The 576,716-nt window shown below is 46.7% G+C and overlaps 4 protein-coding genes and 2 non-coding genes across 8 annotated transcripts in view; 3 read left to right on the forward strand and 3 right to left on the reverse strand.

Annotated features, from left to right (window-relative positions):
• Positions 1-23,735: 23,735 nt before the first annotated feature.
• Positions 23,736-285,950, reverse strand: wdfy4 (WDFY family member 4). Its single transcript, XM_080215932.1, has 61 exons — positions 285,687-285,950; positions 279,954-280,074; positions 278,131-278,240; positions 271,567-271,719; positions 268,092-268,281; positions 264,494-264,683; positions 262,636-262,796; positions 255,407-255,859; positions 252,588-252,692; positions 251,410-251,600; positions 240,463-241,067; positions 238,130-238,220; positions 234,551-234,765; positions 231,759-231,871; positions 227,469-227,694; positions 223,204-223,277; positions 220,605-220,823; positions 215,710-215,888; positions 214,081-214,315; positions 213,830-213,981; positions 209,546-209,657; positions 202,687-202,877; positions 201,139-201,291; positions 199,448-199,518; positions 197,003-197,164; positions 194,872-194,963; positions 194,681-194,780; positions 194,368-194,573; positions 191,843-192,009; positions 189,426-189,566; positions 185,184-185,354; positions 179,146-179,322; positions 175,752-175,878; positions 173,954-174,111; positions 170,141-170,379; positions 168,667-168,782; positions 166,549-166,740; positions 163,339-163,484; positions 137,488-137,565; positions 135,601-135,825; positions 132,304-132,406; positions 131,430-131,596; positions 128,860-129,008; positions 126,397-126,517; positions 120,991-121,076; positions 120,825-120,884; positions 93,932-93,971; positions 93,122-93,241; positions 92,039-92,153; positions 84,483-84,592; positions 70,710-70,863; positions 66,540-66,631; positions 55,906-56,118; positions 54,744-54,882; positions 53,482-53,639; positions 51,178-51,336; positions 45,984-46,163; positions 36,857-37,039; positions 33,777-33,846; positions 29,932-30,043; positions 23,736-26,671 (listed from the first exon to the last, which is right to left on the reverse strand). The coding sequence occupies exons 1-61, from the start codon at positions 285,939-285,941 to the stop codon at positions 26,605-26,607; spliced, it is 9,660 nt and encodes a 3,219-aa protein (XP_080072058.1). The 5' UTR covers positions 285,942-285,950; the 3' UTR covers positions 23,736-26,604.
• On the reverse strand, positions 44,900-44,972 carry trnak-cuu (transfer RNA lysine (anticodon CUU)). The gene has a single exon. It is a non-coding gene; the product is annotated as a tRNA-Lys (tRNA).
• On the reverse strand, positions 63,467-63,593 carry LOC145360610 (U6atac minor spliceosomal RNA). Its single transcript, XR_013889753.1, has one exon. It is a non-coding gene; the product is annotated as a U6atac minor spliceosomal RNA (small nuclear RNA).
• On the forward strand, positions 118,162-119,453 carry lrrc18a (leucine rich repeat containing 18a). Its single transcript, XM_080215933.1, has one exon. The coding sequence runs from the start codon at positions 118,162-118,164 to the stop codon at positions 118,933-118,935; it is 774 nt and encodes a 257-aa protein (XP_080072059.1). The 3' UTR covers positions 118,936-119,453.
• Positions 285,951-301,020: 15,070 nt separating the features above from the next.
• On the forward strand, positions 301,021-328,252 carry LOC145360435 (palmitoyltransferase ZDHHC17). Its single transcript, XM_080215647.1, has 10 exons — positions 301,021-301,191; positions 308,495-308,630; positions 309,825-309,935; positions 312,672-312,804; positions 315,832-316,010; positions 318,002-318,075; positions 318,183-318,345; positions 322,651-322,733; positions 324,217-324,407; positions 325,897-328,252. The coding sequence occupies exons 1-10, from the start codon at positions 301,065-301,067 to the stop codon at positions 326,359-326,361; spliced, it is 1,662 nt and encodes a 553-aa protein (XP_080071773.1). The 5' UTR covers positions 301,021-301,064; the 3' UTR covers positions 326,362-328,252.
• Positions 328,253-374,299: 46,047 nt separating this feature from the next.
• arhgap22a (Rho GTPase activating protein 22a) overlaps positions 374,300-576,716 on the forward strand; it is a 237,944-nt gene continuing 35,527 nt past the window's right edge. Inside the window, exons 1-4 of one of the 3 annotated variants that reach the window (XM_080215690.1) lie at positions 374,300-374,391; positions 395,483-395,682; positions 418,789-418,876; positions 552,448-552,588. In XM_080215690.1, coding sequence (XP_080071816.1) covers positions 374,358-374,391; positions 395,483-395,682; positions 418,789-418,876; positions 552,448-552,588 — 463 coding nt within the window. In that variant the 5' untranslated portion in view covers positions 374,300-374,357. Of the gene's footprint in view, positions 374,392-395,482; positions 395,683-418,788; positions 418,877-448,379; positions 448,600-537,302; positions 537,461-552,447; positions 552,589-576,716 lie in introns of those variants that run through there. The other 2 variants (XM_080215691.1, XM_080215692.1) reach the window with 2 other exon arrangements.

The raw sequence follows: 576,716 nt of genomic DNA on the forward strand, positions 1-576,716 counted from the left end.
AGAAGCCACTCAGTTCAAGGGCAACTAGGGATGGGCAATAAATGCTGGCCCAGCCAGTGACACCCATGTCCCACGAATGAATAAATATGTAATAATGACTGTCAAAACCATTGTTGATTGTTGTAGAAACCCCATTTGGTTCACCAATGCTCTTTAGGGAAGGAAATCTGCCATCCTTACCTGGTCTGGCCTACATATGACACCAGATCCACCATAATGTGGTTGACTCTTAACTGCCCTCTGAAATAGGCCAAGCAAGCAATGCAATTCAAGGGCAATTAGGGATGGGCACTAAATGCTGGCCCAGTCAGCGACCCCCACATCCCCTGAATGAATAGAATCAAAAATATCAACCAGTATACTTCTGCTTCTCTTCAAAATAGTGCCCTGGAATCTTTTGCAAACACAAACAGGGCTTTGGTCTCATCACAGTGTAGCACTTTCTCAGTACTACACAGAAATATCCGAAGACTCTGGGCTGGGACTTCAACTTGAGATATGAGCGGAGCTACCAGCTGCTTCTTCAGCTGAGAAAGCCTTCACCCACAGGACCATAGGAACAGGATTAGGCCATTCAGCCCATCGAGCCTGCTCAGCCATTCAATAAGATTGTGGCTGATTGGTGGCCTAACTCCATGTACCTTCCCTGTCCTTTGATACCCCTGCTCAAACCACAAAGAACAAAGAACAGTACAGGAACAGGCCCCTCAGCTCACCAAGCCTGCATTGATCATGTTGTCCGACCTAGACCAACCAAACTGCCTTAATCCCTCTATTCCCCACCTGATCATGTGTCTATCCAGAAAAGTCTTAAATGTCACTAAGGTATCTGCTTCAACCACCTCGCTTGGCAGTGCATTCCAGGCCCCCACCACCCTCTGTGTATAAAACTCCCCTCCCCCCCACCCCGCACATCTCCACTGAACCTTTCCCCACTTACCTTGAACTAGTGCCCCCTTGTAATTGTCATTTCTGTCCTGGGAAAAAACTTTCCAACTGTTCGCCTTATCTCTACCACTCATCACTTTATAAACTTTGATCAGGTCGCCCCTCAGCTTCCGACTTTCCAGGGAGAACAATCCCAGTTATTTCAATCTCTCCTCATAGCTAATTCCCTCCATAACTCAGTTAAAAAAAAGTCTATCACAGACTTAAACCTAACAATTGAACCAGTATCTACCATCGTTTGAGGACACCTCCCCACTCTCTGCTTGTAGAAGTGTTTTCGACCATCCCTCCTTAATGGCCTGGCCCCATTATTTAGATCATGCCCCCTGGTTATAGAGTCTTTGACCAGTGCAAACAGTTTATCCTTAGCTTCCCTGTCATAGAATAGAATCCTTACATTACAGAAGGAGGTCATACAGGCCATCCAGTCTGCACTGACAACAATCCCACCCAACCCCTATCCCTTTTACTCCAAGTCCTAACACTAAGAGGTGGCACGGTGGCACAGTGGTTAGCATTGCTGCCTCACAGTGCCAGGGACCCAGGTTCAAATCCCGGCTTGGGTCACTGTCTGTGTGGAGTCTGCACATTCTCCTTGTGTCTGCATGGATTTCCTTCGGGTGCTCCAGTTTCCTCCCATGTTCTGAAAGAGTGCTGGTTAGGTGCATTGACCCAAACAGGCGCCAAGTAGGGGAATTTTGCAGTAGTTTCATTGCAGTGTTAATGTAAGAATTACTTGTGACTAATAAATAAACCTTAGACTTAAAAGTTTTTTTTTAGCAAGGCCAACAACCCAATCTGCACATCTTTGGATTGTGGGAGGAAACTGGAGCACCCAGAGGAAATTCTGCAGACATAGGGAGAACGTGCAAAATCCTCACAGACAGTGACCCAAGCTGAGTCCTTCTCTGTAAATATTTAGTAAGCTTCTATCAGGTCACCCCTTAACCTTCTGAACTCAAGACAATAAAGGCCTAATTTGTCTAATCTCTCCTTGTAGCTTAACTCTTGAAGTCCAGGTATCACCCGAACCATCAAATTTTGGTGGTATTTTTACAGGAGGAAGACAACGCCAGAATCTGTGATTTGCTTTTGTAGCTCTTTGACAAAACAAAACTGCATTCTTCTCAGATATCTATCTGCGACTAACATTGCTCCAGTTGTTAGAGATCAGGCAGATTTTCCTTGGCATTTCTGACAGGCGGCTAGGGCTAACAACTTCCACTTAATTTGAGTTTGTCCAGAAGGAGAAAAGAATGCCAGTTTTCTCTTTAAAAGGAAAGGACCCAAGTTTCTGCCTCTCCATTTTGGAGGCACTGCAGTTTTAAGAGAAGTCATATGGCAGCAAATAGCATTAAAAATTCAGCACCTCTGAAGTAACATCTGGCAAAGGAAGGTCCCATTCCCAATGGGGGAAACTGGTGCCATGGAAACCGGAAAGAAAGAGCTCTAACAAAGAGTCAAAGTGCACCCAGCAGACTTAGAGGGAGAGAAATGGCTGAATATCACTTAACTTCCTATGTAAATTGCTAAAAAAAATAATAATTTACCTTTTCCCACTCCGATTTTTTTCAATATAATGTATCTTGGCCATGTCTGCGAGGGCAAAAGTTGAACAGATTAGTACACAGTGTGTGTCATTTTGTCTGTGTGAAAGTACTTCAACTTTTGTCAGCATTGTTAGATATAAGGCAGGCAGCCCTTATTCTAAACAAAAAAGATAGCCTCATTATTTTTATCTATTCCAAATTGCTCAGTTTCAAGTCTCAAAGGAAGACGAACAAGTTCATAAACTCCTCCACTACAGAAGGAGGCTATTTGGCCCATCGAGTCTGCACCAACTCTCTGATGGAGTATTTTACTCAGGCCAAGTCACCCGTCCTATCTCCCCCACATTCACCATGAAAAATATGTCTAAACTACACATCTTTGGACACTAAGGGGCAATTTAGCATGGCCAATCCACCAAACCTGCACATCTTTGGTAACTAAGGGGCAATTTAGTATGGCTAATCCACCAAACCTACACATCTTTAGATATTAAGGGGCAATTTAGCATGGCCAATCCACCTAACCTGCACATCTTTGGACACTAAGGGGCAATTTGGCATGGCCAATCTACCGAACATGCATATCTTTGGACACTAAGGGGCAATTTAGAACATAAGAACATAAGAAATAGGAGCAGGAGTAGGCCATCTAGCCCTTCGAGCCTGCCCCGCCATTCAATAAGATCATGGCTGATCTGTCGTGGCTCAGTTCCACATACCCGCCCTCTCCTCATAACCCTTAATCCCCTCGCATATCAAAAACCCATCAACCCGCGTCTTAAAAATATTTAGCGAGGCAGCCTCCACCACTTCAACAGGCAGAGAATTCCAGAGATTCACCACCCTTTGAGTGAAGAAGTTCCTCCTCAACTCCGTTCTAAACCGTCCCACCTTTATCTTGAGGCTGTGCCCCCTAGTCCTACTGTCCTTTCTGAGCGGGAAGAGTCTCTCCACCGCTATCCTATCCATTCCATTCATCATCTTATACGTCTCAATGAGATCTCCCCTCATTCTTCTAAACTCTAACGAGTACAAGCCTAGTTTATTCAGCCTCTCCTCATAGCTCAACCCCCTCAACTCCGGTATCAGCCTAGTAAACCTCCTCTGCACTCCCTCCAAGGCCAAAATATCCTTGCGTAAGTACGGCACCCAAAACTGCACACAGTACTCCAGCTGCGGCCTCACCAATGCCCTATATAGCCGCAGCAAGACCTCCCTACTTTTATATTCAATCCCCCTCGCTATGAAGGCCATCTCCTGGCCTGGGAATATCTTCAATTTAGCATGGCTAATCCCCCTAACCTGCACATCTTTGGACACTAAGGGACAATTTAGCATTGCCAATCCACATAACCTAACACCTTTGGAATGTGGTAGGAAAGTAGAGCACCCAGAGAAAACCCATGCAGATATAGGGAGGACGTGCAAACTCCACACAGATGGCCACTTGAGGCCAGAGTTGAACCTGGGTTCCTGGCGCTGTGAGGCAGCAATGCTAAATACTGTGTCACATCATTCCCAAATCCCATTGTGGCTGAGTGAGGAAAGTAATTATTGAAGAGTGTATGAAACAGGAGCAGGACTAAACCATACTCAGCTCCTCCAGACAGTCAATATAATCCTGCTTGATCTACCTCAGTTCCGCCCAGAAGGAACAACAAGAAAATGTGGGAAATGGCGAGTGTTGCTGTGTACTGACTTTGCATACCTAAAACTGGAACTCCAGTCCGGAGCAGTACCAGTCATTTCCGAGTTTGGCCGGCTTTTCCTGCTTCTCTTCATATCTCTTGATTACCTGAAGGATGAGAAAGCTATCTCTCCTGGCCTGGGAATATCTTCAAAAATGGAGCATCGACAACCCTCTGGGAGAGACAATCCAAAGATTTGCATCCCACTTTGTGAAGAACTGTTTTCTTCATCTCAAACAAAGAACAGTACAGCACAGGAACAGGCCCTTCGGCCCGTCAAGCTTGTGCCGATCATAATGCCCTAACTAGACTAAAAAAAAACCTTCTGCTCTTACCCGATCTGTATCCCTCTATTCCCTCCCTATTCATGTACCCATCCAGATGTCTCTTAAATGTTGCTAATGTGCCTGTTTCCACTACCTCCTCTGGCAGTGCATTCCAGTCACCCACCACTCTCTGCCTGAAAAACATCCCCTGCACATCTCTCTTAAAATTTTCCCCTCTCACCTTGAACCTGTGCCCCTTTGTATTGACACTTCCACCCTGGGAAAAAGCCTCTGAGTCTCCACTCTGTTTATGCCTCTCATAATTTCGTAGACCTCTATCAGGTCTCCCCTCAGCCAGTGAAAACAATTCTAGTTTATTCAACCTCTCCTCACAGCCAACACTCTCGAGACCAGGCAACATCCTGGTGGAATTTCTTTGCACTCTCTCCAAAGCTTCTACATCCTTCTGGTAATGTGACAACCAGAACTGCACGCGATACTCCAAATGCAAGCTAACCAAGGTTTTATATAGCTGCACCATGGTTTGCCAATCCTTGTACACAATGTCCCAGCCGATGAAGCCAAGAATGCCATATGCCTACTTAATCATCTCGGCCACTTTTAGGGTTGTGTGAAACCGTACGCCCAGGTCCCTCTCAACCCTCCCTCTCATTCTGAGACTACTAATGCACTCCCATTCCCTGCTCCGCCACCCCACACCTCCCACCCACTCTTCTAAATTCCCCAGACAGGGGAAATGACCTTTCACCTTTCAACTTTACCCTTCACGCCCCTGTATGCTTCAACGAGGCCGCCCGTCGTTCTTCTAACTGCATCGAATACAGGCCCAGTTTGCAATTCTGTGGCACCGTCCATCACCTCTGGCAGTCCTGAGGTGCTGCGCAGCTGGTGAGGTTTTTATGAGCTGCTGTCACATCAGAATGTAGACAAAAATGGCATCCATTTTCCTCACAAGGCAACGTAGGAAGCTGCAGTTGGCACAGTGGTTTTAACACATCACAGCATGGGAACAAGCCATTCGAGCTAACGTGCCCACTGTAAACACTGTGGTCTGTAAATGTGGCATTTGATTTGGCTTCATTCAATCTTCCTCTTGGATATATGCTTGAAATACATTTGAATTGGCACCCAAACAATCAGTTCTAGCTGACGTGATTTTGCCAATGTTATTATAGGATCCCTATAGTGCTAAAGGAGGCCCTTTGGCACATCTAGCCCACACCGACCACAATTCCACCTAGGCCCTATTCCAGTAATCCCTCATATTTACCCTGCCAATTCCCCTGGCACTAGGGTTAACTCAGCATGGCCAATCCTCCTAACCCGTACAACCTTTGGAATGTGGGAGGAAGCTGGAGCATCCGGAGGAAATCCACGTAGACACAGGGAGAGTGTGCAAACTCCCTGTGACCCGAGGCCGGAATCGAACCTGGGTCCCTGGCGCTGTGAGGCAGCAGTGCTAACCACTGTGCCGCCGCGCTGCCCATTGTATTAGGTGATTGAGAAAAGCCCTGGGCAAATGTCAACCTTACATAGCCACAAATATTCTGTAACACTAATAGATGGGTCAAGAAGAGTTTGTTCACAAAAGACTGAAAATAAAAGCTGGTACAAACACAGGCGCTTGAATCTCACCAGTAATTAGCAGATGTTCAACTCCTGTTGGCAGATGTCCAGCCAGATACTCCTGGGTACAAGTCCCAGAGCGACATGTACTCATTAGCTATTACAAGGGGTAAGTAACGGTGGTGTAGTGATAAGGTCATCCAAAGGCCCAGGCTAATACACTGTGAACATGGGTTCAAATCGCACACATTACAGCAAAGAAAGAGGAAGGAACAATCTGGAAACATAAAGCTGGTCCCAATAAGAGTGTAAGAAGTCTCACAACACCAGGTTAGAATCCAACCAGTTTATTTGATAGTAATCTGATAGTAATTACTATCAAATAAACTGGTTGGACTCTAACCTGGTGTTGTGAGACTTCTTACTGTGTTTACCCCAGTCCAATGCTGGCATCTCCACATCCCAATAATAGTGACCATGAAATGCTCATTAATTGTTGTAAAATCCCCGACTGGTGCACTTTCGGGAGGAAACATAGAATCGTGACTCCAGGCCCACAGCAATGTGGTCGGCTTCTGACTGCCTTCTGCAATGGCCCTGGCAAACCATTTAGTTCAAGGCCATTTAAGATGGGGGTGCAAGACCTTGTAATGTCAGCTTGGATCGTGTTGATCTTCCTTGTCAGGTCGTGAATTGGAATCGATTGGATTTGAATTTGGTTTTCGGAGCAAGGAAGGAATGGATTTGTGTTTGCCAGGTCCACTCTGAGCATTGGTTCAGTAACTTCAGGAATGGGATAAAAATTGAGACGGGGGACAGGCAGCCAATCAGCCCTCAGCACACCTGAGAGCTTAGGTCATGGAGGGGAGCAGCTATCGTGGCAACTCGACCCCCTGATCCAGGGCTGAGGAGGGATGGGCAGGTGAGGGCAAGGCCTGCATCGATGGGTGGCCACTATGTCACTGAGGGGGGGGCAGGGCATGACATCAAGGGTCTCCCCACAAAAAGAGAGAGTGCAGCCCCCCAAAAGTGTAAGCCCGCCTCTGACTGATGCCATGGTACCCGGGCAGGATGAGGAAGGTATCATATGGAGATCATAGTGATCTGTAAATTGCATGATGGCGTTTCTTTTGCACATTGATGTGACTGTAGAGCTTTTGGCAAGTTTGGTTTAATGACAGCTGGAATGTAACCACTGTAACCCATATCACTTTGAATCGTTCAGCAACACATTTCCTCGTTGGTATAGTGGTTAGTATCCCCGCCTATCACATGGGAGATCCGGGGTTCAATTCCCCAACCAGGAGCTGCCAAGTTCCACAACAGCGTGGCTGCAGCATCTGTTTGTGGGCGGCACGGTGGCACGGTGGGTTAGCGCTGCTCCCTCACAGCTCCAGAGACCTGGGTTCGATTCCTGGCTTGGCTCACTGTCTGTGCGGAGTCTGCATTTCCTCCCACAGACTGAAAGATGTGTGGGTTAGGTTGATTGGCCATACTAAATGGCCCATGGTATCCCAGGATGTGTACGTTGGTGGGATTAGCGGGATAAATGTGTGGGGTTGTGGGGATAGGGGATGGGGTTGTTGTCGGTGCAGACTTGATGGGCCGAATGGCCTCCTTCTGCACTATAGGGTTTCTATGAGCTAATGGGTAGATTAACCCTGATACCCTGGGCACAAAACTTTTGGATGGTGGGTGTTAGTCGGTAGGGAGTGCATCCCTGCCAATTTTAACAAGCCCACTGCCATTTTACACTCATGTTGACTGTTGACTGTCAACAGACCGGACTGCCACCCACATTCAGACGGAATCTGCAACCCATCCAGGTATAGCGCTGCAGTGGCCGGAAGAGGCATTGCAGTGTGGTGTCCATGACTAAGTGTGGGGGGAAGTCTCACAACACCAGGTTAAAATGCAACAGGTTTATTTGGCAGCAAACACCACTAGCTTTCGAAGTGCTCATGTGAGTCACCTGACGAAGGAGCAGTGCTTCAAAAGCTAGTGCCTTACGCTACCAAATAAACCTGTTGGACTTTAACCTGGTGTTGTGAGACTTCTTACTGTGTTTACCCCAGTCCAATGCCGGCATCTCCCCACATCAAGTGCAAGGGGGCCAGTATGAGGCCAAGTGCCGGGGGGGTACTGTGGAGGGTACGATAGGGGATGCAATGGGGGAGGGTGAGAGGGAGGGCAATTGAATTATGGGGGAACGGGAAAGGGGTGGAGGTCCAGGGGTATTCAATCCATGAAGAGAAGGTGCTTCCAGCCATAGAATCCCTACACTATAAAAGGAGGTCATTCGGCCCATCAAGCCTGCACCGACTCTTGCCCAGGCTCAACCCCCCGCTACCCCTATCCCCAATACCCCATGCATTTAGCATGGCCAATCCACCTAACCTGAAAACCTTTGGACACTAAGGGGAAATTTAGCAAGGCTAATCAACCTAACCTGCACACTTTGAAAGTCTAAGGGACAATTTAGCATGGCCAATCCAACTAACCTACACACCTTTGGACACTAAGTGGAAACTTAGCATGGCCAATCCAACTAACCTGTACATTTTGATACAGTATGGGGCAATTTACCATGGCCAATCCATTTAACCCACACATTTTTGGATACAAATGGGAAATTTAGCACGGCCAATCCATCTAATGAGCACATTTTGATCCACTAAGGGACAATTTACCACGGCCAATCCATTTAACCCGCACATTTTTGGACACAAATAGAAAATTCAGCATGGCCAATCCACCTAATCTGCACATCTTCGGACTGGGTGGAAACAGAAGGGGGCTTGTGAAGAAGGCACTATCTCTTCCATCCTTCTGCCCAAGATCAAGGATGTTCAAGTTTTCTATTTCCCACCCTGTGTAATCTGACACCCGTCACCCTGGAAATTGAGGCTAGGCGGGGAATAGTTCCCAAAGTGGCCATTAAGTAGCCACTTAGGGGCCTTAATAAGGGCAAGAGCAGGTCTCCCATCCGAGACTGTGCTGCATCATCATAAAATCACATCCAGTTCCGGGAGGGCAGGACTCCGGGGGGAATCCCATCCTTGTAATTTTACATGCTCCCCCCTCCCCAACCCCCACCCTGTCCACCCCACCTCAAACCACGACCCCCCCCCACCGCCGTGCACTCCCCACCCCAGAGGGAGCATACATTTCAGGCCCTGTATTGTGAAATGGTGAAGGTCAGTAACGCTGATTCTCAGACATACACTTCCTTCAATCAGGAATCGTGTTCCCGGCACAGGATGTGGCGAGTCACCAGGAGTGAGTCCCTGTGGAGTAGGTGGTGCCCGTTCTCCTCATTCCAATATAAACCGTTCAAAGTGATTACAGCGGCTGATGAGGAAAATAGCGAGGAGCTGGTTTCTCCGCTGGAAGAGTCCAGACGGCGGGTCTGCCACCTCGGTTGCTCTGGGGTGATGTCAGGAAGCTCTTCCTCACACAAAGGCGAGCGGGAATTTGGAGATCCCTCTCTCCCAAGGAGCTGACGATTGAGGTTGAGGATCGAGAGTCAGTTCCCAAACCAAGGCTGATAGGTTTTTGTTTTGCACGAGTATTCAGGATTACAGAATCAAAAGCTAGAGTTGAGAAACATGATCTAATTAGGATAGAATAGGAACTAGAAGCAGGAGGAGGCCATTCGGCCCATCGAGCCTGCTCCGCCATTCATTTTGATCATGGCTGATCATTGAATTCAATATCCCGATCCTCCCTCTTCCCCCTCATATCCCTCGATCCCTTTAGCCCCTAGAGCTATATCTACTTTCTTCTTGAAATCACACAGCATTTTGGTCTCAGCTACTTTCTGTGTTAGTGAATTAAACACATTCACCATCCTCTGGGTGAAGAAATTTCTCCCCGCTTCAGCACAGAATAAAAGATTGTAGAATACCTACAGTGCAGGAGGAGGCCATTTGGCCCATTGAGTCTGCACCGACTCTCCAACAGAGCATTCCACCCAGACCCGATTCCCAAAACCTTATGTATTCACCGCTCCAATCCCCCTAACACATCATGGTACACTAAGGGAGAATTTAGCACGGCCAATCCAGCACATCTTTCGGACTGTAAGAGGAAACCGGAGCACCCAGAGGAAACCCACGCAGACACGGGGAGAACGTGCAGACTCTGCACAGATGGTGACCCAAGCCGAGAATTGAACCCATGGCCCTAGTGCTGTGAGGCTAACCACCGTGCCGCCTTAATTGAACAACTAAATAGTTTAGAGGGGCCAAATGGCCTACTCTTGCTCCCATGTTCCTGGTTGGAGATGCCACCTGAAGTAGCAGCACTCCAAAAATTTATGATTCTAAATAAACCCGGTATTGTGAGATTTCTTCCCATGTTCCTGGGAGACTTTTGTTGGGAAACTGAAGAGTGACTCTGAGGGCAGCTACAAGGTATTCCCTGTGAAGAGAGAATACAGAATAGGTGGACCTCTTCACTCTTGGGGTTGAAGTTCCCATTACAGAAAGAATATAAAAGGAGATGGTTACATATAATGCTAAGAGTGTGTATAGCAACTTAAGGAGAAGTTAGGCAGATTTTTAATTGGTAATGGGTTGAAGGGCTAAGGGGAGAAGGCAGGATGAGGAGCACATCAGCCATTATCAAATGGTGGAGCAAACGCGATGGGCTGAATGGCCTAATTCTGTTCCTATATCTTATGAACTTGTTGTGGTCTAGAAAGTACTCCCAGGAAGGATGGTGGAAGGGAATTCAACAGTATCTTACATAAGGGACTTGGATAAAAACCTGAAGAAATGTTTTTGGTACCTTCCAAGATTAACCAGTACACAAGTCATAAAGTCACCACAGTCCCAGATGACCATAGGTTGCTCTCCCCTTTGAGGGAGAGAGCTAACTGGTGGTAATTTTAACCTGAGGGTCACTGCACCTCAGGCAAGGGGCAAGGTTGAGAAGATGGGGCCTTTGTGAATAATCTAAGCCAGTATGGGGATTGAACCCTCAGTGTTAGCATTAGTTCCACATCACAAACCAGCCGTCCAGCCAACTGAGCTAAACCAGCTCCACACAGAGTGATGCAGGAGATGATTGCTATTACTCTTTATTGCTGTAATAGTCAAACTAGTAAGAAAACGTGGATCCCACTCTTCCTCAGTATCGTTGTTAGTATACTCGCCTGTCATGCAGAAGACCGGGGTTCAACTCCCTGATGGGGCGCTGCAAAAACTTTTGGGTGGTAGAGTGGTTAGCATTGCTGCCTCACAGCACCAGAGACCTGGGTTCGATTCCCGACTTGGGTGACTGTCTGTGTGGAATTTTCACGTTCTCTGCGTGGGTTTTCTTCCGGTGCTCTGGTTTCCTCCCACAGTCCAAAGATATGCAGGTTAGGTGAATTGGCCGTGATAAATTGCCCCTTAGTATTGGCGGAACTAGTTAGGGTAAATACATTAGGTTATGGGGATAGGGCCTGGGTGGGATTGTGGCTGGTGCAGATTTGATGGGCTGAATGGCCTCCTTCTGCACTGTAGGGATTCTATAATTCCATGACTCTGCCATTCCAAAATGCACTGACTTGCAAAGTTGGATAGAACATACAATACATACAGTACCCTGTATAAACTACTGTAAGAATGGGTTAGTAGAACTAATTTGAATATTTTTTCCAAAGAACTAGCATGGGAATGATAGCCTGAGTGGCCTCCTCCTATGCTACATGATTCATTGCACTGTTCTGTTGTAACATTTCTTCTTCATAGTTCTGAAGAGAGACTCAATAGGAAATCTATAACTTTTGTGCCCAGTTCTCAGACACTGACTGACCTGAGTGTTTGCAGCTCCTTTGTTGATGCCACTATTTCCAAATTCCGCAACTATATCCGACGTTCTCTTTCTCTTGTCTATCTTCATTTCCATCTCCCTTTATCACAAAGGTGCTTTATCTCTTTGGGTCCTGGCTGGTTTTCAGAATTTGAAAGTGTTCCCTCCTGCTTTCTCCCCCACACGAAGCAGATTTGTTCCGTCTCTAACTCTGCGTCACACCTGGGAACTTGGAGCCGAGGGCATAGCAATATTGTGATTTTTTTCCTTCATTATTTCATATACAGTTTTCACCTTCAAATGTCTACCAGCTGTCCCTGTAATGAATCCTGCTATCTCATGATGCGACACGGTGGCACAATGGTTAGCACTGCTGTCTCACAGCGTCAGGGAAACTAGGTTCGATTCCCGGTTTGAGTCACTTTCTGTGTGGAGTCAACACAGTAAGAAGTCTCACAACGCCAGGTTAAAGTCCAACAGGTTTAGTTGGTAGCAAAATAACTTGCTACCAAATAAACCTGTGTTGGACTTTAACCTGGTGTTGTGAGACATCTTATTGTGTTTACCCCAGTCCAACGCCAGCATCCCCACATCATGTGGAGTCTGCACATTCTCCTCGTGTCTGCGTGGGTTGCCTCTGGGTGCTCCAGTTTCCTCCCATGGTCTTAAAGACATGCTGGTTAGGTGCATTGGCCATGCTAAATTCTTCCTCGGTGTACCCGAACAGGCGCCAGAATGTGGCGACTAGGGGATTTTCACAGCAACTTCATTGCAGTGTTAATGTAAGCCTACATTACACTGCTTAATGAACTTTAAAAACTCTAAACCAGTAGCTTTATTCAGCCTCCCAGACACTGTACAATTGCCAACTCTCCAGTCCAGGCCTGGAATCTCCGGGAATTAAAGTTTTAATCTCCAAGGGCATTGCGGCGTAGAACCCGTGGAAACAACAAATTATAGGGATATTATCAAAAGGTCTCCTACTCTTTTTCTTAGAACATTACAGTTTATTCATCTTAAAAGTAACGGAGGGAGAATGAAAGGCTGCTTGGCTCACGATGGGAAGGATGTGATGGTGGGGATACAGCAGAGGTTCACTAGGATGCTGCCTGGGATGGAGCATTTGAGCTATAGGGAGAGATTGGACATACTTGGATTATTTTCTCTAGAGCAGAGACAGGGGGACATGATTGAGGTGTTTAAGATTACGAAGAGAATGGACAGGGTGAGTAGGGGGCAGCTGTTCACTTGGTTCAGAGGTCAATCACTAGGGGGCATAGTTATTTGGGTAAGAGGCTGGAGATTCATTTCATTTTTATTTATTAGTCACAAGTAAGGCTTACATTAACACTGCAATGAAGTTACTGTGACATTCCCTTAGATTCAGAGGGGATTTGAGAAAAAAATTTTCACTCAGAGAACATAAGAACATAAAAAAAAGGAGCAGGATTAGGCCATCTAGACCTTCGAGCCTGCCCCGCCATTCAATAAGATCATGGCTGATCTGAAGTGGATCAGTTCCACTTTCCCGCTTTCTCCCCATAACCCTTAATTCCCTTGTCTATCAGAAACCTATCTACCCGTGACTTAAATATATTCAACGAGGTAGCATCCACCACTTCAATGGGCAGAGAATTCCAGAGATTTACCACCCTTTGAGTGACAACGTTCCTCCTCAACTATGTTCCAAACTGTCCCCCCAACCTGGAATGCACTGCCTGGGAAGGTAGGGAGAGGCCGGAAACCTTATAACCTTTAAAAATATATTTGGATGAGAACTTGAAATGTCATAACATTCAAGGATGTGGGACAAGTGCAGGAAAATGGGATTAGCGCGTCTTTAGAGGTAGATATAGTCGGTGCAGGCTCGATGGGCCGAAAGGCCTTTCCTGCACTGTGTCACTCAATGACGGTGGCTGAGTGGGGTAGTTAATCCTGGGCCAGAGTGAGGGAGTCATCCTGGTAAAGCAGGATACTATTCAGCCCATCAAGTCAATGCCTGCTCTCTGGTCAGAGAAATCCAGTCAGCCCCAATCTGCCCATCGAGTTTAATTCTCTCAAGCGTCCATCCAATGTCCTTTTGAGAACATGGATCGATTCTGCTTCCACCACCCTTAGGTCATTACCATGCACTGTGTAAAAACTTCCTCACATTCCACACCTCCATCCCCCCACCATCACCCACGTATCTCGTGCCCAAAACCTTGAAGTTGTGTCCTATGTTATTTGCACCATTAGCCAAAGGGAGCAGCTGTTCTCTCTCTCTGTTATTTAAATCTCTTACAATCCTGTAGGGGTGGCACAGTGGTTAGCACTGCTGCCTCACAGTGCCAGGAACCCAGGTTCAATTCCCAGCTTGGGTCACCGTCTGTGCAGAGTTTGCACATTCTTCCCGTGTCCGCATGGGTTTCCTCCTGGTGCTCTGGTTTTGTCCCACAGTCCAAAAAACATGCTGGCTAGGTGCATTGGCCAGGCTAAATTCTCCCTCTGTGTGTCCAAACAGGCACCGGATGTGGCGACTAGGAGATTTGTCAAATAGGAGGCAGAGAGTGGGGGTCAATGGGTGCTATTCGGATTGGCGGTTGGTGACTAGTGGGGTGCCCCAGGGGTCGGTGCTGGGGCCTCAGCTATTTACCATTTATATAGATGATCTGGAGGAGGGAACCGAGTGTATGGTGTCGAAATTTGCTGATGACACCAAGATTGGGGGAAAGGCAAATTGTGCGGAGGGTGTGGAGAGTCTGCAGAAGGATCTAGATAGGCTGGGCGAATGGGCCAGGAAATGGCAAATGGAATTTAATGTTGGCAAGTGTGAGGTGGTCCACTTTGGTAGGAAGAATGGTAGGAAGGATTATTACTTACGTGGCGAAAAACTGCAGCAGGCGACGGTGCAGAGGGACCTCGGGGTCCTTGTGCATGAGTCGCAAAAACCCAGCTTGCAGGTGCAGCAGGTGGTCAGGAAGGCGAATGGGATGCTGGCCTTCATAGCGAGGGGGATTGAATATAAAAGTAGGGAGGTCTTGCTGCAGCTGTATAGGGCATTGGTGAGGCCGCAGCTGGAGTACTGTGTGCAGTTTTGGGCGCCGCACCTGCGCAAGGATATTTTGGCCCTGGAGGGAGTGCAGAGGAGGTTTACTAGGCTGATACCGGAGTTGAGGGGATTGAGCTATGAGGAGAGGCTGAATAAACTAGGCTTGTACTCGTTAGAGTTTAGAAGAATGAGGGGAGATCTCATTGAGACGTATAAGATGATGAATGGGATGGATAGGATAGAGGTGGAGAGACTCTTCCCGCTCAAAAAAGACAGTAGGACTAGGGGGCACAGCCTCAAGATAAAGGGGAGGCGGTTTAGAACGGAGTTGAGGAGGAACTTCTTCACTCAAAGGGTGGTGAATCTCTGGAATTCTCTGCCCGTTGAAGTGGTGGAGGCTGCCTCGCTAAATATTTTTAAGAAGCGGGTTGATGGGTTCTTGATAAGAGAGGGGATTAAGGGTTATGGGGAGAGGGCGGGAAAGTGGAACTGAGCCACAACAGATCAGCCATGATCTTATTGAATGGCGGGGCAGGCTTGAAGGGCTAGATGGCCTACTCCTGCTCCTATTTCTTATGTTCTTATGTTCTTATGATTTTCATAGTAACTTCATTGCAGTGTTGACGTACACTAATAAATCAACTTTAAATTTTACCAAATTTCACTGCAACATTGATTGCTAAGAGGAGAACAATCATCCAAACCTATAACCTGTCATTTATATCTCTATAACTTTCTAACAATTGCCCTACTTGCAGCAATTTACTTAATGGCTTTATTGCAACCTTATGCGGGACTCTCAAGCTCTATTTGAAATCTCAATTACTAACACACAAACCTGCGCAGGCTAAAGCAAGCTGGTATCTTTATTTTCTAATAACGAGCACATTCTGAAAATGTAATTTTTTTTCATTCGTGGGACATGGGTGTTGCTGGCTGGGCCCCAGTATTTATTGCCCATCCCAAAATTCCCAACGGCAGTTGAGAGTCAACCACAATGCTGTGGCTCTGGAGTCACATGTAGACCAGACCAGCAAATTTCCTGCCCTAAAGGACATTAGCGGTGGGTTTTTCCAGCAATCGACAATGGTTTCATTGTCAACAGTAGATTCTTGATTCCAGCGCCAGAATTTTAACCACCCTGCCCTCGCACAGGAGTTGGAACAGGCAAGTGGTGGACGACGATAAGGTATGTTGACCTCAGCTGGGATTATTGCAGCCTCACTTGACCTTGGATATTTTTTGTTGAGTTCAGATTCCACCATCAGCCATGGCAGGATTCGAACGCAGGTCCCCAGAACGGTAGTTGAGGTCCTAGCGATAATAGGTCTAGTTATTAAACCACTAGGCCACTGCCTTCCCAGGCATAATTGGACATACAATGAGAAAACCTTTAATGGCTCAGTCCCCTATGTGCAGGAGTCCTACACTTGTCCTCGTATCGCTGGTGAATGTTAGCTCAGTGTTCTGAGAAATCTGAATGTGTCACGTTCTTGAGTTGTGAGCAAAAGTGAATCTTTCCAATTCGGAAAAAGCTTCTGTCTCCTTTCAAACTACTGCTTTTAATTGCTCAGAAGTCAGAACAAATACCATTGGACGATGTTGCAACGTAGAGGAGGGTGTAACTTGTGGACAGATTAGAGAGACCCGTATAACTGAGACGTTAGAACTCCAGGAGATGTTAATCATCCAAAAATAGATTGGAGCAGGGAAAATGTTTGTGGTTAAAATGGGGAGTTTTTTTTGCAGTGTACGCAAGGCTTTTTTCTCAATCAGTGTATTTCGAGTCCCACAAGGAAGCAAAGACTACTTGCTGTGGTTTTGGGTCACCAACAGACGCAAGTAACACAGGACAACTAAGAATAGGGAAAGATCCTGAAAGCCTTGAGTGTGGTTGCAGTTAGATTCATTGCAAAAGGAGAAAAGCAAGCTGAGGACAAGGGTATTTGACAGGGAAGATGTAAATGGGATTAAAAAGAGACCATTCTGAGATCCAACGGAAAAGAATTTGAAAAGAGGAGCTTAGACCAGTCATTGGAATGTGTGAACAGAAGATAAAGAGGGTGCCAGTCAGGCATATATTTGGAATAGAATAGAATCACTATGGTGCAGAAGGAAGTCATTCCCCATCGAGTCTGCACTGACAAGCAATGCCATCCAGACCCTTTCCGCGTTACCCCACATAGTTATCCTCCTAATCCCCATGACACTAAGGGACAATTTAGCATGGCCAATCAACCTAACTTGTGTATCTTTGGACACTAAGGAGCAATTTAGCAAGGCCAACCCACCTAATCTGCACATAGGATGACATGGTGATACAGTGTTAGTACTGTTGCCTCACAGCGTCAGGGCCCACGGTTTGATCCCCAGCTTGAGTCACTGTCTGTGCAGAGCCTGTATGTTCTCCCCATGTCTGTGCGGGTTTCCTCCGGGTGCTCCAGTTTCCTCCCACAGTCCAAAGATGTGTAGATTAGCTGGATTGGCCATGCTAAATTTCCCCTTTGTGTCCCAAGATGTGCAGGGTTGGTGGATTGGCCATGCTAAATTGTCCCTTAGCGGACAAAATTGTACAGATTAGATGGATTGGCCATGCTAAATTGTCCCTTAGTGGATAAAGTTGTACAGATTAGATGGATTGGCCATGCTACATTGTCCCTCAGTCTACAAAGATGTGTGGGTTAGGTGGATTGGCCATGCTAAATTGTCCCTTAGTGTCCAGGGAGGTTTAGGTTAGGGGAAATCTGTGGGGTAAAAGTGTGGGGTTATGGGAAGAGCTGGTGTGGGATCCTCTGCTGGAGTGTCAGTGCAGACTCAAAGGGCTGAATGGCCTCCTTCTGCACTGTAGTGATTCTAATGAAATCCAATCAGTTTTGTCGAGGGTCCAGCAACCCTCCAGCCAAATTCAGCTCCTCGAGTGAAAGGGCTAACTCTCCAGTTACAGAGCTTCTGACTTGAATTTCTGCTTGCTCAGATGCCCAAATTACAACCAGATTTCCAGGCACATTCGCAGGAAATGAAAACATATTCTCTGGTGTTTGATTGCAATGACTTTTTTTTTGCTGAGCGCGACCAACGTAAAGGAAAAACGATCCCGGCTGAGATCTGCTGGACGTTTTCCATCTCCTTATCGCGGCATCAGTCGCGTTAAACATTCTCGAGCTTCCCTGATTGGTTCCATGTTCCCGGCTATAACATACAGGCCGCGCCACACTCTGCGGCCGATCTTGTCAGGAACGTTGATGCCGAGTTGTCTTTCACTGCGACATTCCTTCCTGCTGGGGTAAGACGCTCGACGAAAATGCAAACTCTGTAAGTTTGTCAACACAAGCTTGCGAAAAATAAAAATGAAACCCAGCTCCCTCGTAAACTTCAAAGTCGTCAAAATGATTTGCGCGAACATGTGTTGCTGATTACAACTCTCAGCCTTTTTAAAAGCTCACACTTCTTTTTAAACTTTGTCTGCAGAGATATTTGCAAAGAAACATTTTGCCACAAACCTTCTTCTGAAATGATGACTGAGGAGAAACAGTGCAAAAGGAGGCCATTTGGCCCATTGCGTCTGCACCAACCACAAACCCACCCAGCCTTATTCCCATAACCCCATGCATTTACCCTAGCTAGTCCCCCGCACACTAAGGGGCAATTTAGCATGGTCAATTATAGATAGGCCTGGTAGGTATGGATATGATCGGCGCAACTTGTGGGCCGAAGGGCCTGTTTATGCTGTAGTGTTCTATGTTCTAATTCACCTAACCCGCACATCTGTAGACTGTGGGAGGAAACCGGAGCCCCCGGAGGAAACCCACGCCGACATGAGGGAACCAGTAGATTCTGCACAAACAGTGACCCAAGCCAGGAATCGAACCCAGGTCCCTGGTGCTGTGAGGCAGCAGAGCTAACTACTGTGCCACCGTCTCACTTTAAGCTCAGCACTGCTGCCTCACAGTGCCAAGGACCCGGGTTCAATTTCCGGCTTGGATTACCGTCTGTATGGAATCTGCACATTCTCCCCGTGTGTGCATGGGTTTCCTCCAGGTGCTCCGGTTTCTTCTCACAGTCCAATAGATGTGTGGGTTAGATGGATTGGCCATGCTAAATTGTCCCTTAGTGTCCCAAGATATGCGGGTTAGGTGCAGGTCATGCTAAATTCTTCCTCGGTGTACCCGAACAGATGCCGGAGTGTGGCAACTAGGGAATTTTCACAGTAACTTCATTGTGGTGTTAATGTAAGCCTACTTGTGACACTAATAAATAAACTCTTAATTGGGTGCAATCTTAGCAGCTTGATAGGAACAAGGCATTGTTCTTCCTGAGCTCAGACCTTCCACGCTTGTGAAGATTTCTTTTCCAATGGATTAGTGGAAACTCCAGACAGTGAAGCTGGGATTGTTTGATCTCACTGTTCAGCTGATTGCTCTCATCGTCTCGGTGTGACATGAGTTTGATTGCTTATGGCAGGTGTGAATGTGCACGTTTCCTGGTTTTCCTGCTTTCCCGCACTGCGGAGCCGATGCATTTTTAAATTCCAGGCCCGCAAGGTGTGAATTAAGTCGACTAATGAGTGAGCTGGGACATGTTCACGCAAAGAGAGACAGTTTGGATAGGAGTGGCTTCCTGATCTCTGACACGCGGGAGTGTGGCGAATGATGACATGCACTGACACACACACACACAAATCGTGTGGCAGTCCCAAAGCTGCCAAGCCTTTGCTATTTTTAACAGGAGGCCAGGCACTTTAGATCCCCTGCTCCTGCCCACACTGCCCCCCCACCCGCAACACACCCTCCCTAATTTTGGAACTCGCCACGGAATCTTACAGCTTTTCCAACTCACCTTCACCTAAGCTTTGACCCTTCAAGCCATGAGTCAGTGAATGGACAGCTTGTCAGTCCAGCCCTTCCAACACAATTGTGGCACAATGGTTAGCACTGCTGCCTCACAGCTCCAGAGGCCCGGTTTCCAATCCCAGCTTGGGTCACCGTCTGTGTGAAGCTTGCACATTCTCCAAGTGGGTTTCCTCTGGGTTCTCCGGTTTCCTCCCACAGTCCAAAGATGTGCAGGTTAGGTTGATTGAGCACGCTAAATTACTCATTAGTGTCCTGGGATGTGTAGGATTAGAGGGATTTGCAGGGTAGATATGTGGGGTTACAGGGATAGGGTCTGGGTGGGATTATTGTTGGTGCAGGCTCGATGGGCCGAATGGCCTCCTTCTGCACTGTAGGGATTCTATGATAATGCAATACAGACGCACCCTTCTGTTCTTACATCACCAGGTTTTCTCAATGGCTCTAAATACAATCTCAGGTTTTGTTGCTTTTTAATCTTCATCCAATGACCCACAAAGTAAAATTGCTGCATCCCAGTGGCATGAATTCTTACACTTGGCACCTATCCAATGTTTTATAAACCCTGCGAAAAATTAGCAGGGAAATGTCGAATTTAGCTACTGCTTTAGGTCTCCCTCGCTCCTCCCTGTATGATTCTTTCCCAGTATCTCGTGCTGTTCCATTTGATGCCTTTACAGGATCTGTAAGTGTCCTGTTTTAAAAATTGGCTTGTCATGTTGACGCTTTATAGAACCTTAGTGAGGCCGCACTTGGAATATAGTGTTCAATAGAGCTCCTGTGTTTACCACCCCTCACCGTGAGAAGAAAAAGCAGCCGAAACCTCAATGAGTTGTCACTCATCACGGGGACCTGGCTAGAATTGTTGGATGATTGCCTTGCTCTCTGCCCCTGTGGTATGGCTGGATTTGAGGAATGCTTCCACGCAAGAATTCCACACCCAGGAGGGAGGGACCAGGCTTGCCGACAATGGTACTGATGAGACACTACTCAAGAAAGACAGATCCTCAGCTTCATGTGGGCAGAGGTAACCGGAAAGGAATAAAGACAGAAATGAAGGGCATGATCTTACCAGTCGTTCACGCCACGCTCCTGCTGCACCAAGGTTGGAGAATTTGGCGCCCAGCCAAATTTCTTCACTGCAGTGGAATGGGAAACTCCCATCGGTGGGACAGCCATAACATTCTGGCCAGTCTAAAGAGGCAATCATTCTCCGAGGTAACCACTTTTAGCAAGTGCAAACTGTCTCAACTTAAGTTTAGAGCCCTTGGAGCATAGGAAATAGGAGCAAGAGTAGGCCATTTGGCCCCTTTGCCGTTGAAGTAGATCGTGGTCAATTTGTCTTAACACCATTCGCACTATCCCCATATCCCTTCACAGTTTTAATATCTTGAGATCTATCAATCTCTCGTCTTGAATATATTCAGTGCAGCTGGTTGGGGTAACGGTTCACCTCACGCTGAGTGAAGAACTTCCTTCTCATCTCAATTGTCTATTCTGAGACTGCATCTCCTGGTTTTTGATCGCCCTTCCCCCCCCACAGCCAGAGGAACCATCCTTCCTGCATCTATCATGTCCCTGCCCATGGGGCAATGGGCAGTGCCAAGGGAGTGGGGCCTAGGGGGCAGGGCAATCGGTGTGGGTGTGGGTGTGGCATCCCACTGCCACTCCGTATAAGGATCGGTGGGGGAGGGAGAGAGCCCAGCAATCAGGGCTGACCATCAGGGCCAGATAGGGTGGGTCAGCCTGCAAGGGGTCGGGACTGCATGGGAGGAGGGGTTGACCTTGAAGGCGGGGTGGTTCAGGACTGCCGATGCAGTGGAGGGAAATCATGGGGGATGAGATTGTGAAGAGGAAGGGGAGTTGTGGCTGGACCTGGACATGGTCAGTGGGCTAGGGATTGGGCTGTGGGAGAGTGGGGAGGTGGGGGGAGGAGTGCAGAGAGCTGGCATTGCAGGGGTCGCGGGGCTGGCCAGCAAGTGGGAGGCCGGCAGACAGGGGTCACTGTGCATGCGCTGATCTCCACTCTGACAGAACAGCGCGTGCGTAGTGGCCCACTCAGCTCTCTGCTGCCAATCTTCAACAGGAATAGCCCCCACCCTCAGATTTTCAGCATGATTTAAGATAGTGCACTCTGCAATGGAAGATTCATTTCAAAACTCCCACTGAGAAAAAAAAAGTGGGATTTAGAACAAAGATCAAAGAAAATTACAGCACAGCAACAGGCCCTTCGGCCCTCCAAGCCTGCACCGACCATGCTACCTGACTGACCTAAAACGCCCTACGCTTCTGGGGACCATATCCCTCTATTCCCATCTCAGTCATGTACTTGTCAACACGCCCCTTAAAAGTCGCTACCGTATCCTCTTCCGCTATCTCCCCTAGCAATGAGTGTCAGGCACCCACCACTCAGTAAAAAATCTGCCTCGTGCATCTCTTTTAAAACTTGCCCCTCACACCTTAAACGTATACCCCCTAGTAATTGACTCTTCACCCTGGGATAAAGCTTCTGACTATCCACTCTGTCCACGCCTCTCAATCTTGTAGACTTCTATCAGGTCTCCCCTCAACCTCCGTCGCTCCAGTGAGAACAAACCAAGTTTCTTCAACCTTTCCTCATAGCTAATGCCCTCCATACCAGGCAACATCCTGGTAAATCTCTTCTGTACTCTCTCCAAAGCCTCCACATCCTTCTGGTAGTGTAACAACCAGAATTGAACACTATATTCCAAGTGCAGCCTCACTCTGGTTTTATAAAGCGTCAACATGACTAGCCAATTTTTAAACTCAATACCTTGGCCAATGAAGGCAAGCATACCATCTGCCTTCTTGACTACCTTCTCCACCTGTGTAACTTTCAGTAACCTGTGTACCTGTACACACAGATCCCTTTGCCTATCAATACTCTTAAGGGTTCTGCCATTTACTGTATGTTTCCTATCTGTATTAGGCCTTCCAAAATGCATTACCTCACATTTGTCCAGATTAAGCTCATCTGCCATCTCTCTGCCCAAGTCTCCAACTGATCTATATCCTGCTGTATCCTCTGATGGTCCTCATCGCTATCTGCAAATCCACCAATCTTTGTGTCGTTCACAAACTTACTAATCAATCCAGTTACATTTTCCTCCAAATCATTTATATATATTACAAACAGCAAAGGTCCCAGCACTGATCCCTGAGGAACACCACTTGTCACAGCCCTCCATTCAGAAACACACCCTTCCACTGCTACCCTCTTTACTCCAGTTTTCATGCAAATTTGCCACTTAGAATTGTTTTTTGGGGAGAATTCCGGCCCACGTCTCAGCAATCAATTCAGATCGACAATAGGATGCTATTGTTATGGGCAGCACAGTGGTTAGCACTATTGCCTCACAGCACCAGGGACCCAGGTTCGATTCCCAGCTTGGGTCACTGTCTGTTAGAGTCTGCGTGTTCTCTCCGTGTCTGCATGAGTTTCCTCCGGGTGCTCCAGTTTCCTCCCGCAGTCCAAAAGACGTGCTGGTTAGGTGCACTGGTCGTGCTAAATTCTCCCACTGAACAGGCGCAAGTGTGTGGTGACTAGGGGATTTTCACAGTGACTTCACTGCAGTGTTAAAGTAAGCCAACTTGTGACCTAATAAATAAACTTTAGTCATGAATTATGTTACAATCTAATGAAACATTGGATGATTCAAGCACATTCCTGAACATACGATGCAGAGAGCACTGACAAAAGTGAAATTAGGACTTGATGTACTCTTCCTAAAATTGTGAGTGAGAGTGAAGCACATTTTTTAATGACACAGTAGAAATGGCATAAATTCTGTATAAACTAAAAATGAAAGTGGGGCAAACACTTAACAAGAATAGTACAAATTCTTTATGAAGAAGAGTGAGGATACGATGGAGTGAAAGTTGGAGAGGCCCTCGATAAAATCAAAGGAACATTGTAATATGATTTGATTTATTATTGCTACATGTATTAGTATACAGACAGACCATACTGTTCATAGAGTATACAGGGGAGAAAAAAGGAGAGGGTGCAGAATGTAATGTTACAGTCATAGTTAGGGTGCAGAGAAAGATCAACTTCATACCAAGTAGGTCCATTCAAAAGTCTGATGGCAACAGGAAAGAAACTGTTCTTGACTCAGTTGGTACACGACCTCAGACTTTTGTATCTTTTTCCTGACGGAAGATGGTGGAAGAGAGAATGTCAGCAAGAGAAAAGCCTCTCCTGTTTCTTATCGTCTCAGAATAAGAGTTGCACAGGCCATTTATAAAGCAGTGAGAACTGGACAGATCTATTCCAAAGCAGTGAGAACTGGACAGATCTATTCCAAAGCAGTGAGAATTGTACAGATCTATTTTAAAGCAATGAGAATTGTACAGATCTATTTTAAAGCAATGAGAATTGGACAGATCTATTCTAAAGCAGTGAGAATTGGACAGATCTATTCCAAAGCAGTGAGAATTGGACAGATCTATTTTAAAGCAGTGAGAATTGCACAGATCTATTCCAAAGCAGTGAGAATTGGGCAGATCTATTCCAAAGCAGTGAGAATTGGACAGATCTATTTTAAAGCAGTGAGAATTGCACAGATCTATTCCAAAGCAGTGAGAATTGGACAGATCTATTCCAAAGCAGTGAGAATTGGGCAGATCTATTCTAAATAATGAGAATTGGACAGATCTATTCTAAAGCAGTGAGAATTGGACAGATCTATTCCAAAGCAGTGAGAATTGGACAGATCTATTCCAAAGCAGTGAGAATTGGACAGATCTATTCTAAAGCAGTGAGAATTGGACAGATCTATTCTAAAGCAATGAGAATTGGACAGATCTATTACAAACCTGTGAGAATTGGACAGGCCCACAATAAAGCTCAATGAACTGGTTAATCCCTTTGTGACATACACAAAACCAGAGAGAGCAGAATGAGAGCTGGGCAGATCCCTTAATAAAAATAGTGGATCTGATAGACTATTAAAATAAAAGCCAGTGGAATGGGCCTTTTCACTGAAAACATGTGCTAATAATTTTCATTCTATTCTTAAATGATGGGAGGAATGAGACATTTGGCCATGTTTTGTAATATTAAACTGTTACGGGTTAATGTACAACCCTAATTGAAAACACATATCACAGAGTAATGCTGTACTCTCCAAAACCACAGACCCCAACATCTGCAAAGAGAAAAAGAACAAAGCTAATTTGTGTTTGCCATCTCTTCCTGCTTCAGCAAACTTTATTTGATCATCTGTATTTACACGATTACAGACAATGGAATTCTATTGAGGTATGAACACTCGAGTGCGATCTCCCTGAAGACCATAGCTGGCTAGGAGGAGCCAAATGAAACTTCAGCTGAATATACTCCTCACTGCTAAATGATAATATTGGGGAAGGGCAAATGAAATCCACGGTGACTCTCCCAAATTTTCACCGTCCCATTTTCCAAGGACAAAAAAATAAGTGAAACTGACGCTTTAACTCATTTTGCTTTCTGTCAAAGCACAATCCTAATTTCAAATACCTACTGATGGTCAGAATAAAATCTCTCCTCAGAATAATTGTGCTCCCCGCCCCCCCCCCATGTCCGATATTTCCATGGGAACATCTATTCTCTTGAATCGGGAACTTTATTACATAATCTGTGGGCCCAAACCATTGGCAAATTTCGCCTTTTAACACGAATGCCTGGAGGACATGATCATTCCTGCTGATCTTCGGATCCCAGTGAGCTGCCGGCACAGAAACTGAGGTCACTCCAAGACGCACTCCGAAACAGCCAAAGGAAAAATAGAATTAGTTCCGGCAGCTCGTGTTGGAGGGAACTTCACTGCCTTAAAGACATGAAAGGACTTCCCTTCAGATGAGCCTCTCTGTAAATACATCTGTTCGACAATAGATGGATTAGCTATAGCAGACGTGCCTGGTTACAGGGATAGGGTGGCACAGTGGTTAGCGTTGCTGCCTCACAGCGCCAGGGACCAGGGTTCGATTCCCAGCTTGAGTCACTCTCTGTGTGGCGTCTGCACATTCTCCCCGTGTTTGTGTGGGTTTCCTCCAGGAGCAGGTCAGGTTGATTGGCCATGAAACATTGTCACTTACTGTCAGGGGGACTGGCAGGGTAAATATGTGGGGATGTGGTCGGTGCAGATTCAATGGGCCAAATGGCCTCCTTCTGCATTGTAGGAATACAATTAAGTGTGAAGTCTAAATCGCAACAAGCAAGTTAAGAACCGAGTGCAGAAGCTGATAAAATGCTTACTTTACAACTTAGTAGCTCTTCTTAAACTGTTACCTTTGATCCATATATACATGTTATGCACCGCAATCCCAGTGGGTAATATCCCAGCGGACCAGGGCCCTGTTAAGCTTCAAGAGCCAAAATGCACGTACGTCCATTCAGATGGAGTTGCATCAACATGCACCGTGTTATCCCAAGGGCTGGTGCCACCAACTGCACTCTCACTGGGCAGGACCACACTGGTGGTGAGTTCAATTGGCGACACCTTTAGTGTCACAACGATGGGAAGCCAGGGAACTCCACAAGTCAAGTCAGGAATTCTCAACACTGTTCTCCGCCTTACATCCAATCCGCAAGAGAGTGCACTCTAAGATCTGTGAATTTCTGTATGTGAAAAATGTTCCAGTGCGTAAAGTCTCCACTTCCAGTAAGGTGCTAACAAATTCCAATGCTTAAGAATGATTGTACAATTGACAAAACTTTGCATCAGGGCCAGTTCAAATGAACATTTTACCCTGAACGTCTGCCAGTTCACTCACAGCAGGAAATTCTCGGAGCAGACGCTTCTTCAGCCAATATATTCTTCACTGGAGGCAGTTTTCGCCTTTATGGAATCCATCATCATCGATCTCCCCGTCGTAGTTATTATTTCAGCCTTCCACAGACCAACAGTAGACTCTGCCCCATGAATCACCCACAAGTAGCTTTGCATGATTCCTGTAAGGAAGAAGTCAGAGACTATTAACACTACCCAAAGTTGAATGATGGTGGTGTGCCTCAAAGATCTCATTTTTCACTTGAAACATCAACATTTTTGCAATGCTCTGAGCTCCAGTTTATTCCAACAAATTAGCTCCTCAGCAACCTAGAGAAAGCGTCCCTTATGCAGGCAGTTTAGTTCAATCTCGGCTATTTTCCCGTTTAGACTTCCCGTTATATGTCGTCTCTGCAACAGGAACTGTTCAACATAAGGAAAGCGTTCAGGAGAGGATCCCACACTGGGAAACCAGAGTGGGATCATAGAGTCCCTATGGTGCAGAAGGAGGCCATTCGGCCCATCGAGTCCGCACCTACAACAATCCAACTTTATCCCCTGTGTATTTACTCTGCTTATCCCCCAAACACCAAGGGGCAATTTACCATGGCCAATCCACCAAACCTGCATATCTTTGGACTGTGGGAGGAAACCAGAGCACCTGGAGGAAACCCTGGCAGAGAACGTGCAGACTCCACACAGACAGTGACCTGAGCTGGGAATTGAACCCAGGTCCCTGGCACTGTGAGACAGCAGTGCTAACCATTGTGCCACCGTGCCTCCCACGATGGGAAGAACTCGTCCATCATTTGCAACCTTTAAACGGGTGCCACCAGGAAAAGATTTGACCGTATTGAGCATGAAGTGTAAAATCGTACAAAGGCCTTCCAAGCTGGTATGCTATGGGCAGCACAGTTGCACAATGGTTAGCGCTGCTGCCCCACAGCTCCAGAGACCCGAGTTCAATTCTGACCTTGAGTGACTGTCTGTGTGGAGTTGGCACATTCTCCGTGTTTGCGTGGGTTTCCTCCAGTTTCCTCCCACAGTCCAAAGATATGTGGGCTTGGTTGATTGGCCATGCTAAAATTGCCCCTTAGTGTCCAAAAGTGTGCAGATTAGGTGGATTGGCCATGCTAAATTGCCCCTTAGTGTCATGGGAATTGGCAGGGTAATTAGGTGTTATGGGGACAGGGCCTGGGTGGGATTGTTGCTGATGATGCTCGATGGGCTGAATGGCCTCCTCCTGTACTGTTGGAATGCTATGATCCTACGCCACTCAGCTGTCTGCTTGTTGCCGGCTGAAGTTGCCTGCCTCTCCCACAGAGGTTACATGATGGGTGTGAACAATGGGAGGGCAGAAAGATCCCAGGATGTGCTGAGTGAATTGATCTCAGGGAGGGGGTTGTACAGTTTGCTTCCAGGACCCCTGGGAGGAGGAGGAGGAGGAGGAGGAGAGAACTGGTCAGCCAAGGTGGCTGCTCCTGATTATCTATGGGCAATGCTGGAATGTGGGATTGGGATCTGATGATGCCACCCTGCAATTATCCAGTAGCTTTGGGCATTCCTACGTGAAGAAGGGAGAGGTGATTGCCTAGCGATATTATCGTGATGCTATTAATCCAGAAACTCAGCTAATGTCCTGGGGACCGGGGTTCGAATCCCGCCACAGCAGATGGTGGAATTTGAATTCATCAAAAAGCATCTGGAATTAAGAATCTGCCGATGACCATGAAACCATTGTCGATTGTTGGAAAAACCCATCTGGTTCACTGATGTCCTTTAGGGAAGGAAATCTGCTGTCCTTACCTGGTCTGGCCTACATGTGACTCCAGAGCCACAGCAATGTGGTTGACTCTCAACTGCCCTCAGACAACTAGGGATGGGCAATAAATGGTGGTCAACCAGCGACGCCCATGTCCCACGAATGAATAAAAAAAAGAGCTACTTGGTGTGCAGTTCTGGAGGGTGGTTGTTGTCTGTGGCATTGGAACTACAGGATGAACAGGGACAATGTCATGTCTGTATGCGTGGATCATTCCAGAAACCAATCTCCCTCAATCCAATTCCTTCAAAAACCTGTTCGACTCTCACAATAAACTCTCCACGTCATCTGGAGCAGCACAGTGGTTAGCACTGCTGCCTCACAGTGTTGGGGTTCTAGGTTCGATTCCCAGCTTGGGTCACTTTCTGAGTAAGTCTGCATGTTCTCCCCATGTCTGCATGGGTTTCCTCTGCGTGCTCCTTCCACAGTCCAAAGATGTGTGGGTTGGATGCATCGGCCATGCCAAATTGCCCCTTAATGTCCTGGGATGCGTAGGTTGGAAGGATTAGTGGGGTGAATATGTGGGGTTACAGGAATAGGGCCAGGGTGGGATTGTGGTTGGTAAAGACTTGGTGGGCCGAATGGCCTCCTTCTGCACTGTAGGGATTCTATGATTTGCATGTGATGTCTGTGCACCACCCAGCTGGTCAAGCGATTAACTGTGAGCTGTTAGTGCATCTTCTGCTCTTGACTCTGAAAGAGGGGAAGGAGTGACGGCACCTCAAGAAAAAGTGTCCACACCCTGCAGGAGATGCTGAATTTTGGGACTGAAATTGGCTGCATGGTCAATTCTCAAATTCAGTCAACTCTGACATGGCAAAGCAATTGAAAAAATACCAATGAGCACATTCTAAACACTGCTTGGCTTGGAAGGAAACTTAGATTTATGCTTCTCTGCTTTCTCGATGGTGATAAAACTCTCCCACTAATTGTGGGTGGCATGCTGGTCAAAATGTTTATTTATTGGTCACAAGCAGGCTTATATTAACATGGCAATGAAGTTACAGTGAAAATCCCCTAGTTGCCACACTCTGGTGCCTGTTCGGGTACACAGAGGGAGAATTTAGCATGGCCAATGCACCCTAACCAGCACGTCTTTCAGACTGTGGCAGGAAACCGGAGCACCCAGAGGAAACTCACGTAGACACAGGGAGAACATGCAGATTCCACACAGACAGTGACCCGAGCCGGGAATCGAACCCGGGTCCCTGGCGCTGTGAGGCAGCAGTGCTAATCACTGTGCCACCATTGCTGCCTCACAGCGCCAGGGACAGGGTCACTGTCTATGTGAAGTTTGCACGTTCTCCCTGTATCTGCGTGGGTTCCTCCCGGGTGCTCCAGTTTCCTCCCATAGTCCAAAAGATGTGCAGGTTAGGTGGATTGACCATGCCAAATTGCTCCTTAGTGTCAGGGAGAGTAGCGAGGGTAAATGCATGGGGTTATGGAGATGGACTCAATCGGCCAAATGACCTCCTTCTGCACTGTCGGGTTGCTATGAAACAGGACATGGGATACAGAACTGGCAGAGGTGATGCTCAGTCCCTGAGGTGGCAGTGTGGTTGTGACCTTGTGGTTCTGAGATGCACTCTCTGCCGTGCCCTCTAGAAAGGCAAGACTTACCTCGAGATGGCCAGTGCTGTGACTGCAGGCAACCTCTTCTTCTGTTTCCCCGACAGCGCCCCGTTTCTGCTAAGCTCTTGACAAAGGACAAGGTGTCGCTCCCATCTGTAACCTGCGGTGGAGGAATATTAAAAGGCAGGGTTGTTATTACTTCAGGGAAATCTGCTAGTCAAGTCGATGCCTTTTTAATGGCAAACAGGTAGTTCTCACAGTAAACAGCCAGGGTTAATCCCTGCCTGTCCGGTAATGGGAGGGGATGTCCCATCTTAATTAAATTTTAATCGCCATGTGCAGTAAAGCTGTGCTCTAATCAGGAATCCAGATTATTAAATGCCTTCTAACTTGCACAGTTAGGTCAGCGGTGAGTCATCCTTGGTCGTATGTGCCCGACATCTCTCTATCAACCGATAAACAAAAGCATTCAGTTCGACAGTATCAGCCAGAGCAGTGATTACCCGGTTATGAGTTCTAACTCCGCGCGCGAGTACTGATGATAATTGAGACTGTAATTACCAACAACAATAGGAAAATTACTATTTAATTCCCAGCCACGTACCAGTGTGCAAGGTATTCAAAAACGGTAATTGGCCACTTATTTTCTGTTAGCGAAAAGGGGAAACAAGGTTTCGCAGAGCTGACAATGCAATATTGTCAGCATTCGCAGAGTCGCTGTTTGTCAATTTTAATCCACGGGTTTAGATTTTTAAAAGTCTTATATTTCTCAAGGGCCACCTTTTTCACGCTCTCTCCTCTCCAGTACGCATCATTTCTCAAAGCAACAGGGAAAATTGCCCCCCGGATGGTCCTGAGGAGGTCACCAACTGTCCGGTGCTCCCTCCTCCATTAAGAAGTGCTGGATTCCCACTGCTTGGGCTGAGTGAATGTCCAAGATCATGTGGGTGGCACAGTGGTTAGCACTGCTGCCTCGCAATGCCAGGGACCCAGGTTCGATTCCCGGTTCAGGTCACTGTCTGTGCACAGTCTGCACGTTCTCCCTGTGTCTGCGTGGGTTTCCTCCGGGTGCTCCCACAATCCAAAGATGTGCAGGCTAGGTGGACTGGCCATGCTAAATTACCCCTTGGTGTTGAAAGATGTATAGGTTAGCTGGATTAGCTATCGTAGATGTGTGGTGTTACAGGGATAGGACAGGGTAGAGGACTTGGGTAACATACCCTGTCAGAGTGTCGGTGCAGACGCGATGGGCTGAATGGCCTCTTCTGCACTGTAGGGATTCAATGATGTAGAAACATTGTGGTTAGCACTGCTGCCTCACATCGCCAGGGAGCCAGGTTTAATTGCCGGCTTGCATCACTTCTGTGTGGAGTCTGCACATTCTCCCCATGTCTCCGTGGGTTTCCTCCAGGTGCTCTGGCTTCCTCCCGCACTCCAAAGATGTATAGGTTAGGCTGAGTGGCCATGCTAAATTGTCCCTTAGTATCAGGAACAGAGTAAATATGTGGGATTGTGGGGATGGGGCCTGGGTGGGATTGTTGTCAGTGCAGACCCGATGGGCTGAATGGCCTCCTTCTAGGAAACAGACCAGGCAATTAGACGTTTTTAACAAACTCGTGTCAACTTCCACAATGGGCGTCATTTAATTCAGGAAGAAACAGGAATGCGAAGCAGTCGTGAGAGGTTTAAACACAGCTTTGTTGGGTTGTGTGCCTTTAGGTGTCCAAGGATTAGACATAAGGAAACTCAAATGGAAGAAATGACTGTTAGCAGATGCTGGTAAACAAATGGAACTAAATCAGACCACACTCTTCTATCTGTTACATGAATGGAGATATTATACATTGAAAACAAAATGGATTAATAGCTCAGTTAATGAATGGTTTACATATTAAGAACATGGAGAATATTGAGATGATAAAAGACCAGGATCCATCAAGTTTGTCTTCCACAGTTCTGGTAGTTGGATGATACAATAATAATGGAGCTATTGATGAATCCTGGTGGCACAGTGGTTAGCGCTGCTGCTTCACAGCACCAGGGACGCAGGTTCGATTCCCGCTTTGGGTCACTGTCTTCGTGGAGTCTGCACGTTCTCCCCGTGCCTGCATGGGTTTCCTCCAGGCCCCTCCCACAGTCTGAAAGACACGCTGGTTAGGAGTATTGGCCGTGCTAAGTTCTCCCTCAGTGTACCCAAACAGAGTGTAGAGGATGGTGCATCTGTAAATGTTGGAGAGAGAAGGAGCTGACATGCCAAGTTTCCTGAGCCGGCTGAGAAAGTTGATGGGTTTTCTTGACTATAGTGTTATGGCTGCATCTCCAACCACAGGCTATCTCCAGATGTGGCTCCCAATAATCTGACAATAGACAATATGGCCTTAGCCTTTTGCCAGTGAAGTTCTGTGCTGTTTGTGTGATTCCCCAGACACGTTCCCATCCAGTCAGATTCTTATTTATAATTGATGAGCTTTCCTACAGTGCTCTTTCAATTGATCAACTAATGTTGTAACCCAAAATGAATGTATAGATTTTCATGCTGTAATTCACTATTTATTCTTAAAACACAATTAACTTCCCTCAGACAGGTCGATGGGATCTTCCAAGGCATCTGAAACACGGGGCCCAAATTTAACTTCAAACGCTTGGCTCAGTGTCAGTAAGCTTCAGTTTTCTTTTTACTTTCCATTGCTCCTCTTTTAGAAAGGCACGGTCTGGTTAGCAGCCAGGTGGTAGAGGAGAGGGAAGGAGTGAGTGAGGTTAGGTCAGTGGTGGGCAACCAGTGGCCTGGGGAAGCTTGGGGGGTGGGGGGCGTACACACAGCCCATCTGGATCTGAGTGCAGCCCACATGCGTTAACCATTGCCCATGCACAGAGCTGTCAGATTCTGCTCGTTTCCACCCTCGCAGCTTTTTTTTCTAACTACTAAAGTAATTTACACGTAAAGCAAGGGTAAATGAAGAGAGGTGCATAATACGGGTGGAGCAGTGGTTAGCACTGCTGCCTCACAGCGCCAGGGGCCCGGGTTCGATTCCCGGCTTGGATCACTAGCTGTGTAGAGTTTGCATGCTCTCTCCATGTCTGCGTGGGTTTTCTCCGGGTGCTCTGATTTCCTCCCATAGTCAGAAAGACTTGCTGGTTAGGTGCACTGGCCATGCTAAATTGCCCCCTTAATGTACACAAACAGGTGCCAGAGTATAGTTGATGGTGCATCTGTAAATGTTGGTGAGAGGTGTAGCTGATAAGCCGAATTTCCTTAGTCATCTGATAAAGCAAAGGCGTTGGTGAGCTTTCTTAACTATCCATGAAGTGTAAAGCTGAAAAAGGGCCTTCCAAGCTGGTATGCCACTGTGGCACAGTGGTTAGCGCTGCTGCCTCACAGCGCCAGAGACTCAAGTTCAATTCCGACCTCGGGTGACCGTGTGAGTGGAGTTGGCAAATTCTCTCTGTGGGTTTCCTCCAGTTTCCTCCCACAGTCCAAAGATGCGCGGGTTAGATGGATTGGCCATGCTAAATTGCCCCTTGGTGCCCAAAGGTGTGTAAGTTGGGTACATGTGCAGGGTTTCAGGGATTGGGCAGGGGAGTGACCCTGGATGAGATGCTCTCTCGGAGACTTGGTGCACACTCAATGGGCCAAATGGCCTCCCTTTTGCACTGTAGGGATTCTACGATGATTGCTCACAATATTGACTGTGAGAGCTGTGCACTCCTTTTGCATCCAAAGTGCAAATATTTTTCTTTTTACCACTTGATATTGACGATGGTTGTACTAATGGATAAGTGATGAAGCATTTTCTATAACCCATGAAGAAATACTCCCCGTTTTTTTTGGCTGAGTGGCCTAATTCTGCTCCTATGTCTTATGGTAAAGACAATATATGCCACTTAAACATTACCATTCTGTTCTGAGGCTGGTCCTCCATCATTCTTGGTGATTTGCGATCTTCTATACTCTGTCCTCCATAGCTGTAAGTTGAAAATAAACCATCATTTTATAAACTTCTCCATTAGATGTGCAAAAGAAAACCTCCCAAAATAACCCTGCACTAGCTAACCACAAGATGAAACCACAGTTGATTAGTAGCAACTCCAATAAATAATTCAGGGAAATTTCCTTCGGCCAGTCGGTGGTGAGAATGCGGAATCGTCGAGGTCAATAACATTAATGCATTTAGGGAGAAGAGGGTTTAAAGCTTATTGTTTATTAGTGTCACAAGTAGGCTTGCATTAACACTGCAATGAAGTTACTGTGAAAATCCCCTAGTCGGCACACTCCCGGCGCCTGTTCGGGTACACTGAGGGAGAATTTAGCACGGCAAATGCACCTAGCCAGCACGTCTTTCAGACTGTGGGAGGAAACCGGAGCTCCCAGAGGAAACCCCACGCAGACACGGGGAGAACGTGCAAACTCCGCAGTCACCCAAGCCAGGAATTGTCCCTAATGCTGAGGAGCAGCAGTGCTGACCACTGTGCCGCCCTACAACTCCAAGAAGTAATTGAGGACAATTTTCTTCAACCAGCAAGTGGTGAGAATGCGGAATGTGGGGGGTGGGGGGGGCACGCGGCGGGTGGGAGTCGAGGCAACATTGATCTACTTATGGAAAAGTTAGGTTTGTACACGAATTAGGTGGATTCGTATGTTGCTGGAGTCAGATAAAGTTGGGTGGAGGGAGATTTGAGTGGAGTGTAAATGCCAGCAGTGATTAGGTAGGTCAAACAGTCATTTTGTGGGCACAGTCAGAAAAGTGTCTGGAGGAACAAGGCCTCTGAATGAAGCAAGGTCAAAACGAAGCGAAAAGAAAAGCTGAACCATGAAGTCAACACATTCTTTGGTTTTAAAAGTCTGAGCCCCTTTTACTCCTAGGGCTGATTTATGTGCCTGTCAATTTTAACCTGTTCCACAGTGGCACAGTGATTAGCACTGCTGCCTCACAGCGCCAGGGACCCCAGTTCAATTCCAACATTCCAACCTTGGGTGACTGTGTGGAGTTTGCATGTTCTCCCTGTGTCTACGTGGACTTCTTCCCACAATCAAAAGATGTGCAGGTTAGGGTGGATTGGCCGTGCTAAATTGTCCCTTAGTGTCCAAAGATGTGCAGGTTAGGTGGATTGTCTATGCTAAATTGTCCCTCAGTATCCAATGATGTGTAGGTTAAGTGGATTGTCCATGCTAAATTGCACCTTAGTGTCCAAATATTATGGAATCACGGAGTCCTACAGTGCAGAAGGAGACCATTCAGCACATTGAGTCTGCACCAACCACAGTCCCACTCAGGATCTATCCCCATAACCCCATGCATTTCCCCTAGCTATTCCCTCTGATAGTAAGGGCAATTCAGCAATGGCCAATCCACGTATCTTTGGAAAGTGGGATGAAACCAGAGCACTCGGAGCAAACCCACGCAGACACATGGAGAACTTGCAAACTCCACACAGACAGTGACTCAAGCTGGAAATCGAACCCAGGTCGCTGGCACTGTGAGGCAGCATTGTTAACCACTGTGCCACCGTGCCAAGCAGGTTAGGTGGATTAGCCACACTAAATTGTTCCTTAGTGTCCAATGTGTATGCTTGGTGGGCTGGCCACGGTAAATGAGTGGGTCACGGCGATCGGGTGTGCCTGGCTAAGATACTCTTTCAGAGAGTTCAGTGCAGACTCGATGGGTAAATGGCCTTGTTCTGCATTGTAGGGATACTCTTCTTTGGAAGGTTCAAAGATGCACGGAACTTTTGCATAAAGATTTGTCTGTTCGATGCATGGACATTGTAAAGTACTAAAAATGTTAAATTGGAATAAAGCAATTGTAGGAAGGTCTAATAAAAGATGTGCTTCAGGTTGTTCTGTGTTCTCTGCATAAGCTCAAACAATTCCAAATATTGTTCATTAAAGGATTATAAGAAACAAAATCCATTACCCATCTGTCATCTGCATGAGTAATATAACACATTTCTTATCATTTACCTTTTACAAGTTTGGTGGATAAATGCGTTGTGGGAAGATAGCTATGGGCTGTGTGGGGATTGTTCAGTGCAAATAGGCCTTTTTCAGAAAGACAGAATGTGCTGGAAATGAAGATAGAAACTGCAGAGGAAGGGAACAAATACAGATGTCTGCAACTGCAAATCGTAGGATCATAAAATCCTACAATGCAGGAGATCATTCGGCCCATCGAGCCTGCACTGACCACAATCCCATCCAGGGCCCTATCCCTGTAACCTCACGCATTGCCTTGCTAATCTCCCTGACACTAAGTGAGGGAGTGCCAGGGTGAGGGTGAGTGTTCGTGTTCAGAGTGCGAGTGAACGTGTGTGTGTTGATATAAAGTGGGTCAGTTTCTTTGCCTCTCTGTGATCTTTCAATGATTGAATTTCCTGTCAGTCATTTAGACAAGGAAGCAGCAACCTGGATATAGAAAACCAGCGCACATCAGGACAGGCAGGAAGCTATGGCTTTTACCAAAGGCTAGCACGGGAGGATTATAGGAATTAGGAGCCGAAGGAGGCAAATTCAGCCCTTCAATCCTGCTCCGCCAATCAGATCATGGCTGATCTCTCCCTGGTCTCAAATCCACCTCCCTGACTGTTCCTATATCCTCTTAATGCTAATTTTTTTTTATTAGAAATATGTCTCTTCTTCTTGAAACTATTTAGTGATTCAGACTCCCCCGTACTACGGGGCAGTGAGTTCCACAAATTCACTGCCCTCTGAGAAGTAGTTCCTCCTCATCTCAGTGTTAAATCTACCTCCTCTCAACATATACCTGTGACCTCTTGTTCGAGATTGCCCCACAAGGCGAAACATTTTGTCTACGTTTACTTTATCAATCCCTTTTAGAATTATATATACCTCCGCTTCTCTCTCATCGGGAAATTACATGATGATCAGTGCTCCAGACTCCGGCTCGTTTGGCCATTATCACAGTGTGATGTTGACTGAGAAGATGGCAGTGCTTTACCTGCTGTCGGTGACACTTACTCGTACAACCCCGTCACTGCATCCCGTCACGACGACATTGCGCGGGTCCCACTCGTGCACCTCGGTGAAGCAGCAGCACAGAATTTCCTCCATCAGCCCTGGCGATGTGTCGACGCTCGCAATCGGCTGCCCGTTAATCGTCCACAGGTGCAGGTACGTCCCCGCGCAGGTGGCAATGTCACCCTGCAGGGTCAGAACAGAGATTGGTGAGCAGACCTGTATGCCTGGTGGGCTGACTCTGTGCCCAGCAGGTGAGCACACCTGTACCCTGCCGCGGGCGAGCACACCTGTACCCCCCCCCCCCCACAGGCGAGCACACCTGTACCCCCCTCCGTGAGCGAGCACACCTGTACCCCCCCCACCGCAGGTGAGCACACCTGTACCCCCCTGTGAGCGAGCACACCTGTACCCCCCCCCCCCCGTGAGCGAGCACACCTGTACCCGCCCCCCCCCGCGGGCAAGCACACCTGTACCCCCCCTGCGGGCGAGCACACCTGTACCCCCCCCCACCGCAGGTGAGCACACCTGTACCCTGCCCCCGCGGGCGAGCACACCTGTACCCCCCCCGCAGGCAAGCACACCTGTACCATCCCCCCCCTCCGCGGGCAAGCACACCTGTACCCCCCCTGCAGGCGAGCACACCTGTACCATCCCCCCCCTCCGCGGGCAAGCACACCTGTACCCCCCCTGCAGGCGAGCACACCTGTACCATCCCCCCCCTCCGCGGGCAAGCACACCTGTACCATCCCCCCCCTCCGCGGGCGAGCACACCTGTACCCCCCCTGCAGGCGAGCACACCTGTACCATCCCCCCCCTCCGCGGGCAAGCACACCTGTACCCCCCCCCCCGCGGGCAAGCACACCTGTACCATCCCCCCCCCCCCCCGTGGGCAAGCACACCTGTACCCCCCCCCCCGTGGGCGAGCACACCTGTACCCCCCCCGCGGGCGAGTACACCTGTACCGCCCCCCACGGGCGAGCACACCTGTACATACAGCTGTGTTCCAGGGTGCAGGAACATTTTGGATCTCGAATTCCCTTGCTCTATTATCCTGATGGTGCGAACCTTGCTGCAGCCTAGATCCACACGCATTGGTATTCCTCCTCAGTTGTCCTTCAATGAATACTTTGGCCAAATGTTTGCTCTTTGAGCACAAGCCCTAACCGGTGATGGCTGTCCAACTACGGAATGTGATTTAGTAGGCATCCAATTCCCAACAGGAGGAAGTTAAGGACAGATTTGATAGAGGCATCCAATGATTTTGAGAGTTTATTAGAGTAAATAAGGAGCGATTTTTAGGCAGTGAGTTTTGACTGGGACAGCCTAAAAGCATGGCAGATCCAACGGTAGCTTTCAAAAGGGAATTGGATAAATATTCGGAAAGCAAATATTTACAGGAAGATGGGGAAAGAGTGGATCGGAGTTGGTGGGGTTTTGGGGGGAGCGAGGGTAAGTGAAATTATTGGGTAGTTCTTTGTAAGACTCTACAGGAGCAAATGTTACTGATCTCGCTGACCGAGATAACGAGGGAATCAGGTGTAATGCACATTTATACCTGCCCAAAATTACTTATTGGCATCCATGGTGATTGAAATTAGATGCAGTGTAATAAGTAACATTGCACTTAATCCCATCAGTATCTCTCCAACGGGATACTTTAACATTGTTCCTGCTGGATGATCCTCCAAAATTATGAGGATTTTTTAATTAATTCATGGGACATGGGTGTCACTGGCTGGCCAGCATTTATTGCCCATCCCTAGTTGAGGGCAGTTGAGAGTCAACCACATTGCTGTGGCTCTGGAGTCACATGTAGGCCAGACCAGGTAAGGACGGCAGATTTCCTTCCCTAAAGGACATTACTGAACCAGATGGACTTTTCTGACAATCAACAATGGTTTCATGGGCAATAGTTTCTTAATTCCAAACATTTTTTGATTGAATTCAAATTCCACCATCGGTCATGACTGGATTCGAACCCGGGTCCCCAGAACATGAGCTGCGTTTCTGGATTAAAATGAAAAATATATTTTCATTTGAGTATGTGTTTCGTTCAGTTCAGTTCTCAGATTTTGCTCAGCTCAGTACATGTTTGCGTACAGGCTCTGGCTGTGAAGCCAATCTCTAAGTTTGCTCTCTTCACGCTTCTGTCCTGTAAATTATTTTTCTAAGTTCTGTTCAATAAAAGAAAACCATCTTAAACCTCAGTTTAAAGTGCTGTCCCCTGTTCAAACAAATGAATGGACCCTACAGTTGGCTTGTGCATATGCAGAAGCAACAAAAGTTAATCCTTTGCGTACGATAATCTAAAGCTAGCGACATGTCGCTGAAGAGAAGAACAATGCAAAGAGCAAAAGAAACAGTCACTTTCTAAATATAAAGTCGTCACCAATAAATCCAATCCAGAATTGGGAGGAACTCAGTTATTCCGTAAGAGGTTAAGGCGAGTGGCATGGATGCAATAGAGGGGAGTAGAGATAAACGCGCGAGGGACAAAGAAACAGGAGGAGGAATGGAATAAATAGAATGAAACGAAGAGAGGTTGGTGGAAGCTCATCTGGAGCCGGGACCTGGGTTCGATCCCCAGCTTGGGTGGTCATTGTCTGTGTGGAGTTTGCATATTCTCCCCCTGTCTGTGTGGATTTCCTCTGGTTTCCTCCCACAGATCAAAGACGTGCTGGTTAGATGGACTGGCAGTGTTAAATTGCCCCTTTGTGCCGGGGGACTAGCTAGGGGAAATGCATGGGGTTGTGGGGGTGGAGCTGTGTTTGGTGCAGACTTGATGGGCCAAATGGCCTCCTTCCGCACTGTAGGATTCTACGACTCTATAAAAGCTGATATAGGGCAGGCGAGCTAAATGGTCTCTTCCTGTGCTATAGACTTGCATAATTCCATGTAATCCTTAGATGGTAATAAGCAAGTCAGGCACCAGGATTTTGGTTTAGGGGATTCCAAAGTGCTTACTGCACATTCTCAAAACTAGATCCAAAACCAATTTAACAGCTTGATGGCACAGCAAGTGAAGGGATGCCAACCCCCAATCAATTGGAAATCAGTGTCACTCCCCCTCGCTTTTGATAGAACCCAAATATTACGATGGAACGACAAAGTGCTGTTGCCTAAGTCATCTCGCTCTTGGGTTTCCTTGACATATTTTGAAGACTGTTCTGTTTCGATGTGAAAATTGCTTGCAACTACTGGCACTAACTAGGTCTCCAGCGTCATTGGGTACCAGATTAACTTCTGGTCTTCGCTTCAAACCTCTCAAACAACCAATTTAGGAGTGGGAAAGATAAGCCCAAAATATGAAATAAATCGCTGTGTCTGCAAAATAACCAGGAGATGAAATAATTACCCACAACACCGGCTAAAATTACAATGACATCACTATAATGAAGGACAGATGTCTGATTATTGTGCCCCCAATTCTAGTTTTCAAGCTACATGGCTTCAGTGTCATAAACGAAGGCAGAAAATCCTGGCGGTACTCAGCAGGTCTGCCGACATTTCAGGGCTGTGGCCTTCCGTCTACACTTCCCGCTGTCTCGGGAAAGCAGCCAGCGCAATCAAGAACCGCACGCGCCCCGGACATTCTCTCTTCCACCTTCTTCCGTTGGGAAAAAGTCACGTACCAACCGACTCAAGAACAGCTTCTTCCCTGCTGCCATCAGGCTTTTGAATGGACCCACCTCGCACTAAGTTGATCTTTCTCTACACCCTAGCTATGACCGTAACACTACATTCTGCACCCTCTCCTTTCCGTCGCCCCTATGTACTCTATGAATGATGTGTAATGTCTGTGTAGAATCATAGATTCCCCGACAGGGCAGAAGGAGGCCATTTGGCCTTTCGAGTCTGCACCAACAACAATCCCACCCAGGCCCCTATCCCCGTTACCCCACATATTTATCTTGCTAACCCCGACACTAGGGTCAATTTAGCAGGGCCAATGAACCCTATCCACACTCCTTTGGACTGTGGGAGGAAACCAGAGGAAACCCATGCAGACACGGGGAGAATGTGCAAGCTCCACGCAGACAGCCACCTGAGTCCAGAATTGAACCTGGGTCCCTGGCGCTAACCACTGCCCAAATAGCATACACCGTGCCACCCAATAGCACGTACTAATACATGTGACAATAATAAATCAAGTCAAATTCCACCAGCTCCCATGCCAGCCTCGGCTGAGTGGATCCATTCTCTGAGACAGACGATTGTGCGATCAAGTTCCACTCCAAAAATTTTGGGCGGAAATTCTAGGCAGCCGCTCAGTGAGAGGTTGGAAGAGTCATCCTTCAGGTGAAAGATTGGATCAAAGTACCGTATGATTGTCCCTGTGGACATGAAAGACCCATAACCTCTGTTTTGAAACAACTCAGGGCTGATTGGCCAACATTTATCCCTCAGTGAACATCACAAAAACATTATCGTGACCTTGTTGCCAATCATGTTACCTTGCTATGCGCAAAGCGCTTGCTGTGTGTGGTGACTGTCCCTTTAAGGATTAACCTGCAGAGTAAGGCTCACATGGAATCAATTGGGGTGCAGGGTGGTAGATCACTGTGGTGGGCGTGGGCTGAGAGTCATCTCAGGAGCTGATTGCAGCTACAAGCTTACAAGCCTCTGTATCGTGTTAACCTGTTACGGGACGGCACGGTGGCACAGTGGTTAGCGCTGCTGTCTCAGTGCCAGGGATCTGGGTTCGATTCCCAGCTTGGGTCACTGTTCGTGCCAAGTCCGCACGTTCTCCCCATGTCTGCGTGGGTTTCCTCCGGGTGCTCCGGTTTCCTCCCACAGTCCAAAGACGTGGGGGTTGGCCAATGCTAAATTACCACTTGGTGTTGCAAGATATGCAGGTTAGGGGGATTGGTCACACTAAATTGCCCCTTGGTGTCACAAGATGTATAGGTTAAAGGGATTATTGGAGTAAATATGTGGGGCTACAGGGATAGGGCCTGAGTGAAATGCTCTGTTAGAGAATCAGTGCAGACTCTGGGCTGAATGGCCTCCTTCTGTACTGTAGGGATTCTATGATTCTACAAATTGTGTTTTCTCTAGACGGGTAAATGAGCATCATTACAATCTGTCCCCTACCTTGCAATGAGTACATATTGCACACTACAGTATATGGCAGTACAATGGGAGATTTTCCTTTGCTCTTTCTCTTCTTGACATTGATGTCTACCCCTCTCTATAGATTTTCTTTCTGCACCTGATTTGACTTTAACTTATCCCCATTTTCTGTTGTCCCTCTGTTTCTTTCTCAATCATTTTATCTGATAGGTTCAGTAGATAGAATGCTGTTCGCCAAGATTGCCTTGTTTCTCCACCACATCTTATCTTATGGGCTTCACTGCTGCTCCAGGGGCCCAGGTTTAATTCTGGCCTTGGGTGACTGTCTTTGTGGAGTCTGCACATTCTCCCCGTGTCTCTGTGGGTTTCCTCCGGGTGCTCCGGTTTCCTCCCACAGTCCAAAGATGTGCGGGTTACGTTGATTATACCATGGTAAATTATGCCTTAGTATCAGGGGGTTACAGGGATAGGGCCTGGGTGGGGTTGGTGCAATGGAGATTCGATCAGCCGAGTGGCCTCTTTCTACACTGTAGGAATTCTATGACAATCAGTTTGTAGTTCCACCAAATCATGGGGCAAAACATTGTATAGTTGAAGGGTGAAGGAAAGTCTAAACGATAACATTGGCTGCAAGGTGCCTCATTCCAGCAGGATTTGGGCCATGCTTTCCATTTTAAACGTGCTTAAAGGTGGCACAGTGGAGGGTGCCATAGCGGTTAGCACTGTTGCCCCATAGCACCAGGGACATAGGTTCGATTCCCGGCCTTGGTTCACTGTCCATGTGGAGTTGGCACGTTCTGCCCATGTCTGCATGGGTTTCCTCTGGGTGTTCCAGTTTCCTCCCACAGTCCAAAGATGTGCAGGTTAGGGGGATTGGCCATGCTGAATTGTCCCTTGGTGTCCAAAGATACGCAGGTTTGGTGGATTGGCCACAGTAGATGCGCAAGGATAGGCTGGATGGTAGGCCCTGAGTAAGAAGCTCTTTCAGAGAGTTAGTGACGACGCGATGGGCCAGATGGCGTTTTACTACAGACCCTATGGTTCTAAAGTACGGCAACACCCAATAAGCTAGAACCAGAGAAGTGGCGGACTTGCTGTCAGTGTGGTGTAGTTTATTGCATGGGCCTGATATTGCTGGAAGTACTATTTGTGATAACATTAAGCTGTTCAGCCCTCGCTTGTTGTGTGAGCAGTGCAGTTGGCCTGTTGTGAGAATATTTTATTGCCACAGGTGCCGTTTATAGCTGGGTAATATCCTTGGCTCCAAATTATACTCTAATAAAAATGTATGATATTGCAGAGAGTGTAATCTTTTGCAATTTAAAAATGTTTTGAGCCGGCCAAAGTTTATTAGCCTGTTTGTAGTGTCAGAGATAGAGAAGGCCTTGCTTTGTCTGTTTGGCAAAGGATTACCATGGTGACTCTGTGTTGTTTGAGAGTCACCAAGACTGACGTATTCCCAAGTGAGCACTGCACATTGGATAGTTCAAATGTCAGAGAAATCGAGTATCATAGAATCATATGGTGCAGAAGGAGACCATTCAGCCCATCGAGTCTACACCAACCACAATCTCACCCAGGCCCTATCCCCATAACCCCATGCATTTACCCGAGCTAGTCCCCCTGACACTAAAGGGGCAATTTAGCATGGCCAATCCATCTAACCCGCACATCTTGTGCGAGCGTGGGAAGAAACCGGAGCACCCGGAGGAAACCCATGCAGACAAGGGGACAATGTGCAAACTCCGCACAGACAGTGACCCAAGCCGGGAATCGAACCTGGCTCCCTGGCACTGTGAGGCGGTGGTGCTAACCATTGTGCCGTGTCACCCAAGCCACACAATTGGGCAGGATTTTCTGTGACGTGTCCGCACCCTGTGCCGCTGGGGAAGCATGGTTGGGGGAGTGGGGGGTGCCATTGGCAGGAGCAGAAAATTCTGATGAAGGGGACGGCCAGAAGTGTCCAATTTGTGTGGATGTATGAACGCACACATTCATGTGCACTTCCTTACAGATGATGAACATACAACAGCTAAAGAAACATCAACATTATAATACATGACATCGAGTTCATTTCGCAATATGTATACCATAGCATCAATAGCATTTACACCACTTGGGCAGTACCCCTGATAATAAGTTCAGCAGATTGTCAAGTAACACTACATCATCTTAAATGATTAATTCTGAATAATCGCATTTACTCTGGAGGCTTTAATCTGAGAATCCAAACACTCAATGCCTAATGCATGACAAAATATTGACCAAAATTACAGCAGTTACAGTAATGACAGCCTAAACGGCACACATTTGATGTTGAATCTATCAACACTTTTGCACCTTAGTTTTTGCTCTGTTATAATGGATGTGAAGCAACTAACCAGTTCAACTTAAATCAAAGTTTAGGCAGGAATACTGCACTTTGGCTGTGCCCATTGAGTGACTCCTGCTTACACTTGATGTAGAGTTGTCCTGTTGCAGGCTGCTTACAGAGTTGCATTTGGCAAATTTATCTCATTCACTCCCACCCACCAGGGAATACAAACAGGAAATAAAATCAAATAAACTAAAGGGAATAAAATAGTTATAGAATCAACACTGATGCCAATAAATTATTTTGGGTGGGTAGAATCATAGAATCATAAAATCCTACAGTGCAGGAGGCCATTTGGCCCATCGAGTCTGCACCGACCACAATCCCACCCAAGATCTATCCCCCATCACCCAGGAAGTTACCCTAGCTAGTACCCCCGACACTAAGGGGACAATTGAGCATGGCCAATCCATCTAACCCGCACATCTTTGGACCGTGGGAGGCAGCCGGAGCACATGGAAGAAGCCCACGCAGACACAGGAGAACATACAGACTCCACACAGAGAGTCGCCCCAAGTCGTGAATCGAACCCGGGTTTCTGGTGCTGAGAGGCAGCAGTGCTAACCCACTGTGATACCTTGTTGCCCCAAAATCATTGCCCAAACAGGGACTTGAACCCTGGACCCTCAGGTTAAGAGTCTGATGCTCTACCGACTGAGCTATCTGAGCCCTCGAACAAAATCCCAAACTGGGAGCAAGGACCTTTCGGACATCACAGGCATCGTCACTTATTTTGCCAGCTCCATCCCAATCCTGTTACTATTCTCAGTTGAGAACCATGTGACAATCATCAGGGCCCTTTCTTCATTCATTGGTGTAGAAATGTGGTTGTTTGGCAATTCAATGGATAAGGTCTAAAATATGAGAATTTCATGCAAATATTGCTAGTTCCTCACACTAAATCGACTCCCTGATTCTCAATCCTTCTGCACAGTTTCACATCTGATCAGTTGGAACTACATTCTGCCTCTTCCCTCTTCCCCTATGCACTCTATGAATGGTGTGCTTTGTCTGTATGGCAAGAAACAATACTTTTCACTGTGTACTAATATATGTGACAATAATAACTCAAATCAAATATTAAGCTGATCTTTCTCTATCTGTAACTGTAACACTATATGCTGCACCCAGTCCTTCCCTTCACTCCATCACTAAGGACCCACGTACCCTGGACATTGTCTCTTCCACCTTCTTCCATCGGGAAAAAGATACAAAAGTCTGAGGTTATGTACCAACCGACTCAAGAACAGCTTCTTCCCTGCTGCCATCAGACTTTTGAACGGACCTCACATATATCAAGTTGATCTTTCTCTACACCCTAGCTCTGACTGTACCACTACATTCTGGACCCTCTTCTTTTCTTCTCCCCTGTGTTCTCTAAGAACAGTATGCTTTGTCTGTGTAGCGCGCAAGAAACAATACTTTTCACCAAAGACTAATATATGTGACAATAATAAATCAAGTCAAATATTAGACTGATCTTTCTCTAACCCTATCTATAACTACATTGTGCACCCTCTCCTTTTCATCTCTCTTACGTACTGTATGAATGGTATGCTTTGTCTGTACAGTATGCAGAAAACAATACTTTTCACCGTATCGCAGTATATGTGACAATAATAAATTAAATCAAAGGAATAATTTTAACAGATTTATCCTTGAACAAGAAATGGAGCTCACGGTTATGTTATTGATGGAGATAGCAGAAATGGTCTCTTTGTGCCCCTGAAGCTGACTAACATAAGTCAGTGTGTTGAAGTCCCAGACGATGCCTGTCCTGTCGCACGATCCACTCACAATCACATTATAAGTTGAAGACACTGCGAGGCAAGTGACAGCTTCTGTATGACCATGAAGTACCTGGGATAAAGAATAAATCACTGCTGTGAGACTCGGCCACACGAACTAGATGCTAAACAGCTTCAGTCTTTTGTTATGTATCCTGCGATTGGAAAGGGACACAAGGCTAGGAAGCCACACCAGGTTGTTTCAGAGACAGAGGGATGGCTTGCGGAAGGAGAGATACCAAAGATATATCTGTTGTATTATGGTGCCACCACACAGTACCATGTTGCATTGTGTGTTTGTTTGTGGCTTCTCTGCGATGAGACATTCAGACTTGTATATTTAAATATGAACTGCTCATTTTTAATCTTTAACTACTGAGAGATCCCAGTTAACACCATGAATAGTGCTCCTTTTCCCATGTAGGTAGCTTCCATTCTGAGTCTATTACCATGTGGCTCCATGCATCATACCGTGGGGGGGTGGTATTCCCCAGCCCCCGCTCCCCTTAACCCTTGCTGTGCCGAGCATCTTTTTATTACAATGGAACGCAGTTACATAAAACAACAATGTTCTGTAGAAATAAACGTGGAGAATTAGATTTGAAAAATGCACTTATTCCAAGGGGTAAAGGTTTCTCAGCTCCCCACCAGGGCTGTAAATTATTTTGTACAATAGACATAAAGTTCAAGGATGGGGAAAAGAAAAGGCCATTTGGCCTTTTCTCCCTGTAACTCAGACCCACTAGCCTTGGCAACATCCTTGTAAATCTTCTTTGCACACTTTCCACTTTAACAATGTCTTTCCTATAACAGGGTAACCCAAACTGTACACATCACAATGAGTTAATTATTTGGTTAACTGAACTTTTGTGGCATTAGTTGATGGTTAATTAACTCTGCCCATTTTGCCATGAGATCTTTGATGTTTACCCAGGAAGGCAGATTGGATTGTTTTTATAATGTCCTATTTGAGAGACAGCTCTCCTTTGGCAGTACAATGAAGTATCAGTCTAAATTAGTAATGCAATTATCTGAAGTGATCTTTAAACCTATAACGTGTTGGCCAGTGTCCCAGAAACAAGAAAAACTTGTAACAACTTCAAAATGTCTGGGAAATCTATAATTATTTTTTAAAAAAACATGTTTGAGGAGGGGTTTTTTTAAAGTACATTCAACTTTTAAAGCCATCATTTATTATTTTAAGTTTAAAAAGCAAGGCTGGTCCATATAAGTTTAAAGTTTATTTATTAGTATCGCAACCAGGCAACCATTGCCAACTGCAATGAAGTTACTGTTAAAATCCCCACACTCCGGCGCCTGTTCAGGTACACGGGGAGAACGTGCAGTTTCCATACCGAGAGTCACCCGAGGCCAGAATTGAACCTGGATCACCGACTCTGTGAGTCAGCGGCGCTAACCACTGTTCCACCTTTGTCCTTTCCACTAATATTCTATATGCCTGAAGAAGGTCTTCTTTTACCTGCCTTCTTTCCCAGTGAAGCCTAGCACAAGTAAGTCTGTTTACATTTATGAACATAAGTCAATTGAGAAATCATCAGAGACCATACTGCGACCTTACACTCACTAACAGAAGGCTGAACTTCAATGCTAAACATCTGTTCCTTTTCAAATATAAAGAACAAAAGTCCAGTAATTGGTTTCATTGAAAAGTTAATTTCCTGTCGCTACTTTGCCTTCACTTTTCCATTTATCACCGAATCCCAGAATAAGGTTACAATTATCAGTTGGCATTAGAGAAAGTGCAACATTCTCAGACTCGCACCTTCTGGACTTACTTACGACAATTAAAGGGGGTCGGAGCAAATTTCTGTGCCGAGGAGCAGAAGCAACATGAGATGCGGACAAGAATTACAGGAGGACTGGGCAAACACTTGGTGACATTGGCTGCATCATTTCACGAGCTGAAAAGCCTCCGCAGATCAATTTTCAGAAAGAAGGCGTCATTGTTCATTTATTCTTTCACGGGATATGGATATTGCCGGCTGGGCCAACATTTGTTGCCCATCCCTAATTGACCTTGAACTGAGCGGCTTCAGAGGGCAGTCGAGACTCAACCATTTTCTTTCTGGATGTATCACGGCTTGGTATGTCTCCTGCTCTGCCCAAGGCCACAAGAAACTACAAATGGTTGAGAATGTAGCCCAATCCATCACGCAAACCAGCCTCCCATCTATTGACTCTGACTACACTTCCTGCTGCCTTGGCAAAGCAGCCAGCATAATTAAGGACCCCACGACACCCTAGACATTCTCTCTTCTACTATCTTCTGTCGGGAAAAAGATACAAAAGCCTGAGGTTACATACCAACCGACTCAAGGACAGCTTCTTCCCTGCTGTTGTCAGATTTTTGAATGGACCTGCCTCGCATTAAGTTGATCTTTCTCTACCCCTAGCTATGACTGTAACACTACATTCTGCACTTTCTCCTTTCCTTCCCTATGTATGGTATGCTTTGTCTGTATAGCGCGCAAGAAGCAATATTTTTCACTGTATTCCAATAGATGTGACAATAATAAATCAAATCAAATCAAGTCAAAACATTTTAAGTCAACCACATTGCTGTGGCTCTGAAGTCACATGTAGGCCAGATCGGGTAAGAACAGCAAATTTCCTTCCCTAAAGGACATTAGTGAACCAGATGGGTTTCTCTGACAATAAGCGATGGTTTCCTGCTCACAATTATGCAGACTAGCTTTATATTCCAGATTTAAAAGTTGCATTTAAATCCCGCCAGCTGCCATGATGGGATTTGAAGCCATGTCGCTATGTCAGCCTGGGCCTGTGGATTACTAGTCCAATGACATAACAACTACACTACTATTGCCTCAACGTAATCGATGATTATGACGTGTGTTTGAGATTTGAAGTTGGAATTGTTTTGTCATTTGTGTGCATGTATTAGAGAGAGAGAGAAAGCAGGGGAGAGAAAAAGATGGACAAAGAGGGAGAGAGATCAAGTCAATTAGAATCATAGAAGCCCTACTGTGCAGAAGGAAGCCATTCAGCCCATCAAGTCTACACCGACCACAATCCCACCCAGGTCCTATTCCCGTAACTCCACATATTTACCCTGATAATCCCCTAAAACTAGGGTCAATTTAGCATGGCCAATCAACTTAACCCGCACATCTTTGGGCTATGGGAAGAAACAAGAGCACCCGGAGGAAACCCACGCAGACATGGGGAGAATGTGCAAACTCCACACAGACGGTGACCCGAGGCCGGAATTGAACCCGGATCCTTGGCGCTGTGAGGCAACAGTGCTAACCACTGTGCCACCGTGCCATCCATTAGTCTGGATATACAAGAGCAAATGCTGCCACTGGCTGAAATAAGGACACACAGGTGAGAAAACTAACTTCAGCAGGGGGACTGATTTTTGCAACTGGATTGGCAAACAAGCAAAGACTGGTGAAAGACAAGAGGAGGGGATAACCAGTTACTGATTCTATTTCAACTAGTTGTAACCCTGTTAAAAACAGAAATTGGAAACAAGGCCACTCGGGGTGGTTAATGGCATTCAGGCATGGCAGAAGCAAGGGTAAGGGGCACAAATATCCCTGACACAGGGGGTGCAGTGCCTGGGTTTATGGACAGTGACAAAAACAGAAGCTGCTGGAAAATCTCAGCAGGGCTAACAGCAACCTGTGGAGAGAGAGTACAGCCAATGTTTCGGGTCTGGGTGTCCCTTCATCAGAGCTGGAGACGAGGAAAATCAGACAAGATTTACACTGAGGACGAGCAGGGGGGCTGTAACTGATCTGAATGGCATAGACAAAAAGACAAAGGGGAAGTAAATAGGGATGGTAAAGGTTAGGAATGGTGCTAATAGCGTCCATGAAGAGATCGGGATGTGAAAGGCAGAGCAAAGGTGCAGAGAGTAGGGATGGAAGCAAGATGGAAAGTGAGATTTCAGAAAGGGGACAAAGAAAATAAGAATATAAAGTAATGGGAATAAGTCTTAAGATGCTGTCAGACCTGCTAAGATTTTCCAGAGTTTTCTGTTTTTATTTTACATTCTAGTATTCGCAGTATGTTGCGTTTATTTACGGACAGTGGCCTTTTTTCTAGTGTGATACATAGACAGTGAGGTTATTTATCCAAACTGCCATCATTGCCAATTGTCCCCTCTTGCTCGGAACAGCAGATTCTTCGGAGCTGCATGTATCAAAGTGACATCCTTACAGGCTGCTTTCAACCCAGTCCCAACTCAGCCTAATGCTCCAGCACCAATCGAGGCTACAAATAGTTCCGAACGAACAGTCAGCACCTGCCATAGGTAACCTCCCACGCTTCAGGCTTACTTAAATCCTTATTTCAGGAAGTTGTCTTGGAAGCAGCTCAGTGAAGGCCCACTGATTCCTGGGATGGGGCATTCACTTTACGAGGAAAGACTGAACAAGTCAGAGTTTAGAAGAGTGAGAGGCGATCGTAGTGAAAGGTTTAGAGCACGATCTTACCGGCCGCTTATGCCACACTCCTGCCGCAGTGAGGTCAGAGAATTCAGCATCCAGCCAAATCTCCGTTGACCGCAGCAGGATGGGGAAAATCCCACTGGTATGAACAAAGAAACAGGCCATTCGGCCCTCCAAGCCTGCACCGACCATGCTGCCCATCTGAATTAAAACCCCCTATCCTTTCCTTTTCTATGAATGGTATGCTTTGTCTGTATAGCATGCAGGAAACAATACTTTTTATTATGTACCAATACATGTGACAATAATACATCAAATTAAATCAAATCAAATATTGCCCCTTAGGGAAGGAAATCTGCCTTCCTTACCCGGTCTGGCCTACATGTGACTCCAGAGCTACAGCAATGTGGTTGCCTCTCAACTGCCCTCTGAAATGGCCTAGCAAGCCACCTCGGTTGTATCAATCTCCATGAATAAAAAGGAATGAAGCTGGATGGACCACTGGCATCGACCGGAATAGATCAAGAAGGCAGCTCACCTTCCCAAGGACAACTTAGGATGGGCAGTGAATATTATGCATGTCCCACGAATGAATAGAAAGACCAGATAGAAACAACAGAGATGGGCAAACGGAAATCAGCAGCAACATACCTCCTTCAGGATCATGCTTTTGGCTTTGTCCTTGTTGGCTGGGATTTCCCACACACATATTACACTGCTCGAGCCTCCTGTGATAACAGTTGTCGGTGTTGGACAGGCCGCACACAGGCACTGGCCCCAGTCCGACAGGCACTCAAACACAGTCAGAATCTGCATCAGAAACAAGGCAGCATTTTGAGAAATGTAGTTCCATTGTAATGGCTCTTTGATATACAATTACCCTGCGTTAACCCCTGATGTTGTAGGGTACAAAATGATTGAAGGTGCATCACTAACTGGTTGCCAATTTCCCCCCGACATTCCATCGCGCTGTACCTAATCCACTTTATTCCTCAGCATCTCAATTCAATTAGCCCACTCTCAGAATCCTACAGTGCAGGGGAGGCCCTTCGGCCCATCAAGACCGCACCAACACACGAAAGGCCCCGACCTGCCCACCTAATCCCACTCCCGCTGCTCTCCCAGACTGACTCTCCGGAGCCATTCCGAGGGAAGGCTGCAGTGTCTGAGGTGCAGTCTCTGGGATGAGACAGTAAAACAAGACCCGTGTGGATGTAACCCCGTGAAAGTATTCAAAGGAAAGAAGTGGAGAACTCTGTGGTGTTGAGGCTAACAAGTTATCTCAAACCAATATAGACAAAACTGATGAGCTCACTATTATTTGTGGGATCTTGCAATGCATTAATTGGCAGCAACACTTGCCTGCATTATAACGGTATTACAGTTTCTTTGTTATGCGTGGTTTACAGCAGATACGCACTGAAGCTCATACAGAAATATCATCCAATAGACATCAGTCTTCTGTGTTATTATCTTCACATAAGACATTCTAGAGAGTTCAGTTAAAGCCAGGGAACTCTGCACAAACACTGTAGCTCACCTGTGATCTAGCTCTGTAATCCCTGAATAAAGACTTACATTTCTATGTTAGAACGTAAGAGCAGAAGTAGGCCATTCGGCCCATTGAGTCTGCTCTGCCATTCAAAGAGGTCGTGACTGATCTGATGTGATAATCCTCAACCCCACTTTCCCCAAAATCTGTCTGTCTCAACCCTCGAACATACTTAACAGCCAGCCTCTACAGCCCTCTGCGGGAAAGGATTCCCAGAATCACCACTCTCAGAGAGCAGAAATTCCTCCTCATTTCTGTCTGAAATGAGGGACTCCCTTACTCTGAGATGATGGCCACTGGTCCTGGACTCTCCCACTAGGGAAACAACCTCTCAACATCGACCCTGCCAATGCTCCTGAGAATACGCTATGTCTCAATAAGGTTGCCTCTCATTCTTCAAACTCCAGTGAGTGCAGACCCAACCTACTCAACCTCTTCTCATAAGAAAATCCCTCCATACCCAGGATTGACCTAGTGAACCATCTCTGGACTACCTCCAATGCCAGTATATCTTTCCTCAGATAAGGGGACCCAAACTGTTCACAGTTTCCAGACATTGTAGTCTCCGAACATCCAAGCAGCACTTTATCATAGAATTCCCTACAGTGCAGGAGGAGGCCATTCTGCCCATCGAGTCTGCACCATCACCATTCCACCCAGGCCCTCTCCCCATAGCCCCACATATTTACCCTGCTAAACACCTGACACTAGGGTCAATCTGGCATGGCCAAACATAACCTGCACATATTTGGACTGTGGGAGAAAACCAGAGCACCCGGAGGAAACCCACACAGACACGGGGAGAACATGCAAACTCCACACAGACAGTGAGTCAGGCCGGAATTGAACCCAGGTCTTTGGTGCTGTGAGTCAGCAGTGCTAACCATTGTGCTACTTCCTTGAAGTGTACTTGCTGCTGTAAGAAACATGACAGCAAATTTGCACACAGCAAGATCCCACAGTTGGAAACAAGATAATGTCCCGGTAATCCATTTTAGCAATGATTTTTTCAAAAATCTCAGCTGAGGGATAGGAAGGGACAAGCAGGGCTTCGATTCAACTGCAAAAGACAAACGAAACAATCTTTGCTTTTAGCACATCCAAAGATGTATGGGTTAGGTCGACTGTCCTCGGGTCACTGTCTGTGTGGAGTTTGCACATTCTCCCTGTTTCTGCGTGGGTTTCCTCTGGAGTCCTCCCACAGTCCAAAGATGTGCAAGTTAGGTGGATTGGCCATGCTAAATTGATCCATAATGTCGGGGGGTTAGTAAGGTAAAATAAGTTGGGATATGGGGATAGGGTCTGGGTGGGATTGTGGTTGATGCAAACTCAATGGGCTGAATGGCCTCCTTCTGCACTGTAGGAATTCTATGATTCTATGATTCTATGATTAATGGACATACCTTATCAGCAGCATAGATTCCCAGGGAACAACTGAAATCATTATAACCCCAGGAGAAGGTCTTGTTCCACTCTGACGGTATCAGTAACTTATTCTTCTCCACAGCGAGAACTCCTTTTTCAGTGTATACAATGTGTCCAACAGGCCCCTTCAGTAGCTCTGTGTAAAGTCAGTGGGGTATAGTATTATGAGTGAGGGATGAGCTGTTATACCCCACAACGGTGGAAGACAGAACTGGAGCCAATCTTGACACAATTTTATAACCTTTATTTACGGAGATACAAATTGCAAGCATGCACCTCCCAACCCAATGACCAGTTTCAGTCTCATCCATTCAGGGCAAAAAAAAAACAAATTAAAAGGCAAGTTACAAGGGCAGCCCTTAAAAGGGACACTGCATCAAAACAACCTGCATCTCAAAGGAAACTTGAAACATCACAACATAATATGATCGAAGGGGGAAATCACCCCAGCCAGTGCCCGTCGGGCATGGAAGGGCTGGATCTTGTAAGCGGAAGCTGCATGCTCCATCCCAAAGGTCACCAGGCCACAAACATTGCCATGGAAGTCCGGCTAGAAGATCCCCCTGATTGCTTACTGACTGGACCTGTTGAGGGCTAACTTGGTTAGGTGTAAACAACAGAAGCATAGAAACTAGAAGCAGAACTAGAACCAGCCTCCCATCCATTGACTCCATCTACACTTCCTGCTGCCTTGAGAAAGCAGCCAGCATAATCAAGGACCCCACGCACCCCAGACATTCTCTCTTTCACCTTCTTCCTTCAGGAAAAAGGTACAAAAGTCTGAAGTCACGTACCAACCAGGAATATCTTCTTCCCTGCTGCTGTCAGATTTTTGAATGGACCTACCTTGCATTAAGTTGGTGTTTCTCTACACCCTAGCTATGCCTGTAACAGTACATTCTGCACTCAATTCTTTCCTTCTCTACGAACGGTATGCTTTGTCTGTATAGCACGCAAGAAACAATATTTTTCATCGTATGTTAATACATGTGACCATAATAAATCAAATCAAAGGAGCAGGCTATTCAGACCTTTGAGCCTGCTCCACTATTCATTTTGATCATAGCTGATCATCAAAATCAATAACCTGATTGCCCCTTTTCCCCTCAGATCCCTTGGGACACAAGATTTATATCTAATTTCTTCTTAGAATCAATGTTTCCTCATTTACATAGCCAGTTGACGCATCCAGTAACGTTAAAGTGAGACACGAAAAGCTATTGTTCAGTGTTTTAAATACCTTTCACTGGAACACCAGAGGGCTTCAGATTCTCCAGGTGGTAGAAGAAGGGCAGGAGAACAGGAGGAGAGGCAACTAGCTCCTTCCCCAAAGAGTACCTTCCTGGGATAAACCGTGAAGGGTGTGCTTTACTGAAGAGCTGAATTCAAGAAAAAGAAAATCTCCACTCAGTCTTTTATTTTTCAAAACATCATTCATGTTTGTTTGCTTGGCTGTCTATTTAACTAATTTTAAAGTTTCAGAGTTTATTAGTGGCACAATTAGGCTTACATTAACACAGAAATGAAGTACTATAAAAATCTCCTAGTTGTCACACCTGTTTGGGTACACTGAAGGAGAACTTAGCATGGCCAATGCACCCTAACCAGCATGTCTTTCAGACTGTGGGAGGAAACCGGAGCACCCGGAGGAAACCCACACAGACACAGGGAGAATGTGCAGACTCCACACAGACAGTGACCCAAGCTGGAAGTTGAACCCAGGTCCCTGGTGCCGTGAGGCAGCAGTGCTAACCACGGTTCGAAGAACAAGGGTTAGAACGTAGAACATTACAGTGCAGTACAGGCCCTTCGGCCCTCGATGTTGCGTCAACCTGTGAAACCAACCTAAAGCCCATCCAACCTACACTATTCCAAAACCATTCCTATGCTTATCCATATGGATGATATTGACGTGGGACTGGAGAATAGCATAGTCCATGGTATGATGTATAGAGTCACATGGTGATAGATTGAAAGAACAAGTAGAAAAAGCCTGCATGGCAGTAACAGCTGACAATAGCATGACCCACGGTATGATGTGTGGAGTCACATGGTGATAGGTTTAGAGAACAAGCTAGGGGCCCGCATGACAGTAGCAACACCATGCTTGGTTGTCATTCTGGGATACGCATATAGTTAAAGATTAACAATAAATAGTTCACGTTTAAACATGCAAGTCCAAATATCTCATTGTTGAGACATCAGATGAACACATAATACAACAAACCCTATACAATTTTAAAGGATTCTTTTGCTGTTTCTATCATTGTAAAACCATCTCTCATATAAAAGTGGCATTTTACAATCAAATAAATCTAAGTAAAATCTATCGCAGTATATGAATGCCAAAGGGAAACACATCCTAAAAAATGTAGAAATACAGAGACTCTTTTAACTTGTACCTGTTTAGGGATTTGCCCAAAGTTACTGACAAAACCCATAATGGTGTGTTTTCTCAGAGGGTCTTTTATGGTACTGAGATCAGCCTGGTCATCGTAGAAGTAAGGGTGAAAAACATTAACAGCTTCGACTGCGGCTGAACCCTGCTGCTTATAACCAAATATCAGATCGATCCAGTGATGAAGGTTAGCGGAGACATAATCACTTTCCAAAGCCTATGAGGAGACAAGAGAACAAAAGTGTCAGATACAAGGAAGTGTCCATTTATTGGGAAAGCCTTTTATTTTAGATCTGCCTCTCTACATTTATTTATTTCAATGAGTCAACACTTCACCTCAAACAGGTTCATGTGCATCTGGCCTATATCTGAAAAGCCTTATGTAAAGGCAATATTATAGCAGCCTTAGGGACTCATACTTACTCGAGAAAGGAGATGTCTGTGATATTATCTATAAGCAGTGCTTTGGTACAAAAAGCCTTGCGTTAGCACTCCTGCCTCACAGCAGTGATAGGGCCTGGGTGGGATTGTTTTCAGTGCAGGCTTGATGGGCCAAATGGCCAGCTTCTGCACTAGGCATTCTATGACTCCGAATTGCCATTATAAGGTCATGAATTCAGCCCTTCCAAAGGAATTGATAGTTTAACATTCATGCAGTACTGATGTGTGTTCAATTCCAGCCTCGGGTGACTGTTTGTGTGGAGTTTGCACATTCTCCCCGCGTGGGTTTCCTCTGGGTGCTCCAGTTTCCTTTTTCTTTGAAGTGTGGGTTAGGTTGATTGACTATGCTAAATCGTCCCTTTGTTTCAGGGGGATTAGCTGGGTAAATATGTGGGATTACGGGGATAGGGCCTGGGTGGGATCATTGTCGGTGCAGGTTCAACAGGACTAACAGTCTATTTCTGCACTGTAGGGATTCTATGACTCTAAGTTGTCATTAAAGTTGTTACAGGTGCACCACAGAAAGCATTCTTTCTGGATGTATCACAGTTTGGTATGGCTCCTGCTCTGAACAAGACCACAAGGAACTACAAAGGGTCATCAACGAAGCCCAGTCCATCACTCAAACCAACCTCCCATCCACTGACTCTGTCTATACTTCCTGGAGCCTCGGAAAAGCAGCCAGCATAATCAAGAACTCCCTTCTCCCCTACATACCCTAAGAATGGTATGTTTTGTCTGTATAGTGCACAAAAAAAATACTTTTCACTGTTTCCCAATACACATGATAATAATAAATCAAATCAAATACCTACCTAGACTCAGTCCCCTGCACATCGATCATGGCCAGTTCGCCTAACATGCATAGAGCCAAAGAATCCTTACAGAAGAGGCCATTCAGACCATCGAGTCTGCACTGACCACAATCCCATGCAGGCCCTATCCCCACAACCCCACATATCTACCCTACTAATCCCCTGACAGCCTCCACCCATTGACTCTGTCTACACTTCCCACTACCTCAGCGAAGCAGCCAGCATAATTAAGGATCCCACGCATCCCGGACATTCTCTTTTCCACCTTCCGTCAGGACAAAGATACACAAGTCTGAGGTCACATACCAACCGACTCAAGAACAGTTTCTTCCCTGCTGCCATCAGACTTTTGAGCGGACCTAACTCGCACTTGTTGGTCATTCTCTACACCCTGGCTATAACTGTAACACTACATTCTGCACCCTCTCCTTTCCGTCTCTGTGAACGGTATGCTTCGTCTGTATAGCGCGCAAGAAACAATACTTTTCACTACAGACTAATACAACAATAAATCAAATTAAAATCTTCCCTCCTTGTGTAAGTAGAGAGGCAGCAGGGAAATTTGAATTGCCCCCCCACCGAGCAGGATTGTTGGAAATCCAACCCCCCTATGATCACCGCTGACGGTAGAATTGTGCAACGAGAGCTGGGTGTCCTCGTACACCAGTCGCTGAAGGTAAGTATGCTGGTGCAGGAGGTGGTAAAGAAGGCAAATGGCATGTTGGCCTTCATGGTAAAACAATTCGAGGACTGGAGCAGGGATGTCTTGCTGCAATTATACAGGGCTTTGGTGGGGCTACACCAAGAATATTGTGTGTAGTTTTGGTCTCCTTATCTGTGGAAGGATGTCCTCGCTGTAGAGGGAGTGCAGTGAAGGTTTATCAGACTGATTCCTTGGATGGCGGGATTGAAACATGGGGAGAGATTGAGTCGGTTAGGATTGTAGTCACTGGAGTTCAGATGAATGAGGGAGGAATCTCCTAGAAAGCGATAAAATTCTCACAGGACCAGACAGGGTAGCTGCAAGAAGATATTCCCGATGGTCCAGAACCAGGGATCACAATCCGAGGATACAGGGTAAAACGTTTAGGACAGAGATGAGGAGAAGTTTCTTCACCCAGAGGGCGGTGAGCCTATGGAATTCGCTCCCACAGGAAGTAGTTGAGGCCAAACATTGAATGTTTTCAAGATGCAGCTGGACATAGCACGGTGGCACAGTGGTTAGCATCGCTGCCTCACAGCGCCAGAGACCCGGGTTCAATCCCGACATCAGGTCACTGTCTGTGTGGACTTCACACGTTCTCCCCATGTCTGCGTGGGTTTCCTCCGGGTCCTCCGTTTCCCTCCCACAGTCCAAGGAGATGTCGGTGAGGTGCACTGGCCATGCTAAATAATCCCTCAGTGTCAGGGGGATCAGCAATGTAAATATGTTCAGTTATGGGGACAGGGCCTGAGTGGGGTTGTTGTCAGTGTAGGCACTTGGGGTGGTGGCAGTGGTGGGGGGAGAGAGAGAGAGTTGGGCGGCGGGGCGGGGGGGTGGGGAGAGTTGGTGGAGGAAAGGGGGGGGGGCAAGAGTTGGTGGAGGAAGGGGGGGACAAGAGTTGGTGGAGGAAGGGGGGTGGTGGTGGGGGCAGTTGTAGGGGGAGGGGGGAGATGGGGGGGGTTGTGGGAGGGGGGAGGCGATGTGGGGTGGAGGGGACCAAAGGATAGCTTGGGCGGGGGGGGGGGGGCAGGCAGGATCGGGCTACTAAGTTGGTTGGTCAACCATGATCATAATGACAGAGAAGGGCCAAATGGCCTCCTCCTGCTCCTATTTTCCACGTTTTCAATGTATTTGCATGTACTTGCATTTTCATGGCACCTTTCATGACTCCCTGAAGCATTTCTAGCCAAGCAAGAGGTTTCTGATGTGCCACATCGAGGGGGAGAATTTGCACTAACAAGCAGGGCTCTGGCGTGAAGCTCTTGTGGTTGAATACCCTGCTGTGAAGGCTGTCTAGACACAGAGAATGGCTGTGTAATCAAAGTACTGGCGAGTTGCCAGTAGCCATGGAAACGGAGCGAGACGCTGCCTTGGGGGAGCGGGAAACGGGGAGGAGAGAGCAGAGGGGTAAAGATAACATCGTAATTAGGCTGTACTTTTGGCCTGGAAGAGCAGGATGTTTTTTTTTTGCTGAATAATTGCTAAACCAAGCTGACAGCAGGAATGAGGAAAAGAGGATATCTTGGAGGCTTCAGCAGTGCCCAGCAACTGGATTATTCCAGAAGTGTGGTTTGCTGATTTGCATTTAATTCCGATAGACAGGCATCTTTCCCAGTCTTCTCCGTCATATAACTAGGACTAGCGGTTAACGGAAGAAGAGATAAGGGCCCACACCGGTTTAATTTTCCTTTGCATGCCGTACGTCTATCACTGGTGGGCCCCTGGCCCGCTCTCCCCTCCGGGAGTCCCTCGGATTCCAGGGTCGGGATGGTAGCCAAGTGCGCCGCTCTCATTTTAGCCAGAGGCTAAACCTAAGAGTGGTGCAGCTTCGATGGACCGAATGGCCTTTTACTGCACTGTAGGGGATTCTATGATTTAGCACTTGAAAGGGGGAGGGGATCAAAGGATCTGGGGGGGGAGGGGGGAGGCAGAATCAGGCTATAAAGTTGACTGATCAACCATCATCATAATGAATGGTGCAGCAGGCCTGAAGGGCCAAATGGCCTCCTCCTGCTCCTGCTTTCCGTGTTTTCTATGTAATTGTGTTGAAGAAAGGAAGACTTGCATTTCTATAGCACCTGGGAAAAATGTAGCCTCCTGTACCATCATGTCTTCAGGCAGCTGCTCTGTTATATTGCAGGTCGCTGCTGGCACCGTGAGTGCCATGTATCTGATGGCACAGTGGCTTAGCACTGCTGCCTCACAGCGCCAGGGACCCGGGTTCGATTCCCGGCTTGCACGACTGTCTGTGAGGAGTCTGCACATTCTTCCCGTGTCTGCGTGGGTTTCCTCCCACAGTCCGAAGACGTGCTGATTAGAATAGAACGGAATCCCTACAGTACAGGAGGAGGCCATTCGGCCCACTGAGCTTGCACTGAAACAGTCCCACCCAGGCCCTATCTCTAAACCCTACTAATCTCCCAGACATCCCCTAACACTAAGGAGCAATTTTAGCACGGCCAATCAACCTAATGTTTTTGGACTGTGGGAGGAAACCGGAGCACCCGGAGGAAACCCATGCAGACACGGGGAGAACGTGCAGACCCCACACAGACAGTGACCCAAGGCAGGAATCAAACCCAGATCCCTGGCACTGTAAAGCAGCAGTGCCAACCACTGTGGCACCATGCTGCCTTGACCATGTTAAATTCTCCCTCAGTGTGCCCAAACAAGCACCAAAGTGTGGCGACTAGGGATTGTCACAATAACTTCATTGCAGTGTTAATGTAAGCCTACTTGTGAAATGAATAAATAAACTTCAAACTTAAAGAGCTGATGAAAAGCCCATTGACATCAGAGCTCAATTAATAAGGTTTGAAGCTCATTTTATAAAGAAAATGGTTAACTTCAAGACCATTCTTTGTCCCTATCAACATAGTTGGTGCATCTACACATCAGGGCCTAAAGCATTCAGGAAGGCAGCTCACCAGCATCATCACAAGGGCAATTAGGGATGGGTAATTAAAATGCTGGCCTGGCCAGCAATGCCCACATCCCATGAATAATTGAGTAAGTGCTAGCAGATAAATCAGTAACATAAGAACATAAGAAATAGGAGCAGGAGTAGGCCATCTAGCCCCTCGAGCCTGCCCCGCCATTCAATAAGATCATGGCTGATCTGAAGTGGCTCAGTTCCACATTCCCGCCCTCTCCCCATAACTCTTAATCCCCTCGCTTATCAAAAACCCATCAACCCGCATCTTAAAAATATTTAGCGAGGCAGCCTCCACCACCTCAACGGGCAGAGAATTCCAGAGATTCACCATCCTTTGAGTGAAGAAGTTCCTCCTCAACTCCGTTCTAAACCGCCCCCCCTTTATCTTGAGGCTGAGCCCTCTAGTCCTACTGTCCTTTCTGAGCGGGAAGAGTCTCCCCACCTCTACCCTATCCATCCCTTTCATCATTTATACGTCTCAATAAGATCCCCCCTCATCCTTCTAAACTCTAGCGAGTACAAGCCCAGTCTATTCAGCCGCTCTTCATAGCTCTACCCCCTCAACTCCGGTATCAGCCTAGTGAACCTCCTCTGCACTCCCTCCAAGGCCAAAATATCCTTGCGCAAGTGCGGCGACCAAAACTGCACACAGTACTCCAGCTGCGGCCTCACCAGTGCCCTGTACAGTTGCCTTGACCATGTGGTCAAGGCATTAAAACCAGAGGAAGGTTCAAAGGGCGGCACGGTGGCACAGTGGTTAGCACTGCTGCTTCATAGTGCCCAGGAGCTGGGTTCAATTCCCAACTTGGGTCACTGCCTGTGTAGAGTTTGCACGTTCTTCCCACGTCTGTGTGGGTTTCCTTCGGGTGCTCCAGTTTCTTCCCACACTCCAAAGATGTGCAGGTTAGGTTGATTGGCCATGCTAAATTGACCATTAGTGTCAGGGGATTGGCAGGGTAAATATATAGAGTTGCGGAGATAGGGCCTGGGTGGGATTGTTGTTGGTGTAGACTCAATGGGTCAAATGGCCTCCTTCTGCACTGGAGGGGTTCTATGATTCTATGTACAGATTGGCTATGATCAATGCTAAGGTTAGACCAGGGCACTGAATCTAAGACGGGATTTGATTTGATTTATTATTGTCACATATATTAGTATGCAGTGAAAAGTATTGTTTCTTGCGTACTATATAGGCAAAGCATACTGTTCATAGAGAAGGAAAGGAGAGGATACAGAATAGTGTTAAAGTTACTAAAGGTGGAAGAGGGAATGTCCAGGGTGCGTGGGATCCTTGATTATGCTGGCTGCTTTCCTGAGGCAGCAGGAAGTGTAGACAGAGTCAATGGATGGGAGGCTGGTTTGCGTAATGGACTAGACTTCGTTGATAACCCTTTGCGGTTTCTTGTGGTCTTGGTCAGAGCAGGAGTTATACCAGGTCAGTGCTCTTTCGGAGGGTCAATGCAGACAAGATGGCCCGAATGGCCTCTTCTGCACTGTTGTGATTCTAAGATGAGTTTTTTTTATTCACACAGCCTGTGAGCTGGAATGCAATTGCCTCTGAGGGTAGTTAGGAAGCAGATTCAAGCAGCAACTTTCTAAAGGGGAAATATTTGGATGGGAAAATTTGCAGGGTTTGACAGGGGAGGGGGGGGAACTCATCGGCTGGGCCTGTCAAAGAACCAGCACAGACAAGATGGGCCAAATGGCCTCTCTTTGCACTCTGGGCCTCCCTGATACAATATGTGGACCTGCTCTTTCTCCCCACCCCGATTTGACACAGAAGCCATGTCTAAGCTTCTCCCAGACAAATGTGCAGAAAATGAGCCAAACACAAGCGGCAAATTTATCCTGGAAAAATATCCCAACCTCCACCCCCACCCCCGCCGCCCTTTTCAAGGCTAAACTGTATCAGATGTACAGCTAGATCAGTCAGCGCAATCCCAATTGGTTGTTGCTTCTGAGTGGTTTATAATTACAATAATAAGACAAATTAAGACTAGCTTATAGCACATAAGTCTGACATTTCTACAGGCCAGGCTGGTAGTTAGTAAATAATGAGACATTAAATTGATCCATTTAGACGAACAATTAACAGATTAGCATTTGCAAAGGTGAGTGTGGAGGTTATTAATCACCACTTAAATCTACATTATCCTCATGGACAGGGCCAGTCCCATTTAACCCTGGCACTACCAGTCGCTCCAGGGAATTCCACGTTCCCCGGCGCAACCAACTCTACCTTCCGCTTCTCCACTGCGACAGTGAAAAATCCGCATCGTTGTACTTAGCTGTCGGAAGCAGGCATGTTGGCATCATGAAAATACGCATTTCTAAATGACAAAATAATTACATGGAATGTGCAGTGTAGAAACAGCCCATTCAGCCTAACACTGTCGTTTATGCTCAACTCCAGCCTCCTTTACCCCGCCTGTCCCCATTTGCTTTTTGATTCAGAGGTGGGACATGGGCATCGCTGGCTGGCCAACATCTATTGCCCATCGCTAGTTGCTCGAAGGCAGTTAAGACTCAGCCACATGGCCTCCTGCCCTCAAGTCTTCACCTGCAACTGTAGCCTCGTGACGGTGTGTCCATAATTACTTTGGTCAGAATTGGTCACCTTTTTTTAATATACATCTTTTAGGGCAAACCAAATAAACCAATTCAAATGAAAATAAAAACATGGTTAGATGCCACTAACGTAGATGGCAATGCCTTAACCACTAGTGGGTTGTAAGGTCACTGGGCCCCTTCCATCCTTATCAAGGGGAGTGCTAACCTTCTCTCCTTTCATACAACACAAGAATTGCTCACCTTGGGGTGGGGGAACTCTGCATTATGAGCCATGGCTAATGGCGGAGCCAGCAAATCTTTGGTGGGGGGGGTGGGGTGTGGGGTGGTGGGGGAAACGCATGTTACAACACTGAGGAACATCTGCTGCCTACAGGCACAGCATCCTTGGTAAAGTGTTTCCTTTGAGCACATACACACAGGAGGGAGACAATGAAACACCACTTCATGTGCTCTTTCTTTCATAGAATAGAATCCCCACAGAATGAGGCCGTTTGGCCCATTGAGTCTGTATTGACCGTATTCCACTTAGCCCCCTTTCCTATAACCTCACACATTTACTCTGCTAATCCCCCTGATGCTAAGGGTCAATTTAGCATGGCCAATCCACCTAACCCGCAAACCTTTGGAGTGTGGGAGGAAACTGGAGCACCCGGAGGAAACCCAAATAGACACAGGGAGAATGTGCAAACTCCACACAGTGACCCAAGGCTGGAATTGAACCTGGGTCCCTGGCGCTGTGAGGCAGCAATGCTAACCATTGGGCTTTCCTTATTGAAGTTGAAAATCAGAGGCTTGTATAGAAACATAGAAGATAGGAGCAGGAAGAGACCATTCAACCCTTGGAGCCTGCTCTGCCATTCATCACGATCATGGCTGATTGTCCAACTCAATAGCCCAATCCTGCTTTCTTCCCATAAACTTTGATCCCATTTGCCCCAAGTGCTATATCCAGCCGCCTCTTCAATACATTCAATGTTTGGCATCAACTACTTCCTGTGGTAATGAATTCCACAGACACACCACTCTTTGGGTGAAGAAATGTCTCCTCATCTCCATCCTAAACGGTCTACCCTTAATCCTCAGACTGTGACGCCTAGTTCTGGGCTCCCCCCACCATCGGGAAAATCCTTCCTAGATCTACTCTGTCTAGTCGTGTTAGAATTCTATAAATCTCTATGAAATTCCCTCTCATTTGTCTGAACTCCAGTGAAAACAATCCTAACCTATTCAATCTCTCCTCGTCTATCAGTCCTGCCATCCCCGGAACCAGCCTGGTGAACCTTCACTGCACTCCCTCGAGAGCAAGAACATCCTTCCTGGGAAAAGGAGACCAAAACTGCACACAATACTCTAGGTGGGGCCTGATCAAGACATGAAGAGGAAAGCACAGGACGGTGAGGAAAGGAGATTCGAGCAGAGGAACTGTCTTACAGCAGATCATCACAGCAATGTCGCTGGCCAGGACTTTCCAGCCCCGCTGTGCTCAAACCTGCTATGAGGGGGAATGCGGTAGATCAGCCAAAAAGTTCACTGACTTTCAGCAGGACTGAAAAATTCCGGTGACAGGCTGGAAAATCCTGGCCAACGTGTGGAATTTCGTGAGATTCTGGACCGCCACATTACAGGAATCATAGCATAGAATCTCTTCCATGCAGAAGCAGGCCATTCAGCCCATCGAGCCTGCACCAACAATCCCATCCAGGCCCTATGGCCATAAGTCCACTTATTTATCATGATAACCCCCCCCGACAATCCATCTAATCTGCACTTCTTTGGACTGTGGGTGGGAATTGGAGCACCTGGAGGAAACCCACGCAGACACAGGGAGAATGTGCAAACTCTGCACAGACAGTGACTCGGGACTGGAATTGAACCTGGGTTCCTGGCGCAGTGAGGCTGCAGTGCTAACCAGTGTGCCACTGTGCTGCCAATCCCAGGAGGATATAGAGGCTTTGGAGAGGGTGCGGAAGATGTTTACCAGGATGCTGCCTGGATTAGAGAGTATGGGCTGTAAGGAGAGCTTGAACAAACGAGGGTTGTTTTCTCTGGAGTGGTGGAAGCTGAGGGGAGACCGGATAGAAGTCTATAAAATCATGAGAGGCACAGATAGGGTTGACAATCAGAATCATTTTCCCAGAGTTGAAATTTGGCATGTCAGCTATGACTCTCACTAATTTTTACAGATGCACCATAGAAAGCATTCTTTCTGGTTGTATCAGAGCTTGGTATGGGCTCCTGCTCTGACCAAGACCGCAAAGAACTACAAAAGGTCATGAATATAGCCCAATCCATCACGCAAACCAGCCTCCCATCCATTGATTCCATCTGCAAATCCACTCCCTCAGCAAAGCAGCCAGCATAATTAAGGACCCCATGCACTCTGGATATTTTATTTCCACCTTCTTCCATTGGGGAAAAGATACAAAAGTCTGAGGTCACGTACCAGCTGACTCAAGAACAGCTTCTTCCCTGCTGCCATCAGACTTTTGAATGGACCTACCTCGCATTAAGTTGATCTTTCTTTACATTAGCTATGACTGTAACACTACACTCTGCATTCTCTCCTTTCCTTCTCAATGAACAGTATGCTTTGTCTGTATAGCGCACAAGAAACAATACTTTTCACTGCGTACTAATACACGTGACAATAATAAATCAAACCAAATCAAATCAAAATGTCTAATATTAGGGGCATACACTTAAGGTGAGAGAGGGAAAGTTCAAAGGAGATGTGAGGAGCAAGTTTTTTTACACAGAGTGGTAGATGGCTGGAACTCGCTGCCAGAGGTGGTGGTGGTGGAGGCAGGTACGATAGGCGTGTTTAAGAGGCTTTTAGATAAGCAAATGAGCGTGCAAGGAAGAGAGAGATTTGGACCAAGGGCAGGCAGAAGGGATTAGTTTAATTTGGTGTCATGTTCGATACAATATTGTGGGCCGAAGGGCCTGTTCCTGTGCCGTTTCTGTTCAATGTTCTACGGTGCAGTCTCGACACTCGTCAATCTGTATCCTAGAACGCTGAGTCATGAGTGACGTGTTTCTGACCCAGAACCATTTCATTTGGAGCAACAATACACATAGCCACAGTATGAGTCACCCAGAGAAGGATGACCATCGATAAGAGAAACCTAAAAGAGTCTACGCTAAACTCAGACAGCTGGCTAACAAATACTTACCATCCGATGCAGTCGGATGAATTCCTGAGCATCTCCTTTAGCCCACGGAGGAAGTATCACATCTCCCAGAGTGGTCCCATCTTGCATGGAACCTGCAAAAGTGTTGGACACACAGTTGAAATATTAATAAGAACATAAGAACATAAGAAATAGGAGCAGGAGTAGGCCATCTAGCCCTTCGAGCCTGCCCCGCCATTCAATAAGATCATGGCTGATCCGTCGTGGCTCAGTTCCACATTCCCGCCCTCTCCCCATAACCCTTAATCCCCTCTCTTATCAAAAACCCATCAACCCGCGTCTTAAAAATATTGAGCAAGGCAGCCTCCACCACTTCAACGGGCAGAGAATTCCAGAGATTCACCACCCTTTGAGTGAAGAAGTTCCTCCTCAACTCCGTTCTAAACCGCCCCCCCTTTATCTTGAGCCTGTGCCCCTAGTCCTACTGTCCTTTCTGAGCGGGAAGAGTCTCTCCACCTCTATCCTATCCATCCCATTCATCATCTTATACGTCTCAATGAGATCTCCCCTCATTCTTCTAAACTCTAACGAGTACAAGCCTAGTTTATTCAGCCTCTCCTCATAGCTCAACCCCCTCAACTCCGGTATCAGCCTAGTAAACCTCCTCTGCACTCCCTCCAAGGCCAAAATATCCTTGCGTAAGTACGGCGCCCAAAACTGCACACAGTACTCCAGCTGCGGCCTCACCAATGCCCTATACAGCCGCAGCAAGACCTCCCTACTTTTATATTCAATCCCCAAGTCACTATTAATCTATACTGCAGGGTGGCATGGTAGCACAGTGGTTAGCACGGCTGCCTCACAGCACCAGGGTCCCGGGTTCGAATCCCGGCTTGGGTTACTGTCTGTGTGGAGTTTGCACATTCTCCTCGTGTCTGCATGAGTTTCCTCCGGGTGCTCCGGTTTCCTCCCACAGTCCGGAGATGTGCGGGTGAGGTGGATTGGCCATGTTAAATTGCCCCTCAGTGTCAGGGGGCCCAGCTAGGGATAAATGCATGGGGTTATGGGGATAGGGCTAGGTGGGATTGTGGTCGGTGCAGACTCGATGGGCCGAATGGCCTCCTTCTGCACTGTAGAATTCCATGATCATTAATGTGGGCAGATCATCCACAAAATGGGTAGGACAGGGTACTTTCTAAATGCCGTAAAGCTAGTAACAGCAGAGGTCCAAAGAGACTTGGCGGTCTATGTTCACAGATCATTAATGGGAGGTACAGCAAATGATCAAGAAAGCTAATGGTATGCTGGCAATATTGATTGGAGGACAGCAGTGTAGAAGTTAGGTTACAACTTCACAAAGCCCTGTTTCACCCATATCACTGTGGGTAATTCTAGCCACCAGACCCTCAGAAGGATATATTGACTTTGGAGGAGTGTTGTGCATATTAACCTGGATTCCAAGGATTGACGTCCAGGGAGAGATGACTAGACACGTACTCCCTGGGAAATAAAAGGTTGTGTTCTGAGTTTAAGTTTTAAGTTTATTTATTAGTGTCACACATAGGCTTAAGTTAACACAATGTGGAGATGCCAACATTGGATTGGAGTGGGCACAGTAAGAAGTCTCACAACACCAGGTTAAAGTCCAACAGATTTATTTGGAATCACAAGCTTTCGGAGTGCTGCTCTTTCATCAGGTGAGTGGATTAAGTTGCTACGAAAATTCTCTACACTCGTGTGTACTGAGGGAGGATTTAGCACGGCCAATATACCTAACCAGCATGTCTTTCGGACTGTGGGAGGAAAGTGGAGCACCAAGTGGAAACCCATGCAGACATGGGGAGAACGTGCAAACTCCACACAATCAGTGATCCAAGCCAGGAATTGAACCCTGTTCCCTGGCACTGAGAGGCAGCAGTGCTAACCATTGTGTCACCATGCAGTGTTAAGGAGAAGTAAATAGGGTAAATGGAGAAACTGTTACTGTTGGGGAATCGATAGGTTAAAGGTGGGTGCATGACACTAGGTCACAGGACAGCCATGATCTCAGTGAATGGCGGAAGTAGCCAAATGGCCTCCTCTGGTTCCTATATGGGCGGCGCAATGTTACTGCTGCCTCACAGCTCCAGGGAACTGGGTTCAATTCCCGGCTTGGTCACTGTCTGTGTGGAGTTTGTACTTTCTCCCCATGTCTGCATGGGTTTCCTCCGGTTTCTTCCCACCCTCCAAAGATGTGTAGGTTAGGTGGATTGGCCATGCTAACAATTGTCCCTTACTGTCCCAGGATGCATAGGTTAGAGGGATTAGCGGGGCAAATATGTGGGGTTACGGTGATAGGGCCTGGGTGGGATTGTTATCGGTGCAGGCTCGATGGGCCTCCTTCTGTACTGTAGTGTTTCTCTGGTTTCTATATTGCTTCCCTGAACTTATGCATATTCTTGACAAAACAGGAGTGAGACCTAACTCAAATGAGACACTTCTCATGCCAGATGAGCAGAGTTAACATTGAATGAACAATTAGCTAACTACAGGTTGCAAGAACAAACCCATCACCTTGATACATAGCAGCTTCTATATGGGTCGCAGACACACTGACCCCATCTCCAATCCAGGAAAAGGCTAACGTACTATTTGGATTTAATTCCACACTTTACCTCAGAGGAACAACCTCAAATAAGATTAGGATGTTAAGTTGACATTTCTGGAGCAGATCTTTGCATGATGGGAGCTTGGTCATGAACGATCATGTTTCTGATTGGTGGCCAATGTGATTCTAGGGCCAATAAATTAACGATTCAACTCAAATTAGACTCTCAAATCTTGGTACTTGCATCCCTTCCATTGTGAGTGGCACCTCATAAAACAGACCCCCTAATATAAAGCAGTTCGTGCACTGACAATATTCAGAATGGCATGAAGCGCACACAATATTTAAAACCTCACGTTAAAATAATCTCTCGATTGAAATAATTTTGATTGATAATAACATTTTTTGACCTAATTGTTAATGTTCTATTTAGTGAGTAAGTTCGCCAGACATCATGCCCGCTGAGCTTGGCAGTGCCCCTCTATATGCTGTGCCCGCCCTGGAAAATTCTCATCTGCAAACTTTTAAGAGTTACTGGAACTGAGTGAATTAAGTTGGACAATGGATTTCATTAAAAAAAGATTGGTTTGGTCCTTGGTCCTTATAAGGCAGGTGCATCTGCACACTATTAATCTCCCTTAGCTCCGTAACTGGCAAAAACCTTCCCAACTTTAAGGTTTTTAAAGTTTATTTATTAATGTTGCAAGTTGGCTTACATTAACACTGCAATGAAGTTACTGTGAAATTCCTCTAATCACCATACTCCGGCGCCTATTCAGGTACACTGAAGGACAATTTAGCACGGCCAAGCCACCTAACCAGCACGTCTTTCAGACTGTGGAAGGAAACCAGAGCACCCAGAGGAAACCCACGCAGACATGGGGAGAACATGCAGGCTCCACACAGTGATCCAAGCCAAGGACTGAAGCTGGGTCCCTGGCACTGTGAGGCAGTGGTGCCACTTTGCCACCCTATTGCCCTTAACTTCATAAATTCAGAACTGATTGCAGTCATACTCCTGGATCTCAAGTTCGATCTTCTAAAAAGCTTTGGGTCTCTCTACCTTTGATTCAAGTATACACAGAATGGTTAGTACTGCTGCCTCACAGCAGTGCTAGGGACCTGGGTTCAATTCCCGGCTTGGGTCACTGTCTGTGTGGAGTTTACACGTTCTCCCTGTATCTGCGTGGGTTTCCTCAGGGTGCTCCACTTTCCTCCCACAGTGCGAAAGATGTGCTGGTAGGCACATTGGCCATGCTAAATTCTCTCTCAGCATACCCAAACAGACGCCAGAGTGTGGTAACTAGGGGGTTTTCACTGTTACTTCAATGCAATGTTAATATAAACCTACTTGTGACACTAATAATAAACTTTAAATAAACTTTACTTTAAATACCACAAGATGGCGGGGGAGCTGTGTAAAGAGGAGAGATGCCTGGCCTACATTCTTCTTTCAGCCAATTCCATCAAATAAATATTAACTGGCCATTGATCACATTTGCTTTGTGTGTGCAATCTGGCCTGCAGCACAGAATAATTTGTTGAATATGGAGCACTTTGAGACGTCGTAAAAGGGATTTATCAGTTCAGCGCTCGATAAAGCCAAGCCTTTTTCACTTACGTACCAAATTCGAGACGGTTATGATTAAGCAGGAAATCTGGCAGGTAGAAGAATTCTGGGATCAGCTCTCGGACATCACTCATGTTGTCTCTGGACGATGACTCCCACTCTTTCTTGATGCTGAAAAACATCCTGTCTGCCACGTCAAAACATCCCCCCTGAGAGAAAAAAAATCAGCATTTCAACATCCTGTCTGCCACATTGAAAATTCCCTCCAAAAACATCCAGGGTGGGATTCTCCCAAACAAATACTAAATTCACATAAAAACTGGCGCAGTTCCCGCTGGTTGTTCCAGCATTTTCAAAATGAATCTCCCACACTCTGTGCATCACAGAGAGCCCTAGCATGAATTGCGCTGAAAATCTTTTGGGTGGGGCCTATTCCTGCTGGAGAGGCCGGCAGCCTGGCGCTGGGTGGGCCACTGCGCGTGCGCTGATCCGTCAGCGCTGAGATCGGCGCACGTGCAGTAGCCCCACACTGCCGACCTCCCGATCGCTGGCCAGCCCCGTGACCCCGCAACACCGTCCCTCCGATCCGTCCCTCCACGACTTGATCAGGGAAGGATCGGCAATTTCAGGCTGAGAGAGAGAAATTGGAGCGGGATGATGCGGGGGAGAAAATCTCTGAAAATTATGGGATGCTCTATTGGTGAGATGCTATTCATTGATTTCAATTTCTTCTTAATAATTGAGGGACGTGAGTATCGCTGGCTGGGCCAGCATTTATTGCCCATCCCTAGTTGCCCCTTGAGAAGGTGGTGGTGAGCTGCCTTCTTGAATCACTGCAGTCCATGTACTGTGGGTTGATCCACGATGCCTTAGGGAGGGAATTCCAGGATTTTGACCCAGTGACTGCGAAGGAATGGTGATATATTTCCAAGATGTGGAGATGCCGGCGTTGGACTGGGGTAAACATGGTAAGAAGTCTTACAACACCAGGTTAAAGTCCAACAGGTTTATTTGTAGTAGGAGGATAGGAGTTCGAACTCCCATCCACCCGACAAAGGAACAGCCAGTTCCAAAAGCTAGTGGCATTTGCTACAAATAAACCTGCTGGACTTTAACCTGGTGTTGTAAGACTTCTTCATATATTTCCAAGTCAGGATGGTGAGTGGCTTGGAGGGGAACTTGCAGGTGCTGGTGTTCCCATGTATCTGCTGCCCTTGTCCTTCTAGATGGAAGTGGTCGTGCGTTTGGAAGGTGCTGTCTAAGGATCTTTGGTGAATTGCTGCAGTGCATCTTGTAGATAGTACACACTGCTGCTACTGAGTGTCGGTGGTGGAGGGAGTTGATGTTTGTAGATGTGGTGCCAATCAAACAGGGCTGCTTTGTCCTGGACGGTGTCAAGCTTCTTGCGTGTTCTTGAAGCCACACCCACTGAGGCAAGTGGGGAGTATTCCATCTCATTCCTGCCTTGGAGATGATGGGAAGAAGTCTCACATCACCAGGTTAAAGTCCAACAGGTCTATTTGGCAGCACCAGTTTTCGGAGTCTCAGGCTCCTTTATCAGGTGAATTGATGAAGGAGCCTGAGACTCCGAAAGCTAGTGCTGTCAAATATATGTGTTGGACTTTAACCTGGTGTTGTGAGACTTCTTAATGTGCTTACCCAAGTCCAACACCGGCATCTCCACACCCTGGGGATGACAGATAGGCTTTGAGGAGTCAGGTGCTGAGTTACTCTCCACAGTATTCCCAGCCTCCGACCTGCTCTTGTGCTTCTGTCGTGAGTCCAGGTGATGGGCGAAGACATTGGAACTCATGGACGGTGGGACTGATTGTGGACTTTTTCACTCAATAACTACATTCAGCATTATTGTACAGTGTAACAGCCATAAGCCCACAATCTGTCGAACAAAATAGAGTAATTAGGCAACAGTGTCTGTTTTGTGATCACAACTAGGTCAATGTCACCAGAAGTGATTACCCCTGTCCATCGAGGTCATTAATCTTCCCAGTGCTACTGTTTAGATGTGAATATCAAATTCCATTCTAATCTATTACTAATACTCTTCCAGGTCTGTTCTCTGTTTCGCTCTGATGGCTGATTGTAACTTTCCCCGTTTGCTTTTTATTATATTTGAGCCTCTCTCTCTAATACCTCCAGGCCAGTTTTATTAAGTTTCACTGGCTACATTTTCAGCTCCTCCGAAACCAGGTTTTATTACATTTTATTGTCTCCTCAGTTCCTTCAGGCAGTCCTTATTTTTTTTTTAACTTTTGGTTGGGTTTTTACAGTTCTCCTTTAACTCTCCATGGCCGCAGTTAAGAACGCTTTGGATCGCTTGCTGAAGAACAATTTTGTCATCTTCTTAGACTTACAGCTGTTGCATTGATATGAAATCACGGCAGATTTTAAATCACCTAATGTACAAATTATCCCTGTAAAGATTGCACCATTCCCGGTTACTTATTGTACACAGTTTAGCACAATTGATAAAATGTTTATTGATTAAATTAAGGATCCCTTTGTAATCCATTGTATTCTATTTGCTTTCATTTTGTACTTTGTACCCTGGTTACAGTAAATACAAAAAGGGCACATTACATTTAATGCCATGTTATTGCTAAGTAACCAGTACTTATGTGCCATGTACTGCTGGGGAGGCGATGGCCTAGTGATATTATTGCTAGTCTGCTGATCGAAAAACTCAGCTAATGTTCTGGGGACCCGGATTCGAATCCTTCCACGGCAGGTGTTAGAATTTCAGTTCAATAAAAAGTATCTAGAATTAAGAATCTACTGGTGACCATTGTCAAAATTATCAGAAAAACCCTTCCGGTTCATTAATTCCTTCCTTGAGGGAAGGGAATCTGCCGTCCTTACCTGGCCTGGCCTACATGTGACTTCAGACCCACAGCAATGTGGTTGTCTCTCAACTGCCCCCTCAAACGACCCTCACCAAGGGCGACTAGGGATGGGCAATAAATACTGGCCAGCCATCGACACCCATGTCCCACGAATGAATAAAAAAAACTTCCCATCTGAACCCTGAAGTTATATTATCAGCTGTGACTTGGCTCACGTTCCAAGCCAGTGCACCAGAGTGACGGTGTAAGGGTTTGTAAACTGAAAGAAACTTTGGGGAGTTTTCTTCCTTGTTGGTAAGGGCTTGAAACATAAAAACACAGAAACTAGAAGCAGGAGTAGGCCATTCGGCCCTTCGAGCCTGCTCCACCATTCATTTTGATCATGGCTGATCATCAAATTCAATATCCTGATTCCTTCCTCCCTCCCTCCCCACGCCTTATCCCTTGATCCCTTTAGCCCCTAGAGCTGTATCCAATTTCTTCTTATAGATAGAATCATAGAACCTTACAGTGCAGAAAGAGGCCCTTCGGCCCATCGAGTCTGCACTGACCACAATCCCACCCAGGCCCTACCCCCATATCCCTACATATTTCACCCACTAACGTCTCTAACCTAAGCATCTCAGGACACCAAGGGACAATTTTACCATGGCCAATCAACTTAACTTGCACATCTTTGGACTGTGGGAGGAAACCGGAGCACCCGGAGGAAACCCACGCAGACACGAGGAGAATGTGCAAACTCCGCACAGACAGTGACCCGAGCCGGGAATCGAACCCAGGTCCCTGGAGCTGTGAAGCAGCAGTGCTAACCACTGTGTTACCGTTCTGCCTATCTTTGGACACTAAGGGCCAATTTACATGGTGAATCCACTTGATCTTCACATCTTGGGACAGTAAAGGGCATTTTAGCATGGCTAATGTCCCCTGATCTGCACATCTTGGGACTCTAAGGGGCAATTTAGCATGGCCAATCCATGTAACCTGCATATCTTCAGGCTGTGGGAGGAAACCCACGCAGACATGGGTAGAAGGTGCAAACTCCACACAGTTACCCAAGGCCAGAATCAAACCGGGGTCCCTGGTGCTGTCAGGCAGTAGCAAAATAACCGTGCCATCTATTCTGTCTCATTTTTATGCTTTCCTCTGGCCTCGTCTCCTCTCATTTCCCACACCCTCCTCCCCCACCAAATTCTTTCCGTAGACCATGCACAGAAAGTGGGCAGATCTCTGTGAAACTGAAGATGACCCATTCTCCTGAGATAATGTCTGCACATTGCTCCATCTAGTGGATACGTTCAGAATGTAATTCACAAACTAAATACCGAGTTTGGATAGATTCTCCTGAACAGTGACAATAATAGATATTGACTTTAATTGTATTGGCGAGAAGAGAGCTCCTTCATTATTCGGACGAAATTATACCAAGTTGAACATTTTAGCCTTAAATAGGAACAGAGAGCATTTTACAGGCAGCCTGTTGCTCACGTTTTAAAGTTTATGCTTTAAAGTTTATTTATTAGTGTCACAAGTAGGCTTACATTAACACTGCAATGAAGTTACTGTGAACATCCCCTAGTTGCCACACCCTGGCACCTGTTTGGATGCACTAGGGACAAATTAGCATGGCCAACACACCTAACCAGCACATCTTTCAGACTGGAAAAGGAAACCAGAGCACCCGGAGGAAACCCACGCAGATATGGGGGAGAATGTAGGTTCCCCACTGACGGGGTTCGATTCCCAGCTTGGGTCAATGTCTGTGTGGAGTTTGCACATTCTCCCCATGTCTGTGTGGGTTTCCTCCCACAGTCCAAAGATGTGCGGGTTAGGTGGATTGGCCATGGTAAATTGCTCCTTAGTGTCCAAGGGTGTGAAGGTCAGGTGGATTGGCCATGTTAAATTGACTCTAGTTTCAGAGATGTGGAGTGGGGGGGTTGGGGGGGGGGGAAGAGGTGGAATTAGCAGGGTAAATGTTTGGGGTTACAGGGATAGGTTGGATTGTAGACGCTGCAGGCTCGATGGGCCGAATGGCCTCCTTCTGCACTGTAGGGATTCTAAGGAGAGCGATCCAAGCCAGGAATCGAACCCGGGTCCCTGGCGCTGTGAGGCAGCAGTGCTAACCACTGCGACAACGCGACATTAATTTTTCCAACTAACTCTCGAGCACGGATGTACTTTTGCTACAAAGCGTTGATACGCAGCTGACACCAACACAGCACCAGAGACGTGGAATCTAATCTCGAAGTGTCAGTGGAGCTGATAGGATGAATTGGCACCCCGCATTCACCTGGTGATTAATGATTTTAATAGCCGGGTTTTCTTTTTTTTCCTCTCACATCTGCGGATACCACTCTTTAAGAGAATAAATACGGTGATTAAAGTTTAATAACCCTTCGCCAGCCCCCATGCCAACAATACTGCAACTCCCCTGCACCCCCCCCCCCACCCCCACCTTAATACGGTGGCACTGCCCAGGAAATGCTGAAGGAAAAGTGAATTGAATCAATTATTTGAACCCGTCACAAGTGAGGGAAAAGAATAATAAACACAGCTAAATCCCATTTACATCTTTGGTTAATATTTTTGAATTAAAAAGAATGGCTGCTAACAGATAATAATACCACAGGGATAAAATACCTGGATAGCAAACTGTTTTTTGCACAGTCCCCTCTCACTATCCCCTTCTCTTGATTGAAGTGGTTGATTCTGGAAGTGTTGTGTTCCCACAGGCCAGCTCTTGCCCTTGTCTGAGAATTCATTCTTCCTCCCTGAGCTAAGCCTGTATGAGTCGCAGCTGGCTATTTGGCTGCGTGGTGCATCGTGGCCGAGTCCAGTTCTGTTCTCGCGCCAAGACTGGTCCCTCCACGCTGGCGCTATAGTTAAGAAAGCCCATCAATACTTTCTCAGGAGGCTAAAGGATTTCGGCATGTCCACTCCGACTCTCATCCATTTTTACAGATGCACCATAGAAAGCATCCTTCCCAGATGTATCACAGCTTGGTATGGCTTCTGCTCTGACCATGGCCACAAGGAACTACAAAGGGTCATGAATGTAGCCCAGTCCATCACGCAAACCAGCCTCCCATCCATTGACTCCACCTACACATCCCACTGCCTCGACAAAGCAGCCAGCATAATTAAGGACCCCACGCACCCCGGACATTCTCTCTTCCACCTTCTTCCATCAGGAAAAAAGAATACAAAAATCTGAGGTCACGCACCAGCCAACTCAAGAACAGCTTCTTCCCTGCTGCCATCAGATTTTTGAATGGACCCAGCATATATTAAAGCTGATGTTTCTCTACACCTTAGCTTTGACTGTAACACTACTTTCTGCACCCTCTCCTCTCCTTCTCCCCCATGGAAGAAACATAGATACATAGAAAAACTACAGCACAATACAGGCCCTTTGGCCCACAAAGTTGTGCCGAACATGTCCCTACCTTCAAGATTGCTAGGCTTACCTGTAACCCTCTATCTTACTAAGTTCCATGTACTTATCTAAAAGTCTCTTAAAAGACCCTATCGAATCCACCTCCACCACTGTTGCCGGCAGCCCAGTCCATGCATCCACCACTCATGTACTCTACGAGTGGTATGTTTTGTCTATATAGCACACAAGAAGCAATACTTTTCATTGTATCCCAACACACATGACAATAATAAATCAAATCAAGTCTACACACATACACTTTTGAAACAGGACATTGGCCTTTGTGAGCTCAGGTGCAGAATATCAGAGCAGGGGGATAGGTCAGACTGTAACAGAGCACTAGTCAAGCTACAGCTGGCGTACTGTGATCAGTTCTAGTCAGCTTGTGATAGGAAAGATGGTGCAGAGGAGATTGGTGAGGATGTTGCCAGGTACACACTTCAGTTATGAGGAAAGATTGTAAAAGCTGGGGTTGTTTCATTGGGAATGGAGGAGACTGAGGCAAGACCTGATTGAAGTGTTTAAAATTATGAGGGGCTTTGGTAGGAAGGCCTCATCGTCTTGGTTGAGAGGTCCTTAACAAGATTTAGCGTAAGGGACAGGATGCTTAGACAGGAATTGAGGGGGGGGAGCTTACACCTAGAAGGCGAAGTCTGGAACTCACTACTTGAAAGGGTGGCAAAAAATACTTCTCAACACTTCCAACAAGTTGTTGGAAAGACAGAAAGTTCAGTAATCACAAGGCTAAAGACCAAGGCCAGTGAAGGTTCATCAGACTTGTTCTAGAATGGCAGCATGGTAGCACAGCTGCCTCAAAGCGCCAGAGACGTAGGTTCGATTCCCAGCTTGGGTCACTGTCTATGTGGAGTTTGTACGTTCTCCCCATGTCTGCACGGGATTCCTCCCACAATCTGAAAGCTGGTTAGATGTATTGGCTGTGCTAAATTCTCCCTTGGTGTACCCGAACAGGCGCCAGAGAGTGGCGACTAGGGGATTTTCACAGTAATTTCATTGCAGTGTTAACGTAAGCCTTATTTGTAACACTATTAAATAAACTTTAGATGGCGGGACTGTCTTATGAAGAGAGATTCTGGGCAAACTGGGCTAGTATTCTGTAGAGTTTCAAAGAACGAGACATGATCTCATCAAAACCTACAAAATACTTAAAGGAATAGATGGGTAGATATGGATAACATGTTTTCCCTTGGCTGGGGACTCTAAAACCAGGGGGCACAATTTCAAAATAAAGGCACTTAGAGGACCGAGATAAGGAGAAATTTCTTTATGCAGAGGGTTGTGAATCTTTGGAATTCTCTACCCAAGTGGAAGCTCAGACATTGAGTATGTTTAAAGCAGAGAGTGATAGATTCTAAACATCCAAGGACAAGGAAATATTTTTATTTTATTTTGTTAGTGTCAGAAGTAGGCTGACATTAACACTGCAGTGAAGTTACAGTGAAAATTCCCTAGTCATCACACTCTGGGGCCTGTTCGGGTACACTGAGGGAGAATTTAGCACGGCCAATGCACCTAGCCAGCATGTCTTTTGGTCTGTGGGAGGAAACTGCAGTACCCAGAGGAAACCCATGCAGACACAGGGAGAACATGCAGACTCCGCACAGAGTGGCCTTATAGAGGTCTATGAAAGGTCTATTCTATGGACCTTAAAGAGGTCTGTAAAATAATGAGGGGCATAGACAAGGTAGATAGTCAATATCTTTTCCCAAAGGTAGGGGAGTCTAAAACTGGAGGGCATAGATACAAAAGTGTCCAGAGGGGCAATTTTTTCACACAGAGGGTGGTGAATGTCTGGAAAATGCTGCCAGAGGTAATAGTAGAGGCAGGTACAATTTTATCTTTTAAGAAGCATTTAGGTGGTTACATGGGGACAATGGGTCCAGAGGGGTAGGGGCCAAATGTGGGCAATTGGGATTAGCTTAAGGGTTTGAAAAAAAGGGCGTCATGGACAAGTTGGGCCGAAGGGCCTGTTTTCATGCTGTAAACCTCTATGACTCTATGACACAAGCCTGGAATTGAACCCGGATCCCTGGTGATGTGAAGCAGCAGTGCTAATGACTGTGTCACTGTGTTGTCCACCTAGAATAAATCTGGTGAACCTTCATTGGCCTGGGTCTTTAGCCTTCTAGTTACAGTACTTTGTTTCTTTCCAACAATTTTAAATACTGAGAGTTTTTTTTGGGTAGTGAATTCCAGAGTCTGCCACCTTCCAATTCACCTAACCAGCATGTCTTTGGGACTGGGGGAGAAAACCAGAACACCTGGAGGAAACCCACGCAGACATGGGGAGAACGTCCAGATTCAGTACAGACAGTGACCCAAGCCGGGAATCGAATGCAGGTCCCTGGTGCTGTGAGTGCTAACCATTGTGCCACCATGCTCCGATGGTAGCTATGGGGATAGTGTGGAGGAACACGACATTGAAGTGGATGATCAGCCATGATCCTATTGGATCGATGGGCTGAATGGCCCACTCCAGCTCCTTCGAGCTGGAGTGGGATTAATCTGGATGGCTGCGGGTCAGCCAGTATTGACACAGTGGACTGAATGGCCTCCTTCCCCGCTGTAAATCTCTACGGGTGGGATTTTCCTGCCGCACCCTCTCCGAAACCGGAAAACCCACCCAAGGTGAATGGGCCTTTGCATGATCCGCCCCTTGTCCGCTACAATGGGAAAATCCCATGGGCATGGGAAAATCTGCCCCTGTGGTTGTAAGCATCGGAGTGGCACAAGCTACAAGGGGCTGAATGGTCTGTGTTGCAATGAATAGGAACTCAAAGTGACTATTTTGACCCTGCGCTGATCCTGAGATGCCCCAGTGGTCAGAAAAGCACAGCTGGCTCAAGGAGCGAAGGTGGAAACTTGACGGTGTAGGGAGCCGCCTCGGAACTCCATTGTTGTTTTAGATTAGGTTCCGAATTGCAGTGACACTCTCCCCATCTGCTAACACGTGGTGATTGATATATTTCATTAATACGACTTTTGGTTTGGGTACTGACAGCAGTCTCTTGGGAAAGACAATAATATCGGATAAAAGCATTACTGATATCAAATAAAAGAAAAGAAATATACATGCAAAATGTTGTTAGTTCGACAAATTGGGTTAAAGATATTACTTGAATAAAAAATAGGATCTGCACTGGCCTAATGCTTTATGTATCAACTAATCTCTTTACTGAGAGATTTGGTTTACAACCATCAAATATGCATCACATCTCACTAATAAAATCGACAACGCTTTATTATTTTTACATTCTATTGTCTTGGCCAGAGAACTCCAAATTTTCTTTTCTTTCGTACTTTGCATATATTTAACAGTTCTATAAAATATTCACGTTTTCTTACTGTATCATTTCTAGAAGTGTCAGCCCAGACACAATGCCGAGAAGAGGCAAAGGAATTATCTGCTTTGATTCCCAGCTTGGGTCACTGTCTGTGTGGAGCTTGCACATTCTCCCCGTGTCTGCCTGGGCTTCCTCCGGGTGCTCTGGTTTCCTCCCACAGTCCGAAAGGTGTGCTGGTTAGGTGGATTGGCCGTGACAAATTGTCCCATAGTTTCAGGCAGACTAGCTAGGATAATTGTATGGGATTATGGGTGGGATTGGCGTCAGTATGGACTTGATGGGCTGAATGGCCTCCATCTGCACTGTAGGATTCTATGATTGAAATGTGTTTCAGTATTTCAGTATTTTCAAACGTTCCAATCATTATGCCCGAAAACAATTAAAACCCTCCTACATTTGCTTATCTGACCTTTCATAGTTCATATTGCGGTGGCACAGTGGTTAACATTACTGCCTCACAGCACCTGGGACCCGGATTCAATTCCCAGTTTGGGTCGCTATCCATGTGGAGTCTGTATGTCCTCCCCCATATCTGCATGGGTTTCCTCCGGGTGCTCCGGTTTCCTCCCATATTCCAAAGATGTGTAGATTAAGTGGATTGGCCATTCCAAATTGTCCTTCAGTGTCCAGAGGGGAGTAGGAAAGATGGATTGGCTGTGCTAAATTGCCTCATCATATCCAAAGATGTGTAGATTAAATGGATTGGTAATGCTAAATTACCCCTTGGTGTCCCAAGATGTGTAGGTTAGGTGGATTGGCCATGGCAAATCACCCCTTAGTGTCCCAAGATGTGTATGTTAGGTGGATTGGCCATGCTAAGTCCAAAGATTGTAGGTTAGATGGATTTTCCATGCTAAATTGCTTCTTAGTGTCCAGAGATGTGCTGGTTAATACATGGGGTTATGGGGATAGGGTCTGGATGGAATGCTGTATTGACAGGAGTCAGTGTGGACTGGATGGGCCGAGTGGCCTGCTTCTGAACTGCAGATATTCAAATGATATTAGGCAATGGAAGTATTTCTAAACTGAATGTCAGCAGTGGCTCAGAGGTAGCCACCTCAATGAGCGTCATGGCCAAACCTTCACATCCCACCTTTGAAAGTTCAGCTCGTAAGCAAGGCTAAGACTTCAGCCCACTGTTGCATGAACACAGGAACAGACCAACCAGTCCCTTTGATCCTGTGTTGTCATTCATTGGAATCACAGCTGATATGGACATCAACTCCATACACCTGTCTTTGCTCCTGTTCCTGATACACCCACCTAGCAAACTGTTTTGAAAATTCCAACTGACCCACCATCTCCCTTTGGAGGGCAGAATTCTCAATTTTGACTACCATTTGTGTGAATTAATGTTTTCTGATTTCCTTTTCAACCATCTTTTACATATGTGCCCTCCCCATCAGATATGGGAGACAGTGATATGGTGGTGATATCACCAGACTAATAATCCAGATGTTACTGTTCTGGGGACACATGTTCAAATGGCAACTGGTGGAAATCAATTTCAATTAATAACATCTAGAATTGAAAACTTGGCCCTTGGTAATGGTGATCAAGAAATTATCCTCTATTGTAGCTAAAACCGATCTGGTTCACTAATGGGAAGGAAATCTGCCAACTTTACCCAGTCTGGCCTACATGTGACTCATAAAAACATAGAAACTAGAAGCAGGAATAGGCCATTTGGCCCTTTGAGCCTGCTCTGCCATTCATTATGATCATGGATGATCATCCAAGCCTCTATCCTGGTCCCTCCTTCCCATCCATTTCCTTTGATCCCCTCCACCCTGTGTTTTCCTTCTTGAAAACATACAATGTTCTGGCCTCAATTGCTTTCTGTGGTAGTGCTGCCTCAGAAAAGTAGCCAGCATAATTAAGGACCCTACGCATCCCGGACATTCTCTCTTCCACTTTCTTTCATCGGGAAAAGATACAAAACTCTGAGGACACATACCAACCAACTCAAGAACAGCTTCTTCCCAGACTTTTGAAAATGGACCTACCTCGCATTAAGTTGATCTTTCTCTACACCCTAGCTATGACTGTAACACTACATTCTGCACTCTCTCCTTTCCTTCACTATGAATGGTATGCTTTGTCTGTTTAGCACGCAAGAAACAATACTTTTTCACTGTATACCAATACATGTGACAATAATAAATCAAATCAAATCAAACTAATTCCACAGGCTTATTGGGTGAAGACATCTCTCCCCATCTCAGTCCAAAAAGGTTTACCCCATAATCTCCAACTGTAACTCCTGGTCCTGGACACTCCTGCCATCAGGAACATCCTTCCTGCATCTACCCTGTCTAGTCCGGTTCAAATTTTATAGGTTTCTATGATATATCCCTCATTCTTCTGAACTGCAGTGAATAGAATGGAACAATCTCTCCTTGGATGTCAGTCCTGTCATCCCAGAAAACAATCTGGTAAACATTTGCTGTATTCTCTCTAGAGCAAGAACAATGTTCCTCAGATAAGGAGAGCAAAACTGCACACAATATTCCAAGTGTGGCCTTAACAAGGCCCTGCATAATTGCATCAAAATATCCCTGCTCCTGGATACGAATCCTCTTCCTATGAAGGCCAACATATTATTTGTTCATGGGATGTGAGTGTTGCCGTCTGGGCCAGCATTTTTTGAGGGCATTTGAGAGTCAACCACACTGCTGTGGATCTGGAGTCACGTGTAGGTCATAGAATCCCACAGTGCAGAAGGGGATGGCCCATCGAGTCTGCACTGACCACAATCCCATCCAGGCCCCATCCCCATAACCCCACGTATTACCCTTGCTAGTCTCCCTGACAGTAAGGCCGGAATTTTACCGACATGCCAGCCCCGATTCCCGGGGGTGGGGGGGGGGGGGGGGGGGGGTGGGGGCCTCGGCTCGGCATTCGGCATTCTCTGCTGGCCTCGGGTGGGATCGTGCGAAACTTGGGCTGACGTGCCGGTAAAATTTCACCCTAAGAGGCAATTTAGCACGGCCAATCCACCTAACCTGCACATCTTTGGAATGTGGGAGGAAACCGGAGCACCCGGAGGAAACCCACGCAGATATGGGGAGAATGTGCAAACTCCACACAGACGCGACCTGAGCTGGGAATCGAACTCGGATCCCTGGCACTGTGAGGCAGCAGTGCTAACCATTGTGCCACCATGACCAGGTCAGACCAGGTCAGGGTGACAGATTTGCTTCCCATAAGGACATTAGTGAACCAGATGGGATTCGAACTCTGGTCCCCAGAGTATTACCCTGGGTCTTTGGGTTACTAGCCCAGTGACAATACCACTGCCTGTCCCCCTTCCTGCATGTTGCAGATCCACTGCAATGTGGCTGACTCTCAACTGCCCTCTGAAATGGCATTCTGCACTCAGTTCAAGGGCAGTTAGGGATGGGCACCAAGTGCTGGCCTAGCCAGCGATACCCACACCCCATAAAGGAATCAATTTAAAAAAAAGATCCTTCAACACCATGACCAGACCACCCCTCAATGTAATAATCCCCACTGTACACAGTGGCACAATGGTTAGCACTGCTGCCTCACAGCACACATAGTCCGGGTTTGATTCCTGACTTGGGTCACTGTCTATGTGGAGTTTGAACATTCTCCCTGTGTCTGCGTGGGTTTCCTCTGGGTGCTCCGGTTTCCTCCCACAGTCCAAGGGTGTGCAGGTTAGGTGGATTGGCCGTGCTTAATTAACCCTGAGTGTCGGGGGGCTAGTTAGGGTAAATACCTGGGGGGTAGGGCCTGGTTGGGATTGTGGTCATTGCAGACTCAATGGGCCAAATGGTCTCCTTCTGAATTGTAGGATTCTATGATACCCAGAGAAATGGAAGTCAATTTGATGCAACCTGTCCTCGTAACTAAAGCCCTCTGAGGCCACTGGTCATCTGGTGAAGATATGCGAGGGATTGTTGGATGATACACTGTCCTCCACCCAAGATGTTAATTTGAGGTTACATGTGTGGAGAATTCGTGCTCTGGGGAGGCATTGGAGATATCACAAGTGTCAGGAATAGGGAAATTCCCCATTTATCACAGTTCTCCATTCAGTCATCAACTATTTCCACCATCCCCCTAACTAATCAGATACAAACCCAGAGAGTAGAGCCAGTAAGCCCTGGCTGCATCGCATACTGCCGATAGCACTGGGACAGTACCTGTAGTGAGCAGAAGGTCTGAGTGAAGGGCTCCATTCGGACAAGGTACGAGGCGACAATGATGGACGAGGAATAATGAGTGCAGTAGTGACACCGTGCAGACAAGTCCTCTACAAAAAAAACAAACAAATTTCACTTAGCCAGACTCTGCAAGATCAGCTGAAGATGTGAGATCAGTAGCAACAGAATAGGACCCAGATACCGGGGGTGAGGGGAGAGTAGGAGAGGAGTGAGCCACATAGCCTCTCGAGTTTGCTCCTCCATTCACTTGGATCATGGTTAATCTGTTCCTTGATGTTGTTTCAAAGCTCAAGCTGTGTAAGAAGGTAGCTATCTGGTACTCACTCCTGCAAAACTGTGCAGACGCTACCTTAACCAAAATCTCAAGATTGAGACCAATAGACAAGGACAGCATCAGAGATCCCTACAGTTCAGAAGGAGGCTATTTAGCCCATCAAGTCCACACCCTCTCTCTGATAGAGTGCCTTACCCAGACTTGCTCCCTCGTCCTATCCCTATAAACCCACACATTTACCATGGACTTTCCATCTAACCTACACACCTTTGGATACTAAAGGACAATTTAGCATGGCCAATCCAAATACCTACACATTTTTGGACACTAAGGAGCAATTTAGCACAGCCAATCCACCTAACCTGCACATCTTTGGACACTAAGGGGCAATTCAGCATGGACAATGTACTTAACCAGCACATTTTTGGACTGTGGGAGGAAACTAGAGCACCCGGAGGAAACCCCACGCAGACACAGGGAGCACACTTAATTCTTTTTCTCTATCCACATTTACTGACTAGTTTTTATTTCAGATTCTCTGCAGCCACAGTATTTTGTCTTGGGGCTGGTGTGCCAATAGGCTTTTGTTGTGTAAGGGTATTAAGCAATGTGGAACTAAGCTGAAGGACAGATCTGTCCTGAACTAAGAAAAAGGCAGAGCATGTTGAGCAGGTGGGACAAGGTCTACATACCCTCGGTGCGGCTGGAACCCATCTAACTTTGGCATAATGGGACCAGAACTTCTGTCTGGAATGCTTAGTTCCTTCCCGCATTTTGGAATTTTCTCCATTTCCAAATGAGGTTAGAATGCCAAACTATAAGTGTGCAAATTGGAAAAGATTTGAGAAAGGATATACTGGCACTGGAAGGGGTGCAGTGGAGGTTCACTTAGTTGATTCTGGAGTTGAGTGGGTTGGTATATGAGGAGAGACTGAGTAGACTGGGGCTATTACTCATTGGAATTCAGAAGAATGAGGGCAGATCTTACAGAAACATTTAAAATTATGAAGGGAATATATGAGTTAGGAGCAGGGAGGTTGTTTCCACTGACAGGTGAAACTAGAACCAGGGGGCATAGCCCCAAAATAAGGGGGAGCAGATTTAGGACTGAGTTGAGGAGGAACTTCTTCATACAGAAGGTTATGAATCTATGGAATTCCCTGCCCAGTGAAGCAGTTGAGGCTACTTCATTGAATGTTTTTAAGACAAGAATATATTTTTGAACAGTGAAGGAATTAAGGATTATGGTGAGCGGGCGGATAAGTGGTGCTGAGTCCACACAAAGATCAGCCATGATCATATTGAATGGCGGAGCAGGCTCGAGGGGCCAGATGGCCTACTCCTGCTCCTAGTTCTTATGACACCGTAGATACAAGTATTTACCTGAAGCATGAAACATTGTTAAACATTATGGGCAGCATGTTCCAACCTCATCTGTGGCTGGGATTCTCCAGTCCCGCTGCAGTGAATGGGGATCTGGCTGAGCACCACATTCTCCGTTCTCGCTGGCAGCAGTGGTGGGGCATACGGGAGTGGAAAATTCTGGCCTTTTAAGCAGTAATAAAAATTATTTTATGTATCCAAATGCAGTATTGTCCTTGATTCTGTTCCCAAGGTACTGCACTGTACTAAACTGATGCCAATAACGTGGAGGGTCATTTTCACATGTTCATCCGCAGCAAAACATGAGTCAGCATGGTGGGTGGCACAGTGGTTTGGCACTGCTGCCTCACAGCACCAGGGACTCTGGTTCGATTCCAGCCTCGGGTCACTGTCTGTGTGGAGTTTGCACATTCTCCCCATGTCTGCGTGGATTTCCTCCAGGTCCTCCTGTTTCCTCCCACAGTCCAAAGATGTGTGGGTTAGGTTGATTAGCCATATTAAATCAACACTTAGTGTCCAGGGATATGATAGATTAGAGGGATTAGCACGGTAACTAACTAGGGATGGGGCCTGGGGGGGATTGGTGTCGGTGCAGACTCGATGGGCCAAATGGCCTCCTTCTGCACTGTAGGGATTCTACGATTATGATCATTTGGGTACTGTGTACTCCAGACATTAACTTGGAGTTTTCTAAATTGCCAACTCAACCCAAGAGAAAGAAAGCTGGAAGGTAAGATTTTCATTCTGGGGACGGGGGAGGGGGGCAGATTAGATTAATAGTTGGCTCACCACCCCTGGACTTTTTATTAAAAAATCATTTGTGGAATGTGGGTGTTGTTGGCTGGGCTGACACTTATTGTCCACCTCTAATTACCCCTTGAACTGAATGGCTTGCTAGGCCATTTTCAGACGGCATTTAAGAGTCAACCACATTGCTGTGGGTCTGGAGTCACGTGTAGGCCAGACTGGGTAAGGACGGCAGATTTCCTTCCGTAAAAGAACATTAGTGAACCAGATGGGGCTTTACAACAATCAGCAATGGTTTCATGGTCATTATTTCCTTCTATTCCTTTCTCCCTCATGTAGTTATTCAGCTTCCATTGGATGCTTCCAAAGTCAAGTTGGATCTGGTTTTGAAAGTTCATCATTATCCATTCGTGACATCTCACTGCCAGAGCTAAATTTTAGAAAATATCTATAATTACTGGCCACGGGTTATTCCTAGTTACTTTTGTTGAATGTTTGTGTGTGGAAGAATGGATAAAATGTTCTTTTTGGTGATGCCTCGCTGAGTGAAGGGAAGGTGACACTGATGGACCTTGGACTGGATTCTGGGGGGTGATTCTGAAGAGTGATGTTGAGGTGGGATAATGACATTTGTTACCTTGAATTTTGTCAGGAAGGCAGAAACTACAATGAAATGAGACGTAGGGCAGCACAGTGGTGGCACACTGTTCGGGACTCCACACCGTCTGCACATTCTCCCTGTGTCTGCATGGATTTCCTTCGGGTTCTTCCAACAGTCTGAAAGGCATGCAGATTAGGGTGGATTGGCCATGCTAAATTGTCCCTTAGTGTCAGGGGGTCTAGCCTATTGCCTCACAGCACCAGGGACCTGGCTTAGGTCACTGTCTGTGTGGAGTCTGCACATTCTCCTTGTGTCTGCGTGGGTTTCCTCCTGGTTCTTCCTACAGTCCGGAAGACGTGCAGATTAGGTGGATTGGCTGTGTTAAATTGCCCCTCAGCGTCAGGGGGAACTAGCTAGAGTCAATGCATGGGGATAGGGCCTGGGTGGATTTGTGGTCAGTGCAGACTGGATGGGCCAAATGGCCTCCTTTTACACCATAACCATAGAATAGAACCATAGACTCCGACAGTGGAGAAGGATGCCATTCAGCCCATCGCATCTCTGGCAACTAACAACAGAGCATCTTACCCAGGCTGTGGAGAAATTCAGGGCTAAGCACATTTCTGGCAGTCTCATTGTTGCTCAAAGCCACAGCAGAAACACTTACCCACGTTAGAAATAAAACAAGAACAGTTTAGTTCAAAAGCTTACAGCACTGATTTCACTAACACTCAGGTTATAGATTACAAGCAAAAACACGACTGCAAACTCATCCTGAATTTCACTGCGAGTGTTATGATGTCCTTTTCTCTAATTTAATTTGTTGGAACATTGAACGCCCAAGGAGGAAACAGGGGAATGAGTTTTAACCAATTATATTTATGCTATTGAGCTTTAAAGTTATTATTCACAGTATGCCATAGATATTGCCAACACTTTGGCAATATTTCCCTGAAATATTCAAAATACATGGAAACACTCAGAAAGGTGGTGTGGTGGGTTTTTAAAGTTTTTTTTTAAGTTTATTTATTAGTGTCACAAGTCAGCTTACATTAACACTGCAGGGAAGTGACTGTGAAAATCTCCTAGTCCCCACACTCCAGCTCCTGTTCAGGTACACTGAGGGAGAATTTAGCACCTAACCAGCATGTCTTTCTGTCTGGAGGAGGAAACCGGAGCACCCGAAGGAAGCCCACGCATACACGAGGAGAATGTGCAGACTCCGCACAGACAGTGACCCAAGAAAGGAATCGAACTTGGGTCCTTGGTGCTGTGAGGCAGCAGTGCTAACCACTGTGTCACCATGATGAGTTCACTACACCATCACATCCCCCCCCCCCATTGTCAGACATTTGTCATTGGGCCAACATGCTTTTTCACTCAACCCCTTTCTCAATCTGAGCTATTTGCCCATTACATCTTCCTTTCCTAACCTGAGACGCACACTCTATCTGTCTCTCTCCACAGATGTTACCGGACCCTCCCAGTATCTTGACCATTATCTGTTCTATACACTGTTTTTTCTCAATCTGTCCCAGCTTACATGGAACATGGAACATTATTCTGAAATAATGCCAATTTTTGGATAAAACAAAAGGGAGGGTTTCATCTGTTACTTATTAGGTTGCATGGCACAATGGTTAGCATTGCTGCCTCACAGCGCCAGAGACCTGAGTTCAATTCCAGTGCCACTCACCTGATGAAGGAGCAGCGCTCTGAAAGCTAGTGGCTTGTGCTACCATATAAAATTGTTGGACTTTAACCTGTGAGTTGTGAGACTTCTTACTTAAGAGTTCCTCCCAGAGTCACAGTTTGAGTTTATTTATTAGTGTCACAAGTAGGCTTACATGAACGCTGCAATGAAGTTACTGTGAAAATCCCCTGGTCGCCACACACTGACACCCATTCGGGTACACTGAGGGAGAATTTCACACAGCCAATGTATCTAACCAGTACATCTTTCAGACTGCCGGTTTCAGAGGAAGCTCGCGCAGACACGGGGAGACTCCGCACAGAGTGACCCAAGCTGGGAATTGAACCCGGGTCCCTGGCGCTGTGAGGCAGCAGTGCTAACCACTGTGCCATCATGCCGCTCATTTATTTGATGGTACGCTTTGCCTGTATAGCGCGCAAGAAACAATATTTCCCACTGTATACCAATACATGTGACAATAATAAATCAAATCAAATCAAATCAAAAGCATCGACAATGAAAGGATCGAGTGGCAACTTGGGTACCCCACGCACCCACCCATTGCTCTAACCACCCTCTGCCCACCTGAGACAGAGACTGTGGGTCACACATTGAAATCCACAGTCACCCGAGAACTCATTTTCAGTGTGGAAGTGAGTCATCTCAGACTCCAAGGTACTGCCAAAGAAGAGAGAAACGGTAATGACTGACAGGGCAAGTGGGCAGCCCAGTGTGGCATGGCACTGGACAGATCCAGGGTCATCCTAGAGCTTTGCTGAATCGGTTAGTCAATCAAAGCGACCAATAAGCGATGCAGTGACCAATGGGAAAGGAAGGGATAAATCAGCTTGACCCTGTGACCTTGGATAGTAGATAACTGGTTCAGAAACAGCGGGTGGAATTGTATCACTGCTTTACATCCATTTTGTGGCAGGAAAGTGCTGTAAAATTGGGCGTAAAGTGGCTAGATTGAAATGGTGCTAATTTTAGCAACCAGTGCAATTTTACAAGACCTGGATTTGTGGTGTAGTGAGCCTTTCGCTGGAAATGGGTGACAGGCTGGTGAATTTAGCGAGTAAAAAGTCTGACAACACCAGGTTTTAGTCCAACCTATTTATTTGATAATATACTCACAAGCTTTCGAGGGGACTGCCTCTTCTTCAGGTGAATGGAGAGTTCTGGCCTCAGACAGAGCATATAAAGCACAGACAGTTTAGAGATTACTGACCTGGTGTTGTCAGACTTTTTACTGTGTTTACGCCAGTCCAACGCCGGCATACCCACATCATAAATTTAGCGAGCCCAGTGCTCAATCTTCAGGAAAATAAATCTCATAATACTCCTCCCATTATTATTTCAAAAGGTTTATTTCTATGACCGTACGGCCAAACCTTTTCCTGATACGCAACCCAGTGACACGTGATCGTATCAGAATCTTGAATAGTGCCTGGCTGGCCTCGCGCACTGTCCTTGCTGGAGGTCACGGAGGAGTTTGCGATTCAAGCTGTCCAAATCGTTCCAATGAAGGGAGGGAACACACAGTCTGAAGCAGTGGTGGGGAACCGAGAGAGAGGTGTGTGGGATGAGGAGTGAAGTATGATGTGAACTCAGCGACTGAATGAAAAACAAAATCAAACACCAAGATACCAGCAAGGTCAGTGTGAGCGGGCAAAAAGAAAAACAGGGCTGGACTTTATTCTGTTACTCAGGCACATTGGAAACAAGAGGAGGCCATTCAGTCCCTCACACTTGTTCTATCATTCAATCCAACCTTGACTGAAACTCACCTCAAATCAAATCATCCTTTCCAGATGTATCACAGCTTGGTCTGGCTCCTGCTCTGACCAAGACAGCAAGAAACTAAAGGGTCGTGAACGAGGCCCAGTCCATCACGCAAACCAGCCTCCCATCCATTGACTCTGTCTACACTTCCTGCTGCCTCAGAAAAGCAGCCAGCAGAATTAAGGATCCCACACACCCTGGACATTCTCTCTTCCACCTTTTTCAGTCGGGAAAAACATACCAAAGTCTGAGGTCACGTACCAACCAACTCAAGAACGGCTTCTTCACTGCTGCCATCAGACTTTTGAATGGACCTACCTCACACTAAGTTGATCTCACCCTAGCTATGACTATAACACTACATTCTGCACTCTCTCCTTTCCTTGTCTATGAACGGTATGCTTTGTCTGTATAGTGCACAAGAAATGATACTTCTCATTGTATACTAATACATGTGACAATAATAAATCAAATTAAAACCCTTGTCTAACAAAAATATATCAATTTCAGTCTTGCAAGTTCCAATTAACCTCCAGAATCCACAGACTATAGGGTGGTACAGTGGTTAGCACTGCTTCCATCACACACCAGGGACCCGGGTTCAATTCACGGCTTGGATCGCTGTGTGGAGTTTGCATGTTCTCCCCGTGTCTGTGTGGGTTTCCTCCGGGTGCTCTGGTTTCCTCCCACAGTCTGAAAGACGCGCTGGTTAGGGTGCACTGACCATGCTAAATTCTCCCTCAGTGTACCCGAACAGATGCCGAGGTGTGATGACTAGGGGATTTTCACAGTAACTTCATTGCAGTATTAATGTAATAAATAAACTTTGACTTTGCAGAGAGAGAGAGGGAAACTCAGATTTCCACTCCCTTCGTGTGAACAATATTCTTCTCGCAAAAGCTGGCGCTCATTTTAAAATTGGAGCTCCTCATTCATGATTCCCTCGCCAGAGGAAATACTTTCTCCGTTTCTACCCCATCAATTGTTTCAAACACATCCATTCTGTAATTGGTCTTTTCCTGTTTCCATACTCAGTTTCCCGTGTAAATACTAACCATCATTATCCACTTCGAAATATCGCTGAACAAACTTTTCCTTCCTTGCCTCGGTTTGTGCCCCCATGGGCTTGGAGAGATCTCGGAAAATCTTAGCGTTAGTCAGATCTAACTCCTAGGAGCACAAAACAAACATTAATGTGAAAAAGGGGCATTAATATTCATTCTGTTCCAAGTCTCAGAAGCCACTTCCTAACATTGTGTTAATCTTGGCAGACAGCTTACGTAATAATGTGCTGAAGAATTATAGAATCCCTGCAGTGCAGAAGGCGGCCATTCAGCCCATCGAGACTGCACTGACTCGCTGACAGTGCATCTTATCCAGACCCTCTCCACTGAGCTAGCCCCATAACCTCACACATTTCCCATGGCTGTCCCCATCTAACCTATGCATATGGGCCACTAAGGGCGATTTAGCATGGCCAATCCACCTAACCTGCGCATCTTTGGACACTAAGGGGCAATTTAGCATAGCCAATCCACCTAACCTGCACATCTTTGCACTGGAAAACTGTTAACTGATGCTGACTCCAGCATCATATGAAGAACATGGGGGTGATTTTCCCATCCGGCTGTGTTGACTTTTTGGCTCAGTAGGCCGGGAGAATCGCACAGGGGTGCAATTCACGGGGTTCCCACGAGCATTGGCGCCCCACTAGGGTCTCCCAAAGCCAGATTTTTGGCGCAGTCTGTTCCAAGAGTGTGACAATGAATGGATTTTCACCGTAACCTCATCGCTGTGTTAATGTAAGCCTATTTGTGACACTGATCAATAAACTTTAAAAAAACGTTCTTGATTCAGCACGTTAAAGGCAAATGTGAGTGAGGAAAGCTCATCTTCTGGCACCCATCCAAAAGTAACCCAAGTGCCCTGGCCAATATCTCTCCCTCGACCTCCAATGCAGATCAACTGATCGGTTACCGCTTTAAAACGATTGCGGGATCTTTCTACGTCAAAATTGGTTGCTGCATTTGCCTACATAAAACAGTTATTTAATTCCAAAGGTAATTCGTGGGCTAGTGCATGAGGGTGGTCTTTGCGTAAGTAAGTACGGTTCCCAGCTTCAGCTGTTCATCACTTACCTCGGAGTCATAATCAGCAAGAATCCAGGGGAATACGGGATACTGCATCAGATCGTTATAGGTCCGCCCTGCCGAAGTATTCAGATGCATGAGATATTCAAAGTTGCTGATCTCTCCTTTCTGCCACAGGGGGGAAAATAAAAGTATGATGAGAAAATGATTCCAATTAAAGCCTTATTGAATTTCCTCATACTCATTACAAGATGGAAAAAACTGCAAACTCTTTGTGGATTCTGAAGTGTATTCTGTGGGCGGATTTGTGGTTCAACCTAAAAGTGGTACATCAGCATGACTCTATAGCCCCGTTTCAAGTATCCCACTCTCCCAATCAGGATTCTTTTATTCATTGTGGGACATGGGCATCGCTGGGCCAGCATTTATTGCCCATCCTAAGTTGCCTTCGGAGGGCAGTTGAGAGTCAGCCACATTGCTGTGGCTCTGGAGTCACATGTAGGCCAGACCAGGTAAGGACAGCAGATTTCCTTCCCTAAAGGACATTAGTGAACCAGATGTCTTTTTTTCTGACAATCGACAATGGTTTCCCGGTCATCAGTAGATTCTTCATTCCAGGTATTTTTTAATCGAATTAAAATTCCACCATCTGCTGTGGCGGGATTTGAACCCGGGTCCCCAGAGCATTAGCTGAGTTTCTGGATTAATAGTGTAGCAACAATACCACGAGGCCATCACCTCCCTCTAGTCAGTGTATGAAACATTCCTTTCGGCATCAAGCAAGACAGCCAACATTTTCTGATGTGATAAGTCTGACCCCAACACAAAGGCCCTGGCCCTGTGGGGGATGAATCTTACCTGCCATTTCTGTGTCACCGCTTTCTCGCCCAATGTTCTCCTGTGGAAGGGAATGGGAGGGTTTTAATTCACAGAGCACCACGGAATCATATTTGCGCGCAGGTAACGAAATGGGATCAATGCCTGGCCTTGAGCAGGACGTTTGGTTTGAACATATTTGAGCGTGCAAAGATTAAAAAGGAGAATGTGAAGAGGATTATCAATCGCTAACTCACGTGCACCTTTTACGGTCCTTGCCATTATTTTTTTTTAACACAAGTTTCGTACAATGCAGAAGGTGCCCTTTGACCCATCGAGTCATAGACATTCATAGAGATATACAGCACGGAAACAAGCCTTTCAGCCCAACTTGACTATGCCAACTAGGTTTCCTAAACTGAATGAGTCTTGTTTCATACAATCCATAGAATAGAATCCCGACACTGCAGAAGGAGGCCATTCTGCCCATCGTGCCTACACTGACAACAATCTCACCCAGGTTCTACACCTGTAAACCCACATATTTACCCTTCTAACCTACGCATCTTGAGACACAAGGGACAAATTAACATGGCCAATGCACCTAACCCGCACATCTTTTGACTGAGAGAAAATCGGAGCACCAGGAAGAAAGCCACGCAGACACAGGGAGGACGTGCAGACTCCACACAGACGGTGACTCAAGCTGGTAAATTGAACCCGTGTCCCTGGCGCTGTGAGGCAGCAGTGCTAACATTATACCACCATGCAGATTTGTGGCCTTATTGGGCCAGAAGTCTGCTCCGACACATGTGAAACACCTGCCCTACCACCTGCTTCCATTTACCAAGGACTGGGAAAAGGTAATCTAATTTTTTGTTTAATTCATTTATGAGGCGTGGGCGCAGCTGGCTGGCCAGCATTTATTGCCCATCCTTAGTTGCCCGAGAGTAGTTGAAAGTCAACCACATTGCTGTGGCTCTGGAGTCACATGTCAACCAAACCAGGCAAGGACGGCAGATTTCCTTCCCTAAAGGGCAGCATGGTGGCACAGTGGTTAGCACTGTTGCTTCAAAGTGCCAGGGACCTGGGTTCGATTCCCAGCCTCCGGTCACTGTGCAGAATCTGCACGTTCCCCCCGTGTCTGCGTGGGTTTCCTCCGGGTGCTCCAATTTCCTCCCACACTCCAAAGATGTGCGGGTTAGGTGGTTTGGCCATGCTAAATTGCCCCTTAATGTCGGGGAGCTGGCTAGGGTAAATGCATGGGGTTATGGGGGCGTGGCTAGGATTGTGCTCGGTGCAGACTCGATGGGCTGAATGGCCTCCTTCTGCACTGTAGGATTCTATGACATGACAATGGTTTAATGAGCAACAGTAGAAGCTTAATTCCAGATATTTCTTATCGAATTCCACCATCTGCCGTGGTGGGATTCAAACCCAGGCCCCCAAAACATTAGCTGAGTTTGTGGATTAAAAGTGTGGCGATAACATCGCTAGGCTGTCGCCTCCACATTTTGTGCCTAACTAATACCAGACACTGCATACAATACTCTAGTCATGTGCATACCAAGGTGGGGGAGAGTGTGGTTTAATCTGATCTAAGTGAAGTTCTGGGTTCTTTACGGAGAGCTTGTAGGTTTATACTGTAGCTAGGGATAAGGAAAATATTCAGCAATAGCTGTTCATTCTCGAAATGCTTTTGAGTTTAACGTACCAGGGTATAATTTAGCTGATTGCGTTGTTGAAGCCTTTGCTGAAACGGCAGGATTTGAGACTCATGTCTGTTCATTTATTGCTGTGGCCACATTGCAAAGTGGGATCGTCAGGGCAGCCTCTGATTTATTATTGTCACATGCATTAGCATACAGTGAAAAGTATTGCTTCTTGCACGCTACACAGGCAAAGCACACCATTCATAGAGAAGGAAAGGAGAGGGTGCAGGAATTTAGTGTTATAGTCATAGCTAGGGTGTAGAGAAAGATCAGCTTAATGCAAGGACAGTCCATTCAAAACACAGCAGGGAAGAAGCTGTTCTTGAGTCGGTTAGTACGTGACCTCAGGCTTTTGTATCTACTTCCTGATGGAAGAAGGTGGAAGACAGAATGTCAGGGGTGCGTGGGGTCCTTAATTATGCTGGCTGTTTTGCTGAGGCAGTGGGGAATGTAGACAGAGTCAATGGACGGGAGGCTGGTTTGCGTGATGGACTGGGCTACATTCACAACCTTTTATGGTTTCTTGCAGTCTTAGGCAGAGCAGGAGCCACACCAAGCTGTGATACAACAGGAAAGAATGCTTTCTATGGTGCATCTTTGGACACCAAGGGGCAATTTAGCATGGCCAAGCCCCCTAACTTGCACATCTTTTGATGGTCAGAACTTAAGTGCACTGGAAAACTGTTAACTGAAATTTAGAGAGAGTCATAGAGGACATGCCAAATTTCCTTAGTCTTTTGAGAAAGTAAAAGCATTGATGGGCTTTCTTAACTATAGTGTTGGCATGGGGGTACCAGGAAAGGTTGTTTATGATCTGGACACCTGAAAACATGAAGCTTGAGATAATAAGTGTAACAATAAACCGCAATGATGAATTCATTGGCATCTGCTGCTTTGAAGGACATTTCGTCTCTGAAGGTCTGGCCTACAATAACACCTGCCGTGTAATAAGTCAGCAGTGGCATTGTTTCTGAGACTCAGGTTATAAAGATCTTAAACATCTATAGGGCAGCAGTGGTTTCCCAGATGTCTGCTAATTATAGACATAAAGACATTGATAGATCCTATTTTAACTTAATGCAAGTGAGTGGGCTTTGAGCGAGTTAAAATGCATTGTGTGCATCCCTCCAAACACAATAAACAAATCTGATGCAAGTCTAGATTTGATGTTAGGATCAAGTTGCTTACAAGTACACTTAATGCAAAAAGGTTTAATTAATTAAATCATAAGAACATAAGAACATAAGAAATAGGAGCAGGAGTAGGCCATCTAGCCCTTCGAGCCTGCCCCGCCATTCAATAAGATCATGGCTGATCTGTTGTGGCTCAGTTCCACATTCCCGCCCTCTCCCCATAACCCTTAATCCCCTCTCTTATCAAGAACCCATCAACCCGCTTCTTAAAAATATTTAGCGAGGCAGCCTCCACCACTTCAACGGGCAGAGAATTCCAGAGATTCACCACCCTTTGAGTGAAGAAGTTCCTCCTCAACTCCGTTCTAAACCGCCTCCCCTTTATCTTGAGGCTGTGCCCCCTAGTCCTACTGTCTTTTTTGAGCGGGAAGAGTCTCTCCACCTCTATCCTATCCATCCCATTCATCATCTTATACGTCTCAATGAGATCTCCCCTCATTCTTCTAAACTCTAACGAGTACAAGCCTACTTTATTCAGCCTCTCCTCATAGCTCAATCCCCTCAACTCCGGTATCAGCCTAGTAAACCTCCTCTGCACTCCCTCCAGGGCCAAAATCCCCTCACTGGACAGTGGAACTAGTGTCTTCAGAATAGACAGAATCATAGAATCCTATAGTGCAGAGAGAGGCCATTCGGCCCATCAAGTCTGCACTAACCATAATCCCACATAGGCCCTATCCCCATAACCCCCATGTATTTACCCTAGCTGGTTCATCCTGACACCAAGGGGCAATTTAACATGACCAATCCACCTAACCTGCACATCTCTGGATTGTGGGGGGAAACCAGAGCACCCAAACTCCACACAGACAGAGACCTGAGACTGGGAATCAAACCCGGATGCCTGGCACTGTGAGGCAGCAGTGCCAACAGTATGGTGGGTGACCAGAATTGGACATCGTATCCCAGCCAGTGATGGCAGAGGAGATAATACAATTTTATTTTTGTCCTTTTGTTTTGTACACGTTCACTATAGTTACAAGCAATATCAGGGATGAGGGGTACGAAACCTGATCAAATTAGATGGGGCAGGTTACATGACATCCAAAGCTAAGTTGGCAACTTTCCCAGGTTGTGTGAATGTAGGTTTCATTTTCTCCTCTGTGTGAAGATAGAAATAACTTAGAGACAAATGCAGAACTGTTCTTTTCCATTGTTCACCCTGGACAAGTGGGTGACACGCAGCAAACAATAAGCATTTTGGTACAAGGAACCATAAGCCATTATTAAGTACCTTTTTGAAGAACAAGTTAAAGCGTACCTCCCACTCGCTGACACATATCGCCCAGGGAAGTGAGGGTAAGAGCGAGCGTTTGTCTAACTAGCAACATTATTTTTGTCTAAGCTTCCTGGAATAAACACACCATAACAACGAGATGACAACCAATTCATAGTAGCTCATGTTCAGAGGCTAATAACTGTATGTAAAAGAAAGCAATTGTCACTGTTAATCCTAAGCACATATTCACGAACATAAATTTTGTGCAATGGTCCACACCCAATGTATCTATTTGTTATCACCTTGTGTGCTGGCGATCAAGTGACTTGATAAGTCCATCTTTAACATGGCATGGTGGTTAGCACTGCTGCCTCACAGTGCCAGGGCTTCGGGTTCGACTCCCGACTTGGGTCACTGTCTACGTGGAGTCTGCACATTCTCCCCATGTCCGTGTGGGTTTCCTCCGGGTGCTCCAGTTTCCTCCCACAGTCCGAAAGTCGTGCTGGTTAGGTGCATTGGCCGTGCTAAATTCTCCCTCGGTGTACCCAAACAGGTGCTGGAGTGTGGCGACTAGGGGATTTTCACAGTAACTTCATTCTAGTGTTAATGTAAGTCTACTTCATAGAATTATAGAAACCCTACAGCGCAGAAAGAGGCCATTTGGCCCATCGAGTCCCACCCAGACCCTACTCCCACATCCCTACATATTTTACCCACTAATCCCTCTAATCTACACACCTCAGGAAACTAAGGAGCAATTTTTAGCATGGCCAATCAAACTAACCCGCACATCTTTGGACCGTAGGAGGAAATCGCACCACCCGGAGGAGACCCACACAGACACGAGGAGGATGCGCAAACCCCACACAGATAGTGACCCACGCTGGGAATTGGACCCAGGTCCCTGGAGCTGTGAAGCAGCAGTGCTAACTACTGTGCTACCGTGCCGCCGCACTTATGGACTAATAAATAAATATACTTTCAACTTTATTTGTGCGTTGTTTACTGGTAGTTGATTTGATTTATTATTGTCGCATGTATTGGGATACAGTGAAAAGTACTGTTTCTTGCATGCTGTACAGACAAAGCATACCGTTCATAGAATATATAGGGGAGAAGGAAAGGAGAGGGTGCAGAATGTGGTGTTACAGTCAATGCTAGGGCGTAGAGAAAGATCAACTTAATGTACGAGGAGAGCATTCAAAAGTCTGATGGCAGCAGGGAAGAAATTGTTCTCGAGTCAGTTAATACATAATCTCAAACTTTTGCATCTTTTCCCCGGTGGGAGAAGGTGGAAGAGAGAACGTCCAGGGTGCAGAAGGATAGATCGAGTCAGATAGGATTATATTCACTGGAGTTCAGAAGAATGAAAAGGGAATCTCATCAAAATCTATAAAATTCTAACAGGACTGGACAGTGTAGATGCAAAAAGGATGGTGGGAATGCCCAGAACTCAGGGTCACAGTCTGAGGATAGTGGGTATATTTTTTTAGGACTGAGGTGAGGAGAAGTTTCTTCACCCAGAGAGTGGTGAATGTGTGGAATTCACTACCACAGAAACTTCTCAGCATGTTTTCAAGAAGGAATTGGGTATAGCACTTGCGACAAAGGGGGTTGAAGGGTATGGCAGGAAGATGGGATGAGGCTACTGAGTTGGCTAACCAGTCATGATCAGAATGAATGGCGGAGCAGGCTCGAAGGGCTGAACGGCCCCCTCCTGCTCCTATTTTCTGTGTTAAGTGCCAGTGGGAGTCAGGGGCACTGCCATTCAAATGAACTACAACTTCTTTTCTCCTGCACAACATTTAAATCTTAGTCAGTGGATTACCTCAGCAACTGAAGCAATTTTTTTTTGGGCAGGGGGGTGGTTCGTTAAGCAGGAACACAAATAGTGACACCAACTAAAGAACGTAAGCATATTCCCATGGCAACACTTCGAGTGAGAAAGGCAAATCCCAGAAACGCAAATCAAAGCCAAGAAAGTCTTTCGTTCCAACAAATGCGCGCTTATCCCAGACTTTATTGTCAGGAAGATTAAAACACAGGGCGATTTTAAATTCTTATTTACTTCCCAATTTGAATACGAACAGTGAAGAGAGAAGTTGACTAAAAGACCGAGGCCCTTGTTATAATTTAATGATCGTTGCCGTTTGTGGTTTAAGATTTACATTCTGTAAATAATGCATCAGTAACGTTAGCAAAATAAATTTAGGCTTTTCTATCCAGATCTCAAAGGCCGGCTCTGAGAGGCAGTGGGAAGGTTCAAACAGAACATTGCTGCTACAAAGGTTAAACATTATGTTAATTATCAGTGTGGCCTCTAGGCCTTTGGTGCCTGGCAACCAAGTTAAACAAGGAGTAGAAGGGAAGCTCAGCTGCCAGCAGGACCTGCTTTCCCCGTGCAAAAGCCCGGCAACTCTTTTAGCTCCACAGATTTCTCGGGCTGCACTGCCGGGAGCCTTAACCTAATCGAGACTGATGGTTCGCTCCCCCCGCACTGGTGTCCAACCAGTTCATCTTACAAACTTCGCAGAAGACGCAATCTATTATTCAGAGATGGAAGGAGCTGCACAATAGCTGGCAGTCCTGGCCAGCACAGGTCAGAACGCTGATGCGGACACTACGGAGTCCTCGCTGCCTATCATCTCAAGGCTTTTTGATTCGCAAAAGGAAGCAGTTGGTAAGCTTGAATACAGCCTGGCACTTTTAACGCTTGTGATATTTTTAAAAAGCCTCATCAGCAAATTCACATGAATTAGACTAAATACTTGAGCCGCTTTCTTCCATGGATCACCATTCTGTCTCAGGTCTGAACTAAATGCGACCAACGCTCTGTCTCTCTCTGTACCTTCGATGGTAACAACACGGATGTGGTCCCCTTTAGCTCAGTTGGCTGACCGCCAGTTTGTGAGGCAGGGCGACGGCAACAGCGCGGGTTCGATTCCCATACCGGCTGAGGTTACTCCTGAAGGCCCCACCTTCTCAACCCTGCCCCTCGATTGAGGTGTGGCGATCCTCGGGTTAGATCACCACCAGCCAGCTCTCCCCCACTTCAAAGGGTAGAACAGCCTATGGTCATCCAGGACTTTCATCGGTGGTTTTATTCAACTCGGATTATGATTCCGGCTCCAGTATTTCGATTCACAGAATCACACAGCGCAGAAGAGGTCCTTCGGCCCATCGAATCCACACCGACGCACAGAAGGCCCTGGCCTGCCCACCTAATCCCACTTGCCAGCACTTGGCCCATAGCCCTGGAGGTTATGATGTGCCAGGTGCTCATCCAGGTACTTTTTAAAGGATGTGAGGCATCCCACCCCCACCACCCTCCCAGACAGCGCTTTCCAGACCCTCACCACCCTCTGAGAAAGGAAGTTTTTCCCTCAAAACACCAATTCTTGGGAGTTTTGAATGTTCAAATTTAAGAAATAAACGTTGAGTTCAGGCTGGGTGCTGACCTAATGTCTATACATTCGCTGGGGAGAAACCTTGACTTGGCTGAAAATGTTCCAACCTCTTTCTCAGCAAATCATTTGTTAAGATTAATCTGCCGCCTTCATGCAAGTCATTTCCAAAATCTAATTTTAAACATACTACAACCCTCTCCAGAACCTCTCTCAACCTGCAGTCTGTCGATTGGCCTCAGCATCTGGCAAGATCTTACATCGATCAGCTGGCCTGGCATTCCAGAGAAATCCAGGAAATATTCCAGTCAGAAGGCCCAAAGTCAAACGGGATGTGTTGAGATTTCTCTCCCATTGCTTCCTCAGTAAACTTCCATGTTAAACTGAATTATACGGAACAGTGCATTCAATTTCATAGAATCCCTACAATGCAGAGGAGGCCATTCGGCCCATCGAGTTTGCACCGACTCTCTGACAGGGCATCTTACCCAGGCCCCCTCTCGCAACCTATCCCCAAAACCCCATCCATTTCCCTTGGTTAATAGGACACTAAGGGGCAATTCACTATGGCCAAAGCACCTAATCTGGTTATCTTGGAACACTAAGGGGCAATTTACACGGCCAATCCATCTGACTTGCACATCTTTGGACTGTGGGAAGAAGCACAGAAGAAACCCACGCAGACACAGGGAGAATGTGCAGACTCCACACAGACAGGAACCCAAGGCCAGAATTGAATCTGGATCCCTGGCGCTGTGGGGCAGCAGAGCTAACCACTGTGCCTGCGTGGGTTTCCTCCGGGTACTCCAGTTTCCTCCCACACTCCAAAAGATGTGCCAGTTAGGTGCATTGGCCATGCTAAATTCTCCCTCAGTGTACCCGAACAGGCGTCAGAATGTGGCCCCTAGGGGATTTTCACAGTAACTTCATTGCAGTGTTAACGTAAGCTTACTTGCGACACTAATAAATACACATTAAACTTTTAAATGTAGCCCAGAGGATGTGAAAGTTGCTATATAAATGCAAGTTATTTCTATTAAAGTAAGCCTCACTAGTCTACCTGTGGGTGTTTACTGGATTTAATGTACATGGTAGATAACTTGTATTCTGCCACACAATTTACTAATCTATCTGGTTCTTTCTTTCTCCAGGTTCCACCCCATGAAGCGACTGTAAATTTGATGTGTTGCGTACGACCTATCGATCACATTTTTAATGTGGTAAACAATTCATACCCAGGAGAGATTAAGACAAGTGGCTAAGGACTCGGCCAAAAAGGTGGGTTTCCGTAAGACTGTAAGATATAGGAGCAGAATTAGGCCATTTGGCCCATCGAGTCTATTCCCACCTTTGATCATGGCTGATATGTTTCTTAACCCCTTTTCCCCATAACCTTTGATCCCCTTACCAATCAAGAACATACCTATCTGTCTTAAAGACACTCAATGACCCAGCCTCCACAGCCCTCTGTGGCAATGAGTTCCACAGATTCACCACCCTCTAGCTGAAGAAATTCCTCCTTATCTCTGTTCTAAAGAGTTGTCTCTTTACTCTGAGGCTGGGCCCTCAGACCCTAGTCTCTCCTACGAGTGGAAACATCTTCCCTGCGTCCACTCTATCCAGATCTTCCAGTATTCTGTAATTTTCAATGAGATCCCCCCTCATCCTTCTAAACTCCATTGAGTAGAAACCCAGTGTCCTCAAATGCTCCTCATATGTCAAGCACCATCTGTTGGGGAGGGTATAGCTTGAAAAGAGATGGCCTTAACAGGTTAAATTCAGCATAGATTTGTGGGTTCAGCATGCATCCATTGTCACTAACAGGAATTGCAATTGCTTCAGCTGTAATTATTCTGCAACTACCCCAAAGTTGGTGATGAATTGGCCATGCTAAATTGCCCCTTAGGTTTGATGGATTAGCCATGGGAAAGGTGTGGTCTTATGGGGTGGAGGCAGAGGGAGCCTCTGATAGATACTCCACCACGCTCTGTGGTAGTGAATTCCACAGTCTCACCCACCCTTTGAGAGAAATAGTTTCTGAAGTAAGGGGACCAAAACTGTGCACAATATCACCAATGCCTTGTACAGTTGCAGCAATATCACTGTACCATGACTTTAATGGAAGGAAAAATGCAAAATAACATGAGGTTTACGCAATGTGTTGCCCTGTGAAATCTCCATAGAGCGGTCACTCCAATAGGTTATTATGTTGAGTTTAAATGAGGCATTACTTGACTGTTGTTCAGGAAGTGGTGACGAAGGGCCGGGGGGGTGGTGGTAGTGGAAACAGTAGTGTAGTGTAGTGTAGGTGTTACTGGTGGTAAGTATTATGCAGATCAAGGAAAAGCTCACAACATTTGGCCTCTATTTACTGTTTAGTCTACAGCTCTGTTTCATTGTTAGATTCAGGGCTAATTATACTGTGTAATCATAGGTGCTTTGTAAAGTTTATTCATTAGTCACAAGTAAGGCTTACATTAACATTACAATGAAGTTACTGTGAAAATCCCCTACAGTTGTGCCATGTCAATCTGAACTCAAGCTGAACAATTCCTGTGTTATAAACGGAATGCCACGCCAGACTCCCGACGTTCCTGTATCTGAAACAAAGGGTGGGATTTTCCAGCCCATTTGTAGCAAATTCCCAATGGCAGGGATGGTCCGCCATTGGCTGGGGAAAGGATCTTCCAGGCCTGCTGATGTCTACAGGGTTGTGTGTGGCTTGCACCCTCCATCACCAGGGTGGTCGTCATCGGCGGGACTGGAAGAACCCACCAACAGGAAGGGGCACAAAAAGCAAGTAGGCTTACGTTAATGTTACTGTGATGAAGTTACTGTGAAAATCCCCCGGTCGCAACACTCCTGTTCGGGTACATTGAGGGAGAATTTAGCATGGCCAATGTGCCTAACCAGCACATTTTTCAGACTGTGGGAGGAAACCAGAGCCTCCGGAGAAAACCCATGCAGACACGGGGAGAACGTGCAGAGTCCACACAGACAGTGACCCGAGCCGGGAATCGAATCCGATCCCTGGTGCTGCTAACCACTGTGCCAGCGTGCTGCCCAGACAGTGTGAGCACAATGAAAGTTTAACAAAACAAACCGGATCGAATTAAGCGGAAGGCTTGCCAAGCATTCACCCTGGGAATTTCTGAGGGAAGGAAGAAGAAAATCTTCGGAATTGGGTCCCTGAATCATATTTAGGAAGAGAGATTTGACTGCCATTGAAAACAAATAAGTTAAATGTTCTCACAGGTCCTATTCACATGATCCTGTCACATTCACCTAATTTCTCACACCGTGCTGAATTAATCCTCTTATCACATTATCTCCCTCAAAATTTCATTTACATGTCATTCCGTATGTCTGTTTCCTCGGATGGATTGTTCCTTGTCAAATTAATCCTGAATAAAGCTTTGTCTAAAGCTTTTGAATCTTTGTCAGCTAAGGAGGTCAACACAGGGAATTACTTGTCAATTGTATTCCACTGTTCCATTTCCGCACACATCTTCACAGGGGCAGCACGGTGGTGCAGTGGTTAGCACTGCTGCCTCACCGTGCCAGGGATCCAGCTTCGATTCCCGGCCTCGGGTCACTGTCTGCGTGGAGTTTGCATGTTCTCCCCATATCTGTGTGGGTTTCCTCCGGATGCTCCAGTTTCCTCCCACAGTCCAAAAGTCATGCTGGTCGGATGCATTGGCCGTGCTAAATTCTCCCTCAGTGTACCCGAACAGGCACCGGAGAATGGCAACTTGGGGATTTTCACAGCAACTTCATTGCAGTGTTAATCCAAGCCCTACTTGCGATGCCAATGAATCATCTTTAACAAACCAGCTATCAATGTGATTCTGCATCTCCAGCCCTGTTCCGGTTTCATAGAATACCTACGGTGCAGGAGGAGGCCATTCGGCCCATTGAGTCTGCACAGACCACAATCTCACCCAGGCCCTAGTCCCCGTAACCCCATATATTTACCCTGCTAATCCCCTGATAGTAAGGGGCAATTTAGCACGGCCAGTCCAACTAACCATCCTTGGAGTGTGGGAGGGAACTGGAGCACCTGGAGGAAACCCATGCAGGCACGGGGAGAACGTGCAAACTCAGCACAGCCAGGAACCCAAGGCTGGAATCAAACCCGGGTCCCTGGCGCTGTGAGGCAGCAGTGCTAACCACTGTGCCACTGTGCATTTTCTGCTCATATCTTCTTGTTTACAAATGAAAGGAAGAGTGTTGAGCCAGGAAACCTGCCTTGTGCCAATGTTGACTTTTGCAACAACCGAAAATAAATTCTTTTGTATTTACCATGGTTGCTGCACCATATGGTACACGGATTAAGATAAAAGCAAAATACTGCGGATGCTGGAATCTGAAACAGAAAATGTGGGAAAATATCAACAGGTCTGACAGCATCTGTGGAGAGAGAATAGAGCCAACACTCTGAGTAAAATATATCGGGATATTGGGGTAGGGCCTGGGTGGGATTGTGGTCGGTGCAGGCTCGATGGGCTGAATGGCCTCTTTCTGCACTGTAGGGATTCTATGATAATACTACTCGGCTGCCGCCTCCCTCATGTGTCATGAGAAAAGATGGAGCAAGTCGGGCCTATACTTAAATGGAGTTTCGAGGAATGGGAGGGGGCCTGAATTCTCCGATCTTGTCCACAGCTGGGATTCTCCAGTCCTGCTGCTGTGAATGGAGATTTGGCCGAGTGTCAAATTCTCCCTTCTTGCTGATCAGGGGAAGCTGGGTGTGCGAGAAGAGACGATTCCAACCGCAACGCGATAGATACACAAGATTCTGAATGGGATGGGGAGTGTGTGATAGGGCAGAGACTGAGATGATGTTTCCTCCTTTTTGGGGACTAGAGCTGCAGTTTAAAATTAGTTAGGATGGAAAGGAGGAGGAATTTGTGCTCCTACAGGGTCGTTAGTCTTTGGAATTCTCTCCCACAGAGAGCAGGAGAGGCTGAGTGATTGAATGTGGTCCACACTGAGTTAGATAGAGTTTTGACTGAGGAGAGCTGAGGCACAAAGTGCACAGGCCACAATCAAGTCAGCCATGATCCTATCGAATAGTGTTGCAGGATTGAGGGGCTGATTGGCCTACTCTCCTACTCCTTTTCAAAGAACACAGAACTGTACAGCAGTGGGACAAGCCCTTCGGCCCACCAAGTCTATGCTGACACAGATGCCTCTCAATCTAATATTGTCTTGTCTCTATGTGGTCCATATCCCTCTATTCGCTGCCTATTCCTGTATCTATCCAGGTGCCTCTTGAACATTGTTATAGAATCTGCTTCCGCCACTTCTCTGGCACCACATTCCAGGCATTCACCATCCTGTGTGTGAAAAACTTGCCCCATACATCTCTTTTAAACTTCCCCCCCTCTCATTTTCAACCTATGCCCCCAAGTTATTGACCCTTTGACCCTGGGAAAAAGACCCTGATTCTCCACTCTACCCAAGCCTGTCATAGTCTTGCAAACCTCTATCAGGTTCTCCCCTCATCCTCCGACACTCCAGTGAAAACAATCTCAGTTTGCTCAACCTTTCTTCATAGCCCATATCCTCCAAACCAGACAACATCCTGGTAAATCTCTTCCGCACCCTTTCCAATGCATCAACATCCTTCCGGTAGTGTGCTGACCAGAATTGTACACAATACTCCAAATGCGGCCTTATTCAGCAGCAACATGACTTTCCAATTCCTATACTCAATCAATGGAAGCCAGCATACCATGCAGCTTCTTGACTACCTGTCCACCCGAGTTGCCACCTTCAAGGAACTGTGGATCTACATATCTAGATCCCTCTGTATGCTAATATTTCTGAGGGCTCTACCATTTACTGTGTACTTTCCTTCTGCAGTAGACCTTCCAAATTGCATTACCTCACATTTGTCCAGGTTAAATTCCATTTGCTATCTTTCAGCTCAGGTCTCCAGCTGATTTATATCCTGCTGTAACCTCTGACAATCCTCCTCACTATCCACTACTCCCCCAATTTTTACAAATCTACTAATCAGATCACCTATATTTTCCTCCAAATCATTTATATACGTTACAAACAACAGAGGCCTCAGCATTGATCCTTGCAGAATACCGCTTGTCACAGACTTCCAGTTAGAAAAGTACCCTTCCATTACTACTCTCTGATTTTTATGCCCAAGCCAGTTTTGCATCCATTTTACCAGCTCACTTCAGATCCATATGACTTCACCTTCTGTATCAGCCTGCCATGAGGAACCTGATCAAAGGCTTTTCTAAAGTTTATGTATTCAACATCCACTGGCCTGCCCATTTTTTTTGTCACTTCTTCAAAGAACTCCAATCAAATTTGAGACACACAACCTCCTCTTCACAAAACCATACTGCCTATCGCTAATAAGCCTATTCTCTTCCAGATGTTAGTCCTGTTCCTAAGAATCTTCTCTAATAATTTCCCCATCACAGTCCTGTAATTTCCCAGATTGCCTCTTCTGCCCATCTTAAACAGAGGAACAATGTTAACTGCTCTCCAATCCTCTGATTCCTCACCCGTGGCTAAAGAGGATGCAAAGATTTTGGCCAAGGCCTCAACAATTTCTTCCCTCGCCTCTCTCAGTATTCTGGAAGAGACCCTATCTGGCCCTGGGGACTTGCCACCTTAATGTTTTTCAAACCCTCCAATACTTCCTCCCTTTTTATCTCAATATTTCCTAAAATGTCAACATCCTCCTTTCTACACTTACCACATCTTTTGGATGTTCTGAGCAAGAATCATTTAGAACACAATTTTCTCTTCGGGTGATGAGGAGAATTGTATTCATGTAAAATTAGTTGGAAATGTACGTCAGTTGACTGGTTTAGGAAATTGCAGTTACTCAGACAATAGGAAGAGAAACTTTTGTTCCTCACATAAAGCAGGTCTCATGTCTACAGGCCGTTTGCTTTCAATTCTTTTTAAGTCAACATTTTGGACAGTTCAGTCAAAATGAAACAAGAACCAAAAGTGTTGCCTACCTAACACTTAAACGTCAGTCATTTCGCAATTAATACTCTCAGAACATTAGAAACAAATACAGGAGCAGGCCATTCAGCCCCTCGGTCAATACAATCATGGCCGATCATCAATCTCAGCTCCATTTTCCTGCCCGTTCCCCAATTTTTTAAATTGATTTGTGGGATATAGGCTTCACTGGCTGGCCAGCATTTATTGCCCATTCTTAATTGCCCTGGAAACTGAATGGTTTACCACACCATCTCAGAGGGCAGTTGAGAGTCAACCACATTGCTGCGTCTCTGGAGTCATGTATCAGCCAGACCAGATAAGGACGGCAGATTTCCTTCCCTAAAGGGATTTAGTAAACCGGACGGGTTTTTCCGACAATGGTTTCATGATCATCAGTAGATTCTTAATTCCAGATGTTTTTGATTGAATTCAAATTCCACCATCTGCCGTGGCGGGATTCGAACTCAGGTCCCCAGGACGTTAGCTTAGTTTCTGGATTAATAGTCCAGCAATAATACCACTAGGCCATTGCCTCCCCAGCTGTCACTCGATTCCCTTTGAGATCAGTAATTGCCCATCTCAAATTAAATATATTCAATGATGGAGATTCACAATCCTCTGATGTAGAGAATTCTAATGATTCACACCTCATGTGTTGAGGTCATTTATCCCCACCTCAGTCCCATATGATTGCCCCCTTTATCCTGAGACTATGCCCCAGCCAAGGAAACAATCCCCCAAGTGTTTACCCTTCAGAATCTTGTACTTTTCAATATGATCACCTCAGGGTACTAAACCGCAGAGAATATAGACCCAATGTACTCAGCCTCTCAGCGTAGGTCAATATTCACATTCTAGGGACCAACTGGCAAACATTCTCTTTACTGCCTCCAATGTGACTATATCATTCCATTCACCTGGAGACCTAAACTCCACACATTATTCCAGGCGTGATTCCTTTGCAAAATGTGGCAAGACTTCCTTACTCTTGTACTCCAATCCCTTTGCAAAAAGAACCAACTTATAACGTGGCATAAGATAGCATGAATATTACTTGCAGCCACAAAAATACACCTTGCAAACAGCCAAGGACCCACATCTTTCCCATTTTTATGCATCATTGCACTTAGTTCTGTCACAATACTGTCACCCTGTGACTTTACTGGTTTTTGTCTGGTAATGTACATTAAGGCCATTACCCCACTAAACATTACCCCAAAACCCCACTGAACCAAAGAAATTCCTCCTAGCTCAACTGCTAAAGAAATCCAGGTACGTTGGTGTTACACATAGAGAGGATTGTGTTTGTCAGTGGTTTTGTAAGCGACTTGGAGCAAGTTACAGCACAGAAAGCATCAGTGGCCCAGTGCTATTGATAGCTAGACTATTAATCCAGAAACTCAGCTAATGTTCTGGGGAGCCAGGTTCAAATCTCACGACGGCAGATTGTGGAATTTGAATTCAATGAAAAAAATCTGGAATTAAGAATCTACTGATAACCATTGTCAATTGTTGGAAAAAACCCATCTGATTCCTTCAGTGAAGGAAATCTGCCATCCTTACCCTGTCTGGCCAAATGTGACTCCAGAGCCACAGCAATGTGGTTGAATCTCAACTGCTCTCGGGCAACTAGGGATGGGCAATAAATGCTGGCCAGCCAGCCAGCAATGCCCATGTCCCATGAATGAATAAATAAAGTCCTGAGTGGTGGGGGCCCAGAGGATGTTCTAGTCTGGTGATTTGACCCAAATGCTCGATGGCATTGTTACCTTCCAGAAGGTTCTCTGAACACGTATGCACAATGGGATCATTGTGATGACACCTGAAGGATTGTTCAAATGCCAAGGAGATGACCCCACGAGACACTGAATCATTGGTTCGCTGTGGTCTAAAAATCCAATTATTCATTTCCTTCTCTCTTTTGTGCTTGGTTGGACATTTTGACTCTGTGCTGGGCTATTTGTCCGATGTTGTCACTTGCCTTCCAATGCCTCGGACAAGTCATTACATAGACAAGCCTTGACACAGAGTGATGCCAGGCCCTTCAATCATGGGGCCCTTTATTGTCACCCCAAGATCTCCGTGCCCACGGACTTACAAAAGGGACTGGTGTATCGTCACTTTATGAAGAGTCCTTGTTTATTTTATCTTGGAATCCAAGAGCAAACCAAATGGAGTACTCATTTTGGTGGGCCAGTTATGATCCGGCGTCTCAGAGAGCTCTGAGCATCTGAAGGTCAAAGTAGTCTCTACGGTTCAAGATAGAGATGGCAGCACCTTCCCCAATGTCGTCAGCACACCAGATAGAGTAAGCACTCAATTTTCTTTCATACGCAGGAAGGTCGCCGCATGTGTAGCCTTCATTCCAAACAGAACTGGGATAGTCTTCTTCCTTCCCACACCATTCATTCCGAGCAGCAGAATTTCCAATCCCCACGCAATTCAGTGCAAAGGAATCTCTAAACTACATCCAATATTCACAGAATCAATCACAGAATCCCTACCATACAGAAGGAGGACATTTGGCCCATCAAGCCTGCACTGACAATAATCCTCATCCAGGCCCTTTTCCTGTAATCCTGTGTATTTACTCTGACAGTAAGGTCAATTTAGCATGGCCAATCCACCTAACCCGTACATCTTTGGAATGTGGGAAGAAACCGGAGCACCCAGAGGAAACCCCCTCAGACATGGGGAGAATGTGCAAACTCCACACAGACAGTGACCCAAGCCGGGAATCGAACCTGGGTTGCTGAAGCTGTGAGGCAGCAGTGCTAACAGTATGGTGGGTGAAGAGAATTGGACATCATATTCCAGCCAGGGATAGCAGAGGAGATAATTTCTATTTTTGTTCTTTTGGACACATTTACTATAGTGTGGGAGGAAACCAGAACACCCAGAGGAAGCCCATGCAGACACGGGGAGAATGTGCAAACTCCACACAGCCAGTCACCCGAGGCCGGAATTGAACCCAGATCCCTGGTGCTGTGAGGCAGCAGTGCTAACCACTGTGCCACCCATAATTATTGTTTTTTTCATCTTTTGGATATACAGTGGAAGATCAACCTTTCCATGGAATATTTCATTAAATTTACTAACTGTTGCAAGGGGGAGGTGATGGCCGAGTGGCATTATGATCAGACTATTAATCCAGAAACTTAGTTAATGTTCTGGGGAACGGGGTTCAAATCCCATCACGGCAGATGGTGGAATTTGAATTCAATAAAAAAAATCTGGAATCATTATTCTTTAATGCAGATGAGCACATTATCCATTGGATAATGTCCTCTTCTGCATCTGAAGACTTTTCCACGATCACAATGTTAGTCAATTTAATAGACATTTACCTTTCAAGAATAAAAGTCTACCATCAATCATTGCATTAAAAACATATCAAAATGACCATGCAGCATTACACCAGGGACCGACTCTATCCCGGAGCTCCTCTGTAGTTCACAACACCCCTGAAAATTGCAGGGAGTTCAAGGCTGCCACTTCTGGAAGCAGCAAGGTCAGGAGTGTTGTGTGGTAGCCTCCCACCTGCTCCTTCTCATGCGTTGGTAAAAATTGCCTGCGTTGAGAATGGATCTGAGATTTGTACATGCAGGACCTACCCAGATGTGGGGCAAGGAAATCCAGCCCATAATGTGAGAGCATCATCTGTGAGATGCAAGCACTAATGTCGGTTACCAACAAAAATCTGACCTGTTTTATCTGGAACTATATAGAAACATAGAAGATAGGAGCAGGAGGAGGCCATTCATTACAATCATGGCTGATTGCCCAACTCAATAGCTGAATCCTGCTTTCTTCCCAGAAACTTTAATCCCATTTGCCCCAAGTGCTACATCCAGCCGCCTCTTGAATACATTCAATGCTTTGGCATCCTGTGGTAATGAATTCCACTGGCTCACCACTCTCTGGGTGAAGAAATGTCTCCTCATCTCCGTCCTAAATGGTCTACCCCAAATCCTCAGACTGTGACCCCTGTTCTGGACACTCCCACCATTATACATTTACATTCTCACTAAACTTGTTTCTCAGAGAGTACAGTTACAGTTAAAATTCAGAGTTAGGAGCTCTCGCTTATGGTGGCCATACTTTCAGCAGTCAAAGACATAAGCTCTGGAATTTCCTCCCCCACCCTTTCCATCTTCCTCTCCTTCAAGACACTCCTGAAAATTTACCTCTCCCCTGTTCTAATACTTGCATAGCTCATTCATTATCAATTTTGGTCAGATAATCTTCACGTAAAGTGCTTTGAGATGTTAATCATGTATTGGCATACAGTAAAAAGTATTATTTCTTGCGCATTCTACAGACAAAGCATACCATTCATAGAATATATAGAAGAGAAGGAAAGGTGAGGGTGCAGAATGTACTCTTACAGTTATAGCTAGAGTGTAGAGCAAGATCAACTTAATATTTGATTTGATTTATTATTGTCACATATATTAGTATACAGTGAAAAGCATTGTTTTTTGCGCGCTATACAGACAAAGCATACCATTCATAGAGCACATCGGGTGAAAGGAAAGAAGGTGCAAAGTGTAGTGTTACAGTCATCGCTGTGGTTAGCACTGCTGCCTCACAGTGCCAGAGACCCAGGTTCAATTCTGACCTCAGGTCACTGTCTGGATGGAGTTTGCACATTCTCCCCATGTCTGTGTGGGTTTCCTCTGGGTGTTCCAGTTTCCCCCACAATCCAAAGATGTGCAGGTTAGGAGGACTGGCCATGATAAATTGTCTCTTAGTGGCCCAAGGTGTGGACATTTGGGGAATTAGTGGGGTAAATATATGGGGTTATGGGGATAGGACCTAGATAAGACGCTCTGTCGGAGAGTCGGTACAGACTGGATGGGCCATGTGGTCTCCTTCTGCAGTGCAGGAATGCTATGACTGCTAAAACTAAATCTGCAAGTGGTAGGGTTACTAGCAACAAAACTAAAAACTATGTCAGAAACATGGACTGAAAGGATAGGATAGAAAAATTGAGCGAGCAAACCAATGCCTTTAAAACTGACCATTTAGTCAAGGAATTAAGTTATGTGCTGAGGAAGAACTGTCGTGGAGAACTCAGATTAGTTCAGTTAGTGCGGGAATATTCAGCCATCTAGTGGGCAAAACATTCAGGTCGGTGGGTATCTTTAATAACGACACACGGAATTTTGAAGCCTCTCCAGCTAGCAGGATGTTCCAGTCCCGTCGGAATCAATGGATGTTTGGATCATTCGCCGTATCCACAAAGGGGGAAGCTGGAAAGTTCCAGTCACTGTGTTGAGAATTCCTCTATACATTCTTTATAACGCAGCTCCCGATACGTTTGCTGCACGTTTCTTAACGGAAAATGAACGGGAGTACAGCGACAAGGTGGTTAGGACTACCGCCTCACAGCGCCAGGGACACGGGTTCAATTCCCGTCTTGGGTCACTATCTGTGTGGAGTCTGCACATTCTCTATGTTTTGTCTGTATAGTGCGCAAGAAACAATACTTGTTTTTAAACTGTATGCCAATACATGATTAACATCTCAAAGCACTTTACGTGAAGACTATCTGACTGAAATCGATAATGAACGAGCTACGCAGATATCAGAACAGGGGAGAGGTAAATTTTCAGGAGTGTCTTGAAGGAGAAGGGAAAGACGGAAAGGGTGGGAAAGGAAATTCTCCCTCAGCGTTACCCGAACAGGCACCGGGAGTGTGGCGTCTAGGGGATTTTTACAGTAACTTCATTGCTGTGTTAATGTAAGCCTACTTGCGACACTAATAAATTAACTTTAAACTTATACGGGGTGGGATTTTATGGCCTCGATTGAACGAGACCAGAAATTCCCAGCTGAGGTCAACAGACATTTCCGTTGCCCGCCCCGTGCCCGCTCCGATTCCACGACGGGCGGGGCAGTTGAAGTCCAGACATGGTGTTTCAACTCCTGACAGATCGCGTTCCTGCAACTATCGCCTGGGGCAGGAAGCCTGCCAAACGTACCCCCGGGAGTCTAATTAACTAACGGAGCTTATCCTCAAAATTAGAGTTGGATAATTCAGGTCTGGGCCCGATCACATGACCCGCGAGAGGGAGGTCAGCCCTTTAAAGGGGCAGGTCACCCCCTTAAAGGGGCCACGTTGCCACACAAAAGTGTAACTTATACCTCCTGGTTTTACCCAGAACCAGTTGCCTCCAGTTCCTTTACAAGTGGCACCCAAACTGTGTAGCAAGTCTGCTTCAAACAAACCTTCAGCATCACGGCTGCATAATAAAAGCAGCAAGTGCACTTTTGGTTGATTTTAATGGATGGATTAAGTGGACTCTATTACAATGTGCTTCTTTTCTGTTCCTTTTCTGTCTCCCTGTTCTAAGCAAGATAATTGAAATTAGCTGGATGCATTAGTTATTATCTCACATTCCCCTTCACATGGTTGAATATGATTAATGAGTAGCCAAAGTCCCTGAAGGGCTTGTAATGAAGCCGTTTTAATGGAAAGGTGTGTGTACGAGAGAAACCCATATTGCTTCCCAAACAATCATTCATCAGCGCCGCGAACTGGCTTAGCAAAATTAAGTGCTGTCGTGTAAAAGTCAGCGATAGAGTAACCAGCTGGAAACCCCTCCAGTTCCCAGTGGCTCCCAAATAATTCATGGCCATTTATTCTTGCTAAATCACATCAAATGGTGTCAATCAGGCAACACACGTGAGACACAAAATTCTTTAAAAAGATACTTTTCAGTACTAAACCTAAAGCTAATGGGAAAACAAAATGTAAAGGCTGCATCATGCTTTCCACAGTGACTGTGGCAAGTTTTTCATTCATTCGTGGGACATGGAGGGCACGGTGGCACAGTGGTTAGCACTGCTGCCTCACAGCGCCCGGGACCCGGGTTCGACTCCCGCCCTCGGCTCACTGTCTGTGTGCAGTTTGCATGTTCTCCCCGTGATTACATGGGTTTCCTTCCACAGTCCAAAGATGTGCAGGTTAGGTGGACTGGCCATGCTAAATATTGCCCCTTAGTGTCAGGGGGACTAGCGAGGGTAAATGCATCGGCCTGGGGGGGGATTATAATCAGAGCAGACTCAATGGGTTGACTGGCCTCCTTCTGCACTGTAGGATTCGATGGGCATCGCCGGCTGGCCAGCATTAATTGCCCATCCCTAATTGCCCTAGTACTGACTGGCTTGCCAGGTCATTTCAGAGGGGCAGTTGAGAGTCACCCACGTTGCTGTGGCTCTGGAGTCACATATAGGCCAGACTGGATAAGGACGGCAGATTTCCTTCCCCAAGAACCAGATGAGTTTTTCCAACATTGGAATTAAAAATCTACTGATGACCAGCTTTTTTTATTGAATTCAAATTCCACCATCTGCCGTGGCGGGATTCAAACCCGGGTCGCCAGAACATTAACTAGGTTTCTGGATTAATAGCCTAGCGATAATACCACTAGGCCGTCGCTTCCCATGACAGAAGGAACCTCTTTATCAAACGAGTGCTCAGTTTGTGGAACTTACTATTACGGGGAGTAGCTGAGGCAAATAGCCTAGTTGCATGTAGGCGGGGATGGGGGTTAAACAAGATAAGCAGTATGGAGGGAGGGATAGAAAGATATGTTGTGGGATTAGGTGAAAAAGGGTAGGGGGAGACTTGTGCGGAGAATGGATATATTAGGCCAAATGGCTTGCTTCAGTGCTACAAATGCTTTGTGGTATGTATACAGTCATACCACAGTGTGTGCTGGGATGTCACCAGTGGGTGGCAGACAGAACAGGAAAATTCTGCCCCAAGAGTGGGACTTGAATCCCCAGTCCTCTCAGTCAGAGTATTGCCAGCTGAACTGTTGTGGGCTGATGCCACACGGGTGGTAAAATATCTAGCTGATGGACAGAGTCGGAGCTTTGTCTTTGAGCTGGCAACTGGGAGTCAGGAGAATTGCTGATGTCTCCATCTGGCCTCCAGCCCAGCAGAACCCATTGATACTATTTTATTCCTGGGTTAGTGAGGATGGGCCAATCTAAGGCAGAGGTGTATTCAGGCCTGTGTCAAAAGGTTAAAAGTTGTGGAGTAGAGTATGAGTTCTTGCATAATTCTCTCCCTACAGCCCCTCACCACCCACACTTGCCTCCTATAACTCCAAACCTCCCTATTACACTCACTCATTATCCGCTATAAACAGAACTCATGAACCCTCTATTAACATTTGGAAGTTTTTGAAAAGCTTATAAATCTGTTAATCAAACATTATTTGAATGGCCATTTAAAAAGCATTAGCCTCTTTGAAAATAAATCTGTCATAGAAAACAAACTCACATTCTCTTTCATAGCTGTTTAAACAATCCCTGCAGAGCGGAATCCATCCATGGGTTGGGAGTCAAGCAATCATTCTCATTATGATTCTATTGAATAACCATGCCAACAAACCCTCCCAAGCAGAATCTATTAATGCTTTGGAACACAACAGCAGCTCAGGTATCTGTTAAAGCTTTGTAATGGCCAAACAGATGGCTGAGTTGAACTTCAAGTTATATGTCAAAGCATTTCACACTATCAGATATGATTTTGACTTTTTTTTTACAGTGCAGAATACCAACACATCCGATGGGTATTGTACTCAAACACATCTAAAGACCATTCCACTTGGCAAACACATGCGTAAAGGGCACTTAACTTTTCAATACAAAAAGCACTCACTCTATACTCCTAAATGATATTCGCATCATCTACTTAAACTCTCTAACTGAGGGAGATCTAAATCACCACGTCTACAATGGGGGCTAGCAATGTCAGGACGTCAATGTGTGGGATCCCAACCCATCTCCTTCCTACAGACTGGCAAAAGTTGCCGGTGATGGGAATGGGGGCAGGAATCCCAGATTTGAAGCCTGTCCCAAGGATTGCGGCCCCTAATTGGGGCTGCAGGATCCTGCTCAAGAGTGGTCATGATGGTTAATACTGAGTGGCAGGGGAGAGATAATATTGGGGGGGGTGTGGGACAGGTTGGGGGGATGCGGGACAGGTTGGGAGGTGTTGGGGGCAGTGGGAGGCTCTAGCACACTCAACCAAACGTTATGGGAAGTGCATGCATGAAACGCAACAGAGTGGTGGACTTGAAACAATTTAACATTCAGTGTGTCACTGAAAGGCCATTCATTTTTGGATGAAATATAAACAAGGTTCTGTTTTAACCAGCCTCAGGCAGCACGGGGGTTAGCACTGCTGCCCGGTTAGAACTGCTGCTGGAGTTTGCACATTCCCCCCATGTCTGCGTGGGTCTGCTCTAGTTTCCTCCCAAGATGTGCAGGTTAGAGCGACTGGCCATACTAAATTGACCCTAGTGTCAAGGGGTTTAGCAGGATAAATATGTGGAGTTATGGGGACAGGGCCTGGGTGGGATTGTGTTCGGTACAGACTAGATGGGCCAAATGGCCTCCTTTTGCACTGTAAAGATTCTATGATTCTAAGTTAACACACGTTTCGCAGTCCTGATGATATCAAGAGTATGGGACATAGAGAAAACGTGTAACAATAAGCAACAAAGGGGAAGATGAATAAGTACATTAGGGAGAAAGGAGTAGAAAGATATGCTGGTAGGGTGGGGTGAAGAATGGAGAAGAAAGAGGATGAGGGACGTGTTGCTGGTGTAGACCATTGGAACCAATGTAAATGCTGTTGAATTTTCTGTGTGATTATTTGCTTCTGTGGTTGTCAAAGACAGTGTTTGATTCTTTTTGTTTTGGTGCTTTCTTAAAAAAAAACTACAGAAAAATGCCAAAAAGGAAAGGAGGTGCCCAGGGGAGAAAGATCACCCTGAAAATGGCAAAGAACTCCATGAAAATTACGGTCGACGGGAAGCGCCGCTTAGACTTGAGTAACATGGGCATAGCAACCTTTCCCCGGTGCATTCTGAAGTTGACTGACATTGAAGAAATCGACCTGAGCCGAAACATGATCAAAAAGATTCCCGAATTCATCAGCAAGTTCCCCAAGCTGCGCTACCTCGACTTACACACCAACAAGATAGACAGGATCCCGGAGACCCTCTGCCAGTTGGAGCTGCTTTACTACCTTGACCTGTCCAACAACAAGCTCACGACCGACGGCCTACCCGTGGAGCTGACCCAACTGAAGAACCTCCGCGTCCTCAACCTGGGGCTGAACTCGGTGGAGATGATCCCCACCACCGTCGGCACGCTGAAGGAGCTGAAGGAGCTGGGCCTGTTCGACAATCGCATCACGTACATGCCGGAGAAGATCACCAAGCTGCCCAAACTGAAGAAGCTGAACGTGATGCGCAACCCCTTCACCACCCCGCAGTTGCCAGTCGAGCCGATAGAGACCATTGACCGCGTTGAGAACCTTTTCCTCGTCCGGAAGGATATGATGTGCCGGCCCTGCCTCAAGAAATGTCTGCGCGAGAGGGACAAGTGGAACAAAGTGAAGAACATCGCCGAGATGGAAGAGGATCCCGATTTTAGTGGCCTTATATCACCCAATTCGGTTGCTAAGCAAGATGAGGCATCTTGGAGAATTAACGAGTAACCGTTTACTCGCTATCATCTATTAAGGGTTAGGCACGGTTGACCTCAAACAAAATAAAACTATCTCGAGTGCCTTGTGTTTCAGAACTGGCTACGCTCTCCTGCGTAATCTGCACCAATGTGCTTTTTATCACCTACGCGCTGTTTCCAAAATGAATGAAAGGACGGCCTCAGAGGCACGGTGGTTAGCACTGCTGCTTCACCGCGCCAGGGATCCACGTTTGATTCCTGGCTTGGGTCACTGTCTGTGTGGGGTTTGCACGTTCACCCCGTGTCTGCGCGGGTTTCCTCCAGGTGACCCAGTTGCCTCCCACAGTCCGAAAGTCATGGTGCACTGGCCGTGCTAAATTCTCCCTCGGTGTCCCCGAACAGGCTCTGGAGTGTGGTGAGTTGTGGATTTTCACAGTAACTTCATTGTAATGTTAACGTCAGCCTACTTGTGACTAATAAATAAATTTAAACTTTAATCTTTTAGTGATTGTCAAGAGTTGCTCAGGGTTCAATTGATAAAGGACAGGATGAGGTCATTCAGCCCCTCGAGCGTTGTGTTCCCCCACTCCATTCAATGAGATCATGGTTGGTCCATATCTTAACTCCAGTCCAGCCACTGTGGTTCCAGTTCCTTGGCTAAGCAAAAAAAAGAATCTCATCGCCCTCGCATCTGAAACCATTGATTGAAGGGTGCACGGTGGCACAGTGGTTAGAACTGCTGCCTCACAGCGCCAGGAACATGGGTTCAATTCCAGCCTCGGGTCACTGTTAGTGTGGAATCTGCACATTCTCCCCGTGTCTGCGTGGGTTTCCTCCAGATGCTCTGATTTCTTCCCACGTTCCAGAGATGTGCGGGTTAGGTTGACTTGGCTATGCTAAATTGCTTCAAAAATGTGTCGGTTAAATAGGGCCATGTAATTATGTGAGATTACAGGGACAGGATGGGGAGGAAGGCCTGGGTAAAATACTCTGTCAGAGAGTCAGTGTAGACTCGATGGGCCAAATGGTCTCTTCTGCATAGTGGGGGAAACTATGCTTCCATGAACCCCACTGTCCTGATAACTCCCCATTCCCAGTCCATCACGCAAACCAGCCTCCCACCCATTGACTCCGTCTACACTTCCCACTGCCTTAGAAAAGCAGCCAGCATAATTAAGGATCCCATGCACCCCGAACATTCTCTCTTCCACCTTCTTCCATCGGAAAAAGATACAAAAGTCTGAAAACACGTATCAACCCGCTCAAGAACAGTTTCTTCCCTGCTGCCATCAGACTTTTGAATGGACTTACCTTGTATTCTTTGATCTTTCTCTACACCCTAGCTATGACTGTAACACTGCAATCCTTCTCTATGAGCAATATGCTTTGTCAGTATAGCACACAAGAAACAATACTTTTTACTATATCCCAATGCATGTGACAATAATAAATCAAATCAAATCAAATGATTGGGCAAGATGGTGGCACAGTGGTTAGCACTGCTGCCTCACAGCACCAGGGACCCGGGTTCACTTCCAGGTTCACTGTCTGTGTGGAGTTTACACTTTCTCCCCTTGTCTGCGTGGGTTTTTCAGGGTACTCCAGTTTCCTCCCACAGTCCAGAGATGTGTGGATTAGGTTGATTGGCCATGCTAAATTGAGTCTACTGTCAGGGGGATTAGCAGGGTAAATGTGTGGGGTTACGGGAATACAGCCTGGGTGGGATTGTGGTCGGTGCAGACTCGATGGGCCGAATGGCCTCCTTCTGCACTGTAGGGAGTCTACGATTAAATCATTATGTTGGATCTTATGCGCTGATCCACTTTACCCTTAAAACACTCAATCGCTCCTGCCTTCTAATTTAATTCCCTCCTGCAAAGTCAACTGACAGTCAGGAAACCTCAACAAGTGTGGACTCACCCGACATTTTTAAAACCATCTGTTTTGCTTTTTTTCACTGAGGGATTAGTGTTGCAGAGCCTGGGGAAACAACACAAAAGTCAGAGCTCAGGGAACAAGAGATCACGTGGCAAATAGCGGCACGATAAGTTGTGATGATGTTGGAGCTTATTTATAAGCCACTTACTTTTTATAGACTTTCTTCCGATCATTTTTCTGGAATATAAGGAACTTGGAGAATCCATTCTTAAAGAAGATTTCAAGTGCAATGTCCTAAAGAGCAAGAATAAATAATTACGTCAAAAAAAATAATTAAACCCATTGCCACAATAAATGTCTTTGTGTAAAAAATCAAAGTCATGATATATGATGCACAGGTTGTTGCAGAATATTAACCTTTGGTGTGGCACTTTATACTAATGTTTGGCCACAGGAAGATTTCACAGATGCTGCTGTTCTCAGTCTAATGGCCATCCTACTTGTGTAACCACTGGGCAGCACAGTGGGACAGTGGTTAGCACTGCTGCCTTACAGCACCAGAGTTTCCTTCAGATGCTCCAGTATGTGCAGTTTTGGGCGCCGCACTTACGCAAGGATATTTTGGCCTTGGAGGGAGTGCAGAGGTGGTTTACTAGGCTGATACCGGAGTTGAGGGGGTTGAGCTGTGAGGAGAGGCTGAATAAACTAGGCTTGTACTCATTAGAGTTTAGAAGAATGAGGGGAGATCTCATTGAGACGTATATGATGATGAATGGGATGGATGGGATAGAGGTGGAGAGACTCTTCCCACTCAAAGGACAGTAGGACTAGGGGACACAGCCTCAAGATAAAGGGGGGGCGGTTTAGAACGGAGTTGAGGAGGAACTTCTTCACTCAAAGGGTGGTGAATCTCTGGAATTCTCTGCCCGTTGAAGTGGTGGAGGCTGCCTCGCTAAATATTTTTAAGACGCGGGTTGATGGGTTTTTGATAAGCGAGGGGATTAAGGGTTATGGGGAGAGGGCGGGAATGTGGAACTGAGCCATGACAGATCAGCCATGATCTTACTGAATGGCGGGGCAGGCTCGAAGGGCTAGATGGCCTACTCTTGCTCCTATTTCTTATGTTCTTCGTCCAAAGATGTGTGGGTTAGGTGGATTGGCCGTGCTAAGTTGCCCCTTAGTGTCAGAGGGAATAACTAAGGTATGTGCATGGGGATTGGGCGTGGGTGGGATCATGGTCAGTGCAGATTCGATGGGCAGAATGTCCTCCTTCTGCCCTGCAGGATTCTACATTGCCCTGTCTGGGATCAGTGAACTCAGTAATCAGATGACTTCCCCAGACTTTGAGCCTAGAAGTGCATTTACTAACTGAACCATGAGGGGCAGTAACTTCCACCTCCTCATTCTTAGTTCTTGTGAACTGGATAGAAGAGAATGTGTCCAGGGTGCATTTGCCATGCTAAATTTTCCCTCAGTGTAGCGACTAGGAAATTTTCACAGTAGCTTCATTACAGTGTTAATGTAAGCCTACTTGTGACACTAATAAATAAACTTTTTAAAAAACTTTAATTGGTACCATCAGCTATGTTCACTCTCAAAAAGCTAAGTGCTCTAAGTTGAAGTGTGAGTGAGCAATATGCTGTCTCTAATGAGGGCTAACAGGTAACGTGACTAACAATCAGCTGTTAGGCATACTTACCGGCTGCATGGAACTGGTGTCAACTCCTTGATCAAGATGGCTGCCCACATCAACTGCGGGTTAAACTGGCATCAAGACCCCATCTTGGGCACATCTTACCCCTTCAGCATCTAAAACATTCTAGAAAAACCGACTCTCACGAATTTTCAAATGTTTTTCCCTCAACGAAAACAACAATAACTGTCCCTAAACACTGGAATTCCAATGTGATCCAGGGACACGTTGACAGCTGGAATTCCTGTGTGACCCTAGAATGTGGTAATCGCTGGAATGCCAGTGTAATCCAGGAATGTGGGAACGGAGTTCCATGTGATTCAGAAATGTGATAATCAGTGGAATTCCAGTGCGATCTGGAAATGTGATAATCAGTGGAATTCCAGTGCGATCCGGGAATGTGATAATCACTGGAATTCCAGTGCCATCCGGGAATGTGATAATCACTGGAATTCCAGTGCCATCCGGGAATGTGATAATCACTGGAATTCCAGTGCCATCCGGGAATGTGATCATCACTGGAATTCCAGTGCCATCCAGAAATGTGATAATCACTGGAATTCCAATGTGATTCGGGAATGTGATAATTACTGGAATTCCAGTGCAATCCGGGAATGTGATAATCACTGGAATTCCAGTGCCATCCGGGAATGTGATAATCACTGGAATTCCAATGCAATCCAGAAATGTGATAATCACTGGAATTCCAATGCGATCCGGGAATGTGATAATCACTGGAATTCCAGTGCCATTCGGGAATGTGACGACAACTGGAAGTCCAATGTGGTCCAGGAGAACTCTAGGCCGTATTGGGACTGCCTTTTCCAGTCGGAAAGGAGAGGACACATTGTTTTTCCTGAAGGGAAATGGATTGAGGTTACTTTGGGATGGGGAATCAATCCCCCACAATCTTCACAAGCTCAATACCTCTATGCTTGACTACCTGAAGTCAAAACCACAAAGCAAGCACGGGGCTAATTAATTTTTCAAATTTCTGGCTAAGCAGCAATGAGAACTCTGATGAGAAAATTTCCCATTTTGCTTCCGGGCAAATTTGATGTCTTTCTTATCGATTCAGTGAATCTCCCTGTGGAAAATGACAAACAACTATTGAGTTATAATCACCTCAACTTTGGGATAAATCAGCTTTCTTGGGGCTTTTCGGCCATTTTGTGGGGAGTTCTTGGCTGAACTTGCATAGTATCATAAAAACCCTACAGTGCAGAAGGAGGCCATTCGGCCCATTGAGTCTGTAACCATCCCACCATGCCCTATCCCCATATCTTCATGCATTTACCCTAGCTAGTCCCCCTGACACTAAGGGGCAATTTAGCATGGCCAATCCACCTAACCCACACATCTTTGGACTGTGGGAGGGAACCGGAGCACCCGGAGGAAACCCATGCAGACACGGTGAGAACGTGCAAACTCCACACCTACAGTGACCCAAATCAGGATTTGAACCCAGGTCCCTGCTGCTGTGAGGCAGCAGTGCTAACCACTGTGCCAGGAAGATAATCAGGAATATAGGAACCTTTCTAAAACACTGGTGCAATTGCAGATAGGGTATTGTGTCCACTTCTGCGCATGGAAAATTTTAAAAAGGAAGTTAAGGCTTTAGGTCAAAAGAATCATGCCAGTTTTAGGTAACGATCGCTCTCTATGCCTATCTTGTCCATTTGACAGAAGTAGGAGCCTTCCAGAGTCATACACTTGCAGCCTGGGCTCACACATGAAGGACGATAGCTTGAGTCAGGCATCAGTTGTCTTGTTCCCTCGGAACCAAACTCCGATGTGAGACAACAGCTTCAGGGCAGGAGAATGGGAAAGAACTGGGCTCAAAGGCACAAGGCATGGGATTGTCCAGTATGCTGACATTCTGAACAACTTCAAGAGGAATCTTCCAAGTTTGAGAGTGTCTCAGCGTCAAGTGAAATATTTCTTGATCTTTCTAGAGGTGGGTCCGCAACAAATTGGGGATGAAAGTAGGTTCAGACAAGGAGGCAACGCAGGTGGACTCCGTATTTGCCGATGACTTACAACATCCGATTGAAACTAGTGGAATTGGCTATCTGGAGAGGCAGATACAATCTAAACAGGCCATTTGGACAAAAGAGTTAATGTTCCACGCAAGTCTTCTCCCACTCCTCAGTTCACCCTCAGGGCGGCATGCTGCCTCACAGTGCCAGAGACCCGGGTTCAGTTCCCGATATGGGTCACTGTCTGTGTGGAGTTTGCACATTCGCCCCGTGTCGATGTGGGTTTCTTCCGGGAACTCCATTTTCCTCCCACAGTCCGAAAGACATGCGGGTTAGGTGCATTGGCCGTGCTAAATTCTCCCTCGGTGTACCCGAACAGGCGCAACTAGGGGATTTTCACAGTAACTTCATTGCAGTGTTGATGCCAGACTAACTTGTGACACTAATAAATAAACTTAAACAAACAAGCCATCAATGGGATTTTGTGTCTCCAGCCCTGTCCAGTTTTGCCCTCTTTGTAAATGGTTCGATTTTCATAGAATTGCAGAATCCCTATAGTGCAGAAGCAGACCATTCAGCCCATCAAGCCTGCACCAACGACAATCCCATCCAGGGCCCTATCCCTATCATAGAATCATAGAAACCCCTCAGTGCAGAAAGAGGCCCTTCGGCCCATCGAGTCTGCACCGACCACAATCCACCCAGGCCCTACCCCCATATATTTTACCCACTAATCCCTCTAACCTAAGCATCCTAGTACACTAAGGGGAAATTTTTGGCATGGCCAATCAACCTAACCTGCACATCTTTGGGCTGTGGGAGGAAACCGGAGCACACAGAGGAAACCCACTCAGACACGAGGAGAATGTGCAAACTCCACACAGCCAGTGACCCGAGCCGGGAATTGAACCCAGGACCCTGGAGCTGTGAAGCAGCAGTGCTGACCACTGTGCTACCATGCCACCCTATGTATATAGCCCCATGTATTTATCCTGCTAATCCCCCTGACACTAAGGAACAACTTAGCGTGGCCAATTCACCTCTTTGGACTGTGGGAGGAAACCACAGCACCCGGAGAAAACCCACGCAGACACAGGGAGAATGTGCAAACTCCACAGACACAGTGACCCGAGGCTGGAATTGAACTCAAGTCACTGGCGCTGTGAGGCAGCAGTGCTAACCACTGTGCCACCATGTATTTTCTGCTCGTACCTTCTTGTTTACAAATGAGAGGAACAACATAGAGGCAGGAAACCTGCGTTACGTCAAGGTTGACTTTTGCAACGTCCGAAAATAAATCCTCCTGTATTTACCGTGATTGCTGCACCATATCGTACGTGGATTAAGATAAAAGCAAAATACTGCAGATGCTGAAATCTGAAACAGAAAATGCTGGAAAATCTCAGCAGGTCTGGCAGCATCTATGGGGGGAGAATAAAGCCAACGTTTCCCATCTGGATGACCCTTTGTCAGAGGCTCCATTCTCTCCCCACAGATGCTGTCAGACCTGCTGAGCTTTTCCAGCACTTTCTGTTTTGCTTCATGGATTGCTGCACAGAGACAGCTCGGTGTCACAGTGGTTAGCACTGCTGCCTCGCAGCGCCGGGGACCCAGGTTCGATTCCTGACCTCGGGTCACTGGCTGTGAGGAGTCTGCACATTCTCCTCGTGTCTGCGTGGGTTTCCTCCAGGTGCTCCGGTTTCCTCCCACACTCCAAAGACGTGCGGGTTAGTTGGATTGGCCATGGTATATTGCCCCTTATAATGTCAGGGGACTAGCTAGGGTAAACGCATGGGGATAGGGTCTGGGTGGGATTGTGGTTGGTGCAGACTCGATGGGCTGAATGGCCTCCTTCCGCACTGTAGAATTCTATGATTAAACATCTACCAGGAAATATGTCTCTCCCGACAGCAAGTTGTATGTAACTCAACATTCCCGTTACCTGAAGGAGGAAGCGAAGTTGACGGATGTCTGCAACATCGTTATACGAATATTGGGAACATTTCAGCTTTTTCCCGCCTGCTTCCTTGTTGCACATATCATAAATGTAGGAATCGTTAATACTGCAATGCAAAAAAGAGGCCATCAACAACTCGTTAAGGAAAACACACAATTCCTTGGGTATTTAATTCGAAACAAAAACGCTTTGATCCCACCCCAGCTCAAGGTTCCATCTCGCAATAGGAGTTTCCACAGCTGCCATGTGCCTACTGGGACCCTGCTCAAGTTGCCCTGCGAGATGCCACGGTACGTATGAAAACATAGGGCGGGATTTTCCAGCTTGACCCGGAATTGGAAAATCCCGCCCAAGGTCAACAGACCTTTCCATGGTCCGCCCCTCGCCCGCTCCCATCCCCCTGGCAGGTGGAATGGGAAAATTCACCTCATAATGCCATACTCACCCGCTGTAGGACCTTCAGGCTTTACTCTGATTAATTACTGACTCAAATTAATCGATTAAAGATACTTAAACTTAACTGGACAAGCCGTATCAACACTGCGGCTACAACAACAGGTCAGGGCAACACAGTGGTTAGCACTGCTGCCTCACAGCGCCAGGGACCCAAGTTGGCTCACTGTCTGCGCAGAGTCTGCACGTTCTCCCCGTGTCTGCGTGGGTTTCCTCCGGTTTCCCCCCCATAGTCTGGGGGACGTACTGGTTAGGTGCACTGGAGTGTGGCGACTTGGGGGATTTCACAGTCACTCCATTGCCTTACTTACGGCTAATAAGTAAATTTTAACTTTAAGGGACTGGGGAACAAATAGCTTTTGTTTTTTGAAACTCTTTCATGGGGATGTTGGCGTCACTGGCAAGGCCAGCATTTGTTTCCAATTCCTAATTGCCCCTGAGCAGAGTAGCTTGCCGCACCATTTCAGAGGGCAAGTTAACAGATAGCCACATTGCCATGGGTCTGGAGTCTCTGTCTGAAATGAGTGACCCCTTCTTTTTAAACAGTGACCCCTCATTCTCGATTCTATAACGAGAGGAATCATTCTCTCCACATCCACCTTGTCAATACCCCTTAAAGATTTCAATCAAGTCACCTCTTACTCTTCTAAACTCCAGTGGATACAAAGCTGAGCTCTCCAATTTAACTAAAACCCTACGGTGCAGGTGGCGGCCATTCGGCCCATCGAGTCTGCACCGATTCTCTGACAGAGGCCTCCCAGAGGCCAATTCCAGCGACCTTCCCTGTCACTGACTCTCTGGCCTAAGCTTCTTCTTCTTCTCTCCCCCCACACTCCAACTTTACAAAATAAAGTTAAAATCACAAGCAGCACAAGCAATATTGAGGGAAAAATCATTTGAAAATAGTTGAGGGAGAGTCTTCCCAGAATGTTTTAGACGTTAAAGAGGTAAAAGGTGCCCAAGGTGCCCAGTTAACTTGCATTTAATGCAGGGTGCCATCTTGGGAAAGGAGTTGACACCAGCTCCAAGCAACCAGCAAGCATGCCAAACCATTAGTTACATTGCCTGCTAGCACACATTAGAGACAGCATATTGGTCACTAACACCCTCTCCTTGGAGCATTTAGTTGCCATAAAGAGAACATACACAATGGTATCAATTAAAGTTTTTTAAAAGTTTATTAGTGTCACAAGTAAACTTGCATGAACATTGCCAGGAAGTTACAGTGAAAATCCCCAAGTCGCCACATTCCGGCTCCTGTTTGGGTACACTGAAGGAGAATTTAGCATGGCCAATTCACCTAACTGACACATCTTTCGGGCTGTGGGAGGAAACTGGAGCACCCGGAGGAAACCCACAAAGACAATGTGCAAACTCCGCACAGACAGCGACCCAAGCCGGGAATCAAACCCAAGTCTCTGGTGTTGTGAAGCAGCAGTGCTAACCACTGTGCCACCAATAGTCACAAAGCAGTAGAATCAGTTATTCTGACTTGGGAATTGAATGGCAAACTTGGAGGATGTGTGTGCCGTTATCTGTAAACCTGCACTGTCCCAAAGCTCATCAAACATTCAGAAAAGTCTGAAGCCTTGATGCATTTTACCTCTGTACCTTGAAACAAATCCCCCCTGCACTGCCACTGGGGGCACCCTAGCTTGACCCTGCCCTCATGCAATGCTCAAATAAGTGCACTTCCCAACAGGAATCGAGGGAATTTTCCCCTTCATAGCCAAAGGAATACTGAGGCCAATTCTAGTGACCTTCCCTGTCACCAACACTCAGGCAAGATAGGTCAACACAGAATCTGGGATAGTTGGTTTCTACACTGCACAATGATTTCCTTACATAGCAACTGAGCGGTGACGCAGGGCAACGGAGCGGTGACGCAGGGCAACACTGGGACCCAAAGAAGTGATGTACTGCCCCACAAACTCCACCATAAACTGTCTGTAAAAAGGTATAAATGTTTAAGTTATATATCTTATCGGTTCTTACCATGAAGGATGGTGATTAATGCAATAAACATCCCCCGAAGCAGACAGCGTGAAGTTCTCACAGATGTAAAAGTGATTCCTGCCAAAGAGCAGAACACTTTCCATCAGCAGATGGCCATCACCGACAATGAGGGAGTATTTCATGTTGATCTGTGAAAGAAAGTGCCACCAAGATGAGTAAAACCAGCACCGCGCAGTACTAGCAACTGAATTTGCTGATAACATGATACAAAAACTCCTTTATCCACTAATTTTCTTGAAGCATACTTAGCTTGAGCTACTTAACTCAGGCAGAGACAAGGCACTGAAATCAGGCCGAGGTTTCAACAACACTGGAATCAGGCCAGGCCCAGGCTTCAGGGACATGGAACCAGGCAAGGCCCATCCTTTAGGGGCACTGGAACTCGGCAGAGACTATAGCAAGGTTTCAGAAACATGTCAAAACAGGCTCCATGGTGACACAGTGATATCGTGATCCAGGGCCCTGGATTCAAATCCCACCACGGCAGATGGTGAAATTTGAATTCGACAACAATCAGGAATTAAAAATCAAATAGAATCCCCGCAGTGCAGAAGGAGACCATTCAGCCCATCGAATCTACACCGATCGCAATCCCATCCAGGCCCTATCCCCGTAACCCCATGCATTTACCTTAACTAGTCCCCCTGACACTAAGTGGCAATTTAGCGCGGCCAATCCACCTACCTCACACATCTTTGAACTGTGGGAGAAAACCCTAACCCATGCAGGCAAGGAGAGAACATGCAGGCTCCACCCAGTCACCCAAGACCTGAATTGAACCCGGATCCCTGGGTCACAGACAGTGACCCAAGCCAGTAACTGAACCCAGGTCCCTGGGTTCAAAAGATCGTGAATGTAGCCCAATCCATCACGCAAACCAGCCTCCCAACCATTGGTTCTGTCTACACTTCCCGCTGCCTCGGCAAAGCAGCCAGTATAATTAAGGACCCCACGCACCCTGGACATTCTCTCTTTCACCTTCTTCCTTCGGGAAAAAGGTACAAAAATCTGAGGTCACATACCAACTGACTCAACAACTTCTTCCCTGCTGCTGTCAGACTTTTGAATGGTCCTACCTCACATTAAGTTGATCTTTCTCTACACCCTAGCTATGATGTAACACTACATTCTTCACTTTCTCATTTCCTTCTCTATGAACAGTATGTTTTGTCTGTTTAGTGCGCAAGCAACAATACTTTGCACTGTATGCTAATACATGTAACAATAATAAATCAAATCAACTTCAACAAAGGGTCCTTACTCTTGTATTCAATGTTTTGACCAATGAAACCAAGCATGCCAAACGCCTTCCTCACCTCTCTGTCCACCTGTGACTCCACTTTCAAGGAGTTATGAACCTGTACTCCTAGATCTCTTTGTTCTATAACTCTCCCCAACATCCTACCATTAACTGAGTAAGTCCTGTCCTGGTTTGATCTACCAAAATGCATCACCTCACATCTATCTAAATTAAACTCCACCAGCCATTCGTCAGCCCATTGGCCCAATTGATCAAGATCCTGTTGCAATGCTAGATAACCTTCTTCACTGGCCGCTATGCCACCAAACTTGGTGTCATCTGCAAACTTTCTAACCATGCCTCCTATATTTTCATCAAATCATTAATATAAATGACAAATAACAGTGGACCCTGCACTGATCCCTGAGGCACACCGCTGGTCACAAGCTTCCAGTTTGAAAAACAACCATCCTCTGGCTTCTGTCACCAAGCCAATTTTGTATCCAATTGGCTACCTTACCCTGGATCCCGTGAGATTTGTTTAAAAAGATAAGCAGACTCAGGATACAAGCACAGCGTAAGTGGCATGCTGTTAATTATATTATCCAGTTCACTTGTTCTACCTACTCACACCTGTTTCTTCATAGCCCAACCATGACAAATACAGCAAATCCCCCCTGACTTACAAACAGCAACCATATGTGCTACATATGAAGCTTGTAGCAAAGGACAATTAATATAAATCAAATAATACAGCCTCTGGAAGTGTTGCCCGGAGCAGGATTTATTGAACTGCCTGATCACTGCCACATTTTCAGCGCTTTTCCCTTCATCCCCTCAGATCCGATTCGATTTCACTCCTTCTGTGGGAATTTTCCCCTTTCAGTCCTGATTCACATCAGAGTAAGTAACAGAAGATGGGAGCGGGAGTTACCAAATCAGGATTGAGGCTTACAGAGTAAACGGGGGCTCCGGAGGCCGTGAGGCCCAGGACACCAGAGGCCGGGATCGAGGGGTCCGGAGGGATATGGAATCCGGGAGCGAGGGGGAGATGGACTCCGGGAGCGAGGGATACAGAATCTGGGAGCGAGGGATACAGAATCTGGGAGTGAGGGATATGGAATCCGAGAGTGAGGGATACTGGGTTACTTATTGAAGAAACTCACTAAAGTTAAATTCTACCACACTTCCAGCGATGTGGAGGAGACCAAAATGTGCTTAAAACAATTCCTGCAGCGACACAGCCGAGTTTAACCACTGGGCATTGTGGCCCATCAGCCTATGAAGCTTTAAAGGATAGATTCCTTACCTTCTCCTTGGCATCCAGAGCCTGAAGGATGGCCTGCCTCTCCACACAATCCTCAAAGAATTCCTCGGGCTGGAAACTTTCAATGAGAGCTGGGAAGAAGGTCAGCTGATTACAGTCTATTCCTCGTTCGTCAATGTCTTCCTCCATCAATCCCGCTGGGAGACTTCCTGCTGAATTCAAACACACAGAGTGACAAAAAGCCAACCCCCCCCCCTTTGACATTAGCCATAAGGCACGGACAAAACCAATAACTTCCGCAGCATCTGTAGCTTAGGTGTGAATTTATAAAATGTCCTGTGATTCTTACCATAAAAAGTGGTAAGCAAAAATTAAAAACAAATAAAAGCAAATTATTGTGGATGATTAGTTCGACGCCACCTCAACCCTTTCATCTTCATTTCATTTCTAACTGTTCTCTACCTTTTATTCCTTTATTGTCTTCCTTTATTTTTCTTCCCTCCCAACTCTTTCCCTCCTTTTTAATCCCTCCTTTTTCTCAATTGTACCTCTCTTCTACCCATCTCCCCGCTCCCCCCACATCTTCATCTGTCACAGTTTACCCTCCAATTTCAGTTTCTCTGCCGTTTGGCTGTTCATACCTTCTATTCTCTCTGTGAGCTGCCATTAGCAGCCTTTCTCCTTGGTTTTTGTGGCTGTGACTCATCTTTCATTCCCTCACCCGGCAGTATAAATATCTCCCACTTTCTCTGCCTTTTAGCTTTGACAAAGGGTCACCTGGATTTTCACCTGAAAAGAACATCAGTTCTTTTCTCCCCTTACAGATGCTGCCAGACCTGCTGAGATTTTCCAGCATTTTCTCTTTTCGTTAAACAACAATGAATTTGCCAGGAGTAGAATACTGCCAGAGTTTTACCTGGGTAGAATTGTTTCTCAACTGTCCCCAGATGTTCAACTGTGGAACATAACTTCATGTAAGATTCCTCATTTCCAAAATTGAGTTCCAGATTCTTTGTGGCCTAGAATGAAAGTAAATGCCTCCAGTCAACAGTCGGAAGTATGGCATGCTGTCTACCAGTACAGAACAGTCGCATGGCTTTGCCCAGTCTGAAAGCAGTTAATGCCACAATTGTACACACAAGATAGAGACACTACAGTGCAGAAGGAGGCCATTCAGTTCATCTAGTCTGCACTGACAACAACCCCATCCAGGTCCTATCCCCACAACCCCACGCATTTACCCTGCTAATCCCACTAACCTACACATCCCCTGACACTAAGGCACAATTTAGCATGGCCAATCCACCTAACATGCACATCCTTGGAGAGTGGGAGAAACTGGAGCACCCGGAGGAAACCCACGCAGACATTGGGAGAATGTGCAAACTCCACAAAGACAGTACTGGTTACGTTGATTGGCCATGCTAAATTGCCCCTTAGTGTCCCGGGATGCATAGGTTAGAGGGATTAGCAATTTCCTCCCACAATCCAAAGATGTGCGGGTTAGGTAGATTGGCCGTGCTAAATTGTCCTTTAGCGTCAGAGGGACTAGCTAGGGTAAATGCATGAGATTATGGGAATAGGGACTGGACGGGATTGTGGTCAGTGCAGACTCGATGGGCCGAATGGCCTCCTTCTGCACTGTCAGGATTCTGTAATGCTATGGTGGAGAAACACCACGGGGTGAGTTTTACCATCCTGCCCACTGCAGGAATCAGAATGGGCAAGGGGCAGACCGTAGAAAGGTCCGTTGACCTGGGGCGGGATTTTCTGGTTTGGGATCGAGCGAGGCCATACAATCCCACCCTACAGGTGCGCAGGTGTGATGGTGAAAAATGCAAGCCTTTTTCCAGTATGTAAGTTGTACCAGATTCTCTATGGCCTGAATATTTCATCTGTCGGACACGTGCCCTCAGCCCCTCTGGAAGCTGGAGTGAAATGAACTTCCGGCATAATCAGCCCCGGAACACGGTTTCACACTGACTGGCCAATGAACAGCCAACCAGCACGAAATGTGTAAATTCTTAGTGCTACCGGACAGGCTTTGTCAAGTCAGGGGGTGAGTTACTGGTTGTAGGATTCCCAGCTTCTGACCTGTTCTTGTAGCCACAGTATTTTTTTGGCTCGTCCAGTACAATTTCTGACCAATGATAACCCCCAGGATGTTAATAGTGAGGAGGGTACAGCGATGGTAATGCCATTCAATGTCAAGCGGCAATGGTTAGATTCTCTCCTGTTGGAGATGGTCATTACCTGGCACTTGTGTGGCGCGAATGTTACTTGCCACTTGCCAGCCCAAGCTTGGATACTGTCCAGGTTTTGCTGCATTTGGACATGGACTGCTTCAATATCTGAGGATTCATAGAATGACTACGGTGCAGAAAGAGGCTATTTAGCCCATTGAGTCTGCACTGATTCTCCAGAAGTACACCTTAGCCAGGCCATCCCCTCCACCCTATCTTCACAACCCCATGAGTTTACCCCACTAATCCATCTAACCTGCACATCTTTGGACACTAAGGGGCAATTTAGTATGGCCAATCCACCTAACCCGCAAATCTTTAGACATCTTTGGACTGTGGGAAGAAACCGGAGCACCCAGGGGAAACCCACGTAGACGTGGGGAGAACATGCAAACTCTGCACAGATAGTGACACAAGCCAGGATTCGAACCCAGGTCCCTGATGAGGCAGCAGTGCTAACCACTGTGCCATCCATAAGGAAAAGTTGGGAGTGGTGCTGAACATTGTGCAATCATCAGTGAACATCCCCACTTCTGACCTGGTGATGGAAGGAAGATCATTGATGAAGCAGCTGATAATGGTTGAGCCCGGGACCCTACCCTGAGGAAACTTTCTGCTTTCCAAATGGTGTAGGAAGACAGTGCATCACAAGGATGGATGTGTTGGCCAACGAATGGCTGTAGCATTGGAGCAACACGTGTGATAAAACCTCGAGGAATATCTTTAATCATGTACAGTTAGTGATTCTAATCCTGTATTCAGCTTGAAAGGGGCAACTGAGATAATGTGAATATTGTGGCAGCTACCCATCACTACAGGCGCCGTACAGTGGGTAGCACTGCTGTCTCACAGTGTCAGGGACCCGGGTTCGATTCCCGCCTCAGGTCACTGTCTGCACGTTCTCCCCATGTCTGCACGGGTTTCCTTTGGGTGTTCCAGTTTCCTCCCACAGTCTGAAAGACGTGCTGGTTAGGTGCATTGGCCGTGCTAAATTCTCCCTCAGTGTACCTGAACAGACATCAGAGTGTGTGTGTGGGGGAGAGAGGGAGAGAGAGAGAGAGAGAGAGGGTGGGGGAGGAGGATGGAGGCAGGGGGAGGAGGTAGGGGATAGGGGATGGGGGCGTCAGGGGTAAGGGGAGGGGTGAGGAGGGAGGGTGAGTGGGGGGGGTGGAAACTGAAAGCACTGCTCAGGTCACAACAGCCTCTGTGAAGCCTTAGCCAGCGCAGGCTGCCTCCAGATTCCCCCTCCCCATCCCAGAATAAAGCCCATCACCAGACCTAAAGCAGGGGTCAAAACCCCATTTACGGAAGTAAGGAGCCTCACACTCGTGTTCGAGTCTTGCTGGGAGTGCACTGGATGTGGCCCAACCAAACTTCAGCGTGGATATTTTTCAAGTGTAATTGTGACGGGGGTGGGGGGGGGAGATTTCCCTGAAATTAGGCCTGAGGCACCCATTTCCTATGGATAAAATAATCACGCTAACAAACTTTTCCCTCTCCCCTGTCTCTGCCATTAAAAGAACGACCCTTTCACTTTACCCACGAGAAAGTATGTCACAGGGACTGTCCGGCACAGACAGAGACAGAGCCTCTCCTTCCTTCTTTAGATTAAACTAATGAATATTTCCAGTCACTAGAATGAACGGCTAACGTGACTTAATTCACAGATGTGTTGTCCTCATGACCAGCAGGAGGGTATCCAGCGGAGGAAGTGGTGTGTTTAGTGGGTGAAATGTAAACTCTTTAACTCAGTGCCCAGGGCAATGGCCTGCACCTTTGTTAGTTTATAATTTCACCTTTTCTCCCCAAGCATCCAGAAGGAGAAAAAGGCACTGCTTGTGACACGAGTTAAATATTGCAATCAGATGGAATCAATTTTCCGCCTTAGTTAATAGGCTTGCCACTTCGCTGGCTTAGACAATGATGCCTGTACGGAGGCTCAGTGCATTACCCAAAAGATATCATCTTACTTCACTTTTGGCCTCTTTTGCTCGACATGCATTATTGGCACAATTGATGCAAACAGTGTTTCGCCTCATCTTCTTCCTCACTCGACAGGGCCCCTCAGCCATATCCAGTATCCATGCGTCCTGCTGTGACCCTGATGAAGGACCCCATAATCCTCGCTCCTGAAGCAGCTGTTGTTCTATCTTGGCCCAGTCTTGCGACGTTTGGTTCAGGACGCACTGCTGCATCTGGGGACAAAAGAGCGAAAAGCCCTCAGCAGATGGTGTCTGCACTGCGTACAGCTTGGGCCGTACATAGTCAATCCTTTAAACCCACACCTCCCCCCCCCCCATACCGCCCCCCCACCCCGCCTCTACTGACAAACAGACCCCGCAGTATTTGCTGCGCTGCACGGCACAGGCCCCAGGTGCTGAGCTGGGAGTGTCGCACAGGAGGAAGAGATGGAATCCTGTCACATGCATAGTTGGCAAAGCCCAAAAGAGTCCTCCGCCCTCAACTTAGAACACTCAAGGCCATTGCACGAAGTTTAACGTACAGTAAAAGAAGGAATATACTAACTTCCAAATTTTACCGAGCTTCACATGATCTCAGGAGGCCCCATGGTGCATCTGAAGTCATTGTTGTCATTTAGAAAACTTGGTAGCCATTTGGCACACAGCAAGCTCCCACAAAGGGCAATGATTGGATAATCCGATTTAAGAACATAAGAACTGGGAGCAGGAGCAGGCCATTCGGCCCCTCGAGCCTGCTCTGCCATTCAACAAGATCATGGCTGATCTTCTCATGGACTCAGCTCCAACCACCCACCTGCTCACCATAACCCTTAATTCCTTTACTGTTCAAAAATCAATCTATCTTTGCCTTAAAAACATTCTACGAGGCAGTGAGGTAGGTTGAGTGATGAATGTTGGCCAGGATTCCAGTGACAATACCTTGGGTGGAATTTTTCCATCCTGCCCACTACAGGAATTTAAGGAGCGTTTTAAGGAGAAAAGCTGGGACATTATTAAACTAGACAGAAGCCAGAAAATGTTTACTCGGATGCTATCGGGACTTGATGGTTTGAGTTTTAAGGAGAGGCTGGATAGACTGGGATTTTTTTCCCTGGAGTGTAGGAAGCTTAGGGATCATCTTATTAAGGTCTATAAGATAATGAGGGGCATAGATAAGGAAGAAGGTCAACATCTTTTCCCAAAGGTGGGGGAGCCTAAAACAAAAAGGGTATAGGTTTAAGGTGAGGGGGGAGAGATACAAAAGGGTCCAGAGAGACAATTTTTTCACACGGGGGTGATGAGTGTCTGGAACGAGCTGCCAGACGAACTAGTAGAGGCGGGTACAATTTTGTGTTTTAAAAAGCATTTAGACAGTTACATGGGTAAGATGGGTGTAGAGGGATATGGACCAAACGCAGGAAATTGGGACTAGCTTAGGGGTTTTAAAAAAAAAGGCGGCACGGACAATTTGGGCTGAAGGGCCTGTTTCCATGCTGTAAACTTCTATGACTTTATAAAAGTGAGATAAAGAGGCAGAATGGGATATGGAGGGAATTCCAGAGTTTGGGATCTTGGTAGCATGGACACTAATGACGGAGCAATTAAAATTGGGGATGCTCCAGTAGTCACAATTAGAGGAACGCTGATATCCCTGATGGTTGTAGGGTCATTGAAGGTGATTGCAGGGATAGGGAGGGTGAAGCCATTGGGTGGGGGGGGCTGACTTGAAAATATGAATGGAAACTTTAAAATCAGGTTGCAATGAAGTCAGACATCCAGCGTCCCACACTGGAGAAGACATCAGGGATTCTATTTGTCATTAGAGAACGAATCTCACTGCATAAGTAAGCAGAGAGAATTGGACAGCAGTCACTCGAAGGTCATCTCAAACATTACCTGCCAATGATCTTTGTGGAGGCTGGCAAACAATTCTTGTCCTGTTTTCCTTTGGAGGTCCATGCCAACTGTAAAATCCTACTCGAGAAAACAAAAGGATTTTGAGCTGTACCAGCCAAGGGCAAAATAACACCAGTCTGCAAATATGTGACCATGAGCAGACCAAACCTTCTCACTCCCGGATAGGAAGGAACCAAGCAGTCTAGGCCTTATCCTTCTCGTCAAGCCCTGGGCTGCACCTTCACCTCGGAGTCAGAGATCTGTGGGTTCTAGCTCAACTCCAGCGAGGCGAACCCAGGCTGACACTCCAGTGCAGCACTGAGAGAGGGCTGCACTGTTGGAAGTGCCATCTCTTTTTTTTAATTCATTCGTGGGACATGGGCATCGCTGGCTGGGCCAGCATTTAATGCCCATCCCTAATCACCCGAGGGCAGTTAAGAGTCAACCACATTGCTGTGGCTCTAGAGTCACATGTAGACCAGACCAGGTAACAACGGCAGATTTCCTTCCCTAAAGGACATTAGTGAACCAGATTGGTTTTTCTGACAATGGTTTCACGGTCATCAGTAGATTCTTAATTCCAGATTTTGTTTTTATTGAATTCAAATTCCATCATCTGCCATGGCAGGATTCGAACCCGGGTCCCCAGAGCATTAGCTGAGTTTCTGGATTAATAGTCAAGCAGTAATACCACTAGGCTATCGCTTCCCCCTGAGAAAGAGGCACTGATCCAAGGCTATGCTGGTTCCCAAGCCAAGCAAATTCCTCTGCTCACCTCCAAAATTACACGGGCGAATCCTAAAGAACATAACCCTGTGGCATTATTACATACCACAACACATCTGGATTCAATGCAGTAATATTGTAAATGCCATGTCAGTAAAGAATGGAATAATTACAGCTGGACGGATCGGTATGAAGCCAAACTTCAGGAATGGTTCCCAATAAATTACTGTACAAATAATCAAAGAATGGTTACATCACAGGAGGAGGCCATTTGGCTCATCGCGACTGTACCGGCTCTCTATAACAATAACTCACTGCTCCACGCTTCCCCTGGGGTGTTTGCATTCAGTGCAAATGACAGCAAAGATTTTAGTATGCAATAGAATCACAGAATCGTTACAGTGGAGAGGGAAACCATTTGGCCCATTGAGCCTGCACCCATAATCCCACTCAGGCCCTATCCCTATAACCCCACATATTTACCCTAATCCCCATGGCACCAAGGGGCAATTTAGCATGGCCAATCTACCTAACCTACACATCTTTGGGCACTAAGGGACAATTTAGCTTGGCCAATCCACCTAACCTGCACATCTTTGGTCGCTAAGGGGCAATTTAGCATGGCCAATCTACCTAACCTATACATCTTTGGTCGCGAAGGGGCAATTTAGCCTGGCCAATCCATATAACCTACACATCTTTGGACTGCGGGAGGAAACCAGAGCGCCTGGAGGAAATCCACGCGTACACGGAGAGAATATGCAAACGCCACGCAGACAGTGACCCGAGTCCGGAATTGAACACGGGTCCCTGGCACTATGAGGCAGCAGTGCTAACCCACTGTGCCACCCCAAGAACTTTGTACATTTGAATGAGATCACCTCATTTTTCTAAATTCCAGAGGTGAAGAGCTCGGTCTATAATTCATTTATACGTTCACAGATCATGGGTGATGCTGGCTGGCCCAGCACTTACTGCTCATCCCTAATTGCCCTCGAGGAGGCAGTTAAAACTCAACCACATTGCCATGGGTCTGGAGTCACTTATAGGTTAGACAGGGTAAGGAAGACAGATTTCCTTCGCTAAGTAGCACTGGTGAACCTGATAGGTTTTTACGGCCATTGACAATGGTTTCATGGTCATCATGTTCTATGTGTTGTGTTCACACTGTGACTGCTAGGTGAACGCTCCATAAAAATTTTTGAACTATAGATCCATGTGAAATGAGAGTCCATATTACCCGTGTACCTCGAGGTCATGGCTGTTTGTCAATGGACAATGAAGTGAAACAACTTTTTGCTGAGCGTGGGGTCCATTGACTAAGCTGGTTAAGATTAAAAGGCAAAGATACAGGAGACAGAAGAAACTTCCCAGGGTGGCGCAGTGGCACAGGGGTTACCACTGCAGCCTTAGTGCAAGGGACCCGGTGTGGAGTTTGTATGTTCTCCCCATGTCTGCGTGGGTTTCCTCCGGGTGCTCCAGTTTCCTCCCACAGTCCGAAAGACGTGCTGGTCAGGTGCATTGGTCGTGCAAAATTCTCCCTCAGTGTACCCAAACAGGCGCTGGAGTGTGGCGACTAGGGGATTTTCACAGTAACTTCACTGCAGTGTTAATGTAAGCCTACTTGTGACACTAATAAATAAACTTTAAACTGAACTTAAGAAGGACATATAACCATGACACAAGATATATAGAAGAGATTGAGAAGGGCTAAGTGCAGTTTGCTGTTCCCAATTTGCTGTTTTGATGTATATTTCATGTGCAATGAGTTAATAGTTGTTACATAGAATGAAAATCAAAGGTAAAAATTGCAAGAGAGATGTGAGTGAACTATTGTCCTCCCTGGATTGTAGAGTGTGACGTATCTGACTGCTCACATTCAATTGCGCAACGTAAACTCTGTAAAGACACACGTACTCATTCTGGGATCACTATGTGTGATGTCTCACTAGAGGCCAGATTCTGGATTGTTATAACCAATGCATGTGTGTGCTCCAGAGTTTAACGTAGACATTAGAATGAGCAAGAAACCCAGCAATCCACTCTACATCCAACATACACTGTCACCACGCACACTGTCACCACGCGCCACGCACACTGTCACCACGCACACTGTCACCACGCGCCACGCACACTGTCACCACGCACGACATGCACTTTTATTGAATCTCTTTAGAAACAGATTCCATAAAACATGTAATCATGTACACATATCGGAGGCGGCACAGTGGCAAGCACTGCTGCCTCACAGCACCAGGGACCCGGGTTCGATTCCCAGCTTGGGTCACTGTCTGTGCGGAGTCTGCACATTCTCCCCATGTCTGTGTGGGTTTCCTCCGGGTGCTCCAGTTTCCTCCCATGCTAGTTTAAGTGCTAAATTCTCCCAAACGGGTGCCAGAGTGTGGCGGCTAGGGGATTTTCACAGTAACTTCATTGCGGTGATAATGTAAGCCTACTTGTAATAAACTTTACATCATTCTGCAGTATTAAAACAAAACGTGCTCCAATTTTGTTTTAAATAAGAAGGTACCCTGACCCCCCAAAAAAAAAACACAGGTAACGGAGCGTCTGTATCGCGACTTTACTTTCAGTGAGAAATGTTGATAGTCTTGACTAAGTTCTAATTTTGACACACATTCTTTTTTTAGCTCCACGGTTGTGTACCAGTGACATCGCAGATGCAAACACAATTATATGCACCCCGCTGTGATGAGATACAGGTCCTGCTTGGTACAGATGGTTGCTGGCTGATTTCCAAGTCCAGATACCCCACTGCTAAGTTATATTCATTAGCAGCGCACAGCAGGAAACGCCTGTGTAACGTGAAGGCAGTGATTATATTTTGTTTGTTTACAGGATCATTAAGCTTTTAGTCACAGCGATGCACTGACAAAACATTATTGTTACTTAACTGATACTCTCATGGAATTAACGCATCAAACCAGAGATGGACCGGGCCCCAGCGAGGCCCATACGGCTGCTAAGCTAATAATGTCATTGAAGGTCATTCCTCCTAACTGGGACAATCCATCATTTTTGCTGATGGTGCATCATAATAGCTTGCTCGCTGCCACTAAGCTGTTAGTGTCACCGTGTCTCCTGCTTTCTACGTGAACTGATGGTGCGGTAACGAGCTGAGACGCTTATCTGAGTCAGGGAACTTAACAGGGGAATAAAACTCTTGTAGCACAGGAAGTTTATCCAGCCCCTTGTCCGTTCATGAAGTGTCCTGACCCAAAAAAAAATGCCGTTAAAGCAGAGATAGCCCAACTGCAACCAATGAGTCAAAACACAGTCCCTACCCCACACCCGTGCGCACGCACGACATTGTGGGTCAACCCACAGTGGGCTGCAGCTCACCACCACCTTCTCAAGGGCAACCAGGGATGGACAATACATGTCCACCCCTAGCTGCTAGCCAGCAATGCCCATGTCCCACGAATGAATAAAAAACACACACGTGCGCGCACACATACACACCCTCAACAAGAGCTGGAGATCCCAGTGGCGAGGGGCTCAGCCCATTCAGTTCTACTTGTGCAGAATTTAGTGCCCTCTCCCATGGTGAGTTTGGTAATGATGGAAGGGGGAGGCTGGGGGTGGTGGGAGATGCATTTAATCAGGCGGGACCTCGCCACCTTCTCACCCCCGTCCCAGTTAAGTCCACTGATGGTCTCTCCACCTCTGCCGCTCGTCCCAATGCGCCACCTGGCGAGGAGCGAGAGACCCACTGTGAGGAAAGCCCAAGCAACAGCGTGGCTTCTAGCTTCCTGGCAAAGGCCATCAGTGTCTTATCAAGGAATGTGGCATTGGGAGGGTGGGAGGTGGCTGACACCCATCCTCCACCTTGCTACCAGACCCTTCCCCTTATGACTCCCATCCACCCCCTCTCCCCCAAACATCCCTCCTGCCATCATTCACCTGTAGCCATGTCCCCCAGCATTCCAGGGCCTCGGGTGGTTGTATTACTGGCAGTAGCCACCCACCATGGTGACACTGCTGAGCAATGAAGAGCTGCCAGCCCCTGACTGAACAAGAACATGAGCAGCTTTCACCTTGCAAAGCGAAAAAAATTAACTTGGGCTACTCCAATTGACAGGACATCTGGTGTAATACACGTGCTCTGCCTGAAGGCAGAACCTTTGCTGAATGCCTGCTGATACTCCATCCTGAGCTGTTCATATATCCATAGAAATCCTACAGTGCAGAAGGAAGCCATTCAGTCCATTGGGTCTGCACCGACCACAATCCCACCCTATTCCCATAACCCCACATATTTACCCTGCTAATCCCCCTAGGGTCAATTTAGCATGGCCAATCCACCTAACCCACACAGCTTTGGAGCATCCGGAGGAAACCCATTCAGGTACAGGGAGAATGTGCAATATCCACACAGTGACTTGAGGCCAGAATTGAACCTGGGTCTCTGGTGCTGTGAGGCAGCAGTGCTAACTGCTGTGCCAGTCTGCCACTCTTCTGAGTGGCTTTTGTTAGTAATGGTTTGCCATTGCCTTCCACTCTCAGGGCAGGACAAGGAGGCAGGTGCCAAGTCTACGTCTATCAGGACAGGAGTCAAACATACACTTGGCATTATTCTGATCCCCACGCTAGCCATCTCACTAACTGAGCTAATCTAATACTTGTTACTAAGAAATAAATTACCATCGTTCTTACAGTTTCAATGACTCCGTTGCTCCATAGACTCCATTTTCTGCATTGATTGTAGTTTGTTTTGGCAGCAGAACCTACTATGAATGCCAGGCTTCATTTCACAAGCTACAGAACCACTTATCTCAGTAGGGGACAGCATTGACAGTTTAAAGAGGTTGTTAAAGGATTATCTGTGTTCATACCAAATACATGCTTTTACAATAAACTGACTACCTTAGGGGATTTTTTGAAGGTTTTTTTCAGCATGAAATATGTTTGAATAACAGCTCTATTAGATTGTTAAATGTGTATTTTTAAATGTCTCAAAGACATTTGATTGATGTTATTGATGTTTTTCTCTTTTAATCCACAGGTACTTTGGTCTGCCTTGTTGTCCAACAAGGGGCATACACGCGGTGGGTCGTGCGAGGGCTGCTCTTGGATGTTTCGAGAGTAGCCTAGTGCTTCACATCATTAGCGTACGCTTAAATTGGACCAGATGCTGGACAACACGACAGCTCAGTGACTATCACTGTTTGCTGTGCAGAGACATGGATTTGGGCCAGTGTCTGTGGGAGTTTGCGCATTCTCCCCATGCTTGCGTGGGTTTTCTCCGGGTGCTCCGGTTTCCTCCCACACCCCAAAGATGTGCTCTTAGGCTGATTGGTATAACAAATTGTCCCTAAATTAGTCTCCCCTCAATCTGGTTTCCAATGTGGAGTGCCATAAGCGTAGACAAAGGTCATGGGTGGAGAGGGGACTCACAATGTTGAAATGGTGGCACGGGCTCATTGGGCCTGTTTCCCGTGCTGTGTTGTTCTTTGTTGACATGTTGAGGTCTATCCACAGTGAATGCTGGGTTAGGGGCTATGGCTGATACTTGAGGACGCATAGAAGGGGCATAGAGGGAATTTTTTCTTAATTAATTCGTGAACAATGAGCACCATTGGCTGGCCAGCATTTATTGCCCACCCCTCATTGCCCGAGGGCATTTAAAGGTCAATCACATTGCTGCGGCTCTGGAGTCACATGTAGGCCAGACCAAGTAAGGAAGGCATTTCCTTCCCTAAAAGGAAGTGAACCAAATGGGTTTATCCAACAATCGACAATAGTTTCATTGTCATCAGTAGATTCTTAATTCTAGATTTTTTTTTATTGAATTCAAATTCCACCATCTGCTGTGGTGGGATTCGAACCTGGGTCCCCAGAACATTAGTTGAGTTTCTGGAATAATAGTCTGGCGCTAATACCACTAGGCCATCGCCTCCTCACACATGGCAATGTCATGCGTGGAGATGTGAGGGAGTGAGGAGTGAGGTTCAGAGAGCTGAGTTATGGTCCTTGGGGACAGGGCCTGTTCCACACCCAAACTCTTCCCTCATTGCGCAGTGGCTTTGCAAACCCCATCGCTCCCTGACTACATCTCTCAGGAACAAAAAATTCAGCAGACTGGGGGCAGGCTTGCATTAGGGAAACTGCAAAAGGGTTCGATTCCTGTTTTCCAACTCCTGCATGAAGTAAAATTAGCAATGGTGAACAGTTCCCTTACATGAAGAAGATATTAAATAATAATATTTGAGCAAGGCAATTATAGGGCAAGATCTTGCAGGCCATCTGTTATGGGGAATCATCTAGTCCCGTCGAAACTCAATGGAAATTTGCTTGTTTTGCCCTATATTGCATGATGGGCCCCACCACAGCGAGGCTGGAAACTTTCAGCCTTTAAAACAATACTATTCAAACAAGTTGATTATATCTCACTAACAGAATATCTGACTGGGAAGTATTAGAACAAAGTACAAAGAAAAATACAGCACAGGAACAGGCCCTCTGGCCCTCCAAACCCATGCCAATTATGATACTTTAATTCTTCCTTCTCTTTAGCTGTAATCAATTCTCTGAAATCTCTTTTAGAAAAAGGACAATTGTAACTTAGGGGATGATGATATCAAATGGGGGTAAATATTGAATTAGCCACCCATTATGCACAATGCCTAATTTTCTTTCAGTTGAAGTGAAGGCCATCCCCACCCCCCCCCCACTTCTTGCCTTCAAACAATCGCACAACCTCAAACAGACCATTGTCTGCAGTAAACTTCAGGAGAACAGTGACCACAACACCACACAACCCTGCCACAGCAAGCTCTGCAAGATGTGCCGGATCATCGACACGGGTGCCATCATCTCACGTGAGAACACCATCCACCCGGTACACGGTACATACACTTGCAACTCAGCCAACATTGCAGGAAAGGATGTCCTGAGGCATGGTGCACTGGGGAGACCACGCAGATGATACAACAATGGATGAAGGGACATCACTCAATGATCACCAGACTGGAGTGTTCCCTTCCTGTTGGGGGACACTTCAGCAGTCAAGGGCATTCAGCCCCTGATCTTTGGGTAAGCATTCTCCAAGGCAACCTTCAAGACACATGACAATGCAGAATCGCTGAGCAGAAACTGATAGTCAAGTTCCGCACACATGAGGATGGCCTCAACTGAGATTTAAGGGTTCGTGTCACACTATCAGTAACCCCCCACGACTTGCCTGGGCTTGCAAAATCTCACCAACTGTCCTGGCTTGAGACAATTCACATCTTTTTAACCTGTGCTTAACCCTCTCTCCACTCACATTGTCTAGACCTATAAAGACTTGATTACCTGTTAAGACTCGCATTCCGACCATTATCTTGTAACTGAGTACGTGTCTATATATGCCCTGTTTGTGAAGCCAACCCCCACTCACCTGATGAAGGAACAGCGCTCCAAAAGCTCACGCTACCAAATAAACCTATTGGATTTTAACCTGGTGTTTTGAGACTTCTTACTATGCCCAGTCTAACACCGGCATCTCCACGTCTTGAAGTGAACGGAAGCACAAAGCAGACATGGTTCTTAACAGGAGAACTAATATAATATTTTGCATCATCGTTCAAAACTAAAATGGCTCTGATGTGGAACCTGTGTATGGTTCACTTCATTTATACCAAGATTTCACTTTAAGATATTTCTGCCAATGGTAATTACATTTAAATGCTAAGCTTTAAAAGTTAACTTGACCACATTTTAAACTCTGCAAGCATGCTGGAATTAGCTTGAAAAATTCACTTTGAAAGTGCAATGCTAGCAGACGTGGCTTTCTCATAAGCCAAAACAAAGCTTTCATGACCACAGCTGCAAACTTTTTTATGAAAGTTAGAGACAGTGCATACCAAGCAATTTCAATACGGGATAACCTGGAGGCTATCAGGGTGGAAACATTCTCCTTATTATAACTTTTCATAGTTTTCACTATTGGGATCGTCTCGAACAAGGGGACATAACTACAGGATAAAACTGAGGTGCACAGAAATTTCTTCTCGCAGTGGGTGGTGAATCTCTGCCCCAAAGAGTGGTGGAGGCTGGATCATTAGAAGTATTTAAAGTGGAGGTGGGTAAATATTTGATAGATCGAGGGACAAAGGGCAGTGGGGAAATGGCACAGACAAGGAGCTGAGGCTGGGCTGGACCAGTCATGATTACATTGAATGGCGAGGCAGGCTTGAAGACCCTGGTGGCCATTCCTACTTCTACTTCTGATGTTGTGTTCTTATATAATCCTAGGAGGAGATCATTCTGCCCATTTAAAGTCGCGTAAAAGTTTTAAAGTTTATTTATTAGCTACAAGTAAGGCTTACATTAACACCGCAATGAAGTTACTGTGAAATTCCCACACTCTGGCGCCTGTTCGGGTCAATGCACCTAACCAGCACATCTTTCAGACTGTTGGAGGAAACCCACACAGACATGGGGAGAATGTGCAGACTCTACTCAGACAGTTACCCAAGCCGGGAATCGAACCTGGGTCCCTGGCACTGCGAGGCAGCAGTACCAACTACTGTGCCACCCATTGTGTCTGGGTTAAATCTCCAAATTCACCTAGTGCCGCTCAGCCCATGGCCCTGCACATTCAGATAATAACCCATTTCCCTCTGGAAGGCCAAGATTGAACCCACCTCCAACACCCTCTCAGACCTTAACCACCTCACTCTGTGTAGAAGTCGACCTCATGCCTACATTGTATCTTTTACCAATCACCATAAATTGGGGTATCCTTTGGTTCTTGATCCCTCTGTCACCAGGAACAGTTTTTCCCTCGTTAGTCTGTTCAGAGCCCTCATGATCCCATCTCAACCTTCCCTTCTCCAAGGAAAACAGTCCCAATTTCTTCCAAAGCCCAACTAAACCTGAATTAGAGCACCTGAATCAAATCTCCTCTTGACTTTCTCCCCTGGAATAAGAACATACTACAGCACGCGTCACCTTGTAGCACACGTGTCATTGTAAAACATCAAGACCGGTTCATGACTCTCAAGGTTAACATGCAAATTCAGTTGGCAGTTAGGAAGGCAAATTCAATGTTAGTGTTCATTTCTAGAGGGCTAGAATACAAGAGAAGTGATGTCCTGCTGAGGCTGTATAAGGCTCTGGTCAGACGCCATTTTGGAATATTGTGAGCAGTTCTGAGCTCCATACTGAAGGAAGGATGTGCTGGCCCTTGACGGGGTCCAGAGGAGGTTCACAATAATGATCCCAGGAATGAGAGGTTTGTTATATGAGGAGTGGTTTAGGAGTCTAGGCCTACACTCAATGAAGTTTAGAAGGATGAGGGGCGATCTAATGGAAACTTGTAGAATACTGAGAGACCTAGATAGAGTTGATGTGGAGAGGATATTTCCGGTAGTGGGAGAGACTAGAACTCAAGGGCACAACCTCAGAGTGAAGACACTCCTTTAAAACTGAGATGAGGAGAGATTTCTTCAGCCAGAGAGTGGTGAATCTGTGGAAATCTTTGCCGCAGAGGGCTGAGTTATTGAGTGTCTTTGAGACAGAGACAGAATGGTTCTTGATCAATAAGGAGATCAAGGATTACGGGGAGAAGGCAGGAGAATGGGGACGAGAATCATAACAGCCATGATTGAATGACAGAGCAGACTCAACGGCCTGAATGGCCTGTATCTTATGGAACGTCCCAGCCATTCACGCCAGTGGGATTTTCCAGTCCCGCCGCAGGCTTCAAGGCGACAAGGGGGGTGCATTCAGCGGGAAACCCTGGTGACAACAACAAGACCAGAAGATACCACTGCTGGCCAATGATGGGTCAACTCCTGCAAACCACGTGACGGATTGTGGGGCAAATCTTGCCCCATATCTCCATGAATAGTGAGTGCTACCTTAGCAATGTGAATGATTCAAAGGTAGCTTGCTAGCACTCAAGATTCCAGTCTATGATCAATGCTTGCTGCATGTTAACATCATCCCATCCTCAACTGCTGCTCCCTATTCAATTTTAACAATTTTTATTCCCTGAGAAGTAACAGTTTCATTTCCTTTCTTAAATACTGCACAGGGCAGTTACGGAAACTGTTAGTTTTTGATGTGAAGAGGTTTCGCTTGACGTCAATAAAAAAAACCATGGGCCCGGTTTTCCATTCCCGTCTGCTAGCGGGGTTTTCCAGTCCCGTCAAAGTCAATGGACGCAGGTGTGGGTGGGTACCTGCCCATGTAATATTATTCAGGAGTGCAGTTACCTGAAATGTACTTAAAATAAGTGATGTGAGCGGTGAGGCACAGTGGTTAGCAATAATGCCCCACAGGTCCAGGTACCCGGGTTTGATTCCTGTGCGGAGTTTACACATTGTCCATGTGTCTGCATGCGTTTCCTCCGGGTGCTCCGGTTTCCTCCCACACTCCAAAGATGTGCAGGTTAGGTGGATTGGCTGTGCTAAATTGCCCCTTATTTGATTTGATTATTGTCACATATATTAGTATAGTGAAAAGTATTCTTCCTTGTGCGCTATATGGACAAAGTATATCGTTCATAGAGAAGGAAATGAGAGTGAAGAATGTAGTGTTACAATCATAGCTAGGGTGTAGGTCCATTCAAAAGTCTGATGGCAGCAGGGAAGAAGCTGTTTTTGAGTTGGTTGATACATGACCTCAGACTTATGCATCTTTTTCCCGACAGAAGAAGGCGGAAGAGAGAAAGTCCAGGGTGTGTGGGGTGCTAAATTATGCTGGCTGCTTTGCTGAGGCTGCAGGAAGTGTAGACAGAGTCAATGCAATGCTAAATTGTCCCTTAGTGTCCAAAGATGTGCAGGTTAGGTGGATTGGCCACGCTAAATTGACACTTAGTGTCAGGGGATTGGCAGGGTGAATGCGAGGGGTTACGGGGATAGGACCTGGGTGGGACTGGCCTCTTTCTGCACTGTACAGATTGTATGATGCCATGAGACCACATTGACTGCAGCGAGTGACGAGGTAAGGTTTAATAATGTTGCCAAGTCGGTCACTGGGCCCTTATGACTTTGCCTCCAGGTATGTCAGCTCTGAAGAAGTTTTGTTTCTGTCCTGGTCTCGTCTGTCTGTGTTTTCCTGCGATCTATTTTCACAGACATATTTCCTTCCTCAGCACCCGTCTCCAGCTGAAATTTCACCCTCCAATTGGGTTCCATTTACAATCATTGATATCCTAGTTGAATTCAACACTCCTCTGACCACTGCTCTCATTCGTTTTGTCTGCTTTGTTACTTTGACAGCGCTGCCTTTCATTGTAGCTTTGACCGGGAAGACGACTAACAGCAGCGCCAAGAATACCATCGCTTCTCTGTTCTCCTTCACATCAAACTCCTGTCTCGGATATAGATCACCATTGATACTGAGCCAGAGTACTGCCACTGTGGCAGCACTGGGACTGTGCAGGCTGCAAGAGAAAGGTCCACTATCACCTTCTCAGGGCAGCACAGTGGGTTAGCACTGCTGCCTCTCAGCGCCAGGGACCTGGGTTCAATTCCTGGCTTGGGTCACTGTCTGTTGCACATTCTGCCCATGTCTGCGTGGGTTTCCTCTGGATGCTCTGATTTCCTCCCACAGTCCAAAGTTGTGCGGGTTAGGTTGATTGGCTATGCTATATTAACTCGTGTCAGAAGGATTAGCAGAGGAAATATGTGGGGTTATGGAAATAGGGTTTGAGTGGGATTATGGTTGGTGCTGACTCCATGGGCTGAATGGCCTCCTTCTGCACTGTAGGGATTCTATGAATTGTCGTAAAAACCCATCTGACTATTTATTATCAGAAGTTAGCTTACATTAACACTGCAATGAAATTACTGTGAAAATCCCCTAGTCGCCACACTCTGGCGCCTGTTTGGATACACTGAGGGAGAATTTAGCATGGCCAATGCACCTAACCAGCACGTCTTTCAGGCTGTGGGAGGAAACCGGAGCACCCGGAGGAAATCCACCCAGACATGGGGAGAACGTGCAGACTCCGCACAGACAGTGACCCAGTGCCGGAAATCGAACCTGGGTGCCTGACGCTGTGAGGCCCACGTGACTCCAGAGCTCCAACAACATAGCTCACTCTCAATTGCCCTCTGAAATGGCCTAGCAAGCCACTCAGTTCATGGGCAATTAGGGACAGGCAACAAATGCTGGTCTTGCCAATGACACATCCTGTGAATGAATTTGTTAAAGATGAACAACAGCACATTCCAAGAATACAATGTCAACACAATGTAAAATGCATGGGCACAATGGGCAGAACATAAGAACATAAGAAATAGGAGCAGGAGTAGGCCATCTAGCCCTTCGAGCCTGCCCCGCCATTCAATAAGATCATGGCTGATCTGTCGTGGCTCAGTTCCACTTTCCCGCCCTCTCCCCATAACCCTCAATCCCTTCTCTTATCAAAAACCCATCAACCCGCTTCTTAAAAATATTTAGCGAGGCAGCCTCCACCACTTCAACGGGCAGAGAATTCCAGAGATTCACCACCCTTTGAGTGAAGAAGTTCCTCCTCAACTCCATTCTAAACCGCCTCCCCTTTATCTTGAGGCTGTGCCCCCTAGTCCTACTGTCTTTTTTGAGCGAGAAGAGTCTCTCCACCTCTATCCTATCCATCCCATTCATCATCTTATACGTCTCAATGAGATCTCCCCTCATTCTTCTAAACTCTAACGAGTACAAGCCTAGTTTATTCAGCCTCTCCTCATAGCTCAATCCCCTCAACTCCGGTATCAGCCTAGTAAACCTCCTCTGCACTCCCTCCAGGGCCAAAATATCCTTGCGCAGGTGCGGCGCCCAAAACTGCACACAGTACTCCAGCTGCGGCCTCACCAATGCCCTATACAGCTGCAGCAAGACCTCCCTACTTTTATATTCAATCCCCCTCGCTATGAAGGCCAGCATCCCATTCGCCTTCCTGACCACCTGCTGCACCTGCAAGCTGGGTTTTTGCGACTCATGCACAAGGACCCCGAGGTCCCTCTGCACCGTCACCTGCTGCAGTTTTTCGCCACGTAAGTAATAGTCCTTCCTACCATTCTTCCTACCAAAGTGGACCACCTCACACTTGCCAACATTAAATTCCATTTGCCATTTCCTGGCCCATTCGCCCAGCCTATCTAGATCCTTCTGCAGACTCTCCACACCCTCCGCACAATTTGCCGTTCCCCCAATCTTGGTGTCATCAGCAAATTTCGACACCCTGCACTCGGTTCCCTCCTCCAGATCATCTATATAAATGGTAAATAGCTGAGGCCCCAGCACTGACCCCTGGGGCACCCCACTAGTCACCATCCGCCAATCCGAATAGCACCCATTGACCCCCACTCTCTGCCTCCTATTTGACAACCAATCCTCTATCCACGCTAACACCCTACCCCCAACTCCATGTCCCCTGACCTTCTGCAATAACCTCTTGTGAGGTACCTTGTCAAACGCCTTCTGAAAATCCAGAAAGACCACATCCACCGGCTCTCCTCTATCCACTGCCCTAGACACATCCTCATAGAACTCCAGTAAATTTGTCAGACACGACTTCCCTTTAATGAAACCGTGTTGCGTCCGCCCTATCAAGCAATTCCCTTCAAGATGCCTCGCAATTTCCTGCTTAATGACAGATTCTAACATTTTACCTACCACAGACGTTAAACTAACCGGCCTATAATTCCCCGCCTTTTGCCTGGCACCCTTCTTAAACAACGGCGTAACATTAGCCGTTTTCCAATCTTCCGGCACTTCCCCAGAATCCAGCGACGTGGCCTCCTTCTCTGCGGTAACTATTCTGTGATTCTACAACAGTGCACAGATCTTGACCAAGCATCGCTCCAGAAATTCCCTCAACCTCTCACTCCCCCAACAGCACCAACTCAGCACAGGTCAACTACCATGGGATTCAACCTCACTCTGCCCTTTATCCCTCTACTGCCTTAATGAGAGCCCTCAGTCTTACGAGCCAAAAGAATTTGGGATTAACCTGCCTTTACCCTTCGCTGACGGAATTACTTTGGTATCAATATTTGTGGACCACCACAAAATTGAAACGAGTTGTATTTTCAGATTTGTTCCACCCCGGATAAAAGCAAACAGATAAGGACATTCCGCAGGATAACAGATTTCTCACATATAAAAGGAAAACCACCAGAGCAACAGCTTCGGAACAAAACTCGCCGAGCGCGGGGTCAGATCACATTACGGGTAATAACAAACGAACTGGGTAACGAAGCAAAGACGGAATGGCGCACAAGGGAGAAATAAAGGAATGGATACGCTGATATTGCCAAATGGAAAAGACTCCAATGGTGCTTAAATGCCAGCACGGACCAGATGGGCCAAATGGCCTACTTCTGCACTGCAAAGTCTACATAATTCGATGTAACTATCAGTATAAAAGGTATGGAAGTTTATATTCAATTCACAAAAACCTCCCCGAGTGCAATTAACATCATGCTAATTTACATTTTAATTACTTCCCAAAAAAACAGTACAGTTATTGATAGCAGAACATAATGTTAACTTCATGGCACTGTGTTGGTAGACACTTAATGAAGTTAATTAGATAACCAGGGATGTTAATTATCTCAGTAATATGCAGATAAACATATTATGCAAATGATTCATTAACTTTGCAGGCTCACGCAAAAAAAAATTCACAGGAAGATTTGCACATTCAGTCTTCCATGCCGTGTCAGTGAGCTTGCGAACGTCGGAACAATGAACCAAAAAGATAATTCCTGATAACAATATCCTAAACTATAATGGTTCACTATTAACCAGCAATGAGGGGAAAACAGGCTGCCAATTTCTCTCATTCATACGTTAAGAGGGAGCGTTCGATTTCCACAAATACATCAAAGTGTCCAGTGCTTAGCTTTACGATGAATAAGGCAACATTTCTCTGTTTATTCATTTATTAGTCACAAGTAGGCTTACTGCAATGAAGTTACTGTGAAAATCCCTTAGTCACCACACTCCGCCACCTGTTCGGGTAGCACGGCCAATGCACCTAACCAGCACTGTCTTTCCGACCGTGGGAGGAAACTGGAGCACGCGGAGGAAACCCATGCCGACACTGGGAGAACGTGTAGGCTTCGCACAGACAGTGACCCAAGCCGGGAATCGAACCCGGGTCCCTGGTTAGGAGCCCAGCGACGTGGCCACCTTCCCGCACGTTTCACACAACAAAATATTCCACAGGTATGTTCTTAAAGCCGAGCCACGTAAGGAGCTATTTAGACAGGTGATCAGAAAACTGGCCAGTGAGATAGCTGTATCTTAAATAAGTGAAAGAGGGTGGGATTTTACAGCCTCGCTTGTGTCGAAACCGGAAAATCCCACCTGAGGTCAACAGACCTTCCCATTGTCCCCCCCTTGCCCGTTTCGATTCCTGTGGGAGGCAGGGTGGTAAAATTCCAGCCGAAAAGTTAAAAACATGGAGATTTATGGAGGGAATTCCAGAGCTCAGGGTTTAGTCTTTGATTTGATATATTATTGTCTTATAAAATTAGTATACAGTGAAAAGTATTGTTTCTTGTGCACTGTACAGACAAAGGATACCGTTCATAAAGAAGGAAAGGAAAGAGTGTAGTATTACAGTCATAGCTAGGGTGTAAAGAAAGATCAATTTAGGGCAAGGTAGGTCCATTCAAAAGTTTGACAGCAGCAGGGAAGAAGCTGTTCTTGAGTCGGTTGGTATGTGACCTCAGATTTTTGTATCTTTTTCCCGACAGAAGAAGGTGGAGGATGCAGAAGGCACAGCTTCACATGAAGATGAAAAATGGGGCTACACAACCAGCCAGTATTCATTCATTCACGGGACATGGGCATCACTGGTTGGCCGACATTTATTGCCCATCCCTAGTTGCCTGAGGGCAGTTGAGAGTCAACCACATTGCTGTGGCTCTGGAGTCATATGTAGGCCAGATCAGGTAAGGACAGCAGATTTCCTTCCCTAAATGACATTAGTGAATCAGATGGTTTTTTCTGACAATGGTTTCATGCTCATCAGCAGATTCTTAATTCCAGATATTTTTTATTGAATTCAAATTCCACCATCTACCATGGTGGGATTCGAACCCGGGTCTCCAGAGCATTAGCTGAGTTCTTGGATTAATAGTCTGGCGGCGATTAATGACCACTAGGCCATCATCTATCCAGAATTGGATGGCCACACAGGGTTATACGACTGGAGGAAGTTACAGAGACAGAATGGGGTTGTAGTCATGGAGTGACAGAATTTTCTTTGGGTAATGAATGGCTGTGATATTGGATGCTTGCGCATGCTGTGCTGTGTACAGTGCAGTATTAGGAATCCCGCTCTGGAGTGACTCGGAGTCATTCCCTATTTTCCCAGATCCCAGTCATTGAATCTGCTCCTCTAGAATTTCTGCTCAGCCAATCAAGATAGCTGGATAAATGGAATACCTGACCATTTATGCTAATTAGTGACAAGATAAGTGCTCAACAAAATGTATTACAAGTTATTTCTTTGCTATAAAAAGGATCCAACTGGCCAATTCAATTCCATCAATGTTGGTGGAGTCAGAAATCACAAACACCAAGTAAGGAAAATGGTGTCCTATGGATGTCATTGTAAAGATGTGCAGGTCATGTGGATTGGCCATGATAAATTGCCCCTTAGTGTCTAAAGATCTGTTCAGGATCTGCTTAGGAGAATATGTGGGGTAAATACATCGGGTCATGGGGACAGGGCCAGCATAGGATACTCTATTGGAGAGTCGATGCAGACCCAATGGGCTGAATGTCCTCCTTCTGCACTGTAGGGATTCTATGAAAACCGCTCCATTAATCCATTTTGGGCCCGTATCTAAGGATGGATGTGCTGGCCTTTTGGAGATGGTCCAGGGGAGGCCCACAAGAATGATCCCAGGAATGAAAAGTGTGATGTACGAGGAGCGTTTGAGGACTCTGGGTCTGTACTCGATGGAGTTTAAGAGGATGAAGGGGGGAATCTCATTGAAACTTACAGAATGCTGAAAGGCCTGGATAGAGTGGACTTGGGGAATATGTTGCTATTAGTATGAGAGACTGGGATCTGAGGGCACAGCCTCAGAGTAAAGAGACGACTCTTTAGAACCAAGATGAGGAGGAATTTCTTCAGCCAGGGGTTAGTGAATGTGTGGAATTCATTGATGCAGAAGGCTGTGGAGACAAGGTCATTGAGTGTATTTAAGACAGAGATACATAGATTCTTGATTAATAAGGGGACCAGGAGTTATGGGGAAAAGGCAGGAGAATGGGGTTGAGAAACCTATCAGCCATGATTGAATGGCGGAACAGATCTGATGGGCTGAATGGCCTAATTCTGCTCCTATATCTTATGACTTATATAATCGACAGGAAATATAAACTAGCCTTTCGTGTTCATTGTTCTGAGCTAGTATGGTGTAGTTCCACTAACCCAACTTATTATTAATGTATCATATAACACACTAATTTAACAGGTTTAAAAAAAATTCAATTGTACATTGGACAAATGCTCGATACATTTGCTGGAGTCCTACTTTCTGGTCTATTTCTCTCTCATTCTTTCCAGTGCTGGTGACTTCTGCTCCGGCCTTTGAGAGTTCAGGATAAACCTCACGACTGAATCGAAGACCTGGTCATTCTATCCAGAAAATAGGGGATAGTTTCTTGCTTTCAATTTCATTCTCAGCATTCAAAAGGAGAAATGGGAAGACCGCCCATCTTGGAATCATTGTCAAGACACTCACTCAGAACGTTGATTATGGAATTAAAACAAAAAATGCCCTTCTTTGTTGACATTACTTTCATTCAAAATGCAAACAACTTAACTGAAAATTATTTAGCTACAGAGCAAAGAGTTCATCCTGTCTTAATAGCCTGGATATTGTGGTGGGAATAATTGCAATTCCGGCAGTGTTTGCCAACACTATTCCAGTGGAATTGGCAGCAACTTCTGGAGTCTGCATTTGTGCAATTAAATGTGGAACCAAGACTTTGCTGTTGACGATTCTACCCTTCTCCAGGGGGGGGTGCTGCTGAGACACCACCACCACACACCACCCTCCGCCCCCCATCACCACCACCACCCCCACAGTGGCAAAACTCTAAATTGATGAGAACTTTCACTTTTCTGCTATTAATCAATCTCACTGTTATAGTCTTGCAAAATGTACAGCCTTGTTGAAGGAGGTACAACTCCAAAGATGTGCGGGCTAAGTAAATTTGCCATACTAAATTCCCCCTTGGTGTTAGGGATAGATAGGGTTACGGGGATAGGGCCTAAGTGGGAATGTTGTGGGTGTAGGCTTGATGGGCCGAATGGCCTCCTTTTGCACTGTAAGGATTGTATAAATTTTAAATTCATTTATAAGTGTCACAAGTAGGCTTACATTAACACTGCAATGAAGTTGCTGTGAAAATCCCCGAGTTGCCTAGGCCTGTTCGGGTACACCAAGGGAGAATTCAGCATGGCCAATCCATCTAACCAGACTGTGGAAGGGAATTGGAGCACCCGGAGGAAACCCCACGCAGACACAGGGAGAATGTGCAGACTCCGCACAGACCCGAGCTGGAAATGGAACCCAGGTCCCTGGTGCTGTGAGGCAGCAGTGCTAACTTGAGATACTTTTGAAGTGTGGTCACTGCTGTAATGTCAGAAACGCAGCAATTTGCACAACGTTACACTGCATACTCTGCCTCTCAAGTGTGACTGTGTCACATTAAGTTGCAATAACAAACTCTTGTGCAATGTTAGGAAGAGAAAACCCTGGTGCTGTTGGGAAAGATGACTATCTCTTACTGCCTGACCATGACTAATTGCAATGACCAGTGAGTCATTGGTGGATAGCATAAATTTAAAATCATCTCCAAATGGGCAAAGGGAAGATTACTACCCAAATACTGAAATAATGGACCAGTTACCAGAAAGAGTGGGGTTAGCAGGTTCGGAGGCAGTAAATGCATATCTGAGAGAGGAAAGGACAAGGATGGCGGCATGAATGCAAATGGCCTTGAAGCTTAATGGTCATTTGGTTTGGGCCAATTGTAAAGTGGGATGTGACCATCAGCCTCGGCTTGGAGAGTAGAAGTTTATTTTCAGATAGTCTGACAACTGTAACAAAGTTCAGGACCTGGGGTGAGATCTTCTGGTGCCCCCCTCCTCCCCCCACCCACATGGGTTAGCCAGTGGACTGGTGGGTGGATCACCCAAAAGGCTGGTCAACATTGACGGGACAGGAAGGGTCCACCACCAGCTAATGGCAAGCCATCACACGTGGTGGCGGTGGCGGTAAGCAGCACAGTGGCACAGTGGTTAGCACTGCTGCCTCACAATGCTAGGGACCAGAGTTCGATTCCCAGCTTGGGTCCCTGTCCGTGTGGAGTCTGCACATTCATAAGAACATAAGAAATAGGAGCAGGAGTAGGCCAACTAGCCCTTCGAGCCTGCCCCGCCATTCAGTAAGATCATGGCTGATCTGTCGTGGCTCAGTTCCACTTTCCCGCCCTCTCCCCATAACCCTTAATCCCCTCGCTTATCAAAAACCCATCAACCCACGTCTTAAAAATATTTAGCGAGGCAGCCTCCACCACTTCAATGGGCAGAGAATTCCAGAGATTCACCACCCTTTGAGTGAAGAAGTTCCTCCTCAACTCCGTTCTAAACCACCCCCCTTTATCTTGAGGCTGTGCCCCCTAGTCCTACTATCCTTTTTGAGTGGGAAGAGTCTCTCCACCTCTATCCTATCCATCCCATTCATCATCTTATACGTCTCAATGAGATCTCCCCTCATTCTTCTAAACTCTAACGAGTACAAGCCTAATCTATTCAGCCTCTCCTCATAGCTCAACCCCCTCAACTCCGGCATCAGCCTAGTAGAGGAGGTTTACTAGGCTGATACCGGAGTTGAGGGGATTGAGCTATGAGGAGAGGCTGAATAAACTAGGCTTGTACTCGTTAGAGTTTAGAAGAATGAGGGGAGATCTCATTGAGACGTATAAGATGATGAATGGGATGGATAGGATAGAGGTGGAGAGACTCTTCCCGCTCAAAAAAGACAGTAGGACTAGGGGGCACAGCCTCAAGATAAAGGGGAGGCGGTTTAGAACGGAGTTGAGGAGGAACTTCTTCACTCAAAGGGTGGTGAATCTCTGGAATTCTCTGCCCGTTGAAGTGGTGGAGGCTGCCTCGCTAAATATTTTTAAGAAGCGGGTTGATGGGTTTTTGATAAGAGAAGGGATTAAGGGTTATGGGGAGAGGGCGGGAAAGTGGAACTGAGCCACGACAGATCAGCCATGATCTTATTGAATGGCGGGGCAGGCTCGAAGGGCTAGATGGCCTACTCCTGCTCCTATTTCTTATGTTCTTATGTTCTTATGTAAACCTCCTCTGCACTCCCTCCAAGGCTAAAATATCCTTGCGTAAGTACGGCGCCCAAAACTGCACACAGTACTCCATCTGCGGCCTCACCAATGCCCCATACAGCTGCAGCAAGACCTCCCTACTTTTATATTCAATCCCCCTCGCTATGAAGGCCAGCATCCCATTTGCCTTCCTGACCACCTGCTGCACCTGCAAGCTGGGTTTTTGCGACTCATGCACAAGGACCCCGAGGTCCCTCTGCACCATCGCCTGCTGCAGTTTTTCTCCACGTAAGTAATAGTCCTTCCTACCATTATTCCTACCAAAGTGGACCACCTCGCACCTGCCAACATTAAATTCCATTTGCCATTTCCTGGCCCATTCGCCCAGCCTATCTAGATCCTTCTGTAGACTCTCCCCACCCTCCGCACAATTTGCCTTTCCACCAATTTTGGTGTCATCAGCAAATTTCGACACCATACACTCGGTTCCCTCCTCCAGATCATCTATATAAATGGTAAATAGCTGAGGCCCCAGCACCGACCCCTGGGGCACTCCACTAGTCACCATCCGCCAATCCGAATAGCACCCATTAACCCCCACTCTCTGCCTCCTATTTGACAACCAGTCCTCTATCCACGCTAACACCCTACCCCCAACTCCATGCCCCCTGACCTTCTGCAATAACCTCTTGTGAGGTACCTTGTCAAACGCCTTCTGAAAATCAAGAAAGACCACATCCACCGGCTCTCCTCTATCCACCGCCCTAGACACATCCTCATAGAACTCCAATAAATTTGTCAGACACGACTTCCCTTTAAGGAAACCGTGCTGCGTCTGCTCTATCAAGCAGTTCCCCTCAAGATGCCTCGCTATTTCCTCCTTGATGACGGATTCTAACATTTTACCTACAACAGACGTTAAACTAACAGGCCTATAATTCCCCGCCTTTTGCCTGGCACCCTTCTTAAACAACGGCGTAACATTAGCCGTTTTCCAATCTTCCGGCACTTCCCCGGAATCCAGCGACGTCTGGAAAATAACCACCAAGGCATCCACTATCACCTCCGCCATTTCTTTCAGGACCCTCGGATGCATTCCATCCGGTCCTGGGGACTTGTCCACAATCAGCCCCTCCAGTCTGTCGAGCACCACCTCTCTAGTAACAGTAATGTCATCGAGACCCTCCAGTCCTACCACCTTTCCATCTCTAACATCCGGCAAATTATTCATGTCCTCCTCCGTGAAGACAGAAACAAAAAAGTTATTCAAGACCTCCGCCATATCCCCATCCCCTACCACTAGGTCCCCTTTCTCATCCTCTAAGGGACCAACGTTCACTCTAGCCAGCCTCTTCCTTTTTATATATTTATAAAAACTCTTGCTATCCTTTTTTATATTAAGCGCTAGCCCAGCTTCATAGTTTCTCCTACCCTTGTTTATCAACTTCTTTGTCAATCTTTGTTGACATTTAAACCTCTCCCAATCCTCTTCTCGCCCACTACTCTTAGCTACTCTAAACGCCTCCGCTTTTAATTTAACACTTTCCTTCACCTCCGGGTGCTCCGATTTCCTCCCACAGTCCAAAAGACATGCTGGTTAGGAGTATTGGCCATGGTAAATTCTCCCTCAGTGTACCCGAACAGGTACCAGAGTGTGGCGACTAGGGGATTTTCACAGTAACTTCATTGCTGTGTTAATGTAAACCTACTTGTGCCAAATAAACAAACTTTAAACTTTACTCTACCTCGGAATGTTTCAGGGAATAAAAGCAAAATACTGCAGATGCTGAAAATCTGAAATAAAGACAGGAGGAGCTGGGAAAACTCAGCAAGTCTGGCAGCATTGGTGGAGAACTGATGCTTCGAGTCCGTACGACCTTTATTCAGAGTCTCGGAGGAAGTGTCAGGCAGACTCGGGAATGTTAACCCTTGCCGGAATTTTACCGCCTTGTCCACCCAAGGTTCGTAAGATCTCACCCGAGGACAATGGAGAATGCCGTTCTGCGAACCTCGCCCGCCCCAGGCCTGGGGCAGGAGAGGTGGTAAAATTCCAGCCTCCATTTCTCTCTCCACAGACCTGTTGAATTTTTCCAGCATTTTGTGTTTCAGAGAAGTTGTTGACACGATAAACAGGGTAGATTGGCGGCTGCCAAACAGGAGATCTCCAACCGCAACAATGAGTCAACCCATCAACTATTCAGAACGGACACAGAATTTCTGAGTTGCAGAGCCATCCCACTAAAAGATTAAGAATTGAATCGAGTTTGTGTAGCTGCAAACTCAAAAGTAAAGTTCATTTATTAGCTACAAGTAAACTTCATTGCAGCATTAATGTAAGCCATTGTGAAAATCCCCTAATTGTCACACTCCGGTGCCTGTTCGGGTACACTGAGGGAGAATTTAGCATGGCCAATGCGCCTAACCAGCACATCTTTCAGACTGTGGAGGAAACCAGAGCACCTGGAGGAAACCCATGCAGAGAGAACGTGCAAACTCCACACAGACAGTGACCCAAGCCAGAAATCGAACTCGCTGTCAGGGCGGGATGTCTGGTAGAGGTAAAGGCGGGAAAGGTCTTGGGAAGGGCGGTGCCAAACGGCATCGGAAAGTTCTCCATGATAATATCCAGGGAATAACTAAACCTGCAATTCGTCGGCTCGCTCGACGTGGGGGCGTTAAGCGCATTTCAGGCCTCATCTACGAAGAAACCTTGCTCCCTGGCACTTTCAGGCAGCAGTGCTAACCACTGCGCTTGCCCTCCGAACACAAGTCCTGAGAAAGTCAGTCGCGTAAAGTCCTGACTTTTGAGGATGCAGGCAAACTTTGGGACTTCAGCAGACTGATCACTGGTGCTTCTAATGATCTCTTACACCCAGGCATTTAAGGGCGAGAAAATAAACCGGCCAACAGCGCAGTCATTTATCAGAGTCTTGATAAGCTGTCGCTGGGCTCCATGTTAAGGGAGATCACAAAATGAATAATGCTTTGTCTGTTCACAATTTACTTAATTACAGAGCTTTTGTCAAGGAACTAAAGCAGGAGGCGCTGAAACACCAATTTCATGCATTCCTGCATGAGTTATGTCTCAGTTCTGCATTTTCCAGATGGCAACATATTCACTGCAAGAACTAATGATGTGGATATATTTGAGAGGAAAACCATTAAAGGAGTCTTTAACCTTCAACGGCAAAAGCTTGTTCTACAAAATGTTCCCAGGGATAAATTAACAGATAACAATTACTCTGCTTGCTGAAGTGTAATCAGCTGTAATAATCAAAATTAATTTTTAAAAATAATTAAACAGACCCCAGGGCGAATATTCTATGCTCTTCTCCTATGACATCACAGCGTACATTTGTACCTGTGTGTGAATTCTCGCTCAGAATCTTCCCCACTGAATTATGTTACCTTGCACAATTGGCCCAGAATGCCAAGAATCGTCACTGAACTCACCGCTCAAGTTTCTTGCCAAGTTTCTGGATCGCCCGCTGCACTGGGGCGACACAAAAAAAAACAAAAAAGGCACTCACTCCGCAACGTAAAAGTGAGAATACTTTCTCGCTCCTCTAGCCGGGATTTCAGGCCAATGTGATTCAGGCCAAAGTGAAATAGCCCCCATAACAAAAAGTACATGTTAGGGGGTGGGGAGGGGGGGGATTTTCTCTGCCCGCCACGGGAATCGTAGTGGATTGTACTCACTGTCCCAGAATCCACCACTCTTTGGAGTAGCGAATTCCACAGATTCACAACGCTTTAGCAGAAGTAGTTTCTCCTCAACTCTGTTTTAAATTTGCTACGTCTTATCCTAAGACTATGACCTCTCGTCGTAGAATGTCCCACAAGAGGAAGCATCTGCTCCACGTCTACTTTATCCATACCTTTTATCATCTTGTACACCTCACTTTGATCTTCCTTCATTTTTCTAAATTCCAGACAGTATAAATCAATGCTGGCTTTGCCAGTGATGCCCATATGCCATGAATGAATAAAGGAAATTTATGCATTTTGGGAACCCTGGCTCATTTGCCCTCCCCACGCCCATCTCGCTGAACCAACTGTAGACCCAGTTAAGCTGAGGACGCCTTATTCGATGCGAAGGGGAGATCAAACTCACCCAAACCTACACTCTGGGATTCTGCTCCGTACCAAATAGATCCTGAAGTTACTATGTAACACACAAATTAAACACTGAAATACAACTGTTACAAATTTAGGTTTACCTACACCCACACAAACACCATCCCCATTATAAAAGCTCTGAATTTTCATTGCCAAAGGGTTTTGTTTAATTTGCCCCTCTCTGTCCCAAGGTTTGGGGAATTCTTAGAGTAAAATGTGGGGTTACGGGAATAGGGCAGGTTGTAGGCCTGGGTAAGGTGTTCTGTTCAGGTTCGATTCCCAGCTTGGGTCACTGTCCATGCGGAGTCTGCACATTCTCCCTGTGTCTGAGTGGGTTTCCTCCGGATGCTCAGGTTTCCTCCCACAGTCTGAATGACGTGCTGGTTAGGTGTGTTGGCCGTGCTAAATTCTTCCTTAGTGTACCCGAACAGGCACTGGAGTGTGGCGGCTAGGGGATTTTCAGTAACTTCAATGCAGTGTTAATGTAAGCCCACTTGTGACACTAATACATAAACTTAAACTTTAGACACTGTACCTCTCAAAGCGCTTTAAAGTTTTTAAAGCTTAAAATTAAAGTTTGAAGTTTATTTATTAGTGTCACAAGTAGGCTTACATTAACACTGCAACGAAGTTACCCCTGATCGTGCCGATGTGACTGGAAGAGATGAAGAGTGAGTGAATTACCTTCATAGACAAGCGATCGGCCTCCTTCAAGAGTCGCCTGCTGACTGAACGCACGGCTGTCGACAGGCTCTCAGGCAGCCACTCGGTTTTACTCTGCTGCAGCTGCCCTGGGCCACTTTTACTCAACAAATTCTTCTTTTCCGAAGCTGAGGGGATTAAAAAAAAAAGTGTTACGGTTTCATCAAGATTAAAATATCATAGAATCCCTTCAGTGCAGAAGGAGGCCATTCGGCCCATTGCACCTGCATCGACTCCCTGACAGAGCATCTTACCCAGGTCCACCCAAACCACCCCCTCCCACTGCCCTATCCCCGTAACCCCACACTTTACTCTACTAATTCCTCCAAACTTTGGGGCAGTAAGGAATAATTTAAATAAATGAACAAAGAACAGTATAACACAGGAACAGGCCCTTCGGCCCACCAAGGCTGTGCTGACACAGATGCCTCTCTAATTTAACATTTTTTTGCCTCTACTTAGTCCATATCCCTCTACTCCCTGCCAATCATGTATCTATCCAGATGTCTCGTGAACGTTGTTACAGAATCTGCTTCCATCACCTCCTCCGGCAGCACATTCTAGGCATTCAGCACCCTCTGTGTGAAAGCCTTACCCCTTACATCTCTTTCAAACTTCCCCCTTTCACTTTCAACCTGTGCCCCCCGAGTAACTGACCCTGGGAAAAAGACTCTGACCATCCACTCTATCCAAGCCCGTCATAATCTTGTAAACCTCTACCAGGCTCCCCCTGCCTCATCCTCTGATGCTCCAATGAAAACAATCCAAGCTTGTCCAACCTTTCTTCATCCTCCAAACCAGACAACATCCTGGTAAATCTCTTCCGCACCCTTTCCAATGCATCAACGTCCTTCCGGGAGTGTGGCGATTTAGCACTGGCCAATCCACCGAACCTACACATCTTTGGAGTATGGGAGGAGCACCGGGAAGAAACCCACACAGACATGGGGAGAACTTGCAACAGGTAGTCACCCGAGACCAGAATTGAACCCGGATTCCCAGCTAACCACTATACCACCGTGCCATATAAGATTTATAAGAGAATAAGATCTTCCCCAAAACCTCCAGTATAGCTTAGGGAATAGTTAGGCTTTTTAAATTCTGGATTCATGGATAATTCAGATTTGTTTTCCTACTGCATTATTTATCTCCCGTAGGATGTTATACATGGCCTTCCACTATACAGAAAGCATTGTCCAAATGAGGAATCCGTTCCTCTGGCTTCAACTCCCTGGGAGTGAATATCAGGAAATCGTGGTCTCTTGTTGTTAGTGCTTTCACCTTAATGGTGCCACTTTGCAACATGAGGTCCCCGTGGGTGAGGCTGGTTATTGAAATGAAATGGATACCTGGGCAACAAGCAACATAAATTCTTGACAAGGGTTGTTACATCCATTAGTTCTACAACAATGATACTGAAGCTAAGAAGCTAACAATTACACTAGGTCATTGTGTGATATAACACCAGATATACATTGAGTTAGACAATGACATTCTATCCTGGGGTCTTGTGGCGCAATGGGTTAGTGTCCCTGCCTCTGAGCCGGAAGGTCCAGGTTCCAGTCCCACCCCAGGACTTGATGGCCAAGAAAGGTGCGTTCATAACACACACACACACACACACACAAACAGGTTGACTATCAACCTGCAAAATCCTTCCAAACACACTAATGGGTGGAGGTAAGAGCGGTAGAGACTCCTGGTCAGCCACGCTTGAAGTGGAGTAGCACCCTCAAGCTATAAGGTGACAGACTAGAATCATCGAATTCCTACAGAGCAGATGGAGGCCATTCAGCCCACCAAGTCTGCACCGACAGCAATCCCACCCAGTCCTATCCCCGCTAATTCCCCAACACTAAGGGGCAACTTAGCATGGCCAATCAACCTAACCTGTACATCTTGGGACTGTGGGAGGAATCGAAATTTCCAGGAGGAAACCCACACAGACACGGGGAACATGTGCAAACTCCACACAGGCAGTTACCTGACGCCAGAATTCAGAATCCCACAATGCAGAAGGAGGCCATTCAGCCCATTGAGTCTGCACCAACCACTATCCCAGCCAGGCCCTATCCCCATAACCCCATACATTTGCCCTAGCTAGTTCCCCTGACACTAAGGGGCAATTTAGCATGGCCAATCCATCTAACCTACACACCTTTGAACCCAGGTCTCCGGTGCTGTGAGGCAGCAGTGTTAACCACTATGCCAGCATGCTGCCCAGACTAGCGACCTGTTCTGGGAATTACTGGATATGGAACCAGAGAAAAGTCTGCCTTAGTGCATCACTAGGTGCAGGAAGCGAATTGGAATGGGAAATCCATCTTGGAACGTGCATTCAGACCTAAACCAGTCAGGTAAGATTAATGTTGCCCCTGCCCTTTGGCAGGAAGAGCCCTGCGTGAAATGAGTTGCAGTAACAACAATCTCACTGCATTAGATCAGTACTGAACTGGGAGCCTCACTGAGAAAGAGCGCAGGGTGGTTTGTGTGGGAAGAATTCATGGAGCTGTTATTCTTCTGGGATGTGGTGAAGGGAGCTCTACTTCACATCCAACTACGATCCACTAAACCTGCGAATCTTGGCGCCAGGTATTCAAACTAAACCAAAATCCCATCCACCTCAGCAAACGTCCCTCACTTTAATCAAATTAAGAAGTTGTGGCCAAACTCCCCCGGCCATTCCTGTTGGCTGGATCTTCCGTTCCCGCTGACGGCGACCCCCCCCACATTTCATCCAGGTGCGAACAATGGGAAAACCCATTGAACGGTGATGGGACCTCGAGATTCCATCACCGGTGGGCTGCCTCCCACCTCCGTAAAACACATCGGATGGGCGGGATTTTACAGCCTTGCTCGGGCAAGATTGGAAATTCCCACTTGAAGAGATTCCCGTTTGCAGACGCTCGCACGTTCCGATTCCGTGGCGGGTGCGGTGGTAGAGTTCCGGCCATCGTGGTGGGAAAGGACAGAAAATCCCGCCCGCTTTCAAAAATCAGTCACTCTGTCTGATTCCACTTTACAGTAACAGATGAATGACTTTACAATGTGGTGTTTGGAACTAACCTTTCTGGTCAGCAGCAGAGAAGAAATGTACAGTGTGGTGGGCAATAGGGGTTTTTTTTTTTATACAACCCTTATAAATTCCTTCCAGTTTAAGACTGTACTTCCTATTTTTTTTGACATACTGACCTATGTATTGATGCCAAGCCTTCGTTGCGGATTCCTCCCACAAAGGTGAGACCTCAGAAAAGGCTATGACACTCTGATTTGACTTCTGCTTCACCGAGAGGTCAATCTTGTAGCTCTCCTCCAGGGCTTGTCTTCTCTGTGACATGAGGTGGTTCCACACCCACTCGACTGAGTCCATAATATCCTTTTGAGCTTCCAAAAAGAAATGGCAGAAATTACAAAACACAAAACCTGCGTGGGCATCGCTCGTTGAAGAAGACATATTGCATCAGCCTTTGTGAACTCGAAGGGCAGCACAGTTGCGCAGTGGTTAGCACTGCGGCTTCACAGCTCCAGGGTCCTGGGTTCGATTCCCGGCTCGGGTCACTGTCTATGTGGAGTTTGCACATTCTCCTTGTGTCTGCGTGGGTTTCCTCCGGGTGCTCTGGTTTCCTCCCAAAAATGTGTGGGTTAGGTTGATTGGCCATGCTAAAAATTGCCCCTTATTGTCCAGGGATGTGTAGGTTAGAGGGATTAGTGGGTATAACATGTAGGGATATAGGGGTAAGGCCTGGGTTGGATTGTGTTCAGTGCAGACTCGATGGGCCGAAGGGCCTCTTTCTGCACTGTAGGGTTCTATGATTCTATGACTCAGAGGAACCTCTCTACAGCACTTAGTTATTGGAAATTCATAGAATAGAACAGAGTCACCAGCGCAGAAAGGGGGTGCACCAACTCAACATCTTTTCCAAGCCCCCACACCCCACCTCTGCCGAATCCCTGTAACCCTCAATCCACCTAACCTGCACATCTTGGGACACAAAGAAACAATTGGGTTGGCCATGCTAAATTGCCCCTTAGTGTCCCAAGATGGGTAGAATGGGGGATTAGTGGGGTAAATACTTGGGGTTATGGTGAACAGGTCTGAATGGGATTGCCCCTTAGTGTCAGGGGGATTCGGTGGGGTTACAAGGATAGGGCCTAGGTGAGATTATTGTCAGTGCAGACTAGATGGGCCGAGAGACCTCCTTCTGCACTATAGGGATTGTATGATTCTATTCTACAATTCAGCCTGGTTAATCCACCTGACCTGCAGACCTTTGGACTGAGAGGGGAAACTGGAGCACCCGGACAAAACTCACAAAACATGGGGAGAACATACAAACTCTGCACAGTCAGCCAAGGCCAGAATCAAACCCGGGTCCCTGGCACTGTGAGGCAGTAGTGCTAACCACTGTGCCACCGTACTGGAATGAAAATATGCAGTGGCTGGAGTGTGAGATACATTAATTGTGATTTCCCAGTACACATTGCACCAAAATTTAATTCATTTATAGTCTTTATACACTTATGCCCAGAACAACAAAAGGGTAGGATAAATAAGGTGCATCAGTGGTTATAAAATCACTAATACACCAGGGGAGGTGATGGTCGAGCGGTATTATCACTTGACTATTAATGCAGAAACTTAGCTAATGTTCTGGAGACCAGGGTTCAAATCCCACCACGGCAGATGGTGGAATTTGAATTTAATAAAAAAACATCTGGAATACAGAATCTACTGATAACGATGAAACCATTGTCAGAAAAACCCATCTGAGTCACTAATGTCCTTTAGGGAAGGAAATCTGCCGTCTTTAGCTGGTCTGGCCTACATGTGACTCCAGAGCCACAGCAACGTGGTTGACTCTCAACTGCCCTCAAGCAGCAAGGGATGGGCAATAAATGCTGACCGGCCAGTGATGTCTGTGTCCCAAGAATGAATAAAAGAAAGACTAGACTGGCAACAACGGTGACATGAGTTCAAATCCCACCAGGGGCAGTCAGTAGCAAATAACCATAAAATCCACCAGATAGTTGGAACAACTCAACTGGACCAGCAATGTCCTGAAGGGAAAGGAACCAGTGACCCTGACAATGTCCAACCTTTATGTGATTCCAATCCCATGCAACATGATTGACTCTTGATACCTTAAGAGTGAGCACTAAATATTGCCTAACCAGTAACACAATTAAAATCTACGAACCTACTATATTAGCAAGAGTATAGGTGATCTATTTCATTTTCCTCATGGTTAGATTACTAATTTATTAATTGAACTTGCTTCCACTTTATACCTTGAACCAGATGCTTCTTACCTTCCGCATTGTGGATCGCTTCAAAGGACCCATCGTAATCTTCGCTGCTTGATGCTGACGGTAAAATCCAAGGGGCTTTTTTGCTGCTTGTCCTCACACCAAATCCATCAGGATAGCTGGAAAACGACACAGGCGTTCACACGCTGAAAGTTTACACTGGAGTTTACAGCTCTGGGACGCAGTAGACATGATTTGGGTATGTCCACAAAATATTATCCATAGCATGCCTTACGGTTATCATGCACTCTGTTACAGACTGAATAAGAGTTAACATCAGTCAATCAACATCCCCCCCCCACCCACCGCCCTCACCCCGGGCCTGCCTCACCATTCAATATGATCAATGCTGGCGTTGGACTGGGGTGGGCACAGTAAGAAGTCTTACAACACCAGGTTAAAGTCCAACAGGTTTATCTAGAATCACAAGCTTTTGGAGCGCTGCTCCTTCATCAGATGAGTGGAGGGTTAAGTTTCACAAGCACAACACATAGACAAGAATTCAATTCTGCCAGTCAGCCAATCTTCAATCCATGGTAATATGTTGCCCCCTATGTCTTGAGCTATTATTTTTTGCAATAACCTTTGATGTGGTACCTTATTAAATGCTTCCTGGAAATCCAAGTACAATACATCTACAGGCTCCCCTCTAACCACAGCACATGTTACCCTTTCAAAGAACCCCAGTAAATTCGCTAAATATGATTTCCTTTTCATAAAACTGAATTGATTCTTCCCAATTACCTTGAGCTAATCTAAGTGCTATAAAAAGTCTTTGAAGGCAGAAGTCCCCACACCAGAATCCTTTTATTTACAATTCCAGCAGCAGTACAAAGAGTGCTATCAATTGGGAGTGCCAGAGGAATTGACAGTGCAATGAAGTTACTGTGAAAATCCCCTAGTCGCCACACTCCAGCGCCTGTTCAGGTACACTGAGGGAGAATTTAGCATGGCCAATGCACCTAACCAGCACATCTTTCAGACCATGGGAGGAAACTGGAGCACCTGGAGGAAACCCACGCAGATATGGGGAGAATGTTCAGACTCCACACAGACAGTGACCCAAGCTGGGAATCGAGCCCGGGGGTCCTCGATGCTGTGGGGCAGAAGTGCTAATCACTGTACCACCGTGCCGCCCTATATAAAGGCAACCCTTCATTGTAAAACAGTGCCCCTTAGTCCCCACAGGAGGAAGCATTCGTTCAACTGCCACTTTGTCGAGACCATTCAGGATCTTATGTACTTCAAGTAACTCTCCCCTCACTCCTTTTACTGCAGTGGATACAAGCCCAATCTTTACAACCTATCCTCATTAGACAACCCACTCATTCCAGGTAGCATTCGAGTAAACCCCCTCTGAGCAACATCCAACACACTTACATCCTTCTTAAATAAGGAGACCAAATGTCTACGAATGATATTTTTTGTCTGTATAGCACGCAAGAAACAATACTTTTCACTGTATCCCAATACATACCTTCCAGTTTTTATTTGACAAAGGCAATGAATGAGACAAATAGTGAAAGGCAAACTGGAGTTATATGTCGCAAAAACAATGTCCCATTGTTCTTGTAGGAACTTCAGAGTATTCAGCAAGGTGAGCAGGTCAGAAGGTGACTGTCGTGGCCTTGACAGGCAATACAGAATGGCTCTGTTCAAAGTGCTGTACAGGTTGCTCATGACATGATCCTTCTGGGAATACACTTGTTCCATCACCTGAGGGAAAGAAGGAAAATGTACAAGGATAATCAGCTACAGGACTGACTATAGCCAGTGGACAAATCAACCAATGCAATAACGTGTATAACAATTCCCTAAAAGAGCCATCACTAGGGTAGTTTGTGGTGATGTTGTATCATCCGGTCACTAAAATTACTTTCCTATAAGAAGTTCACTTGATCAGAATTTTCAAAGTATGGACATTGTGAACCTGGATCCATTACAGCTGGATCAAACCACGGATACATTGCAAATCTCCTGTTTTTTGAAACTAATTAACCTTATTATCTTTTACCATACAGTCTAAACAATATACGTATGGGGTGTCTGTGATCTGAAGGGGAGGCAGTGCCATACTGGAATGGTCACTGGGCTAGTAATCCAGATGCAGAGCGATGCCAACAGCTGGGGTTCAATTCCTGTACCGGCTAAGGTTAGTTATTAAGGCCCCACCTTCTCAACCTTGCCCCTCGCCTGAGATGTGGTGATCCTCAGGTTAAATCACCACTAGTCAGCTCTGCCCCTCAAAAGGGGAGAACAGCCTACGATCATCTGGGACTATGGCCACTTTACCTTACCCAGAGACCCCAGGGTAAATGCTCTGGGGACCAAGGTTCAAATCCCATCTGGGCAGATGGTGAAATTTGAATTCAATAAAAATCTGCGATTAGAAGCATAATGATGACCATGACGCCATTGTTGATTGTTCTAAAAACCACCTGAGTCCTTTAGGGAAGAAAATCTGCCATCCTTAGCTGGTCTGGCCGACATGTCACTCCAGACCCAAACTGGATGACTCTTAAATGTCCTTTGCATCAGCCAAGCAAGCCATTCAGTTCAAGGGCAATTGATACTGGCCCAGTCAGTGATACTCACATCCCAAGTAAAAATATACAGGGAAATTCTCCCAAAAAGTGTCGAATTCATGTGAAAACTGGAGTAAATCTCATTGGTTTTTACAGAGGGATTTTTAAAATGAATTTCCCACACTCTGTGCGCTGCAGAGTGCCCGAGCGTAAATCCCGTGGAAAATCAATGGACAGGATATATTCCTGCTCGAAAGGCTGGCAGCATCGCACTGAGGGGGCCACTGCGCACGCGCAAATCTGCAGTGCTAAGATCGGCACATGCACAGTTGCCCCACACTGCCGACCTTTCGATTGCTAGCCAGTCCTATGATATAAGCACTAGGAGCAGGAGTCGGCCATCTGGCCCCTCAAGCCTGCCCCGCCATTCAATAAGACCATGGCTGATCTTTTCATGGACTCAGCTCCACTTACCTGCCCGCTCACCATAACCCTTAGGTCCTTCATTGTTCAAAAATTTACTTATCCTTGCCTTAAAAATATACAATGACTCCCGCATCGTCAGCCCTCCAAGCCCCTCCCACACCCACATGGCCCGAACACTGGCCCTGTGAACACACCTGGGCCAGCCTCAACTCCACCCCGCGCCCCCCCCACCTTGCCACAATCTCTCTCTTCCCAACCCCAACAGCAGTCTTGACCCCATTCCCCATCCGGTTGGCCAGCCCCAATACCGGCCCTCCCTCCCTCTGCTCGCAATCCCTCCGCAGAGTGGCAGCGGGGACCCCTGACCGATCTACCTCCCCAGAGTCCCTGCCCCTTTAGGCCCCAAGTCATAAGGGTGCCCCCCCCCTCCCCCCACCCCCCACCCCCCTCACACCCTGCCCTTGACACTGCCTGATACCCACCAACAACTCAATCAAAATGAATCCATTCCCTGCTGAAATCAATGCCAATTTGGTGCAATCCGAGATTTACAAGAAAAATAGCAAACTTGAAAAAACTAGGCAAAAAATGGTTCGGCACAGACAAGAGGGGCCAGAAGGCCTGTTTCTGAGCTGTAAATTTTCTATGGTTCAATCTCTGAGATCCTGAAAGGTTGCGTCAAAACTCCCAATTATACTCAGACGTTTTTCAATATTCCACCATTGGTATTTTGAAGGAAAATCAGAGAATGCTGGAAAAACTCAACATTTGTCAGGAGAGAGAATACCATTGATTCCAGCTTCTGCACCACTCTGTCTGTTTCTCTGCTGGTGTTACCTTGTTCCAGGAAGATAAGCACGATTCACAATTAAACTACACAGAGCAAAACAGTTTGAAAACGTTGCACAGAGTGTGGGGACATAAATAGATTTTCTGGTAGACATCTTTCTAGAATTTTCAGTACTTATTTCCTCTATTTCTTCAGGGAGGGTTTTGTTATTTTTATGTTTACCAATGCTTCCTGTTTCACTTTCATCAAAAATGGTAAAATTGCACGCAGTAAACAATGATAGGGAGTGGGATAGCTTGATCTTGAGTTTGGACACAGCTCGGCACAACATTGAGGGCCGAAGGGCCTGTATGGTGCTGTACTGTTCTATGTTTCAGGGTAATCCTCTTGGCCTCCCCCCCCCTCTACTACAAACAGTGGCATAATCATTCTCTGCATCGTTACTGAGGGAAAACCATTGGCATTTTGCAGAAAGTCTTCTTCAGATTTAACAGGCCAGGGTAAGTAACTCTCACGGCCGGGACTTTCTGGCCACGCTCGATCCAAGGCCGGGAAGTCCTGCTCGAGGCCAATGGGGCCCTTTGCTCGGTCTGGGGCCCCACCCGCGATGATTCCCGTGGCAGGCGGGATGGGGAAATACTGCCTTTCTGTCTCTCTCTCTCTTCAAGTACTGTGTCTACAAAGCAGCATTGTCGACCATTGACCTCCATGTTAGCCTTGCTCTGGAGGTGGCGGCCATCTTTGTTGGGTGCATACATCCGGTTTGTGAAGCTCTTTAGAAAGTTTGCTCTTCGTCTACCTCAACCTCTTCGATCTTTCCAATCAACACCAGACTTTTGAGATCACAAATTCTTATTTCCGAGTGTAGAGGATACGAGGCCACACAACCAGAAGGATGCAGATGCTTTGGAGAGGGTACAGAAGAGGTTTACCAGAATGTTGCCTGGTCTGGAGGGTATTAGCTACAGGGAGCGGTTGGGATAAGCTCGGTTTGTTCTCATTGGAACAACGGAGGTGGCGGGGTGACTTGATAGGGGTTTGCAAGATGATGAGTGACATGGACAGAGCGGATAGTCAGATGTTCTTTCCTAGGGTAGAAAAGTCGAGTACTGGGGGCATAGGTTTAAAGGTGCGTGGGGAGAAGTTTAGAGGAGATGTGCGAGGTAAGTTTTTAACACAGAGGGTGGTGAATATCTGGAACGCGCTGCCCAGGGAGGTGGTGGGAGCGGGTATGATAGCAGCATTAAGGGGCATCTAGATGAATTCATGAATGGATGGGAATAGAAGGGTACGGACTCTAGGTGCATATGGTTTTACCTTAGGCAGGCATCATGGTCGGCACAGGCTTGGAGGGCCGAAGGGCCTGTTCCTGTACTGTACTGTTCTTTGTAATGTGGGGTGATGGCTATTTAAATTACATCCCCCCCTCCACTTACTTTCATCAGTTAACACTGACTTTACCACTTCCCATTCTCAAAAGCAGTTGGATTGAAATCTAAAAGTGAAAGCACACAGAGGGCAGTTTGTAGAATGGAAGCGTGTATCTCACCATACAAATCTGTTGAGTTAAAAAGTGAAGGATCTTCTCTGGGTTCACATCAAACATTTTTGCGTACAGCTTGTCAACAAATCTTTGGCTGAAGTAAGTGATATTCTCAAACATTATAGCTGTGGCCCCCTCAACGGTTCTGTGCGTGGCACTCTGACCTATTCAACAAAAGAGGGGGAGAAAAGAAAGAAACGTTTTTGAAGAAGTGAAGAGGTTTAAGGAGGGTGTAATAAGTCTACAGAGGCAGAAGTCCCATCACGAAAATCCCTTTGTTGAGTAACTCTACCAGCTGTACATAGTGTCAGCAGTCCAAATCCGGGGGGTGCCAGAGGAACTGACACTCCCGGTTAAATACAAGACAAAGACTTCCCAATTGGGCAATCAACTGGATCCTTAATCAGGGACTTCACACTCCAACAGGCCAACATCAATGACCTGATTGACGTCATTACAGAGGGAACTACAGAGCTTACAGTCTGGACAGCTGAAGACACTGCGGGTAAGGCTGGAGAATCACAAGTCGATGACGCACAAGGGGGCTGAATCAAAGTGGCACAAATGTCTGGAAGGGGTTTTGGGCTGGGGATGGTTTGAAGACAAAGGGAAGGGTGAGGCCATGGAGAGGTCTGGCCTCTTTTAAAGGTCAAACCAAATAAAAAAACTCAAATTAAATTAGGGCAAAGTAAAAGGGGCAGCTCCCCAAAAGGAGGGGGAACAGCCCGAACAAAATCCAAGTACAAAGGAAACTTGAAAACATCAAATTAAAATGTGATCGTCGATAATGCATCCCAGCCCCTGTAGTGCCCAATGGGCACGGAAGGCGATGGAGGGGTTTGGGAACAAGAATGAAAGGAAGTCAGGGACCAAAGTAGGCCTGTGAGCACAGGGATGATGAGTAAGTGGAGTTCTGGTGCTAAGTAGCAGCAAAATGGACTATTATTTAAATGGTAAAAAAAATGCCACATGCTGCTGTGCAGAGGGACCTGGCTGTCCTTGTGCATGAATCACAAAAAGTTGGCTTGCTGTTAATAGCAGGTAATTAAGAAGGCAAATGGAATTTTGTCCTTCATTGCTGGAGGGATGGAGTTTAAAAACAGCGAGGTTATGTTGCAGCTGTATAAGGTGCTGGTGAAGCCACTCCTGGAGTACTGTGTACGGTTTTGGTCTCCTTACTTGAGAAAGGATATCCTGGCACTGGAGGGGGTGCAGAGGAGATTCACTAGGTTGATTCTGGAGTTGACAGGGTTGGCTTATGAGGAGACATTGAGTAGACTGGGACTATACTCAATGAAATTCAGAAGAATGAGGGGAGATCTTATAGAAACATCTAAGATTATGAAGGGAATAGATAAGATAGAAGCAGGGAGGTTGTTTCCACTGGCGGGTGAGACTAGAACTAGGGGGCATGGCCTCAAAATAAGGGGGAGCAGATTTAGGGCTGAGCTGAGGAGGAACTTCTTCACACAAAGGGTTGGGAATCTGTGGAATTCCCTGTCCAGTGAAGCAGTTGAGGCTCCCTCATTGAATGTTTTTAAGGCAAGGATAGATAAATTTTTGAACAGTAAAGGAATTAAGGGTATGGTGAGCGGGCAGGTAAGTGGAGCTGAGTCAATGAAAAGATCAGCCATGATCTTATTGAATGGCGGGGCAGGCTCGAGGGGCCAGATGGCCGACTCCTGCTCCTAGTTCTCATGTTCTTAAGGCATGGGGCAACAATACCCAAAGTTTGGTAGATATTGTTTGAAAACCAGGCTTAAGGTGATTATAATCAATAGTGAGGGTGTAATGTATCACTAACCATCTCCAATCAAGGTCTTTACAACTGTTTGATCTTCACTGATGATCTGAAATATGTCCATGATGAACAACAGGATCTGAGTTTGGAAAATCTTTCTTTGATCACCAGTGGCTCTCAATGGTGAGACCTACAGATAGAAGAAAATTAACACTTGTGGTAATTGGCAAGATTGGTGGCCACCAGTTAGTATACGAGTTACAATGGTTTATTCACAAGCAGATAAGTATATGAGGTACGCTCATGATGTTAACATTTCCAGCTCTTCAGATCTATTCTGGTCGCAAAAGCCTGCATTGTGTGCCAAGATCCCCATGCTCGTTCCTATTGAGCAACTGGGCCACATGACCCTTCTGGTTTAAGGATCAACTATTACAACACTGGCAAGTTTGGAAATTTTCTTAAGTAATGAAATAAGTAATGTTATTCCATTCAATAACTCTATTCCTAATGAAAGGGTTAATAGTCACACAAGTTTAAAAATCATGCAAGCTGCTATGAAAAACAAAGGTCTTCATAGAATCCTTACAATAAAAAAGGAGGCCATTCAGCCCATCAAGTCTACCAACCACATCCCATCCAGGCCCTATTCCCATAACCCGCACGCATTTACCCTGCTAATTCCCTTGACATTAAGGGGCAATTTAGCATGACCAATCCACTTAACCTGCATATCTTTGGACTGTGGGAGGAAACCGGAGCACCCGGAGAAAACCCACGCCGACACGGGGAGAATATGCAAACTCCACACGGACAGTGACCCGAGGCCGGAATTGAACCCAGGTCCCCGGCATCATGAGGCAGCAGTGCTAACCACTGGGCCACCCCTTCTTACAAGAGCCTTCACAGGCAGGCACCAAGGCCATTAGTCTGGGCAACACTCACTATATCAGATATCTGTAACTAGGAAGAAGGGAGTGAGCCAAGAGCTGGACTATGGTTGTTAGTAGCCAGGATGCATTAAATTTTCACACTGCTTGGATATTATAAGTAGATGTAAGATGATTGTAGTTTGTTTTAAAAACTGTACTTTTTCTAATGTAACCTTCATTAATAACTATGATTGGATGGAGATAAACCCTATTCTTTATATTGCTATATGCTAATTACTTGTAATCGATGATGAGACTTTTATTGCCTATATATTTCTAAGTTTTTCACTCTGAATGGTCCGAATGATTTCATTCAGAGTCCTATAGCTATCGTAAATCATCTTGAACCGCTCCGTAACTTGGTCTGGCTACTCGAGTGGAATGGTAGTTTTAAATACAACAAGTAAACCCATGGTAACAGCTCCGTAACAGCATAAGTAGTAACGGCGAGGTGGCAGAGTGTTGAGCACTGTTGCCTCACAGTGCTAGGGACCAGGGTTTGATTCCCAGCTTGGGTCATTGTCTGCGTGGTGTTTGCATGTTCTCCCCATGTCCGCGTGGGTTTCCTCCCACAGTCTGAAAGATGTGCTGCTTAGATGCATTGAGCCAAACAGGTGCCGGAGTGTGGCAACTAGGGGAATTTCACAGCAACCACTATAGCTAACCATTGTGCCCCTGCAACTCATACTCCAGAAGAACCAACTCATGGACTTTGTTGAAGTCATTACAAGATACCTTTGAAGTTTCATCACTGTTTTAACGTAGGAATTACAGCAAGCTAATTTGTCCAAAGCTAACATCCCATAAACAACAAGACGCCTGACACCATTGTATCAACGTGAAAGCAGAAGTATAACTCTAGTTTCTCTTTTGAATATTGCAGAATGCATTGACTGCATAAACTTCACAAACATGGCTTATAGACTGTCAAACAGGCCAGGAGCAACCATCCAGGGGCAATTTAGTATGGCCAATCCACCTAACCTGTACATCTTTGAAATGTGGGAGGAAACGCACGCAGACACGGGGAGAATGCGTGGGGTTTGCACATTGTCCCCATGTCTGCATGGATTTCCTCCGGGTGTTCCAGTTTCCTCCCACAGTCCAAAGATGTGCAGGTTAGGTTGATTGGCATGCTAAATTGTCCCTTAGTGTTCCAGAGAGCACAGGTTAGGGGAATGAGCAGGGTAAATGTTGGGGGGCTGGTGGGGATAAGGCAGGGTGGGGTGCTCAGTCCACAAGACAGTGCGGACTTAATGGGCCAAAAAGCAACTCCTGACTGTAGTCTAAGGGTCTGCCATAGAAAGAGTTAGCAGGGAATTGGGTACAGCGCCATCCATATTGTCATGTAAAGTAACACATGATCTCAGTCTGGAGGGCAAACCTAGATTGGAAGAGACGTGTGTAGAGGGAAGCATGGAGACAGGTCTTATCTTAGACCTCATACAGTACATGTACCATACCCCTGTCTACATCCATGGGGAAAAAGTAGAAATGGTCGAGACCTTCAAGTTTTTAGGTGTCCAGATCACCAACAATTTGTTGTGGTTCCCTCATACTGACACTATAAAGCCCCACCAATGCCTCTACTTTCTCAAAAGACTAAGTAAATTTGGCATGTCCACTATGACTCACACCAATATTTACAGATGCACCATTTCTGGTTGTATCACAGCTTGGTATGGTTCCTGCTCTGCCCAAGACCACAAGGAACTACAAAAGGTCATGAATGTAGCCCAATCCATCACGCAAACCAGCCTCCCATCCACTGATTCTGTCTACACTTCCTGCTGCTTCAGAAAAGCAGCCAGCATAATTAAGGATCCCATGCACCCCGGACATTCTCTCTTCCACCTTCTTCCTCCGGGAAAAAGATGCAAAAGTCTGAGGTCACGTGCCGACGGACTCAAGAACAGCTTCTTCCCTGCTGCCATCAGACTTTTGAAAGGACCTATCTCACATTAAGTTGATCTTTCTCTACATCCTAGCTATGACTGTAACACTACATTCTGCACCCTCTCCTTTCCTTCTCTATGAACGGTATACTTTGTATAGCACACAAGGAATAACATTTTTGACTGTATGCTAACACATGACAATAATAAATCAAATCGAATGTGTTGATAGTTATGGGCGGCACGGTGGCACAGTGCATAGCACTGCGGCTTCACAGCTCCAGGGACCTGGGTTCGATTCCCGAGTCGGGTCACTGTCTGTGTGGAGTTTGCACATTCTCCTCGTGTCTGCACGGGCTTCCTCCGGGTGTTCCGGTTTCCTCCCACAATCCAAAGATGCGGTAGTCAGGTTGATTGACAGTGCTAAATTGACCTTAGATGCATAGGTTAGAGAGGATTAGTGGGTAAAATATGTACAGGTGGGGCCTGGGTGGGATTGTGGTCGGTGCAAACTCGATGGGCCGAGGGGCCTCTTTCTGTACTGTGGGATTTCTATTAATGTTTCTATGAGTAGTTAATAACCTCTTTGTCAGGCCTACCAATCAACGCACATCATCTTACAACACTGACCTCAACTAGAATATCAATAGGATGCAGCTGCTTGTTGGCGGGAATGTTTAAGAAGCTGTACAGGAGAAGGATGCGGATGAAATTGGTGACTTGCTTCCTCCCCGGGTGTGTCGAAAAGTGCAGTTGCGACTCTACTTTGCCAGCAAGGCTTTCCTGTGGCGAGGCTCCTCCATCAACCTAACAAAAGTGGGGGAGAAAGAGAGGGAAGAAAGAGACTTTTAGACAAGTATATGTCACTTCGCATGACCACAGGACATCTCAAAGCGCTTGGCTGTCAATGGCGGATTATTAAAGGGTGGTTCTTGACATAGAGTGGCACATTCGGGTGGCACAATGGTTAGCACTGCTGCTTCACAGTGCCAGTGACCTGGGTTCAATTCCCAGCTTTGGGTCACTGACTGTGATGAGTTTGCACCTTCTCTCCGTGTCTGTGCGGGTTTCCTCCGGGTGCTCCGGATTCATCCCAAAAAACGTGCTGGTTAGGGTGCACTGGCTATTCTAAATTCTCCCTCACTGCACCCAAGCAGGCGCCGGACTGTGGCGAGTGGGAGATTCTCACAGTTACTTCATTGCAGTGTTAATGTAAACCTACTTTTGACATTAATAAATGAACGTTAAAACTTTAATGTAGAGAAAACAAGCAGCAGCCAGTGTGCACTCAACAAGATCCAATCAACAACAAGGTGATAACGACGAGATAATCCGCTTTTGTCACATCGATTGAGGGATAAATATTGGCCAGGACTCCAGGGACAATTCCTCTTCTCCTTTGAAATAGTGGCATGTGATTTTCTACGTCCAGTTTGGAGTGAAGAAGAGCCTTGGGGTGACATCACTTCAGGAAGGTAGCAAATTCACCTCTCTCGCTACCATAAGGGAATGAGATTTTCCTGCTCACCTCCTGGACTGTGGCACTTCACCCCAGAACATTGTGAGCCAGAGGTCAGAGTGTCAGAATACTAGTGTAGAAATAACACAAGAGGAAAGGTTTCCTCAAACAGTCCACTTCATAGAAACATTGAAGATAGGAGCAGGAGGAGGCCATTTGGCCCTTCAAGCCTGCTCTGCCATTCATCACAATCATGGCTGATCACCCAACTCATTAGTCTAATCCTGTTTTTCTCCCCATAACCTTTGATCCCATTTGCTCCAAGTGCTATATCCAGCCGCCTCTTGAATACATTCAATGTTTTGGCATCAACTACTTCCTGTGGTAATGGATTCCACAGACCTGTTAGAATGTAACCAGAGGCAACTCTGTATCAGATATAATGTGACCAATGGCAACAAGCTGCAAGGGTCAGCTGACCCAGTGAACCATGGAACCAATGACAGAATGATGTGATGGTCAGCTGACTCACTATAAATAATAACCTGTTGGGAACCTTGGATTGGCCCAGGGTGAGGCCCCAAGTTTGGAGTTATGAAGTTTCTGTATTAAACTCTTTTTGATTGATATATTGGAGTAAGTTTCATTATAGGTTTATTGTCTGCATCTGAAGGTTCCTTCTGAGGAAACTTGGAATATAGTGTTCAATTCTGGTCACCACACTACCAGAAGGATGTGGAGGCTTTGGAGAGGGTACAGAAAAGATTTACCAGGATGTTGCCCTGGTATGGATGGCATTAGCTACGAGGAGAGGTTGGAGAAACTTGGTTTGTTCTCACTGGAATGATGGGGGTTGAGGGGCGACCTGATAGAAGCCTACAAGACTATGAGGGGCATGGCGAGAGTGGATAGTCAGAAGCTTTCTCCCCAGGGTGGAAGAGTCAATTACTCGGGGGTATAGGTTTAATGTGCAAGGGGCAAGGTTTAGAGGAGATGTACGAGGCAATTGTTTTACACAGAGGGTGGTGGGTGCCTGGAACTCACTGCCGGGGTGGGTAGAGGAAGCAAATACAATGTTTTAAGGGGTATCTGGACAAATGGATGGAGAGGATGGGAATGGAGGGATATAGTCCCCAGAAGGGTAGGAGGTTTTAGTTCAGTTGGGCAGCATGGTAGGTGCAGGTGTGGAGGGCCGAAGGGCCAGTTCCTGTGCTGTAATTTTCTTTTATTCTTTGAAACAGGCTCACCACTCTTTAGGTGAAGAAACGTCTCCTCATCACCATCCTAAATAGTTTACCCTGAATCCTCAGACTGTGACCCCCTTCAACGCCCAAAGTTCCATTTTAAATCCTATTTCTATTTATTGGTGTATCACGAAAGGTCATTCAGACTCGAAACATGGGCTCTATTCTCTCCCCACAGATGCTGTCAGACCTGCTGAGATTTTCCAGCATTTTCTGTTTTTGTTTAGATTCCAGCATCTGCAATAATTCGCCTTTGTGAACTCGGTTTATGAATTAACTGTCATATTTAGATTCAGTGTAACTTTCCAAGAAAAACACCCCGATTTTTCTCTCTTGAAACCTCTTCTGTACCGAACTTCCATTAAAAATGACCAAGTATAGGATCTCCCAACACCCTGGTGGCAAATTACTTCAATCAATCATAGCTACGTCACTTGAAGGAGGGGGCACCTCTTGAGTTTCAGAAACACCAGAGAAACATTAGTCGGCTTACACAGAAATAGACAATCGAGTAGCATTGGACACTGAATTCAATCAGGTTAAAGAAATGGATACTCAGTGAACAATAAATGTCACGAGGGAAGTGCCTTCAGATTCATTGAAGATAACTGAGGTATTGTTCAGCAAAGGGATTTAGGTTTGCTAATCAAATCAGCTCAATGCTATTACGGTAGCGTTTTAGAACAGAGTTACAGAATGGGTCTGGGTACAGAAGGTAGCCATTTATGTCTGTGATGTGGAGAGCTCTCTCCAAGATCATCTCAACAAATCCCACTCTCCCGTCCCTTCCATGTAGCCCTGCCAACCTTTTCCCTCTAGGTAACAATCCAATTTGTATTTGAAAACTGGAACAAATCTGCCTCCGTCCCAAACCCTCACCCGCAATCTTAACTTTGATTTGATTTGTTCACAGGATATGGGCGCCGTTGGCCAGGCCAGTATTTCTTGCCCATCCTTTACAACAGTTAAGAGTCAACCACGTCACTGTGGCTCTGGAGTCACGTGTAGGCCAGACCAGGTAAAGAATGGCAGATTTCCTTCCCTGAAGAGCATTAGATGGGCTTTTACAACAATCAACAATAGTTTCATGGTGATTGAGGGATCTGATGTATGTGTAACCCTGTTTGCTTCAGTCTATGCAAAGACTTCATTTCAAGATATTTCTGTTTATGCACAATAACATTTCAATGCTAGATTGTCGGAGATAACTAACTCTGCTAAGCTAAAAATTTGTAGCTAACTTGACCACACGTAGGATCAGAAGGCATGATGAGTTAGCTAAAAATTGACTGCATTCCTGAAGGGTACACAATACAGACAAACAATGGCTTCCCATAACAACAGCCATGAGGATTGCTTTTCTGGATGGAGACAGCATGTGAAAAACACTTCCAATAATGAGATAAGGGTTCAAATATATTTTGATTTTAGAGTGTGAGAATTCAGTTCAGTTCTATGATTCCATTCATTTCAGTACATGTTTTTTCATAGAGGTTCTGGCCAAGTAGCCAACTTCAGATGATTAGTTCCACCCCACCTTGACCCTTTGTTTTCATTTTTCATATATTTTTAAATTTACTTTTTAACTGTTCTCTACCTTTTATTTCTTTATTGTCTTTCTTTATTTTTCTTTTTGCCTTCCCCACTCTTTCCCGCTATTATATCCCCCTTTTTTACCTTTTCTCTCCCTTTTTCTCCATTTTACGTCTCTCCCACCCATCCCTCCCCACTACCCCCACCCCCCCCAAATCTTCATCTGTCACAGTTTACCCTCTGATTTCTGTTTCTCTGCTGTTTGGCCATTTACACCTTCTATTCTCTCTCTGAGCTGCCATTAGCAGCCTTTCCCCTGGTTTCTGTGGCTATGACTCATCTTTCATTCCCTTCCCCTGCAGTATTAATATCTCCCACTTTCTGTGCCTTTTAGCTTTGACTAAGGGTAAGCTGGACTCGAAACGTCAGCTCTTTTCTCTCCTTATGGGCGCTGCCAGGCCTGCTGAGATTTTCCAGCGTTTTCTCTTTTGGTTTCAGATTCCAGCACCCACAGTAATTTGCTTTTATTCAGTCCCCAAGTTCCCATTTTTGCTTCTGTCATGTTAATTCTTTGGGTTCTTTTCAATAAAATAAAACCATTTTAAAACCTGTACCAGTGTTGTCCTTTCGTCTCTTCAGATGAATGAATGGATCCAACAGTCATCATTAGTCTTTTCATTCCAGATTTATTTTTACTGATTTCATATTTTACCATGATGGGATTTGATCCTGGGTCCCCCGAGCCCAATCCCCAGGGTCTCTGGATTACTAGTCGAGGACAATACCACTACCCTACCACCTCTCCCAAACTGAATAGCAGAACAGGCTCAGGTGTCAGGAAAAGCTGAATGACCTATCCCCGTTTCTGTGTAAGGAATTTAAGCTTGGGAAAAGATGGATGGCATTTCACAAATCGGACACTCCAGCCTGGTTCTACGAACTATCCAAGTGAGGGCCAGCACAGTGGTTAGCACTGCTGCCTCACAGCGCAAGGGACCTGGTTCAATTCCGGCCTCAGGTCACTGTCTGTGTGGACTTTGCACATTCTCCCCATGTCTGCATGGGTTTCCGCCAGGTGCTCTGGTTTCCTCCCACAGTCCAAAGATGTGTGGGTTAGGTTGATTGGCCAAGCTAAATTGACCTTTGGTGTCAGGGGGATTAGCAGGGTAAACATGTGGGGTTAGGGCAATAGGGCCTGGGTGGGATTGTGGTCAGTGCAGACTCGATAGGCCGAATGGACTCCTTCTGCACTCTAAGATTTTATGGACTTTCACTCTTTACTGGCACACTAGCAACTCCAGCTCAGCCATTCTAATCAGTGATAGAATGATTATCATTTTAGTCAGAGCCAAATCAACCTAGCCCAGACATCTTTAGGAGTATAGGAGGAAACCTGAGCACCCGAAGGAAACCCAGGCAGACACAGGGAGAACGTGCAAACTCTACACAGACAGTGACCCAAGCTAGGAATCGGACCCGGGTCCCTGGCGCTGTGAGGCAGCAGTGCTAATTTAATCCCATCATTCTCAGCAACATCTGGTAGCACACCCATTGACAGGAGTCTTGGAGGAATAAAGTTACCAACTGGCAACAGGAACACCATCACTGGGGACTCCCAGCTCCCCCAGTGTGACTCAGTCATGGAATTATTTCATGTGGGACCGGTAAACAACTGGCAAGAGCTGCCAGCTCCATAATAGCGCCACTAGGAGCTATGGCAATGGGTATTGCAATGGGTCCTAACCACAGGATCTGCAATGAATCCTCTGCGGACAGTTAAGTGGGGAATGACAGAGATACCAGGGAGGGAGGAAGTAAGTCCCACAAGGGTGGAGTTCTCCAGCTAGGGAAGAGGGCAACTTCTTAGGGATGAACCCCTTCCTGATGCCTGGTTACCCCAATCGGGAACAGGGAATGAGGAACACTTTCTCCGCAATACCACCCCCCTCCCCCCACTCAGCAAAAGCTGCAGACAAACCCCGAAAGATGTCCTCACAAGACGAGTCCCACATCCACCCCTGATTGATTACAAATGGAGGCAGGATGGGACTCCCAGCATACCTCCCTGTCCAGGCCTAAATCAGGGGGGAGGTGAGGTGGTGGCAGATGGATCACCCCGCACCCTCCTCCCCAGTCACAAGGCCTGGCCCACCTCTGGACAACCTCTGGTGGGGGAAGGGGATGGAGGGCGGACATGTAATTCCATCCAAAATGCCCGATTGCCTTCTCTCTGACGCATTTGGAGAATTGATCACCTTTCTAACATCTGAGGACATTTTTATCCCCACACAAATAAACCCAGGGTGGTCACTAACTGGGCAGGGTGCGGAAAATGTCAGATAAATTCTGAAGTTCGATTGGAAAGATTTTCACACTGGAGAAAGGAAACCTGCAGAGATTCACTGAAGCGAAGGTTTGCCGAGGGGACGTACCGTGTAACAGGGCGAACCGACAGTCGGAAAACCAGCTGCTGCCAGGCCGTGAAGAAACTCCGGTGACCTCCACATGGGTTCATCTGGGACCATGTAGTAGACGAGACAAAAGAACTGCATCACACTGCCAGGGTACGTGACCTCCCACGAGTCGTCAGTACCTGAAATTGGCTAAAAATAGCAACAACATTTTGTTTAGTTTTAGTTTAGTTTATCTATTAGTGTCACAAGTAGGCTTACATTAACACTGCACTGAAGTTACTGTGAAGTTCCCATGGTCGCCCACACTCCGGCACCCGTTCAGGTACACTGAGGGAGAATTTAGCAGAGCCAATGCACCCTAACCAGCACGTCTCTTCGGACTGTGGGAGGAAACCAGATCACCCGGAGGAAACCCACACAGACGTGGGGAGAACTTGCAGATTCTGCACAAATAGTGACCCTAAGCCAGGAATCGAACCTGGGTCCCTGACACTGCAAGGCAGCAGTGCTCACCACTGTGCCACCCTATTTGATTACTGATCAATTGTAATCTTTTTCTTAAATTCATTCTTGGGCCATGAGTGTCGTTGGCTGAGCCAGTATTTACTGATCATCCCCAGTTGCCCGAGGGTAGTTGAGAGTCAACCATGCTGTTGTGGCTCTGGAGTCACACGTAGGCCAGACCAGGTAAGGACGGCAGATTTCCTTCCGTAAATGAGCGTCAATGAACTAGATGAATTTTTACAACAAATAACAATGGTTTCACTTAAATTTAGATTTTGATTGAATTCAAATTTCAACAGAGAATTACCTTGTGCCTCTGGGTCACTAGTCCAGTGACAATAATATCACACCACCACCTCCCCATCTGGCTGCCAGCACCTTGGGACATGGCAGAGTGACCTATTGATGACTGACCTGTTGGGGCGGTACAGGGGTTAGCACTGCTGCCTCATAGTGCGAGGGGCCTGGGTTCGATTCCCAGCTTGGGTCACTGATTGTGTGGAGTTTGCACATTCTCCCCATGTCTGCATGGGTTTCCTCTGGATGCTCCTATTTCCCCCCAGAGTCCAGAAGACGTGCTGGTGGCACATCAATATTTCAGAATTGGTCACTGTGCCGCTATATTGTCATGTCCCAAGGTGCTTGTAGCCAGATGGGGAGGTGGTGGTGTGATATTATTGTCACTGGACTAATGACCCAGAGGCACAAGGTAATTCTCTGTTGAAATTTGAATTCAATCAAAATCTAAATTTAAGTGAAACCATTGGCCATGCTAATTTACCCGTTAGTGCAGATACAGGGAGAATGTGCAAACTCCACACAGAGTGATCCAAGCCGGGAATTGAACCTGGGTCCCTGGCCCTGTGAGGCAGCAGTGCAAACCACTGTGCCACCCATAATGTCCAAAGATGTGCAGGTTAGGTGGATTGGCCATGCTAAACGTGTGGAGGTTACAGGGATAGGGCTGGCCGCTCTGTCAGGGAATCGATGCAGACTTGATGGGCCCAATGGTCTCCTTCTACATTGTACGGATTCTTAAATATCTTTTAACTTGATAAGAAAGGCATCCTGCACTGATTGCTTTTAGAAAGATGTAAATGTGAAACATATTTGTTACGAACAGGCAGCAGCCGAGTCAAAATAATAAGTCCCGTAAAGACATGAGCAACCGTCAGTGAAATTCACATCATCTATAAAATGACGATATTAAACACATCTCCTAAAGGTTTACCCAGCAATAAACAGCGGTCTGACTCAATGTTACTCAGCATTGAGTGCTAGTCATGTTTTAACATTATTTGAACCCTGTGCAATGCATGTTCCTCTCAGAACTTTCCACCTGTCAAACAGCGACTCACTATGTTACAGAATCAGCAGTCTCTAGAATATTTGAAACCTGAAGCAATGGTTTCAGGAACTCCATGACTGGTCTATAAAAACCATGTTTGGGAGTCTATAAAAGATTTTTAACGTGCCAACCAGACACCCACGAAGGGGGAGGAAATCTGCTTCACAGTACCATCAGGAGCAATAAACTAGCCTTCACGCCAATAAAATTACTTCCAAAATAAATACGTTGTGCTTGATTATAGTTTTTAACTCATGCTTAACTAACACATGTGGAATCACATTTTTACCTTACTGATAGGGTGGCACGGTGCCACAACGGCTAGCACTGCTGCCTCAGCACCAGGGACCCGGGTTGAATTCCTCACTTGGGCCACGGTCTGTGTCTCCCCATGTCTGTATGGGTTTCCTCCGGGTGCTCCGGTTTCCTCCCACACTCCAAAGATATGCGGGTTAGGTGGATTGGCCATGGTATATTGCCCCTTAGTATCAAGGGGACTAGCTAGGGTAAATGTGTGTGGTTATGGGGACAGGGCTTGGGTAGGATTGTAGTCTGTGCAGACTCAATGGACCAAATGTCCTCCTTCTGCAATCTATGACTCTATGATAGGATTGACTTTCCGAGTTCAATGATTTGTTTATTTAGAATTCCATTTTGTCTGCCATTAAATAAAAATGTTGATCCGTCAATCCACACATTTAACTGGTAATGACGCTAACCTCGCAGGGATTCCAACTATTAAAAGTCATTTATATAAATAATAATTTTGTAAGATAAAGTTTGTGAGCACAGTAGCACAGTAGCACAGTGGTTAACACTTGATTCCTCTGCCTGTAAGTTCTTCCTGATTTGATACTTTTTGCTAGTTAGACGGTGCGTTCTCTTAAGAGATATCTGAAGCTGGCAGAGTTGAGAGCTACTCGGTCACTCTCGAGGATTGAGAGGTAGCAGTTTTTCAGTTGCTCTTCTGTCCCCCACCCCCACTCTCTTTTATACCTGTGATGACCGATCAATTATTCCTACAATAGGATTGGTCTAATGTGCTCAACACCATCAAATTCAAATCATGTAGGTTCTTGGTGCCTGTTTTAAAATGATTGGGCTAAATTGAAGAAAAAGTAGCTTATCTTGTCAAGACTACTGCTCAACTTTGAAACAAATATTTCAGTCTGGACCCTGGATGTACTTTGTATTTTAACCCTCCAAGCACAAACAAAACTCTAGCTTTTAAAGAAACCATGCGATACTGTACTCTAGAATTTTTCCAATTTTTTCACATCTTTACCAACATCAAATTCTAATTTCACAAACTCAACAATGCAAAGGATGGCAACTCAATAGGATGGAACCCAGCAAGTTAATCATACCTATCACCTTTTACCCGTGTTTAAATATTCTACTCTCTCTGTTAATCCCTCTGAAACATTGCTTAATAATGATTATACTGCAGAGTACTGGAACATCTCTCAATAAACTTCCAGACAGACTTAAATGGACCTACTGCATATTAATTGTCATGGAAATCCCTCAAGGAGGAATTATTCTTTTAAGAATAAGTATATTGTCTCATCACATATTTTGCTCAAAATTTTAATCTGATCAGCAATTTGCCAACAGCGAGAGCAATAATTTAAGGCATTTTGGATTTGGGAGCAGGTCCGTGAGATCGTAGTAGATGTTCAGAAGCCTCTTCCACTGGGGCTTTCTTTGTATTTGTAAATGGGATGTGGGTGTCACTGGCTGGGCCAGCATTTATTGCCCACCCCTGACGGCATTTGAGTGTTAATTACATTGCTGTGGTTTGGAATCGCATATAGGTCAGACCAGGTAAGAATGGCAGATTTCCTTCCCTAAAAGGAAATTAGTGAACCAGATGATTTTTTTCCAACAATGGGTTAAAGGTCACAATTAGACTTTTAATTCCAGATTTGTTTCTTATTGAATTCAAATTCCACCATCTGCCCTGGTGGGATTTGAACCCGTGATCCCAGGGCATTATCCTTGGTCTCTGGATTACTAGTCAGTTACAACATCAGTATGCCAGCTTGTGCCACCCCCTGCAGGTTAAGCCATGTTAAATCGCCCCTTAGTGTCAGGGAGATTACCAGGATAAATAGGTGGGGTTATGAGGATAGGGCCTTGGTGGGCTTGTTGTCAGTGCAGGCTCGATATGCCACCACCTCCCCAGTCAGAACACAGTGGACATTGCCCTCTCATGACCTTTCCCCCCTGACGTCAAGGAACAAATTCTGGCCCACCAGGCTTGTATCGGGTGGAGGAGGCCTGGGAGTGTTTTGTGGCAGCAGCAGTTCTGTTTCGAGGGCTTGCTGCTCGTTAGGGGCTCGCGGTTTGTGTTTCACTGCCCAATATTGGAAAGCAAGTTTTCACGCCCGAGTGTACCACCTCACCTTGCTTAGAGTCTCTGTCACCATCCCCAGCAGAAGCAAAGCGGCTTCAGTGCACAATCCATTTGGGATCTTTATGGGCCTTTCGCACGATTTTGATTTCACCTGCTCGAGAAGCGAAGTAATCATCGCGTCGAGATCCATCTGGGATGGGGAAACAATCCACATTTTAGAAGCTTGATCATTGTTCACTCATCAAAGGTATACCATCGCCTTTAAATAAAGGCATAAATATCATAGAATCCCTACAGTGCTGAATGAGGCCATTCGGCCCATCGCGACTACACTGACAACTATCCCACCCAGGCCCTATCCCATAACCTCCACATATTTAGGCAGCTAGTCCTCTCTGATAGGAGTTTCTAAAAGTAGGATGAGCAGTTAGAAGCTTTTTCCCTGGGGCAGAAATGACAATAACACAGGGGGCATAAGTTCAAGTTAAGGGGTGGGGAATGTTCAGTAGAGATTTGCGGGGTAAGTATTTTTTAAACACGGAGGGTGGTGGGGGCCTGGAATGCACTGCCAAACGAGATGATTGAGGCATTTACGTTAGTCACATTTAAGACTTATCTTGATAGGCAGATGAACAAATGGGGAATAGAGGGATATAAGCGGTAGACGCACATTGGACAATGGGGTCAGTGCAAGGTTGAAGGGCCTGTTCCTGTGCTGTACTGTTCTTTGTAAGCAGAAAATTTGCTTTACCAATCAAACTAACTCTCACGTCTAATATTCCATCTTTCGTTTACCATAGGAGTGGTCGATTTTTTCTAAACTGCGGGCCTATTAATGTTTATCTGTCAGGAATTAAGGAAATTATTACATTAAAGTTAAAAGTGGCATGATGGCACTGTGTCTCACAGCGCCAGGGACCCAGGTTCAATTCCCAGCTTGGGTCACTGTGTGCGTGGAGTTTGCATGTCCTCCCCGTGTCTGCGTGGGTTTCCTTCAGTTTCCTCCCACAGTTCAAAGATGTGCGGGTTAGGCTGATTAGCCACGCTCAATTGCCCCTTCATGTCCAAAGATGTGTATGTTAGATGGATTAGCCATAGGAAATGTGTGGGGCTACAGGGATAGGGTAGGGGAGAGGATCTGGGTGACCACTGTGCAGGTTAGGTGGATTGGCCGTGCTAAATTGCCCCTTAGTGTCAGGGAGGTTAGCAAGATAAGTAGGTGGGGTTATGGGGATGGGGCCTAGGCGAGCCTATTGTCGATGCTGGCTCGATGGGCCAAATAGCCCTGTCTCTGCAGTGTAGGGAATTCTATGATTCTGTTGATGGGGTAGTGTTGCTATAAGAATGTCAAAAGCAGCACATCATCAATTAAGTATTCTGCGGATCTTTAGCAGGCCTTTTCAGACCTTAAACGCCAACTATATAATTATGTACATGTCACAGAACGAGGATAAAAGCGCACCTTGTCACACCCTGCTGTGAATCACATGTTCTCGTTCTGCTTCACGCAAATCACATTCAGTGATTACACACTGTCACTAATCTCATTCTGCAACACCTTCCAGCTGTCACTTGCTGCTCTCCTGCCTGATTACCAGCACAAAGCCATATCCCCTTTTCCAAGCCCCTCAAGCTGTGCCGGGGACGTCTTTCAGGTTACACAGGCTGACTGCTCCACCGCTCCCCCCCCCCCCCCCCCCCACCCCCCACCCCCCGGAACTCCCTAGCCGATGTCGGACATTCGGGCGTATCCATCGCGGCGGTGATCCAAACTTTCAAACAGGACCGGACTCAACTGGCGGACGCCGTCTGGGACTCTGGCACCAGGACGGCGAAAGACGGCTGAGTCTGGAAAAGTGCAACTCATTCCAACTATTGAACAGCAGCAGAATTGTCACACGATAGCAAGTAACCCGAATACACTCCAAAACCTGCCACAAGCATTGACAGGCAAGCCGTAAATAGTACTGTGTAACTGTACTGTGTACAGTTCTGGTCACCCCACTATAGGATACAGGAGATACACGGATACAGGGAATCTACGCTCCCTCTCTGGCAAGCAAGGTGGAACCCACCTCCTCCCATCCAAAATAAGGGGAACACGCCCCCACTCTGTAAGTACCTGGGCAACCATCTGATTCTCCCTCCCCAGTGCCTCTGCACAAGGACTGAGATGGTACCTACCCCATACATAAGGCGAACTCTTGTGAATTTAGCACCTAACCAGACAGTGGGAGGAAACCAGAGCATCTGGAGGACACCCACGCAGGGAACATGCAGACTCCTCGCAGACAGTGCCCCAGGAATCGAACCCGGGTTCCTGGCGCTGTGAGGCAGCAATGCTAACCCACCGCGCCGCCGATTTTTGGGTCACAGCTGCCACGTTGGACAAAGACACAGTCTCGCAGTCACAGCACAACTTCAACAAGAGCCGCAAAAGGTACGTTCTCTGGAAACTAGGGATACCTTGGGATCCTCTGGCATCTCAATGGGCATCTGTAGGACCAGTGCAGCCAGGAGCAGGTACAGCTCAGGTATGGCAATGTGATGGTTCAAAAACATCTGCATCATTTCACATCCAGGAATTAAACGGGTCGTTGGGCTGTAAGCTTGGGGCCGTGATTTGATGTTGTCTGGAACAAGGAGCAAACAATAAGGATTTGGCATTGTATTGGTAAATCTATAAAGACTTTTCCATGATAGTTTTATTTGTTTCGGTTTACTGTTACACATCGCAGTTTACACCTACAGTTACAGGAAGGCATTAAAAATTAAACATTGTATTAATCCCCATCATCAAAAGATGAATGTTACCTAGACTCTACAGGCGGGATTTTACAACCTTACTCGAGTGAGTCCGGCAAGTCCCGCTCGAGGTCAATGGATATTTCCGTGTCCTATCCTCACCCACTCCGATTCCAAAGCGAGCGAGGTGATAGAATTCTGGTGCACGGATTACAGGACATTATTGAATTTACAGACAAGCAGCAGAGAAAGGTAGAGCGAAGATTGACTCATTTTTCAAAGGACGGGTGGAATTTTCTGACCGTTCATACCAGCGGTGGGATTCTCCAGTCCCGCTGCAATGGATGGAGATTTGGCTGAGTACCAAATTCTCCAACCTCGCCGCAGCAGTTACAGGACATGAACGGCTGGAGAATCCCAGCCTGTCAATGCAGGCATGAGGGACAGAATGGCCTCGTCCTGTGCTGTAAGCTCCTAACTGTTCCTCACAACAATAGGCCATGATTTTCCCAGTAAGAAAAGTAACACAAGGTTAAAATCCGACAGGTTTATTTGGAATCACGAGCTTTCAGAGCACTGCTCCTTCCTCAGGTGAGTGGAGGTAGGTTCACAAACATATATAGACAAAGGTACAATTACAAAATAATTGCAGGTTGGAATGCAAGTCTTTACAGGTATAAACAGTGTGAGTGGAGAGAGGGATAATCACAGGTTAAACAGGTGTGATTTGTCTCAAGCCAGGATAGTTAGTAGGATTTTGCAAACCCATGCAGAATATTGGGCATTACAAGTAATGTGACGTTAACCCAAGATCCTGGTTGAGACCATCCTCATGTGTACGGAACGTGGCTATCAGTTTCTGCCCACCCCAGTCCAACGCCACCTCATGGTTTTCCCAGAAAGTTATTTTTGGAAACTTGTCCAGTATACGTGTCAAGTTTACTGTCATGACAATCCAGGAACCTCAGTTCTAGCTGGCAAGACCTTGTCCAGTGGCCACGTAGATAGAGCCCTGACTTGCAGAGTGGCACAGCCACAGACAGGAGGCCAGTCCTAGGTTCAACCACCAATTGGATTTGACCTCGGGCAAGGTCACTTGCAGGGGGTGGTGGGGATTACAACTGACCTCCCTACTGTTGGGCTGGGAGGGGGACATTCCATCCAACTGAGTAAATGCTGAATGAACAGGTCTGTATGTCAGGCAAAGATGGGACCTGTCTCTGCCATGATCTTCTAAACTATTAAAATTCATCCTTCTAGATTTGCACACAAGGAAGCTCTACTTGTGTTTATTTTCTCTTTATTTGTTCAAGAGATGTGGGCATCGCTGGCTGAGTCAGCATTTTTTGCCCACCCCGAGAGCATTTGACAGTCAACCACATTGTTGCGGCTCTGGAGTCGCATGTTGGCCAGGCTGGGTAAGGACAGCAGATTTCCTTCCCTAAAGGTCATTAGTGAACCAGATAGGTTTTTCTAACAATTGGCAAAGGTTTCATAGTCATCGTAAGACTTTTAATTCCAGATTTTACCAAATTCAAATTTCACCATCTACCATGGTGGGATTCGAATCTGGGTCCCCAAAACATCACCCTGGGTCTTTGGATTACTAGTGCAGTGATAATATCTGGGAGGGGGTTGGGGGGGGGGGGTGGAATTTCCAGCAGGGTTAGAAATTCCTATCCCCAAAGTCAATGGATCTTTTCGCTGGTCCGTTAGATTATCCAGCCTACCCCCACGAGCCAATCCCACAGCGAACAAGACCGGAAAATGTTGGCTTGACTTCTACTTCACGGTAAGTTACAGAGAGTTGACCTCTTGGAGTATGAACTCCCTGATTGTGGTCATCACAAAAAGATGTCCCTGATTGAGGTCATAATAGTCTGCCCAATCATGGAGCCTCACCGATAGATAAATATGGCAGCGCCAGGTCCACCGGCGCTCCGGATTTGTACTTGAAACACTCTAGGATTGTGTAAATAAAGGAAATTTGGTGAAGGGACACAGGCCACTGTGGAGTTATTCCAGTAGTGATGAGGGTAGGATGGTGTAATAACCTCAACAAGGCTACTGATGTTGACATCTTGGAGTATGAGCTCCTTGATTGAGGGATATTGGTGTCTGAGGAGTTAATTCAAGAACAAAAGTTATAGAACTATAAACTGAATGAATGAAAAAGGAGCTACATGTGAAAATGTGAGTTGTGGGTGTAAGGTGAGAACTCCAGTTTCACCTACATTAACACATACCCATTAAGATTTTACAATCCGCCGTGTTGCTCTCCAGCCACACATTCCCCGTCATACCATCTCGGAACTTGGCCAGCAGCGCTGGGTCATAGAGGAAGTGGATGAGCAGTCTCGCACCCAGGATCAGAGTGCTCGGATGAAGGTGAGGTTGCAGGAAAAGCAGGAACCAATCGGGCCCCAGCGAGGTAAACATTTTCTCCTGATCTCTGGTGGAAACAAATATATTGTTTTTTTTTTAAAAAGGATACAGAAAGAGCACTTAGTTTAGAAGAGAACAGTCTAAGCAATGAAAGTGGACCATGAGGACACCTACTTGGAATTCCGATTAACACAATCCCAACACACAACATCGAGCAGTGTGTTCAATAGCTGGTTCCGCAGCCATATCGTTCTTCCAGGTACCTGATTTATGACTTTGTATAACAAAAGAAATTAAGGGTAAGATGGATCTTAAGTGAGGCACATCCGGAATATAATTGTTTTAAATAAATTAAAACGTCTCACCATCTATCGACGTATCAGAAACTCTTTCTAGTGAAATTAATTTTTCATCCATGGATGCTGGAGGCAAAGTATAAGTAAGGAATAATCCAATCCTTTAAGAGAGAATATTAAATATTTCAATGGTAATTCTTCTCCAGATGTGTCTCTAATTATACCACTATGTTTCATTATTATTTATGTCAGTCATTTTAGATGGCAGCCAAGAAATAATGTTATCTTTTCAAATTTCGCCGTATAGGAATTGTTGGCGTATTGTCCAAATTTAAGAAAAAGTAAGCAAAACAAAATCTGCCAATGCTATAAAGTTGGAGCAAAGACACATTTTTAAATATGGTATATTTGATGTTGGGACATGCACTAGTGAGGCATTATAGACAGAGAAAGAACCACTACAACAATGATTTGAACAACCATAATGGCAGTAGTGGCTTTAAAATGGCCACTCTGGCTAACAGTAAAGCATGCTGGGATTTCTGGTCAACTTATAATTAAAATCAGATGCAGGTCGTAAAGTTACTCTGAGTCGGGGGTTCTGGTCTGGACACTGTGATGGGAAGCTTCCTGTGTTGACCAAACACAGGAAGTTATTTACATTCATTTAGACTTGATGGCATTGAATTTTATAGCTGCTATGTGAAAGATATGCCATTTGAACCAAACAAAATGGTGTCATTTACAAATAATTTCATTGGCTGTTTTGAGCTGTGAGATCCATTTCTGGTTACACAATTGGCTGAGAGACAGAGAATCAAATGAAGAATTTGTAGATAAAAGACATTGAAATCCTTTGTTTGCCAGTGACAACTCCATAAGCGATTAACCACCGTAAGAAGTGTGCCCTGAAGGATCCTTCAGAGAGAGAACTATGACGCTAGATTCTACACTGGGGATACTTCTTGGCCAAGGTTTCCCTAAACTCGGTCACGTCTATTTTCAGTTAAACAATTAATCAAATTAATGTTCAGTTAAAGTTCAGTAAAAGTGTTAGAGAGTTGCAGATGTTTAAGTTTGAGTTGGTACCTAAAGTGTTAAATAAAAAGAGATTGTTGAATGAATTAAAGAATCCAGTTCTTGCTTTTCTTTTTAAACTGGAATATTTGAAGGGTGTTTAAATTAATCGCTGAATAATAGTATTATTTATTCTCAGTCCTGAGATACATTGAAGAGTGAACGACACAACGTGGGACTGGAGTCACATATAGGCTAGACTGGCTTGGGGTGGCAGTTTCCTTTGCCAGAAGGATATTAAGAATCTTTGTAAAAGTCCAACAATTTCCACAAATGGCCAGGAATGTTGGGATTAGCTCCTCTGTATTGCTAGCCCAATTACAATTACCACAGCTAGTGTACATTCATTATAACATTTTCATATCCCTTCATGGGATTGTGGATATCATTAACTAGGCCAACATTCGTGCCCTGTCCCTAATGGCCCTTGAGAGGGACCACTGCATCACCATCTCCCCTAAAATTACACTGCAGTGAGGGGGATTTTCCAGCTGTTCCCGCTAGCAGGGTCTTCCAGTCCTGCTGTGGGTGGTTTCCCCCCCGCCGTGTGTTTCTGGCGGTGGAGAGTGCGGACAGCAGGAAACCTCATTTATAATGGTGGGACTAAAAGATTCCACTGCCTTGGGCAGGAGTTGGGGCGATGAGGGGGATAGGGGAGAGGGGGGTAGGGGTGTGAGGGTTGGGGTTGGAAAATCATAGAAATCGCACAGTGCAGAAGGCAGCCATTTGGCCCATCGAGTCTGCAGTGACAGCAATCCCATCCAAGCCCTATCCCCACAACCCCATGCATTTACCCTAGCTAGTCCCCTGACACTAAGGGGCAATTTTAGCATGGCCAATCCACCTAACCCACACATCTTTGGACTGTGGGAGGAAACCGGAGCACCCAGAGGAAACCCATGCAGACACGGGGAGAGCTCTGCACAGACAGTAACCCAAGGCCGGAATCAAACCCATGTCTCTGGCGCTGTGAAGCAGCAGTGCTAACCACTGTACCACCGCGCTGCCCAAAATCCCACCTAATGAGTCAGTAGATGAATGATAAAACTGATGAACATTAAGTTAGTGGGTGGCACGGCGCACTGGCAGAACCATTTGGTAAATTCACCACACAAAATATTACTTCAGAAGGTCCGTTGTAGTGAAGTAACTTTTCAGCAATCCAGCCAGGATGGTGCATATGATCTGAATCTTTGATCTGGTATTGTTTGGGTCATTCAGGAGGAAGACAAGTCGGGGTACCACCTGAAGTCTGTGCATGACTTGAGCATTTCTGTGTCCATCACTGCAGGAGGAAGATAAGAACACTTCAGTGGATCCTAGATACTGCGCAATCTGAATTTAAAAAACAAGTGTCTCAGTTGGTTCCAGGCGTGACCAATATTACTGCCCCCAACAAAGGAAGAAGCAGTGACCCTTTATAATCTCTCTTCGGATAGAGTACAACATTGCTAAATGTGAGGTCATCCATTTTGGTAGGAATAACAGCAAAATGGACTATGACTTAAACGGTAAAAAATTGCAGCATGCTGCTATGCAGAGGGACCTGGGTGTCCTTGTGCAGGAATCTCAAGGAGTTGGTTTGCAGGTGTAGCAGGCAATTAAGGCGGCAAATGGAATTTTGTCCTTCGTTGCTGGAGGGATGGAGTTTAAAAACAGTGAGATTATGTTGCAGCTGTATAAGATGCTGGTGAGGCCGCACCTGGAGTACTGTGTTTTGGTCTCCTTACTTGAGAAAGGATAAACTGGCACTGGAGAAGGCGCACAGCAGATTCACTAGGTTGATTCCGGAGTTGAGGGGGTTGGCTTATGAGGAGAGACTGAGTAGACAGGGACTATACTCATTGGAATTCAGAATGAGGGGAGATCTTATAGAAACATATAAGATTATGAAGGGATTAGATAAGATGGAAGCAGGGAGGTTGTTTCCACTGGTGGGTGAAACTAGAACTAGGGGGCATGGCCTCAAAATAAGGGGGAGCAGATTTAGGGCTGAGTTGAGGGGGAGCTTCTTCACACAAAGGGTTGTGAATCTGTGGAATTCCCTGCCCAGTGAAGCAGTTGAGGCTACCTCATTGAATGTTTTCAAGACAAGGAGAGATAAATTTTTGAACAGTAAAGGGATTAAGAGTTATGGTGAGCGGGCGGGTAAGTGGAGCTGAGTCCACTGAAAGATCAGCCAAGATCTTATTGAATGGCGGAGACGAATATTAAGGTTACTTATAAAAAGGGGAAAAAAAAAGAGGTAGGAAATGTAAAACAAAATCAATTGGGCAGGATTTTCCAGCCCTTCCCACTGGCAGGATACTCCGGTCCTGCCGAAGGCCGTCCCCGGGATGGGTTCACCCGCAATGGAGCAGGCAAGCCTCACAAAACGTCATAGATATTGGTGGGCCCAAAAGAGAAAATGCTGGAAAATCTCAGCAGGTCTGGCAGCATCTGCAAGGAGAGAAAAGAGCTGACATTTCAAATCCAAGTGACACTTTATCAATACATAAAATTCTTGCAGACAGGCTTTGACAAGGGTCATCTGGACGTGAAACATCAGCTCTTTTCTCTCCTGACAGATGCTGCCAGACCTGCTGAGATTTTCCAGCATTTTCTCTTTTGGTTTCAGCTTTCAGCATCCACAGTAATTTGCTTTTATCTAGATATCAGTGGGACTGGAAAATCCCTTGGCAGCCAATGGTGACCCGCCTCCATTGCCAGAAAACACGCGGCGGGGTGCAAAATCCTACCCAAATGACTCAGCAATGGCCAGAATGTTATAGCCATTCCTGCCAACGGGATATTCCCATCCCGCTGCGGTGAACAGAAATCCGGCTCACCGCCAAATTCTCCAGCTTCACTGGAGCGGGAGCGTGGCGTGAACGCCCACTGAAATGGCACCTAAGGATTAAAACTCCGCGGCAGGATTTTACAGGCCTTGTGGTTTGTGGAGGTGGCCCCCCTACTGGATGGTGGCGGGGTTTTCCTGTCCCGTTGATGCCAGCCAAGTTTCTCACTGATGCACCACCACCACCCCGGTCCCCAGGAAACCTGCAGTGGGAGTGCGCTGTCAGCGGGACTGGAAGATATTCCAGGCGTGAACAGCTGGAAAACTCCGGCCAACATTTCAATTTGGGGATTTTGGTGAGCCTGTGGAATTCATCACCACAGGAAGTAGCTGATGCCAAAACATTGAATGTATTCAAGAGGCGGCTGGATATAGGACTGGGAGTGAATGGGATCAAAGGTTATGGGGAGAAAGCAGGATTAGAGTTGGATGATCATCCACGATCGTGAAGAATGGCAGAACGGGCTTGAAGGGCTAAACAGCCTCCTCCTGCTTCTATGTTTCCATGTTACCAGAGTCACTCCCGGCTGGAGAGAAATGATGGAATGATACGGATTTCATAAACCGCAAACAGCAATATTTCCGAGTTCAAAAGTAATTATTTTCCTGTCCTCTGTACATGTGTTTAATAAATTCAATGATTCACATTCTCCATTGCGCCTTTGAGCATACAGATATTTTAATTAAATCAGCGAGCAGTCAGATGACAATGATTCCGACACATCCTCTTACCTGCTTGACAGAAGTTCCAGGAAATGTTTGAAAAGCAGCAAGTCAAGTGTCTCTGGAGAATTCAGCCAGATCTTAAACAAGTAAGAGAAGCTATTCCGTTAGCGACAATGAGAAGGCAGTTGAACACACCGTGGACACAAACTCTGCGCGCCATTGTACCAACAGCATTCATTCCCAAAAAGCTACAGACAAAAAGGCTGCTTCCAGCACAGGCAATAATCCGAGCTGAAATCAGCCGTAAAGCACAAAGAGGCCCTTCAGCCCATCGCGTCTGTGCTGGCCATCAAACACCGATCTATTCTAATCCCATTTTTCAGCCCTTGGTCTGCAGCCTTGGACGCTAAGACATTTCAAGAATTCATCTAAATGCTTCTTAAATGTTGCGAGGGTTCCCGCCTCTACACACCCTTTCAGGCAGTGAATTCCAGATTCCTGCCATCCTCTGGGTGAAAAAGTTTTCCCTCAAATCCCCCCTAGATCTCCTGCCCCCTTCCGGGTGCTCTGGTTTCCTCCCATAGTCTGAAAGACGTGCTGGTTAGGGTGCATTGACTGTGCTAAATTCTCCCTCAGTGTACGCAAACAGGAGTGTGGCGACTAGGGGATCATCACGGTAACTTCATTGCAGCGTTAATGTAAGCCTACCTGTGACTAATAAATAAACTTTAACTTTAAGTCTCTGCCTCCCTTGTTACTGACCCCTCTAAAGAGAAACATTTCTTCCTATCTACCCCGTGTGCCCCTCATAATTTTGTACACCTCAATCAGGTCCCCCCTCAGTCTTCTCCATTCCACCACCAGTCTATTCAGCCTCTCTTTATAGCTGAAACACTCCAGCCCAGGCAACATCCTGGTGAACCTCCTCTGCACCCCATCTCCAGTGCAATCACACCCTTCTTATGGTGATGTGACCACAGCGGCACATTATTCTACCTGTGGTCTAGCAAGACTTTTATCCAGCTCCGTCATAACCTGCTTGCTCTTACATTCTATACCTTGGCTATTAAAGTCAAGTGCCCCATGTGCCTTTATAGCCACCTGATCGACCTGTCCTGTAGCCCTCAGTTTGGAAATAAAGTAAAGCCAGTGATGGCCAATCCATGCAGCCACAAATCTGGAACATCCCTGCGGGGGAAACGGAATCAGGCAGAGATCCAGTCCTGAAAACTATCTGATGTCCCCCACCCCAAACCACAAAGTGTGTTAACCCCACAAAACAAAGTCAAACTCAACCATGAGTCATGGGGAAGCATTGTAGTACAGTGGTTAGCACTGCTGCCTCGCAATGCCAGGGACCCAGGTTCGATTCCTGGCTTGGGTCACTGTCTGTGTGTGGAGTATCTCCCTATCACTGTGAAGGCTTCCTCTGGGTGTTCCGGTTTCCTCCCGCAATCCAAAGGTTAGATGGATTGGTAATGCTAGGTTAACCCTAGTGTTAGAGGACTAGCTAGGGTAAATGCATGGAGTTACGGGGATAGGGCTTGGGTGGGATTGTGGTCAGTGCAAACCCGATGGGCCGAATGGCCTCCTCCTCTATTGTAGGATTCTACGATGGCCTCCACAATTTGAACAACCGACCAACGCTTGGGGTGGGATTTTCTGACCAAGCTCACCCCAAGGCCGGAAAATCCCACTCAAGGTCAGCAGACCTTTGTGTGATCCGTGACCCGAATCCCGCTGCGATTCCCATTTACCTCAAAGTCACAGAGCAGATCTCTGAAAGCGCAGACATTCCGGATTGTCGAGGTTCCCTGGCCCAGCTCTGCGGTTCCAACTATCGTCAGTATCAGTTGAAAAATTCTTGCATTTAACAGTCGCACTCTCCTCCTTATCAGCAGCGCTAACAGCTACAAAGGGATAGAAAGAGTGGAGTGGAATTTATCTGAAGCCACGACAGTAGACAGACTGTAAGCATCGCACAGCGTGCGAGGACCAGGTCAAACAAAATAAAACAAATTTAGAGTTGCTCGCAAAGTTCAAACTTATAGTTTATAGAGATGGTATCTGAATGGTATTATTGCTTGACTATTAATCCAGAAACTCAACTAATGTAGGGGTGGCACAGTGGTTAGCACTGCCACCTCACAGCGCCAGGGACGCGAGTTCGATTCCCGGCTTGGGTCACTGTCTGTGCGGAGTCTGTACATTCTCCCCATATCTGCGCGAGTTTCTTCCAGGTGCTCCGGTTTCCTTCCAAAAGACGTGCTGGTTAGGTGCATTGGCCGTGCCAAATTCTCCCTCAGCGTATCCGAACAGGTGCCGGAGTGTGGCGACTAGGGGAATTTCACATTAACTTCATTGCAGTGTTAATGTAAGCCTACTTGTGACAAATAAATAAACTTTACTAATGTGCTGAATCCCGCCAAGGCAGATGATGGAATTTGAAATCAGTTAAGCCAGCCACATCGCTGTGGCTCTGGAGTCACATGTAGGCCAGACCAGGTAAGGACGGCGGACTTCCTTCCCTAAAGGACATTAGTGAACCAGGTGGGTTTTTCCGACAATGGTTTCACGGTCATCAGTACGTTCTTAATTCCAGATTTTTTTTTAAAACTGAATTCAAATTCCACCATCTGCCATAGCAGGATTTGAACCCGGGTCCCCGGAACATTAAGTGAGTTTCTGGGTTAATAGTCGAGTGATAATACCATTAGGCCACTGTCTGCGCAATTAGGTTGACAATAAAATGTTGGTCTAGCCAACGACGCCTGCATTCCATGAAAGAATTTAGAAATAAAGGGAATTTAAAAATGTGCGACAATCTTCAGCTCAGAGTCTGTGTTTGTCTTCTGTTTAGCAGATCACTTGGTTTGTGGTTCAGTTCAAAAAGAAGACAAAATCCTCAAGTCAATCTTTGACTAGCCTTCCATTGCGCATCATTCTGATCAAAAGATTGTGCACCGTCAAACATTTTTAATGTTCGTGTAGAGTTAAAAAAAAATCAACTGAGACTTGCACGGGGGTGTGGGGAGGGGAGAGTTTCCTCGTCCCGCCCGTCACGGGAAGTGCAGCAGGTGGGGAGGGGGGTGCGGCCCATGCAGAAGTCCACTGACTTCAGGTGGGACTTCCCAGTTCTGGGGCAGGCAAGGCCAGAAAATGCCCCCCCACCCTTTACACCTGAAACCGATATGGCCTCTTGAAATTTTATAAACTTCAAGGCTCAATTGCATTTATTAGAATCCCACAAGACAACTGCTCAGCTACCAATAAACTTTGGGTCATCTGCAAGTTGGTCCATTTACCCTGTAGCCTCCGATGCGTCGCATCTCTTTTTCAGACAGCGTGCTGCTATTGAGAACAGATATCAGAACCTTGACAGCTGCGTACATCTCATGGTCGTCAGAAGCCATGGCAACGAGGCCTAATATCACAGCGGGGCCACCGACAAACTGCAAGCAGTTGGCAGCCGGATTTGAAAAGAACGTTCTGACTCCTAAAGAAAGGATAAATCACGGCTGTTGAGTGTTCACTTCGCGAAGGAATTCAAACCAAACTTTTGAGACACAGTTCCGTGCAGAGGTCAACGGTTCCCTTGCCCTTCAGAAGGAATCGGACATGGTATAAGTAACAATACGTAGAGGGGCTGATTAGATCCGTCTCTCGCTGCTTTTCAATTATACCTTTGCGCTGATAGGCTAAAGCATTATGAAATTTGAACATTTGCATGCGTTTGACCAATACTGCTCTGACCAAGACAATTTTTTACAGATGCATCACAGAAAGTGTTTTATTTTCTGGTTGAATCACAGCTTGGTATGGCTCTTACTCTGTCCCAGATGGCAAGAAACTACAAATTGTTGTGAATGTAACCCAGTCCATCGCGCAAACCAGCCTCCCATCTATTGACTCTGTCTACATTTCCCGCTGCCTTGGAAAAGCAGCCAGCAGAATCAAAGACCCCACACACCCCAGACATTCTCTCTTCCACCAAAAGAGAAAATGTTGGAAAATATCGGCAGGTGAGACAGCATCGGTTAGGAGAGAAAAGAGCTGACGTTTCGAGTCTAGATGACCTTTGCCAAAGCTTTGACAAAAAGTCATCCAGACGTGAAACATCAGCTCTTTTCTCTCCTTACAGATGCTGCCAGACCCGCTGAGATTTTCCAGCATTTTCTGTTCTTGCTTCAGGCTCCAGCGTACGCAGTATTTTGCCTTCAACTAAGAAGTTCAAACCCTGAGACCAACTTTCTCCAGGATACTATAAAACCTATTACCAAGCCAATAGACCAAATCCAAGTTTTTACAAATTAATGTTTGATGAGGTTCTGTCCTGGGAAAGAGAATTGCAGATTGATACTTTGGAAGTATTTCATTGGCCGCAAAGTGATTGGTGATGCCTTGAGGTGGTGTGAGGCATTGAATCATAAAAATCGCTACAGCGCAGAAAGAGGCCATTCAGCCCATCGCATCTGCACCAACCACAATCCTACCCAGACCCTATTCCCATAACCCCACATATTTACCCTGCTAATCCCCCTGATAATTTAGCATGGCCGATCCACCTGCTCTGCACATCTTTGGACTGTGGGATGAAATTGGAGTACCTGGAGAAAACCCACGCAGACACAGGGAGAACATGCAGACTCTGCACAGGCAGTCATCCGGAGTTGAACCCGAGTTCCCTGGCACTGTCAAGCAGCAGTGCTAACCAATGTAGCACCAGGCCACTGCGTAAATGCAATTTTTTTTTCATGAAAGAACATAAGAAATAGGAGCAGGATTAGGCCATCTAGCCCTTCGAGCCTGCCCCGCCATTCAATAAGATCATGGCTGATCTGAAGTGGATCAGTTCCACTTTCCCGCTTTCTCCCCATAACCCTTAATTACCTTGTCTATCAGAAATCTATCTACCCGTGTCTTAGATATATTCAACGAGGTAGCCTCCACCACTTCAATGTTCGAACCACTTAACGTTTGATGAGGCTCTGTCCTGGGAAAGGGATTTAAAGTTTATTTATTTATCAGTCACAAGTAAGGCTTACATTAACACCGCAATGAAGTTACTGTGAAATTCCCCTTGTCGCCACTCTCCGGCGCCTGTTCAGGTCACTGCACCTAACCAGCGAGTCTTTCGGGCTGTGGGACGAAACCGGAGCACCCAGAGGAAACCCGCACAGACACGGGGAGAATGTGCAGACTCCACACAGACTGTGACCGAAGCTGGGGATCGAACCCGGTCCCTGGTGCTGTGAGGCAGCAGTGCTAACCACTGTGCCGCCGTGCTACCCACATTTATGCAGCAAGTTACTTATAATTCCTGTATAACAAATTAATCTTTTTTTTTCTGACGTGCACTTTGTTATAACATAGGGAACATCGGGTTCAAATGTACACAGTAAGGCCTTTCAAACAAAGAACGTGTGGTTGACCAACTAACGTGGACACAGCAGCACTGGATGAGGTCTTTGTGCTGGCTGGCACACCAGAAGAACTCCCTGTACTTTTTCAAATAGTTCTTCTAGATATTTAAGCTCCTCAAGAGCTGGTACAAAGGGTCTCACTGTAAAGTCCCATCTGAAAATCATCACCTATAACACTCTGTCAGTTCTGCAGTGAACCATCTGCTTAGTCTGCGGGTTGCAGTCCTAGAGTGGGACTTGAACTCGCAACTTACTGTTTTCGTGGCAAGATTGCTACCAGTGGGCCAGACTGGCACTGCGGGGCCATTTCGCTGTAAACCTTTAATATTAAAGGTGCTATAAATTGGTGCGTGCCAGGTAAAATATTGATCTATTTTGCTGTTTTTAATTAAAGGATTTACTCAAAGGGGATGGAACGCACTGTAATTGCTACAATAAACTAAACCGATCCAAAATATTTCATCAAAAAGTCCTGAAAGGTCTTGATGACTTGTTTACAGCAGAATGTTGTCACAGTATGGGGTAAATAATGATACAGAAATTAGGCAGGGCAATTTGTCCAGGACCTCAGCCTTTAGTAGGTCTGTTCATTACAGAAGGCACCGAGGGACCTTTTCCAGGCTCGGTTCAGTCGTGCAGGGCAGACAGGGGCTTGGGTTTTGTCGCCTCATTCAAGAGATGAAGGGAGCCATTTCCACGGACTAATTACAGCAATCAAATAAATAACGAGGATTATCTTCAAAACGACTCCCTTATCAATCTCGGCGAGCTCTCGGGGTCTTGTCAATCCTTCAGCAATACTTCCACACCAAGCCATTTGCTAATCCCTTGTATCCTATCTGATGGTAATGGCGGTGGCACTGGGCCAGAACGATGACTTAGCCAAGTTTTTCCCAGCAAACCACCTTATAGGAAGATATTTTAATCAGTGCAACGTTACAGTCACGGAACAGCGTCTTCTTTTTGGAGTTATAAATGAATAAAGAAACGCACAGGAAAGATGTTTAAAATGGAGGACAACTTGCGTGTAATGTAACCAAATCTCAGGCCATCCCAGAATACTTTACAGCTAATGAAGTGGTTAGCACTGCTGCCTCGCGGTGTCAGAGACTCAGGTTCATTTCTGGCTTTGGGTCACTGTCTGTGTGGAGTCTGCACATTCTCCCCGTGTCTGTGTGGGTTTCCTCCTGGTGCACCGGTTTCCTCCCACAGTCCAAAGATGTGTAGGTTAGGTGGATTGGCCGTGCTAAATTGCTCCTTGGTGTCCAAAGGTGAGCGGGGTAGGTGGATTGGCCATGATAAGTTGCCCCTTATGTCCATAGAAGTGTAGATTAGGTGGATTGGCCATGATAAACAGCTCCTTCGTGTCCATAGATATGTAGGTTAGGTGGATTGGCAATGCTAAATTGTCCCTTTGTGCCACAGGGGCTAGGATTTGATTTATAATTTCACACGTATTAGTGTAAAGTGAAAAGTATTGTTTCTTGCACACTATATAGACAAAACATATCATTCAGAGAGAAGGAAAGGAAAGAGTGCAGAATGTAGTGTTACATTCATTGCTAGAGTGAAGAGAAAGATCAACTCAATGCAAGGTAGGTCCATTCAAAAGTCTGATGGCAGCAGGGAAGAAGCTGTTCTTGAGTCGCTTGGTACATGATCTCAGATTTTTGTATCTTTTTCCCAAAGGAAGAAGGTGGAAGAGAGAATGTCCAGGGTGCGTGGGGTCCTTGATTATGCTGACTGATTTTCCAAGGCCAACCAGCCTCCCATCCATTGACTCTGTCTACACTACAGGGAAGTGTAGACAGAGTCAATGGATGGAAGGCTGGTTTGCGTGATGGATTGGGCTTTACTCACAACCCTTTGTAATTTCTTGTGGTGCTGGGCAGAGCAGGAGCCATACCAAGCTGTGATAAAACCGGAAAGAATGTTTTCTATGGTGCGTCTGCAGAATTTGGTGAGAATTGGAGCGGAAATGCCAAATTTCCTTAAGAAAGTAGAGGCATTTGTGGGCTTTCTTAACTATGGGACCAGGGCAGGTTGCTGGTGATCTGGACACTTAAAAACTTGAAGTTCTCAGCCATTTCTACTTTGTCCCTGTTGATGTAAACAGGGGCATGCGTGGAGTTATGGGGATAGGGCTAGGGTGAAATTGTTGTTGGTGTAGTCTCAATGAGCTGAATGACCTCCTGCTGCACTGCAGCAATTCTAATGATTGGATTCTATGAATGTAGGAAATATGGCAACCAATTTGTGCACCGCAAGCTCTCAAAGAGAACCTCGGCTCTTTATCAAATAATGTTATGGGGCCCCTTGTCTCAATCTGAGAGGGAAGATGAGGCCTGGTTTCAATGACCCATCCAAAAAAATGGCACCTCCAATAGTGGAGCACACTCACAAAGGGTGCAACGTCAGGCTGGATTATGTGCACATTCAGCCTAGCACTGCGCCCTTTTCTCTCAGTTTGAGACAAGAGGCCCCACAGCATTATTTGATAAAGAGCCAGAGTTCTCTTTGAGAGCTTACTGTGCACAAATTCTGCACTCTCTCCTTTCCTTCTCTCCAAACGGTATGCTTTGTCTGTATAGTGAGCAAGAAACAATACTTTTCACTTTATACTAATACATGTGACAAAATAATAAATCAAATCCATTGTCATCTACAAACTTACTTATCATCCTCCCCACATTCTCATCTATGTTACTTGTACGTATTATGAACAATAAGGGACCTAGCACTGATTCCTGTGGTACACCACTGTAGACAATGGCTGCCAGTTACACCACCACTTGTCTCCTATCACTAATCCAATTTTGGATCCAACTTGCCAAGTTACCCTGGATCCCACGTGCTTTTACCTTCTTTCAGTCTCCCAAGTGGTTTCTTGCGAAAGACATGGTTAACCCTGCTGCTTCACAGCTCCAGGGACCTGGATTCGATTCCCCACTTGGGTCACTGTCTGTGTGGAGTTTGCACATTCTCCTCATGTCAGCGTGGGTTTCCTCCCACAGTCCAAAAACGTGCGGGTTAGGTTGATTGACCACACTAAAAATTGCCCCCGCTTAGAGTCCTGAGATGCATAGGTTAAAGGGATTAGTGGATCAGAGGGATGTGGGGATAGGGCCTGGGTGGGATTGTGGTTGGTGCAGACTCGATGGGCCGAATGGCCTCCTTCTGCATTGCAGGGTTTCTATGAAGACATTCATTCAAATCCTAATCCCCGTTCACAAAGGGGTAATTTAGTATGGCCAGTTCACCTAATCTACACATCCATGGACATCAGGGGCAATGTGGCATGGCCAACCCACCTAACCTACACATCTTTGGACCATGGGATGAAACCGGAGCACCTTGGTGGACCTGAACCCACCAAGCCCTGCACAAGAGTGCTACCACCGAGAGACGGCTCCGCTGCAAGTGAGGGCAGAGAATTTAATGTTCAGGAAAATCCAGCTGGCAGGAACGGGCAGAAAATTTCCACCCAGGGTCTTTTAAAACTTACCCCAAGGGGGAAGACGTTGGTGTGGTCGGGGGTGGGGGGGGAGACAGCACCACTGACAGTACAGCACTCCCTCTGCACTCCATTGGAAAGCCAGACTAGATAACAACGTTCAAGACCTTGTGTGGGGCTTGAAAACTGCACCCTTGTGATTCAGCGTGTCATCATCATCAGCTGAGCCGCCAGTCCCCAAAGCTAAGCAGCCCACTTGTACATGACGAATATCCACTTGATGTATGCAGAGCCGCACACACATCCCAGTCAATCAGCACTTTAGGGACAGGCAGAGAGGGGAAAAAAAGCACTTCCCCATGAGATATCGGAGGTGGGTGGTGAAGCGTCTTGTTCTCTTCTTAGTAAGCAGAACTGGTCAGCAGTCAAACTTAATTTATTAAACATCATTTAAAATTAGCGTTTACAGTAAGTGAAAAATATTAATTTTCTAGAGAGAGAAAAAGAAAGAAAGAGAGACAGAGAAAAAGAAAGAAAGAGAGACAGAGAAAAAGAAAGAAAGAGAGACAGAGAAAAAGAAAGAAAGAGAGACAGAGAAAAAGAAAGAAAGAGAGACAGAGAAAAAGAAAGAAAGAGAGACAGAGAAAAAGAAAGAAAGAGAGACAGAGAAAAAGAAAGAAAGAGAGACAGAGAAAAAGAAAGAAAGAGAGACAGAGAAAAAGAAAGAAAGAGAGACAGGCAGATAGAGGGAGCGGGGGGGGAGAGAGACAGAAACAATGCAGACTCGAATCAAAAAGCTTGTACAGGATTCAAGACAGATGAACAGAATCGAACTGACTACATCACCCTTATTAACAATGTAGCTTTCTGACTATCTGTGTTTTTAAAGAGCTGGGTACAAACAGTGTCTCGCTGCATAAACAATTAGCATCTGCGACCATGAAAGCTTCATTTTACCTTTTGAGAAAGCCCGTTTATCTCATTGTACTTTAAAAGAATGTAGCCAATTTCTAAACTCAAACCTCAGAATTCCAAGCTGAGTTTTAGAATGTGGCCAAGTTAGCTTTAAAGCTTAGCATGATTGGTTACATTAGGCAGAAATATCTTCAAATAAAGCCTTTTAACTGAGGTAAACCATACAGAGGATCCCACAGTTGGGTCTGATCAACAACAGGAAGTATCCCAAATAACTGATCCAAGATTATTTCTAACCTAACAGCACATCTATCTTTTGCCCCTTTAGTTCTTATTTTTTTTGAAGCATTCGTACAATTTACGATTCCTTACCAAAGAAGCTCGCAATCGGCGCCCCGATTGTTCGGGCGGGACCTGGGAGGTGGCTGGCCGTATTCTTTGCCAGAACGATGGGCATGGCGTCATCTCGCGATGAAATTCCCAACTGCTCCGAGCAAAAGGGGAGGGAAAACGTTGCAACGTCAGTGCCAGAAAATTGGAAACATCTCAGCATCCCCCACGCGTCCTCACTGAAGGTGAAGCCGGAATGAGGATTTCCCTCCTGTCTCTCCTTCCTTTTTCTCGTAATCAAGGCACTTGGCCACCAAATGAGCAACGAGAAAGGCAACTGCTTTGTTGCTAATGGTGAAGGATGGGCAAAGCTTCACATACGCACATCCAAACAGCAACGGCTGACATTTATGTAGTGCCTTTCATGCACTTCAGGAATAACAATCAAACAACATATTCTGGAATTCTTTGAGGATGTGACCAGGAGAGTGGACAAGGGTGAAGCAGTGGATGTTGTGTATCTGGATTTCCAAAAGGCTTTTGACAAGGTCTCACACAAGAGATTAGTGCACAAAATTAAAAATGATGGTATTGGGGGTAATGTATTGACATGGATAGAGATCTGGTTGGCAGAGAGTGGGAATAAATGGGCCCTTTTCAGAGTGGCAGGCAGTGATTAGTGGGGTACTGCAGGGTTCAGTCCTGGGACCCCAACTATTCACAATATACATTTGTGATTTGGACGAAGGAATTAAATGCAATATCTCCAAATTTGCAGACGACACTAACCTGGGTGGCAGTGTGTGCTGTGAGGAGGATGCTAAGAGGTGGCAGGGTGACCTGACCTGGCTGACAGAGTGGGCAGCATCTTGGCAAATGCAACACAATGTGGATATATGTGAGGCTATTCACTTTAATGGCAAAAACAGGAAGGAAGATTATCTGAATGGTGGCAGTTTAGGAAAAGGGGAAAGTGCAACATGACCTGGGTATCATGGTAGAACAGTCACTGAAGGTTGGCATGCAGGTACAGCAGGGGATGAGGAAAGCTAATGGCATGCTGGCCTTCATAGAACATTACAGGTGCAGCAGGTGGTCAGGAAGGCGAATGGGATGCTGGCCTTCATAGCGAGGGGGATTGAATATAAAAGTAGGGAGGTCTTGCTGCAGCTGTATAGGGCATTGGTGAGGCCGCAGCTGGAGTACTGTGTGCAGTTTTGGGCGCCGCACCTGCGCAAGGATATTTTGGCCTTGGAGGGAGTGCAGAGGAGGTTTACTAGGCTGATACCGGAGTTGAGGGGGTTGAGCTATGAGGAGAGGCTGAATAAACTAGGCTTGCACTCGTTAGAGTTTAGAAGAATGAGGGGAGATCTCATTGAGACGTATAAGATGATGAATGGGATGGATAGGATAGAGGTGGAGAGACTCTTCCCGCTCAAAAAAGACAGTAGGACTAGGGGGCACAGCCTCAAGATAAAGGGGAGGTGGTTTAGAACAGAGTTGAGGAGGAACTTCTTCACTCAAAGGGTGGTGAATCTCTGGAATTCTCTGCCCGTTGAAGTGGTGGAGGCTGCCTCGCTAAATATTTTTAAGAAGCGGGTTGATGGGTTCTTGATAAGAGAGGGGATTAAGGGTTATGGGGAGAGGGCGGGAAAGTGGAACTGAGCCACGACAGATCAGCCATGATCTTATTGAATGGCGGGGCAGGCTCGAAGGGCTGGATGGCCTACTCCTGCTCCTATTTCTTATGTTCTTATGTACAGGCCCTTCGGCCCTCGATGTTGTGCCGACCTGTGAAACCAATCTAAAGCCTATCTAACCTACACTATTCCAATATCATCCATATGTTTATCCAATGACCATTTAAATGCCCTTAATGTTGGCGAATCCACTACTGTTGCAGGCAGGGCATTCCACACCTTTACTACTCTAAGTAAAGAACCTACGTCTGACATCTGTCTATGTCTATCACCCCTCAATCTAAAGCTACGTCCCCTCGTGCTAGCCATTTCCATCCGAGGACAAAGGCACTCACTGTCCATCCATAGCAAGAGGATTTGAGTATAGGAGTAGGGATGTCTTGCTGTAGTTATACTGAGCCTCAGTGAGGCCACACCTCGAGTATTATGTGCAGTTTTGGTCTGAGGAAGGACATTCTTACTGTTGAGGGAGTCCAGCAAAGGTTCACCAGACTGATTCCTGGAATGGTAGGACTGACATACAAAGAGAGATCGGGTCAACTGGACTTGTCCTCGCTGGAATTCAAAAGAACGAGAGGGAATCTCATAAAATCCTGATGGGACTGGACAGGCTAGATGTGGGAAGAATGTTCCCGCTGTTGGAGAAAGTCCAGAACTAGGGGTCACAGTCTAAGAATAAGAGGTAAGCCAGTCAGGACTGAAATGAGGAAGAACTTCTTCATTCAAAGGGTTGCGAACCTGTGGAATTTTCTACCACAGGACGTTGCTGAGGCCAGTTTGTTAGATATGTTCAAGAGGGAGCTGGATGTGGTCCTTGCGACTAAAAGGGGTATGGAGAGAAAGTGGGCGTGGGATACTGAAAGTGCATGATCAGCCATGATTACGTTGAATGATGGCGCAGGCTCGAAGGGCCGAATGGCCTACTCTTGCATCGATTCCTCTATGTTTCTATCGGACAATGGGCTTGGATTCCCCCCTCACCCCCATGCTCCCACAGTATATTTTATAGTAGCTGCCATCAGCCAGCAGCGCATTTTCCAGCCCCGCTGCTGTCAATTGCTTTTCCCATTGCTCACGCCCTCTGCAGCCAGTGGCAGGTGTGGGAGTCACCATTGGCGGGACTGGAAGAACTCATCGGCAGGAAGGACCGGAAAATGAGTCACATGAGGAGTCATTAGGGTAAAGGAGTGGTCGCAGAGGTAGGTTTTGAAGAGAGGTGGGGAGGTTTAGGGAAGGAATTCCAGCAGTTGGGGCCTAGACTACTCAAGGCCAGTAAAAAGAAAATCATTGACATACAAGAGGCTGGAACAGGAGAAGCAGGTTGTAGGAGTTGGATTGAATCATTCCAACTAGCCTCCAAGGAAAAGAGATTTCTGAGCAGTAAAACAAAGTTAATAAGATATTCAACCCTTTTTAGCCATTAAAAATGAACACAGCTGCTGGAAAGATCAACCGTTGATGCTTAAGAGAACAGAATAGAGACAGCACTCAATTTTTGCCTGTGGAATAAAAGACTATTTCCATTGCCCTCCTCTCTCCTTTCATCCTTTATCTTTGATTTCGTGAAATCATAGAATCCCAACAGTGCAGAAAGAGGCCATTCAGCCCATCGAATCTGCGCTGGCTCTCTGACAGCGCTTTCTTCAATGTCGAGAAAAGAGGAGGAAGTTTCGCCGCAACCACTTCCTGTGCAAAGGCAGCCCCAATTCTCCAGAGCGCGTGGGAAGAAATTCCTCCGAATGCCTTCTCTCAACCGCAGCGACAATGTTAGATTGGAGGGTGACAGGGTGGCACTAATGGTTAGCAGTGCCGCCTCACAGTGCCAGGGACCTGGGTTCGATTCCCGACTTGGGTCACTATTTCTCCCCTATGTCTGTGTGGGTTTCCTCCAGGTGAAGATATGTAGGTTAGGTGGATTGGCCATCCTTAATTGTCCCTTCGAGTCTGCACTTCTCCCTGTGTCTGCGTGCGTTTCCTCTAGGCGCTCTGGTTTCCTCACACAATTGCAGTGTTAATGTAAGCCTACTTGTGACACTAATAAATAAACTTTAAACCCTTCATCATTGGCTCCAGAAGAGGAGAAGATGGACTAAAAAGGAGGAAAATTATCTCCTTGAATCTTCTGATAAAAAAGAACTCTCTTAAATCTTCTCTTAACCTTCTCCAATCCAGTGGGACAAATTCCAGTCTCAATTAGAGTTGCTTTTGAATGAGTTTGCCCCTCATTTTACACTTTTAAATCGGATAAATCCGATTGGTTATACATAGAATCCCCTATAATGCAGAAGGAGGCCATTTGGCCCATCGAGTCTGTACAATCCAACCTTGGCCCCACCTCCATAATCCCACATATTTACCCCACTAACCCCTCTAACCTAAGCATCCCGGGACACTAAGGGGCAATTTAGCGTGTCCAATCCATCTAACCCGCACATCTTTGGAGCATGGGGGAAACTGGAGCACCCAGAGGAAACGCTGGCAGACACTGGGAGAAAACTCCACACAGACAAATGACCCAAGCCAGGAATTGAACCTGGGGCCCTCTCACTGTGAGGCAGCAGTGCTAACCACTGTGCCACCAGGCCACCCAAAGACAAATGTTGTTAAAACGAATTAGTGGACATACCTCACTTGATATTAACCGGCTATCCACTTCATTATAATGATTTCTGATATCTTTAATGGTCATGACCGCTGATGATACTACATTGATACTGAAGGATAATTTCTCTTCCGACACAAACACCGAGGGCACTGATGTGTTGGTTAAATCATCGTCTGCAGGAAAGGAAAGATTTGTTTTAAACAAAAGGGAGCGAAGCATCTCAAGGTAGTGGGTGAAGTAGATCAGTGTCTTAAATTGATACATCAACCTACCAGGTAAATGAACAGACTGGAAATTGCCTAAGTAGTTGGGTCCCAATTGGTGAATGGCTTGGACAGTTTCTGGAGGGGTCACCTCTTCGAACAAGCACGTTGGGCCCAGACGCCAAACCAAAGAGGATTGCTGCTTCCAAATCTGCGGAGTCCCAATAATTCCATGTACGTCAATGACAGCTGATGATGAATCCCCAGAAAAATACATCCCTGGAAACGTCTGAATGTATTGTATCTGTTAACAGAGCGGGGATTCAGAGTTACTGTGAGGAATTGGCATTGCACTAAGTACACTATTATCTTCTCATTTCATATCGGTATTTAACTAATAGACTACCTTGACGATTTTCTTCTTCGGGGTGGCACATTGGTCAGCACTGCTTCCTCACAGCACCAGGGACTCGGGTTCGATTCCCGGCTTGGGTCACTCTGTGTGTGCGCGCGTGCGTGGAGTCTGCACATTCCCTGCGTGGGTTTCCTCCCACAGTCCAAAGATGTGCGGGTTACATTGATTGGCTATGCTAAATCGACCATTAGTGTCAGGGGGATTAGCGGGATGAATAGGTGGGGTTAAAGGGATTGGGCCTGGGTAGGATTGTTGTCAGTGCAGGCTCAATGGGCTGAATGGCCTCCTTCTGCACTGTAGGGATTCTATAATTCAAAGCAAGCAACCCTGGAATATCCTACATATCTACACGTTATTAAAGGTTTTGTACAGAGAGCACAATCGCTGCAGGTGCAGGAAGTGAAACAAGAACAATTCTTGCCCACAAACCTGATTTTCTATTGAAGGAACCAACCACTTAGGATAGGGGCCAGAGCATTACTTTATTTATTCATTCGTGGGACATGGACATCACTGGCTGGCCAGCATTTATTGCCCATCCCTTGTTACCCAAGAGAAGTTGAGAGTCAACCACATTGCTGTGGCTCTGGGATCACATGTAGGCCAAACCAGGTAAGGACGGCAGATTTCCTTCCCTAAAGCACATTAGTGAACCAGATGGGTTTTTCCGACAATGGTTTCATGGTCATCAGTAGATTCTTAATTTTAGATATTTTTATTGAATTCAAATTCTACTGCCTGCCATGGCGGGATTCGAACCTGGGTCCCCAGAATATTAGCTGGGTTTCTGGATTAATAATCTAGTGATAATACCATTAGGCCTTCGCCTCCTCACCAATTATGAAAGGGGCAGAGGGTTTACGAAATGAGGACGCAACAAGAACCAAAATGATGCAAGTTTGAGATTTTGAGGCTTTTGAATACTGAAGGGGGTGGGATAACAGTTCTGCAAATGACCCATCCACAAACTGTTACTTTCTTAGAACATTGATGCGGGGATGCCAGTGATGGGCTCAGTAAATTCTCACAACACCGGGTTAAAATCCAACATGTTTATTTGGAAACACGAGCTTTCAGAGCGCTGCATGACCCACCTGACGAAGGAGCAGTGCTCCGAAAGCTTGTGATTCCAAATTTACCCGTTGGACTTTAACCTGGCGTCGTGAGACTTCTTAGAACATTAGAAGCTTTCACGAGGGAAAAAATAAAGTGATTTCATTTTGCGACGTTACAACGGAAATGGGACGTGTATAAAATCACATTAATTCAAAAGTAAAATCCACCTTAGCGGTTCCTATGACATTTCCGTTTAAATACGCCAGCACGGTGGTGTTCTTCCGAGCGTCCTTGCTCAATACCACAGCTAAGTGATGCCACTGTCCAATCAGTAAGTACTTGGAGATGTTGAACTCCACAGAGGTCAATGCTGAAGATTGCTGAGTCGAGCCTGAGTCACTCCAATCTAAAGTGCACAAGAACAAGAGAAAAGGCACCCTCAGCTGGGGGTATCGAGCATATCCTGTAGAGTTCAAATACAGAGTGCCCCTTTGGACCATTTCCCTCCCTCTTATCCCTTTAAGAGAGCTTTTATTGACCACTCGGGAAGCAAATCGTCTTGGAGGGTGTGGGAAGCCAACACTTTGGCTGGTGGAGTTTTACACCAGTGGGATTTTCTGGTTTCCCCCTCTGGTCAACCTGCTTCTGAATGGCCATAAAATCCAACAGTTTGGGCCCTCAGCCATGCCATTGGAAAGGGAGTGGAAGCCATAGTTTTCTCCAGCAGCAAGGAAAAGGGATCCAGAATATACATATCTGCAGATAGTTCTTGAAGAAACTTGAAAAGAACCAACTGTAGAGTTGGCTGATTATCCTCCATTTTCTTTTTGAATCAGGGGGCAGGGGAGGGGCTACTTATGAATGGAAAAAAAATCCAACATCAACAGTTACAGGCAGTGGGGTAAACTTTGATTAAGTTTTAAGTTTATTTTCTTAGTGTCACAAGTAGGCTTACATTAACACTACAATGAAGTTACTGTGAAAATCTCCTAATTGCCATACTCTGGTGCCTGTTCGGGTACACCGAGGGAGAATTTAGCATGGGCAATCCACCTAACTAGCACGTCTTTCGGACTGTGGGAGGAAACCGGAGCACCTGGAGGAAACCCATGCAGGCACAGGGAGAACGTTAAGGCTCCACACTGACAGTGACCCAAGCCAGGAATCGAACCTGGATCCCTGATGTTGTGAGGAAGCAGTGCTAACCACTGCGCCATCCCATAATTCTGTGCAAACTGTCAGCCACACTTTCTACATTAACACTTCAAAAGTACTTGGTTGGCTGGTGAAGTGACCTTGATGTTGTGTGGGATGCCGTATAAATGCAGGACTTCCACTCATAGAATCCCTACAGTGCAGAAGGAGGCCATTCAGCCCATCAAGCCTGCACCGACTTTCTGACAGAATATCTTATTCAAGCCCTCTCTTCCATCTTATCCCCATAACCCCACATATTTAACCATGGCTAATTCCCCCTAACCTACACATCTTGGGACACTAAGGGGCAATTTGCTATGGCCAATCTACCTAACCTGCACATCTTTGAAGTATGGGGGGAAACCTACTGTGCTAACTCCTGTGATCTGCATGGGGAATCACTAACTGACCCCCCCCCCCCCCTCCCCAGTTGGCCTTGTTGAATATGAGCTCCCTGGGGATTGGAAATTAGCCAACCAGGTGGAGCTCGTATACCGAGCCTTATATAAAGCAAGACCCTGAGAGGTTCCATTAACCTTTTAATCCCAGTTGGGGCTCATCACAGGCTTATGGGTTGTGTTTAATTTCATTTTGTGCAGCAAGAACACAGTTCCTTCACAGCCAGCTCCTGGAGTTATTATGCCTAATTTAAACATGGGGCAAAAGTGCAAACTCCACAGTCACCTTCAGCCAGAATTGAACCCAGGTCCCAGGAGTTGTGAGGCAGCCATTGTGCCAGCCTGTATGTCTAATGAAGATGGCAGCTTGAATTCTATAACCACACTGACCATACTTGGGTCTTAACATCAGAAAAACAGTCATGTCTGTTTCCTTCACATTGATATATGGTGTTTCAGACAAGTAGGCTTCACTTTTGTCTCAGAAGATTATATGTGCAGGCCAAACTAAGGAGACAGAGTTGGATCTTTCTGTGCGTCGCTTTGGTCACCTTGAGCTGCCGGACTCGCCTGTCTCTCACCCACACTGTTAGGCAACGCTGCGTAGCCTTGAACTAAGAGATGAAAAATAAACTGAAATCTCAGCACTCTTGTTCCCAAAATCCTGAGTAAAATTAAAACAGTAAATTATTTTAAATCCAACCCCCACCATCACCGCAGGATAATGCTGAATAGAATAATATTGAAGTGGGAAAAGTTTAAATATTTTAGAAGGGATACTAATTACTCTACGTCACATGGCATAACTCTTGTCACAGAAAAGGATTATCATAGAATCTCTTACAGTGCAGAAGGAGGCCATTTGGCCCATCGAGTCTGTACCAAACACAATCCCACCCAGGCCCTATCCCCTTGCATTTACCCTATAGCTAGTCCCCCTGACACTGAGGGGCAATTTAACATGGCCAATCCACCTAACCCGCACATCTCTGGACTGTGGGAGGAAACCCACACAGACACGGAGCAGAATGTGCAGACTCCGCACAGACAGGGACCCAAGCCAGGAATCGAACCAGGGTCCCTGGTGTTGAGAGGCAGGAGGGCTAACCACTGTGCCACCTGTGCAGGTTGCCTCCCGCCTGAACTTGCTGAGCTACTGAATAAGATGCAAAAAAGAAATTGACTAGAATGATATCAGGTGAATGGTTAGACCTATCAAGATGGATTAGAGCTCTTTCCCTGCTAAGGATTGATGGAAATCTTCATCTTGGGAAAGGGATTGTTAATAAGGAGGAGGTGTTCCCACTTGCAACTGAGAGCAGAACCGATGTAAGATAGTTACTGATCACTCTAATGGGCAAATCAAAAAAAGCTTCTTTAGCTAAAGAGTAGTTAGAATATGGGGTTCATGACCCCATGGGGTGGATGAGGTGAACAGCACAGATGCATTCAAGGGGGGAGAAATAAGTGGTTAGCGCTGCTGCCTCACAGTGCCAGGGCCCCGGGTTGAGTTCCAGCTTTTTGTGTGTGTGTGTGTGTGTGTGTGTGTGTGTGTGTGTGTGTGTGTGTGTGTGTGTGTGTGTGTGTGTGTGTGTGTGTGTGTGTGTGTGTATATATAGAGTTTGCATCTTCTTCCTGTTTTTGTGTGGGTTTCCTCCGGGTACTCCGCTTTCCTTCCACAGTCTGAAGATGTGCAGGTTACATGGATTGGCCTGGCTAAGTTGCCCCTTAGTGCCCAAAGATGTGCAGTTTAGGTGGTGGATTGGCCATACTAAATTCCCCCTTAGTGTCCAAAGATGTGCAGGTTAGGTGACTTGGCCATGCTAAATTGACTCTTAGTGTTCCAGGATGTGTGGGTTAGGGAAATTAGCAGGGTTAATATATGGGGTTGCGGGGTAAGGCCTGGGTAGGATGCTCTGTTGAATAGTTGGTGCAGCTTCGATGGGCTGAATGGCCTCCTTCTGCAGTGCCGGGTTTCTAATAGACTTTCAACAAAGATGGTTTGGAGGAGGATATTGTCGGGCCAGTTAAACAGAATGGCCAGTTTCTCCATTATGAATACTTTCACAGTTCTCTCCTATCCATTTGTCTTGAGCAGTGCTGCTGCTCTGTCAGTCCAGTCTGAGTGCATGACCAGGCTATGAACCATAGGATAACTGACCTGTCCTCCCACACACACTTTCCAGCAAGATCGGCCATTGGATGGAGAGCAAACCCCTATTCAATAATCCTCTCCTCAAATCAAGGGCACTGATGCCTATCGCAATTGTGCCCCCTCCACCCTGATGGAGACTTAAAGTAGACGAACTGGAATGTTCCTTCACTACATGGTTCAATCTTACACTAAGAAAAGCATTTGCTACTTCAGTGCCTAATGGAACTTGTTTTTCATTCATTCATGGGACATGGGCACCGCTGGTTGGCCAGCATTTATTGCCCATCCCTAGTTGCCCATGGAGGGCAATTGAGAGTCATGGGAACTAGGACCAGAAGTAGGCAAATTCAGCAATTCGAACCTGCTCCGCCATTCAATCAGATCATGGCTCTCCTGGTCTCCAATCCTCCTCCCCACCGGATCCCCTTACCCCTTTTGTTAATTAAAAACAGATCTATTTTATTCTTGAAACCATTCAATGATTCAGGCTCCACTGTGCTATAAGTTAATCACATTGCTGTGGCTCTGGAGTCTCATGTAGGTCAGACCAGGTAAGGATGGCAGATTTCCTTCCCTAAAGGATATTAGTGAACCAGATGGATTTTTCTGACAGTGGTTTCATGAATTCAGTAGATTCTGAATTCCCACTATTTTTTATTGAATTCAACATCCATCATCTGCCGTGGCGGGATTCGAACTCGGGTCCCTAAAACATTAGCTGGGTTTCTGGATTAATAGTCTACTGATAATACCTCGAGATAATTGCCTCTCCAGAAGTGCCAAGGAACAGAAAGAAAATCTTGTAACGCCAATAGCAAATTTACCGTTACAACAAAATTGTGCACAGTTGCGGTCTGCTTATTTAAGGAAAGATATAGTGATATTGGAGGCAGTTCAGAGGGGGTTCATGAGATTGATTCCAGAGATGAGGAGTTGTGGTACGAAGAGAGGTGGAACACTTTAGGCCTATACTCTCTGGAATTAAGAATGAGGGGAGATTAAATTGAGGTACACAACATGATAAAAGATATGGTTAGAGTAGACATGGACCGGATGTTTCCTCTTGTGGGACATTCTGGGATGTGAGGTCTTAGGATAAGGGGCAGCAAATTTAAAACAGAGTTGAGGAGAAACTACTTCTCCCAGAGGGTCGTGAATCTGTGGAATTCGCTACCCCAAAGTGTGGTGGATGCTGGGATGGTGAGTAAATTTAAGGAGGAGTTAGACAGATTTTTAATGGGTTGAAGGGTTATGGGGAGAAGGCAGGAAAATGGGGATGAGGAGCAAATCAGCCATGATCGAATGGACTCGATGGGCCGAACGGTCTAATTCTGCTCCTACACCTTATGAAGAAGGGATAGTAACTCTGTACCTAAGGGTTCGAACACTTCCTCCTGGGTGGAAATGACCAATCGCTCCGCCGGTGCCGAGATTCGGATTGACAAGCAGGTGAAGTCCTTCTCCATCTTGGACGTGTGACGGAAGAGGGTGAGGAAACGTACCGGGTGGGCCTCGAAAGCAGAACTGAGGCTGATGATGGAGAACCAAGTGGAGTAGGTGAAGCCGGCAGCTGGTGGAAAGCCCCGGCAACCTGAGAGCACCAAAGGGAAGTCAGGTCACAAAAGCAGAAGTTAAACCAGTAAAACCTATCTGCATTTCTCACCGACACTTATCCCAGAGGCTAGAAGGTGCTGGCCCGTTCTCTATCCCTGTCACCTGGTGTTGGCATCAGAGACCATCAGCTCAGGAACACACTTCACTCAGAAGGTAAGAAGAGTGTCATAGTGCCCTCCTAGCTATTTTAACACTGGCCTCCCACTTTCTAGTCTCTGTGAAATTCGATGAGTGCATCTAACTGGCCTCTCATGCCACACTCCCGCTGCAGAGAGGCCGGAGAATTTAGCACCTCGCCAAGTCTCCGCTCACCGTGATGGGACGGTAAGAATTAGCACGAACGGTAGTAAGATTCTGGCCAGCTCCTCCAAAGTTCTGCACCCTGACTCACACAAGACTTTGTTCAACCCACATTCATAGAATGGAATCCTGACAGTGCAGGAGAAGGCCATTCGGCCCATCGAGCCTGCCCCAGCAACAATCCCACCTGACACCCCCTGTATTTACCCTAGCTAGTTCCCCTGATACTAAGGGGCAATTTAGCACGGCCTATCAACCTAACCCACACATCTGTGGACTGAGGGAGGAAACCGGAGGAAATCCAGGCCAACAAGGGGGCGAATGTGCAAACTCCACACAGACAGTAACCCAAGGTTGGAATCGAACCCGGGTCCCAGGCGCTGTGAGGCAGCAGTGCTAACCATAGTGCTGCCCTTCTGGCACTTGCTACCCGAAAATCCAGGTGAGCCTTCTGTTTAAAATCACCATCTTTGTTTTCAAATTCCTCTCCCTTTTTCTGTACCCTCCTGCAACCCTAAAATGGGGGTAATACAGTGGGTTAGCACTGCTGCCTCACAGTGCCAGGGACCCGGGTTTGATTCCCGGCTTGGGTCACAGCCTGTGCGGAATCTGCACATTCTCCCCGTGTCTGTGTGGGTTTCCTCCAGATGCTCCAGTTTCCTCCCACAGTCCAAAGGATGTGCTGGTTAGGTGCATTGGCCATGCTAAATTCTCCCTCAGTGTACCCCAACAGGCACCAGAGTGTGGCAACTAGGGATTTTTGCAGTAACTTCATTGCAGAGTTAATGGAAGCCTACTTGTGACACTGATAAATAAACTTTAAAATCCCTCCAGATTGCTGTTCCCAGTCATCTGTCCATCCCTGATCTGCTTTACGTTGGAACGTGTTATGCAAACCTGTCCCCACCACACAAACAGATCATGGCTGATCATCGAATTCTACACCAGGTTTTTGTCCCCCATTCTCCTCATATTCCTTGATGTCATTAATCTCCAGAAATCCATCAATCTCTGTCTTGAACGTACTCAGCGACTTGGCCTCCACATTCCTCTGGAGTAGAGAATTCCAAAGGTTCACCACCCCCTGACTGAAGAAATTCCCGCCGAGAAACACCTTGGAATGCCTCACCATGTCAAAGATGCAGTTAGAAGTGTCAGCCGTGGAAAGCACTTTCACCTCCTGGTCATGAGGTTGGAGCGGGGGGGGGGAGGGTTCAAGTCCCACTCAAGGACCTGACAAAATCCTGCACTGACACTCCAGCACTGTACTGAAGGGGTGCCACCTTTTGAATGGGATTTTAAACCAAGACCATATCTGTCCATTCGGGTGCAAGGGATTCCATGGCACTAAGGTGAAAAAGTGCAGGGGGAGGGGGTTTCAGTGCTATTTACTGGGCTTTACCATGCTCAATTTGATTCTCTACATTAAAACCATGACTACACTGATTGTGTTGCACTGATTATTAAATAGGATAAACCAATATTCATAAAAACAATTTAAATGTACAAAAAGTCTTTGGGAAAAATGGTTTGACTAAAGAATCTCTGCTATGTCTATTAATACTCTGCTAATAATCATGTAAAGAGAATAGAATCACAGAAAACTACAGTGCAGAAAAGGCCCTTCGGCCCATCAAGTTTGCACCAATGCCTGAAAAGCCCTGACCTGCCCACCTCATCCCATTAACCAACACTTGGCCCATAGCCCTGAATGTTATGATGTGCCAAGTACTCATCCAGATACTTTTTAAAGGATGTGAGGCATCCCACCTCTACCACCCTCCCAGGCAGCGCATTCCAGACCCTCACTGCCCTCTGGGTAAAAATGTTTTTCCTCAAATTCCCCCCAAGCCCCCCACCCCTCATTTTTAACTTGTGTCCCCTCGTGACTGACCCTTCACCTAAGGGGAACAGCTGCTCCCTCATCCACCCTGTCCGTGCCCTTCATAATCTTGAGCACCTCAATCAGGTGTTCTCTGCTTCAGAGAAATCAACCCAAGCCTATCCAACCTCTCTGGATAACAATAGATACAATGAAACTGCGGTAAAATACTCACCATCTCCAATCCCACCAGCAATTGGGGATTCTGCATTTACCCCCACTGTCGCCAGTGTAGGTAAAAAACAGCACCTAATAAAAACAGAGTGAGAGTTAGGCCTGCATTCAAGGACTGACAAGATCTGAGATCATTTTCTCTTTGTAATTTAACATTAACAATGTCATTTTACATTAGTTGGTCTTTAGCTCACCCTGGGCTGCACAGCCTCCCTACACTGTCATACTCAACGGCGAGTACTGCCCTGTACTCTCGTACTGAAAGGGGTGCATAACGTGAGCTGTTACCTTCTCATCCTCCCTTCCATCCTGTGTTGGAGCACTTTAACCCTCTGGTCACCATCAGTAACATCAGGGACATGTCTCATGGGCATGCAGAAGCCATCTAGGTTGCCCCTCCCGCTCCTCTGACATGCTCCTTAAAACCTAACTCTTTGAGCAAGTTCCCCAGCCAGGCATGGACACCCAATAGCATCACCAACATAGATGTGGAGACTTTGCAAATGTGGCGGTAATGCTTATCTAGATAATGCACTCACAAATTGGGTGTCACGGTGGCACAGTTGTTTGCACTGCTGCCTCACACCACCAGGGACCCGGGTTCGATTCCCGACTTGGGTCACTGTCTGTGTGGAGTTTGCACGTTCTCCCCATATCTGTGCGTGGGTTTCCTCCGGGTGCTCCGGCTTCCTCCCAGTCCAAAGATGTGCGGGTTAGGAGGACTGGTCATGCTAAGTTGCTCCTTAGTGTCAGGGGACTAGCTAAGAATGATGTTATGGGGATAAAAGCTGGATGGGATTGTGATTGGTGCAGACTCGATGGGCTGAATAGCCCCCTTCTGCACTGTAGGATTCTATGAATCTACGATAAACTGCCCCCTAATGTCCAAGATGTATAGATTAGATGGATTGACCATGCTAAATTGCCCCTTAATGTCCCAAGATGTGTAGGTTAGATGGATTGGCCATGCTAGTTTGCCCCCTAATGTCCAAAGATGTGTAGGTTAGGTCGATCAGAGGGGTAAATATATGGGGTTAAGAGAATGGGACTGAGTAAAATGTTCTGTTGGAGAGGGTGTGCAGACTTGATGGGCTGAATGGCCTCCATCTGCACTGCAGGGATTCTTCTATTCTAAAGCTTCATCAGCAAACATACAGCCTCTCTGTACATGAGGGGCCAAGGGCAACAGACAGACGGCAGCACTAACACCTCAAAGATCTCCTACGGGTCACACACCATCCTATATCATGGCTTGTTTATCAGTCCTGGGTCACAATCCTGGAACTCCCTCCCTAACTGTGCGAGATCCCCTTCATTACATGGGTGCAACAGGACATAAATACCCATTACCACTTGCTCAGGGCAGGGCAGGGCAGTAAATACCAGCTTTGTTGGCCACACCTATATCCACAGGATGATTCTGTTTTAAATGCTGAGTGGGGCTGCTTCATTCTCACAAGCATTTATGTTTTGTGTACACACCTGGCATTGTTATTAAATACCCTGTGCCAACCTGGACTGGCAAAGCTATCAACCCTAACTCTGGCAATATGAAAAATTCAATGCACACAAACAGCAAGGCACCGTCGCCACCGTAATCTCCCTTCCTCTAGATCCGCCATCTGCTGACACACCACACATCCAAAGTTAATAACTGTAATTACAACACTGGGAGTGCCAGACATTGAACAGAAGCCAGGTTCAATACGCCTTCGCAACTCTACTTGTCATTTCACAACTGGCTGAGGAAAAAGTATCCGACCCAGCACCAACCACTCGCGAGGGTTGTCTTTAGGTATCGGACCACAAGGGGTTAATTACAATTTTCCTGATGCCCCCTTACTGCAGGGTGGCACTGTTCCCCCACACCCTCTGACCCAGAGAGTCCACCCAGTTCCACAGACTCAAACACAATGGCTGGAATTCGCCAATCTCTTTCATCCAGCGAGAATTTAGCACTCAGCCAAATCTCCAGTCACTGCAGTGGGATCGGGAAATCCCAGCCGTGGATCGCAAGGTCGGAGAATTTCGATCATAATCTACCTATTTATTTATTAGTGTCACAAGTAGGCTTACATCAACATTGCGAGAAGTCTCACAACACCAGGTTAAAGTCCAACACGTTTATTAGGAATCACGAGCTTTCGGAGCACTGCTCCTTCATCAGGCGAGTTACGAGCATCGTCCCACCTGATGAGGGAGCAGCACTCCGAAACCTCGCAATTCCAAATAAACCCGTTGGACTTTAACCCGTGAGGCTTCTTACTGTGCCCACCCCAGTCCAACATCTCCACATCATATATTAACACTGCAATGAAGTTACTGTGACAATCCCCCAGTCGCCACTCTCTGGCTCCCTGTTCGGGTGCACTGAGGGAGAATTTAGCATGGCCAGTACACCTAACCAGCACTGTCTTTCGGACTGTGGGAGGATGCCGGAGCACCAGGAGGAAGTCCACGCTGACAAGGGGGTGGGAATTTTACGGGAATTGAGTGGGTAGGTCTGTTGACCTCCAGCAGGATTTTACAGTTTCAGGATGAGCCAGGCCATAAAATCTCACCCGGGGAGAACTCTGGACAGTCAGTGACCCAAGCCAAGAATCGAACCCGGATCCCTGGCACCGTGAGGCAGCAGTGCTAACCACTGCGCCACAGTGCTGCCCAATGTCAGCTAGCAGTTCTAAGCAAGAGCAGTTCTAAGCAAGAACCCTATTTTATCTTCCCTTTCAGGAGGATGTCAAAGATCTCACAGCATTCAAAAAAAGAGGGTTCACATTGTGTTTTGGCCAACATTCATGCCTCAGTCAATACCACAAACAGAATACCATTGCTGCTTGTGGGACTGTGCTATGCTTAAATTGGTTGTATCTCTCCCTGCTTAACTATTGTTATGACATTTCAAAAGCACTTTACTTGGGCTCTTTGGATAGTGAAGGGCACTATATAAATGCAAGAACTTTTCTTCATAATCCTGCCACGTGAAGTCACTCAGATCATCATCTTTCTCTTCATCGATTACACTTCACATTTGTCTCTGCCTTCTTAATTCTTTACTCACCAATCATATTCTTACCAGCTTCAATATTGAATCAGATGAATTTAATTTAAAGTTTTATTTGTTCATGGGACATTGGCATTATTGACTGGCCGGCATTTATTGCCCATTAGTGAGTAATCAGTGAAAACCATTGCCTGGGGGAGTATAGAGAGCACAGGGAGAGTTCGGGGTGGTTCCGTGGATAGGTTTATGGACGAAAAGGGTTTGGTTTAGGTTAGTGGGTCATTGTTTTGTAACTGGTCGGCGCAACATCGTGGGCCGAAAAGCCTGTTCTGCGCTGTAATGTTCTATGTTCTATCCCCAGTTGCCCCTGGAGAGCAGTTGAGAGTCAACCACGTTGCAGTGGCTCTGGAGTCACATGTAGGCCAGACCAGGTAAGGGTGGCAGATTCCCTTCCCTAAAAGGCATTAGTCAACCAGATGGGTTTTTCTGACAATCAACAACAGAGTCGCACGGTGGCACAGTGGTTAGCACTGCTGCCTCACAGCGCCCAGGGTTCAATTCCTGGTTTGGGTCACTGTGTGTGTGGAGTTTGCACATTCTCCCAGTGAGTGTGTGGGCTTCCTCCCACAGTCCAAAGACATGCAGATTAGGTGGATTGGCCATGCTAAAAAAAGCCCCTTAGTGTCAAGGGGATTAGCTGGGGTAAATACAAGGGTTTATAGGGGTAATGCCTGGGTGGGATTGTGGTAGGTGCAGATTGATGGGCCAAATGGCCTCCTTCTGCACTGTAGGATTCTGAGACTCATGGCCATTAGTGGATTCTTAATTCCAGATATAAAGTTTATTTATTAGTCACAAGTAGGCTTACATTAATAAAGTTATTGTGAAATTCCCCTAGATATTTTATATTGAATTCAAATTCCATCATCTGCTGTGATGGGATTTGAACCTGGGTCCCCACAACATTAGCTGAGATGAATAATCTAGCAATAATACCACTCGGCCATTACACATTTTTACCCAGACTATGTCTCATAACCATGTTGCCCCTTTCTGTTGCCCTTGGAGGACACTTGAGAACCAACCACATTGCTCCATGTAGGCCAGGCCGGGTAAGGACGGCAGATTTCCTTCTCTAAAGGGACGTTAGTGAACCGGATGGGGTTTTCCAACAATCGACAATGGGGCGACACGGTGCACACAGTGGTTAGCAATGCTGCCATCCATCACCACCAGTCTCAATAATTCATATCAATGTTTCATACCCATAGCCAACAACCGACATGTCAAACTCCGCAAAGGAGGGGGCAGTGGATGACTTGATTGGGTTGAAATGCCGAGAGGACATCATGGAGACTAAGCTCATGACGCGGTGTCGCGGTATTGCCCTGCGCCTTGACATGTGGGAGATACTGAATCCCCATATCGGTTTGTTCTTTGCAATCAGTGACCCCCTCCGGCTGACGGTTTCTCTCTGGCCCGGGTCTGTAGCTGTAAGAGAGGAAGCAAAAGGGTTGTGCGTTAATCACCTCTGCAACAGAACCTACTCGCCATACAAGCAAATCACTGCGGATGCTGGAATCTGAAACCAAAGGAGAAAATGCTGGAAAATCTCAGTAGCATCTGTAAGGAGAGAAAAGAGCTGACGTTTTGATGAAGTTTGACAAAGGGTCGTCTGGACTCGAAACGTCAGCTCTTTTCTCTCCTTACAGGTGCTCCAGACCTGCTGAGATTTTCCAGTGTTTTCTCATAGAATCCCTACCGTACAGAAAGAGGCCATTTGGCCCATCGAGTCTGCACCGACCACAATCCCACCCAGGCCCTACCCCCATATCCCTATATATTTTACCCATGAAACCCTCTAACCTACACATCTCAAGACACTAATGGGCAATTTCTCAGCATGGCCAATCAACCTAACCCGCACATCTTTGGACCGTGGGAGGAAACCGGAGCACCCGGAGGAAACCCACATAGACACGAGGAGAATGTGCAAACTCCACACACTCAGTGATCCGAGCCAGGAATCGAACCCAGGTCCCTGGTGCTGTGAAGCAGCAGTGCTAACCACTGTGCTACCGTGCCACCCTTTTGGTTTTAGAGCCCACTCGCCAACCTCACATCGATTAACCACCTCAAACGTATTTCTACAAGGAAGCTGTTTACATGAATTAAAAAGCACTGAGCTATTTAGTTACCACAGATAAATAACAGGCTGGCCAGTGAAGACAAAGCTACTGTTGTCTGCATAAGTCAATAGAAATTCATTTTTACGTCCCGCGCCTCTGCACCATCGAGGAATCTATAAGCTGCCTTTCGCTTCAACGTTCAAAATGAATAAATGTCACTACATTTGGCAAAAAAAATCTTGAAATTGCAAAAAAAAACTTGAAAAAAAGCTGAAGATTGCAGCTATGAGAATTACTGCTAATATTCAGAAAGCTGGGCCTTTGAACAAGTGCTGAAGAATGATCCGTTCTGTTGAAAAGATTCTGCGCACGGTTCCCCCATTCACAAGCACATGTTCCCAGTCCCAGTTTTTATTTCAATCTGCAACAGGGTGGGGGGTTTAAATTTAATTCCGCTCTGTATTTGCATAGTGCAAATTTTTTTTGGTTCAACTCGAGGAAGAAGAACCATCAAAACAAACATAGCAAACTGAATCTGTGGACACAATGGGCATAAATTACTGAGTTATGCTGGTGTATATTTGTGCGAGATCCATTGATATTTGGCATGGATTCTACTTGCACAACTGCAATGATGATGTGGAGACGCCGGCGTTGGACTGGGGTGGGCACAGTAAGAAGTCTCACAACACCGGGTTAAAGTCCAACAGGTTTATTTGGAATCATGAGCTTTCGGAGCCCTGCTCCTTCATCAGGTGGGTCATCTGATCAGGCACTCAGTTGAAGAAGGAACTGTGATAATACACGATCCAAGACTTGACTAGTGAAAGGACTTATTTCCAAGGATCTACAAGAGCAGTAACATGTCTGCAGCCAGTTCTAGAATGCCTCCTGCCTGACAGAACTCCTCCTCTTGGGGTGATTCCCCACTGAGTCCCGATTGGTCACCTAGGCCACATGATTATTACTCTGCTGTGTTGCCCTTGAAGGGACAACCTCTACAGATGTAAGGTAGTCATGAAGGGGCAGCACAGTGGTTAGCACTGTTGCCTCACAGTGCCAGGGACCCGAGTTCAATTCCCAGCCTTGTGTCACTGTCAGTGCAGAGTCTGCACATTCTCCTCATGTCTACATGGGTTTCCTCTGGCTGCTCCGGTTTCCTCCCACAGTCTGAAAGACCGCGCTGGTTAGGTGTATTGGCCGTGCTAAATTCTTCCTCAGTGTACCTGAACAGGCGCCAGAGTGTGGCGACTAGCAGATTTTCACAGTAACTTCATTGCAGTGTCAATGTAAGCCTGCTTGTGATGCTGATAGATAAACATTGAAATTTATTAGGCAGGTTCAAGAAAGCCCCACCTTTACATTTTGCACACTGACCTCCTAACCTTAACACTTAGCCCACAACCAGCAATGTTTCTCGTTGTTCTCCGTGGAAACTTCCTGTGGGTAAATTGGCTTCATGCTTTTCTATATTACAAAGGCAGCTTTCGATTGGCTGTGGAGCACTTCGAATCAGAGAATCTATGGCACGGGGACAGGCCCTTCAGCCCAAACTTGTTCATGCCGACCTAACCCCATTTGCCTGCATTTGGTCAATATCCATCTCAACCGTTCGTATCCATGTATCTGTCCAAATCCCTTTTAAATGTTGTCAACGTTCCTGCCGCAACCACGTCCTCCGGCAATTCATTCCACATACGTACCACCCTTGGTGTAAAAAAAAGTTGCCCCTCAGGTTCTCATTAATTCTTTGCCTTCTTAACTTAAGCCTATGTTCTCCAGATCTCGATTCCCCAGCCCCGGAAAAAAGACCGAGTGCATTCACCCTCTCCATGCCTCTCATGATCTTATACACCTCTATAAGGTCACCCCTCAGTCTCCTGTGCTTAGGGAGTATCCTGATGTAACAAGGGGCATATGATAAAGATACAAGTTGCTTTTCTCTTGAGAACAGTAAACGAGGAACTTGGTGGTTAAAAGAATGATTTGCACTGGGATAAATGGCTAAATCATGAGGGGTAGATAAGCGATTTCAAAATGTTAAAAACTAAAGGTGAACAATGGTGTAAAATATATCCTATTTTTAAGGAAAGCAATTGTCCATTGGAAGGTGTTAATAAGAATATAAGAACTAGGAGCTGAAGTAGGCCCTCAAACCTGTTCTGCCATTCAATAAGATCATGGCTCTTTTTGTGGACTCAGCTCCACTTACCCACCCGCTCACCATAACCCTTAATTCCTTTACTGTTCAAAAATCAACCCATCCTTGCCTTAAAAACATTTATTCTCGGATGCAACATCTTTTGTCAGCCTACATGCTAACACGACAAGGTCTAAAAGCTTTGGGCATAACATTTTTTAAAATTCACTTACGGGATGTGGGTATCGCTGGCTGGACCGACATTGAGTGCCCAACCAGAACTGCCCTCCATTTGAGAGTCAACCACACCGTGTGGATCTGGAGTCACATGTAGAAACACAGAAATCCTACAGTGCAGAAGGGGGCCATTCAGCCCATTGAGTCTGCACCAACAACAATCCCACCCAGCCCTAATCCCTGTAACCCCAAATACTTATCCTGCTAATCCTTCTAACCTCAGCTTCCCAGGACACTAAGTGCCAATTTAGCATGGCCAATGCACCTAACCCGCACATTTTTGGACTGCGGGAGGAAACCAGAGCACCCAGAGGAAACCCACGCAGACTTGGGGAGAACGTGCAAGCTCCACACAGACAATTATCCAAGCTGGGAATCAAACCCGGGTCCCCGGAGCTGTGAGGCAGCAGTGCTAATCACTGTGCCAAAGTAGGCCAGGCCAGGGAAGGACGGCAGATTTCCACCCCTGAAGGACATTAGTGATGAGTTTTTACAGCCATCAACAATGGTCATCATTCGATATTTAATCCCAGATAGTTGCTGAATTCAAATTTCACCATCTGCCATGGTGGGATTTAAACACAGACACCCAGATCCTGACCCAGATTCCTGGTTTACTACTTTATTTATTATCATTTATTAATCATCACAAGTAGGCTTATATTAACACTGCAACGGAGTTACTGTGAAAATCCCCTAGTCGCCACACTCCAGGCCTGTTTGGGTACACTGAGGAAGAATTTAGCATGGCCATTGCATCTAACCAGCACGTCTTTTGGACTGTGGGAGGAAACCCCAAGCAGACACAGGGAGAATGTGCAGAATCCGCATAGATAGTGATCCAAGCCAGGGATCGAACCCGGGTCCCTGGCACTGAGAGGCAGCAGTGCTAAGCACTGTGTGCCTCCATGCCATCCCAATGCCACTGACTCCCCACTGACAAACATGCTTTGCACAGTGCTGTTCTGCCACCAGTTCCGACTGAGCCTTCATTCTGCAGAATGGTTCCGGCCGCTCCCATCATTCCGACCCACCTGTCGTGCGCTTACCATTGGAGCCAGCCAGTTGGCAGGAAAGATCGATTTGATGTTTGCCAGATGAGTCACCCACTTGGGTCTTTCCAACCGTACAATTCAGGGGACCACCAAGGCGCAGGAAACGTCTGTGAATTGTAAATCAGAAACATGGCACAATCGCAACATAGATACAACACAAAAGGCAGCCATTCAGCCCATTATGTGTGTTCCAGCTCTTAAGTATCCAATTAACTCCACACCCATGCTCTTACCCTAATTGTACTCTAAGTTGATTTTGACACATTTATTGTAAAGTGTAAAATGCAAGCAAATTGCTACATTAACACTTGTATTATTGAGGCTATATCCCTTTCGGAGGGAGGGTTTTCTGGTAATTTCACCAAAGCTAACAATTTATGGAAAACCAGAAGGATTTTTTTTCAAAGTTTATTTATTAGTCACAGATAGGCTTACATTAACACGGCAATGAAGTTACTGTGAAAATCTCCTAGTTGCCACACTCCACTGCCTGTTTGGGTACACTGAGGGAGAATTTAGCGTGGCCAGCACACCTAATTAGCACGCCTTTTGGACTATGGGAGGAAATCCACACAGAAAGGACATGTAGACTCCGCACAGACAGTGACCCAAGCTGGGAATCAAACCCGGTCCCTGGCCCTGGAATTCCCTCGCTCCACCCCTCCCCTCTCTATCTCCCTTTCCTTCCTTAGGAATATCTTTCAACAATTATTGAGGCAGCAGCGCTAACCGCTTTACCTCCTGTGGTTGAGGTAGAGGATCAGCCATGGTCATGTTGAATGGCAACAAAAGAGGCTCAATGGGCTGAACGGCCTACACCTTCTCCTATTTTTCTGTGTTTCTACGTTAACGTTTTGAGTCCAGTTTGGCTCTTCCTCAGAACATAGTTCTGAAGTGGAAAGGCGGGCAGTCAATTTACATGCAGTAAACTCCAACAACTAGCATTGCAATGATGGCCAGATCTGTTTGAGACACTGGTCGATGGAGAAATATTGTCCAGGGATATGTGGACAAAGAGAACATGGACATCAAAGTCCTCCTGTTTTTCAATTAACTATTCTTTCACTAACAGGGAGAAACATAACAGCGAGAGACCTGGGTCAGCTTTTCTTTGAATTTGTTCACGAGATGTGGGTGTCACTGGTTAGGCCAGCATTTATCGCCCACCCCTAATTGCCCTTGAAAAGGTGGCGGTGAGCTGCCTTCTTGAACTGCTGCAGTCCATGTGCTATAGGTACACCCACAGCATTGTTAGGAAGGACATCCCAGGATTTTGTCCCAGCCACAGTGAAGGAACACTGATATAATTCCAAGTCAGGATAGTGAGTGGCTTGGAGGGGAACATGGGTGGTGTCCCCATGTGTCTGCTGCCCTTGTCCTTCTGGTTGGAAGTGGTCACAGGTTTGCAAGGTGCTGTCGAAGGACTCTTCACAACTTACTACTGTGCATCTTGCGACAGTGGTGGAGGGAGTGGATGTTGGCGGATGAGATGCCAACAGAGCAGGGCTGCTTTGTCCTGGACAGTATCGAGCTTCTTGAATGTTGTTGGAGCTACACCCATCCAGGCAAGTGGGGAGTATTCCATCTGACTTGTGCCGTGTAAGTGGTGGACAGGCTTCGGGGAATCAGGAGGTGAGTTACTCGGTGCAGAATTCCCAGTCTCTGGACTGTTCTTGCAGCCACAGAATTTACATGGCTGGCGCAGTTCAGTTTCTGACAAGATGTTGTCAATTTCAATGCATTGTAACTATGAGTTGAGCTGGATTGTAATTGACAAGGCTCTGGATGAGGGAGCCAACATTGTATCAAAAAAAGCGAGAAATTCCTACACTGTAAGAACTGTAGAATTTATCACCAGCATTAATATTTACGACACCTCTCTGCCTTCCCAGCACAGTGCCCCAATAAAATTGCCATTTCATCATAAGAAACTGACATAAGTGGTAGGTTTTAAGAAGAGCAATGCTATAACTTCAGTAACAACAATATGCATTTGTGTTGCCCCGTTAACATTGTAAGTCATCCCAAGCTGATCAACGGGGGTCCTTCCAGACAAAATTTAAACACCAAAGGAAATATTAGAAAAGAGTGAACAATAATTTGTTAAAAGAGATTCCTAAGGAAGGAAAGGGAGATAGAGAGGGAAGGAATTCCAGGGCCTCGGCAATCGAAAAGACAACACCACTACTTTCTCAGGAGGCTACAAAAATTTGGCACATCCGCTACGACTCTCACCAACTTCTATAGATGTACCATGGAAAGTATTCTTTCTGGTTGTGTCACAGCTTGGTATGGCTCCTGCTCTGCCCAAAACTGCAAAGGGTCATGAATGTAGCCCAATCCATCCAGCTTCCCCTCCATTGACTGTCTACACTTCCTGCTGTCTCAGCAAAGCAGCCAGCACAATTAAGGACCCCACGCACCCCAGATATTCTGTCTTCCACCTTCTTCTGTCAGGAAAAGGATACAAAAGTCTGAGATCACACAGCAAGCAACTCAAGAACAGCTTCTTCCCTGCTGCTGTCAGACTTTTGAATGGATTTACCTTGCATTAAGTTGATCTTTCTCTACACTCTAGCTATGACTGTAACACTACATTCTGCACTCTCTCCTTTCCTTCTCTATATACCGTATGCTTTGTGTATAGTGCACAAGAAACAATACTTTTCACTTGTCCCAATACACGTTGCAATAATAAATCAAATCAAAAAAGCAATGCAATGTGGAAAAGAGCTTTGCCAAGTGTATCCAAGTGAGAGTGAGTGAAACAAAGAGATGGAGAATACCTCAGGATTGGAGGATCAATTGTCTGGCAAGCCAACTTCTCGAAAATCCTGATGAGAGGTAAGTGTAATGGGTGGCCGTTATCAGCCAAGGCCTCCTGGCAGCGGCTCATCAGGACGGTCAGAAGTCCAGATGCACACATGGTCTGGCGGTTCCTGTCAGATTTGACAAGCGACAGAACGTAATCTGCCACGGCATACTGCAACTCCAGGGACTGCTGTAGGGGGCAAAAGGGAAAGTTGGCTTTTCTCACATTGCCAAGCACGAGAAAGACTTGAGGACACCAAACATCCTCTTGTACTTTACCATAGAATCATAGAACCATACACAGCGCAGAAGAGGCCCTTCAGCCCATCGAGTCCACACTGACACCCTCTGATGAAGGAGCTTTTGTATTTTAATGGCACATTTAAACTAACATTTGTAAACTAATAAGTAGAAAACAGATAACAAAAAGTAACTGAACAAATGTATGAGAAAGCTCCTTTTTAAAATATTAAACTAGAGCAGGGGTATATTCCACAATATACCAGGGGTATATTCCACAATAAACTTGTGGGCCTGTATACAGTAGCTCTGGCTACTTGTGTTAATCTTACACCATATCCTATGAGTGTGATGGGAAGTCAGCTCACTGACCTACTCCCTCCCCACTCCAATTTGTACTGCCATTTTTGCGTAACGACCCACCCCACATCAGACAAACTGGTGAATGCCGGCACATTAGCAACATTTAACAGGCATCTGGATGGGTACGTCTACAGCGTGACACAGGCCCTTCGGCCCAACTTGTCCATGCCACCCTTCTTTTTTAACCACTAAGCTAGTCCCAATTGCCGGCATTTGGCCCATATCCCTCTACCCATCTTACCCATGTAACTGTCTAAATGCTTTTTAAAAGACAAAATTGTACCCATCTCTACCACCACCTCTACCAGCTCATTCCAGACATTCACCACCCTCTGTGAGAAAAAATAGTCCCTCTGGACCTTTTCATATCTCTCCCCTCTCATCTTAAACCTATGCCCACTAGTTTTAGACTCCCCTACCTTTGGGGAAAGATATTGACTCTCGAGCTGATCTATGCCCCTCGTTATTTTATAGACCTCTATAAGATCACCCCTGAGTCTCCTATGCTCCAGGGAATAGGGAAGGAATAGAAACATGGTCCAAGTTAGCCAGAAGGTTTCTTTTTTAATTTAGATAGTGCATCATGAGCGACACAGGCTTGGAGGGGCCGAAGGGCCTATTCCTGTGCTGTATTTATCATTGTTCTTTGCTCTTTATAAATGTTAATACCTTCTTGCTCTCATTTTCCACCCTGCTGCCCACTCTCACTGACATATTCTCAATCAATGGGAAGAGGCCAGTTGTTTGTTCTGTGAGGGAGGCAATGGCCCAGTGGTATTATCGTTAAACTATTAATCCAGAAACTCAGCTAATGTTCTGGGGATTCGGGTTCGAATCCCGTCACGGCAGATGGTGGAATCTGAATTCAATAAAAAAAATCTGGAAGTAAGAATGGACTGATGACCATGAAACCATTGTCGGAAAAACCCCACAAATAAAAGAAAGTAAAGTATTTAGTCCAATTTCATTTATGTATATGAAAGACAACCATGTAGACCATTGGCTTATGCTCAGTGATCTACACTTCTCGCCAGTGACCACTGTTTGGCGCCACTCAGCACAGTGATAGGTGGCACAGTGGTTAGCACTGCTGCCTCACAGCTCCAGGGTCCTGGGTTCAATTCCTGGCTTGGGTCACTGTCTGTGCGGAGTTAGCACATTTCTCCCCCCCCCATCTGCATGGGTTTCCCTCGGGTGTTCCACTTTCCTCCCACACTCCAACGATGTGTAGGTTAGGTGCATTGGCCATGCTAAATTGGCCCTTAGTGTCCTGGGATGTGTAGGTTAGAGGGATCAGCGGGGTAAATGTGTGGGGTTACGGGGATAGGGCTAAGGTGTTGTTGGTGTAGACTCGAGGGGCTGAACAGCCTCCTTCTGCACTGTTGGGATTCTATATCTATGCCAAACATGTTAAAGATACTGATACATCAATAAGTTGATGCAGTTGAACAGCACATCTGAGGATACAAATAAAAGAAAAAAATATCAAAAATAATAAAGTTCTGTACATGGAACAAAGAGTGAGTCAGGATCCCTTGCTGTGCAAGAACCCTTGCTTCTTTTTATGCAACATAAGTTACGTTCACCCAAGCCAGGCTCCTAGTATACAGCTAATTCAAATAGCATGCAGAGAAGGATCATCACACTCCAATGCCAATTTACTGACCAGTCCTCCCTCACCAGTGAGAACAGTCAGTGCTTCCTCGATGGGCTGAATGGCCATCTTCTGCACTGTAGGGATTCTATGATTCTATGATTCTATAAATAGCCTAGCTCCAGTTCCTAGATTTTGGATTCTGGAATCCCCCATGAGCAGAAATAACTCTCTCATACCTCCCCTGTCGAATCCCCTCATGATTTTCCACATCTCAATTCAATCAGTCTTCATTCCTCAAGCTGATGTGAATCAGGATATGTGGACTGGCCTCATCATTTAATCTTATAAAGCCATTGTTTTTATTCATCTGTGGGACGTGGGTGTCGCTGGCTGGGCCAGCACTTATTGCCCATCCCTAGTTGCCCCTTGAGAAGGTGGTGGTGAGCTGCCTTCTGGAATCGCTGCAGTCCACATGCTGTGGGCTGACCCACAGTGCCGTTAGGGAGGGAATTCCAGGATTTTGGCCCAGCAGCTGCGAAGGAACAGCGATATATTTCCAAGTCAGGATAGTGAGTGGCTTGGAGGGGAACTTGCAGGTGGTGGTGTTCCCATGTATCTGCTGCCCTTGTCCTTCTAGATGGAAGTGGTCGTGGGTTTGGAAGGTGCTGTCTAAGGATCTTTGGGGAATTGCTGCAGTGTATCTTGTAGATAGTACACACTGCTGCTACTGAGCATTGATGGTGGAGGGAGTGGACGTTTGTAGATGTGGTGCCAATAGGGCGGTGTACTTTGTTCTGGGTGGTGTCAAGCTTCTTAAATGTTGTTGGAGCTGCACCCACCCAGGCAAGTGGGGAGTATTCCATCACACTCCTGACTTGTGTCTTGTAGATGGTGGACAGGCTTTGGGGAGACAGGAGGTGAGTTACTCGCTGCAGTATTCCTAGCCTCTGACCTTGTAGCCATTGTGTTTATGTGGCGAGTCCAGTTGAGTCTCTGGTCAATGGTAACCCCAAGAATGTTGATAGTGGGGGGATTCAGTGATGGTTACACTATTGAATGTCAGGGCGTGATGGCTAGGGTGATGGTGATGGTCATTGCCTGGCATTTGTGAGATGCGTATGTTACTTGCTATTTGTGTTTTGGTGCATCACCTCCGTATCTGCTGGTCAATATGTCCTTTGCGAAGAGCATTGCCATTTAGTAAATAGGGAAGATTCAGCTCAGAAGCTCAGGCCAGCTATCTTACAAGAGTTGAGAGTGAAAGCAAACAATGGATTACACTGAAAAGCTGTATGAGGTCAACGCATTTCACTCTCAATGATGACGACACAATGAAAGACTGATAGATAAATACCTGTGGGTTTTCTTCACATCTCAGGTCTGGTAGCAGATCCATGATCACACAGATAGCACCCGGATGGACAAGCACAGGGTCTGTCGCAAACCTTCATAAAGAAATACAAATCTGTGAATCCACCTCATTAGCTGTGTATTATAAACAACTGCGGCCTCACAGTTCCAGGGATCCGGGTTCAATTCCCGGCCTTAGGTCACTGTCTGTGTGGAGTTTGTACGTTCTCCCCGTGTCTGCTTGGGTTTCCTCCGGATGCTCTAGTTTCCTCCCACTGTCCAAAGATATGCAGGTTAGGTGGATTGACCATGCTAAATTGCCCCTTAGTATCCCAAGGTGTGCAGGTTAGGGGGATTGTCGAATGGCCTCCTTATGCACTGCAGGGATTCTATGATTCTTTGGAGATGCAACACGCAGCTTGAGACATCAGGCTTAGTGAGTCCTTTGTCCCGGGAGACAAAGTCTCCAACAACAGTCAAAAAAATAATTGGTTTGAGAGTCTAAAGTTGGGTGATTCTGCTCCTTTACCCAAAGAGCTAATTTCAAACTGAACCAGAATTTCACTCAAGCTTGCTTCTCATCACCAAGAATAAATCCTCAGAGACGAATCCCGAGAATTTCTTACAAGGATGTACTGGAGTCTTATTAAATTAAGAAATGGAGCTTTCTGTAGCCTTAATACAGATATATTCCCCGGCACAAGAGACTTTAATGCAGTGGTATTATTTCATTTTATGAAGCGTAGAATTTATTACAGGAGAACAGGGGTGTGATTGAAAAGTGCAGGCACATCAATCTCAGATGAGATCACTCCAGGCCGGGCTAATTAGAACTGCCTTTTGAAAAATCAGCCTCATAAACCACTACACCGAAAGAACTTTCTCACACGGAATGGTTATTAATGCACCGGGGAGGATGTGCAGGTTAGGCGCATGGGGCCATGCTAAGTTGCCCCTTAGGTGTTCCAGGATGTGTAGGTTAGAGGGATTAGCAGGGTAAATATGTGGGGTTACAGGGATAAGGTCTAAGTGGGATTGTCATTGGTGCAGCTTGTCATTGGGCTGGCTTCTGTGCTGTAGGGTTTCTGTGACCCTATTTTAACTGGTTCTGGCAATCTCGTTCTCCATTCTAAGTTATGGACAAGGAACTTTAAAAAAGCAAAGTGTATTTATTAGTCACAAGTAGGCATGCATTAGCACTGCAATGAAGTTACTGTGAAATTCCCCAAGCGGCCACATTCTGCCGCCTGTTTCAGGTCAATGCACCTAACCAACATGTCTTTCGGGCTGCGAGAGGAAACTGGAGCACCTGCAGGAAACTCACGCAGATACGGGGAGAACATGCAAACTCCACACAGGCAGTGACCCCAGCAGGGGAATCGAACCCTGGTCCCTGGCTCTGTGAGGCAGCAGTGCTAACCACTGTACCGCCACTAAAGGGGAGGGAGAATGAATAAAGAAGTTACTGATTGAGGAGTAAAGCATAATTATCCACCAGATCTATACATCACATTACCTGCAGTTTGGTAAATCCTTTAATTAGAATTCCTTGACTTAAACTGCACGGAATTACTGGAAGGAATTAAATTAATGCACAGTAAGATTTAATATAGATCGAAATGTGAGTTGCACGAATCTACACAGCTCTCCTCTGAATATTCTAGTTAACTGGTACTTTTGCTAATGACGGTCCTACCTCTCTTCAACAACCTAAACCTGGCAGCATGGTGGCACAGTGGTTAGCGCTGCTGCCTCACAGTGCCAGGGACTTGGGTTCAATTCCAGGCTTGGGTCACTGTCCGTGCGGAGTTTGCGCGTCTCCCCGCCCGTGTCTGTGTGGGTTTCCTCCGGATGCTCTGGTTTCCTCCCACAGTTCAAAAGACAGGACGGTTAGGTGCCGAGTTTTCTCTCAGAGTACCTGGACAGGCACCAGAGTGGAGCGATAAGAGGATTTTTTTACAGTAACTTCATTGCAGTGTTAACACAAGACTACTAATACACAATGGGTGGTATGGTGGCACAGTGGTTAGCACTGCTGCCTCACAGCACTAGAGACCTGGGTTCAATTCTGGCCTTGGGTGACTGTGTGGGGTTTGCACATTCTCCCCATGTCTGCGTGGGTTTCCTCCAGGTGCTCCGGTTTCCTCCCACAGTCTAAAGATGTGCGATTTGGTGGAATGGGCATGCTAAATTGCAGCTTATTAACAGGGTAAATAAGTGGGGTTACAGGGATAAGGTGTGGGAGTGCAGACCCAATGGGCCAAATGGCCTCCTTCTGCACTGTAGGGATGCTATGAAACTTTAAACATGGCTTGTGTGTTTTCAGTAATATCCTACCTGTCCTCAGGTTCAACATGTAACAGCTTCTCTGCAGGTTCCTCTGTGCTGTTGGATGCATCGCAATGACTCCCAGTCACCTCCACCTCACTGTCACGGCGCGATTCATTGAGACTTGCGGGCAGATAGATCTGCTGAGTGGAACAGGGAGAAGACAACTTGCCTTTGGCCATCTGGTCCAGGAAACCAAAGAGTTTCAAGCACTTCCTCAATTTTGGCGGGATGTCCTCCTTGGAATCGTGAGCGGAAGTCAGCAACTCCTCAAACGTTCTGCTGGTACCGATACTCGACGAGCACTCCAACCTTCCCCCTTCACCACCGAAGCAACCAAAGAGGCGGAGGTCTTCCGTCACCTTGTCGAACTGGCCCTGAGTCCTGAAGAAGTGACAGTTGACAGGGTCGGAGTGCATGGCGAAGGTGAGGGTGCAGAGCGTTGACTGGATCAGGTCCCAGACGTCATTCTGATCCATCGCGGCCCAATTGCCCGATGGCGGGTCGCGCAGCGCCCCCTCCGTGTCAGCCAGCACCGATTGCAAAGCGTTGAACCCGCCAGCAGTCCGGAACGCGGTGCGGGCTTTTGGCATTCCCAAGACGTTTAACAGGGACTGCAGCGGAAGGAGAGATACAGGAGGTCACAGTGTTAAATTGCATGTCCGATTATACAACTATAAATGTATTACCTGGTCACAGAAAAGCAGCGATGCTGAGAAATTCTCATTGTTTTGTTTTTGCACAGTGCATTGTTTGCCAACCTCATTCAGGAGCACCCTATGTGGGTGGATGAGACGCCTACAACGTAGTTTCGCATATCAGAAAGGAAGTTTAAATTGATCAGATAATCTTAAAATAGAGATAGAAGGCTACTTGTACAATCAAGCCTCTGATGGCTGTTTGAAGAGCAGCGTCATCTAAAGAGTCTCATTCCCCCTCCTTGTTTCCCTTCTTCTTTTGCAAGTTTTTTTTTGAGGTGGCACAGTGGTTAGCACTGCTGTCTCACAGTGTCAGGGACCCGGGTTCGATTCCCGACTTGGATCATTGTGCAGACTCCACACAGACATTCTCCCCGTGTCTGCGTGGGTTTCCTCCAGGTGCTCCGGCTCTCTCCCGTAGTCTGAAAGACGTGCCGGTTAGATGCTAAATTCTCCCTCAGTGTACCTGAATGGGGGTACCAGAAGCACAGACGTGGGTCAGGGTGGAGGAGGAGAAACGCATTGTTAAGATGGCAGCGCGGGCTCGTTGGGCCGAAGGGCCTGTTTCCCGTGCTGGGTTGTTCTTTGTCTGTTGGCACCGGAGTGTGGCAACTAGGGGATTTTCACAGTAACTTCATTGCAGTGTTAATGTAAGACTACTTGTGACAGTAGTAAAATAAAGTAAATAAAACAAAATGTTCATTGAATCTGCTTCCAGCTCATACCAACTCATTGTACAACTTATTTCTCCTAACTTACTCTCTGATTTTAGGCCAACTATCTTGAATCAGTTCCCCAAGGTCACTGACCTACCCACTAGTAGAATCCATCACCTTAGTGATGGGAAGAGATAGGCGTGAACCTCGGGTCAGCAATTTTAGCTGGGGTAAGGGCGATTATGAGGCTATCAGGAGTGAATTAGGAAGCATGGATTGGATTAGGGGATTACAGGGACTGGGAACATCTGAAATGTGGAATTTTTTCAAGGAGCAGCTACTGCGAGTCCTTGATAGGTATGTCCCTGTCAGGCATGGTGGATTTGGTAGATCTAGGGAACCGTGGTGCACTAAAAGAGTTGAGTCGATGGTTAAAAAGAAAAAGGAGGCTTATGTTCGGATGAGATTGGAGGGCTCAGATAGTGCACTAGAAAGCTTTAGATTGGCTAGGAGGGAGTTGAAGAGTGAGTTGAGAAGGGCTAAAAGAGGACATGAGAAGACTTTGGCTGATAGGATTAAGGAGAATCCTAAGGCGTTCTATAAGTATGTCAAGAACAGAAGGTTGGTCAGGGCAAGATTAGGGCCAGTTACAGACAGCAGGGGGAAGTTGTGTGTGGAACCGGAGGAGATTGGAGAAGTATTGAACCAATATTTCTCTTCGGTGTTCACGCAGGGGGACATGAATATAGCTGAGGAGGACATTGGGTTGCAGGGGTGTAAAATAGACAGTATTACGGTTGATAAAGAGGATGTGCTGGAAATTCTTGAGGGGCTGAAAATAGATAAGTCCCCTGGTCCGGATGGGATCTACCCTAGGATTCTCTGGGAGGCTAGAGAGGTGATTGCAGAGCCTCTGGCTCAGATCTTCAGGTCGTCATTGGTCTCTGGTGTAGTCCCGGAGGATTGGAGGATAGCGAATGTTGTCCCATTGTTTAAGAAGGGGAACAGAGACTTTGCCGGGAATTATAGACCGGTGAGTCTTACTTCTGTTGTGGGCAAGGTCTTAGAAAAAATTATTAGGGATAGGATTTATAGTTATTTGGAGTGTAATGAATTGATTAGAAATAGTCAGCATGGTTTTGTAGCAGGTAGGTCGTGCCTTACTAACCTTATTGAGTTTTTTGAGAAGGTGACCAAAGAGGTGGATGGGGGTAAGGCAGTTGACGTGGTATACATGGATTTTAGTAAGGCGTTCGATAAGGTTCACCATGGTAGGCTTCTGCAGAAAATGCGGATGTATGGGATTGTGGGTAATCTAGGAAGTTGGATCAGGAATTGGCTATCAGATAGGAGACAGAGGGTGGTGGTGGATGGTAAATATTCATCATGGAGTGCAGTTACGAGTGGTGTGCCTCAGGGATCTGTTTTGGGGCCACTGTTGTTTGTAATTTTTATTAATGATCTGGATGAGGGTATAGTTGGGTGGATTAGTAAATTTGCTGATGACACCAAAGTTGGAGGTGTGGTAGATTGTGAGGAAGGGTGTCATAGTCTGCAGGGAGACTTAGACAGGTTGCAGAGCTGGGCCGAGAGGTGGCGGATGGAATTTAATGCGGAGAAGTGTGAGGTAATTCACTTTGGTAGGAGCAACAGATGTGTCGAGTATAGGGCTAACGGGAGGACTTTGAATAGTGTGGATGAACAGAGGGATCTAGGTGTGTGTGTACATAGATCCCTGAAAGTTGGGAATCAAGTAGATAAGGTTGTCAAGAAGGCGTACGGTGTCTTGGCGTTTATTGGTAGGGGGATTGAATTTAGGAGTCGCAGTGTAATGTTGCAACTGTACACTACTCTAGTGCGGCCGCACTTGGAGTACTGTGTGCAGTTCTGGTCCCCGCATTACAAGAAGGATGTGGAGGCGTTGGAGAGGGTGCAGAGGAGGTTTACTAGGATGTTGCCTGGTATGGTGGGGAGGTCCTATGAGGAGAGACTGAGGGATCTAGGGTTGTTTTCGTTGGGAAGAAGGCGGCTAAGAGGGGATCTTATTGAAACATATAAGATGATTAGAGGTTTAGATAGGGTGGATAGTGATAGCCTTTTTCCTCGGATGGAGAAAGCTAGCACGAGGGGGCATGACTTTAAATTAAGGGGGGGTAGCTACAGGACGGATGTTAGGGGTAGGTTCTTTACCCAGCGGGTGGTGAGGGATTGGAATGCCCTGCCTGCTGCAGTTGTAGATGCGTCTAGTTTGGGGGCGTTTAAGAGATCTCTGGATAGGTTTATGGACGAAAAGGGATTGGTATAGGCTAGTGGGTCATTGTTTTTGTAACTGGTCGGCGCAACATCGTGGGCCGAAGGGCCTGTTCTGCGCTGTAATGTTCTATGTTCTATGTTCTATGGAACCATAGAATCTCTACCATGTAGATGGAGGCCCTTCGGCACATCAAGTCTGTACTGACTCTCCAAAATAGCACCTTCCCCAGAACTGCCTCCTTGCTATCCCCTTTAACCCTGCAAATTTACCATGCCATCTTGGGACCCTGAAGGACAATTTAGCATAGCCAATCCTCCTAACCTGCACATCTTTGGAAGCTAAGGATCAATTTAGCATAGCCAATCCTCCTAACCTGCACATCTTTGGACGCTAAGGATCAATTTAGCATAGCCAATCCATCTAACCAGCACATCTTTGGAGTGTGGGGGTAGACCGGAGCACCCGAAGGAAACCCACGCAGACATGAGGAGAATGTACAAACTCCCCAACAGACAGTCACCCCGAGGTCAGAATCAAACCCGGGTCCCTGGCGCTGTGACGTAGCAGTGCTAACCACTGTGCCACCCAAGGATTGTCACCCACGTGGAAACATGTTTTCCTTCTGTACTATAGCCAAACAGCTGATAATTTTGGACATCTGAATTAAATCTCCCCTTGGCCCCAAGAACAAGCCAAGCTTCCTAATCCTTGCAATTTAACACTCCCATTGATAGGCACAGCTATGGATTCAAACGAATCTTAGCTTTTGAGGGTGGGGGAGATCCCAATTCAAACTACCACACACACAGGAAATTGAAACAGGACTAACCAGCGCATTGCTGAATCAACTGCAAATAGAACACAGCAATAAGAGAACCAGGAAGAACAAGGATGAGAGAACAAGAAGTCCTCTGCATTTGTATAGCATCTTTCACTATCCCGGAAACACCTAGTGTCCAGCCACTGAGGTTGTTTAGAAGTATAATCATTGCTCCAGTACAGTGTGCACAGCAAGCTCCCACAAACAGTAATGGCCAGGGAATTTATTTTGGTGCTTTTGGTTGGAAGGTAAGTCAGCATACCTCATCCATTCTTTTCTGAGCTGGTGCTTTGGGATTTTTGACACCCAATGGGAGAGGGAAGGTGAGGCCTCTGTTTCAGTCACATTTAGGAAAATCCGCGGCACACAACACCCATTTGTCATCTCAGTAGCTGTTGTACACAGCCTTTATATAGAAAGGGAACTTTTGCCAAACACAGGATACTGACGTGAAGGAGCTGCTCATTTGCACAAGTCACATGGAGACACCCCCTGACAGATGACAGGGACCCTCCCCACCAGTCAACACAAGTGACTGCTCCCCCTTCCCCCCCTCGGACACAGGCGACTGGGCCGCTCCCCCCAAAACAGGCGACTTGGACCCCCTCTCAACGACACAGGCAACTGGGGCCCCCCACCCCCCACTGACACAGACAATTGGGCTCCCCCCCACAACACAGGCAACTGAGGCCCCCCCACCGACACAGGCGATGGAGGCCCTAGCAGAAACCCCAGATCACCTGGAGGTAAGAACATCTCCTTCCCATCCCATCAAAATGGAGAATAGATCTTTCAGGAGTTTTTAACCAGGATACCAAACAGATTAATCCCAATGGCTATGAAACAAAGGCTAAACGGAGACTATGCGAGGCATCAGCCAGTCCTCACTATTCTTTTCAGTATACAACCAACAGGGAGAGGGGATAATGTGATAGAAGGTCTGGTACGGGTTGCTGGTGTTAGGATCTAAGCAGATATCACACAGGTAGGCAAGTCTCCATTCCACCCCCACCTCTCTACAGCATTTAATTGAAGTTTGCACCCTGTTTGGCTGAGGCAGGTATCTTCCATCCATTTCCATCCCTACAACAAACATTTTATTGACAATGATTCCAGGAGAAAAAGGAAGTGTTTCAGTGATGAACAGAGGTTTACAAGGTGATGAGTGGCATGGACAGAGTGGATAGTCAGAAGCTCTTTCCTAGCGTAGAATAGTCGAGTACTAGGGGACATAGATTTAAGATGCGTGGGGAAAAATTTAAAGGAGATGTGTGAGGCACGATTTTTGCACAGAGGGTGGTGAATGTCTACCCGGGGAGGTAGAGGGAGCAGGTGCAATAGTGGCATTTAAGGGGCAGCGAGATGAATACGTGAATAGGATGGGGATGGAAGGATACAACTCCATAGGTATATATGGTTTTAGTTTAGGCAGGCATTCATGAACAGCGCCAGCTTGGAGGGCCGAAGGGCCTGTTCCTATGCTGTATTATTCTTTGTTGCTCTTTGAACCAGATTGCAGATACAATCAGTAAATTTTTATTGACTGACTTCCCTTTTCATCTGCATCTTACTTGGCCAAGTTTAACTTTGCAAAGTTGTTTTCTGTTCTGCGTGTATGGGGTTTGAATGCGTGTTGGTGTGTTTGTGAGAAAAAAAGCCCATTTGATGTTTAATATTTTTACCTGAGTGGGTTTTCGTACAGTAAACTTTAAAGTTTATTTATTACTGCCACAAGTAGGCTTACATTAACACTGCACTGGAGTTACTGTGAAAATCCCTTAGTCGTCACACTCCTGTTCGGGAACACTGAGGGAGAATTTAGCATGGCCAACACACCTAACCGGCATGTCTTCCGGACTGTGGGAGGGGATCGGAGCACCCGGAGGAAACCCACATAGACACGGGGAGAATTTGCAAACTCCGCACAGACAGTGATCTAAGCCAAGAATCAAACCCAACAGAGACTCTAACACTGACAGCAGGGTGTCTCTTGCACTGTGAGGCAGCAGTGCTAATCTAACCCCCTCATGCGCTTAACTCAAGAATATCTGCCCGGCTTAATTTTGACGAACTGTCCACATCCAAGTACATATTGCACACCAATATATCATCCTCTTAAAATTCAAAGCCTCTGCTTTAGCCAGACCGGGAGTGAGAAGGCAGGAAAACCAATCTATCCCTCCTATACCTCTTTGGAAGCGTCAGCCTAAAATTTGTGCTGTAAATCACGGGAATATCTGGGAACATCTGGCTCAAGATTGCTGGCATTGCTGTGCCACATGGCTCCCAGAAGGGAAAAAAAAAAGAGTAGATTGGGGAAATAAGAATGCTGGTCTGAACTGGTGTTATAGACTTTAAAATGGAACACCAGTAAAACGGGGAGATGAGAATACTGGTCTGAACTGCTTTTCCTTCCTGGGAATTTATTCTGGAGCACAATTAAAATTTGAAAATGAGCAATGTTCCAGCACAGCAAGTGTTTCAGGGCGATGAGGAAACCCATATCAAACAGCCGGCTATTAGCTATTATAAGAAACATCTTTCACAACCTGCACCTTGCACATCTGGGAGAACTGGGAGCCTCACTAAAAGAGAAAACAGAATAAGTTGAGTGAGAGGTGGAATTCTTTCGCAGGTTACAGAGTAACAGTCGCTGCCAATGGAACCCATTTTTATGTCACCCTGTTGATTTAGATTCCAGGAACCATCAAAGCTGTTATCATAACATCCCTACAGTGAAGGAGGTGGTCATTCGGCCCATCGAGTCCGTACTGACCACAATCCCATCCAGGCCCTATTCCCGTAACCCCACATATTTACCCTGCTGTTCCCCTAACACTGGGGTCAATTTAGCAATCCACCTAACCCACACATCTTCGGACTGTGGAAGGAAACCCATGCAGACACGGGGAGACTTTACACAGACAGATTGGAATCGATTCCAGGTCCCTGGTGCAGTGCTAACCACCCACACAGACAGTGACCCGCGGCTGGAATCGATCGCAGGTCCCTGACGCTGAGAGGAAGCAGTGCTAACCACTGTGCCACCCTTGAATTTCAGTACAGGAGTAGTAAACCTGTAAGTCACAGTTCATCTTTACAAATTGCCAAATAATTTCAACAGAACAAATGCTAAGAGTAGAATTGTCCCATCCCATAAGAACATAAGAAATAGGAGCAGGAGTAGGCCATCTAGCCCCTCGAGCCTGCCCCGCCATTCAATAAGATCATGGCTGATCTGTCGTGGCTCAGTTCCACATTCCCGCCCTGTCCCCATAACCCTTAATCCCCTCTCTTATCAAAAACCCATCAACCCGCGTCTTAAAAATATTTAGCAAGGTAGCCTCCACCACTTCAACGGGCAGAGAATTCCAGAGATTCACCACCCTTTGAGTGAAGAAGTTTCTCCTCAACTCCATTCTAAACCGCCCCCCCTTTATCTTGAGGCTGTGCCCCCTAGTCCTACTATCCTTTCTGAGCAGGAAGAGTCTCTCCACCTCTATCCTATCCATCCCATTCATCATCTTATACGTCTCAATGAGATCTCCCCTCATTCTTCTAAACTCTAACGAGTACAAGCCTAGTTTATTCAGCCTCTCCTCATAGCTCAACCCCCTCAACTCCGGCATCAGCCTAGTAAACCTCCTCTGCACTCCCTCCAAGGCCAAAATATCCTTGCGTAAGTACGGCGCCCAAAATTGCACACAGTACTCCAGCTGCGGCCTCACCAGTGCCCTATACAGCCGCAGCAAGACCTCCCTACTTTTATATTCAATCCCCCTCGCGATGAAGGCCAGCATCCCATTCGCCTTCCTAACCACCTGCTGCACCTGCAAGCTGGGTTTTTGCGACTCATGCACAAAGACCCCCAGGTCCCTCTGCACCGTCGCCTGCTGCAGTTTTTCGCCACATAAGTAATAATCCTTCCTACCATTATTCCTACCAAAGTGGACCACCTCGCACTTGCCAACATTAAATTCCATTTGCCATTTCCTGGCCCATTCGCCCAGCCTATCTAGATCCTTCTGTAGATTCTCCACACCCTCCGCACAACTTGCCGTTCCACCAATCTTGGTGTCATCAGCAAATTTCGACACCCTACACTTGGTTCCCTCCTCCAGATCATCTATATAAATGGTGAATAGCTGAGGCCCCAGCACCGACCCCTGGGGCACTCTACTAGTCACCATCCGCCAATCCAAATAGCACCCGTTGACCCCCACTCTCTGCCTCCTATTTGACAACCAATCCTCTATCCACGCTAACACCCTACCCCCAACTCCATGTCCCCTGACCTTCTGCAATAATCTCTTGTGAGGTACCTTGTCAAACGCCTTCTGAAAATCAAGAAAGACCGCATCCACCGGCTCTCCTCTATCCACCGCCCAGACACATCCTCATAGAACTCCAGTAAATTCGTCAGACACGACTTCCCTTTAATGAAACCGTGCTGCGTCTGCTCTATCAAGCAATTCCTCTATCAAGCAATTCCTCTCAAGATCCCGCCACGGGAATCGTAACAGACGAGGGGGACGTGGCGGAAATCATGCAAAGGTCCTGGGGTGGGATTTTCTGGTGTTGGGGCCGAACGCGGCTGGAAAATCTCCACCCTAAGAGTCAACCCGTGGACTCAAAATTACAAAGACAACTCCTACGAGGAGATGGCTGGAGAAAATGTAACAGGAAACAATGAACAAAACACATTATTGTCATTCAACGTCTTACAAGAGCCACAGGTTAAGAAGAGAAGATAAATTTAATAAAACCCAATAGAAATAAAGCAAATGGTTTTGACACCTTTCAGTAAAGACCATAGATAACCTTATTGATACAGCCTTTAATATAGTTACACTTTAATCCTCGGCGACTTAATATTCCTCTAGCCTCAATATGTAAAATGCAAACTGAGTTACACATAAGCAAATTTGCCTCCCTTTCTGTAATTTGATACAGCGTACAATTTTCAGTTGTGTCAAGCTCGGATTGTGGAAGTATAATGATATTTATTTTGCGTTAGTTGCTAAATATATATTAGCAAATCAATCTGAGTTTGTGCGTAACACAATAAGGATCCTGAGGGGGAGAGATAATAAATTCAGTCGCTTATTATATATTGGGACTGCTTCACAATTTGTCAAAATTAGATGCACTCACTAGATTTAGGATAATATATCAGCTTAATCACATAAATACATATTTTGCATGTATAAGATTATTCTGTTTATTTACTTGCACAGAAAATACAAACTTTTCTGTAGGCTAAAAACTATCAATTTATGCCAGAGGTTTCCCTGCAATATCTTTGTGTTTGAGTAGAGAAGGATTTGCATTTAGAGAGTCATAGAACCTACAGTGCTAGAAGGAGGCCATTCGGCCCATCGAGTCTGCGCCGACCACAATCCCACCCAGTCCCTATCCCCACAACTTCAGGCATTTACCCTAGCTAGTCCCCCCTGACACTAAGTGACAATTTAGCACGTCCAATCCACCTAACCGGCACATCTTTGAACACTAAGTGGCAATCTAGCATGACCAATTCCCCTAACCTACACATCTTTGGACTGTGGGAAGCAATTCTCTTGATCTCATTATCTCTATTCCCACTCCCTGTCACATTGCTCGTTTTAGCTCATTGTCTGCTGAAACCATTGCTACCTTTAGATCTGAATATTCCAACACTCTCCTGCCTGGTACCTCCATAATTTATCTTCCACCAACTGGAGGTCATCCCAACTTCAAACTTTTCCTGGTCCTTCCACACCAATGCTAGCATTTAGTGAGCCCACCAATGTCTCTACTTTCACAGGAGGCTAAGGAAACTTGGCATGTCCGCTTCAACGCTCTCCAATTTTTACAGATGCACCATGAAAAGCATCCTGTCTGGTTGGATCACAGCTTGGTATGGCTCCTGCTCTGCCCAAGACCGCAAGAAAGGGTTGTGAATGTAGCCCAATCCATCACGCAAACCAGCCTCCCATTCATTGGCACTGTCTACACTTACCGCTGCCTCAGAAAGTGACCAGCATAATCAAGGACCCCACGTATCCTGACCTAGTCTCTCCCACCTTTTTCCGTTGGCACAGTTAGAAGTCTCACGACACCAGGTTAAAGTCCAACAGGTTTATTTCGAATCATAAGCTTTCAGAGTGTTGCTCCTTCATAACCTGGTGTTGTGCGACTTCTTACTGTGCCCACCTCAGTCTAATGCCAGCATCTCCACATCATTGTCCCGTTGGGAAAAAGATACAAAAGTCTGCGGTCACGTGCTAACTTAAACTTAAACTTACAAGTTGCAGCTTCCTTCAACTGGGCTACCTACTGACCCCCATTAAAAAATTAATGATTCAAAGTCTAAATAAGTAAAGGATTCACGCTCAAATACAGCCTGCATTGTGACATTAAATGCAATTGCAGTTTCCATTTATTACCACATGGCTGGAGAGATTCACTGAAGCAATGAGAATTATTCTCTGTTTCCTGTCCCATCCCACCCAAGTGAAGGAGGCCATTAGGATAACAAGAAGGTACCTGAAGAAGGTCGAGTTTCAGGGTTAATTCTGTCTGGGTAGCTGAGCACAATACTCCAATGATCACCCGCATGTACTCCTCCGCATTCACAATGAACAGCTGCTCCAAGATGGTCAGAGCGTGACTGCGGTAGAACGTGTCATCCAGGAAGATCTTGACGTAGGGAGTCATCCCGTATTCTCGAAGAATCACTAAACGGAAAGGGGAAAGGTCAGTCATGCCTGCACTGTGAGCCTTGACAAAGGTCAGACAACGGAGGGTAACGTTACGAGTGATATAGTTGCACTGGTCAGTAGAGGTCAATTAGCTGCACAGAGGGAGCAGATATTAGAATCATAGAACCCCTACAGTGCAGAATGAGGTCATTCTGCCCATCAACACAATCCTACTGCCCTATCCCTGTAACCCCATGTATTTAACCTGCTAGCCCCCACTAAGGGGCAATTTAGTATAGACAATCCATGTAATCGACACATCTTTGGACACAAAGGGGCAATTTAGCAATGCCACCTAACCTACAAACCTTTGGATACTAAAGGGCAATTTAGCATAGACAATTCATGTAATGCCATATGGTGAACGGTATGGTAGCACAGCGGTTAGCACTGCTGCTTCACAGCGGTTAGCACTGCTGCTTCACAGCTCCAGGGACTTGGGTTCGATTCCCGGCTTGGGTCACTGTCTGTGTGGAGTTTGCACATTCTCCTTGCGTCTGCGTGGGTTTCCTCCGGGTGCTCGGGTTTTCTCCCACAGTCTAAAGATGTGCAGGTTAAGTTGATTGGACATGCTAAAATTGCCCCTTAGTGTCCTGAGATGTGCAGATTAGAGGGATTAGTGGGTAAATATGTGGGGTTAGGGCCTGGGTGGGATCATGGTTGGTGCAGACTCGATGGGCCAAACAGCCTTTTTTTGCACTGGGGGGTTTGTATGATCTTTGGACGTTAAGGGGCAATTTACCATGGCCAATCCACCTAACGTACAAATCTCTGGATACTAAGGGGCAATTTACCATGGCCAATCCACCTAACCTACAAATCTCTGGATACTAAGGGGCAATTTAGCATGGCCAATCCACCTAACCTACAAATCTTTTCGCGATTGCCTGGATGAGAGACCAACAGAGAGCCTGGAAGAAGAATCAACGTTATTTCAGGAACAGATCAATTTCCTTAACTCACCAATGTTCTTCACAGAGCCTTGAAGCATGATAGCCACGACCTGTAACATCAGACATGAGGCTTCTCTCCGGTGCTCCTGCTCGCTGGAAGGTACGTTTTTCCCTGCTGGAAATAACCATATCCAAACACAAATCCGTGGATTATTTATTGAAAATTAACAAATTATGAGCGGCACAATGGCACCGTGGTTAGCACTGCTGCCTCACAGGGCCAGGGACTCGGGTTCAATTCTGGCCTTGGGTCACTGTCTGTGTGGAGTTTGCACATTCTCCCCGTGTCTGCATGGGTTTCCTCCGGGTGCTCGGGTTTCCTCCCACAGTCCGAAAGACGTGGGAGGAAATTGCCCTTTAGTGTCAGAGGGACTAGTGGGTAGAATACTTTGGGTTACGGGGATAGGGTCTGGGTAGGATTGTCGTCAGTGCAGGCTCGATGGGCTGAATGGCCTCCTCCTGCACTATAGGGATTCTATGATGATGAAATGCAATATAGTGCTGATTAATCCACCAAACCAATTTTGGTTGCATGCACGTGTACAGGGCATTGGTGAGATCACATCTGGAATATAATGCACATTTTTGGTCTCCTTAGTTAAGGAAGGATATAAATGTGTCAGATGCAGTTTAGAGAAAGTTTACTAGACTAACACCAGGAATGGGCCGGTTGTCTTACGAGGAAAGGTTGGAGAGGTTAGGTTTGTATCCACGAGAGTTCAGAAGGTGACTTGATGGAAACATGAAAGATCCTGACAGGGTATTGACAAGGTGGATGTGGAGAAGACATTTCCTCTTGTCACAGAATCTAGAACTAGGGGGTCACTGATTAAAAATAAGGGGTCCTTCTTTTATGGGCGGCATGTTGGCACAGTGATTAACACTGCTGCCTCACAGCACCAGGGACCCGGATTCAATTTAGCCTTAGGTCACTGTCTGTGCGGAGTTTGCATGTTCTCCCCGTGTCTGCGTGGGTTTCCTCTGGGTGCTCTGCTTTCCTCCCAAAATCCAAAGATATACAGATTAGGTTGACTGGCCATTGTTAAATTGCACCTTGGTGTCAGAGGGATTAGCAGGGTTACAGGGACGGGGCATGGGTAGGATTGTAGGTTGATGGGCTGAATGGCCTCCTTCTGTACTGAAGAGATTCTACGAAAACAGAGATGAGGAGAACTTTCTTCTCTCAGAGAGTCTTGAGTCTCTGGAACTCTGTTCTTCAAAAGGCGACGGAAGCAGAGACTCGGAATATTTTTTTTAAGGCAGAGCTGGATAGATTCTTGCTTAGCAAGGGGGTGAATGTGAGGCTGAGGTTACAATCAGATCAGCCATAATCATATTGATGAGGGGGAGGAGTACACTCGAGGGGCTGAGTGGCCTACCCTTGCTACTGATTTGTACGTTCATTCCTGGTGTCATCACTTGCCCTCATGCCCAGCACTCTCGTACCTACCACTGGAATCTAATACTACCTTCCCAATGGGAAAGATTTCAGTTAACACAACACTTATTCATCGTGGGTTTTTTTATAATTAAAAATGAAAAACTTTGAAAAGAAAGTTTAACGTGAAGATTATTTTTTCAATGCACCCCTAATATTTTTCCCAGGTTCCTCGTTGTCCAGAGATTAATCTTCGACTCTTGGCCAATCCAGGGGGATTGGGAACCCACCCGTTAAATATGGTGATTTCTCTGCTAAGAATTGGTAGAGTAAATTGAGCCAGACTAAAATCCTGTAACCGAGCTTTCATAGAATCCCTTCAGTGCAGAAAGAGACCATTGTGTGTGCACCGACTCTCCAACAGAGCATCTTACCCAGAGCCACCCCTTCTCCAACCCTGTAACTTCATGCATTTACTCCCTAATCCTAACCCCCCCCAACCTACTCATCTTGTGAAAGGGACAATTTATCATCGAATCATAGATCCCTACAGTGCTGAAGGAGTCCATTCAGCCCATCGAGTGCACGGCTCTCTGACAGAGTATCTTCCCAAGCCCTCTTCCCTGCCCTATCCCCATAACCCCCTTATTAACCCAGTAATCCCCCTGAGCTAAACATCTTGGGACACCAAGAGGCAATTTAGTATGGCCAATCCATCTAACCTGCAAATCTTTTGACACTAAGGGGCAACTTAGCATGGCCAATCCACCTAACCTGCACATCTTGGGACACTAAGGGGCAATTTAGCATGGCTAATCCACCTAACCTATACATATTTGAACACTAAGGGGCAATTTAGCATGGCCAATCCATCTAACCTGCACATCTTTGGAGTGTGGGAGGAAACCAGAGCACACGAGAGGAACCCACGCAAACACAGAAAGAACATACAAACTCCACACAGACAGTGACCCAAGATCAGGATTGAACCCGTGTCCCCGGTGCGGTGAGGCATCAATGCCAACCACAATGCCACCATGCCGCCCTGTTGGGTGCGTGATGGAGATGGGGCTACATTATCACGGGCCCCGGTTTTCCAACATGACCAAGGAAGGCAGCACTTAAAGTTCGCTCTGCAGTGCCTTCGAACATCAAGAACAAAAGAAGCCTGAGGGCACAGTGGGGTCAAAGAGACCCAATCCTTTTAACGCAAACTAATCAATAATTCAAAACTAATGAAGAGGAGAAGTGAATGTAGGAAACTGAACGCAGACTGAACTCTTTCAAAATTAATAAGATGGGATGATCAGGCTTTAAGGAAGTGTTCGTCTTCCTGCTTGATATTACTTTATTGCCAGCAATCCAATGCACCCAGGCAGATCGATTTTCTAATTGCCATCGCTAAGCACTGAGATCTAAAAGTCAGAGAAATAGTTCTCTGCTCGCCATACCTGCTTTCTTCAGCAGTTTCGCATTTCTCTGGAGCTGTGTGAGGAGCATCTCAAGGAGCCTGGTCTCTCGGAACACCACGGTGAGCAGTGGGTCGTACTTGGCAATGTCCAGCACGCACTCCAGGGCCAGCAGGGCGCAGGGCGGAGACAGGCTCTCCCGGATGATGGCCTGCACCCTGGAAAAGACCTCGTGGGGGATGTAAGCCAGGTCGAGGACGACGTAGCGCAGCATCTGAAAGTACTGGACCTGCACAGGCCGCGACTTGAGGTATATCACCTCGGTGAACTGGAAGAGTGCCTGTTGCGTCCATTCCAACAGGAAGAAGTTGGCCTTGTCCCAGCTCCAGATCTTTCTGATGCTGCTCAGGATAATGGACGACAGGCAGGAACAATGAGCTTTTAAGAAGACAAGTTGCAAGACTTTGAAAGCCTGGAGATTCTTCACGGTTGTTTCTTGACGGAGAAACAAAAAAAAAGTCAGCAACTTGGAGCGAAGTCAGACACGCACAATAAACCAATAATTGTTTAAATTATTCTTTTTTTTTGTTCCTCTTTCATGGGATTGGGCGTCATAAGCAAGGCCAGCATTTGTAACCATCCCTAAGTGGCTGTAACCACATTGCTATAGGTCTAGAGTCACACATACACCAGACCATAGAATCATAGGATCCCTACAGTGCAGAAGAGGTCATTCGGCCCATCAAGTCTGCACTGACCACAATCCCATCCAGGCCCTATCTCATAACCCCATGCATTTATCCTAGCTAGTCCCCCTGACACTAAGGAGCAATTTAGGTAAGGCAAGGCCATCAGATTTCCTTCCCTCAAGGGGCATTAGTGAACCAGTTAGGTTTCAGGAGGGGACTTTCACAGTAACTTCTTTGCAGTGTTAATGTAAGCCTTACTTGTGACTAATAAATAAATAAACTCTTTTCTTTACAACAATCGACAATGGTCACCATTAGACTTTTAATTCTGAATCCTGATGCAAGGGAGGCCGAGATATTCCCTGCAAGGTGAATTAATACTCCCAGGGCCCGGATTCTGGGAATGTGGGTTCAAATCCCACCACAGCAGCTCATGGAGTTTAAATTTGATTAATTAATAAACCTGGAACTGAAAGCGGTAATGGGGACAATGAGACTGTAAAACACCTTCGAAGCTTCCACATCCTTCTGGTAGTGTGGTGACCAGAACTGCACGCAATACTCCAAATGCGGCTTAACAATATTTCATTGCTTGTATTGCAAATAGAACTTTATTTTAAAACATTTCTCCCAAATTAAGATTCCAATTTCCAAAGAGTTGCCAAGATGCCACAAAGTCTGACCATATAAAACCTTGGTTCAGTCACATTTGGAGCATTGTGTGCAGTTCTAGTCACACAACTGCCAGAAGGATGTGGAAACTTTGGAGAGGATGTAAAGAACATAAGAACATAAGAAATAGGAGCAGGAGTAGGCCATCTAGCCCTTCGAGCCTGCCCCGCCATTCAATAAGATCATGGCTGATCTGTTGTGGCTCAGTTCCACTTTCCCGCCCTCTCCCCATAACCCTTAATCCCCTCTCTTATCAAGAACCCATCAACCCGCTTCTTAAAAATATTTAGCAAGGCAGCCTCCACCACTTCAACGGGCAGAGAATTCCAGAGATTCACCACCCTTTGAGTGAAGAAGTTCCTCCTCAACTCCGTTCTAAACTGCGCCCCCCTTTATCTTGAGGCTGTGCCCCCTAGTCCTACTGTCTTTTTTGAGCGGGAAGAGTCTCTCCACCTCTATCCTATCCATCCCATTCATCATCTTATACGTCTCAATGAGATCTCCCCTCATTCTTCTAAACTCTAACGAGTACAAGCCTAGTTTATTCAGCCTCTCCTCATAGCTCAATCCCCTCAACGCCGATATCAGCCTAGTAAACCTCCTCTGCACTCCCTCCAAGGCCAAAATATCCTTGCGCAGGTGCGGCGCCCAAAACTGCACACAGTACTCCAGCTGCAGCCTCACCAATGCCCTATACAGCCGCAGCAAGACCTCCCTACTTTTATATTCAATCCCCCTCGCTATGAAGGCCAGCATCCCATTCGCCTTCCTGACCACCTGCTGCACCTGCAAGCTGGGTTTTTGCGACTCATGCACAAGGACCCCGAGGTCCCTCTGCACCGTCGCCTGCTGCAGTTTTTCACCCCGTAAGTAATAGTCCTTCCTACCATTCTTCCTACCAAAGTGGACCACCTCACACTTGCCAACATTAAATTCCATTTGCCATTTCCTGGCCCATTCGCCCAGCCTATCTAGATCCTTCTGCAGACTCTCCACACCCTCCGCACAATTTGCCTTTCCCCCAATCTTGGTGTCATCAGCAAATTTCGACACCCTGCACTCGGTTCCCTCCTCCAGATCATCTATATAAATGGTAAATAGCTGAGGCCCCAGCACCGACCCCTGGGGCACCCCACTAGTCACCAACCGCCAATCCGAATAGCACCCATTGACCCCCACTCTCTGCCTCCTATTTGACAACCAATCCTCTATCCATGCTAACACCCTACCCCCAACTCCATGTCCCCTGACCTTCTGCAATAACCTCTTGTGAGGTACCTTGTCAAACGCCTTCTGAAAATCCAGAAAGACCACATCCACCGGCTCTCCTCTATCCACTGCCCTAGACACATCCTCATAGAACTCCAGTAAATTTGTCAGACACGACTTCCCTTTAATGAAACCGTGTTGCATCCGCCCTATCAAGCAATTCCCTTCAAGATGCCTCGCAATTTCCTCCTTAATGACGGATTCTAACATTTTACCTACCACAGACGTTAAACTAACCAGCCTATAATTCCCCGCCTTTTGCCTGGCACCCTTCTTAAACAACGGCGTAACATTAGCCGTTTTCCAATCTTCCGGCACTTCCCCGGAATCCAGCGACGTCTGGAAAATAACCACCAAGGCATCCACTATCACCTCCGCCATTTCTTTCAGAACCCTCGGATGCATTCCATCCGGTCCTGGGGACTTGTCCACAATCAGCCCCTCCAGTCTGTCGAGCACCACCTCTCTAGTAACAGTAATGTCATTAAGACCCTCCATTCCTACCACCTTTCCATCGCTAACACCCGGCAAATTATTCACGTCCTCCTCCGTGAAGACAGAAACAAAAAAGTTATTCAAGACCTTAGCCATATCCCCATCCCCTACCACCAGCTCCCCTTTCTCATCCTCTAAAGGACCAACGTTCACCCTAGCCAGCCTCTTCCTTTTTATATATTTATAAAAACTCTTGCTATCCTTTTTTATATTAAGTGCTAGCCCAGCCTCATAGCTTCTCCTACCCTCCTTTATCAACTTCTTTGTCAATCTTTGTTGACATTTAAACCTTTCCCAATCCTCTTCTCGCCCACTGCTCTTAGCTACTCTAAATTCCTCCGCTTTTAATTTAACACTTTCAGGTTTACCAGGAAGTTGCCTGGTCCCGAGGGTGTTGGCTATGAGGAGAGGGTTGAATAAAATAGGATTGTCTTCACTGGAAAGACAGAGGCTGAGAGGAGACCTGACAGAGGTCTACAAAATTATCAGAGGCGTAGACAGGTGGATAGTCAGAGGCTTTTCCCCCAGGGCGGAAGTGTCAGTTACAAAGGAGCACAGGTTAAAGGTGAGGGGGGAAAGTTTAAAGGTGTGCAGGGGAAGTTTTTCACACAGATTGATGGGTGTCTGGGCTGTGGTACCAGAGGAGATGGTGGAAGCAGGCACATTAGCAACGTTTAAGAGGCATCTGGATGGGTACCTGAATCAGGAGATAGAGGGATATGGACCAAGTAAGGGCATCATGATCGGAACAGGCTTGGAGGGCCGAAGGGCCTGTGTTGTACTTCTCTTTGTTCTTTTCCAAAGGTTCATTTCCTATGAAATTTGTGGGGATGAAATTGCTCTTTTCATGAAAGATGGGAGGTTGCTTCTCCTTCGAAGCAAAACCGTTAAGTTCAGAAATCATATTTCTAAACCATGGGGACAATTTTAATGGAATCTGGTAGAACGCAAGCAGGCAGCGAAGTCCCTGCCCGTGAGACGCAACTCTGAAGCGCATTAAAATATTCCAAAATGGACTCCTGCCCCATAGCGGCAGGAGTGACATCAATGGGTTTGGGAATGGAAGGTTGCAATTCGAAGATTGCCGGAGACTTAAGGAAGCAGTAACTGTCAATGTAAGGTTCAATGGGCCGAGTGGCCTACGTTCTGCCCCTACACAGAATCCCTATAGTGCAGAAAGAGGCCATTTGGCCCATCGAGTCTGCACTCACCACAATCCCACCCATCCGCTATCCTCTTAGCCCCACTTATTTACCCTGCTAGCCCCCCCGATACCGTAGGGCAATTTATTAGGGCCAATCAATCTAACCCACAAATCTTTGGAGTGTGGGAGGAAACCGGAGCACCCGGAGGAAACCCACGCAGACACGGGGAGAATGTGCAGACTCCGCACAGACAGTGACCCGAGGCTGGAATTGAACCCTGACACTGCGAGGCAGCAGTGCCACCATGCTGCCCACAACTTATGGTCTCATGGACTGGGGGGAGGAGGGGAATCGGAAACATTGACTCAGGACAGCAATGGTGGTCCCAGGGGTAAGGGACCCTCAAGACTTCCTCCACAGGGATTAGCAGAAGCACTAGAATTCCACAGCAAAACCACTTTTCCCAAAGACACCTTGCCCTTTTCCGCCCACTCCCTGGCCTCCTGCCACGTTTGGCATTTTGGTTTGGCTCCACAGAGGTTCACACGTTGAAATATTTGCCCCCACTGCCCCATTGGTGTAATTGGATTGCAATTAAAGACTTAAAGTAGGTTCCCAGCTGCTCGTAGCTGGAGCCTTGGCCCAGTCCATAGTTAGTAAATACAAAATGGCAACAGGCCAAGTCTAGATGCTCACAAGCTGCCGAGTGGAGGCAAACAACCTTAAACTTGCCCCGTGTCCCATTCCAATTTGGCACTGGGAGTTAAACTCAACTGCCCCAGCATTCCTTCAATTCCTAATCAAAGACAAACATACGTCTTCCAGTATTCTCCTTATTGAAGTAGGGAACTCCTCCCTTCCCCCACCACCCTTATTAACAGGGTGGTAAATTAGTTATGACAGTTTGTACTTGGAGAAAGGTGCACTCTTCTCATCATTCCTGTCATTATTCAGTGGTGACATTGAGTAATGACTTGTTTCTCCTGACAGAATGTAATCCATTCCCAAAGTGTAGGGGGAGTCCAAAACGAAAGGGCGCAGGTTCAAAGGTGAGAGGGGAAAGATCTAAAAGGGACCAGAGGGGCAACTTTTTCACACAGAGTGGTGCGTACATGGAATGAGCTGCCAGAGGAGGTGGTAGAAGTGGGTACAATTACATTTAATAGACATTTGGACAGGTACATGGAGGGGAAAGGTTTAGTGTGACATGGGCTCAAACGCAAGCAAATAGGACTAGTTCAGTTTACCTGGTTGGCATGTTGGGCCGAAGGCCCAATTTCTGTCTGACCCCTTTGCTAACAACCTGGAGACTCTACAGAGTGTCACCACTTGCACAGAGAACTCAGAGCTCATCAAGCGGATACAAAGACGCCCTACAGCTCATTCGGCCCATCGAGTCTGTATCGACTCTCTGAACGAGCATCTTGCCCAGGCCCATCCCACACCCTATCCCTGTAACACCTTCCCCCAGGGGTAATTTAGCATGGCCAATCCACCTAACCTACACACCTTTGGATACTAAGGGGTCAATTTAGCATGGCCAATCCACCTAACCCACACACCTTTGCAGTGTGGGGAGAAACCCACGCAGACATGGGGAGAATGTGCAAACTCCACACAGACAGTGACCCGAGACTGGAATTGAGCCCAGATCCCTGGCGCTGTGCCACCGTGCCTGCAGAGTTCAATGTTAAAAGTCAAATACCGGGGTCATGAAAGTTTCAAGTAATTGAGGCGATGTGGAGAATTGTCAGTGGGGCCACCACTCCAGAAGCCACAGCTCATGTCCCGGGGACACGCTGAACCCCACCACAGCAGCTCATGGAGTTTCAATTCGATTAACAAATCTGGAAATAGAAAGCTGGCCTCAGTAATAGTGATCACTGAGTGTCACAAAAACCCATTCGGTTCACTAATGCCCTTTAGAGAAGGAAATCCGCCGTCCTTACCTGGGCAACTGCCACATTCCTCAGGTAGTTCCTTTACAATCTGTACCTGTGTCCCTGCTATTCTGATCACTTAATGGACACATTCAGCACTTTCTCAGCCTTCTTCATCACCACATTACACCCCCCCCACCCTCAGTATGATTTCCTTTTCTCTTAAATCTGACGAATGCCCCTGTCTACATCAACGGGAATGAGATAGAAATGGTTGAGAGCTTCACCTTTTCCTACTAGTGGAAACATCCGCTCCACATCCACTCTATCCAGGCTTCGCAATATCCAGCAAGTTTCAATAAGATCCCCCTTTGTCCTTCTAAACGTCAACAAGTACAGACCCAGAGTCCTCAACCGTTCCTCATACGACAAGCTCTTCGTTCCAGGGATCATTCTTGTGAACCTCCTCTGGACCTTTTTCAAGGCCCAGCACATCCTTCCTTAGACATGGTGCTCAAAACTGCTCGCAATACTCCAAATGGGATCTGACCAGAGTCTTATCCAGCCTCAGAAATACATCCCTGCTCTTGTTGAGAGGGCTAGAATACATGAACGTGAACATTGCATTTGCTTTCCTAACTGCTGCCCAAACCTGCACGTTAACCTTGTTGAACAATGACCCCCACATCCCTTTGTGTTTCGGATTTCCTAAGCATTTCCCCATTTAGAAAATAGTCTATGCCTCCATTCCTCCTTGCAAAATGCATAACCTCACACTTTTTCACTGTATATTAATACATGTGACAATAATAAATCAAATCTCAATGTTGGCTCAATTCCTTCTCCACAGATGCTGTCAGACCTGCTGAGATTTTCCAGCATTTTCTATTTTTGTTTCAGGTTCCAGCGCTCGCAGTATCTTTGCCCTTACCCGGTCTGGCCTACATGTGACTCCAGAGCCACAGCAACGTGGCTGACTCTGAAACAGTCTAGGAAGCCACACAGTTCAAGGGGAAATTAGGGGTGGGCAACAAATGTTGGCAGCGATACCCACATCCCCGTTAAAGGAATAAAAACAAACAAACTTGCCATTGTTAACCGGTTCACACAGAGGTGGTTACCTGATTTAGGAGGCTGTTGAAACTTAAAATTTGGGAATTGCGAGCCTGCAATGCTGGGCGTGACCTTCAGCTCCTTCTGACCATAGATTGTGAGAGAGCTCAAAAAATCAACCAGCTCTTCCAAGGTTTTTGCTTCTTCTTTCTCCAATTCTTTATCGCATCTAATGAGAGAGTACGATTGGAGTCCATTCATTCAAAATAAATCACACATATTAACTGAGAAGATAAGTGTGCGTCAAAAGACAAAGAATCCTTGGACAAGGATTGTTGGCTATTGGTGTCTTTCCAGCTCTGTGCCCTCAGCGTAAATCCAGGTCAGAATGGGAGCAAGAAATTCTTGTACTCTCAGTTAAACTCCCAGGGCGGCACAGTGGTTAGCACTGCTGCCTCACAATGCCAGGGGCTCGGGTTCAATTCCCAGCTTGGGTCACTGTCTGTGAAGAGTCTGCATGTTCTCCCAGTATCTGCATGGGTTTCTTCCGGGCGCTCTGGTTTCCTCCCACACTCCAAAGACATGCTGGTTAGGTGCATTGGCTATGTTAAATTCTCCCTCAGTGTACACAGAATTCCTACAGTGCAGAAGGAGACCATTCAGCCCATTTGCACCAATCACAATCCCACCCTAGTCCCATGACCCCACATCTTTACCCACTAATCCCTCTGACACTAGGGTCAATTTAACATGGCCAATCAACCTAACCGGCACATCTTTGGAGTGTGGGAGGAAACCAGAGCACCCGGAGGAAACCCACGCATGGGCAGAATGTGCGGCATGGGCAGAATGTGCAAACTCTACACAGACATAAGAACATAAGAAATAGGAGCAGGAGTAGGCCATCTAGCCCTTCGAGCCTGCCCCGCCATTCAATAAGATCATGGCTGATCTGTCGTGGATCAGTTCCACTTTCCCGCCCTCTCCCCATAACCCTCAATCCCTTCTCTTATCAAAAACCCATCAACCCGCTTCTTAAAAATATTTAGCGAGGCAGCCTCCACCACTTCAACGGGCAGAGAATTCCAGAGATTCACCACCCTTTGAGTGAAGAAGTTCCTCCTCAACTCCGTTCTAAACCGCCTCCCCTTTATCTTGAGGCTGTGCCCCCTAGTCCTACTGTCTTTTTTGAGCGGGAAGAGTCTCTCCACCTCTATCCTATCCATCCCATTCATCATCTTATACGTCTCAATGAGATCTCCCCTCATTCTTCTAAACTCTAACGAGTACAAGCCTAGTTTATTCAGCCTCTCCTCATAGCTCAATCCCCTCAACTCCGGTATCAGCCTAGTAAACAGCGTGGAGTTCGATACACGAATAGATGTTGGAGTGTGGCGACTTTGGGATTTTCACAGTAACTTCATTGCAGTGTTAATGTAAGCCTACTCATGACACTAATTAGTAAACTTTAAAAACTTAAATATGTGAAATGAGTTTGGCCACTTAGTTCTGAGCTGGTTTTGTATACCTTAAAATGGATGAGTACCAGTCATTCCCAAACTGGATTGGTCATTCCTTCTGGGAAAGGGTTTTGGTTGTGAGGCATGGAGAATTGGTACTTTGGAATGGATGAGTGGGGGTGGAGGAGTTTACACTTCTTAAACACAGTTCTTTCACAAGAACAGAAGGTAATCTTTACTTGGGTTCACATTTATTTCCCCAATTTGAATTGCATCATGTAACTCCTGACTATGCAATGACCCCACCACTGGTGTCAACATTCATCGAAACCTCACCGGAATCTGACACACAAACGGCAGCATCTGCAGAATTTTGCTTTGATTCTAAGCAGAGCTTTGATGTTCAAAAGTGCCTTACACAAATCTCTTGTCAATAAGATGCCTAAGACCATTTAGAAATACTTGCCCGAGGAGCAGGGTGGTCAGTAGTTGGTACCCATCGCTATTTTCAAAATCATTGAGTAACTCTGGAGAAATGTGGTAAGAGTCCTTTACAAAGCAGAGCACGTTGACCGCAGCTTGAGCTGTTTCGTAGATCGATGACCTCTCCACCATTGTAGATAAACTCCGAATGCACCTCTTTATGCAATCGCTATCTGTACAAAATGTAAATCTGCTGTTAGTGTCCCTGGCCACACGCCATGCACACAGAAATAGAATTCTCCAACCCCGCCTGTAACCGGGATTATCCAGTCCCGCTTGCTGCAAAGAGCCAGCGCTAAATTCTCCAGTCTCACTGGCAGCAGTAGTGGGCCAGGCGAGTCTGGAGAATTCCGATCAATACCTCAGCAAAATGAGTTGCTTGTTCATCCACCAATTACCCACCAGAACAAATATTTTCCTGAAAGTTTATGATACACTTAAAAACATGTAGAATCGATGTGGAAAAATTGGCAAGCAGTTCCCAGAACTTGAGAGATATGCCGTGAATTGTAAATCTCCAGCAACTAGCTGGTTGATTGACACAGTAAGTAATCTCACAACACCAGGTTAAAGTCCGACAGGTTTATTTGGTAGCACTTTTTCGAGTGACACTCCGAAAGCTGGTGCTATCAAATAAACCTGTTGGACTTTAACCTGGTGTTGTAAGACTACTAACGGTGCCTACCCCAGTCCAACACTGGTATCATGGTTGATTGGCACCATTGGTTGGTTTGCGCCAACCCTTAGCCTCCTTTTAAGACCTATTGAGTGTGTACACCAATTGACCAGAAAGCCAGGGGAGGCCTTAGCCTAGTGGTATTATCACTAGGCCGTTAATCCAGAAACTCAGCCAATATTCTGGAGACCTGGGTTCGAAACCCGCCATGGGAGATGGTGGAATTTGAATTCAATTTTAAAAATCTGGAATTAAGAATCAACTGATGACCATGAAACCATTGTCGGAAAAATCCATCTGGCTCCTTTGGGGAAGGAAATCTGCCATCCTTACACAGTCTGGCCTACATGTGACTCCAGAACCACAGCGATGTGGTTGACTCTCAAATGCCGTCAGGCAACTAGGGATGGGCCATAAGTGTTGGCCCAGCCAGTGACACCCATGTCCCACGAATAAGTTAAACTCAAATAAAGTCTGGTTTGACAGAAGCTCTTTCACGAACAGTGTTTATTAATGACAATCAACATCTCTGTTCTACTAAATGAACCATTTAATATAAACTCATTTCTTCAGGAATGGAATTGTTATCGGAGAGTTTAGAAAATGTCAAACTTTAAACATCTTTTTTTCCCCTTTCTGTCTCTCGCATTCGCTTCTCTTAATCAGGCCTTTCCTTCCCTTTCCTTATTTTACTTTCTGCGCTGGGTTTGATTAACTTTGCCCATTCCCATTCACCCTCTATCTCAGTCACTCCAGGCGTGATTTTACGCCTTCTTCCCACCCGACCGTTATCAAGGTGAGGTGGCACTTGGTTCCTCACCTCCCCAGATCGGACCAGCCCTATTTTGCACAAAGCTCATTTCAATATTAATGACATTAGTAGCAAGGCCCGGTCGCATTGTCAGGGGTCACTTACCTGCCCACTGGTCGAGCTTCCCACCGGTGAGAACCGCAGTTGGTCTCCACCAGCGGTGAGCAGACGTGATGGCTTCGCCAGGGCGGGGAGGGGGACATCGGAGGCCATCGAAACCCCTGGTGGTTGGGGCAGTGCAAGCCTGGCGCTGCCCACCTGGCACCATGGCACTGCCCCCTACCCCACTGATGAGAATCCCATCCTGGCACACCTTTTGCACTCAGTGTCATACGATTGCCACTTGCATCTCATCCAAAAGATTGGCACGATTCCTGTTTTGCTGCTCATGGCATTTGGAAATTTTTTCTTAAGACTATGCTTTTCATTTCTTTCTTAATCCTTAAATTGCATTGATTAATGACAGACACTCGTACAGGAGCCTTAGATATAAAATAGTCAGTAATAAATCCAATAGTGAACTTCAGAAAAATGATTTTATCCAAAGAGTAGTTAGAATTTAGAACTTGCTACCATGAGGAGTATTTGATGCAAATTGCATGGATAAATTAAAGGGAAAGTTTGATAAATGCCTGAGAAAGTAGGAACAGATGATGTTGCTGTTTGGCCAGGATGGGGAAGTGTTGGAGGGGTTTCAAATGGAGCATAAATATGAATGACTGGGTTTCTGTTTGATGTAATTCTCCGTGATTTTCTGACTGTGAATCTGCTTTTTCTTATTCACTCATGGGACATGGACAGCATTTATTGCCCATCTCTAGTTGTCCAAGAGCAGTTGAGAGTCAACCACATCACCGTGGCTCACATGTAGGCCAGACCAGGTAACGACGGCAGATTTCCAACCCTAAAGGACATTAGTGAAGCAGATGGGTTTTTCTGACAATAGTTTCATGGTCGTCAGCAGATCCTTAATTCCAGATTTTTTTATGGAATTCAAATTCCACCACCTGCCGCGGCGGGATTCGAACCCAGGACATTAGTTGAGTTTCTGGATTAACAGCCTAGCGATAATACCACTGGGCCATCCCCTGAGATAAAAGAGTAGGAAAATAATCCTGTCCATTGTGTTTCCAAAGGGCTCAGTTACGAAATTGTGTACGAGTCAAATTTTGGAAATTGTTTCACTAACGTCTGATTGCTTTCGTTCAAAGAATTTTGAAACTTGAACTAGGGGGCATGGCCTCAAAATAAGGGGGAGCAGATTTGGGACTGAGTTGAAGAGGAACTTCTTCACCCAAAGAGTTGTGAATCTGTAGAATTTCCTGCCCAGCGTTAATCTCGAGTTGACAATGTGGCTTAATCCCATAAAAGTCTAGCAGATAATCAGGAAGGGTGACGGAGGAAAAAGTGCATCTTAATTAATAACATAAGAGCTAGGAGCAGGAGTAGACCCTCTGGCCCCTTGAGCCTGCCCCACCATTCAATAAGATCATGGCTGATCTTTTTTATGGACTCAGCGGCACTTACCCACCTGCTCACCATAACCCTTAATTCCTTCACTGTTCAAAAATTTATCCATCCTTGCCTTAAAAACATTCAATGAGGTAGTCTCAACTGTTTCACTGGGCAGGGAATTCCACAGATTCACAACCCTTTGGGTGAAGAAGTTCCTCCTCAACTCAGTCCTAAATGTGCTCCCCTTAATTTTGAGGACATGCCCCCCTAGTTTGAGTTTCAAAATTCTTTGAACAAAAGCAATCAGACGTCAGTGAAACCACGTCCAAAATTTGACTCGTATGCAATTTTGTAACTGAGCACTCTGGAAACACAATGGACGGGATTATTCTCCCTTTCTGCGATGGTGGGAGATGGCTTGCTGATGTCAGGATCCTCCATTGTCAACAGGGGTTCCCGCTGAACGCACTCTTTGACACTGGAAAACCCGTGGCGGGGGTACGGCGCACCGTTAGTGGGATCGTAAAATCCCACCGGAGTGAGAGGCAGCAAAATTTCGGTCAATTCTTATTTGTCAAGCAATTTCTATAAAACACGTACCGGCAACACGCATTCCGATAGAGAAAAATGCGAACCCACCGTGTAAATATCTGACAGTATTTTTAGTTGGCGTCTTTGAAATTGCTTTCAGCACATGACCTGTATATTTCCTCCAGCAAGAATTGTATAGGTCCCACTCGCTGGCCACTGTTAAAATCAGGCATCTGAGGTCATCGGTTTGAACCATGGCCTCCACAGTGGAAACCTGGCTGCACAGATACAGCAGGATCTGAAAGAGAGGAAGGGCGGAGACCCAATGTTACCTTACGCATGTTAGAATCATGAGAGGCATTGCTACAGTAAAGCTACAATGCATCTTAATTGCAGCAACTAATACTTAGGCCCAAATTCTATTGTCAAAAAGGCTATGCAAGGGGAAGTGTGGCTTGGAGGGAAAATTCGAGGCCCTGCATTCTCCCACCTCGTATACGACTGGGATTCTCCGATCCCGCTGCTGTGGTTGGAGTTTTGGCTGAGCGCCAAATTCTCGCTGGCGTCCGCAGCAAGACTGGAGAATCTTGGCTGAGGAAACATGAATTTGCGTGCACTTAATTTGCAGCACAGTGATTAGCACTGCTGCCTCACAGTGCCAGGGACCCGAGTTCAATTGCGGCCTTGGGTGACTGTCTGTGTAGAGTTTGCCCCTTCTCCCCGTGTCTGCGTGGGTTTCCTCCCACTGTCCAAAGACGTGCGGGTCCTTGTGGATTGGCTATGCTAAATTTACCCTTAGTGTCAGGGGGATTTGCAGGGTAAACACATGAGGTTAAGGGATAGGGCCTGGGTGGGATTGTTATCAGTGCAGAGCCGATGGGCTGAATGGTCTCCATCTGCACTGTAGGGATTCTATGGATCAGTTTATACACTTCAGACAACAGCATCCTGAACATCACAATGCCCTTCGTGTAATATTTTCCTGCCTGTGCCTATCATGGCTTGACTTCACATTTAACATCCTGATTTTCTGTGATTATGAACTTTTGGGATTGACTAGAAGAGAGCTATGAAAAAACAATTTCAACATTAGCCAATTAGCAAGGTAAAGGCCAAAAACAAATAGTACATTTTTTGATAAACTAATTAAAAGAGATTTCAGGATTTATTTCCACTTGAAACATTACTGTAAATTCAACTTGATTTCCACTTGAAACTGTAAATTCACACAAAATTTATTTGTCCAAAGCAGCACAGTGGCACAAGGGTTAGCACTGCTGCCTCACAGCGCCAGGTTCAATTCCCAGATTGGCTCATTGTCTGTATGGAGTCTGCACATTCTCCCCATATCTGCATGGGTATCGTCCAAATGCTCCAGTTTCCTCCCACAGTCCAAAGATGATGCAGGTTAGGTGGATAGGTTATGCTAAATTCTCCCTCAGTGTACCCGAATGGGTACCAGATGTGACAACTAGGGAATTTTCACAGTAACTTCATTACAGTGTTAATGTAAGCCTACTTGTGACTGATAAATAAACTTTAATTTTACTTACTTGACTTGCAGGAGTGACACATTTCTTTCACAAAACTTAGAGTGTCGTTCGAATAATTCACAGCCCATCTGTGGGGAGATAGTGGTGAAGTGGTAATGTAATCCAGCGGCCCAGGCTAATGCCACATGGGTTCAAACCTCATCACAGCAGTTGGTGAAATTTAAATTCAACTAATAAATCTGGAATATAAAGCTAATCTATATCAAGTGTTGTAAAACCCTCATGCCCTTTAGGGAAGGAAATCTGCTGTCCTTACTGGTCTGGCCTACATGTAACTCCAGAGCCACAGCATTTGACTTCTAACAGCCCCAGCAAATCAATTGGGCAACAACTGTTAGCCTTGCCAGCATTCATCCAGCATAAGGATAATTCAGTTGCAAGAAATAAAGGAACTAATTTCACAAAGTAAATCAAAGAAAAAAGTTTAATATTAAAAAATCATTACACCAACACTTGGAACTACAACCTGAGCCAAACAAGCTTCCCACAATCCCCTACTGCTTTCTATTTATACCAGGTCAGCTGACCATCACTTCATTTTGCCATTGGTTACATTGGGTCAGCTGATCATCACAGCATGTTAGCATTAGTTGTATTGTAGCAGATTCCAATTTTATCATTGGTTATATTATAAGAGATTCCAGTGTTACCATTGGTTATATTATAAGAGATTCCAGTGTTACCATTGGTTATATTATAAGAGATTCCAGTGTTACCATTGGTTATAGTATAAGAGATTCCAGTGTTATCATTGGTTATATTATAACAGATTCCAGTGTTACCATTGGTTATATTATAGCAGATTCCAATGTTATCATTGGTTATATTATAGCAGATTCCAGTGTTACCATTGGTTATATTAGAACAGATTCTAGTGTTACCATTGGTTATATTATAACAGATTCCAGCGTTATCATTGGTTATATTATAGCAGATTCCAGTGTTACCATTGGTTATATTATAGCAGATTCCAGCATTACCATTGGTTATGTTATAACAGCCAGTGCTGCCTACATGAAAAAATAAACAAAATACAAATGCCTATCCGAGAAGTCACTGAGTGAGCTTTCACCTTCATCCTGTGGCCAGCAATCATTTCCACAGAGGTTGGACGCCTTATCCACAATGCCTATCTTGAGGTGAAGAGGCTCAAGGGATACTGGGCGGGCGGGGAGTGGGATCAGACTATTGAGTTGGCTGATCAACCACGACCACAATGAATGGCGGAGCAGATTCGAAGGGCCGAATGGCCTCCTCCTGGTCCTATTTTCTATGTTTCGATAGCTTGTCACAAGCCCAGGCTAGTGGCTTGAAAATCTCTCGACTATTCAACACGAGAAACCAAAAGAAAAAGAGAATTGGGGCTTAATTAAGCATTTTCACTTGAACAAAAATAATCTCGACAACGAACAATGAAGGCAGAAAATCCAGAATAAAAATGTTTTATACACACAGCAACTCAATCAGCAATGGAAAGGCAAGTTTCAAAAGAAGAACATCAAACACAGCAGGCTTTTAATCTCTCCTTCCATATTGTATAAGTTCAATTAAGCGTAACATAAGCATACTGTGTGTTTATATTTCAATGTACTAATTTCAAGGGAGAATTTTAAAGCTTATTTATTAGTATCACAAGTAGACTTATATTAACACTGCAATGAAATTACTGTGAAAATTCCCTTGTTGCTACACTCTGGCGCTTGTTCAGGTATACTGAGGAAGAATTCAGCACCTAACCAGCACATCTTTCAGAATGTGGGAGGAAACCAGAGGAAACCCACGCAGACATGGGGAGAATGTGCAAACTCCACACAGACAGTGACCCAAGCCAGGAATCGAACCCAGGTCCCTGGCACTGTGAGGCAGCAGTGCTAACCACTGTGCCACCAGTGATGGTTGAAAGAAAAGAATGCACCTATCTCTCCAAGCATTTTCTGCCCATCCTGAGCACAACTGATTTGTTGTGTGAGCGACATGTCACATTTCAATTGGCATTGCTTCTCAGGCCTCACACGGAAGTTGCAACTTACGTGGGTTATGGTTTCCTGAAATACTGTACTCTCGTCTTGGGTCTGCGGTTTCATCATTCCCACTCCTGTTTTGTTTGGAAAAGCGAAGAAAAGGTGCAGGCACTTTAAAAGAATTAAAGGCAGTCCTGTTTTCACAATACAACTCAGCGTTTCCTGTAGATTGGAGAGATAGAAAATTTGGATTATTTATGTTGCTGGGTAAAATGTTGAAAGTTTATTTGTTAGCGTCAGAAGTAGGCTTACATTAACACTGCAACAAAGTTACTGTGAAAATTCCCTAGTTGCCACACTCCAATGCTTGTTCGGGTACACTAGAATTTAGCACGGCCAATGCACCTGACCAGCATGTCTTTCAGACTGTGGGAGGAAACCCATGCAAACACAGGTAGGACATACAGGCTCCGCACAGACAGTGTCCAAGCTGGGAATTGAACCTGGTTCCCTGGTGCTGTGAGGCAGCGGTGCTAACCACTGAGTCATCATGCCACCCAAGAGTGCTCTTTTTCACAGAATCATAGAATCCTACAGTGCATAAGAAGGCCATTCAGCTCATCAAGTCTGCACTGCCACAATCCTACCCAAGCCCCATGCATTTTACCATAGCTAGTCCCCCTGACACAAAGGGGCAATTTACCACAGCCAATCCACCCAACCCGCACATCACTGGAGTGCGGGAGGAAACCGGAGCGCCCGGAGGAAATCCACGCAGACACGGGGAGAATGTGCAGACTCCACACAGGCAGTGACCCAAGCCGGAAATCACACTCGGGACCCTGGCACTGTGAGGCAGCAGTGCTAACCACTGTGCCACCGTGCCACCCAAGAGGGTTCCATTTCATGTTATCTTCCAACACTTGAGTATATGCTGGAGTCAGACAATTCTAGCTGATTAAATATTAATTTTGTATTAAGTTCTAAATTGAATCTGATATGCAGTGGGACATAGTTTAGGATCTATAGGAGTCTCAGTGAATACATTCATCTCACAGAAAGTAATTAGCAGAGTCCAACTGTAAAAGCATACTTTGCTAAAAAAAAGAATGCAAACTTTGTGATATATCCTGTTGTAAGATAGACAGACTGATTTTGGTGATCACTTATTTTTATTCATCCAAGGCAGGGCCAGTCAGGAACTGCTGTGTCATTTAAGTCTGACTCAGATTAAAATTAATATTGATTTTTGGTTTGGAAAAAGCATTTATGAAACCCAGATAGTGGTGATTCACATTTCAGCAATACAATCCAATACTAGTTCAGATTAGTTTTCCAAATGCAGTACTGGACTGGAGAGAATTGCCAACAAAGACAAAATCTAGCTTGGCATTCCAGTCACTACAATGCACAGCACCACTGAGGGAGTGCTGCACTACTGTCAGAGCTGCCACCTTTTTAGCTGAGACTCGTCGAGACCTTGGTGTCCATCAGTCGCTGAGAGTATGCGGGTAGGTACAGCAGGCAGTAAAGAAAACAAATGGTATGTTGGCCTTCATGGCGAGAGGATTTGAGTACAGGAATAGGGATGTTTTACTGCAATTGTACTGCAGATGTTGGTGAGGCCACATCTGGAGTATTGTCCTTACCTGAGGAAGGATGTTCTTGCTAGAGAGGGAATACAGTGAAGGTTTACCAGGCTGATTCCTGGTCTGTCATATGAGGAGAGACTAAGTCTGGCATTTAGAGGAGTGAGAGTGGAATCTCATAGAAACTTGTAAAATTCTAACAGGGTTAGACAGGGTAGATTCAGAAAGAATGTTCCCGATTGTGGGGGAGTCCAGAACTAGGGGGTCATAGTTTGAGAATAAGGGGTAAACCTTTTAGAATTGAGGAGAAATTTCTTCACCCAGAGGGTGATGAATATGTGGAATTCACTACCACACAAAGTAGTCAAAGCCAAAACATGTGTGATTTCAGGAAGAAATTAGATAAAGCTCTTGGGGCTAAAAGGATATGGGGGGGGGGAAATGGGGGGTTCAGGATATTGAATTTGATGATCAGCCATGATCAAAATGAATAGTAGAGCAGACTCGAAGGGCCGAATGGCCTTCTCCTGCTTTCTGTGTAAACAATCCCATGGCACTATCATGAAGGGGTGTTGTCTCTGATATTTTAGCCAGTATTTATCCCTCAACCATCATGGCTAAAAAAAAATTATCTGGACATTATCACATTGCCAAGTCTGGGAGCTGTGCGTAGGTTCCCAAAACCCTGGAGATTTATGGTAAAGGTCCTTCACAAAGCAGAACGCATTGACTGCTCTTGGGTTTCATCTTAGATCACTGACCTCTCTCCAAAGGAGGAAGAATGCAAGCTTCACCAACTATTCCTCTGATAATATTCATGTTGAAAGTAACTGCCAACACATCTCAACTCTCCCATATCCAGCTGCACATTCTAAAATGTCACTGCGCCCAAACAAAGGCCACACCCAATGTATGGTGTACAGGGCTGGTAGGAATCTACACCAAAAACTATCATTAATTAGATCGTACTCAAGGTTACAAATGTAAATGGTAACCACAAGACCAGGGAGGCCATTGGGCTCACCTTTCAAAGAAAGCTAGGATCTCTCCATCACAGAATCTGTTCCAAACTTCAGTCATTGCTACTTGACCCAGGTGGACGTTAAAGGATATTGGCGGGAATTTTCCAGTCTTGTACACCCCACTATCCCTTCCGGTGAAAACGGAGAATTTGGCGCTCAGCCAAATCTCCAATCACTGCGGCGGGACCGGAGCGAGTTGGAGAATTGCGACCGTTATCTACTCTCTGTGTGAGGAAGACTTGCTTTCTAATCTGAGACTTGAACTGGTCTCTTGCCAAATTTACTTGTGGCTTCAATTTCTGCAACTATTATTTGACCTGATAAAAGCAGATTACTGCGGATGTTGGAATCTGAAACCAAAAAAGAAAACGCTGGAAAATCTCAACAGGTCTGGCAATGTCTGTAAGGAGGGAAAAGAGCTGACGTTTCCAATCCAGGTGTTCCTTTGACTTGAAATATTGGATAAGACTTTTGATACTTCTCGTTATCTTACGCATCTCTATATGATGTTTTATATATATATATAATACACAGTAAGTTGCTTTTTTGTATAGTATACACTCATTCAATATATAATATAGAATTTTCCTGTTCCATCAGCAACAGTATTGTAATGGACTTGATACTGGTAAACCCAAAAACCCCAAGGTAGAAACACAGTGGTATAGTGGTTAGCACTGCTGCCTCAGTGTCAAGGGCCAGGGTTTGATTCCCAGCTTGGTTACTGTCTATGTGGAATTTGCATGTTCTCCCTGTGTCTGTGCGGGTTTCCTCTGGGTGCTCTGGGTTCCTCCCGTATGTGTGGATTAGGATGCTAAATTGCCCATTAATGTTAAAAGACATGCGGGTTAGGCGGATTGGCTGTGCTAAATTGCCCCCTGGTGTCAGGAGGACGAGCAGGGCAAAGATGTGGGGCTGAAAGGGATAGGGTCTGGCTGGGATTGTTGTCTGCGCAGGCTTGATGGGCTGAATGGCCTCTCTCTGCACAGCGGGGATTCTGTCACCTTAAACCCATGGCAGTTTGAGGATTTGGATTCAGTTAAGAACAAGCAGCTGGATTTCAGAAATCTTTTTAAAAAGTCGATTGTGTGCAATGGCTCTCTTAGTTTTGTACTGCGGTGGCTCAGAGAGAGAGAAGGCAACTTGAGGCGGGCATTGAAAGCAAATGCCAGCCTTACCAACAATACCCACTTTCCAAGAATGAGTAATAAACAAAAGCAGGGCGACTTCACATTGACCCAACCATCCCTCTGACAATGTTCACACTTCAAGTAATTGCTAACACGTCGTAACTGTTCCGTATGTTAAAAACATTGCACGGGGCTTGTGAAAGAGAACATGACAAAAACACATGTCGAGCATAATGCCACTCAGTAATGCACTTCCTTCATACAGTACTTCCACTGTGGAAGGCTATAAACCTTAATTGAGGCCAGGTTTGATTTGAAAGCTCACATACGATCGGTAGGAGATATTTCTCAATGAGTCGCTTCAAGGGGAATTTTGCCATTGTTAAACTTGACAGCCCAAGGCTTCAGATATTATCACTCGAGTCTCACAAACGAGTGCTGAGCACCTCCTGCTGGCTGGCAGGGGAGTTACTCTGTCAGCATATTTTGCATTAAGAAGTTAAAACAGCTTTTTTTGTTGCCTGCTTCTTAAAGTCAGCTTTTAAGTTTATTTATTAGTGTCACAAGTAAGCTTCCTGCAATGAAAGGACTGTGGAAATCCCCTAGTCGCCACACTCCGGCACCTGCTCAGGTACGCTGAGGGAGAATTTAGCGTGGTTAGCATGGTGCTGTGAGGCAGCAGTGCTAACCAGTGTGCCACCATAAGCAATGCGTAAGCCAGAAAAACCATTTTGGGGGTAAGTAAGATCACCAGGCCAGCTGAGTTAATCCAGTCCTCAGTGCTTCTATTTAAAAGCATTATTGTCTTCAGCTGCTTTATCCCACCGTCAGCTTGTGAGAGTCCTGCAGGTGACACGATTTTCTTAATTCTTCAACTGGTGACACACTGAACTGTCCCAGCCTCATGGTGCTGCAAGCATTGGTTGGCATGTCTTACTGTGACCAGAGCGTCAATTTGATGGAGAACTGTGTGTGGAGTTGGATCAAAGAAATAAAGGTATTTTATGAAGAATTGCTTAGTCGCCACACTCCAGCGCCTGTTCGGGTACACTGAAGGAGAATTTAGCATGGGCCCCACACCCCCTGGACATCCTCTCTTCCACCTTCCTCCGTCAGGAAAAAGATACAAAAGTCTGAGGTCATGTACCAACTGACTCAAGAGCATCTTCTTCCCTGTTGCTGTCAGACTTTTGAATGGACCTACCTCGCATTAAGTTGATCTTTCTCTACACCCTAGCTATGACTGTAACACTACATTCTGCACCATCTTCTTTCCTTCTCTATGAACGGTATGTTTTGTCTGTATAGTGCACAAGAAACAACACTTTTCACTGTATGTTAATACATGTGACAATAATAAATCAAATTAAATCAAATTTAAAAAATCAAAGAAGCAGAACTCCTGCTCTGCCCAAGACCACAAGAAACTACAAAAGCCCAATGTAGCCCAGTCCATCATGCAAACCAGCCTCCCATCCATTGACTCTGTCTATACTTCCCGTTGCCTCGGAGAAGCAGCCAGCAAAATTAAGGACCCCACGCACCCCAGACATTCTCTCTTCCACCTTCTTCCGTTGGGAAAAAGATACAAAAGTCTGAGGTCACGTACCAACCGACTCAAGAACAGCTTCTTCCCTGCTGCTGTCAGACTTTTGAGTGGACTTACCTTGCATTAAGTTGATCTTTCTCTGCACCCTAGCTGTGGCTGTAACACTACATTCTGAACCCTCTCCATTCCTTCTCTATGAACAGTATGATTTGTCTGTATAACACGCAAGAATCAAGACTTTTTGTTTTTGGAATGTGGGAGGTAAGAGGATCACCCAGAGGAAACCCACACTGACATGGGGAGAATGTGCCAACACCAAGCAGACAGTTACCCAAGGCCAGAATTGAATCTGGGTGCTGGGTGCTGTGAGGCAGCAGTGCTAACCACAGTAGCACCGTGCCACCGCATTGTTTCCAAAACTCCATTCACTTTCAGCGGCATCGGAGAATCCCAGCCGGCAACCAAGATGAGGAATTTGGCACTAATGTTGTCAGTTCAAACTCTGAATTCCCTCCCAGTACAAAAGGTGTTTTATCGCTCACTGCTCATCAATGTAATTTTATAATACCAAATAAACTGGACCACTGAGTGAACCTGAAATGAAAATATGCGCCTTACCTGGTTACGGAATTACACACAGGAGCACCAGTCCAGAGTGAATCATCACAGTGCCAGAGACCCAGGTTTAATTCCAGCCTTGGGTCACTGTGTGGAGTTTGCATATTCTCCCCATGTCTGTGTGGGTTTCCTCTGGGTGTTCCGGTTTCGTCCCACAGCCCAAAGATGTGCAGGTTAGGTGGATTGGCCATGATAAATCACCCCTTAGTGTCCCAAGATGTGCAGTTTAAGGGGGTTAATGGGATAAGTGTGAAGGGTTTGGCCCGGATATGATGAACCGTTGGAGAGTTAGTGCAGACTCGATGGACCAAAATGCGGAATGGCAACACTGGGCAGCATGGTGGCACAGTGATTAGCACTACTTCCACACAGCGTTAGAGATCTGGGTTCGATTCCCAGCTGTGCTGAGTCTGCACGTTCTCCCCATGTCTGCGTGGGTTTCCTCCGGATGCCCGCAGTCCGAAAGATGTACTGGTTAGGTGCATTGGCCTTGCTAAATTCTCCCTCAGTGTACCCAAACAGGCACCAGAGTGTGGCGACTAGGGGATTGTCACAGTAACTTCATTGCAGTGTTAATGTAAGCCTACTTGTGGCACTCATAAATAAACTTGTAGGGGTTCTCCGAACCAATGAAGGACTATTTCTGACATGACTTCCCCTTAGTGTTGCTTATTGATTGACACTTGAATAAGTCAGCAGAACCACAAGTTCACCTTTCTACTTACTGAATCAGCTGCAGCTAATAGTTGAATTGTTTTTAGTAACTGCCACCCGTCACTGCTTCCCACATCTTGGTTCCAGCAGAGGAACTCCTCAATAACAACTCGTGCTTCCTCTGTCACAAGAATAGCAGGAAATTAGCTTGAAATTATTCAATGATGTATCGCTGAAAATGGACGTGGTGTTAAATTTGGAACACTTCACCAAAAACAATGCACTCTAACTTCATAATACGGGAACTGGAGTCCTTTTCATTTAAATTTGGTCAATTTGGCCATTTAAAAGTAGATGTTTGCGGCACGGTGGCACAGTGGTTAGCACTGCTGCCTTACTGTGCCAGGGACCCGGGTTCAATTCCCGGCTCGGGTCACTGTCCAGACACATTCTCCCCGTCCCTGCGTGGGTTTCCTCCGATTTGCTCCCACACTTCAAAGATGTGCGGGTTCGGTGGATTGGCCGTGCTAAATTGCCCCTTGGTGTCAGGGGGACTGGCTAGGGTCAATGCATTGGGTTATAGGGATAGGGCCTGGGTGGCATTGTGGTCAGTGCAGACTCGATGGGCCGAATGGCCTCCTTCTGCACTGTCGGGATTCTATGGTTCTTCTCGCACGGGGTGGTGAACCTCAGGAATTCTCTGCCCCAAAGGGTGGTGGAAGTGGGATCATTAGAAGTATTTAAAGTGAAGGTGGATAAATATCTGGTAGATGGAGGAACGGAGGGGAATGGAGAAAATGGCACAGAGAAAGAGCTGAGGCCGGCATACATCAGCCATGATCATATTCAATGGCAAGACTTGAAGGGCTAAATGGCCAACTTCTGCTTCTATTTCTTGTGTTTGGATTGTGAAATGATGATGCTGTTAGTGAGGGAGTTCCATATTTAGGGCGTGCATCGTGTGTGCTAACTGCTCACAGGCCTGAACTGTGGCACTTGATTAGTGTTTGCAATGACTCACACTGGGGCGGCACGGTGGTTAGCATTGCTGGCTCACAGCGCCAGGGACCCGGGTTCGATTCCCAGGCTTGGGAGTCTGTCTGTGTGGAGTTTGCACATTCTCCCCGTGTCTGCGGGGGTTTCCTCCGGGTGCTCCAGTTTTCACCCACAGTCCTAAGGTGTGCAGGTTAGGTTGATTGGCTGTGCTAAGTTAACCCTGGTGTCAGGGGGATGTGCAGGCTAAATACATGAGGTTACGGGGATAGGGCCTTGGTGGGATTGTTGTCAGTGCAGGCTCGATGGGCTGAATGGCCTCCTTCTGCACAATAGCTAGTATATGATTCTGTGACTCATGCACTGTCCAGTAAAGATGAAGATTTGGTTTAAGATGTGTAGATGAGGTGGATTGACAATGCTAAATTGCTCTTTAGTATCCCAAGATGTGCAACTTAGGAGGGCTTAACCATAGTAAATGTGTGGAGTTGCAAGGGATAGCACGGGGGAGAGGGCCTGGGTAAGATACTTTGTCAGAGAGTCGTTGCAGACTCGATGGGCTGAATAGCCTCCTTCTGCACTGTAGGGATTCTCTTCTTAAGAACTAACAAAGTACCACGTAGACTCCATGATGCCCAATAACAACACTTGTCTTCAGAACACACCCTCAATATAGTTAGATTCCAGAGCCACAGCAACATGGTTGACTCTCAACTGCCCTTGGGCAACTAGGGATGGGAAATAAATGCTGGCCCAGCCAGCGATGCTCATGCCCCACAAATGAATTTAAAAAAAAGCATCAGGTATGTTTGAAACTGCCCCTAGCAAAAAACGCATGTAGATAATCCAGGAATCAGTGGAACTTCAACATTTGCAAACTGGTTCATTAAATCACAGTTACCTCCTGTTCTGTTGGCCAGTTTCTCTTTGATTGTCTGCACCATTGTTTTGGAAGCTTCAACACAAAACGGCAAAATACACGGGGACATCATCATCCAATTATTTAATCCATGGTCAAAAGCCTGCAAGAGTAAATAACAATACAAGCAAATCACTGCGGATGCTGGAATCTGAAACCAAAAGAGAAAACGCTGGAAAATCTCAGCAGGTCTGGCAGTATCTGTAAGGAGAGAAAAGAGCTGACGTTTCGAGTCCAGATGGCTCTTTGTCAAAGCTAAAAGGCACAGAAAGTGGGAGATATTTATACTGCAGGGGGAGAGAATGAAAGATGAGTCATTGCCACAGAAACCAGGGGAAAGGCTGCTAATGGCAGCCCAGAGAGAGAATACAAGGTGTGAATGGCCAAATGGCAGAGAAACTGAATTCAGAGGGTAAACTGTGACAGATGAAGATTTGGGGAAGGAGGGGAGAGTGGGAGAGAGGTAAAATTGAGAAAAAGGTGGAAAGGGGAAGCAAAGGGGGAGAAAAAGGAAGAAAAGGGGGATAAAATTAGGGGGAAAGATTGGGGGCAAAGAAAAATAAAGAAAGACAATAAAGAAACAAAAGGTAGAGAACAGTTAAAAATTAAATAAGATGATAGAGCGAATCATCTGAAGTTGTTGAATTCGATGTTGAGACTGGAAGGCTGTAACGTGCCCAGGTGAGATGGTGTTTCTCCAGTTTGCGTTGAGCTTCACTGGGACATTGCAGCAGGCCAAGGACGGACATGTGGGCACGGGAGCAGGATCGTGTATTAAAATGGCAAGCAACTGGAAGGTCAGGGTCCTGATTGTGCACAGACTGAAGGTGCTCAGCAAAGTAATCACCCAGTCTACGCTTGGTCTCTCCGACATAGAGGAGACCACATTGGGAGCAGCGAATGCGATAGACCAAATTGAAAGAGGTGCAAGTGAAACGCTGCTTAACATATATTAACGCTGCAATGAAGTTACTGTGAAAATTCTGTAGTTGCCACAATCCGGCGCCTGTTCGGGTACACTGAGGGAGAATTTAGCATGCCAAAGCACCTAACCAGCACATTTTTTGAACTGTGGGAGGAAACCGGAGCACCCGGAGTAAACCCACGCAGACACGGGGAGAATGTGCAGACTCCGCACAGACAGTGACCCAAGCCGGGAGTTGAACCCATGTCCTCAGTGCTGTAAGGCAGCAATGCTAAGCACTGCGCTACCGTGATGAATGTTGTTGCCTGGCATGGAGGGTATTAGTTATGAGAAGAGGTTGGAGAAACTTGATTTGTTCTCACTGGAGCGACGGAGGTTGAGGGGAGGCCTGATAGAAGTCTACAAGGTTATGAGCAGTATGGATAGTCAGAAGCGTTTTCCCAGGCTGGAAGAAGGGGCACAGGTTTAAGGTGCGAGGGGCAAGGTTTAAAAGAGATGTACGAGGCACATTTTTTACACAGAGATTAGTGGCTGCCTGGAACTCGTTGCGGGGGGAGGTAGTGGAAGCAGATACGGTAGTGACTTTTAAGGGGCGTCTTGATAAATACATGAATAGGATGAGAATAGAGGGATATGGTCCCCAGAAGGGTAGGGGGCTTTAGTTAAGTCAGGCAGCATGGTCAATGCAGGCTTGATGTAATTTTCTTTGTGCTTTGTTCATTGCAAGAATTAACAGAACTAACTTCAGATAGTAAAATCAAAGAAAAAGATTTGATAAAGAAACTTCGTTTCTCCAACACATGGGATCAAGCTTCCCATAATTCCCATTGCTTTCCATTTATACCGGGTCATAGCGAGGGGGCATAGCTTTAAATTGAGGGGTGGTAATTATAGGACAGATGTCAGAGGTAGGTTCTTTACTCAGGGGGCAGTAAGGGCGTGGAATGCCCTGCCTGCAACAGTTGTGGACTCGCCAACTTTAAGGGCATTCAAATGGTCATTGGATAGACGTATGGATAATATTGGAATAGTTTAGGTTAGAGGGTCATTAGATTGGTTCCACTGGTTGGCGCAAGATCAAGGGCCTGCACTGCGCTGAAATAGAAAGACCGGGTATTTGCTGGGAAGCTGTTGGCTACAGAATGTTATCTCTTAAATGTTCTATGTTCTATCTGACCACCGCACCGTTTTGCCATTGGTTACCGGGTCAGCTGACCCTCACAGCACGGTACCATTGGTTACATTATAACATCGGGACGCACGACGCTGGAAAACCCCACCTCATGAAACCATTGTCAAACACCATAAAACCCATCTGGTCCTTTAGGGCAGGAAATCTGCTGTCCTTACCCGGTCTGGCCTATATGTGACTCCAGAGCCGCAGCAATGTAGTTGACTCTTGACTGCCCCTCTGAAATGGTCCAGCAAGCCATTCGGTTCAAGGGCAATTAGGGTTGGGCAACAAATGCTGGCCCAGCCAGTGACACCCACATCCCGTGAATGAATTTTTAAAAAGCCATTAGCACCAAAATAGAATTAAAAGAAATAAAATGACCGCACAATGAACCTCCAGTATGCTTGCGGGTAGAGGAAATAACAACAGATGTCTCGATTGATTTCAATCCCCCGACCTATTTCAAAGATTCAGGTGATAGTTTCACACCCAGTGACTTTCATTGCTATTACAGGAGTGGTGTTTCTCTATTAGGTTACTGCCTCGTAATCACTCTCTCGAAATTTATGGCTAATTATTACTTTCTTCTTGTCATTTGGGAATCAGAATTAAGTCAGGGACATGGGGCTCAGATGCAGGAGAAAGTATGGTTTCTTGCGCACTATACAGACAAAGCATACCATTCATAGAGAAAGAAACAAGAGAGTGCAGAATGTAGTGTTACAGTCATAGCGAGGGCGCAGAGAAAGATCAACTTAATGCGAGGTAGGTCCATTCAAAAGTCTGACAGCAGCAGGGAAGAAACTTCTTGAGTCAGTCGGTACGTGACCTCAGACTTTTGTATCTTTTTCCCGATGGACGAAGGTGGAAGAGAGAATGTCCGGGGTGCGTGGGGTCCTTGATTATATTTTCTCTACCCGCAAGCATACTGGAGGTTCTATGGGTTCATTGTGCGGTCATTTTATTTCTTTTAATTCTATTTTGGTGCTAATGGCCATTCAGCCCTTCAAGCGGTACGGTGGCACACTGGTTGGTATTCCCAACCAGCCTCCCATCCGTCGACTCTGTCTACACTTCCCGCTGCCTCAGCAAAGCAGCCAGCACAATCAAGGACACCACACACCCCAGACATTCTCTTCCACCTTCGTCCATCGGGAAAAAGATACAAAAGTCTGAGGTCATGTACCAACTGACTCAAGAAGTTTCTTCCCTGCTGCTGTCAGACTTTTGAATGGACCTACCTTGCATTAAGTTGATCTTTCTCTATGCCCTCGCTATGACTGTAACACTACATTCTGCACTCTCTTGTTTCTTTCTCTATGAATGGTATGCTTTGTCTTTATAGTGCACAAGAAACAATACTTTTCACTGTATGTTAATACACGTGACAATAATAAATCAAATCAAATCAAAATCAATTCCAGCCTTGACCAATGTGGACTTTGCATGTTCTCCCCATGTCTGCATGGGTTTCCTCCTGGTGCTCCAGTTTCCTCCCATATTCCAAGGAAGTGTAGGTTAGGCGGATGGGCCACGCTAAATTGCCCTTTAGTGTCCCAGAATGCGTAGGTTACATAAATTGGCCACGCTAAATTGCCCCTTAGTGTCCAAAGATGTACAGGTCAGGTGGATTGGCCATGGTAAATGTATGGGACTGCAGGGATAGGGCATGGGGAGAGGGCCTCTGTACGATATTCTGTCAGGGAGTCAGTGCAGACTCAATGGGCCAAATGGCCTCTTCTGCGTTGTTGGGGAGTCAATGAGCCTGCTTCACCATTCAATAAAATCATGGCTGATCTGGTTGAGGTCAAGATTCCAGTTCCCTGTGGAGCTAGTCCACCCGTGCCAATAGCTTTGGAATGGGTCAATGGGCAGGTCATGATGATACAGCCATTGTCTTGGAACAATGTGTGTGGCATCCCGCACAACGAAAGATGTGATAGTCTTGCCACCACAGCTCTCTCACTGACTAACGTATGGAGAGAGATTGAACAGTTTAGGCCTATACTCTCAAGAATGAGGGGAAATCAAATTGAGGTATACAAGATGATAAAAGATATGGATAAAGTAGACGTGGAGCGGATGCTTCCTCTTGCAGGTCATTCTAGGTCAAGAGGTCATAGTCTTAGGATAAGGGGTAGCAAATTAAAAAGAGTTGAGGTGAAGCTACTTCTCCCAAAGGGTTGTAAATCTGTGGAATTCACTGCCCCAAAGTGCTGGGACAGTGAGTAAATTGAAGGAGGAGTTAGACAGATTTTTAATGTGTTGAAGGGTTGTGGGGAGAAGGCAGGAAAATGGAGATAAGGAGCATACCAGCCATGATCGAATGGCAGAGTGGACATGATGGGCCAAATGGCCTAATTCTGCTCCTATACCTTATGAACTTACAACGTCAAGAGGGCAGCAACAGATTATGCAACTGAAGGACACACTCCACCTGTATCTTTAATGCCAAATAAGAACTCTATGTCAAGTACCGTTAGACAGAATTATTCCTTCTTGTTCCAAAGCTGCTGCCTTGTACCCTGGGAGTGGTTTCACAGGCAGATCTGCTACAGTGTGCAAGTGCGGGGCATTCTTAAAGGTCAGGCTGGGCGTGTGGGTTGGCCTCCAATCGCAGGGGTCTCATTGTGAATGTAACCCCTCTTCGCAGTTTGAACATCCCTGTGGGACACGCTCAGTAATGCTCAGAAAGCAGGCAGCCAAAGCTTACCCAACATGCACACTTCAGCCTGGGACACGATCAGATAATCCAGCGCAGGGCGGATATCAAACCTCCCTTTGAATCACCAGGGAATCCCAGACAACATATTGTCTCATTATCAGAAATACCAGCGGCACGGTGGCACAGCAGTTAGCACTGCTGGCCTCGCAGCGCCGGGGACCCGGGTTCAATTCCCGGCTTGGGTCACTGTCTGTGTGGAGTTTGCACGTTTTTCCCGTGGCTGCGTGGGTTTCCTCCGGTTTCCTCCCTCTGAAAGTCGTGCTGGTTAGGTGCATTGGCCGTGCTAAATTCTCCCTCAGTGTACCCACACACGTGCTGGAGTGGGGCAACTAGGGGATTTTCACAGTAACTTCCTTGCAGTGTTAGTGTAAGCCGACTTGTGGCACTAATAAATAAACTTTAAATACTGCACCGTCGAATCCCTATAGCGCAGAAGGAGGCCCATCGAGTCTGCACCAACTCTACAAAAAAGCACCTTATCCATGCCCACTTGCGCCCCCCCCATCACGCACACACACGACAATGATAAATAAACTTTAAATTTGAAATACTGTACCATAGAATCCCTACCCCGCAGAAAGAGGCCATTCAGTCCATCGAATCTGCACTAACAGTACAAAAGAGCACATAATCCAAGCCCACCCACCCACAACACCCCATCCCCCTCCCAATCTCACACGTACACATATACGCACACACACAGAGTATGCACGTACTTAACTAAATACACACATGTGCATGGAACTGATTGAATTCATACATAGAAAACAAAATCTCATCATATCTCAGCTTCCTCTCGGAAAGCTTCCTTCCTGCTTTAAGTTCAGACTAACTGGTATTTTACTTAGCCTGCAGTGTTATGAAAGTACAGTGCCAAGAGAAAGGGTGTACCTGCAGAAAGAGGGAAACGAGCTCACTCCAGGCTTTGTGTTTCTCTTCCTGTGTGAGATGTGGAAGTGAGTGGAGATACTCAGAGAACTGCCTCTCCAAACGTTTCAGAGCCGCAGCGCTGCTGTCCTTCTGCTCCGTGGATTTTACAGGCTGGCTGGCGGGTTTTTGCTGCCCTGCCTGTGGCGGGGTGGCATTACGCTCTGATGGATCGATGTGCCCCGCCAGCTCTTTCAACCTGTCCATGTCTCTCTCCATCTCCTCGAGCCCCTTCCTCCCGCAATGAGAGACAAAGCCAGGTTACAATCTGTGCAAAAAATAATAAAAATACCCTGATTTCACCACAAGTAGAACCAGACTGAAAAAAAGACTTAACACACAACGCCTTTCATAACCTCAGGATGTCACAAAATGTACCAACAGTTGTAATATAGGAAACGAGTCCAATGGCAAACTGAAGTCGATTTTGATCATCTAGACTCGAAATGTTGGCTCTATTCTCTCCCCGCAGCCGCTGTCAGACCTGCTGAGATTTTCCAGCAATTTTCTGCTTTTGTTTCAGATTCCGCCCGCAGTATTTTGCTTTTACTATAGGCTTTCCGTTTGGCGCCTCGCTGCAGCAGAACCCAGGGGCAGCCCGGTGGGCACAGTGGTTAGCACTGCTGCCTCACAGCGCCAGGGATCCGGGTTCAATTCCCTGCCTCGGATCACTGTCTGTGTGGAGTTTGCACGTTCTCTCCCGTGTCTGCGTGGGTTTCCTCCGGGTGCTCTGGCTTCCTCCCACAGCCCAAAGATGTACAGGGTTAGGCTGAGTGCTAAATTGACCCTTCGTGTCAGGGGGTTTATGTGAGGTCCGGGTGGGATTGTTGTCATTACAGGCTTGATGGGCTGAATGGCCTCTTACTGTGCTATAAGGATTCTATGAACCTATGATTCTAAGGTCTAAAGCATAGTGATAATAATGTCAAAATAGAATTAGAATCATAGAATCCTTACAGTGCAGAAGGAAGACCATTCAAATCAGCACCGACTCCCAACAGCACATTACCTGGGCCCAGCCACCAGCTTTCCCCTCCACAGTTTCTTAACCCCACGCATTTACCCCATTAATCCCCCAAACGTACACATTTTTGGACACTAAGGGGCAATTTAGCATGGCCAATCCACCTAACCTGCACTTCTTTGGACACTAAGGAGCAATTTAGCATGGCCAATCCACCTAACCTGCACTTCTTTGGACACTGAGGGGCAATTTAGCATGGCCAATCCACCTAACCTGCACTTCTTTGGACACTAAGGGGCAATTTAGCATGGCCAATCCACTTAACCTGCACTTCTTTGGACACTAAGGGGCAATTTAGCATGGCAAATCCACCTAAACTGCACTTCTTTGGACACTAAGGGGCAATTTAGCATGGCCAATCCACCTAACCTGCACTTCTTTGGACACTGAGGGGCAATTTAGCATGGCCAATCCACCTAACCTGCACATCTTTGGACACTGAGGGGCAATTTAGCATGGCCAATCCACCTAACCTGCACTTCTTTGGACACACAGGGACAATTTAGCATGGCCAATCCACCTATCCTGCACTTCTTTGGACACTGAGGGGCAATTTAGCGTGGCCAATCCACCTAACCTGCACTTCTTTGGACACTAAGGGGCAATTTAGCATGGCAAATCCACCTAACCTGCACTTCTTTGGACACACAGGGGCAATTTAGCATGGCCAATCCACCTAACCTGCACTTCTTTGGACACTGAGGGGCAATTTAGCATGGCCAATTCACCTAACCTGCCCATCTTTGGAGCGTGGGAGGAAACTGGGGCTTGCGGAGAAAACTCGCGCAGACTCCATATAGACAACCAGCCAAGGGCGGAATCGAACCTGGGTCCCCCGGCGCTGTGAGACGGCGGTGCTACCCACCATGCTGCCCAGAAATTTATTTTATTTTGCATTTCAGTCAAATTTATTTCCTGCGCTGTGATTACCAAGTTTGTGTGGAAGCATCTTCACACACACACACACACACACACACACACACACACACACACACACACACACACACACACACACACACACACACACACACACACACACACACACACAAGTGGCAACGTATATCAGACATAGGGGCTGGTGCAGTGAGGATCTGCAAGACCTAGAGCAATAAGAGCACTTACCTGACCTTAATCACTGCTCACAGTAAACTCAGAATCCCCTGTTGCTTCAGGTGTCGACACACGTAGCCTTTCTCCTGGAATATAGCTTCATAGCCCTCTCAAAATCGATAGCGGTGAACTGACCCAAACACCATGAAAAATTATTTTGTCTCATTCCATACCTCAGGGACCCAAGTCATGTGGCTTACTTCCTGTTAAAAGAAGAAGTGGTTGAAATGTGAGCTGGCGTTAGATCATAGACCAATGAGAGATCTTTGCAGAAGTTCTTCTGAGCAAATGATTGTTGAATCAGTGCTGTCTGCGATTACCACCTTCAGTTGCGTAGCAGTACGAGATTTACATTCAGATGCAAATCTAAATGCTTTCACTGATCAGTTACCGGCTGTCAAATAAAATTGTCAAAGCGAAGGGGCAGGAAGGAGGAAATGTTTCGGCTTGTTTATACAGTGAGTTCTCACAATCTGGAATGCGGCACCACTGCAAGCGGATTCAACAGGAACTTTCAAAAGGGAAAAAGATACTGATTAGAAAGGGAGAAATCTGCAGGGAAGGACTGTGGGTAATGTGGTGGCACAGCGGTTAGCACTGCTGCCTCACTGTGACAGGGACCTGGGTTCGATTCCGATCACGGGTCACTGTCTGTGTGGAGTTTGCACATTCTCCCCGTGTCTGCGTGGGTTTCCCCGGGTGCTCCGGTTTCCTCCCACACTCCAAAGATGTCCAGGTTAGGTGGATGGGCCATGCTAAATTGCCCCTTATTGTCCAAAGGTGTATAGGGTAGTTGGATTAGCCATGCTAAATTGTGCCTTTGTGTTCAAAGGGTCTAAGGTAGGTGGATTGGCCATTCTAAATTGCCCTTTAGTGTCCAAAGACATGTGGGTTGGGTTGATTGGCCATGCTAAATTGTCCCTTAATAGCCAAAGATATGCAGGTTAGGTTGATTGGCCATGCTAAATTGCCCCTTAATATCTAAAGGTGTGTAGGTTAGGTGGGTTGGCCATGCTAAATTGCCCCTTAATATCCAAAGATGTGTAGGTTAGGTGGGTTGGCCATGCTAAATTGCCCCTTAATATCTAAAGATGTGTAGGTTAGGTGGGTTGGCCATGCTAAATTGCCTCTTAATATCCAAAGATGTGTAGGTTAGGTGGGTTGGCCATGCTAAATTGCCCCTTAATATCTAAAGATGTGTAGGTTAGGTGGGTTGGCCATGCTAAATTGCCCCTTAATATCTAAAGATGTGTAGGTTAGGTGGGTTGGCCATGCTAAATTGCCCCTTAATATCCAAAGATGTGTAGGTTAGGTGGGTTGGCCATGCTAAATTGCCCCTTAGTGTCCAATGATGTGCAGGTTAGGTGGATTGGCCATGGTAAATTGCCCCTTAGTGTCCAAAGTCACGTAGTTAAGGTAGATTAGGAGTAAGAGGAATCAGTCGGGGGGGGGGGGGGGGGCTGTGTGTGTGTGGACCTGGATAAGATGGTGAGTTGGTGCAGACCCGATGGGCCGAATGGCCTCCTTCTCCGCTGAAGGGATTCTATGACAAATTGGATTGCTCTTTCATAAAAAGCAGACAGGGACACGGTGGGCGAGGTGGTTATTGTCCCGTACTCTCGGGTGAAGTTTCATGAAAGGGTTTAACTGTTCAAAACCTGTTCCAACACCTTTCGAACTGAAAGGTGGCAGTGCTCCCTAAGGCAGTAAGTTATCGGTGTGCATGCTCAAACAGGCAAAGCAAAACTGAAGAGGCTAATATGCACTTTTAATTCACGAGGAGGTGGGTGGGGGGGGGGGTGAGTTTTGGGGACTCTCACTGGCTGAGGGGAACGTAGTGAGAACAAAAATGGGGCACATTTCACAAACCCTCTTGAGAAAGAGCACATTTCTTAATGTGACAATTGCTGGTTCGCTGTAGTCAAAGGAAAAATCCCTAGTTCCCCTAATTATTGACAAACTCAAGTAGTCGGTAAATTTAATGCTGCCAACCTTCCTTGCAATAGCAGATCATCAACTGTTAAGACAGCACTCACTACATGGGCGGGATATTATAGACTTACTGAAGCGAGACTGGAAAATCCTGCCCGAGGTGAACGGCCATTTCCATAGTTCCCTCCCTCTTCGCCCGCTCCAATTCCGTGATGGGTGGGGCGGTAGAATTCCGGCACATATATCTCTCTATCTGTGTGGAACTCACACTGGCCCTTAGTTCAGTATTACATTCGCGACGTAGACAGAGGCGGGAGAGCTACGCACTGAGCCACAGCCTGAGGAAAGCAACATCAAATGGGAATCCAACACGCATCTAGAGTCCAGACCAAGACTGATATTTTTTAACCCGCTCTCCTCTTGAGATGAACAGTTTTCTAAAGTGCCAAGCGCTGATGGTAAGCTCCCTGAGGTAAAATTGCCAACATCCACAGGCATATAAGAACATAAGAAATAGGAGCAGGAGTAGGCCATCTAGCCCCTCGAGCCTGCCCCGCCATTCAATAAGATCATGGCTGATCTGTCGTGGCTCAGTTCCACATTCCCGCCCTCTCCCCATAACCCTTAATCCCCTCGCTTATCAAAAACCCATCAACCCGCATCTTAAAAATGTTGAGCGAGGCAGCCTCCACCACTTCAACGGGCAGAGAATTCCAGAGATTCACCACCCTTTGAGTGAAGAAGTTCCTCCTCAACTCTGTTCTAAACCGCCCCCCCTTTATCCTGAGGCTGTGCCCCCTAGTCCTACTGTCCTTTCTGAGCGGGAAGAGTCTCTCCACCTCTATCCTATCCATCCCATTCAACATCTTATACATCTCAATGAGATCTCCCCTCATTCTTCTAAACTCTAACGAGTACAAGCCTAGTTTATTCAGCCTCTCCTCATAGTTCAACCCCCTCAACTCCGGAATCAGCCTAGTAAACCTCCTCTGCATCCCCTCCAAGGCCAAAATATCCTTGCGTAAGTGCGGCGACCAAAACTGCACACAGTACTCCAGCTGCGGCCTCACCAGTGCCCTATACAGCTGAAGCAAGACCTCCCTACTTTTATATTCAATCCCCCTCGCTATGAAGGCCAGCATCCCATTCGCCTTCCTGACCACCTGCTGCACCTGCAAGCTGGGTTTTTGCGACTCATGCACAAGGACCCCGAGGTCCCTCTGCACCATCGCCTGCTGCAGTTTTTCGCCACGTAAGTAATAGTCCTTCCTACCATTATTCCTACCAAAGTGGACAACCTCACATTTGCCAACATTAAATTCCATTTGCCAGTTCCTGGCCCATTCGCCCACCCTATCTAGATCCTTCTGCAGACTCTCCACACCCTCCGCACAATTTGCTGTTCCACCAATCTTGGTGTCATCAGCAAATTTCGACACCATACGCTCAGTTCCCTCCTCCAGATCATCTATATAAATGGTGAATAGCTGAGGCCCCAGCACTGACCCCTGGGGCACTCCACTAGTCACCAACCGCCAATCCGAATAGCACCCATTGACCCCCACTCTCTGCCTCCTATTTGACAACCAATCCTCTCTCCACGCTAACACCCTACCCCCAACTCCATGCCCCCTGACCTTCTGCAATAACCTCTTGTGAGGCACCTTGTCAAACGCCTTCTGAAAATCAAGAAAGACCACGTCCACCGGCTCTCCTCTATCCACCGCCCTAGACACATCCTCATAGAACTCCAATAAATTCGTCAGACACGACTTCCCCTTAACGAAACCGTGCTGCGTCTGCTCTACCAAACAATTCTCCTCAAGATGCCTCGCTATTTTCTCCTTATATTATATAATTATAATTATATTATAATTATAATTATATTATATAATTAATTATATTACATAATATGTATTATATATTACATAATATATAAAAGGCATTTGTACCAATTTTGCCAACCCTTCAACTAGCAGGAAGGAAGCTGCCCGCACAGCTTAGGTAGAGAGGGACCCCTAACACCCCCACCTACCCCCAACACACCACAGTCCCCCCCTCCCCCCAGCTTGCAATCTCCTCTGATCCTCCTTCAACCCTCCAAGTTTTTACCTCTTGCACATCCCTGGTATTCAGCACCTTAGTAAGAAGTCTGACAACACCAGTCCAACAGGTTTATTTGATAGTAAACGCCACTAGTTTTCAGGGTTTGCCCCTTCGTCAGGTGAGTGGAGAGTTCAGCACCGTGCCATTGAGATGCGGTGGGCCCTCACCTTCGAAAACCCCCTCCCTAAATCTCTCCTCCGACAAGATCTGCCTGCAGACCGAGCTCCGCCTAGAAAGATGTGGACATCCGGCCCGAACAGCTGACATGCCCCACTGGGGCTGGGTGTCAAATTTTGTCTGAGAACCTTCCTGTACCACACTGAAGATGCCGCATAAATGCAGATCGTTGTTGTTGAGCTAGTGTCAACTTAACTTGAAGCTTTTGTACTTGTTTTGGAAATGGCATTTTTAAAATGTGTTTATTCGTCACAAGTAAGGCTTACATTAACAGTGTAATGAAGTTACTTCATCGAATTCCACACAGACAGTGACCCAAGCCGGGAATCGAACCTGGGTCCCTGCCAGTATGAGGCAGTAATAAAACGCTTAACACGTTAATAAAAAATGATTGGTTTCAATATGAATGTTGTTTCTGATCTAGAAGCTATAGTTAAGACCTGAGGAAAGGAACTTGCATGGTATTTTAACTTCCTAGAATCATACAGCGTAAAAGAGACCCTTCGGCCCATCAAATCCACACCAACACGTGAGAAATACCTGAACTCCCACCTAATCCCACCTGCCAGCACCTGAATGTTACGATGTGCCAAGTGCTCATCCAGGTACTTTTTAAAGGATGTGAGGCATCCCACCCCCACCACCCTCCCAGGCAGCGCATTCCAGATTCTTAAAGGGACGTTTTGTTATTGTTGTCACAGGTAGGCTTACATTAACACTGCAATGAAGTTACTGTGACAATCCCCCTAGTCGCCTGTTTGGGTACGCTGAATTTAGCACAGCCCAATGCACCTAACCAGCGCGTCTTTCGGACTGTGGGAGGACGATTGTGACCTCTGGCAGTGCGCGGAGTTCAGAGATTCAGGCCTGGAGCCGCACTGAAAAAAGAAATCACGATCTAGACCAACTTTCTCACCAGTTCAGCACATTTGGGAGAATCGCACCCCCAGCCATTGTTACGGAAAACGGCCTTGGAACAGATGGTTAGATTGTTTCAGGGCTGCAGTAACAAACTTGACTTTCGCTTTGTCCGGCAAGAAAGGGTTGTTTCACTTGAAGAAACCGTCCTTTAATTTAACGAGCCAAAGTCAGCTTTAAGCAAATAAAACATTGCGAGTGTGGGACACTGAAGTCAGGCCTTATATCAGTGCTGCACCAGATACTTTAATTAGAGAAATGGACATATAATATTTTGTTTGGCAGTTTCCCCGACTTGGTGCCAAGTTTCATTTCTGCTTTCCAGTTGAATGCGATGAACTGCTTTTCAGATGATTATTTATTTCAAGAAACAAACATGTGGGAGGATCTGGTGGGGTATTCAACTTGCAGTTTGTTCCTTTATTTAAAAAAAAATCCCCTATTGCTGTCACCGCGTAATTAATCCCCACCAGAACCCAAGTCAGTTTCCTCCTTGAAATTGCATTTTTAAATGCTGACTTACTGTCAAAGGAGTTTGGGTTGCTCTTGTGAGCTTGAGTTTCACAGCTTGTAGATGGAGTTACAGAAAGTGAAGGCTCAGATTTCCAAATCACGAGGTACTTCTTTAAAAAGCTCCCGGACTGGTTGTACAGAAAGCTGGGAAGCGCCTTCTGCAGTGCAGGATTAAGGGGCCCGCTTCATGGGATCCTACAGCGCAGAAGGAGGTCATTTGGTCCATTGAGCCTCCATCGATCACAATCCCACAATCCCATCCCCATAATCCCGGCTGGTCACCTAGCACTGAGGGGCTATTTACCAAGCCAACCTACCTAACCTGCATATCTTCAGGCACTAAGGGGCAATTTAGCATGGTCAATCCACCTAACCTACACATCTTCAGACACTCAGGGATAATCTAGCAAGGCTGATCTACCAAACCTACATATCTTCAGACACTAAGAGGCAATTTAGCATAACCAATCTACCTAATTCACACATCTTTGGACACTAAGGAGCAATTTAGCATGGTCAATCCATCTAGCCTACACATCTTCGGACACTAAGGGGCAATTTAGCATGGTCAATCCATCTAGCCTACACATCTTCAGACACTCAGGGATAATCTAGCATAGCCAATCTACCAAACCTACATATCTTCGGACACTAAGGGGCAATTTAACATGACCAATCTACCTAATTCACACATCTTTGAACACTAAGGGGCAATTTGGCATGGCCAATCCACCTAACCTGCACGTCTTTCAGACTGTGGGAGGGAATAGGAGCACCCAGAGGAAACCCACGCAGACATGGGGAGAATGTCAAACCTTTTGAAGATTCTAGCAAAATACTGTGAATGTTGGAACCTGAAACAAGAATATAAGAAGCTGGAAAATCTCAGCAGGTCTGACAACATCTGTGGAGAGAGAATAGAGCCAATGCTTTGTGTCTGGGTGACCCTACATCAGCTCGGGACTGCACTGGAGGAAGAGGACTGACTTCTATATTCACAAGACCTGGAACCACATAGCACAGAAGCAAAAGTGTCACCAACTGAGCCACATGGCCAACCAGTCTTTGTTGACTGGCTTGAGCGTGATGGGCCGAATGGCCTCCTTCGGTGTGCAAACGTCTATGGACCTACAAATGGTTAGCACTCACAATGCCGGGGACCCGGGTTCAATTCCTGCCCTGCGCTACTGTGCGTGTGGAGTCTGCATGTGCTTCCTGTGTCTGCGTGGGTTTCCTCTGGGTGCTCTGACTTCCTCCCACATTTCAAAGATGTGTATGTTAGATGAATTGGCCACGGTGAATGTGTGTGGTTATTAGGTTAGGGAGGGAGAGAGAGCTCGGGTAAGATACATTATCAGAGAATGGGGTGGGGTGCCCCCTGCTGCACTGCAAGGATTCTATGAATTGGCAACCATATTCAGAAGCTCAGGAGAAAGCTAAACTCCTCAATACATTGGCTGGAAACTTGCTTCCCTCCTGAATTCTAAACATTCATCTAGTGATGGATAATCCCAGATTAATCAGTCAGTTATGATATGGAGTCACCAGGAATTAAAGGTGAATCCCAGAACTAGTGCGATGACATCATCTTTCCCTCAATGTCAACAAAATGAAAGGGATTGTCATTGATTTCAGGAAGTGTAGTGGAGAACATGCCCCACCTACATCAAAGGGGTTGAAGTAGAAATGATTGAGAGCTTGAAGTTTTTAGGTGTCCAGATCACCAACAACCTGTCCTGGTCCCCTCATGCTGACACTAGAGTTAAGAAAGCCCAACAACACCTCTACTTTTTCAGACAACTAAGGAAATTTGGCATATCCGCTACAACTTTCACCAACGTCTACAAATACACCAAACAAAGTCTCCCTTCTGGTTGTATCACAGCTTGAAACAGCTCTTGCTTGACCCAAGACTGCGATAAACTACAAATGGGTCGTGAATGAAGCCCAGACCATCACTCAACCCAGCCTCTCATCCATTAACTCTGTCTACACTTCCCGCAGTCTCAGCAAAGCAGCCAGCATAACTAAGGACCCCACGCACCCCGGACATTCTCTGTTCCACCTCCTTCCTTCAGGAAAGAGATAAAAAGGCTAAGATCACGAACCTACTGACTCAAGACAGCTTCTTCCCCGCTGCCATCAGACTTTTAAATGGACCTACCTCGCATTAAGCTGACCTTCGTCTACACCGTAGCTATGACTGTAACACTACATTCTGCTGTCTTTCCTTTCCTTCTCTGTGAATAGCATGTTTTGTCTCTATAGCGTGCAAGAAACAATACTTTTCACTGTATACTAATACGTGTGACTATAATAAATCAAATCAACTCAACTGCAATGAAAAAATCATGGAGACATTTAAATAATGTGTTGTTTATATTTTCTCTTATTCATTAATACAGAGAGGTGGGGGCAATGATACGGTGTTTGACTGAGAGTCAAGACTCATCCAATCAGATAATGAAGTATGCATCCACCATCCAATTGGATTGGGAGGGCAGTGGCCCCAAAATAGATTGACATATCTGACAACCAATGGTATGAGAGCGTGCGGAGACATGGTCTGAGCATCATAGAATCCCTACAGAACAGGGGAGGAGGGAGGCATTTGGCCCATCAAATCTGTACAGGCAACAATCCCACCCTGACCTTTGCCCTGCTAACCTCCCTGACACTAAGGGGCAATTTATCATGGCCAGTCGACCTAACCTGCACATCTTTGGACTGTGGGAAGAAATGGGAGGAAATCCGGGGAGAATGTGCAGACTCTACAACAGACAGTGACCCAAGGGTGGAATTGAACCTGCGTCCCTGGCGCTGTGTGGCAGCAGCGCCGACCATTGTGTCACCATGTCTCCCAATGTGAGGCAGTAGGTCATGTGACAAAACCTTGATGGATACGTCCAATAGAATCGGCAGTCCTGCCTTCACAAGACCACACAACAGTTACCATGTACAGCGATATGACGGAGGTTTGTGTGGCACAGTGGGATGATTAATGTTCAGGGCACTGGGAAATGGGGGTGATTGTCCCGTTAAGCATCCATCTGCAGAGTAAGGGTCACATGACGAAGGGAACCAAACAGGAAGCCGGGTGTGGGATCACCCTGCTGAGCTCGGGTTTCAGGCATGTCCCCGCCTCTGAGCCGGAAGCTCCGGGTTCGAGTCTTACCCCCGGACTTGATGGCCGAGGAAGGTGCATTTGTAGTGTAGCCAAACAGATTGGTTAGCCACTTGCAAATCCTTACAGCAATGGCGGGTGGAAAGAGCGGGTCCGTGTGATGGAGAAAGAAATGGAAGCCTTGCCATCGCTATCCTTAACTCCAGATTGTAACTAGTGTATAAAAGTGCATGTCGCCACAGCAACTTGGTCCCCTGGAATGAAGTGCCTCCTGCAGAGTGATGCGGTGCTGGACTTTTAACTGTAAAAAAAAGTGTAATTTGTGAGCTGCAGATTGGTTAATCGTGAAGTTGTTCTCCCAGATGTGGAATCTCGCACGCTAAGAGGACATTTTGAGCATTCTCTTCCTGAATGAAATGGAAATTCACGGAGCATTGTACCCAGTTTCCCAATATGAGCCAACAAGAATCTCCTGGCAGCTGGCAATCCGATAGATTAATGGAAAATGCTGAGGATACGCTGCTGCAGATCAGGCTGCATCTTCAGAGAGAGAAACAGGGCCGATGGCCGGAATTCTCCGGCCGTTTACACCTCCCCCCACCCCCACCGCTGCCAGCGAGGATGGAGAATCTGGCGCTCAGCCAAATCTCCATTCAGTGCGGCGGGACTGGACAATCCCAGCCACAGGCAAGGTTGGAGAATCCCAGCCCAATGTGTCAGGTCAATAATCATTGATCAGAACACTATCCTGTCATTAGTCATAGAGGTTTACAGTATGGAAACAGACCCTTCGGCCCAACATGTCCATGCCAGCCCTTTTTTTTAACCATTAAGCTAGTCCCAAGTTCCCGCATTTGGCCTATGTCTCTCTATACCCATCGTATCTGTGTAACTGTCTAAATGCTTTTTAAAAGACAAAATTGTGCCTGCCTCTATTACTATCTCTGGCAGCTTGTTCCAGATACTCACCAGTCTCTGTGTGAAAAAATTGCCTCTCTGGATCCTTTAGTATCTCTCCTCTCTCATCTTAAACCTATGCCCTCTAGTTTTAGACTCCCCTACCTTTGGAAAAAAGATGTTGACTATCTGGCTGATCTGTGCCCACCAATATTTTATAGATCTCTATAAGATCACCCCTCAGCCTCCTACACTCCAGGGAAAAGAGTCCCAGTCTATCCAGCCTCTCCTTATAACTCAATCCATCAAGTCCCAGTAACATCCTAGTGAATCTGTTCTGCACTCTTTCTAGTTCAATAATGTCATTTCTATAATAGGGTGACCAGAATTGCACACAGTATTCCAAGTGTGGCCTTACCAATGTTTTGTACAACTTCAACAAGACGTCCCAACCCCTGTATTAAAGGTTTGCGAGCTGAAACACTGTGAACTCATTTTCCCCCTTCACAGATGATGCTAGATTTGCCCAGTATTTCTAGAATTTTCTGTTTTTACCCTTAGTGTGAAAAATTCTGGTAAGGCAGGTTTCCAAGCCAGGGTTGTGACTTGGAGGTCTCCTTGTGTGACCTCTCTTTTACACTGATATAAATCGATTTGGGATGGACATCAACTGAAATATAAACTAAGGCCCGGGTCACATTCTGAGTCCATTAGAAACAAGAGGTCACACTAGCTTCAGGGCTTCCGCCGAATGTAACCCAACCCCAACATGGAAAGGTCAAACCAAAAACATTCCCATGATCCGGAGTAACTTTCAAGTGTAAGGGCCGGATTCTCCAACCTTGCCCGCAGCTGGGATTCTCCGACCACACCCATGGCTGGGATTTTCCAACCTCGCCCGCAACTGGGATTCTCCAACCTCGCCCATGGCTGGGATTCTCCAACCTCGCCCGCAACTGGGATTCTCCAACCTCGCCCATGGCTGGGATTCTCCAACCTCGCCCGCAACTGGGATTCTCCGACCTCACCCATGGCTGGGATTCTCCGACGTCATCTGTGGCCGGGATTCTCCAGTCCCGCTGCGGTGAATGGAGGTTTGGCTGAGTGCCAAGTTCGCCATACTCACCGGCAGCAGCGGCCGTGGGGAGCGAACAGCTGGAGAATTTCGGCCATGGTTTTAAATATATTGAGAATGCACGTCCTTTTTGAGGTGGCACAATGGTTATCACTGCTGCCTCACAGCGGCAGGGCCTCGGGTTCGATTCCCGGCTTGGGTCACTGTCTGTGCAGTGTCTGCATCTTCTCCCTGTGTCTGCGTGGGTTTCCTCCGGGTGCTCCGGTTTCTTCCTGGTTAGGGTGCATTGGCTGTGCTAAATTCTCCCTCGGTGTACACGAACAGGCACCAGAGTGCGGCGACTAGAGGATTTCCACTGTAACCTCATTGCAGTGTTAATGTAAATCTACTTGTGAGACTAATCAATAAACTTTTAAACTGGGGCAGCCAGACTCAGAATGGCTCAATCTGTCAGCAATCCTCACCCTCCCCCCACAGCCCAGTCCCCGAATTCTGAACCAGTGCGGTTGCGTTCAAATGCCCACAGCACCTTTCTCAGCAGTTATGTTGTAAACACCATGAGTCCCCAGCCTCTCCAAAGCACTCGAATTGTCCCCAGGTGAATTTAAAAAAACAGTGCCCTGGGGAAATCACTTTCAGTAAGGCTAAATCTACAGCATACACACCTCAGCATTGAAACCCCCAGTGACAGGATCTCAGTGCCACAATTAAAGGTGAGTAGTTCTGATCTGCAACATTGTAATGTGCTGATCACATCTCGAGGTTTAACAAGGAATCTCTGCAGTTTCTAAGTATCAACAAGCCAGCTTGTCTTCAAATCGTTACTGTCCTTTTGATTGACAATAACCATTCTGAATAAAATGTACTTATTCAGTCACAGGCATGGCAGCTACAATATAACAGGAAGTGAAAGAGATTGCGAATTCGGGTAAAAGTGGAGAATGTCACAAGGAAAGGCTTTGGGGGCAGAGAGGAGAGTGAATTGCTATGAAACAAATAGCAGTGTAGCACCCAGTGCCTTCATATAGCGCCTTTGATGTAGTAAAAATAATCCAGGTGGCATGGTGGTACACTGCTGCTTCACTGCGTCAGGGATCCCAGGTTCGATTCTGGCCTCGGGTGACTGCGTGGAATTGGCACATTCTCTCCGTGTCTGCGTGGGTTTCCTGTGAGTGCTCTGGTTTCCTCCCACAGTCTGAAAGACGTGCTGGTTAGGTGAATTAGGTGCTAAATTCTCCCTCAGTGTATCCAAACAGGTGCCAGAGTGTGACGTTTAGGGGATTTTCTTCATTGCAGTGTTAATGTGACACTAACAAAATAAACATAAATAAGGTTCCGACTCCGGTCTTGATTTGTGTGGAGTCTGCACATTCTCCCTGTGTCTGCATGGGTTTCCTCCAGTGCTCTGGTTTCCTCCCACAGTGCCAAGATTGGTCATGCTAAATTGCTCATTGGTGTCCCAAGATGTGTAGGTTTGGGGCATTAATGGGGTGTAGAAATAGGATTACGGGGATAGGGTTTGGGTGGGATGCTCTGTTGGAGAGTCAGTGCAGACTCGATGGGCCGAATGGCATGTTATCAAACAAAATTTGACACCGAGTGCCATGAGGAGATATTAGGAAAGGTGAGGAAAGATACGATCAGAGTTTAAACATATTTAAATAACACCTTTAATAGGACATCTATGTTTTAAAAAGGGCTTCACTAATTGATTGGCCATGCTGAATTGACCCCAGTGTCAGGGGATTAGCAGGGTAAATGTGTGATCGATCGGACCTGGGTGGGATTGTGGTCAGTGTTGACCCAATGGGCTGAATGGCCTCCTTCTGCACTGTAGAGTTTCTATGAAACTGAAGATTAGAACTACCGTGTGGAGTCTGCACATTCTCCTCGTGTCTGCGTGGGTTTCCTCCGGGTGCCCCGGTTTCCTCCCACAGTCCAAAGATGTGCGGGTTAGGTTGATTGGCCGTGCTAAGAAATTGCCCCTTAGTGTCCTGAGGTGCGTAGGTTAGAGGGATTAGTGGGTAAATATGTAGGGATATGGGGGTAGGGCCTGGGTGGGATTGTGGTCGGTGCAGACGCGATGGGCCGAATGGCCTATTTCTGCACTGTAGGGTTTCTATGATTTCTAGAACCGTACAGTGAGGGGGATATTTCACTAATTTAAACCTCTAAACAAAATACTCAGAAAGCCAAAAATAAATGGGACTATAAATCCAATGAAGATTTTTAACCCAATAGAATAAGCCTCAATAACAGGACGTGTTTTTAAAAAACTGGTTCACTTGCATCCACTCATTTTCTTTTTGTAGCCGACCGTGTGGATTTTCCCCGGGGTTTAAATTCTGCAAACATTGTGTTTATTTTTTTTTCCCCGTGGATTATTTAATTATTTCTGTTTCCGGGTGTTTGGGGAGCTGGACTGAGGTTGGGAAGTGTGTTGGGGTTGCAGTGGATGGTGCCTGGATGCTGCCTGCAGCCCCCCTGCCTGACTGGGCTGCTGCCTGCAGCTTCGCCGAAGCGCTGAGACTGGGGGACCTGCAGCAGTGCGCTCGCTGGCTGCAACAGGACCCGACTGTGCTGACTGCCAGAGGTAAGAGCGTTATCTCTCCCACACAGATGGGGGACCGTTAGGCAGCGCTGCACTGTCAGCCCTCAACCCGGGGGGAAACCACTCACCCTCCAGCTTGGCAAAAAAATACTCTCCTCTGTATAGCTGAGCACACTGCAGTTATCTCCCTTGCCCTGTTCAGCATTGTGTTCATCCTGAGAAGCTTCCTTTCCTGTAAGGAGATTGACAGATATGGACTCCCTCTCTCTCTCTCTCCCCCTCTGCAACCTGTTTCATAGAATCCCAACAGTACAGAAGGAGGCCATTCGGCCCATTGAGTCTGCACTAGCAACAATTCCACCCAGGTTCCCATCCCACGTATTTACCCTGTTAATCCCCCCGACACTAAGGGGCAATTTAGCATGGCCAATCCCTCTAACCTGCGCATCTTTGGACACTAAGGGGCAATTTAGCATGGCCAATCCCCCTAACTTACACATTTCTGGACACTAAAGGGCAACTTAGCATGGCCAATCCACCTAACCTGCACATCTTTGGACACTAAGGGACAATTTGGCATGGCCAATCCACCTAACCTGCACATCTTTGGACACTAAGGGACAATTTGGCATGGCCAATCCACCTAACCTGCACATCTTTGGACACTAAGGGACAATTTGGCATGGCCAATCCACCTAACCTGCACATCTTTGGACACTAAGGGACAATTTAGCATAGCCAATCCACCTAACCCACATATCTAGGGTGGCACAATGACACAGTGGTTAGCACTGCTGCTTTGCAGCACCAGGGACCTGGGTTTGATTACAGCCCTGGATGAGTGGCTGTGCAGAGTTTTGCACGTTCTTCCTGTGTCTGCATGGGTTTCTGCCGGTTGTTCTGGAATCCTCCCACACTCCAAAGATGTGCGGGTTAGGTAGATTGGCCATGCTAAATCGCCCCTTAAGCAGATTAACAGGATAAATACATGGGGATACGGGGGTTGGAGCCTAAGTGGGATTGTTATTGGCGCAGGCTCGATGGGCTGAATGACCTCCTCCTGCACTGCATGGATTCAAGGTGAGTGGGGTGGTGAAAGTGGATTCAATAATAATTTTCCAAATTGGACTTGGATATAACGTTGGTAAGGGAGAAAAGGTGGGGCAATCTCTAGATCTGGATGAATTGTTTCCCAGGCTGCTGTGGGAGGCAAGGGAGGAAAATACAGGGGCCCCGACCCAAATCTTAAATTCCTCCCTGGCCACAGGAGAGAGGTGCCTGAAGACTGGAGGACAGCTCTTCCAAGGAGCCAGCAGAGACGTGTGGACCAAAAGGCCTCATTCTTTGCTCTTAGAGTACTTAGTTCCCAGACAGTTGGGCCTTGGTCGAGTAGGGAGTTGAAGCTATAGAACCATAGCATTGCAATTGGCGACAGTGCCTATGGGCTGGAGAAGGAGAGGAAGAAGGAAGTTAACCAGATTTGGATGTTGTGGATACTGAGTGCTTGGTTAGGGCAATGTCTGCAGAGCCTGTAGCATTGAACTAGTTGATAGATTACCAGTGTTTCTGAGGCTTAATCCAGCCTGACTCAGCACCTTAGAGAATAGGGTTGGGGCAGAGACTTTATTCGTATCATTTTGCTATATGTGTTATTGCCTAAAAAAGTGAAGTGTTGGACTACTGAAATCGAATCTGATACACCATCAGGCACCTAACATATGTACGTAACGTGTTAGGTAAGTGAACACATTGAGTAATGTATGGGACTAGCCAACTTGTTCTTGCAGAGAGTTAGCCTGAACACAACTGGTTGCATGGCCTCCCTCTATCATGTAATCCAGCATTTGATGCCCATCCTTAATCACCCTGAGCCTAGGCCTTAAGTGTCAACCAAATTGCTGCAGGTCTGGAGTCACATATAGGCCAGACCGGATAAGAATGGCAGATTTCCTTCCCTATAGTTCATTAGTGAACCAGATGGGTTTTTATGACGATTGACAGTGGTTTTGTGGTCACTATTACTTAGACTAGCTTTATTATTTCCAGATTTAATAATTGAATTTAAATTCCAGTGGTGATGGTGGGGTTTGAACCCATGTCTCCAAAACATTAACCTGGATAACGTTCTGGAATCCACGTGCATCCATCGTGCACCTTGCATCAGTCTGCTACAACTGAGTAACTTGATGATTTATTGTTGTCACATCATAGAATCATAGAATCTCTACAGTACAGAAGGAGGCCATTTAGCCCATCGGGCCTGCACCGACCACGATCTCACCCAGGCCCTACCCCCACTTTCCTACATATTTACCCACTAATCCCTCTAACCTGCGCATCTCAGTACAATAAGGAGCAATCTTAGCATGGCCAATCAACCTAACCCACACATCTTTGGACTGTGGGAGGAACCAAAGCACCCAGAGGAAACCCACACAGACACAAGGAGAATGTGCAAACTCCACACAAACAGTGACCCAAGCCCAGCATCAAATCCAGGTCCCTGGAGCTGTGAAGCAGCAGTGCTAACCACTATGCTACCGTGCTGCTCCAAACTGTATACATGTATCAGCATACAGTGAAAAATATTGTTTCTTGCGCACTATACAGACAAAGCATAGCATTCATAGAGAAGGAAAGGAGAGAGTGCAGAATGTAGTGTTACAATCATAGCTAGGGTGTAGAGAAAGATCAACTTAAAGCAGGGTAAGTCCATTCAAAAGTCTAACAGCAGCAGGGAAGATTTTTGAGTTGGTTGGTACATGAATTCAGACTTTTGTATCTTTTTCCCAAACGGAAGAAGGTGGAAGAGAGAATGTCTGGGGTGCGTGGGGTCCTTAATTGTGTTGGCTGCTTTTCCAAGGCAGTGGGAAGTACCGACAGAGTCAATGGATGGGAGGCTGGTTTGCGTGATGGATTGGGCTACATTCACAACCTTTGAAGTTTCTTGTGGTCTTGGGCAGAGCAGGAGCCCAGACCAAACTGTGATACAACCAGAAAGGATGCTTTCGATGGCGCATCTGTAAAAGTTGGTGAGAGTTGTAGCTGACATGCCAAATTTCCTTAGTCTTCTGAGAAGGTAGAAGCATTGCTGGGCTTTCTTAACTATAGTGTCAGCATGGGGAGGGGGGGGACCAGGACAGGTTGTTGGTGATCTGGACACCTAAAAACCTGAAGCTCTTGGCCCTTTTTACTTCATTCCCATTGATGTAGACGGGGGCATGTTCTCCTTTACGCTTCCTGAAGTTGATGACAATCTCTTTCGTTTTGTTGACATTGAGGGAGAGATTATTGTCACTGCACCAGTTCATCAGATTCTCTATCTCAGTGCTGTACTCTGTCTCTTCGTTGTTTGAGATCTGACCCACTATGATGGTGTCTGCTGGGCCATTTCAGAGTCAACCTCATTGCTGTGAGCCTGGAGTTGCATGTCGACTGGGTAAGGGTGTTAGATTTCCTTCCCTAAAGGGTGTCCCTTTAGGAATTAGATGGGTTCTTATGACGGACTAGTCATTTCATGATGATTATTAATTATGACCAGAATTCTATTAATTATTTCTGTTTGAATGTGGCAGGATTTGAACTCAATCTCTGGAGCAGTAGTCTGGACCTGTGGATTTTTAGTCTGGTAACATTACCATTGGGCTGCTGTCCCCTTATTCTAATAATTACAATCAATTAAACAGCACTACATCAAAAGGAAAATTGAAATTGAGTACAATGAAATGTATGCACAGTCGAGAGGCTGATTCATCAAAGTAGTCAAGTAAGATGATTATTTTTTGGATGGATAGCATTTGACTGGGAACAAATCGCCCTGATATTGGTGTGGCACGGTGGCACAGTGGTTAGCACTGCTGCCTCACAGCGCCAGGGATCTGGGTTCAATTCTGGCCTTGGGTCACTGTCTGTGTGGAGTTTGCATGTTCTCCCCATGTCTGCGTAGGTTTCTCACCGAGATCAATGGATCTTCGCATGCCTCTGCCCCACCACTCTCTACAATTCATGGGTGGGATGAGAAAATTCCCCACAAAGTCTGAATGAAGAAAACGGTATGTACTTTAAAGTTGAAAGTTTATTTATTAGCATCTCAAGTAAGGCTTACATTAACGCTGCAATTAAGTTAATGTGAAAACCCCCTAGTCGCCACACTCCAGTGCCTGTTCAGGTACACTGAGGGAGAACTTAGATGGCCAATGCACTCTAACCAGCACGTCTTTTGGACTGTGGGAGGACATCGGAGCACCCGGAAGAAACCCACGCAGACACGGGAAGAATGTGCAAACTCCACACAGACAGTGATCCGAGCGAGGAACTGAAGCCAGGCCCCTGGCGCTGTGAGACAGCAGTGCTAACCACTGTGCCTGCGAAATACCATGTGGCTCTTTGCTGTAAGTTGAAGTTTTCGCCATGGGGTGGCAGTGTTGCCTGTTATTTGGGAATGAAAGCCAGGCAGACTGTTCCAGGGAGTTCACCCAAGCTGAATTTTACACTCTGCTCCAGCAGAATGGTCCACTGCCCCTTTTCAGCATCCGGTCACTGCTTATTCTGTGTTGTTAGTGCAAGCCATTTTGTTTTGAGCGCAGAGATGGCACTTTATGTGAGTAAAATGCATGTGTGAGGAGGTTAGTGTGAACCACAAGCACTGGCAGAGACCAGTCAAGCTAAATGACCCATTTCTGTGCTTCAGACTGGGTTTTAACTTATATATTGCAGCGATCTCCAGGCTGTTTAAGCTTACTGGTTGGATTTAGCAACAAGCACTGGTCTAAAACTACTGTCGCTAACCATACTTGTCTTATAACCAATGATCCTCGTGATCTTTACCTGGGTTCTTCCATCACTGTCCATCTCTCAGCCTCTTGCTGCTTTCTACCCAATGCTGCTCCTCAGCAGTCTGTCTATCGCTGTCCCTCTCTCAGGGTGTAAGGGCAGCACAGTGGTTAGCACTGCTGCCTCTTAGCACCAGCAATCCGGCTTCAATTCTGGCCCTGGGTAACTAGAAGTAGAGAATAGCCAGTTTTTCAGTGGGCGGCATGATGACACAGTGGGTTAGCACTGCTGTCTTTCAGTGCCGGGGACCCGGGTTCGATTCCCGGCTCAGGTCACTGTCTGTGTGGAGCTTGCACATTCTCCCCATATCTGTGTGGGTTTCCTCCAGGTGCTCCGGTTTCCTCCCACAGTCCGAAAGATGTGCGGGTTAGGGTGGATTGGCCATGCTAAATTACCCCTTAGTGTCAGGGAGACTAGCTAGGGTAAATGTGTGGGATAGGGCCTGGGTGGGATTGTGGTTGGTGCAAACTCGATGGGCAGAGTGGCCTCCTTTTGCACTGTAGGGATTTTACGATTCGATCTGTTCAGTCGAACACCTCCGGTATTCGCCACATTTAATCTTGTCAAATTCTTCACCCGTTTGCATTTTAAAAGTTAATTGATGGGGTGTTGGTGTTGCTGGCCAGGTCAGTATTTATTCCCAATCTCGAGTTACCATTCAGAAGGTGGTGATGAGCTGCCTTCACGAATCGCTGCAGTCCCTGAGGCGTAGGTACACCTACTGTGCTGTTAGGAAGGGAGTTTCAGGATTTTGCCGCAGCGACAGTGAAGGAACGGCCAACATGGAATCATAGACTCCCCACAGTGCAGGAGGAGGCCATTCACCCCATTGAGTCTGTGCTGACCACAATCCCAACTGGGCCCTATCCCCGTGACCCCCATTAATCCCTCTAACCTATGCATCCTGGAACACTCATGGGCAATTTAGCACGGCCAATGCACCTAACCTGCACATCTTTGGACTGTGGGAGGAAACCGGAGCACCCGGAGGAAACCCACGCAGACTCTGGGAGAATGTGCAGACTCCACACAGACAGTGACTCAAGCCAAGAATTGAACCCGGGTCCCTGGCACTGTGAGACAGCAGTGCTAACCACTGTGCCACCCTTTATATTTTCAAGTCTGGGTGTTGGGTGGCTTGGAGATAGGTTTCTGATCGACAGGGGAATTAAGGGTTATGGGGAGAAAGCAGGAAAGTGGAACTGAGCCACCTCAGATCAGCCATGATCTTATTGAATGGCGGGGCAGGCTCGAAGGGCGAGATGGCCTATTCCTGCTCCTATTTCTTATGTTCTTGGAGGGCAAGTTGTAGGCAGTGGCGTTCCCATGTATCTGCTGCCCTTGTCCTTCTGGATGGAAGTGGTCGTGGGTTTGGAAGGTGCTGTCTAAGGATCTCTGGTGAATTGCTGCAGCGCATCTTGTAGATAGTACACACTGCTGGTATTGAGTGTCGGTGGTGGAGGGAGTGGATGTTTGTGGATGTGGTGCCAATCAAGTGGGGCTGCTTTGTTCTGAATGGTGTCGAGCTTCTTGAGTGTTGTTGGAGCTGCACCCATCCAGGCAAATGGGGAGTATTCCATCACACTTGTGCCTTGTAGAAGGTGGAGAGGCTCTGGGGAGTCAGGAGGTGAGTTACTCGCCGCAGGATTCTCAACCTCCGATTTGCTCTGATAGCCACAGTGTTTATATATTACTACAACAAGCAAAGCACATTGGTGCTATTCAAGCTGGTGTTTAATAAATAAAATTGCATTTGTATAGCACCTTACAGCAAAGTACATACTTATTGAAATGTAGTCACTGTCTTAATGTGGCAGCCACTTTGCACAGAGAAAGCTCCACAAAATAGCAAGGTGGTGTCATGATCTGACAAATCATTTTTTATGATGTTAATGGAGGGATAAATAAGTTAATTTATTAGTGTCACATGTAGGCTTACATTAATACTGTAATGAAGTTACTGTGAAAAATCTCCTGGTCACCACGGTTTGGGTACAGCGAGGGAGAATTTAGCATGGCCAATCCACCTAATCAGCACATCTTTCGGACTGTGGGAGGAAACTGGAGCACCCTCGGATATGCGGGTTAGGCGGATTGGCCATGATAAATTGTCCATTAGTATCAGAGGGATTAGCAGGGTAAATGTATGGGGTTACAGGGATAGGGCCTGGGTGGGATCATTGTCAGTGCAGGCTCAGTGGGCTGAATGGCCTCCTTCCGCGCTGTAAGGGTTTTATGAGGAAAGCCACGCAGACACAGGGGAGAACGTACAGACTCTGCGCAGACAGTGACCCAGGCTGGGAATCGAACCCGGGCCCCTGGCGCCGTGAGGCAGCAGCGCTAACCACTGGGCCACCCAAACGTCGGTCAGGACCCGGGGACGCACGTCCCGCTCTTCTTCGAAACAGCGTCACTGGGGATCCACTGCCACCGGCCGAGCGGGCAGCGATCTCGGCTAAAATCCCCCCTCCTGCTGCACCGGGTAACGTCTCTCCTTCCCTCTTCTCCCCAGGTTGGCATGGCTTCACCCCGCTCCACCACGCGGCCTACCGCGGCCACCAGGCATTGTCACACCTACTGCTGGAACACGGAGCTGACAGCAACCTCCCCAACGACGCAGGGGAGACGCCCTTTCATTTCGCCTGCAGGCGAGTATGGATTACTGCACCCCCCCCCCCCCCCCCCCGGGGCAGTCCGATGCGTAGGCCGGGATTTTCCCACTGATGGCAAACCCCCCCCCCCCCCCCCCCCCTCATTGCGGGTTCCCCAGCAACGCGATGGGAATAACCCACTGACCAGCAGCGGGAGCGGAAGTTCCCACCGCCGGCCAACCTCCTACCCATAATTCCTGAAGCCGGGCTGCGGCCAGGATAAAATGGCAGCTAGCGGTTTCCATGGCAACCGACTGGGCCCGGTTCAACATCCGGGGGGGTCATGAGATGGGACGTTGGCCTATCAAAGGCCTGTGTTGGAACCAATAGAGCCACTGCCCACCTCATTCTCACAGATTTACAAAGACAGGAACAGATGGTAGGCCATTCGGCCCTTCGAGCCTATCATCGAATCCAAACAGTGCAGAAGGAGGCCACTCGGCCCATCAAGTCAGTACCGCCCACAGTCCCACCCAGGCCCTATCCCTGTAACCCTAGACATTTACCCCGCTTGTCCCCCTGACACCAGGGGAAATTTAGCACGGCCAATCCACGTAACCAGCACGTCTTTCCCCCTGGGGGAGGAAGCCGGAGCACCCGGAAGAAACCCACGCAGACACGGGGAGAACGTGCAGACTCCACACAGACAGTGACCCAGGCCGGGAATCGAACCCGGGTCCCTCGCACTGTGAGGCAGCAGTGCTAACCACTGTGCCGCCCATACACGTGGAACAATAGCCCATCAAAGGCCTGTGTCGGAACTAATAGGGCCACTGCCCACCTCATTCTCACAGATTTAGAAACACAGGAACAAAATGGTGGACCATTCAGCCCTTCGAGCCTATCCCACCATGAGTAGCTGAACTCCCAACACCAGCATTCATTCTCTATCCCCTAACACCTGAGCTTAACAAGAACATAGTAAACTGAGTTTATAATTGAACCCACCCCGCACCCCCCCCCTCCCCCCCCACCGTCCCCCGTCCCCCTCGCCTCTAGAGTGTGGGAAACAGTGCTTCCCGACCTCGGGCCTGAAGGGCTTCATTCTCATCTTCAAGTCAACTCCCTTGTTTTGGAATTTCTCATCAGGCAAATCCCTTTCTATCTGTCCCTCATCCTTACATAGTTATACTTACGGCATGCATGTGGATTGGTTCAAACCAGCGTCTCTCCTTTTGGTGATCACTCCAGGCGTGGACAACTCAACATTATGCACGAGATGGTGCAGAAGGGAGCGAACGTGACCACACTGGATCACCAGGGGAGGACAGCACTTCACCAAGCCGTGTCTGGTGGCAGTGTGTAAGTATTGGCATTTCCGGACAGTGTTGGTGGATATTTTCCTTTTATTCATTCCTGGGACACGGGCGTCGCTGGCTGGGCCATCATTTATTGCCCATCCCTACTTGCCCTTGGAGGGCAGTTGAGAGTCAATCATGCTGTTGTGGCTCTGGAGTCACATGTAGGCCAGACGGGGTAAGGATGGCAGATTTCCTTCCCGAAAGGGAACCAGTTGGGTTTTTCCGACAATGGTTTCATGGTCATCAGTAGATCCTTAATTCCAGATATTTTTTATTGAATTCAAATTCCACCACCTGCCGTGGCGGGATTCGAACCCGGGTCCCCAGAACACTAGCTGAGTTATTAAATTAATCGTCTAGCGATAATACCACTGGCCATCGCCCCCATTTTTAGTGTTGGCATTTCTGGGCGGGCTGTAAGTCCACTTCACGTCATCAGTCCCGGACATGCTAAAATCCATTGGAAATTGCCCAAGAATTCCTACCCGCATTTATCCCCCAGAGTGACAGAGTGCGAGAATTAGAGAGTGATTTCAATAACCCTAGTATCAACCAGGATAGGGTTAAGAGGAAAGGGGGCAGCACAGCGGCACAGTGGTTAGCATTGGTGCCTCACAGTGCCAGGGACCCGGGTTCAATTCCAGCCTAGGATCACTGTCTATGTGGAGTTTGCACGTTCTCCCTGTATCTGCGCGGGTTTCCTCCGGGTGCTCCGGTTTCCTCCCACAGTCCAAGATGTGCAGGTCAGGTGGATTGGCCACACAAAATTGTCTCTTAGAGTCCACAGATGTGCACATTAGGTGGATAGGCCATGGTAAATGTGTGGGGTTACGGGGATAGAGCAAGCGGGGCAGTGGGCCCGGGTAAGTTACTCTTCTGGAGAGTTGGTGCAGACTCAATGGTCCGAATGGCCTCCTTCAGCACTGCAAGGATTCTATGGTGAGGAGGTGGAGGAATTTCTGAAATGCATTCAGGAGAACTTCCTTGATCAGTGTGCAGCTCGTCAGGCCTGGTCGGTGTGCAGCTCGTCAGGCCTGGTCGGTGTGCAGCTCGTCAGGCCTGGTCGGTGTGCAGCTCGTCAGGCCTGGTCGGTGTGCAGCTCGTCAGGCCTGGTCGGTGTGCAGCTCGTCAGGCCTGGTCGGTGTGCAGCTCGTAAAAGGGGGAGCATTTGGGTAAGAGTAATCATTGTATAGGAAAGTTAGATTTGTACTGGAGTAAAGCAAGGAACTATTGTTGAAATTGGAAGAGGGCTAACTGAGAGAGGCAGGGGAGTAGAACAAAACCAAAGAGTAACATAAAAAGCAGTAATGGAACAACGGGTGATCTTTAAGGAGAAGATATTTTAGGTACTGTTGAGGCACATGAATAAAGGGAAGAGGAATCAAAGCCAGAGTTCTTTGGATAGTGAGTGAGATAGAGAATACAGTGAAACATAAAAATGGGTGTGTGACGTGAAGCCACCAAGGGTACACGAGCGGTGCAGTGGTATTGTCGCTGGATTAGTAATCCAGGAACCCAGGGTAATGCTCTGGGGACTTGGGTTCAAATCCCACGATGGCAGATGGTGAAATTTGATTTCAATAAAAATCTGGAATTAAAAGTCTAATGATCAAACTATTGTTGATTGTTGTAAAAGCCCATTTGGTTCACTAATGTCCTAACTGTACCTCAAACACAGCAGAATCCACAAGCTAGAAAATGATATGTGAAAATGGCCAATTTATGTAAACCTCCTGTCTGTTCTCAATGTTGATTAGACTGCATTACATACTTAGTCAAGTATTTTAATTGGTAAACATTATACTAATTCTTTTTCTTGTATTTTAACTGAGTTGTTGAATAAAGTTTGTTTAAAAAAAGCTCCCTAGTGTGTCAATGGAATCATACCATGAGCAAAACACCTTATGCTCACCCTAATACCAAAATAGTTGGGGTCTAGGCTAACTTCATAAAATACCTTGGAGTTTCTGATCTGGTCCCTAATAGGGTGCTATATAAGTGTAGGTTGTTGGGGCTATACTTATTCAAATTTAGAAGAATGAGTGGGGATCTAATAGAAACGTATAAGATTATGAAGGGAATAGATAAGAAACAGAGAGGTTGGTGGGTGAAACTAGAACTGGGGGGCATGGCCTCAAAATAAGGGGGAGCAGATTTAGGACTGAGTTGAGGAGGAACTTCTTCACCCAAAGGGTTGTGAATCTGTGGAATTCTCTACCCAGTGACACGGTTGAGGCTCCCTCATTGAATGTTTTTAAGGCGAGGATGGATACATTTTTGAACAGTAAAGGAATTGAGGGTTATGGTGAGCGGGTGGGTAAGTGGAGCTGGGTCCACAGAAATAGCAGCCATGATCTTATTGAATGGGGGAGCAGGCTCGAGGGGCCAAATGGCCTTCTCCTGCTCCTAGTTCTTATGTTGTAGGTAAACATCTGTCTCCCAAGGTTAATTAGACCCCCTTTCCTTCAGTGTAATGACTTCCGTCAGGTCATTGAGGTTGACCTGTTGGAGTGGGAACTCCGTGATTAAGAATTCAATTGATGGGCCAATCAGGGAGTCTTTTTGTTGTATTTAACCAGTAGTGTCAGTTCCTCTGGCACTCCGGGAGATAGGCTGCCGATTGATAGCACTCAGTGTATGGTGTTAGAGTTTGTAAGTAAAAGGATTCTGGTGAAGGGACTCTTGCTTCGGCAGACGTGTTACACTCAGCTCATCGTTTCACTGTTTCTCTGCCCAGAGCCGCCATTCAGTACCTGGAAGAAATGGGTCAGTTCAACTTCCGTGACCCGGACAGGTTTTTGCAGACGCCCCTACACATTGCGGCGATGATCGGCAATGAGGATGTGATGAAGTACTTGCTGCGAAACTCGGTGAGGAATCTTTCGCCCAGAAGATTGCCTGAGCCTGCTCTGAAACTCCCTCGGCAGATAAGTAGTGGAGAGGTGTCCTGCACAGTGTGCACAGAGAGAGCAGTTTCAGGCAGTGTTTCAAGGTTGCCTTGGCTGAGCCCTGCAATCTTGCGTCACAGGAGGCCATTCGTCCCACTATGCCAGGACTGGCTCTTTGAAATGACTGTCCAATTAATCCTACTCTTTCCCCATAGCCCTGTAAGTTTAAAGTTTATTTATTAGTGTCACAAGTAGGCTTACGTTAACACTGCAATAAAGTTACTGTGAAAATCCCCTAGTCACCACACTCTGGCGCCTGTTCGGGTTCACTGAGGGAGAATTTAGCAATGCCTAACCAGCACGTCTTTTGGATCATGAGAGGAAACTGGAGCATCTGGGGGAAACCCACGCAGACACGGGGAGAACATGCAGACTCTACACAGACAGTGACCCAAGCCGGGAATCGAACCAGGCTCCCTGGCACTGAGAGGCAGCAGTGCCAACCATTGTGCCACCGAGAACAGTCCTTTTAGTTTGTGACCGTAAGACGTGGGGGGCAGAAATAGGCCATTCAGCCCATCAAGGCTGCTGTGCCATTCGATCGTGACTGATCTGATGTGTGATAATCCTCAACTCCGCTTTCCCGCCTTATCCCCATAACCCTCGGTTCCCTTACTGATTAAAAATCTGTCTATCCCAACCTTGAATAAACGACCCAGCTTCCAAAGCCCCCTGGGGGAAAGCATTCCACACGTTCACCACCCTTGGCAAACAGTTTTATCAACTGCACACTGGGGAGAAGTGAGACAGGGAGACATCTGGTCGCACTCTGGCAACTGCCGGATTCCCTCTACTCGCCTTCCAGTTCAGACGATCGGTATTTGTACCCTCAGTAATTCACTTTTAAACCGCGTACAGAAATCTGTCAAAGTACCTCGGCCATCAAGGCCATAATTACACCAGCTGTCCTATCACAAAAGATCTTCAGATGATCCCATTCAGAGTCGCAGCTGACTGACCTCTTTTGGACTGGCAACCTTTGACCCTTGACCCCTGTCACCTTACAGTTACTGCTGGCTGGGTTGAAAGGACGGTGTTGACCAGTCCTGTTTACTAGGCCGCTTGACGAAACAACCTCTCCAGACAGAGTTCTACGTACTCGGGGACAGTGCTTGAAATAATGGCACTTACTTTAGAATCAACAGATCGATCCCTTTTTAGTAGGATTGAGGAGGGATGGGGAGGAGTGAGTGAAGGGGTTGCCCTACGACGAGAGGCTCAGTAAGGGCTTATATTCACGGTGTCACAGTGGTTAGCGCTGCTGTCTCAGGGCACCAGGGCTCGATTGGGTCACTGCCTGTGCGGAGTCTGCATGTTCTCCCTGTGTCTGCGTGGGTTTCCCCCGGATGCTCCGGTTTCCTCCCACAGTCTGAAAGCCGTGCTGGTTAGGGTGCTAAATTCTCCCTCGGTGTATCCGAACAGGCGCTGGAGTGTGGCAACTAGGGGATTTTCAGAATAACTTCATTGCAGTATTAATGTAAACCTATTTGAGACACAAATGAATAAACTTGAACTGAATATTCCCTGGAGTTTAGATAATGAGAGTTGTTCCAATTGGAGTCTACAAAATTCAGAAGAGGTTTATAGGGTGAACACTGAGAGATTGTTTCTGCTGGTTGGGAAACCCAAAACACGGGGTCACGGTCTCCGAATCATTTAAGATTGAGATGAGGAGAAATTGCTTCACTCAAAGGGATGTGAATTTGTGGAATTCTCTACCCAGGGGCTCTTGTTGTTGAACACATCTGAGGATAGGCGGATTTTTGGAGTCTCCAGAGAATTCAGCGATATGAATAGCGGGTGGGACGATGAAGTTGAAGCCTAAGATTAGCCATGATTATATCGATGGGTGGAGCAGGTTTGACAGGCCATCTGGTCTACCCTTGCTCCTATTTCTTGTAGTCACCATACAGAAGAGGCCTGTTTCCAATCTCAGAAGGTCAGTGGGTTTTTTTTGCTTCTAAAGTCACCTTGTTGCCAGCACCACACCCCAACCACCCAAGGAGAATGGACATTGACCTGATCGAGCTTTTGGAAGGGCTTGATTGGGTAGATGTAGTGAATATATTCTCATTTGCAGAGAAATTGGAAGCCAAAAAGGGCTTCCAGCTTGGTGGCACAGCAATTAGCACTGCTGTCTCACAGCGCCAAGGACACGAGTTCAATTCTGGCTTTGGGTGACTCTGCGGAGTTTGCGTATGGGTTTCCTCCGGGTGCTCCGGTTTCCTCCCACCGTCCAAAGATGTGCAGGTTAGGTTGATTGGCCATGCTAAATTGTCCCTCAGTCTCCGAAGATGCCTAGGTTAGGGGGATTAGCGGGGTGAGTATGCAGGGTTGGTGGGTCTGGGCGGGCGTGGGTTAGATGCTCTGTCATAGAATCGGTACTGACTCGAAGGGCCAAATGGCCTAATTCTGCTCCTACATTATATGGGCTGATGGTCTACTAAGGGGCAATTTAGCATGGCCAATCCACTTAACTATCTATCTTTGGACACTAGGAGGCAATTTAGCATGGCCAATTCATCTAACCTATACATCTTTGGACACTAGGAGGCAACTTAGCATGGCCAATTCATCTAACCTATACATCTTTGGACACTAGGGGGCAACTTAGCACGGCCAATCCACCTAACTATCTATCTTTGGACACTAGGGGGCAATTTAGCATGGCCAATCCATCTAACCTATACATGTTTGGACATTAGGGGGCAATTTAACATGGCCAATCCACCTAATCTGCTCGTTTTTCAGACTGTGGGAGGAAACCGGAGCACCCAGAGGAAACCCACACAGACACAGCGAGAACGTGCAAGCTCCATACAGACAGTGACCTAAGGCTGGAATTGAACCCGGTCCCTGGCGCAGTGAGGCAGCGGTGCTAACCACTGTGCCACCGTGCTGCCCTTTGGAAATAAATGTGCTAACAGGCTCTATCTCGATTTCTCACAGAGGTGCAGAGTGGAAACGACTGACATTTGGGGAATGACGCCCATGCACGTGGCGGCTCAGACCGGCTCGGCTGCCGTTTGCTGGCTGCTGATGATGGAGACAGGCTTCGGCCTACTCCAGGCACAGAACAACAACGGCCTCACTCCATTGGATCTCGCTACGCAAGGAAAAACGTACAGGTTGGCCACCAATTATTCAAACATTCCCAATCAGAGCTCTCTTGAGTGGGGGAGGGAGGAAGGGCAACTGGGCCTTTAGCTTTCTTGCGAATTCTTCAAGCAAATTTGGCACTTAAAACTTTGGGAGAATCCCGGCCAAGGTATCTGGTCCCGTTTGGAATATCTTGAGCGGTTTTGGGCCTCCTATCTAAGGAAGGATGTGATGGCCCTGGAAGGGGTCCAGAGGAGGTTCATAAGGATGATCCCAGGAATGAAGGGAAGGGTTTGTCATATGAGGAGTGATTGAGGAGTCTGGGTCTGTACACGATGGAGTTTAGAAGGATGGGCGAGGGATCCAGTTGAAGCTTACAGAATACTGAGAGGTCTGAATAGAGTGGACGTGGAGAGGATGTTTCCCCTGGTGGGAGAGACTAGAACCCGAGGGCCCAAGTTCAGGGTGAAGGGACACTCCTTTAAAACTGAGATGAGGAGGGATTTCTTCAACCAGAGGGTGGTGAATCTGTGAAACTCATTGCCACAGAGGGGGCAGTGGAGGCCAGGTCATTGAGTGTCCTTTACACAGAGATAGGTTCTTGATCAAAAAGGGGATCAAGGGCCAAAAAGGGGGTCAAGAGAGAAGGCTGGGAGAATGGGGATGAGAATCCTATCAACCATGATTGAATGGTGGAGCAGACTCGATGGGCCGAATGGTTTAATTCTGATCTTATATCTTATGAGTCAGATACCTCCAAATACTATCCCTAATGCTGGGAAACATGAAACAGCCAATGACAAAGGACAGGAATTAATCCTAGTGACATAAAGCAATGGAATTAATTATGTAAAATTTGTTTAAAGTAATTGGATTTATACAGTGCCTTTCATGATGTCAGGATATCCCAAACTGCTCGTCAGCCAGTGACGAACTTTATAAATGTAGTCAATGTTATGTAGGAGATGCAGAGCAAGATCCCACTGCCGATAATGAGACAAATGACCTGATAATTGTGGGCGGCACAGTAACACAGTGGTTAGCACTGCTGCTTTACAGCTCCAGGAACCTGGGTTTGATTCCCAGCTCGGGTCACTGTCTGTGTGGAGTTTGCACATTCTCCTCGTGTCTGCGTGGGTTTCCTCTTGGTGCTCCGGTTTCTTCCCACAGTCCAAAGATGTGCGGGTTAGGTTGATTGGCCGTGCTAAAATTGCCCCTTAGCGTCCTGAGATGTGTAGGTTAGAGGGATTAGAGAGTAAATGTGTAGGGATGTGATAGGGCCTGGGTGGGATTATGGTCGATGCAGACTCGATGGGCTGAAGAGCCTCTTTCTGCACTGTAGGGCTTCTGTGATGACTTCTACGATAATATTCTGTTTACTGATGTTGGCAGGTGCAGGAATGATGTGCAGATACTGAGACAGCACCCAGCTTTCTTTCTGTAGGTCGTTCATCCGAGAGGGACTTCTGTTCAATAGCTCACCCAAAATACAGCACCTCTGACAGTGCAACACTCCTTCAGCACTGCATTAAAGGTCATCTACTCAGTGTCAGGATTGAGGGTTGAACACAAAACTTAATGCGGATAAGATGCTGCAATGGCTGTTAACCATTTAGATTTGCCATTCTACACCATCGTGAGACACTCAGGAAATAGACCTGGCTTCTTCTTCCAACTCATGTTCATAGAATCCTGACAGTGCAGAAGGAGGCCATTTGGCCCATTGGGTCTGTACCTGACTCTCCAACAGAGTGTCTTACCCAAGCCCTATCCCTGTAACCCCACATATTTACCCTGCTAATCTCCTTAACCTACACACCTTGGGACTCTAAGGAGCAATTTAGAATGGGCAATCCACCTAACCTACACACCTTTGGAGTGTGGAAGGAAACCAGAACACCTGGAGGAAACCCATGCAGAGACGGGGAGAATGTGCAGAGTCCTCAAGGAGAACCAACCTGCCAAAAAGATTTTCGTCCCGCAACCAATCATCTCAATAACCCATGTCCATTTCTTACAGACACCAGGAAGTGGTAAAACTTCTGAGCAAGTACAATAAGGAAGAACAAAGTGGCAAACCCAGAGAACCAATAGGTAATGATTTTAACTTGCGTCAGTTGGATTCTTGTACACTGCTGCAATATTCTATCGAATGATTAGCACTCTCTGGAGCTGCACCTTCTCAATCTTTTCTCTTTCAGGTCAATATTACATCTCTCTGCTGCTGCCAGGGGTGCTGAGTGCAATGGTGTTTCTCATCGCGAGCTACCTCGGGGAATACGGGGGGATTTTCAGCCTGGTGGCCTTTGCTGTCCTTGCCAGGAAGGTATTTTTCCAACATCACCGCATTGCTCACTTTTCCAGGTAAGCTGACCTCACCCTGGGCTTGGTACAGACCTTGTTGACCTTCAGCTGAACGTGATGACAGTGTCTGGTGCTGTCACATCGTGGGCCCACAGCACATGCTGTGCGCAGTTCTGGTTGCCTCACTACGGGAAGGATGTGGAAGCTATTGGGACGGTGCAGAGGAGATGTACAAGGATGTTGCCTGGATTGGGAGGCACGCCTTATGAGGATAGGTTGAGGGAGCTGGGACTCTTCTCCCTGGAGAGACGAAGGTTGAGAGGTGACGTGATAGAGGTTTATAAAATGTTGAGAGGAATAGATAGGGTGGATTCTCAGAGGCTATTTCCCAGGGCTGAAATGGTCGCTACGAGAGGACACAGGTTTGAGGTGCTGGGGAGCAAGTACAGAGGAGATGTTGGGGGTAAGTTTTTCACTCAGAGGGTGGTGAGTGAGTGGAATCGGCTGCCATCGGTGATGGTAGAGGCGAAATCGCTGGGGTCTTTTTTAAAAGACTTCTGGATGAGTTAAAGGTGTTTAAAAAGCAAAGGGTTTATTTTCCATTTCCTGTGGGCATTCTGGTTATAAAACTGTTGGGATTGGAGGAAGGGCTGTTTGGGTGGGGCGGCTGGATGCCTTTTAATTCGCTCATGGGATGTGGGCCAGCATTTATTGTCCATTCTTGAGGGCAATTGAGAGTCAACCACATTGCTGTGGCTCTGGAGTCACGTGTAGGCCAGACCGGGTAAGGATATGAGTGAAGCAGATGGGTTTTTCCGACGATGGTTTCATTGTCATCAGTAGGTTCTTAATTCCAAATTTTTCTTATTGAATTCAAATTTCACCAGCTGTTCTGGCGGGATTTGAACCCGGGTCCCCAGAACATTAGCTGAGTTTCTAGATTAACAATCTAGTGATAATACCATTAGGCCATCTCCTAGTGGTGTTAGCCCATCCTGGGGTTGCCAACTGTGATTAAATACATTCCTGGAGGTTTCATCACATGACTTGTTCCCACTCTCCAGCCATTAGTCGGCCTACACCCTTATGACACACGGCCCCCCTACGCAAAGCAAAAAGACCCATTACCCGACTGGGTGAAGATGTCTGTAGTCGGACAGCTGATCCCCTACCCCGCAACCGTTTTCAGTCTCACAAAAAAATTTTAAAGATGATCTTTTTGATTGCCCCCATGATTTTTCTCCCAGTTTGCGTACAGCAGTGTCCTGGAGATCGAACCTTGGCGTCTCCAGGCCAATCCTGGAGGGTTGGCAACCCTGAGGTGTACTCACTTCTGTACCTAACCCGTACTCTACAACTGACTCAATGCACTGATGGTCAATAAAGTGTTCAGCTGGGAGACCTGGGTTCCCAGCTCTGAAGGTATACTTGAACGTTTGATCACATGATTTTTTTTTTTGCCACTCTACCCTCCACACATCCCCCCCCCCATGGGTCGCCAGGCCTGTCCATCATCACAGCTACCCACTTCCCCCTTCCAACCAAAGTGAATGGGCTCCTCCTTACCTGATTGGATGATTCTTGACTGCCACACAAGCCCTACAGTGCAGAAGGAGGCCATTCAGTCCATCGAATCTGCCCCGAGTCTCCAACAGAGCATCTTACCCAGCCCCTATCCCCAGTACCCCGCACATTTACCCTGCTAATCCACCCTGACCTACATATCTCGAGACACTAAGGGGCAACTGAGCACATCTTTTGGACTGTGGGAAGAAATCAGAGCCCCTGGAAGAAACCCGCGCAGACACAGGGAGAATGTGCAGACTCCACACAGATAGTAACCCAAGGCCAGGAATCGAACCTGGATCCCTGGCATTGTGAGGCAGCCGTGCTAACGTCTCTGCTACCGTGCCGCCCATACACCATGTCATCCCCAGATCTGAAAAAAACAATCCTAAATCCCTGGAGGTTTGCGAGCAATCCCAATGGATCTTATGGGGACCACACTAAAACCTGATTCTGCTTGCAGTCTGCATGTGTACTTTTTAGAAGTGGCCACCAGATGGTGAACAGGAGCAAGGACTCCTGCCAACCATTTTCCTGGTCTGTGTTCCTAGAATCCCAGTAAGAAGTCTCGCAACACCAGGTTAAAGTCCAACAGGTTTATTTGGTAGCAAATGCCAGTAGCTTTCGGAGCGCTGCCCCTTCATCAGGGAGTGGGGAGTTCTGTTCACAAACAGGGCATATAAAGACACAAACTCAATTTACAGAATAATGGTTGGAATGCGAGTCTTTACAGGTAATCAAGTCTTAAAGGTACAGACAATGTGAGTGGAGAGAGGGTTAAGCACAGGTTAAAGAGATGTGTATTGTCTCCAGACAGGACAGTTAGTGAGATTTTGCAAGCCCAGGCAAGTCACGGGGGTCACAGATAGTGTGACATGAACCCAAGATCCCGGTTGAGACCGTCCTCATGTGTGTGGAACTTGGCTATCAGTCTCTGCTCAGTGACTCTGCGCTGTCGTGTGTCGTGAAAGCCACCTTGGAGAATGTAACCATTATTCTGTAAATTGAGTTTGTGTCTTTACACGCCCTGTTTGTGAACAGAACTCCCCACTCACCTGATGAAGGAGAAGCGCGCCGATAGCTACTGACGTTTACTACCAAATAAACCTGTTGGACTTTAACCTGGGGTTGTGAGACCTCTTACTGCGTTTACCCCAGTCCAATGCCGACATCTCCACATCGTTCCTAGAATCCCTGCAGTGCAGAAGGAAGCCATTCGGCCCATTTAGCGTGCACCGACCACGTTTCCACCCAGGCTCTATTCCCATAACCCCACATTTTTTACCCTAGCTAGTTCCCCCTAACACTAAGAGGCAATTTAGCACGGCCAATCCACCTAATCCATCACATCTTTGGACTATGGGAGGAAAGCGGAGCACCCGAAGGAAACCCCATGCAGACACGGGGAGAACAGACAGTGACCCGAGGCTGGAATTGAGCCCAGGTCCCTGGCGCTGTGAGGCAGCAGCGCGAACCGCCGTGTTGCGTTGCTCCTTTGTACGCAGTCACTGAGTGTGATCGGAGAATTCCGCACAGGGTAAATTTAAAATGTTTCTGATTTCTCCCCGACTCCCAGCCTGAAACGGTGGGTCAGGGTGACATTCTGCAACTCACTTTGAGAATCTGAGTATTGGGTGCCTTCAGTTGCATGAAAGATTTTAAACTGGGTAAAATATGTTTGTTTTTAAACTTGTTTTGTCATCCCCACAAGTGCTGCAGCTCCTGTGTTTTACCACTGCTGGCAGTGCTGAGCTGCGGGAGATGTTAAGGCTGTTCCACTTCTCACTGCTTCCTTATTTGGCCAAGCGTTGTTTCAATTTCCTCCCCTGAGGCGTGACGTTTAATCATCACGCCTTCTGCCACTTGACCCAGTGTCCGTTTCCGTGGGAAGTGGGAAGGATATTCGACTGTGGTGGCTTCACAGACCTGCCCGATCCTCTTCCCATCAGCACGCGCGTGGTCACTAATGATGCACACCGCTTCTGACCTGCCAGTCACCACGTCTAGGAACAGGAAAACTTTTCCCCTGCTTGTTGAAACAACAGGGTGGCACAGTGGTTCGCGCTGCTGCCTCACAGCGCCAGGGACCCGGGTTCAATCCCGGCCTCAGGTGACAGTGCAAACTCAGCAACGTTCTCCCCGTGTCTACCTGAGTTCCCTCCGGGTGCTCCGGTTTCCTCCCGCCCTCCAAAGATGTACAGGCTAGGGGGATTGGCCGTGTTAAATAGTCCCTCGATGTGCAGGTTAGGTGTGCTAAATTGCCCCTTAGTGTCAGGGGAATAGCTAGGGTAAATACACGGAGTTATGAGGTTAGGTCGGGTGGGATTGTTGTCAGTGCAGACTCGATGGACCAAATGACTTGCCGTCTACACTGTAGAGATTCTATGATCTTTGGACTGGGCGATCAGCAATATAACAGTCACAATGTCTTCTTAAAGGTGCTTTCCCTTCAAAGGGGGAGAAAGAAAAGTCAGTCGAATTTTGATTAATTGATTTAAAGGGATCATCACGTCACTTGTTCATCGCTGTTTTACTTACACTGAGAATGTACTTGTGGGTCCCTGCTCTCTCCCTCTCAGAATAAGACAGGTGTCAAGGCTGCTGTCGAAAAGACAGCAGTTCATCAAAGTTGGTGTGTGAGGTAGTCAGGTTTCAGACCTTGTATCCTGGCCTGAGGGCAAATGTCTCACTTTTAATTAAAAACACACGCACTAAGATATTGCTGTTGCGCCTCGGGGTATTCGAGTGGTGAGATCAGGCGTTAACGCTAACACTGTCTTTGTTTCTCCCGTGTCACAGGTTACCGAACCCGATGTACGTCGGCACTTTAGCTGCTGGAATCTTTCATTCCTTATTCTGCTTTTACTGGAAGATCCTGCCAGATATCCTTTACACACCTTTATTGTCTTTAACAGATGGGTCAGTAACCTTCGTGCTGCGGATTATTCAACCGGCTTTAGTGAACCCAACGAATATGTTTCAGTGTGTGAAAGAAATCAGCATTTTGCTTTGGGAATGGTGTTTAGTCACCCCAGAGGCATTACTCTACCACTAACCGGAGTTACAAACTTCTTACCCTAAGTCCCATCAGATCTATGGAAGGTTCAAGTCGCCCAAGCATTTGGAACATTGTGCAATTCATCACAGAATCCTATAGTGCAGAAGGAGGCCACTCAGCCCATCGAGCCTGCACCGCCAACAATCCTACCCAGGCCCTATCCCCATAACTTCATATATTTACCCTGCGAACACCAAGGGGCAATTTACCTTGCCCATTCCACACATCTTCCAGACTGTGGGAGGAAACCGGAGCACCCAGAGGAGATGATAGAATGATAAAATCCCTACAGTACAGGAGGAGGCCATTTGGCCCATCCAGTCCACCGACCACATCCCGCCCAGGCCCTGTTCCCGTAACCCTCTTTACCCTGCTAATTCCCCTGACACTAGGATCAATTTAGCACGGCCAATCAACCTAACCCGCATATCTTTGGAGTGTGGGAGGAAACCAGGGGAAACCCACGCAGACACAGGAAGAATGTGCAGACTCCGCACAGACAGTGACCCAAGCCGGGAATCGAACCCGGGTCCCTGGCGCTGTGAGGCAGCAGGTGCTTGCCACCGTGCTGCCCCTCAACCTTCACAACTAGGCCAGCTTTTATTGCCCATCCCTAACTGCCCTTCAGAATGTGCTAGTGAGCTCCCTCCTCGAACGGCCGCAGTCCGCAAGGTGTAGGTACACCCGCAGTGCTGTTAGGGAGGGAGTTCCTGACCCAGAGCAAACTCCCGTAGGAGACAATCACGTAACGGGCAGGTAACCTGGTTTAGAAATCAATCCCAAAGCCAAATACTGTGGACGCTGGAGGTCAGAGATGAAGACAGAAAGTGCTGGAAAGAAACTCAGGCAGCGTCAGTGGAGGGGAAAGCCGGAGTTAACGTTTCAGGTCACGTGACGCTTTCTCGGGAACTCTGGTGAAGGGTCATCGACCTGAAACGTTGAGGTAGAACTTTCTTTCGCTCAGAGTGCTGTGTGAGGCGAGAAACCAGGCGTGCAGCTTTCCAGCTAACACAGGGGCCGTTCCCCTGGCATTGTGTGGCACTCAGCCCAGAATAAAAACTGGGGCCTGGCCCACAGTCATACAAAATATGGTGGAGCCATAGAATAATGATTAAGGAAAACAAGATTGTGGTCAGTGCAGACTGGATGGGCTGAATGGCATCGTAGGGATTCTATATTGTTGGACAGAACAGTATAAGATTATTGGTTATTTTTGTACTTTGACGTGAAGACACTTAGCCCACGTTGACGAGTGTCCCCGAAAGGGTGAGTTGGGATTGCAGAGATTATTCCTTGACGAGCGACACCCCTGTGGCCAGCTAAGTTCTTGCTGTGGTTTATGACGGCTCTGTGCACCCTCTTGCTGTGGATGTTCAGGGAGCTGCTGACGAGAGACCCAGGGAACCTGCAGCAATCCGGCTGCCAGGCCGAGTACTCAACAATCACTCAACTGATCGAAGCAAATCAGAATCCAAACAGGTTCTGCATCTACTGTGAGGTAAGCACTGTGGAGGCAGCCTGCGGTCTACATTGCCGGCAGTTCGCCACTCGATGGAACTTTTCCGTATTTAGGGGAGTAAGAATTGTCAGCCCAGGCTGGCGAAGGCTTCACTGGGTGGGATTTTACAGCCTCGCTCGTCCCGACATCCCACCCGAGGTCAACAGAGCTTCCCAACGTCCTTGTGTCTGCGTGGGATTCCTCCGGGTGCTCCGGTTTCCTCCCACAGTCCAAAGATATGCAGGTTAGGTAGATTGGCCATGCTAAATTGCCCCTTAGTGTCCCAAGGTAGAATCTTAGAATTCCTACAGTGTGGAAAGAGGCCATTTAGCCCATCGAGCCTGCACGACCCAATCCCACCCTATCTCCATAACCCCGTGCATTTACCCCAACCAGTCCCCCTGACACTAAAGATGTGCAGGTTAGGTGGATTGGTCATGCTAAATTACTCCTTAGAGTGTGGCAGGAAACTGGAGCACCCGGAGGAAGCCCACGCAGACTCGGGGAGACTGTGCAGACGCCAGACAGACAGTGACCCAAGGCTAGAATCGAACCTGGGTCCTTGGTGCTGTGAAGCAGCAGTGCTAATGACTGTGCCACTGTGCAGGTTAGGTGGATTGGCCATGCTAAACTGCCCCTTAGTGTCCAAAGATGTGCAGGTTAGGTGGATTGGCCATGGTAGATCCACAGAGTTACCAGGATAGGGCAGAGGGGAGGGCCTGGGTGGGATGACCCTTCAGGAGGGTCAGTGCAGACTCGATGGGCCGAATGGCCTCCTTCAGCACTGTAGAGGTTCTGTAGCTCTATTACTCTCTGTCACTGACCTGAGGAGGAGAATCATGAAGGTGTTTAAAAAGCAAAGGGTTTATTTTCCATTTCCTGTGGGCATTCTGGTTATAAAACCGTTGGGGTTGGAGGAAGGGCTGTTTGGGTGGGGCGGCTGGATGCCTTTTAATTCGCTCATGGGATGTGGGCCAGCATTTATTGCCCATTCTTGAGGGCAATTGAGAGTCAACCGCATTGCTGTGGCCCTGGAGTCACGTGTAGGCCAGACCGGGTAAGGACATTAGTGAAGCAGATGGGTTTTTCCGACAATGGTTTCATGGTCATCAGTAGGTTCTTAATTCCAAATGTTTTTTATTGAATTCAAATTTCACCAGCTGCCGTGACGGGATTCGAACCCGGGTCCCCAGAACATTAAACGGGGTCAGAGAAACTGGAAGCCGGAGTAGGCCCTGCAAGTCTGCTCCACCATTCCTTTTGATCATGGCCGATCATTGAGTCCAATCTCCTGACTGCCTCTTACCGCACCCCCCCATCTCTCGATTATTAGTTCAATGACGACACCAGTATGTTACCGTCTCCCCTTGACGGAGATCATGTGATGAAGCCCAGAGCGTGCGGTCAGCGATCTATTTTAACTAGGGAGTGAGGGGCGGGGAAATGGTTGCCACTTTGTTCCTAAACGCCGTTTGTTTGTCTGTTGTAGCTCATCCAGCCGCAGTTCACGAAGCACTGTCGACTCTGCAACACCTGCATGGTGGGCTTTGACCACCATTGCCTATTCCTGATGAAGTGCGTGGCCAGGGATAACCACCGGCTCTTTGTCCTGTTCCTCGTGGAGATGGTCTCCTGCCACCTGAGCTTCGCAGCGGCAGCCCTGTATTGCCTGGAGCTCCAGCACGGACTGAACCTGGAGGTCGCCCAGACCGTCCTCAGCCACGAGTCCTGGGTGCTGGGCCTGGCCTTGATGAACCTGGCCACGGCCCTGTGGGAGCTGGTGGTCTTGAAAGACCAGCTGGCCATGATTGCCGTCAACTGCACCACCACCTTCCGGCACGGGCCGCAGGCCACCGCCTACACGTGGGGACGCCAACTGAAAAACGTCACGGCGTTCCTCCTCACCGGGAGCAGGCCGCAAAGTCACCACGGCAAACTCTCAAGCCAGTTCTAACCATCATCCTCCCCTTAATAAACTGACGATGTAGTCAGAATTCAAGTCAAGGGTCGTCCGTTGGACGGAATTATTAATGAAGAGGTCATAGTTACGCGTGAAGATTGGAGGAAGGATGACCAAGGCTGATCTGGCTCTTCATAGCTCGGTACTTCCCAAACATTTCCCCACCCTGATGCCATTTTGGCGCACTCCAAATGACATGACTCATCCTAGAGTGAGTGAGGTGGGCTACCGGGTGTTGTGAGGGTGGAGACGTGGGGTCCCCACAGCATTAAAGTCACTTCTGGTCAAGCGGCAGCTTTTCGAGGCTGGTCGTGACGTGGGAGTGCCCCCTCGCTGCCTTGCTCCAGGGAAACGTGTTAAAATAATGCACCCCCGGGGTGGGGGGGAGTTAGGATTTAGACTGCAATGCCTGCTGTGGAGGTACCTGTGACAGCAACGTTGCCACCTCCCTCCCCGCTTCCCGCCATGTCTCTTCCGAGGGTCGCGGGGCAATTGCCACAGGCTCAAACCCCAAGGCAACAAACTGGAGGCAGATGGCGCAATAACTAGCCAGACCCTTGCCGGCAGAGAGGAGGTGGTACCTCAGTCAAAGTGGCCCGTTGACTGATCTCCATTAAGCTGCTATAGGGCCACCATTACCATCCGGGGGCGTCATGAGCCATGGTTTGGGAACCCCTGTCGTTGGTGCTCCCACTGTCGCGATAGCCCCTCTCCTCTTTCACACGTCCAATTAGCTAACTGACAGATTGGAAACTTTCCTGAGGTGAGAAGAGGCGATGGGGAGATCATTTCTCTGAATTATTGCCTCAGACACAATGAAGCGTAAAGCCCCACCCAGCCACTTTTTGTTTTTGTCATCACGCTCGCAGTGATTGTGGGGCCTGCCTCTTTAAGACACCGCAGCAGAAGAGGGTCAGCTGGCTTGAGGGACCAACAGAAGCCGAGAGCGAGTGCTCCCCCTAGAGGGTGGAGTCCTCTCTCAGGCAGAATGCATTGGGCAGCCATGTAGTCAACATGTAAAGGCTGGAGATCTGCTCCGAGGCAACCAACATAGCTGAGTTCTCTTTATCAATAAATATCTTGTATTCATAACGGAGTCTGAAGTGACTTGATGTCACCAGAGGGTTGTCACGTTGTTGCAAGTTAATCTGTGGCGACACCTTTATCTTCCCTTCGTCCATTATTCTCATTTTTACTGCGGGTCGAGAAATAGAATGTTTTCCCTTGCTCCACCTCCTCCATAGAATAGAGCAATAGACTCCTACAATGTTGAAGGAGGCCATTCGGCCCATTGAGTCTGCATTCTTCCCCCACAATCCCTATCCTCATAACTCCCCCAAATTTATCATGGCTAATTCACCTAGCCTACATATTTTGGGACACTAAGAGGCAATTTAGCATGGCCACTCCACCTAATCTGCGCATCTTTGGACACTAAGGGGCAATTTAGCATGCCCAATCCAACTCTGGAGTGTGAGAGGAAACCGGAGCACCCGGAGGAAACCCGTGCAGACACAGGGAGATTGTATTCCCGAGACTGGAATTTTACCTGGAACTCTAGTGCTGAGAGGCAGCAGTGCTGACCGCTGCCACTGTGCCAACTATCCTACATTTTTCATTGTTTTGCTCGCTATCCTTTCATCCTTCTGGATTTTATTTCTCTGTGCGCCAGTTGAGGTGCCAAAAAAGCGGGGCTGCTTTGTCCCGGATGGTGTTGAGCTTCTAATTGCCTCATTCATCGAAACTGTGGGATGCGATATTATGGGAAATGGACGATTGGCTCACTGTTGTAGTAGGGGTGCTTGAGGATAAGACCCAGAGTGGACTGAGGGATACATTACATTACCCCAGGCTACTTACGACCCCCAACATCTTTCATCTTGAGTAGCCCAAAATTAAAGGGGGGGGTGGGTGGGAGTGGAGTAAGGAAGCGAGAGAGGGAGTGGGAGAACTTGCACAAGGAAATGAAACTGGGGTGGAGGTGGGCTGCAGAGTGTATATGTTTGCTTTCTCACTTGAGTTTTGCAGCTCCAACAGGAACTTTGAAGCATAATCGACCTCGGTTCCAAAATATCTTTGTCCTCAAATGGCCCACCCAGGGTGTAGAAGAGGACCAGATTGCTCACTGTTGATACTTAATAGTCCTCAGATCTCTTTCCCAGCTGCGGTCAGTCACCTCTCTGGTGAATCTCCACTCTCGTCAGTGGCTTTGCTGAGCTGCTGGCTTTTATTGGGGATCAGTTGAAGCCAGAGATTTATTCAGAACACATGTGCGGAGAGATGGTTGAGGAAAAGAGGAAGGGGGGGAGGTGGATTGGCGGGGTGCTTTCAAAACAGAACTATGAGCCATAAATTAGTTTTCACAGATACTTCCCACCTAAAGATGGCGGTGTGATCATGTGAGAATAACCAGATGAATCCTGTCCTGGGATTGGAAACCAAAGCCTCGATTATCCGAGGCTGACCAACATACATCATAGAGGATTATCACAGAATCCCCACAGTGCACAAGGAGGCCATTTGGCCCATCACGTCTGCACCCACTCTTACCCAGGACCCTATCTTCATAACCCCCCCACATGTTATACCCCACTAATTGCCCTCACCTCTATATATCTTTGGACACTGAGGGGTAATTTAGCATGGTCAATCCACCTAACCTGCACATCTTTAGACTAAGGGTTAATTTATCATGACCAATCCCCCTAACCGACACATCTTTGGACACTAAGGAGCAATTTAGCATGACCAATCCCCCTAATCTATACATCTTTGGATGCTAAGGGATAACTTATGACCAATCCCCCTAACCTACACATCTTTGGACACTAAGGAGCAATTTAGCATGACCAATCCACCTAGTCCATACATCTTTGGACACTAAAGGACAATTCAGCATGGCCAATCCCTCTAACCAACACATCTTTGGACACTAAGGAGCAATTTAGCATGACCAATCCCCTAATCTACACATCTTTGGACACTAAGGGACAAATTAGCATGCCAGTCCACCTAACCTACATATGTTTTGAGTGTGGGAGAAAACCAGAGCACCCGGAGTAAATCCACACAGATAATGGAGAACGTGCAAAATTCCACCTGTACCTGGAATCGAACCCGGGTCTCAGGCACTGTGAGGCAGCAGTGCTAATCACTGTGCCATCACAAGAGCAGACATGTTGGCTATTAAGCACATCAAGCCTTGGTGACTCCCAAAGATTTTTTTCTGATTCATTTTATGGGACATGGGTGTCGCTGGTGAGGCCAGCATTTATTACCCATCCCTAGTTGTCTTTGAGAAGGTGGTGGTGAGCTGTCTTCTTGAACTGCTGCAGTCCCTGAAGTGTAGGTACACCGTAGTCTAATCTTTTATAGTCTTGTAATCCTTTTTATTTTATAGCCTTTGCTTTTTTTTTTGCAAAGATTTGTTCACATTCCTTTTCGAAGTGATTGTAGCTTTTGGTTCCTCTGCTTGTTAAGCTAAAACCACATCTTAGCACCGCTCTGTATAAAATCACTGGCAGGCAGGGCAAAGCTATGTAGTGAAATCCACATAGTCTGCACGTGTGGGTACACTTGTAGATACACCGATAGATCTGGAACGTCATTCCAACACTCCTAAACAGGTGGGGAGAGAAGTTAAGAATATTTTAAAATTCTCGAACCCAACCCCAGCCAGTTCAGGTCAGGCACCCAAGCCACTGGGTTGACCAGTTAACTATGTTAATGGGGGTTGCTAGCCTTCGATTTAACCTGGTATAACTGCAGACAGTAGCTTTTTCAGATCAGGTTCTCATCCCCACCCCTGGACACTGTTGGAGAGGAGAATTGAGTTTAGTAGGGGGTTGGCCTGGGGACCAGGAAAATTAGCAGCATCCTCGCTGTAGACTGGCTGTCTCTACACGAAATAGTCAGCGCAGACAAAACGTGGATGTTATACTATATCACAGCTGAATGTCCTCGCTAACAACACCAAAACTGTGGTTAAGACATGATTAAGTGACCATTGTCTGCTCGGACATTCCATCTGTCCACTACTAAAGATTATGACGTGACTGTTGGGACATGATTAAACAGCTATTGTCTCAGGCCTACCTCTTTGTATCGTATGTAAATAATTTACCCATGTGTGTGACTAGAGGCAATCATCTTTATTAGAAGTTGTGCCCTATTAGAAAAATTAATTGTACATAATTGAGCAGGGCAGACTGAAGAAGCCTTAGTCATTCTCCAGTCCTCTCCTTATCGATAAGGGGGCAATAAAGGATCCAAAACTCACAAACTATGTGCCTGAATATCTTTTTAGTTCCAACCATGCCCATACACTCCTTCCATTCCACGACCACATTCCTTTCCCCAATCCCCCTCCCTCATCTCTCCCCACTGCCCCCACTCCTCCCACTGCCACATTCTCTCCCCCTCCCCCACTCCTCCCACCGCCACATTCTCTCCTCACCCCTCTCACTGCCATATTCCCTTCCCCAACCCAACCACCCCCTCTCACATTCTCTCCCCAACAGTCCTCCCTTCCCCTGGAAGTGGCCCGAGAGGGGGTGGGGGGGGAGTAGTGATTAAATTCCATTTGGCACGGGTTCGAGGCTCAGGTGATGATTGGCAATTGGCCTCAATTGGCTGCTGACCCCTTGGTGACAAGATGCTAATCCATCCCCTGACCACCCGCTCTGTGGTCAGGATTGTGCCAGCGATCCCACTAGTAGCCCCTCCCCAAAATCCCAACCACAACCATTAAAAACACCCAACTTGCCCAAATCCCCACCCGAAGACCATTATTTAGTTTCAACTTGCACCATTCTGTTATGAAGCAGAGGTCAATCTCTTTGAGAACTAACATGCAACTACTCAAAGAGAAGTACTTCCCTTCATAATCTGTTGAGTGTGAGAAGGGGTAATCTGTGCTTCAGCAACTTTTAGTGGTTACGTCAAAATCACTTACTGAGACTTTCTCTGTAAACGTACAGAGGGTAGGTGTACCGCTCGCTGGCTGCTAGCAGATAACCAAGGGGAAAACCGAAACGCGTAAAGGAAAGGAAATAAAATGAGAAGCGAAATGATGACTCAGGGTTAAGTCCAAAAGGCTGTGAAGTGCCTTATCGGAAGATGAGACTCTGTCCCTCAAGCTTGTGTTGAACTTAACAGCGACAGGTCGAAGGCGTAAAGGTCAACACGAGAGCTAAGTGGAGGTTTAACATGACAGATTCATCGTAACCTTGGGGTCAAACAGAACGGAGGTGTGGCACAATGCAGTAGGAGAGAGCACATAGAATTACAGAATCCCTACAGTGCAGAAGGAGGCCATTCAGCCCATCAGTTCTGCAACCGCTCTCCGTCAGAACATTTTACCCAAGCCCAACCCCTGCCCTATCTCCATTACCCCATCCTCCTATCCCACTAATCCACCTAACCTCCACATTTTTGGACATTGAGGGGCAATTTGACATGGTCAATCCACCTAACCAGCGCATCTTTCGACACTAAGGGGCAATTTGGAATGGCCAACCCACCTAACCTACACATCTTTGGACGCTAAGGTGCAATTTAGCATGGTCAATCCACCTAACCTACACATCTTTCGTCTGTGGGAGGAAACCGGAGGAAACACGCAGACAAGGAGAGAACGTGCAAACTCTGCACAGACAGTGACCCGAGTCCAGAATCAAATTTAGGTCCCTGGTGCTGTGAGGCAGCAGTGCTAACCACTGTGCCAGCCAATACAGTAGACTAGATTGAAGGAAGTATATATAAATCACTGCTTTACCTAGGAGCATCCCACTCATTCCCCCTTGTCCTCCTAAGTGGTCGAGGTTACCTATTTGGAAGGTGCTGTCATAGGAGCCTTGGTGAGTTGCTGCAGCACATTTTGTAGATGGTACTCACCGCCGCCACTGTGGGTCAGTGTTGGAGGGAGTGAATGTTGAAGCTGGTGGGTGGGGTGCCAATCAAGCGGGGCTGTTTTGTCCTGGATGGTGACGAGCTTCTTGACTGTTGCTGGAACTGCACCCATCCAGGCAAGCGGAGAGTATTCCATCACACTCCTGACTTGTGCCTTGTGGATGGCGGACAGGCTTTGGGACGTGAGTTACTCGTTGCAGGATTCCCAGCCTCTGACCTGTTCTTGTAGCCAGTCTAAATTGAAATCCTCGAGGATGAAGTGAGATTGGAGAGTTTAATTCATCAGTAAGAGGTAAGTATTAGGATGTAGACACGTAGCTCCTTTCACAGAATCATAGAATCCTACAGTGCAGAAGGAGGCCATTTGACCCATTTGAACTGACCACAATCCCACCAAGGCCCTATCCCCATAGACCCACAGATTTACCCTAGCTAGTTGCCCTGACACTAAGGGGCAATTTAGCATGACCAATGCACCTAACCCGCATATCTTTGGACTGTGGGAGGAAACCCGAAGCATCCAGAGGAAACCCACACAGAGAATGTGCAAACTCCAAACAGACAGTGACCCCAAGCCGGGGATCAAACCCAGGTCCCTGGCTCTGTGAGGCAGCAGCGCTAACCAGTGTGCCACCATGCCACCCCTTTACCACCAAGGGGACCAAATCCTAGATGTTGGGAGCATTTTCACTACAAGGATGGGAGTGGTTCAGTAAGAGGGCCAATCATGCTCGCAATGCCTACATCCCAAGCGCAAATGGCTGACCGGAAAAATTGTCATTTTAACAATACTTAGCCCTTCTCTCTGACCTGAAGGAACCATCAGTGCCCCACCTGAAACATGAGTTGGGTCTTCTCCCCCGTCCGAGACTTGTGCATTGTCTCTTCCCAGTTATGACTCTGCAGTGAAAAGAATCTTAATGTGTTAGCAGAATAATATGAAAAATGATAATGTCCCGCTCCCGGTAAAGTGATCTGGCATCAATTCCTTGGCACCCATCGATTAGAACTCATCCGCTTTGGGATGACTTACATTTGGATGCTAGCCCAGTAAAGTCTGTTGGATGCTGCAATGCAGACTCACCAGATGAACTGAAACAGGATAATTGCAACTTTGGCCCACAGCGGCTACACTTTGGGAAGTAATTCTCCACGCAAAGTGTACTGAGACTTTTCAACAGGACAGGGCACTTTAGAAATGAGAGCATTAGTGCGTTTTTCGGTGGGTGGGGAGGCAATGACGTTCGAGACAGATTCAGAAAGGTTGTCCGCACTGAGGGAGCAGATTTCACAAAGCAAAAGGGTAACAAGGTAAAAAGTTAAAGCTTATTTATTAGTGTCACAAGTAGGCTTACATTAACACTGCAATGAAGTTACTGTGGAAATCCCCTAGTCGCCACACTCCAGCACCTGTTCGGGTACACTGAAGAAGAATTCAGCCAATGCACCTAACCTGCATGTCTTTTGGATTGTGGGACGAAACCGGAGCACCTGGAGGAAACCCACGCAGACACGGGGAGAACATGCAGACACCGCACAGGCAGTGACCCAAGCCAGGAATCGAACCTGGCGCTGTGCGGCAGCAGTGCTAACCCACTGTGCCATCATGCTGCCTCTTAAAATGACTCCAAGTTGAGCACCAAGCCAGGAAGCACAAGATTCAACCACATTTTGTGACGTTCTGTTGCAAAACTGCAGCACTGTGCGGTGACACAGTGGTTAGTACTGCTGCCTTCCAGCGCCAGGGATTCGGTTCAATTCCTGGCTCAGGTCACTGTCTGTGTGGAGTCTGCACATTCTCCCCGTGTCTGCGTGGGCTTCCTTCAGCTGCTCTGGTTTCCTCCCACAGACTGAAAGATGTGGTGGTAAGGTGCATTGCCCTGCTAAATTCTTCCTCAGAGTACCCGAACAGACGCCGGAGTGGGGCAACTAGGGGGTTTTCACAGTAACTTCATTGCAGTGTTAATGTAAGCCGAATTGTGGCACTAATGAACTTTTAAAAAAACTAAATAAAGGTGGCCTTAAAATGAGACCAAGTTGTTTAGCCATCGTACAAACTTATGAACAAGGAGAAATAGGTCTTTCAGCCCATCGAGCCTATTCCGCATTTAATAAATTCAGGGCTCAGCTGATTATAATCGCATCTCTGTACCCCAACCACAACAACCGGAAGTGGGGCTGGAATCCAGGCAGATGCATTAAATAGAACCATAGAATCCCTACAGTGGAGAAAGAGGCCATTCAGCCCATTGAGTCTGCACCAACCTTCCAAAAGAGCATCACACTCAGGCCATCTCCTTCCATAAACCCATCCAGTTAACTTGCCAATCCACCTAACCTGCATATCTTTGGATACTAGGAAGCAATTTAGCATGGCCAATCCACCTAACCTGCACATCTTTGGACACTAAGAGGCAATTTAGCACGGCTAATCCACCTAATCTGCACATGTGACCACTAAGAGGCAATTTTGCATGGCCAATCCACCTAACCTGCACATCTCTGGACTGTAGGAGGAAACCGGAGCACCTGGAGGAAGCAGGGAGAATGTTCAAACTCCAAAGAAACATCACCCGGGCTTGGATTCGAATCCAGGTCCCTGGCACTTTGAGGTGCAGTGCCAACCACTGTGCCAACTTCGAACTTAAATCTAAGGCTATCCTGGTACATCAGGAGGTCAAATGAGTAAAATCAACAGTGCGCAAAGTTCCAAATCCGACCTTCCCCATGGATGGGTTGCCAGTGACAGTCCGGGTATGGGAAATAAATCCAGTTTGACCTCAAAGTGACATCTAATCATCGGAATCACATCCAGTCCGATGTTGACCAATTGAAGTGTATCTGCCGAGGAAGAGTAGGAGGATAGAGGGGCGCACGAAAGACGGGTGGCAGTAACACTGTGGGTTAGAAAAGCAGTAGTCTGTTCACAGTAAAATGCAAGCGTGGGTTCCTGCGTCAGACTTATGAAGTGTCCTCACTGCTCTCACAATCTCAGATCCTTCCAGTTGACTCTCTGCCTTGTTTTTTCAAGGGGAATGATGCATGAGGATGTGGTTACTTAGTACATTCTTTTGCCTGTAACGAGTGAAGTGGGGCGCCAGATGCAAGAAAATGTGGAGAGATCTTGACTGCAGCAGGAACGATGTGGAAACAAAAATCAAGGACATGCCAGTTTGGTACGTTGTGTTATTTGCTTTGTGAAATGCGAGCACTGTTTAAAAAAAAATTAATTTTGACATAAAACAAGTAGACAATTATATTGGAACATAATTGGCCAGAGCAGAGGCACTAATCTCTCCCTCCTGCTAAAACATTTAAAGGGTTTTATTCAGATTTCAGTGTAGTTTAGCATACTGGCCGGCTGCCTGGGGAAACATTAATAACACTTTGCATAAAGAGAAGTTTAATGCGATAGACTATCTCACTAGTCACGGAGGTGGCGAAGGGGGGGGTGGTGTCTGCAAACACAGGGTCAACGTCAGTGAATTGTAACACTTAGTTTGTCAACTTGTGCTTCTGTCTGCCTGCCCCCTGCTGAAGAGAGATCCCACTGAAAACCGACTAACTAAATAAGCCCCGCACTTTCTCTTCTCAAAAGTACTTTTCTCCACTTGACACAAACATTGGGAATGAGCGAGGATGTGGTTTGTCAGCCTTCCTGTGTTTCACGTCTCGTTAACCCGGAGTTCACTGTGACTTCTGACCTGTGTGACAAAAGTGGGGGCTTCTGCTGTGCGGAGAAGTCCTGCAGAGCCGAGGTTTGGGATTTACATAACTGCGAAATCGCTTGGTAGGTTTGAGAAAGTGGTTTTATTTGCGCAGCGAGGATGTCCTTTCCTTCCTGTAAAATAGATTCAGCACAGAAGAGCTTTTCTTGCTCGGTCGCCTGTTACTAGGGAGGCGATGGCCTCGTGATATTATCGCCAGACCATTCATCTGGAGACTGAGGCTTGAATTGTTGATGGGCTGAATGGCCTGTTTTTGTGCTGGAAAGCCCTTTTGGTCCATTCTGCTCAATGCTTAATGCTCTGGGGACCAGGGTTCGAATCTCGCCATGGTAGAATTTGAATTCAACAAAAAATATTTGGAATTAAGAACCGACTGATGACCATAAAACCATTGTCGGAAAAACCCATCTGAGTCACTCATGTCTTTTCAGGAAGGAAATTTGCCGGCCTTACCCAGTCTGCCTACATGTCACTCCAGACTCCCAGCAATGTGGCTGACACTCCACTACCTGAAATGGTCTAGTGAGACACTCAGCTCAAGGGCAATTAGAGATGGGCAATAAATGCTGGCTCAGCAAGTGATGCCCATCTCCTACGAATGAAAAAAAATCCAGAAATTCAGCTAATGTTCTGGGGACCCGGGTTCAAATCCCGCCAAGGCAGATGGTGGAATTTGAATTCAATATAAAAAAATCTGGAATTAAGAATCTACTGATTGTCGGAAAAACCCATCTGGTTCACTAATATCCTTTAGGGAAGGAAATCTGCTGTACTTACCTAGTCTGGCCTACATGTGATTCCAGAGCCAGTGCAATGTGGTCGACTCTTAACTGCTCTCGGGCAACTACGGATGGGCAGTAAATACTGGCCAGCCAGTGATGCCCATGTCCCATGAATGAATAAAAAAAAATCCAATGTAGGCATCATGATTTCGGCAGAATTTTCCTAATCACTGGTCAGACCTTAGCCAGATTATTCTATCCAATTCTGGGAATCACGCTTCAGGAAGAATGTTGGCCCTTTGGACGTGAAGATTCACTAGAATGAACAACAGTCTTAGTTGAGGTCTGCTGGAACACCATTCCTTTGTTGTCAATACCTTGGCCATCATTACAACTCTTCATTGATTATCCATCTTGACTATTCCTCCTCATTGACCATCATTCATGCCCAATGATTAGAATTATGCCCATTGCTTGAGATCCATTCAGATGATATCCGGTAGAAGGGCGCCGCAACAGCTCAGTGACTAGCACTGCTAGCTGTGCAGATACATGGATTTGGGCCTGTGTCTGTGGGAGTTTGTGCATTCTCCCTGTGGATGCGTGGGTTTCCTCCGGGCGCTCCGGTTTCCTCCCACACCCCAAAGATGTGCTCTTAGGCTGATTGGTTTTACCAAATTGACACTATTCTCCCCTGAATCTGGCTAAGTCAGGGGTTCTATTCGTAGACACACAGGGTAGAATAGGTGTAGGGTGATGCGGTGGCGCGGGCTTGTTGGGCCGAAGGGCCTGTTTCCCGTGCTGGGTTGTTCTTTGTTGTTCTTTTTCTTTGATATAGAGCGGCCACACAACTGCCTGATTTGAAGGTCAACCCTTGTCTTTAATCTCATTCAAAACAAGATGTTTATACCGTTCCAATAAATGAAGACTGAAAGCTGGGACACATTGGGAAATGCTGGGTGGGATTTTACAGCCTTGCTTGCCCCGAAACTGTAAAATCCCACCCAAGGTCAATGGACCTTCCCATGCTCCGCCCCTCTCCTGCTCCAATTCCCAATCTGGGCAGGCCAGTAAAATTCCGGTCTACATGTTTTGTTGAAGACTGCCTGCATGCGGGTCATACTGAGTGAAAAATAGGACACTGTGTTTGCAACGAAGAATCCAAACCCTTTGACTCAAGGAACCAAAATATATTTAGGCTAAATTGCCCCTTAGTGTTCCAGGATGCATAGGTTAGAGAGATTAGTGGGGTAAGTCTGTGGGGTTACAAGGGATAGGGGCTAGGTGGGATTGTTGTCGGAGCTTACTCAGTGGGCCGAATGGCCTCCTTCTGCACTGTAGGGGTTCTATGATTCTCTGATATCATGAACTGACTGACACTTGAACTGTTGACGGGCCGAATGGCCTGTTTTTGTGCTGGAAAGACCCTTTGGTCCTTTCTGTTCAATCCATTTGAATCCACAAGCAGAAATGATGACAGGGTTTTAATAATGGGAATGCTCAGTAATTCTCAGAACAGGGCCAATTCCTGTCTGACAGTGAAAGATCTCTACAAGAATCCGACTGTAACTGATCTCTCCTTTAAGATGTGGACTTTTGCCAGGCTTGCACAAGGGGTTCAGTCAGTAAACTGTGGTGTTCCCTGAATCATAATTCCATATCTGCTAAATGCAAGCTTAACAATCTCACCAGGAATGGGAAAGTAAATCTGGATCTGGTTTATTTGAAGCTGTAATACAGGATAGTTCTGCAGAAAGATTTAGTACAAAGATTCAACAGCTATTGTTAACAGGTTTACTACAAAGACTCAACAGCTATTGCTAACAGAGAAGGAGAGCTGCGACTCCTTCATAACACATGGCTGCTCGCTAAACTGAAAGCAACCGCTGCGGCTCACATCTTAGCTACAGAGTAATTTGGCATATTTTCTCTTAGAGTGTCACAACAGTTATCATTAATGATGGGTGACCCTCTGCAGTAAGTGACACCAGTTCTATTACACTAGGAGCAGCAAGATGATTTGATTTGACTTGGTTTATTTATTGTTGTCGCATGTATTGGAATACAGTGAAAAGTATTGCTTCTTGTGTGCTATATAGACAAAGCATATCATTCTTAGAGTACATCAGGGAGAAGGAAAGGAGAGGGTGCAGAATGTAGTGTTACAGTCATAGCTAGGGTATAGAGAAAGATCAGCTTAATATAAGAACATAAGAACTAGGAGCAGGAATCGGCCATCTGGCCCCTCGAGCCTGCCCCGCCATTCAATAAGATCATGGCTGATCTTTTTGTGGACTCAGCTCCATTTTCCCGCCTGCTCACCATAACCCTTAATTCCTTTACTGTTCAAAAATTTATCTATCCTTGCCTTAAAAACATTCAATGAGGGAGCCTCAACTGTTTCACTGGGCAGGGAATTCCACAGATTCACAACCCTTTGTGTGAAGAAGTTCCTCCTCAACTCAGTCCTAAATCTGCTCCCCATTATTTTGAGGCCATGCCCCCTAGTTCTAGTTTCACCCGCCAGTGGAAATAACTTCCCTGCTTCTATTTTATCGATTCCCTACATAATTTTATCTGTTTCTATAAGACCGTCCCTCATTCTTCTAATTCCAATGAGTATAGCCCCCGTCTACTCAGTCCCTCCTCATAAGCCAATCGCTCAACTTCAGAATCAACCTAGTGAATCTCCTCTGTACCTCCTCCAGTGCCAGTATATCCTTTCTCAAGTAAAGTATAATATAAGGTAGATCCATTCAAAAATCACTCACCTGATGAAGGAGCAGCGCTCCGAAAACTTGTGTTACCAAATGAACCTGTTGGACTTTAACCTGGTGTTGTGAAACTACTTACTGTGCCTACGCCAGCCCAACAATAGCAACTCCACATCAAAAGTCTGATGGCAGCAGGGAAGAAACTATTCTTGAATTGGCTGGTAAGTGATCTCAGACTTCTGTATCTTGTTCCCGAGCAAAAAAGTGGACGAGAGTATGTCTGGGGTGTGTGGAGATCCTTGACTATGCTGGTTGCTTTTCCGAGGCAGCGAGAAGTGTAGACGGAGTCAGTGGATGCTGAGCATTGTCATTGGACCGATGTAGTCGAAGGTGATCACGCTCACCGACTGGTGATCAGTAAGTAGCGGGTAACCTCGTCCCATTTCCTTCCTACTCGCTCAATGGTACAGAAGGTAATGTTCCCCTACTTAAGATCATTCTAGCCGACATTAGATTAGTAAGAAGTCTCACAACACCAGGTTTAGTTGGAATCACGAGCTTTCATCAGATGAATGGAAAGGTAAGTTTCACAAGGACAGTATATATAGGCAAAGATAATTGTAGATTGGAATGTGAGAAATGGTTGGAATGCAAGTCTTTATAAGAACATAAGAAATAGGAGCAGGAGTAGGCCATCTAGCCCTTCGAGCCTGCCCCGCCATTCAATAAGATCATGGCTGATCTGTCGCTGCTCAGTTCCACTTTCCCGCCCTCTCCCCATAACCCTTAATCCCCTCTCCTATCAAAAACCCATCAACCCGCATCTTAAAAATATTTAGCGAGGCAGCCTCCACCACTTCAACGGGCAGAGAATTCCAGAGATTCACCACCCTTTGAGTGAAGAAGTTCCTCCTCAACTCCGTTCTAAACCGCCCCCCTTTTATCTTGAGGCTGTGCCCCCTAGTCCTACTGTCTTTTTTGAGCGGGAAGAGTCTCTCCACCTCTATCCTATCCATCCCATTCATCATCTTAAACGTCTCAATGAGATCTCCCCTCATTCTTCTAAACTCTAACGAGTACAAGCCCAGTTTATTCAGCCTCTCCTCATAGCTCAACTCCCTCAACTCCGGTATCAGCCTAGTAAACCTCCTCTGCACTCCCTCCAAGGCCAAAATATCTTTGCGCAGGTGCGGCGCCCAAACTGCACACAGTACTCCAGCTGCGGCCTCACCAATGCCCTAAACAGCTGCAGCAAGACCTCTCTACTTTTATATTCAATCCCCCTCGCTATGAAGGCCAGCATCCCATTCGCCTTCCTGACCACCTGCTGCACCTGCAAGCTGGGTTTTTGCGACTCATGCACAAGGACCCCGAGGTCCCTCTGCACCATCGCCTGCTGCAGTTTTTCGCCCCGTAAGTAATAGTCCTTCCTACCATTCTTCCTACCAAAGTGGACCACCTCACACTTGCCAACATTAAATTCCATTTGCCATTTCCTGGCCCATTCGCCCAGCCTATCTAGATCCTTCTGCAGACTCTCCACACCCTCCGCACAATTTGCCGTTCCCCCAATCTTGGTGTCATCAGCAAATTTCGACACCCTACACTCGGTTCCCTCCTCCAGATCATCTATATAAATGGTAAAAAGCTGAGGCCCCAGCACCGACCCCTGGGGCACTCCACTAGTCACCATCCGCCAATCCGAATAGCACCCGTTGACCCCCACTCTCTGCCTCCTATTTGACAACCAATCCTCTATCCACGCTAACACCCTACCCCCAACTCCATGTCCCTCGACCTTCTGCAATAACCTCTTGTGAGGTACTTTGTCAAACGCCTTCTGAAAATCAAGAAAGACCACATCCACTGGCTCTCCTCTATCCACCGTCCTAGACACATCCTCATAGAACTCCAGTAAATTTGTCAGACACGACTTCCCTTTAATGAAACCGTGCTGCGTCTGCTCTATCAAGCAATTCCCTTCAAGATGCCTCGCAATTTCCTCCTTAATGACAGATTCTAACATTTTACCTACCACAGACGTTAAACTAACCGGCCTATAATTCCCCGCCTTTTGCCTGGCACCCTTCTTAAACAACGGCGTAACATTAGCCGTTTTCCAATCATCCGGCACTTCCCCGGAATCCAGCGACGTCTGGAAAATAACCACCAAGGCATCCACTATAACCTCCGCCATTTCTTTCAGAACCCTCGGATGCATTCCATCCGGTCCTGGGGACTTGTCCACAATCAGCCCCTCCAGTCTGTCGAGCACCGCCTCTCTAGTAACAGTAATGTCATTAAGATCCTCCAGTCCTACCACCTTTCCAACGCTAACACCCGGCAAATTATTCACGTCCTTCTCCATGAAGACAGAAGCAAAAAAGTTATTCAATACCTTAGCCATATCCTCATCCCCTACCACTAGGTCCCCTTTCTCATCCTCTAAAGGACCAACATTCACCCTAGCCAGCCTCTTCCTTTTTATATATTTATAAAAACTCTTGCTATCCTTTTTTATATTAAGCGCTAGCCCAGCTTCATAGTTTCTCCTACCCTTCTTTATCAACTTCTTTGTCAATCTTTGTTGACATTTAAACATCTCCCAATCCTCTTCTCGCCCACTACTCTTAGCTACTCTAAATTCCTCCGCTTTTAATTTAACACTTTCCTTCACCTCCTTCATTATCCACAGCTTATTCTTTACAGGTAATCAAGTCTTTACAAGTACAGACAGTGTATGTGGAGAGAGGGATAATCACAGGTTAAAGAGGTGTGAACTGTCTCAAGCCAGGACAGTGAGAATTTAGTCCAACGCCGGCATCTCCACCTCATGACATTAGATTACTTATGGGAGACAGTGAGCTAAGCATAGCACCTTCCTTTCTTTCCCAATCCCACTCCTACTGACACCTTCACCCACCAACCACAGAGGGAATGTTTGTTCTTCCTCTCCTGGACACAGATTCTCTATTCCTCTCTCGGTTTTCCCTCTGGGAGAGAACAGGGAAGGAGCAGAATCAGCTTCCGACTGGACCATGAGTTCATGACAGCAGAGTGGAGCACTGCAGGATTGAAACAAGGGAGCTCCTTTTCTGATCAAACAGGACCTTGGATTCCCACAGAAACTCAAACGAAACAAAAAACCCACAAGGGAGTTCATTCTCAGTGGCTCACGATTTCTCGCTGAGGTAGAGATGGTTTCCTGAATCTCAGGCGATGTGTCTTGCAGTAATGTTGCTCATGTATCAAATCCCCCAAGACTGGATTGTTGACACATTGTTGGGAAGAGCCAGCTGAGATCTTTGATCTTTGGTGGATTGAGTGGGCTCTGTGGGAGGGTGGGGAGTAGGGGGCGGCCACACTTTTTTAAGGTGAGAGGGGAGAGATACAGAAGAGTCCAGAGGGGCAGTTTTTTCACACAGAGAGTGGTGAGTATCTGGAACGAGCTGCCAGAGGCTGTGGTAGAGGCGGGTACAATTTTGTCTTTTGAAAAGCATTTAGACAGTTAAATGGGTAAGATTGGCATAGAGTGATATGGACCAAATGCGGGCAATTAACACTAGCTTAGTAGTAAAAACTGGGCAGTATAGACAAGTTGGGCTGAAGGGCCTGTTTCCATGCTGTAAACCTCTATGACTCTGGTGCCTGTTTGGGTACACTGGGGGAGAATTTAGCTTGGCCAATGCACCTAACCAGCACATCTTTCAGACTGTGGGAGGAAACTGGAGAACCCGGAGGAAACCCAGGGAGAACATGCAAACTGTACACAGACAGTGATCCAAACCAGGATTTGAACCCGGGTCCCTGGCGCTATGAGACAGCAGTGCTTGCCATCGTGCCACCCCAGCGGTTTTGAGCCCCTGCTGCAAACCCATGTTTGTTTCAAGTGCGGGATTGTTATGACTCTGTTTTAACATACTTTAGCATCCGACCCATTCACTCGCCATCCTAGATGCCCACCCCTGCCGCAGTGAGCAGTAATTATGTCCTGTTTGGGATTCAAGGGCAAATTGCCAGCTTCAGGAGAAACTATTGATCAAACTGCAGGACAACCAGTTTTAACGATGGCGCCATGCACAACTGATTAATAATAGATTTGATGTCAACTGCCATTGTTGCAACCAATAAAAAAATGGTGTGCCAAATTCATTTCTTCCACGGAGATTGTGCTTTGCGAATTGCTTTGGCTCCGGTGTTAGCTCTAGTTGCCAAAAACTGAAAAAGCAACACGAATTGGATCAAACATTTTTCTACTTGTCTATCTGAGCATTACTTTTTTGCTGTTCTCAGTGCTGCTCCCCATTATTGCCTCATGGGATGTGAGCGTATTTGGCAAGGCCAGCACTTGTTGCCCAGTCTCCTATCCACTGACCCTGTCTCGGAAAAGCAACCGACATAATTAAGGACCCCACGCACCCCGGACATTCTCTTCTCCATTTTCTTCCTTCGGGAAAAAGATACAAAAGTCTGAGGTCACGTACCGACCAACTCAAAAACAGCTTCTTCCCTGCTGCCGTCAGACTTTTGAATGGACTTACCTTGCATTAAGTTGATCTTTCTCTACACCCTACCTATGACTGTAACACTGCACATCGCTCCTTTCCTTCTCTATGAATGGTATGCTTTGTCTGTATAGCACGCGAGAAACAGTATTTTTCACTGTATGTTAATACATCTGACAATAATAAATCAAATCAAATTAAATCATTCTTAATGCTTTGAACTGAGGACAGTTAAGAGTCAATCTCAGGATCATACAGTCCACACCAGGCCCTTCGGTCCATCACCAAAACGTGAGGACTACCTACCTATCTACCTAACCCCACTTACCAGCCCTTGATCCAAAGTCTTGAATGTTATGACGTGCCAATTACTCATCCAGGTACTTTCTAAAGGATTTGAGGCATTCTGCCTCTACCACCCTCCCTAGAAGCACATTCCAGACCATCACCCCCCTCTCACAGGATCCCTACAGTGTAGAAGGAATCCATTCAACCCACTGAGGCTGCACCAACTCTCCAACAGAACCCAGGCCCTAACCCCACGTATTTACCCTGCTAATCCACCTAACTGACACATCTTGGGATAGTAAGGGGCAATTTACCTAAGGGTCTAATCCACGTAACCTGCACATCTTTCGGACTGTAAGAGGAAACCGAAGCGCCTGAAGGAAACCCACACAGACATGGGGAGAACATGCAGACTCCACACAGTCAGTCACCCAAAGCTGGAATCAAACCCGGGTCCCTGGTGCAGCACTGACCACTGTGCCCCAAACGATGGCGCCCAATGTGAAGCCATGTGGAGAAAAAATATGGACAAATAATATTTGTCAGTGTACCCGAACAGGCACTGGAGTGTGGCGACTAGGGGATTTTCACAGTAACTTCATTGCAGTGTTAATGTAAGCTTTTTTTTATTTGATTTGATTTATTATTGTCACATGTATTAGTATATAGTGAAAAGTATTGTTTCTTGCACACTATACAGGCAAAAGGGGGGGCAGTTCAGAACGGAGTTGAGGAGGAACTTCTTCACTCAAAGGGTGGTGAATCTCTGGAATTCTCTGCCCGTTGAAGTGGTGGAGGCTGCCTCGCTAAATATTTTTAAGAAGCGGGTTGATGGGTTTTTGATAAGAGAGGGGATTAAGGGTTATGGGGAGAGGGCGGGAAAGTGGAACTGAGCCACGACAGATCAGCCATGATCTTATTGAATGGCGGGGCAGGCTCGAAGGGCCAGATGGCCTACTCCTGCTCCTATTTCTTATGTTCTTATGTTCATAGAGAAGTAAACGAGAGGGTGCAGCGTGTAGTGTTACGGTCATAGTTAGGGTGTAGAGAAAGATCAACTTAACGCATGATAGATCCATTCAAAAGTCTAATGGCAGCAGGGAAGAAGCTGTTCTCAGACTTTTGTATCCTTTTCCCGATGGAAAAAAAGTGGAAGAGAGAATGTTTGGGGTGCGTGGGGTCCTTAATTATGTCGGCTGCTTTTCTGAGGCAGCGGGAAGTGTAGACAGAGTCAATGGATGGTTTGCGTGATGGATTGGGCTACATTCACGACCCTTTGTAGTTTCTTGCGGTCATGGGCAGAGCAGGAGCCACAGAGCAAGCTGTGACACTAATAAATATATAAAATAAGTTCAATGCGTGTCTGGAAACTCAACGGTTTTGGGAAAACAATTGGTTGCTTAGCGTATTACTAATTTGAATGGACCAGGGGACATGGTTGGTTGTGTTAGAAATGTGTCTGCTGTATAGGTATGTTACTCATTACCAGCATCCAGACAACAGCTTCCAACTGTGCGGACTAACAACGTGAAGCTGTCATGGAGAAATATTGAGTCTGCATTCAAATGGATCATTCAGAAATCACTTAGGATCATTTATTTTCTGCATTTGATTGTAGTGCCATCCCTGGATGCAGTTTGTAAATCAAAAGTGCCAGAAATGCAGAAACACTTTGTTTTTCATGACTGCATCACGTGACAATATGTCTCAGGTTGTCGGTTAGCGAATCGTGTGGGAGTGTTGCTTTAGGTTAATCTGGTAAATGGTTCCCTGCCCATCACATCTCAGATAAACATCTCAGCATCATCGCTGTGATGAGTGTGCAGGAGGCTGGAGGTGCACAGTAACCTCAAATGTTTATCGGGCAGGGGGAGGGAAGGTTATACAGATAAGGGGGACTGAGGCCATGCAGAGATTTGAACACAGGTGGGCGGCACGGTGGCACAGTGGTTAGCACTGCTGCCTCACAGCTCCAGGGACCCGGTTTCGATTCCCAACTTGGGCCACTGTCTGTGTGGAGTTTGCACGTTCTCCCCAGGTCTGCGTGGGTTTCCTCCGGCTGCTCTGATTTCCCCCCACAGCGCAAAGGTGAGCTGGTTAGGTTGATTGGCCAGGCTAAATTGACCCTTAGTGTTAGGGGAATTAGCTAGAGTAAATATGAGGGCTTATGGGAATAGGGCCTGGGTGGGATTGTGGTCGGAGCAGACCTCGATGGGCCAAATGGCCTCCTTCTACACGTAGAGATTCTATGATTCTAACAAATAGACTTTAACTTTTACTTCAACGAGGGCTGCGATTTTCCGGGATTCCCAGCACTCAGCCGGTTCCCTAGCACTGCGGCCGGTAAGCCATGGAAAACGCCATTGGTCTGGAAGATTGTGCCATCGGCCAATGGCTGGCCAGCTCTGTCACTGGAAAACCCACTGCAAAGGGCCCAGAAAGTCCTGGTCAAGGATTTGAGCTGTTGGTGGATGTGGTGCCAAGGGGGTCAGTGCACCCACAGGTGTTGGGTGTTCGAAACTTGGTGAGGCTTCAGAAACGAACAGCGGTGTTTCTGAAGGAATTACGTTTTCATTGGTTCTCCAGACTGGAGCACAGAATTCCTACAGTGCAAAATTCCTACATTTGGCCCATCAAGTCTAGCAACTCCCTAACACAGCATCTTACCCAGGCCCACTCCCCTATCCTATACATTTAACCCAACACATTTACCACGGCCAATCCAACAAACCTACACATCTTGGGACTGTAAGAGGCAATTTACCACAGCCAGTGCACCTAACCTGCACATCTTTGAACTGCGGGAGGAAACCCACACAGACATGGAGAGAAAATACAAACTCCACCCAGACAGTAACCCAAGGCCAGGAATCGAACCCAGGTCCCTGGTGCTGCGAGGCAGCAGTGCTAATCACTATGCCACCGTGCTGAGGGATGATGTTTTGCAGTCGTTATCCAACCCTTGCCCTGGTTGTGTCCTTTCCGCTCGATCTTTTCCGTCTCACATAAGATCGGAAAATGGAAAACAAAATTTAAAACTATGAAGTCTATATCCAGGCCAAATATTTTCTGAAGCGAAATGGGTGGAAGTAAATGGATACAAATGGTCTCTCGAATGGATAAACAGAGAAAGCAAAACAGAGAGAGGGAAGGATGATTGATTAAATTTGTGAGGGATATGTGGCAAGGGTATAATCTGACTCCTTAGGACTAATGGACGTGTTATACAAAGAAACTAAAAGCAAGAGTAGGCCATTCAGCCCATCACTCCTGCTCTGCCATTCGTTATGATCATGGCTGGTCATCAAATTCAATATCCTGATCCTGCCTTCCCCCACCACCCCCCCCCCATATCCTTTGATCCCTTTAGCCTCAAGAACTATATCTAATTTCTTCTTGAAATCACAAGGTTTGGCCTCACCTACTCCCTGAATTCCATGATGTGGAGATGCCGGCGTTGGATACATTCACCACTCTCGGGGTGAAGAAATTTCTCCTCATCTCAATCCTAAAAGGTTTACCCTTCATCCTCAAACTATGACCCCTACTTCTGAACTCTCCCACCATCGGGAACATTCTTCCTGAATCTAGCCTGTCTAACCCTGTTAGAATTTTATGATTTTCTGTGAAATCCTCTCTCACTCTTCCAAACTCCAATGAATATAATCCTAACCAACTTAGTCTCTCCTCGAATGACAGACCTGCCATCCCAGGAATCAGCCCGACAGTCGCAAAATAAGGTATGACGAATAATGAGGTTACAATGCATTCCTAAATGGCAAGATCAATCTCTTACTTTCCACCCCACCGTTGGGGTAATTTTCCGAACCTATTTTTCCAGTGGGCGGATCTTGTCCGTCAGAATTCCACAATCGGAATTTGGGCTGATGAAGCATTGATTTCAATTACACGCCATTCTACTTAAAAAATATATCGTCAGGGTAGACGTAACCACAGAGTGTTTATTTGCAAAGAATTGCTGATCTGGAATTCATGGTCCAAATTGATGGGCTATCCGCAATTATCCTTGAAATATTGTCCAATTTGCTAATGGATGTTGCAGCTTTCAGTGCGGGAGTTTTGCTAAATATTGTGTTTCTTGCGTTGATGGCTGCTAAGGATTCTAATAATCCATCATTCTTGGCAACGTGTGGAGGGGCTGCCTGGCCAATCCACCTAACTTGCACACTTTTGGACACTAAGGGGCAATTTAGCATGGCCAATCCACCTAACCTGCACATCTTTGGACACTAAGGGGCAATTTAGCATGGCCAATCCACCTAACCTGCACATCTTTGGACACTAAGGGGCAATTTAACATGGACAATCCACCTAACCTGCACATCTTTGGAGGAAACTGGAGCATCCGGAGGAAACCCATGCAGACAGAGGGAATTGTATAGAGTCCACACAGACAGGGACCCAAGCCAGGAATTGAACCCATGTCCCTGGAGCTGTGAGGCAGCAGTGCTAACCACCATGTATGATTTGTATTTGATTGTGGCAAAGAACAGGAAAAAAACAAAGGAGAGACAGGAATGTGGCAGGCGTTGTATAGACAACACCGACTTAATGGTTTAGACCCTCTGCTTCTGCTGAGAGTTGACACAGCAAAGGTTAATTGATGGGATGATGTAATGAGACTTAAACTGAGTGAGCAAAATAACCTCATTTCAGACGATAGCCTTCCCGGCGCTGTGTTAACCCTTCCACAGCATGGCTCCAGATCTGTTCCCAGTTTTTACCGAGGCTCAGCATCATATCCGGGCACCCACCCGCTCTCAGTGACACTCTGATCGCCTGCTTGATGTGGTGAAGGACAAAGTGGCCAAACAGAGATGGTACAGCCAGTCCGCCATAGAGAAAGAGGTGGAAAGGCTAGCAGTGATTGGCTGCAACAGCAAAGTCCACACCGCCCCCCCCTCAAAGAATCATCGAATCCTTTAGTGCAGAAGGAGGCCATTTGGCCCATCAAGTCTGCACTAACCACAATCTCACCCAGGCCCTATCCCTGTAACCACATATATTTACCCTAGCTAGTCCTCCTGACACAATTTAGCATGGCCAATCCATGCAACCCACACATCTTTGGAGTGAGGGAGGAAACTGGAGCACCCGGAGGAAACCCACGCAGACATGGGGGGAATGTGCAAACTCCACACAGACAGTGACCCAGGCTGCTTCAGGGCCTCAGGTTCGATTCCCGACTTGGGTCACTGTCTGTACGGAGTCTGCATGTCCTCTGTATGGGTTTCCTCCTGCTTTGGTTTTCTCCCACAATCCAAAAGATGTGCTGGTCAGGTACATTGGCCGTGTTAAGCTCTCCCTCAGTGTACCCGAACATTCTCCCCGTGTCTGTGTGGGTTTCCTCCGGGTGCTCCGGTTTCCTCCCATGGTCCGAAAGATGTGATGGTTAGTTGCATCGGCCGTGTTAAATTCTCCTTCAGTGTACCCGAACAGGCGCCGGAATGCGGTGACTAGGGGATTTTCACAATAACTTAATTGCAGTGTTAACGTAAACCTACTTGTGACACTAATAAATAAACTTTAAGATAGGGGAGAAACTAGAGAAGGATGCGTGTTCAGGGTGAGATGGGTGAACGTATGGAGGAAGTATCGCCAGGTGGATGAGGGAGAGGGAGAGAAATTGACAAAGCTGCTGACTGAATGGCCTTGATCTTCATGGTCTACTGGTTATTATTGGAGGTGACGTAAACAGCACAGAGGGGTTTAAGTGTAACGTCAAAAAGCAGCCCACAATTATATTTGCATTTCAGAAATAGAAAGGGGCTTTTGACAGATATGATTGCTGTTTAACATGCATGCTAAGGCTCATTAATAATTGACAATGTAGAATTTTGGTGATTAGCACTTCAGTTATCGCCCACTCTGAGCAGCGATCGACTGTTGGTGAGTCGACATGGAATTGATATCAGTTAGAAGCGCTGTTTAAGTCTTAAAGGGACCAACACTATTCAAAGGGACCCTCATTATTTAAAGGGAAACTCTCTATTTTGTGATCGGTGCGGCTGGAGCTGGGGAATGAACCCACAAGCGTCTCGCGTGCCTTGCACGCATTCATTTTAAAAACCTCTTCTGTCGAACGGCGCGGCGGCGCAGTGAGCAGTGGTTAGCACTGCTGCGTCACAGCGCTAGGGACCCCGGTTCAGTTCTGGCCTCGGTCTGCGCGGAGTTTGCACGTTCTCCCCGTGTCTGCCTGGGTTTCCTCCGGGTGCTCCAGTTTCCTCCCAAAGTCCGAAGATTAGGGGGATTGGCCGTGCTAAATTGCCCCTTAGCGTCAGGGAGGTTAGCTGGGTAAATATGCGGGGTTACAGGGACAGGGTGGGATTGGGTCGGTGCAGACTCGATGGGCCAAATGGCCTCCTGCTGCCAGGAGGGATGCTATGAATTAGAACACAGTGAGGTTCCTTCTGTCACTGAGTAGCCGGTGTTCTCAAGAAAAGCACTTGATGGTTTAATTCCTCTCAAGGTTCAGATACTCGCTTGGTTTGCTAATTTGTCACAACACAATTAAAGTTGAGGAGACCTGGATTTCAGGGGCAGGAGTGCTGGGGTTTAAGGGCTGTTTGTGACTCATTTAGTTCCAATTAGTGACATTCATGAGGAAGTGACAATTATAGAGTAAGAATAAATGAAGTATTAAGTATTTGTATTTGAGCAGCATCTTTCATAGTCTCAGGATGTTTCGAAACCACATCGCAACCAACCACGGACCTTTAAAGGATACACCCCCCCCCCCCCCCCCCCCCCGAAGGAAGCATGACAGCCAATCTATGCACAGCAAGATCCCACAACCATGAGTGAAGCAACTCACCAGAAAATGATCAGTCCCCTTGACACTGAGGGGCAATTTAGCATGGCCAGTCAACCGAACCCTGACATCTTTGGACAGTGGGAGGAAACCGGAGCACCCGGAGGAAACCCACGCAGAAACGGGGAGAACGTGCAAACTCCACACAGACAGTGAGCCGAGATTAGATTTGAACCTGAGTCCCTGGTGGTTAGCACTGCTGCCTCACGGCGCCACGGTCCCAGGTTCGACTCCCAGCTTGAGTCACCGTCTGTGCGGAGTCTGCACATTCTGCTCTGTGTCTGCATGGGTTCCCTCTGGATACTGAAAGACGTGCTGTTTAAGTGCATTGGCCATGCGAAATTCTCCCTCAGTGTACCCGAACAGGCGCAGGAGTGCGGCAATGAGGGGATTGTCACAGTAACTTCATTGCAGTGTTAATGTAAGCCTACTTGTGACTGTAATAAATAAACATTAAAACTTTAAACCAAAGGAGAAAACGCTGGAAAATCTCAGCAATTCTCAAGCATCTGTAAGGAGAGAAAAGAGCTGACGTTTCAAGTCCAGATGACCCTTTATCAAAGTTAAAAGGTAGGAAAAGCAGGAGATATTTATACTACAGGGGGAGGGAATGAAAGATGAGTCATAGCCACAAAAAGCAGGGGAAAGGCTGCTAATAGCAGCCCGCAGAGAGAATAAAGGGTGTGAATGGCCAAACGGCAGAGAAACTGTAAGCTGTGACAGATGGAGATGTTTGTGGGAGGGGGTGGGACGGAGGTAGAATGTAGAAAAGGGGAAATGGGGGGAGAAAAAGTAAGAGAAGGGGAAAGAGTGAGGGTGAAGAAAAATGAAGAAAGAAGTAAAAGGTAGAGAACAGTTAAAAGTTAAATAAAATATAATGAAAACAAAGGGGTGGAGGTGGGTAGAGCAAATCTTCTGTAGTTATTGAATTCGATTTGAGACTGGAAGGCTGTACCGTGCCCAGGTGAGATGGTGTTCCTCCAGTTTGCGTTGAGCTTCACTGGGACATTGCAGCAGGCCAAGGACAGACATGTGGGCACGGGAGCAGGATCGTGTGTTAAAATGGCAAGCAACTGGAAGGTCAGGGTCCTGATTGCTCACAGACCGCAGGGCACCACTGTATGGTGCTACCACTGAGCCAAGGGTGATGCTTTGCAAATGTAAGTCGGAATATTGCACTTAGAGGCACAGCCTAGGTCTCAACAGACCTCCTGACCCTCCAAAGCCTATCCAGCACCTACAAGCCATAAGTCAGGAGTGGGATATTCTCCTTTTGCCTGGGTGGGTGCAGCTCCAGCAAACCTTAAGAAGCATCCAGGACAAAGCTTGATTGTTACCCTTTGCAGAAACTTCCATTCCCTCCACTGCTGACACACATTGGCAGTTTAGATCAGAGTTGAGGAGGAACTTCTTCACTCAAAGGGTGGTGAATCTCTGGAATTCTCTGCCCGTTGAAGTGGTGGAGGCTGCCTCGCTGAATATATTTAAGTCACGGGTAGATAGGTTTCTGATAGACAGGGGAATTAAGGGTTATGGGGAGAAAGCGGGAAAGTGGAGCTGATCCACTTCAGATCAGCCATGATCTTATTGAATGGCGGGGCAGGCTCGAAGGGCTAGATGGCCGACTCCTGCTCCTATTTCTTATGTTACCTGGAGAATCCCCTTCAAGTCACTCACTGTCCTAACTTGGAATGCAGCACAGTGGCACATTGGTTAGCACTGCTGCCTCACAGCATCAGGGACCTGGGTTCGATTCCCGGCTTGGGTCACCATGTGTGTGGAGTGTGCACATTCTCCCCGTGCTTGCATGGGTTTCCTCCGCGTGCTCCGGTTTCCTCCCACAGTCTGCAAGAAGTGCTGGTTAGGTGCATCGCCCCGAATGGGTGCCAGAGTGTGGCAACTGCGGGAATTTCACAGTGACTTCTTTGCAGTGTTAATGTAAGCCTTACTTGTGACTAATAAATAAACTTTAAATTCCCACTAACTGCTGTGGTGGGATTCGAACCCGGGTCCTCAGAACATTAACTAAGTTTCTGGATTAATAATCTAGCAATAATACCACTCTACTACCCCCTCCCTGACAGAGAATTTAACAGAAAATCTGGGTGAAAATCTGAACACAATAGGCTGGATTTGTGTATCTGGTTTAGATTATAGTTTGTGGTGTACTTGAATGTAATCTGATCAAGAAGGATTGAACTTTTGTTTGGTTTTTGTGACCAACACTGATAGTTTTCATGTGTGCATATTTACTGACTGTAGGCTTTGACCACTGCGTTATCTGCATGCTTTAGAAAAACTCCCACAGTCTTGGGCAGCTCCCCAGGGCTACAGATGTCTGATATTGGTCACAAACGCAGCTTCTGGATCTGCTGCCTAGATACAAGAGCTCTATCATCTGCTAATCACCCTTCAAAGACAGTGGGTGCAATCTTAATGGTCGTTCACACCACTGCAACGAGGTCGGAGAATTTAGCGCCCAGCCAAATCTCCGTTCACTGCAGCAGGAATGGAAAATCCCGCCCCCGTGAACGACTGTAAGATTCCAGCCACTGTGTTGCGTTGGCTATTATTTAATGGAGGCATATCCGTGTGATGTTTTCCAGGCAAAGAACACAGGGATCTGTGAACCGGGGCTGAGCCACGTGATGTGGTCTCGCTGGAGAACATAACATTTAGGGCAGCACAGTGATTAGCTCTGCTGCCTCACAGCGTCAGGGACCCAGGTTCAATTCCGGCCTGGGGGTCACTGGGGGCCCTGGGGGTGTGGAGTTTGCACATTCTCCTCATGTCTGTGCGGGCTTCCGCTGGGTGCTCCAGTTTCCTCCCACAGTACAAAGATATGCAGGTTATGTTGATTGGCCATATTAAATTGGTATCGAGGGGTTAGAATCATAGAATCATACAGTGCAGAAGGAGCCCATTCGGCCCATCGAGTCTGCACAATCCCACCCAGGCTCTATCTCCACAACCCCATGCATTTACTCTGACACTAAGGGGCAATTTAGCATGGCCAATCCACCTAACCCGCAGGGTAAATGTTTGGGGTTATGGGAATAGGTCCTGGATGGGATTGTGGTCAGTACAGAGTTGATGGCCCAAACGGCCTTCTCCTGTACTATAGAGATTCTATGATTCTAATCTGCTCCACTTTCATTCCTTAGACAGATTATGGTATTTTGATGGCTATGATATGAGATCAATAACCCTGAGGTTGTGGTAATTTGTGAAATAAGACTCAGTGGGTGGGATTTTCCAATCGCCTCAAAGCTGGAAAATCCTGCCCGAGGTCAATGGTCCGTGTCCCGCCCGCTACAATTCCCGTGGTGGGCGGGACAGGATAATTCCGTCCAACGAATCTGGTACAAAAACAGAGGATGCTGGGAAAATTCAGCAGGTCTGGCAGCATTTGTAGTGAGAGAAAGACAGATTTAATGGGCAGGATTTTACAGCCGAAACTGTAAAATCCCGCCCGAGGTCAACAGACCTTCCTGTTGTCCACCCCTCACCAACGTTTGGCCAACATTTCGAGCCCCGTTGACATTTCATCAAAACAAAACGATCGAGAGAAATGTATTGGATGTTACACTGTGACTGGGAGAGGTTGCAACAAAAATTTAGCAAACGTGAGAACAAGACATAGACGGAGGAGAAAGATCACAGCCTGAAGTTGTTGAACTCAATGTTAAGGACTGTAATGTGTCCAATCGGAAGATGAGACGCTGTTCCTCCACATTGCATTGGGCTTCACTGGAGCAGGCCAAGGATGGACAATAAATCTACTGATTTTTGGGCCGGCGCAGAGACTATTGACCTTGAAAGCTGACAGTCGATTGTAAAAATAGAACCGATTCACTGTGGTCCTTCTGGAAAAGCATCCCCACCTGGTCAGGCCGGTGTGTGACTCCAGTCAAATAGTACAAGGTTGCCTCTTAGAGTGACCAGAGATACACACAATACCTTGACACCTCCCCAGAAGAAATATAAATCAGAAATCACAATCCATGAAGAAAACATGGCCAAAATTAAATTCCTAATGGAAAATAGATACATAGAAAATAGGAGCAGGAGTCGGTAACCCTCTGGTTGCACATGTTACAGCTCTTAACATTGAATTCAACAACTTTAAACGGTGATCTTTCTCTTCCATCTGTCTCTTGTTCTCAAGTTTGCTACATTTGTGTAGCAAACATATCCAACACATTTCTGCGCTGGCCCACAATGGCAGGAGGAGGCTATTCAGCCCTTCAAGCCTGCTCTACCATTCAACATGATCATGGCTGATCCTTTATCTCAACACCATAGTCTAGCCTCTCCCCACACCCCTTAACATTTCTACAGTCTAGAAATCTCTCTGCTTCCTCCTTAAATATATTCAGAGACCTCCGCAGCCTCCTGTGATAGAGACTTCCACAGGTTCACCACTCTGAGTGAAGAAATTTCTCCTCTTGTCTGGGTTAAATGGCCAACCTTGTATCCTGAAACAGTGACTCCCTTGTTCTAGACCAGCGGTGGGCTACATGCGGGTTCTGAGTGTGGCCCCCGCGAGACATTTTGTTGACCGTTTCCCATGCGCAGGGTTGCCACACTCCGCTGATTCCCGTCCGTGTAGTTTTTTTTTCCTCCTGGTATGATTGAAGTGATTTGCATGTGAAGGAAGAGCAAGTGAAGTGAGGTGTGTGCTGATTGCTCACAACATTGAGTGTGAGAGCTGTACGCTCCCTCTGTGTCCAAAGTGTCAATATTTCTTCCGTTTTTACTATTTGAAGTTGACGAGAGTTCGATCAATCTATAAATGATGAAGCATTTTCTGTAACTCATTACGAAATATTTGGCGTATACTAAATATATTTAATCTTATTCAGAGTGTTATGGTTAGTGAACAATTTCAATCTTGCAGCCCACTGAAATGGAGGAGGGTCCTTCACATGGTCCACTCACGAACCTAGGTTACTCATCACTGTTCTAAATCACCAACCACCCCCCCCCCCCCCCCGTCCCTTTACCACACTCTAAAGATGTGCAGGTTTGGTGGATTGGCTGGGCTAAATTGCCCCTTCAGGTCCAAAGATGTACAGGTTAGGTGGATTGGCCAAGCTAAATTGCCCCTTAGCATCCAAAGATGTGCAGGTTAGGTGGATTGGCCCCGCTAAACTGCCCCTTTGTGTCCAAAGATAGGTAGGTTGGGTGCATTGGCCAGGTTAATTTGCCCTGAGTGTCCAGAGATGTGCAAGTTAGGTGGATTGGCCATGCTAAATTGCCTCTTAGTGTCCAAAGATATGTAGATTGGGTGGATTGGCCATGCTAAATATGCGGGGAATGGGAATGGGATGGGAGAGAAGGCCTGGCTGGTATGGTCCTTTGGAGAGTTGGTGCACACTCAATGGGCCAAATGGCCTCTTTCTGTACCGTAGGGACTCTATGATTCAAAACTTCAGCTTTTCTCTTAACATTACGACTAAAATCAAGGCAATTGATTAAAGGCTGAAATCTCTTCCAATTCTTTTTCAGTTTTGCTCTTAACAGTTGGCTTTCTAGAAAAGTGTCCAGAAATTTCTATGTTATAAGAGAGAAATGCCACCTTGGCCACCAGCATGTGGGTATTAGATTGCCCACCAATTGGGGAACCTGGCCAATTGTCACCCCCATGAGATCAAAAGTAGGTGGCTTTTAAATTGGATAAGCAGTTAGATTACCCCTGATGCACTGAGGGCAATAAACTACCTCCAAAAGGTCTTTCTTACTTAATTTCTACATTTCACTGACTGCTTTTCTTCATGTTATGGAGGCAATGAATATGGAAGAGCAAACCTTTAAGAGTTACGTAGAGGTGGTTGGGAGATCATGTGGCGCAGTGAGGTAGCATCCTTACCTCTGAGCCAGAAGCTCCAGGGTTCAAGTCCCACCCCAGGACTTGATGGCCAAGGAAGGTGCGTTCACAACGCGGCCAAACAGGTTGAGTGTCAACCTGCAAAATCCTTCCAAACGCACCAATGGTTGGCGGTAAGAGCGGGAGAGACTCCTGGTCAGTCACACTTGTTGTGGAGTGGCGCCCCTCAAGCTATAAGCCCCCTGGCAACAGAATAGCGACCTGTTCCAGGAATTACCAGCTACGGAAACACAAAAATCTGCTTTAGTGCACCACTAGATGCAGGAAGAGAATTGGAATAAATGGGTGACCATCCTGTCAACCAATCATAGAATCCCTACAGTGCGGAAGGAGACCATTCGGCCCATTGACCCTGCACTGACCACCGAGGCCCTTTTCCCATAACCCCACATAGCTACAATGCTAATCACCCTGGCGCTTAGGGCCAACTTAGCATGGCCACTTCATGCTAAATTGGAGTGTGGGAGGAAACCGGAGCACCCGGAGGAAACCCACGCAGACATGGGGAGAAGGTGCAGACTCCACACAGAGAGTGACCCAAGCCGGGAATTGAATCCGGGTCTCTGGCGCTGTGAGGTAGCAGTGCTAACCGTCGTGCCAGTATACCATGGACAAAGTGGCTGGAATTTTCCAGTCCCGCCTGCTATGGGAATCGTAGTGACCACACAAAGGTTTGTTGATCTCGGGCAAGAATTTGTTGTCTAGGGGTGACAGCGACCTCAAAATCCCGCCCCATTACTTGCTCCCTGGATCAGATCGAGACAGCCTATCAAGGCACATAATTATCTTAATGAGTGGATTACCGGACACCATTGGAGGGAGATCAGTACTGCAAACTCAGATCACAGTCCGCCTCATAGGTTTACAGGAAGTACAGATTAAACAAGCAGCAGAACTGAAAGTCTCAACCACAATGAGAAAGCTTCTCTCCTGAAAAATAGACTAATTGATGCATTTTTAAAAAAAAACACAAAATCCTTTCCTCTGGGCCGTCTCTTTAATGTTACTTTTGGATGCGTTACAAAACATTGTAATGTTTTATTGGTTGTGGGTAAGGCCACGATATCAGCAAAATGATGACTGCAGAGTGTGTTTCTTGCACATTCCCCCTCTACCCCTCCACAACCCACCCCACAGTTAACTCCGGACATTTGTAAATCATAGAATCCCTACAGTGCCAAAGGAGGCCATTCAGCCCATCGAGCCTGCACTGACAGCAATCCCACCCACGTCCTATCCCTGTAACCCCACATATTTGCCCTGCTCATCCCTCTAACCTGCACATCCCGGGACACTAAGGGGCAATTTAGCACGGCCAATCCACCTAACCTGCCCGTCTTTGGACTGTGGAAGGAAACCACAGCACCCGGAGGAAACCCACGCAGACACAGGGAGAATGTACAGACTCCACAGGGACAGTGACCCAAGCTGGGAATTGAACCCGGGTCCCTAGCGCTGTAAGGCAGAGGTGCTAACCACTGTGCCGCCATGCTGTCACATGTAAAATAGGATGGGTGTCCACTCCAAGACCTTCCAAGGTGGGGCGGGTGTCCAACTGTCATACTTAAGTAGATAATAAAGTGGGCTTGTTACCAATTAAGCCCATTGACCCTGAGCCCCTGTGTTAGATATAGAGAGAGCCTAGAGGAACATTTCTTCCATTTCCCATTTGGGAACCATTTGTCTAAACTTTTCGTAAAGAAAATGTGCCTTGTTGCAAAACAATTTTATAAATAATCTTTTATCTCATTTTGAAACAAGCAACGATTGGTGAGCAGTGTGGGTGACATTTAAGATAATTGGATATTTTCATAACAGGCCAACTATTACCCAATCCCCCAGGGTTGTCAAGGACCATCCACAGGGGGCATCATCTACTGATCTAGACTGATTGTTTGGACAGGGCATGCTTTGACCCCACTATTTGCGTGAACTTAGTGCTATCAGGAATGATGTACATAATGTTACAAGGCAAAAACTCCTTGAGGGCCATTTTGTAAATGTCAAATTGGGGTGACGGCTATAGGCCGTAAATATGTGATATTTACAGACTGCCCTGCAAGCTCCCAGCCCAAACAAACTCATGAAAATCCTTTATATGGTGGCAAATAGAACCAATTCTGCACTGTGTATAAACCCACCCCCAGTCCTGTCAGTACGTGCTGTGTTAGAATCAGTGAAGTAGCTGGCCACCTGGGTGTCTAACAAAGGTACTTGCCATAGTGGTTGGCTTGACAATGGCAGCATTATCACACTAAGCTCCAGTCACTTCTGTATGTGTGCTACATAATCACTGTTGCTCTCTTGGGTGGCACAGTGGTTAGCACTGCTGCCTCACAGTGCCAGGGGTCCGGGTTCGATTCTCGGCTTGGGTCACTGTCTGTGTGGAGTTTGCATGTTCTCCCCGTGTCTGCGTGGGTTTCCTCCAGGTGCTCCGGTTTCCTCCCACAGTTGAAAGACATGCTGGTTAGGTGCATTGACCGTGCTAAATTCTCCCTCAGTGTTCATGAAGTGTGGCGACTACGGGATTTTCACAATAACTTCATTGCAATGTTAATGTAAACCTACATGTGACACTAATAAATAAACTTTAAACTTTCTTCCCACAGTCCAAAAAACATGCTGGTTAGAATGGTTGGCCATGCTATATTGCCCCTTAGTGTCCAGAGATCTGTAGGTTAGGTAGATTGGCCATGTTAAATTTCCACTTAGTGTCCCAAGATGTGTACGTTAGGTGGATTGGCCATGCTAAATTGTCCCTTTGTATCCCAAGATGCGTAGGCTAGTTCGATTAGCCATACTAAATTGCTACTTAGTGTCCAGAGATCGGTAGGTTAGGTGGATTGGCTATGCTAAATTGCCCCTTAATGTCCCAAGATGTGTAGGTTAAGTGGATTGGCCATGCTAAATTGCTCCTTCATGTCCAAAGATGTGTAGGTTAGCCAAGGGAAATGTGTGGTGTTGGTACACCCACAGAGCTGTTAGGGAGGGAGTTCCAGGATCTTGATCTGATGACAGTGAAGAGATGTTGATAGAGTTACAAGTCAGGATGGTAAGTGACTTGGAGGAACTGGTGATGTTTCTATGCCTCTGCTGCCCTTGTCCTTTTAGATGGACAGCTATTTGTTTCAATGGGGACCTTCAGAACTCCTGTATTTGTATCATAACTGCAGGCACTTTTAACCAGGCTCCCATCTCTTTCATAAATAATAAATCTGCTATTGATGTTTTTTGCCTTTTACTGCTCTTCATGCTGTCCATCGTGTATGCATTGAATCAAGGAGATTCAATTATCACAGACACTCGGAGCACATTACAAAATAAACAAGCAATGCATCATTTCAAATGTAAAATCCACTTGTCAAAGTTGCCATCACCTAACCTTCCTGATTTATCTCACCTTCTCTGTGATTTTTTTAAAACTTTGTTGAGTCCAAAGATGTAAGGGTTAGGTGATTAGCCATGCTAAATTGACTCTAGTGTCAGGGGGATTAGTAGAGTAAATGTGTGGGGTTACGGGATTATGGTCAGTGCAGACTCAATGGGCTGAATGGCCTCCTTCTTCACTGTGGGGCTTCTATGATTCTATGAGTTCCTACATTATATCCTTCACTGAGACGCCTCGAAAAACCTAGAATTCTCAGAAAATTTGCTTTCCCAACTAATATCTGTTTGACTGGGGCGGCACGGTGGCACAGTGGTTAGCACAGCTACCTCACAGCGCCAGGGACCGAGGTTCGATTCCCGGCTTGGGTCACTGTCTGTGTGGAATTTGCATGTTCTCCTTGTGTCTGTGTGGGTTTCCTCCGGGTGCTCCGGTTTTCTCTCACAAACCAAAGAAAAGCAGGTTAGGTGGATTGGCCATGCTAAATTGCCCCTTAGTGTCCAAAGATGTGCAGGTTAGGTGGATTAGCCGTGTTAAAGTTTCCTTTAATGTCCAAAGATGTGCAGGTTAGGTGGATTAGCCATTCTAAATTGCCCCTTAGTGTCCAAAGATGTGCAGGTTAGGTGGATTAGCCATTCTAAATTGCCCCTTAGTGTCCAAAGATGTATAGGTTAGGTGGATTGGCCTGTTAAAGTTCCCTTTAGTGTCCAAAGATGTGCAGGTTAGGTGGATTGGCCATGCTAAATTGCCCCACCTTAGGGTGACTGTGTGGAGTCTGCACTTCCTCTCTGTGTCTGTGTGGGTTTCCTCCGGGTGCTCTCGTTTCCTCCCTACGTCCCAAGATTGGGGGGGATAAATACTTGGGGCTACAAGGATAGGACCTGGGTGGGATACTCTGTCAGAGAGTCTGTGGGGACCCGATGGGCCGAATGGCCTCTGTCTGTACTGTTGGGATTCTATGACAGGAGCTACAGCAGAACAATTGGGTCGAGTTAAGGACAGAAGGAGTGATCGGGAATACCACAGCGTGGAGGTTAGGAATGGATTCAGACTAGCTCTATTGACAAGTACTGTTTGTGGATAAAATGGACAAATTTACACAAAAGATTTGGGAGAACATTTTGGATTTATGAAGCTGGCATGACAGAAAATCCAGAGGGAAAAGCCACGGGTGTCCAATTTCTCAAGAGTTTGCAAGATCCACACATTAGCTCTGAGAACATTTCTTTAACAGCCTTAGATTCCCAGAGTGAGTCAGTGCTCACCCTGACCCAGAGAAATTAGAGCTTCCATTGCAGTCTGTAACATTTTACATTTTTGCAAGATTATCAAGTCTGCTTTTAACAGTTCCACCCTTAGGTACAACGTTACTGATTTGCAAATGACGCAAATCAGATTTAGGCAAACGAGATGATTTGCAATTTTTAAATATTAATTCCGTATAATGAGGAAGATTGCAAAGCATACACTGAACTAACCCAGTCAAGGTGTCACCTGTGTGAAGCAGTCATTTGACTGAAGCATAGAATCCCCACAGGAGACCATTTTAAGTTTGTTTATTAGTGTCACAAGTAAGGCTCGCATTAACACTGCAATGAAGTTACTATGAAAATCCCCTAGTCCCCACATCCTGGCACCTGTTCGGGCAAGACTGAGGGAGAATTTAGCATGGCTAATGCACCTAACCAACACGTCTTTCAGACCATGAGAAGAAACCAGAGGAAACCCACGTAGACATGGGGAGAAAGTGCAGACTCTGCGCACCTGCGACCCAAGCCGGGAATCGAACCCAGATCCCTGGCTCTGTGAGGCAGCAGTGCTAACCACTCTGCCACCCAATCTCACCCAGGCCCTATCTCTGTAACGTAACCCCCACGTATTTACCTTGCTAGTTCCCCTGACACTGAGGGGCAATTAGCACGGCCAATCAGCCTAACCAGCACATCTTTCAGACTGTGGGAGGAAACCAGAGGAAAGCGTGCAGACACGGGGAGAATGTGCAGACTCCACACAGACAGTGACCCAAGCTGGGAACTGAACCTAGTTCCCTGGCACTGTAAGGAAGCAGTGCTAACCACTGCGTCATCATGCCACCCACCGATAAACTGGTTATTCTCTACTTCCTCAATAGCTCCATGACACACTGTCCTCATGCACAATTCTGGGACTTAAGGGGATTTTCAAAGTGACTTCATTGTTGTTTTGAAAAACTTTGTTACATACATTATTAATAAAAAAAAGTGACATTGCTCACATTACCATTAACTGCTTTGTACTTCCATAGACCTGTGGTTGGGAATGCCAGCAATATATTCAGGTTGCTTCAATATGTTCAGGTTGCAGGAGACAGCACAGCTCCCCTTGTGACTCAGACACTAAGTTCAATGCCAGTCCGTGATGACCTGATCTCAGCACAACCGTCAATATGACTGGGCTCCATCCACATTGCATTCGGTGGGAAGAAAGAAACCTCTTTGTGTTGCCAATTTCAATTGTTGTCCAATGATCTGCTTGTGGGACATCTGATGAGGGTGAGGTGGGGGGAGGGTGTGGGAGGTGGGATTGGGGGTGGGGGGTGGTGGAACTGAAAGGAAGAGATCAAAGAACAAGTGACTTAAATGTGTACAAACATCCAATGAGAAGAGGCTTTCCACAGTGGCACAGTGGTTAGCACTGCTACCTCACAGCATCAGGAACTCGAGTTCGATTCCCGGCTTGAGTCACTGTCTGTGTGGAGTTTGCACGTTCTCCTCGTGTCTGCGTGGGTTTCCTCCGAGTGCTCTGGTTCCCTCCCACATTCCAAAAATCTGCAGGTTAAGTGGATGGGCCATGCTAAATTGCCCCTCAGTGTCCCAAGATGTGCCAGCTAAGTGGATTATCCATGGTAACTTGTCCCTTTGTGTGTCAAGATGTGCTGGTTAGGTGGATTGGCCGTACTAAATTGCCCCTTAGGGTCCAAAGATGTGCAGGTTAGGTGGATTGGCCATGCTAAATTCCTCATTAGTGTCCAACGATGTGCAGGTTAGGTGGATTGCCCATTAGTGTCCAAAGATGTATAAGGTAGGGGGATTTGCCACAGTAAATGCACAGAGTTATGGGGATAGTTGGGGGTGTGGGTGGGCCTGGATGGGATACTCTTTCAGAGAGTTGGTGCAGAGTCAATGAGCCGAATGGCCTCTTTCTGCACTCCTTTTCCTTCGGGTGTCCGTATAAATTTCAGTCATCTGTTCTTTGACCTCTTTCCTTCTGATCCCTCCCTTTCCACCACCTCCCTCCCCCTTCCACCACCCCCTCCCCCCCACCCCACCCCCCACTATCGGATGTCCCAGAAGCAATGGACAACGATTGAGATTGACAGCTGAGAGAAGTATCTTTCTGTCCACTGATTCTGGAGGATCAGGATTAACTGTGGCACAAGTCAACACTTAACTCCAAGTCTCCCCATTTGGGAGAGGTACTGAATGGTGGCCAGTACATTTGGAACGGGACTCAAATCCCACCCCCCCAGAAGTGAATCAATGCCTTCAATATAATTTCACACGGGCCAATGCACCTACATTAAAATAGCACAGCAGAATTTGGCAATGGACGTATTAAAGGATGCTGATCTTAATTGCTACCCCATGATGTCTATTCTTCCTTCGCCTTTGGAGTGACAGGCTCTGGTGAAATGCTCCAGTGAGCACATTGGCTGAATTCTGACAGCTCTTGAACTGACTGCAGCAGATGGATGTGAGTAAACCCAAAGCCCGAGTGTGAGTGACAGTATCTTTAAAGGGAGAGAATAGTGAGAGGAGTCTTGCTGCGGCTGGCATTAATTCTGTTTGTCATTTCTGTCCAAACATCAAAATGTTCACTTTTTAATCTGCGTGGGGTAAAAAGGGAACAGCATTCAGCGAATCCTGCCCTCCCGGGTCCATCTGAATGATGGCAGATCTGTCTGGGAACCTTGAGGGCAAATTAAATGATTTTAAAAATGAATACATTCAGGGATTCAATCATAAATTTTCACATTCAGTTACTTAACCTATTGCAAAATATGCAGATAGGTTCAGCAAGATGTTAACATAATTTGCAAATCCAAGTTAATTGATGGCCACATTTATGTCAAATTATTGTGCCAAGCAGTTAAAAACTTGGGAACAAAAGGTTCAGGATTCTCCACCCTCGCCCGCAGCTGGGATTCTCCAGTCCCGCTGCAGTGAATGGAGGTTTGGTTGAGCGTCGAATTCTCCATTCTCGCCGGCAGCAACGGAAGGCATGAACGGCCAGAGAGTTCCAGATAAAAGATCCTTTCAGAAAAAATTGATAGCTGGGGTTTTATAGCTGTCCCCTGTGGCTTGTTTCCTGACAGCGGGATCTAAGGCGACACGGTAGTTAACACTGTTGCCTCACAGCGCCAGAGACCTGGGTTAAATTCCAGCTCTTGGGTTGCTGGAGTTTGCACGTTCTCCCCGTGTCTGTGTGGGTTTCCTCCAGGTGCTCCGGTTTCCTCCCACAGTCTGAAAGACGTGCTGGTTAGATGATTGGCCGTGCTAAATTCTCCCTCAGTGTACCCGAACAGGCACCAGGGTGTGGCGACTAGGGGATTTTCACAATAACTTCTTTGCAGTGTTACTGTTTGCGTCATTAACAAATAAACTTTACACTTAAAACTTAAAAGGAGAAAAGACCAATGTATATAATACCACAAGAACTGCACACAGACAGATGTGCTAACCAGGCAGGCTGATCCCAAGCAAAGATCTTTGGTAATACTCAGTGTTCTGTGTACAATTTAGTATTATATATTAATAACTCTCTGCAAGTGTACTCTGGGGTGGCATGGTGACACAATAGTTGGCACAGATGCCTCCCAGCACCAGGGACCCGGGTTCGATTCCTGGCTTCGGTCACTCTATGTGTGGAGTTTGCACATTCTCCCCATGTCTGCGTGGGTTTCCTCTGAGTGCTCCGGTTTCCTCCCAAAGGTGTGTAGGGTTAGAGTGATTAGCGATGGGAAATGTGTGGGTCATGGGGATAGGGCAGGGAAGAGGGCTTGGGTGGGATACTCTGTCAGAGAGTCGGTGCAGACTCGAGGGGCCAAATGGCCTCCTCTGTACTGCCAGGATCCTATGATTGCTACATCTGTAACCCAGTGATAAAGTTACCTGTGAATGGTGTTGGGCTCAGTTTTGTCGCAACAGGAGATGGGATGGGGGTGGGTGAGGGGGAACAGAAGGAAAGAGGTCAACGAACAAGCGACTGAACAAGCGCACTCAGAATATAGGGTTCAGTTCTAGTCACCACACTGATAGAAGGATGTGGAGGTTTTGGAGAGGTTGCAGAAAGGATTTACCAGGATATTGCCCTGGTATGGAGGGCATTAGCTTTGAGGATAGGTTGGAGAAACTTGGTTTGTTCTCACTGGAGCAACGGAGGTTGAGGGGAGACCTGATAGAAGTCTACAAGATTATGAGAGGCATGGACAGAGTGGATAGTCAGAAGCTTTCTCCCAGGGTGGAAGAGGCAATTACTGGGCGGGGGGGGCACAGGTTTAAGGTGTGAGGGACAAGGTTTAAAGAAGATGTACGAGGCAAGTTTTTACACAGAGGGTGATGGGTGTCTGAAAATCGCTACGGGGGGAGGTAGTGAAAGCAGATACAATAGTGACTTTTAAAGGGTGTCTGGACAAATACATGAATAGGGTAAGAATAGAGGGATATGGTCCCCGGCAGATTAGGGGGGGTTTTAGTTAAATTGGGCAGCATGGTCAGTACAGGCCTGGAGGGCCGAAGGGCCTGTGCTGTAATTTTCTTTGTTCTTTGTTAGAAATTTATACAAACATATGAACAAGGAGCGGGAGGCCATTCAGCCCCTCGAGCCTGCTCCACCATTCAGATGGCTGAACTGATAGCAACCTCAAATCTGTATCCTGCCTACCCTCAATAACCTATCACCACGCTCCCCCCCCCTTCCCTTGTTTACCCAGGATCTATCCATGTCTGACTTAGGAATATTCAAAGACTCTGCTTCCAACAACCCTTCAGGAAGAGAGCTCCAAACCTTGGCTTTCATGCTATGGGACTACCAGAATGGTAAATACCGCAGGAGAATGGACCTGTACTTAGGACAGATTGGAAAACAATGCAAGGCAGAAATAAGGGAATAAGAGGCAGAGGGGATGACATCGAGATGGTGATGTGAAAATAGGAAAGGAAGCAACAGCGGAAACAGATATAAGCAAAAGACTGCGGATGCTGGAATCTGAAACAAAATGCTGGAAAATCTCAGCAGGTCTGACAGCATCTGTGGACAGAGAATAGAGTAAGAGCGCCAGATTAAAGTCCAACAGGTTTATTTGGTAGCAAAAGCTTTCAGAGCGCTGCGGCAGCTAGTGGCGTTTGCTACCAAATAAACCTGTTGGACTTTAACCTGGTGTTGTGAGACTTCTTACTGTGTTTACCCCAGTCCAACGCCGGCATCTCCACATCGAGAGAGAATAGAACCAACGTTTTGAGTCTGGATGTCTCTTCGTCAGAGGTAAAAGCAAAGAAAAGGTTTCGTAGGGCAGTACTTCTGAAAGACGTGCTGGTTAGGGCGCATTGACCCGAACAGGTGCCGGAGTGTGGCGACTAGGGGAATTTCACAGTAACTTCATTGCAGTGTTAATGTAAGCCTTACTTGTGACTAATAAAAAACTTTTACAAAAAACTTTTCTTCAGGGAAGGCACTCCTGGAAGAGAAGTGACAGTGAGTTAAACAGAGGTTTTGGTCAGAAATGGGTGCAGAGGCGGGGAGAGATGTGTAAAGGAGCCGAGATAAAAGTGCTACTGCATTAAAAAAGCTGAAGGGGCAGGCCGGGGAAATAAAAATAGCTCCCCTTGGACACATCCCGTCTTAGACCACACATGCAAAATAGTAGTAACAAGCTCCTCGAGATTGTTTTAGCACAGTGGGCTAATATTTTACAAGCTAGAAATTGCTTTAGCATCAGTACAGTGTAATTGGAAACCACAGAGGACTTTACAAAAAGTCACTTATGGGTCTTGCAATGTTACAGACGAATTTGAGTGCTGTAGTGCAAAAGAAAGCTTATGCTGCCTTTAAATAATTAACATGAAGGGACAGGACGTGCCCGGTTAACAAGACAGCCACAGTACACAAATCAGGGCAATTCATTGCATTCCTCTTGTGCTCGCAAAGTGGTGAGACTCCCGCAGGCACATTACAATAAATATTTCTGCCTCACTGTCTCTCCTCCTGCAACACAATCCGATTGCCCTTCACTGCAGCCTGTCACCGTGCCAAACCTGTGTCCGCAGCGCTGCTGGGTTTCAGTCACAGCGGAGGAGTGGGCATCATTTATGGTGGTGGGAGAGAGAGAGATAGGGATGCGGATGGAGAAAGATCAGTGTGATTGTGGGGTGGCCAAACCTCGCAAAGCCAAAGAAGAACGCAAGCGGGGGAAGGAAGATTTATCGACTCCTCATTATGGCAGCTGTTTCAGAGGGCACTGAAGAAAGATGTGCCTTTCTGTGCCAGAGGAAATGGCTCATTAAGGGGTAACGTTTTCTCACTGGTAATTTTGAAGAAGGTCTGTCTTCTTAAGCACAGATTGGTAGAGATTGAATATCATCTAAGTGGGGACATGTTTAAAGTGTAAAATGTAGTTATTAGTGTCACAAGTAGGCTCACATTAACACTGCAATGAAGTTACTGTGAAAATCATAGAATCCCTACAGGAGGCCAGTCGGCCCATCGAGTCTGTACTGTTAACAATGCCATCTAGGTCCTATCCCCGTAACCCCACCTGTTTACCCTGACACCCCGAGAGAGCTTAGCACGACCAATCAACCTAAACAGCATGTCTTTCGGAAGGAAACCTGAGCACCCGGAGGAAACCCACACAGACACAGGGAGAATGTGCAAACTCTACCCAGACAGTGACCCAAGCTGGGAATTGAACCCTAGTCCCTGGCACTATGAGGTGGCAGTGCTAACCGCTGTGCTGCCCCCACGCTGCCAACCACCACCCCCCCAGCCAATCAAGATTCCTCATCATTTTTAACACCCAGAAATGTTAAGTTTCTCTGTGATGCACAGTCCCAGCTTCTCCAGTCTCTCCATGTTGCTCAAGATCCTCATTCATTCTAGTGAATCTCTGCGTCTGAAGGGCCCAATGCTCTTCCTGAAGTGACATTCCCAGAATTGGGCAGGACAATCTGGCTAAGGTCTGAACAGTGATTAAGGAAATTATGCTGAAATCATAGTACCTAGACGGGATTATTTTTCATTCATTCATGGGACATGGGTGCCGCTGGCTGGCTAGCATTTATTCCCCATCCCTAGTTGCCCTTGAACTGGGTGGCTTGCTCAGAGGGCAGTTGAGAGACAACCACATTGCTGTGGCTCTGGAGTCACATGTAGGCTGGACCAGGTAAGGACGGAAGATTTCCTTCTCTAAAGGACATTAGTGAACCAGATGGGTTTTTCCAAGAATCAACAATTCCAACCGTGGGTCACTGTCTGTATGGAGTTTGCATATTCTCCTCATGTCTGTGTGGGTTTCCTCCGGGTGCTCCAGTTTCTTCCCACAGTCCAAAGATGTACGGATTAGATGGATTGGCCATGCTAAATTGCCCCTTAGTGTCAGGGGGACCAGCTAGGGTAAATGCATGGGTTTATGGGGATAGGGCCTGGCTGGGATTGTGGTCGGTGCAGACTCGATGGGCCGATTGGCCTCCTTCTGCACTGTAGGGATTCTATGATTTATGATTCTTTCCGTAGCTCTCACTCCCTCAGAAAGTGCAAACTGCAACTCAATTGGAGGAGGGAGCTACTTCCAAAGAACAGAAGGCAAAACTCTTGACTATGCTTCAATTCTATCAGTGAAGACAGCAGCCCATTACTGCAGGGGCTACTGTGATGAAAGGGCCTGTACAGAGATAGATCAGCAGCATCTTAACTCCGGAGGAAGAGGAATAAAGGAAGAATGGATCGGATTCTCCGACCTCGACCGCGGCTGGGATTCTCCGTTCCTGCTGCCGTGAATGGAGCCGAGTGCCAAATTCTCCTTCCTCACTGGCAGCAGGACTGGGGCGTGAATGGCCAGAGAATTCCGCAGGTGCGGTCAGGGGTTTTTGACGCTTATGAGGAAACCAGACATAAACATATGAGGAGGGAAAGGATTGGATCGGCCTATTGGTGGAGATGAAAGGGTTAGTGAGAAGAGGCTCATGTAGAGTATTGATGCTGGCATGGACCAGTTGAACTTTCCAGCTTCTTCCTCAGGGATCACTTGCTAACGAGTGTCTAGCTAAAAAAAACTCTGCGTCACGGGGTCCATGCATGGCTTGAGCCCCATCCTAGATCACATCTTCGACCAAACCACTTGACAGGCGTTTCCCAGGAGGTGGGCTTGGATCTTGGACTCCAGATCACTGGGATCCCTTTCTCAGGCTCCTTTTCTGGACCCCCTCTTGTCTTCAGGTGTTCACGAAGAGTTGTGTCCCTTCAATCCGGAGGTTCTTCCAAGTAGGTCTCTTCTGAGCAAAGGTCTCCCAGATATTGACCTCTATGTTGCATTTCTTGAGGTCAGTCTGCAGGGGGTCAAAGAACAAAGAATAGTACAGCACAGGAACAGGCCCTTCGGCCCTCCAAGCCAATCATGTTGTCCTACCTACCTAGACCAGCCACCTGTATCCCCCAATTCCCCACCTGTTCATATGTCTATCCAGATAAGTCTTAAATGTTGCTAACATGTCTGCCTCAACCACCTCACTTGGCAGTGCATTCCAGGCCCCACCACCCTCTGTGTAAAAAAAACTTCTCCCGCACATCCCCGCTGAACCTTTCCCCGCTTACCTTCAACTTGTGCCTCTTCATAATTGTCATTTCTGCCCTGGGAAAAAGCTTCCAGCTTTTCAACTTATCCATTCCCCTCATAATTTTGTAAACTTCTATCAGGCTTCCTCACAGCTTCTGTCTTTCCAGGGAAAACAATCCCAGTTAATTCGATCTCTCCTCACAGCTAAAACCCTCCATACCAGGGCAACATCCTGGTCAACCTTTTCTGTACTCCCTCCAAAGCCTCCACATCCCTCTGGTGGTGTAGAGACCAGGATTGGACACAGTATTCTAAATGTGGCCTTACCAATGTTTTAGATAACTGAACATAATTTGCCGACTTTTATACTTGTCGTTGAAGCATTCCCGCTGTCTTCCTCTTGTCTGGGAGTGTCCTTGTTCAGGGCAAAGATTAGCTTTGGCAGGCAGGACTCTGGTGTCTTAGCTGGCCAAACGGAATTGGTTTCGGATGAGCATGACCTCGATGTTGCTGATCTTCAAAGTCGCTGGTGTTAGTACGCCTGTCCTCCCAGCTGATGGAGAGAATCTATCTTATACAGCACTGCTGGTACCTGGGTGACACAGTGACTCAATGTTAGCAGTGCTGCTTTCCAGCACCAGGGATCTGGGTTCGATTCCCGGCGTGGGAATCAAAGTCTGTGTGGAGTTTGCACTATGTCTGCGTGGGTTTCCTCCAGGTGCTCCAGTTTCCTCCCACAGTCTGAAAGGCGTGCTGGTTAGATGCATTGGCCGTGCTAAGTTCTCCCTCAGTGTACCCAAACAGGCACCAGAGTGTGGCAACTGGGAGACTTTCACAGTAACTTCATTGCACAGTTAATAGAAACCTACTTGTGACTGATAAATAAGCTTTAAAAACAACTTTTACCTCTCCAGTGCCTTGAGATAACATCTGTACATAGCCCAAGTAGGTGAACTATAAGTTTAAGTTTTAAATTTAAGGTTGATTTATTGGTGTCACAAGTCGGCTTACATTAACACTGCAATGAAGTTGGCTGTGAAAATCCCCTAGTTGCCACATTCCAGTGCCTTCGGCTACACTGAGGGAGAATTCAGCAAGGCCAATGCACCTAACCAGCACGTCTTTTGGACTGTGGGAGGAAACCGGAGCACCTGGAGGAAACCCACGCAGACACAAGGAGAACGTGCAGACTCTGCACAGACAGTGACCCAAGCTGGGAATCGAACCGAGGTCCCTAACGCTGTGCGGCAGCAGTGCTAACCATTGTGACCGTGTTACCCTGGATGCTATGTAATTAAACAATTCTTCCGTGAGTTTCTGTGCTCAATTAACAGAACACACAATCATAATATGTAAAAGAAACTGGACATATATGAAAAATATGTAAAATTATGGAGAATTGTATACTGTAACATTTTTGGTTGCACTCTGAGAAATATGAATGTTAAATAGTCCAGCAGGCATCCCACATTAACTCTCCATTATCCACCCTAATGAAGCTATGAATGTGTTTGTCTTCTCCTTATGATTGTCCCACAGGCAGTGGACATTCAAAGATAATAAAAAGAGTACAAACACTTGGCGCGTAATGTTACAGCAGGACCTCAGACACTGAAGATGAACCCAATTCAAAAGGCATAAATTAGGTTCAATCCATCTCGGATTGTGAGGGTGATTCACACCTGAGCGAGGGAGATTGGCGAGGGGGGTTTGTTCAGCGAGGGAATATCGCACAAACGACTTTGCAGCACAGGCTTTCCAGTGGATGTCATAGAATCCCACAGTGCAGATGGAGACCAATCGGCCCATCAATTCTGCACCAACAATGACCCCACCCTATCCCCATAACCCAGCGTATTTAACCTGATAATCCCCCTGACACTAAGGGGCAATTTAGCATGGCCAGTTAACCTAACCCGCACACCTTTGAAGCGAGGGAGGAAACTGGAGCACTCAGAGGAAACCCACACAGACATGGGGGGGGGGGGGGGGAATGTGCAGACTCCGCACAGATAATCAGAAGGATGGATAATTGGGATGGGAATATGGAGGCTCCATATTCTTTACCCAGAGAGAGTGGTTAGAATGTATAATTCTCCATCATGGGAGTAATTTAGGTGAATGGCATAGATGACATGGCGTCATTGTTTAAAATAAAGAGTTGCCCATTTTATGCAGGTGAAGATCTTGTGATGTAGTGGGTTAGTATCCCTGCCTCTGAGCCAGAAACTCCAGGTTTGACTCCCACCCCAGGACTTGATGGCCAAAGAAGGTGCATTCATAACGCGGCCAAACAGGTTGAGTGTCAACCTGTAAAACCCCTCCAAATGTCTGGCAGTAAGAGCGGGAGAGAGTCCTGATCATCCCCGCTTGATGTGGAGTAGCGCCCCTCAAGCTATAAGGCTTCCTGGCAACAGATTGGCGACCTGTGCTGGGTAGAATCTGCTATGGAAAGAGATGAATGTCTGCCTTTTTCCACGCTAGGTGCAGGGAGAGAAACAACAACACTTTAAGAGGTGAGGAAAATGTTTTTCTCTTTGAGGGTAGGGAGTCTTTGGAACTCTCTCCCTCAAAAGGTGGTTGAAGAGGAATATTGGAAAATCTTGAAACCACAGGTAGATGGATTTGTGGTTAACAAGGTTATTAGGGCTAGGGGGAATGTGGGGTTGAGGTTATAATCAGATCAACCACGATCCTATTGAATGGGAGAGCAGGCTCGAGGGACTGAGTGGCCTGCTCCTACTGCTAGTTTGTATGTTTATATTCATGTACATTTAAGGGGAAGCTAGATAAGGGAATGAGAGAGAAAGGATGAGCAGGTTATACAGCAGTTAGCATTGCTGCCTCACAGCACCAGGGACCTGGGTTCGATTCCCGGCTTGGGTCACAGTCTGTGCGGAGCCTGCACGTTCTCCCCGTGTCTGCGTGGGTTTCCTCCAGTTTCCTCCCACAGTCTGAAAGACATGATGGTTAGGTGTATTAGCCATGCTAACTTCTCCCTCAGTGTACCTGAACAGGTGTGGTGACTAGAAGATTTTCACTGTATCCTCATTGCAGTGTTAATGTAAGCCAACTTGTGACACTAGATAAAGGAATGAGGGAGAAAGGATCAGTAAGTTACACAGTGGTTAGTACTGCTGCTTCACAGCGCCAGGAACCCGGACTCAATTCCCGGCTTGGGTCACTGTCTGTGTGGAGTCTGCACATTCTCCCCATGTCTGCGTGGGTTTTCTTCCGCAGTCCGAAAGACATGCCGGTTAAGTGTATTGGCCGTACTAAATTCTTCCCTCTGTGTAGCCGAACAGGTGTGGCGACTGGGAGATTTTCACTGTATCATTGCAGTGTTATGTTATCCTACTTGTGACCCTAATAAATAAATGTAGGTGAGACAAAATAAAATCAGGTGAGAGGAGTTTGTGTGGACTAGCGTAGACCAGTTGGGCTGAATGGCTTGTATTTGTGCTGGTAAATTGTATGTAAAGTAATGGGTATATTAACTCTAGAGGGATACTAGTCACAGTAAGAGCTGGAAGCATAATAACAAGGAATAGGTATGGCCTTTGTAGCCAAGGGGTGCAGGTTACTGTGGTATCCCCCACATATTAACCCCTATTAACCCACTCACCCAAAGATACATTAGAAAACACACGTCTCCCTCTCCGAGGGATGGGGGCTATTGTTTCGCACTGGGCGCAGGCTTATCAACTCTGTGTCCGTCCTGACCTCTGTGTCCCTGTTTGTTCCCCTCAAACGAGAATGCAGGACCTATCGATTCGATTCTTGTCACCGCATACATTAACCGGACAATGAGTTAATGCTGTCCTTCCCATATTAAAGGTATATTAATAACACTGGGCATGGGCCAATTAGGGAAAGGAGACACTAGCGATCACCCCCACCACCCCTCCAGTGTGATTTATCAGCTGTAATGTCTCAAGTACTTAATGGTTAGTTTTGAAGCAGAATTAATTCAGAAGGCAGATAAATAATGCATGAGGGTTTTATTTTAGCCTGATGCGGAGACATCATTCCGGGACTGTCAGTGCGGAGGGTGGAGGTTGGGGGGGGGAGTGGATGGCACGACGGTTCTCACTGGTGGAACTGGCCAGAGGGAGTCGGCTGGCAAAGGGGTAATGGTATCAGGAGTGCGAGGAGGGAGATTGACGGTATGCTGAGTGCTTTAAGCCGGGAGACAGAGGATAGAGAGCATGCTGAGTCCCAAAATAAGGCAGGTCAGGAGAGGTAAGTGCAACGTGTTATTGACTGTTTTCTCTTGTACTTAGACTGATTACCTGAGGTACAGAGGAGAGATGCAGCAGTCACACTGACTGTCGTACAGTCCAGCGATACCTTTGTCTTATCATTACACTCTTTGTAAAGCTGGAGGCTGTTGGAAACTAATATTGATTTGTAGCCTCTGCTACTGAGTGCCTGGCTGTTCTTTTGCAAAAGCAGAGAGGCGAAGGGAGAATTAAGTACGAGTTAAGATGTAGTGATGCAGAACTGGATTGAACGGAAAGATAACTTAAAGTGAAGACTCAAATCAGGTCTCGAAGCTTAACAGGAATGAAACAGAGAGCTAGTATCTCCCTCCCTGCAATATTAAATTCAACACAATATATTCTCCCCCCGAATAAACAGAATGGTGGTATAGTGGCTCGTACTGTTGCCCCACAACTCCAGGGAACCAGGTTCAATTCCTGTCTGTGTGAAGTTTGCACTTTGTTCCTCGTGTTTGCATGGGTTTCCCCCAGGTGTTCTGGTTTCCTCCCACAGTCAAAGATGTGCAGGTTAGGTTGATTGGCCATGTTAAATTGTCCTTTAGTGTCCAAAGATGTGCAGGATTAGCCATGCTAAATTGCTGCTTAGTGTCCCAAAATGTGTAGGTTAAGTTGATTGGCCATGTTAAATTGTCCTTTAGTGTCCAAAGATGTGCAGATTAGATGGATTGGCCATGCTAAATTGCCCTTTAGTGTCCAAAAATATATGGGTTAGGTGGATTGACCATGGTAAATTATTGCTTAATGTCCAAAGATGTGCAGATTGGGGGGTTGGCCATGCTAAGTTTCTCCTTAGTGTTAAGAGGACTAGCAGGGCAAATATGTGGGACTATGGGGATAGGACCTGGTTGGGATTGTTCTCGGTGCAGGTTTGATGGGCCAAATGGCCGCCTTATGCATTGTCGGGGTTCTATGACTCTATGATTCTATGTCAGTAAGCCAGGATAGTTTGTTCCAATGCTAAGTGCTCCCTAATATAATTGACAATTAGGTCCTGCTGCATCATTGAATCGTACTTTGATTTATTTTACACACAAGTTTCACGGCAGCATTAATCTCATCCTGCTGAGAAGGGTAAAAAGCTTGTACTGCAAGATGTGCTAACTTGAGACCTCCGCACAGGCAGGGACTGATTTTTCCCTTTTGCTTGTTGTTCAAACGGAAGGCTGAGTGGACAGCAGACGTATATTATCGGGCAGTTGCTCATCCTGATGAGTGCTTCCATTAGAGCGATTGGCATTGGGAGCTGCGACGTAGGGTCAGGAGCTGTGCTCCGTCTGCAGCCTGCCTTTCCTCGCTATCAGCAGAAGGAGAAAACGAAAGTCAAAGTCCTCATTCATTCATTGATTTTTTCAGCAATAAAGTATCGATCGTCTGTCTGTCACGGGGAACGGAACGAAGCAGGATTCTGGTGTCCTCGGAAAGCAGGTTATAAATAATCCGGGGTGAAATGGGTTTGCAAGCACGCTTCCGTCCAATTATCCGTGGGGGACTTTGGTTTGTGAAAGACTTTCAACAGCTTTCTCTCTCCCTCTCTTTCTCCCTGTGTGGCAGTACGTCGCTCACAGGCAGTTCAGTTAAGCAGCTTATGTGCTGCAAAGGATCATAGACTCCCGACAGTGCAGAAGGAGGCCATTCAGCCCATTGAGTTGGCACCAGCTCTCTGACAGAGTATCATATCCAGCCCTCCCCCTGCCCTATCTCCATAACCCTGTGCAGTAAGCATGGCCAACCCTTAACCGACACATCTTTGGACACTAAGGGGAAATTTAGCGTGGCAAATCCACCTAACCTATACATCTTTTGACACCAAGGGATAACTTAGCACAGCCAATCCACCCAACCCACACATCGTTGGACATTAAGGGACAATTTAACATGAACAACCCACTTAACCTGCACATCTGTGGACACTAAGGGGCAATTTAAGCATGGCCAATCCACATAACCTACACACCTTTGGACACTAAGGGGCAATTTAGCATGGCCAATCCACCTAACCTGCATATCTTTGGATACAAAGGGGAAATTTAGCATGGCCAATCCACCTAACCTACTCATCTTTGGACACTAAAGGGAAATTTAACATGGCCAACCCACCTAACCTACACACCTTTGGACACTAAAGGGCAATTTAACATTGCCAATCCATTTAACTTGCATATCTTTGGATACAAAGGGGTAATTTAGCATGGCCAATCCATCTAACCCACACATCTTTGGACACTAAAGGGCAATTTAACATGACCAATTCATCTAATCTGCACATCTTTGGAGTGTGGGAGAAAACCGGAGCACCCAGAGGAAACCCACACAGACATGGGGAGAATATGCAAACTCCACACAGTGATCCGAGGCCAGAATTGAACTCAAGTCCCTTGCGCTGTGAGGCAGCAGTGCTAACCACTGTGCCACTGTCCCGCAGAACTGTACAGCTTGATGAGATCACATCAGAGATTTTTGCAAAATGATCAATACTAACAGCATTGGCGTTTTATCACAGAGTCCAGCGAACAAAGCTGTTTCCTCAGCTATAATTCTGGCCACATTTCCTCTTTCACACACCTCGAGCTTCACTTCCCTGCCTAAACTGGCATGTTGAATGATTTGATTTCAGTTTTGTTCACCCTCTTTATGCCACCTAACACAGGGTGGCACCGAAGTGGGTTCGATTCCGAGCTTGGCTCACTGTCTGTGTGGAGTCTGCACATTCTCCTCGTGTCTGCGTGGGTTTCCACCGGGTGCTCCGGTTTCCTCCAGTCGGAATGATGTGCTGGTTAGGTGGATTGGCCATGCTTAATTCTCCCTCAGTGTACCCGAACAGGCGCCGGAGTGTGGCAACTAGGGGATTTTCACAGTAACTTCATTGCAGGGTTAATGCAAGCCTACTTGTGACACCAATAAATAAACTTTAAAACTTAAAATCTTCCATTCAATGTCTGTGGACACACATGAATTAGGCATAAGATTAAGTCCCTCGCATCTGCTCCGCCATTCAGTGCGATCATGGCTGATTTGACATAAACTTATTGTACTCATCAGATTGTTTTTAATTGATATAAATCGCCAACTGAAACAGAGTAAAATGATTTACTCCCCACTTCGGGAAGAAACCTTAAATTGTTCATTGCAGGAAGTATAGAAAAGGTTTAGGTAATTCAATTGGCCAGACGGTTTGTTTCTGAGAGGGAGCGATGCCAACAGCGTGGGTTCAATTCCCGCACCGGCTGAGGTTATTCATGAAGGCCCAGCCTTCTCAACCTTGCCCCTTGAGGTGACCCTCAGGTTACATTTTGATTTGATTTGATTTATTAAAGTCACATGTATTATTGTTGTGAAAAGTGTTGTTTCTTGCGCGCTATACAGACAAAGCATACCGTTCATGGAGGAAGAAATGAGAGGGCGCAGAATGTAGTGTCACAGTCATAGCTAGGGTGTAGAGAAAGATCAACTTAGTGCAAGGTGAATGTAACCCAATCCATCACGCAAACCAGCCTCCTATCCGTTGACTCTACGTACACTTCCCACTACCTCGGCAAAGCAGCCAGCACAATCAAGAATCCCACACGTTCCGGACATTTTCTCTGCCACCTTTTTCCATCAGGAAAAAGATACAAAAGTCTGACATCACGTACCAACTGATTCAAGAGCAGCTTCTTCCCTGCTGCCATCAGACCTTTGAATGGACCTACCTCGCATTAAGTTGATCTTCCTCTACACCCTAGCTATGACTGTAATACTACATTCTGAACTCTCTCCTTCCCTTCTCTATGAACGGTATGCTTTGTCTGTATAGTGTGCAAGAAACAATACTTTTCACTGTATGTTAATACATGTTACAATGATAAATCAAATCAAACCAAAATCAAAGAGGTAGGTCCATTCAAAAGACTGACAGCAGCAGGGAAGAAGCTGTTTTTGAGTCAGTTGGTATGTGACCCCAGACTTTTGTATGATTTTTCCGAACTGAAGAAGATCAAAGAGAGAATGCCTGGGATGTGTGGGGTGCTTAATTATACTGGCTACTTTTTTGAGGCAGTGGGAAGTGTAGATGGAGTCAGTGGGTGGGAGGGTGGTGTGTGTGATGGATTGGGATTCGTTCATGACCCTTTGTAGTTCCTTGCGGTCTTGGTCAGAGCAGGAGCCATTCCAAGCTGTGATACAACCAGAAAGGATGTTTTCTATGGTGCATCTGTAGAAGTTAGTGAGAGCTGTGGCTGACATGTCAGTCTGACATCTCAAATCACCCCCAGTCAGTTCCCCCCCTTTGATGGGAAAGCAACCTTGGGGACTGTGGCAACATTTACATTTTAATTATGTAAGTGTGATTGGATTTATAAACTTGATCACAAGGGTGAAATCCAGAGCGCAGAAAAACCATTTGTGTCCCTTATCATCTTTGGATTTGGAATTTGATGAGATCTTTGAGTTAAGCATCATCGACCAACTGGGAAGCTTGCTTCAGAGGTGTTTGCTTCAATGAAAAGGTGCTTGCTTAGAAAATTTGAACAGAGCTCAACACTAGAGGCTGGAAGTTAACCCTTGCAAATCTCATGGATGGTCATTCTTGGCCTTTTGGCTAAGACCAGGCATCAGTTCAAGCCCATGGTAAGGTGCAATGCCTCATCTTGTCAACTTGGATCTTGTTTGCCTCTCTTGCGGGGACTATGAATTGGATTCAGTTTGAATTTGGTTTTTGGAGCCAGCAAGGAGATGGATTTGGGTTTGCCCAATCCATTCTGAGCATTGCCTTTAAGAATGGAGTAAAAAGTTTTTAAAAATCGAGTGCATGAACTCTCACTCTGCTTATATGATATTCATGTCTTTTTTATGATTATTCTCTGTGGGCGTCACTGGCTAGGCCAGCATTTATTACCCATCCCTAACTGCCCCTTGTGAAGGTGGTGGTGAGTTGCTGATTTGAATTGCTGCAGTCCCTGTGGTGTAGGTACACCCACAGTGCTGTTGGGGAGGGAGTTTCAGGATTTTGACCCAGCGATAGTGAAGGAACGATGAGACATTTCCGAGCCAGGATGGTGAGTGGCTTGGAGGGGAGCTTTCAGGTGATGGTGTTCCCATGTATCTGCTGCCCTTGTCCTTCTAGGTGGAGGGTTTGGAAGGTGCTGTCTTGACGACAAATCTGGGAACTTGCCATTAAATAAAGGGATTGTTTTGGCTTGTGCTCAGGATCCAGCTAGAGTTCTTTCCATAGAATCCCGACAGTACAGAAGGAGGCCAGTTGGCCCATCAGGCCTGCACCAACTCTCCAAGGAAGTATCTTACCCAGGTCCACCCCCTGGCCTACCCCTGTAATCCCACGCACTTCCCATGACCAATCCACCTAACCTGCATATCTTGGACACTAAGAGGAAATTTAGCATAGCCAATTCACCTAACCTGCACATATTTGGACTGTGGGAGGAAACTGGAGCACCCGGAGGAAACCCACGCAGACATGGGGAGAATGTGCAAACTCCACACAGACAGTCACTCGAGGCTGGAATCGAACCAGGTGCTTGGTGTTGTGAGGCAAATTTATCGTATGCAGTGAGTGAAATACATCACCTGAAAGAGTGAAAGAAGCAGTAACTTTTACAAAAAGGATTGACAGTATAAAGTTTAAGGAGAATGGGCCGTGGAGTGAGACTGTGTAACTCTTTAAAGAGCTGGAACTTACCCAACGGGCCAAATGGCCTCCTGTGTTGCATGATGCTACAATACTCTTATATTCTCAGCTTCGAGTTCAGATCCCTAGGGTAATCGACATTAGCCTGTCCCCATCTGAAAAAGCAGGTTTGCTGCATCAGTGAATCCTCCCAGCATGATTCCCTTCTCTTTAATCAGAGTGTAGCCTCCATCCCATCAATTAGCTCATTGTGGCCTGGGTCCGTGGCTTCCTGCTCAACAGGCCTGGATTCCCTGAAGACGGCCTCAAATGTCCCCCAAGCACAGACGCCCCAGGCTCGTACACGTCCTCCCTGAAGCTTCCCTTTCAAGGCCGTTTCGACTCCCGGAGGATGCCCGCAGGCTTGTCCCCCTGCACTAATGATAACTGAATCTTCCCTCTCAGAGGTGACACAGCAGCTTACTCGAGTCAGCATTGTGAGCCTAACCCATACTGACAATCTGAACTTAACCCACCTCCCACTCATCAGGTTACTGGAGCCTTTGGCAAATACAAACTACAAAGTACAGCACAGGAACAAGGCAGCATGGTGGCACAGTGGTTTGCACCTCTGCCTCACAGCGCCAGGGACCCGGGTTCGATTCCCAGCTTGGGTCGCTGTCTGTGTGAAGTCCGCACATTCTCCCCGTGTCTGCGTGGGTTTCCTCCGGGCGCTCCGTTTTCCTCCCACAGTCCAAAGATGTGTGGCTTAGGTTGACTGACCGTGCAATATTCCCTTAGTGTCAGGGGGACTAGCTGGGATAAATGCATGGGGTTATGGGGATAAGGTCTGGGTGGGATTGTGGCCAGTACAGACTCGATGGTCTGAATGGCCTCCTTCTGCACTTTAGGGATTCTATGATTCTGTAACAGGTCCTTTGGCCCTCCAGGATAGTGCCAATCATGATGCCCTGGATAAAATAAAACCTTTCTTGATCCGTATCCCTCTATTCCCTCCCTATTCATGTACCCACCCAGATGCCTCTTAAATGTTGCTAATGTGCCCGCTTCCGCCACCTCTTCTGGCAGCGCGTTCCAGGCACCCACCACTCTCTGCATGACAAATTTCCCCAGTGTATCCCCCTTAAACTTTCCCCTGCTCACCTTGAACCTGTGACCCCTTGTAATTGACACTTCCACCCTGGGAATAAAAGAACAAAGTAAAATAAAGATATACACTCACTCACATAGAAAGAAAGCAAGATAGGGGGAGGTGAGGAAAATTATTTACTCTGTGACTTGGGGTCTGCAATTGACTTGATTTATTATTGTCACATGTATTGGGATACAGTGAAAAGTATTGTTTCTTGCGCGCCATACAGATAAAGCATACCATTCATAGAGAAGGAAAGGAGAGAGTGCAGAGTGTAGTGTTACAGTCATAGCTAGGGTGTAGAGAAAGATCAACTTAATGCAAGGTAGGTCCATTCAAAAATCTGACAGCAGCAGGGAAGAAGGTATCCTTGAGTCGGTTGGTACGTGGCCTCAGACTTTTGTATCTTTTGCCCGCTGGGAGAAGATGGGAGAGAGAATGTCCGGGGTGCGTGGGGTCCTTAATTATCCTGGCTGTTTTTCTGAGGCCATGGGAAGTGTAGACAGAGTCAGTGGATGGGAGGCTGGTTGATAGTGGACGCATTGCCTGATCGTGTGAGGGTGGAACTAACTCCTTTGTGTTCCAAAAGGATACTCGATACATTTTGAAAAAAAGGTTTGCAGGGGCTGTGAGGAAATGGCACTCGAGTGGGACTAATTGGATAACTCACCAAAGAGTTGGCATAGGCGCGATGGCCCAAATGGCCTCTTTCCTTGCTCTGAACAATAATATACTGTAGATTATTTCATTGGAAACCCAACCAAGTTTTGCAAGTGGAGTTGCCGCAGTGTTGCCATGTATTCCTAGATGTAGCCGCACAAATTTATCTCACTAACCCCCCCTCCTGATACTGAGAGCAATTTAGCACGGCCAATCAACCTAACCCACACATCTTTGGACTGTGGGAGAAAACGGGAGGACCCGGAGGAAACCCATGCAGACACGAGGAGAATGTGCAAACTCCGCACAGGCAGTGACCCAAGGCTGGAATTGAATCCGGGTCCCTGGCGCTGTGAGGCAGCAGTGCTAACCACTGTGCCACCTTGCTGCCCCAAGAGAGACCTGAAAGCTGAGAGCTGAGAGAGTGCAGCTCTCCATTAGTACTCAGTGCAGCTCTCCATTAGTACTCAGTGCAGCTCTCCATTAGTACTCAGTGCAGCACTCCATTAGTACTCAGTGCAGCACTCCATTAGTACTCAGTGCAGCACTCCATTAGTACTCAGTGCAGCACTCCATTAGTACTCAGTGCAGCACTCCATTAGTACTCAGTGCAGCACTCCATTAGTACTCAGTGCAGTGTTCATTAGTACTCAGTGTAGCTCTGAGTACTAATGAACACTGCACTGAGCACTAATGGAGAGCTGCACTGAGCACTAATGGAGAGCTGCACTGAGCACTAATGGAGAGCTGCACTGAGCACTAATGGAGCAGTGCACTGAGTACTAATGGAGCAGTGCACTGAGTACTAATGGAGCACTACACTCAGTACTAATGGAGAGCTGCACTGAGTACTAATGGAGAGCTGCACTGAGTACTAATGGAGAGCTGCACTAAGTATTAATGGACTATTCGGAGAGATTGCAACATAGATGTACCAAAAAGTAAGGACAAGTGATAGATGACCTATGGGTGAGGGAGAGAAGATTTTGATATTGGAACAGAGAATGTATGGGATATATTAAAGAAAGGTTAACATGAAGGAAGAGTCTAAAGTTGTTGAACCCAATGTCGAGTCCTGAAAGCCATAACCTGCCGAATTGGAAGCTGAAGTGCTGCTCCTCCAGTTTGCATTGGGCTTCACTGGAGCATTGCAGCAGCTCAGGGACGGACATGTGGACACAATCACAAGATGCTGGATTAAAAGCCAGGGTCACAGATGCCGGGCTGAGCGAAGGTGTCTAATGGGGCTTGGGACCCCACAGCAAATACATACATCCCAGATTCAGGCCAAAAATGTCCTTTTTGCTGGTAGATCCTGTCTTCAATTACACAACAACAGATTGTCACCCCCAAGAACTTCTTGACGACAAAACGATAATGCTGACTAGAGTGGCTTTTACAGCAATTTCCAATCATCGTCGAAAATGCCTTTCAACATGGATATATTAAGTCTTCCTTTGACTGAATGGCCACACGTCATCTCTTCAGAGTTTCATCAGCAGTCATTTTTGTTTTAAGTTTGTCAGACTTTTTAACCCAGCCTCTGTCCCACACTTCTTGCTTGATGTTTAGGACTGCACTATTTTTGCTCAGTTCCCCTTTTCTGGTGAAGAAATAGGAGTCAGAGACTTAAAGCAGTCAATCCTCTGCTCGAAAGCCACACAGTGTGTTTTGCTGCATAGAATAAAGTAACTATACACCATCAACAGCACTGAACATTCATTGAGAATATTGCAGGTGGGAGTGTGTTACCAAATCTCAAGGGGCGACTGGACAGATACATCAATAGGATTGGGAATAGAGGGATATGGTCCCCGGAAGGGTAGGGGGTTTTAGTTCAGTCGGGCGGCATGGTGGGTGCAGACTTGGAGGGCCGAAGGGCCTGTTCCTGTGCTGTAATTTTCTTTGTTCTAAACCATGCATCACACAGTGAGGCGTAGAGATTTGGAACATTTATAAACTGAACTGGAGACTGTATTATAAGCTGCGCTCCCTTTTAATTATTGAATTCATCTTTATAATTCTTGCAGCTCTTGTGGGCGGCACGGTGTCGCAGTGGTTAGCACACTGCTGTCTCACAGCGCCAGGGACCCAGGTTCAATTCCGGTCTCGGACTCTGCACATTCTCCTCGTGTCTGCATGGGTTTCCTCTGGGTGCTCTGGTTCCCTCCCACAGTCCAAAGATGTGCGGGTTAGGTGGATTGGCCGTGCTAAGTTGCCTCTTAGTGTCCCAAGATGTGTGGGTTAGGGGGACTAGTAGGGTAAACACTTGGGGTTATGGGGAACACTCTGGGTGGTCATCCCCCTTAGTGTCAGGGGGATGACTTGGGGCTACAGGAGTAGGGCCTGGGTGGGATTGTGGTTGATGCATACTCGATGGGGCAAAATGGCCTCCTACATTGGAGGTACATTGACACAAATAGGCACCGGACTGTTCATTGAAGTGTTAGTGTAAGCCTTACTTATGACTAATAAATAAACTTGTAGGGATTAATTAATGATCCAAACTTCACTGTATCATGATATACTATTTCCTTCTGCTCTCCTCAGAGTATTTCTGTTAATTTTCTTTGATATGGACAGCACTTTGCTGGTTGGTGTGTCAGAAGTATTTTGTTTCGTGTCGCATAGAGGAGAACGTCGATGAAATCATCTGTTTTTCTGTATGTGATGAACTCTTCCCCATTCAATGAAACCACATTCCCTCTTCTCCTGAAAGAGTTATCTCCATGACCTGGGCACCAACAACTCAATGTTCGTGTGTGAGCACTGGGAGAGCCAGGTCTGTGTCTAGGTTTCATGGCCTTGCACATAGAATCCACCAAATCACTACAGTGTAGAAGGAGACCATTCGGTCCATCAAGTCGGCACTAACTTTCCAAAAGTGCATCCCACCCGTGCCCTCCATCCCACAGCCCGATGCATTTAGCATGGCCAAATCACCTAACCTACACACCTTGGGATACTAAGGGACATTTTAGCATGGCCAATCCACCTAACCAATATATCTTTGGATACTAAGGGGCAATTTAGCATGGCCAATCCACCTAACCAATATATCTTTGGACACTAAGGGGCAATTTAGCATGGCCAATCCACCTAACCAATATATCTTTGGACACTAAGGGGCAATTTAGCATGGCCAATCCACCCAACCTATATACCTTCGGACACAAAGGGGCAATTTAGTATGGCCAATCCATCCAACCTATATATATATTTGGACACTAAGGGGCAATTTAGCATGGCCAATCCATCTAACCAACACATCTTTGGACACTAAGGGGCTATTTAGAATGGCCATACTACCTAACCTGTACATCTTTGGACACTAGGGGCAATTTTAGCATAGCCAATTCACATAACCTATACATCTTTGGACACTAAGGGGCAATTTAGCATGGCCAGTCCACCTAGCCTGCACATCTTTGAACACTAGGTGCAATTTACCATGGCCAATTCACCCAACCTACACATCTTTGGATACTAAAAGCAGCTTACCATGGCCAATCCACTTAAGGAGAACGTCGATGAAATCATCTGTTTTTCTGTATGTGATGAACTCTTCCCCATTCGGCAGGTTATGGCTCTCAGGACTCGACATTGGGTTCAACAACTTTAGACTTTTCCTTCATGTTAACCTTTCTTTAATATATCCCATACATTCTCTGTTCCAATATCAAAATCTTCTCTCCCTCACCCATAGGTCATCTATCACTTGTCCTTACTTTTTGCTACATCTATGTTGCAATCTCTCCGAATAGTCCATTAGTACTCAGTGTAGCTCTCCATTTGTGTAGCATCCACTTTGGATGCTATGAGGCAATTTAGCATGGCCAACCCACCTAAACTTCACACTTTTACACTGTGGAAGAAATCCAGAACACCCAGAGGAAACCCACACAAATGGATTATGTTACAAAATGTTAGGATGCTATTAAATTGAATGCATGGCTTTTTTTGCACAAGTAAAATCAAACTGCAGTGTGTTTTGTGAACTATGTCTGGGCAGCTGCCAAGAGAAAGGAAGGAAGAATAGGGAACCGGGTATTTTTTGCAATAGACAGAGTGCTCTGAATCAGGAAGCTGTTTAGACACTGATGAGGTTTCGAAGAAGCAGCAGCAAGAGAGAGACAGAGAGGCAGCCACTCTCAGGATTCAGCTCGAGTTGGAGTACTGACGTCAAAATGCAAAAGATCATTTTCTTAACCGAATGAAACAACTGGCCACCTTAGCTGTGCAGCTGGTAGTTGTTGGCTAGATTTGACCAATGGGTTCATGGTTTTCATTTGGAAAACGAGGTCCCAGAGAGTTTAGGTGTGGGGAAGCAGATATTTTTGTTTTTTCAATCTTTGATAGACTATATGTGGACTGCTAATTTGCCGAATTATTCTTTGTAGTGTTTTGTGTTTATTTATTAGTGTCACAAGGAGGCTTACATTAACACAGCAATGAAGTTACTATGAAAATCCCCCTGTTGCCACACTCTGGCACCTGTTCGGGCACACTGAGGGAGAATTTAGCACGGCCAATGCTCCTAACCACCACAACTTTCGGACTGTGGGAGGAAACCAGAGCACCCAGAGGAAACCCACACAGACACAGGGACAGCATGCAGTCTCTGCACTGACAGTGACCCAAGCTGGGGATCGAGCCTGGGTCCCTGGCGCTGTGAGGCAGAAATGCTTTAACAGCTACTTTTTATTTGTTGTTTGTTGCAAGAAAGGTCAGAGATCTCACAGAATCCCAACAATGCAGAAAGAGGCCATTTGGCCCATCGAGCCTGCGCTGACAACAATCCCATCCAGGCCTTATCCTTGTAACCCTACGCATTCACTCTAGCTGGTCTCCCTGATACTAAGGGGCAAGTTGGCATGGCCAATCTTTGGACTGTGGGAGGACTTGAGTGCCTCAAGGATCTGTTCTGGGACCCTTGTTGTTTGTCATTTTCATAAATGACCTGGATGAGGAAGTGGAGGGATGGGTAAGTAAGTTCGCTGATGACACGAAGGTCGGTGGTGTTGTGGATGATCTGGAAGGATGGCAAAAGTTGCAGCAGGACATAGATAGGATGCAGGACTGGGCGGAGAAGTGGCAGATGGACTTCAACGCGGATAAATGTGTTGTCGTCCATTTTGGCAGAACCAACGGGATGAACGAGTACACTATTAAGGGCAGAAGTCTGAGTAGTGTTGAGGAGCAGAAGGATCTTGGGGTCCGGGTCCACAGGACTCTTAAATTGGCCTCGCAGGTGGAGGAGGTGGTCAAGAAGGCGTATGGTGTACTGGCCTTCATTAATCGAGGGATTGAGTTTAGGAGTCGGGAGGTAATGCTGGAACTTTATAAGACCCTTGTCAGGCCTCATTTGGAGTATTGTGCGCAGTTCTGGTCGCCTCACTATAGGAAAGATGTAGAAGCTATTGAAAGGGTGCAGAGGAGATTTACAAGGATGTTGCCTGGACTGGGAGGCATGCCTTATGAAGTTAGGTTGAGGGAGCTGGGACTCTTTTCCCTGGAGAGACGAAGGTTGAGAGGCGACCTGATAGAAGTTTACAAAATGTTGAGAGGAATAGATAGGGTGGACTCTCAGAGGCTATTTCCCCGGTTTGAAATGGTCGCTACGAGAGGACACAGATTTAAGGTGCGGGGAGGGAGGTTCAGAAGTGATGTTAGGGGTAAGTTTTTCACTCAGAGGGTGGTGAGTGAATGGAATCGGCTGCCGTCAGTGGTGGTGGAGGCGAACTCGCTGGGGTCTTTTAAAAGACTTCTGGATGAGTATATGGGGTTTAATGAGATTGAGGGTTATAGATAGGTCTGTAGGTTGGTAGGTGATGTGGTCGGCGCAACTTGTGGGCCGAAGGGCCTGTTTGTGCTGTAGTGTTCTATGTTCTATGTTCTATGAAACCGGACCACCTGCAGGAAACCCTGGATAGTATTGTGGTCGGGGCAGACACGATGGGCTGAATGGCCTCTTTCTGCACTGTAGGATTCTATGATTCTATTTTATGAGATCACAGGGTCTTTGCAATGTCCATGTCCACCCACTGTGATTCCCGAGGTGGTCGGGATGGGAAAATGTTCCTGTTTTATCTTCATAAATCATGTACTGTTCCTATTTATTGATGGGACAATCTTGAAGCTACTTATGTTTGGCCAAATGATTATTATTTCAGCTAGATTATCTTTTTAAATTGGACACACTGTACAAACTGACACCATCAGACAGCTGCACTGAGCTGGGATTTCATTCTGCTGAATGGAGGAAGAGGATTGTCCACTTATTAATAACTTCCAGATATAAATACTTCAAAACCCCAAAAAAGTGACTTTATAGGAAGAGCGAGCCCAGTTCCAGGCACACTGGGCTATTGAACATCTGCAGTCAAGTCTAGGAACAGCTGCGTTGCTGCAAATCTGTTCTGGCTGTTGAGTAGTTCTCACTGCCAAGGTGATCCGCATTGTTATCCATTGCTGAATCACAGTGGTTGCTTTGTACAGAAAACTCCCAGACAAGATTTTGCAGTGGTTTTAACTTTAGTCTGTTCAGCGGCTGACTGGGTGAGTGCAGCAGTACTGGCCTCACAGAGCTGTTTCTCAATCTGTGCTGTCTGAACACATCTCAAGGAGGGCAGGAACTCGAGGAAAAGATGGGGATGGAGGGGGTTAGTCGGATTTGTGAAAGGAAGATTGTACTGGGGGTTTCTCTGTCGGTGGCCTGGTTCTCTTCAACCTTAAGAAAACTTAAGAATTAAACTCACAAAGGCGAGAAGTCTCAGTTCAAGATGTAATTAAAAATTTATTGAAACATAGAAGACAAACAAAACAATAACCTCGGACTTGGGAGTCCTTCAAGTAACTCTGAGTCAGTGCTAAAGACCCCTCTGAAATCTGAGGCACTGAACCAAAATCCAATAATATCTTTCCTATATCTAAGTACTTCTCCTAATTAACTAAAGTTTATTTATTCGTCACAAGTAAGGCTTACATTAACATGGCAATGAAGTTACCGTGAAATTCCCCTAGCCGCCACGCTGTTCAGGTCAATACACCCAACCAACATGTCTTCCAGACTGTGAGAGGGAAACGGAGCACCTGGAAGAAGCCCAGGCAGACACAGGGAGAACATGCAAACTCTGCACAGGGACCCAAGTCGGGAATCGACCCTGGGACCCTGGAGCTGTGAGGCAGCAGTGCTAACCACCGTGCCAGACTTGATTGCATTACACGTTAACATGTCAATCCAAAATATGACGGGTTACCTCAGCCAATGGTGATACACCGTTCGACCTAATGATCTTTCATTTGCCAATCCAAAGACCGCATTTCCTTCCCTGGCAAGATTTACTCCCTCATTGTTATGTCTCTCCGAGGATGCTACTATTCAAATAACTTTTCCACCAACACTTTCCCAAGACGAGAGGTAGTATCAGCCCTGGGCCCTCGGACTGATACCTAAGACTGGACAATAGGACCTTTCACCTTGACATTAAATGTTTCAGAATTTGTCCTTATTTTGAAACTTTATTGTGTTTCTGCTGACTAAATGTTGCCTGGCATAGAGGGCATTAGCAATGAGGAAAGGTTGGAGAAACTTGGTTTGTTCTCGCTGGAATGGCAGAGGTTGAGGGGCGACCTGATAGAAGTCTACAAGATTATGAGGGGCATGGACAGAGTGGATAGTCAGAAGCTTTTTTCCCAGGGTGGAAGAGTCAATTACTGGGGGGGGCATAGGTTTAAGGTGTGAGGGGCAATGTTAAAGAAAATGTACAAGGCAGGTTTTTTACACAGAGGGTGCCTGGAACTCGCTGCTGGGGAAGGTAGTGGAAGCAGATACGATAGTGACTTTTAAAGGGCCCTTTGACAAATACATGATTAGGATGGCAGTATAGGTACATGGCCCCCAGAAGAGTAGGGGGCTTTGTTCAGTTGGGCAGCATGGTTGGTGCAGGCTTGGAGGGCCGAAGGGCCTGTTCCCGTGCTGTAATTTTCTTTGATCTTTATTCTAAATTACTTTTGGCCATTGAACTTCTAAAGTCTCTGCAGTTCTCGCTTTTGGTTGTGATGAACAAATATTTCCAGAGAACCGTAGAAAATTACAGCTCAGAAACAGGCCTTTTGGCCCTTCTTGTCTGTGCCAAACCATTTTTTTGCCAAGTCCCACTGACCTGCACTTGGACCATGTCCCTCCACACCCCTCTCATCCATGAACCCGTCCAAGTTTTTCTTAAGTGTTAAAAGTGGGCCCGCATTTACCACTTCATCTGCAAAATAACCTATTATGCAGAGACAGAAATTACTAGAGCTTAATTTCAATTAAACTTAATATATTAATATATTATTATTTAATATAAATATAGATACTTAACGTTAAAATCATTCCTCATTCATTTCCCTAGCATTTAGCCAGTCAAGGGGTTGGTTTCTGAATGGGTCAGAGACTTTGGCTTGCGTGCTTCCCTTGGTTTCATCTTTGTGTCAACACAGTAAACAGGTCCTTAGAGAGGATATATGGTTCGTTGGATAAGTAGATCAGTAAGCTCATTCGAAAGTTTAGAAATCATCAGTTCATGGCAAGGTGAAGCTAAATTATTCACTAAGGTTCTTCACTGAGTGCTCGTGGAGTAATTTACGTCAAAGGGGCTTTCCTCAGATCCCCGAGTTGAATTTAATTCTCGGTTGAATGTTCTTCAGTGGGATTGCCTTTGTCCTCAAGCAGTTTTACAGGAGAGGAACTCAGTTTGATCTCCCTCATTCTTCTAAATTCCAGTGAGTACGGGGCAATGGGCAATAATATGGGGCAATAACTGATGATATTTGCATACTCCAACATTTGAATATTTGGGTGACACGGTGGTGGGAACTGCTGCCTCACAGCACCAGGGACCCGGCTTTAATTCCCTCCTTGGGTGACTGCGGAGTTTGCACATTCTCCCCATGTCTGCATGGGTTTCCTCCAGGTATATGATTAACTCCCGCAGCCCAAAGATGTGCAGGTTAGGTGGATTGGCCATGCAAAATTCTCCCTAAACGTCCAAAGATGTGTATATTAGGGGGATTCGCGGGATAAATCTGTGGGGTTACAGGGATAGGGCAGTGTGTGGGTCTGGGTAGAATGCTTTGTTCGAGTTCCAGTGCAGACTCGATGGGCCAAATAGCCTCCTTCTGCACTGTAGGGATTCTATTCAAATCTAATCCAGGATATTGGGAGAAAGTATTCTGAAATCATTATTTTGTGGTGTTTAGGAAGGGTGCCTGTCAGTGAGATGCTCGAATTTCTACATTCAGTAAATTACCGAAGAATAGATATGTACCACATGGGGATCAAGTGTCTTATGATCAAAGCTGAGACCAAGAGGAAGAGATAGGGAATTCATCTCATCCAACATTACTTGCTGCTTGAATTCTCTCATGGGTTGTCATAACTGAATTATTGAATTCTTACAGTAACATCTTAAAATATTCATTTTCTAAATCTCAATGCCTGGTGACCACATCAACCCATTAGCTTTAAGTTTTAAATGATTTTGGCCACAGGGAAACTTGTCTCTAATGCGGTGGGGGCCAGGATAAGCCACTCAGTTGTGCTCCCATTTCGACCAGAAGCTTGTGGGTTCTAGCCACACTTCAGCACATGAGTGGGGCTGGTGTTTCAGGGAAATCTTGCATTACCTCTCAGACGAGACGGGAATTATATCACCTCGCAAACAATGATGAGATGGAGTACAGGAAAGAAATAGAGAATCTGGTCAACTGGTCCGATGACAATAATCTCTCCCTCAATGTTAACAAAATGAAGGAAATAGTCATTGACTTCAGAAAGTGTAGAAGAGAGCATGCCCTGTCTACATCAATGGGGACAAAGTAGAAATGGTCGAGAGCTTCAGGTTTTTAGGTGTCCAGATCACTAACAACCTGTCCTGGTCCCCCCCATGCCAACACTATAGTTAAGAGAGCCCACCAATGCCACTACTTTCTGAGTTGTAGTGGCTATACCAAATTTCTTTAGTCTTTAGAAGACTAAAGAAATTTGGTATATCCACAACAACTCTCATCGACTTTTATAGATGCATGATAGAAAGCATACTTTCTGGTTGCATCACAGCTTGGTATGGCTTCCGTTCTACTCAAGACTGCAAGAAACTACAAAGGGTTGTGAATGTAGCCCATCTGTCATGCAAACCAGCCTCCCACTTATTGACTCTGTCTACACTTCCCACTGCCTCAGGAAAGCAGCCAGCATAATTAAGGACCCCATGCACCCCAGACATTCTCTCTTCCACCTTTTTCCTTCAGGAAAAAGATACAAAAGCCTGAGGTCACATCACTAACCGACTGACGAACAGCTTCTTCCCTGCTGCTGTCAGGCTTTTGAATGGTCCTACCTCACATTTAGTTGATTTTTCTCTGTATCCCAGCTGTAACTGTAACCCTACATTCTGCATTGTATCCTGTCCTTCCTTATGAATGGTATGCTTTGTATAGCACGCAAGAGACAATACTTTTCACTATATTGCAACGCATATGACAATAATAAATCAAATCAAATCAAAAGCTCTATCAGTACTCAAGAAGTTCAGCACCATCCAGGATAAAACAACCTATTGAGTGGCACCCCCATCTGCCACCTTAAATCTTTATTACCCCAACGCATAGTGTGTACCATCTACCAAATCATTGCAGCAGCTCACCAAGGCTCCTTCAACATCACCTTCCAAACCCATGACCGCTACGATCTAGAAGGACAAGGGCAATGGGTACATAGGAACACCACTATCTGCAACTTTCCTTCAAACACCATCCAGACTAGGAAATACATCGCCATTCCTTCACTGTCACTGAGTCAAAATCCTGGAATGCCCTCCCTAACAGCACTGTGGGTGCACCTACATCACATAGATTGCAAGAAGGCAGCTCACCACCACCTTCTCAAGGGCAAGTAGGAATGGGCAATAAATGCTGGCCTAGCCAGCAATTCTTCCATCCCATGAAAGGATAAAAATAGGATTTGTAACCTGATTTCCAAACCCAAAGAGCTGGATATTGAGTGACCAGCTCCCTCTCAGTATCTAGTATCCTCTAGTGGACAGTTCACTGAGAAAAGATGATCTGATTTGCGAGCCCTAGTTACTGCCCATGGCTGGCAAATCTTCAAAATGTGTAGATAGTGAATGTTTTTACAATTGAGGAATACTAAGGGATTGTTTATATACATCTGAGTGGCCAATGGAACCACAACTTAGTGTCCCTTCTGAAAAAACAATACCATTGATTGTTATTATGGCTCAGGTCAGAAACTCCAAAGTGTTTTATGAAGCCGCCTGAATCATTATTTTTGTGTCTTGAATTTGGGTAGGATAAGCGTGAGATATTTCACTTCAGGTATGTTTCAAGTGACCCACTAGGGAGCTTTATCAAACAAAGTTTATTTAAGAATATAGCTAGCATGTATAGTAAGAAAATTATCAATTACAAACAAGAAACAAACAATCATGATAATGTATAGCCCGTAACAAAGATCTCTACAATGTTCCAATCCCACAGACAAAAGACCTTTCTCACAGGTTTAATACAGCACAGACTAATGCTCACATGATACTGGGACTGAGGCAGTTAGTTGAGTTCTGTGGTCAAATACTCGTGTGACTCAAAACAGTTTGAAGACAAGACAGCTTCCCAAAACACCAAAGAGACCCTGGCCCAACCCCCAACAACAGCAGATTTGTTCCCTCAGGAAGGCAAAACCAGCAGAATTTCCAAATAAAACCGGGAGAGAGGGAAAACATTTCTTTTTAGCTTGCTGTCCCTTCCAAAACTGAAACTCAAACCTCCAGCTCCAACTGAAAATGAAAAAGAACTGTCCAAAAACATATGACTGTCTTCCTAACAAAGCAGGATTATAAAACTAATTCCAGAATAAACATAAACAACCCCCTCCCCCCGCTCCAAACCACTTAATTAGCAATAAAAGGACTCATCGTAGACAGCCTGGCAACAATGATAACACTGAAGTTGTGAGCTGCAGAAATCATGTTTAAAAAAAAACTTTTCTTAAAGGTACACTGACATCTCACTGTGCGGCAGTACTGCTGGAGAGTCAACCATGAAAAATAAACCCCTGTTAAATCAATGGGCAATATCTTTCTTTCAGAATCTTAACAATTATTTCCTTTAATAATTTAGTTTTGGGGCCAAAATACTGGGAAAAAGCAACATGGTGGATGTGATTTGACATCCATTTCTTTCAGGCTGGTTATAGGAATGTCAAACACATTGGCCGGAGTCTCCGACCACACCCACGGCTGGGATTATCCAGTCCCGCCGCAGTGAACAGAGCTGAGTGCCAAGTTCTCCATTCTCGCTGGCAGCCGCAGCAGGGTGTGTGAGGCTGTGGAATCTCGGCCATTATTTTTCAGGGATGGCTGGGGAAGTGTATAAGGAACGAGAATCACAGAATCGTAGCATCCCTACAGTGCAGCATCATAGAATCACAGAATCATAGAAACCCTACCGTGCAGAAGGAGGCCATTCAGCCCATTGAGTCTGCACTGACCAGAATCCCTCCCATACATATCCCTACATATTTACCCACTAATCCCTTTAACCTACGCATCTCACAACTCTAAGGGGCAATTTTTAGCATGGCCAAATTAACCTAACTTAAAATTTTAATAAAACTGAGTTTTACATATTAGTGATATGGGCAAACATTTACCTTCTGGCAAAAGTACCAATAATGCAAACTATACCATCCTTTACATCTATAAGAGCAAATAAATTACGGCTTGGGGAATTTTCTGTAAATACGCTGGATAACTTCAGTCACGGCTCTAAAACAAATGGGACCCATCTTTGCAAGGGGGTCATTTGCCCCATCGAGCCTGCACTGACGACAATTCCACCCAGGCCCTATCCCCGTAACCCCACATATTTACCCTGCTAATCCCCCTGACGCCAAGGGGCAATTTATCATAGCCAATCAGCCTAACCCGCACATCTTTGGACTGTCGGAGGAAACTGGAGCACCTGGAGGAAACCCACCAGGGAGAACATGCAAACTCCACGTAGACAGTCACCCAAGGCCAGAACTGAACCCAGGTCCCTGGTGCTGTGAGACAGCAGTGCTAACCACCGTGCCACCATGCCGCCCATGAGTATAGTAAGGGGCTGAGCTACACACTCCAACATTTGAACGTGTGGGCGGCATGGTGGCACAGTGGTTAGCACTGCTGCTTCACAGCACCAGGGACCCAGGTTCGATTCTGGCCTCGGGTGACACTCTGTGCGGAGTTTGCACATTCTCCCCGTGTCTGCGTGGGCTTCCTCAGGGTGCACTGGTTTCCTCCCACGGTGCAAAGATGTGTGGGTTAGGTGAATCAACCATGCTAAATTGACCCTTAGAGTCAAGGGGTTTAGGAGGGTAAATATATGGTGGTTACAGGGATAGGACCTGGGTGGGATTGTGATCGGTGCAGGCTCGATGGGCCAAATGGCCTCCTTCTGCTCTGTAGGGATTGTATAATTCTACAGCGATGTCACAGCAGACATCAATATTGATACATTCTGTTGAATATTTACCTTGGCATGTTTGAAAAGATGCCTTGGCAGCGCTAATAATGTTGCTCTTGTCTTTGCCAGCCCGGTCTAAAAGCATGGTTATGGGAGAGCAGAGTCGGGTCTCCAGCAGGCCGTCCTCCCCCAGCCCACAGGATAAAGCACTGAAATCAGGATGGCTGAAGAAACAGAGGAGCATCATGAAGAACTGGCAGCAACGCTGGTTTGTCCTGCGGGGCGAGCAGCTCTACTTCTACAAAGACGAGGAAGAGAATAAGCCCCAGGTAATGGCGAGGCACCGCATTCTCGCAAAGGCTCTGAAACCGCACTTTCCCAGAGACGCACGCTGGCACAGTGGGTTAGCACCGCTGCCTCATCGCGCCGGGGACCTGGGTTCGATTCCCGGCTTGGCTCACTGTCTGTTTGGAGTTTGCATGTTCTCCCCATGTCTGCGTGGGTTTCCTCCGGTTTCTCCCACATATGTGCAAGTTAGGTTGATTGGCCATGCTAAATTAACCCTAGTGTCAGGGGATTAGCAGCATAAATGTGTGGGGTTATGGGGATAGGGCCTAGGTGGGATTGTGGTCGGTGCAGACTCGATGGGCCGAATGGCCTCCTTCTGCACTGTAGGGATTCTGTGTAACTCTATAAAAGAGATACTCAGAAATTCCTGTTGGCCGTCCCTGCGTCTTAACAGTCCAGCTGACTTGTTGGATGATTTAACACAGCTTGGTGCTTTTGAACACTAGAATCCTTACAGTACAGAAGGAGACCATTCAGCTCATCGAGTCTGCACCAAGTCTCCAAAAGAGCATCCCACCCATCTCTCCTCTATCCCTGTAACCCCACACATTTAGCATGGCTAATCCACCTAACCTGCACATCTTAGGACACTCGGAGGCAATTTATCATGGCCAATCCAACTATGTTACACATTTCTGGGCTGTGGGAGGAAACCGGAGCATCCGGAGGAAACCCAAACAGATACGGGGAGATCATACAAACTCCACACAGACAGTCACCCAAGGCCAAAATTGAACCTGAGGGACCCTGGCGCTGTGAGGCAGCAGTGCTAATCACTGAGCCACCATACTACCCTATATAGAGCTGGATTTTGTGACCCCACTGGCAGTGGATTTGTGGAAGGAAAGGCTTATAAAATACCATGGGTCCTGTGCCCACCACACACCTGTCAGTTCATGCCATTATTTTATGGGGAAACCTCAGACAGTCTGCCCAACTGTAACCCACTTAAGACCCTCATGTGACCAATCAGTGCCCACTTCAGGGCTCATTCCACTGTTGCGTGGATTTAACCAGCAGTGACACGGACCCAATCCCACTGTCCAACCTGGCAACCTTCTGTGTGGGCTGGTGATGGGCGATGGGTATGCCTCTTTAACCGGCTCCCTGGAATCATCAGAGGCCTCACTAATTCTCGATCCGCTCCCCCCCCCCCAACCTCCCCCCCCCCCACTCCAGCCTTGCGATGCCCTCCTTCCAACCACCGCCCTCAAACCTTACCTCCCCCCTCCCCCACTAACCCCATCCCCTTGCTCCCCACCACGAAACTTTCACTCTGGCTCCAGCCATTTTGCACCAGGGATTGGTCACAATCCCAGCAGTGGCCACCACTGCCAGTGGCGCTGCTGCGCCTCATTTGAGCAGAGCTCGCAGGGGGTGAAAACTCCTGCCTAGGTTGCGGGTGGGAGTCATGCCTCGAATCGATGGAACACCCCTCCCAGGGTTAAATGGCGGCAGGTGAGTGGGGATAGGCTGGCCACTGTCTTTCCCACTGGAGGGGGGGACAGGGGAAGGCCGGGAACTTTAGAGTCCCATTAAATCCAATCTACAGTCGCAAAGTAACACCACCTAATGCATAGGGGTTGCAGTAAACTCCGAGACCAGGACAATGCTTCCACTCAAGGTCATTTCCATTTCAAAAGTTGTAACTCAATGTTGGCAAACAGAGCTATTAACTACAGTATTGATCAACGTGCTACTAATGGAAGGACAAACAGGTGACTGGTGTAGCAGTCCTTTCCTCTTACACTAAATCACAACACAACAGAAGGTCACATCGCTGCATTGTCAGCAGGTAGTCCAATAGCGGCATTTAAGGGGTAACTAGATAAATCCATGAAAAGGATGGGAATCGAAGGATACGGACTCTGTAAGTGCGTACAGTTTTACTTTAGGCAGGCGTTTCGGCCCATCGAGTCTGCACCGACCACTATCCCACCCAGGCCCTACCCCCATAACCTCTACATAGTTACCCACTAATCCGTCTAACCTATGCACCTCAGGACGCTAAGGAGCAATTTTGTAGCATGGCCAATCAACCTAACCTGCACATCTTTGGACTGTGGAAGGAAACTGGAGCGCCTCGAGGAAACCCACGCAGACACAGGGAGAATGTGCAAACTCCACTCGGACAGTGACCCAAGCCGGGAATCGAATCCAGGTCCCTGGAGCTGTGAAGCAGCAGTGCTGACCACTGTGCCAATATGCCGCCCCCTAGCTAGAGTAAATACGTGGAGTTATGGGGATAGGGCCTGGGTGAGCTTGTGGTTAGTGCATAGCCATGCTAAATGTTCCCGAACAGGCACCAGAGTGTGGCTACCAGGGGATTTTCGCAGTGTTAATATAAGCTTACTTGTGACTAATGAATTTTCTTTACTTTATACTTTATATGGAGCACTAATTGCGATATCTGTACATCCAATGTTCTTCCAACAAAGATCAATCTGCCCCTGGGGATTTTAATTGCAACCAAAGCATTAGATTACTCCCATTAGACACCAGAGCAGGTTATTAATTCATTTTTTGAATATATTTATCAGGACACAGCAGTTCCCTGCCTTGAATACGCCGGGTAAATGATAAATGGAACCCAAGAGATCACTGATCACATTCACTCGTTAAATTGAGACATCTATATTGCAACATACGGTGGAGATGTTCTCTCATCCTTTCTTTCCCAGTGCACTTTGTGTTTAAACTCTCCGTTCAGCCCTACAAGCTGCCAGGATGTAACAAAGCCAGCATGCGTAGATGCCTCTGTAACGAGAGGTCAAGTCCAGCACTGCAGTATTGACTTGACATTGTCAAATGAAGTTTCTATTTAAAGCTCCGGTTCCCTAATGCAAGGCAATATGTACCAGAATCGATGAAATCATTGATGAATAAACAAAGGATGTTGAAAGAGGTGGGGAAGAGAAATGTTTCTTTTTAGGTTTATAGGCACTTCTCATAAATGTTGTTCTTAAATTAGAAGACATCCCACTTTAGGCTCTCCTATTTTTAACTGGGGAAGCACGCCCCTGCCTATTAGCACTGCGATGTACTGTATCACAACCACATTCTGTGATATGATTCTTGTGTTAGTCAGTGTGGGATCCGCTTATGCTTTGCATCAGTTAAACTGCTTCATTTTAAGGTAATTCTGTCCATATAACTAATTATACTAAAGCTGAATTAAGATAGCTTGACCACATTTTAGACTCAGCTGGGAATTCTGGGATGAGCTTACAAATTGACCACATTTGGAAATGCAATGTTATCAGAAATAATCTTTGTCATAAACAAGCTTTCATGGTCACAGCAATCAGGAACAGCCAGGAATCTGGGAAGCAGCCTTACTTTACCGTAAAGTATCATTGCATGTGGATATCATTCCACATTAATTGGGGCGGCGCGGTGGCACAGTGGTTAGCACTGCACAGCGCCACGGACCCGGGTTCAATTCCAGCCTCGGGTCACTCTCTGTGTGGACTCTGCACATTCTCCCCGTGTCTGCGTGGGTTTTCTCCAGGTGCTCTGGTTTCCTCCCACAGTCCAAGTTAGGTGCACCAGTCATGCTAAATTGCCCCTTGGTGTCAGGGAGATTATCTGGGTAATGTGACAGGTCTCGGGCTTGAGTGGGCTTGTCAGTGCAGGCTCGATGGGCCAAATGGCCTCCTTCTGCACTGTAGGGATTCTATGATTAAAAGTCACAATGCCCTAAATCCTTGATAATCTTTTAAATATTATCACTGAACATAGCATTCATTGTTCTTGAGAACAATGAGAACACAGTCCTTGAGATCTATTGGCCAAGCTGAATTCACCCTTAGTGTCCCAGGATGCGTAGGTGCGAGGGATTAGTCAGGGAAATATGTGGGATTACAGGGATAGGGCCTGGGTGGGATTGTGGTCGCTGTAGACTCGGCACCATAGGGATTCCATGAGACATTGCAAATTTGGAAAAATGGTGCTACCGGAAGCCAAATTAATTTTGGATAGTTCAGGCTGACCCTTAGCTTTTCTGGGCTGTGTGAGGTTAATTTGCCCAAATCAGTGAAAAAGTTAAATAATTAAGCATTATTATTCTCTTCATCTGTCCTAGACTATTCCAACGGAATCTAAAATTTACATAGATGCTTTCACAGATTCTGGCATTCTGTTCTTAAAGCATTAAATGTGGCATTGTGGTCTAATTAACATCTGATTCAGCTATTAATTAGGGGAGGCAGTGGCCTAGTGGTATTACTGCTAGACTCAATCCAGAAACTCAGCTAATGTTCTGGAGACCCAGGTTCAAATCCTGCCGCAGCAAATGGTGGAATTTGAATTCAATTAAAAAAAAACCTGGAATTAAGAATTCACTGATAACCATGAAACCATCATTGATTGTTTGGAAAAAAACTAATCTGTTTCATTGGATCAAAGCAAATTACGTTGGGCTTTGACAAAAGGTCATCCAGGCTCGAAACATCAGCTCTTTTCTCTCCTTACACTTGCTGCCAGACCTGCTGAGATTTTCCAGCATTTTCTCCTTTGGTTTCTGGTTCACTAATGTCCTTGAGGGAAGGAAATCGGCCGTCTTTACCTGGTCTGGCCTAATACTTAGATCAGCTAAACCGCACCTGAAGTACTGGGAGCAGTTTTGGCCCCCTTTATCTGAGGGCGGATGTTATTGCCATAAAGACAATGCAACAAAGATTCACCAGACTTGTTCCTGAGATGGTGGGACTCTCCTATGGAGAGAGATTGGGCAAACTGGAGAGGGAAATGAGAGGTGATCTCATTGAAACCTGCAAAGTAGGTAAGGAAAATGCAGAAAAAACTTCCCCTGGCTGAGGGGTCTAGAACCAAGGGGCACAATCTCAAAATAACTTCATTCTGTGAGATGAGAGAGAATTATTTTTGCACGTAGGATTGTGAATCCAAGTGAATATCGTCCAGAACTCACTAATGACATTCCATTAGTGTCATAAATATTTAAATTTCCCTTTCTGAGGTCTTGCCAGCAAATCAGTACCAGTACAGTCAATCAACCTAACCCGCGGGTCTTTTGGATTACAAGAGGAAACCGGAGCACCCGGAGGGAATCCAAGTAGGCAGATGGAGAATGTGCAGACTCCACACAAACAGTGACCCGAGGCCAGAATTGAACCCGGGTCCCTGGTGCTGTGAGGCAGCAGTGTTAAACACTGTGCCACCGTGCCACCCCAAATTGTAGGCTGGGCGAGGGAAAAATAGCCTCACCCCAGATGGGAGTTGAACCCACAATCCCTGGCTGAGGAGGCCAGTGCCTTATCCATCAGGCCCTGTCCCTGGCTGTATTCATACTGTAACTACTGATCAATAACTGGCAACTGTGTTGTGGGTTCCAACAAGCAGAAAACTGTTTGAATTTCTTGCCTTGTACCTGGCTGGACTCAGGGTGGACGTGGGGTGGTGAGAGCTTGCCCGCACACTCAGAGATGTTCTTGAAAGGTGGCCATTTATGGACCATTCCCGTTTGCGCTGGGCACATGGTGATTGGCTGCCATCTTGAACCACTGGTGTGAATTTTTGTAGCGGTTTCAGGATTGGAATGGCTTGCTTAAAGTCAATCCCATTGGCTTGTGGCTGGAGTCTCATTTTGGCCGGAGTGAATGAGGACAATGGGCTCTCATCCCTAACGGGTATTGGTCAAAGTCTTGGACAGAGTTCTCACAGCCTAGTGAAGGTGGGTATCGGTGCATGTGGGGAATTACCTTCCCTGAGATTGGCATCTAGCTGGGATTCTGACATCATCTCCCCCACTCCTGGCTTTCGCCATCGAGAATTCCAAGCTCAGAGGGGGGAATCTCCTTCCAATCATAGAATCCTACAGTACAGCAACAATCCCTCCCAGGTCCTATCCCCGTAACCTCACACATTTACCCTGCTAATCTCCCTGACACTGACGGGCAATTTTAGCACGGCCAATCAACCTAACCAGCACATCTTTGGACTGTGGGAGGAAACTGGAGCACCCAGGGGAAACCCACGCAGACAAAGGGAGTATGTGCAAACTCCTCACAGACAGTGACCCAAGGTCAGGGTTAAACCCGGGTCCCTGGCGCTGTGAGGGAGCAGTAGAAGAAATAGGAGCAGGAGTAGGCCATCTGGCAGGCTCAAAGGGCTTGATGGCCTACTCCTGCTCCTATTTCTTATGTTCTTATAGCAGTGCTAACCACTGAGCCACCATGTCACCCCATCTGGTGAGGAAGTGATTGAACTAATTAAAAAAGAACCCTGGATCCTTTTCTTTCCCCCCAACAGTGCGCTGGGTTTTGATAGACAAGGGAATTTTTGACAGACAAGGGAATTAAGGGTTATGGGGAGAAAGCGGGAAAGTGGAACTGATCCACTTCAGATCAGCCATGATCTTATTGAATGGCGGGGCAGGCTCGAAGGGCTAGATGGCCTACTCCTGCTCCTATTTCTTATGTTCTTATGGGTTCACCTTGCCGGAGTCAGAGGTAGGTTTTACATCGGGAGTGTTGCTTTAGTGAAACTGGCAGGCTGGGAAGGCTTTGATGATTAACGTGGATGAGTTCTAGCCATGGTCAGGGCCTGATGTTGAAAATATTTCTTCCCTCAAACAGTCATTTCGCTGTTTAATGGGTGATTGCTAACTCTTCGGAAGGCACAGTAAGGTCTTTAGCGACTGCTTACTGTGCCTACCCTATTCCAACGCCAGCAACTCCACTTCTTGGAAGGCACCTCACCCGTCCAGCATTTCATTCACTTTCGGCTTGCCCATCCCCTGATGCCAGCCTTCGCCCGGGCATGGGAGCAGCTCCACCTCTTAGCTCTGCTGAGGATTAAGAGTGGAAGCCGCCCTGTTGCCAAGGACTCCTGCAGCAGGAGTAACACCAGCAACAACAGTGGCTGCCTTCTCCTCATGCCACTCCCAGGGCAGAAGAAGTGAAATGTTCAGAATCCTACCTATCTTCTCTGTTAGATCAGAGTCTTTCACAATGTTAATGTAGCAAGCTTGTTCTGGGAGACATTTGGGAGGTTGCTTCCTAAACATTATGCAGCAAAAGAATTATTTGTTGTTAATCTCACTAATGAAACTCAGCTTTTGCACCCGCAGACCCCACATTTGAATGCTCAGAAAGATAGAAAGAAAGTCTGGCAAGAACTGTCGGTGCAGCATTTGAAAACAAGTGCTCAAATACGGTTGCCAGAGATATTCTCAAGTGGTTTCACTGGCTCAGTAACAATGATGTCAAACTGACTTGCTGTGGTTAAGCAAGAGTCTCCAAGTCTCCCGGACGGTCTGCCAATCTCTTAGAATGAAAGAGATCTCTAATTATTGCAAGCACAATAAGAAGTCTCACAACACCGGGTTAAAGTTCAACAGGTTTATTTGGTGGTAAAACCCACAAGCTTTCGGAATGCTGTTCCTTTGTCAGTGGAGAGTTCTGCCACTCACCTGATGAAGGAACAGCATTCCAAAAGCTTGTGTGTTTTAATACCAAATAAACCTGTTGGACTTTAACCTGGTGTTGTGAGACTTCTTACTGTGTTTACCCCAGTCCAATGCTGGCATCTCCACACATCATTATTGAAAGCAACCAGGGAGAGAACTCACAGGGGTACTGAAAAAGAAATTTCGTCTCTTGCTTTTCATTTTCTTCAAATGTCTTAAGTCAATAAGATGGGCGGCACGGTGGCACAGTGGTTAGCACTGCTGCCTCATAGCGCCAGCAACCCAGGTTCAATTCCAGCCTCGGGTCTGTGTGGAGTTTGCACCTTCTCCCCATACCTGCATGGGTTTTCCCTGGGTGCTCCAGTTTCCTCCCAAAGACGTGCTGGTTAGGTGCATTGACCATGCTACGACTCTCACCAACTTTTACAGATGCACCATCACGCTTTTGAATGGATCAACCTCACACTAAGTTGATCTTTCTCTGCAGCCTAACTGTGACTGTAACACTACATTCTGCACTCTCTCCTTTCCTTCCCTATGCTGGTCTGTTTAGCAGGCAAGAAACAATACTTTTCACTGTATAGTAATACTTGTGACAATAATAAGTCAAATCAGATCAAATCAAATCAATGACAAATTCTCCCTCAGTGTACCTGAACAGGCGCCGGAGTGTGGCGACTAGGGGATTTTTCACAGTAACTTCTTTACGGTGTTACTTGTGACACTAATAAATAAAACTTTTTTAAAAACCCAAGCGGCAACTATCAATGATTTATGTGCAAATCTCTCTGTTCCCGCATCCCCTTTGGAACGATGAAGGAGCAGCACTCCAAAAGCTCACGATTCCGAATAATCTTTTGGACTTTAACCTGGTGTTGTGAGACTTCTTACTGAGCTCCTTTGGAACGGTTACAGTCCAGTAAGATGGCAGAATGGCTGCTCTCTTTTGCTTCTGCTTAGTTGACCACAACAGGTGTAATGTTTTTAGAATTTTCTTGCCAGTTTATTGAGTGTTTAACTGTTTAAGTGCTGTGACTGTAAAAATCACAGGCGAATTCGGAGAATTCCAGCCACAGAGTAGGGTTAAACGCGCAGCGAGCACTTTTCATCGCATTTCTGAATTATTATCAGTGGTTATGGAAAACTAGCTTTAACATATTTGAGGCCTATGAAATAAAACTCCGCTGAGTGAAAGTAGAAAGGTGGTGAACTCCTGGATCCACGGGTCGTATCGATCCAGACAGTTGCCGTCACTGCTGGGAGTACGATTACTAAAGTCAGATAGATTGATGTGTCCTTGTTCATCAGCCATTTAGTCTGCATTAACCTTACTCGCTGACTCGACACAAGCCCCGCTCCCTTAATGAGGTTTTAGGCCCGGCAACGCACCGTGGGGGCCCCACACAGGGTGGCAACTGGAACAAAACACAGAACTTCCCATCGGAGATCATTCCAGAACAAGTAGCAGATGCAATTTGCGGGGTGAAGGGCCTTTCAGAGAAAAGGAAAGGAAAGATTGACCAGCCCAAATCTGTAAAGTAATTTCAGGCCTCACCCACTGCTCACACATCAAGGCAACAAATCTTCCAGGCAGAGTTTTCCCATCCCGCCCGCCATGGGAATCACAGTGAGCGGGGAGCGGACCATGCAAAGGTCCTTTGACCTCAGGTGGGGTTTCCTGGTATTTGATGAACGCAGCTGGAAAATCCCGCCCACTGTTTCTAATGTAATCTTGGCGTCTCCGCAATGTCTGTTGTAAGCATAAATGATAAATGATGGGTGGCGCAGTGGCACAGTGGTTAGCACTGCTGCCTCATGGCGCCAGGGACTTGGGTTCAATTCCCAGTCTTGGTGGAGTTTGCATGTTCTCCCCATGTCTTCATGGGTTTCCTCCAGGTACTCTGGTTTCCTCCCGCACTCTAAAAATGTATAATTATTTCACAACTTCAGGATGCCCAAAAGTACTTTACAGTATTGAAATATTTTTTAAGTGCTGTTACTGTTATATGTGGGAAACACCACAGCCAGTTAAACTCCTGTGACAAGCAGTGACCAGGTAATCCTTTTTAGGCGATGACATAGGGATAAATACTTAACAAGCCGCCCATGGAATCTCCCCTGCTCTTCTTCCAAATATTATCAAAGGCTCTTAGGGGTTAGTGGAAGGAGGGGGCTTGGCGTTGGGGGCTTGAAAGGACATAGGGATGAGTGGGGCTGTGGCATGGGAGGCAAGAGAAAACATGGGAGTGCTGGGAAAGGAAAAGCTTGGCATTGGGGGTATGAGGGGATATAGGCATGGGTGGAGATATAGAATCATAGAATGCAGAAGGGGGTCATTCGGTCTATTGAGTCTGCACTGACCACAATCCCAAATAGACCCTATCCCCATAACCCCGTGCATTTACCCTAGCTAGGCCTCCTGACACTGAGGAGCAATTTAGCATGGCCAATCCACCTAAAGAGGCCCTGTGTTCGGATATCAGATGCAAAGTAGGACTGGAGAACCGGCACATCTTTGGACTGTTGGAGGAATCCCACGCAGACATGGGGAGAACATGCAAACTCCACACAGACAGTGACCCAAGCCCGGGAATCAAAAACGGGTCCCTGACACTGTGAGGCAGCAATGCCACTGTGCCAGTGTGCTGCCCATGCCATGTAGCTTGGCATGAGAGTGCTTGAAAAGGAAGAGCTTGACATTGGGGGCAAGAATGACATAAGGGGTGACATGGTGCACAGTGGGACAGTATAGTGACATAGTTTTTCACACTGCTGCCTTACAGCGCCAAGGACCCAGATCCAATTCCTGGCTTGGATCACTGTCCATGTTGAGTTTGCACATTCTTCCTGTGTCTGCATGGGTTTCCTCCCACAGTCTGAGGATATGTAGGTCAGTTGGGTTGGCCAGGATAAATTGCCCTTTAGGACTAGCTAGGATAGGTGCATGGGGTTATGGGGATGGAGGCTGGGTGGGATTGTGGTCGGTGCAGACTTGATGGGCCGAATGGCCTCCTTCTGCACTGTAGGGATTCTATGATTCTATGGATGGGTGGTGGGCATAATGTGGTGTGGGGAAACTTTTCGAACTTACCTTCTTAAAGGTCCCCTCATGCATACTAGAGTTCGCAACTTCTCTCAAGGGCCTGTGACACTTTCAAAAACCTGGCCCAACTCCCTGAAAACTGGATCTCCACGTTGGATCCGGTCAGGTCGGGAAGCAGGCTACAGACCGGAACCAGCCCGCATAAGCAGTCCCGTGCTTGACAGCCTGGAATGGGGTTGGTCGGAAATCCTGAAATCGGGATCGGCCTGTTCATTTTTAAAGGGCTCAACCGGACTCAGTGACAATCCGGGTCTTAGCGCCTGGGAAAGGTTAGAACCCTATCGGTGATGCTGTGTGTGCAAGGTCTAACCAGAGCTACAGCACCCGACTGCTGCAGATCCCATTTCCAATTCCAACAATACCCCAGCGTGTGAAAGCCTAATTAATCCCAGCAATATTGTGGATTTATATGTACAGATAGAGGCTGCCTGCAGACTGCTTCCCTTGTGACCTTTTATTAGTCATCAAAGCATCGGCATTTCCTTCCTATTTGCCTCAGCTGGACTCAAACCCAGGTGTCAAGGACAAGACAGAATTGTAAAACACTTCCCCAAGCACAGTTGGCTGTGTCCAAATCCGAAAGCCATCGGAACTACAGAAGATGCCAATTTTGAGATATGCACAATGCGCTTTGAGATGTTACTGACACCGTCAGTGTGTACATACACTCTACCCGGAATCCATTAAGGTTGCTAATGCAGCTCAGCTTAAACTTTGACAGACCTTCTTCATTCAGAGCCCCACTGACAGGAGCTATTATTCACGTTAAGGAAGATGTAACCTTACTCCATGAGATTCAGCAAGGCATCTTACAGAATGTCTGAGGGGGCGATGGCCGAGCGGTATTATCAATATGCTGTTAATCCAGAAACTCAGCTCTTGTTCTGGGGACCCGGGTTCGAAACCCGCCAAGATGGAATTTGAATTCAATTAAAAGATATCTGGAATTAAGAACCTACTGATGACCGTGAAACCATTGTCCATTATCGGAAAAACCGTTCTGAATGCCCTTTGGGGAAGGGCATCCGCTGTCCTTACCCGGTCTGGCCTACCCGTGACTCCATAGCAGGAGGGGAATTGGGAGATGGCTCAGGTTTGCTCAGTCAGGTTATCCTGCAGGCTGGTGAAGAAATACAGCATCCCTGGCTGGTTAGATTGTGTAGAATGGTTTTATCCATGGGGTGAGGGGCCACTTTGGTATGGAAACCTGTTTGCATCTGTTCCATGCCACCATGTTTGGACGATGAGGACCATGGATGCGACATTCCTTCAACTACTTGTCCATAGCGAACTTGGTCTCAGAACCAAACTGGCTCTCCTGGTTGGAGTCTGACACATTTCAGGGACCCGGATTTGATTCTGGCCTTGGGTCACTGCCTGTGTGGAGTTTGTTCGTTCTCCCCGTGTCTGTGTGGGTTTCCTCCGGGTGCTCCGGTTTCCTCCCACACTCCAAAGATGTGCAGGTTAGGTGGATTGGCCCCCAGTGTCAGGGGGACTAGCTAGGGTAAATGCATGGGATTGTGGGGATAGGGCCTGGGTGGGATTGTGGTCAGTGCAGATTCAGTGGGCTGAATGGCCTCCTTCTGCACTGCAGGATTTTATGTTCCCTACCTTCCGAAGTTTATCACAGTTCAGCATCGGACTGGAATGATATTTGCCCTCTTTCTCTCTCATTTTGTCTAAATCATCAGTTTGCGCTTGCAGCGTGAGTATGTGGAACAGTAAGGAGTTGGGTTGTTGCTGGTGGAGTTGTGGTTGTTGTTGAGACAAATCATAGAATCCCTACAGTGCAGAAGGAGGCCATTCGACCCATCGAGTCGGCACCAACCAGAATCCCACCAGGCCTTATTCCCATAACCTAATGCCTTCACCCTAGCTAGTATCCCTTAACACTAGGGGGCAATTTACCACGGTCAATCCATCTAACCTGCACATCTTTAGACTGGGAGCGAACTGATGCACATGGAGGAAACCCATGCAGACATGGGGAGAACGTGCAAACTCCATATAGACAGTGACCCGAGGCAGGAATTGAACCCGGGTCCCTGACACTGTGAGGCAGCAGTGCTAATCATTGTGCCCACTGTGCCACCCAATTTAGATAAAAGCAAAATACTGCGGATGCTGGAGTCTGATTCAAAATCAAAAAAAATGCTGGAAAATCTCAGCAGGTCTGACAGCATCTGTGGGGAGAGAATAGAACCAATGTTTTGAGTTTGGATTACCCTTTGTCAGGGATCCAGGAACAATTTAGCATGGGCAATCCACCTAATCTGCACATCTTTGGGGCTGTGGGAGGAAACCGGAGCGCCCGGAAGAAACCCACGCAGACATGGGGAGAATGTGCAGACTCCACACAGGCAGTGACCCAAACTGGCACTTGAACCCGCGTCCTTGGCGCTGTGAGGCAAGGGCTACGTCACCTGATTTGGCCGTTTTAACAAGGGACAAAGTATCCACTGTATGCTGCTGCCCTCCCCAAACATTCTCTGTCTTTGCAGGAAATATTATCAGGCTCTGAGTAAACCTGTTTGAGTGCTATAATAACATAATGGTTATTGATAGCCTCTTTGGTCTGAGGAATAGATTTTAAGCTTGTGACCATTACTGTTCCAAATATAGAGCAGACAATAAATTATTCTGAATGTCCCATTAGAAACCGTTATCCTGAGATTCAATAGCTGAAAAATGGTCTTAATCCCCATTCATCTGAAATTAAATATTGTTTTAAAGTTGGCATTTTTGACAAAATGATGCTTAAGAATAAGCCCCTTTATCAAAAAAATGTTACAAAAGCACCAAGGAAAATCATTCTTTGACTTTTAGAATAGAATTCCTACAGTGCAGAAGGAGGCCATTTGGCCTATCGAGCCTGCACCGACCACAATCCCACCTGGGCCCTATCCCCACAACCTCATACACTTACCCTAGCTCCCCTACCCTTAACACTAAGGGGCAATTTAGAATGACCAATCCACCTAACCTGCACCATCTTTGGACTGTGGAAGGAAACTAGAGCACCTGGAGGAAACCCACGCAGACACGGGGAGAATGTGCAGACTCCACACAGATAGCGACCCAAGCCAGGAATCGAACCCAGGTGTCTGATGCTGTGAGGCAGCAGTGCTAACCACTGTGCCACCATGCTGTCCCCAGAGCCTAGGGTCAATCTCAGGCCAACATGTAGCTTACTGAACGCAACCACACCAACAGTAGGGATACTTCAATGAGCCGTGACCTTATTGAATGGAAGAGCAGGCTCAAGGGGCCAAGTTGCCTACTACTGCTCCTAATTCGTATGTAGTATTGTCTGAGCATTTTGTATTTTGTTCAGGGGATGAGTATTCGCTGTCCATCATTGAAGTATTTAAGAGTCAACCACACATCGCTGTGGAGCTGGAGTCACGGGTAGGCCACACTGGGTAAGGACGACAGATTTCCTTCCCTGAAAGACCTGATGTGCGGTATTTTCCCATCCCACCATCCGCGGGAATCACAGCAGCAGGACACGGACCATGCAAAGGCCCGTTGACCTCGGGAGGGATTTTCCGGGCGAGTGTTGCCGGGAAATCCCACAATATAAGCATACAGCCCTTAACCCAACAACCACAGCTTTAGTCTCTCCTGTTTTCTGGGATTCTATGAAACCCTGATTAATGTCAACAATGAAACACAATTAACTACATCCCAGAATTCCAAAAGAGATAGCTGAGGAAATTGTGGAGGCATTGGTGGCGATCTTTCAGGAATTATTGGAGGCAGGGAGGATCCCAGAGGGCTGGAAAGTAGCTAATGTAACACTGCTGATTAAGGAGGGAGGGAGGCAGCAGACGGGAAATGATAGACCGGTTGGCCTGACTTCGGACATTGGCAAGATTTTAGAGTCCATTAGTAAAGATGAGATCGCGGAGTACTTGGAAATGCAAGATAAAGTAGGATTGAGTCAGCACGGTTTTGTCAAGGGGAGGTCATAACTGACAAATATGTTATAGAGTTCTTTGAGTAAGTTAGAAGGAAGTTAGATAAAGGAGAACCAGTAGACGTGATTTATTTATATTTCCAGAAGGCCTTTGACATAGGAGATAATAAAATAAGTTAAGTGCCCATTGTGTTACGGGTAAGATCCTGGCGTGGATAGAGGATTGGCTGACTGGCAGAAGGCAGAGAGTGGGGATAAAGGGATCTTTTTCAGGCTGGCAGCCAGTGACTAGTGGTGTACCGCAGGGGTCAGTGCTGGGACCACAACTTTTTACATTATACATTAACGATGTGGAGGAAGGAACTGAAGGCACTGTTGCTAAGTTTGCAGATGATACAAAGATATGCAGAGAAACAGGTAGCATTGAGGAAGCGGGGAGCTACAGAAAGACATGGACAGGTTAGGAGAGTGGGCAAAGAAGTGGCAGATGGAATACAATGTGGGAAAGTATGAGGTTATGCACTTTGGAAGGAGGAATGGAGGCATAGACTATTTTCTAAATGCTTAGGAAATCAGAAGCACAAAGAGACTTGGGAGTCATTGTTCAAGATTCTCTTAAGGTTAGCATGCAGGTTCAGTTGCCAGTTAGGAAGGCAAATGCATGTTAGCATTCATGTGAGGCTAGAATACAAGAGTAGTGATGTACTTCTGAGGCTGTATAAGGCTCTGGTCAGACCCCATTTGGAATATTGTGAGCAGTTTTGGGCCTCATATCCAAGGGAGGATGTGCTGGCCTTGGAAAGGGTCCAGAGGAGGTTCACAAGAATGATCCCTGGAATGAAGAGCTTGTCGTATAAGGAATGGTTGAGGACTCTAGGTCTGTACTTGTTGGGGTTTGGAAGGATGAAGGGGATTCTGCGAGGCCTGGATAGCATGGACGTGGAGAGGATGTTTCCACTAGTAGGAAAAACTAGAACCAGAGGGTCAACCTCAGGCTAAAGGGACAATCCTTTAAAACAGAGATGAGGAGGAATTTCTTCAGCCAGAGGGTGGTGAATCGTTGGAACTCTTTGCCGCAGAAGGGTGTGGAGACCAGGTTATTGAGTGTTTTTAAGACAGGGATAGATAGATTCTTGATTAATAAGGGGATCAGGGGTTATGGGGAAAAGGCAGGAGAATGGGGATAAGAAAAATATCAGCCATGATTGAATGGCAGAGCAGGCTCGATGGGCTGAGTGGCCTAATTCTGCTCGAAAGTCTCATGGTGTTATGGTCTAAAACAAGATACAGGAGGGACGGGGTTAAATTGTTGATAAAATTTGCTATTAAGCATGCATTAAATAAATTACCAATCATTTTTGTTTCATGTCTTCCTCCACTCTAACTCAGAAATGTCAGATGGAGCCCTGTCACCCTCATTAAACATTAATAATTCTGGAACAGCCTCTGTTCTTCTGAATACACGAAAGCGGTTGTAAGTGAATCTATTATTCAAACCATCAGGTCATTTCTTCACTGCTTCCGCAGATTAGAGATACGTGAGGGTTTGCCGCAGCTGTGCCCTAACCTGACTGACATCATACCATCTGTATCTGAGGCTAAAACTCTTCACCCTCCCCTTGCTAGCGGGTCCCCGAATGAATGTTGTCTTTTTGTGTGTGAATGCCAATACGTGCGAGAATGTAACGTAGAAACTAGAAGGAGGAGCAGGCCATTCGGCCCTTCAAGCCTGTTGACTATCACACTTGTAATTGTACACAGCCACAAGACTGTCTTGTAAATCCTTTTAGCGCTGCTGCCTCATCGTGTCAGGGGTCTGGCTTTGATTCCCGGCTCAGCTCACTGTCTGTGTGGAGTCTGCACATTCTCCCCGTGTCTGCGTGGGTTTCCTCCGGGTGCTCCGGTTTCCTCCCACAGTCCGAAAGACGTGCTGGTTAGGTGCTAATTTCTCTCTCAGTGTACCCGAACAGACACTGAAGCCAGGGAATTTTCACAGTGGCTTCATTGCAGTGTTAATGTAAGCCTAATTGTGAAGCTAATAAATAAACTTTAAACAATCGCAAGAAGCTTCTTTGATGATATCCCTCCCATATGTCAATATATCTCTAGGGGAAAGTTGAGGGGGGGGGATCAGGATATTGAATTTGATGATCAGCCATGATCAAAATGAATGGCGGAGCAGGCTTGAAGGGCCAAATGGCCTATTCCTGCTTCTAGTTTCTATGTTTATATTTCCCTATTCATCACACTGCGTTACTTGTCATATTGCAGTTTCTGGCTCTGGGCACCTGATGGTGCTGTGAAGTCACTTTCTGAAGGAGAACTTGCTCTTCGTCAAAGAAAAACCCTTCAGCTGATCATTGGCAATGCCTTTATTTGTAATGAGTGAACCTGTTGACCATTTGATATATTGGGGTACTCATGTGCCCTCCCGGTGATGGGTTTGAGGGGCAGGGGCATTTAATCGGGCAAGAGATAGTCCCGCCAGCCTCCATCCCTAATTAATCCAGCCTGTGGACCACCTCCCTGTCCCAGCACCAGTTGAGACCCTTAAACAGTCAATTAATGCCCACTTGAAAGCCTCATCCAGCCATCACAGGTATTAACCCCAGATCATAGAATCCCTACAGTGCAGAACGAGGCTATTCGGCCCAGTGAGTCTGTGCTGACTCTCCGAAAGAGAGAGATTTATTTATCCAGGCCCTATCCCCATAACCCCATGTATCTAGCCCACTAATCCCCCTAATTTGCACATCTTTGGACACTAAGGGGCAATTTAGCATAGCCAATGCACCTAAACCTTGGGGTGGCACAGTGACACAGTGGTTAGCACTGCCGCCTCACAGAACCAGGGGCCTGAGTTCGATTCCTGGCTTGAGTGACTGCCTGTGTGGAGTCTGCACATTCTCCGTGTGTCTGCATGGGTTTCCTCCGGGTGTTCCATTTAACCAGCACAAAGTTATAGATTGGCCATGGTAAATTCTCCCTCAGTGTATCCGAACAGGCGCCGGAGTGTGGCGACTAGGGGATTTTCACAGTAACTTCACTGCAGTGTAAGCAAGCCTACTTGTGACTAATAACTAAATTTTACCTCACATCTTTGGACACTAAGGGTCAATTTAGCACGGCCAATCCTAACTTGCACATTTTTGGAGTGCTGGAGGAAACCGGAACACCCGGAGGAAACCCACGTAGACATGGGGAGAGCGTGCAGACTCCACATGGGCAGGTATGGGTGGGGTGCTGACAATGCAGGGGCGGGGAATGTAACAAGCAATCACTGGTAAGTTTACTATGGTCTCCTAGGAAGGATCACTGGTTCAAACACATTCAGGAAGAGTGGGGACCAACTAAAAGCCATCCCTTGGTGCCAGCTTCCACCCCAACCCTTACCCTGAGAGTCCCTGCCCGTGACCCCTCTCCCTGCCTTCCGCTGCCATCGTGACCTCGGATCCAGCGATGATCTTAGGCCTCAGGTGGGTGTCAGGTTGGTATTAGCCATCATGTCTCCAGTGGCCTGGCAGGGTACAGAAGAGCTGCCAGTCTCCAGCTCGCAGCAAGCAGCTCGTTCGACTGTCTCCCTCGCCTCCCTCCAAGGATCCTCAACGCTGGGGGCACATCCACCACAAGCCTGTCAATTGGCACGAGATGCAGTGGGCCTCCCCAAAATGAGGCAATATGGGGGGGACCTCACCTGCTCCCCAGATAGGGGCAAAGACCCCTCCCTCCATCCCCATCGCCCACATCAGTTCCACAAGATTCCACCTTTTATCTAGAAAACAGCTTTGAGATTCAGCATCCACTGCGGTGAAGAACTTTTAAAGTCAGATTTATACAATTTATCTGCATCGAAATTTTCACAGGGTGATCCAGCACTGAGGGAGGCCCTTTGACCCACTGTGTGTCTGCTAGCTCTCTGTGTGAGTTCTCCAATTACTTCTACCCCTCTGCTCTTGGTCCATAGTCTGGCAATTCCGTCTCCTGCTTCCCAAGGACAGCACATGGCACATCTGTGTCCCTGGAGCTATGAGGATCCAGGGAGCTCCAGTGTTCAATTCTAACTTTGGGTGACTGTCTTAATGGGGTTTGCATTTTCTCCCTGTGTCTGCATGGGTTTCCTCCTGTTGCTCTGGTTTCCTCCCACAGCACAAAGATGTGCAGGTTGAGTGGATTGGCCATGCTAAGTTATCCTTTAATGTCCAAGATTTGCAGGTTAGGCGGATTGGCCATGTTAAATTGCCCCTCAGTGTCCAAAGATGTGTGGGTTAGATGGATTGGCCATGCCAAGGTTCCCTTAATATCTAAGGATGTACAGGTTATGTGGATTGGCCATGCTAAATTGTCCCTTTGTGTCCGAAGATGTGCAGGTTAGAGGATTAGTGGGGTATAAGTGTGGGGTTATGTGGATAGGGTGGGAGTGGCCCTGGGCAAGATGCTGTGTTGGAGGGTCAGTGCAGACTTGATGGGCTGAATGTCGTCCTTCTGCACTGGTGGGATTATACAGTGTTTATCCAGCTCCTTGTAATTTTTGCTGAAATTGCTCCAACCATCCATCTAGTGCTGAGTAGGTCGTGATAACGTAAACTTGTTTATGATCATTTTCTTGTGCCCACCACCATAACAATTGATTAAAACAGATTCAGATTGTACTTCATTGAAGAGTAGAAAATATTGCACGCTGTGTGTCTGTATCCATGCTTCAAAAATTCATTTTAAATGGATTACTGTCTCATTGACACGGCATGGTGGCACAGTGGTTAGCACTGCTGCCTCACAGCGCCAGGGGCCCGGGTTCAATTCCAGCCTCAGGTTACTGTCTGTGCGGGGTCTGCGTGTTCTCTCCGTGTCTGCGTGGGTTTCCTCCTGGTGCTCCGGTTTCCACAGTCCAAAGGGGTTAGGTAGATTGGCCGTCCTAAATTGCCCCTTAGTGTCAAGGGCTTAGCAGGGTAGGTAAGTGGGGTTACGGAGATAGGGCCTGGGTGGGATTGTGGTCAGTGCAGACTTGATGAGCCAAATCACCTCCTTCTGCACTGTAAGGATCCTATGATAGCAGAGAAATGAGAATGGGTTGATACATCAATACTGATATCAGCCCTTTTGTTACTTAGATTATCCAATATGTCAGCAATGTTGTCTGTAGAATGTTCTTGGATCCTCACGTCCTTTTTAACTGTCACATGTGTTAGCAACATGCTTCACTTCAACACTTACCCAAGAGAACACGTTCAAAACAGCTGTTGCCGTGACAGCAGACAGAATAGGGGAGCGATTCTCCACTACAATAGGCAACTTGTGTTCTTTCAGAGTTTCTACACAAGAAACGCGCACAAACAACAAATGACTAAATAGTGCAGCCTTTCAGAAAGTGACAAGTGCAATGTAAACAAGGATTAGCATTGAGCCACTCAAGGTTAGTTCAATCCGAACATGCTGTCTGGATCGCTCCCAAAGCAACAAAGCCACAAAGGAAATCACTCGCTGTATCCAATTACAACCAAACATTCCGGATGTATTAATCCTGAAGGAATATCTCCAAGAAAATCTGTGGGCCTCTCCCATGTTGTGTGTGGGAAAGCTTCTCTCTAAATTGTTGATCAGTCACTTGAGACATTGGTCTGGATCTTGTGGTTGTAATGACGGTGAAATTGTTGCTGCCTTCGCCACTATTATTCTGTGAAACCCACCGCAACTTCTGGCATCTTCGCACGTGTGCAGCTGAACACGGAAATCCAGGAGAATCTGCAGCCTGTGATTCCCTCTCTTCCTCCACAGGGTGCGCTGTTGATGTCCCCTCTGATGGCAATCTTTAGAAATCACTGAATTGACACAAATCTCCTCCATAATAGTAGAATATCACTGTTAACATCTTCTGAAAATGTTACACATTATTCATGAGGTGTTAAGTGGGTTTTAATGCTGTATTAGGTCATAAGATCATAAGGTATAGGAGCAGAATAAGGCCATTCGGCCCATTGTGTCTGCTGTACCTTTCAATCATGGCTGATATGTTTCTCAACTCCATTCTCCCACTAACTAATTAACTAACTAACTAATTAACTAACTAACTAACTGACCATTGTTGAACAACCTCTCTGGTCCTGATAAACTAATTTTATGTTTGTGTTATGGTGATCTTTTTCCACTCCTATAAACAAATCAGTTTCTTAAAATAATAAGTTTCTTTACGATACGTCAGCTTGTATGCCCCGATCTTTGTTTTGCTCTCTGCCACATTTAGAAAAAGCCAAGGATAATCGGCACATTTTCCTTCCCGGCTTGCAGTCTGTGAGAATCCATCCTTGTGATTGGCTGCCCACCCTATTGCTGTTGCTGGTCACTTAGTGATCCCCTGGACTTGGCACCGGGTTCAAGTCAGCGTTGGGAAAGGGGGAACCAACACCACAGAGACCATAAGACCTCAGTGGGCAGCTTTCTTTGAGGCCAGCAGTGAGCACGCCCACTTCAGCACTCGCTGTGGGTCAGTAATCTGGAATTACCATGGAGACAAAAAGATGTCTGGCAGTTTGTTTTGGAGTGGTCATGTGTGGAACTTCCAAGTTCATAATTAAAACTAAAAGTGTCTGTTTTAAAAATTCTACCCCACTGCCAAGAGTTTGGGCTCATTTAATTCACCAAAGGAGGCCATTCGTCCATCATGTCCATCCTAGTCCTCTGCTAGAGAAACTCCCCCCACCCCAAACTCCTGCCCTGTTTTCAGCAACCACACTTTTATGCCCCCTGAAAATAATCTTTCTACTCCCCCCACCAATTGTAAAATCATACAATGCAGAAGGAAGCCATTCAGCCCATCAAGTCTGCACTAACTACAATCCCACCCAGACCCTATCCCTACAACACCTAGCATTTGCCCTCACTAGCACCTCCTGATCACAGAGCTAAAAAGATATTTGGCACATGACTGATGGATCTTTTGTTGCCTTCTTATCGATAAGGAGAGCAGAACTCAAGAATTCTTAAAGCTTCTCCAGTCTGCCCTGCTCAATTATGTACAGTTAGCCTTTTTTATAACTTCTAGTAAAGATAATTTTTTCTAGTCACACACACCAGTAGAGGTAGGCTGGAGACAATAGCTGTTTAATCGTGCCCCATCGATAATGTCAAAATCTTTAGTGATAGATGGGTGGAATGTCCATTCAGACAGTGGTCATTTAATCATGTCTCAATCACAGTTTCAGTGCTGTTAGCAATGACATTCAGCTATGCCCTGTTGTTAGATATAGCAAGATATCCTCTTTGTCTGCGCTAGCTCTTTCACGTATATGCAGAGACAGCCAGTCTGCAATACGGGTGCAGCTAATTTTCTCGGCCCCCTGGCCAACCGCCAGCTGACCTCAGTTCTCTGCTTCTACACCAACACTAAGGGGCAATTTAGCATGGTCAATCAACCTAACCCGCACATCTTTGGATTTTGATGGAAACTAGAGCACCCAGAGGAAACTCATGTAGAAAGGGGGAGAATGTACAGACTCCACACAGAGAATCACTCGAGGCCAGAATCGAACCTGGGTCCCTGGCACTGTGAGGTAGCAGCACTAACCACCACGCCTCCCCAAGTAATTGGTGCTCATCTGAAATTTGTTGCATTTGTTACCCAAGCATTGAAGCTTGCTTGGTGTCTTTTCTTGTTTTTGCTCAGGTTTGATAGCCTTTCTCAGGATCAAATCCCAACCCTCCAGTTCCCATTCACCGTGTGTGTCCATTTTGATCAATAGATCCTCCATCTTGCAACATTTTCTTCAACTTATGGACTTTGTGGAGATAGGGTTTGACAAAATTCCAAATAAAATCTCTGTCTGAGGCATTAAATTAGAACATGGTCCCTCTTTCTTACCAAGCTTACCAAGGCAATAGATTAAAACATCACTTCAGTGGGACTTATTTGGACGCTGGTTTATGAACAAGAGGGCCTGATTGCTGACATGTCTTGTGGCACAGAGAGCAATGTCCCTATCACTGAGTTCAGGTGCCACTCTGGAACTTGATGACCACAGAAACGTGCATTTATAGCATTGCCAAATAAGTTGTACATCCTTCCAATATGGTGGGCAGTAAGAGTGGGAGAGTTTCCTGGTTAGCCATACTGCAGATGTCACTGCGGTACTTTGCCAAGTGTAATCACGGGCCAACTCAATGGAAGTTCATGGTCGCCAACACCCTCTTAGAACATGGTCCCCGAAAGAGAAAGAGTTAGCTTCATACATCAGTGGGTCGGTTAAAGAGGCAGAAACTTTTAACAAATCTAGAATCATTAACTGCGAAAGTACACAATCAGAAACTAATGAGAAACACTGAAATATTCAATTGTTAAAAGTAGGAGCAAGAACTCATTCTTAATCACCTATAAGAATTTTGCAGACATCCTTGTAGATAAATTAACAGGTTGGTTGTTAGTCACATTGGTAAAGAGTGTTTGATGATGGCCTATCATATCAGCACTGGCCACCTACCTATCTCTCCAAATCCCATATTCCAGCACCCTGCCTTATTTATATGCTATTTACAACACCCTTGTGAAGGATCTTGCTATAGCGACTTGCATTAAAGGGTGCTACAGAAATACAAATTTGTTTCTTTTCTCAGTTAAGAATATTAACTCAGCCTTCCTTTGTCCGCAGGGTTCCATCCAGCTACAAGGGAGTCAGGTGAACGAGTTCACAGCCAATCCTGAGGAACCAGGCAAACATCTGTTTGAGATTGTCCCAGGTAAGAACATTGTAGTTTGGTTGCTCCCCCACTTTTCCTGTGTCCAGTTGTCAGGAACCTAATTCAGAATATCTTACAATGATTGAACTATCACTAGAGTGTAATTTGTATAAATGGTGTATTAAAGTACAGTATGTTTGCTATCAATCACTTTTATAATGCAGCGTGGGCCACATGACAGGTATTTTGATTCATTTCGTTAATCAAACATTTTTTTTAAGTTCATTCATGGGACGGGAATCGAACCCTGGGTCCCTGGCGCTGTGAGGCAGCAGTGCTAACCACTGTAGTACCATGCACTAGCACTGGGGAGTGAAATTCCCACAAAAATATTTGCAAAACACTGATTTGCATCCAGTTCAAGATTAGTTCAGTAGAAATCAGAATTCTGCTTCAGTTCTTGATCTAGTACACTGCAACTGCAGGCGAAACTAGGGGCAGAATTTCAGATTCCCCCTGCTGGCGGGTTTGCAGATTGGGTGCGGATTGTAACATTTCTCTGGTGGCCTTCCCACCGGACATGGGTGTCGCTGGCTGAGCCAGCATTTATTGCCCATCCCTAGTTGCCCTTGACAAGATGGTGGTGCGCTGCCTGCTTGAATCGCTGTAGTTCACATGCTATGGATTGACCCACCATGCCATTAGGGAAGGAATTCCTGTCCGCCCACACCCCTCTGCCATTTTATGCTTGGACGGGCCTCCCCCGCATCAGTTGAGGTCTTCAGGACCTAAAATGGCAGTGTTCATGGCCCACAACGGGGTCTCTCCTACAGTGGGGAGGCTGGGTGACTGCTTGGTGGAACACCTTCGCTCGGTCCACAAACCGACCTTGCCGTCGCTTGCTATATTAACTCGCTATCTTGCCCGCATGCTCATCCTCAACTTGCCACAATGCTTCAGTGAAGCCCAACACACACCACAGGAAGAGAACCTCATCTGCACATTAGCCACTTTCGACTCAGTATTGAGTCCACCAATTTCAGACCATGAAGTCTCCCCTCTCATTCCATTTTTCCCTAACCCAGTGATTAGTGACCTCTCTGGGAAGGGAAATGGGTCTTTCCTATCCACTCCATCTTCATAAAACCATAAAACAGAGGAGCAGAATTGGGCCATTCAGCCCATCGAGTCTGCTCCGCCGTTCAATCATGGCTGATATTTTTCTCATCCCCATCCTCCTGCCTTTTCCCCATAACCTCTGACCCCCTTATTAATCAAGAACCTTTCGATCTCTGTCTTAATGACACTTGAATTTGAATTCAATAAAAATCCAGAATTAAGAATCTACTGATGACCATGAAACCATTGTGGATTGTTGTGAAAACCCATCTGGTTCATTAATGTTCTTTAGGGAAGGAAATCTGCCGTCCTTACCCGGTCTGGTCTACATGTGACTCCAGAGCCACAGCAATGTGGTTGACTCTCAACTGCCCTCCAAGGGCCAATAGTGATAAGCAGTAAATTTTGGCCCCGCCAACAGCACCCAAGTCCCGCAAATGAATAAAAAAACTCAATGAACTGCGCCCCCCCCAACCCATCCCCTCCCCCCAGCCTTCTGCGGCAAAGTGTTCCATAGATTCACCACTCCCAGGCTGAAGAAATTCCTCCTCATCTCTGTTTTAAAGGATCGTCCCTCTTATTTCAACCCCTCATCATTTTATACATCTCAATTAAGTCTTCCCTCAACCTTTTGAGTTCCAAAGGACACAACTCCAGCCTTGCCAATCTCTCCTTCTGGCTAAAAACCACCCCCATTCATTCCTATCAACTTCCTGGTAACTCCCCGCTGTGCTGTCTCCACATCCTTTCCATCACACAGTGACCTGGAGCTGAATGCGATACTCTAGCTGCTGTCTAACTAGTGTCCTCATGATAAGGGTAAAGGATCTTGTACTTCAAGCTTGGAAGAAGAAGCGAGAGGGATGTTCAGAAATGGGGTAGATAAATTAGTATTTACAAAATAGAGGCACACAAGAACGCTGGAGTGATTGAAGTGAGAGAGTTTGAATGCTCAAGGCATGAAATGTATTGCCTGTCGAGCAGCAAGTTCTTTCCTGTAATCAATCAGGTGTGGAGATAGGCGCTGACAGAATTATGGCTTTAAATTCCCAGCATCTCGTTATTCTGATCCTCAAGCTACTGATTTCTCTCACTTTCGACACTCTGGGTCCCTTCCGGATCCCTATCACCGTGTTCTGAGTAGAGTGAGATCGGCAGTTATGGTCCTCGTATGTGTCTCCCATTACTCCAGCTTAGATCACGGGCTTTCTCTCTCTGTAAACACAGTAAGAAGTCTCACAAGACCAGGTTAAAGTCCAACAGGTTTATTTGGAAGAAAAGGCCACGAGCTTTTGGGGCTCTGCTCCACTCACCTGACGAAGGGGCAGAGCCCCGAAAGCTAGTGGCGTTTGCTACCGAATAAACCTGTTGGACTTTAACTTGGTGAAGTGAGATTTCTTATTGTGTTTACCCCAGTCCAACGCCAGCATCTCCACATCATTTCTCTGTGAATGCAGTGATGGAAACATAGAATCTAGAAACAGGAGGAGGCCATTCAGCCCTTCGAGCTTGCTCCGCCATTCATGTTGTTCATGGCTGATCATCAAATTCAAAACCCTGATTTCCCCCCACCCCATATCCTTTGATCCTTTTAGCCCCAAAAGCTATACCTAATTTCTTCTTGAAATCATGCAATGTTTTGGCCTCAACTAATTGGCAATGAATTCAAATAGGACCCCTACCACAACCTCTAAAGGACTGCAGTGTTGTTTGAGAGTGAGTAGATCCAGGAACAACCAGTTAGATGCTTTGTCAGGGATGGCACAGTGGTTAGCACCGCTGCCTCACAGTGCCAGGGACCCGAGTTTGATTCCTGGCTTGGGTCACTGTCTGTGCGGAGTCTGCACATTCTCCCCATTTCTGCATGGGTTTTCCTCCAGGTGCTCCAGTTTCCTCCTACAGTCCGAAAGACGTGCTGGTTAGGTGCATTGGCCATGCTAAATTTTCCTCTGTGTACCCAGAGTGTGACGTCTAGAGAATTTTCACAATAACTTCTTGGCAGTGTGAGCCTACTTGTGGCACTGGTAAATAAACTTGAGTCAAAATTTCTTGTGCAAAGCACATCTCCATATGACTCTGTGCAGTGAATTCAGGATTACTGTCTGGTGTTGATAACACTGATACAAAGAGAGGTGAATTCACTTGTCAACATAGATTAAATTTAGAATTGTCCTAGTGCTGATCTTAATCTTAAAATGTTGTTAGGTTTCATGCTAAACCCAGGCGGATGTTATTTGAGAGCTAGAAGACCTCATATCCAAACAAGTGTCATATTAATGCTAATTTAAATAAACGATTGTCATTTTGAAGCCATTGTACAATTTTTTAGCAGTGCTATTTTATAACTACCCATAGTCAGATGAGCTAGCAATTGGGTAAAATATAACGATGTATTTTCAGCTGACAGACAGACCAACAATATTGTACTAGTATTTATGCTGCTCTGTACGTCTCCAACACCCTCTAACCCCATCAACACATCCTTCTGTTCCTTTCTCCTCCATGTTAGTTAGTTAGGCTCCTTGTCCCAGGTGGGATATAAGGCTGCAGCATTGTTCCTTCATTAGGCCCCGTCTTGTAATGCACTGAGGCCTCTCAACATGCATCTGTGCTGATCGCAACTAGTGGCAGCAAGTTTCACACTCAGCCATCTCTAGGTAAAGGGGGGGTCCCCTAAATTCCCGATTGGATTTATCAGTGACTATATTCACAACATCTAGTCCCAATCTCACCTGCAATGGAAATATCTTTGTCTACTTTATCAAATCTCTTCATAGCGTCAACAAAAGGAGGCCATGCGGCCCATCAAGTCTAGTCCAGCAAGCTGTAGAGAAACCCAGTCAATGGCATTTCCTCACTCTATCCCCTCGCGAACGCCTCTCCGTTCTCCCTTTGCAATCCTTGCTTCTGTCGGACTGGCAGACAATGAGTTCCAAGTCATGTAAGAAAGCTCTTTCTCACATCCCCTCCCCACATTTCTTGCCCAAAATCTGTGTTCCTGGTCCTTGTGCCATCGTTAAAAAGTCTGACAACACCAGGTTGCCGGCACCTTGTACCATCAGCCAAAGGGAACATCCCAACCTGAACTAAATCTGTCACAATCTTATACACCTCTGTTTAAAAAAAAATATTTATCCATGGGCATCGCTGGCTGGGCCAGCATTTATTGCCCATCTCTAATTGCCCTTGTCCACTTCAGGGGCAGTGAAGAGTCAACCACATGTAGGCCAGACTGGGTAAGGACGGCAGATTTCCTTCCCTAAAGGACATTAGTGAACCAGATGGGTTTTTACAACAACAACAATGGTTTCATGGTCATCATTAGGGTTCTAATAACCAGATTTTTACTGAGTGATCGAGTTGGCTAGCGATCAGGAAACTAGCAGTGCGGGGTCACTGTGCATGCACCAATCTCAGTGCTGACAGATCGGCACACACGCAGTGCCTTTCTCAACGCTATGCTGCTGGTCTCTCCAGCAGGAATAGGCCCTGCCCACTGATTACTTGTTTGAATTACACTAGTGCACTCTACGGCGCAGGGAGTGTAGGAGATTCACCTTGAAAATCCTGCTGAAAAAAAACAACAGGATTTCCTTCAGTTTTTACGCAAATTTGGGACTCGGAATTATCTTGGGAGAATCACCCCCCACCCCCCCAGACGCTTAAAAGATTGACTCTTCTGTAAAATCTGTACAGCCGAATGGAACCTTGTCTTGAGAAAGCTAAACTTGATAGGATACCGAGGGAGTTGTCAGACGAGCTCAGGTGCTTTCTGAGTGACACAGTGTTATCACGTTACCAACTTGCATCGTTCCTTAAAACCAACCCAATGTAGCCACAGAATTCACCTGAAGCATATTTCTGACATTTATACTCTGCTGAAACATTAAGGGGTGGGTGTGGGAATAAGACTTGTGCTAAGAATGCTATCTGAAGCCTAGGTATTGTAGACATGGTGAGACGGTGGTTAGCACTGCTGCTTCACAGTGCCAGGGACCTGGGCTCGATTCCTGACTCAGGTCACTGTCCGTGTGGAATTTGCACAGTCTCCCTGCGTCTGCGTGGGTTTCCACTAGTTGCTCTGGTTTCCTCCCAAAAGTGTGTGGGTTAGGTTGCTGTGAATCTGGAAAAAGCTTCTTTAATATGGTTAATATTTGATCACAAATATATATTTGTTGGCCATGCTAAACTAACCGTAGTGTCGGGGAGTTAGCAGGGTAAATAAGGGTTACAGAAATAGGGTCTGAGTTGGATTGTGTTCAGCACAGATTCGATGGCCAAATGGCCTCCTTCTGTATTGTAGGGAATCTAAGTATAATAGATTCATAGACTAATACAGCATGGAAACAACCCCTGTAATGATAGACTTCCACCTGTCTTTCCCCCATCACAAGAACCTTTGCCAAACACATTGGGAGCTCACAGGAGTATTATGTATTAGGGGATATTCACAGTAATTTCATTGTAATGTTAATGTAAATCTATTTGTGACACTAATAAACGGCAGCTTTTTAAAATTTTATGTATTTGTCACAAGTTACATTAACACAACAATGAAGTTGCTGTGAAAATCCCCCAGTCGCCACACTCCGGCGCCTGTTCGGGTACACTGAAAGAGAATTTAGCATGGCTGATGCATCTAACCAGCACGACTTTGAGAGGAAAGTGCAGCATCCGGAGGAAACCCATGTAGATACGGGGAGAACATGCAGACTCCAAGCCAGGAATTGAACCCAGGCCCCTGGCACTGTGAGGCAGCAGTGCTAACCACTGTGCCACTATACAAGACAGAAACGATCACCCAATATAAGATCAGAGAAACCTGAGCTCTCCAATCCTAAGAGGGGAAGGTTTAAGACACAGATCAATTTATTGAATGGCATTGACAACTTTCACCCAGAGTGTTGGCTCAGAGTTGAGTCAAAGATGAGCTTCAGTTGGGGGGCGATTCTTTCAAAACGTCTTTATTCAGGGCAGGAATGTTCAGGACAATCTGTCACTCATGAGAGTAACGTGATAAATTTGACAAACATTCAAGATGCATTTGGCTGCTGGGCCGGGTGACAGCTGAGCTTGAATGGGGTGAAAGGAAGTGACTTCTTTCTCTCTCTCATTCCTGGAGTTTAGCAGCAACTGTCCAGTAGGTGTCAGGGCTTTCTTTGTACAGAAAGGTCCCACCATCAGGTTAAATATCCCTGTTTGGTGAGAATTCACCGCAGTCCTTTGGAAGCAAACAGTTTAATGAATTTAAAATGTCTTTCTTTATTTTCTTTTTATTTTTCTTATTAATCACAGTGCCATGGGGCGGCACAGTGGTTAGCACTGCTGCCTCACAGTGCGAGGGAGCTGGGTTCGATCCCTGACTCGGGCCACTGTCTGTGTGGAGTTTGCACATTCTCCCCATGTCAGATTAGGTAGATTGGCCGTGCTAAAAAATTCTCCCTCAGTGTACCCAAACAGGTGCCGGAGTGTGGTGACCAGGGGATTTTCGCAGTAGTGTTTGCAGTGTTAATGTAATCTTACTTGTGACGCTAATAAACAAAGTTTAAACTCTTCATTTTTCATACCAAACTTCCATTATTTGAGGCTGATGGAAGGGTTATAATTTGGGCTGTAGTTTTGCAGGCACAGTGTGCATTAATATACCATGAGGGGTAACCATAATACATTGGGGTGGCACAGTGACACAGTGGTTAGCACTGCTTCCTCGCAGCCCTCGGGACCCGGTTTCAATTCCAGTCTCGGGTCACTGTTTGCAAGTTCTCCCCGTATCTGTTTGGGTTTCCTCTGGGTGCTCCGCTTTCCTCCCACACACCAAAGGTGTATCGGTTAGGTGGATTGGTCATGATAAGTTGCCCCTTGGTGTCCAAAGGTGTATAGGTTAGATGGACTAGCCAGGGAAAGTGTGTGGGGTAACGGGGATAGGGAGAGGACCTGGGTAAGATACTCTGTCAGAGAGTTGGTGCAGACTCGATGGGCCCAACAGCTCTTCGGCACTGTAGGGATTCTTCGGCGTATGAAGCAATTGAGGATATGTTTATTATGCATCCAACCACCTTCCTCCACCCTCCACGCACACCCCCTCCCATCCCCATCCTCCATGCACCCTCCCACACACATCTCCAACCATCCCCCCCCACAGGTAAAATCCCAAAACTGAGGTGTCTACAGACAGATTAGAACCGACATCCTCCTTCCTTTCTTTTGTAATGAAGCTCTTTATTCTCAATCTAAAAAGGTTTGTATAGGTCTATAATGCAATATGTCCTTTGAACTGTTGTAAAATGTAACAGGCAAATACACAAGTCTGGCAGTGACACTCTCAGGAACTTGAAAACTTGATGTTTGACTTGTGGGTTCTTCCTCACTAACCATCTGGAGGGACAGTGAGATCATTACAAACTGCCCTTTTCCAATTTGGGAAAGGAAAAACTATCTGCTCAAGCGATCCCTATGGAAACTGAGAATGTGTAGACAAAGATGTCACTGGAGCAGCTGGTCTTCCTGTTCTAGGTGGCGCTGTCAGAGTAGGCTCCTTCTGAATACACCTACGGTGTTGCCAAAACAATTGGACCACTTCCCATCGATAGTGACTGTCCAGATTCTCAGAGGGCAACTTTCTGCACTGCCTTGGGTGGACTATGGTGCCTGCTGGAACATACGTTGGCATAAGGATCCAGCTCTTCTACAAAGCCTACAAAAGATGAAGTTGGGGTGGGGGTGCGGGCAAGTCATTACACAGTGGGAGCCGGGTCACTGAGTATGTTTAAAACAAAGATAGATAGATTCTTGATTGATAAAGGAATCGAAGTTTACAGGGAAGAGGCGGGAGGATGGTATTGAGAAACTTACCAGCCATGATTGAATGGCAGAGCAGACTTGATGGGCCAAATGGCCTAATTTTGCTCCTATATCTAATGGTGTGAATCAGAGGACAGGGCTGTAGCTTGAGTTCATGGAATCATAGAACCATGCAATGTGCAAAAGGCCCTTTGGCCTATTGGGTGGCATGGTAGCACAGTGGTTAGCACTGCTGCTTCATAGCTCCAGGGACCCAGGTTTGGTTCCTGGCTCGGGTCACTGTCTGTGTGGAGTTTGCACATTCTCCTTGTGTCTGTGCGGGTTTGCTACAGTTTCCTCCCACAGTGCAAAGATGTGCGGGTTAGGTTGATTGGCCTTGCTAAAAATTGCCCCTTAAAATCCCGAGATGCAAAGGTTAGAGGGAATAGCGGGTACATATGTGGGGGTAGGGCCTGGGTGGGGTCGTGGTCAGTGCAGACCCGATGGGCCAAATGGCCTCTTTCTGCACTGTGTGGATTCTATGAGGCTGCACTACCCTGACCTCCCACCTCATCCCATTTACCAGCACTTGGCCCATAGCCCTGAGAGTTATGGTGTGCCAAGTGCTCATCCAGGTACTTTCTAAAGGAGGTAAGTCATTCTGCCTCCAGTGCCCTCCCAGGCAGTGCATTCCAGACCCTCACCACCTTCTAGGTAAAAAGGTTCTTTCTCACACCCCCTTCCTTAAACTTCCTGCCCCTCATCCTAAACCTATGTCCGCTTGTAATTGACCCTTCAACTCAGGGGAACAGCTGCTCCTTATCCATTCTGTCCACGCCCCTCATAACCTTATACACATCGATCAGGTCACCCCTCAATCTTCTCTGCTCCAATGACGACAACCCAAGACTATCCAACTTCTCTTTGTAAGTTAAATGTTCCACCCCAGGCAGCGTCCTGGTGAATCTCCTCTGGACTCCCTCCAGTGCAATCACATCCTTCCTATAATGTGGCAACACACACTACTCCAGCTGTGGTCTCACCAAACTTCTATACAACTCCGACACAACTTCCCTGCTTTTATAATCTATGTCTCGATTGATAAAGGCAAGTGCCTTTTTCACCACCTTACTAACCTGCCCCTCTGCCTCCAGAGATCTGTGGACAAACATACCAAGGTCTTTTTGTTTCTTGGTTTGCCAACAGATGGAATGTCAGTGAAACCATCGCCGTTTTTACCGATATCGTCGCAGCGGAGAAAAGGTGGTTTAAAAAAAACAACCTATTATTTTCAATTTTAGTTTGAAATAGTTAGACAGCAAACTCAAAGCCCAGAATGATGATGTTAACTATATCGAGTGTGGATATGAGACAAGGGAAGAAAAAGAGAGAAAGTTGAGGGGATGGAATAAACATGCGACCCACTGAAGTCAGAACTTCACCTCCCTCCTTGCCAACCAACGCACTTAAAATGGCCACACAGGTGGTCATTATAGAGTAAAGAATAGGCCAGCACAGTGGCACAGTGGTTAGTACTGGACCCCGGTTCAATTCTGACCTCAGGAAACTGTCTTGTGCATGTTCTCCCCGTGTCTGCGTGGGTTTCCTCCCACAATCCGAAAGACATGCTGGTTTAGGTGCAAGTTGAAAGCTTATGCTCCGAAACTATGTGCTACCAAATAAACCTTTTGTACTTTAACCTGGTGTTGTGAGACTTCTAACTGTATGCCCACCCTAGTCCAACGCCAGCATCTCCACATTAGGGGCATTGGCCATGCTAAATTCTCCCTCGGTGTACCTGAACAGGTGCTGGACTGTGGTGATTAGGGGATTTGTTACACCTACGATGTCAATGTTTACAGCAGTGTAGCGGCCATTTTGAATCACTAACACTTCCTACCATGTTTCCTGTGACCATGACTTTTGATCCATACAGATTTGGCCACACTATTTAACCATTATGACTTGCCATGGAAGAACACATGGAAGGCACAGTGGTTAGCACTGCTGCCTCACAGTGCCAGGGATTAGAGTTTAATTCTGGACTTGGGTGCCTGTCTGTGTGGAGTTTGCACATTCTCCCCGTGGCTGCGTGTGATTCCTTTGGGTGCTCCAGTTTCCTCTCACACTCCCAAGGTGTATGGATTAGGTGTAATAGCCATGATATTGTCCCTTAGTGTCCAAAGATGTGCGGATTAGGTGGATTGGCCATACTAAATTGTCCCTTAGCGCCCTATGATGTGTAGGTTAGATGGATTGGCCATGCTAAATTGCCTCTTAGTACCCAAAGATGTGTAGGTTAGGTCAATTGGCGATGCTGAATTGCCCTTAGTGTTCAATGATGTGTCGGTGGGGTGGATTGGCCATGCTAAATTGCTCTTAGTGTTCAATGATGTGTAGGTGAGGTGGATTGGCCATGGTAAATTGCCCCTTAGTGTTCAATGATATGTCGGTTAATAATGTAAATGTGAGGAGTTGTGGATATCGGGGGTGGGCTTGGGTAAGATGCTCTTTCAGAGAGTTAGTGCAGGTGCATCCCTCCTTCTGCACTGTTGGGATTCTATAACATATGATTACCATCACACTTTCTTGCCAAGCGTAAGAAATGAAAGTGAATGTGAAAACATCGGCAAATATAAAAGGTGCAAAGGCTGTTTTTTATTGCCTGTTGGAGGATGGTGTTGAACAGTGTGATATATCAGCTGTACATGATGCGATTAACTCAGCCACATTGTGTAACCTTACTGCATAATCGCGGAGCCTCTGCATATTCACCATCAGCAGAAATGCTGACTTCCGCCTCCAAACAAACTCCCAGCTCCTCCCTACTGAGGCTGAAACTCTCATCCATGCTTCTGTCGTCTCTGGAGTCGACTACTCCTCTGGCCAGTCTCCCCTCTTCCACAAACCTGAACTCATCCCTACCTCTCACTGAATCTCCTTCACCCATGATTAACACAGACCTCCACGGGCTCCCAGCCCAGTAACATTTCAAATTTCCAAGTCCTCATCCTTGTTCAAATCCTTTCGAGACTTCTCCCAACCTCCGCACCCTTCCCTTTGTAGCTTGCTCCAGACCTACAACCCTCCAAAACTTCCACATTCCACCAATGTGATCTTGTGTACATCCCTGGATTCTTTCTTCTGCCATTGTCATTGGACGGGCGTTAATATGTGGAGCTCCCTCTTTAAATTGTCTACCTTTCCCTCTCCTTGAAGACACTCCTTAAAGCCAGCCTAGTATGAGGCATGGGGTAGAATATTCCCATACCGCCCACCACGGGAATCGTAGCGGGGGAAACAGAGCCATGTAAAGGTCAGTTGACTTTGGGCAGGGTTTTCCAGTCTTGGGGTGAGCGAGGCCGGAAAATCCCACTCAGGGAGGCCAATTGTGTTCAGTAAAGTCTTTGCAACATCTTATTACATACAGTAAAGGAGCTACGTTTGGAGGAGTGGGTTACTGTCCCTGCTTCTGAGCCAAAATCTCCAGGTTCAAGTCCCATCCCAGTCCTTGATGGCCAAGGAAGGTGCGGTCGTAACACAGCCAAACAAATTGAGTATCAACCTGCAAAATCCTTCCAATGGCTAACATTTTCTTTTGATTTATTATTGTCACATGTATTAACATACGGTGAAAAGTATTGTTTCTTGCGCACTATGCAGACAAAGCATAGCATACGAAGAAAAGGAGAGGAGAGAGTGCAGAATGTAGTGTTACAGTCGTAGCGAGGATGTAGAGAAAGATCAACATAATGTGAGGTAGGTCCATTCAAAAGTCTGTTGGTAGCAGGGTAGAAGCTGTTCTTGGATTGGCTGGTGTGTAACCTCAGGCTTTTGCACCTTCTTCCCGACAGAAGAAGAGAGAATGTCTGGGGTGCGTGGGGTCCTTAATTACGCTGGCTGCTTTTCCCAAGGCAGCGGGAAGTGTAGACAGAGTCAATGGATGGGAGGCTGGTTTGCGTGATGGAATTGGGCTACGTTCACCACCCTTTTGTAGTTTCTCCTGTCTTGGATGGAACAGGAATAACTCGTTATGAAATATCCGGCACGTATTAAATGTATTTAATCTTACTCATGGTGTTATAGTTCGTGAACAAGGCCGATTTCCATCTTGCGGCCCACTGAGGTGAAGGAGGGCCTCTCACTAGCAGAGGTTCCCCACCTCTTGCCTGGGCAGACTGGACTTGATTTTGTTATTGCCACACGTATTAACATACAGTGAAAGGTGTTGTTTCTTGCGCACTATACAGACAAAGCATACCGTTCATAGAGAAGGAAACCAGAGGGTGCAGACTGTCAAAAGTCAGGTGGGGAACTCAGCAGCTGAATGAGTTCCAGTTCCCCATCCCGTGCTCAGCCGTGGCACTGATGCAAGACTTATATATGAAAGTAAATTCCGTCACAGGGCAGGAGCTGAGCTGTGTGCCCGTCTAATGGCAGGGGACACCTCCAGGAGACAGGAGCTGCCTGCGCGTGTCTTACCGAGAAGAGCAGGCATTGACTCAGAGGGATAACAGCGTGAAACGCCGAGAGTAACTGGATCAAACTGAGGTAACGCTCATATCCCAAGGGCCCCGTATCATCTGCCATCAAAAGAACTGCTCTGTGACCCTGTGGTGAACCTGACATCTGTACGCTAACGTGCACCAGACTGTTTGGGTTTGCCCAAATCAGCTTAAAGAACCGCAGCCCTGAGTGCCCCCCACTCCATTAACAAGCTCCTGAAGGAGCTGTTAGCGGGACTGGAATTGGGGATGAGTTAGTTTTCTATCCCCTCCATCCCGCCCCCATCGCCCACCCCCCCACAGCCAGCACTTTTTAAACTGTCCCAGAGGCTTCGGGATCCAGAGATGACCTCCGAGAACCACGGTTTTCAAATCGAGCCTACACTGCTCACTCCACGTGGAATGTTAGGACCACCCCCCCCTCCCCAAACAGAGTGCTTCAAATATCACCCCCCCCTTCCCCTCCCCAATGCTGAGTGGACTTGGAGCCTTCCCCACCTAGATGATTTTTGATTTGATTTATTACTGTCACATGTATTAGTATACGGTGAAAAGTATTGTTCCTTGCGCGCTATACAGCATACCGTTCATAGAGAAGGAAAGGAGAGAGTGCAGAATGTAGTGTTACAGTCATAGCTAGGGTGTAGAGAAAGATCAACTTAGTGTGAGGTAGGTCCGTTCAAAAGTCTGACAGCAGCAGGGAAGAAGCTGTTCTTGAATCGGTTGGTACGTGACCTCAGACTTTTGTATCTTTTTCCTGATGGAAGAAGGTGGAAGAAAGAATGTACGGGGTCCGGGGTGCACGGGGTCCTTCTCGATTATGTTGGCTGCTTTTCTGAGGCAGTGGGAAGTATGGACAGAGTCAATGGATGGGAGGCTGGTTTGGATGATGGATTGGGCTACGTTCACAACCTTTTGTAGTTTCTTGCGGTCTTGGGCAGAGCAGGAGCCCATACCAAGCTGTGACACAACCAGAAAGAATGCTTTCTATGGCACATCTGTAAAAGTTGGTGAGAGTCGTAGTGGACATGTCAAATGTCCTTAGTCTTCTGAGAAAGTAGAGGCATTGTTGGGCCTTCTTAACTATAGTGTTGGCATGGGGGGGACCAAGACAGTTTGTTGGTGATTCGGACACGTAAAATCTTGAAGCTCTCGACCATTTCTACTTCATCCCCGTTGATACAAACAGGGGCATGTTCTCCTTTATGCTTCCTGAAGTCGATGACAATCATTTTGTTAACACTGAGGGAGAGATTATTGTCATCGCACCAGCGGTCTGGACTTTTATCCGCCAAACTCCCAGCGAGGGTGACTGCCTTCTCCCGTCCGATCCTGATTTTAGCCGGGAATATTGAAATAGCAGAAACTGAGCTACTCTGGAGAGCTGTGACGTGACGATTGGGAGTTGGGTTTATATTGCTGCAGAGTTCAACAGTGCAAACTGAATCTGACCCTTGGAGGCAGTGAAACGTTACCTGGCCAGCTTCCCTCTCTAACGTCGCGTACGGCTCACACATTGACCTCGTGGCACTTCTAAGGTGACCCCGGCCTTCAGAGTCTGCTGGGAGGCCGCTGTGCAAACGTTACTGGGCAGCCTCGGAGATTGTTAATCATCAGCAACCTCGCTTCACCAGTCAGGGGCAAACTAATTAACTATCGCCGGCAAACAGCTTTCATTTCCTTTGCTCACACAGCAATAAAAATCAATGAGAGTCGCCCGTGTTAATCAGATATCGCTGCAAGCCAGCTGTGCCCCCGCACTGTCCTTGTCTGGCACCCCAGAGATTCACTTTGCTTATTCCATTCTCATTAAGAGGGAGAGTGCATTCTAATTGTCACTCTGCGCTCAAAGGGGTTTTACATACAGCATCCCCCAGTTAGTGCACTTTCGAAGCTCTGCCATTCTGAGAATTATCTGGGGCCGCGTAACCTGTCTATCACGGTGGCACAGTGGGTTAGCACTGCTGCCTCACAGCGCCAGGGACCCAGGTTCAATTCCCAGCTTGGATCACTGGGAATTGATCTGGGCCCTGAATAGACTGGGCTTGTACTCGTTAGAGTTTAGAAGGATAAGGGGGGATCTCATTGAGACGTATAAGATGATGAAAGGGATGGATAGGGTAGAGGCGGAGAGGTTCTTCCTGCTCAGAAAGGACAGCAGGACTAGGGGGCACAGCCTCAAGATAAGCGGGGGGGGGAGCAGTTTAGAACAGAGTTGAGGAGGAACTTCTTCACTCAAAGGGTGGTGAATCTCTGGAATTCTCTGCCCGTTGAAGTTGTGGAGGCTACCTCGCTAAATATATTTAAGACGCCGGTAGATAGGTTTTTGGTAGGCAAGGGGATTAAGGGTTATGGGGAGAAAGCGGGAAAGTGGAACTGAGCCACTTCAGATCAGCCATGATCTTATTGAATGGCGGGACAGGCTCGAGGGGCTAGATGGCCTACTCCTGCTCCTATTTCTTATGTTCACTGCCTGTATGGAGTCTGCACATTTCTGCACGGTTTTCGTCCAGGTCCATAAGACGTGTTGGTTAGGCACATTGCCCGTGCTAAATTCTCCTGAACAGGTGCCGGAGTGTGGCATTTAAGAGGTTTTCACAGTAACTTCATTGCTGTATTAATGTGGGTCTAATAAATAAATTTAAACTTTGCAGAAAAAGGATCTTGAAAGTGAGAGATAATAATTTGCCTTAACTTTGACCCTTAACAATCCTGTAACTATCAATGCCAGTATGATTTTCTCCTTCTGTCATTCCATCTGCCTTTGTGACCTTAGTACCAACTTGTGGACACATGTATGATGTGTGTCATCTGCCATGGTGAACCAGGTTGCATCTAACTGTGTGATTGTTCTGTGCTACCCCACTGTCTCCAATAAACAATCATCTGAATTAAGGGCAGGAGTTGGCCATTTGGCCCCTCAAGCCTTCTCCATCATTCTATCTGATCACAGCTGACCAGACGGTGGCTCAACTCTGCATTCCATCTGCCCCTTGTAAACTTTGACTCCCTTCTTAGTCAATAACCTGTCTACTCTGCCTTTGGGTGGCACAGCGGTTAGCACTGCTGCCTCACAGCGCCAGGGACCCGGGTTCGATTCCTGGCTTGAGTTGCCGCCTGTGCAGAGTCTGCATGTTCTCCCTGTGTCTGCATGGGTTTCCTCCCACAGTCCGAAAGACGTGCTGGTTAGGGTGCACTGGCCATGCTAAATTCTCCCTCAGTGTACCCAAACAGGCGCCGGAGTGTGGCGACTAGAGAATTTTCACAGTAACTTCATTGCAGTGTTAATGTAAGTCTACTTGTGACACTTTATATTCAGTGACCCAGCCTCCACTGTTCTCTAGCTGCCACTGTCTGTACACCATAGAATCATAGAATCCCAACAGGGCAGAAGAGGCCATTCGGCCCTTCGAGTCTGCACCGAGATCATAGAATGGTTAGCACAGCTACCTCACAGCACTAGGGACCCGGATTCAATTCCAGCCTTGTGTCACTGTCCATGTTGCATGTTTTCCCCGTATCTGCGTGGGTTTTCTCCGGGTGCTCCGGTCTCCTCCCACACTCCAAAGATGCGCAGGTTAGGTTGATTGGTCACGCTAAATTGACCTTAGTGTCAGAGTGTTAGCAAATTGGTTACGGGATTAGGGTCTGTGTGGGATTGTGGCCGGTACAGACTGGATGGGCCAAATGGCTTCCTTTTGTACTGTAGAGATTGTAAGAGTAATGGGATCGAGGAGGAACGCAGCATTGGGAAAAAGGCCCTCGTAACAATAAAGTTCCATCCTGTCTTTCCGCTATTGTAGTAAGAAGTCTCACAACACCAGGTTAAAGCCCAACAGGTTTATTTGCAGCAAACGCCACTGGCCGCTATCGTAACAGCTATCTCCAAACACGATGGGAAATCACAGGGGTATTATGTGTCAGTCGAGAGTCTTTTCAATCAAGCTGAACTGGTTACGCTCGACAAATAAATTTCACTGTCAACCTGTCAGGGAGATGTGATTAAATAATCAATCATATTGTACCTCAATATATTTTCAGTTATTCTATCATTGGCTTTTGTTGGGGAAACACACCATGACAGTTGGTTAGAAGAGAATAGCAACATTTCACAGTTCTCCAGTTCGACAGAATATTAAGTTACTGAAGAGGTTCGATTTCATACCTAGAATAATCCTTTAGCTACAGTGAGGTGGGGTCTGTATTTACAAAGAGGCCAGTCTGGGTTTTCTGCAGCCGTTTTGTGAGGTCACTTCTGATCTGTTGTATCTGAGCTATTCACCGTCCAACATGTCTGGAGTCTGTCTGTTACTGTACGCGGACAGAGTCGGTGTAAATAATTGCACTCAGGGAAGGTGGGGTAGTGTTACAAGTGAAATGGAGCAAAAACCATTCCTTTCTTTCAAAGAAAAAGGTTGCAGTAGCCCTCGCGCTAGTCTAGCGTATCGCTTTGGACTGACTGGATCATGGGAACAAGGCAAAAAAAGGCTGATATAATGGTGTCTGCAATGAGCTGAACAGGCAGAAGGTCATCGTGGGAGGATGGGGGAGGCAGCAGTATAGAGGTTATGGGCAGGATTTTACACCCTCACTCATTCCGAAACCATAAAATCCCACCCGAGGTCAACTGAGGTAGCTATGCTAACCATTCTATGATCCTGGTATAGATTTGATGGGTCAAATGGCCTCTTCAGCCATTATACACCCCTCACTCATTCTGATTCCCATGGCAGGTGGGGCAGTAAAATTCCAGCAATTGTCACTGGTAACCCAAGTTAATGATCAGGGGACCCAGGTTCGAATCCAACCATTGTAGATGTTGAGATTTGAATTTAATTGAAAAACTTAGAATTAAAAGTCTAATGATGAAATCATTGTCGATTGTCATAAGAAAAAACTCATCTGGTTCACCAGTGTTCTTTAGGGAAGGAAATCTGCCATCCTTACCCGGTCTGGCCTACATGTACCACGGTGGTTAGCACTGCTGCTTCACAGCGCCAGGGACATGGGTTTGATTCTCGGCTGGCTCACTGTCTGTGTGGAGTTTACACATTCTCCCCGTGTCTGCAGGGCCTTTTTCCGGGTACTCTGTTTCCTCCCACAGTCCAAAGATGTGCGGGTTAGGTGGATTGGCCATGCTAAATTGTCCCTTAGCGTCCAAAGGTGTGTCGGTTAGTTGGATTGGCCATGCTAAATTGTCCCTTAGTGTCCAAAGATGTGTCAGTTAGTTGGATTGGCCATGCTAAATTGCCCCTTAGTGTCCATTATTAAGACTATTACTTACGGGGCGAAAAACTGCAGCAGGCGACGGTGCAGAGGGACCTCGGGGTCCTTGTGCATGAGTCGCAAAAACCCGGCTTGCAGGTGCAGCAGGTGGTCAGGAAGGTGAATGGGATGCTGGCCTTCATAGTGAGGGGGATTGAATATAAAAGTAGGGAGGTCTTGCTGCAGCTGTATAGGGCATTGTTGAGGCCGCAGCTGGAGTACTGTGTGCAGTTTTGGGCGCCGCACCTGCGCAAAGATATTTTGGCCTTGGAGGGAGTGCAGAGGAGGTTTACTAGGCTGATACCGGAGTTGAGGGGGTTGAGCTATGAGGAGAGGCTGAATAAACTGGGCTTGTACTCGTTAGAGTTTAGAAGAATGAGGGGAGATCTCATTGAGACGTATAAGATGATGAATGGGATGGATAGGATAGAGGTGGAAAGACTCTTCCCACTCAAAAAAGACAGTAGGACTAGGGGGCACAGCCTCAAGATAAAAGGGGGGCGGTTTAGAACGGAGTTGAGGAGGAACTTCTTCACTCAAAGGGTGGTGAATCTCTGGAATTCTCTGCCCGTTGAAGTGGTGGAGGCTGCCTCGCTAAATATTTTTAAGACGCGGGTTGATGGGTTTTTGATAGGAGAGGGGATTAAGGGTTATGGGGAGAGGGCGGGAAAGTGGAACTGAGCCACGACAGATCAGCCATGATCTTATTGAATGGCGGGGCAGGCTCGAAGGGCTGGATGGCCTACTCCTGCTCCTATTTCTTATGTTCTTATGTTCTTATGTCCAAAGATGTGTCGGTTAGTTGGATTGGCCATGCTAAATTGTCCCTTGGTGTCCAAAGATGTGTCGGTTAGTTGGATTGGCCATGCTAAATTGTCCCTTAGTGTCCAAAGATGAGTCGGTTAGTTGGATTGGCCATGCTAAATTGCCCCCTAGTGCCCAAAGATGTGTAGGTTAGGTGGATTGGCCATGCTAAATTGCCCCTTAGTGTCCAAAGATGTGCAGGTTAGCTGGATTGGCCATGCTAAATTGTGCTTTAATGTCCAAAGATGTGTAGATTCAGGAGGAATTAGCAGGGTAAATATGTGGGGTTACGGGCTTCGGGCACAGTTCAGATGCTCTGTCAGAGAGTCGGTGCAGAGTCAATAGACTGAATGGCCTCCTTCTGCACTGTAGGGATGCTATATTCTATAATTATGCAAACTTCACAGACACACTCACCCTAGGCCGGAATTGGACCCGGGTCCTTGACACTGTGAAGCAGCAGTGCTAACCACTGTGCCGCCGTGCTGCCCAGAATCGGACAAACGTATGACAATTCCTTACTGGAGTTTACCAGTTCCCATTTCTGCCTCAATTCTAGTCCACACTTAGCTGCAGATGGGTGGGATCTAATCATCAGACCTGCACCGTAATGAGATCAGAAATAATGACACTAGGAATGTATCCTGAGTGTGTTACAGAGAGAAAAATGGACTGTAAATTGATGACAAACACACTTAAGATATTCTGCAATGTTACAGTGTCCAGCCTCTCGTAATGGCAAGCGGTTAGGAAGATTTCCTAGTTCTGGTGCAACTGTTTTGCAGCTTGAACAGGCAGACGCTGAAATGTGGAATTCTTTTTTAATCAGCAAATCCAACCCCTCTCCCCTATCACATTCCCAACAGTCTGCTCTCCCGGTGGCCATTCTGGCAGATCCTGACCTTTGATGGAGTGAGCTGTTGGCCGGAAGCATAGAATTCCTACAGCACAGCCATTCAGCCCATCAAATCGAGACTAACTCTCTATCCAGGCTCACCTCCCTGTCCTATCCCTGTAAGACCACACATTTACCCCGCTAATGCTTCTAATCGACACATCTTTGGACATTAAGGGGCAATATAGCGTGGTAAATCCAGCTAACCTGCACATCTTCTACACTAAGGGGCAATTTAGCATGGCCAATCCACCTAACCTGCACATCTTTGTTCACTAAGGGACAATTTACCATAGCCAATCTACCTTATCTACATATCTTTGGACACTAAGGGGCAATTTAGCATGGCCAACCCACCTAACCTGCACATCTTTGGAGTGTGGGAGGAAACCGGAGCACGGGGAGGAAACCCACGCAGACATGGGGAGAACATGCAAACTCCACACACAAGGCCGGAATTGAACCCCGGCCCCTGGCGCTGTCAGGTAGCAGTGCTAACCGCTGTGCCTGTGCCACCCTCATTCTCCGACCTCACCCGTGGCTGGGATCCTCCAGTCCCACTGCAGTGAATAGAGTTTTGGCCGAGGGCCAGCTTCTCTGTTCCCACTGGCGAATTCCGCCTGTTATCTGTGCTCCCGCTCATTGTAAACTGGTCATTTCGAGGTTACCTTGCAATTGGGTGAGGCTGAGAAAGTGAGCGAGGGTGAATGAGGACTGAGGTGTGATTGTGTGGGGGCTATCTCAGTTAAAACACCATCTCTTGTCATGAGGACACCTGCCCATGGAATATTTACTGTGTTAAAAGTTTATGTGGTGCTGTGGGACCCTTACTGCATCATGTGACCCATTTTTTTACTGGCTCAGTGCTTAGTTGCTGGAGATTGTGTCCGACATTCCATACAGATTATATACCCAGGACTAGGGAAAAGGTTCAATAAAAACAAAACTAGATTAAAATAAGGCTTTCCCTCTACGCATAGCAAATGGAACTTCTTTGCATATAAGCAAATGCAATATAATGGATAAATTTAATTTTTTTTTTAGCTATTTATGGGACATGGGTGTCGCTGGCTGGCCAGCATTTATTGCCCATCCCTAGTTGTGCCTGGAGGGCAACTGGGAGTCAACCACATTGCTGTGGCTCTGGAGTTATATTTAGGCCCAGACCGGGTAAGGAAGGCAGATTTCCTTCCCCAAAGGACATTAGTGAACCAGATGGGATTTTCCAACCGTGCTTTCATGTGATCAGTAAGTTCTTAATTCCAGATATATTTTACTAAATTCAACTTTCACCGTCTGCCGTGGTGGGATTCGAACCCAGGTCCCCAGAACATTAGCTGAGTTTCTGGATTAATTGTCTAGCGATAACACCACTCAGCCATTACCTCCTCATGTTTAAATTTAAGTTTATTTATTAGTGTCACAAGTAGGCTTATATTAACACTGCAATGAAGTTACAGTGAAAATCCCCTAACCGCCACACTGTTCGCTTTTCATTGTATCCCAATATAGGTGACCATAATAAATCAAATCAAATCATAGAATCCCTACAGTGCAGAAGGAGGTTATTTGGTCCATTGAGTCTGCACTAACTCTCTCTGACAGAGTATCTTAGTCAGGCCCTTTCCTCCCACCCTGTCCCCATAAGCCCAAATATTTATCATAGCTAATCCATCTAGCACATCTTAGGACAATTTAGCATGGTCAATCCACCTAACCTACATTTAACATAAGAACATAAGAAATAGGAGCAGGAGTAGGCCATCTGGCCCCTCGAGCCTGCTCCACCATTCAATAAGATCATAGCTGATCTGATAGTGGTTCAGTTCCACTTACCCGCCTGCTCCCCACAACCCTTAATTCCCTTATTGATCAAAAATCTATCTACCTGTGACTTAAACACATTTAACACGGTAGCCTCCACTGCTTCAATGGGCAGAGAATTCCAAAGATTTACTACCCTCTGGGAGAAAAAGTTCCTCCTCAACTCTGTTCTAAATTGACTCCCCCTTATTTTGAGGCTGTGCCCCCTAGTTCTTGTTTCCATTCTAAGTGGAAATAACCTCACTGCTTCTACTCTGTCTAGCTCCTTCATTATCATCTATGTCTCTGTAAGATCTCCTCTCAAACTTCTAAACTCCAATGAGTACAAGCCCAGTCTACTCAATCTGTCCTCATTTTTTTGGGAAGAAACCAGACCACCTGGAGGAAACCCATGAAGACATGGGGAGAACATGCAACCTCCACGCAGACAGTGACCCAAGGCTGGAATTAAACCCATCCTGCCATTATGAGGCAGCAGTGTTAACCATTGTGCCACCGTGCTGCTGTCCTACCCCATATCTTGAGACTGTGACCACTGGTTCCAGAACCCCCAACCCCGGCCAGGGGGAACATGATCCCTTCACCTAATCTGTCAGAATTTTATACATTTCAATGCGTTTACCAGAATGTTGCCTGTATGGAGGGTCTTCAGCTGTGAGGAGAGATTAAATAAACTGGGATTGTTCTCCCTGGAAAGACGGAGGCTGAGGGGAGACCTGACAGAAGTTTATAAAATTATGAGGAGTATAGATAAGATGAACAGTTGGAAGCTTTTTCCCAGGACAGAAATGGCAATTACAAGGGGGCAGAAGTTGAAGGTAAGGGGGGGAAAGGTTCAGTAGAGATGTGTGGGGGAAGTTTTTTACACAGAGGGTGGTGGGGGCCTGGAATGCACTGCCAAGTTGAGGCAGATACGTTAGCGACATTTAAGACTTATCCGGATAAACACATGAACGAGCGGGGAATAGAGAGATACAGGCCGTTGGTCTAGTTAGGACAACGTGACCTTCCCTCCAGAACCAGGGGTCACAGCCTGAGGATTAAGGGTAGACCATTTAGGAAGGAGATGAGGAGACATTTCTTCAGCCAAAGAGCGGTGAGCCTGTGGAATTCATTACCACAGGAAGTAGTTGAAGCCAAAACATTAAATGTATTCAAGAGGCGGTTGGATATAACACTTGGAGGCGAATGGGATCAAAGGTTATGGGGAGAAAGCAGGGTTAGACTATTGAGTTGGACGATCAGCCATGGTATTGATGAATGGCAGAGCAGGCTCGAAGGGCCAAATGGCTTCCTCCTGCTCCTATGTTTCTATGATCGGGTAGGCTTGGTGGGCTGAAGGACCTGTTTCCGTGCTGTACTATTCTTTGAGATCCTCTCTCATTCTTCCAAACTCCATGGAATGGAGGACTGGTCAATCCAATCTTTCCTCATACAATGTCCTCCCATGAATCAGTCCCGTGAACCTTCGCTCGGTGGCAAATATATTCTTTCTTAGGTAAGGAGACTGCAAATGTGTGGTGTTACCAAGGCACTGTACATCTGCAGTAAGATATCCTTGCTGACCCATTGAAGTGGAAATGCGCATTTTTGCCAGGCTGATTTTTCAATGTACTTTTCAATAACTTTCTTTGGTATTTTTAATATTTTTATTTAATATTTATTAATATTTAAAAATATTAATATTTTTAAGCTCAACTACAACTTAAATTTCCACCTTTGGAATATAATGCAGATGAAACAGGAAGGGACAATAACATGATGGCGAGGGAACAGGGGCAATCAATGTTTACTTAACACTTAACATTCTTTGAGTAAATATTGAGAGCTCTGAGGAGTGGATTAAACACAGCGTCCCTTATTTTTCATGTTACACCGATACACAGGAAGCAAAGCAGACGTAATCTACAATTAGACATGTTTTCATTAAAGACTTGCCTACAGTTCCACTCCTACACCTGAACTTAAGGTATTTTCGGTATTTTCGTGTTTTTTTTAAAGCCTTTTAAATTTTGAACGAGGGAAGTTCAGGATTAGACCCTCTGTGCACCTAGCCTAAACTCAGCAACCCTAGCGAAGGGCTTAGCTTGGAATGGAAGGAGGGTCTGCATTTCTGTAGCGCCCCCCTCAGAGCTTTACAGCCAATGAAGTACTTCTGAGGAGTAGCCACTGTTGCAACCAATTTGTGCACAGCAAGATCCCACACAAAGCAATGGGATAATGGCCACTGCCATTGTCTGATTTCAACAAGAAATTAGATATGTCTCTTGGGGCTAATGGGGTGAAGGGATCTGGGGGCAAACGGGGGAATCAGGATATTGAATTTGATGATCAGATTAAAATCAATGGTGGAGCAGGCTCGAAGGGCCAAATGGCCTCCTCCTGCTTCTAGTTTCTACATTTCTATGCTTTTTTTTAATGTGGAGATGATGCCCTAGTGGAATTATCACTACACTATTAATCTAGAAACCCAGCTAATTCTCCAGGGACCCAGGTTCGAATCCCACCACGGCAGATGGTGGAATTTGAATTCAACAAAAAGTACCTAAAATTAAGAATCTGCTGATGACCATGAATCCATTGTCAGGAAAAGCCCATCTGCTTCACTGATGTCCTTTAGGGAAGGAAATCTGCTGTCCTTACCCGGTCTGGCCTACATGTGATTCCAGAGCCACAGCAATGTGGTTGACTCTCAACTGCTTTCCAACGGCAACTAGGGATGGGCAATGAATGCTGACCCAGCCAGCGATGCCCATGTCCCACAAAAGAGTTTTTAAAACAATCTGCTTTAGTGGCATTGACAGTAAGAAGTCTCACAACACCAGGTTAAATTCCAACAGATTTATTTGGTAGCAAAAGCTTGAGTGGGAGTTCTATTCACAAACAGGGCATATAAAGACACAAACTCAATTTACAAAATAATGGTTGGAATGCGAGTCTTTACAGGTAATCAAGTCTTAAAGGTACAGACAACGTGAGTGGAGAGAGCGTTAAGCACAGGTTAAAGATACGTGCATTGTCTCCAGGCAGGACAGTTGGTGAGATTTTGCAAGCCCAGGCAAGTCGTGGGGGGTTAAAGATAGTGTGACATGAACCCAAGATCCCAGTTGAGGTTGTCCTCATGCTTTATTCTTGGTTACTGCTGTTTATCTGTATCATCCAGAGTGTAAACACCCAACATGGTATCACTGGGCTACCCAAATTTTTATTGTGTCTTTGGCTAAATCCTTGGAACACACACACTTTATCAGGCAGGTCACTAAATTGGCAATGGAACCAGGGTACAGGGATGTACTGAGGCCGGTGTTTCATGTATTCTCATGTCAATAATGTTGTCCCCTGAAAGATGTTCCCCACTTGCCATGGTTTGAATCCAGGAGAACCAGATGCCAGTCCGAAAGACGTGCTGGTTAGATGGATTGACCATGCTAAATTCTCCCTCAGTGTTCCCGAACAGGTGCTGGAGTGTGGCAACTAGGGGCTTTCCACAGTCACCTCATTGCACTGTTAATGTCAACCTACTTGTGAGGCTAATAGATAAAAATTGGGGTGGCACGGCAGTTGGCACTGCTGCCTCACAGCGCCAGGGACCTGGGTTCGATTCCTGGCTCAGGTCACTGTCTGTGCGGAGTCCGCACGTTCTCCCCGTGTCCGCATGGGTTTCATCCGTGTGCTCCACTTTCCTCCCGCCATTTGAAAGATGTGCTGGCATTGGCCGCACTAAATTCTCCCTCAGTGTACCCGAACAGGAGCCGGAGTGTGGCAACTAGGGGATTTTCACAGTAACTTCATTGCAGTGTTAATGTAAGCCTACTTGTGACTATTAAGTAAATTTTACCTTACTTTTTACTTCCTAATGTCCCATCCGAGTGGCTATTATTCTTGTTGGAGCCTCAACGGTGACAATGGGCTATTCAACAGGGGAAGACTCACATCCCAGTCAATCCCGTCTACACCCAGTGTTGGCACGATGCTCAAGGAATGCCAGAAGGTGATCCAGAGGAAAGCATAGCTAGTCTCTTCTCAGCTGTGTGCTCAATTGTAGTATCTGTAACACCAGGTTAAAGACCAACACGTTTACTTGGTATGACAAGCTTTCGGAGTGTTGTTCCTTTATCAGGTGAGGTTAATGAAGGAGCAGTGCTCTGAAAGCTTGTGCTACCAAATAAACCTGTTAGTTGGACTTTAACCTGATCTTGTGAGACTTCTTACTGTGCCCACCCCCAGTCCAACACTGGCATCTCGACATTGCATCTGTAATGCATCATAGAAGCCCTGCAATGCGGCAGAGGCCACTCAGCCCATCGAGTCTGCACATCTCTCTGAGTCAGTATACTCCACCCTATCCCTGTAACCCCGCACATTTCCCATCAATCCAGCTATCTTAAATTTTAAAAAAGCTTATTTATTAGTTTCACACGTAGGTGTACAATAACACTGCAATGAAGTTACTGTGAAAATCCTCTAGTCGCCGCACTCTGGTGCCTGTTCGGGTACACTGAAGGAGACTCAGCACAGCCAATGCACCGAACCAGCACATCTTTGGGAGGAAACCGGAGCACCCGGAGGAAACCCACACAGATACAGGGAGAACATGCAGACTCCACACAGACAGTGACCCGAGCAGGGAATCGGACTCAGGTCCTTGGTGCTTTTGGGCAACAGTGCTAACCACTGTGCCACCGTGCCTACCTGATTGAACCAACCCCTCAGCTCCCCATTTTGCTCCTAGTTATGATCTTAGTTGATTTTTATGATTGCCACAATGATAGAGGCATACGTACTCCTCTCCCCCTCACCCCCAGCTTCCCACTGGCACTTTTATTTGATTCTCGATTCCTCTACCACCCTTCGCATTCTCCAAGGGCACGTTGGCACACTTTCAGCCTCAGGTGCTACATCCCCCACCCCCCGACCCTGATGTGCTGCTCCCAGACCCTCTCCACTGCGCATCCCCGGAGTTGGGTATTCCAGCACTGGAGGCTCGGAAAGCAATCGGAAGGATCCCGCAGGCTGGGATGACAAGTCAGACTCCGGGATCGGGTGGCAAGGCTGGCAGTGCCATTGAAGGTTGGAGCTGGGAGTGGGACCGGGTTGTGTTTGGGAATGCCCGTGACCAGTCATTGGGGATGCCACCACCAACTGCCCACAGGAAGTTGGGCATGGGGTGGCACTTAGGGAGCCAGGATTGGGTGCGGATCCTTGCTGGGTCCACAATGTAAAGAGGTGATTGAACTCAGGCAACTGAGTTGTCTTGAAGCACTCAGTGTCCAAAACCATTCGCTGGGGAAGGGGTTGGCGTGGATAGGAAATGTCGCGCTAACAGTCAAGACACAAACGTCAAAATTGGTCACATGTTTGATGCGGAACCCACGTTCTGGTTAACAGAAGCAACACATGACCTCTGAACTCCAGTAAACCCACTCCCACTGCCTTTTGGACAACACCATCTACCCCAGAGCCAATTGGAAAGCAAATAAACAGTTCTGATGTGCAACTTGATGGATCAACTGGCTTGTTGAACATCATTTTCATTCCCTCTCCATCTCTAATACTTTTCTAAGTAATGAACTGGTGTAATAAAAAAAGAACGTTTTCCAATGGAATGTCCCCTCTGAATATCCACCCAGATTGCTTGAAGTACTGTCCTCCAGGTTCTTCTTTCATTCCTGGAGACCACTGTGCCATGGGGTGGCATGGTGGCACAGTGGGTTAGCACTGCTGCCTCACAGCGCCAGGGACCTGGGTTCAATTCCAGCCTCGGGTCACTGTCTGCGTGGAATCTGCATGTTCTTCGTGTGCCTGTGTAGGTTTCCTCTGGTTTCCTCCTACAGCCCAAAGATGTGTAGGTTAGGTGGATTGGCCATGCTAAATTGCCCCTTAGTATCCAAAGATGTGTAGGTTAGTTGGATTGGCCATGTTAATTTGCCCCCTCGTGTCCTAAGATGTGTGAGTTAGGTAGATTGGCCATGCTAAATTACCCCTTAGTGTCGGGGGTTAGTAGGGTAAATATTTGGGGTTCTGTGAATTGGGTAGGATTGCTGTCGGTGCAGACTAGATGGGCCGAACGGCCTCCTTCTGATTTATAGGGACTTTTTGATTCTTTAGGACAATCCTGTAGGCTTGGTAACTCTGACTACACGGGCCACTGACGGTCTCAGGTGTCGGAGAATGTCTACCTCCTTGTGAAGCCCCCTCACCACTCCCTCCCCGGCGCCTGGGGCCTGGTGAGAATTTGATAATCAATGCAAATTGATCTTTCGAACACAACTCAGGGACTCGCAGACAGCCACACTCAGATACACAGCTGCTCCTTTGATCAAGACCACGCAGTGTTACAGATCTGATGTTCCCCAGTAGTTTAAATCACTGCGTCGTTAGGTGTTGGTCGGGAATCTGGGAGGGGAGGAGGGGCGAGTTCATTGGGAGGAAAGTCATTCTGCGCTGCCGCTTACATTCAAAGCCAGTCTGCTGCCCTGCAGCGACTGGGGATAGAAGGCATCTACTAATGTGCAGATTGATTTCCCCTTCCCACCTCTTCAAAAGCAAGGAGACAATTAACAAGCTCCAGGATTTACTGGGAAATTGACATGAGGTGGGGGTGGGAGGGAAATTGGCGTGGGGAACAGGGAGGGGAGTAAAAGAAACTGGCATGGGGAGGGGGAGGAGGGAGGGACTTCGATATCGAAGGGGGGAATTGATGTGGGGAGGGGGAGGGGAAGGCAAACTGACATGGAAATGGCAGGAGAGAGGAAGGAAAATTAATATGAGGGGGAAAGTGACATGGGGGAAATTAATGTGGGGAAATTGATGTGGGGGAATTGATGTGGGGGGGAGTTGATGTGGGGGGGAAGTTGATGTGGGGGGGAGTTGATGTGGGGGGGAATTGATGTGGGGGGGAAGTTGATGTGGGGGGGAAGTTGATGTAGGGGGGAAGTTGATGTGGGGGGAAGTTGATGTGGGGGGGAATTGATGTGGGGGGGAAGTTGATGTGGGGGGAAGTTGATGTGGGGGGAATTGATGTGGGGGGGAGTTGATGTGGGGGGGAATTGATGTGGGGGGAAGTTGATGTGGGGGGGAAGTTGATGTGGGGGGAATTGATGTGGGGGGAAGTTGATGTGGGGGGAGTTGATGTGGGGGGGAGTTGATGTGGGGGGGAGTTGATGTGGGGGGAGTTGATGTGGGGGGGAGTTGATGTGGGGGGGAGTTGATGTGGGGGGGAAGTTGATGTGGGGGGGAGTTGATGTGGGGGGAATTGATGTGGGGGGGAGTTGATGTGGGGGGGAGTTGATGTGGGGGGAAGTTGATGTGGGGGGAGTTGATGTGGGGGGGAATTGATGTGGGGGGAAGTTGATGTGGGGGGGAGTTGATGTGGGGGGAATTGATGTGGGGGGAATTGATGTGGGGGGAAGTTGATGTGGGGGGGAGTTGATGTGGGGGGGAATTGATGTGGGGGGAAGTTGATGTGGGGGGAATTGATGTGGGGGGGAGTTGATGTGGGGGGGAGTTGATGTGGGGGGAAGTTGATGTGGGGGGAATTGATGTGGGGGGAAGTTGATGTGGGGGGGAGTTGATGTGGGGGGGAGTTGATGTGGGGGGGAATTGATGTGGGGGGGAATTGATGTGGGGGGGAGTTGATGTGGGGGGGAGTTGATGTGGGGGGAAGTTGATGTGGGGGGGAATTGATGTGGGGGGAAGTTGATGTGGGGGGGAATTGATGTGGGGGGGAATTGATGTGGGGGGAAGTTGATGTGGGGGGGAATTGATGTGGGAGGGAGTTGATGTGTGGGGGAATTGATGTGGGGGGGAATTGATGTGGGGGGGAGTTGATGTGGGGGGGAATTGATGTGGGGGGGAATTGATGTGGGGGGGAATTGATGTGGGGGGAAGTTGATGTGGGGGAATTGATGTTGGGTGGGGGGGAGGTTGATGTGGGGGGGAGTTGATGTGGGGGGGAATTGATGTGGGGGGAAGTTGATGTGGGGGAATTGATGTTGGGTGGGGGGAAGTTGATGTGGGGGGAGAATTGATGAGGGAAAATTGATGTGGGGGGGGGAATTGATGTGGGAAGGGAGGGGGGAAATTGACATTGGGAGAAAGGAAATTGGCTCCCAAACAAGATAGAGGGAAGGGAGTTGAAGTGGAACACATGTTGTTGGCAAGATACACAATCCACTCCCTCCACAATTGATTAGTTCAGTCTGTCTGCCTGTAGTTGGGATTGTGTGCTGTAATTGCCATTGATGATCTGGACTGCACATCCCTGAGTGAGAGAGGGAGAGAGAGGTGAAGAGTATATGATCTCCAGGGTCTCTGGCAGAGCGAGTGCAACGAAGGGGACACCCTAAAGGTTGGAATGGATGAGAGATCTCTTGCTGTGTGCAAAAGCCTGGAATACTGCTGCACTGGGCTACCTCTGTCTGCCCCCCTTGGGCAGCAGGGCTGGCTGCACTGAGAGCTGCAATGTGTGAATATCTTTCTGCCTGAGCCGGGACCTGGCAATGACAAGCTGAGAGTGACTGTCCGAGGAGCTGGCAACATGGGACAGTGCTGTTGTAGGAACAGCACCAAGCCATCCCCGCAGCTAAGAGGTACAACCTTAAGTTTAAAAAAATAATGTTTCAATCCAACTTTCTTCCACTTGTCTGACGAGTTTTTAAAAAATGACACTGATATAGATCATTCAGAAATGCTTTCTGGTTTAACTCAGCTGTTCGGGTCACCTCAGACTGAGTGCGTTGAGAAATCTTGTGTTGGGAATTTAGCAGTGTTCAAAGGTTCTAGTATTCAAGAGTGAGCGCATTAATTATCTGAACAGATCAGTCGTTGCATTCATTAATGTGTTACTGGGGTTGAGGATCCAGGACTCCTTTGCCCAAGGCACCACTTTAAAGAGACACTAACGTGCCTTCACAAATTAAAGTGTTTGACAAAACATTGTTTGATCCTTGCAAGCGTGGATTGACTGGGATTAACCGTTGCCTCACAGTCGGGGGTTTATTAGTGTCAGAAGTAGGCTTACGTTAACACTGCAGTGAAGTTACTGTGAACATCCCCTAGTTGCCACGTTCTGGCGCCTGTTCGGGTACACCGAACTGACATGGGGAGGGGGAGCTGAGCGTGGTTAGTCTGCCTAACCGGCACCTCTTTCGGGTGGTGGGAGGAAACCCACGTAGACACGAGGAGAATGTACAGATGGTTCGGGTACGCTGAGGGAGAATTTTAGCACGGTCCACGCACCCTAACCAGCACGTCTTTCAGACTGTGAGAAGAAACGGGAGGAAACCCCTGTAGACGCGAGGAGAATGTGCAAATGGTTTGCATATACTGAGGGAGAATTTTAGCACGGCTGCTGCGCTCTAACCAGCATGTCTCTCAGACTGTGGGAGGAAACCCACGCAGACACGGGGGAGAACATGCAAACTCCACACAGATAGTAACCCAAGCTGGGAATTGAACCCAGGTCCCTGGCACTGTGAGGGCAGCACAGTCTTCAGGGAGACAAAGCGATGGTTCCTATCCATCCCTGGCGTCCAATTTCATTTTAAGAAATCCATTTCTCGTGAAGTTATGAACCCTGACCTCTGCTGAGCTGCGAGTAAAGTTCCTCATCTCAGCAGTGCAGTCAGTTGCAAAATCAATACAGCTTTTATTGAAACTCTGTCCCGTGTATGTGTGTTAAAAAAGAAACTTACTTGTGGTGTGGTTGTGTGATTTCATTACAATCTGTGAATTAACCGTGTGGCTTCCTTAAGGTGCACCCACTGACACTGACCTCTACACCTCTTTATAAAAGTGATAATGCTTTGAGACTGGTCTTATCCTCAGGCGCACACGTCACAGAACAGTTCGCAGGAAAGGAGTGGGGCTTAAAAAAGGGAGGATTATTTGCTACTGCATTGAAATAATGATTCCAACAACTTTCATCCACATTTAACCGACAGCTCAACTGTCGTCAGCAGAACAAAGCATCCTGCAAACATTGCAATTGTACATTATTTCTCTCCCATCAGCAACTGCTATCAAATCTGCCTGTACACCAATCCCTAATGACCATAAATTTCAGGATTCCGGTCAATTATTCTTTTCTTTTTGCGGCACCAGCTTTCAGCCCCAACTCCTGCCGGAAAAATAGATTTCCACAACACAGAGGTGTCACTCAAGGAATGAGCACTGCTGCCTCGCAGCGCCAGGGACACGGGTTCGATTCCATCCTCGGGTGACTGTGTGGAGTTTGCACGTTCTCCCCATGTCTGCATGGGTTTCCTCCGAGTGCTCCAGTTTCCTCCCACAGTCCAAAGATGTGCGGGTCAGGTTGATTGGCCGTGCTAAATTGCCCCTCAGCGTCAAGGGGATTAGCAGGGTAAACATGAAGGGTTACGGGAGTAGGGCCTGGGTGGGATTGTGGTCAGTGTAGACTCGATGGGCCGAATGGCCTCTTTCTGCACTGTAGAGATTCTGTGATTCTACGTGACGGTGCAAAAGGATGCTAGCTCTCGATAGAGCAAGAATAGGGCAGCACAATAGTTAGCACTGCTGCCTCACAGCGCCAGTGACCCGGGATCGATTCCCGGCTTGGGTCACTGCCTGTGCGGAGTCTGCACGTTCACCCCGTGTCTGCGTGGGTTTCCTCCAAGTGCTCCAGTTTCCCCCCACAATCCAAAAGAACTGCTGGTTAGACGCACTGGCCGTGCTAATTTGTCCCTCACTATTGATACATGTGTAGGTTAGGTGGATTATCCATGGGAAATAAGTGGGGTTACGGGGACAGAGTGGGGGAGCAGGGCATGGGTAAGATACTCTGTCAGTGAGCTGATGCAGACTCAATGGGCTGAGTGGTCTCTTCTGCAGTGTAAGAGATTCTATGATTCTAACCTTCTATGATTCTAACTCCAACAATGTGTAGGTTAGGTGGCTTGGCCTTGCTAAATTGCCCTTTAGTGTTGGGGGATTCGAAGGGTAAATACATGGGTTACGGGGAGAGGATCTGGGTGGGATTGTTGTCGGTGCAGACCAGATGGGCTGAATGGCCTCTTTCTGCACTGTAGGGATTCTATGATTCAATGATATGCCATGGATAAATTTGAATCTTGTGTGTTGATGCTGAATTGCCCCTTAGTGTCCCAAGATGTGTAGGTTAGGGGGATTAGCGGGGATAATATGTGGGGTTATGGGATAGGGTCTGGGTAAAATGCTTTGTCAGAGAGTCAATGCTCCTTTTGCACTGTAAGGTTTCTATGAATATAATTCAGTCAGACCCACTCCTACCCTGCTGTTCCCCCCCACTCCAGAGCGCTGCAATTTTTATTTCCCTTGCGCACTCTTAAAGTTTGAAAAAAAAGCTCAAGTTTATTTATTAATCACAAGTAGGCTTATATTAACATTGCAGTGAAGTGTTAACCCCCAAGTCACCACACTCTGGCACCTGTTTTGGTACACTAAGGGAGAATTTAGCATGGCCAGTGTACCTAACCAGCACGTCTTTCGGACTGTGGGAGGAAACTGGAGGGAGCCCATGCAGACACGGGGAGAACGTGCAGACTCTGCACGGACAGTAACCCAAGCTGGGAATCGAACCCGGGTCCCTGGCCCTGTGAGGCAGCAATGCTAACCACTGTGCCACCGCGGCGCTCTTCCCAATTTCCTTTTGAAATCATTCATCGTCTCCACTTCCACCACCTTCATGGGCAGCGAGCTCCCGTTGCCTCTCTCGTCCTCCCCTTGTCAGACACTCCCCTTGTCAGGCGCTCAGCGATTGTGCAAGTGAAGGCGGTGAGTACGGAGCGGACAGTGTTTGCCTCTCTGCTTGCTGGCCACCACTCCGACGAGGTTAACACCCAATCCTGCTGCTGTTGGATAATGGCTCGACACGGCCTCAGACCCTCCCAGTCATGTCTGCGAGCGGGAAGAGGTCCACCCCCTCCCTCCTCCCCACATTCCTTCCCCTATTTCCCCCCCAATCCAATGCAGCCTTACATTGTGGAATTTTATCAGTTTATTGATACCGTCCACACTTGCTTGCTGTAAACCCTGGTGTGTGCTGTGACCAGGATCACTAACAAACAATAGCAACTTGCCACTAAATAAGGCACCAGCGGTAAACAGGCATTGCGAGGAATCCATATGGAAGAGAGCAAATTAAGGAGTGGCTATTTGTATTATAAATGTCATGGGGGAAGTTTGGCCGCCTTTTTCTTCTGAACTTCTTAATTCCCACAGCACGCCACATCAAAATGATCCTCCATTGCTTGTGAAACATTTTGGGACGTCCTGATAATAGGTTCATAGAATCCCTACAGTGGAGAGGGAGGCCATTCAGCCCATCAAATCTGTACTGACAGCAATTCCATCCAGGATCTATCCCCACAAACACCACCCACTACTCCCTCTCTCCTATTTGCCTTGCTGGACCCCTGACACTAATTTAGCATGGCCTATCAACCTAAACCACACATCTTTGTGACTGTGGGAGGAAACCAGAGCACCCAGAGAAAACCCACACAGACATGGGGAGAAGGTGCACAGACACCGTCACCCGAGGTTGGAACTGAGCCCAGGTCCCTGGCGCTGTGGGAGAACAGTGCCAACCACTGTGCCACCATGCCGCCCACTGTTTTGAGATGTTTGGGACAGGTGCAGCTAAAAAGTCTTCCTTTGCATATTACTAACCAAGATTCTGATCACCTCCCCCAGCCCCAATAATTCACAAACTCTGCTGCAACTTCCCACCTTCAGCCGTCCCATTACATTGCAACCCAATCCAGGAGGCTGCAGGTTGGGGCGACCGATATAATCCAATTCCTCCTGGGTGTGTGAAAATCTGTCTCGTGTGTAAAGGGAATCCACCCTGAATAACATTGAACACCCAATTAATATACAATTAATATGTGTGGGTGATTGTATCTTCCTCAAGTTTCACAGTATTGGACCCATGTATAATATTAAAATGTGTATAAAACCGTAGTGTTAGAAAGCTTTAGTTGGCAAGTTTTGGAAAGGGCTTAAGGACACAGGTAGGAGGAGTGGAACAAAGCATATACAGTTTGACTACTTTTGCTTCACTTACAGCCACACAGCTTCGCTGGAGCCTCTTCTGTGTGTATAATTTTTAAACAAAGGCTGTGTCAATTTTTAAGCTACCAGTTTCTAAGCAAGGGCGCGCCACCCAAAAGTGGCCCATCCTTCCGCCTCCCGCCAGTCATGAGGCTGAGATGGCACCAACTGGATAAATTTCTCACCTACATGGGTGAGTTTCACTGAAGGGTCAAAACAAAAGCAGAAGGTCAAGTTTAAATTTGGACGGACTTCTTTTCTTTGCAAGGATAAACACTGCGGTTGACTCACGGGTGGGTACTCATGCCTAACTCTGCCCCAAACCCAAACAGAAAGGACAGACTTCACAAGCCGAGGATGGACATTCTTACCATTGAGGGAGTCCAGCGAAGGTTCACCAGACTGATTCCCAGAATGGCAGGACTGTCAGATGCAGAGATACTGGGGATCAACTGGGCTTGTCCTCACTGGAATTTAGAAGAACGAGGGTGGATCTTACAGAAGCATGTACAATCCTGATGGGACTGAACGGGCTAGATGGGGGAAGAATGTTCCCGATGTTGGGAGACGTCCAGAACTAGGGGTCACAGTCTAAGAATAAGGGGTAAGCCACTCAGGACTGAGATGGGGAAGAACTTCTTCACTCAGAGGCTTGTGAATCTGTGGAATTCTTTACCACAGGATAAGCTGCTGGGGCCAGTTTGTTTGATATGTTGAAGAGGGAGCTGGACGTGCCCCTTGCAGCTAAAGGGATCAAGGGCAATGGAGAGAAAGTGGGATACTGAAAGTGCATGATCGTCAATGGTTATATGGAATGGTGCTGCAGGCTCGAAGGGCCAAATGGCCTATTCCTGCATCTTTTTTTTATCTAGGTTAAATAGCGCTGACAAAGGAAAGAAACTTCTGGTTTACAGGGATGTAGGGTACTCAACATCCTCTCATACTTTATCTCAGTGAATTGCAGGCGCAAAGGTTTTACAATCTCTTACAAGATTCGTTCAAGAGTGGCATCCAGGTTATTTCTGAGGACCGGATTTCTTCTCACTCAGATAATTGGTCAGGATTCTCAAAGGATTAGCGAATGAGTGTGTCAATTCATTCAAGCTTTGCTGTCATTTTAATACTTCAGATTCAAGAAGGCAGTTCTTTGCCACCTTCTCCAGGGCGATTAAGAATGGACGGCATGATAGCAGAGTGGATAGCCCTGTTGCTTCAGAGAACCAGGGACCCAAGTGTGATTCCGCCCTTGGGCGAGTGTCTGTGCGGAGTTTGCACATTCTCTCCATGTCTGTGTGTGTTTCCTCCGGGTGCTCTGGTTTCCTCCCAGAGTCTAAAGCTGTACAGCTTAGGTGGATTGGCCAGGCTGAATTGCCCTTTAGTGTCCAAAGATGTGGAGGTTAGGGGGATACATGGGGTTACAAGGTAGGACTGTTTTTTGGTGCAGACTTGATGGGCTGAATGGCCTCCTTCACTGTAGGGATTCTGTGATATGTCCCAATTAGTCAGTGTGCAATTTAAGATCATGCAGTAAAGAACTCCACTCGCGCTATCTACAGAGTCACGCGGAAGAATCTTTTCCGTGACTTCTCCTTGGGACAACCTTTGGGAACATTGTACAAGCTTTAAGGGGCCAATTTTCTTTATGTCCCTGTTTGAACACCAGTGTGAGTGGCACTCCAGGGGAGAAATGCTGAATCCAAAGCCCGTTCCACCAGCAATGATACAGGTAAAGACAAGCTCAGAAATGCCGCTAGATTTGTTTTATAATTTATTCTCTAGCAAGCGGACTTTAGACCAACAGGGTTATTAATGACAATGTGTTGCATCACCATCACCTGACTCATGTTCTGCACAGAGAGGGCCTCTGAACAGTTAGAGTTTTAACCATTTATTGCTATAAGATATAAGAAATAGGAACAGAATTAGGCCATTCAGCCCATCAAGTCTGCTCCACCATTCAGTCAAGGCCGATATGTTTCTCAACCCTGTTCTCCCACCTTATCCCCATAACCTTTGATCCCCTCACAAATCAAGAACCTATCTATTTCTGTCTTAAATGCACTCAATGACCCTGCCTCCACAGCCTCCTGTGGCAATGAATTTCACAGATTCACCACCCTCTGGCTGAAGAATTTCCTCCTCATCCTTTACTCTGAGGTTGTGTCCTTGGATCCCAGTCTCTCCCACTGCTGGAACCATCTTCCCCACGTCCACTCTATCCAGACCCTTCAGCATTCTGCCCGTTTCAGTGAGACCCCCCCCGCCCCCATCCTTCTGTGGTCAAGGGTCAACTCTGCAAGGTTGGATTGTCAAAGTCACAGGACCTGTCACTGAGGCAAAATGAGGAACAAACTGACAGGAATGATTCTGGACTCCATTAGTAAGACTGAATACCAGAGATATGGGTGGATAAATATGTGGGATTTTCATTTGCTAGTAAATTGTCCCTTAGTGTCCATAGATGGGCAGGTTAGGTGGATTGGCCATGGTAAATTGTCCCTTAGTGTCCAAAGATGTGTAGGTTAAGGGGATTAGCAATAGTAAATTGCCCCTGAATGTGTAGATTAGATGGATTGGGAATGTTGTGGATTTCTGCTATTTCTGTGCAACCACTGTGCCACCCATATGTCACTGTCTGTGTGGAGTCTGCACGTTCTCCCCATGTCTGCATGGGTTTCCTCCAGGTGCTCTGGTTTCCTCCCACATTCCAAAGATATGCCGATTAGTGGATTGTCCATGTTACATTGCCCCTTAGTGTCCAAAGATATGCAGGTTAGGTGGATTGGCCATGCTAAATTGCACCTTAGGGTCAGGGGGACTAGTTAGGGTAAATGCATGGGGTTATGGGGATAGGGCTTGGGTGGAATTGTGGTCAGTGCAGACTCAATGGGCCGAATGGCCTCCTTCTGCACTGTAGGGATTCTGTGATTTTAAATTCAGCCCTTCATGCCTGCTCCACCATTCAGTCAGATCATGACTGATCTTTCCCCGCATCTCAAATCAACCATCCTACCTGTTCCCCATATCCCTTTGTCAGAAATATACCTATCTCCTTCTTGAAACATTCAATGATCCAGATTCCCCCGTGCTATTGGGGCAGCGAGTTCCACAAATCCACCACCCTCTCCGAAAAGTAGTTCTTCCTTATCTCAGTATTGAATCTACCTGTGACCTCTCATTCTAGATTGCCCCACAAGGAGAAACATTTAGTCTATGTTTACTTTATCAATCCCTTTTAGAATTTTATATTCCTCAGTCAGATCCCCTCTCATCCTTCTAAACCCCAGCAAATATAAGCCCAAACTGTTTGATCGCTCCTCATACGTCAACCCTTTCATCCCACAGTCAATCTGGTGAACCTCCTCTGAACTGCCTCCAATGCCACCACATCCTTCCTCAAATAAGGAGACCAAAACTGATCTCAATACTCCAGCTGTGGTCTCACCAACACCCTGTACAATTGCAACAACACTCCTCTACTTTTATACTCCAATCCTTTTGCAATAATTGCCAAAATCCTATTTTTTTGTTCATTCTTGGGATATGGGTGTTGCTGATTGGTCCATCCCTAGTTGCCCTTGGAGGGCAGTTAAGAGTCAACAATATTACTGTGGCTCTGGAGTCACATGTAGGCCAGACCAGGTAAGGATGGCAGATTTCCTTCCCTAAAGGACGTTAGTGAACCAGATGGGTTTTTCCGACAATGTTTTCATGCTCATCAGTGGATTCTTAATTCCAGATTTTTTTTATTGAATTCAAATTCTGCCATCTGCCGTGGTGGGATTCGAACCTGAGTCCCCAGAACGTTAGCTGAGTTTCTGGATTAAACGTCTAGCGATAATATCACTAGGCCATCGCCTTCCCTTTGCCCTTTTTATTACATGCGTGCCGTTTTTCTGCGAGAGGGAATGATCGCACACTGTACCACAGGACCTGATTTCCAATTGGTCGATGGACAAGCTTGGAAAGACACTGAGCTACTTGTATGGGCCGGGGTTACCTCGGGTTAACTTAATTAATGAGGCAGCATCTTCAACTTGACTCTGACGCATCCAAGAGAAGGGCATCTTCTGACAGGACCGCGTCTTAAAAATATGCAAGGGAAACCGAACCGGGTCGAGGTTAGCGCATAAATCAAGCTTTTTGTGAAAAAGAATGCAGAGAATTGCATTCACTGGCTCTCTTGCGGAAGGCTAATTTACATGGAGTGACCCATTTGGACCTGACTGAAATTCTTTGGGATTTTCTCCAAATTAGTTGCTACTGTATGTAATTAATTGAGATGGGAATGTTTTGTCTGAAGCAAGCAGCACAGGGCAGGCGAAATCTTCAGTGGCTCAGCACTGCAACAAGACTTTATGTCACCCTTCAAGTACTGAGTTTTAGTTTTTTCAAAAATGATAAATGATTCTGTTGGTGGCCAGCTGTAGCAAACCGTCATGCTCCAAGCTTTGTGTCTGTTTTACAGTGCAGTAGTCAAGATGTTATCTGATATTTCTCTTGAGTTATGCTTGCTTCAGCCGTACAGTCATTATGGCACAGAAGGAGGCCATTCAGCCCATCATCTGCAATTCTGGTGGCAAAAGACTAGAACATAGAACAGTACAGCACACTACAAGCCCTTTGGCCCTCAATGCTGTAACGAGCTTTGTCCAATCCCGAGATCAAGCTATCCCCTCCACGTGCCTATCCTATAACCGCTTGAAAGTTCCTAAAGTGTCCGACTCCAATATCACAGCAGACAGTGCGTTCCACACTAGAGGTTGATTCCAGGGATGGTGGGACTGATGTATGAGGCGAGATTGGCTAGGTTAGGATTGTTTTCACTGGAGTTCAGATGAACTGGGGGGGGAAATCTCATAAAGACTTATAAAATTCTAACAGGACCAAACAGGGTAGATGCAGGAAGGATGTTCCTGATGGTGGGGGAGTCCAGAACCAGGGGTCACAGTCTGAGGATTCAGGATAGACCATTTAGGATGGAGGTGAGGAGACATTTCTTCACCCAAAGAGTGGTGAGCCTGTGGAATTCATTACCACAGGAAGTAATGGCTGCCAAAACATTGAATGTATTCAAGAGGCGGCTGGATATAGCACTTGGGGCGAATGAGATCAAAGGTTATGGGGAGAAAGCAGGATTAGGCTATTGAGTTGGATAATTAGCCATGATCGTGATGAATGGTGGAGTAAGCTTAAAGGGCCAAATGGCCTCCTCCTGCTCCTATCTTCTATGTTTCTATAGGACATGACTGCACCAACCCTTTCTTATTGATCCATGGGATGTGGGCATCGCTGGCAATGCCAGCAATTGTTGCCCACCCCTCTGACAAAGGGTCATCCTGATTCGAAAACGTCGGCTCTTTTCTATTTCCACAGATGCTGACAATCTGCTGAGATTTTCCAGCCTTTTCTGTTTTCACTGCCCATCCCTAATTGCCCTTGAGAAGGGAACACTGAGCCGCCCTGTGGTGTAGATGCACCCACAGTGCCATGAGGGGAGGGAGTTCCAGGATTTTGACTCAGCGACAGTGAAGGAACGGCTGATATATTTCCAAGTCAGGATGGTGAGTGTCTTGGAGGGAACTTGCAGCTGGTGGTGTTCCCATGCTTGTCCTTCTAGGCGGTAGAGGTCAGGAGTTTGAAAGATGCTGTCTTAGGTGACTTGGTGAATCGCTGCAGTGCATCTTGTAGATGGTGCACACGGCTACCATTGTGTGTGATGGAAGGGGCAAAGCTGAAATGCTTTGGCCCTTCTCTTTTTAATAATCTTAATCTCATCAAATCTTGGATTGTGCCAGTCACCCATTCATACAGTTTTTATTTTCTTCCAATAGACCCACAAGTGCCACTTCTGAGGAGAGTCATCTTTTTAAATTGTTCCATTTTCATTGGCAAATTCAGACTTGACTCCAGTGTATCTGTTTAGATATTACACCTCATTGCTTAAGCAATAATTTCAGACCAATCAAGACACAGCAGGATATAGATCGGTTGGAGACTTGGGCAGAGAGATGGCAGATGGAGTTTAATCCGGACAAATGTGAGGTAGTGCATTTTGGAAGGTCTAATACAGATGGGAAGTATACAGTAAATGGCAGAACCCTTAAGAATATTGATAGGCAGAGGGATCTGGGTGTACAGGTACACAGGTCACTGAAAGTGGCAACGCAGATGGAGAAGGTAGTCAAGAAGGCATACAGCATGCTTGCCTTCATCGGCACTGAGTTCAGAAAATGCCAAGTCATGTTGCAGCTGTTTTGGCCACACTTGGAATATAGTGTTCAATTCTGGTCGCCACACCACCAGAAGGGTGTGGAGGCTTTGAAGAGGGTACAGAAAAAAATTACCAGGCTGTTGCCTGGAATGGAGAGCATTAGCCAAGAGGAGAAGTTGCAGAAACTTGGTTTCTTCTCGCTGGATTGACAAAGGTTGAGGGGCGACCTGATAGAAGTCTATAAGATTGAGGGGCATGGACAGAGTGGATGATCAGAAGCTTTTTCTCAGAGTGAAAGAGTCAATTACTCGGGGGAGTAGATTTAAGATTTAAGGGGCGTAAGATTTCAAGGAGATGTATGAGGCAAGTTTTTTTACGCAGAAGGTGGTGGGTGCCTGGAACTTGCTGCCGGGGGAGGTAGTGGAAGCAGATACAATCGTGACTTTTAAGGGGCGTCTTGATAAATACATGAATAGGATGGGAATAGAAGGATATGGGGTCCCTGGAAAGGTAGGCGGCTGTAGTTCAGTTGGGCAGCATGGTCAGAGCAGGTGTGGAGGGCCAAAGGGTCTGTTCCTGTACTGTAATTTTCTTTGTTCTTTGTAATCGCGCAGGGAGTAGGGTGTAGGGAGAAAGGAGGAGAGGGACACAGAATCACTCCCTCTTGGGGAAGGTGGGTTATCTTAATTCCCCATAAAAGGTTGCAAGTCTGGCCTTTTATCTTAGGCTGCCATGCCAGCCTAATTGAACTGTTTGACGGTATTGTCCTTAGACTTTCTGGGCAAACAGCTGAATCCCCGGTTCCGACTCACTACACAGCTTTGTGATATTAATTACAGGCCAACCCATTTCACAGCAAACTTAAGGAGACAGTATCACATTTGGTGGCCTTTGCTATCTGGGTTCCAAAGCCATATAATAGGATCTTCATGCGCTAATAAGAAGCAGGTTGCAGCAAGATGATCGCAACTGTGAAAAATGCAGGGGCAACTGCCTGGAAAGTTAATTTTCCAGCCAAGATGCAAACTGGCAAGTTCAGGTTTACTCTTTTAACCCTTACCCTGTCGATTGTACCAACTCCCAGAAGCCAGTGCAACCCACAGTAACACTGATCTTTACAAGCAAAACATATGAAATTGGAAAGAGTTACGTAGAATCCTAAAATTCCTACAGTGCAGAAAGAGGCCACTTGGCTCATCAAGCCTGTACTGACAATAATCCCATCCAGGGCCTAACTCAGCATAATGTATTTACCCTGCTAGTCCCCCTGACTCTAAGGGGTAATTTAGCATGGCTAATCCACCTAACCTACACATCTTTGGACAATAAGGATCAGTTTAATATGGCCAATCCACCTAACCTGCACATCTTTTGGACTCTGGGAGGAAACCGGAGCACCCGGAGGAAACCCACATGGACACAGGGAGAATGTGCAGACTCAGTACAGACAACGACCCAAGGCCAGAATTGAACATGAGTCCCTGGCGCACCGAGGTGGCAGTGCTAACTGTGTTGGAGATGGCTGCATGCATAAACCCTACCCTAATGTATCTCCTCTGATTAACCTTGAAACTACAAGCTTGTAGAGTGAGCAAACTAATTTCTATGTGGAAAAGAATGAGGTGGTGCGTTTTGGCGAATAACAGTGAGGTGGGCACATACTCCTTGAGGGGGAGAAACTAGTCTAAATGGGGGTAGAGGCACAAACATACACTAATCACTTTAAAAAATAATTAGCTTCAACAAAACTGTACAGATGTGAAGCACAAAGACTTGTTTCTCACAGATCGGAATTCAAAAGCTAAGTGGTTATGTTAAGATGTTTCACCAGGATTTTCTGGTCCCACCACGGTGGGATGTGCCATGGGAGATCTGGAAGACTGGTGCTGCACTGTTGAAGGTGCCATCCTCTGGTTGAGATGCTAAAACCAGGTCCCGCCTGCTCTCTATTCAAAGCTAAGGGCAGTTCTCCCCATGTGCTGGATTGCACTATTTCCACCATCATAAAAGAAAAGTTTAAAGTTTATTTGAAATGTTTATTGATTAGTAGGCTTATATTAACACTGCAATGAAGTTACTGTGAAAATCCCCGAGTCACCACACTCCGGCACCTGCACATTTTATATGGCCAATGCACACCTAAGCAGCGCATCTTTCGGACTGTGGAGGAAACCGGAGCACCCGGCGGAAATCCATGCAGACACGGGGAGAATGTGCAAACTCCACACAGACAGGGTTCCGAGACAGGAATTGAACCCGGGTCCCTGGCGCTGTGAGGCAGTAGCACTAACCACTGTGCCACCGTGCCACCCTAGAAAGTTAGAAAGATTCCTTGAAAGTGAAAATGAAAAGGAAGAGAGACTGAAAAGGTGGGAAAATGATCAGGGAGAAATGGGAGACAACGTGTTGTGTTTTTTAATACATGAGACGACATAAATATTTGAAATTTTGTTCTGAGGAATTAAAGACATAGTTAGCAGTATCTTTCCACCGTGACTGGGATTCGAGTAATATGCTACAGTTTATATATTGTCCATCCCCGATTCCCTTAAGAAAGTGGTGATGATCCATGAACAGTGACACAGTGGTTAGCACTGCCACCTCTCAGCGCCGGGGAACCGCGTTCAATTCCAACCTCGCGTCACTGTGCAGAATTTGCACATTCTCCCCATGTCTGCATGGGTTTCCTCCTGGTGCTCCGGTTTCCTCCCACAGTCCAAAGATGTGCAGGTTAGGTGCGTTGGCCGTGCTAAATTGCCCATTACTGATGATCTTGAAACCATCGTCGATTGTTGTAAAAACCCATCTGGTTCACTAAAGTCCTTTAGGGAAGGAAATCTGCTATTGTTACCCGGTCTGGCCTACATGTGACTCCACAGCAATGTGGTTGTCTCAATTGCCCTCCAAGTGCAACTAGGGATGGGCAATAAACGCTGGCCAGCCAGCGATGCCCATATCCCACTAATGAATAAGAAAATACATAGGTTAGACTGGGTATGAGATGACAGATTTCCTTCCCTGAAGTACATTCATGAACCAAATGGTTTTTTCCAACAATGGACAATGGGGTCACCGACACTTTCCGATTTATTTAATTAATTGAATTTAAATTCCCCCAGCTGTCAGGCAGAATTTGTACCCTTGTCCCTGGTGTATTATTCCAGGCTTCTGGATTACCAGCCCAGTAACATTACTCCTGCTCCTGCGTGACTCGAGCGATCGTTGTAGAGATTTATTTCACAGTATGTTGTTGAGGAGTAGCAGAGTTTAGGTTATGTGCGGGACAGTGAATCTTTTTGCTGAATCCCGCTGGGTCAATAGGTCAGTCCCCAGGATGTTTAAATGTTCATCCCCGGATATTGAGAAAGCGAGGATGAGAAAAGTTCATGTTTGTAGCAGAGCCCAGTGATTTATTTGTGCAACAGTTAATGGAAGGGATTGACCTTCAAGTTAAAACATTGTGAGTTAATCTAACCTCACGTTTGTGGAAAGCCATGGGAACACCAGTTATACACCTCGCCCGAGACTGGGTTCCATTATCTGTACAGACACTGAAGCCAGGAATGGAACACCAGTGTGAGCCCAATCCCCCCTCTATTCTGTCGAGTGGGTTCAGTTAAAATCACCTCCAAAGACTTTAGACAGGAGGGTGGAGGTTTGCTTTGCAAGAGAAGCTGATTTGCATCAGGGAGCAGAGAGGGAGAGATACTTACTGTCTAGGTATCGAGTTTCAGTGCAGGCATTGTGGTAGATTTCATAGAATCCCTACAGTGCAGGAGGAGGCCATTCATGCCTGCACCAACAACAATCCCACCCAGCCCCTCTCCCCGTAACCCCATTTGTTTACCCTGCTGACCCCCTGATTTTAAAGGGCAATTTAGCACGGCCAACCCACCTAACCAGCACGTCTTTTGGAAAGTGAGAGGAAACCAGAGCACCCAGAGGAAACCCACGCAGACATGAGAGAGAATGTGCGAACTCCGCACAGTCACCTGAGGCAGGAAACGAACCCAGGTCCCTGGCCGTATGAGGCAGCAGTGCTAACGACCGTGCCACCTCTCACTATATAAATGTAAGTCTTCCCTTTATAATAATTCTTCATTGCTGAAAGCCAGCTGCATTGGAAACATCGGGGTGGCACAGTGGTTAGCACTGCTGCCTCACGGCACCAGGGACCCTAGTTCGATTCCCGACTTGGGTCACTGCCTGCGTGAAGTCTGCACATTCTCTTCGTGTCTGCATGGGTTTCCTCCGGGAGCTCCGGTTTCCACCCACAGTCCGAAAGACATGCTGGTTAGGGTGCTTTGGCCGTGCTAAATTCTCCCTCAGTGTACCCGAACAGGTGCTGGAGTGTGGCGACTACGGAATTTTCACGGTAACTTCATTGCAGTGTTAATGTAAGCGTATTTGTGACACCAGTAAATAAACTATAAGCTGGGAAAAAAGAGTTCAGACGGTTTGAGAGGACAGTTTTTTGGCTAACCTTTTCTCTACTTATTTAGACAAACAAAACATTGATATGACAGATAAAAAACACTTCATCACGTGGACTTTTACACTCTTCATTCTCCTCTCTACTTTGTACCTTTGTAATGTCGGCGGTTCCCTTTTAAATAGGGACCTATTTAAAAGACATTGGGATGGAAGGTGCAGTCAAGAAAATTCCTGGCTCAGCCTACCTGCCTTAGAGGAGAGGTCTCGCGAGTCCGGGATTTTCACTATACGGAGGTGGGCAACAGCCAGCGAACCTGACAAAATGTTTAGAGGCAGTCACAGGGGCTGTTTAAAAGGCCAGCTTCCGTTCCGTGTGTGAAACGAGCTTTAAAAATAATAATGGTAACTTTCCCCTTCCTTTACAAAAAAGCTTTCTTTTTACTGTAGCCCAATAAATCTGTCAATCATCCAGAACCTTTAAAGTATCAGTAGTTAAAACAGTTAGCACTTGAAACCTTGTGTAAATAAACGTTGTGAAATTGATGGAATATTTCCCTGGGGCTCAGGTGTTTGAAAAGTTTAATGGATTTTGGGACTCTCAGTCAAGCCTTATTATGTATTCTTGGCTGAAAGCTCATACATCCATTAAAGTATCAAAACACCTGAACCCCAAGAACAATATTGCACAATGACTTTTTTAAAAGCTTGTTTTACATATCTGACCTGTCCTATAGGGTTCATTGCTTCTTTACAGTGTATAGTGGGTTAAGGGGCATGGAAGAGCCATAACCTGGCATGGGGAGGGTGTGCAGGAGGAGCTGAACAGGTTGTTCCGGGGGGGGCATTTATTCATTGGTGGAATATGGGTGTTGCCGGCTAGGCCAGCACTTTTTGCCCCCCCCAATTGACCTTGAGATGGTGGTGGTGAGCTGCCTTCTTGAGCTGCTGCAATCCAAGTGCTATGGGTTGACCCATAATGCCAATAAGGAGGGAGTTACCTTGGCATGGGGGCTTGAGGGGGTCAAAGGGTGTGGGTGGGAGCCTTACCTTGGCAAGGAGTCATGGGGGTCCCTTGTTGTATTTGGGTGGCATTAACTGGCCTGGGAGGTTCAGGAGGCCATGGGTATTGGGTGGGGATGGGAGCATACCTGGGCATGGGGTGCAAGAGGAAGACCTTGTGAACTTGCCTTTCACAATGTTCTCTTACACACACTACGGTTCATGTCAGCTCTTGGCGGTGCTGTGAACCACATCCCGTTGAAAAGCTATGACAGGTCTAGGAAAGTCGCCAAGGACTAGGAGATACCAACGCCCGCTATGGTGCCAGCCAGGTATGGAGTGCAGATTGCAAGCCTGTGACTTGTACTAACCCGCCCCCTCCAAAAGGCACTCCCAAAAATCAAAACACCGGGAATAGGGTTGGAAATCCCGGAATCTGGCCCAGGCCACCATTCTCAAGAGGGGTCCCGCGTCACAGCTGAAAATGCAAGACAGTGCAGAAGATGGATATTTGTCCCATCGAGTCTACACCAACAAGAATCCCATCCTTGCCCTATCCCCTTAACCCAACAGATTTACACTGCCCCTGACACTAAGGGACAGTTTAGCATGACCAGTCCACCTTGCCGGCACATCTTTGGAGAATGGGAGGAAACCTGAGCACCCAGAGGAAACCCACGCAGACACGGGGAGAATGTGCAAACTCCACACAGACAGTGACCAGGAATCGAACCCGGGTCCCTGATGCTCTGAGGCAGCAGTGCTAATCTCTATGCCACCGTTGCGTGCCATTGATTTCTTCTCCCAGGTATCATACTACAGTACCTTGTTGGGATATCCTTGATTGACGTGTGAACTTTGACAGTGAGTTATGGCCGATCATTAAAAACCAACCAGTGAGGCCAGATCCTGCTCTCATCCGATGCTGAAATAGTTGCTCTGGAACCACAGGCCTCGGTCGACGTTTCCCTTCCCTGAACCCATGGCTGTGGTCAGCAGGGGGTCAAAGGCCATACCCAGGATCCTCCAGGGCCACGTGGGCTCAGTTACTCCACCAATAGGCACACTGACCCTTTGGAGGGAGCATGTCCTGCTTTGTAATAGTAACATTTAAGAAGAAAAGAAAACGATCAGACTTATGGTGCGATCTGTGGGTGAGATTGTGGCGTAGGCCGATGTTCCTTTGCCCTTTGTGTGTGAAGGAAAAAGACACAGTAAGCATTTTTATGCTTGGAACAGGATATTTAAATAGCTGGTTTTACTATATAGAAATAGGTCGGTACAGTGGAACCATGCATTTTGATCAGGAATGTTTTATCTGGGGAAACTGTGTGTCATGTTTGTGCATATCATTGAGAACCTTATCAAAGTACTCCAATAATGAAAATGCAGACGAAACAATTTATTTGATTTCGTGCTTTTTGTTTTAAAACAAGAAGAAACAGCACTCTAAACTCCAGGGTCACCCATTCCATTATTATCCTGGCAAAGCCCAAGAGGAGTTTTACTTTGGGGAAGAGACAGTGTAGTTTTTACAGATGCACCATGGAAAGCGTCCTTTCTGGTTGTATCGCAGCTTAGTATGGCTCCTGCTCTGACCAAGACTGCAAGAAACTACAAAGGGTCATGAACGTAGCCCAATCCATCACGCAAACCAGTCTCCCATTCATTGACTCTGTCAACACTTCCCGCTGCCTCAGGAAAAGCAGCCACCCCACACACCCCGGACATTCTCTCTTCCACCTTCTTCCTTCAGGTACACAAGCCTGAGGTCACGTACTCAAGAACAGCTTCTTGCCTGCAGACTTTTGAATGGACCCACCTTATATTAAGCTGATCTTTCTCTCCACCCTGGCTATCACTTTGATTTGACTTATTATTGTCATGTGTATTAGTATACAGCGAAAAGTCTTGTATCTAGCACGCTATATACAGGCAAAGCATACCGTTCATAGAGAAGGAAAGGAGAGAGTGCAGAATTTTATTTTTATCCATTCTGGGATATGGGCATCATTGGCTGGCCAGTATTCATTGCCCATCCCTAGTTGCCGGTGGAGGGCAATTAAAAGTCAACCACATTGCTGTGGCTCTGGAGTCACGTGTAGGCCAGACCGGGTAAGGATGGCAGATTTCCTTCCCTAAAGGACAGTAGTGAACCAGATGGGTTTTTCCGACAATGGATTCCTGGTCATCAGTAGATTCTTAGTTCCAGATTTTTTTTTATTGAATTCATATTCCATGACCTGCCGCGGCAGGATTCGAACCTGGGTCCCCAGACCAGTTTTCTGGATTAATAGTCCAGTGATAACCCCACTAGGCCATTGCCTCCCCCCATCACACGCCTGAGAATCCAGCCATGGTGGTTTGCCACTCTTTCGCTGAAAAGTTTCTGAATTCCCTAATGTCCTCCCCCGAACACAGTTTGTTTTCACTGGATTTGTGCAGCTAAAGCAGTCAACAATAGTGTGGTACCCAATTGTTTTAACATCCAGCTTCTATCTTCCAACGTCTGAAGCCGAGGAACTGGACAGCGGTTGGAGAGTACAGAAAATGGTCCCCGGCAGGGAGATTCCCTTTTTAACTTTTCCATGGGATGTGGGAGTTAACTTTTCTTTGGGATGTTACCCATCCCTATTTAACTGAGTGAATTGATAAGCTGCTGCTAAGGGACAAGTGGACTGAAAGTCCTAAACAATTGTATGAAAGATCTGTGTGGTTACACCACTATTTGTTACCCCACCGACGCACAATGGCAGCAGCGTGCCCCATCTACAAGATGCACTGCAGTAACTCACCGAAGCTCCTTCGACAGCACCTTCCAAACCCATCACCACCTAGAAGAACAAGAGCAGCAGACACACGGTGGGGGGGGGCGAATGTTCTCGTTCCGCCTGCCACAGGAATCGTAGCGGGTGAGAGGCAGACTATGGAAAGGTCTGTTGACCTCAGACAGGAGTTTCCAATTTCGGGGCAATCACAGCTGGAAAACCCTGCCCATGCTAACACCACCACCTGTAAGTTCCTCTCCAAGCCTGACTTGGAAATATATTGGTGTTCCTTCACTGCCATTGGGTCAAAATCCGTTCCCTCCCTCATAGCACTGTGGGTGTACCTAATAAATATTTAAAAGTATATTTGACTCACGTAGAGTTATGGCATTTACACTAATTTATTTGGAGGACAGTTTATATTTAGGTATGTTTTAGAGAGTTAGTCATGATGTGGGTATGCCGGCGTTGGACTGGCGTAAACACAGTAAAAAGTCTGACAACACCAGGTTTTAGTCTAACCGATTTATTTGATAGTAAACGCACAAGCTTTCGGGGTTAGTGCCTTCGTCAGGTGAATGGAGAGTTCTGGCCTCAGACAGAGCATATAAAGCACAGACTTTATATGCTCTGTCTGAGGCCAGAACTCTCCATTCACCTGACGAAGGGACTAACCCCGAAAGCTTGTGCGTTTACTATCAAATAAATCGGTTAGACTAAAACCTGGTGTTGTCAGACTTTTTACTTAGAGAGTTAGGTCAGTGTTGAGGATTTGAAAGTAGGACACCATCATTTCCCTTATAAATCATCATAATGAATGGTGACTATAGATCACTCCAGGGAACCCAATCATTCATTATATTGCAGACTCTTCAAAGTGATTCCTTTCTCTTCAAGTATAAGCCTTCTAATCCTTTCTATGCTCCTGGGCCAAGAGGGTTCCTGCACACACATCACTACAACATCCTGCTTCCCTTCTCTGTACCCCCCTCTCAGCCTCCTTGCAATACCAACAGAAACTGAACTGGACCAGCCATATAAAATATTCTGGCTTCCTAAAGCAAGTCAGAGACCAGTGACACAGTGGTTAGCACTGCGGCCTCACGACATCAGGGACCTGGGTTCGATTCCCAGCTTGGGTCACTGTCTGTGTGGAGTTTGCACGTTCTCCCCTGCATGGGTTTCCTCCAGGTGCTCCAGTTTTCTTCCATGGTGTGAAAGACGTGCTGGTTAGGTGCATTGGCTGTGCTAAATTCTACCTCGTGTACCCGAACAGGTGCCGGAGTGTGGTAACTAGGGGATTTTCACAGTGACTTCACTGCAGTGTGAATGCAAGCCTACTTTTAACAATAATAAATAAACATAAACTTAAAGGTATCCTGCAGCAAGTAACTCACCTCCTGACTCCCTAAAGCCCATACGTTGTCTAGAAGGTTAAGTGTGCGCTGGAATACCTTCCCCTAGCCTGGACATGCGCTGTTGCAGCAACACTCAAAAAGCTTAACACCATCCGGGATAAAGCAACCCATCCACCACCTAAACACTCACACCCTCCACCACTGACCCGCAGAGGCAGCCGTGTGTACCATCTACAAGATGCACTGCAGCAACTCACCAATGCTCCTTCGACAGCACCTTCCAAATCCACAATCACTACCGTCTAGAAGGACAAGGGCAGCAGATAGATGGGAACACCACCACCTGAAGGTTCCCCTCCAAGTCACCCCCTATCCTGGCTTCATAGAATCCCTATAGTTCAGGAGAAGGCCATTCAACCCATGGAGTCTGCATCAACCACAATCCCACCCTGCCCCTATCCCCTTCACCACACACATTTACCCCTGCTAATCCCCCTGACATTAAGGGGCAATCTAGCATGGCCAACCAACCAACCTAACCTGCACATCTTTGGAATGTGGAAGGAAACCTGAGCACCCAGAGGAAACCCACGCAGACACTGGGAGAATATGCACAGACAGTGATCCAAGCTGGGAATCGAACCCAGGTCCCTGGCGCTGTGAGGCAGCCATGCTAACCACTGTGCCACCCTTGGAAAACATCCTGCTTCTTGGAAATATTTTGCTGCTCCTTCATTGTCACTGGGTCAAAGTCCACTCCCTCCCTCACTGCACTTTGGGTGTAACTCCACCACATGGATGGCAGCAATTCAAGAAGGCAGTTCTCTGCCACCTTCTCAAGGGGTGATTATGGATAGGCAATAAATGCTGGTCGATCCAACAACGCCCATGAACGAACGTTGAAAAAAGCTCTCCCTTGGTCCAGTAATACCTGAGAAAGTTGGGGACTTGTAAAGCTGTTAACAAACATTGGAGACTGTTGAAATCCTTGGAGATCAAAAAGTGGAGGTGCAGTTCAAATCTCAAAGCATGAATAACTCCTAGACTACAGGAGTGGCCCATTTTAACTCAAATTTAAGACAATCCAGCATGTCAAGCATTACTGAAGAGATTGTTTAAAACAGCAAGTATTTTGGGGTAGCACGTTGGCACAGTGGTTAGTACTGCTGCCTCACAGCTCCAGGGACCTGGAGTTTGCACATTCTCCCTGTGTCTGCTTGGGTTTCCTCCAAGTGCTCTGGTTTCCTCCCACAGTCCCAAGATGTGCAGATTAGGTGGGTTGGCCATGCTAAATTGTCCCTTTGTGTCCCAAGATGTGTATCTTCTAAAAAGCATAGAGATAGTTACATGGGTACGATGGGAATAGAGGGATATGGGCCAAATGTGGGCAATTGGAATTAGCTTATGGGTTTTAAAAAAAACGGCAGCATGGACAAGTTGGGCTGAAGGGCCTGTTTCCATGTTGTAAACCTCTATGACTCTAGGTCAGGTGAATTGGCCATGGTAAATTGCCTCTTGGTGTCCCAGGATGCGTAGGTTAGAGGGATTAACTGGGTAAATATGTGGGGTTACGGGAATAGGGCCAGTGTAGGATTGTTGTCAATGCTGGTTTGATGGGCCAAATGGCCTCCTTTGACACTGTAGGCATTCTATTTCAAAATGATTTCACAACAAGAGTAGTTCTATCTGAAAAATATGTTCATGCGCGGCATTCTTTTGAGCTTTGCATTATGGCTGCTTTAAAGCATTGATTTATTATAGTCACACGTATCAAGATATAGAGAAAAATATTGTTTCTTGTGCGCTATACAGTCAAAGCATACTGTTCATAGAGTACATAGAGGAGAAGGAAAGGAGGTAGTACAGTATTGATTTTTTTAAAATTGATTTGTGGGACACTGGTGTCACTGACTGGGCCAGCATTTATTGCCCATCCCTAATTGCCCTTGAGCTGAGTATCTCGCTTGACCATTTCAGAGGGCAGTTAAGAGTCAACCACTTTGCTGTGGCTCTGGAATCACATGGAGGACGGACTGGGTAAGGATGGCAGATTTCCTTCCCTAAAGGGGCACTGGTGAAGCAGATAGGTTTTTATGACAATCGATGAAAGCTGTCATGGTCACCATTAAAAAAAAGGGTGGCATCGACACCTTGGGCCGAAGGGCCTGTTTTCATGTCGTAAACCCCTATGAAATTAGCTTTCAACCCCAGATTTTATTGATTGAATTTAAATTCCAGCAGAACATTAACCTGAGCCTCGGGATTACTCGTGCTGTGACAATACCATTATACCACTGACTTCCCATGAATATTAAATATAGCTGTTCCCAACATAAATCCATTTGTTTGTGGACTGGTGTCCGTGCTTTCACACGGGTGCGTCTGGCATTGGTTAAGCTGTCCCCTGTCTGAAAATAATTCGGGACAGCTGCAATTAGCTACAACATAATGATTTAAACAATACGATACGTGAGATCTCCCAAACTACCAACACCTCAAAGCGCAATTACTTTTCAAAAAAAAGAGCAAACTTTGCTTTTGTTAGTTTCTGTGCTTGTCATATCACCGGAATATCAGTGATCCAGTTATCTCTGCTTTGCTGGCCTATTCACTGCAGAAACACTGAATGGATCACTGTAACAACGGCAGGAACTTTGACCTCCACTAGGAACAATCTTTCTAGAGCTTCCTAGTGATCCTGTAACGTTCAATTTTATTTTTAATGGTCACATAGGAATTAAGAGCAGTATTAGGCAGATTTAGCCCTTCTCTGCCATTCAATTAGATCTTTCCCTGGTCTTAAATCCACCTCCCCACCTGTTCCCCATTTTCCCTTATCCCTTTATTTTATTGAAAATATATCTATCCCCCTCTGGAAATCATTTAATGATTCAGACTCCCACCACGCTATGGGGCAATGAGTTCCACAAATTTACCACCCTCTGCGAGAAGTAGTTCCTCCTCAGCTCAGCTTAAATCCACCGCCTCTCAACCTTTACATGCGTTGGGATACAGTGAGAAGTATTGTTTCTTGCGTGCTATACAGACAGAGCATACTGTTCATAGAATACATAGGGGAGAAGGAAAGGAGTGGGCGCAGAATGTAGTGTTACAGCCACAGCTAGGGTATGTAGAAAGATCAGCTTAACGTGAGTTAGGTCCATTCAAAAGTCTGATGGCAGCAGGGAAGAAGCTGTTCTTCAGTCGGTTGGTACATGATCTCAGCTTGAACATGTTCGTGCAGTCAGACACAAGTTCAAGTGCATCGCTGCTGATGAACAGGCACGTGAAATCCTGACCCTGCTATTTAACACTCCTTTGGACTCCTAGATCTCAAATCTCCATATGTGTCAGAACTCTTTAGGTAATGCATGCGACATGGACACCAGGACTACTCACAGAATCCCTACAGTACAAAAAGAGACCATTCGGCCCATTGAGGCTACACCAATAATCACACCCAGGCTCTATCCCCATAACCCCACGTATTTAATCTCCCTGATACGAAGGGGCAATTTAGCATGGCCCATTTACCTAACCGGCACGTCTTTGGACTATGGGAAGAAACCGGATTATCCGGAGGAAAACTACGCAGACATGGGGAGAACATTGCAAATTCTGTACAAACAATAACCCGAGGCTGCAATCAAATCCAGGTCCCTGGTGCTGAGAAGCAGCAGTGCTAACCACTGTGCCACCGTGCCGCCCACAAATACTCTCTGAACAGAAAACTGGGAGAGACAATTGTGTTTATTTACCACAATTCCTGACCACCAGATGGCTGAGTGTTTTTGGTCAATGATAATATTTTTTTGAGTCGATTTGATTTGATTTATTATTGTCACATGTATTAACATACAGTGAAAAGTATTGTTTCTTGTGCAGTGTACAAACAAAGCATATCGTTCATAGAGAAGGAAAGGAAAGAGTGCAGAATGTAGTGTTACAGTCATTGCTGGTGTGTAGAGAAAGATCAACTTAATGCAAGATAAGTCCATTCAAAAGTCTGACAGCAGCAGGGAAGAAGCTGTTCTTGGTATGTGACCTCAGACTCCTGTATCTTTTTCCCAGTGGAAGAAGGTAGAAGAAGGAATGTCCAGGGTGCGTGGGGTCTTTAATTATGTTGGCAACTTTGCCGAGGCAGCGGGAAGTGTAGACAGTGTCAATGGATGGGAGGCTGGTTTGCATGATGGATTGGGTTCATTCACGACCCTTTGTAGTTTCTTGCGATCTTGGGCGGAGCAGGAGCCATACCAAGCTGCGATACAACCAGAAAGAATGCTTTCTATGATGCATCTGCAAAGGTTGGTGACATGTCAAATTTCCTTACTCTTCTGTAAAGTATTTGGAAGAAGAGCAAGTTCTTCCACTGATCAGTTTTTATCCATCAATCAGCATCACATAAAAACACTTGAATTGGTTGTTATGTCATTGCTATTTGTTGGACCAGGGCCTGAACTTTCACAGGGAATTTCACAGTAACTTCACTGCAGTGTTGATGTAACACTACTTGTGACACTAATAAATAAACTTTAACTTTGTGGTCAGTGGCAAATGAACAGCATTCCCCAGCGAACAAGCTGTATTCATCATTCATTCCCCTTCCAGCTGCCCACACAGATCCTTTCGGCCTTTTGAGTAGCAACTGGGTGTCATCAGTTGCTTGGCGCACTAGGGCACCCTTAGCAGGAGCCCTGCGATCTGTCTGAGCAGTGCAAGCAAGACTGTGGCTCCTCAACCAATCTGATTGAAGAATCCTACAGGAGGATGTGGAGGATACACCAGTGGTGGCCAGCCTGCGACACAGGGGCCGCATACGGCCCATCCAGGTTCTGAGTGCGGCCTCATGAGACATTTTGTTGACCGTTTCTCACACGCGGGGTTGTCACATTCCCGTCAGAGTAATATTTTTTCCTACCAGTGTGACTGAAGTGATTTGCAAGAGCGAGTGAAGTGAGGTGTGTGCTGATTGCTCACAACATTGAATGTGAGAGCCGTGCGCTCCCTCTGTGTCCAAAGCATCAATATTTCTTTTGTTCTTGCCATTTGAAATTGATGACAATTCTATTAATCTATAAGTAATTAAGCATTCTCTATAACTCATTGTGAAATATTCGCCGTGTATGAAATGTATTTAATCTTATTCATGGGGTCACGGTTAGTGAACAAGCCCAATTTCAATCTTGCAGTCCACTGAGATGAAGGAGGGGAACTCACTAGCTGAGATTACTCATCACTGGGCCACATCAAAAAATGCAAATGAATACATTGAATTCAGTATGTGTAATCATGAATGCAAGTGTGATGGAGGGAATGAAAGAAATATGGGATTAAGAGAGAAAGATTGAGAGAATTGACACATTAACATTTCATAGAATCCCTGCAGTGCAGAAGGAGGCCATTGAGTCTGCACTGACTCTCTGACAGAGTACCTTATCCAGGACCATGCTCACCTTATCCCCATATCTCCATACATTTTCCCACTAAACCCCTAAACTACACATCTAAGGGGCAGCTTAGCGTGGCCAATCCACCTAACTACTGCCTCACAGCATCAGGGACCCAGATTCGATTCCAGCTTCACGTGACTCTGTGTGGTGTATGCACATTCTCCCCGTGTCTGCATGGGTTTCCACCCACAGTCCAACAATGTGCAGGTTAGGTGGACTGGTCATGCTAAGTTGCCCCTTAATATCCAAAGATGTGCAGGTTAGGTGGATTGGCCGTGCTAAATTGCTCCTTAGTGTCCAAAAATGTGCAGGTTAGATGGATTGGCCGTGCTAAATTCCTCCTTTGTGTCCAAAGATGAGCAGGTTAGGTGGATTGGCCATGCTAAATTGTCCCTTAGTGTCCAAAAATGTGCAGGTTAAATGGATTGGCTATGCTAAATTGCCCCTTACTGTTCCAAAATGTACTGGTTAGGTGAATTTGCCATGTTAAATTGCCCCTTAGTGTCCAAAGATGTGCAGGTTAGGTGGATTGGCCATGCTAAATTGCCCCTTAGTGTCCAAAGATGTTTAGGTTAAGTTTATTGGCCATGGTAAATAGCCCTGAGTAAGATGCTCTCTCAGAGAGTCAGGGCAGATCAATGGGCTGAATGGCGTCCTCCTGCATTGTAGGGAGTCTATGGTAATCAATAGACACGTGCATCTTTTGCAGTTATAAAAGATTGTAACACTGACTGAACTGATAGGCAGTGTAAACAGTTACTTACTCTCATCCAGCTGGACAAATAAATGTCCTTATCTTCCTAACAACTATCTCTACCAGCCTTGTATCCAGTTTACCATTGAACATCCAGATTTTGCGTGTTAAGATAAAACCAAATTATTGCTTTTTCATTCAGGCTGTTGAGTTTCTCGTTCAAAGAACCTGTCTCAATTTGTGGGCGTGAGGTTTGGGACTATATATCTGCAGAATACTTGTAATGAAACAAGGATTTAAGGGATTTGCAAATGCCCCTTAGAATTCTGATTACCATAAACTGCAATTTTGATATCAAATGTTCGTGGGATTTATTAAAATTGAGAAGTACGGTCCAAAATAATCGCAATGAAAAGGTTTCTATAATTAGATACAAACATTCTTCCCTCAACCCGTACCACCCAAAGATACGGATAATCTAATTGTGTATCCTATTTGTTATTTGTGGGACTTTGGTGTGTAAATTGGCTACCAGGTTTTCTTAAATAACATTAACCACACTTCAAAAAAATCTGGGTTACCTGTAAAGGACTTCAGCATGTCTTGAACATGTAATAAAGTGCTGCAGTAGAAAACAATCCTTTATTCTTGTCCTCTCAGGCAAGTTCCAATGTAAAGTTAACCTCTGCACAATTCATTTAACACAACCATGTCAGATCCATTCGGAGATTAAACTCCCCAACGTCCCCACTATTTTCATATCCCTGACACTGTATGGCTCCCAGAACCCTACAGCGCAGAAGGAGGCCATCCAGCCCGTTGAGCCTGCGCCGACAACAGTTCCAAATCATGGGCAGGACGGTGGCACAGTGGTTAGCGCTGCTGCCTCACGGTGCCAGGAAACTGGGTTCGATTCCCAGCTTGGGTCACTGTCTGTGTGGAGTTTGCACATTCTCCCCGTGACTGCCTGGATTTCCTCCGGGTGCTCCGGTTTCCTCCCACATTCTGAAAGACATGCCCGTTAGGTGCATTGACCTGAACAGGCACCGGAGTGTGGTGATGAGGGGATTTTCACAGTAACTTCATTGCAGTATTAATGTAAGCCTTACTTGTGATTAATAATTAAGCTTCACTTTACAGCCAGGCCCTATTCTCATGGCCCCATGTACTAATCCTCCTAATCCCCCTTACACTAAGGGGCAATTTAGCATGGCCAATCAATCTAACCTGCACATCTTTGGACTGTGGGAGGAAACCGGAGCACCCAGAGGAAACCCATACAGACACGAGGAGAATGTGCAAACTCCACACAGTCACCCAAGACCGGGAATCGAACCCGGGTCTCTGGCACTGTGAGGCAGCAGTGTGAAACACTGTGCCACCAGTTAATTTATTTGGAGTCTGTACACTGGTGCGGACAGAGTCACACACAGCAGATTTCACACTCCATGTCTCGTGGAGGTTTTACAGGTGGTTTAAGCACCTGCTAGTTAATAGCGAGGGATGAATTTTGCTCCAGTTCTCAATTGCTTGAACCCTGGTGCATGTCAGGTTAGGCAGGGTGCTGGGAAACTAATTACTCCTCCTGATGCAGGACATACTGAAAAGCCATCTTCTCTCTGGGCAAGGGAACACATTGGAGAGGGAAAGAAAATGGAATTTCTCTGCTGTGGAATAAACATCACAGCTTCAGTCTTTTTACCCTTGATAACTTGAGTCACTTTACCAGTTCCAAGGTGCGTGTGGCATTCAACTCAAATTAAATGATGTTTTTAAATTGTGAAGCAAAGGTGTAATAAGTCCTCAGAGACAGAAGTCACCAAAATCCCTTTACTTACAAGTCTGACAACAGCATACAGAGCGCTTTCAGTTAACGGTCTGCACTAGGAGTGCCAGAGGAACTGACACGCCTGGTTAAATACAAAGTAAGATTCCCGATTGACCATCAGTTTGACTTTTAATCAGGGACTTCCTATTCTAATAGACCCACCTCAATTGTCTAATTAAAATTAAAAGGTAAATACAGCCTCCATTTATTGTTAAAGCAAAAAGTCAAGGAAAATTAAATGTTTGATCGTGAGGAGTTACAAAATCCCTACAGTGCAGAGAAAGGCCATTTGGCCCATCAGCTCTGCACAGACACTCTGAAACAGCATCTTACCCAGGCTTATCTATTTCCTCATGCCAATGCCAGTGTGGTACTGAGGCAGTGCTGCACTGTCAGAGGTGCTGACTTTTGGAAGGGATGTTAGACTGAGGTCCCACCTGTTCACTCAGGTGGATGTTAAAAGATCCCACAATTCTTAAAATCCAATTGACCAGAAACTGAACTGGGCCAGTCCGAAAGACGTGCTGGTTAGGGTGCATTGGCTGTGCTGAATTCTCCCTCTGTGTACCCAAACAGGCGCCCAAGTTTGGTGCCCAGGGGATTTTCACAATTACAAGCGGCATGGTGGCATGGTGATTGGCACTGCTGCCTCACAGCGCCAGGGACCCGGGTTCAATTCCTGGCTTGGGTCACTGTCTGTGTGGAGTTTGCACATTCTTCTTCCCCCGTGGGTGGGTTTCCTCCGGGTGCTCCAGTTCCCTCCCAAAAATGTGCAGGCGAGGTTGATTGGCCATTATAAATTGCCCCTTAGTGACAGGGGGATTAGTAGGGTAAATAGGCAGGGTTATGGGGATAGGAACTGGGTGGGATTGTTGTCGGTGCAGGCTCGATGGGCTGAATGGTCTCCTTCTGCACTGCAGGGATTCCATGATTCTAACTTCATTGCAGTGTTAATGTAAGCCTGCTTGTGACAATAATAAATAGATTTTTATTTGCTTAAAAGCAAACCAGACCACCCACCTTATCATTATATCAATAACATTGTCTCGTGATCGTGCTGACTAATCCCTGTATGTGAAGCTGTTCGTTTGACGAACTTATCAATCTCAGCCCAGCGCATCCAGATCCAATAATTCACCACCCTTCTGTTACCCGTACAACCAGCTCAGCGGCACTAATTTTAGGCGGACAATGTTGGAAACATTTCCAGCAGTTAGCCACGTTCCCAAGCTCCTACCAGAGGAGAAAGCAGCTGAGGAGAAGGGACGGGTATCTCCAACAAGCGGGCAGTTTTCATTCTGGCAGATAGCTGGTTCGCGACCAAAATAAATCCCTCGTGCACGCGGCAGTCAGAACAGATGGCCTGGCATGATGTGCAAGAAGGAGAAGTTAGCATCACAACACTGCTATCTGGAAAGTTGTTGGCTGCCACACAATAAAATCCACAACAATGAGGCGAGGCTGTTACATTGGATGAATACAAAATGCGAATGGCACACTCACAACTTGGGTCTGAATAAACAATGTGTCCGCTCCAACCATAGCTCTGAGTCAGCCATGGATTCCAGTGTAACGTACCCACTCCCTCCTACACTTAGAGCGATCTCAATCCAAACATAATCCTGATGTGTAAGAGCTTACGGACACCACCATTTCAGTCCATTGGCTCATGATGTGTAGAGATTACATCGGTAGTAACTTATTCAGTTAATGGTAGGGTGCTGGGGAGAGTTATCCAACTAAGAGACCTTGGGGTACAGGTTCATATCTCCTTGAATGTGGAGTCACAGGTGGACAGAGAGGTGAAGAAGACATTTGGCATGCTTGGTTTCGTTGGTCAGAACATTGAATAGGAGTTGAGACGTCTTGTTGAAGTTGTATGAGGCATTGGTAAGGCCACACTAGGATACTGTGTACAGTTCTGGTCACCCCACTATAAAAAGAATATTATTAAACTAGAAAGAGTCAGAAAAGATTTACTAGGATGCTACCGGGACTCGATGATTTAAGTTATAAGGAGAGGCTGGATAGACTGGAGCTTTTTTCTCTGGAGCATTGGAGAATTAGGGGTGATCTTATCGAGGTCTATAAAATAATGAGGGGCACAGAGTCTGCTCCACCATTCAATCCTGGCTGATACTTTTCTCATCTCCATTCTTCTACCTTCTCCCCATAACCTTTGATCTCCTTATTGATCAAGAACCTATCTATCTCTGTCTTAAAGACACTCAATGACCCGGTCTCCACAGCCCTCTGTGGCAATGAGTCCCACAGATTCACCACCCTCTGGCTGAAGAAATTCCTCCTCATCTCAGTTTTAAAGGAGCGTCCCTTCACTCTGAGGTTGTCCCCTCGGGTTCTCGTCTTTCCCACTAGTGGAAACATTCTCTCCATGTCCACTCTATCCAGGCCTCTCAGTATTCTGTAAATTCCAATAAGATCCCCCCCTCATCCTTCTAAACTCCCATCAGTACAGACACAGGCTCCTCAACCGCTCCTCATGTGACAAACCCTTCATTCCTGAGACCGTTCTTGTGAATGTCCTCTGGACCTCTTTCAGGGCCATCACATCCTTCCTTAGGCGTGGGACCCAAAACTGCTCACAATATTCCAAACGGGGTCTGACCGGAGCCTTGTACAGCCTCAGCAGTACATCGCTGCTCTTGTATTCTAGCCCTCTAGAAATGAACGCGAACATTTAATCTGCCTTCCTAACTGCCAGCTGAACTTGCACGTTAACCTCAAGAGAACCAGGACTCCCAAGTCCCTTTGTTCTTCAGATTTCCAAAGCCTTTCCCCATTTAAAAAATAGTCTATGCCCTGTTCTTCCCACCAAAGTACATAACCTCACTGATTTTTTACACAAAGGGTGGTGGGTGCCTGGAACTCGTTGCCGGGGGGGGGGTAGTGGAAGCGGATACAGTAGTGACTTTTAAGGGGCGTCTTGACAAATACATGACTAGGATGGGAATAGAGGGATATGATCCCCGGAAGAGTAGGGGGTTTTAGTTAAGTCGGGCAGCATGGTCAGAGGGCCGAAGGGCCTGTTCCTGTGCTGTAATTTTCTTTGTTCTTTGTTGCCACATTGTATTCCATCTGCCACTTCTCTGCCCACTCTCCTAACCTGTCCAAGTCCTTCTATGGCCTCCTCACCACTGGCGCCACCATGTAATCCAGTGGCACCACCACTGTGCCACCATCTCCCCCAAGATGCTACAATTTTCTACCCAAAATTCTGCCATGTTTCCCTGATAGGATTGGTGATCTGTCATTTTAAAAGCCTTGTTAAATGCTCTCGTTTGGGCATTTAGTCTGCGTAGATTGTCATTAAAACCCACCAGTGTTCATTGCGGTACTTAAACATGGGTAGAGGTACAATTCAGCTGAAAAAAAACGCTGGTATTTGAGAAATCGAATACCACAGACAACTGAACTATCTACTTTCTTAACAAAACATCCTAAGGGGTAAACTAATAATTGTAGTGTAACATAATCCACATGGTATTTAAGAACACTGCCAAGATATCTCATTGTTTGCTATAGTTTTTTCCTCAGTGATTTACCATAATCTAATTAGATATTTAACATGGATACTTAAGCCACTTAATTTTCTGACTGGGTAGAGAGGACATGTAAGCTTCTTGGGATGTGTGCAATAAAGAGATTATCTCCAGATTTCCTGATTGTCCCGGCAGATTCCCGCACCCCTTCCTCCCCTCGCGAGCGCACATGTATTTTTTCCCCGCTATGAAAATCCAGAATGTTCTATATTGAATCTCTAAGAGCGAGGAGACCACCCAGAACATGGAATTAGAAGATGTTTTTCATAGAATCCCTACAGTGCAGAAGGAGGCCATTTGGCCCATCCAGCCTATACTGGCAACCATCCCACCCAGCCCCTATCCCCATAACCCCATTTTAAGTTGAAGTATTGTTGTCACAAGTAGGCTTATCTTAACACTGCAATGAAGTTACTGTGGAAATCCCTAGGTCCCACACTCCAGCACTTGTTTGGATACATTGAGGGAGAATTTAGCACGGCCAATGCACTGAACCAGCGTGTCTTTAGGACTGTGGGAGGAAGCCGGAGCACCAGGAGGAAACCCACGCAGACACGGGGAGAACATGCAGACTCCACACACACACACACACACACACACACACACACACACACACACACACACACACACACACACACACACAGTGACTTAAGCCAGGAATCATACCCAGGTCTCTGGCGCTGTGAGGCAGTAGTGCTGACCACTGTGCTTCCATGCCACCTATGTTTTTACCCTGCTAATCCCTTTTCACAAAGGAGCAATTTAGCATGGCCAATCATCCTAACCTGCACCTCTTTGGACTGTGGAAGGAAAGTGGAGCACCCGGAGGAAACCCACGCAGACACGGGGAGAACATGCAGACTTCACACAGTCACCCAAGGCTGCAATCGAACCCGGGTCCCTGGTGCTGTGAGGCAGCAGTGCTAACCACTGTGCTGCCCAAGTGAAGATCATTTTTACCTCGCAGACTAGTTCTCTGCTCATGTAGTGTTATATCACAGAGAGCTAAAAGACAGGCTAATATCCTGTCCAATTTTAGCCATCATTTTTAATTGGGATGAAGTGGGAGTGGAAGCAGTGCAGGAAATGGGGATACATTTGGCTGGGCAATGATGTCTAGACTTTGGCACCATCAGACACTCACTGGTGACCATGTTCCAGGAGGAATAACATACCACGTTGCAATTACAGGAGCCGAACTGTGGGATTAAGTGAGGGATGAGTATTGCTGAGGTCAGTTTAGCTCAGTTGGCTGGACGGCTGGTTCATGATGCAGAATGATGCCAATAGCATGGGTTCAATTCCCGTACCAGCTGAGGTTATTTATGAAGGCCCCCTTCTTCTCCATTTTGCCCCTTGCCTGAGGTGCGATGACCCTTGGGTTAAATCACCACCATATTAGCTCACCCTCTCAAAGGAGAGAACAGCCTATGGCCATCTTGGAACTATTGTATTGCTGTCATTTGAAGGAAATTCTACACAGGTTGGCAGTATTTTTAGGGGAGGTGGTGGCATGGTGGTTTTGTCACTGAGCTAGTAATCTTAGAGCCAGGGTAATGCTCTGGGTACCCGAGTTCAAATCTGACCACAGCAGATGGTAAAATTTGAATTCAATAAAAAGTCTAACGATGACTATGAAACCATTGTCAATTGTCATTTGATGGTATCATTGATGCCCTTTAGGGAACGAAATCTGTCATTCTTACACGTGACTCCAGATTTGTGGCTATGTGACTCTTAAAATGCCCTCTGAAAATGGAGCAACTAGGGATGGGCAATAAATGCTGGCCCTGCCACCCACATCTCAGGGTGTCGCCTGGGCTGTGAAGTTTTGGGTGGCACAGTGGTTATCAGTATGCCTCACAGTGCCAGGGACCCGGGTTTGATTCCCAGCTCAGGTCATTGTCTGTGTGGAGTTTGCATGTTCTCCCCGTGTCTGCATGGGTTTCCTCCAGGTGCTCCGGTTTCCTCCCACACTCCAAAGATGGGCAGGTTAGGCGGATTGGTCATGCTAGCTTGCCCCTTGGTGTTCCAGGATGTGTGGGTTAGGGGGATTAGCAGGGTAAATGTTTGGATTTATGAAAATAGGGCCTGAGTAAGGTGTTGGAGAGTTGGTGCGGACTCAATGGGCCAAATGGCCTCTTTCTGCATTATAGGGATTCTATTCTGCCCAACAGATAGGGTGAGCTTGGATAGACCTTGCGCGCTCCTTTTAGTGTCCCTTCTGTCAGATGTTCGGGTGTCCTGCATGCACATGACATGGGTGGTTATAATAAATTGAGGATGACTTTAGAGTATGAAAGAGTTTATTGTCAATGATAAAGTCACAACCATCAATGTGACTTTTTTTTTTACTCATTTGTGGGACTTGGGTGTCACTGGCTGGCCAACATTTATTGCCTTGGAGGGCAGTTGAGAGTCAACCACGTTGCTGTGGCTCTGGAGTCACGTGTAGGCCAGACTGGGTAAGGACGGCAGATTTCCTTCCCTAAAGGACATTAATGAACCAGATGGGCTTTTCCGACAATGCTTTCATGGTCATCTATAGATTCTTAATTCCAGATTTTCTTTTATTGAATTCAAATTCCACCATCTGCCGTGGCGGGATTCGAATCCAGGTCCCCAGAACATGAGCTGAGTTTCTGGGTTCATGGTCTAGCGATAAAACCACTCGGCCATTGTCTCCCACGAGGTTATTCTCCACTCCTGGCTGGCTCCAGATTATTCCTGAACCAGGATGCACACTGGCTCAGTTTCCTGGCTTCATAGGGTCCGGCCTGATCACGTGACTCTCAGGGATTGCCCCGCCCCTTAAAGGGGCCACACTACCACAATGGTTTGTACTCATCGCAGGAGGAAAACATTAAATCACTGAGATCCCTGCATGCATAAATTAGTTCTTCTGATTATATCTCATGCTGTTGGATATTCTAGGCTAATGATGCATGACTTATTTTGCTTAAAACATCTCAGGGAATCCTTATGACACGTCCTGGTCACCCTCCATGGAAGCAGAAGCTAAATCATTAGACTGAAACATCTTAAGCATATTTTATCCTGTTACAAACATGTGAGGAAATAGTAACAAGGTGACTGATGCGGACCCCACCCCCCCCTTCTCCGCGACACCATTTACAGATTTATAGACCCTGCCCAAATTATCCCGTCTCCGCAGGTTTTCAAACGTAATTGGCCGCAGTTTAAAGAGCTTTCGTTCAGTTTCACCCAGGCACCCTGAAGGTAGTTCAGGCAAAGAGGACATCAATCTAACCTTACAATCCACATTGCTCAGGGCCTTACCAACTGCATTCCAACTGTGTCATCAAATGGTCTTTGGTGTGCTTGATCTTGACAAGACCTTAAGTAAAGCGTGGTGGCACAGTAGTTAACACTGTTGCCTCACAGCTCCAGGGACCCGACTTGAGTCAGTGTCTGTATGGAGTCTGTACGTTTTCCCTGCGTCTGCGTGGGATTCCTCCGGGCACTCCGGTTTCCTCCCACAATCCAAAAGATCTGCAGGTTGGGTTGATTGGCCGTGCTAAATTGCCCCTTATTGTTGAGGGATGCGTAGGTTAGAGGGATTAGCGGGGCAAATATGTGGGGTTATGGAGATAGGCCCTGGGTGGGATTGTTGTCGGTGTACTCGATGGGCTGAATGGCCTCTTTCTGCACTTTTGGGATTCTATGATTCTAAAGAGTCAAAACTAAATTGAGAATAATTTAAAAAAAACAAACAAAAATGGCAAAGGGAACAAGGTTTGGATGAGGAGAATTTTTTCCACGCACAACTAGTTATGATCTGGAACACACTGTCGCTGGAAGCAGAGTTAGCAAAAACTTTCAAAAATATAATCGGATAAGGATGCAAAGAGAAAATATTGGCAGGTTTATGAGGAATAGGACGAAATGGATAGCTGTGTTGCAGATGGGTTGAATGGCCCCTTCTCAGCCTGCATATGAAATGTATGCAGTTAAATGTTCAGGATGAAAGTGCATTTCATTTATACAACTGCCTGTCTCCATATGGTATTATTGGCAAACTGTCCAGTACAGATTCTTCTTTGCTTGGGAGATGTTTGCATATTTATATAATCTGTCCTGAATTAGTTGTGCTCAGATACATTTGCCTTGTGGTTTATTTTGCTTCCTGCAAATAAAAAAACGTATAAATTACAATTATTAAAAATAATACTTTGAAGAAGAAATTGGATGACCTTGCTAACATTATCCCATGTCACCCAGACCCAGAGCTGTAGAATTCTCCAACCCTCTTGGGCAGATCTTCCCCCAGGCCTTGGGTTGAATTTTCCAGCTCTTCCACCTGCAGGATCTTCCAGTCCCGCCAGTGGTGACCCCGCCCCGCCCTCGTCAGATACACCATATACAATCCCGCCACAGGCCACCTCTGCCCCGGGATGTCACACTGGAGGTGGGGGAGAGGAGAATCCCGTCCCCTGGTGATGGAAGAACAATCCATTCATAAACTTCTGGGCTTCTAACTAGCTCCTGGGGAATGGGGATCTAATGGAACAGGGGAAGGTTGCTGAGTCCTGCCATTTCCATGAGGTTTCTTTGTTGTATCTGAGCGCACACTCCCCCCCACACACACACACACACACACACACACACACACACACTCCCCCACCCCTTCCCACACACACACACACACACACACACACACACACTCCCACACACACACACACTCCCCCACACACACACACACTCATAAGCACACACACACACACACTCATAAGCACACACACACACACACATGCACGGAGGCATGTGCACACACACATGCACATCCACACACATACACACCACACACAAACACAGACATGCATGGAGGCATGTGCACAGATAGGTACACGTGTACATCCAAACACACACGTGTGCACATTCTCTCACACACACACACACACACACACATGTGCACAGAGGCACGTGCACAGACAGGTACATGTGCACATTCACACACACACAGACATAGAAGCACATGTACACACACACGCACACACACACACGCACACAGACAAAAGACACACTGACATGCAAACACACTCACACAAACACACTCGCAAGCAAATGGAAAGGGCATGTGATTCTAATTTAGTAGCATCCCCTCTCTATCGATCGAGACTTAATGACTATGAAACACTTGTAGATCTGCAATGGCTTAATAATAAATCAGATGAATGGGATCAATTTGAGACAGAGAGAGACACGGGATTAGATTTGTGAGGTTTAATAATGGTCACCACTGAACACTGGGGGATTTCACACATTTGGAAACATTCTAATAAGGAGTTTAGTTTTAGATTTAAAAAAAATACCCATCTGTGATGATATGTGCCTGAATTCTTTATAATGTTAAAGGTACTCAGCAGAGCAAGGGTTAATGTGAGATTGGAGGGTGACACGCCCCACAGAAAAAGTTTATTTATTTTATTTATTTGTGTCACGAATAGGCTTACATTAACACTGCAATGAAGTTACTGTGAAAATCCCCTGGTTGCCACACTCCAGCACCTGTTCGGAGACACTGAGGGAGAATTTAGCATGGCTAGTGCACCTAACCAGCACGTCTTTCGGACTGTGGGAAGAAACTGGAGCAGTGTGATATATATAGTCATATAGTCAATGAACAGTCTAGAACAGAACTCTTAAGCTGCTAGCCTCCATGCTGGTGGCAACCCCATACAAGACCATACTTGGAACAGTAATCATAGAATCCCTACAGTGCCGAAGGAGACCATTCGGCCCATCGAGCCTGCACCAACCATGAGCCCACCCACGCCCTATTCCCACATATTTACCCTGCTAATCCCTCTGACACCAAGGGGCAATTTAGCATGGCCAATCAAGCTAACCTGCACATCTTTGGACTGGGGGAGGCAACTGGAGCACCCGGAGGAAAACCCACGCAGACACGGGCAGAATGTGCAAACTCCACACAGACAGTGACCGGAGGTTGGAATTGAGCCCGGGCCCCTGGCGCTGTGAGACAGCAGTGCTAACCCACTGTGTCACTCCTGCTAATCGTTAAAGTCCACCAATAATGGTGTTTATATTTAAACACACAAGCGTTGAGATCTGATCAATAAGTCCCCACCCTGAAGCATAAAGAATTTATATTCGCCACATAATGTGTAACCAGCCAGCTATAAAACTAATAAATACTTGGTAAAAAAAATGAAACCTATTACAGTTACTCACGTTAGTTATGAAGTAGTGAGATGGAAGAAGACTGAGTGAATGAAGAGAGAATTGCATTCATCTAGCGCCTTTCACATCTTCACCATGTTCCCGTGAGTTTAACCAGTCGACGGATTTGTCTAGCTGCGTAGTTATGCCCGTTTTGGAGCAGATGGGGCACGGTGGTTAGCACTGCTGCCTTACAGTGCCAGCGACCTGCTTTCAATCCCAGCCTCGGGTCGCTGTTTGTGTGGAGTTTGCATGTTCTCCCCATGTCTGCGTGGGTTTCCTCCAGGTGATCCGGATTCCTCCCACAGCCTGAACGACGTGCTGGTTAGGGCGCATTGGCCATTCTAAATTCTCCCTCGGTGTACATGAACAGGCGCTGGAGTGTGGCAACTAGGGGATTTTCACAGTAACTTCATTGCAGTGTTAATGTAAGCCTACTTGTGACACGAATAAACTAAACTTTAAGAAGATGTGACACTGGGCCAACACATGGTTTTCAGCCCTTTTCCCACAGCTATCGAATCCAGCCCAGCTGACAGTTTTCTCTCTGTGACGGTTCGAAGCTTCTGTGTTAAGTTAGTTCTGGATGCTGCGAAGCTGTGATCGCCAGTATAAAACAACCCAGAACTAACATTGCACTTAGTGGGGGGACTGACAGGAAGGTTATTCAGAGTTGCAAAAATGCACAGATATACTGAGTGACTGCTTCTCAGTCACTGGAGTTAATGCACCACCAAACGAGCTGGGTAAGGGGATTTTTTTTAAAATTAATTTTACAGGGATGTAGGTGTCACTGGCTGGGCCAGCATTTATTGTCCATCCCTAACTGCCCTCCATTTAAGAGGGCATTTGAGAGTCAACCACATCGCTGTGACTCTGGAGTCACAGGTAGGCCAAACTGGGTAAGGATGGCAGATTTCCTTCCCTAAAGAGCTTTAGTGAACCAGATGGATTTTTCCGATGATCGACAATGGTTTCATGGTCATCAGTAGATTCTTAATTCCACATATTTGATGGAATTCAAATTCTACCATCTGCCGTGGCGGGATTCGAGTCCGGGTCCCCAGAACATTACCCTGGGTCTCTGGATTGCTATCCAGTGGTAATACCACAATGCCATTGCCTCTCTTTTGACTCTATCATAGCATCATAGCAGACTCGAGGGGCTGAGTGACCCACTCCTGCTTCTAGCTTTATGTACATAATGAAGAGCTGCCTTCGCAGCCAATACGTCACCCTCCTTAGGCACCAAATAAAAAGTCAGGCATGTTCGTTCTTGCATTGTTCCAAAACATCTCACCATTTCTGGTGTTGTAGGGAGGTGCAAATGTCAATGTGCACAGAGTTATGTGAAGGTGTATTATCATCTGATATGTCAGTAATATGTTTCGACGAGTGTCAAAGTCAGCCTCCTTCCCTGCAGTGAACTATCATTGACTGATAGACGCATTTGCTCTTGACAATGATGCAGCAAGGTGGTTAATTATGTCCAGTGTACGCGTCACGAAAACCTTTCAGTCTCATTTTTCATCTGCTAAATTGCGACTGGGAATGCGTTATGCTGTTGTGTGGGATCGCCCTTGTCTGTAGAGTCCTGCAGTGGAAATGGTGCCTGAAAGCACTGAAGTGTGAGCTGGCCATTCAAATCAACCCCCCTGTCCACCACCTGAACATTGACTCAAATGACAAGTGAAACTGGAATCAGGTTTCTTTTCTATGTGATGGTAGTGTGAGACTGAAACATTACCTTCATTCACTTTCCTGCGGTGCACAAGATTCATCGGATAATCTAACTCCTTCCCCAAGCTGGTTTCTGAGTCTTGCACTGGAACTTGTACAGTTAAAAACATCCTCAGCGACAACTGGTTGAGTTTAATGACTCTCGTCACAGATGCACCATTGAAAGCATCCTTTCCGGATGTATCACAGCTTGGTAAGTCTCCCGCTTTGCCCAAGACCATAAGAAACTACAAAAAGATTGTGAATGTAGCCCAGTCCATCACTCAAACCAGCCTCCCATCCATTGCCTTGGAAAAGCAACCTGCGTGATCAAGGACCCCACGCACCCCAGACATTCTCCCTTCCACCTTCTTCCATCAGGAAAAAGATACAAAACTCTGAGGTCATGTACCAACCAACTCAAGAACAGCTTCTTCCCTGCTGCCATCAGACTTTTCAATGGACTTACCTCGCATTAAGTTGATCTTTCTCTACACCCTAGTTATGACTGTAACACTACATTCTGCACTGTCTCCTTTCCTTCTTTATGAATGCCACTAGCTTTCGGAGCGCTGTTCTTTCACTCACCTGACAAAGGAGCAGTGCTCTGAAAGCTAGTGGCATTTGCTACCAAATAAACCTGTTGGATTTTAACCTGTGAGACTTCTTACTGTGTTTACCCCAGTCCAATGCCAGCATCTCCACATCAGGACATTGTACAGCCCCATTGAAATATGGGATCTTATTTTCACTGATGTGTTTTGAATGATCCCTGCCGTTCTCCTCTGGTCCCAAATGATTTGCCCTTGATCTTCTGCGAGCAATAAAGAAAGAAAATGACAGGAAGGTCAGGGCCGGATTGAGTTAGCCGTGGCTAATGCTATTAAAGTAGCCATTTTTCCAAGATATTGGCCTGACGAGTGGTTTTTGGCGACATCCAACTCTGGGTCCATAATTGTGAAAGGATCCACGAATTCAATCAAACTAACATCATCCCGCATCTTAGAGACGTCTATTAGAGCAAACGGTGGGGGGGGAAAAATCAATAGCTATTACTAGCTTCAGGCTTCGACAAGATGAGATTCTGTTGGGGTCAGACCGCGATGGATCCAAATTGGAATGTGTGTAATGGCGTTAATGTAACGATGTTATGCAGTCATGGCCAGCACAAATTCAACTGAAGAATTGTGAAAACATCTGGAAGACATATTGTCGCCCAAGCATTGCCACCGATTAAACACCAACTTCAAACAGCTCACAGCTTTTTCAACAGCTGATGAGAGTTATTATCCCACTGCTTACAGCTCTCTTTATCCCCTCCCCTTTTTTTTGCAGTAGTGGCACAGTGGCACAGTGGTTAGCATTGCTGCCTCACGATGACAGGCACCCGGGTTCGATTCCCAGCTTGGGTCACTTGATAAAGTTTGTACGTTCTTCCAGTGTCCCTGGAAGTGTCTGCCCACACTCCCTTATGCTCTTAGGTGTGGGGTGGGGTGTGTGAGTGTGGGGGTGGGTGTGTGAGTGCAGGGGGTGGGTGTGTGAGTGCAGGGTGGAGTTGCTGGAGTGCAGGGTGAGGGTGTGTGAGTGCAGAGTAGGAGCGTGTGAGTGCAGGGTTGGGTGTGTGAGTGCGGGGTGGGGTGTGTGAGTGCGGGGTTGGGTGTGTGAGTGCGGGGTGGGGTGTGTGAGTGCGGGGTGGGATGTGTGAGTGCGGGGTGGGGTGTGTGAGTGCGGGGTGGGGTGTGTGAGTGCAGGGTGAGGGTGTGTGAGTGCAGGGTGAGGGTGTGTGAGTGCAGGGTGAGGGTGTGTGAGTGCAGGGTAGGGGTGTATGAGTGCAGGGTAGGGGTGTGTGAGTGCAGGGTGAGGGTGTGTGAGAGCGGGGGTGGGGTGTGTGAGTGCAGGGTAGGGGTGTGTGAGTGCAGGGTCGGTGTGTGTGAGTGCAGGGTCGGGGTGTGTGAGTGCAGGGTAGGGGTGTATGAGTGCAGGGTCGGTGTGTGTGAGTGCAGGGTCGGTGTGTGTGAGTGCAGGGTCGGGGTGTGTGAGTGCAGGGTCGGTGTGTGTGAGTGCAGGGTAGGGGTGTGTGAGTGCAGGGTAGGGGTGTATGAGTGCAGGGTCGGTGTGTGTGAGTGCAGGGTCGGTGTGTGTGAGTGCAGGGTCGGTGTGTGTGAGTGCAGGGTGAGGGTGTGTGAGAGCGGGGGTGGGGTGTGTGAGTGCAGGGTAGGGGTGTGTGAGTGCAGGGTCGGTGTGTGTGAGTGCAGGGTAGGGGTGTGTGAGTGCAGGGTAGGGGTGTGTGAGTGCAGGGTCGGTGTGTGTGAGTGCAGGGTCGGGGTGTGTGAGTGCAGGGTCGGGGTGTGTGAGTGCAGGGTCGGTGTGTGTGAGTGCAGGGTAGGGGTGTGTGAGTGCAGGGTCGGGGTGTGTGAGTGCAGGGTCGGTGTGTGTGAGTGCAGGGTCGGGGTGTGTGAGTGCAGGGTAGGGGTGTGTGAGTGCAGGGTAGGGGTGTGTGAGTGCAGGGTCGGTGTGTGTGAGTGCAGGGTAGGGGTGTGTGAGTGCAGGGTCGGGGTGTGTGAGTGCAGGGTCGGGGTGTGTGAGTGCAGGGTCGGTGTGTGTGAGTGCAGGGTCGGGGTGTGTGAGTGCAGGGTAGGGGTGTGTGAGTGCAGGGTCGGGGTGTGTGAGTGCAGGGTCGGTGTGTGTGAGTGCAGGGTCGGGGTGTGAGTGTGCAGGGTAGGGGTGTGTGAGTGCAGGGTAGGGGTGTGTGAGTGCAGGGTAGGGGTGTGTGAGTGCAGGGTAGGGGTGTATGAGTGCAGGGTAGGGGTGTGTGAGTGCAGGGTAGGGGTGTGTGAGTGCAGGGTCAGTGTGTGTGAGTGCAGGGTCGGTGTGTGTGAGTGCAGGGTGAGGGTGTGTGAGAGCGGGGGTGGGGTGTGTGAGTGCAGGGTGGGGGTGTGTGAGTGCAGGGTAGGGGTGTGTGAGTGCAGGGTCGGTGTGTGTGAGTGCAGGGTAGGGGTGTGTGAGTGCAGGGTAGGGGTGTGTGAGTGCAGGGTCGGTGTGTGTGAGTGCAGGGTCGGGGTGTGTGAGTGCAGGGTCGGTGTGTGTGAGTGCAGGGTAGGGGTGTGTGAGTGCAGGGTCGGGGTGTGTGAGTGCAGGGTCGGTGTGTGTGAGTGCAGGGTAGGGGTGTGTGAGTGCAGGGTAGGGGTGTGTGAGTGCAGGGTAGGGGTGTATGAGTGCAGGGTAGGGGTGTGTGAGTGCAGGGTAGGGGTGTGTGAGTGCAGGGTCAGTGTGTGTGAGTGCAGGGTCGGTGTGTGTGAGTGCAGGGTGAGGGTGTGTGAGAGCGGGGGTGGGGTGTGTGAGTGCAGGGTAGGGGCGTGTGAGTGCAGGGTAGGGGCGTGTGAGTGCAGGGTCAGTGTGTGTGACTGCAAGGTAGAGTGCAGGGTGAGGGTGTGTGAGAGTGGGGGTGGGGTGTGTGAGAGCGGGGGTGGGGTGTGTGAGTGCGGGGTGAGGGTGTGTGAGTGCAGGGTGAGGGTGTGTGAGTGCAGGGTAGGGGTGTGTGAGTGCAGGGTAGGGGTGTGTGAGTGCAGGGTAGGGGTGTGTGAGTGCAGGGTGAGGGTGTGTGAGTGCAGGGTGAGGGTGTGTGAGAGCAGGGTGAGGGTGTGTGAGTGCAGGGTAGGGGTGTGTGAGTGCAGGGTGAGGGTGTGTGAGTGCAGGGTGAGGGTGTGTGAGTGCAGGGTAGGGGTGTGTGAGTGCAGGGTGAGGGTGTGTGAGTGCAGGGTAGGGGTGTGTGAGTGCAGGGTGAGGGTGTGTGAGTGCAGGGTAGGGGTGTGTGAGTGCAGGGTGAGGGTGTGTGAGTGCAGGGTAGGGGTGTGTGAGTGCAGGGTGAGGGTGTGTGAGTGCAGGGTGAGGGTGTGTGAGTGCAGGGTAGGGGTGTGTGAGTGCAGGGTGAGGGTGTGTGAGTGCAGGGTAGGGGTGTGTGAGTGCAGGGTAGGGGTGTGTGAGTGCAGGGTAGGGGTGTGTGAGTGCAGGGTAGGGGTGTGTGAGTGCAGGGTAGGGGTGTGTGAGTGCAGGGTAGGGGTGTGTGAGTGCAGGGTCGGTGTGTGTGAGTGCAGGGTCGGTGTGTGTGACTGCAAGGTGGAGTGCAGGGTGAGGGTGTGTGAGAGCGGGGGTGGGGTGTGTGAGAGCGGGGGTGGGGTGTGTGAGAGCGGGGGTGGGGTGTGTGAGAGCGGGGGTGGGGTGTGTGAGTGCAGGGTGAGGGTGTGAGTGTGCAGGGTAGGGGTGTGTGAGTGCAGGGTAGGGTGTGTGAGTGCAGGGTAGGGGTGTGTGAGTGCAGGGTAGGGGTGTGTGAGTGCAGGGTGAGGGTGTGTGAGCGTGGGGGGTGAGGGGGTGAGTGCCGGGAAGGTGTGAGTCTGGGGGAATGGTGTGAGTGCCGGGGTGGTGGGGGGGAGGCGTTGAGTGTGCTGGGGGTGTGGAGTATTGCATGGGAATATTGTAAATAGGTTGCGAGAGGTTCCTGGACAAAATGTTGAGCAATCTTTCCATGGACATCCTTCCACTGTGAGTGCCCAACAAGCAAAAGAGACGAGGCCCTTCCCCGTCTGTTAAACATTTACATATTGTCACCGGCACAGTAATACTACATGAAATTTGCTGAAATGGGGAAAAATAAACAGGGATCAGACCCAATTTTAGTCACAGAGTCGTGGAGGATATGACGTGCTATCTATATCATGCTGCAATCTTTTGCCAGCTTCTCGTGAATCTTTGTCTATCATTTTCAGTCTTTTGTTCCACTCTCAAGGGTTAACTTACACCCAACTCTTGTCCATGTTCTTTCATAGTTACATAGTCCTCATTCTGCATTGTCCCCAACAAACGTTTGGCTAGTTCCTTCTCAGGGATTAACTCTCACAAAGATGTAGTGGGTTAGAATTGATTTACGAGTCAATACACTGCAGTAGAGAGCTGTAGGCAGATCTGTGACACTTTCTCCAAAATTAATGACCTAATCACACCTTAATGCTGTAATGCATGCTTTTTCAAGCTAATATATTCAAAGTGTTACAATGCAGTTCTTACACATCCAGGTTAATGTTTGCAGATACTTTGCCTGTTACTTTGATTTGATTTGATTTATTACTGTCACATATAGCGGAATACAGTGAAAAGTATTGTTTCATGCATGCTGTGTAGACAAAGCATACCATTCATAGAGTACACAGGGGAGAAGGAAACGAGAGGGTGCAGAATGTAGTGTTACAATCACAGCTAGGGTGTAGAGAAAGGTCAACTTTGTATAAGGTTGGTCCATTCAAAAGTCTGATGGCAGCAGGGAAGAAGCTGTTCTTGAGTCGGTTGGCACGTGACCTCAGACTTTTGTATCTCTTTCCCGACAGAAGGAGGTGGAAGAGAGAATGTCCGGGGTGTGTGGGGTCCTTAATTATGTTGGCTGCTCTTCTGTGGCAGTGGAAAGTGTAGACCGAGTCAATGGATGGGAGGCTGGTTTGCGTGATGGACTGGGCTACATTCACAACCCTTTGTAGTTTCTTGCGGTCTTGGACAGAGCAGAAGCCATACCAAGCTGTGATACAACCAGAAAGAATGCTTTCTATGGCGCATCTGTAAAAATTGTTAAGAATGATAGCTGACGTTAAAGGTATGCTGGCTGCTTTTCCAAGGCAGCGGGAAGTGTAGGCAGAGTCAGTGGACGGGAAGATGGTTTATTTTATTGAGCAGAATAATTCCCTCATGGATAGCAAGACATCTATATTCTCTTCTCATGGATGAGAAAACTGGGAGCGCCAAATAGCGGGAGAAATGGAAACAGGGGTCAATTTTAACTTCACATACAATGTTGGCTTAACCCCTGTCTGACTTTACACTCCATTGAATTCTACACACTGATGTTAAGCGGGGTGGAAACCCTCCAGCGGTTTCACAACAAGGAAGCTTGTTAAAATTAGCTCTGATGGAGAGGGTCGCGATAGCGGAAGCCAAAGATGTTTTTGCAAAATTAACACGGTCAGGGTCATGCAGTAGGACATCCAGGGCCAGAGACAGGAGCACAGCAGCTGAACAAATAGCCTTCAGTGGTGACTTGGAGGGTTGGGTTGGGAGAGAGGGACAAGGAGAAAGTTGATGGTAGAGGAATAGTAGGTGTGTGGCAAATACAAGGCGTGAAGGGATTGGAAAAATAGTATTAGCACTCAGAAAAAATAGGCACCATGTAGTTCTTCAATTGTTGTGTCTGCACATTGAGAATTCAAAGCCTGATCTTACACAATTCCACTCCAAACATTGTGGTCACTGTTCTCCTGAAGGCTCGGTAGTTTGCTGTGGACAGTGGTCTGTTTGAGGTTGTGCGGTTGTTTGAAGGCAAGAAGTGGGGGTGTGGGGATGGCCCTGGCGAGATGTTCATCTTCATCAATGACATGTTGAAGACTCCAGAGAAGATGTTGTCGCTTCTCCGCTCTGGGGAAGTACTGGACAACGAAGGATACTTTGTCTACCGCGTCCTGTGTTTAACCTGGTGTTGTAAGACTTCTTATTGTGTTTACTCCAGTCCAATGCAAGCATCTCCACATTTAAACTAATATGGCAGGGGACTGGGAGCCCTTTCCAAGGATTCAGAGGGAATTCAGACCAAGAGGAAAAGACGGTAAGGCGACTAAGGAAAGTGATAGACAGAGAAATCAAGGGCCAGAGTCAGATAAGGGATGACTAAAGCACAGTAGGAAAGGGAAAAGAAATTTAAAAGTGCCCACCTTAAGGTTTTGCACCTGAATGCCTGGGGCATTTGAAACAAAATGGATGAGTTAGTTGATGCAAAGGGGTCGAATAAAGTTGCTATTACGGAGACGTGGCTCAAAGGTGACCAAGGGTGGGAACTAAACATTGAGGGCTATTCAGTGTTTCGGAAGGATAGACAGAAAGGAAAAGGTGGTGGAGTTACATTATTGATCAAAGATAATATTGACATGATACTGAGGAGAGATATCAGCAGATGTGGAACCTGTTAAGAAACAACAAGGGACAAAAGATATCAGAGGGTTGGTATACAGACCGCCAAACTGTAGTTGTAATGTTGGGAAAGGGATTAGACAGGAAATCAGAGATGCACGAGTTAAAGAAACATCTGTGATTATGGACGACTTTAATGTGTATATAGATTGGGAGAGTCAAATTAGTCGCTGTACAGTAGAGGAGGATTTTCTGGAGTGTGTACAGAATGGTTTTCTGGAGCAATACGTTGAGGAACCAACAAGAGAGTTGGCCATCTTGGACTGGGTGTTGTGCAACGAGAAAGTATTAATTGGCAATGTGGTTGTGAGAGAACTCTTGGGGATGAGTGACCATAACATGGTAAGATTCTTTATCAAGGATAGTGATGAAGTTGATTCTGAGACCAGGGTCCTGAATCTCAATAAAGGGAACTATAAGGCATGAATTGTCCATGATGGACTGGGAATTAAAACTAAAAGAAGAGGCAGTGGACAGACAATGGCAGGCATTTAAGGAATGAATGTATGAACTCCAGAAGATGTTTATTCCAGTTTGGTGTAAGAGACCTCAACCCAAAGGCTCCATCTCAAGTGAATCAAAGATCCCCGGCACTATTCTGAGTTAGAACCCAGAGAGATTTCCCCATTTACTGGGAGAATTCAAAAATCCTCAGTCAACATCCAAGGGCAGGTTAGCTAATCGTTAGGACACTACAGTTTGTGGGAGCTTGCTGCGCATAGATTGGCAGTGACTACACTTCCAAAGGACCCCTCGTTGGTCATGACGTGGAGGCTATGGAAGGCACTATGTGTAAATGTAAGTTCATTTCTTCATTAGTGACAGGCAAGAACAGTGGCACAGTGGTTAGCACTGCTACCTCGCAGCTGCAAGGACCCGGGTTCGATTCCTGGCTTGGATCACTGTCTGTGTGGAGTTTGCACGTTCTCCCTGTGTCTGCGTGGGTTTCTTCCCACACTCCAAAGATGTGCAGGTTAGGTAGATTGGCCATGCTGAATTGACCCTAGTGTAACAGAAATTGGCAGGGTAAATATGAGGGGTTACAGGGATAGGGCCTGTGTTGGATTGTGGTTAGTGCAGAATTGATGGACCAAATGGCCTCCTTCTGCACTGTAGGGATTCAATGAATTGAAATCCTGTATCCTCGATTAAGCCTGGGATTTTCCACTGCCGTTGAGTGTGAATAGAGTTTGGCCAAATTTTCCCTCGTTTCACAGTGGGTCCTGCTGCAGACAGGACTGGAGAATCCCGAACTCTCCAAACTGGTCCCAAGGGAAATGGAACCGGTTTCTCACTTAGTGCATGCTTGATCCCATAGCCAGTGGAAAAGTCTGGATTATCCATTCAGAAGACAACATGGCAAACTGAATTTCGCTGAAAACAAAATTAAAGAATTTTAAAAACTCGTATTAAAAGGCATCCCATCCTATTGGAAAATATTTGGCAAACTGTGTTTAAGGAGACAAAAAATTAGATCATAGAAATCCTACAGTGCAGAAGGAGGCCACTCAGCCCATCTGCACTGACTCGCTGACAGAATATTTTACCCAAGCCCACATACCCCACCTCATCTCTGTAATCTCACTCATTGACCTCACTAATCTCCTGAACCTACATCACTTCGGGCACTAAAGGGGCAATTTAGCATGGCCAATCCATCTAACCTGCACATCTTTGGAGTGCAGGAGGAATCTGGAGCACCTGGAAGAAACCCATGCAGACATGGGGAGAATGTGCAGACTCTGCACAGATAGTGACCCAAGCCAGGAATTGAACCTGGGTCCCTGGCACTGTGAGACAGCAGTGCTAGCCCTTATAATTATTGCATCTATAGATATACTGGCTATCAGCACACTGTCTGCCCTCACACTGAGCGCCGATTTATTGAACAATCTTTTATAAAGAGATTATCCCTTTAATGCAAGTTGAAGCCAATTCTTAAAAGCGTGGAAAATTGGGAGGAAAAAGACTTAGGCAGCTGCTACAGAGATTTGGAATGACAGTCAAGATTTTCACTGAACTTTATTTACTCAACATTTTCTGAAACTTCAACGCGGAAAAGGTCACAGGAAAGAGGGTTAGCGTGAAACCTGAGAATTTGAGTTCAAAAATCCAGCTCCCTTCCAATGGCGTGGCTATTGCCATGTTCCTAATGGGACTTGCTATTGTAAGAATGACAACGAGGTATCAAGTTAGGATCGATTGCTTCCAGTACGCTGATAGCCATTTGTGAGCACTTATACACAAGCAGCTGTCAGCTTGGAATCCCCTAGAACAGAACGCTCTGAGTTCCTAACATGGCGGATAAGAAATTCTTGTTTTAGACGCTCTGAGCACCCTTAGAGCTCCGAAATGGTATTTGTAGTTGATGCGTCATGTGAAGCCACTAGATGCTTGGAGCCTGTGCGGAGTTTGCACGTTCTCCTCGTGTCTGCGTGGGTTTCCTCCGGGTGCTCCGATTTCCTCCCACAGCCCAAAGACGTGAGGGTTAGGTTGATTGGCCATGCTAAAATTGCCCGTTAGTGTCCTGGGATGTGTAGTTTAGAGGGATTGGTGGGTAAATGTGTAGGGGTATGGGGGTAGGGCCTGGGTGGGATTGTGGTCGGTGCAGACTCGATGGGCCAAAGGGCCTGCTTCTGCACTGTAGGGTTCTATGTTCTGTGCCATCTTGATGCCAGTGTTGGCGCGGTACAATAAACAGCCGCCAGGAAAAATGCCGAGTTGGCAGACCGTGATACCAATCAGCACTCGATGTTGGCTTGATGCCAACCTTGCCAGTTGATCACTCTCTCTGGCACTTTTCTTTAGGCTTACACAGCTCAAGATGGCACGGACTAACAACTGCATTCCAAGAGATTGAGTGGAGTGATGGTAAATGATCTGTTAGAAGACTTTCGGTGTGGAATGGAACTATCTGTCGAAGACTGATTAGATTTAGGTAAGAAGTGGGAGAGCGCCCTTCAAAGAAACAGTATGAACATAAATGGATCCCTTTGGTGCATTGACATACAGAGGGATCCGGGTGTACAGGTCCACAGATCCCTGAAAGTGGCCACATAAGTGGAAAAGGTGGTCAAGAAGGCATACAACATGCTTGCCTTCATCAGCCAGGGCATCAAGTATAAGAGTTGGCGTGTTACGTGTAAAACTTTAGTAAGGTCATGTTTGGAATATTGCATGCAGTTCTGGTCCCCATGCTACTAGATGGACTTGGATGCTTTGGAGAGGGTGCAAAAGAAGGTTTACCAGGATGTAGCTTGGTTTGAAGGGTTTTAGGTATGAAGAGAGGTTGAATGAACTCCAGATTATTTTTGCTGGAAAGACGGAGGTTGAGGGACGACCTGATAGAGGTCTACAAAATTATGAGAAGCGTAGATAGGGTGGATAGTCAGAGGCTTTCTCCCCAGGATGGAAGAGTCAACGGCAAGAGGGCACAGGTTTAAGGTGAGAGGTGGTAAGTTTAGGGGAGAGGTGCGGGGAAAGTTTTTCACACAGAGGGTGTTGGGTGCCTGGAACGTGCTGCAAGTGGAGGTGGTGGAAGCCGGCACATTAGCAGCATTTAATAGACACATGAACAGACTTGGTGGGCTGAAGGGCCTGTTCCTGTGCCGTATTGTTCTTTGTAAATGGAGCCTTGGGAAACGCCAGGATTAATGAAAAAACTAGCTACAGAAGAGGCCACCAGCAGAGCCAGCAGTACACAGTCATAAACAGAGTCTTGACAGGGAATGATATGATGGCCATTTTTTATAACAAACGCATGATTCCGTAACCCGGTAAAGATTTTGAAGATGTCTGAGCTAATGACTAATGATTTACCAAAATGTACAATGATAGATTTCATTACTAACACTGAAAGAATCTACATTTCCTTCAGAAATGAGAGCAATTGAGATATTTCCTGATATGTGCTCACATCACCCAGATACACTGGGGCTCATCTTAAATTCAGGCAACCGTATAAGGTGAGCAATAATCATAGAATCCCTACAGTGCAGAAGGAGGCCATTCAGCCCATTGAATTTGCACCAGCAACAACCCCAACTAGGCCCTAGCCCTGTAACCCTGCACATTTATCCAAGCTAGTCCCCCGGCACTAATGGTTAATCCATCTAACCCGCACATCTTTGGACTGTGGGAGGAAACTGGAGCACCCGGAGGAAACCCACGCAGACACGGGGAGAATGTGCGAACTCCACACAGACGGTGACCCAAGCCAGGATTCGAACCCAGATTCCTAACACTGTGTGGTAACGGTGTTAACCATTGTGCCACCATGCTGCCCTAATTATATACCCCAATGAGACTCCCTGATTGGGAATCCCTGCATTGCAGAAGGAGGCCATTCAGCCCATCAGGCCTGCACCGGCAACAATCCCACCCAGGCCCTATCCTCATAACCCCACCTATTTACCCCACTAATCCCTCCGACACCAGGGTCAATTTAGCATGGCCAAACAACCTAACCCATACATCTTTGGGGTGTGGGAGGAAACCGGAGCTCCCGGAGGAAACCCACACGGACACGGAGAGAATATGCAAAGTCCACACAGGCAGCGACCTGAGGCTGGAATCGAACCAGGGTCCCTGGTGCTGGTGAGGTGGCAGTGCTAACCACTGTGCCACCTTCACCCAATTTACCCCGCAATGAAAAAGACAATTGGTGAGAATCTCTAACTGGGCCTATTTTATGCCATCATCCAAAGGTCCATTTGCTCCTTTGATGCAAGAGATAAAATTCAACCCATCTCTGCCCTAGTTGAAGATTTATTGATAAAAATAGCTAACTAAAATGGCTGAGGCAGATTGTACATTAACACTGTTGCAGTCACACAGTCTTTAACTCGCAAAAAAGGTGTGATCATTTGCAGAGTGTGATAATAGTGATTAAATACGCTGCAACCCTTGGACTATTTTAGTGTCCCTTTATTTAAAATGGTTCTGCCAAAGTAACTGGAAAAGACACCTTGTATAAGTGCGTGGAGAATTCCTCCACCAATCTCAGGATCAGTAACTTCTAAGCTAAAGAAAGTAAACCGCAAATCATTCATCTGCACTTCTGTTTCCTTTTATCAGTGTGAGGGGAGGCATGCAGATGCAATGCCAGCCGTGTAAAGTTTTTACACCTGGGGAGATGCCACAGGTAAAGATACTGCCTCGCGAGCGGTAATAGCAGGCTAGCAAATTTCTAAGTGAAGAATGTTGCCATCTAATTTGCTCTGGAATGTGGCCCTCCTAGGTTTCAACACCTTATAAATCGAGCCCAGTCAGACATTGTCTTTTGGTTTTTTTTGTGTGTGTGTGTGTGTGTGTGTGTGTGTGTGTGTGTGTGTGTGTGTGTGTGTGTGTGTGTGTGTGTGTGTGTGTGTGTACCAACTCTCAAGAGTTATTTGCCACCGGCCACATTCTTGAGTGTGATCTTGTGAACTGTAATTAGCCACCGAAACAGGAGTTAGAAGTGTCAGACTCGATGAGGTATTTGGCATCTTCACCATTAGCCTTCAGCAAGTTCCTCTTCACCTGCTGGTCGTCATGGGGATAGGGCACCGACGCAGATCATTCAGCTGACGGGTCTCTGCTGGTGTTTACACTCTTGTCTCGCCTCAAATACCTGGAATTGCTACAGTACAATGAACAAAGAAAATTACAGCACAGGAACAGGCCCTTCGGCCCTCCAAGCCTGCACCGACCATGCTGCCCGACTGAACTAAAACCCCCTACCCTTCCGGGGACTATATCTCTCTATTCCCATCCTATTTACGTGTTTGTCCAGATGCCCCTTAGAACTCACTATCATATCTGCTTCCACTGCCTCCCCCGGCAGCGAGTTCCTGGCACCCACCATCCTCTGTGTAAAAAACTTGCCTCGTACATCTCCTTTAAATCTTGCCCCTCGCACCTTAAACCCACGCCCCCTAGTAATTGACTCTTCCACCCTGGGAAAAAGCTTCTGACTATCCACTCTCTCCATGCCTCTCATAATCTTGTAGACTTCTATCAGGTGGTCTCTCAAGCTCCATCGCTCCAGTGAGAACAAACCAAGTTTCTCCAACCTCTCCTCATAGCTAATGCCTTCCGTACCAGGCAATATCCTGGTAAATCTTTTCTGTACCCTCGCCAAAGCCTCCACACTCTTGTGGTAGTGTGGCGACCAGAATTGAACAATATATTCCATGTGCGGCCCAACCAAGGTTCTAAAAGAAGGAGGCCATTCATCCCATCGAATAGGACTCACCCAGGTCCTATTCCCGTAACCCCACATGTTTACCCTACTAATCCCCCTGACACTAAGGGGCAATTTAGCCTAGCTAAATAACCTAACTCGTACATCCCAAAGGAAACCCATACAGACTCAAGGAGAACGTGTAGACTCCATGCAAACAGTGACCCGAGGCGGGAATTGAACCTGGATCTCCAGCACTATGAGGCAGCAGGGCTAACCACTGTGCCACCCATCTCAAGCCCTCACCTCAACCTCCTCTCGTAGTAGCAGACTTTCCATTCTAACCACTCTCTCTGAGTGCAATCATTTCTCATAAATTACTGACTGGATAAATTGATGACTATCTTACATTCATGGCATCCAGTTTTGTAATCTTTCCCAGCCAATAGAATCCCTGCAGTGCAGAAGAGGCCATTCGGCCCATCAAGCTACTCTGACAACAATCTCACCTAATGAATGAATGCATTAAAAAGAATTAGTATTGGGGGGCAAGCAAGGTAAATACATGGGGTTATGAGAATAGGGCCTAGGTGGGATTGTAGTTGCTGTGGGCTCAATGGGCTGAATGGCCTCCGTCTGCAATGTAGGGATTCTATGTTATTGGCATTAAGTTGGTAAATGACCCTTTAGTGTGCCCAGTGTGATCAATAATACTATAATATTAGTATGTTCAAAGCCTAATGCATAAAAGCATATTTCTTGTGAGTCACTTCTTAGGCATGTTGTCATTCTTTACATGTGACCAGTAAAGTAAAGTTTATTTGTTAGTCTCAAGTAAGATTATATTCGCACTGCAATGAAGTTACTGTGAAAATCCCCTAGTCGTCACACTCTGGCACCTGTTCGGGTACACTGAGGGAGAATTTAGCATGGTCAATGCACCTAACCAGCACATCTTTCAGACTGTGGGAGGAAACAGGAGCACCCGGAGGAAACCCACACAGACACGGGGAGACTGCACCGCCCCAAATCAGGATGAGTGAAATCAGAATGGGCGAGGTAGCAGTGGCACAGTGGTTAACACTGCTGCCTCACAGCACCAGGGACCCGGTTCGATTCCCAGCTTGGGTCTGTGCAGAGTCTGCACATTCTCCCCGTGTCTGCGTGGGTCTCCTCGGGGTGCTCCAGTTTCCTCCCACAGTCCAAAAGACATTCTGATTAGGTGCATTAGCCATGCTAAATTCTCCCTCTGTGCACTTGAACAGGTGCCAGAGTGTGGCAACTAGGGAATTTTCACAGTAACTTCTCTACAGTGTGAATATAAACCTATCTGTGACAATAAATAAACTTTACTATTTTTAAAAAAAGCTGCACTCTTGAATCCATCACCTTAATATTTATATTTCTGTGATATCGCATCTTTCCAAGCCAGAGTAAACAGTGGAGGTTTAGTCATATTTAAAAACCTTTCCCCTCGCTGGATAGTTCTGTCAACCAAAATTGTATGTATTTTAATAGTTTCAGAGACTAGCATGTCTGTGTTGCCACTTTAACACGACTGCAAACACCCAGAATCTGGTACAAATGTTAAGTATTTAATTAGCAGCTTCAACATGACAGGAGCACACATAAAAATGGTAAAAGCTCTCCTTGAGATATTAGTTTACACAATTTCCTTTGTAACTGAATCATTTTGAGTAGCGATTAAGTTGGACATTACACAAACATTGTTCCTAATCGACACTCCGACTGGGCCTTTTTTTGCTGATATATTAAAGAAAACGAGTGGCCCGCGCCAATGTAAAAAGCAGTTTGATTTTTGACTTTGAGCTGACTGCTACCAGGGATGCACTTCAAAGACCTCTGCACTGCAAAAGTAACTCGACTCTGCCAGATCGAAGCTCTTCAGATGTGCTTCCAGTTTGCGCAGCTCCATCCATGCTTGCCCTAAGAGATAAAAAGACGGCGTGGTTAGATTTCCCAGCAAAACATTTTGATTCTTCCATTCATGTTCCCGGTTTCATGGCAGTACGAGTGTGGCACTGCATCTGTTGTAGAACAATGAAGATGTGAGGCACTCCACATTACCTGCTCGTTCACACCCTTCCTGGCTAAGAGGCAACACTTGCCAACCTTCAAAGAACCTACACAGGATGGGACTGAACAAGCCCCTAAATGTTCACCTTGCCTTCCTCTAATTAATAGAAACCTTTTAAGCGCTGTTCCAGCCCCATCGCTGAATTAAGTTTAACTTTATTAATTAGTGTCACAAGTAGGTTTACATTAACACTGCAATGAAGTTACTGTGAAAATCCCCTAGTTGGCACACTCCTGTTTGGATACGCTGAGGGCAAATTTAGCACGGCCAATGCACCTAATCCCGTCCTCCAGACTGTGGGAGGAAACCAGAGTACCAGGAGAAAACCTGCACAGATATGGGGACAACGTGCACACATCTGTGTGGAGTCTGCATGTTCTCCCCGTTTCTGTGTGGGCTTCCTCCAAGTGCTTAGTTTCCTCCCACAGTCCAAAGATGTGCGAGTTAGGTTGATTGGCCTTGCTAAATTGACCCTAGTATCGGGGGGATTAGCAGACGATTCTGGAAATGGGGCTTGGGTGAGATTGTGGTCGGTACAGACTTGATGGACCGAATGTCCTCCTTCTATTCTGTAGAGATTTTATTCCATGTTCTCCACACAGACTGTGACCCAAGCTGGGAATTGAACCTGTGTCCCTGGCGCTGTGAGGCAGCAGTGCTAACCATTGTGCCACTGAAGCACTGAAGGAGCACAGGACAATGAAGGGATTGAAATATTAGCAATAGACTCTTGAATGATCAATGGGGAGCCAATGCAGTAGGTGAACAGGGCTTGGTGCAGGATAGCAGATGGACAGCAGAGTTTTGGATGGGCTGAACGTGGGAGGCCAGTTAGAAGGACATAAGTCAAGTCTAGAAGTGACGAAGAAATGAACTAGTTTCCATTGGATTGGGGTAGGGCCAGAAGTAGAAAAGGCTGTGGAACTGGAGCTACCCAGTCTTGGTGCTGATAAGGTTATGGGGTCAGAACTCTGAGCGGAATCAAACAGAATGCTAAGATTGTGGTCCAGCTGGAAGCTGTGGTCAATAAGAGATAGAGTGCAGAATCCCGTCCACCAGGGGAATGTTTGCAGATGGAACACAGACCATGCAAAGGTCCATCGACCTCAAGTTTGACCGTCCAACCTTGGGGTGAGTGTGGCCAGAAAATCCTACCCACAAACCCGAATTCTCCAGCCTCGCCGGTGGCTGGGATTCTCCAGAGAGTCTGCCTTGGCTGAGCGCCAAATTCTCCATTCTCGCTGGCAGTGGCAGCAGGGCATTGGAGAATCCCGGCCATAGAATTATAGAGAGACCAACGTTGGTGCAGGAATCTGAAGATGATGGAGAGCTCGTCCAGTCTAGAAAGTTCAAGATTTTAAGTTTATCTATTTATAAGTCACAAGTAGGGGATTTTCACGGTAACTTCACTGCAGTGGGAATGTAAGCCTGCTTGTGGCTAATGAACAAAGTTTACTTTAGTACTGCAGTGAAGTTACTGTGAAAATCCCCTAGTCGCCACACTCCGGCGCCTGTTCAGGTACACTGAGGGAGAATTTAGCACGGCCAATGCACCTAACCAGTACGTCATTCGGACTGTGGGAGAAAACTGGAGCACCCAGAGGAAACCCATGCAGGCATGGTGAGAACCCAAGCTGGGAATTGAACCCAGGTCCCTGGTGCTGTGAGGCAGCGGTGCTAACTGCCAAAACACCAATATGAAATTGAGTTCTGTAAATACTTAAAATTCTGCACCAACTATTTTGGTTGTCGGGACATTTTGATATAGTTTCCTAACTGTGCAGGAGCCAAGAATCACCACATCATTCAATATATTTTCGACAATGCCTTACTTCAACTATAATGATTTGTGTTTGAATGTGATATTTAGATACAACAAATAGAATTCAGTTAAATATGTAGTTCATTCAGGGAACTTCCCAAAATAGAGACCCTGTACAAAACTGAGGGCTGCAAATTCTTCACAGGGGAGGTGATGGCCTAGTAGTATTAACGCTAGACTATTAATCCAGGAAAATCAGCTAATGTTCTGGGGACCCAAGTTCGAATCCCACCACAGCAGATGGTGGAATTTGAATTCTTATAATTTAAAAAAAAATCCATAATTAAGAATCCGCAGAGGACCATGAAACCATTGTCGGAAAAACTCACTCATGTCCTTTAGGGAAGGAAATCTGCCGTCCTTGCCCTGTTCTGGTCTACATGTGACTCCAGAGCCACAGCAATGTGGTCGGCTCTCAGCTGTTCAAGGGCAACTGGGGATGGGCAATAAAAGCTGGCCAGTCAGTGACCCCCATGTCCCATGAATGAATGAAAAATAAATCAGGTTAAGCACATCAAGGAGACTTTTGTGTACCATGTACTAATTACCAGTTTCTCAACTCTTGAAGTTTGTATATTGACCCACGCTGATTCTGACAAAGTGCCAAACACGCGTACGATGCCCTTAAAGTCCAGTCAAACGCTGGGCGGAATCGCTGGTAAAATTGTGCAGATCTGAGCAGCTAAAAAGGAGCAGATTTCAGTGAGTTGCTTTTGCACTCGGTACTTACGCTGACGGAAATGCCTTAGTAAGATACTCATTTCCAATGGCTGGGGGGTGATATTTCTGTAAAAGGGGCCACCGTCTTCATAAAAGAGATGGCTCTGGCAGGGCTTCCTTCAGCTTGGCGTAGGGGTGTGAGGGGGAGATGAGGTCCAAGCGAAATCTACCATTTTGGTCACAGCGACCTCGCAAGCGAGCGATTCGAGGTCAAGGTTCGATATGATTTACGCAGTCATGTCGCGTGTTTGGGAGGGAATAAATGCATTTCAAAAGCATTTTTATTTGCAGGAATATATTGCTGCATTGATGTCTTGTGACCTGTTTGACCAGCTGTTTGGCCTTGGCTGGGTTCGCCAGATTTATGCTGCTGAATTGCTCTGTTGTGAGCCTTGGTTCAGAGTGTTTGTGAAGCAATCTCGTTTAACCCGTCTCAGTCCTGAATAAAGACATTCACAGAATTGTGCTATTTCGAAACACACGGAATCTCACAACACATACATTATGACACACACACACATCCCAGACGGCAATTTAATTTGGAGTCATTTAAAAGTTCAGTGCACACAGTTCCAGTGACAGCACGGTGGCACGGTGGTTAGCACTGCTGCCTCACAGTACCAGGGACCCATGTTCAGTTCCCAGCTTGGGTCACTGTCTGCGTGAAATCTGCACATCCTCCCCGTGCCTGTGTGGGTTTCCTCCGGGTGCTTTGGTTTCCTCCCACAGTCTGAAAGACATGCTGGTTAAGTGCATTGGCCATGCTAAATTGTCCCTCGGTGTACCTGAATGATAGAATCCATGCAGTGCGGAAGGAGTAAGAAGTCTGACAACACCAGGTTTAAGTCCAACCAATTTATTTGATAATAAACTCACAAGCTTTCGGGGTTTGCCCCTTCGTCAGAAGGAGGCCATTCGACCCATTGAGCCTGCACCAACAACAATCCTGCCCAGGCCCTATTCCCGTAACCCCACATATTTACCCTGTTGACCCCCCTGACATTAAGGGTCAATTTAGCATGGCCAATCCACTTAACAAGCATATCTTTGGACTGTGGGAAGAAACTGGAGCACGCAGAGGAAACCCACATAGACATGGGGAGAATGTGCAGACTCTGCAAAGACAGCGACCTGAAGCTGGAATTGAACTCAGGCCCCTGGTGCTGTGAGGCAGCAGTACTAACCATTGTGCAACCCTGAACTGGTGCCAAAATGCGGAGACCAGGGGATTTTCACAGTAACTTCATTGCGGTGTTAGTGTAAGCCTATTTGTGACACTAATAAATGAAATAAGGTAAATTTGACTTGATTTATTATTGCCATATATATTGGGATGTAGTGAAAATGATTGTTTCTTGCGCAATATAGAGACAAAACATACACGGGAGAAGGTCTGATGGCAGCAGGGAAGAAGCTGCTCTCGAGTCAGTTGGTACGTGACCTCAGACTTGCTTATGATGGCAGTAGATTATGCCAGAAACTGTACATGAAAATACTGTTTCATGAGATTTTTGGTATTGTTATTAATTCAATTTAGGCATCATAAAGTAACCTTCACATTCACAATGTTCCCATTTGGGTTTAGTAGGCAGCTCTGAATTAGAGTCACTGGTTAAATCTCCATTCCAGGACTTGAATACTCAATCTAAGCGGACACTCCTGCTTTAGAGCTGCCTTCTCTCAGGGTACCCCTGCCCTGGTTGTCCCTGTCCATGCTGAAACCAAAGAACCCTTATGTCCTGGCCAACATTCCTCCTTCGATCACCGCACTCATCCAAAAAGAAAAATGTCAGCTGGTCGGTCACCTCATGGGTTACTTGTAGGAATGTATGATTGGCAGCACATTTCCAAACTCATGCAACAGATGTGAAACACAGTGAAAGGTGCCTGAGAATGTCATAGAATCATAGACTCCTGACAGTACAGAAAGGGCTGTTTGGCCCATCGAGTCTGCGCAGACTCTCTGACAGCATCTTACCCAATCAATCTCCCCCCACCCTGTAATCGCACACATTAAGCATGTCTATGCCAATCGAACTTACAGATCTTGTGACATTAAGAGGCAATTTAGCCTGGCCAATTCACCCAACCTACACAGCTTTGGACACCAAGGGGCAATTTAGCATGACCAGTCGACTTAACTTGCCTATCTTTGGATACTAATAGAACCATAGAAACCCTACAATGCAGAAGGAGGCCATTCAGCCCATCGAGTCTACACCAACCACAATCCCACCCCAGGCCCTACAATCCCTCCAACCTACACATCCCGAGATGGTAAGGGGCAATATAGTATGGCCAATCAACCTAACCCGCACATCTTTGGACTGTGGGAGGAAACTGGAGTACGCGGTGGAAACCTGCACAGACATGGGGAGAATGTGCAAACTCCACACACACAGTGACCCAAGTCAGGAATCGAACCCAGGTCCCTGAAACTGTGAGGCAGCAGTGCTAACCACTGTGCCACCGTGCTGCCCCAACCTACACGTGGGCAAATTAGTATATCCAATCCACCTAACCTGCGTGTCTTTGGATACAAATGGCAATTTAGCATGGTCAAACACCCTAACCTACACATCTATAGACTGTGGGAGGAAATCGGAACACCTGAAGAAAACCCATACAGACATGGGGAGAATGTGCAGACTCCACACAAGACAGTGACCCAAGGCGACCCAATATGAATGGGCACCTCTTCAATAAGCAATGTATTATAAATGTACACTTACTTCATAACATAGATTTTTGGGTTCAAATCCCTCTCAATGGCTTAAGTATGCAATGTTTTCCCTTGTGGGAGAGTCTGGGACCAGAGGACATAATCTCAGAGTAAGGGAATCACACATTTAAGACAGAAATGAGGAGGAATTTCTTCTCTCTGAGGGTAGGGAATCTGTGGAATTCTTTACCGCAGAGGGTTGTAGAGACTGAGTTCAGGGCTGTGATAGACAGATTTTTAATCAGTAAGGGAATCGAGGGTTATGGGGATAAGGCGGGAAAGTGGAATTGAGGATTATGACATCAGACCAACCATGATCTCATTGAATGGGAGAGCCGACTCGATGGGCTGAATGGCCTACATCTGCTGCATTGCTGAACGTGCTATCCCGTCTACCTGACCACACCTACCATTTTCAAAGGAGGACATCAGGTTTTTCCACCAATCATCCTCCACCCAACACTACAAAAGTAATTGACCTGATCATTGATCTAATTTATTATTGTTTGCTACTTTGGAAGTGTGTTGGCCGTGACATTTGCCCAGTTAATGCACTCTGAAGTGTCGAGGAAACCCCCTGAAGAAACAAAGGATGTAGCGTAAGAGGAAGGTTTTTCTTTTTAATATTGATAGGCCTGCAGATTAGTCAGACTCAGTTGTAAATGAAAGAACCATCTCTGAGTATTATCTCTGATTAATCTTGTGGGCTAGCTGCCAAGTTCTGGGAAATCTTGGACGTGTACAACATTTGAGACAACCTGTCAACTGGCAAGCGAATTCCACTTGCAAATCTCTGGCAAGGAAAAAATATAGAGGGCGATTCTCCTGGCCCAGTGCGCTGCTCGAGTGGGCCGGGAGGTGTCAGCGGTGGGGAGCCTGGAGCGGGCCTCGCTACCGGCATCCAGCCAATCACGAGTTTCCCAGGCAATGTTTTTAAATGTAATCAGCGTCACTCCAGGAGTTGGCATAAGACTGATTGCAGTATGGAAATTATCATTTCAGTATGATTAGCCAGCCCTGGGGTGGTAGTCTCCAGACCAGCTATTGTCTCCCCAAACCCCCCTCACCCCATCAGGAGAGGCTCCCACCAGCACGGATTAAAGCTGCTCCCCATTAATGGGGGCCAGACATGCTCACCCCACTGGTGGGGACCGAGGCCATTGAGGCCCCCCTGAGAGGTCAGGTGCAGGGGTGGGGGTGGACAATGGGCAGTGCCAGCCTGGTACTGCCAGCCTGACACCCTGGCACTGCCCAGCAGGCACCCTGGCACTGCTCACCGGGCATGCGGCACCTACTTGGGAGGTGCAATCGGCAGTGGCGGTTGGGGGACCGGCTGCACACTCTGCAATGGAATCAGTGGGGTTGGGAGGGAGGAGACGAACGGGGCTGCACACGGGGGTGGTGGGGTTGGGGCTGGCGATGTGGCTGACCTGGAGAGTGGGGTTGGATAGGCTGGCGATCGGTGGAGTGGGGGTTTGGGAAGCCATCAGGGAAGCCACTGATCAGGAGGTCAGCGAAGGGGGGGCCAGTGCACCAGCACCGATCTCCCTTCTGACAGATTGGTGCATGCACATTGGCAGACTCAACACTATGCTGCCACCTTCTCCAGCAGAAATGGGCCTACCACTTACTGGCGTGAATCTCGCTGAGACACTCTGTGATGCTCAGAATGTCAGAGATTCATTCCACTAAGTACACCCAAAAAAAGGGCAGGAAATTGATAAGGTAATCAAGAAATAAAGTACATTCCAATATCGTGATGTGTCCATGGGATTCCTCTATGATGCACCTATATAGAATTACAGAATCCGTCCAGTTGCAGAAGGAGACCATTTGGCCCATTGAGTCTGCACCGACAACAATCCTATCCAGGCCCTACCCCCATAACCTCGTGTATTTATCCTGCTCATCCCAAAGAACTGAACGAAACCAGAGCACCGGAAGAAACCCACGCAGACACACAGAGAAATTATGCTGACTGCCTTCCTGAGGCAAGTGTAGACATTGCCAATGAATGGGAGGTTGGTTTGTGTGATTGACTGGGCTTTGTTCACAATTCTTTGTAGTTTCTTGCTGTTTTGGGCAGAGCAGGAGCCACACCAAGCTGTGACGTACTCAAAGGATGTTTTCTACAGTGCATCTGTACAAACTGGTGAGAGTCGTAGCTGACACGCCAAATTGTTTCTGTCGGAGGGAGGGTTAGTAACCAGAAGGCGCAGCTTGAGGATAAGTAAAAATAATCCCAATAGGGGAATTAATTTTTCTTTGATGCAGCGAGTAATTATGATTTGAATTATGAAATGCACAGGAGATAGAAGCAGATTTAGTTGTGATTTTCAAAAGATACTGGATATATATTGTAAAAGGAAGAAGTTTCCAGAAATACATAGAAAGTGTTGGAGTGGGATTGGTTGGTGAACTCTTTCAGAGAGCTGGCGCAGACATGATGGGCCAAATGGCCACCGTCTGCCTCTATGGTTCCCAGAATATTACCCATCATGATGGCACAGCGGTTAGCACTGCTACCTGACAGCGCCAAGGGCCCGGGTTCAGTTCCCGGCTTGGGTCACTGTCTGTGTGGAGTCTGCACATTCTCCCCGTGGCTGCGTGGGTTTCCTCCGGGTGCTCTGGTTTCCTCCCACAGTCTGAAAGACATGCCGGTTAGATGGATTGGCCGTGCTAAATTCTCCCTCAGTATACCCAAACAAGTGCTGGAGTGTGGCGACTAGAGGATTTTCACAGTAACTTCATTGGAATGTTAATGTAAACTACTTCTGACACTAATAAATAAACTTAAAACATCATTTAGCTCTGCTCATTTTCCATGACAAGCTAATATTCTATGATATCCCTTTATTGAAGGAACGATATACTGGAGGCAGGGATTGGAGAGAAGATCATGGGTAGCATATTTCCTTGTCAAATGACCTTCCGAATGTCGGTGATTCCCATTTAAATGAGGACCTATTTGTGACACTAATCAATAATCTTAAAGGGAATCTGGTGAAGGGACACCGGCCTCTGAGGAGTTATTTCAGGTTGGTTACGGGGAAGGAATCTTGCACTCTCTGCCCTCCACACTGACCTAGAAAGTAGGCTGTCTTGCCCAGAGACAGAATGAGACTGCACCGTGGGTACCAACTATTGGGAGATGGGGTGTGAAATGACCAAAGCTTTCAGAGACAACAATGATGGGAAGTCTGCAAGAGAAAAGAGATGTGTGTGTGAAGGGCCAGAGGTGGAGTGTGAATGTACAAATGAACTAATGAGGGAGCCAGGAGGAGAATGAGGGTATTGACCAGTCGGGGGAGGGGGTGGAGAATGGGAAGTCGGAGCATCATGTGCAGATGAGGTAGTGACCCAAAAATGCCTTTGACAAGTAACCAAAGCCTCAGGGGGCAGAGAGGAAGTACAAGAAGGATAGATAATTAGAAATCGTGACCACAAAAATGCATAAGAGTACGTGTGATCTCCTTCCATCACCTTAAATTGTGGAATGATATATGACGCCAGTCTCAGTGTTCAACCAAAGATCTTTTTATTAATAACAATAACTGCCTGGTGCAGCGACTCTGGACGATGGGCTCTGTACAACTTGCTGAAATTCTCAATATTAGTCAATTTCTCCTGGAACTAAGGGCAAGTTGTAACAAGCTGCCCATCATGGGTGATCAGTTAGACATCTGGCTTGCAACAAATAGCTTATAAAGGAAATATTTAGTGCACATAAAGGCTAATAAAGACTCGCTACTTTGACCTGGTGGGCAGAGCCAGATTACAAATATCTGTGGTCTGCGTTTCATAAATGGTTTAAAATTTGGAATGCTTACAAACAGGAAGGTATGTTTGACTTGTGGTCTGGAAAACTGCAAACATATGGTCACACTGTCTCCACAGTCAAACACTTACATGGCACGGAGTTCCTCTGGGATTCAGATTTAAGATCCCTCAATGTTATTCCAGTCTGTCCCAGTATTTCTAGTTCATTCATTGTTTGCAATCAAGAGGATCTGCTTTCCAGGACTCATTAATTGATGCTGGATAAACTTCAAATTCACTACAAAGCTGGGGGCTGGCACGGTGGCGCAGCGGTTAGCACTGCTGCCTCACAGTGCCGGGGACCCAGGTTCAATTCCAGCTTCAGGTCACTGCCTGTGTAGAGTTTGCACATTCTCCCCATGTCTGCCTGGGTTTCATCCGGGTGCTCCGGTTTCCTCCCACAGCACCAAGATGCACAGTTTAGGTGGATCGGCTGTGCTAGTCTTGTGAGGAAAGGCTGAGGGACTTGAGGTTGTTTTCGTTAGAGAGAAAAAGGTTAAGAGGTGACCTAATTGAGGCATGCAAGATGATCAGAGGGTTAGATAGGGTGGATAGTGGGAGCCTTTTTCCTTGGATGGTGATGGCTAATACAAGGGGACATAGCTTTAAATTGAGGGGTGATAATTATAGGACAGATGTCAGAGTTAGGTTCTTTACTCAGAGGGTAGTAAGGATGTGGAATGCCCTGCCTGCAACAGTAGTGGACTCGCCAACATTAAGGGCATTCAAATGGTCATTGGATAGACATATGGATAATATTGGAATAGTTTAGGTAAGAGGGTCATTAGATTGGTTCCACTGGTCGGCGCAACATCGAGGGTGAAGGGCCTGTACTGCGCTGTAATGTTCTATATTCTATGTTCTAGTGTCAGGGAGGATTAGATTAGCTAGGGTAATTGCGTGGGGCAATGGGAATAGGTCCTGGGTGGGATTTTGGTTCGGTACAAACTCAGTGGGCCGAATGGCCTCCTTCTAAACTGTAAGGATTCTGTGACTGCCCGTTGACAGTAACACACTTGCAAAGCACTGTTCCAAGTGCATGGACACATGGGTGAGAAAACTGGGCACAGATGTCCGCTGGAATTTTACCGCCTTGCCCGCATGGAATCGGAGCGGGCGAGGGGCGGGCAATGGAAATGTCTGCTGATCTCCGTTGCGATTTTCCTGTCTTGCTCAAGCGAGGCTGTAAAATCCCACCTGTCAATTTTAACCAGTGAGGGGGTCCCAGTTTCCTGGGTGTTAAACAGAAACATAGAAAATTTGAACCTCTGTGTACTGGGCACAGTGACTAATATTTCGGATTTCCGGAATGTACTCTGATTAAATGGAACTGTGCATCAGCTTTGGAATATTTAATCCTGAACTTTAGAACATACTTCAATGATAGTTGATTTAATTTATCATTATCTGGGATACAGAGAAAAGTATTGTTTCTTGCGCACTGTACAGACAGAGCATACCATTCAACACTGGCACAGTGGTTAACGCTGTTGCCTCACAGCCAAGGACCCAGGTTCAATTCCTGGCTTGGGCCACCGTCTGCGCAGAGTCTGTATGTTCTCCCCGTGTCTGTGTGGGTCTCCTCCTGGTGCTCCAGTTTACTCCCACAGTCTGAAAGACATGTTGGTTAGGTTATGCTAAATTCTCTCTGTATACCTGAGCAGGCGCCAGAGTGTGGCGACTAGGGGATTTTCACAGTTACTTTATTGCAGTGTTAATGCGACACTAATAATATTAATACTACTTGTGACACTAATAAATAAACGTTAAACTTTAGATTACACAGGGGAGAAGGAAAGGGGAGGATGCAGATTTTACAATCACAGATAGGATGAAGAGGAAGATCAGTTTAAAATATGGTAGGCCCATTCAAAAGTCTGATGGCAGCAGGGAAGAAGCTGTTCTTGAGCCGGTTGATACATCACCTCAGACTTTTGTATCATTTGGGGGAAGGGAGTATGACTGGAGTGCGTGGGGTCCTTGATTATGCTGGCTGCTTTCCCAGGTAGCGGGAAGTGTAGACGGAGTCAGTGGATGGGAGGCTGGTTTGCCTGATGGACTGGCCTTCGTTCACAACCCTTTGTAGTTTCTTGCTGTCTTGGGCAGAGCAGGAGCCCATACCAAGCTGTGATACACCCAGAAAGAATGCTTTCTATGGTGCATTTGTAAATGTTGGTGAGAGTCATAGAGGACGTATCAAATTTCCTTAGCTTCCTGGGAAAGTAGAAGCTTTGGTGGGTTTTCTTAACAATAGTGTCAGCATGGGGGGGACCAGGACAGGTTGTTGGTGACTTTAGTTAGCAATCCTAAATATTGGCCTCTACAAAAAAGTCTACAAGAAGTTTTGAGTGTGACTCCCAGAAATACATTTCAAATGTTGATTTTTATTAGTTTTTTTGCCTGCTCCCTGTGTGAAAAGTAAACATTTCACTTTGGATATGATATGAAGTGTGGCAGGGTGCTGAGTGCTGGGCCCAGTTACTGTGTGAAGTTCACATCCCAGCCTCATCCAACAGTCAAAGTGTTCTTTTATTCATTCACAGGATGTGGCCATCGCTGGCTAGGCCAGGATTTGTTGCCCATCCGTGATTGCCCTCGAGAAGGTGGTGGTAAGCTGTCACCTTGAACCAGTGCAGTCCATGTGGTGTAGGTACCCCCATAGTGCTGTTAGGGAGAGAGTACCAGGATTTTGATCCAGCGATGCTGAAGGAACGGCGATACAGTTCCAAGTCAGGATGGTGAGTTGCTTGGAGGGGCACTTGTAGGCAGTGTTGTTCCCACATATCTGCTGCCCTTGTCCATCTAGTTGGTAGTGAGCGGGTTAGGAAAGTGAGGTGGCATAGTGGTTAGCACTGCTGCTTTACAGCGCTAGGGACCCGGTTTCAACTCTGGTTCCTCAGGTGACTGTGTGGACTTTGCATGTTCTCCCCATGTGTGCATGGGTTTTCTTCAGGTGCTCCGGTTGCTTCCTGCACCCCAAAGATGCGCGGGTTGGGTGGATTGGTTATGCTAAATTGCCCCTTAGTGTCCCAAGATGTGTAAGTTAGGGGGATTAGTGGAGTAAATCATTGGGGTTGTGGGGATAGGACCTGGATGGGACTCTTTGTCGGAGCAGAGTCATAGAAACATAGTAACATAGAAACCCTATAATGCAAAAGGAGGCCATTTGGACCATTGAGTCACCACTGACCAAAATCCCATCTAGTTCCTATACCCTTAGCCCCACTTATTTACCCTGCTAGTCCTCCTGACACTATTTAGCATGGTGAATCAACCTAACCAGCACTCGATGGGCCAAATGGCCTACTTCTGTACTGTAGGGATTCTATGATTCAGTGAAGAGTTTGGCAAGTTGGTCAGATTTCTAGGTTTGGACCTGAACCCACAACTGTCTGACTCAGCGGCAAGACTCAGACTACCTTCTGAAGCAAAAACTAAATTGTGTATCTACTATCTCCTTGATACATCCACAGGATATGACAACAGACCTGACTGAGTTCATGTGGTATTCATAAATAACATAGTGTATAATTGAGACTCTGGCTTGCTACTCTTAACAACTCACTTTTTTATTTCCTTCTCAAGGAAGGGCCTTCACACTTATGAAGCTGCTATACTGATAGAAGTCCATTCATTTACGTGGTACAAAGTCAGTGTGTCATGGTCTCAATTGATTTCAGAGCCACTGATCTCTCGGAAGAAGTAGTGACCTTGCCAGTTAAGCTCTAAGTAAGACTGAGAAGCAAGAGTCTAGCACTGGATCTAACTAATCTGCTTTTCCAAAGCAAGACCACCTTAGACAGCTGCCAAAATATAATAGGTTGCTTTACTGCAAAAAATAAAGATTTTGAAAGGTAGTTTAAAAAGAATATTCTTTCGTGGGATGTTGGCATCGCTGGCAAGGCCTGTGTTTGTTGCCCATCCCTAATTGCCCGTGAATCAGTGGCTTGCTTGGCCATTGAGGGCAAGTTAAGAGTCAACCACGTTACTGCGGGTCTGGAATCACAAGTAGGCCAGACTGGGTAGGGATGGCAGACTTCCTCCCCTGAAGGACATGAGTGAACCTGAATACAGTAAAAAGTAAAAAAAAAACAGACTTTTTACTGTGTTTACCCCAGTCCAACGCCGGCACATCCACATCATGAACCTGAATAGCCAGGCCAGAATAGTTTGCGGATGTGGGACTAGCTGAAATCCAAACGCTCGGTGTCAGTCAGGCTCCCAGGTTCATTGAGCCAGTAGATGATGTTGGAAAGAAACCCAGGCCAGGTACATGCAGATAAGACAAGATAAGATAAGACATTAAAAATGTCAAAGACCCATTGTTACATGCAGTGGTTCTTCCAAGCTGTAATTGATGAAGGGAATACACGCACTGTTTGTGATAAATGAATGCAGAGCTGTGGCTGCAAAGTTGATTCAATTCCTCTGGATAACTTGTCCACACCTGCAGAGCGACACACTCTCCCTTTGACAGTGGCAGCCATTATTCACCACAATCAGTACAGTTCTGACTTATCTATTCTTTCCTGAGGTATTTATTAAAAAATCAACTGGTTATTTGGTTACAGCAAGAAAGCTTAATAACAGAATGTTGACAAGCTTGCCTCATACACAAACCTCACAACACCAGGTTAAGGTCCAACAGGTTTATTTGGAATCTCGAGCTTTCGGAGTGCATCAGGTGAGTGGAGAGTGGAACCTATCCCTCCACTCACTTGAGGAAGGAGCAGTGCTCTGAAAGCTCGTGATTCCAAATAAACCTGTTGGGCTTCAGCCTGGTGTTGTGAGACTTCTTACTGTGCCCACCCCAATCCAACGCCGGCATCTCCACCTCACGTCAAATGCAAGCCGTCACTTCATATTCATGGAATCCATACAGTGCAGAAGGAGGATATCGGCCCACCGAGTCCACACCGACCACAATCCCACCCAGAGCCTATTCCTGCAACCCCACACCCTCACCCTACTAATCCCCCTGACACTAGGGTCAATTCAGCGCGGCCAATCCACCGAATATGATATCTTTGGGAGGAAAGCGGAGCACCCGGAGGAAACACGCGCAGACACGGGGAGAACGTGTCGACAGTGACCCGAGGCCGGAATCGAACCCAGGTCCCTGGTGCTGTGAGACAGCAGTGCGAACCACTGCGCTGCCCATTTTACTTTGTATTTTGGTAGATCTCACACAGCCTTGAAAGCTTCCTCTTCCCGCTCAGAAAGGACAGTAGGACTAGGGGGCACAGCCTCAAGATAAAGGGGGGGGGGGGCGGTTTAGAACGGAGTTGAGGAGGAACTTCTTCACTCAAAGGGTGGTGAATCTCTGGAATTCTCTGCCCGTTGAAGTAGTGGAGGCTGCCTCGCTAAATATTTTTAAGACGCGGGTTGATGGGTTTTTGATGAGAGAGGGGATTAAGGGTTATGGGGAGAGGGCGGGAAAGTGGAACTGAGCCACGACAGATCAGCCATGATCTTATTGAATGGCGGGGCAGGCTCGAAGGGCTAGATGGCCTACTCCTGCTCCTATTTCTTATGTTCTTATGTTCTAAAAGTAGCAATTGAGACCTACAAACTGCCAAGTGGGAAACAATCACGGCAATGCAATATAAAAATTTGCATTCTAATTGTATCTAGCCGGAGGGTGAGAAGGGTGGGGGGGAAGTCAAACATAACTATCATTGTTAGGTCCTCAGTGCCTTTCTCATTTACACTGTTAATAGAATCCACATGAACTAAAGTCGACTGTTGTTTTGGCTCAGTTTAGCATCTGACAGTGACATTGTTGGGATGCTTGACTGTGGAGCTTTTTTCTCTGTGTGTACTCTCAGTGTGGGCAGTCATCAAACAAAGGGCTGCTTTTGCAGGAGGGGGACTTTAGCTGGAAGAGGTTAATAAGGCTGATTTTTAAAAGGCCATTTTTGAATTCAATTCCCCCCACCCCCCCGTTACTTCCTGGACTCCCCAATCAGTAGAATCATAAAATCATCAAATCCCTACAGTGCAGAAGGAGGCCATTCAGCCCATCGAGCTTGCACCAACAACAATCCCACCCAGGCCCTATCCCCGCGACCCCATGTATTTACCCTGCTAATCCAGCTGACACTAAGGGGCAATTTAGCATGGCCAATCCACCTAACTTACACATCTTTGGATACTAAGGGACAATTTAGCATGGCCAATCCACTTAACCTACACATCTTTGGACACTAAGGGGCAATTTAGCACGGCTAATCCATCTAACTTACACATCTTTGGATACTAAGGGACAATTTAGCATGGCCAATCCACTTAACCTACACATCTTTGGACACTAAGGGGCAATTTAGCACGGCTAATCCATCTAACTTACACATCTTTGGATACTAAGGGACAATTTAGCATGGCCAATCCACTTAACCTACACATCTTTGGACACTAAGGGGCAATTTAGCATGGCCAATCCACCTAACCTACACATCTTTGGACACTAAGGGGCAATTTAGCATGGCCAATCCACCTAACCTACACATCTTTGGATACTAAGGGACAATTTAGCATGGTCAATCCACCTAACCTACACATCTTTGGACACTGAGGGGCAATTTAGGGTAGCCAATCAACCTAGCCTGCATATCTTTGGAGTGTGGGAGGAAACCGGATCACCCGGAGGAAACCCACGCAGACACGGGGAGAATGTGCAAACTCCAAATGGACAGTGACCCAAGCCAGGAATCTAATCCGAGTCCCTGGCGCTGTGAGGCGGCAGTCCTAACCACTGTGCCACTGTATCGCCCCTGAGGTGATATCCGTTTAAGATGAGGTTGAAGGAGGCATAAGCTTTGTTCAATTCTTTCATCCTTAAACATAATATTTCTGACCAAGGATGTAAGCACATTGTGAAAATAATTATAAAGAGAGAGAAACCTGCTGGGGGAGCCGGGCAGCATTGTCGTAAGTAGAGTGAAGCTGTTCAGGGACAATGCCAGGAAGGGCTTCTTCACACAGAGTGGAGAGGAAATCTGGAACACTCTTCTCCCAAAACATCATTCAGGTGAGGGCTGGACAGCTGAAACTTTTCAACTGAGATTAATGGTAGACTAAAGGTTTGAGTGATAGTAGGGCAGCACGGTGGCACAGTGGGTTAGCACTGCTGCTTCCCAGTGCCAGGAATCCGGGTACAATTCCCAGCTTGGGTCACTGTTTGTGTGAAGTTCGTACATTCTCCCTGTGTCCGCATGGGTTTCCTCCAGGTGCTCTGGTTTCCTCCCACAATCCAAAAACATGCTGGTTAGGAGGATTGGCCACGCTAAATTGCCCCTTAGCCTTCAAAGATGTGCAAGTTAGGAGGATTGGCCATGCTAACTTGCCCCTTAGTGTCCAAAGATGGGCAGGTTATTCATTTTATTTAACTTATTGTTGTCCCATGTTTTGGGATGCTTTACCGCGGAAAACTATACTATTGATAGAGAAGGAGAGAGTACAGGATGTAGTGTTTCAGTCATAGCTAGGGTGTAAAGAGAGGTCAACCTAGTGCGAGGTAGGTCTTATCAAAAGTCTGATGGCAGCAGGGAACAAACTGTTTTTGAGTCAGTTGGTGTGGGATCTCAGACTTTTGTATCTTTTTCCCGATGGAAGAAGGTGGAAGAGAGTATGTCCGGAATGCGTGGAGTCCTTAATTATGCTGGCTGCTTTACCGAGGCAGCAGGAAGTGTAGACAGAGTCAATGGATGGGAGGCTGGTTTGCGTGATGGATTGGGCTACATTCACGACCTTTTGTAGTTCCTTGCGGTCTTGGACAGAGCAGGAGCCCATACCAAGCTGTGATACAACCAGAAAGAACGCTTTCTGTGGTACATCTATAAAAGTTGGTGAGAGGTTAGGTGGATTGGCCATGCCAAATTGTCCCTTAGTGTCCAAAGATGTTCAGGTTAGGTGAATTGGCCATGGTTTATTGTCCCTTAGTGTCCAAAGATATGCAGATTAGGTGGATTGGCCATGGTAAATTGACCCTTAGTATCCATGGATGTGCAGGTTAGGTGGATTGGCCATGGTAAATTGACCCTTAGTATCCATGGATGTGCAGGTTAGGTGGATTGGCCATGCTAAATGCGCGGGGTTATGGGGATTGGGGGTGTGGTGAGCCTGGGTTAGATGCACTTTTAGAGAATGGGTGCAGACTCGATGGGCCATTCTGCCCCTTCTGACCTGTTACTTCCCCCATCAAACAGAACTAGAGCCTGAAGCCAAATGTCCCCTGGGGAGCAGCAAGTACAATAATTTAAAAACAGCTTCATTCCGCCTGATTTTGATGAATAAATGTGTAATTAAAGCTGAGGCGAATAATTAATGGAGCAACATTGCAAAGTCCGTCATGTCGAGACCTGCAAGTTTGAACAACGAGAGTTACTTTGTGTGGGGTGCCGGTGATGGATTTGAAACGGCACTTTAACCTTTTGAATCGGCTGGTGCTAAGCTTCACCCGGCTACTTCTGAGATGTGATATCTTTGTTTTCAGTGATGAGCTGAATAAACACCATCTACAGCAAGGACTAACTGATGAGCTGTGGCACTCTGCCAAAGGCAGAACAAAGCATGGTTCTACCCCTTTGATGTGGGCCTCATTCAAGTTTATATCTGTTTATCCTTTAAGAGGAATATTACACAAATACTTAACAGTCTGTTCACTCAATTACAGCAATACTTCACAGCTACTCAATCACTATTCTTTCCTCTCAATGCCTCCAAGTGCAGCCACCTAACTTTTAGCCGATTAAAAATGGGAGTTTTAAATCCAGCATCCCCAGTTGACATAGAAACTGAAGTAGGCCCATCGTGGCTGCTCCGCCATTCAATTAGATCACGCTGCATCTGATTAAGGGCGGCACAGTGGTTAGCACTGCTGCCTCACAGCGCCAGGGACCCAGGTTCGATTCCGCCCTCGGGTGACTATTCATGTGGAGCTTGCACATTCTCCTCGTGTCTGTGTGGGTTTCTTCCGGGTGCTCCGCTTTCCTCCCACAGTCCATGAGGTGTGCAAGTTAGGTGGACCGTCCATGCTAAATTGTCCCTTAGTGTCCAAAAATGTGCCGGTTAGGTGGATTGGCCATGCTAAATTGTCCCTTAGTGTCCAAAGATGTGCAGTTTGGGTGGATTGGCCATGCTAAATTGTCCCTTAGTGTCCAGGGATGCGTAGGTTAGAGGGATTAGTGGGTATAATATGTAGGGATATGGGGGTAGGGCCTGGGTGGGATTGTGTTCGGTGCAGACACGATGGGCCAAAGGGCCTCTTTCTGCACTGTAGAGTTCTATGATTCTATAAATTTTCCCTTAGTGTCCAAAGATGTGCAGGTTAGGAGGATTGGCCATGCTAAATTGCCCCTTAGCGTCAGTTGGATTAGCAGGGTAAGTACGTGGGGTTGTGGTGATAGAGCCTAGATGGGATTGTTGCCCAATCCTAGTTGCCCTTGAGAAGGTGAGCTGCTTTCTTGAAGCACTGCAGCCCGCGTGGTGTAGGTATACTCACAGTGCTGTTAGGAAAGGAGTTCTCATATTTCAACCCAATGACAGTGAAGAAACACTGAGGGAGGCAATGCCTAGTGATGTTATCGCTAGACTATTAATCCAGAAACTCAGCTAATGTTCTGCGGACCCAGGTTCGAATCTCACCATGACAGATGGTGGAATTTGAATTCAATAAAAAAAACTTGGAATTAAGAATCTACTGATGAGCACGAAAGCATTGTCGATTGCCATAAAATCTATCTGCTTCACTAATGTCCTTTAGGGAAGGAAATCTGCCGTCTTTACCTGGTCTGGCCTACACGTGACTTCAGAGCCACAGCAATGTGGTTGACTCTCAACTGCCCTCTGAACTGGCCCAGCAAGCTACTCAGTTCAAGGGTGACTAGGAATGGGCAATAAATGCTGGCCCAACCAGCGAGGCCCATGTCCCACGAATGAATAAAAGAAATATATATTTCTAAGTACTGATGTTGAGTGGCTTGGAGGGGAACTTGCAGGTGGAGTTGTCCCCACGTGTCTGCTGCCCTTGTTCTTTGAGGCGGTAGAGGCCGTGGGTTTGGAAGGTGCTGCCTAAGGAGGATATCTTGATAACCTGGACACCATCCTTCAACATCACTGTGATCTTTGCGGGATCTTGCTGTGCACAAATCAGCAGTTGCGGTTTCCTACAACATTGATTACATTGATTAGAGGGCCTTTGAATGCTGTCAACATTGTGGAAGCTGTCATAGAATTATAGACTCCCTGCAGTGCAGAAGGAGGCCATCCGGCCCATCAAGTCTGCGCTGACCACAATCCCACCCAGGCCTTCTCCCCATAGCCCCACGTATTTACCCCAGCTAGTTCCCCCTGACATTAAGGGGCAATTTAGCTCGGCCAATCCACCTAACTCGCACATCTTTGGAGTGTGGGAGGAAACCGGAGCACCCGGAGGAAACCCACGCAGACATGGGGAGAACGTGCAAAATCCAGACGGACAGTAACTCAGGGCTGGACTCGAACCTGGGTCCCTGGCGTTGTGGGGCAGCAGTGCTAACCACTGTGCTGCCCCAAACAGATTTATTCTCAGTAAAGTCTTGAAGGCCTCACTTTGACCAAAAGCCTGCTTTGACTTTGTTTCACCTGTCCAGGTGGTAGGAAGCAGCTGGGACAACCAATCAGAAATGGGGAGAATCACTGGAAATTGACAAAGTCGTGGCCTCCCGCATTATTTCAAAGAGCGACACCCAGTGGTTCAACCATTGCACTGCGATCTCGAGAGGGACCAATAATCCGAGTGTTGCTTTGAAAGTGGCCAGTAATGCATTCTCTTCAGTGAATAAGACACGGGGTGTCTTTTAAAGATGATAGCCAGGCTTTCTGTGAACACTCGGATCATCGAGAAACTTGGAAGAGTGCAACACTTAGTGAAAAATGCAAAGAATTGCTGCTCAACATTCCAAGAGCAATGTATTAAACCATATTGTTAGATGTGGACATTCCAGCTTATGAGATATATTACCTGCTGGGGGGGGGGAAGGTTAGACCATGATCTGGCAGGGGAAGCAGCCAGTCTGTTGCACTTGGGGGTGTGCTGATGCCTGCGATCGTGGTTTGCCTGCACTAGGGTAGAGCAAGCGAACAGAGTAACAATTGATTTACTTTGATTTATTATTGTCACACGTATCGAAGGCAGTGAACAGCATTGTTTCTTGCGCGCTACGTAGACAAAGCATACTGTTTGTATTGGGGTTAAGTGGAGGATTTACCTGATGCAATGTTTTAAAGCCATCTGGGCCTTTCAGCTAAGATGAAGCTCAGATCAAGCCCGGGAGTGGGTGCAATGCCCCATCCTGTCAACTTGGATCTAGTTTGTCCTTTATCTGGGGTCTCTAGACTTAATTGGCTTTTTTGATTAGGAATAAAACTAAAAATACTGAAAATTGGCAGTGAGAAGAAAAAAGAATTCTTGCATTTATATAGCACCTTTCATAACCATAGGAGTCATTGAATCTGTGCGTGCAGAAAGAGGCCATTCAGCCCATCAGGTCTGCACTGACAACAATCCCACCCCGGTCCTATCCACGTCACCCCACACATTTACCCTGCTAATCCTCCGACACTAATTTAGCATGGCCAATCCACCTAACCTGCACATCTTTGGAATGTGGGAGGGAACTGGAGCACCCCGAGGAAACCCATGCAGACACAGGGAGAACATGCAGACTCCACAGTCACCCAAGGCCGGAATTGAACCCAGGTCCCTGGCGCTATGAGGCAACAGTGCTAACCACTGTGCCACCGTGCTGCCCAAGGTGATCTATAGTCAATAAATTACTTCTGAAGTGTCATTACTATTGTTACATAGGGAACAAGGAAGACAATTTGAGCACAGCAATTTCCCACAAGCAGCAACAGAGAAAATGACCTGGGGTGATGGCATACTGGTGATATGACTGACTTGTGATCCTGAGGCCCAGATAATGCTTTGGTGACACAGGTTCAAATCCCACCATGTCAAGTCTGTGGAATTTCAATTTGATTTGATCTGATTTATTGTCACATGTATTAACATACAGTGAGAAGTGTTGTTTATTGCGTGCTAAACAGATGAAGCATACCGTTCATAGAGGAGGGAAGGAGATAGTGCAGAATGTAGTGTTACAGTCATAGCTAGATTGTTGAGAAAGATCAACTTAATGCGAGGTAGATCCATTTATTAAATTCTGGAAATTGAAAGGGAGTTTCAGTAATGGTGATTGTGAAAGTAAGATCAGTTTTCCTCTCTGGTTCACTAATGTCCCCTGCAGGGAAGGAAATCTGATGTCCTTACCCTACCTGTGACTCCAGACCCACAGCAGTGTAGGTCTGAACTGCCCTCTGCAATGGCCTAGCAAGCCACTCAGTTCGAGGGCAATTAGGGAGGGTGTAATGAATTCAGAACAACTCGATGTGGCTCAGAGTAACAAGGGATTTATTGCAAATGATAAAACGGGACCTCCCCGACCCAGGATACACACCCTTGCCCCTGATTAGCTCAGTTTCCCGCTTGACAGTCCATAGGGTCCAGTCGAATTGTGTGCCCCTAAGGGAGTGCCCTCTTAAAGGGGCCACGCAAGCACAGATGGGCAACAAATGCCAATGACAGCCACACCCTTAAAGGAAAAAGAAGACCATAATTTTTTTTGTGTGATGTTGATTGAATAATAAGCATTGAGTGGCCACAATACCTGGACTAACTCCCCTGCCCTTCTCTGGAAGAGTATCATGGGAGCTTTGACATGCTGATGAAAGAACATACAGGGTCACAGTGTTAATGTCTCATTATGGCACTGTCGATAGTGATGAGATCTTTCTGGTCAAGACCTGGAGTGACATTTGAACAGCAACCTTCCGGTAGCACGATGGCCCAGTGGTTAGCACTGCTACCTCACAGTACCAAGGACCCGGGTTTGATTCTGGCCTTGGGTGACTGTCTGCATGGAGATCTCCCTGTGTCTGTGTGGGTTTCCTCCAGGTGCTCTGGTTTCCTCCCACAGCCCGAAAGATGTGCAGGTTAGGTGGATTGGCCGTGCTAAACTGCTCCTTAGTGTCCCAGGAAGTGCAGGTTAGATGAATTGGCCATGCTAAATTGCCCCTTAATGTCCAAAGATGTGCAGGTTAGGTGGGTTGGCCATGGGAAATGTGCAGGGGTTACAGGGATGGGATGGGGAGTGGGTCTGGGTCAGATCCTCTGTCAGTCAGTGCAGACTCGATGGACTGAGTGGCCTCTTCTGCACTGTAGGGATTCTATGTAATCAGCAAGAAAAGCAGGAAAGGAGCAGTGTGTGGGAAATATTTTTTGCTCGAGCGAGTTGTTATGATTTGAAGCGCACTGTGAGAGTGGAACAGAAGCAGATTCCATCGCAGGATGGGTGGAGGGCAGCGACAAAGAGCGGGGGAGTGGGACTAATCCAGAAATCACTCTCAGAGGGCTGACGCTGCTGTGATGGGCCGAGTGGCCCCCTTGTGCATGGTGGGATTGGCTAACGAGTAATGGTGCTGATTGCCCCAGCATCAATGACAGCCAGGCCACAGGGAACATCAGTAAGGCTTAGCAGCATTGCAGCCAGCTTTCAGTACAGCAGGCGGATTGGACGGGAGCAGAAGGGGCTCCCTGAGTGTACCCACTGTGCAATCCACAGAATCTAATATTCCTGCTCCACAGAAGCAATTAAGGAGCGAGGAACGGGGGGCCATAAAAGAAACAGCTTATTACTGCACATGAGGTTGAAATTGTTATTGCTCTAGTCAGTGCTGTTCAACAATATTCACTGTAGTTTCACAGATATGTGAATTATTGGGTAGTCCTGGCGTTCTGTGCTACTGAGAGCCTCACTTCAACAACAACAATGTGCATTTATTTAGCCCCCTGAACATTGTAAAATATCCCAAAATGCAACACAGTCCCAGAAAATGGGACTCACCCATAAGGTAATCATAGAATCCTACAGTGCAGAAGGAGGCCATTCGGCCCATCGAGTCTGTACTGATCACAAGCCCACTCAGGCCCTACCCCATGTATTTACCCTAGACAGTCCTATTGACACTAAGGGCCATTTTAGCACGGCCAATCCATCTAACAGCACATCTTTGGACTGTGGGCGGAAATCAGAGCACTCGGAGGAAACCCACGCAGACACAGGGAGAATGTGCAAACTCCACGCAGATAAGCGGGGAATCGATCCCGGTCCCTGGCGCTATGAGGCAGTGATGTTAACCATTGTGCCAGCATGTCAGCATAAGCAGTGGAGATAGGGCACATGAATTACAGGCCACTCAGCCCCTTGAGCTGCTCCCCCCATTCAATAAGATCTTGGCTGATCTGATTGCAACGTCAACCCCCACATTCCTGCCGACCCCCCGATAACCTTTCACCCCCGATAACCTTTCACCCCCTTGTTAATCAATAATCTATCCAGCTCTGCCTTAAACATGTTCAAAGACTCTGCTTCCACTGCCTTTTGAGGAAGAGAGTTCCAGAGCCTTACCACCTTCTGAGAGAAACAAATCTCCGTCCTAAATGGGTGACCCCTTATTTTTAAACAGTGAACATGTAATAAGTCCTCAGAAGTCCGTTCACCAGAATCCCTTTATTTATAAGCCTGACAACGGTGCTATCAGTTAGCAGCCTGCACTAGGAGCTCCAGAGGAAGTGACACTCTTGGTTCAGTACAAAGATTCCCTGATCCCCTGAACATCAATTTGACCTTTAATCAAGGACTTTGTTTAGTGTACACTCCAAATAAACAAAATCAAACGAACCCAGAGACAAGTTAAAAGGGGCAGCTCCCTAACAGGAGGGGAACCGCCCAAGAAAAAGATAAAGCAGAAAGGAAACTTAAAACATCAAATTAAAGGGGTCAGTAATGCACCCCAGTCCCTGTGGTGCCCAGCGGGCATCAACTGTGCCTTCGGACAAGCATGCTCCCTTTCCAGGGACACCCAGCTGCGAATACAGCCACGGTAGAGAGGCAGGTCGGACGACCCCTGCTGCCCGAACCTGTTGTTGAAACGCCTTGCAAGGCCCGGGGGCCCAGGGAGTTCATATTCTAGTAGGCCCACCTCAATTGCCTGATTAAAATCATTACAACCCCCTCATTCTAGATTCTCCCACAGAGAGAAACATCCTCTCCACATCCACCATCAATACCTTGAATTCTACAACCCGAGGAATAGAGCCTTTGCTGAGCTGTACTGCTGTCATCCTGGAATCTAGAGATCCAGGCCACTTGACTTTCAGAATTGTGAGGCCATCCGTAAACATAGGTAAACATTCCCAACTGTACGCAGCCTTTTGGGAACTCTCAGTCTAAACTTTTACCATCTGCAGGTTGGATAACACATCCTCGTTCACAGGCTAAGCTTGGCCAATGTTGAGCAAAATTCAGTTGACCCCACACAAAGGGAAAGCCGAGTGCTCTGTAAGCTCTCGTGATCTTGGCTGGTTTTGAGGAATTTAGCAGACCAGATTCCCATCTGTCACACCAACCGTCACAAGTAATCCCATCTGAACGTTGACCCTGCAACTTTACCGGGTGTTTCAGAGAGCCATTATTTTCGTGCACTGCACAGGGTGATAAATACAGTGCAGGAAACGGCCATTTGGCCCATCCAACCTGTGCCAGAATCAAAATCAATTCTCCTTTGCCTGCAATAGCCTCTCATCCCCATCGTGTTAAGGACAATTTGGGAGGGGTAACCAATGCAAACCTTGCCACGCCCCATGGAAGGAAAAAATAACATTTTATAGTATAATATAGATGGGCAGCACTGTAGCACAGTGGTTAGCACTGCGGCCTCACAGTGCCAGGGACCCAGGTTCAATGCACCTTGGGTGACTGTGTGGAGTTTGCACATTCTCCCTGTTTCAGCGTGGGTTTCCTCCGGGTACTCCAGTTTCCTCCCACAATGCAAAGATGTGTAGGTTAGGTGGACTGGCCGTGTTAAATTGCCCCTTGGTGTCAGGGCGATTAGAAGGGTAAATGTGCGCAATTAGAGGGAATAATGTTCCAATGGGTAAATGTATCAAATGGTGTTCCACCAGGCCACGCAGCCAATCACTCTCTCAACTCCTTCTTCCTGAAATTGCTCTTGTATTATTTCACAGAGAAATAATCACAGAGTCCTTACAGTGCAGAAGGAGGCCGTTCAGCCCATCGATCCTGCACCAACAACAATCCCACCCAGGCCCTATCCCTGTAACCCCACATTTTTGCACTGCTGATCCCCCTGGCGCTAAGGGACAATTTAGCATGGCCAGTTCACCTAAGCTGCACGTCTTTGGACTGTGGGAGGAAACTGGAGCACCTGGAGGAAACCCATGCAGACACGGAGAGAATGTGCAGACTCTCCACATTCAGGGATCCGAGGTGCATCAAACCTGGGTCCCTGCGCCTCTGTGCCACCCAATCCTAATTGCCCTTGGGAAAGTGGCAATGAGCTGCCTCCTTGAACCTCAAGGATTAAAATGACGGCATAGTTTTGATGAACTGGCACACTCATTTGCTGATCCTTTGAGGAACACCGGGAGAACGTGCAGACTCCACACAGACAGTTACCCGAGGCTGGAATTGAACCCTAGTCCCTGGTGCTGTGAGGCAGCAGTGCTAACCACTGTGTCACCATGCACCACAAGATGCAGTATGAGGGGTCATTGCTTGCGATCACCTCAATTTCATGGAATTCCTACAGTGCAGAAAGAGGCCATTTGGCCCATCGAGTCTGCGCCGACCAGAATCCCACCCAGACCCTATCCCTGTAACCCCACACATTTACCCAGCAAATCCCCCTGACACTAGAGGGCAATTTAGCATGGCTAATCCGCCTAACCCGCACATCTTTGGGAAGAAACCAGAGCACCCGGAGGAAACCCACACAGACACGGGGAGAACATGCAGACTCCACACAGACAGTGACCGAAGTTGAGAATCGAACCTGGGTCCCTGGCGCTGTGAGGCAGCAGTGCTAACCACTGTGCTACCCCTGTGTTGAATCAGGGGAGAATCTCACTCAGCTTGTTGTTACCTTCGCTGACCTTGAGCACAGAATGAGAGATTGTGAGTGGATTTTCTTGAAGGTGCAGTCGAAATGGGCTCCCAGCAGGTGCTGGCAGCAGTGTGGACTCCAGCCTTGATTGTGGTTTTACACATTCCAAAGCTTCACCCAGCTTCCTCTCTGGTTTTAATTACAAAAAGTCCCGTTCCTCTTCTGATTATCACTAGAACCGATTAAGATCAGTTGCAAACGTTTGCACCCTCTGCAAAGATGAAAGGAGTTTTCCAGTGGTCCCCAGAGATTTCAGGCTGGATGCATTATCTAGCGACAACCGGAAGCTCCCAATTCCAGTGAGATCTTGGTGTGTGGTCCGCTCATACGGACTGGAGATGTTTCATTTAGGAGAAGCCACACTGGGAAGTTGAGGGGCAGTGAGGAGGGGATTTCCATTCCTTTCTATCTCAGCTCTGATTCAGCTGGTGGCTCTCTTGAGGGTCAAGAGGTCAGAGATTTGAGTGCAGGGTTGAGGCTCACATGCCCTGAGCCACACCGAGTGGGTGCTGCACTGTCGGAGGTGCTGTCTTTCAGAGAGGAGGGTGATCTGAAATATCATCTGGTGGATGTAAAAGAACCCAAGGCACTATTTCAAAGATGAGGGGATGCAGGGGAGTTCGCCCATGTGTCCTTGCCAGTATCTGTTGTTGAGGGCGGCACAGTGGTTAGCACTGCTGCCTCACGGCGCCAGAAACCCAAGTTCCATATTCACCTCGAGTGACTGCGTGGAGTTTGCACCTTCTCCCCGTGTCGGTGTGGGTTTCCTCCTAAAGATGTACAGGTTAGGTGTATTAACCATGCTAAATTGCCCCTTAGTGTCCGGAGATGTGCAGGGTCAGGTAATTAGCATGCTAATTTGCCCCTTAGTGATCTGAGATGTGCAGGGTAGGGGGATTGGCCATGCATGGGTTTAAGAGGATAGGACAGAGAACAGGGCCTGGGTGGGGTGCTCTTTTGGTGTAGACTCACACCCTCCATGCCAGTTCACCCAGTATCCACCATCTCAGCATGAATCTGAGATGAAATAAAGTTGTAAATATCTGTCATGGACTTTGCTATATTTAAAAAAGCATTAATTGATAAAAGCCAATTCCATACATTTAAATCCCCTCAAGTACTTAATCCCATATAAAAGTAAACATTTATATTCTTAGTCCCACATCAAAAACAGTTAATTCCTTTCTAACCACTTGAAGTTGTTGAACTGTAAACTTGTAGGCCCCTCACTATGATAATGATAGATTGTAGAAACAGTGCCATAGGCGGTACTAATACTGTAACGATGACCCTCAGATTTATGTCAAGGAATAAGCATTGAAATTGCAAGCACCATTTTTCTTTCCAACCCTCAGGGACATTGCAGCCTGTTTTGTTATTCCAAAATTAAAGAGGTGGGGATTTAAATAACACAACAGCTTGACAGTTCTGCAGACATGATCCACATTTTGTGCACATTCATGTCTACTCTTCACAATCGCACTGTAGGAAACAAGCAACACTGCAGCCAAAATGGGGTCTGTTTAAACTCAACACTGAATTCAAAAGGCCATGCCGTGTTTGGGTGCCCATTATGTCTGAAGCATCTCCTGCCAACTGCATCCCAAAGGCAAAATTAGCATCTGTCAGGAATAGAGGGTTGTGGCATCATTTTGGCCCTCCCATCCCTGCAGAAGACTGGGCCCCGGGTTTATACTGATCGTGTTATCCACTGACAATCGACACAATAAAGTTGAATAGAATACCTCAAAAAATCATTATTGTTTGGGCAAAACTACAAAGGGATGTTTGACTTTTGAAGCAGCGACTTTAATGAGCAGATCGAATTTCTGCCTTTGAATTCATCAGCGTCCGCTGCTCCTCAAAACACGGGAGTCGTTCTCGAGCTGAAACCCGATCTGTAATTCAATTTGTCAGCTGTTCTCAATTCAGGGCTTGAGACACAAACCAAGTGAGATTTCCACCATCTAACCACTTCCAGCTATCCACTCGATGCAAATAACAAAATCCCAGTTATTTAACACAAGGAAAATCTCCCAAAGTGTTTCAAAGGAGTGTTATCAAACAAGCGTAGACACCATATCCAATAGGAAGCTACTTCGCCAATGCTTAGGAATGTCCATTGCAATATTGGACAAAGCAATTTGAAGTAAATCTAATTAAGACTGTGCTGCCGGGCTCCCCCAGCAGGTTTCTGCCCCCCCCCCCTTTTAATTATTTTCACAATGCGCTTGCATCCTCGGTCAGGAATATAATGTTTAATGATGAAAGAATTGAATGAAGCTTATGCCCCCTTCAATCTCATCTTAAATGAGTAACACCTCAAGGGTGGCACAGTGGTCTCGATGGCCTATGTTCTTATGTTCTTATGGTTAGCACTGCTGCCTCACAGCTCCAGGGACCCAGGTTCGATTCCCGGCTCGGGTCACTGTCTGTGTGGAGTTTGCACATCTTCCCCGTGTCTATGTGAGTTTCCTCCAGGTGCTCCGGTTTCATCCTACAGTCCAAAGATGTGCAGGTTAGGTGGATTGGCCATGCTAAATTGCCCCATAATGTTAGGGGGACTAGCTAGGGTAAATGCATGGGGTTATGGGGATAGGGCCTGGGTGGCTTTGTGGTCGGTGCAGACTCGGTGGGCCGAATGGCCTCCATCTGCACTGTAGGATTCTATGGTTCCATGATGATGTCAAATTAAATCAATTCCTTCTGCCTGCCCTTGGTCCATATCCTTCTATTCCTCACATATTCATGTGCTTATCTAAAAGCCCCTTAAATGCTCCTATCCTATCTGCCTCCACCACCACCCCTGGCAGCACATTCCAGACACCTATAACCCTTGCCCCTCACATCTTCTTTGAACTTTTCCCTTCTCGCCTTAAGTGCATGTCCTCCAGTTTTAGACATTTCAAAAAGATTCTGATGTCAACCCTATCCATGCCTCTCATAATTTTATAGACTTCTATCAGGTCTCCCCTCAGTCTTCACCGCTCCAGAACAAAACAACCCTAATTGCTTCAGCCTCCCCTTATAGCTCATACCCTCTAATCCAGGCAGCATCCTGGTAAACATCTTCTACACCCTCTCCAAAGCCTGCAGGCCCGTCCTGTAATCTGGCAAAAAGAATTGAGTGCAATTCTCTCAAGTGCGGCCTAACCAAAGTTTTATAAAGCTGCAACAGGTCATCTTGGCTCTTGTACACAATGTCCCGACCAATAAAGGCAAGCATGCCACATGCCTTCTTTACCACCATATCGCTTACAGCGAGCTATGGGCTTGAACCCCAGGATCCCCTCTGTACATCAGTGCTGTTCAGAGTCCTGCCGTTAACTGTATACTTGACCTTAACATTTGATCTCCCAAAGTGTAGCACCTCACACTTGCCTGGATTAAGCTCCATCTGCCATTTCTCTGCCCATATCTGCAGCTGATCTATATCCTGCTGTATCTTTTGACAAGCTTCCACATATCTACAACTCCACTTATCCTTGTGTGGCTTATTGAGTTGATTGTCAGTGGATAACCGGATTAGTATAATTTTGGGCCCAAACTTTTGCAGAGATGGGAGGCAGAAATTGAAGAATCCTGCAATCCTTACAGTGCTGAAGGAGGCCACTCAGCCCATCGAGAGTGCACTAAATACAGTGTCTGCCCTCCCCACCCCCCCTCAGCCACCAACCTCAAGCATTTACCTTGCTAATCCCCCTGACACTAGGGTCAATTTAGCATAGCCAATCAACCTAACCCCCACATCTATGGAGTGTGGGAGGAAACCGGAGCAGCCGGAGGAAACCCACGCAGACACGGAGAGAATGTGCAGACTCCACACAAACAGTGACCTGAGGCCAGGAATCGAACCTGGGCCCCTGGCGCTGTGAGGCACCACTGTGCCAGCGTGCCGCCTGATAATCAAAGGACTCATCTGGGATTTGAACACCAGACCTCCCTCATGTTCATTGACTGAAATACCCTAAGCGAGAACCTTACCCCTAGACCAACACTTCAATTTTAATTTATTTATTAGTGTCACAAGTGGGCTTACATTATCACTGCAATGGAGTTACTGTGAAAACCCCCTTCAGAGATGGAAATCGAAGATACGTTTTTGGAAGAGTGATGCTGTTGGAAGGCAGTAACTTTCTCTTTATTCTTGAGGCTCTGATTTAATCAGTCCATTTCCACCTTGCAGATCAATGCACAAGAGTTCAAGGCTGTAATTGAGAATAATAAGTAATTAAGCATCTTCCGTTGTGGCTTCAAAAGCCACATTTAATCGTAAGCAAGCACTAATTAATCCCCGATCCACCTAAGGCTCTCTCTCCTTAAAACAGCACTTAAATTGGCACGCCTTCACCTAAGAACACTATGCCTTACCTAGCAGAACTCCCTATTCCCTACTGAACAACACAACTCACACGGGAACCACCAAAACATACGACTACAGATTCATTTCAATGATATTATCGTCAAATCCCTACAGCGCAGAGAGAGGCATTTGGCCCATCGAGTCTGCACTAACCACAATTCCACCCAGGTCCTATTCCCACATGTTTACCCTACTCATCCCCCGACACTATACGAAGTCCCACAACGCCACGTTAAAGTCCAACAGTGGCTCACCCAATGAAAGAGCGGCGCTCCGAAAGCTCATGTTTCCAAATAAACCTGTTGGACTTTAACCTGGTGTTGTGAGACTTCTGACTGTGCCCACGCCAGTCCAACACCGGCATCTCCACATCATGACCCCTGACACTGAGGGGCAACTTAGCATGGCCAATCAACCTAACCCGCACATCTTTGGAGTGTGGGAGGAAACCGGAGCACCCGGAGGAAACCCACGCAGACACGGGGAGAAGGTGCAAACTCCACGCAGACAGTGACCCAAGCCGGGAATCAAACCTGGATCCCTGGCGCTGTGAGACAGCAGTGCTAACCATCGTGCCACCATGACATCCATTATCTGTAAGAGACATTTGTCTTAAATACATTAAATCATTCTTTGTGATTTTGAACACTAACAACATTTTCTTTAAATGGAACCTCTGGGACTTGTACCTCCTGTTGGGTATATTAGGCCAGTGCCCTATTCTGTTGGGTATGTTAGGCTAGTGCCCTATTTAGACACCAGCCACCGAAAGCCCTGGCAAAACCATATTTATACCACAAACAGGCATCTAGAAAGAGTACTTTTGCAGGGTCACGTACCAACTGACTCAAGAACAGCTTCTTCCCTGCTGCCATTAGACCCTTGAATGGACCTACCTCGTATTAAGTTGACCTTTCTCTACACCCTAACTGTGACTGTAACACTACATTCTGCACTGTCTTCTTTCCTGCTCCCCTGTGCACTCTATGAATAGTATGCTTAGTATGTATAGCGCGCAGGAAACAATGCTACTGACTGTATCCCAATAACAATAATAAATCAAATCAAAGGAACAAGAGTTGCCATGGAAACGAAAATCTATCTTTGTGAGTCTGTGCATCCTTGGACTATCCAAGCAACACTGAGTGTGCACAGTGACTACAGCCCACTTCTGGTAGCTTGAACAGTGTCACGGTGATTCATGAGTGTTACTCACAAGGTTTCCCAATAAAAACTCCGACTGACCCCAGACAAGGCAGAGGAGGAGGCAATGCTGTGCATGTGAATCACTGAATACTGTTCACACACAGGGGCTTGCTATGACTTAGGAAGTATTTTTTCCCCTTTTCTACGGAGTTACAACATCATTTTGCGTAGATAACTCAGAAGACTTCCTTATTCGGAAACAGACAAGGGTTATTGTTAAGTGCGTGGAAAGCCATGCCTGCAGCAGTTGTGGACTTGCCAACTTTAAGGGCATTCAAATGGTCATTGGGTAGACTTATGGATAATATTGGAATAGTTTAGGTTAGAGGGTCATTAGATTTGTTCCACTGGTCGGCGCAACATCGAGGGCCGAAGGGCCTGTACTGCACTGTAATGTTCTATGTTCTACTGTGCAGAGGGTTGTCACTTTGGTTTACCATGTCCACATTAGCTGGTAAAGAGCCATCCTGCCTAACCCCACATCCCTCCCCTGGGTCCAGACACGGGGAGAATGTGCAGACTCCACACAATTTGTGACCCAAGCCAGGAATCGCACCCAGGTCCCTGGCGCAACGAGGCAGCAGTGCTAACCAGTGTGCCACCATGTGAATCACAACACATTGGATTTTATTACATGCACCCACTGGGGTGGCATAGTGGCACAGTGATTAGCACTGTGTTAGCAAGTCAATGTATTCATCATGGCAGTTGGTGAAATTTGAATTCAATAAAATTCTGGAATTAAATGTCTAAGGATGACCATCAAACCATTGTCAATTGTGGCAAATCTAGTTCCCTGGTGTCCCCTTTAGGAAAGAACTGCCATCCTTACCCAGTCTGGCCTACATGTGACTCCAGGCCCATAGCAATGTGGTTAACTCTTAAATGCCCTGTGAAAATGACCACTCAGTTCAAGGACAGTTATGGATGGGCAATAAGTGCTGGCCCAGCCAGCAATGCCCACATCCTGTGAATTAATTTAAACCTTCCCCCCTTCCCCTCACATTGAAAGAACTGGTACTATTCCCTCGATCAGTGGAATTCTAGGCAGGAGCAATAATAAATTCCTAACATACTTTTCGGAAAAACAGTGGGCCCAATTTTAGTCTACACACATCTTTGATCATGAAGGGGCAATTTAGCATGGCCAATCCACCTAACCTATACATCTTTGGACTCTAAGGGGCGATTTAGCATAGCCAATCCACCTAACCTGCACATCCTTGGATACTTAAGGACATTTTAGCATGGCCAATCACCCTAACCCATACATCTTTGGACAATAAGGGGCAATTTAGCATAACCAATACCTAACCTACACATCATGGGACACTAAGGGGCAATTTAGCATGGCCAGTCCCCCTAACCTGCATATCTTTGGACACTAAGGCGCAATTTAGCATGGCCAGTCCACCTAACCTGCACATCTTTGGACAGCAAGGGGCAATTTAGCGCAGCCAATCCACCGAACCCACATATCTTTCGAGTGTGGGAGGAAACCAGAGCACCCAGATGAAGCCGACGCAGACATGGGGAGAATGTGCAGACTCCACACACACAGTCACTCAAGGCTGGAATTGAACCCGGGTCCTTGGCGCTGCGAGGCAGCAGTGCCAACCCCTGTGTCACTCTTGTGTATGCGAATGAGGCTTTGAATGTGTTAAAAATCAGTGTCTGAGATTCCCCGTTTCCTCCGCATTGATTGTAAACAACTCTGGGAATAGGAAACCCAGTTTTAATTTTCGTCTGGCTGGGGGATGACTGTGCGGCTGGTGGGCTCACTAATTTCTGGCAGCTTAGACAGTGAGTAATCGGAGAGAAAAATAACAAGTGTGCTGGCAAACCCTCAGCCTCCGCACGAGGCGGGGGGAGTCATCAGAACGTTTCCCTGTGCCGTCTTCCCATTTGAGAGAAGCCGGAGACACGCGAGCAGACAGCAGAGTGTTCCACCCCCCACCCCAAACTTCTCGGATCCAACTGGGAATACTCCGTTATCTGGAATGACCTCTGCTGAGCAGATAGTGTAGGACTGCCTCTGGATTGCTCCTTCCCTCTGCGATCTGTGCTGCTACGTTATAACAGAAAGTAGAGAGAGAGAGAGAGAGAGCATCTGTTGTGCTGCAGATATCTGGAAGAAATGCCTTTCTTCTCTGGTAAATACATGAAGAAAAAAGTAGGATTCAATGGAGGTAAGCCCCTTCTTCTGGAAGCACATTCTGTCGCTCTCTGAACTCCTCAGTGCTGTTTAGGTTTGTTTTATTAAAGGGCAGTTTTAAATCAAAAAGGCCAAACCTCAGTAGCATATGAAGGCTGTTTCCAGGCGTTAAATTGGTGGTCACACAACCTTACAGATTATTCATGGATGCCTACAGTATGTTTTCCCTTTGCTGCGTTTCTTTTCACTCCCCCTGCCCCCGGTCCCCGGCACATTTGCTATCAGAAGGATTTTCTCCTTTCTTTCTCTCGTGCGCGCGAAGGAAATGACGTGTTCGAAGTTGCAAAGTTGCCGTTCGGAAGGCCAGCACCAGCTCCGATCTCAGCGCCACCTCCTCTTGACCCCACACTTCCCCACGCCCCTGTTCTGTGCAATGGGTCACCCAACACCCAGTCAAACTTCCTCCAGTTAAACTTCGACAAGTCTGAGTTGCCGCATGGGTTCGAGTCCCTGCCTTAAATTCCGCTCCCGCGTCACTGACTCGCCACTGGCCCTGGTTCAGGCCTCACTGTCCACAACATTGGCAGCCTCCCGAGACCAGCGTCTCCTCTTTCAGCCTCTGCTAACTTGAGGTCAGCAAGTGCCCTGCCGCCCAAATTCCGACTCACACAAATTGCCGTGAGCGGGACAGTGGTTAGCACTGCGGCCTCACAGTGCCAGGGAACTGGGTTCAATTCTAGCCTTGGGTGACTGTCTGTGTGGAGTCTGCACATTCTCCCCGTGTCTGCTTGGGTTTCTTCTGGGTGCTCCGGTTTCCCCCTGCAGTCCAAAGGTGTGAGGGTTAGGTTGATTGGCCATGCTAAATTGACCCGAAGGTCAGGGTGACTAGCAGGGTAAATATGTGGGGCTATGGGGATAGTTTGATATTGTGGTCAGTGCAGACCCAATGGGCCAAGTGGCCTACTCTGCTGTATGGATTCTATCCAATTCTATTCAATTTCCATTCACCCATCACCCCCGATTGATTGCTTGTGGCTGAATACTTGCTCCCAATCCAGCAAACACCCTGATTTTTTTTACAGATGCACCATAGAAAGCATCCTTTCTGGTTTTATCACAGTTTGGTATGGGCTGCTCCTCTGCCCAAGACAGCAAGAAACTACAAAGAGTCGTGAATGTAGCCCAGTCCATCACACAAACCAGCCTCCCATACACTGACTGACCACACTTCCCGCTGCCTTGGCAAAGGATCCCACACAAACCGGACATTCTCTCTTCCACCTCCTTCCTTCAGGAAAAGGATACAAAAATCTGAGGTCACGAACCAACTGACTCGAAAATAGCTTCTTCCCGTCAGATTTTTGAATGGATTTACCTCGCATTAAGTTGATCTTTCTCTACACTCTAGCTGTAACACCACATTCTGCTTTCCTTCTCTATGAACGGTATGCTTTGTCTGTGTAGCGCACAAGAAATAACACTTTTCACTGAATACTAATACGTGTGACAATAATAAATCAAACCAAAGCAAGGCTGAAGGGCCTTTTCCGTGCTGGGTGACTGCATGGGGGGAGTTTTCCCATCCCGCCCTCCACGGGAATGGTAGTGGGCAGGGTCGGACCATTGATCTCAGGTGGAACGTTCCGGTTTTGAGGCGAGCGTGGCTGGAAAATCTTGCGCTATGGCTTTCATTACATTGTTAAGGTTTAATAGCAATTGCGTTAAGGTTTATGGCAAGCAGGCGAGGGGCAATTGTACACATACAAATGGGAATAGCTGGGACACTGGTAGGTGGAATAGTGTTGATTGTGATCTAAAAGTATAAGGTCTCCCCAACAAAGAAAGCGGAGGTGTCTTAGTTTCAACTTCACCAAATAGCTTTGATCCAGTTAACATTTATTGTCTAATTACTCTCTGTAAGGCATGTCAAAGGGCACTATATAAATGTAAGTTGTTGTCTATATCCTTTTTTATTAAGGGGAGGTAGTGGTATTATCACTGCACTGGTATTGTCGCTGGATTTGTGACGCAGAGAGCCTGGGTAACGCTCTGGGGGCCCGGGTTCACACAGCAGAGGGTGAAATTTGAATTCTGTAGAAATCTGGGTTTAAAAGTCTACTGATGACCATGAAACCGTTGTCGTAAAAACTCTTCTGGTTCAGTAATGTCCTCGAGGGAAGGAAATCTGCCGTCCTTACCCCGCCTGGTCTACATGTGACTCCAGAGCCACAGAGATGGGGTTAAACAATGACCTCTGAAGTGGGGGAGCAAACTATTCCATTCGGGGGTAGTTAAGAGTGGGCAATAAATGCTGGTCCAAGTAGTGATGCCCGCATCCCATGAATGAATAAAAATAATGATGGATGGGATCTTTATGCATTTTGTCCATGCAATTCCTCTGCTGATGCAGAATTCAGTAATAGAATTCAGGACCATCTCTAACTTATGTTTATTTGTGCTCAGCTGCCTGACTTCAGCCGAAGTAGATGATCACTAGACTCCTGGGCTATGAACAGGAGGGGGAAATCGGTGTTACCATTCAATGGTTCTATGTGTGGACTTCTGCTTAGGGTCAGGGTTAGCCAGAGTCAGATGCATTTGTAATACGATCCCTGGCAGAAAAGTTACAGAGCTTTACAGCACAGTAAGAGGCCACTCAGTCCCATTGTGTTCCATAGCTTGCCAATCCTCACTGCCAGTGCTCAGAGATGAAGTACAACCACCTTGTGTTGGGCCAACAAAAATTGCAGTCCTGCTGTGCCTTCAGGAAGAGGGAGAATTAGGCCACACACTTTGGGGTGTTGCAGGCTCCATGAAGAAAGATATGATGCCTTTCGGCCCCTTAGGGGTGAGCTTACTACAAAGATACACTGGTTAGGTTTCTGTCAAAAAAGGCAGAGGGTAGCAGTGGAAGGGTGCGTTTCTGAATGTGACAAGTGGCGTTCCTCAGGGATCAGTGCTGGGACCTTTGTAATATATATAAATGATTTGGAGGAAAATGTAACTGGTTTGATTAGTAAGTTTGCAGACAACACGAAGGTTGGTGGATTTGCAGATAGCGATGAGGACCATCAGAAGATACAGCAGGATATAGATCGGTTGGAGACTTGAGTGGAGAGATGGCAGATGGAGTTTAAACCAGACAAATGTGAGGTAGTGCATTTTGGAGGGTCTAATACAGATAGGAAACATACAGTAAATGGCAGAACCCTTAAGAGTATTGATAGGCAGAGGGATCTGGGTGTACAGGTACACAGGTCACTGAAAGTGGCAATGCAGGTGGAGAAGGTAGTCAAGAATGCATACGGCATGCTTGCCTTCATTGGCCGGGGTATTGAATTTAAAAATTGGCAAGTCATGTTGCAGTTTTATAGAACCTTAGTTAGGCCATACTTGGAACATAGTGTCCAATTCTGGTCGCCACACTACCAGAAGGATGTGGAGGCTTTGGAGAGGATACAGAAAAGATTTACCAGGATGTTGCCTGGTATGGAGGGCATTAGCTATGAGGGGAGGTTGGAGAAACTTGACTTGTTCTCAGTGGAGCGATGGAGGTTGAAGGGAGACCTGGTAGAAGTCTGCAAGATTATGAGAGGTATGGACAGAGTGGATAGTTAGAAACTTGTTCCCAGGGTGGAAGAGTCAATTACTAGGGGGATCAGGTTTAAGGTGCGAGGGCAAAGTTAAAGGAGAAGTACGAGGCAGATTTTTCACACAGAGAGTAGTGGGTGCCTGGAACTCGTTGCAGGGGGAACTAATGGAAGCGGATACAGTAGTGATTTTAAGTTTTGATAAGTACGTGAATAGGATGGGAATAGAGGGATATGGTCCCAGGAAGGGTAGGGGGTTTTAGCTCAGTCGGGCAGCATGGTCGGTACAGGCTTGGAGGACCGAAGGGCCTGTTCCTGTGCTGTAATTTTCTTTGTTCTTTGTAGTTTGATTGACCATGCTAAATTGACCCTGATGTCAGGGGATTAGCAGGGTAAATATGTGGGGTTATGGGGATAGGGTGGAATTGTGGCCAGTGCAGACTCCATGGGCTGAATGGCCTCCTTCTGCACTGTTGGGATTCTATGATCTCCGAATACCTACAATCCGTCTTCCAGAGCTTCTGACTGTGTGACACTTGCAACCGAGCTTCAAGCTCAGATTTAAGAAGAACTTTGCTAAGAGAGATTCTGCGTCTAGAGAATCCTGTGGAGACTTATGCCTCCAGCCGTTATAATTTTAAAGGGCAGCTTCTCCGCTCTGTTGCAATTTGCACCCCCTGCTGATTCCGCTTTGCTGCCATCATCGTTTGTAGATTTACAATCTCTGTCGACTTCTTCCTTCCTGTGCGGAAGATGTTGAAACTTCACACAGCTCCCTCGGGTATCGTTGAGAGAGAATATTGCACTCGTAATGAAAGAAAGAAAGATGTGCATTTTATAAAGTGCTTTTCATGTGTCTCAGAAGCACTTTACAGCCCATTAAAGTACCTTCTGGATTGTGGTCACTTGTTGCAAGGTGGGCGTCATTTTGTACACAGCGAGCAATTCACCAAAGATCCTGAGACAGCACCTTCCAAACCCACGACCACTTCCATCCAGAAGGACAAGGGCAGCAGATACTTGGGAACACCATCACCTGCAAGTTCCCCTCCAAGCCTGACTTGGAAATGTATCACCGTTCCTTCGCAGTCGCTGGGTCAAAATCCTGGAATATCCCCCCTAACGGCACTGAGGGTCAACCCACATGGACTGCAGCGATTCAAGAAGGCAGCTCACCACCACCTTCTCAAGGGGCAACTAGGGATGGGCAATAAATGCTGGCCCAGCCAGCGACACCCATGTCCCAGGAATGAATTAAAAAAACACTTCTACAAAGAGTAACGCGATAATGACCAGATATTCTGGTGTGATTATTGATTGAGAGGCAGGTGTTGATCTGGGCACCGAGAGTTGTGCTCTGGGTAACCTAACCTGCTCACTTTTGCACCTTCTGAAGTGTGCACCTGACCCACGTGTGACTCTGCCCAGGACTTGTTGCCTTTTCATGCAAGGTTTGAGTTCACCGCACGCTTTGTGAGCCATAAGGAGTGTGGGTGGCAAGGTGGGCTGGTTATAAAGGCCCACCACTATCTTCAACATAGCAGCACATCTCCATTCATCATTTAAAAGCCCCTAATCCTTACTCCCTGCAGATACCTCATCCCACATGTAGCCTCCATAGCCACTCACCCAATATGCTACATGCCTCAGGATCCATACTACCTACCCCAACTGGAATTCTTAAAATTATTGGAAAATCTCTGAAGAAAACTTTGAATTCAAAAACACTAACATTGACAGGGTGGGCACAGTGGTTAGCACTGCTGCCTCACAGCTCCAGGGGCACGGGTTCAATTTTCAGCCTCGGGTCACTGTCTGTGTGGAGTTTGCACATTCTCCCCGTGTCTGCGTGGGTTTCCTCCAGGTGCCCTCGTTTCCTCCCACAGTCCGAAAGACGGGTGGATTGGCCATGCTAAATTGCCCCTTAGTGTCAGGAGGACTAGCTCGAGTAAATGCATGGGGTTATGGGGATAGGGCTTGTGTGAGATTGTGGTGGGTGCTGACTCGATGGGCCGAATGGCCTCCTTCTGCACTGTAAGGATTCTATGATTTTATGATTTATAATCCCCCTGTTCCTCCGTTGAAGACAGTGACGCCTTAATAGATTAAACACTGGTTAAAACGGTGATGTAAATGAGGATGTTTGTCGGCCAACCCAATAAATCAGGCCTCCAATTCATTCCGGATATGCCTTGGCAAAATCGCCCTCTCCTGCCTGGGAATGGTAGCGGGTGGGACACGGACCATGCAAAGGTCCATTGACCTCACTGGGATTTTCCAACTTTGTGGGGAGCTTGGCTGGAAAATCTCTCCCCATGTTTATGGTCATTTCTAAATGAACTATGTAGGGGCCAATCGTTAGAAGTTTCCATAGCAGTGATCGGCAACGTAAGCTAGTGAGTGGGCCGCATGACTGACCCTCCTTCATCTCAGTGATTGAAATCGGGCTTGTTCACTAACCATAACCAGGAGCAGGAGTAGGCCATCTGGCCCCTCGAGCCTGCCCCGCCATTCAATAAGATCATGGCTGATCTTTTTGTGGACTCAGCTCCACTTACCCACCCACTCCCCATAACCCTTAATTCCTTTGCTGTTCAAAAATTTATCTAACCTTGCCTTAAAAACATTCAACGAGGTAGCCTCAACTGCTTCACTGGGCAGGGAATTCCACAGATTCACAACCCTTTGTGTGAAGAAGTTCCTCCTCAACTCAGTCCTAAATCTGCTCCCCCTTATTTTGAGGCCATGTCCCCCAGTTCTAGTTTCACCCAGCAGTGGAAACAACTTCCCTGTTCTATATTATCTATTCCCGTAATAATTTTACATGCTTCCCAAAAATCCCCCCCATTCTTCTAAATTCCAATGAGTATAGCCCCAGTGTATTCAGTCTCTCCTCGTAAGCCAACTCTCTCAACTCCAGAATCAACCAAGTGAATCTCCTCTGCACCCCCGCCGGTGCCAGTTTATCCTTTCTCAAGTAAGGAGACCAAAACTGTACACAGTACTCCAGGCGTGGCCTCACCAGCACCTTATACAGCTGCAACATAACCTCACTGTTTTTAAACTCCATCCCTCCAGCAATGAAGGACAAAATTCCATTTGCCTTCTTAATTACCTGCTATACCTGCAAAGCAACTTTTTGCGATTCATGCGCTAAGACACCCAGATCCCTCTGCACAGCAGCATGCTGCAATTTTTTTACCATTTAAATAATAGTCCATTTTGCTGGCCCCATGAATACAACTAAATTCATTCAACACACGCCAGATATCTAGTAACAAGTTCCAGAAAATGCTTCATCATTTGGATATTAATAGAACTGTCTTATATAATAGCGTATGGTAAAAACAAAAAGATTTATGCTTTGATTGGATACAGAGGGAGCGCACAGCTCTCACTGTCAATGTTGTGAGCAATTAGCACGCGCCTCACTTCACTCACCCTTGCTTTAAGTAGGAATCGCTTCCGTCACATCGGTAGGGAAAAAAACTACACAGAAGGAAATCAGCAGAATGAACAGCGACTCCACGCATGGATAACGGTTAACAAAATATCTTGTGGGCCGCATTTAGAACCCTGATGGGCCACATGTTACTCATACCACTATCCCATAGAGATAGGAGTGTTGCCAAGCCCATGGACCTTATTGAGTTATATAGATAGGACTGAATGTATGAACGTGCTCTCTGATACTATCTGAAGGATGAGGATCAGACAAGGATAGGGCAAAATAACTGTATTATCCCCCTGCCGACTCCAAGTGCAAGAGAGCAACCTGACTAGACAGGAACTCACTACTATAATTTCACATGGGCCATGTTCCAGTTTCTCTCATCCCTCAGGGGGATGTATCTTTCCCATGGAAGTCATGATGTGGAGGTGCCGGTGTTGGACTGGGGTAAACACAGTAAGAAGTTGGACTTTAACCTGGTGTTGTGAGACTTCTTGCTGTGTTTCCCATGGATACAGAGGAAAAGCACTTGAGGTGGAAAATTCTGGTCCGGATCAAAGTCTTTATCAGAACAGAGGTTTGGCCTCTTGAATTCTCTGGCCGAAATTTTACTGGCCCGTCCGCCATGGGAATCAGAGCGGGCGAGGGGTGGACAATGGAAAGGTCTGTTGACCTCGGGTAGGATTTTATTGTTTTGGGGCGAGTGAGGCTGTAAAATCCCACTCTTTACCTTTATATCTTCCTACACCAAATAAAACATGAGGCAGATAAAATGTGCGCTTATAAGCATCGTAGGCCTCTGTTTTCTCTTGGAATAATGATTGGAATAATGGTTAGAATGGTTGGCGTCCCAACCGTTATCTTGCAATTGTATCTGTGTCTACATAAGCTGTGTTTGTGAAACCCAACTCTCCACTCACCTGATGAGTGCTCCAGAGGCTCGTGATTCCAAATAAACCTGTTGGACTTTAACCTGGGTGTTATGAGACTTTTTACAACAACAGTTTCAAATTGGGGTAGCCCTTTTGGGCCAGAGATGAGGAGAAGGTTTTTCACCAGTTTGATGTACAGTGGTGTAGTGACCCTTGCCACGAGCTGGTTTGGTTTCTTCAATATTGCGCCTGGGTTGAAAGTGTTGGAGGTAATGGGGTCTAGTATCAAGCGAGAGTGACGGTGCCCTACTCACTTTTTGGTGATTGCAAAGCTCAAGCAAAAAGGCAACTCCGCTAATTAGTGATTACTTGTCTGACTTGTAAAAGTGATCATCACAATTAATTATATCATCTTTGTATGGTGGCAGGGAGATGGAGGTAAGGCCACAGTCAGATCAACCATTATCTTACTAAATAGGCTTGATAGGCTAAATGGCCGACTGCTGCTCTTATTTCCGATGTTATGTTTACTTGATTTAAAAAAAAATTATTTGTTAGTGTCACAAGTAGGCTTACGTTAACACAGCAATGAAGTTACTGTGAGAATCCGCTAGTTGCCACGCTCCAATGCCTGTCCGGGTACACTGAGGGAGAATTTAGCATGGCCAATCCACGTAACCAACACGTCTTTCAGACTGTGGGAGGAAACCGGAGCACTCAGAGGAAACCCACGCAGGCACAGGGAGAACATGCAGACTCTGCACAACAGTGACCTAAGCCAGGAATTCAGTCTGGGTCCCTGGCGCTGTGGGGCAGCAGTGCTAACCACTGTGTGCCATTCTATACTGTATGGCCTTGCGCTCGTTGTGCTTGTGTGAAGTAAATTCCCACACTGCGGAAAGATAGGAACACTGGGGCAGAAAAGCCTTCTAATTTAATGGCATCGTTCACAGGATTTATGGGTTTTAACTCGTACAGTTGACAATGGGAACATTGCAGAAAGACTCCCAGCTGCACAGCTGTGTCCACCTCAATACTCACCTAATGAAGGAGCAGCGCTCCGAAAGCTCGTGATTCCAAATAAACCTATTGGACCTGGTGTTGTGAGTCTTCTTACCCCAGTCCAACACCGGCATCTCCACATCATAACTCAGAGGGTGGTGGGAATCTGCAAAGAGCTGCCTGGGAAGGTAGTGGAGGCTGGTAACCTTACAACCTTTAAAAAATATTTGGATGAACACTTGAAATACCGTAACACTCAAGGATAAGGAACAAGAGCTGCAAAGTGGGATTAGTGCACCTTTCGGGTAGTTATTGTCAGGTGCAGACTCAATGGGCCAAAGAGCCTTTTCTGCACTGTCTGACTCTTTAGTTCCATGATGTCAAAACACAGGTACATTTGCCTGTGGATGGCTAAGAGTACACCCTACTCTAAACCTGTCAGCATCAGTCCCTGCAGAGAAATGCCAACCATCCCGCTACCAGTAGATAGAATAATCGCAGAGTGACAGTGACACGGACAGCTCCAGGAGCGAGTGATTAGGGAATAAGTCAGCAGGATGATTACTGAAATAGGCCAAGTTACAGGGGAAGCAGAAGAATTCTTGACTTAATTTGATTTGCTTTGATTTATTGTCACATGTATTAGTACATAGTGAAAAGTATTGTTTCTTGCGTGTGATACAGACACAACATACCGTTCATAGAGAAGGAAAGGGTGCAGAAGGTAGTGTTACAGTCATAGCTAGGGTGCAGAGAAAGATCAACTTAATACAAGGTAGGTCCATTCAAAGTCTGACGGCAGCAGGGAAGAAGTTGTTCTTGAGTTGGTTGGACCTCAGACTTTTGTACCTTTTTCCTGACAGAAGAAGGTGGAAGAGAGAATGACAGGAGTGCGTGGGGCCATGGATTATGCTGGTTGCTTTTACAAGGCAGTGGGAAGTGTAGACAGAGTCAGTGGATGGGAGGCTGGTTTGCGTGATGGATTGGCCTTCATTCACGACCTTTTGTAGTTTTTTGCGGTCTTGGATAGCGCGGGAGCCACACACCAAGCTGTGATACAACCAGAAAGAGTGGAAGGAGCTGGTAAAAGGTAGGTGTTCAGCCAGTGAAAAAAAAGTGGATTCTTGTGCCTTTGACCAAACTGTTCTTTGGACTGAATGGCCTCCTTCTGCACTTGATTCTATGAACTGGGCTTCTTTCCAATTTCCTATCAGTGTCACGTAACTGTTGTCGCCTCTGTCTAGAGTCAGCGTCAGAATGAAGTAATAACCTTTTCCCACCGCGATTGAAGAGGATATTGATGCTTGATGATTGATGTACAATGAGTAATTTCCCAATGTCATGGCAGCATCAGTCAGACTTTGATGTCTATTAAACCCCGAGTAGAGCTGACTCCTGGGTATCCTGCGGTAGGGTGTGTGTACATATTGCAAACACATGCTACCCTTTCGGAAAGAATGTAGCCCCATAATCCACCAGGAAAGTCTGCAGATCTAAAATGAAAAGTAGCGTGAAAGAATTTCTCACAAGATATACTCCCAAACCGGCCCCGGGCGGTTGTTAGAGGGATTTCAGTTTATTCCAGCCCAGAATTGGTAATTTTCTTTTCATAGAATCCACATATTAGAATCATAGAATCCCTACAGAAAGAAGCCATTTGGCCCATCGAGTCTGCACCGACAACAATCCCACCCAGGCCCCGTAACCCCCCCATATTTACACTAAGGGGCAACTTACCATGGCCAATCCACCTAACCCACACATCTTTGGACTGTGGGAGGAAACCGGAGCACCCGAGGAAACCCACGCAGACATGGGGAGAATGTGCAGACTCCGCATAGACAGTGACCCAATTTGGGAATTGAACCCGGGTCCCCAGCGCTGTGAGGCAGCATTGCTAACCATTGTGCCACCGTGCTGTGATTGACATCTCCTGGGCAGCGACGTTGCATACAATCACTTTCTGCTCAAGCCACTGCACTCATTTTGCAATCTTCAGTCATCTGAGCCCAACTCTCTCCCCAAGTTTCTGAAGCACTTCCTGGATCAACCCCCATTCTGCACTCCTTACTTCCCATTCTCATCCTCCCAATGCATTGCAGGTGTCACATTCCCAGCTCCAAATCCTCCAGAGAACCAGGATCAGGTTAAGGTTTAAGTTTATTTATTAGTGTCACAAGTAGGTTTACATTAACACTGCAATGAAGTTACTGTGAAAATCCCCTAGTCGCCACACTGTGTTCGTGTACACTGAGGGAGAACTTAGCACGGCCAGTGTATCTAACCAGCATCTTTCGGATTGTGGGAGGAAAACAGAGCACCTGGAAGAAACCCACGCAGACACAGGGAGAACATGCAGACTCCACACAGACAGTGACCCAAGGGTCCCTGGCACTGTGAGGCAACAGTGCTAACCACTGTGCCACCATGCCAGCCCGATAAAAACAGCACTGAAAGATACCAAAAAAACTATCCTATTGACATAGAAGCCTAGAATCTTTACAAGAAGAGGCTATTCAGCCCATCGAACCTGCACTGACTTTCCAAAAGAGCATCCCACCCAGGCCCTTTGTGTTAGGGCCATTGAAAGGCTCATTAATAACCCTTATGTGGTCAAATAATGATATCCACAATCGCAGCCCTGCGGGAACACAGGTTGAGAGCAGGATTGTCCTTCAAGACAGTAAGGCCCTTGTGGAGCCAGTGGGAATAAATAATCCCAGTGGGACGTGCTCTTAATATGGTCAAGAAAGCAGAGCAATCAGTTTGTTTTGGACAAAATTCTGTGCAGGGTTCCTCCTAAGTGCCTAACACAACAGTATTTCCCTCAAAATACCTTTCCACAATATTTGCACTTGGAATATAGTGTTCGATTCTGGTCGCCACGCTACCAGAAGGATGTGGAGGCTTTGGAGAGGGTGCAGAAAAGATTTACCAGGATGTTGCCCTGGTATGGAAGGCATTAGCTTTGAGGAGAGTTGGAGAAACTTGCTTTGTTCTCACTGGAACAATGGAGGTTGAGGGGAGACCTGATAGAAGCCTACAAGATTATGAGGGGCATGGACAGAGTGGGTAGTCAGAAGCTTTTTCCCAGGGTGGAAGAGTCAATTACTAGGGGGCACAGGTTTAAGGTGCGAGGGGCAAGGTTTAAAGGAGACGTACGAGGCAAGTTTTTTTACACAGAGGGTGGTGGGTGCCTGGAACTCGCTGCCGAGGGAGGTAGCGAAAGCAGATACAACAGTGACATTTATGAGTTGTCTTGACAAATAGGATGGGAATGAAGGGATATGGTCCCTGGAAGGGTGGGGGGTTATGGTTAAGTCGGGCAGCATGGTCAGTGCACGCTTGGAGGGCCGAAGGGCCTGTTCCGGTGCTGTAATGTTCTTTGTTCTTTAATATGCGAATGTCCTTTGACCTTGTACGTCCATGGGCTTGACGTTTGTATGTACCGCCTGCGTCATCTGGTCTATACATAAGTGTTGGACATTGTTTTGATTATTGGGAAACAGTCTGTTGTCCCACAATCATTCATTCCATTCTCCAGTGGCCCACCTGTTGAATATTATTTTTGAAAGTAGCGTGTGAAGCCAAAAGGACCAATCGCACAAACATGTGATCACACTGAATTCAGCGACTGCGTTGTGCAGCTGCTGATCCAGAATTATCGCAGCTCTCTCACGAGCTGTTTCCGAGGTGGACGGAGATTCGGTTTCACCTGTGTCCCATTGCCGAGGCTCGTCCAGTCACGGCCTTTCCAGAGAAGGCCCTCTCGGACCGGCGCGACCCTGTTCTGAGGGAGGGAAGAGGGTTAAGAAAGCCTTGGCAACTGAGGTAATGGTGTGGCTTTGACATTAGCAAATTATTTGTGAGTTTCCCGGGTACAGACTAACCCAAACCACCCCAGATCCCCGCGGTGGTGTGGTGAACTTTGACCTGCGCTGACACCAATGTGACTGAAATGTAGGCTGGCCTGCGATGTTTTGCATTGATTGGCCAAGCCCTGTACAACGCACATTTCTGAGGCCTCTCTCATTCCTTAGTGCTTGCTGGAACCATGGAGGCCAATGTCAGTGGATATTTATAGTAGTTAATGAGTAAGTCTGTAGGACTGGCCTATGTCCAGCTGGAAGAAGGTGTGGGTGACATTGACATTGAATCTAAAAATGGGGAGACGCTGTGACTATACCAAATGGACAAGAGATTGGAAATGTTCCTTAGTTGCACATTGCCACCAGGATACATTCACTGGTAGCCGGAGGAATCCCCCCGATACGTTCTATATTGCTATGTTAAAAAGCAAAACTTACCTCTTGCCAGCCCTCTCAATCACAAGTGCTGCACTGAGATCCGTAGGCGTCAGATTTCAGGATTGAGGCTGGAGATTTTGACGGGAGTTAATTAGCCACGCCAGAAGTTGGCATTGTTGCAAGTAAACGCCAAGATGTTTACTGTGGGCTCACTGCCAGAAAGGAGGCCAGGAAGCGTGTCACCGCTACCTTAGAGCTATCCGGTGATGGCCTTAGATGTCATTTAGTCTTCACAACCGAAGAGGAAATAATAATTAGCACTGGCAGCTGTTATGATTTGTGTACTTGCAAGCTTCAGTATATGACTCAACCCCTCTCTCCAGCCATTAGTTGGCTAACGCATCCATCCTTGCCTTCCTAATCCAATTGGAAAGCTAAAAGACTCATTATCCGATTGGATGATGTGTGACTGTCAACCAAACCACCGTTAATTTCCCTTTTTCTGAAGAGAAATGTCAAAGAAAATGACAAAAAGAAATCTTCTTCAATGTCCTGATGATTTTTCTCCAGCTTGCCAGAGACTGATCTTCAATCCCCAGAGATTCCAGGCCAATCTTGGAGGGTGGACAATCCCAGTAACAAACAGTGACCATGATCAGACTTGATCAATGCGCTCCTCCCTGCTTCCAACCAACTCCCTAACTGGCTGCTGCGCTGTTCAGACCATTATCCCTATGGAGGATGGAGGATGTTAACGCTATCCTTGGAGGAGTTAGTCTCTCCTACCTACGTTCCAGTTAGATCAGGGATCCTCATCTGCAAGCTTTCCTCATTCCTATTGACCAGAACCTGCGAATGATGGCTGGGAGACAAGTAGGCGATTTGGTGGCTCAGTGGTTAGCACTGCAGCCTCACAGCACCAGGGACCCGGATTCGATTCCGACCTCGGGTCACTGTCTGTGTAGAGTTTGCATGTTCTCCCTGTGTCTGCATGGGTTTCCTCCGGGATCTCCAATTTTCTCCCACATTCCAAAGATATTATGTAGTTAGGTGGATTGGCCGTAGTAAATTGTTCCTTTGTATCCAAAGATGTTTAAGTTAGGGGGATTGGCCATGCTAAATTTTCCTTAGTATCCAGTGATGAGCAGATTAGGTGGATTGGCCATGCTAAATTGCCCCTTAGGGTCTAAAGACATGTCGATTAGGTGGATTGGCGATGCTAAATTGTCCCTTAGTGTCCAATGATGTGCAGGTTAGGTGGATTGGCCATGCTAAATTGCCCGTTAGTGTCCAATGATGTGCAAGTTAGGTGGATTGGCCATGCTAAATTGCCCTTTAGTGTCCAATGATGTGCGGTTTAGGTGAATTGGCCATGCTAAGTTGCCCCTTAGTGTCAGGGCAATGTCAGGGGGATTAGCAGGGTAAAGACATGGGATTACAGGGCTTGGGTAGGATTGTAGTTGGTGATGGCTTGATGGGCTGAATGGCCTTCTTCTGTAAGGATTCTATGAATGCATGGGCTAGGAATGTCTATATGATGGAGGGAAACACCTGACCTGCACTTTTATCTATTTTCCTCGTCCCTTTCAATCGATGCTTTTTGATTCTAAACATCAGTCTAGAGTTTTAATAGATTTCCCATTTTCCAGCGTTGGGGTGCCCCCATTTTAATATCGTCATTTTCTTTGACATTTCTCTTTAGTAGGGGGTAAAAGGCGGTTTGGTTGACAGTCACGCATCACCCCAATTGGGTAATGAGTCCTTTAGCTGGTAGTGAGGTACCTCTCATGTTCTTGTGAAGGAATACAATCAGAATAGTGACAACTCCAATTATTGATTCTCCTTTTGTTTTGTTCTAGGGGGTGCTGGGGATCGGGATCGGGACCGGGATCGGATGGCTGTCAATCATGAAGCATTCCTACTTATGGCCAATTCGCAGAATGACATGGAGGACTGGGTGAAGGCCATTAGGCGAGTGATATGGGCTCCATTTGGCGGAGGTACTCCAATACTCTGTATTAAGTACTGATATCAAATCCAATTTACTGTACTCAGCTTAACTTGGGACCCATTGCAACGAGCTCCAATTACCTGCAGACAGTGGGGTTGCTCTGGGAAATAGATTCTCCAAAATTACCACGGTAGCTACTTTGTCACTATTTAATGTGGGGTCATGCTCCATATAATAGAACTCATCATCGAATGCCCACAGTGCAGGAAGAGGCCATTCAACCTCAACAATCCCACCCAGGCCTATCCCCGTAACGTCATGTATTTACCCTGCTCATCTTCCTGACACTAAGGGGCAACTTAGCATGGTCAATCCACCTAACCAGGACATCTTTGAGCACTAAGGGTCAACTTAGCATGGTCAATCCACCTAACCAGCACATCTTTGGACACTAAGGGGCAATTTCACATAGCAATCCACCTGACCTACACACCTTTGGACGCTAAGGGACAATTTAGCATGGCCAGTCCACCTAACCTGCACATCTTTGGACGCTAAGGGACAATTTAGCATGGCCAGTCCACCTAACCTGCACATCTTTGGAGTGTCGGAGGAAACCAGAGTATCCAGAGGAAAGTCATGCAGACATGGGGAGAACATGCAAACTCCACACAGACAGTGGCCAGAGGCCAGAATTGAACCCGTGTCCCTGGCACTGTGAGGCAGCAGTGCCAACCACTGTGCCATTCATCCATGGTTCCCAGATATATGGCCCCAAAAAATGGGCAGTGATCCCTTCATGATGGCAACATGTTTTTTAATATTAGTCAAAACTTGGGGGGGATTGACGTCTGTGGCCCAACATTAAAAAATAGTTCTCAGCGTTGGAACATCACTCATGTTTGCTCATGTCCTTGAGAAGATGGTGGCTTTGCTGATTGAGCTGTGACAGCTGCCAGGCACACCCATTCCCTCCTAGTGTCATAATTCCATTGAAAATGGATGACTCCGGAACTTACTCATTTGTGAGTGGACTGAAGAATTCAGGCAGTTGCATTTAGAATCAGCATGGACTTATTTTACCACAGACTGATATTAAACGGCGGCACAATGGTTAGCACTGCTGTGGGTTCCTCCCAAAGATGTACATGTTAGGTGAATTGGCCGTGCTAAATTGCCCCTTAGTGTCAGGGAGAATAGCAGGGTAAATATATGGGGTTACGGGGCAGACTTGATGGGCCAAATGTCTTCCTTCATCGCTGTAGGGATTCTATGATAAAACCAGTTTGTTCCTAACTTTGGTGTCACATTTGATCTTTTTTTTGAGCTTCCACCCATATAAATGAACCACGACTAAAACTGCTTATTTCCACCTGCTTAACATTGTCTGATTTTGCCCCTGTCTCAGTGTATTTCTGCTGAAACCCTCATTCGTGCTTTCATTATCAGTAGACTTGATGATTCCCCGGCACTGTTGACCGATTGTCCGCAATCTATCCCCCCCTGTAAACATGAGGTTGTCCAGAATTCCACAGTTGTGTCTCAGCTTATGTCAAGTCCCCGCTCACCTTTAACCTCTGTGTCCATGCTGACCTACGTTAACCCTTCTTGTTAAGCAGAATTTTGACCTTACAATTCCCATTCCTGTTCTCAGATCCCTGCGTTGGTCTCATTCCCCTGTCTCTGTAATCTGCAGCCAACTCCACAACCCTCTGAGATATCGGCCCCTGGTCTGAATCTGTCCTTAGAACATCCTCGATTTCAGCCACTCCATCACTGGTCTTGCGTCTTGTGTTATCCAGGTCCTAAGTTCCAGAATTGCCTCCCTACACCTTTCTGTTTCTCTATCTCAATTTTCTCTTTTGAGATGTTCCTCACTCAGAGGGTGGTGATGAGTGGAATCGGCTGCCGTCGGTGGTGGTGGAAGCAAACTCGTTGGGGTCTTTTAAGAGACTTCTGGATGAGTACATGGGATTTAATGGGATTGAGGGTTATAGATAGGCATAGTAGGTAGGGATATGATCAGTGCAACTTGTGGGCCAAAGGGCCTGTTTGTGCTGTAGTTTTCTATGTTCTATGTTCTAAAACCTCCCTAAGATTTTGGTTATCTAATATAATACCCCCTCATGTGGTTTGGAGTTATATTTTGTTTCATAATGCTCCCATGAAGTGCTTTGGGATGTTTTATTACATTAAAGGCACTATGTAAACGTAAGTTGTTTTGTTGTAGATTGTATGTTGTAACTCTGTTACAACAGGATAGCACTGTGGCACAGTGGTTAGCACTGCTGCCTCACAGTACCAGGGACATGGGTTCGATTCCTGGCTTGGGTCACTGTTTGTGTGGAGTTTGCACATTCTCCCCATGCCTGTGTGGGTTTCCTCTGGGTGCTCTGGTTTCCTCCCACAGTCTGAAAGACATGCTGGTTAGGTGCATTAGCCATGCTAATGGCTCAGTGTAACCGACAGGCACCAGAGTGTGGCGACTAGGGGATTTTCGCAGTAACTTCATTGTAGTGTTAATGTAAGCCTACTTGTGACACTAATAAACAAACTTTAAACTTTGTGTTTTATACCATCTTAGAAAGTTGGGTTCTTAAAGCTTAAATTGAAGTTATTCATTACTAGGATGTGAATGCAAAGCTTGTTACCTATTTCATAGAATCCTAGAACCCTACAATGCAGAAAGAGGCTATTTGGCCCTTTGAGTCTGCACCAACAACAATCCCACCCAGGCCCTATCCCCGCAACTCCACATATTTACCCTTCAAATCCTCCTGACACTAAAGGACAATTTAGCACGGTCAATCAACCTAACCTGCACATCTTTCAGACTGTGGGAGGAAACTGGAGTACTCGGAGGAAACCCACACAGACACGGGGAGAATGTGCAAACTCCACACAGACTGTCACCCAATGCCGGAATCGAACCCAGATCCTTGGCACTGTGAAACAGCAGTGTTAACCACTGTGTCACCGCTTCCTTCTCTTTCAAACAACCCTTTCTATGTTAAAACATGTCTTAAGAGCTCAACACTACTACCATCACAATTCTATAAGGTGCTGCAGTGATATTAATTGGAATCAAATGCATGTGTTCTTGGAAGGGTTTTTTTAAGGTCAATATTATTGGGTCCGTACTGCTTAATGTTCCTGTATCCTATGATCTTCTATGTCTTTTTAAAATTCATTTATGGGATGTGAGTTTCACTAGCTAGGCCAGCATTTATTGCCCATCCCTTGAGAAGGTGGTGCTGGGCTGCCTTATTTAACTGTTGCCGTCCCTGTGGTGTAGGCTCACCCACAGTGAATATTCGGGACGGAGTTCCAGGATTTTGACCCAGTGATGGTGTAGGAACGGCGATATATTTCTAAGTCAGGATGGTGAGTGATTTGGAGGGGAACTTGCAGATGGAGGTGTTCCCATGTATCTGCTGCCCTTGTCCTTCTAGATGGAAGTGGTCGTGGGTTTGGAAGGTGCTGTCTAGGCTTTTGCGGTGCATCTTTAGACAGGTATGCACTGTGCGTCGGTGGTGGAGGGAGTGGATGTTTGTGGATGGGGTTCCAATCAAGCGGGTTGCTTTGTCTTGGATGGTGTTGAACTTTTTGCATGTTTTTGGATCTGCACCCACCCAGCCAAGGGGAGAGTATTCCATCACACTCCCGATTTGTGCCTTGTTGATGGTGGACAGGCTTTGGGAAGCCAGGAGTGATCAGTGCTAAACATTGGATCTTGAACCATTCTCCCGTAGGAATTCGGTACCCTAAGTGCTTGCAACCTTTGTACCTGCCTGAGAGAGCACTGTAGGTTAGCACGTGGTCCTATTATTGGTGTAACTTAAGTCCATATCAATCTGCACTATGGGATGGACGTTTTTTGATGTTAGTTAAAACTGGGATTGTCCTCTTCTGGGACATAAAGAAGATAAATCCATCAGCTGATTCTCTTATCTTTTTTTTGGCTCATTAAACTTTATTGAATCATAGATTCCCTACAGTGCAGAAGGAGGCTATTCAGCCCATTGAGTCTGCACAATCCCATCCAGGCTCAATCCCCATGATCCCACATATTTATCCTGCTAATCCCCCTAACTAAGGGGCAATTTGGCATTGCCAATCCATCTAACTTACATATCTTTGGACTGTGGGAGGAAACCGGAGCACCCGGAGGAAACCCACACAAACATGGGGAGAATGTGCAAACTCCACACAGACAGCGACCCGAGGCCGGAATTGAACCCGGGTCCCTGGCGCTGTGAGGCAGCTGTGCTAACCACTGTGCCAAGGATGGCATGTTATCGAATCAATAACAAAAAGTGTTGCCATGGCTAATAAAATGTCGGAGAGTCTGAAAAGGCTGTTTATTCGTGTTCCTAGTTCATTCACCCTTCCATCAAGATTGGATCGAGATTGAACTTGTCCAGATGAAGGGAATGTGTGCCGACTCACAGCTCACCCTCAGTATGGGAAGCAAGGAATTCAAATCACTCCTGTACGTCTGTTCCCTCTCCATTTGTTCTTAGCGTTTCGTGAAGTTTAGTCAGTTTCTGAGATGCAAGGGGAGCTATGATTCTTTGTGAGTCCATTGCTTCATCTAAAATTCACACACTTCTGTATCACACCACTTAGTAATATTGCGGCAGGAGGCACAGTGGTCCAGGGACCCGGTTCAATTCCAGCCTCGGGTGACTGCCTCTGTGGAGTTTGCACATTCTCCCTGTTTCTGTGTGGGTTTCCTCTGGGTGTTCCGGTTTCCTCCCACAGACCAAAGATGTGCAGGTTAGGTGGATTGGCCAGGCTAAATTGCCCCTTAATGTCCAAAGGTGCGCAGAGTAGGTGGATTGACAATGCTAAATTGCCCCTTAGTTTCCAAAGATGAGCAGATTGGGTGGATTGACTATGCTAAATTGTCCCTTGAGTGTCCTAAGATACAGGTTAGATGGATTGGCCATGCTAAATTGCCCTTGAGTGTTCAAAGATGTAAGTTAGATGGATTGGCCATGCTAAATTGCCCCTTAGTGTCCAAAGATGTGAAGGTTCAGCAGGGTAAATACGTAGGGTTACAAGAAAGAGCCTGGGGTGATATCCTCTGTCGAAGAGTTGATGCAGACTTGATGGGCCAAATGGCCTCCTTCTGCACTGAATTCTACATTAACTGAACAGCCCTACATTAAAATTGACTCATAATGAAACAGAAGATTTTCCAATGAGAATTATACAAGCAGACACTCAATATAAAACAAATCAAAGCTTACTCTGGGTGCTTAGTGAGCCATGCCTTTAATAACTTGTGACTAAAACAGCAGGAAGATGCCAATGTGTATTAGACGGACCAGTGATATGAGATAGCTAAGTCGTCAATGGCCATTAGTTTGAGTTTCCAGCTATGCAGTCATTTATTTCTCAGCCTGTGGTAACCGCTGGATAATCTGAATCCTGCAAACTGCAGCAGCTTATTACAATTCTGTTCAGAATGACTCAGGGTCTGAGCTGGAAACTGTCCCAGGAATATAACATCAAGAAAAATTAGTCTGCCTTACATTATCCAGGGGGCAGCACGGTGACACAGTGGTTAGCACCGCTGCCTCACAGTGCCAGGGACCCAGGTTCAATTCCCACCCTGGGTCACTATCTGAGTGGAATCTGCACGTTCTCCCCGTGTCTGTGTGGGTTTCCCCAGAGTGTCCCGGTTTTCTCCTACACTTCAGAGATGTGCAGGTTAGGTGGATTGGCCATGCTAAGTTGACCCTAGGGGATTAGCAGGGTAAATATGAGGGGTTATGCGCATAGGGCCTGGGTGGGATTGTGGTTAGTGCAGACTTGATGGGCCAAATGGCCTCCTTCTGCACTTCAGGGATTCTATGATATTACCCATATGCAAAATACCAGCAGGTGTTGATTCTTATATTTATTATTTATCTTTTATATATTCTACTAAAGGCCTGTCACATTTATTAAATTAATTTGTGAGACGTTGTCACTGGCTGGCCAGCATTTCATAGAATCAATGAACCCTACAGTGCAGAAAGAGGCCCTTCGGCCCATTGAGTCTGCACTGACCACCATCCCACCCAGGCTGTATCCCCCTATCCCTACATACTTTACCCGCTAATCCCTCTAACCTAAGCATCTTAGGACACTAAGAGGCAATTTTAACATGGCCAATCAACCTAACCCACACATCTTTGGACTATTTATCGCCCATCCTTAGTTGCCTTAGGACAATTGGGAGCCAACCACATTGCTGTGGCTCTGGAATCACGTGTAGGCCAGACTGGGTAAGGACAGCAGATTTCCTTCCCTAAAGGACATAGTGAACCAGATGAGTTTTTCCGACAATGGTTTCATCAGTAGATTCTTAATTCCAGATATTTTTTCTTGAATTCAAATTTCACCATCTGCCGTGGCGGGATTCGAACCCGGGTCCCCAGAACATTAGCTGAATTTCTGGATTAATAGTCTAGCGATAATACCACTAGGCCATCACCTCCTGTGCCATCTATTGAGTGGTAACCTCGTGGCTGAGGCCAGATTTTGGAGGCAGTGAGTTTGAACGCCACTGTGGCAGCAGGGGGAATATTCAGTGTCATGTGTAAATCTGGAATATAAAGCTTGTTTCAGTAATAATAATCGCGAAACTACTGCATTGCTGTAAAGAAAAAACCCATTGCTAAGGCTCTTCACTGAAGGCCGTCCTTACCCAGTCTGGCCTACACACATCTCCAGACCTACAGCAAAGGGGTTGACTCTTAACTAACCTCTGAAATGGCCTAGCAAGCGACTCAGTTGTATCAAACTGTAACTTAAAGAAGAAACAGTGTGGGTGGACTTCCCAACCACACTTGCCCCAAGACGGAAAATCCCACCTGAGGTTAACAGACCTTTGCATGGTGTCCTGTCCCACCAGCTACGATTCCCGTGGTGGGCGAGATGGGAACATCCTGCACTGTGGGTGTACCCACACTACAGCAGTGCGCCACCACCTCTGCCAAAGTAATTCGGGATCATAGAATCCGTACTGTGCAGAAGGAGGCCATTCGGTCCATCAAGTATGCACCGACCACAATCCCACTCAGGATTTATCCCATAATCCCACATACTGACCTCACTAATCCCTCTAACCTACACATCCCGGGACACTAAGGGGCAATTTAGCTTGGCCAATCCACCAAACCTGCACATCTTTGGACTGTGGGAGGAAACTGGAGCACCCGGGGGAAACCCACGCAGACACAGGGAGAGTGTGCAGACTCCACACAGACAGTGACCCAAGACTGGAATCGAACTCTGGTCCCTGGAGCTAGTAACTACTGTGCCACTGTGCAGACCGTAAATCTCAGCCTTGCCAGTGAGGCTCACATCTCAAGCAGGGTTGAGCAACACTGCCAGCGAAATACATCTGCCGATTCCCTCCCACCCCCCCGCCCCATCGTAAGGAGATACCTCTTTGATGCGTCTGGTCCTTGGAATGGTCGGATTACTCCATAAATAAGGTGCACTAACAACGAGAGCAAGGAAATTATTGCAAGAAAGATTGCCAGGCGAGGAGAGAAACCGGAGCTTCCTCAGGGGAGTTGCTCTCTCACCTCTCCATGGTTCCAGCTGCTTTATATATTCAGGTGGACTCTACGCGGTCTAGCCTTATCCAAGCAATCACTCGACAAGGGGCCCATCAGACCACAAGCACAGATATTACTCCTTGCTCACTTAGTCCTTTCACCATTTCCTACTCATTTTGCCATCATTCCCGTGGGAGTCTTTAGTCCCACAATCCTTGGGAAACAGCCAGGATCATTAAAGTTAGTGCGGAAATCTTCCGTCAAAAATACAGCAATCGCGACTGAGGGAGATGGAGATGTTTAACAATGGAAGGGAAATCTTAGGAATCTGCATTAAATCCCAGAGAATGCATGAAAAATAATTGGCAGCTTAGGCAGCAGCTGCGGGGAGAAAGAGGAAAAGTGCTGAATTACTTTTGTTATATGAGCTCGGAGCCGTGGGTGGCACAGTGGTTAGCACTGCTGCCTCACAGCGCCAGGGTCGCAGGTTCAATTCCAGCCTCAGGTCACTGTCTGTGTGGAGTCTGCACATTCTCCCCTTGTCTGCGTGGGGAGAATCGAACTTGGAGTACCGGTTTCATCCGAGTGCTCCTGTTTCCTCCCACAGTCCAGAGATGTAAGGGTTATGTGGGTTGGCCGTGCTAAATTGACCTTAGTTTCAGGAGGATTAGCAGCGTAAATACTGAGAGTTATGGGGATAGGGTCTGGGTGGGATTGTGGTCGGTGCAGACTCGATGGGCCAAATGGCCTCCTTCAGCAAATAAACAAAACTCAAAAAGGATCACAACATAAATAATAAGTTCTCTCTCTTTCACGTGAGTATCCTGATGAGAGGTAATTCAGAAGTGACCTCTGTCCACTGTTGACCCTTACCCTGCTTTACAAAATCTGGGTCAATTGATTGGACTTGATTTATTATTGTCACACGTATTGGGATACAGTGAAAAGTATTGTTTCTTGCGCGTAAGACGGACAAAACATACCATTCACAGAGAAGGAAACGAGAGAGTGCAGGATGTCGTGTTACACTCACACCTAGTGTGCAGAGAAAGATCAATTTAATGCATGGTAGGTCCATCCAAAGGTCTGATGGCAGCAGGGAAGAAGCTGGTCTTGAGTCGGTCGGTACGTGACCTCAGACTTTTGTATCTTTTTCCCAATGGAAGAAGGTGGAAGAGAGAATGTCCGGGGTGCGTGGGGTCCTTAATTATGCTGGCTGCTTTTCCGAAGAGATTTAAAAATAGCATTATTAAAGAGCTAATAGATATCTCAGCAACAACAACTGCATTTATATCCAACACCATGTACCATTGGAGACCATGGACTTCCATTGCATTGGTCCATGATGGCGCAGTGGTTAGCACTGCTGTCTCACAGCGCCAGGGACCCGGGTTTGATTCCCGGCTTGGATTACTGCCTGTGTAGAGACTGCACATTCTCCCCGTGCCCACGTGGGTTTCCTCCAGGTGCCCCAGTTAGGTGCCGGTTAGGTGGACTGGCCATGGTAAATTGCCCCTTAGTGTCAGTTACTAGTTAGGATAAATGCATTGGGTTCTGGGGATAGGGCGTGTATGGGAAGGTGGTCGGTGCAGATTCGATGGGCTGAATGGCACTGTAGGATTCCAGGATTCTAAGGATAACTGGGATTCCAGTCCAGTGACAATACCACTATTCCATTCACTCCTCCTCTGGCTGACTTTCCTGCTCTTATCCCTGGGCATGTCACAGGGAGTGCTCATAACCAACCTTTTCATGATCATCAAGTCCTGAAATGGGACTTAACCCCAGAGTCCCTGGTCCAGAGGTAGGGACACTAGATCTACGCCACAAGATGGGCATTTACAGACCAAATTTTATATAGTACAACACGTCAGGGAACTTCACAAGGCACAAAACCTGATACAAATGCCAAGGGGACATTAGCACAGTTGGCCAAAGTCTTGCGACTTGGACATGTTCAGAGATACTTTGCCACGAAAGGTATCATATAAAAACAGGTTGCTGAGATCAGGAATCACCAACTGCATTATGGAGCCAAATTCAGTTTCCCAAACAAAGCAAGCACATTGGGAATATGGGAACAGGAGTAGGCCATTCAGCACCTAGAACCTGTTCTGGAATTTGATTAGATCATGACCAATCTGTATCTTAGCATCATCATAGAATCATAGAATCCTACAGTGTAGAAAGAGGCCATTCGGGCCCGCAGCGCACAATTGCACAAGTCTCTATTCCTGTAACCCCACGTACTTACCCTGCTAATCCCCCCGATACTAAGAGCGCAATTTTTACAGCCTCACTTGTCCCAAAACTGTAAAATCCTGCCTGAGATCAATGGACCTTCCAATTATCCACCTCCTGCCCGCTCTGATTCCCGTGGTGGTAAAGCTCTGGCCTAAGGGGCACTTTAGCATGGCCAAATCACCTACTTGCATATCTTTGGTCGCTAAGGGGCAATTTAGCATGGCCAATCTACCAAACCTGCATATCTTTGGACGCTAAGGGGCACTTTAGCATGGCCAATCCACCAAACCTGCATATCTTTGGACGCTAAGGGGCACTTTAGCATGGCCAATCCACCAAACCTGCATATCTTTGGACGCAAAGGGGCACTTTAGCATGGCCAATCCACCAAACCTGCATATCTTTGGACGCTAAGGGGCGATTTAGCATGGCTAATCCACCAAACCTGCATATCTTTGGGCACTAAGGGGCAATTTAGCACGGCCAATCCACCAAACCTGCATATCTTTGGGCACTAAGGGGCACTTTAGCATGGTCAATCCACCTAACCTGCACATTTTTGAACTGTGGGAGGAAACCGTAACAGGAGAAGGAAATCCACAGACACGGGGAGTCATTTTAACTCTATCTGCTCCATCTTCGTTCTGTTGCCTAACAAAATTTACCAAGATCGCAGTTATGACATTGTCAATTGATTCTGCAGCGTAGGAGCAACAGCTCAGAATGAACCTGAGAAATGGAGTGGGGGTGGTAGTGAGACACAGATTATCGCTCAGTAATTCTTACTGCTGTGAAACTACAAGGGAGGAATGTGTGTAATCCAGTGTGCCAACATCGGAGTTCTGCAGGACAACCTTGGAAAGCTGCCAAAAGATTCAATAAACACTAATTTTTTTTAACTAATAAATAGGGACTGATGACATATGTTCACTCTTTAAATCTGACATGTAAATTAAATAAATACTTCAACTAATAGGAACATTTCACCATCGTGTGATTGCCTCTAAACGGACAGACACAAAACCTAACACAACGTTTAAATAAAATGTAAACTAAAGACTATTTATTAGTGTCACAAGTAGGCTTACATTAACACTGCAATGAAGTTACTGTGAAAATCCCCTAGTTGCCACACTCGGCACCTAGTTGGGTACGCTGAGGAAGAAATTAGCACCTAACCAACGTGTCTTTCATACTGTGGGAGGAAACCCACGCAGACACAGGGAGAATGTGCAGACTCCACACAGACAGTGACCCAAGCCGGGAATCGAACCCGGGTCCCTGGCACTGTGAGGCAGCAGTGCTAACCACTGTGCCACCCCCAATTATTCATTGATCATTTAAGATGATAGTATTTAAATGATTGGTTATTAGCAATATAAAATTCCACAAGCTCATTACCGCAAAACTTTCAAAACCTTATCTCTCTTTTTGAAATTCTTGTAGAGCTAAATTCCTCCTCTGCCGTTTCCTCCACCTCTCTGTCCTCAGATGTAACTTCAATCTGCCCTTCTTCACGTTTCGTCTGCTATTCACTTCACCATCAACAGAAGAACCTTCTACACCCCACCACCTGAAAAACCTTTTTCCAAACGCATGGTAGCACAGTGGGGCACCAGGGACTCGGGTTGGGTCACCGTCTGTGTGGAGTGTGCAGGTTCTTCCCATGTCTGCATGGGTTTCCTCCCACACTTCGAAAGACTTTTTTGATTTGATTTGATTTATTATTGTCCCACGTATTAGTGTACAATCAAAAGTATTGTTCCTTGTGTGCTATACAAACAAATCATACCGTTCGTAGAGAAGGAGAGAGTGCAGAATGTAGTGTTACAGTCATAGCTAGGGTGTAGAGAAAGATCAACTTAATGCAAGGTAAGACCATTCAAAAGCCTGATAGCAGCAGGGAAAAAGATGTTCTTGAGTCGGTTGGCACGTGACCTCAAACTTTTGTATCTTTTTCCCAATGGAAGAAGGTGGAAGAGAGAATGTCCGGGATTTGTGCGGTCCTTAATTATACTGGCTGCTTTGCCGAGGCAGTAGGAAGTGTAGACAGAGTCAATGGATGGGAGGCTGGTTTGTGTGATGGATTGGGCTACATTCACGATCTTTTGTAGTTCCTTGCGTTCTTGGGCAGAGGAGGAGCCCATACCAAACTGTGATACAACCAGGAAGAATGCTTTCTATGGTGCATCTGTAAAAGTTGGAGAATTGTAACTGACACGCCAAATTTCCTTATCTTCTGAGAAAGTAGAGGCAGTTGGTGGGCTTTTTTAACTATAGTGCCACCTGGATTTGCCATGCTAAATGCCCCTTAGTGTCAGGGGGATTAGCAAGGTAAATATGTGGGATAGGGGGTAGATGGGATTGTTGTTGGAGGAGACTCAATGGGCTGAATGGCCTAATTCTGCTCCCATGTTTTATGGCCTTATGATCGAATGGCTCGAAGGGCTGAATGGCCTGTTTCTACACTGTAAGGATTCTATGATCCTTCTGTGATTCTAAATCTTCGTGACCCATTTCAAAATCCTTCTTACAATCTAATCTTTGCTTATCGAAGCTTCTCCTTAACTTTCCTCCTCATCAATCTCGGATCTAATCAGCACTTTCCCAAGCATGTCAGGACATACTTAGTGGGTTAAAGGCTTCACATAAGTGCAAGTTATTGACTATGAAGTGTCATTAACTCTGCTATGTAGGTTACTCATTTGGTTCGATGCCCTCCAGACAAGAGCGTCTGGTTAATGTACCAATGTGACCCTATTGTATTTCCCTCAGAGTGAACGTCATTACATCGGCAGTGTGCCTGCTGAACTAGACTGGCCATATAAAAACTGCGGCTGCGAGAGCAGGTCAGACTGCTGGCAATCCCCCAGAGGGCACTCACTTCCCGACTGCCCAAAGGCCCCCCAGCACCTCGAGGCGCAAGTCTGGAATACTTTCTGCTTGCCTGCACTGCCCCCTGGCATGACCCTAGCACTGCTGTCCTGGCACTATCTGGGCACTGTCCCCTGGCATGACCCAGCACTGCCATCCTGGCACTATCTGGACACTGTCCCCAGATGACCCCAGTGCTGCCATCCTCACACTATCTGGGCACTGTCCCCTAGCATGACCCCAGCACTGCCATCTTGGCACTATCTGGGCACTGTCCCCTGGCATTGCCCACTGCCCACCTGTTCTCCCCCAGTACCAGGAAGGAATGATGCAATGGAGAAAGCCACCAGTGGTTTAGTTTCAGTTGAGTTATTGTCACAAGTATTTGGATACAGTGAAAAGTGTTGTTTCTTGCTCGCTACACAGACAGTGCATACCGTTCACAAAGTACATCAGGGAGGAGAAAAGGAGAGGGTGCAGAACGTGATGTTACTGCCATAGCTAGGGTGTAACAAAAGATCAGCTTAATATTTGATTTGATTTATTATTGTTACCTCTATTGAGATGTAAGATAAAGTGTTGTTTCTTGCTCGCTATATAGACAAAGCATACCATTCATAGAGTACATAGGGGAGACGGAAAGGAGAGGGTGCAGACTGTAGTGTTACAGTCATAGCTAGAAAGATCAGCTTAATATTTGATTTGATTTTATTATTGTCACATGTATTGGGATACAGTGAAAAGTATTGTTTCTTGTGTGCTACACAGACAAAGCATACCATTCATAGTGTACATAGGAGAGAAGGAAAAGAGAGAGTGCAGAATGTAGTGTAGTGTAGCTAGGGTGTAGAGAAAGATCAGCTTAATATAAGGCAGGTCCATTCAGAAATCTAACAGCAGCAGGGAAGAAGCTGTTCTTGAGTTGGTTGGTACGTGATCTTTTGTATCTTTTCCCCCGACTGAAGAAGGCGGAAGAGAGAATGTCCAGGGTGCATGGGGTCCTTGATTATGCTGGCTACTTTTCCGAGGCAGTGGGAAATGTAGACAGAGTCAATGGGTGGGAAGCTGGTTTGTGCGATGGTCTGGACTTTGTTCACAACCCTTTGTAATTTCTTGCTTGGTCTTAGTCAGAGCAGGATTGGCCAAATTGTGATATATCTGGAAAGGATGCCAAATAAGGTGCATCTGTAAGAATTGGTGAGAGTCATAGCAGACATGCCAAATTTCCTTAGCCTTCTAAGAAAGTAGAGGCATTGGTGGCCTTTCATAACTATAGCTTCAGTGTGGAGGGACCCAGGCAGGTTGTTGGTGATCAGAACAACCAGAAACTTGAAGTTTTCTACCATTTGCACTTCAGATGTGGAGCTTTGGTTTGGATCCTCCTTTCACCTGCTCCCCCCACCTCCCCCACTCTACTCTCCCTAACATCTCCTGTCCCCCATGCTCTCATCGTAGAATTTTGATCGTTGTAGTTTGTCTCGTGTTGAAGGAGCGAGTTTTTCCCATGGGAAAATTGTTTTTGCAATCGTTTCGCAGAGGTGGAAAATTGATTCAGAGTGCAAGGCGCACTTGTTATGCTAACACAACAGAGGCTGTTTATCCAGGCACACTAACACTGAGATTACAAAACTGCTGAATAATTGATATTGAAAGTCAAGAAAATGTTGACATTGATCTCAGTTCTGAGAAGCATTTAAATACATTCTCGTTGCTGCCTATCTGCTTTGGAAATCCTTCAATGCGCCAACATACAACATGACAAAGAGTGTTTGTAGCGCTGTAATAATTCACTTCGTGGATTGTAAGATGTTATGTTTGTTTGGTGTTTGATTTGTGATTGTCAGTGTGGTCTGGAGAGGGGGTGGGAGCGGGAATCCTGGGGGGAGGGAGGGGTGGAATCTCTTCCCCATTACTGGCACAGATGGGTTAATTTCTGGTTGGCCGGATTGGACTGGTTTACATGGGATTTCACAGCCAGCTAGGACCAGGAAATCAGACATGGATCCATGCTCAGATCTGATAAAGGGTCATCCTGACTCGAAACATTGGCTCTATTCTCTCTGCCCAGATGTTATCAGACCTGCTGGCATTTTCCAGCATCTTCTGTTTGTGTGCCAATGATGTGAAGGTTAGGGAGATTGGACGTGCTAAATTTCCCCTTAGTGTCTAAAGATGTGCAGGTTAGGTGGATTGGCCATGCTAAATTGCCCCTTAGTGTCTAAAGATGTGCAGGTTAGGTGGATTGGCCATGCTAACTTGATCCTTAGTGTCCAAAGATATGCAGGTTAAATGGATTAGTAGGGTAAATATGTGGGGCTTTTGGAATAGGTTCTGAGTAAAATGCTCTGTCAGAGAGTCAGTGCAGACCTGATAGGCCGAATGGTCTCCTTCTGCATTGTAGGGATTCTCTGATTCTATGATCTAATTACCATAGAGTCATAGAGGTTTATAGCATGGAAACAGACCCTTCGGCCCAACTCGTCCATGCCGTCCAGGTTTTACCACTAAGCTAGTCCCAGTTGCCCACGTTTGGCCCAAATGCCTCTATACCCATGTAACTGTCTAAATGCTTTATAAAAGACAAAATTGTACCTGCCTCTACTACTACCTCTGGCAGCTTGTTTCAGACACTCACCACCCTCTGAGTGAAAAAATTGCCCCCTCGACTTTTGTATCTCTCCTCTCTCACCTTAAACCTATGCCCTTTAGACTGCCCTACCTTTTGAAGATTCCCTTGACACTTGGAGTGTGACTTCCTGCTCATTCAAAACTCTTTGTCCAACTCAGCCTTGAAATATATTCAGTGACCCAGCCCCCACTGCTCTCTGGGGAAGGGAATTCCAACAGCCCTCTGAGAAAAGAAATTCCTGCTAATATCCATCTTAAACTGGAAGTTTTGAAACTGTTCCCCTTAATTCTAGATTGTCCCAAGAGGGGAAACATTCTCCCAGCATCCACTCTCAAGGCCCTTGGAATCTTATATGTTTCAATTAGGCAAGACTTCACATTGCAAAACACAAATAAAACCATGCGACACTCCGCCTAAACAATCTTTAGACTGTCTCCAATTCATTCATCATTGAACTTGTACAATCCATTTATACTTTGTACATGCTCCTTCTAATTTTACGATTTACTCTGATAACGCCTTTGCAATGAAGCCCAACATTGCCATTCAATAAGGACATCTCCTGGCACAATAACCATAAATACATTCCGATGTACAGATATAGATGTAACTGTCTGTGTGGAGTTTGCACATTCACTCCTTGCCTGTGTGGGTTTCCTTCCAAAGATGTGTAGATTAGGCGGATTGGCCATGCTAAATTGCCCCTTAATGTTCAAAGATGTGTCGGTTAGAGGATTGGCTGTGCTAAATTGCCCCTTAGTGTCCAAAGATGTGCAGGTTAGGTGGATTGGCCATGCAATGTGCCCCTTAGTGTCCATTGATGTGCATCTTAGGTAGATCGGCTGTACTAAATTGCTCCTTAGTATCCAAAGATGTGCAGGTTAGATGGATTGGCCATGCTAAATTGCCTCTTAGTGTCCAAAGATGTGCAGGTTAGATGGATTGGCCATGCTAAATTGCTCCTTAGTGCCCAAAGATGTGCAGGTTAGGGGTATTGGCCATGCTAAATTGCCCTTTATTGTCCTAAGATGTGTAAGTTAGACGGATTGGCCATGCTAAATTCTCTGTTAGTGTCAGGGGGATTGGAAGGATAGTGCAGTCTCATGGGCCAAATGGCCTCCCTCTGCACTGTAGAGATTCTACGATTCTATGAATAGGAACATTCAAAACCTGAGGGGTGGATGGTGACATACATTCACACTCAATGTGCCAGCAAGATAGAATGCAGAGAAAGAAAGGGAAAGATGTTACAAATTGTGAGTTATTTAAAAAAAAGTCTGTTGGCATTAATCCACCTAAGTCGAGCCCAGTAAGTCAGTGTTCAGTGAAAGTTCTTGTTGGTGACTTTGCTGATAGAAGTCATAGAATTGTAGAATCATTAGAACCTCTACAGGAGGCCATTCGCCCCATCGAACCTGCATCGACTGCACGGGCAGCAGGGTGGCACAGTGGTTAGCACTGCTGCCTCACAGCATTAGGGACCCAGGTTCGATTCCCAGCTTGGGTCACTGTCTGTGCAGAGTCTGCATGTTCTCCCCATGTCTGCGTGGGTTTCCTCCGGGTGCTCTAGCTTCCTCCCACAGTCCAAAGATGTGCAGACTGAGTGCATTGATCCAAACAGGCGCCAGAATGTGGCAACCAGGGGAGTTTCACAGTAACTTCATTGCGATGTTCATGTAAGCCTTACTTGTGACTAATAAATAAAAAAACCCATCCAGGCTCTCTCTCCATAAACCAACTTATTTACCCTCCTAACTTGACGCTGAGGGGCAACTTAGCATGGCCAATCAACCTAACCCGCACATACAGTCATCAAGGATTACAGCATAGAAACTGGCCCTTCGGCCCAACTTGTCCATGCTGCACTTTTTTTTAAATCACTAAGTTAGTCCCAATTACCCGCATTTAGCCCATATCCCTCTATACACATCTCATCCTTGTAACTGCCTAAGTGCTTTTTAAAACACAAAATTGTACCCGCCTCTACTACTACTTCTGGCAGCTCATTCCGGACACTCACCATCCTCTGTGTGAAAAAATTGCCCCTCTGGACACTTTTGCATCTCTCCCCTCTCACCTTAAACCTGTGCCCGCTAGTTTTATCTTTGGGAAAAGTCGTTGATTATCTAATCTATGCCCCTCATTATTTTATAGACCTCCATAAGATCACCCCTAAGTCTCCTACACTCCAGGGGAAAAAGTCCCAGTCTATCCAGCCTCTCCTTTTGGTTAAACAATCATATCTCAGTAGCATCCTAGTAAATCTTTTCTGCACTCATTCTAGTTTAATAATACCCTTTCGACAATAGGGTGACCAGAATTGCACACAGTATTCCAAGTGTGGCCTTACCAATGTTTGTACAACTTCAACAAGACGTCCCAACTCCTGTATTCAGTGTTCTGACTAATGAAACCAAGCATGCCGAATGCCTTCTTCACCACCCTGTCCACCTGTGACTCAATTTTCAAGGAGTTATGAACCTGTACCCCTAGATCTCTTTGATCTATAACTTTGTCCTGCAACATCTTTGAAGAATTCTTGGCCTTTGTCCCAAGAGGCGGTTGGCGATGCAGCAAAGCATTCTGGGAATTGGTTCACTCTGGGGGTCAAATCCAGGAATCTTTCCTCAGATCCGAATTTGAGAGGGACGGAGGTCAGAAGTCAGCTACTAGCCCATAGGCTGGTTTCCTCGGCGGAGGTTAAACCGCTCGACACAATGTCCAAAATCTGTATTTCATACAGCTCAAATCTCAGGCGTACGACAAGGTTGAGCCATTCAGATGCACTTGAAGGCCCCTTGTCTTGAAGGTAACTGTAGAACCATTAGCACAATGTTGGAGATGGCGAGTCACAGATAGCTCAGCCTTTGTCCAAAGCCGGTCCATGCAGACGCCTCGTCTTCCAGTCCTTTGTGTCAGCTTGGCTGGAATGTTCGTACGACACAATTAACATTCCAGGAGGCAGACACATCAGCCTTTATCCATTGGAAGGGCTTAGAATCTTCCAGAACCAGCAGCATGAGACCAGCTGCAGCCATTTTATCAGCCCATCAATTTAGAAAGAAAAACTGAATTTAAATGAAAGATCATAGCAGAGAAACAAATTTTTAAGATTTTGCTCCTCTTCGTGCCTTTCTCAGTGTGATACAAAACATTATTTACCCATAATGATTTTCAGCAGCTCTATTAATAGAACAACACAAAGCAGCACAGCACAGTTTGGCCCACCAAGCCTGTGCCAACACATGATGTCTTTCTAAACTAAAGACCTTTTGCCTCTACGCGGTCCGTATCGCTCTATTCCCTGCCTATTCATGTATGTGTCAAGATACCTCTTAACCTTATTCTGGATAGAGTGAGGAAGATGTTTCCATTAGCGGGAGAGACTGGGGTCTGACGGCACCACTCAGAGTAAAGGAGTGACCCTTTAGAACCAAATTGAGGAGGAATTTCTTCAGCCAGAGGGTGGTGAATCTGTGGAATTCATTGCCGCAGAAGGCTGTTGAAACCAAGTTATTGAGTGTATTTAAGACAGAGATAGATAGGTTCTTGATTGGTAAGACTAGAGGAAGCTGGGACCTTTCTCCTACAGGAGCCAGGATTGGCAGATACAATAGCAATGCTAACACCAGAAGATATAGGAGCAGAATTAGACCAATCCTGCCCATCGAGTCTGCTCCGTCATTCAGAAGTCTGATGGCAGCAGGGAAGAAGCTGTTCTTGAGTCAGTTGGAACATGACCTTAGGCTTTTGAATCTTTACAGACAAAGCATCCAGTTCAGGACAATTTAATATGGCCAATCCATCCAACCTACACATATTTGGACAATAAGGGGCAATTTGGCATGGCCAATCCATGTAATCTACACATCTTTGGACACTAAGGGACAATTTAGCATGGCCAATCCAGCTAACCTACGTATCTTTGGACACTAAGGGGCAATTTAGCATGGCCAATCCACCTAACCTATACATCCTTGGACACCAAGGGGCAATTTAACATGGCCAATCCATCCAACCTACACATCCTTGGACATTAAGTGGCAATTTAGTATATCGGGACAAGGTAAGCGTGCAGAATGTAGTGTTGCAGTTACAAATAGAGTGAAGGGAAAGATCAACTTAATCAATCTGGATATTATTTGAGTAAATCTCCACTGCACCCTGCTGAAGGCCATGTCACCCTTTCACGTGCCCAGAGCTGTGATGTGGTACTTGGACTGAGATTTCTGACAAATAGTTTGGGAAACTTCCTTGCCTGGGGATCAGTTCTTCTAGAGCCTGAGCTGGATTTGAATTCTGGCCTGTTTGTACAACTTCCTCTTCACTGCTTCAGGGTAAAATCAGTTATAATGAAAGTTCCATTGCCGTGGCAACATCATCAGGCACGTTCGGCCTAGTTCACCACACCCGGCCTGAGAGTAAAGTGAGCAACACCTAGCAACCAATTCCAGCATTGAACTGGCTCCCAAACGTTTTCTACCAAGCTACTTTCAGTGTTATGAATATTAGAATAATTATTTACTCTCAAGCGAGCTTTGATGTGGTTTGGAAAGCATGTTGTTTTAAATATGCAAATGTAAGCACAGTTTCTCGAAAGCCCCCAAATTGTTTCATGCGCAATGGGTAGGGGATGTGTCTGGATGTAAACGGTTCCTCGTCTGTCTTGATTCCAAGCCAGACGCGAACCTTCCCAATTGAAAAGCAGCACTTAATCCTTCCTTAAATGTGGAATGCCAAAAGCATAGACAAGAGTCATGGGTGGAGAGGGGACTCATAATGTTAAAATGGCGGTGTGGGCTCGTTGGGCTGAAGGGCCTGTTTCCCATGCTGTGTTGTTCTTTGTTCTTTGTAGATGACACACAGCTAACCTTTGGACATATATTAGTGAGTACTATCTGGGTACACAAAGCATCATTTCAAAGATTGTGGTTGACACGATTAACAAAAAAGTCAGAAGGAAAGGCGGCATGGTGTACTGGTAATGTCACCAAATCATGGCGGCACAGTGGGCACAGTCGTTAGTGCTGCTGCCTCACAGTGCCAGGGACTTGGGTTCGATTCCCGGCTTGGGTCACTCTCTGTGTGGAGTCTGCACATTCTCCCAGTGTCTGCGTGGGCTTCCTCCAGGTGCTCCAGTTTCCTCCCATAGTCCAAAGATATGCAGGTTAGGTGGACTGGCCATGCTGAATATTACCCTTAGTGTCAGGGGACTAGCAGCGTAAATACGCAGGATTATAGGGATAAGGCCTGGGTGGGATTAGTGTCCAAAGATGCACAGGTCAGGTGGAATGGCCATGCTAAATTGTCCTTAGCATCCAAAGATGTGTATAAAGTCCCTAAATGAGGCCATTCAGCCTATTGAGTCTGTACCGACCACAATCCCACCCAGGCTCTATTCCCAAAACCCCACATTTACCCTGCTAGTCCCCCTGACACCAGGGACAAATTAGCATGGCCAATCCACCTAACCTGTACATCTTTGGATTGTGGGAGGAAACTGGAGCACCCGGAGGAAACCCACACAGACACGGGGGGAAAAGTGCACACTCCGCACAGACTGTGATGGAGGCCAGAATTGAACCCCTGGTACTCTGAGGCAGCGGTGTTAACCACTGTGTCACCGTACCGCTCCATAACGATGTTGTGAGCTGAGGGCAAATTAGTGGGGTAAAAACGTAGGGCTACAGGGATAGAGCCTGTGTGGCCTGCTCTGTTGGAGAGTTGGTGCAAACTTGATGGGCCGAATGGCCTTCTTCTGCACTGTAGGGATTTTATGATTCTACGATCCCGTAATCCAGTGGCCCAGGCTGTGGGACCTGGGTTCAAATCCCACCATGGCAGCTGGTGGAATTTAAATTCAATTAACAAATCTGGAACTCTAAAAACTACTATTAGTAATAATGACCAAGAAAGCATTGTCGAAAAAACCCATCTGGTTCACTAAAGTCCTTTAGGGAAGGAAATCTGCCATCCTTACCTGGTCTGGCCTACATGTGACTCCAAAGCCACAATAATGTGGTTGATTCTGAAATGACCCTAGCAAGCAACTCAGTTGTATCAAAGTCTAACAAAAGAATTGAAACCTGGACGGGTCACCCGAAACGAGAACATCCTTAACAAGGCGGTGAAAAGTTATTGGGGGTGGACAGGAGTGTGGAGTTGTGGTTACGATTAGATCAGTCACAATCTTATTGAATGGGGGAGCAGGCTCGAGGGGCTGAGTGGCCTACTCCTGCTCCTAACTCATATGTTCATAAACTCAGACCTGGCCCAAAAATGCACTATGGATGTACCTATAGTAGACAGGTTGCAAGAAGAAGGCTTCCCACCAGGGGCAATTAGGGATGGGCAATAAAAATGGCCAATGATGCCCACATTCCTAAAGGAATAATGGAGAGGATAGGAACAGATTTCAGCAGAACTTAAAGTTTGAAGTGATTAAAGTTTGAATTGGACTCAGGCTTAGTGGGCCGAAGGGCCTGTTCCTGTGCTGTATCATTCTATAATATATGTTGATAGGAAGAGTGCAAGGAGGCAGTGTAAATTACACAGTACAATTTGAAATGGAGTGCAGAAACAGAGAGACCTTGGCATGGATGGACACAAATCATTGATTTGATTTGATTTATTATTGTCATATGTATTGGGATACAGTGAAAGGTATTATTTCTTGAGCGCCATTCAGACAGAGCATACCATTCATAGAGGACATAGTGGAGAAGTAAAGGAGAGGGTATAGAATCATAGAATCATCATGGAATCCCTAGGGGTGGCACAGTGGTTAGCACTGCTGCCTCACTGCGCCAGGAACCTGGGTTCGATTCCCGGCTCGGGTCACTGTCTGTGTGGAATCTGCACGTTCTCCCCATGTCTGCGTGGGTTTCCTCTGGCTGCTCTGGTTTCCTCCCACAGTCTGGAAGATGTGTTGGTTAGATGCATTGGCCGTGATAAATTCTCCCTCAGTGTACCTGAACAGGCACCAGAGTGTGGTGACCAGGGGATTTTCACAGTAACTTCATTGCAGTGTTAATGTAAGCCAACTTGTGACACTAATAAATAAATAAACTTTAAATAACTAAATCCCTACAGTGCAGAAAGAGGATATTGGGCCCATCATGACTGCACTGATAACAATCCCACCCAAACCCAACCCCTGTAATTTACTCTGCTAATCCCCCTGACACTAAGGGGCAATTTAACATGGCAAATTAACCTAACCTGCACATTTTTGGAGTGTGGGAGGAAAGTGGAGCACCCAGAGAAAACCCACGCAGTCACAAGGAAAATGTGTAAACTCCACACAGTCACCCATGGCTGCAATTGTACCCGGGTCCCTGGCGTTCTGAGACAGCAATGCTAACCACTGTGCCACCGTGGAAAGGAGCGGGTGCAGAGTGTAATGTTACAGTCATAGCTAGGACGTAGAGAAAACTCAACTTAATGCAAGGTAAGTTCATTCAAAAGTCTGATGGCAGCAGGGAAGAAGCAGTTCTTGAGTCAGTTTGTATGCAGTCTCAGACTTCTGTGTCTTTTTCCCAATGGAAGAAGGTGGAAGAGAGAATGTCCGGGGAGCGTGGGGTCCTTGATTATGCTGGCTGCTTTCCCGAGGCAGCGGGAAACGTAGATGAAGTCAATGGTCAGGAAGCTGATTTGCCTGATGGACTGGGCTTCGTTCAACACCCTTTGTAATTTCTTGCGATCTTGGACAGAGCAGGAGCCATAACAAGCTGTGACACAACCAGAAAGAATGCTTTCTATGGTGCACCTACAAAAATTGTTGAGAGTCGTAGAGGACATTAAAGGTGGCAGGACAAGTTAAGTGAGTTGGTAAAACACGTGGGACCCTGGGCTTTACTAATATAGGCATGAAGTACAAAATCAGGGAAATTACACTCAAAACTTTATAAAACTAAATCCTTACAGAACACTGCTTGGGCCTCATTCAATCAGAGTACCACCACACCTTAGATGGACAAACCGTGGAGGAGGTACAGAAAGCAGTTTCCTAGAATGGGACCAAGGATAAAGGATTTACGTTATGTGGAGAGGATACAGCTGCTGGGGGTGTTTCTATAAAGGAAAGAGTTTATTTGTTCGAGGTGATCAAATTCAGGAATGTTGTTGTTACAGAGAAGAAGGAGAAAACATTGGCAGTGGCAGAAAGGCTATTCAGCAGAGGACATAGGTTCAAAAACCAAAGGTGACGTTTTATTCCCTACAATACAGGAAGCTGAAACGTACTTCCTGAAAAGGAAGCAGATTCAAGGATAACTTTCAATGAATCACATGGAATGAACTTGCAGGAACAATAGGGAAAGAGTAAGTCAGTGGGAAATAACCTCCTGAAGAGCCAGCACAGGCACCTTGGGCCAAATGGCCTCTGTTTGAACACATGAATAAAAGCAGGAGTAGGCCATTCAGCCCCTCAGGCCTGCTCCCCCATTCAATAAGGTCGTGGACAATCTGATTGTGCCCTTAATTCCACCTTCCTGTTAGTCCCCCATAACGCCTTGTTAATCAAAAATCTCTCTTTTATTCATTCGTGGGACATGGGCGTCACTGGCTAGGCCAGCATTTATTGCCCATCCTTAGTTGCCCTTGAGAAGGTGGTGATGAGCTGCCTCCTTGAACTGAGTCGCTTGTTAGGCCATTTCAGTGGGCAGTTGAGAGTCGACCACATTGCTGTGGCTCTAGAGTCACATATAGGCCAGACTGGGTAAAGATGGCAGATTTCCTTCCCTAAAGGATATCAGTGAACCAGATGGGCTTCTCCCAACAATCCACAATGGTTTCCTGGTCATCGGTAGATTCGTAATTCCAGATATTTTTTATTGAATTCAAATTCCACCATATGCTGTGACGGGATTC

This window comes from Carcharhinus amblyrhynchos, chromosome 31 (assembly GCF_965287045.1).
Source record: "Carcharhinus amblyrhynchos chromosome 31, sCarAmb.v2.hapA, whole genome shotgun sequence".
NCBI classification, from domain to species: Eukaryota; Metazoa; Chordata; class Chondrichthyes; order Carcharhiniformes; family Carcharhinidae; genus Carcharhinus; species Carcharhinus amblyrhynchos.

Coding starts and splice junctions, on each gene's coding strand:
- wdfy4 (XM_080215932.1), bottom strand. CDS start 285,941: ATGGAGAGAGACATGGACAGGTTGAAAGAGCTGGCGGGGCACATCGAT. Junction 93,972..120,824: donor GATGGTTTTAAAAATGTCGG/GTGAGTCCACAC, acceptor TCCCTTCCACAG/GAGAACATTGGGCGAGAAAG. Junction 70,864..84,482: donor AGACCTTCTGCTCACTACAG/GTACTGTCCCAG, acceptor TTTTTCTCTCAG/GGGGGATGTTTTGACGTGGC.
- lrrc18a (XM_080215933.1), top strand. CDS start 118,162: ATGCCAAAAAGGAAAGGAGGTGCCCAGGGGAGAAAGATCACCCTGAAA.
- LOC145360435 (XM_080215647.1), top strand. CDS start 301,065: ATGCTGCCTGCAGCCCCCCTGCCTGACTGGGCTGCTGCCTGCAGCTTC. Junction 316,011..318,001: donor ACGCAAGGAAAAACGTACAG/GTTGGCCACCAA, acceptor CATTTCTTACAG/ACACCAGGAAGTGGTAAAAC. Junction 322,734..324,216: donor TTACTGGAAGATCCTGCCAG/ATATCCTTTACA, acceptor GACGAGCGACAC/CCCTGTGGCCAGCTAAGTTC.